General features: G+C 38.7%; 13 protein-coding genes and 1 pseudogene across 16 annotated transcripts; 10 read left to right on the top strand and 4 right to left on the bottom strand.

Moving 5' to 3' along the window:
- Positions 1-39,533: 39,533 nt before the first annotated feature.
- LOC135701558 (uncharacterized) lies at positions 39,534-84,820 on the top strand. The gene is made up of 2 exons (XM_065222404.1): positions 39,534-40,003; positions 83,708-84,820. The coding sequence occupies exons 1-2, from the start codon at positions 39,989-39,991 to the stop codon at positions 84,479-84,481; spliced, it is 789 nt and encodes a 262-aa protein (XP_065078476.1). The 5' UTR covers positions 39,534-39,988; the 3' UTR covers positions 84,482-84,820.
- A 7,013-nt stretch (positions 84,821-91,833) lies between these two features.
- LOC135701354 (trypsin-1-like) lies at positions 91,834-92,930 on the top strand. The gene is made up of 3 exons (XM_065222131.1): positions 91,834-91,897; positions 91,955-92,433; positions 92,497-92,930. Exons 1-3 carry the CDS (start codon positions 91,843-91,845, stop codon positions 92,791-92,793), a joined length of 831 nt encoding a protein of 276 aa, XP_065078203.1. The 5' UTR covers positions 91,834-91,842; the 3' UTR covers positions 92,794-92,930.
- Positions 92,931-105,814: 12,884 nt separating this feature from the next.
- On the bottom strand, positions 105,815-106,609 carry LOC135701097 (trypsin-6-like). The gene has a single exon (XM_065221807.1). The coding sequence runs from the start codon at positions 106,607-106,609 to the stop codon at positions 105,815-105,817; it is 795 nt and encodes a 264-aa protein (XP_065077879.1).
- Positions 106,610-106,870: 261 nt separating this feature from the next.
- LOC135701086 (trypsin 3A1-like) lies at positions 106,871-107,653 on the top strand. The gene has a single exon (XM_065221800.1). The coding sequence runs from the start codon at positions 106,871-106,873 to the stop codon at positions 107,651-107,653; it is 783 nt and encodes a 260-aa protein (XP_065077872.1).
- A 13,652-nt stretch (positions 107,654-121,305) lies between these two features.
- LOC135701077 (trypsin-7-like) lies at positions 121,306-121,989 on the top strand. Its single transcript, XM_065221792.1, has one exon. The coding sequence runs from the start codon at positions 121,306-121,308 to the stop codon at positions 121,987-121,989; it is 684 nt and encodes a 227-aa protein (XP_065077864.1).
- Positions 121,990-124,891: 2,902 nt separating this feature from the next.
- Positions 124,892-129,438, bottom strand: LeuRS (Leucyl-tRNA synthetase). The gene is made up of 4 exons (XM_065222122.1): positions 129,287-129,438; positions 127,201-129,188; positions 125,248-126,590; positions 124,892-125,184 (listed from the first exon to the last, which is right to left on the bottom strand). Exons 1-4 carry the CDS (start codon positions 129,287-129,289, stop codon positions 124,976-124,978), a joined length of 3,543 nt encoding a protein of 1,180 aa, XP_065078194.1. The 5' UTR covers positions 129,290-129,438; the 3' UTR covers positions 124,892-124,975.
- Positions 129,439-131,380: 1,942 nt separating this feature from the next.
- Positions 131,381-132,019, top strand: Dim1 (thioredoxin-like protein Dim1). Its single transcript, XM_065222437.1, has 2 exons — positions 131,381-131,557; positions 131,619-132,019. The coding sequence occupies exons 1-2, from the start codon at positions 131,480-131,482 to the stop codon at positions 131,967-131,969; spliced, it is 429 nt and encodes a 142-aa protein (XP_065078509.1). The 5' UTR covers positions 131,381-131,479; the 3' UTR covers positions 131,970-132,019.
- Positions 132,020-160,863: 28,844 nt separating this feature from the next.
- Positions 160,864-407,051, top strand: LOC135701411 (uncharacterized). Its single transcript, XM_065222204.1, has 6 exons — positions 160,864-161,827; positions 196,140-197,598; positions 383,121-383,481; positions 386,266-386,437; positions 404,786-405,238; positions 405,306-407,051. The coding sequence occupies exons 3-6, from the start codon at positions 383,138-383,140 to the stop codon at positions 406,716-406,718; spliced, it is 2,382 nt and encodes a 793-aa protein (XP_065078276.1). The 5' UTR covers positions 160,864-161,827; positions 196,140-197,598; positions 383,121-383,137; the 3' UTR covers positions 406,719-407,051.
- Positions 401,714-402,498, top strand: LOC135700897 (uncharacterized; annotated as a pseudogene).
- Positions 407,052-439,983: 32,932 nt separating the features above from the next.
- Positions 439,984-441,305, top strand: LOC135701519 (uncharacterized). The gene is made up of 3 exons (XM_065222338.1): positions 439,984-440,512; positions 440,575-440,759; positions 440,818-441,305. The coding sequence occupies exons 1-3, from the start codon at positions 440,054-440,056 to the stop codon at positions 441,287-441,289; spliced, it is 1,116 nt and encodes a 371-aa protein (XP_065078410.1). The 5' UTR covers positions 439,984-440,053; the 3' UTR covers positions 441,290-441,305.
- A 3,266-nt stretch (positions 441,306-444,571) lies between these two features.
- MFS18 (major facilitator superfamily transporter 18) lies at positions 444,572-451,338 on the top strand. The gene is made up of 4 exons (XM_065222109.1): positions 444,572-444,886; positions 444,949-445,729; positions 445,795-446,011; positions 450,850-451,338. The coding sequence occupies exons 1-4, from the start codon at positions 444,804-444,806 to the stop codon at positions 451,095-451,097; spliced, it is 1,329 nt and encodes a 442-aa protein (XP_065078181.1). The 5' UTR covers positions 444,572-444,803; the 3' UTR covers positions 451,098-451,338.
- A 42-nt stretch (positions 451,339-451,380) lies between these two features.
- Elp3 (elongator complex protein 3) lies at positions 451,381-453,312 on the bottom strand. The gene is made up of 3 exons (XM_065222097.1): positions 453,198-453,312; positions 452,894-453,135; positions 451,381-452,824 (listed from the first exon to the last, which is right to left on the bottom strand). The coding sequence occupies exons 1-3, from the start codon at positions 453,217-453,219 to the stop codon at positions 451,439-451,441; spliced, it is 1,650 nt and encodes a 549-aa protein (XP_065078169.1). The 5' UTR covers positions 453,220-453,312; the 3' UTR covers positions 451,381-451,438.
- A 7,270-nt stretch (positions 453,313-460,582) lies between these two features.
- morgue (modifier of rpr and grim, ubiquitously expressed) lies at positions 460,583-462,597 on the top strand. The gene is made up of 4 exons (XM_065221627.1): positions 460,583-460,733; positions 460,796-461,305; positions 461,358-461,795; positions 461,866-462,597. The coding sequence occupies exons 1-4, from the start codon at positions 460,635-460,637 to the stop codon at positions 461,992-461,994; spliced, it is 1,176 nt and encodes a 391-aa protein (XP_065077699.1). The 5' UTR covers positions 460,583-460,634; the 3' UTR covers positions 461,995-462,597.
- A 15,359-nt stretch (positions 462,598-477,956) lies between these two features.
- ine (inebriated) lies at positions 477,957-554,296 on the bottom strand. 4 transcript variants are annotated; one of them, XM_065222063.1, is made up of 11 exons: positions 552,954-554,296; positions 530,528-531,156; positions 530,220-530,445; positions 494,533-494,720; positions 494,207-494,341; positions 480,073-480,295; positions 479,736-480,003; positions 479,329-479,670; positions 478,925-479,266; positions 478,686-478,862; positions 477,957-478,625 (listed from the first exon to the last, which is right to left on the bottom strand). In XM_065222063.1, the coding sequence occupies exons 2-11, from the start codon at positions 530,994-530,996 to the stop codon at positions 478,398-478,400; spliced, it is 2,598 nt and encodes an 865-aa protein (XP_065078135.1). In that variant the 5' UTR covers positions 530,997-531,156; positions 552,954-554,296; the 3' UTR covers positions 477,957-478,397. The 4 variants fall into 4 exon arrangements, with proteins under 4 accessions (XP_065078135.1, XP_065078143.1, XP_065078149.1 ...); XM_065222071.1 differs by lacking the exon at positions 552,954-554,296 and having other exon boundaries at positions 530,524-530,612; XM_065222077.1 differs by lacking the exon at positions 552,954-554,296 and having other exon boundaries at positions 530,538-530,596.
- Between the last annotated feature and the right edge of the window lie 17,788 nt (positions 554,297-572,084).

Below are 572,084 nucleotides of genomic sequence, written 5' to 3'. Positions count from 1 at the left end.
CGAGTATTAGAACAAGATACTGAAAAAGTATATACATTGTAGACGAAATGTGCGCATCTGTTAACGATAAGCAAATAAGCTAGTGGAATTAAAAGGAATAATGTCAATTTGCAAATGATTATGCCATCACTTCTAGTCGAAATACGTATCTGTTATGGATGGAAGTGGTGGAATTGAATGGAAATTAATCTAAAAACAGTTTTCCAATAACTTGAAGGCTTTTCACAATCATAGTAGTTCAAATATATGTTTAAGGCTGATTTCTCAATTACTTCAGGAACTTCGCATCAAAAGTTATGTTGAAAGGTGAATAGCAAATATTTGATGTCACGCTCACTCACAAAGTTGAAAGATTTCACCCGATACTTGCAGACATACTTTGACAATGTTATTGGATTGACTGATAAATATCTTCGTCAATAACGCATGCGTTACTTCGTCAATGAAATACTTTCACTCCGATAATTTTCCACTTTGCAACATAAGGCTGATAAACAGCTAATATAAAGCTGTATTAGCTCTGATATTAGGCCTTGGCGAATTAACGGGCATGTTGTTTACTTGGGTACTTGGGTATAACGCGTTACCCACTAAGTTTTCAACCAATCGCTCATTGACACTAATCATATACAAAAAAAAAAAAAATCAGACCGGCTGGTTGAAAACCCGCCGAAAAAAAGTGGCGGGTAGAACAAGGTGAGTAACGTGGTCTTCGGGAGATAGGTGGATATGGAGTTGAAAATCTCGGGAGGAGTATTTTTCGATAAGCCATATTACACACCGACACAATAAGCACATGAACGCCACTGGCTGGACTGTCAGAATTTTCACTGAATACTAAATTACATGAAAGCTCTTGATGGTCTCGTGATAGGGATAAATGCTGTTTTCTCAATATCAATAAGAATTAATGAGATATATAAGCACTGCATGCGATGAACTCGAATGTTCAAACTCAGAATTGATCTTAAAAATATTGAAAAATACTTAATGGCCATCACACTGCCTTACTTCTAAGTAAGCGCGGAGCGACTATATCATTATAATGTTCAATGCCAGGCTTAAAAACTCACCATATTGGACTGACGGTAAATTGGGTCAGGTTTAAATGGCGTGATCACAAACCTCTGTTCTTCACTGAACATTAAATTTGCATTTAGAAGAATTAAGAACGATTTGCGGTCTTGGACAAAGTTGTTCTGCATAGTTAGCCCAATCGAAGATAGCTCATATTGCAAGGGGTAGGTAACTCAGTACAGTTTGTGGAAAGTTGATTCGGCACAGCTTGGGCACATCGATCGGTACACTTTTAGCACAATCTTGAAGGCGTTGGATTGTTCATTAAATAAAATGGGAGCACTGCTAGACAACTCTCATTGAAGTAGTTTACAACATTACGTGCAGGAACAGGAACAGGAACAGGAAAATCTTCTAATTGAATATACCAGTAGTTCACTTCTCGGTTCAATTATAGATTTAAATCTAAAATGTAGGTTCTAGCGAGGGCTTGAGAGTAAGAGACAGTTAATGAAACCCGAATAGTACCCGTAATTTAAATAATGCTGCAACTCACACAAAACGAACTACAGAAGTCGACTCATCACCCTCTATATTCGGTCTCCAATAATGTTTCCCACCAGATCCAACTATTTCCGGCTGCTGATAGACCGTTTCACACCACGAAAGGCTGGGTATCCGGTCTGCCTTTGAGGGCAATTCAAAGCCCTAATACACACGAATTTTATTATCCTATGAACACAAGACAAATTTCACACACCTAGCACTTCCCACGTCATCCTCAATGGGCCGGCGAACAAATATTACAACTGATCTAGAATCAGGTCCGATCAGTTCCCATGAGGTAGTAATCAAAACATTGAAGCTGTCAAAAGTACCTGTCGGCACAATCGGCGCACCCGCGGCACACTGAGAAAAAAGTTGACCCAGGATTGGTGTGCGGAGTGACATATTGTTAATTTTTTTTCATTTCCCACACTGACTTAAAAATGCTCCGGCAAATCCAAATCGTATCCAAATTAATTTTCAAATGGCTCAGGCACAAAAATCGTAAAAGCGGTGGGGAACAAAGTTTCGTAAAGTTTTCGCGTAATAAGTCCAAAATAAACTTTGAAGGGGGCCGGTGCAGTATGAGATCGTAACCAAATGTGACAATGATCCGGACCAGTTTTAGAATCCATTGAGCTAGGTGGAGCATAATCGATATTTTGAATCACCTTAATATACTATATGCGGCTGGAGAGGACTATTACTTAGGGGAAGATCTCTTCTGGTATTTTTTTTTTTCATTTTTGCTTGATTATTTTTTTTTCAAGTTTCAGTTTAAAATGTAATTGTATAACACACGGACGATTGTTGTGTATTAGATATCGCTTGTACAAAAATACTAGTGAGGGAAACGGATTCGAAACTCAAATGTCATCAGCCAAATAAATCATGGAAATTGTGGGTTCGAATCCCACCGCCTTTAGATTGTTTCGCAAATTTTCTCACACACACACACGTCTCTCGCCAATGATATGTGCTTACCTCTTAGTATCATTTAACTTTCTCATAAACAATTGATATTGTACTGTACTAACCGTAACACACTTCATTCAACCGATTCTACCCAAGTAACATTGCAAGTTTTATTGAGGCTTTAAAGAACTCTACATGTCTAAATCATGGTCTACAAAACCCTCATAAAACCAAAATTGTTACTTGGGTACTGTCATGTGCAAATGTGCCAGGCAGGACATTTAATCTTATTTTACAGTACATTTATTCAGTATATTAAAAAAAAAAACTTTCCCAGCAAACAATGTAATTGGAATGCGTCATGCTCAGCAAGCTGGATAAACGTTTGATCTTTGATCTTTTCAATTGGAATCTGACTAAATTGTGAGCAGATGGATTTATCTGTGACAGTCGTAGGCTCCCATGCGGTCTTTTTTTTAAGTATATGAAATTTCTGTTGGTAAAATATTATGCGGGTATTATGAGATACTTCGGCCTTTCGGGATAGTTTGTCTATTGAGATTTATTAATCTGCTTTAGTCATGCTTAAATTGCAGTAAGACGCACGACATGATCAAATCTGATTTACTCTTGAATGTAATACTATGATATGATTTCTGAATTCAACGTATTTTTCGTGGAGTAACAAACTTTTTAGTCTTGGAGCACTTAATTTTACATGACATATTTGTTTACGTCTGATCCTTTATGTCAAACATGGATTCCGTCACGTGTAAAATTAATATATTTCAAAACTCGTCCAGCTAGGGCAACATTTCATACCTTGTTGATTGTGACAAGCCGCGTTCCCATTCCGGGGAAAATAAAATAAATTAGCTTTCTATCAGATAACAAATCTTCAAAGTGTTGTTCCCTAGTTTGAAGTGGAATGTAATTCCTGACGTGAGAAAAGATAAGAATAGGACGAGGGATCTGATATAAAGTCATTTATTATTTGTCGCCAATTCGATTCACAAAGAGTTTTCAAAGCTTATAAATATTAAATCAAGACAAGAACAGTTCAGCGAATGTTTGCTCCCAGAATAAATGTCAATAACTTAAATTTCGGTTACGTTAGGAAAGCTTGTGGAATACTTTACTAATAAGAAACACTAAATGTATTTAAAAAAATGTACCCCACAGCAGTAGAAACAATATTTGTTCGCTAACAATAATCAAAAAGCAGTTTGCGTCAGTGTAATCATTATGTTAGAAGCATTCTACTACCGAACAACTTAACCAACCAAAAGTTTAGCAATTACAAAACATACACTAGCTACCCTGCTCCTCACAAATGCAAGGCTACCGAGTATGGATTTAGAAGCTCCTAGAAGCTTCTGCAACTGGCTCAGGAACCAGAGTTGTGGTACAGAAGTGCATTTCGGACACAAAAGGGTACAAAATCGATTTAGCGCTACACCGGCATAGCTTTAAAGTGCATGAGAAAATGAAATTTGCGGTTGGAAAGGATGAAAGAAATGCAGAACGAACAGGTATTTGCTTAAAAGTGGCTTGAGAGAAATGAAAATTGTTAGCGTATAAGGATATATATGTAGTTGAATTCTTACCACATTGCAAAGGTGGCAAAGCAGAGAATGTATTTTGAAATAAATGTATTTATTCATATTTGTGGTCCAGAATTGTAAGCGGTTGGGACATACGGCCTCCCACTGCGGCAACAAGGCACGCTGCTCCACATACGGGGAGAAGCATGAGGATGGCGCCTGCGCAGCTACTGCACCAAAATGCGTGTACTGCAATGGAACTCCTCCTCATGCTCTCTCGTCGTGCCCGGCGTACAAACAGCTCGGGGACAAAATGAAACGCTCTCTTAAGGAACGTTCCAGGCGGTCTTTTGCAGAAATGCTTAAGAAAGCCACGCCATCGACCACTGACAAAAATCCCTTTTCTCTTTTGTCAGATGACGAGACTGACTCTGACTTGGCTGAGGAGGGAACTTCTTTCAGTTTTCCGGAAGGTTCTGCACGGAAACGAAAGCGCATCCGTTCGCGGATTGTTGCAAATAAAGAACCCCAAATCAGCTTGCCCAAATCAAGGAGTGGTGGAAAAAAGGAGACTTCTACTCCTCCTGGATTCCGCAGAACTGACTATACCCAGGATTTTCCACCTCTTCCGGGGACATCCAAAACCCCTGATGCCCCAATTTTAAGAATAGAAACCCCTTCTTCATCTGGGTTGTTCTCATTTGACGACATTGTGGACGGTATTCTCAAATACCTCAACATTTCTGATCCTCTGAAAAGCATTGTCCTCACATTGCTTCCCACTGTGAAATCCTTCTTGAAGCAATTGACTTCAAAATGGCCCCTTCTTGCAGCTTCATCTCCTTCGATGGATAATTTTCCAAACGAGGTCGGGGATTTGATCACTGTTCTACAGTGGAATTGTCGAAGTCTTATTCCGAAATTAGATTTGTTCAAGTATTTAGTCCATAACAATAATTGCGATGCATTTGCCCTCTGTGAAACATGGCTCTCTTCAGAAATTGATCTCCCTTTTTATGATTTTAACATTATTCGATTGGATCGTGAGGATTCACGTGGAGGAGGGGTACTTTTGGGGATCAAAAAGTGCCATTCCTTCTATAGAGTGAATCTTCCCGAATTCCCCGGTATTGAAGTTGTCGCATGTCAGGCTACCATTAAAGGTAAGAGCCTTTGTATTGCTTCTGTATATATTGCTCCTAGAGTCTCTGTTAATCGCAAACAACTTTTCGACATATGTGCGGTACTTCCCGCTCCATGGTTGATCATGGGAGATTTTAACTCCCACGGTACAGGCTGGGGGGAGCTGTACGATGATAACCGTTCTACTTTGATTTATCTCTGCGACAACTGCGACAACTTCAACATGACAATACTTAACAATGGAGAAGTAACACGTTTGGCTGGTCCATCCTCGAATGGTAGCAGATTAGACCTCACCTTTTGCTCCAATTCACTATCGTTGGATTGCACTTGGCATGTAATCCAGGATCCGCACGGTAGTGATCATTTGCCGATCAAAATTTCGATTGCCAGTGGGTTCAACTCATCAGAATCCGTTAACGTCGCGTATGATCTAACCCGTAACATCGATTGGACTAAGTTCCAATCCGCGATAGACGATACAGTATCGTCAGTGGAAGAGCTTCCGCCGTTGGAGGAATATAATTTCCTCTCTAATCTCATCGTCGACAGCGCACTTCAAGCTCAAACACGACCGGTGCCGCGATCGTCTATTCGTAAGAAAACACCATCGCTCTGGTGGGATCAACAATGCACGGAGGGTTACCGTAAAAAGTCCGACGCGTTTAAACTTTTTCGGAAACGCGGAACACGCGAGCATTTCGACGCATACACATCTCTTGAACGCGAACTCAAGAGCCTCATCAAGGCCAAAAAACGGGGTTACTGGCGGCAGTTTGTAGACGGATTGTCGCGCGAAACGTCTATGAATACGCTTTGGAGTACGGCGCGAAGAATGCGTAACCGGTCTACTAACAACGAAAGCGAGGAATACTCGGATCGATGGATTCTCAAATTCGAGCGAAAAGTGTGTCCGGATTCCGTGCCATCGCAGTTGATTCCTCGCGAACCGCAAATTCGGTAGACGAAATCAGTCAGCCTTTTTCAATGGTGGAACGTTCACTCGCTCTCCTTTCGCGTGGCAATTCTGCCCCGGGATCTGATAGAATCAAGTTCAACTTGCTGAAAAACCTCCCAGACGTCGCTAAGAGGCGCATGTTGAACTTGTACAATCAGTTCTTGGAGCTCAATATTGTTCCCGACGATTGGAGACGAGTAAGGGTGATAGCCATTAAAAAGCCTGATAAACCCGCGTCGGATCACAATTCGTATCGGCCCATCGCGATGCTGTCGTGTATTCGGAAATTGATGGAGAAAATGATCCTTTTTCGCCTCGACAAATGGGTTGAGACGAACCACCTTCTTTCAGATACTCAATTTGGTTTCCGTAGGGGTAAGGGAACGAACGACTGTCTCGCGTTGCTTTCCTCGGAAATTCAGTTGGCTTTTGCTAAGAAAGAGCAAATGGCTTCTGTGTTCTTGGATATCAAGGGGGCTTTTGATTCAGTATCCGTTGAAGTTCTTTCAGAGAAACTCCACGCTTGTGGATTGTCTCCATTAATGAATAATTTTTTGTACAATTTGCTGTCAGAAAAACATATGAGCTTTTCTCATGGAAACTCTACAGCTTTTCGATTAAGCTACATGGGTCTCCCCCAAGGCTCATGTTTAAGCCCCCTTTTGTACAATTTCTACGTTAGAGAAATTGACAATTGTCTTAGTGACAATTGCACGTTGAGACAACTTGCAGATGATGGCGTAGTGTCTATCACAGGGCCAAAAGAGGTTGACCTGCAAGGACCCTTACAGGATACCTTGGACAATTTGTCTACTTGGGCTATTCAGCTAGGTATCGAATTCTCCACGGAGAAAACTGAGCTGGTCGTTTTTTCTAGGAAGCATAGCCCAGCACAACCGAAGCTTCAACTTTTGGGTAAACCGATCACTCATTCCATGTCTTTTAAATATCTCGGGGTCTGGTTCGATTCCAAATGCACCTGGAGATCCCACATTGAGTATCTGAGACGAAAATGCCAACTAAGGATCAATTTCCTTCGATCAATTACCGGAACGTGGTGGGGAGCCCATCCACAAGATCTTCTGACGTTGTACCGGACAACGATTTTATCGGTTTTAGAGTACGGTAGTTTTTGCTTCCAGTCGGCAGCTAAAACGCACATCATCAAGCTGGAGCGGATCCAGTATCGTTGTCTTCGTGTCGCGTTAGGATGCATGCACTCGACTCATACTATGAGTCTCGAAGTGCTGGCGGGCATGTTGCCACTATCCGTCCGTCTTTCAGAGTTATCTCTGAGGCTCCTCACCCGTTGCGAAGTAATGAATCCACTGGTGATCGAAAATTTTGAGAAGCTTCTGGAGCTAAATCCTCAAACATGTTTTATGACTTTGTACTACCAATATTTAACACAGGATGTCAGCCCTTCAAGAAATATTCCCAATCGTGTAGTCTTCTCCGATTTCGGCAATTCAGTGAATTTTGATTTATCTATGACGCAGGAAATCCGCGGAATTCCAGAGCATCATCGTCCTATGATTGCTCCGTCATTATACGCTGCAAAGTTTGGCCATGTTGATTCTGCAAGAACGTTTTTCACAGATGGATCTCTAATAGAGGAGTCCGCTGGTTTTGGTGTATTTAATGAATTTCATAGCGCCTCTCGAAAACTTGAAGCTCCTTGTTCTGTGTATGTGGCTGAACTGGCAGCAATTCACTACACTTTGGAAACTATTGCTTCACTTCTTCCACACCACTACTTTATTTTTACGGATAGTCTCAGTTCTGTCGAGGCTATCCGTTCCATTAGGCCGGTAAAGCACTTCTCGTATTTTCTCTTGAAAATACGAGAACTGCTTAGTGCTTTATCCGTGCGCTCTTTCATCATCACCTTCGCGTGGGTCCCTTCGCATTGCTCAATTTTGGGCAATGAGAAGGCGGATTCACTTGCGAAGGTGGGCGCTATGGAAGGCGACATTTATGATCGACAGATCGCCTATAGTGAATTTTTCTCTATTTATCGTCAGCAGTCGCTCGTTAGCTGGCAACATCAATGGAGTGAGGGTAGCTTGGGACGATGGCTACATTCAATTATCCCTAAGGTGTCGAAGTTTGCATGGTTCAAAGGGTTGGACTTGAGTCGAGACTTCATACGCGTGATGTCTCGTCTCATGTCCAATCACTATTGTCTAAACGCTCACTTGTTCCGTGTGGGATTGGGAGACAGCAATCTCTGTGAATGTGGACAAGGTTACCAGGACGCTGATCACATCCTTTGGTCTTGTGCGGAGTATCGTGGAGTCAGATCACATTTTTATGATTCCCTTCGGGCTCGAGGTAGACAACCTAATGTTCCAGTTCGGGATATTTTGGCTAGACGCGATCTGGAGTTTATGAAACTCATATATGTTTACTTTAAGGATATTAACCTTAGATTGTAAGTTTGATTAACCTTGTGTTTAGTTTGTGTTTTGTACGTCTGGGGTGTTTTTTTTCAATGTTTGTTTTCAAGATGAATAGAAATAATTTCATGCTTTAGGATTAATTAAATAGTTATATCGTAAACCACATTTAAAACCTCCTTCTTCCCTTTTCCCATCCAAAAAATTGTAAATCTCCACTAACCTCGAGACGACCGCGAGTACTCGGTCCAGTTCCTTTAACTTTAAATATAAGACAGTAATAATGTATAACGAAAAGGATAACTCGGCTCTGTAAAGTTTATTCGATTGAGCCTGTACAAATAAAGCAATTACAAAAAAAAAAAAAAAATATTTGTGGTCAACCATCTGGTTTGAGATGTAAATCAACTTTTGGACGGGCTTCCGTTTACCGAGATGAATATCACAGTCATTTTCATTGGTAGTGGTAAGTATGTAAATATGAAGGAACATAGTATTTTTTTTTTAGTATTTGCACAATTATGAATTGAGAGCATTCTATACCAACCACACTGCATGGATTTGCATATTGTGAGGCTAGCACAATCATACTCTATGCAAAGAGAATGACTTTCAATCCGAAAGATGAACTTGAACGCATCGCCTCCGGCTTGAAAATACTGTGCCTTAACTGACTAGGCTACCTAAGGGCCCCCGAAGGAGGTTATCACTATTGAAAGATTGGATTGAAATGTAAACTTCAGCAGTATGATTGATTTTAGCTTGTGGATGCCCTAGATGGAAAGAACATAACCTGATGCAGAAACTATCCCAGATGAATATTGGATATCAATTTCTCTTTGCGTACCTATTTTTATCGATTAGTATTGAAAACAAGAAAGGAACTTAAATCATGTCAAGCACTAAGAAAGCGTATTTCTGATGATTGATTAGCTTTGAAGAACGCAATTATATAACATACAAAAGAATGTCCTCAAAAATCATATCAAATAACTGTTATATTTGCGTTCACTTCGACAAGTGAGCAATTTTAAAAACATCCATTGAATGAGGTTGACCACCAAAATAAATTGGAAAATAACCACTCAGTTCGCACACCGCAACCACCCGGCGGCCACGCTCCCTAAAGGGCAAAAAACATAAATACCAATTATGTTCATGCCTTTAACGCCATGTGCTCTCAATCGCCAATTGAGTTGGATGGAATTTATTGCTTCGGGACATATTTGGCTGCTGCTGCGGCAATTGCGCGCTGGTAGGATTTTGCTGCTAATGTGGTAGACTCAGCAGCAGCAGTAAAGCAGCGGCAGCAACATGCGATCGTCAAAGGAAGATATGATTGAATCAGTGTTGGCTCAGCAACTATGCAGACACCGGCATCGGCACTGATGGAAGAGCTCCAAGGAAGGTGATTCGATGGGAAAATTTGTGTTGTAATGACTTACTTTGATTTTACGGCAAAATTAGATCAAATGTGGTGTAAAGCATTTAGTTAGAACACTGTCAGGTGACATTCATCACCCACCGATGGGATTGGCGGTGCGCTTTGCTGAAAGGTTCTGTCACTGTACGCTGCTCCTGTTATTTGACCTTTTGCGCCATTACGTCTGGGGCTGGATCGTCGGATAGGTGGGTCGTGCGCCGCCCGTTGTAGGAATGCTTTGACACAAACCGTGTCACATGGCAAAGGTCTTTGGCGCGCACCAGTTGCAGATATTGCAATTTGCAGTATGCCAGCGCACGTTCTTGTCGTTCATTCAAGTTGAATGTCTCGATTATCTTATCGCTTGATTTACCCATTTGAGGAAATTGTCTTTGAAGGTGATTGCAATTTGCTTTATTTATACGAATCCAGCTGCGAGTGCACCAGAAGCAGTGAGATTTCCAAGAATGAGCTGAGGTGGTTCTCTTGAAGGTAAGTGGTAGCTTTTGTTTCTGTCTGCACCGAGACCTTTGACTTCTGTCATTAGGCGTTGTTTGTTTCATTCATAGGAGGAGAAAACATGGTTCATAATTTGCTAGAAAATGTTGTGCGTTATCTACTGCATATTTTTGTTCGTTATGGTTACGGATTATCGAGCTGTGGATCGAGTTCGTTATATTTAATAACTGATTTATCGAGAAAAGGACTTATGATGCTGAAGTTTGGTTCGAGATAATCTTATATTACCTTTTGCGTTGAGTACCAAAATGAGGTGGCAGATTATGTGAAACAATGTTTCTCAATCGATGGATCGCGGGCTATCCTTAGACAGATAACTAACTGTTATACAAACAAATGTTTTTGGGCTTATGTATGTGTTTGACATACAAAACCTGTCCATTGCACATTCAGAGAGTCACATTGACCCGTTGTATGATTGGTGTATATTCACTCTTCATGAAGAGTGAATATTCACTGATCATTAAATTGTGACTCTGAAATCACATACTTTCCAACCTCATCTTGTAACTAACATGTGCAAAATATCATCATTAATCTAACGATTTCAGAAGTCCCTTTTGCTACCCAGCAGGATGACCTCAATGCGATGCATTCGTTTAAAAATTAAAAATGATACCGCGGTCATGATCGAACATGTAGGCTTGGCACTTTTTTTTCCCTTGATTTGATTTCCGTCGATCTTGTTTTCCGAACTGAGTACCAATGCTGCCGACGCCAGGGAGGCAGGTCCTATCACTCATGGACTTGGGGCCAACGGCCGTTATAAGAGATTTTATGACTCAGAAAATTTCTACGGCTCCAAGGCTTGGCACTTAAATTTTGTTTTGTTTGGAAAAGTTGACTAATCCTAATTGATTTTTTTGCATGTTTTACGCCATACGGCCATACTATGCTGTAAAGCAGTGCTGCCTAACGTGCAGCTTGCGGCCTGGACGTGGACTCTGGATATCAGCAATGATATCATTGTTGTCTAATTTTATTCATCATTATTAATTTTAGCCCAGAATCTATGACAAATAAACAAAATGAAGATTGAAACATGTTCATCGAAAACATAGATATGACCATTTAAAAAAACAAATTTAGAAAGGTTGGGCAGGCTTGGTTTAAGGGGTCAAGCCTACCTTCGAAGTAAAAAAAAAGAGTGAAATTTTGGGATATTTTTTCTCGGAAAGTAAGCGACATACTTCAAATCGGTTTTCACACATTTATTGTCCTTACATTCGTCTTCAAAAATCATCATATTAGGGGAAATGTTGGCTTCGGCAATACCTTAACCTATTATCGTCAGGGGGGTAAACAACGTCCTTGAGAGCTCAATTTTGATATGTGGATACATTGTGTTTGAAAGCATCTATTGGCCATATTTGAGTGCTCTAGGACTTAGTTTACCCCCCTGACGACAATAGGTTAAGGTATTGTCGAAGCCAACATTTCCCCTATATGTTTCCAGGTGGTGTTTGTTCCTCAGGAAGCCGCTCCTAGAAGGCGGCCTTTTTAAAAAGACGTTTCGCATTGGCCACGCTGTCACGAGCAAAAATTATTTGAAATCAAAAATGTCAAAGGGGTTGCAATATAAATCAGTCATTTCAGCCGGTGATCGCTGCATTAAAAATGTTTTTAGTGGGAAAATGGAATTTGAGTTATCACAAACATCGACTTTGAAAAGGATTTTTCGAGATAATCGCGTTTAGAGTTTAAAGTTATATTCCCGGCATCATGGACATGGTACTCTTCAAAGTCGCATATATCATCAATTTTTATCGGATCAATCCCAATGAAATTTTGGTAAAATAATCTTAAATGTACACACTTTCAATTCATACAATAAAAAGAAAAACGATTTTGTGAAACTTTGCAGGTAGGCATGGCCCCTTAAGTGTACAAAGGTTTAGATTGATACTTCCATGAGTATATAATGATGTGATGTGAATGGAACGCACCACCAGTGAATGGATTACCAATGTCTGCAGATACTTCACCGGTTATAAAGATCTGCCTTATGGTTTGTTGCAGCAGGGTGAATCATCTTCATTGAAGACCTTTGGAAGACGAAACGACCAGATGGCCATCTGTAATCATGTGACAAGAGACTGGCAAATCCACGAACCCTCGTCCAGTCAACAAATCCTTTGATTTCCTTAGACTGCCCCCAACCCAGTTTATAATATAATGTTTTAAAATATATGATTTACAGTAATTTTTCAATTTTTTCAACCTCTCTGCATCCGAATTGTTTTAGATAAAAAATTCCTATTATTTTAAACAGTGAATAAGATTAGTTTTTATTGTTTTGTTTGGGTGCTTTAAGATTTTGTTTTCTCATAAAATTCGTATTATATTAGAAACGATTATCAGGAGGAGTTGACAAAAAAGAATTATTTATGTATTATTCAGTGGCGTCCCGTAACCTTACTTTTTACCTGTGCACCAATTTCAAAACCAGATTTAATGTCATATTTATACTCGAATCGGTTGAAAAATACACTCAATATCTTATGTTTACTCGATATCTATCCATTTCTAGCAATATTTTGATGATTGTTTATATTTTGAGAGTTGGTGCACAGGCAGATTGAGGTTAAGGAAACACCACTGATATTAGTATATGTACTCAAAAACGACTTATTTCAATGAATTTACCTATATCAACGAACTTACCTTTTGATGTACTTCGTGTGCCTAATAATGACGAACTAATTTTCTTATGTTCCAGTTGTTGGTGCGTCAAATGAAACGGCTTTAACTTCGTTCATTGATACTCATTTCCAAGGTGTGGGCCGTAACACTTATGTCCTCATTCTCCAACAACAGCTTATTTGCGAAACTTGAATTTTGCAGATCGAACGATCATTCCCTTCTGAAGTCGTAGAACTTCTACCTTGTCACGCAGGTATCGAGCGCTTCTGCTCACAAACACAAGCAAAAGAAAGAGAAAATATACACGACCGCTCATAAAATCATACACCGCGTAAATGAATTAAAATTAAAAACTATCACTTGCGATGCCTCAAATTACTGGTCCAGGAGCAACAGCGAAGAAAAAAAAAAACAAACAACGCAGATAGCGACATCTCTTCTGATGCTTGCAAACATGATGCATCACGTTTTCTTTCTCGATTCTAAAACTTCCCAGAAATCGAGAAAACCACCAATCACACACGTATAACCATACGGGAGGCAGAGTGCCAGCGCTAATCAGGCAAAAGCAGCCGAAATCTATGAAAGCGAACGCACGCACAAAACAGAGAGCAAACTTAAAACACAACCGTATCCGAAGGGGTTCGAAACCGAACTGACTTCGATGAGTATATAATGTAAAGTACAAAATTGCTACTGAATGTGCGAGAACATGACCTAAAAGGTGTCAAAAACAAAGTGATATTCTCGGTAAAATGTGACGCACGCTCATTTCGAAATCAAAAACATACATGAGTCGTTCCGGGGTGTTATTTTATTTGAATAGCTTTAAGTCACCTATCTTGAACTATTGCCAGCCGTAAACATATTGTGTAACGTATGGAGCCTGGTGGCGTAGTGGCGACCGATTTTGCTTATTAAGCAGAACTTTTCGAGATCAACCATAGGTTCCTTTTAACGATAGAAGTCTGAACGGTACAAAAATATTGATATTTTGGGTAAACTGTGACCATTGTTCGTTCCTGGTTTGAACACATTATTGGCCGCTATTGGAGACAGGGTTGCCAAAACTACAGATTTATTTGTATTGCTACAGATTTTTTAGAGCTTTTAGAACCAAGATTCTGTAATCACAGGTCACAGATTTCTAGTTTAAACACAGATTATACAGATATTTTCTTAAAATTATGAGCTTCAGTTTTTAATCGTGATGAAACCTTCCAAAAATAACACTATAGTTGTTGAAAAAACACAACTTTTTATTGGCTTCAGGACAATTTTCGTATCACCCACTGTTATATACCAATTTTATTAGCCTTGGCATGAAAAGGGAGTATGAAAACTGCCAGAAAAACATTCTATTTAGGTGTATCCATAAGGCTTGGGCTTAAGTCGTGACTTCATTCGCGTGATGAGTAGATTTATGTCCAACCAGTACTCGCTAGATGCACATCTCAATAGAATAAACATCTGTCAGTGTGAAAACGGTTACGATGACATCGATCACGCAGTTTGGCAATGTATGGATAATGACGCCGCCAGAGAGCAACTTTTGAATACCCTCGAGCAGTGTCTGTTTTTATCATTTACCATCACACGCAAGGAGTAGCGCTTCAACGCAGTGTAGATGAATTTTGATTGTTTTAAAAATCTTCGCTGTTACGTATGAGCGAAATGAACAAATGAGTTCATTATACATCAACGAATACGTGTTTGTTGATATTCTCCAGTGCTTGATTATCCAATCCAAAATTGTCAAAATCAGAAGCGATCCTCAAAAGCAAAATAATCAAAATTCATTTTGGGCAAAATGATTATTTTGAATATTGTTGATTCCAGAGCTTAAAACCGGGATTTATCATTAATTAACTATGAGACAATAATTTGCCATCAGCTTGTGTGTAAAACTTGCACGACACGTCATTCAGCGCTATATTTGTGTAAAATGAAAATAATCATTTTGCTTTGGATCCTCAAAATCATCCCCATCAAGATGAAGACGAATATTAAAATTGACAACAACGGAGGCGATAATGAACATCCAGCCACAAATGAAGAAAATCAAATCTTCTTTCCTTTATTTAACGTCGGTCTCTGTTCCGCAATCTAGTGCCAATCACCGACGGACATCGATTGCCATCCATTGACGGCAATCGAATGTGCTGGAAGGCAGCTTCCACACCTGCGCACCCATTCAACACACATGGGCCGGGACCAACGGCTTTACTTCCCTTCCGAAGGAAGACGTGACCAGAGATTTTTATGCCTCAGAAAAATCCCACCGACCTCGGCTGGGATGAACCCAGACCCATCGGGGTGTTAGAAAGCAGTCACGCTTACCACTACACCACCGGCGCAGGCTAAAGAAAATCAAATGTTTATTACGATACTCAGAGGTTGCCTTGATCAAGAGAATGTTGGAATGTAAAAATTCAGATTCATGCTAGTAGTTGGTCTATCTGTTAAGGTTGTCTTTATTTTCAGCTAAGTTGAGTGTAGAAGAAATGATTTTTATCAGCATTGCCCTCGAGACCCAAGGAGAACAACCCTATATCTGCAAATGACTAGTATAAGAATTTAATTCGTTTGTCTTTTGTATCCCTTTATTAGTTTTTATTTGTCTTGTCTTGTTTGTTTGTCATCGAGACGGGGATGAGTCGATCATCGTCGCCCACTGTTCACCATAGCCGGTTGAACTCCAGACGAATATAGAATAACACTACTGTTCATACTGGCGACATCGCTCTGATGAGACAACGAAACCCTACCCCGAAGCTCCTCCCCTTTTTCCTATCCTTCGACAATGTACCCCTCTAACCTCGGGTAAGCCGCGAGTATCCGTCCCAACTCCTACTAGACATAGAATTAAGCGGACTGAGCCTTACAAATAAATGAACAAGATAAAAAAAGGTGTATACATATTTTTTTTAAGTTTTGTGTTTATAAGAAGCATAGTGCATGAAAATGGCTTTAGGAAGAAAATATTTATTGCATTTCATTTAAATTATTGATACAGATACCCTCACAGATTTTCTATAAAAAAACGAAGCTGATCAAAAACACAGATTTTAATTTGGTAACCCTAATCGGAGATGTCATTTCACATGAATAACTTTATGTTTTTGGACTTGAGCGATCGTCAGTCTCAGTGGGATGATGTTTATGTAATGGGTTCGATAGCCTAGTGGCGGCCATTTATGCTTACTGACGACTTTCCAAAAATATCTATCCCGTGACAAACATGGAGATGTAGAAGTATACTCGGTCTGTAGTAACAATGGATGTAGAACTATTTTTTTTTTCCTTGTCGGGTATTTTCATCACTGCGACCATTTTTCTGATCTATTGTGATATATTCCCCATTTTTTTCTTTAGCTTTATCAAGATGCCGTATCACTATTATTAGGAGTGATCGCCACCGTTTGACTAATAGCATTATCCCAGCACGGCATTATACTTCGAATAAAGTGCACTACCGTACTAAGAGTTGTTCTCCAAATGTCAAAGGGTTCTATCAGCCCCTTGTCGAAGAACTTACGCCTTTTATTGAAAATTGCCGGACAGTGGCATAGCAAATGTTCCGAGTCTTCCTTTTCTATGCCACAGAAGCGACATACATCATCTTGAAGTTTGACAATGACCTATTATAAGACCTGCATATATACTAAGATCTTTCTTAGAAAGTTCCAGGATTTTGTGGGTCACAGAAAAGTTTGGATTAATAAATCGCTTCGACTGCCTAGCAATGGAAGTGTTCTTCCAGTTTGTCTCCACTTTTGAAGATTCCCACACTTTTAGCTCCATTCTAAGAGATGCAGCCGATAAGCCACAAAAGGGCTCTGGCCCGATGAACTTATGATAAGATCCGAGTCTTGCTAGTGCATCAGCTCTTTCATTTCCCTCAATCCCGTAATGACCAGGAATCCAATATAAGTTGACTTGATTAAAGGGTGATACGGTCAAAATTTGGTCAATATCAACTTGACGTATTTCTTTCAATTTTGCATTTAAAAAACCTGAACACCCCTCATGTTGAAGGTGTGTGTGTGTAGAATGTTGCTCCTATTTTGATTTTGGAATTCACTCTTCAGTTGTCAAAATGCCGTCCACGCAAGAAGAGCAGCGTATCAAAATTTTGCTCGCGCATCGCGAAAATCCGAGCTACTCGCACGCAAAGTTGGCAAAATCGCTAAAAGTTGCCAAATCAACCGTTACAAATGTAATTAAAGTGTTTGGGGAACGTTTGTCGACAGCCAGGAAGTCTGGATCGGGGGGAAATCGAAAACCGGAAGCCGCTGAGACGACAAAGAGAGTTGCCGGTAGTTTCAAGCGAAACCCTAACCTCTCTCTCCGAGATGCCGCAAATAAGCTGGGTGTATCGTCTACAACCGTGCATCGAGCCAAAAAACGAGCCGGACTATCGACTTACAAGAAGGTAGTGACTCCAAATCGCGATGATAAACAAAATACGACGGCCAAAGCGCGATCCCGGAGGCTGTACACGACGATGCTGACGAAGTTTGACTGCGTGGTAATGGACGACGAAACCTACGTCAAAGCCGACTACAAGCAGCTTCCGAGACAGGAGTTTTATACGGCAAAAGGAAGGGGAAAGGTAGCAGATGTTTTCAAGCACATGAAACTGTCAAAGTTCGCAAAGAAATATCTGGTTTGGCAAGCCATCTGTACCTGTGGCTTGAAAAGCAGCATTTTCATAGCTTCCGGGACTGTCAACCAAAAAATTTACGTGAAAGAGTGTTTGAATAAACGTCTGCTGCCTTTCCTGAAGAAACACGGTTGTTCCGTACTGTTTTGGCCGGATTTGGCATCTTGCCATTACGGTAAAAAGGTCATGGAGTGGTACGCCGCCAACAACGTGCAGGTGGTTCCCAAGGACAAGAACCCTCCCAACACGCCAGAGCTCCGCCCAATTGAGAAATACTGGGCTATTGTCAAGTGGAACCTAAAGAAGACCAAAAAAACTGCTAAGGGCGAGCAGCAGTTCAAGGCAAACTGGCTTTCTGCGGCGAAGAAGGTGGACAAGGTGGCTGTACAAAATCTGATGGCAGGGGTCAAGCGTAAGGCCCGGCAATTCGGATTTGGAAAAGCGGAAGCCTAACTGAATATTTTTCCTGAATTTTATACTAATTGAACTTGAAAAAGAAATTTAATTTGATTTTTTAAATAAACGATTTCACCGATTTACACGCGTTTTCCCTTGACCAAATTTTGACCGTATCACCCTTTATGACAAGACAATTTTTGAAGTGATTGAACACACTCCCAGACAAGTTTTGATGTACATGTCGCCGACTTTAAAGCATTTAGAGCAGCTTGACTGTCGGACATGACGCATATACTTGAACTCTTATAGTTTCTACGCAAACATATAACGGAACACTCTAAAATTGCTTGGATTTCAGCTTGGAACACAGTTGGCCATCTGCCCATAGGAACCGATATTTCTATCCCTGGGCCAGTTACTCCTGCTCCCACTTGATTGTTCAATCTTGAACCATCTGTATAAAAAACAATGAATCCTGGATGAAGAACCGGGCCAACAAGTTGCCATAAATTACGCCCAGGGTCAACTACTCGCAAAAGTCGATTGAAATTGTATCTTTTCTCCATCCAGTCTTCGTTGTTCCTTACTAGAGAGTTGATACTAACAGTTTTTAGAATCGTAAGATGTCCTCTAAGGTCTCCTTCAAAGAGTTTCACTGACCTTGTAAACCTAGCACTTTTCGGCTTCTAATTGTATGAATTGATGCAATGGTAGCATATAAAGCAAAGCATCCAATGCCTTCGATGGTGTACTTCTCATTGCACCTGTTATTGAGAGAGTTGCTAACCTTTGGAGTTTTTCTAACTTTCTCTGAACAGCACTCTCTTTTGTTTTTGGCCACCAGACCAATCCACCATAAGTAATCCTGGGTTTCACAATTGCCGAGTAAATCCAATGGATCATTTTCGGTTTCAGTCCCCACTGTTTACCGAATGTTTTTTTGCATATCCATAGAGCATTAGTAGCTTTGTTTATTGCCTGCTCTAGGTGCATATTCCAATTAAGTTTACTATCGAGGATTACTCCAAGATATTTGACAGCATTAGAAAGTTCCATAAGTGTGCCTTTCAATCTTATGTTGTCTAATGAAAATTTCTTCCTTCGGGTAAATGGCACGATAGTAGTTTTAGAAGGATTTATGTTTAATCCTTCCCTATCACACCACGATGAGACAAAATTTAAAGCAATTTGCATTATGTTAGCGATAATACAATCATATTTGCCACGTACAATTATGACTATATCATCTGCGAAGCCAATTATTTCGAAGCCATGGGCTATTAAATTTTTGAGAAGATCATCAACTGTTAAAGACCACAATAGAGAATAACACGCCTCCTTGCGGGCATCCTTTGGTTGCTCTTACACTGATGAGTGAGCTTCAAAGGTTTGCTGATATTTCTCTTTTTGATAACATTTCATTGATCCAATTTACAATGCTTTGATCGAAACCACGTTTCATCATAGCTGTAGTCATTGAATCGTGAGATGAATTATCGAATGCACCTTCAATGTCAAGGAATGCAGCAAGTGAAATTTCTTTTGCTTCAAAAGATCTTTCTAGTTTTGTAACAACCGTATGGAGTGCTGTTACTGATGACTTACCTTCCTGGTATGCAAATTGATATTTGCTCAGAGGATTTGTGACTAAATATGATGACTTTATGTGTTCATCTATTATTTTTTCCATTATTTTTAGCAAAATAGACGATAAGCTTATTGGCCTGAAGGATTTTGGTGAAGTTTTATCCTTTTTATTAGTCTTGGGAATAAAAATAACCCGCACTTGTCGCCGGTATATAGCTTAATATTAAGCTTGCTCGAAATATCTTTGTTAGAATAGGCATTACAACCGCTTTTCCCTTCTGTTGTAGTACAGGACAAATTCCATCCCTACCTGGTGACTTGAAAGGTTCAAAGGAGTCAATCGCCCATTCAACTTTTCTTTCAGTGAAGATTTTGTTGGCCAAAGTGCAAGCATCAGCTCTTGTTCTGTCTAACTCAGTCGTTTCATTCAATATTTCATGAATATCCGTCCTGGTTTCATCGATACCAATAGCTGTTGTCGTCACGTTTTGGTCTTCGTTTGAATTAATAATAGAACATGGAAAATGCGTTCTCATCATCAACTCTAACGTTTCATTTGTAGACGTAGTAAAAGAGCCATCCTCTTTTTACAAAGTGCCCAGACCATTGGAATGATCTTTAGCGAGTATTTTCTGCAACCTAGCAGTTGCTGGAGTATTTTCAATGTTCTCACATGTATGCCTCCAGTGTATCCTCTTTGATCTCCGTATTTCCTTATTATAGGCGGTGAGGGATTCCTTATATTGTTCCCACTGTTGTATTCGTTTAGCCCTATTGAAAAGCTTCCGGGCTTTTTTACGAAGTTTCTGTAGCCTGTTGTTCCACCAAGGTACATCCCTGTTTGTAGAGCGTTCCTTTTCGATGCAACTCTCATAAAAGGCATGTTTTGATCAAATTTGAAAGTTGTTTAGAACTATTCCCAAGTTCTTCAGAAGTGTTTAAGTTAATTGCTATCGTGTCTCTTCCTGCCACTAGCTCTACATTATATAGCTCCCAGTCTGTTTTCCTAGGATCTCTAAAAGTTTGTGTGAGCTGTTGACCAGCCTCATATTCAAATAATATTTGCTTGTGATCAGACAAAGATATTTCGTCTGACACATGCCAATTTTTGATTTTGTCTGAGATTATTGGACTACACAAAGTCAAATCAAGAACTTCTTGTCTAATTGCATTTATAAATGTTGGAGCATCTCCTCTGTTACATATATCTATATCATTGTTAGAAAAATAATCTAAAAGGTACTCACCTCTGGTATTGATGTCCGTGCTAGCCCATATTGTGTGATGAGCATTTGCATCACAGCCAATTATAAATGCCTTATTTTGTTTCTTGCAGTATGAAACAAACGCCGCTACTTCTGCTGGAGGTACATCTCCCAAGTCTCCTGTAAAGTATGCTGAAGCAATATAGGGGAAATGCAGGTAATGTCGGCCTAAGTGTCCCTAATTTGGGCCCATACATAAATTCAGCAATCAACTAAATTTTCAATAGCCACCAAAAATATCCATTAGTAACGTCCCAATAACGCGTTCATCTAGATAAAATTGATAAATAGCAGACTTTTAGCGATGGGCCCAAATTAGGGACATGTAGGCCGACATTACCTACATTTCCCCTATATATTTCCTTTTTCCCGTGAGTTGTTGGAACCTCCATCAGGACCGCAACAATGTCTCTTTTTGTGGTGTATTCTTTTTTTTTTTTTTTGTCACCGACTGTATTTGTAGTGTAGCCAGGAGCATTACGGTTTGTTTTTTTTTTTTGGTCCTGGGATTTCGTCAATTTGATCTACAATCATCTTGTCATCGCCAGTGCCTACGTGGGTTTTTTGAGATTCACCATCATCCCTTTGCCCTGGTCTTTCACTACCATCATGTAAATTTCTCTTCTGGAACTTTTTTCTTATGTTGGCATTTCCAAACTTGAAATCAAGGATGCATTTACTGTTTTTGATGGAGTTCAAGGATCCTCCGTCGACAGTGAAAACTAGTTCTACATGTTGGTTTTTTACGTTGCGCTGCAGTATCCTCCATGCATCAACAGCCAACCCATCGTTTTGACTTTCTAGGAGAGTCAGAATTTCTTCATTTTTGTCCTCTGAACTCCAAGGGAAGAAACCAATGAGTATTTCAGGACGCGGGATTTCCTTTTCATCCACTGCTAACAGCTCTGCCCCTGACCAGGGAGTTACTGTAGAAATAATGCTTTTTAGCCAGTCTGCAGTTTCTTTATTTTTACAGACTATGACTAAATAGCCCGATTTGAAAACACAATCGCCAAATTTTGGTTTCAATGGTGCTTTTCGTTGACCTGCTACTTTAGCTAACTAAAAATTTAGAACTAATAATCTGTTCCCTCCTTGACGATCGAGAGGACATTGCCGGTGCCATTATAAATCTTGAAAGTAAGTAATGCACTGCAGTTTGCTCCGTAGAATGGATGACTAATTCTAAGCCCTATTGATTTGTTCTTTGTTGAAATTTCGCTGCGAATTCTATGTCGTGAGTGATCATGCTTATGCTCTGGAACATGGAAAATTGTTTGAAAATCAGGAATTTTGTGAAAGGAACTTATGAACTTTGATGGTCTACTATGTCGGCAACGATGGAGTCGCAGATTTATCAAGAACCAGAACCATGTGATATTGTTTGCAAAACATTAGGGGCACAGTATCACTTACAATCAAAACACTACTAACTTTAACTATTTACAGTTCGGAAAAGTAGTGTAATTGCTAGTTTACGTGGAAATGAAGTTTAAATGCATGGACGTTTGCATTCATGGATGTTAACATCACCAGTATAATTAGGAATTTTTGTCTGTGTTGCTTAACTTTGAGTTATGCAGAATTGTATCCTTCGCGCTCAAAGCCGTTGCAGTTGCATTTGTCCCTATTCCATATTACATTCGAACTGAACTACCCAAATGGGCCACCATTCCGGCATCGTGCAAGTTTCGCATTCTATACGCTCTTTTTGCCTTTTAAAGCTTAAAGTTCAGAGGCGTTGTCGTTCGAAATCGACGCCTATGCCTCACGTTTTTTTTTCTGCACATTGGCTCTCGGTGTGCCCAACAAGATGAGAATTGAGTGAACGCAACATTTTGCCAACATGCAACGTGATGTTTACTCGGGTTTTAATCTTGTCTGTCTTTACGCTGTATACCTATAGAGGGAGCAGCTCTTGCCAGTGGACGCCGCTTCAATCAACGAACGTCGGCGGCATACCTCTTTTGTGGAGAAGGTGTTGATGCTGCCAAGTGTGAATGGCGTTACTGCTGCCGTCGGTGATTGAGATGATTTTCAGTGTTCTGCCAGTGTCACGTCTTCTGAAATGCATGGGAACCAATTTAAAGTTTGCGAATTTGTGTTCTATTCATTGCTCTCTAGATTGAATTGTCACACTGCTCGCATAATTCGCACGGTTTGCTTGGCAATGATCGTGCCCTGAAATTGCAGGAATTTGACGATGTAATTAACAGACTTCCTTTCAACAGCATAATCCAATTTAATAAAACCCCATCCGACTGGATGCCAATGGTTGCGCTTTTAATTACATTGAACACCACCACCGGTTTCGATTCCATTCGATCGGGTACAATGTAACACAATGCTGATTTTTCGCCTCTGGAGGAGAAATGAAAGATATAAGACTTGCACAAAGTTTTTCGTATTACGCACCGAGCGATATGCTGGAGCTGAAACAAGCTCAGAGGTGACACATATATGTGCAACCCGTTCGTCGTCGTTGTAACAGTTGCAGATAACACAGATGTTAAAGTAGGTCTGCTGCAGTGTGAAATGCAAGATTTATTTCATTGCTTTTTGACTGGGCTCAGTAAATGGCTTATTCTAGTTTGCACATGTACCGGCAAACGACGACGGGTTGGATATGTATCGACTTTTCTAATACAGTCCGAAAGCTGAATCGGGTATGACCACACCTTTCCCTGGAGCCTGAGTCAATGAAGTATGCAACTCGATCCGACGACAGCATGTCTGGTTTCCAGTGACCATTGCATCAGTTGAAAGTATTTTCGATTATGACACTCCTTGATGGAAAACTGATGATATTTTATGAGAGTAATAAAGCTGGGCACGTGAAAGTGTGGGTTCTGATAAGCTAAATGTTTGACAACTGGTTGGTATTGAAGAAGCTCAAGCCTTTAAAAGCTTCATCAGTTGAAATGTCTTACCACCCTACTCATTAGGATTGCGATACACGCTATAGTGAAACATATCTGAAACAAAGGTGGATGTTTTACTACACCCAACCGGGAAATGTAAGATTCTATAACAGATTTGCATGAAAAGTATGCAGAATTTGTAATGTTTCGCGACATTTTAACATAATTTTTAAATTTTAAGGTTAGCGTATTTTTCGAACAAAGTTTGTTTCCCCAAATGCATTGCGTCTTGAAAATCATTTCGTGAAGGTTTCATACAAACATATGCAAGGACTGCCATTACATTTATTGTATACAACATATGCAGAGGATGTAATAAATCCAATCTTACATTGGATGTAAGTGATATTTTACGTGTAGACGTTGATAGTGAATCAATAATCGAAAATAGCTACAAATTAACTCCAAATTAAATTTTCGTATAAATTTACTGTTTTTAATAACATAACCATTGTAATCAATTTTTAAGCCACAAAGCAACCTTGAAAAACACACCTTCACTATTTACGATAAACGTTGACTTCGTTTTCAACTGACCAAATGTTTACCAAACTTGATTCGAAATTTCATGGCTCAACACCACATGTTTTCACCTACTAACCTCGGGGTTTTTATCTTCATTTGCTTTTTTCATAGGTATTTACTTCCGAAATAGCAGTATTTAACTTACTCATCATTGATACCACCGCTTATAAATAATTGATGACTTTAAACGACGGCGCATGCCGACCGTGGAACGCTGAAAAACGCTGAACTTGATCTTCAATTATTGTGACCAGTACCCTCTGCAATGGCACCTTTAATGGGAACAATTTCCTTCTTCAAAAATTGCACAATCCAGCGTCGCAGGCATCAAGTGTGTGTGTTCATGGTTCGCTAATGTCCGTGAGAAACTGATCCGCCAATTTAGTTTTTCTTCACTCTCCCTTCCTCCATGACCAATTATACCTACATATGTAGTAGGTACGCTGACGCATTAGGCTCCCGTGCTGCTCTGCCACAGCAGCAGCAAACAACGCATAGGTGGCAGCGCGGCCGGCATCACGATTGGAACGTGTCGATTCGGTCGTTAGTTCCACCAAATGACACATTTAATCTATTTTGTCAAATCATTAATTTCGGTCACGATCCGTAATTAGACCATTGGAGCCGAAAACAGCAGCGCCGAAAAAAGCGGCACCCGCATGGAAGCTTATCTCACCTGTTGGCATCGCATGTCTTTCGACGATTGAACTGCTGTTTTGCTGTTATGGTTTATGCACACTACATACCTCTGTCTACAACAAATCTCGTGTAACCACACAGCTTCAAGTCAACAGAAACACATTTTTGAACGTTTCTACGGCTGAAACCCCGCAAACGAAGGAGGAAAATATGGTGCATAGGGAGTATTCATTAAGTACGTCACGCGGAGCGAGGGGGGAACGTTCACAAATGTGCGACAAGCAATGGATTGGCAGGTGGAAAACGTTACGCAAGGGAAGAGGGGAGGTTGACTTTCCTTAAATTTAACGTGACGTACTTAATGCATGCTCCCAAAGGTACTTCCATCCCATTGCACTCGACTCAGTAAAGACGAGTTGAGGATGGTGGAGGCTGTTTTTTTTTGTGGACCATTGTCCAATGCATTTATGCTGCGATGCGAGCGAGACCTTAGGCACTTGTCGTTTCAGATATAATTTTTTTCTTTATGTTGGCTTGACTTCTTTGGCGTCAGTTTCTTGAAGTTGTTCAATTTTCTTCCCCATTAACCACTCAAAGGGTATTTAGGAACAAGGCTTGAAGATCAGTTTTTGCCATGCTTGCGCGTAAGTACTGTAGAGCATACTTGGAGATGCTAATTATGCGATTTTTACCAAATTAGCTGTCTAGGTAAGTAGAACAGTGATGAATTTGTAGCGATGATGTTCAATGCTTATGCTCATTTGGCACCTTTGATGATCCGATGGTGGCTGTGATTTCTCACAATCTGTTCTTCTCCTTGTAATTCTCAATGATTTATTACATTCATGTCTACTGGAACTCAAAAAAAAAATCTAAAATTTAGGGTTGGTATTTTGGGTTAGTTTTCCAACCCAAAAAGCCAGTGGTGGTCGCAGGGAATACCCCTCACCATCCCTCTCCAACGGGGGAGTTTGGTAAAGAGAGATGATCAAACCGATTTGTGCCTTCCAAAAAAGTTGTCGTTGCTCGCTTTCTACTCTCTATATACAATTTTCACTCTACCGTAATCTAACGGAACTATCAACTCTTTACTTTGATCTCCTCATCTATCTTACAAAAATTAGGGAGCGTATTTTTTTTTTCATAACATAAAAATAGGAAATAAAGTTGAAAATAAAAGGAATCTCTTCATCGCTTTTCCTTTTTGAGTGACGACGGTTAAGTGAATCAATTTTTAGAAGTTGTCCATTTCAATGTTATTAAGGTTATATTAAGCAACAGAATACGTACCGAGATATGTAAATCCTTCCGAATTATTACCAAAAGAGAAAATCGGTGAGGAAAATCGACCAATTATTATTCCTAGTGGAGATGAACTAGCTGAAGGCTAAATATTTCCCTGACCATACAATTGGATTCATTAATTTTGAAAAATATATTGGTTTTTATATATCATCTGAAAGAGCTTCGTTTTCTGAGCACAGCGATATTTTTTTTTCAAATCCACACACTTTCATCTCGATTTTTAAATCAAGATTTAAAGTAAAATAATAACTTCACTGTTTGACACTAAACTGACAAACTGACAGCTCGCTTCCATACAAAGTGACATCGAGGAGCGCTAGCAAGGTGATTTTTGCAAATGTAATCGTACTTATTTAAAATAGTTCCAATGCACCAAAATTGATGAAATTTTGGGTTTATGTTCCATTTTTAATGCAGATTACGAATATGCATTTCCTCAATACCCTTAAAGAACACAATTCGTAGTTGCTACAAGGGGTTGAAACGGTTGACGTTTTTTTCTATCTTCGCTTCGTTGTCGTACGCGACAGTCTGTTTGTATTCGTACTCTCATGCTCTACCGTCGTCTCTCTTACACAACACAAACGGTAGAGCACCATTCGAGCAAAAAGAAAATTATCAAATAACTATCAAATGACATGTGTGATTTCGTTCTCATTCCTTAATCTGGTGTAAATTAAACAATTTCTGACCAGAAAAGTTATTACTAAACATTGTTTTTTGCTATTTTCAGAATTCACACAAGCAGAACATCAGCAGCTCTTATTATGAGAAAAACTTAAATACATACATTCGTGACGGTCTTCGGCAACAGTGTCGTATGACAGAGCCTGTCATATGACATTTTAGTTTGGTACTGTAATTTGATAGCTTGTTTTGCAAGTGTCGGAAGCAAAGGCAGTTGATTATCACAGAAAATGTGTTGACTACAGTATCCGCTTACAAGACTGGTTGCCACTCCGAGATTGACCATGTTCAGTGAAATTTACACATGGAACCAGATGAACGGGTCTTGGGAATAGTCATCCACTTTCAGTGTGCATACTTAAGCTGTGTTCCAATTGATGAATTTTCACTTAAATTTGACAGATGAAAATTTTTCATATAAACCTGCTATTCCAGCAGACTTATTTCTGACAGACAAGGAATCAATTTTGACAGACGCTTTCTTGAAAATCGACCGATCAACATTTTCCGTCGTGTGCAAGTCAGTGGATCTTATCTACGAGTACGTGACGAGCAAAGTCGAACTCTCGGTTTTTGAGTGCCCACCCGAGCAAATTCGGTTAACAAAATGAAAGCAAATCGATATTAAAGTTTGCAGTTTCTATCATAATAAAAACTAATTTTGATTTCAATTGTCGTGACATAAGTCTGATATCATATTGTGATTTCATTATGTAGTCAAAACTTTTTAAATGAAAGCAGCTTAACTTGAAGTTCTGCTGTTAACGTCTTGTTTAAAATTTAATTTCAGTTCATCTGTTGTTGAACTAATGATTATTGTTTATTTGTTTTGTTTAACACATTTTAGGTCATTCCTGACTTGCCCGGGGTGAGATTTGACTTATTCAACTTTTCAGTCTTTTAGCGTGAGAAGCATGGATGCCAACCGTTTACACCAGGCTCGTATTCAGTTAAACATTATGAATGCAAAATGAGTAATCAAATTGATTTCATTAAAAGCAGGATTAGTTTTCCGTTTGCTTCAACAGTGTAAAATTTTGCACTCATTTTTGCTGTGTTAACCGTTAAGTTAACCAAAATGAGATCAACTGAGTATTCAAAATAAGTTACATCATAACAGCAAATTTTGATTTCAGTTTGATCTTCAGCTTTGCTCGGGCACTGTGTTTCGAGCAGTTCTCGCATCATTTTTCAATAGGTCATATCTAAATTGATCGATTCAGTTCATCGACTTTCTCTTTCGTTAATAGCTAAGCATTTATAGAATATGCTTTTCCAATTATCATTTAAAAATATGTGTTGTGTATTGCTTAGGTTAGCTCAAGAGCAAATCTGCTTGAGCGTTTGAGCTGAACACACGTTTACTCCATGTTTATAATACTCAGGTAATAATTTAATGTAGTGCTGGTGTAAAACATCAACAGCATATGAAGCTCATGCTCACGCTCATGCTCACTGTTGCCGAGCATGAGCGCTCATTGCTCACTTGATCACTGGTTGACATGTTTGCCTAGCAATAAAAATCATGGCCTACCCAAAAACGAATCATCAAGTAGGGTAAACGTACTAATTTTCACCTAGCATTAGTTTCCGACTCTTCCATACAAATCAAAACATCTCAGTTCGCGTTTCCGGATGAAAGGCGCTTGTTGAATGTTGTCGTCGTCAAGTTTGTGCGTTGAGGTTGTGTTTCAGAAATGCAATCGAAGTATGCCGTGGCCTCTGTTAGACGCTTGAGTTGTCGGTTCTAATCTCGAGTTGATTCGCCCGGTGAGGAGCTGGCGCTGCGTCTTACAAAATATGTATTTACTAGCGAACTGAAGTTGTTGCGTCGCGAGTGATTGGTGATGGAATGTGGACGCAGTATTTTTTTTCTCTGCTGAGATCCCTCTAGTTGGAGCAGCTAGAGCGTGTTTCGTAGTTGAAGGAGGTTTACGCTGCTGTGTGGGGAAGGAAAGGCGAGAGTTCTGTTTTTAACACCGGTTGAAGAAGTAGCCGCAGCATGGGGAGCTCTTCGAAACTATCGTGATGTCATGGATTCCTTTCCAACATATCGGGTGAGATCTTTCTTTTATTTTTCTCTTAACTTTCATTCCATTATTATATGTAAAATTAGTACGTGAGGGTCAACCAGGGCACCCGATTGAAGCGAAATGCATAGGGAGGGAAAATTTATACTCCCTGTCTTTAACATTTCGTGAATAGAGGTCGGGCTTTTCTCCCCACTCAAGCATCCTCCTATTGTATGGCTTGTTTTTTGACTTGTTATATAATTCTGTTGTTGGAATGAGATTCTCATTTATTCCGTGGATGCACGTGGGTGATGTTACCCACGGATTTACCCAAACCGTTTTTGGCCCTTCATACAATGGCAGGTTGAGTACAATTAGTGTTTATTACACTGGATCAACTCGAACACCGAGGACAGTTCTCAGTCTACCGACAGTTGTCTTGCTACAGTGAGTTGTATTTGCATATCATCATCATCATCCGTACAAATCAAAACTTCTGGTGTAATAAATAAAGTGAGTTTTTCAATGTCAAAATATCAGAAGAGTTAAGAAGAGGAGAACTGTGCACAGCAAAAAATTAATTTTGATATCACACAATCATGTCAAAAATATGATGTAATATTACTTGCCAAAAACCATGCCATGAACTGACACTACGCTGCTTTAACTGCACTGCCATAAAAATTACATGAGATTTTCGACAGGATTGAAGTGCATCCTCTTGGATGTAATATTGAAATTTATTTTTTGCTGTGTGTGTTAGTTGCATAAAAATGGTAAATTTTCTGCCCTTTTTTAAGCAAACAGGTCGAAATCTAGTACTAGGTCGTACATTATTGAGGCCTATTCTGCTCCGCGAGAGAGGTGAGGTGACTCGCTGTCACAAGTGAGGTGACAATAGACACCGCAAGTGAGGTGACTCTCCATTTTATTTGCACGGAAAGTCACCTCACCTCACTCGTGGTGCAGAATAAGCCTCAAAACTTTTAACATAACATGTAAATAACTGTGATCAATCAGTTCGTGAAGGTTCACCCACAATTGATATGTGGCGTTTACGTTTGCGTGGATGTTACAGTAAACCCATGGGTTATCTGTCAAATTTACGTCAACGGAACGCAAACGTACCACCCTATCGAATCATTCCATTTGTTGAAAATGACGTTTCCTTCCATTCGAACTTCGAAATAAAATAATATTTTGAGATTTGTGCTTCTAGAACCAAGACAACAGTTACCAAAAGTGGTACGTTTTATAATTAAATGGTAATTTGTTTTGTGAAATCACTGGTAGATAGTCACTTGACGAAGTGGTCCGTTTCGAACATTCCTTGTCTACTTCCTATCAGTGTCAGTAGAGTTGCTCATAGAGTAATTTTGACGGTATATCCACCATGCTCGTCTTTGGATATTCTTTCCTAAACGGCGTGGTCACGACACGCTACTTTACTGAACCAAAATCAATGTGAAAAGAGTAATACCAACAATCAATGCGAAACTAACGATTTTAAATTGGCTCACTACTTGACTAACCTATTGGTCCCAAGCAAACGATTAACGTATCTCATTCTAGTCAAAATTCTAGTAGTACACAATGTTTATTTTGATTCGCTATGAAAGTTTGACAGATAAAATGAGGGGTTAGTGGATTTTCCTATGTTTCGAGGGGTGAATCGATTAGCTTGGGACCGAAGATAGTACCAGAGCTGAGCCAAAAAGTTGGGCACGTTTCTTCGGGACCTACTAGTCTTAGAGTTACCTCTATGGTAATAGTCTGCAAGCCATTTATGCACATTTACGAACAATTTTCAAACATGGTATATTTGCAAACCTAATACTGCAATAGTGAGTGCCACATTGCCTTAGAATTCTGCTCAGGATAATCATGAAATTTTCCCCAGAATTTTCCTGTGACTCCCCTAGGACCTAGGCCTTAGAATTCCTTGAGTATTCTTCCGAAATTCGCCTCAGGCCCCTGGCAGCGTAAATGTGAGAGGCCAAGCTGATAAAAGATATTTTTTTATATTATTCAATATTATTATTTCTCATTGTCAGCTTGGCTTCTCGCATTTGCTGTGCCAGGGACTTTAGAATTCTTTTTAAATATTGTCAGATATACATTGAAATTCTCTTGAACATTTCGAGGAAAATCTTTCAAGAATTTATCATATAGTTTCTCAAAATTCCCTTGGAATTCTCTTCGGAATTCCCTTGAAGTGCTTCCAGAGATTCGTTGATGCTTGCCCTATGAAACTATCATCAGAAAGCTTCCATTAAACTAATTTTGGAGGTAATTCTTTTCCCCTTTCTCGATTGGATCTTTTTATGATGCCTACGAACTTCTTGTCATTTTCTTTGAATTTCAACCAGATTTCTTTTAGATTTTTCATAGAAATGTCTTTGAAATTATCCTCAGAATTCCTTATAAAACCTCCTCAGAATATATCATGGGATTTTTCATACAATCCCCATATTATTCTTCTCAGATCTCCTTTGAAATTATACTAGGAATTCACCTGTAATTCTCCTTCCCATGAAATTATTTTCAGACGAGAACTCCTTTATAATATGATTCACCATTTCCTAGGAGTTCTTTTCAAACTAGCCCTATCCCAATTTTTCCCAGAATCATCCCAATTTTCATCGAAACTCTCTAGAAAATTCTTGCTGTAAAATCCTGTTCATCCAAGTCCAAGAGCCTTGACAATTTTAAAAGGTCATAAGCCTAGATTTATTTCTATCACATATGGACTCGTGGAAATGTTTGAAATACCTAAATATTCACTATTCCTAAAAGTCACGAACATGCACCTTTCCCTAGAGCAAAATCCTTTAGAAAATTTGTTGCATTTGGCTTCGCCCTTTGACAGCGCTATTACTGAACACGCGCTTTTATCCATCATGGTAATCGAATCTATAAGCAACCTGTAAATTTCCCCATTAATTCAGAATAGGTCTCTGAACCAAAGCGTCAAATCTCATAGAAACAGAAGGACAAAATCGCAAGCTTGCAATTGCTTGTTATAGCTAAAATGCTGTTAGGAATTATGAAACTATGAAATGCTATAATAGTATTGTTCACTTGTAAAATGCAGCAAGAGGAGGTAAACTTTGTGTATGATACATGAAACCTGTCGATTTCGTTTTCAGAGGGTCACAATTAGCGATTTTATGATCACTCATCGCGATTGCTCATTACAGATAAAATCGCTAATTGTGACCCTCTGATAGCAAAATTGACTAATTTTATGAGTCACACATTTTTCCTCCTCTTCTGACATCCTACATATAAAAAATATTATAATACTATCTCACATTTTCATAATTCCACAAAATAGCATTGTAGCTATAATTAGAATTTGCAAGCTTGACGCAAGGGAATATATTTCATGGCAAAGTTTATTTGAATTCATCTCATTGCCTTGTTGTTCTTGACCGGGGTCGTTTTCAGTAACACAAGCATACATAACTGAGTCGAATGATACCTGCCTCCCCCTCCCCTGCTGATGCTATTTTGTAAGATATTTAAACACCCACCAACTCTCCCCACCCTTTCTTCACGTAATTAATTCACGACAAAATGTATTTTTTTTAAATTCCTACTATAAAATTGGATTGTCTACCTTGAACTAGTTGTATCATCAATAAAATGGTTCAATTTTTGTGTCACTTATTCATCTTTTTTCAATCCAATTTGACAAGCCCCACACTACATACATACACTTTCTAAACACTGGGAAGTGGTAATGAACTTGACAAGTAACGGCCAACGAGGTGATGAATTAATGCATCGCCGACCGACGTTAATGAAACAATAGAAAATGTCAGTTAATATTGACTGACGGACTATGGAAGACCTCTGCCCAAAGCAATCGAACCGGGTCGGTTGTAGGTACAATAAAGGCCCACAAATTTAGCATTTTATGACCACATCATCCGCTTAGCGATGGGCCATCAGAAATGCGTTGCGAAACACCATGGTCAAAGTGCAAAGTGTGCCATGATTCATCGAAGCGTTTTATTGTCTCCTCTGTCGATTAGAATGATCAGCAGATTTTCATCGAGCTGCCACGGTTGACCCGAGATGCCATTTAGACTAGATTACTAATTAGTAATTCTGCTCGGGGCAACATATTTCGGTTACATTCGACCGATTTATTTCTGATCGGCAAGTCCCTGCGGGTTCGGTCACCGACAGATGACAATTTAGACCACCGGTGGGGTTTTCGTGGCTTTTCAATTTTCAACGCATATTTGTGCGATTACCCTTGGCGACAAACATGTCACTATGCAGCAGCTACAAGGGACTGGTTCTCTAGAATCGAAAGGTAGATACCTACTGGCCGCAGCTATTCCACACGAGTCAGCTTGGCAACCTAGCGACGCGTGAGCCACGACGACGTCGTCGACGACCAATGCAATTAAGTTGAATAAATCAGCGAGATGAAGCGCTTTGGTTCAACTTTATGCCCAAACCCCACATGTAGGTTGGCCTGTGTACAGTGCTACAGAGTGACGGTGTAGTGACCTCCCCGAGAGAGTCCAAAACATACAGGAGCAAAAAAAAAGGCAGCATAAAAGTTCACCGCGACCAATATGGTGACTATGCACCAGCCGCGCTCGGACCAGTTAATCATAACCGATATTACTCAACCCAACCAAGTGCCAGTGCGAGAGAGTGCCAGGGGAGATAGTTTTGTTTTGTTTTTATTCTAATTTGCAAACACGAGACTTTGCGTGTGCTATGGCATCGGATCAGGTTTCTCCGTTTACATAGGTGCCATGCACCGCAACTATAAGACGGACCCTAGACCTCCAACCATCTGATCGACAATGTTCTAGTGAAGCTGACCGTTCGTTCTTAGATAAAATAATACTATGGGTTAATTTTAATAAACGAAAATATGAATGCCGTCGCATTAGTAGCAACACAAGATTCATATCGGTGCCGTCGGAGCCGTTGCTGGACAATGTCACCAGCTCGTTGGCACTGACTGGTATTGTGTGAACATTCAGAGCTAACGGTTAGAAAGGGCTCCACTACCTACTGCACGAAAGGCTAAGCATTTGCTATCGGACTACATGAACTGTGCATACTTAGTTGGGAGCCCATTAGGGCTATTAGAGTTGTGTATGATCGTGAAATATACCGCAAAGCTTATTTGGTTAATTAAAGTTCGCTGTTCATGTCCAGTTGGTCACCGTTTACTCATGTAAAATAGAATATATTGTATGAATTTTCCGAGAATTTTTAATGCAGCTGGGAAAGAGGTTTAAAGTTGAATTAATCGACTGTGATGACATCTGTATCTCGTATATGAAATACGCCTAACTTTCATGGAAACAATTATACTCATGTTTAATCGAAATTTCATTCTCTGTGTTGATCATTCAGAACTGAACAGAAGATATTAACAAACTTCGGAAGATAAGAACGAAAAATTGAGGCACAGAGATAAATGTTCAAAGAGACAAATATTGATATTTTAAAAATAATCAACTTTAATGATCTAGGGTGTAGGCATGTCTGAACACACAAAAAATTATAGAACTAAACATAGATGAAACCTAGATAACTTTTCTAGTTTACAGTATAAGAAATCTATCTTATGTCATTATTATGGATCGAGGAAAATTTTGAAAGATCACGTTAATATAACAACTTGACTTGAAATCTCGATCTTGAAAAAAAAATGAACAAAATTCAGGGAAATTTTAAATATTTGGAACGATTTTCTGAATGTTGGAGCCTAAAAACTCAAGATTTAAAGACAAACAAATTAAGAAAATTGAGCGACCAAGATTAATTTTCAAAATTATGAACAATGGTTCAAAGCCCTAGAAAAACTGAAATCATTTTGAAATCATGTACATGGACTCTGTTTTTCTAAAACCAGGGATTGGACATTTTTTGATTCGATGTTTGGACAAATACTAAAAGACTAAAACTACCGTTGATGCCAGATTTTTTTTTAATTTTTGCCTTTGAAAAAATAGAGAGAGCTTGTAATTTTTCCTAGCTCATTTTTCGGCACATTAGGCATGGAAAATTTTCACGATGTTGGGTCCAGAAATTTTGACGAATCCTCAGAAAATGTGTGATAGGTCGAGATCACAGGAAAAGGCAAAAATTTTTAAATTTGATAGTCTAATACAAATTGTTAAGATAACTGAGTTGATTGTCTGGATCACGGACGGATTTGGACAGTTAACGGTCCCGTCTGTTCGCTACTCTTTTTTCAGACTCGAAACGCTGATTTTTAATGAATAATTGTAGCACAAATTTTGTAAAGACGAATTCTTTATTCCCAACATTGGTCGGAATAAAATGGCCTTAGTGATTAAGTTTTATAAAAGAAACAGTGACTTTAGTGACTTTTTGGAGTGAATGTTCGACACGGATGAGATTTTTTTTCTAGAGCCACTAGTATTTGGCACGGATGACTCAGGAGGTCGAGCAAGCTGTCCTGAACTTGTTCTATTAAGCGAAGGCATAGCTACCACGCCTAGCGGTTGTAGATGACGCGCCGTTGGACTACCTGCTGGAGCGAATGCCATATTCTTAAACTTATAAAAAAAAAAAACTGTACAAGACGCTAAGAATCTACTAAATCGAGAGCCTCTTCCAATAGCGTGGTTCAGAATCTTAAAAAGGTGAAAAGGAATGCATTTAGCATCAGGTTAAGACTTGTGATTAAGACTGAGGACTGAATTTCTCTCTAAATCTGAGATCTACACAGATAAAAATTCCGAATTTTAATAGTGATGTAAACATTCACGCAACCGAGCAACTTGTAAACAATGTTGTTTACAATAATGAGATTTTGTATACAATATTTGCTACATTCCATGTAATGTCTCATAACTTTACATGATATATAATGTATACTTATATGATATGTGACGCTCCATTTATGTGCATCATGCTAAACAGAAATTTACACTACTTTTTCAAGCTGTGTAGTTACTTCGCTGAATCTAAGTTTCAACTTCATGAAGACACCGGCTTGGAAAGAGTGCTGATAGGCACAGATCAAAGACGATTGAATACTGACGAATACATTCTGGTTTATTTTTAGTAGAAATATTGCCTTATATCGAAGACAATATATCAAGAATACTGGCAACTCTTCCATTTTCTCAAACGACCGGTATGATACAGGCACAATCGCGTCATCTGCCGCTCAAAGGTAAATGCTCCGAACGAATTGGATAGCAAAGGTTGCATCCTCAGAAAAAAGGTTTCTATGCGTTGCTTCCACTTTCGCTCGAGCGCAGCGCTACTGTGTTTGTCGCTCAGATTTAGGCAAAGTTGCCAGTCTTCTTGATATATTGTCTTCGCTTATATTGTGGATTTTTGCCTAGAAGAATTGACTCCTGCTAAGATCGTCCTAACGTAAGTCTGATGAGTGGTGGTGGTGTAGTGGTAAGCGTGATTACCTCTCACCCAGTCTGCACCACCGGGATGTTTTGAGGCATGATATATCTGATCACGTTTTCCTTCGGAAGGGACGTAAAGCCGTTAGTTCCCGATTCATGAGTTGATGGCTCAATAGATAGGGTCCAGGTGTGAGAGCTGCCTCCCTGGCGTCGTTAGCATTGGTACTCAGCATGCAAAACAAGATTGACGGAAAACAAATCAAGTAAAAAAGTCTTATGAGAACGAAAGAGATACAAATTATTAATAATCTTAAGAAAACAGCAAAAAAGGTTACCTTCCATTTAATTCCAGTTAATTAATTTTGGTATCCATGACAGATAAGTATTTTGACTACAATGTAAAGTCTTTATCAGTGTCATTCCCACTAAAGACTTCACTGTCAAGACTTAATCATTCCCGAGGTAGAAATGTTAAATGGAAGATAACATGAAAATGGTCACCATAATGACAAAAAAAAAAATACGGGTCTAATATTTTGCGATAAGGAACAAAACTACAATTTCTACGAAATTCTGAGAGCCACTATATATTTTTGTTATGGAATGGCTGTATATTGAGTTTGGAAATTTCCTTTCGTTGCATTGGATTGGGTGATTCGAGCTTGATTCTTAATTATTGAGAATTTGTCGCATTCAAAACAGTGACCTTTTATGTCATGAAAAGTATGACCAAGCAACTAAAAAGCGATATGCTACCAGCCCTACAATTGATATATTTTGATGTATCTTCTTTCTTCTTATTCGCATATCAAGCTTATTGCTTAGCCCATATTAGCTTATTGCCAATACCTTAGTGTTCTAATGCACTTCCACAGTTATTAATTGAGAGCTTTCGATGCCAATACCAATTGCATGAATTTGTATATTGTGTGGCAAGCACAATGGTACTCTATCTATGCCCAGGGAAGTCGAGAAAATGTCCAACCCGAAAGATTTCCTCGAGCGGACCGGGAATCGAACCCGCCGCCTCCGGCTTGGTAATACCGTGCCTTTACTGACTAGGCTATGAGGCCCCTTTATATTTTGATGCATGGCTAACATTTATCACAGGCATAAAATCAGCACAATCGAATGGAAAATAGCCGAAAAACGAAAAACAGTGGGGTGTGTATGTCTCTTCGTGGGATTTTTGAATCTAAAAAATCTGGACAGGAATTCTGTTTTTTTATTAAATAGTTGGGCGATGTAAAGTGAATTTTATTCAACGTTGACAACGCTGAAATAATCGATCCATCACCATAGCAAGCGCTGACAAAAACTGTATTTTGCCTAAAGCTTGACGACTCTTCGATTGTTTGTTTACATTTGTAAATTATTTTGCAAAGTGAAGTAAATAGCATAATGAATAAATTTTTGATGAAACAGTTTAGAGAAATAGTTTTTATGGTTTAAAAAAAAACTGTGGCTTACATTTACACAATATCTCTTTATCATAAAATTGATCCTAGAGATCTGTGGATTCCTTGAAACCACTCATAGAGACGTTTTATCAGAATGAATTCGGAGTTGTGACCAGAATATAGAAGTTGAAAAGTCTTCATAAATGGAATGATATGAAGAGAACTTAAATAATTTTCATATTGATTGACTGCAATATTTTTATTGATTTCATAATACCAGAAGAGTAAAAAAGTGGTTCAATTTGACAGCTTGAAAGTGGTTCCATTTTGAGTTCCGTGTTTGGAAAATCGAAGTTGGTCCGCATGGGGAATAGAAGAACTATGAAAGTGATGATGATATTAAAATTTTGCAGGAGTAAAATCCTAAAATGCTTTTATTTTGCGAATGGAATATTCAAAATAAATTTGGTTACTGCTACTAGTAGAAAAGTTGAAATCTATTTATACTACTGAAAATAAAAATAAAATATATAATAAGTTTCTTTTTTATCTTGTTCAATCGCGTTAGCTTTACGAAGCCGATAATTCATTGGTCATTGCTTTAAACAAAATTCACTTATTTCTATGTCTAGTAGGAGTTGGGCCGAATACTCACGGCTTACTCAAGATTATAGGGATACATTGTCAAAGGATAGGATCAGGGGAGGACTTTGGGGGTGAGTTTTCGTTGTCTCAACAGAGTGTTGTCGCCAGTATGAACGGTAGTATAAAATGTCTATCGAGTCCATAACAAAAAAATATGCAAAGTCTCGTGCAATTTAGAGAAGCTCTAGTTTTTCCGATTCATCATTTGGCATGGAACTGCTCCATTTCTACAGATATTCTAAATAATTTTTTATTATATTGTTTCCTTGATTTATTTTCCGTCGATCTTGTTTTCCATACTGAGTACCAATGCTACCAACGCCAGGGAGGTAGCTCCCACAACTGGACCCTACCTATCGACCCATCTACTCATGGACCGGAGACCAACGGCTTTATTTCAGAGGATATATGCCTCAGAAAATCCCGAACATGCTGACTGGGATTGAACCCAGATCCATTGTAGTGAGAGGCAGCTACGCTTAATATTACACCACCGTCACCGCTATTATTTTTTCTCTTGTTTGTTAATACAAATTTTTAACAAACTTTGCTGTTTTGTATCATGTTTCTATAGTTTTTTATTTGTTTATATTTGCCGTGGACATCCTATCGCTTTAATTATTTAATTGTCCAGTGGGCTCAACAGCTTTTGAAATGAATAATTATTTCATTGTCATCAATAAATGTCCGAAGTGCCGATCGGTGTGAGAGAATGTGAAAAAAAATAAACCATTTTGCCTGAATGGTGACGACGAAAAACAAAACAAACAATCTGCACATTTGCCGGTCTCCGGCCTAGAAGGCCCAACGAGCGCAGAGAATTGAGAGACTAGAAGAGAGATCACGAGGCACTAGAAGTAACGAACCGCCGAACGATGGAGCTGTGGAGCCAAAAAGGTGCAGTACGCAGCGCAGAAGCAAAATATACTATTATAAAGTGAACTTGTTTGGATCTAGCATTTTCAGTACAAATTTGTACCTCCAACCTGTAATAGGTCTGTTCGGTGGAGCCGTTGTCACGTTCTATCGTTAAATTCGGTTGTTTGCAATGCGGTTCTAACTAGATCGATTCGTTCTATTGCTGTGGGACTGTGGCGAAGTCGTGAATTATGTGATTCCAAATTTGGACAAATTTCGAAGCAAAAAAATCATAACATTCATAATTGAATTCAACCGTGCAGTGCCATCCGGAGTACGAAAACCTTAAGCAATAACCATTTGTATTGTCGTCGATTGGAATCTTCGCGCTGGAAGCATCATGAAGTAGAAGAACCGGGCCTCCAAAGTGCAACGGAAAAAACGTGATCAACCGTGTGGGTGCAGACAGACAGTCAGTGCAGTTTAGTGTGTCAGAAAAAGGTTAAATCAACACACGGTTGCCTCCAGCGATCCCGCGCTTGAACATCATCAGCAGCAGTAGCAGCAACAGCCGAAAGCATCCATTCCGAATCATGAATCGAATAATGGTAAAGTGTAACCTGCGCGATCTGGAAAAGCGGATCATCGACGATTTGCTCCTTTTTGCATAGGATTTTATTCATTTATAATGACACCTGGTCGTGAAGGTTGTTTTATTGATGCATTGTTTCGACGGTGGTGGCAATCAAACGGTCTAGTCGACAGGTTTTTGCTATTCGATTTATTGAGTGTGTGTAACGAGCAGTTGGAGGAGATCTGCTGTCCCAATTAAAGCCATTCCGATGCGCCTTGTGGTTGTGAAATGGAAGAAGCCTTTCAGCAGGCACATGAATGATGAATGATATAATGGAAGGTTAAACATTATTTCATCAACATTTACGGTGGACAAATGGACAAGGAAGGAACTTTGCGACCAGCTTCAATACAACTCCTGCTGAGAAGTGAGGACAAGCGTATATTTTTAGAACTACCGGTATAAACTTAGAAGAAATAAAAAAAAAGGAAACGTGCGTTTGTAAAAGGCTGCGAGGTTTTATTTAGAAAGGGTGATGGAAATAGCTCAAGAGCAGTAAATTGTGTCTGACAGTATTTGCCACTAATGAACGCACGTGACAAGATGTTGGAACAAGCTTAGAAGTCAACCGTAAATAATGTTACGCAAAACGCAGAAACTTCTCCTGAACTTTTGCCAACTCTGAGAAATCTCGAAACACTGTTTTCCATCAGAACGTGCCGTAGTTAAAGTGTGCGTCTACAGTCGGAAGTCAGTGAAACTGCATAAAATAATTGAAAGCAAAGTTTCGTTGACGGGTTTCAGCTAGAATCCGTATCTTTACTTCTTCCGCTGAAAAGAGCTAGATGCACACGAGATCAGGTGTTTCGCCATCCGGGAATACACGCAATCACGTTATGGGATTTCATTCCTGGTTGATTTTTTTAAATCATGTCGCAAACTGCATATATGTATTGACCCAGAAGCGAATCAGCCTTTAAGGCTGAAAAATTCTTCAATAAAGCCATACAAATTCACCTTATTAAAATTTAAATTTTCAAGCTTGATTAATTAATGAAAAATTTCCGTTCTCTTTGGTAAGATATCATTATCATAAAAACAAATCAGTATCGTTGAAACACCCACTAAACGAAATCTTAGGTGTCCCTCTTTCGTTGTATGCTAGTTTTTTTTTCTTTCTGATACACCGTGATATAATTGCTAAACAGACAATTAAATAAATGGTTTAGCAATCTTTTAATTTTGTCGAACCTCCTAACGGAATCCCTTTATGAAGAGCTCTTTGAGTGTGTTGATTTATTTCATTTAATTCCATTACAATTGCTTATCTTTTGACAGTTCATCAGTGCCAAGTGGTGTTGAGTACTTGGCACTGATAAAGTCTGCAAGTAGTACACGTTATACACGTATCTGTCAAAAGATAAGCAATTATAACGAATTTAAAAGGGAATAAATAATCACACTCGAAAAGCTCTTTGTTTGGTTTATGTTAAGGAATTTAAAAATGTGATTTTTTCTGATGGTGAATTTGATGGTTCCATATTCATGGGATCATCAAGTTCATCATAAAAAAATAGCAATTCTTAAATTAGGGAGTTGACTGTATTGATATTTCTGAGGAATAAAAAACCGTTATTTCATGAATGAGTTTTCAGTTTACTTTATAAATACGCCCTTTTGAAATGGTTGAATTTATATGCTTTTTTATAAACTAATTTTTATTCAAATACGACATAATTTATTTAAAAAAAAACTACAAGCAAATTCTTTTAAAAAAGAAACAAACATACTTTCTTAAGTAAAACATGCTTTCTTCAGCGTGCGTGGCATGAAGATGGGTAATTATGGTGGTTTGTATCATTCTCCCAGTTCTAGTGACCAGCGTTTTGGTGAAGTTTTAGAGAACTGACTCGAGACATTTCTTGATTTTAGTAAACTAAATATATTAGCTGGTGATTTTAATATTAATTTGCGTGACAACCCTATTCGAATCATTTGAATTGTTTAGCTGAGTTTTTCAATTTAAAGCAAACGGTAAATGAGTATAAGCGTATTTCCAGGGACAGTAGAGCTTTAATTGACCACGTTTATTCCAATTTTGATTCTATTTGTTCAGTTACGGATACTGATTTGAAAATAACTGATCATGAGACCTTAGTGATTAATGTCTTGGACCATGTTAACGATAACGATAATTTAGTAAAATTGAAGGGCAGGAGGAAATATTCGAAACAAGCTGTTTCAAATCTTGTGGAAAGAAGCGTGGATTTTCCATTCGTGGCCGGTAACTTAGATGAATCTAATAATGCTTCGAAAACGTGTTCCAATCAACTAGTTAAGCAAAAGTTTGTTTCATTGAAAAACTCGAACAACTGGTACAATTTGGATCTTTTGCGTCTTAAACGGAAAAAGGGACAAATGGTAGAAAAAGTTTTGTAGATCACATAATGACAATCACAGGGCTGGTAGCATGTCACTTTTTAGTGACTTGGTCACTATTTTCAAGTCAGTCACTTAAAAGTCACTTTTTTCATCAAAAAGTCACTAAAGTCAGTATTCCTTAAAATTTAGTCACTAAAGTCACTTTTTTACGACCTATGTTGAGAGTAAAGAATTTGACATTAAAAACTCAGAGAGCTCTAATATTTTGATTTTTTTATTATCTTGAAATCGTAATAGACCTATCATAAATTTTCAGAGATTTCGAAAAAAGTCTAAGACCCAATATACCGGCTATTTTACATTGAGATCTTCAAAGTTATCTAAGCCTGCACTTCAACAAAAACTTTCGTAAAATTCACCTGAATAGGCGCGTAGATATATGCCATCATACTTTGCAGGTGAATATTACATGTTTTGGGGGATTTGTGTGATTCACATCAATTGATTTTTACGTAAACTTTATTGAACTTTCCGATGTTGAAGATCACTTAAAAGTTACGGGAATTAGCAAGTAAATGTTACTGAATTTTTCAGTAATAATTAAGTGAATAAGTGATAGACTATAGATGTATATTTCGATTTATTTGGTTATTAAATGAATTAATTCTAGGAAAATTCACTAATTTACATTATTTAATAATTGGCTCTGATGATCTCAAAATTGAAGTACATTAACTTTATAGTAGCACACTTATAGTTCGTCAATTGTTGATTGTTAGCAGTACCACCTCGAAAAATCCATTCCCGTATTCTGCAATTTCATTTTAATTTATAAATGAGTTTTAATTTATAAACATTATAAAACTTACACTTGAAAACATGAAGAAGCCTGGAAATTCCAACTCGTCCAAAAACTACGAATGGACACTTTCCTCTTTCGCCATTTTTGAATTACAAATACGACGAGAAAATTTCCATACCACGAAATCACGAAAAACTTACGTGAATTTCACTTGACCTTCACCAGCATGACATGTGGACTGGACCAGTGAATCGAGTGGAATTCATTACCATGCCATTGAATTGTATGTTTGGCACGTGAACCTACGTGGATTCCTATTTTGAAGAGGTTGCCTAAATTTTAAGATAAAAAATACCTTTCCCGTTGGTTTAGTGTATAATGTCAAAAAAGGGTCTAGGAAAATTTTCAACCTCTCGACATTTGTTCAAATGTCAGAAAATTGAATAATCTTTGACCCCCGGTAGCTTTGGTATTTGTCCAAGTATCGAAAAAAAAAATCATGTCATACAACCTTGAAATTCATTTTAAGTCCATTGAATTGTATAGTATTTCTTCCATACTAAAATTACGGCAATGCAAAAAAAAAAAGCTCCAAAATGTATTCCTAAATCTCTAATTTTTCACGATCGAGATTTTAAATCCTAGACCAACAAATTCGTGATCTGTATAGTGAGGAATTCAATTCATACTTATCAATGGATGATTGGAACCATATATTTCCGATCAATAAATGTTACTATTTGTCACTTTTTTATTGTTTAAAAGTCACTATTTGGCCACTATTTTTGTAATTTTAGTCACTAAAGTCACTAGTATCACATCACATACCCACTACCAGCCCTGCAATCATTGAAAAAGGAACACAATCGCGCGTAATAAGTAAAAATAAACCTAATAATATCTTTTAATTGCACATTAGAACAGTCAGATAAAGTAATTGCATATAAGTTTAATGATTATTTAGTTTTACAGTTTTTTATTGATTAATCAATCCATTGAATTGATCGATGAACCTGACGAAATAAAACAGCCAATTAATAGTAATTGTAGATTTGAAGGCTTTCACCCAATTACATTATATGAAGTTAGAGTTATGTATTTTGCATAAGGAGAATCGGCTGGAGTAGACAATGTTAATGCTAGAGTTATTCAAGATCGCTTTCATGTCATTGGCCACATCTTGCTGGACCTTGTTAATGAATCATTGCAAACTGGACATGTGCAACAAATTTGGAAGGAATCCTTAGTGGTTCTTATTCAAAAAGTTGCTGGAACAATTAAGGCCGAAGAGTTTTGTCCCATCAACATGTTGCACACATTAGAGAAAATTTTAGAACTTGTTGGTAAAGGCCAGCTGTTGGACGTATTTTCGTCAATCTAAGCAGCGTCCGAACTTCTATTAGCGATTTATCAGCATCACACACATACATGACAGGTTTGTTTGTTGACATTTATCTGCTACTTGCTGTTCTACCAATTCCAATCGACAGAATTGATCAAACCGGGTTGAACATGTTTTTACAACGCTCCAAACTTCTCAGGTGAGAGTGACTATTGTCGGCAGTCTCTTTTTCTTCGGCACCCTTTCCATTTGAACTGCGTGTTAACCAGCTGTTCTATTATCGGCAACTCGAAATCAGCCGTATTTTGTAGTATGTATGTTTCATTTAAAGAAAAATATGGTATAACAGGAATTCACAGTCGTAAAAATGTAATCAGATTGAAGCTGAAAAGGTAAGGAATCGGCTTAATACATTCAGCGAAGAGTTTTGATGGGAAAATACAGTGAAATAAACGTTTCAATTTTGGTTACCGAAAACAGTCAATGGGTGCCGAAGCCATAATTTACCCTATTTAAATAGTAATAGTTTGTTGATACCAGAACAATCGGGATATCGGGAAGGTCATTTTTGTGAAACCGCGTTGAATTTGGTTTTAGTGAAGTGGACAAATGACTTGGAGTGTAAAGATACAATTGTTGCGGTTTTTTGGATCTTAAACGCCCTTTTGAAACAATTTCTAGGCCCTTATATTTACGATCAATCAAGCGCTTTGGAATTACAAGTACTGCATATAAATGGTTTGCAAGCTATTTGTGTGACTGAACTCAAAAAACTATTTTAATGATTCAAATTCGAATCCCGTGGGGAATAACCTTAGAGTGCCCCAGGGAAGTGTATTAGGGCCCCTTTTATTTAATATGCATATTAATGATTTGCGACGTGTTTTGCGATATTGCGACATTAATCTTTTTGCAGATGATACTGTGTTATTCATTTCAGCTAAAAATTTAGATGATGCTGTTTCACACTTGAATGAAGAAATCTATTCTCTAAGTAGATCGTTGAAGTATAAGCATTTGAGATTTAATATAAGTAAAAAAGTAAAACTAAATTCATGGTAATTTCGCGGAATCGAGTAAATGAGAACGTCTCCGTTGTAATTGATGATGAGACTATTGATCGCACTCGGGAGATTAAATATCTTGGCGTGATTATTGATGACTCACTTAAGTTCAACTCTCACATTGACAATGTCATCAAGAAAATTGCCAAGAAGTATGGAATTCTATGTCGACTGAAAAACGATTTAACTGTTGCCAGTAAAATACAGCTATACAAATCAATCATCTCTTCTCGTCTAGACTTTTGCCCTTCCATTTTATTTTTGGCCAATGCAACACAAATATCGAGATTACAGCGCTTGTAGAATAAAATAATGCGTTCGATTTTGAGATGTAATAGATTCACTTCCTCAACTTTGATGCAAGACGCTTTAAAATGGTTGTCGGTCAAGCAAAGAATTATATATTTGACTATTGTGTTCATTTTTAAAGTAGTTAACGAAAGGAGAAGTGACTTTCATAGATATAATACTAGAAATGCGGTTTAAATAAGAACACCACATTTCTTGACTTGTGCTTCACAAAATTCATTGTATTATAAAGGAATAAATGTTTTCAATTCGATGCATAGACATATAAAACATTCAGCAACACTTGCAGAATTTAAAAGACACTGCATTACACACGTTAAAACTGTCTTTTGAACAGTTATTCAGTGATTTTTTTTATGAAATGACAAATTAGGTATCTTGACGAAGTTTTAACGGATTATTTTATATGGATAGCTGTCATAACGACTTTTTAAAAATTATTGTAGCACTGCAAAAACTATTTTAATATTTTATTTAATAGTAGGTTACCTAAAAAAAGTAGTCTACAAAGGTTTGAGCCTCGCGCGCGTATTACGGATATAGAGGACTGAATTAACCATTTGACAAAAATAAATGCAATCTTGAAGCTTATTTGGAAGATACCTTAAGTTAGTAGTAAGTTTTCTGGCAAATGTTGGGGGTTCGTGAGCATTCCTGACATTGTTGAAAATTATAATAGCATCAGATTGCTGGGTTGCTAGTGTAATAGGATGCTTTGTTGATTGTTCATTAACTCTTGATTACTTGTAACACTTATGAATATTTTAGGTGGACAAAAAGGGGTTAAGTAGGGTAGGTGTTCCAGTAATAGTGGTGTACCTATAGTTGCGGTATGGAGGTTGTGCCGAAATAGTGAGGAGGATCCGGATAAGATTATTTTTCATCGGTAGCTCTCCTGAAATAAAGCATATTTGCATATTTAAAACTTAAAATATGTCCAAAAGTGACGGGAAATAATTAATTTTCCTTAAGATTTTCACTCCTTGCGGTAGTGTTCCTATAATAGTGGAACCCATAAGAAACCAACGCATTCCACTATTATAGGAACCAAAGTTAGCAAATATCACAACTACTGGAACAGTGTTCCTATTAATGGAGGACGATTTTTCTAAAATTTTATGCAATTTTATTACAATTTAATATTTTTCTATCAAAACACAGGTTGGAAGCTATAGATTGACGTATACCAATTGTGTGTACATCGAATTTTTTTTAATTGATAAATTGGCTTAGTACCTCCACTACTGGCTCGCCCACCCTAATTTATATCGGTAGCTGTAACCAGTTCGATGTATATCATGAGAAATCGCAAATAAAAAATGTATTCATATTCATAAACTATCATTCACTGTTTTTGAACATAAATGGCAAAGGTAATTGAGTTAATTTCAAGCTACTTTCTTGAAGATGCATTTTAATTAGTTCATGACAGATTTAGGTTTCTTCCCCGGAGATTCGGCTATAGGAATTTCTGGTGCAAGTCTCGTGAACACTGGAACATGTTTCGGCCATGTCTCTATCTCCGGATTTAACGCCGGAATGGACGCTGATACCTTTCATTTGGCGCTGGTTGTGTTCAATTTGATGCAGTGGTTGCAGAGAAATCGATCTAAAAAAATGTAATCGTGTGTATGTGTGTGTGTTTGTTTGCACTGCAGTGTATTTCAATTCCACTGCTTCCAAGCCTGGTGTGGTTTTTGATCACCGTGACCATTAAAAAGCTGCAACGGTTTAAATCACGGTGGTTGCTTTTTTCGTCGAATCATTTATACACTTCGTCTAAAAAACTATACAGCAAACCTAAAAACATCCCTCGGTTGGTCGTTTCGCCCCTGACCGTGACCGACCAGTTGTTTGCACTAGCACTATAGTTTAACCCGTCAAACAACGATGTTGGAAAGTTATATCGCATTTCGGTGGACGTTAAAACTCACAGCAGGATATCCGTGCGGTCGTTGGTGCAGAATTTTCTATCTCAAATGACTGCTTGGTGTTTGATTTATCCTTCAGCACGGAAATTGAGCCTTCAACTGGAAACAGTGAACTTATGGAAGCGACAAATTAATTTGATAACATCCTACACACTGTGAGGTTGTAGAAAGTAAATGTCACATCCAATAGTATAATGCGTTCCATGAATTTGAAATGTTAAATATCATTTTTTTTTCACCTCATTGCTCTGCTTTGCTAACTATGTGGGCTATGCATGATCCACCTCTGAATTGAATCCTTGAAATGTTCTACGTTGATAAGTGCTTATAAATAGAATTTTGATGATTACATTGAAATACCATGCCGTTTATGCAATTTTAAGCTAATCAGAGGCTATTTGCAGATCAATTAACTTTCAGAAGAGAGAGAGAGAGTGATGGGAAAATGGTAATGATGATGATACCCTGTTAAAATTAGATCTAATAAGACAGCCCTAAGTATGCACCTTAAGAATTGATAAAACGATCCATAAAATATTGAAACACGTTCTTTAAAAACATTCAAATGATCCATAAAACACCGCAGGAAATCTCTTAAGAAGTGTGAATGATCCTTAAAAAATATCAATATGATCCATATTTTATGTAAAATTTAGCAACACAATTGTAAAAATGTACTGCTAAGTTTCTAAAGAATGAGCATTGAAATTGCACGAATTAGCCATAAACATATTGAAAATGATCCATAAAACATTCAGCAATGAACCTTAAACTAATGAAAATGATCCATAGAAAATCAAGCTTGCGTACTTAAAAATATAGACACGATCCATAAATTAGACATATACTGTTCATGTTTTGGACAATATTTTTTTTTTATTTGATCCATTAACCTTGGAAAATTGCCCCATTACTGCGTAGCTAGTCTGGTTTACTATTCTTCCCGTGTTTTTTTTTTGTCAGAAGAGCAGAAAGATGGGCGAGCATTTAGAATAAGCATCTAAAAGAAGCTTCTAAAAATATTCCTTAGGATGCTTCTTAACACTCCTAACACGATGCAACCGGTAAAATGTGAAACGGAAAATTGGTAATGCTTGAATACTCATTTCTCAATAGATTTTAAACCTATTCGTACCGAATAAGTCTTTGTCTTTAAAATCTTTAGTTTCATAGGGCTTTAGGGCACCATGGATTTGAAATGGTTTGCCGTTACACATTTGACCAGAGGCATCGTGTTCAGAGTGCTAAGAAGATTATTATAGAAGTTTTTTGGAAGCTAATTCTAGACGCTTACCCGTCGCTTCGCACTTCTAACTCAAAAAACACGGGCATGTCATTAAATATAAGAAGCTACGTAGTAATGAAACATCTTTTCAAGGTTTATGGAACAAAATTGCAACAAGTTAGTGTCCAAAACATGAACAGTATTTGTCTAATTTATGCATCATGCTTATATTTTTAAGATTGCGAACCTTATTTTCTATGGATCACTTTCATTAGTCTAATGTTCATTGCTGAATGTTTTATGGATCATTTGCAATGTGTGTATGGGTAATGCTTACAATTTCAATGCTCGTTCATTAGATATTTAGCGGTAAATTTTTACAATTGTGTCGCTAAATTTTACTAAAAATATGGATCATATTGATATTTTTTATGGATCATTCACACATTTTAAGGGATTTTCACTGGGGTTTTATGTATCATTTGGGTGTTTTTAATGAGCGTTTATAAATTTGTTACAAGATTGCAAAATCTCATTTCAGCTAAAACAATGTTTTTTTAATTATGAAATAATTAGATGCCATGAGCATATTTTGAATTGGTAAGATACAAGAAGAGGTTGCAAAGAATGTGTTTGACATATTAAATCTGTTTATTTCACTTCATGAGATTCACAATCAGCGATTCTTCACACTCTGACTAACTCACTCACTCACTCACTCAGCGATCAGCAAATCGCTGATTGTGACTCATAGAAAGTAAAATTTTCAGGTTTTATGTTTCAAAAACATACTTTGTAACCTCTTCTTATAAGTTACAAGTAAAACATGCCATCATACCATCTTTTGGTTTTATTATTCCGAAAGACATTATTTTAGCTGAAATGAGTATTTGCAACCTTGATTTGTTATGGATCATTTATTAGTTTTTATATTCAAAAGTATGTTTGCTACCTAATAAGGTTGCATAGGCTATCGGGAGGTGGTAGTGGATCAGATAAATTTTCAATTTTCCTTAGGAAACTCCCAAGTGGCACGTATAATTGATCCGCCTGCCGAGCAGAGTGTGGCAATCAACTGTTTAGCAGGAAACATCGCTCTGTCTGATCTAATAAAAACGCAACCAGTACGAGAAAGCATGATGGAAAATGATTAGATTAGATGATGCCTTATCATTTTTCTTGTCAATATTGATGTTTACAGAATACCAGAACAGCCAGGTCTACTGCGTTGTATTGGCCGCAAAGAGGATTCTGCGAAATGATTCGAGTTGAAATAATAATAGGGCTTAGATCTACCAAGCACAAACAGCCCTTTGCCTTTATGTTTCAAGTGGATTTTTTTTTCACAGAATGGAAAATTTTCAATGCATATGACTTCTAAATTTATTTACCTTCCGTACCCCAAACTCGGTCTACGGATTCTATATTAGGCCTAATGCCTAATTGTCTTGTTAACTCTGAAACAATGGATTTATTTGATGTTTTCTGTTCGATAGGATCAAAATGGGCGATTAGGCCGAAGTAGTGTTCTACCCTATTCAAACAACGATGCATGGGTGGAAGGATGCTTTAACATACCGTACCAAACGCTCTGAGTTATATCAATGAGATTATAGTAATATGGCATGTGATTGAATGTTAAACATAAGAATAATCAGAGTTGGTTGGAAATGCTAACATGAAGCTTTAGTGTGATGATTTATTAGCTAGAGAATGATCTTTAGAAGAGGGTAGGTGGATAGTTCCGTTAGAGTACGGCAGTATGAAAATTGAATAGAAGTTGAAAATGAGCGAAGGGCCATTAATGCGACAGTTTTTAACAGAGGAGCAACACAATAGTTGGGTAAAGAAGAACTGCATTATAACACACCATCGACTGGAAATGCTCTCACAACGTGGGGCTTTAGGTAGTGATGAAAACGTCGCTAGAACTATTCCACAGCCGCAGTCAGTTTATGAGCAAAAAGAGGGACGCACATTTTTGCCTGTGGACTTGGAGACATACTTCAAGTCCCCGCGTACATCGTACGGGTTAGGCAAAAATGTGCGTCGATCTTTAAAAACTGTCGCATTAATGGCCCTTCGCTCATTTTCAACTTCTATTCAATTTTCATACTGCCGTACTCTAACGGAACTATCCACCTACCCTCTTCTAAAGATCATTCTCTAGTTAATAAATCATCACACTAAAGCTTCATGTTAGCATTTCCAACCAATTCTGAAATCGTTAACTTCGCGTATGAAGTAACATAAAAAAAAACACTTTGAATATAAGAATAATGTAAAGGTCTCATTATATGTATCATATAATACCCAGGAAACATTGCACTGTTATCTGAAATGACAATATGTATAGAGGAAAAAATACTCGCTAGTTTCTGTTAATTTCAGGGTGCTGGTGTCTAAGTAGAAGATAAAATAAATGGTCCTTCTTTTTATGAAAATGTTTATTAGGGTGATCTTCATTAAAATTAAAACTTTAACGTTTCAAGTTGTTGGTGGAAAAGTTGTAAAAACAATTATTTAAAGCAACTTTGCTGAAGATACTATATATCTATCCCTATATTTGACCAAGCTTGGACTATTTTTCTGCTTTTAATTAGATGGCCACTAAAAAAATCAATTTTTAAATTCAATCTTTATTGTTTCAAATATTTTGATAAAGTGCTCTTGAGAAGACTTGTAGGGAAAATTATGGCGCACATTTTTGCTCAACGAAGTATTTTGGTATAACTAAACTGTGTATGTGTAGACTAGACTAGACGAAGTATTTTGGTATAACTAAACATTCTCAAGTTATGGTTAAATTTATCTCGGTGGTGTAGTGGTAAGCGTGTTTGCCCCTCACCCCAATGGGCCTCCCAGGTTCAATCCCAGTCGACACCGCCGAGATTTTCTGAGGCAGAAAATCCCTGATCACGTCTTCCTTCGAAAGGAAAGTAATGCCATTGGTCCTCGGTCCATGAGTTGATGGGTCGATATGGTCCAGGTGTGGGAGTTGCCTCCCTGGCCTGGCGTCGGTAGCATTGGAACTCAGTACGGAAAATAAATCAAGGAAAAATAATGTTTATATCTCAAGTAGTTGGATAGATGATTTTATTCTTGATACTGCATCTGAAATACCACACATAACGAACATCTAAGGTTAAAACTGTAGGAACAACTTTTTTTTTAATGGAGTAAATACACTTTAAATTTATCAATCCATTATATCTTAAAACGTGTAACTCATGAACGCCTGCAAAAATGTAGGCGGTAACAGTTCTGAAAGTCTGAAAAGTTAGAATAAAAACACTGATGTTTTAGAGGCTCCCTAATTAAAAGCAGAAAAATGTCTCTAGAATGGTCAAATAAAGAGATATACATACTTACAACTTTGCTGAAGACTGAAAGCATCTATAACTTTAAATAAAAAGAATAATAATCATAATTAAAATTTTAATTGAGGACCACCCTCATTAAACTTTATAACAAGAATACTAATACAATTTCAAGCAACTTTGTTCAAGTCACCGTCTTTCTGTCTTTCCATTCGACCATTCTTGAGCTATTATTCTGCTTTTAATCAGTTTGCCTCTAAAAATCGGGTTTTTTACTCTACCTTTTTTACTTCACTTTTTTTTTCGAAAAGTAGTGTAGCAAAGTTTATCAGAATTAGTTGTAGCCAACATTTTTGCACATGACAGCATCTTCAGGCGTTCATGAGTTACACGTAATTTTAGATTTATTTTTGAGTAAGTCTGATAGGTTTGTCATTTGGCATGGAATTGCTAATGAAAATGTTCATTAGGGTGGGTCAAGTTTGTATGGGGGATGACAATCCACTGTTCCCTACCGTCGGTGATTGGCACTAGATTGCGGAACAGAGACCGACGTTAAATAAAGGAAAGGACAATCCACTGTTCCCTTCTGCTCTTCCGGTGTGTATTAAAGTGTCCAACTACGGTGCCAAATTTGAACGAATTTAGTCATGATCTGGATGTGCAGGAGAATTTAAAATTTTGTATGGGAAAATGTATCGGGAACGAAACGAACCTATTCATTTGCTTGCCAAAAATTCAAATGTTACTCAAATTCTACCAAATCTGAATGGGAATACTATGGAGAAGAACTTTGTTGAAGACTGCAAATCGATTAGACTTCTGAAAAAAAAAAGTTATTATTATATAAATTTAGCCCTATTGCACAGCGCAGACCTACAGGCGTATGTGAGCTTGTAGGTACGTGTGGTACACTTGGTCTAAAGTGAAAGATTAATAACTTTTTGTACAAATATCAAATCGATTTTTAGTCTTCGATAAAGTGTTCTCAATCTTAGTCCGAGATTTGGTGAAGTTTGAGCAACATTTGGATTTTTGGTAAGCAAATGAAGAGGATCGTTCTGTTTCAACTAAGTTTTCCCATACAAAATTAAAAATTCTCCCGCAAATCTAGATTATAATTTAATTTGTTCAAATTTTGCGCAGTTGTTGGGGACCTCAAAACGCATTGAAATATCAGTAAGGAACAGGGATTTGTATAAAGTTGACCGGACCAAATGGCCATTCAGCAAAAATTTGAATGATTGCTCATAGAGAACAAAACTGCAATGTTTCATGGTCATCGGAGCGGGTGAAGTCTGAAATTGGTTCTTTTTAGTATTTGGTCTGGATTTGCTTCACTACTATACTGCCGTTATACGCATAACTGTCCCATGTTCTATGCAATTCTTATGTACCGTGGGACTCTTATGCGTATAATGGCAGTATATCGGTATGAACTTCACGCTAACTTGAAAATACCCATTAATGGTTAAAAAATACCCATTTTGAAGCAAAGTCGCTTAACTCATTCAATGATTAAATTTTTTACCCATTAATGAGAATCTGTTACCCATTAACAAAGGCTACAAACCAAGAAAACTGGCAACTGTTCCCTTCTCCCATACAAATGTCAAACGTCACTGATAACAGCGCCTCTGTCAATCAAAGGTGGAACTTTGAAGCACAAGTGTTAGTGAGACTGCTCATAGACAGTGACTGTGTGTGTGACCTAATGCCACAGAAACGAATAATCATAACACGGTACTCGTTGTTGTTTTTGTTTTGCTCTACAAAATTTCACGGAAATTTGTATCCTAATCACAGCAAGCCGGTGGTTTTCCAACTCCAAACCAAAAAACTTGTCATGGTGGATCAAGTAGAGGATTGAAACTCGGATCGATACCTACTGAAAGTAACTTTTATTTGTGTACGATGAACCGAAATATCGTTTACTCTGCCTTTTGGAAGCAATCAATTATAATGAATTGGAAGCTTCCATCTCCATTTAGTGAACTACCGTCATTCGGAAGCTGCTGAAAGTTCAAGGATTCAATAAGAAGAATGAGATCCGGTGACTACATCACGATATAACGGAAGGCGTAGCATGATCTAATGTGGGAGAAAATTAATATGAAAGGTTGAAATGCACACAAATGGCTTAGGAAAAGTGGAAGATAATTCTAAGATAGCAAATTAATGATCGATGAAAGTCCCACCATCATTGTGAATGGCATCATTGCCATAGTTTTAATTTGAAATGAAAGAAACGTTCCGCTTTTTACAAAAATCATAACAAAACCAATAATTGGATTTTTTTTTAGGGATATTGAGATAAACATATATTCGTTATTTGAATTAAAAATGGATCCGAAATCCTAAATTTCATCAATTTCGGTACACCGTCTTAGCGCCCCTTGGTGGGCTTTGTATGGGAGCGAGCTGTCAACGAATAGATTTAGTGTCAACGATCAAAACTTTAAATCTTGATTAAAAAATCGAGATGATTGTCTACGGGATCGATAAAAATATAGTTGTACCTTCAAGCTACCGTGTTCATAATCTTGGCGTTTTACGCTTCTTACATGGTAACTGGGACTAAATAGGACAAAAAAATTTTTACCCATTGATGAGTAACGTTCACTCACAAATGAGTAACTGTTAATCATTATAAGTCGTATAAATTGCACATTATTGAGTAACATTTTATTCCTTCGGAAATGCGTACTATATAGTCATAATTTCGTATTTTGCGGTTACCGTGTATGCGAGCATTTTGACGACTCTCAACTCTCTTATTAATTGAGAGCTTTCTATTTTAACCACTGCACAATTTTTTTTTATTATTCCCTGGAAAGTCCAGAGAAAATTTCCAAACCAATAGAATTTCTAGAAGGACCGGGAATAGAATCCACCGTGCCTTAACTGACTTTGCTATATGATACCTCAATCGGTAGATGCGGTAATCAATTAAGCTTATATTTTAAAACTTCTGTTGAAACATAAACTTCTCGAATGGGTTGGGTCTCTTCGTATAAAGGAGCAATAAAGAAATCAATATATCATATTCATTGTCCACATCAGTTCACAGTTGGATTTCATTTATTTAATTCATATAGACAAAGAACAAGTAAATATCGCGTGTTAACAGATCCATTGATATGTGCACTGTCTAACAGCTTCAATTACAACAGCAATCTACTTAACTTGAAACCGTCTGGCGTCTACGACGAAAAGTTCAAACAGAAAGGGTAAACAACTTTACAATCACCACCTTCAATGTCCATGCAGAAACTGGATAGCTACTCGCCACCACCCAGCATGCGTCCAACTATTCTGAAACGCATTTTCTGTCCACTTCACCACAGTAGATCTGGTCAATCATCGTTATTTGCACTTTCTCAAGTGATTAAACTTAGTCGCACTTTAGCTTCAAGCGCTCACTAGTTGTTAATCGCAAGAGTGAGCGATACGACCCAGCTATTAGATAAAGTAATACCGCGTCCCATTGCATCCTTTTGAGACAGTTTTCCCTACGCCCGGCCTAATCTATCATCTCGAGGCAGAACCAGATCATTCTCCTGGCAGTTAACCTACTTCAGGGTGACGGAGATAGCCAGTCGTCAATCGGCCCGGGTTAGCTTTCCGACGCGATAATTTTCCGGACAGGTTCGTGATCACGAAGTAAATAAATAAAGTGCTCCTTTAAGTTTGGCAGAACGCACGGCAGTTGGAGTTGACTTTCCAAACGTGGGGGCAACACGTTACCTTGATTGGAGCCAAACATCAACTTGCGTAGGGTTGCATAATTCTGAGTCGATTTATCTATCTATATGCGTATGTACAATCTCTGGGTGTGCAGCAGCAGCAGCAGTGGCAGCCCACACGAGATCAAACACGGCGAACGAACGCATGGGAACGATCCAATCTATAGGCAAGCGGCGAATGCACCACAGCTGCTGGTCGATATTCTGGCTCTTTTGTGGGGTTCTCTTTTTTATCAATTCGCTCGGCTAGACGTTGCGTTTGTCGGTGCAAGTACGTGGTTGCACAATGAAGTAGGAATGTGAATCATATCCGATTGGGAATACACACGTGAAACCTTCCTGAAAATGTGAACTGATGTTCAAGATTATTCCTGCTTAAAGGTTGTCCGATCCTATGGATCCTATTGGGCGGCCATATAGACTGTTTTTATTTTGTTTGCAAGAAATTCTAGGAATCCCTCGTGCTTCTCGTTCGTTTTTCGCATTTCAAGCTTATTGTTTATCGTATATTAGCTTATTGCGTGCGCTCAACTTAGTGTTCTAGATGCACTTCCACAGTCATTGAGAGCTTTAGATGCCTGTACCATTTTTGAATTAGTATAATTGTTGATACAATCATATTCTATCCGCAGGAAAGTTGATAAATTTTCCAATCTGCAAAATTCCTAGACCGGGCCGGGAATCGAACCCAGCTATCTCCAACATGGTCTTGCTTTTTAGCTATGCACCTAACTAAGGGAGGCTATGTCCCTTTGAATGGTCTCCAATATAACACCAAAGCACTAGTCGAGTTTTGTCCCTTTAAACCCCACTGACATCACGAAGAGAAATAGTCTATGTTACATTATCACCCAAATCTCAGAAGTTTATCGTTACAATTGTGTTACATTTTGTAGAACTATGAGCGCTAAAAGCGCTGAAGATTTCATAGAAAAGCCAACTCACGAATCTATTTTAATTATCCCTCTCCGAATTCCATGAAACTTCACATAGTTGCTCACTAGAAGGAACGAACCCAGCTTGCGCCGGAATACCACCATTTTGACCCACGTCTATTTTTTCAAAATGGCGTCTTGGATATTTTTCAATAAATCGTAGCACGAAAACGGCTCATCTAATCAAAATTACATATGAGACAAGGTTGTAGCAAACTAGATTTCCATGCCAGAAAGAATAACACACTGATTAAAAAAAAATCACAAATTTTCGTCAATAATGAAAAAAATAATAACAAAACAGGACATTTTAAGATTATTTTTAAACAGTGTTATTGCCTCTCACCATGCTTGGGGCTACCCATTAAATGAGTAAAAATATTACTCATTTATGAGCATTTGTTGCTCAAAAATGTAACTTACTACTTGTTTTTGTAGTTGTAATTACTCATAAATGGGTAAAATTTTACTCATTTAATGGGTAGTCCCAGTCTCCCTCGAAAATGCTTACTTTGTAGTTATTATTGGATATTTTGCGGTTGCCGTGTAGTGAACAATTCTTTCGTCACTTTTCATTAGGTCCTATCTTCATTTAACGATTCTCTCTTTTGTTAATAACTTGGCTGCATTCATATTTCGGGCTAATTTTTTTACATAGTTGGTTTAAAAAAGCATTATTAATCATATTGTACGATAACAGCAGCTGAACATGTTATTTGAGCCGAGTTATTAACGAAAGAGAGAGTCGATGAACAGAATCGATCAATGTAGTTTGGTCTATTTGAAAAGTGACGCGAGAATTTTTGAAGTTCCATGGAATTCTGAGAGGTAAAATCTAAAATTTAGTTATTGTTTCGCTATTTGACCAGGAACCAGCGTTGCCAGATATACCGATTTATCGGTATTTATACCGATTTCTGAACTAGATACCGATATACAGATAAGGTTCCTCAGAATACCGATTTATAAGATTTTATACCGATTTGTACTGATTTTTTAAATAATCAAAATTATTTTTGCCTGCTGGAGAAATTTTTTGTGAGAGATTCGTATCTTATCATATATTTCGTATCATATTTTTTGAGCCTTCAAAATTTAAAAAAAATCATCTCTAGAGATGCCTTATGCTTGATACTCTTTCGACTAATGTTTGCATTTCCTCTTTTTGATTGGATACCCATCAAACGAGGAATAGTCGATGGCTCTTTCCGGTAATTCCTTGGGAATGGAGACATATTTTTTAAACATTATTTAACTTCCGGAAGTTTTAATTCATTTTTTAACTTCCTGAAGTTTCATCCAACTTTCCCTGAAATTTTCTTCCACCTTACCTTGGAAGCTTCTTCAGCCTTCGCTCGAATAATTCTTTCATCTTCTCCCGCCAGTTTTTTCAACTTTTCCGGAATCAGATTGCTATCAGATTTTTATTGCGAATTCACACTAACTGCAGGAACATTTAAGAAGCTCTGAAGCTTCAGAAAAGTCCAGAATTTTGTGTTAGTTTCGATAAATTAAAGACACTTTCAAAAACTTTCTTTTACAATTCGAAAACCCGGAAATTTCAGAAAAGTCCAGTGAACTCCAGTGACTTAGGAAACATCATAAATATTTTGGAATCTTCACATGTCCAAAGAACTTAAGGGAAATTTAATGGTTTTCAGGAACTGTAGTGAAGCTCAGAGATCATCAGGACAGATCAATTAATTTCAATGAAATTGCTGAAATTATAAAGGAGTTCCGAGAAACTCAATTTTCAAAAACTTCAGCAATGTCCTGAGAGGCTCATGCAAATTTAGGAAACGTAAGGGAAGTTATATGAACAGTAGAACATTGTGAGAACATTTTATATGAAGAGCACTTAAGAGATTTCGTAATCTTCAAGAAAGTCCAGAGACCTTCAAAGATGATTAGAGATATTCCGGTAGTCACAGTCCCTTAGTTCAGGAAAATTACAAAAACTTTTAAGGAATTTCGAGGATTTATGGAATATTCCTAAGTGCATTTAAGGAATGTTCCGAAAACTTTATGGAAATTATGGAGTCTTCAGGGATGTTTTATGAATTATGTACTTGTTTCTATCGATTGTTCCGTAAGCGCTCTGGTTTCTGACTTCGTTCAGATGTTTCTTCCAATTTACCTTAGGAAGTTTTTTTCATCTACTCCAGGAAGTTCAATTAATTCTTTCGTCTTCTTCTGGAAGTTTGACCATAAGCCAAAAGTTTTTTTGTTCGACTTCTATTGGAAGGTTTTTCCGAGCTTCTTCTGGCTTTTCCTGGAAATGGCTTCTTTTGAAAATTTACTTCCGATTTCCGATACTTTTCTCGCTTCTTTAGGATGTGACATCCAATTTTTTTTCCGATAGTTTATTTAAATTTTCACCACAAGTTTCTCAATTCGTGTCTTGGAAGTTTCCCGGATGTTTTTCTAACTTTTCTTAGAACTTTACTCGAACTTCATCCAGGAGAGCTCCTTTCGATGTTTTGTCAGCTTCGTTCAGAAGCTAATTCAAACATTGGTTTCATTCAATGAAATTTAATTGAAAAAACTACTTGGTCACAATTTCGATCATCATTTGAGGACAACGATAATTTAAAAAATTAAATTTAAAAAGTAAAGAGTGTTTTATGACTGAGAAGGCCGTTAAACAAAGCAATTCCCTTCAAATCGCAGTCGTCACCATTGTTAAAATTTTTGCTTTCAAAAACGGCAAAAATATAAAATTAATTAAATAGTAAATACCGATAAAAACCGATTTTTAATACCTTCGATACCGATAAACTTTAAAACAATCTGGCAACGCTGCCAGGAACTGCTCAGAAACTAAATGGTAAACAAAAGAGTTATAAAGGTTTTAGTGATGGTATGATTTTAGCTGGTTCTATTGTTTTGACAACACTGTATTAGGAACACTTATAGCGAATTCGTTTATTATTCAGTTCCAACCTGGATCGGGTATCAAGATTGGGTCTGCTTGTTTTCTAGCAAACGTCAGTTTGATCGTTTGTTTTTAAAACCTGGCACGGGTCGAGGTTCGCACTGACAAAAAGTTCGGGTTCGCACGGGTTGGAACTGGTTCCAACCCCGATAATAAACGAATTCGCTATTAGGCTAACATAAGATACCTTTCGCCCAGGAAAGTCGAGAAATTCTCCAACCTCCGGGCCGGAAATCAAACCCTTAGTCTTTATAGTCTCGTTACTAACACGTTCACTTGTTAAAAGTAATTTTAAAACAGTTGCAGAATTGCTCACACTGTTGCATTAATTACATGTCACCTTTCCAACGACCACCGATTGAAAGTAGCTAAATGGGCAGTGCTAAATGAGTGCCGCACCTCCCGCACAAAAAGTTATTCATCTTGTAATGAAGCGCGTCAATGTAGATAATCCAATTCCAATGAAAATCACTTCCATTTCAAATGAAAGGCATCGGTAGCAATTGACAGGTTGTTTTGACCGGACTTTGTATCGTGCCAGCGCAATCCTTGTCAGCTATGACCATCAAGCGCTGGGACCCTTTGGCCCTTTCACAAATTTGTTGTTGTTTACTAAAACTCTAAATGGGCGATCGATCACGACCCAGTGAACACTTCTTTCGTAAAATGTGTCGATGCTTGTTACTACGTTGTAACCAGCTTCGAAGGTATAGAAAACAAATTTACAACCAAGGTCAAGTACAAATAAAGAAAACATCGATTTTTGATTCGTTCCATTATTGCCAGAGCCCACAGGGGTATTTGAATGTTTTGGGCATGACGAGTGTCCCCCAGTTGACAGGGCGAGTCTGCACCCTGCTGCACGTGGCAGGGTTCCTAATTATACTTAATTGTTTGAATTGAAAAAATAATGACCGAGCGACATGAAACCTGAGCATGGCCAGGTGAGCCAACAAAATTGAATGATCAACGCTAACGATCCGTGGCAGTTACCTTCCGATGCGCTCTGTGCATTGAAACCCCAAATGCTCTGCTCCAAAAGGGCTTGGTGTCATATGAAACTGAACGGTGCACAAAAGCTCAACCCCCATGGTGGGCAGGTTGTGCAGAGCAGCCAGTAGTGAGTAAGTCACCGACGACACGGTGCTTGGTTAAACTTGAATTTTCCTTTCAATGTTGTTGGTCACGAAATAATTCACCGTGGCACCACCAGTGCCAAGCATTCCGAAACATTATGGTTTGAGAGAAAAAACGAAGCATAAGTGAATCACACAGAAAGATCGTGAGGCATGGATGTTGATACTCAAGTCAATTACTGCACGGTAATGATGAGGTGTCTCCCAAAGTAGGTACCTGATCTGCAGACAGCAATTTTCTGCGATAGGCTCAGAGCGAGAGCACCCGTTATGCGAAATGTAATGCATTCATGCATGTAAATGAGACCAGAGGGAGTGGATGGTGTTTAATGGGAAATGGAGGCGCACAAATTATGCACATTTGGTGTGATTGATGAGAGAAATGGAACAAGGTATGAATGAGAAGCATACTTTGATGTCGTAATGGTATTGATTGGTTTATTGAGCGATTTGTGGTGGATAAATATAGATAGGGGATCTTTAGGTTGGAAACCTTCAATACAAGGCGCACTTAAAAAGCATTCAATATTCGTTAGTCAATGTATAGTAAAGAGAGCATCAGATTCAAATTGAAATTTTAGCTATCTTGTTAATCGAACAGGTCAACATTCAAGCAATTTTGTTGTGAGATATTGTGGTTGGACGGGTCAGTAATGCTGTTTATCTAAAAGATTTAGATTTTTTTTTCTTTGGGGTACTCATTAAATTCCAATTAATTGTTATGAAATGCATAGAAACAATCACCTACAAGAATGATAGTACTGTAATCTTCCCCAGTGCGTTCTGTTCTGTTTTCGAAGAATTTGTGCTGATTTTTTGTAGGTACATGTCCCTAACCTGGGTCTAGTAAGTTGCCATCAGATATGATTCTAATTACATCTCAACAAATAATTGACCTGCAGACAACGGAATTTCATGTCACCATATGTACTTATATAAGCTAATCATTTCTATAACAACCCGAGTATAGAGGGAAATAGAAAAAATCAGATCAAAATAATAGCTAATTTTACTATCAATATTATGTTATTACTCATTTGTGTCCTATAACATGTTAAAAACTTATTTTACTATCTTAGCTTAGCTTAGACTGACTGCACATATCAATGATTGCTACTCCGTGATTGATCAGAATCAGTTGAGTTGTACAATGAATCAACTGAATGGGGCTGTGAGTGACCGTCCATTCTCATTGTACAAGTTTCAGTGACCCCAACGGCACCGGCCACGTCTTTGCAATCAGGTGGGAGTAGGGAAGGAATATTAGAGTGACCTCTGTTGTTTGTGGGCCGTGTTTACCTCTGCACCCCAACAAAAGACACAGGAAAGGAGATTTTGTTAGTAACTTGAGTTCGTTGGATCAGAATTCACCTTGATAACCCGAGCAGGAACGAATATCTCGATACCTTAAATTGGTATGGATGAGCCTGACATAAGAGGTAAAATACCAAAAAATAATACCAAAAAAATGTCCCCACAATACCATTCAAATACCAAATTATGATAATGCAATACCAAAACAATACCACCCAGGTATTCTTGTGGTATCCAAATATCAATTTTTGGTATTTACAAAGTATTTTCCATGTAATTTTTTGGTATTATTCTTTGTTATTTTACCTCTTATGTCATGCTGGCCAATACCAAATTTTGATATCAGATCAGATTTAGGTATTCATTAGCTATTTTCTCCTGCTCGGGAAGTGATGCGACCATGGTTTAAAATGAATCAGTGTTATCATGCATTATACTTGGATTTGCCTGAAGCCTAAACAAAATGGTGGATCATTATAATATAAATCTGAAGACGTTCCATCATCGAAAAGCTGAAAATAAACTGAGCAAAATAGACCGCTCGCGACTGCCAACACCAAATAGCTGAAAACCAATTCAAACAAATCAAATCAACAGACAAAACCAGGGTGAAAGCTGTAAGAGTAAATCATTACAGTATAAAGCTAATGATGTTCCGTTATCGAAGAGCTGGAAGAAAACTTGAATAATTTAAATCAATAGATCCAGTCTGGATGAAGGCTGAAAAAAGAAAATAATTATACAGCAATGACCCCATTTCGTCAGCTAGCAAAGTATGTGTATCTTAAACATCCATCTTGAAGGAGAAAGATATGAAATCACAATTATATGGAGTTGCTGAAAAATAACAGTCTGATGCGCGGAGAGGCTGACAGGATCGGGTCTAGAACTGTGGTGTGAATATTAGGAAGATTTATCATCATCAAACTATTCTTGAATTAACCTAAACGAATGCTTGTGAATAATTGTTATACAGATAAATTTAAATGTTCAAACAACAACTCCAGCCTGTAGAAAAGCTGAAAATAGAGAATCTTTACAATGTGGATCCTACGCTATTCCACTATCGATGGGCTGAAAGTATACAGTCTAGATCAATAGATTTAGCTATTTGAACCAAAGCGGGAAAAGAAAGAAAAAATATACCAATCACTTCCATCGTAGTAAAGATCTACGCCAAAAAAAGGACCGCAACACCCGCCCTGAACACTGCAACACGCAAAAGTGTTAAAAGCTTGTTCTGCTATCAGAGCATAATTAGCTGCTATGATATTTTTTAAAACTAAAATCAATAGTTAACAATAACATTAAAATAACAAATGGTTTTATGATAACAAAATGAGTTATTACTATGTTATTGATTTAATTTATTGAACAACAACCCAATAGCGCACGGGGATATGATAGCAATTTTTTATATTATTTTGCTATATGTCTGCATCCAGAACTTCTTCCGGGATTATCTGATCCGATTACTAAATAGAATTTGCAAAGAATACGAACGAATTTGCGCAAACAATTAAAATCACATTCTAAATAATAATATTTCGTACGCAGATGACAATATCTTATCCATAACAAATTGAGAAATTTTGGAACATTTTGAGTTCACGCAACACACGGTTTGCTCTATTTTTGTCATTGAAATCATGACAACTGAAGAAACTTTTTGGTCTTTTTTCCTCCTACCTTCAACAAGAAAATTTAGCTGAGGGGCAACACTCGAGACCGACATCGGTACTGTAACTATTTATAATTTTACAGGAATATGTATTAGTTCTAAGAGATATTGGATTGTTATTGTGAAGTTATTCATGAAATATGCCAATAGGGTAAGCGTTAGAAGCGTTAGGTTCCTATAGTTGTGTATTGAGTCTCCATGCACAACTATAGGAACCTAACGCTTCCTACGTACCACTACTATAGGAGCGTTTTAGAGATGAACTAGCCTAAGGCTAAAAATCTCTTTAATAAAGCCTTAAACAAATATATATAGGAGCGTTTCCCCTAGCATATTTTGCTTTTACCCAGTCATTAGCCCATAGGTTTTCTGATATTATTTTTGATATTTTCCTTCTTTTGTCGATCAAACCAATAGCAAAAAGAGTTCTTTAGATATTCTATTTTTAAAAACAAAATTTTCTATGGGTTAGGTATTTTATTCTACTCGGAAATTCAGTACGAGAAACAGTTACCGAACTTACCATTTTCACTTGAAAATTTTTCAGATTCATTACCGGCGTACTATCCCCATCTTAGGCCCACCTGCCTAACAATGTATGTAACGTTAGCCACTTAAAAATAGCCCTTAATATGGGATTGCTGTATATTTTTTTTCAACTCACTCTGATTCAATGTTAATCACAACGCAATTCTCTTCATTTTAGTAGTAATTTCACTAGGGTAAATGATGGCTTCGACACCCATTGACTGTTGTCGGCAACCAACATTTAAACGTTGATTTCACTGTATTTTCTCACCCTAACACTTCGCTGAATATATTTAAACGATTTCTTAGTCTTTCAGCTTGATATGATTACATTTTTACGAATACGACACCCGACCCCCAAGCTCCTCCCCTTTTCCTATCCTTCGACAATGTACCTCTCTAACCTCGGGTAAGCCGCGAGTATTCGGCCCAACTCCTACTAGACATAGAATTAAGTGAATTTTGTTACAAACAAAGAACAATGGATTATCGGCTCCGTAAAGCTAATTCGATTGAGCTTTACAAATAAACGAACTAGATAAAAAAAAATACGACTGAGTTAACCTGTTATGCTAGGTTTTTCTTCAAATGAAACATACGCAGTACAGAATATGACTGATTTATAGTAGATTTTCCGATAATAGAACAGCTGGTTAACACGCACTTCAAATGGAAAGGTTGCCGAAGAAAAAGAGGCTGCCGACAATACACAGCAAAAAAAATAATTTTGATATCACATCAAAGTGGATGCACTACAATCATGTCGAAAATTTCATGTAATTTTTATGACCACATAAATAAACAAATGCAGTAAAAGTAGCGTAATGTCAGTTCATGCATTGTATTAATGATAATTTTGTCCTTTTTAGCAAGTAATATTACACCATATTTTCGACATGATTGTAGTGCATCCACTTTGACGTGATATCAAAATTATTTTTTTGCTGTGTAGTCACACTCACCTGAGAAGTTTGGAGTGTTGTAAAAACGTTTTCAAACCGCTTTGAACAAATCTGTCGATTGGAATAAATTTAATAGAATAGCAGATAAAAGCAAAACAAACAAACACGTCATATGTGTGAGTGACGCTTAGAAATCGCTAATAGAAGTGCGGATGCTGCTTAGATTGGCGAAAATACGTAAATTCCCCTAATTAAATTGAACAAAGGCGATCTACAAACCGAAAACATGCAGAACAGCGAGAGAATATTGCGGCGCAAAGTGCGGGCAAAAACTGAAGGATGCACAAATTACGCCCCAGGTTTTCTTTCAAATAGAGCAGGAAATGTACTCAATTTGTCTCATTACTGAGTAATTTGTTTGCGGATCATAATGTTAAATGAGAAGTGAACTTTTTGTGTCATTGAAATTGTGATTTATTGCTAAACTGATTTATTTGCTAGATAGACCCTATGTGACTACATAGCAAAAAATAATTTTAAGATCATATCAAATTGGATGCACTTCAATCGTGTCGAAAATAAGGTGTAATATTACTTACCAAAAACGACAAAATTTTTAGTGCATGAACTGACATTACGTTGCTTTTACTGCATTTGTTTATTTGTGTGGCCGTAAAAAATACATGAGATTTTCGACATGATTGAAGTGCATCCTCTTGGATGTAATATTTAAATTTATTTCTTGCTCTGTAGTTTCAACTCAAGACTGTTGAGATCGATTGATCAGTCCGCGTCCTTTTTGCTGAAGGAAGTGTTATTGCTACCTAAAGCTACAACAAATTTAACAACGCTTTTCAGCGCTCAAAATTACCTGCAAATGTTCCATCTTGTTCAATGCTTATTCCTATTGATCCTTGTTTGGACCCTACCCGAGGTAATCCTTATTGGACATCTACTTAGAAAACTCCTCTTCGTTCCTTCGGATTCCTATGCTAATCTGCTTGGAAAACAATTTGGAGAAACGTTTTACTGCCGCCATGTGTGTGTGTGTGTATTTCCTCTAGCTCCCACTGGCCGGCAGCGTTATTATGGAAGAGCTCTCTGCAATGTCGTATTTATGGCCTTTGTAGAGCTTTAGTCCGGGAGTTAGAAAGTGATAGCTCTATTGCAGATCCAGCAACCCATTTCAGAATGTCTGGAGAGTCACGCCCATTCCGAGGTTACTTTCACTTACAATAAGCCCCGCATGTATGTATCACCGTTATCAAATGGATATTGGTATTACATACACGCTACCAGGTTCAAACATATTCTTTGCAAACCTGGCACGTATTTAGTTTATGTTTTTTTAAATGTAAAATGTATTAGGACTGGTCTCACCATGTTAATTTGATCCTGCAATCCATGGGTTCCATAATTTTGATTTTCTCTAAGCTTTGCATCTCATTTCGCGATGCACCTTTGTCGTAATACTTCCTTTAAAGAACACAAATCACTTGCATTGCCATGGTCATCTGGAAGAAGGTTCGCGTCTAGTGCTTTCCTCAGGAGCAGTTCGCGGCCACCAACTGCCACCCGTCCAGTCTTGGGCGTATCCAGCGAGGCATCTTTCATATTGCTCGCAATCTCCGGCACCGGCGAGAGGCCAGCAGTCGAGCTCTTTTGCAAGCGGAAAACTTGCTGATTCACGGCAACGTCGACCCCCAAAAACTCGCGACGGACACATTTATCAACACGTTCCCGGGCTAGTTCACCAACCGGAGCGAACTCTCAATAGAACTACACGCTGAAAGTGTAGCATCCGAGCTCGGAGAACCGGGCTCCCGGGAGACACCGAACAATGGAACTGAAGCTGTGTCGTATATTTTGGAGGTTAGATTCAAGGTCAACCGAACCACTCAAGGCAAACACAGGCAAAACACGATATATCACTAAATGATAACTTTATGAACACTTGAAACTAAACTCCAGCACACAAATTAACAAATTTTCCGTTTTACTGCCGCCATGGGACCTAAACGCAAAAGAGAAGGGCAATCTCTTGATCACCCTTCTGATGAAATTAATTTGACCAATCAGTTTGACATGCTCAGGGACGATGAGTATGATCCATCATTCAGGCAAAAATCCACTTAACTTTCCCGACTTAATGTTAAGAAGGAAAAGGTTCCCCCTATTATGATAACCACTTCCGATTTCCATGCTCTTCGCAGGGAACTTTTGAACTTCGTTAAATTCAAGTTTTGACTTCAAATTGGTCATGCCGGTTTAATGCCGTGTATTGGTTGAAACCTTGGACGGATTCAAATGGTTGTCTTTGAAGGCCTGCCTAGGTGTGAATCCCTAGATGAGATTAAAGATAAATTGACAAAATTAATTGGAGTTGAACCAGTCCAAGTAATCAAAATGAAATTCAAATCCCGCCCGACGAATCGTGCAACGGGATTTCTAATGATTTTTATTTAGTTCACTTCTAGTCTAGTGAACTAAACAACCTTAAGGCCTTAGACAAGCTAACCTTATGCTCCATGTCCGAGTGAAGTGGGAATACTTCAGGAAGACTGAAGTAAATTTCGAAAGCTTCACCCAGTGCCGTTAGTGCCGGAGATGGGGTCATGGAACAAAAAAATTGCACATGCCAGCTAAATGCATGAATTGTGGTGATAGCTCTCACGCAAAGGACGACTGTCCTGTGAAGAAAGATCCCAAGAAATATAAATGTTCAAATTGTGGTGAAAACCACAAATCCAATTTTTGGCAAAGCGATCCTACAATCTCGTTCTAAGCGACAGGTACTAATTTCTCTGCTGTTAACCAAGGTCAGCGAGGATAAAAATGCTACATTCGTACCAACAGCTTACTTGCTCCTAATTCTTCATCTCTACTTGCTGCTTACAATGTTAAGCAAGTAAATGGAAACCGAAATCAGAATTATAACGGAAATGTTAATGATTTTGACTCAGATTAATCGACATGATTACTGATATGTTAAAAACTAACTCCGTGTTTGATGTTATTCAAACTGGAGTTAAATTTGCGAACAATATCGTCATGACTTTGAAATTCAGCAATAGATTTTGAATCATTAAATATTTTGAGAGTTCATAACGTGCATATCACCGTTATAGCAGAAACGTTCCTTAAACCTGACCATACGGTTAAAAGAGACGCACTTTATTTCATTTATCGAAATTATCGTCTTGATGCAGTTGGTGGTGGCGTTGCCGTCATTGTTCATAGACGTATCAAACATAAAATTCTTTATTTATTTGAAACCAAAGTTTTTCAAACTTTGGGAGTTTCTGTCGAAACAAAATTTAGACAACTTACATTTATAGCTGCCTATTTGCCATTTCAATGCGTAGGCCAGCGAAAAAAAATTGTCTCAATGGTGATCTTCAGATACTTACCCGTCATAGGTCTAAATTCTTTATTATTGATGATTTCAATGCAAAACACCGCTCATGGAATAACGCTCAAAGCCATTCCAATGGTAATATTCTGTTTGATGATTGATCTGCAGATTATTACACTATTCAATATCCAAACAGCTCAACATGGTTTTCTTCCGCAAGGAATCCTTCAAGCATTGATTTGTTCTTAGCCAATTCATGTCAGCTTTGTAGCCAATTGGTTACCCATGCTGACTTCGGTTCTGATAACCTTCCAGTAACTTTTGAAATATCCCAAGAATCAATTTCTAATCTCAACAGCTCCACTTTCAATTACCATAGAGCTGATGATGTTAATTATGCTCTTGGATCTTTGACTATTTCTATAGTTGAAGCAAGAGCTGCCTCAGTATCAAAGTGGGAGTTTAAATTCGATTCAATTATAATAGACGACGATCTTCAGCTCCGTAGGAGGTAATACCAAAAAGCAATTCTCTGCCTTGAGGAACAAAGCTTTTGAAAATAATGTTTCGCAATTAGACCTGAGTTCGGTCCAAAAACGATACAAGTGTGACCATGGATTTGCTCATAATTGAATATACAAATAATGCTCATGCTCATATTTTGTTATACAAGTGTATCCGAGGAATTAGTGACACTCTCACTCGGGTAAAAAGGTGATTATTTTCCATAAGTAGAATTAAATGTAAATAATAACATTTAATTCTCTAATATAATATTTTTAGCAGGCACAGCTAAGCTCCGTTATTTTTAAGGTAATTTTATTGGATGAAGTGTTAGTTCTTATCGTTATATTTATTCTTGTCATTGAAATCATCTATTCATATTCATTGAATTGCTTGGATGGAAAACTTGCACCGAAGCCTAGAACTAACTAGGCGCAATCATTTATATCAACTCAAATACGGCTTTGGAACCAGCTCTCCTACACATTTTCGGTACGTATGCTATCCACACACGTGCTCAAAGTGCTCTAAACCAGAATCAATATCGGTGTTATCCATCTCCTGTCTTATTCCTCATGCAAAAACTAAATCTCGATACTGAAACCACACCATCAATCGTGCGTGTACCTTTGCATATTATTGCGTTCACTTTATGCTCATATTGTATGACGTAAATGCGTGTTCCTACAGTATGCTGTAGGTATATGATGTGTCTGTAGGTGCACATTTTTGGTCCATATCAAACTGCCGTTCCACGGTACGGTGCATGACTATTTTGTGCCTCTAGGAGTATATTGCATTTAGGGTGACCCCGCTGAGCTAGCTGCATGGTTGAATGCAACCGGTTTGCTCAAACTGTACAGTTGATCAAAAGTGTGACTAGTGAACTGTTATTGGTTGCACCCATCAATGGGTGTTCATAATGCTGTACATCAACTTGTAACCCAATCTCGACATGTGAATTTCTCATTTCATTCTAGGCAGAATAATCCATCTGCAACAAATTTTCAAGAGGAAAATTTTCATAACACGCAGGTTTATTATTCCGAATCGTTTTGCAATGTGGTTAGAGACACAATGAACTCTCTACAACTCGATATTGAAGGGACCAGAGAATTATAGAATAATAATCCCATACAAAGTCGCTATCGCAGTAGCCATGAAATTCATTTTCACTATAACTCGATATCGTGTTAGTGGACATCGAGTTGTGGAGAGTTGATTGTATATTTGTTTTCTTAATTGCATATGGTTTGATGCAGTAATAATATCATTACCTGGAAATGCTGATATGCCTTGACGTATAAGTGCCAAATATACTTCAAAAGCTGGAATAGCTACACATTGTAAGCATTTTTTTTTTATTTATTTTTTTTTAACTCTTTATTTGTTTCAAATTCAAAATAAATTACATTTCATTTTAACCTAGGTGCTCCAGTTACTGCAGTAACGTACCAGCCTTAATTGTTATGATATATATCTAAGTGTTTTTACATTGTTCATGTCTTGGCAATTCAGTATTTTAAACAGGTTTTTTAACCTGCATGTCAGTATAACAATTGATATCTTAAAACTAAAAACTAAAACTAAATCTTATCTAAGTATAAAGGGAATTAATCGTTGCAATTGAGGATTGCAACGATTTTTGCCTGAAATTTTTAATTATTTTGTTGGACATTTGTGCTAAAGTCTCAACATTCGAAATTCTATGTACTTCGGTAGTACTGTACCAGGGAGGCAACTTCAAAATCATTTTCAGAATTTTGTTCTGAATCCTTTGAAGTGCTTTTTTCCTGGTAGTGCAGCAACTAGACCATATTGGCACAGCGTAAAGCATGGCCGGTCTAAAAACTTGTTTAAATATTAGAAGTTTATTCGTCAGGCAAAGTTTGGATTTCCTGTTTATAAGAGGATACAAACATTTAATATATTTGTTACATTTAGCTTGAATGCCCTCAATGTGATCTTTAAAAGTTAATTTTTGGTCAAGTATTAATCCAAGATATTTCACTTGGCTTGACCAGGAAATTGGAACTCCGTTCATAGTGACTATGTGACTACTACTAGGTTTCAAAAACGAAGCTCTAGGCTTATGTGGAAATATTATTAGTTGAGTTTTGGAAGCGTTGGGAGAAATCTTCCATTTTTGTAAATAAGAAGAGAAAATATCTAAACTTTTCTGCAGTCTGCTGCAAATAACACGAAGACTTCTTCCTTTAGCGGAAATGCCTGTGTCATCAGCGAACAAAGATTTGTGGCAACCCTGAGGCAAATCAGGGAGGTCCGAAGTTAAAATATTATACAATATAGGCCCAAGAATGCTACCCTGAGGAACTCCTGCCCTAACAGGTAGTCGATTAGATTTGGAATTTTGATAATTTACCTGCAGAGTTCTGTCAGTTAAATAATTTTGAACTAATTTCATAATATAAAGTGGAAAATTAAACTTTTTCAATTTAGCAATCAAACCTTCATGCCAAACACTGTCGAATGCTTTTTCTATGTCTAGAAGAGCAACTCCAGTTGAGTGGCCTTCAGATTTGTTTGAACGAATTAAATTGTTAACTCTTAAGAGTTGATGAGTAGTTGAATGCCCATGGCGAAATCCAAACTGCTCATCTGCAAAAATTGAGTTCGTATTGATGTGAAGCATCATTCTATTCAAAATTATCTTTTCAAAAAGTTTACTTATTGAAGAAAGCAAACTTATTGGACGGTAGCTAGAAGCTTCAGCTGGATTTTTATCCGGCTTCAAAATTGGAACAACTTTTGCATTTTTCCATTTATCAGGAAAGTATGCCAAATGGAAACATCTGTTAAATAATTTTACCAAGAAAGACAAGGTACTCTCTGGGAGTTTTTTGATGAGGATATAGAAAATTCCATCATCACCTGGAGCTTTCATATTTTGATTTTTTTTAGTTATAGACCTTACTTCGTCCAAATCAGTCCCCCAGGAATCATCAAAAATATTTTCCCGAGAGAAAATATTCAGAAAATCCCGAGCAACCTGATTCTCAATAGGACTAGTAAGACCCAAACTGAAATTATGGGAACTATCGAATTGCTTAGCAAGTTTCTGAGCCTTTTCCAAATTTGTGATCAAAATTTTACCACCTTCTTTAAACGCTGGAATAGGCTTTTGAGGTTTTTTCAAAATTTTTGTGAGTTTCCAAAAGGGTTTGGAACTTGGGTCTAATTTAGAAATATTATTTTCAAAAGTTTTGTTCCTCAGGGCAGAGAATCGCTTTTTAATTTGTTTTTGCAAATCCCGCCAGATAACCTTCATGGCAGGATCACGTGTTCTTTGATATTGTCTCCTACGGACATTTTTAAGACGGATCAAGAGCTGAAGACCATCGTCTATTATAATTGAATCGAATTTAACCTCGCATTTTGGTACTGAGGCAGCTCTTGCTTCAACTATAGAAGTAGTCAGAGATTCAAGAGCATAATTAATTTCATCTTTGGTTTGCAAAGGAATGTTTGGATCGAAGTTATATTCCATAAATGTTCGATACTGCTCCCAATCAGCTCTATGGTAATTGAAAGTAGAGCTGTTGGGATTACAAATTATTTCTTGGGATATTTCAAAAGTTACTGGAAGGTGATCAGAACCGAAGTCAGCATGGGTAACCAATTGGCTACAAAGTTGACATTAATCAGTTAAGACCAAATCAATAGTGGAGGGATTTCTTGCAGAAGAAAAGCATGTTGGGCTGTTTGGATATTGAATAGTGTAATAACCTGCAGAACAATCATCAAACAGAATATTACCATTGGAATTGCTTTGAGCATTATTCCATGAGCGGTGTTTTGCATTAAAATCACCAATAATGAAGAATTTAGACCTATGACGGGTAAGTTTCTGGAGGTCACCCTTGAGGAATTTCTTTTGCTGGCCTACGCATTGGAATGGCAAATAGGCAGCTATAAACGTAAGTTGTCCAAATTTTGTTTCAACAGAAACTCCCAAAGTTTCAAAAACTTTGGTTTCAAATGAAGAAAGAATTTTATGTTTGATTTGTCTATGAATAATGATGGCAACGCCACCACAGGGTCCATCAAGACGATCATTTCTATAAATCAAGTAATTTGCGTCCTTCTTAACCTTATGGGCAGGTTTAAGGAACGTTTCAGTTATAACGGCAATATGCACGTTATGAACTCTCAAAAAGTTAAATAGCTCGTCTTCATTATCTTTAAGAGATCGAGCATTCCAATTTACAATATTTAATGCTTTAAAATCCATTACTGAATTTTAAAGTCATGACAATATTATTTGCAAATTTTACTCCAGTTTGAATAGCATCAAACATGGAGTTAGATTTAAGCATATCAGAAATCATGTCAATTAATGAATTCTGTAAAAATTCCATTTTGGGGGCAGTAATGCTTCCTAAGTCAAAATTGTCAAAATTTCCGTTAGAACGTTGGTTAGTATTTTGATTTCTACCCGCTGCAATAGCAGCATAGGTAGCTCCATTAACTCGCTGAACATTGTTAGCAGCGAGGGGAGTAGGTACAGATGAAACATTTGAAGCAGGGGAGATATTTGTACCTACGGGTACGAATGTAGAATTTGTTCCTCGCTGACCGTTGTTAACAGCGAGGAATTTGTACCTGGTCGGAAACGTGGAGCTTTTCCTACCTGACGGTTAGAACGAGATTGTAGGATCGCTTTGCGAGTCTTACATTCCCAAAAATTGGATTTGTGGTTTTCACCACAATTTGAACATTTAAATTTCTTAGGATCTTCCTTCACAGGACAGTCGTCCTTTGCGTGAGAGGAATCACCACAATTCATGCATTTAGCTGGCATGTAGCAATTTTTAGTTCCGTGACCCCATCCCTGGCACTTACGGCACTGAGTGAGGTTTTGGAAATTTCCTCCAGTCTTCCTGAAGTGTTCCCACTTCACTCGGACATGGAGCATTAGGCTAGCTTTTTCTAAGGCCTTAAGGTTGTTTAGTTCACTAGACTTGAAGTGAACTAAATAAAAATCATTAGAAATCCCGTTGCGCGAATCGCCAGGACGGGATTTCATTTTCATTTTGATTACTTGGAGTGGCACAACTCTAAGTAATTTTGCCAGTTCATCTTTGATCTGATCCAGGGATTCACCACTGGGCAGTCCTTTCATGACAACCTTGAACACACGTTCAGTTTTGGTGTCGTAAGTAAAAAAATTGTGCTTCTTCTCAGTAAGATACTTGAGAAGACATTTAAATCCGTCCAAGGTTTCAGCCAATACACGGCATTCACCCCGACGTCCAATTTGTAGTGAAAACTTAACTTTCACGAAATTCAAAAGTTCCATGCGAAGAGCATGGAAATCGGTAGTGGTTATCACAATAGGGGAAATCTTTTCCTTCTTGGGAAAGTTTACTAGAATTTTTCTTGGATGATGGATCATTCTCATCATCCGTGAGCAAATCAAATTGATTACTCAAATTAATTTCATCAGAAGGGGGGTCAAGAGTTTGCCCCTTTCTTTTGCGTTTAGGCGCCATGGCGGCAGTAAATTTTTATCCAAATCGACTTCCAAGCAGATTACTATAAGAATCTGAAGGATCGAAGAGGAATTTTCCAAATCGATATCCAAGAAGGATTACCTCGGTTAGGGTCCAAACAAGGATCGAAGAGGAATAAGAGTTGAACAAGGTAGAAAATTTTTACAGGTTGAGCACTGAAAAGTGCTGTTTAAATTTGTTGTAGCTTTAGGTAGTAGTAACACTTCCTTCAGCAAAAAGCAAATAGATCCGCACGGCAAGAGAGCACGATGCGGACTGCACACATTGTAAGCATGTTTTTGATACTGACACCAGTATGAATACTGAAAATATTATTTTTGAACTTCAGGAGCTTTACGCCAATTCAGAGAATAAGTAAACTATAGCCTATAGTTCGATTTTCGACAATCGCTGACTGCAGCTTTTAATCTATGAATTTCAATAGCTAGGGTGGGTGAGCCAGTAGTGAAGGAACAAAGGCAATTTATTTATTAAAAAATAAATATGCGACATGCATACATACGTCAATTTATAGCTTTGAACCTCTATTTCAATAGAAAAATATAACATTAATAGGAACACTGTTCCAGTAGTTGTGGTAGTTGCTAACTTTGGTTCCTTTAATAGCGGAATGCATTGGTCTCTTATGGATTCCACTATTATAAGAACACTACCGCAACTAAAGGAGAAAAGGAGTAAAAATCTTAAGAAAATATAATTGTTTTCCATCACTTGTGGTGGGCTATTTTTCAGTTTGAAATATGCCAAGATGTTATTTTAGGAGAGCTACCGATGCAAAATAATGATAGCCGGGTTTTTCTCACTATTATGGTACAGCCCTCATACCGCAACTATAGGTACACCACTATTACTGGAACACCTACCCTATCCTACCTCTCAATTTACCACTGCGTTGTAACCAGTTTATTACAATCCGTGGATTTTCGTTTGTATGAGTTGTTGTTGTTTGGAAAATTCACGTATTTTAATTTAAAAGGCAGAAGTAATCAGGCGTCCGAGTAGACCGGTATCGTGAAGTGTAGTGCATATATAATAAACCCCCTCCCCTTGTGGGGGTTTGGGCTGGAAAGCCTACCTCCGTTCAGGACCTCTTGTGCTCTTGTGCTCTTGTGTTCTTGTGCTCTTGTGTTCTTGTGCTTTTGGTACATTTTGTACACCTCGTACCGTAAATAAAACGGTTTTACACGGCTCGGCTCGGAAGCCAAGATGGCTTCCGAGCCTAATAGTAAATGATCCTCGATCGTCCGTCAGGGCCGATTCCCTCAGGCCGGTGGCCTTAATTGCCAAGGAGGGTCCCGTCTCGGCTCGACCAAGGTGGCCATGCCACGGTCAGCCGATTTTGTCAACGACGGAAGATGCCTGCCAGCCAAACGAGCCAGCAACGCCTGCTGAGCCGTATGTGGCTGATGAACGCCACCAGATCCGCCATTCTCCCAAAGCTGCAACAACACTGTCTGCAGCCCGCGCCGCAAGTTTCCGGCCACACGGTAGTGCAGGAGCAGCCGTGTGGGCCAACGCCAGCGTCGCGACGCCGTAGGAGATCCCGCTGCAGCAGTGAGTACAGTGCAAATTTTAAAACCCTCGCATACACGCCACATATATGTGAAAACCCACACCCACACGCCACAGAATGAGGCAAATAAATGTGTTATAAAATGTGAATATTTCTGTGTTTCATACTTTGTCCGCGGAGCCCCTCCGAATACCCAGTAACATGCCGGCCCTGTGACACAGTTCAGGGGTCTCATGCTACTGAGCTAGTTACCCGGGAGAGTCTGGTCATGCCATAGTCACAGCGTATTCCGTGTAATCGAAAATTTAAACACGATGCTTGAGAATCCAATAAATGGATGAAACTTGGACATCTCGTACCGTACGTTCCGATTTTGGTAATTATTAGATTGCTTGGTCGTTGGAAGCATCAAAACTAGAAAGATTAAGTGATGCTCCATTTTCTTCTGACGGTTGGAGCATAAGCACTAATTCTTGTCCAAGCCTTTTATGACTTATGGCTATAGCGCCATTACTCACTTTCTGAAAAAAAAGAAGAGGGAAAGGAAAAGAAAAAAGGACTAAGGGAAAAGGATTATGTGAAATCTATGACCATAAACAATATTTTTGATGTGAAATATACAATATAGAAATGCATAACGGCGGTGGTCACTACCCGAGTCTTGTCACTATTATCAAGTCATAAAAAGTAACAAGGACTAAAATGTGATCCTTTGGTAACTGGAAAATCCCGAACCACAAAATTGAAGTTGTCACGACTAGGGTTTGGTGGTAGATCTTATACCAGTAACCAGGCATGGAAAATCATTTGCATTCATTTCATACATTCATTTACATTCATTTGCCTCTAACTTTTTTCATCAACAGCATTCCGCAAAATTAAGTATACAGCTTTTGTAGGTTTTATTATAAGCTACAAGTTTTGTTCATAACTCAAATCTGTATCTGTATGTAGCGGCCAGAACTTGTTACTGTTTTTCAGTGAATGTAAAATGCATTCACTGAAAAACAGTAGTGGGTTCTGTTCGCTCTGCTTCGTCATGCATAAGAGATACGGATTTGACTTGTTGTAGTTAAACCTACAAAAGCTCTATACATCACTTTGCGCAACGCTTTTGAAGAAAAAAAGTTAGAGGCAAATGAATGTAAATGAATGCACGAAATGAATGCAAATGATTTTCCATGCCTGGCAGTAACGCACCACAAAAAGGTGATCTCCCAACGTTACTGGTATGAGAAGATAAAAATTTATAAAATGGAACGAACTCATCAAGTTTAGCCAATTGAACCATAGGCTGCTTGACATGTGTTGATGTAGAAGTCCAAATTGTAGACGAAGCTTGACGAAGTTCAACATGAACTAGTCCGGTTTATGGTAGTCGCGCGGAATGTCTTCCGTCGATTTGGGATAAACAAATGTTTGGATGTATGTAGTCGATTTTTGATGTGCATTGGCAAGCCTTTTCGTGGCCAACAGTCAGCTTCAACGTTGCTACTCAACGAACGATGGAACTAATGATGGGACGAATAATGGGACGCCTCGTGGAGGTTCTACTTGGCTTCGGAACAGCTTCTCAGCGGCAAATAATATGGAACTAGAATGAAGAAATATAAATTGTCTCTTTGGCCTGGTTTTGGCCAGATCAGCAACCGATTATAGATTCGGAAAAGTCTCACCAAATTCTACCAGTTACTCAATATTATCCAATGCCGTCACGAAACTTCCTTCTCCCATTCTTTGCGAGTATGTGACATCTTCACTCTTCTTCTAAATTGTCTTAATGCACTTCATCACACATTCACGGGTACCTCCGTTTTGCCCGCGAATCGGTTCTAGAGGATTCCCTCCTCGACACTTCATTTTTCGGAATTTCATTTTTCGGAATGGGTTTCCCTCAACTAAGACATATTTCTAAAGATTTTTTTCCTGAATCACGAACACTAAAATATACTTTTGAAATCATCAATCGCGTTTGAAGCTTCGTAATATCACACAAATTCACTCGAAAAAAGTACAGTTGCAAAAATAAAACACGTCAACTTTTCATCGCGGCCTACCACGATCTCCAATCATGACCGGTTTAATATTGAAAGAAAAACTATTAAAGAATGTTATGTATTACACATTTATGTATTACTTTGAGGCATTTATGAAATTGATCTATACGTGATCAAATATTTCAGTTAAATCAGCCCACGAATCATGAAACAGTTAACCATCGTTTAAATTAGATCAAGATTTTTCATTCAGATCATTTTTTTTCTTTTGCATGAGCATACATTATATTTCAGTGTATCGTTTGGCGAACATTGAGCATCGAAGGACTTTGTTTGCTCCCCTGACGATATTTAATAGGGTAAAGGTATTGGTGGAGCCGGCGTGTACCCTACATTAATGTGCCAACATGATTCTATTTAAACTATGTTGGATTAAATATTAGGAGTTAACAATGCTCCACAAACATGTTCGTGATTGATTTCTGATCCACTTTGTTCAACACGCAGAGAAAATCTAATGGCTTAAGACAACAAATAATATTTTTGATCATCAGCAAACACATACAATTCATTTCAAGGCATTTTATTGTAGGAACAACTTGTAGAAAGTTTTGAAACAAAAATTGTGGATTTTTAATCTTAACATCAAAACTCTTAACAAAAATTATTGTTGATGATATGATATGATATGCTGATGATATCTTAAATTTTAACAACAGATCAACTTTTATTCTGCTTGTATTTTCTTTGAATGATAAGCTGTCAAATGCGGTCATTCTGTTCACTACCTCCCATCATAGTTTCAATAATTATAACAATTAGCGATGAAAATCATGAAATTATCTCCGTACGGTTAGTCTAAATACTTCCATGCGATTTTCTCGGTAAGTGTTCAAATTTGGTTCTTGGCATTAGCGTCCAAAGGGCAACCCAAATCCTTTGCGATATTGAACAGATGAAATCATGGTATTAAATATTACAGTTAACTCCATAATATGTAGCTCATCTAAATTCTAATGCGTCTCTCAAAACAGTGATCAATCGGTACCGATACTCAAGTAAAAGTTCGTAGTAAATAAACTTTTAAATAGTAAAAACAATGGCCGTTTTTGATATAAAAAAAATAATAAAATTGATTCCTAGCTGATTAAAAAGTATTCTATAAAAAAATAAAATATTCTTCATTCAATACATGAGATATTTTTGTTTCTAAAATATAGTTGCATGATTTTAAGAGAAAATATTTTTGAATCGGATACACGATTTTTGTTGATTTAAATATAAAGAATTATGAGCTGGTCATATACAAGAAGATATTGGGATAGCATGCATTTGACACATAAAACCTGTCAATTTCGCTTTCAGTGCGTCACAATCCGTGAATATATGACTCGTGAGCGTTCACTCAGAGTTAGCGCTCACGAATCGTAAATGCGAAATTAACAGGTTTTATGTGTCAAACACCTATTGTACAGAAAAGGTAACTTACAAGTACTAATTACACACTTAGAAAAATTCATGTAAATTTAGGTGCTCTGAGACTGACATATACGAGCGTCAATTTTGACATAAAATTGAGTCATAATGGATGCGAAATTCAGCTCAATAAAACATACTTTCGAAGCCATTAAATCCGACAAATGTCGCCCTGCCAGTGGTCCAGAAGGGTGCATTTAAGGGAAAAAAAAAATTAAAGTGCATGAAGATGAAGTGTATTCAATTTGGTAGAAGTTTTTAGTTGAAAGAATACACATATGATGAAGGGGTCGTTCATAAATTCTGCTCATGGGAACACCACTTGATATTTCGATATTTAAATATTCTACAAAATTGTGGAACTGATCATTTCCATAAACTTTGCTGAAGACGGAAATTTTCTAGCACGTCATTTTCTTTGAAATATAAGGCATTCTTTATGGAAGCCTCCTTGAAATCGATTTTTCGACTATAACTTTTTTGTTTGATATGCCCAAGGCAATCTCCAGAAAAGATTTTTTATTTTGTAAAAATACACAACTTTTTAGAAGAGAGCAACAGGTGTGGTTGTTGTTGCTCATCTGCACGCCCATGGGCTCTTGCCGAACAGCAAATTTCGTAGTGTCGTCACTTTCTGCTACGTATAGTTTCCAAGGCGAATATACACTCCACCCCTTTGAAACGATATGTTCTGCAACCTTGGATTTAAATTCATAATGAAGTCCTTTATTCATCTTTTTGCTAGCCTTTTTTACCTCTGCGATGTGTTCCTTAAACCTTGTTTTCAAAGTCCTTTTCGTCTTACCAATGTCGATATTATTACAATCTGGACAGTCCGCATCGTGCTCTCTTGCCGTGCGGATCTATTTGCTTTTTGCTGAAGGAAGTGTTACTACTACCTAAAGCTACAACAAATTTAAACAGCACTTTTCAGTGCTCAACCTGTAAAAATTTTCTACCTTGTTCAACTCTTATTCCTCTTCGATCCTTGTTTGGACCCTACCCGAGGTAATCCTTCTTGGATATCGATTTGGAAAATTCCTCTTCGATCCTTCAGATTCTTATAGTAATCTGCTTGGAAGTCGATTTGGATAAAAATTTACTGCCGCCATGGCGCCTAAACGCAAAAGAAAGGGGCAAACTCTTGACCCCCTTCTGAAGAAATTAATTTGAGTAATCAATTTGATTTGCTCACGGATGATGAGAATGATCCATCATCCAAGAAAAATTCTAGTAAACTTTCCCGGCTTAATGCCAAGAAGGAAAAGATTCCCCCTATTGTGATAACCACTTCCGATTTCCATGCTCTTCGCATGGAACTTTTGAACTTCGTGAAAGTTAAGTTTTCTCTACAAATTGGACGTCGGGGTGAATGCCGTGTATTGGCTGAAACCTTGGACGGATTTAAATGTCTTCTCAAGTATCTTACTGAGAAGAAGCACAAATTTTTACTTACGACACCAAAACTGAACGTGTGTTCAAGGTTGTCATGAAAGGACTGCCCAGTGGTGAATCCCTGGATCAGATCAAAGATGAACTGGCAAAATTACTTGGAGTTTTGCCTCTCCAAGTAATCAAAATGAAAATGAAATCCCGTCCTGGTGATTCGCGCAACGGGATTTCTAATGATTTTTATTTAGTTCACTTCAAGTCTAGTGAACTAAACAACCTTAAGGCCTTAGAAAAAGCTAGTCTTATGCTCCATGTCCGAGTGAAGTGGGAACACTTCAGGAAGATTGGAGGAAATTTCCAAAACCTCACTCAGTGCCGTAAGTGCCAGGGATGGGGTCACGGAACTAAAAATTGCTACATGCCAGCTAAATGCATGAATTGTGGTGATTCCTCTCACGCAAAGGACGACTGTCCTGTGAAGAAAGATCCTAAGAAATTTAAATTTTCAAATTGTGGTTAAAACAAAAAAAAAACAATTTTTGGGAATGTAAGACTCGCAAAGCGATCCTACAATCTCGTTCTAACCGACAGGTAAGAAACGCTCCACGTTTCCGACCAGGTACAAATTCCTCTGCTGTTAACAACGGTCAGCGAGGAACAAATTCTACATTCGTACCCGTAGGTACAAATATCACCCCTGCTTCAAATTTTTCATCTGTACCTACTCCCCTCGCTGCTAACAATGTTCAGCGAGTTAATTGAGCTACCTATGCTGCTATTGCAGCGGGTAGAAATCAAAATACTAACCAACGTTCTAACGGAAATTTTGACAATTTTGACTTAGGAAGCATTACTGCCCCTAAAATGGAATTTTTACAGAATTCATTAATTGACATGATTTCTGATATGCTTAAATCTAACTCCATGTTTGATGCTATTCAAACTGGAGTAAAATTTGCAAATAATATTGTCATGACTTTAAAATTCAGTAATGGATTTTAAAGCATTAAATATTGTTAAATGTCTTAGGGAAAGCCGGAGTCTACAAAATCTCTTGTCCAGATTGTAATAAAATCTACATTGGTCAGACGAGAAAAAAAAAAACAAAAGAATGAGCATTTATTCTGGTACTGTGTTTGGTATATTTACTAATTTGGGGCCGCTGAATCCGAATCTAATCTAATCAGACTTTGTTAAAATGATCTATTTCGTATCATAAAAATAATTTCATATGAAAATCTGATGTTCATTGCCTGCATTTAGGCGTATTTTTTTTAATTATTTTGTAACAAAATATGCAGTTTTTTGTGAGCCACATCTTTTGTTGATTTTTTTTTAAATATGTTTTAGAAAGTTGAGAGTTATTTGTTTGTGTGCCAAACATATGGAAGGAAAAATATTATGGTTTATCGATAAAAAGTGATCAAATTCTCTCCCATTTTTCGGTATTTATAAAGTTACATATGAAGCTTCCGTACAAGTAAATACAACAATCGTATCAAATTATGATTACTCCGCTGATATAAATCCAAAATTAAAACACGGGATCAAGAGTGTTCTCTCTCGTCAATACTAGGAGCATTTCCTAAGCATGTGCCATTCTTGCGTTCGTATATAGCATAACAATAATGTACGCAATAATAAAATTCCATAACCGGACCGTTAATCAAAACCACCACATTCAGCGCCAGGTTTTGCTGGTAGCCTCTTCTACTCTGACTACGCTAAATGCAGACGTCTTCGTTCACATGTAGCTGCCCGATGCTCCAGTCACGCAATTCACAAATATTAACCGTCATATCGACCCCTTGCTAACATTTCCCGCCAGTTGATCGTAGGATACTTACTCAAGTGAAACAAAGGAAAGCAAAGGACCACGCGGCACCAGACACCACGCGGTTCGTAATCTTGTCACGTGTAGCCATTCCGTCGGTGGTATTTTGGAGTGCATACCGATTCGAGTAAGTACATGTGATTCCTTGCGTCTGTGTTTTAACTGTTCAATATTATGCCACCTTTTATACCACGTGCAGATTATTCTTCATGGCCTTACCACTAAAATATATGTACCTAGGTTAGTTGTTACTGATATAAGTCTAACATAGTAAATCAGAATGAATGGTTGCCACCACGACTGTCAAGAAACATGTTCTACAAAAAGTTTATTCTCACCAATCGTGTGACGCAACTATGTTAGGAAAAAAAAAAAGAAAAGCAAATTATGTCGTTCTAAAATGTATACAAGCATGCGGCTGGTTTTTGCAATGCATTCAATGATCAAGTAGGGAAAATTTACGACCGATTGTGCCATTTCCCAATGCGTACAAATTTGTTTGTCGAAAAGCTTGTATCTTTTCACAAGTGGTTATGTAATGCAGTTTCACTTAATCGATTCAATACTTGTATCATTCACAGAATCGTTTGATTGCACTTGTCCTACTTGTGTGTATGCTGAGTGCGGCAGCATTTGCCAAAGGAGCCAAACGAAAACGCCTGCTGTACGACCTATCCGATCCCGTTGTGACGGTAACTGAATCCACCTCATTTTATCATCCTCCCTCCTTCCAATCGAACCTCTATTCTGCCCATGCCCCAGTCCTCGATCAGATAATCAAACCCTTTCCAAACCCTCTTCCATCCTACCACCCGAAGCCTTCCCTTTCCAACATATACAAGAACAATTACTTCGAATACTCAAACTATGGCTCACCGTTCCAATTCATCGGTGGAAACCACCTGGGATTTCAAGATGAAACGACTTACATCGCCGATGGTCGAATTTTGAAACAATACTCCGTCACAGAACACCACCCCGAAGAAATCGAACGAAATCGGGTGCTGCAATCCAACGAGTATCGCTCGACGCAGTCCTTCTTCGACGGTAGATTCCAACCCGTTCTCAATCAATTTGATTATTCGCCATATACAACCATTGGATTCAACCCACGATTCGGACTGCCACTTGATAGCCGTCATCACTCACCCTTGCTGACGCGAAACCACGGACCCGTGGCTCTCGGGTCCGGTTCGATTGGATATATTCACGGTCCCAATGGAGTTGCTATCGGATCCGGATCACTCGGCTACATCAGCCACAAGGAGCATCGAGAATCACTGCAGGAGCTGATTGAGCGAAAAAGCCGGAAGCACCGCCCTGGACCGCTGCACTTTGGCCATAACCACGATTGAAGATCGATTGTTTAAATTAAATTTTCAGTTATTGTTTACACTATCGAGGGCGTTCTTGAAAATAGAGGCTGTTCCTATGCGACAATTGCAACCGCAACCGCAACCGGAAAGAACGTAAGAGTTAATTAGCTTATTAGATTTCGAGATTGTTGTTTAGCATATAGATTGAATCACACGTGCCTAATATATAGTTACCAGTGGGAAGAAGCAGACATAGATCCAGCCGAGGGGATTTAGGAACGAACGAATTACGCTTTGTACAGTTGTATATATGTAGCTCCATGGTGACAGGAGACCGACGAGAGAGTTTTGTTTTTACGAAATCCTATATTCGACATGATAAGCTTTGATCACAAACATTGTTACGTCTAATAAAATTTTATTGAAAGTTAGCTTTACGAAACGAATAATGTTTTATTCGAATATCACAAGCCAGTCCATATTCACCTAATAATTAATCGTATCTTTGCATGATTTCCTATCTATCACCTTAGCGGATATCTTTTACTTCTAGCTGAATGTGAAATTTTGTTCAAGATCGCTAAATGGTTTGATATTGCACCTAGGGCGGTTCAAATGTCACTAGCATTAAAACCTAAATATCTCCGTTATAATAAAGAATTGAGGTAGGTATACCATAGAGGTAACTCTAAGACTAGAAGGTCCCGAAGAAACGTGCTCAACTTTTTGGCTCAGCTATGGTACTATCTTCGGTCTCAAACTAATCGATTCACCCCTCGAAACATAGGAAGATCCACTAGCCCCTCATTCTATCCAGGGGGTGCAACACATCTAAATCTCAATTTTAGATAGTCGGAATATCTCACGTTAGCAAATCTATCTACGAAAAATCTTTTTTCATCTCTTGCATTTATATCCATCTACTTGCATCGCTCTCCAACTTTTTGCAGGAAATCTTCAAAATCTTCATCAATCTTCTTTTTATCTACTAAGTGTGGACGCATCTCACAACAGCAAAGCGAAATTTTTCCTGCATCGAAGATAGAGTCGCCCCCCTCGATTCTATCTGTCAAACTTTCATAGTGAATCAAAACAAACATTGTGTAGTACTAGAATTTCGACTAGAATGGGGTACGTTAATCGTTTGCTTGGGACCAATAGGCTAGTCAAGTAATGAGCCAATTTAAAATCGTTAGTTTCGTATTGATTGTTGGGTATACTGTATAGAATTTTGTTGTTTTGTGTTCGTGGTTTGTAGTCCGTTACCTCCCTGATTTGGATTGACTATGAGCTACCAGTCTCCATGTATCCGGTTTCAAATATGAAAGTTCTACAGGATCAACAAAGTATTGTACGATGCCTGACTTTTTGAAATCGTAGAGCTTCGTGTAGCCTCATAATATCTCGTGGGATACATATTTGTAATGAAAAAGTATATACCATTTTCAAAATTATACTGAATTCTCTCAACCGATTGTCATTAAATTTTTAAAGAATCCAATACATTACATGTAATGTAATCCAAATACCCGAACTTTCTACTTAAATCCACCCATAAGGTTTTGTACAACGGATGAATCGACATTTTTTCAGCTTTCAACCATGATTTCAACATTTCTTGCTCCTCAGTGACAACTTTAGGATGCTTACGGAGTTCGTGTTTCATTATAATCCAGTATCTTTTGATCGGGCGCAACTCCGGTGTAATAAGGGATTGAGATCCTTTGTACGTCCTTGGTGTAGTGCCAAGAGGCTAGATCCAGCCAAAACATTGAAGGAACTTTGTGTGATTTGAGAAACGAAAGCAGTCGTTTCTTCAGGCACTCATTCATGTAGACTGGGCCATTTACGGTTGTAGTTATTACGAAAGACTTGCTCCAATTTTCGCACGAACAAATCGCCTGCCAAATCATGAATTTCATGGGGAACTTCGATACTAGCTGTTTCCTGAGGAACTCTGAAACATCGAACTTTCGCAGTCACATACTATTTTCCCGAAATTTGTTTGAAGTCTGCTTTTACGTATGTTTCATCATCCATGATACTGCAGTGTGGTTTTGTCATGGATACCAAAATTAATAAAGTGGAATTAAGGAAGATAACCTTGTTTTGCTGTTTTATTTTAGCATTCCGCTATCAACCCAATTTCAAAACATTAAGATTTGTGATCCTCAACGCAATACGGAACACTTTTGCACTTACTTGCTTCCGAGCGACAGTTGAACGTTCTCCAAAACGTTTTATGACACGAGAAACAGTAAATTGTTGGATTCCCAACATCTTTCCGATGGCTCGATGCGAAAGATGTTAGTTGTGTGAGTGTGCAAAATTTTCTTACGCACGCGCTGTTCCTTCGACTCTATGGACGAGTGCACCGATGGATTTAAGTTCACTCACTCGAGAAAAAGTGACATAAGCTGCGGGCAATGTTTACTAATCGTGAACACTAAATTTTCATGAATAATGAATAATGAACATTTAGTGTTCATGATTAGTAAACATTGCCCGCAGCTTGTGTCACTTTTTCTCGAGTTAGTGAACTTAAATTCATCGGTGCACTCGTCCATTTTCAAAACTACTATAATACACGTTGAGGCCATCTAGCACAAAATTTCATTGTAATTAACCCAAAGAGCAAGTGATGCAATTTAACTGTGAACACCTTTTAACAGGCTACAAGACCGTTTGAAGGGACCGAGATAACCATCGATATATAGTAAAGAGGGGTCACATTCCGAGATATTTATTTTGATTTTTTTGTGTGTGTTTTCAGACTAATTTGGCGGTTCTACAGGGTGTGCAATAAGTTCGAAAACAACTTGTCATCGTTGTGTAGGTGCGCACCATGTGCAGTCTGTGTATTGGTATTGGTGTCAGCTTTAAACGCTGTCCAGACTGGAGAATTATAACATGTTATAACGGTTGTCAAATAATTGCAACACAGAAACCACCATCAAGATAGCGCTATAACATGTTATAACTCTATAGTCTGAACGTACTATTAGCCTCATATATACACGCTTACTTCAGCTTACTCACCGGGTGAGTCGATCGTACTCAATTCAGTCTGATGCATTAGGTTGTCAAAATCTCAGTAAACGAGAAATGCCAAACTGAGTAAAAGCCACTCAGTCAGCCAAATCCGGGACATAGAAGAAAAAAATGTCATTCGTGTCGGAGCAAACGCTCTAGCAAACGGCGAAATTATTGCATAATACAGGCCGAAATGCATTAAGGTAAGCAGGAATTGCATGCTGAGACGGTTTTCAGTCGTCTTCAGCTCCAGTTGAATAAATCTGGAGCAGCTAATTTCAACTTTTCATCAGAACAAAAAAAAAACAATCTTCCCGGCTGAAAATATCTCAGAGTGGTTTTGGCTCACTCTGCGCGAGAACGTTGTTTACTCAAAATTGAGTAAAAGCGCACCCGAGCAAAGTCCAGCATCAAAATGACAGCAAATTGAAATCAAGTTTTGATATCAACATCAAACTGAAATCATAATTTGATTTCAGTTTACGCAACTGACAAATTTGATACTTAATTTTGTTTTCATTTTGCTGTAAATTTGCTCTTCAAAAATATGTTGTTGCGGGTTTGTTTGCATTGCCTAAGCAATACCTCAAATTTAATACTTGTTGTGTTATCAACAGGAAAAATGGATATCAAATTTGGTTTTCAGTTTGCTCTCACTGATAGCAGAAATAGTTTTCAATGTGATGTCACAGGAAGATTTTTTGCTCTAAATTTTGATATTTTAACCCTTAAAACGACAGCAACCTGAGTAATCATTATCAGCGAAATCAAATTCAGATTTTCAAATTTAGATTTCAATTTGATCTCAGACTTTGCTCGGGCACCTACTCACTTTTGAGTAGCCATACTTCCCACTGAAATGAGCATGTTTGACTCAATTTTGAGTTGTTGCGAGTTACCGTGTAGGCTAACCGAGGCGCACGGTGTCGACTTGCAATCATTTGTTGTTTGTTTACCGCGCACGATGAAGTAGTAATGTTGTTTGCGAGAAGTGAGCGACCCGGCGACATATTCCGGCGGTTGAAATCACACGGGGTGAAATGGAATTTCATCTATACCACCATCCGTCGGTACCAGGAGACGGGCTCGGCCAAGGACCGTGCGAGATCCGGGCGGCCGCGTTCGACGAGGACGCCAGCAGCCATCAAGTTGGTGAGGGAGTGGGTTCGTCGAAAAATGAACCGGTCGATCCGGAAGACCGCTGCTGACGTGGCTGTGTCGATCGGGACTACCCACACCATCATGACGAAGGACCTGAAATACAAGCCGTAAAAGAAACGCAAGGTTCACGGGGTAACGGAAGCTACAACGAAAAAAGGCTGGACCGAACCAAACTGATACTTTCGCGGCACGCAGGTCAAGAGTTCGTGTTTTCTAATGAGAAACACAGCAACAGCCACACAATGTACAAAATGATCGACTGTGGGCGCCGACGTTGGCCAGCATCTGCCCGGCGCAAATAAACATCCCGCGATTCCAGAGCGCCGCGGGGGGGGGGGGAGGGGGGCGGTGTTTTCCAGGCGTTTGAAGCTCCCACTAGTGTTTATCGAGAAAAACGTGAAAATCAACGCCGCGTACTATAAGACCGAGGTTCTGGAGAAGGTTGTTGTTCGGGACCTCTACGGGAAGGATCATTACGTCTTTCAACAGAACGGCGCACCTGCCCACACGGCGAATATAGTCCTAGCGTGGTTTCGGGAGAATTTGACTGATTTTCTCGATAAGACTTTGTGGCCTCCCAGCTCCCCGGACTTTAATCCCCTGGACTTTTATGTATGGTCGTACATGCTGGCCAAGCAGAGTGATTCTTTTGAGAAACGTCTCAAGCTCGTCATACAGCAAAAAGGGGGTGCTCCCACTTAATATGTCGTAAAGTTTCTTAATAAACATTGCTTCAATAAAAATTGACTCAGAGAAGAATATTTTGTATTTTCATTTTTAACACATTTTCAAAGTGTATTCGAACTTATTGAACACCAACCCTGTAGGTGACTTTGACGTTTAAAAGGCCATTTTGTTAATGTGTTTTTTTTTAATTTTCAATGTAAGGTGGCTATGGCTCAAACTGTTTTTGGTTATTTTAACATTTCATGGTTATTTTCGGCGATATTAAGGCAATTTATTATTTAATTTTAGTACTATTTTGACATTTTAAAGGCCAATTAAGTATTTAGTTTTGATGATTCAAGTTCATTTTGCCGTTTTAAAGCTAGCTCATTCTGACGTTTCTAGGAGATTCTAGATAATTTGACGTTTTAAGGTTATGTTGGTTCCTGATGAATGTGGGCGTGTGTTTTTTTAAATCTAGTTCGTTTATTTGGCGGACTTAATCGCGATAGCTTTACGGAGCCGATAATGCATTGATCATTGTTTTTAACAAAATTCGCTTATTTCTATGTCTAGTAGGAGTTGGGCCGAATACTCGCGGCTTACTTAGAGGTTAGAGGAGTATATTGTCGGATCAGGGGAGGAGCTTGGGCGTAAGGATTGTCTCCAGTATGACCGGTAGTGCGGTTCTAGCAACAATCAATACGAAACTAACGATTTTAAATTGGCTTACTACTTGACTAGCCTATTGGTCCCAAGCAAATCGATTTACGTTCCCCATTCTAGTCGAAATTCTAGTACTACACAATGTTTGTTTTGATTCGATATGAAAGTTTGACAGTGGACAGTGGATTTTCCTATGTTTCGAGGGGTGAATCGATTAGCTTGGGAACGAAGATAGTACCAGAGCTGAGCCACAAAGTTAAGTACGTTTCTTAGGGACCTTCTGGTCTTAGAGTTACCTCTTTGGTTTTAGATTCGTCTGGAGTTCGACCGACTATGGTGACCAGTGGACGACGATGAGACTCATCGAGACGGAGGAACACGAAAAAAACAAAAACTAATAAATAGAGAAAAAAAGACAAAGGAATTAAATTCTTATACTAGACATTTGCAGAAACTCATAAATTGACTACATATAGCAGATATCGCGGGTTACCAACACGTTTCTGATAGGGATATAGGGTTTTCTTTCTTGGACCTCGAGGGTGTTCAATAGTCGCCCTCGGGTGGCGTCATTATCCGATTATCGATTATCGTAATCGTTTCCACACCGACCACCGACAGATGTTGCTGTCTACGGGGTTATGCTGTGGAGATGTACATCTAGCGAGTATCGGTTGGACATAAGTCTACTCATCACGCGGGTACTCTGTGAATTTGCCTGTCATACAATTCGCCTTCCTGCGCGCCAACCTTTGCGAGAGCGTTCGCCTTGGGATTGAGCAGGGGGTCCGGTAAAGGAAATAAGATGTATGCCCACTTGGTTTCATCGACCGAATAGCCTCAATCGAACTGAGACTATCCGAGAAGATGAAGTAAAGGGCCGGAGGCATGTTGGAAACCATCCCCAATGCGAAGTAGATTGCTGCCAGCTCAGCAACAAAAACGGAACAAGGTTCCTGAATTTTGCGGGAGGCGCTAGAGTTTCCATTGAAGACACCGAATCGATTGAGACGGAACCCGTCTTTAAATATATTTTCACACAATTGACGTGTTGGTACTTTTCAGTAAAGGCTTTTTTTTTTGGGTTTCAGGTCATTATGAGCTTGAAAAATTGTTAGGTGTTTTAAAGAAATGTTGATGATTCAAGATCTTCTTCTTCTTCTTCTTCTTCTTCTTCTTCTTCTTCTTCTTCTTCGCATTTCAAGCTTATTGCATATCGCATATTAGCTTATTGCGTGCTCTCAACTTAGTCTTCTAGATGCACTTCCACAGTTGTTAATTGAGAGCTTTCGACCATTTTTGCATTGATATGATTGTGTGGCAAGTCCAATCATACTTCTATGCCCAGGGAAGTTGAGAAATTTTCCAACCCGAAAAATTGCTAAACTGAACCGGGAATCGAACCCAGCCACCTCCAGCATGGTCTTGCTTTGTAGCTGCGCCTTTAGCGACTGAGCTAAGGGAGGCCCCATGATTCAAGATCACATTTTGCTTATAATAGTTGTCTTCAATATACGTGGAAAGTTTGAGTTTGGCTAGAAGTCAGTAACACAATAATCTTCCTTTGTCAGCTTCGGAATTCCCATCGAATAACCACTCGAAAATTCAATTCTACTAGAAATTAGTCGCACTATCAGGAAGTCAGTTTGTTCAGTTTTACAACTTTCTCCGGTTGGAGACACACGTCGTTGCACTTGACGTTATCCGTTTCAAGTGTGTGTACCGAAGATTTATTTTATAGGCACACTCCTCGGTGATAATACTATCAGATTGTGTGATCCCAATTGATAGGAGGTTCGATTTTGCAATGGGGATGTATAAAAGCAAGTGCAGGTGCTCATTTTTTTGGACAGTTAAACCAAGAAGTTTCTACGATGTTGCGAGTTAGTGTAGTTCTGAGCGTATTGGCTGTGTCGGCTTTCGGAAGCGGTGAGTATGAAGTGTAGAACTAACCAAAGGACATCCCAAAAAAATAAAATGGAACAGTTCTTCCAGAAGGTGATCTTCTTTTGCCAACCTTGTCACGACCGCGCTACGGGCAGAACGGCGGGGTACCGTTGTCACTGAGAGGTAATCGTATTGTCGGAGGATTCGAAATCGACATCTCCGATGCTCCTCATCAAGTGTCGCTGCAATCGCGTGGAAGTCACATCTGTGGGGGATCGATCATCTCCGCCAAGTGGGTCATAACGGCAGCTCATTGCACGGATGGAGCGTCCGTGTCCAGTCTTGGAGTCAGGGTTGGATCTACAAAACATGCATCCGGTGGGAAAGTGATTTCCATCAGCCGAATCATTCAGCATCCGAAATTCAGCTACAACACCATCGATTATGACTATTCACTGCTGCAGTTGGCCACAGCAGTGTCATTGGGTAATAACTCTCAAGTGATTGACTTGCCGGAACAGGATGAACCCGTCCCGGATGGAACGCTGTGTGAAGTCTCCGGTTGGGGTAACACCCAGGTACAGTCCAAAGAAATCGTGGTGAATCGTTAAACATTCTAATTCTCATTTTCCCAACGACAGAGCATCACCCAGTCTCGCGATAAACTTCGAGCTGCCTACGTTCCATCCTACAACCAGGCGCAATGCAACAAAGCATATACAGCGTATGGTGGAGTTACGGATCGCATGATTTGTGCCGGTTTCCAGCAGGGTGGCAAGGATGCCTGCCAAGGGGACTCCGGTGGTCCACTGATCGCCAACGGAAAGCTCGTGGGAATTGTGTCGTGGGGTTTGGGCTGCGCCCAGCCCAACTATCCTGGCGTCTACGCTCGGGTGGCGGCTGCACGTGACTGGATCCGTAGTAACAGCGGTGTCTGATTCAAGTTCCACAAACATCAATTATGTCGATCAACGCGCGCGATTCAATGGACCTCGAGCACGGATTATGTTGCGAGCCTGTTAGTTTTAATTCTCGCTAATCGAATAAAGGCCTCGTAAATCATCGGTAAACATAATGTTTTCAATTTAGCAACACATTAGAAGTGATTCTTGAGCAATCACGCTTTGGGGTTCGTGTCACGCAAACGTTCCCTCCTCCTGGTTGGTGAGTACACGCGTGATGATGTAGCGACCGTAATTACCGGTTTCGTTCGAATGCCTATTCAATTTCGTGTTTCTGTCTCTGTTCTCTGGGGAGGAAGTGGAAACGTGGTGGAGTGTGCGATAAAATAGATGACTCGTTCGAGAACGGAATAGCTGTTTGCACTCACCCGTTTAATTTATTGCTGAAATTCGTGCAACAGGTAGCTGCCAGATTGAGCGTAGCAACGTATTTTACATTACGTGCTAGGGTGGTGTGTAAGCAACGGGAATGAATGGTTGTTTATTGTGTACTTTTCGTGTTACGACTAATTTTGTAGGTGTAACGGAGGGTGGAACAGTTTAGTCAATCTAGAGACGAACCAGCTGAAAGTGTCTATAAGTGTAGTCAATCAGAGCTTCATCCGATAAGATTGTTATTTCGAGAATCAATGTGTATGTAATCAATTACTTTAAACATCGATTGCTCACGAATGACAACACATCGATAGAGTAAACTTCCTCTACCAAATGCTGCTGTTGGATTGCCTGGATGAATCTCCATCCGCGAGAAAACGACGATTAAAGTGAAATAAGCTGAACAACAACCAACCTGATGACCTCTAGCCCTTCATCAATCTTCAATCAATCTTGGTGACCTCTAAACCTTCATCAATCTTCACAATTTTTTGAAATTATGAATCACACTGGAGGGTGGTCTATAGTAAATTTATCACTTTTTTTTTTAAATGTGGCACCCAATATTTAATTTTAACTAATTGAATACTCTAGGTGTAGCTCGGAGATGACTCACCCTAGAAGTCGTAAACTTATTCTGGACATCCTTTGGAGTTATCCACAAAGCCCTAAACATTTTGCTTGGTTAACCTGAAAAGTTCTGGGGATCTATCCTGGAAGCCCACTGGATTCACGCTTTGTCGCCTTTGCCACAGTTCGGACAGTTTGTCTAGCGACCGAATCGACATGAATGCACATTTGTATTCGGTTGTAGATCCTTGAAACATTCCCATTGTGTATGCCTACAAATTTGATTGTGCAATGTTGGGAGATGTAATAAGGGGTACGCTGAGTGACTTCGTCGCCGTTGATTCGGAGAACTTTGTTGATGGGTTCAGAGTGCTCTGTGAAGAGAGCTTTGAGGATCGATGGGTGAGGACTTTGAAAGTCTTCAGAGGACTGTAAGATTGATGTACGGGACCACAGGATCTAGGTTCAGCATGATCCAGGACATATCCTATTAGCAATTACGGAATTTTTGTGGGACTACATAGGAATTTTGTGGCAGGAGCGCAGAATTTCAAGAGTGCGCAACAACAACCACAGGGTCCTGCCTGCAGTAGAAATGCATATGCGAAACTTATCTGGATCACAAACTATTTCCGAAGTATGACTGAAGGCATCACATCTACATAAGATCGTGAACTTGGTAAGATTTAACGTGTGAAATTGGGTGATGGCAGGAGTCATTTGTCATTTGTTTATTTGTTTATTTGTTTATTTAATAATTCAACTGACAATTAATGTCTTAATGAATAAAACTTAATCTAAATAGTTATGGTCAACAAAACGAAAACCATCCCACTGCGTCCTAGCAAGAAGTACGGTCGACTTGTTTCGCGCTCCGTTGTTTTGGAAGTTTTTTCGGTATTCGCTTGATATAATTTATCAGTTTTTTTCTCACTAAGTGACTCCTGGCATAGTTCCCGGTAAATTGATCGAAAAGTGAGTTTTTTTTAGTAGAAAGTGTCATTTTCGGAAAGATTAATCCGTGCTATTGGAAATTTGCAAACAAATTTGGGCATCATCGTTGCGTGGTCACGCATACGCGCTTACGCATACCCGCTCACGTATCATCATCATCGAGTGTGAGCACCCGTTTCTACATCTATATCGTTCATCATTCATCGTGCGCCTGTGTGCGCTGAGTGCCGCGCCTCGATCAAGTGCACCACAGCGAAGGTCATCCACGCTGCGCGTCGCTTCCCAGCCATCGGTGTAAACGCCTACACATATAACGCTCGGTGGTAGTAGTATAGGATTATCAGATAAGTTTTTGTTTTTTTCTTGTTTCTTTTACTCCCCCATTAGTTAAATTTTCATTTTGTATTTCTGTGTTTGTAGTGTTTTCTGTGTATTGTGTCTGTGCGTTCAGTGGGAGAGCGTTTTGCGCTCCCACTAGTTGAACAAAATGGATGTTTTGTCAGAAGACGACATGGATGACCATTCATCTCAGAAGAATGATGATGTCATCCCTGGTTCGTCGTCTCAGTCTGTCGATGGGCAGGCTGAGAAAAGCACCAGATTGCGGGCCTACCCAAATGACTCGACTGGCCCATGGGTTGTCTATTTTCAGCCCAAAAACAAACCCTTGAATGTTGTTCAGATATCTGATGATCTGACAAAGCGATTCTCTGCCGTGACCGAAATAACGAAGGTTAGGCACAACAAACTTCGTGTGACCGTCGCTAACCTGAAACAGGCCAATGAAATTGCTGTTTCCCAATTTTTCACACTGGAATATAGGGTGTACATTCCAGCCTCTGATGTGGAGATCGAAGGCGTGGTCACTGAGGCGAGTCTGAACCCCGAGATAATGGAGAAGCAAGCGGTTGGCCGATTCAAGAACCCCTTGCTTCCTCCGGTAAAGATACTGGCCGTTCATAGAATGAAGTCAGTATCGCTCAGCGAGGGTAAAAAGAGTTTTACCCCCACAGACTCGTTTCGGGTGACCTTTTCTGGATCTGCCCTTCCTCAATACATCGAGCTGGGAAAACTTCGTCTTCCTGTGCGGTTGTTTGTACCTCGGGTCATGAACTGCCAGCATTGTAAGCGGTTGGGACATACGGCCTCCCACTGCGGCAACAAGGCACGCTGCTCCACATGCGGGGAGAAGCATGAGGATGGCGCCTGCGCAGCTACTGCACCAAAATGCGTGTACTGCAACGGAACTCCTCCTCATGCTCTCTCGTCGTGCCCGGCGTACAAACAGCTCGGGGACAAAATGAAACGCTCCCTTAAGGAACGTTCCAGGCGGTCTTTTGCAGAAATGCTTAAGACAGCCACGCCATCGACCAATGACAAAAATCCCTTTTCTCTTTTGTCAGATGACGAGACTGACTCTGACTTGGCTGAGGAGGGAACTTCTTTCAGTTTTCCGGAAGGTTCTGCACGGAAACGAAAGCGCATCCGTTCGCGGATTGTTGCAAATAAAGAACCCCAAATCAGCTTGCCTAAATCAAGGAGTGGTGGAAAAAAGGAGACTTCTACTCCTCCTGGATTCCGCAGAACTGACTATACCCAGGATTTTCCACCACTTCCGGGGACATCCAAAACCCCTGATGCCCCAATTTTAAGAACAGAAACCCCTTCTTCATCTGGGTTGTTCTCATTTGATGACATTGTGGACGGTATTCTCAAATACCTCAACATTTCTGATCCTCTGAAAAGCATTGTCCTCACATTGCTTCCCACTGTGAAATCCTTCTTGAAGCAATTGACTTCAAAATGGCCCCTTCTTGCAGCTATCATCTCCTTCGATGGATAATTTTCCAAACGAGGTCGGGGATTTGATCACTGTTCTACAGTGGAATTGTCGAAGTCTTATTCCGAAATTAGATTCGTTCAAGTATTTAGTCCATAACAATAATTGCGATGCATTTGCCCTCTGTGAAACATGGCTCTCTTCAGAAATTGATCTCCCTTTTTACGATTTTAACATTATTCGATTGGATCGTGAGGATTCACGTGGAGGAGGGGTACTTTTGGGGATCAAAAAGTGCCATTCCTTCTATAGAGTGAATCTTCCCGAATTCCCCGGTATTGAAGTTGTCGCATGTCAGGCTACCATTAAAGGTAAGAGCCTTTGTATTGCTTCTGTATATATTGCTCCTAGAGTTTCTGTTAATCGCAAACAACTTTTCGACATATGTGCGGTACTTCCCGCTCCATGGTTGATCATGGGAGATTTTAACTCCCACGGTACAGGCTGGGGGGAACTGTACGATGATAACCGTTCTACTTTGATTTATGATCTCTGCGACAACTTCAACATGACAATACTTAACAATGGAGAAGTAACACGTTTGGCTGGTCCATCCTCGAATGGTAACAGATTAGACCTCACCTTTTGCTCCAATTCACTATCGTTGGATTGCACTTGGCATGTAATCCAGGATCCGCACGGTAGTGATCATTTGCCGATCAAAATTTCGATTGCCAGTGGGTTCAACTCGTCAGAATCCGTTAACGTCGCGTATGATCTAACCCGAAACATCGATTGGACTAAGTTCCAATCCGTGATAGACGATACAGTATCGTCAGTGGAAGAGCTTCCGCCGTTGGAGGAATATAATTTCCTCTCTAATCTCATCGTCGACAGCGCACTTCAAGCTCAAACACGACCGGTGCCGCGATCGTCTATTCGTAAGAAAACACCATCGCTCTGGTGGGATCAACAATGCACGGAGGTTTACCGTAAAAAGTCCGACGCGTTTAAACTTTTTCGGAAACGCGGAACACGCGAGCATTTCGGCGCATACACATCTCTTGAACGCGAACTCAAGAGCCTCATCAAGGCCAAAAAACGGGGTTACTGGCGGCAGTTTGTAGACGGATTGTCGCGCGAAACGTCTATGAATACGCTTTGGAGTACGGCGCGAAGAATGCGTAACCGGTCTACTAACAACGAAAGCGAGGAATGCTCAGATCAATGGATTCTTAAATTCGCGCGAAAAGTGTGTCCAGATTCCGTGCCGTCGCAGTTGATTCCTCACGAAACCGCGAATTCGGTAGACGAAATCAGTCAGCCTTTTTCAATGGTCGAACTTTCACTCGCTCTCATTTCGTGTGGCAATTCTGCCCCGGGATCTGATAGAATCAAGTTCAACTTGCTGAAAAACCTCGCAGACGTCGCTAAGAGGCGCATGTTGAACTTGTACAATCAGTTCTTGGAGCTCAATATTGTTCCCGACGATTGGAGACGATTGAGGGTGATAGCCATTAAAAAGCCTGATAAACCCGCGTCGGATCACAATTCGTATCGGCCCATCGCAATGCTGTCGTGTATTCGGAAATTGATGGAGAAAATGATCCTTTTTCGCCTCGACAAATGGGTTGAGACGAACCACCTTCTTTCAGATACTCAATTTGGTTTCCGTAGGGGTAAGGGAACGAACGACTGTCTCGCGTTGCTTTCCTCGGGAATTCAGTTGGCTTTTGCTAAGAAAGAGCAAATGGCTTCTGTGTTCTTGGATATCAAGGGGGCTTTTGATTCAGTATCCGTTGAAGTTCTTTCAGAGAAACTCCACGCTTGTGGATTGTCTCCATTAATGAATAATTTTTTGTACAATTTGCTGTCAGAAAAACATATGAGCTTTTCTCATGGAAACTCTACAGCTTTTCGATTTAGCTACATGGGTCTCCCCCAAGGCTCATGTTTAAGCCCCCTTTTGTACAATTTCTACGTTAGAGAAATTGACAATTGTCTTAGTGACAATTGCACGTTGAGACAACTTGCAGATGATGGCGTAGTGTCTATCACAGGGCCAAAAGAGGTTGACCTGCAAGGACCCTTACAGGATACCTTGGACAATTTGTCTACTTGGGCTATTCAGCTAGGTATCGAATTCTCCACGGAGAAAACTGAGTTGGTCGTTTTTTCTAGGAAGCATAGCCCAGCACAACCGAAGCTTCAACTTTTGGGTAAGCCGATCACTCATTCCATGTCTTTTAAATATCTCGGGGTCTGGTTCGATTCCAAATGCACCTGGAGATCCCACATTGAGTATCTGAGAAGAAAATGCCAACTAAGGATCAATTTCCTTCGATCAATTACCGGAACGTGGTGGGGAGCCCATCCACAAGATCTTCTGACGTTGTACCGGACAACGATTTTATCGATTTTATCGGTTTTAGAGTACGGCAGTTTTTGTTTCCAGTCGGCAGCTAAAACGCACATCATCAAGCTGGAACGGATCCAGTATCGTTGTCTTCGTATCGCGTTAGGATGCATGCACTCGACTCATACTATGAGTCTCGAAGTGCTGGCGGGCATGTTGCCACTATCCGTCCGTTTTTCAGAGTTATCTCTGAGGCTCCTCACCCGTTGCGAAATAATGAACCCACTGGTGATTGCAAATTTTGAGAAGCTTCTGGAGCTAAATCCTCAAACATGTTTTATGACTTTGTACTACCTATATTTAACACAGGATGTCAGCCCTTCAAGAAATATTCCCAATCGTGTAGTCTTCTCCGATTTCGGCAATTCAGTGAATTTTGATTTATCTATGACGCAGGAAATCCGCGGAATTCCAGAGCATCATCGTCCTATGATTGCTCCGTCATTATACGCTGCAAAGTTTGGCCATGTTGATTCTGCAAGAACGTTTTTCACAGATGGATCTCTAATAGAGGAGTCCGCTGGTTTTGGTGTATTTAATGAATTTCATAGCGCCTCTCGAAAACTTGAAGCTCCTTGTTCTGTGTATGTGGCTGAACTGGCAGCAATTCACTACACTTTGGAAACTATTGCTTCACTTCTTCCACACCACTACTTTATTTTTACGGATAGTCTCAGTTCTGTCGAGGCTATCCGTTCCATTAGGCCGGTAAAGCACTTCTCGTATTTTCTCTTGAAAATACGAGAACTGCTTAGTGCTTTATCCGTGCGCTCTTTCATCATCACCTTCGCGTGGGTCCCTTCGCATTGCTCAATTTTGGGCAATGAGAAGGCGGATTCACTTGCGAAGGTGGGCGCTATGGAAGGCGACATTTATGATCGACAGATCGCCTATAGTGAATTTTTCTCTATTTATCGTCAGCAGTCGCTCGTTAGCTGGCAACATCAATGGAGTGAGGGTAGCTTGGGACGATGGCTACATTCAATTATCCCTAAGGTGTCGAAGTTTGCATGGTTCAAAGGGTTGGACTTGAGTCGAGACTTCATACGCGTGATGTCTCGTCTCATGTCCAATCACTATTGTCTAAACGCTCACTTGTTCCGTGTGGGGTTGGGAGACAGCAATCTCTGTGAATGTGGACAAGGTTACCAGGACGCTGATCACATCCTTTGGTCTTGTGTGGAGTATCGTGGAGTCAGATCACATTTTTATGATTCCCTTCGGGCTCGAGGTAGACAACCTAATGTTCCAGTTCGGGATATTTTGGCTAGACGCGATCTGGAGTTTATGAAACTCATATATGTTTACTTTAAGGATATTAACCTTAGATTGTAAGTTTGATTAACCTTGTGTTTAGTTTGTGTTTTGTACGTCTGGGGGTTTTTTTTTCAAGATGAATAGAAATAATTTCATGCTTTAGGATTAATTAAATAGTTATATCGTAAACCACATTTAAAACCTCCTTCTTCCCTTTTCCCATCCAAAAAATTGTAAATCTCCACTAACCTCGAGACGACCGCGAGTACTCGGTCCAGTTCCTTTAACTTTAAATGTAAGACAGTAACAATGTATAACGCAAAGGATAACTCGGCTCTGTAAAGTTTATTCGATTGAGCCTGTACAAATAAAGTAATTACAAAAAAAAAAAAACGAAAACGGTCAAGTAACCGGTGACGAAACACATTTGCTGATACGTTAAAGCCAAATTCGCAATAAAAGTAGTTAAATTGTCGGCTGATTGCACGAATTGGCTCATTCTGCGTATAATTTCTGCCTCGTGGCTCCAAAAACAGAAATTCGCGTTGACGAAGAGGTCTCTCAGGAGCAAACATAGTTAGCTGGGCCAGCAACGTTGGACAGTCGATGTCACCCGTGAGAAGCTTTCCAGCAAACATAGCTTGAGCGACCGTCCGTCGCACCACTAGCGGTTCGATGCCCAGAAGACGGCAACGCTCCTCGTACGGTGGCAGGTTCGATGAGTCACGCCAGTTCAAGAAACGAAGAGCATATCTCACAATCTTTCGTTGAACAGATTTGATTCTAGCGATCCAAGTGGCTTGGAAAGGGCACCATACAACTGCACTTGATTCTAATATAGACCGCACAAGTGAGCAGTAAAGTGATCTGAGGCATAACGGGTCCCGGAACTCATCGGCAATTTTGAAAATAAAACCCAGTTGGCGATTGGCTCGGGAAATGATGTCGTTATAATGGATTTTGAAGGTGAGCCCGCAGTCCAGAGTAACACCGAGATCCTTTATTTGTTCTACACGGGCAATGCAACGTCCAAAGAGCACATAGTCAAACATAATTGGTTCGTTTTTACGGTGATAGGAGATGACGTTGCATTTTTCGATGCTCAGGCCCATCAAATTTCTCGTGCACCAGTCAGCGAAAATACATAGCATACGCTGGAGACACCAACAGTCCGAGAGGCTTTTGATAATTTTGTAGATTTTGACGTCATCTGCGTAGAAAAGACGACACATCCAGATGGTAACAACAGAGCGATGTCGTTTAAAAAGATCGAAAACAGCAGAGGTCCCAGGTTGCTGCCTTGCGGGACTCCCGAGTTGTTTGAGAAAACATTTGAATCCGTCGCACCAATCTTGACTCGTACAGAGCGATTCACTAAGTACAATCTGAACCATTTCACAGCCGTAGACGAGACACCTAGTATCTCCAACTTAGCAAGCAGGATTTCATGATCCACCCTGTCAAAAGCGGCTTTTAAGTCCATGTATGCAGCATCAACTTGCCATCCAGCATCCAAGCTTCGCAGACAGTCAGAGGTTAACTGCACCAGGTTCGTGGAAACCGATCGCTTGGGGTAAAAACCATGTTGGTCCGTATCGATATAATTTTTACAGCACATAAACAGAGCATCATTTACAATAATCTCGAAAAGTTTAGAGCAGGCGCACATGGAGGAAATCCCACGATAATTAGCGACATTCCGTTTGTCTCCTTTTTTGTGAATTGGAAACAGATAGGAAAGCTTCCAGTGGGAGGGGAATTCACGTTGCTGTGCCGAGAAATTAAAAAGTCGCGCAAGTGGAAGGCAGAGGTTGACTGCACATCGTTTTAAAACTGACGAGGGAATTCCGACAGGACCAGCGGCGAATGAGTTCTTCATTTTGCGTTTTGCGGCTATCACCCAGTGATGTGAGGTGTGGCATCCCGGAGGTTGCGACCAACACCTGTGTCGGTGAAGCGGAAAAATCGTGGAAGACTTGTTTGAATTGACGAGCAAACAAGCTGCATTTTTCACTTTCGCTGCAGGCCGTATCAACTCCGAGGAACATGGAACAAGGCAGCTCGGATTCTTTCCGTTTTGAATTTACAAACGACCAAAAACCTTTCGGGTTCGACCGAAGGTTTGCTTCCGTGCGTCTCACGTGCCGATTATAGAGGAAGTGGTTGTAGTTGCGATAGCGACGACTTGCGAAATTAAACTGTTGCTTGTAGAACGGTGAGCGAGAGCTGCAGTACCTTCGGAGTGCGGCGGAGCGCTGACGTTTTAGTTTACGTAGGCGTGGGTTCGACCATGGAGGCTTCTGCGGGGGACGTCTTGCTGGGACAGTGCGGAAAATAACTTCTTCCAGCGCAGAGCTGAAACAATCCACAGCATCATTGACACTAGCGGCCGTTTCGATACAGTGCCAATCTATTTCCGCAAGCGCAATGTTCAATGCCGTGTAATCGGCCCGGCGAAAGTCCAGAAAGCAGCACACGGAAAACGTTATATATTCAATTGGAGTGGATAAACTTAGTGACACGACGAGAGCGGGATGGTTGGCATCTAGATCGATCAGTGGCTCGACCGGTAGATAAACAGAAGTGTCTGGTAATGCTGAGTCATTTGCCAGAACAAGATCTAACAAACGTCCATTACGGTTGGGAAAAATGTTCGCCTGAGTGAACCCATGAATGTTAAATCCGTCCAGAAGTTCACAGCAAGCAACCGGCATATGCGATAGCAGAGGATCAATGAATGGTGTGCCACTGTCAGAGAAACGCCACTGTAAACCAGCTTGGTTGTAGTCGCCAAATAGGAGAGCGGGAGAATTGGGGCACAATTGAGACGAAATCGAGCACAACGAATTAACGTGCTCATGGATGATCGTGCAGTCGTTTTTTCGGTCGGGGGTAGGTAGACTGCGCCTACACTGAGCTTGGTTCTTGGCAGATCCACAACAATCCAGATTTGCTCTAGCAGACTTGAAATGGGCGAGGTACTTACATAGCTGGTCAGTTTCGTTGTGACGGCGAGCAGAACCCCACCACCACGCAATTTTTGACTGTTTAGGGGAGAGCGGTCGGTTCTGAACACGGAATAATGCGATCCAAACAGCTGCGGTGAGTAAATCCGGTCATCCAGCCACGTTTCTGTCAGAACAATCAAATCGTACTCAGCCTCCGAGACAGCCAGGAAAAACGGGTCGATTTTAGTCCGCAGCCCACGCACATTTTGGTAGTAAATCCGGAGACCACTCAAGATGCCACTACGCGAACTGGAAGTTGAAGGGAAATCAGGTACCGAAAGTTCGAAATCGCAATTATACTCGCCTGGAGTTACAGGCCGGAAGCCCCCGATACCACCACCGACCACAGGACCTGGACGATGACGATGGCGGATGTCAGCAGCAAGCGCGACTGGGTCGGGGGGCTCGGGAGCTTCCTTAGTGCCTGTTTTAGGGTGCCCTGGATCAGATGAAGTTGTGGCGATGGTGTCAACAGCTGGAGAAACGTAGCATGCTAGTTTTTTGCCGAATCAATAAACTCGCGAAACTGTAATCCGGCAGGCCAGGAATCCGGCCAGGATCTTTCAAACAAGGATCCAAACCGATCTTGAATGACACAAATGTCATACTGGATACGACTTTTCCTCTGGGAACCAAACGCACCACATCGACAGGTTTAGTTAAGCTCAAGCAGCGTGACACAATACTCTGCACGTCGTTATCGATGATGAGCGGGTTCAGGCGAGAAAGATATAGCCAGAATTTCTCCGGAGGTGCACTAGGAGCAATAGAGGGAACGGAAAGACCACTCAAGTCAATTGTTTTCGTTCCATTTACGGTTGGCACGTCAATATCAGGCCGGTCTTCACGACGGCGTTTTGCACCCGGTTTGGGCCAAACTGGTGTAGCACTCACTGACGGATTGCGTTGTGGCTTAGCAGAGAAATTGTCGACTTTTTTACTTAGCTCAGCCACGGCATCATGCAGTTGCCGAACCTGATCTGGCAACGAAGCAAGTGAGGGGGGTTGCATTTGTTGTTGCTGCTGATCGTCGATGAAACAGCGGATAGAGCGGCCCTGCAAACGAAGAGTATCTTTCCAGCTGATAATGGTTCCTTCAGATTGCGGATATTAATACCGCAACACTGCTGGCTGATGTGGTAGAATGTTTCGCAAAAACCACAGCGCAGCGGCTCGAGCTCGTTGATAACGAGCTGACATTCTCCGCATTGTTTTTGGTCCATTCTGCTTTGAAGCAGCTGCACAGTGAAAAGATGGAGACGGGTCGGGATTCGATGATGCGAGGATGACGTGTTGATTACAGCAAACAACAGCACGAAATTTATCGATATTCCACACGTTTCGGAGAGATTGTCGAAAATAGTATTGTTTACGCACAATTTTGAACACTAAAAACCAGATTTACACACACAAATTCTATGGTAAAACACGAACGTAAACAAGGCGAACAAGGCGAACAATTTTCGTTGTGAATCATAATCAGCGACACGATAGGCTTGGCTGTTGTCTTCGGTCACGTACTTCTGAGTTGATCAGATGAACTTGTTCAAGGATGTTGTTTCTAGGGTGGGATTAAACTTTTGAAATTTTATCGGAGAGCATTTACCAGGTAGTTGGAGGAAATTTCGTCCACCAACAATCAGGTTGCACCTTCGTTTCTGCACACGTTTCTTTCCGACAAGTCGAATTGGCATGAAAACCGTATAGGCAAGATGGCTTACAATTCCTCTTCAACTGCCCGCTCCGCTTACGTTCAAATGAGAATGAAGCCTAATGTTTGCCATAAACTATCAAAGAAATTGAAATTGTAAGCACAATCAAAATTCATTATAACTTCGGGGTCGCCAAACTCATATGATATTGACACCTTGATTGGTACACTTCGGCCTACTTGGCACGTCTAGCACAGCGCATGGTACAGCTAAATCGCGCGGCACAGATAAGGGTGTGTAGAGTTGAATACCCCTTGGGTAGCAATACGTACGCGGGTGTTACAGTGCAGTGGTTTTTTCCCTTGATTTGTTTTCCGTCGATCTTGTTTTCCGTGCTGAACACCAATGCTACGGACGCCAGGGAGGCAGCTCCCATACCTGGACCCTACCTATCAACCCATCAACTCATGAACCGGGGACCAACGGCTTTACTTCCCTTCTGAACGAAGGCATGATCAGAGATGTTATGCCTCAGAAAATCCCGGCGGCGCCAACTGGGATTGAACCCAGGCCTGCTAGGGTGATTTCACGAAATTTCTTAAAAACCGTGTATATTTTTCCTACAAATTCTTTATTTGTCTTTACACTTTTGTCTCAGACGCCATTTCGATTAGAAGTTACGTTTTCGTGCTACGATTTGATGAAAAATGTCGAATACGTCATTTTGAAGAGAGAAAAAAGCATCATTCAAAATGGCTGAATTTGAGCTCAAATGTGAATGGGTTACCATGGTTGCCATAACAAACAATAATGCAATGTTTCATGCAAATCTGAGAAGTTCTGCTATTTGGCCTGGAACTGCTCATTTACAGATTTAAAAAAATAGGACGTTCACATAATGATATAAAAATAAACAGCCATTTTCCCCTAAAAAGAAGTAATTAATATACTTAGATAAAAAAATACTCTGGGTGATTTGAAGCCTTTACGAAAAATATGGACATTGCAATTCATGAGGAAACGAATATCTTATCACGATCGCATCTATCCAGCTTCGAAACGACCCTACATTAGTAAATACATCCGCAAAGATACAATCATTACCGAAAGATAGCAACCCATATTGCAATCCATCGATCACCAGTGGGCCTCCTGAATCTCCATAGCAAGTGCAAGTGCGATTCACAAAGTACCCGGCGCAAAAATGATTGTTCCTATCCAACCCAATCCAGGTATAGTTTTGCAGGCAACTATCCATCGACGTCACCGGTAGAAACGTATATTTCAACCGTTCAGATATCTGCCCAGGATCAGCTGTAGTCCCCCAGCCTGATGCCATACTAATTGCACCCTCAAGCGGTCGTTGACCTTGTTGCGCCAACAGAACACATTTCCACAGTCCATTGTTGTACAGCATTTCGTTCAGCAAGATCAACCCGATGTCGTTGTGACCTTCAGGATGATTGAAACCCGGATGGCTAACGGACCACTGCACGTCTCGTACTATTCCTCCATGCCTATATTGATCGGATCCGACTCGTACAATCATTACATTATCATTAACCACCATCAGACAGTGGGCAGCGGTGAGAATCCATTTTGGAGCAATAATGGAACCACCACATAGAAGCTCCCCTCGGATCGCTATCGACACCTGATATGGAACGATTTTAATGGGTAAGGTGGATCCTCCCACGATCCTGCGAATTTTTCCGGAGGCTTCAGATTGAACTACAATGACTAGTAAAATGCAACAACTGGTCCAAATATTACGACTCATGTTTCAAGAAATATAGTCACACTAACCGTGTCATAGAAGCTCTACGATATTGCAAATCATGGAACGTGAAAAATTCAATTTACTCCACCATTCCTTGCACGCTTTTGTTTTGATTCCACAATAAAGTGAAGCAACATCGATTATAGCTATGAGTCGCCGTAAACCTCTCAGTATCGAACTTGCGCTGCTGAAATCATGCAAATGTGTAAGATCGGATTTTTGCCATTCTTCAGCTTCCTAATTGTATCCTCATCGTACGCGATGAATACAACAGAAGATCAAGTGAATCACCGATCGAAAAGAATTATCAACGGTAACAGAATAAATATTTCCAAAGTGCCCTATCAAGTGGCGATCCTTTGGCGCAGCTATCTGGTATGCGGTGGATCGATCATAGCTCCCATATGGATCCTCACAGCTGGCCATTGTCTGCACGATCACCCAACAACAGAGATGAAAGTCCGGGCTGGTTCAGATCGCCGACATATCGGTGGCATAATGCGCCATGTTCGCTGGACTAGCATTCATCCGCAGTATACACCGAAGAATTTGCTAAATGATGTGGCAATGATCCTGTTGGATGCTTCGCTCATTATGACCCAGGATGTGATGTGTATCAAACTGCCGCCATCGGGGTCGTTTCCAGCCACAGGAAAGCGGGCACTCGTTTCCGGATGGGGTATGAAAGATGCAAACTCTGACAAGGGCAATCCCAGTTCTTTCTCGACTTTGCTGATGTTTACGTACCTTCCGATAATGGACTTCGGCACGTGCAGGCACAACTACAAAAAATTTAAAATGTCGCAGAATTCGCAGATCTGCGCCGGTTATCCTCAGGGTGGAACGGATGCCTGTACCGGTGACTCGGGAGGACCACTGGCGCTGGAACAGTATCAGGTCGGTGTGGTTTCATGGGGTGTCTCCTGTGCAAAGCCCAAACAGCCTGGCGTCTTCACCAACGTTGGAACGTTCAGAGAATGGATCGACCAGACCACCCATAAGTTTACGCGTCCTGGCGCATTGAAGTGTAGTCGGTATTATTGAGATGTCTACTGAAAAAATGATCATTGCATGTGTGTAATAAAAACTGTTTGTTTTGGACGATCGGATAAGCAATAGATGGAATTGAATAAAGTACACTTAGGTCTTTTTTTACACGGGGGATACGATCCGTGTAAAAAAAAACCGTGTAAAAAAAAACCTACGAGATTTTGATTTTTCGCATGCTTAAATGTTTTAAAAAAATCGGATTTTGATGCCATTTGTAATTAAAGCATGATATGGTCCATATAGACATATTTTAAAAATTTCTGTATTTACACCAAAAATTGTGATTTTTTATTAAGTATGCCATTCGATTACAAATAGCTTGAAACGGATAATGTGATTGGAATCAAGTCGATAGGTTGTATCGTTGTCGAGAAATCGTTAAAAACGTACCGTGTAAATCGTGGAAAACCGTGTAAAAAAAACCGTGTAAAAAAAGACTTCAGTGTATTTGTTTTGGCCGTCTTGGTATGATGCTGAGCTGAACCTTGCCCTTAAATGGAAAGGGAACTTTAAAAGCCCAAAACCAAAATTTTGATCTTGAAAATGTGTCCATGAACTGAATTTAGGTTTTGATGTTTTGGGTCTCCCTTCAATGTGTCAATATTTTATAAATTAAGCTACACGAATGAACTGGTTCATAATTTTACTGAATGGATTAAAATTTCTCTATAAGCTAAATCGTTTTTCCCTCGATCAGTTTATTCCTTTAATAGATCGTTTGCTCTGTTGAATGCTCGATAATTCTAGCTCAACCGTTGTTTAAAGTGGCGAAATATTTGGTCTACAGACAAAAACAAAACGTAGCTCTTTCTCCTCAATCGTTGTAGATACACGCATTTAACGTTCAATTTAAATATTATTAATTTCGCAAATCTCCCGCCACAGCGCTGGCATCGGATCAATTTGACGATTCTACACTCTAGATACTGTAGATTCCATAGATAAGCGGAGGCAAAGTATAATGTAGCCAAACGAACTGTCAGTTAATGTAGCCAAGCGAGCATGACGTCATCATTGTGTTGTTTGAAGGAGAAGTATTGTAATATTATGAGCACAAAACGCTTTCCACACTCCACATTCCGATTTATTTCGCGGACAACGGAAGAAGGATCATTCCTAGTTGAACACTCAGTCGGTTAACAACGTCCCGGTCTCAGTCGCGCGGCATCTAGTTTTTTTTCGGTGTTTTTTCCGCCCGAGCGGTTTTTTCACCCCCCCATTGGGTGCCCCAAGTGACCAGTGTGCAACAGAGGAAGTGGAATTCCATGGGCCGAGCCCCTTGGAGTTGCCATCCAGCTTTAATTCACCCCGGTAATCCATCCGGTCGTCAAGCCAGTTTTCCATCATCGTGCCGACCCACCAACACCAACCATCACCAACAGCAGCAGCAAACGGACCATCTAGCTGCAACGGCTGATAGGTTGTTTACAACCGGCATAAGTATTAGACAATACATTTTGCAAGTCCATTGCCTCCCTATTGTAGTTTAATTTTGCCTCGTGGCGCGTGACTCTGTCTCTCACCCCTGGTAGGGGAGTATGGGTTATAGTGAGACAACTTTTTGCAAGTAGATATAAGTTTTTTTTTTTTTCGATTTTTTTTTCTGTTTGATTTGTTTGTACGTCGGGCAAAAAAATTAATTACTAGTAATTAAAATTAATTAATTAGTGAAGGTTTTAATTTTTTTTTTCCTTCTTAAGTGGTTGCGCACCGCTTTTGCGCAACACTTATGGCATCTTCCGATGCCTACGTTACGCGAACCAGATACTATGAACCGTCTTCGAAAGGACCATGGGTTGTCTTTTTTCGGCCCAAAAATAAACCTTTGAAAACTCTCGACATAACGAGAGATTTGCTGCGTAAGTATCCGGGAATCTTGGTACACAAAGAAAGATTCAACAAACTGCGTGTAGAAGCACCGACTTATGATGTGGCAAATAAAATTGCTGAACACGAGCTTTTTAGTGTTGAGTATAACATCTACATCCCTTCTCGAGATGTGGAGATAGAAGGCGTGGTCTCCGACGCGAGTCTGACTGTCGAGGACTTGAAACATGCCTCGGGAACTTTTAAAAACTCGACATTCGCTACCGCGCTAATGAAGATACTGGATGTAAGGCAACTGCATTCAGCATCTTTGCTAGACGGTAAAAAAGTTTATAAACATTCAGACTCGTTCCGGGTGACTTTGTCAGGTTCAGTTCTCCCAAACTTTGTTAAAATTGATGGTGCTTTTTTTCCGGTGCGACTGTTTGTACAGAGGGTATATAATTGTACCAACTGCAAAAGGCTGGGACACTCGGTCAGCCATTGCGGCAACAAAACTCGTTGTGGCAAATGTGGTGAAAACCACAAAGAGGATTCTTGCCACAAAGAGGATTCTTGCCACAAAGAATCAGTAAAATGCACTTACTGTGGCGAAAATCCTCACCCCTTGCAGGAGTGCCCGATGTACAAACAGCACTCCGATAAAGTGCAGCGTTCAATCTCTGGACGCTCCAAGCAGACATATGCTCAAATGTTGAAGGCTGCATTAGCCGTCCAAGATGCAAACCAATTTTCGGTTTTGTCAGTTGAAGAATCGGACTCTGACTCATCCGATGAAGGTGATTCTACGGTGGTACACGCACCTTAAAAAATGGACGGTTCCTCAAAAAGAAAATGCCCCTCCCCGAAAGTGCGCCGTAAGAAAACTAAAGTCACCTCCAGACGATTGCCAAATTCCCAGGGTAATGGGGATGAAAAAACAAAACCGAAGGCTCCTGTTGATCCAATCCCTGGATGCAGCAAGAATTTTCCGCCATTGCCCAACAAAGATAAAAAAATAAAAAAGCTGCTCCTCAAACTTCTCAAAAGAAATCCAAGTCCGAACGAGGTTTGCTAGCTTTTTCGGACATTGTGGAATTCATATTAAACATGTTCAACATACAAGACCCTCTAAGAAGCTTAGTTTCTGCCTTGCTTCCAACGTTAGAATCATATCTTAAGCAATTGACTGTTTCATGGCCCCTCCTTGCATCAATCATATCTTTCGATGGATAATTCGTCGTACGAGGTTGAAGATATATTCACGGTGCTACAGTGGAACTGCCGTAGTCTAGTGCCTAAACTAGACTCGTTCAAATTTTTACTTCACAATTCTGATTATGATATATTTGCTCTCTGTGAAACATGGCTTTCTTCCGATAAAGAACTCAACTTCCACGATTTTAACATTATACGCCTGGATAGAGACGATTCTTATGGAGGAGTACTTTTAGGGATCAAAAAGTGCTACCCTTTCTACAAAATTTCCCTTCCTGTTCTATCCGGCGTCGAAATCGTTGCTTGCCAAATAAATGTGAAGAACAAAGATCTTTGCATAGCTTCAGTATACGTTCCACCAAGAACCTCCATTAGCCGTAGTCAACTCTGGAATCTAGTTTCGATTCTTCCATCCCCAGTATTAATTCTGGGTGATATGAACTCCCATGGTACTGGGTGGGGCGATCTATATGACGACAATAGAGCGGTTATTTTTTACGATTTATGTGACGATTTCAATTTGACTATTTTGAACACTGGTGAAGCGACACGTATAGCAAAACCTCCGGCTCGAGAAAGCCGACTCGACCTATCTTTGTGTTCAAGATCGCTATCATTGGATTGTCAGTGGAAGGTTATCAATGATCCCCATGGTAGCGATCATTTGCCAATCATCATTTCAATAAAGTGTGGCCCTCACTCTGCAGAACCATCTCGGGTTCCATTTGATCTTACAAGAAACATCGACTGGCAGAAATATGCAACGGCGGTGACAATCGGTGTCGAATCAATAGATGCGCTTCCACCATTGGAAGAATATCGATTCCTCGCCGATTTGATTTACAAAAGCTCACTGGAAGCACAAAAAAGAAAAGTTCCTTTAAAAGGAGACCAGCCACACCTGGTTGGGACGAAGAATGCACAAAATTGTATGTAGAAAAATCTGATGCTTTCAAAGCTTTTCGTAGACACAAAACCTCCACTTACTTCGAGGAATATTCAAAGCTTGAGACAAAGCTGAAACAATTAATCAAAGCAAAAAAACGCGGTTATTGGCGCAATTTCGTCGAGGGACTCTCACGAGAAACCTCAATGAACACCTTGTGGAGCTCATCTTTCAATGAGAGTGAAGAATACTCCAACCGATGGATATTCGATTTCGCTAAAAAGGTCTGTCCGGACTCAGTTCCAGCACAAAATATTCTTCGAGAAGCGTCTCCTAGCGGCGGCTCTCTGGATAGACCATTCTCAGTGCTGGATTTCTCTATGGCTCTTCTTTCATCGAACAACTCCTCACCGGGAAGCGATATGATTAAATTCAATCTTCTGAAAAATCTCCCAGATATCGCTAAAAGACGCTTGCTAGATTTATTCAATTCCTTGCTAGAAAACAACATTGTACCGCCTGAATGGAGACAGGTCAAAGTAATAGCCATTAAAAAACCTGGCAAATCAGCGTCTGACCATAACTCATACCGTCCGATTGCTATGCTTTCGTGCATTAGGAAATTGTTGGAGAAAATGATCCTTCGGAGACTCGATCACTGGGTCGAATAAAATAACTTGCTATCAAATACACAGTTTGGGTTTCGCAAGAGCAAAGGAACAAACGATTGTCTAGCGCTGCTTTCCACAGATATTCAACTGGCCTTTGCACACAAGGAGCAATTGGCTTCAGTATTCTTGGACATTAAGGGGGCTTTTGATTCAGTTTCCATTGAAATTCTGTCAGACAATCTGCACAGATGTGGACTTTCTGGAATTTTAAATAATTTCTTGTACAATTTGTTGTCAGAAAAGCAAATGAACTTTTCTCTTGGACAACTGACAACTTCCAGAATTAGTTACATGGGCCTGCCCCAAGGCTCATGTCCCAGCCCTCTTCTTTATAACTTTTATGTCAAAGATATCGACAACTGTTTGGCAGAACAATGCACGCTAAGACAACTTGCAGATGACGGTGTGGTTTCCGTAAGAGGTCCACATGCCGTGGACTTGCAAGGACCATTGCAAAATTCCTTAGATAACTTGTCTTCTTGGGCTATGAATCTAGGGATCGAATTCTCGCCGCAGAAAACTGAACTGGTAGTTTTTACTCGAAAGCGGTACCCAGCCCAAATGCAGCTTAATCTTTTGGGCAGAAACATTACCCAATCATTGTCTTTCAAGTACCTTGGGGTCTGGTTTGATTCAAAGTGCACTTGGAATGCCCATATTACGTATTTGAAGCAAAAATGTCAGCAGAGGATCAACTTTCTCCGTTCAATTTGCGGCACATGGTGGGGTGCTCATCCGGGAGACCTCATAACGCTTTATAAAACAACTATTCTCTCTGTTCTAGAGTACGGCTCTTTCTGCTTTCTCTCGGCAAGAAAAAGTCACCTAATAAAATTGGAACGAATTCAATATCGTTGTCTGCGTATTGCTCTAGGCTGTATGCACTCAACGCATAACATGAGTCTCGAGGTTCTGGCAGGAGTAACACCCCTCCAGAACCGTTTCTGGGAGCTCTCTCTCAGAATACTAATCAAATGCGGAGTGACGAACACACTTATAATTGCTAATTTTGAAGAAATTCTTGGGTTGAACACACAATCTCGATTTATGAGAATCTACCACCACTACATATCATCAGATATGTGTCTTCCTTGTTATACTCCAGACCGTGTTCACTTCACCAATCGCAGTTCCTCAATTGAATATGATCTGACCATGAAACAAGCAACTCATGGGATTCCCGATCAACTTCGACCTATTATTATTCCGCGTATTTTTACTGAAAAGTACCAACAAGTCAATTGCATGAAAAGATATTTTACAGACGGGTCCCGTCTCAATGGATCCACTGGCTTCGGTGTCTTCAATGAAAACTCTAGCGCCTTCCGCAAACTTCAGGAACCTTGTTCCGTTTTTGTTGCTGAGCTGGCAGCAATCAACTTCGCATTGGGGATGATTTCCAACATGCCCGCAGACCATTACTTCATCTTCACGGATAGTCTCAGTTCGATTGAGGCTATTCGGTCGATGAAACAAGGTAGGCACTCATCTTATTTCCTTTCAAAGGTAAGGGAGCAGATGTGTGTGCTGGTCGAAAGATCATATATGATTACCTTTGTATGAGTCCCCTCACATTGCTCAATCCCAGGCAATGAGAAGGCGGACTCTCTCGCAAAGGTGGGGCGCGCAGGAAGGCGAATTGTATGACAGGCAAATTTCCCACGATGAATTTTACCATTTAGTGCGTCAGAGTACCTTTTCGAGTTGGCAAACCAATTGGGACACTGGAAATCTTGGACGGTGGTTACATTCAATTATTCCTAATGTTTCTTCGAGAGCGTGGTTTAAAGGCTTGGGCTTAAGTCGTGACTTCATTCGCGTGATGATTAGACTTATGTCCAACCACTACTCGCTAGATGCTCATCTCAATAGAATAAACCTCGTGGACAGCAACATCTGTCGGTGTGGAAACGGTTACGATGACATCGAACACGCAGTTTGGCAATGTACGGATAATGACGCCGCCAGAGAGCGACTTTTGAATACCCTCGAGGCCCAAGGAAGACAACCCTATGTTCCTATCAGAGACGTGTTGGCAACCCGTGATCTCTGCTATATGCAGTCCGTTTATGTTTTTCTTCAAATGTCTAGTATAAGAATTTAATTCCTTTTGTCTTTTGTCTCTCTTTATTAGTTTTTGTTTGTCTTATCCCCCCGTCTCGATGAGTCTCATCGTCGCCCACTGGTCACCCACCATAGTCGGTCGAACTCCAGACGAAGCTAGAACAGCACTACCGTTCATACTGGCGACAACGCTCTGATGAGACAACGAAACCCTACCCCAAGCTCCTCCCCTGATCCTATCCTTCGAAAATGTACCCTTCTAACCTCGAGTAAGCCGCGAGTAATCGGCCCAACTCATACTAGACATAGAATTAACTGAATTTTGTTACACACAGTGAACAATGAATTATCGGCTCCGTAAAGCTAACGCGATTGAGCCTTCCAAATAAACGAACTAGATAAAAAAAAAAACGGAAGAAGGATAGATAAAGCAAACTATTCCTCGATTCATTGTTGCAAAGATTTGCTTTGCACTTCATTTTGAACTTTTGCGCACGAAACAAAACAAAACTGCACAACGAAGAGCTTTATGATGGCATTATTTTTCATGGTTGCCAAAACATCTTTTTGTGCCTCCGCTTATCTATGGAATCTATATTATCTATATTCTACACTGGAAATGAAACTAACTCAGAGAGTGAGCCACTTGTACTAAGTTTTGACTCACTTTTGCTCATTCATATGGAAAAATTTCTAAAAGCGTAGGTCACTCAGTGCACGATTTACCTACGCTGATAGAAATTTCATGAATAATGAATAATGAACATTTAGTGTTCATGATTAGTAAACATTGCCCGCAGGCCTCAGCTTGTGTCACTTTTTCTCGATTGAGTGAACTCAAATTCATCGGTGCACTCGTCCATATGGTCATATTTATGAGGCTGGGTTCGGGTGACGGTTCTGGTGAACTTTTGCAGAGAAAACAAATGAAGAAACATTCGCAAGACTTCTAGGATCTTAATCATAGGCCTTAGATTCTGTCACTAAAAATACGTGAGTAACTTTGTATAATGTTTTAGGTAGGGTAAATGTCGGCTTCAGCGCCCATTAACTGTTTTCGGCAACCAAAATTTAAACGTTATTTCACTGTATTTATCCATCAAAACACTTCGCATACTGTGCTCAAACGATTCCTTAGTCTTTCAGCTGCAATCTGATTACATTTTTACGACTGAGAAATCCTGTTATGCCAAATTTTTATTAAAATTAAACATACGCACTAAAAAAAAGACTGATTTCGAGTTGCCGATAAAAGAACAGCTGGTTAACACGCAGTTCAAATGGAAGGGTTGCCGATGAAAAAGGGGCTGCCGACAATAGTCACAATCACCTGAGAAGTTTAGAGCGATGTAAAAACGCTTTCAAACAGTTTTGAACAATTCTGTCGATTGATGCAGCCGATAAATGTAAACAAACAAACACGTCATGTGTGAGCGTGACGCTGAGAAAATACTAATAGAAGTGTGGACGCTGCCAGGCATGGAAAATCATTTGCATTCATTTCTTACATTCATTTGCCTTTAACTTTTTTCATCAACAGCATTCCGCAAAATAATGTATAGAGCTTTTGTAGGTTTTATTATTAGCTACAAGTTTTGCTCATAACTTAAATCTGTATCTCTTATGCATCACGAGCTAGAGCGGGCAGAACTTGTTACTGTTTTTCAGTGAATGTAAAATACATTCACTGAAAAACAATAGTGGCTTCTGTTCGCTCTGATTCGTCATGCATAAGAGATACAGATTTGACGTGTTAACAAAAGTTGTAGCTAATAACAAAACCTACAAAAGTTTTACACATTATTTTGCGGAATGCTGTTGAAGAAAAAAGTTAGAGGCAAATGAATGTAAATGAATGCACGAAATGAATGCAAATGATTTTCCATGCCCGGACGCTGCTTTGATTGACAAGAATACGTGAATTCCCGTATCTAAAAGTATAATCATGGTGAGTATATCTCATTCACGGAATTTATCTCAATGAAATGTGACTTCACTGATAGCGACCGACGATAATTGTGTCGATTTAACTTCGTTCGTCTTACTTTTCGTACTACACCAAGGGAGGAAAAACCTACCTATTTTCCAAAAAACCTCCTCTGAAAACAAAACTCTAAAAATTTTCGATGGTTATTGGAACTGACGATAAAAACAACCCGTTATTTTAAGTCGCAGAAGTACATGGCAACATCACGAATCACTTTATTGCTTTTCTCCAAAAACCGCTCACACATGAATTCCATTCATTGTCAACCACTGACGAATGCTATTCACATCTGCAAACACCCCGGTCAAATCGCCTTGACCGCACCCTTTGCCCCAGGAGATGATTCCGACGAGTCTGGCTGCACAAATTAACGGTCCTCCGGCATCGCCGGCACAAGCATCTTCGTCGTCTCCGGCAGCACAGATCATCGTATTGGTCACAGTCAAAGGAAACAACCTTTTGGCACAATTCCCCTGATCTAGGACATTCACTGTAGCACTTTTTAAGCTGCCGATCATCCCGGAACCAGTAAAATCCGTTCTACCAAAACCGGAAATTAGACATTTCGCCCCAACTAGCAAGTGGTCCGCGGGATTTTTTATCTTGACTTGAGCTACGGTTAGCGTCTCTTGTAAAGGATTCATTTTTTTGAGCAACGCGTAGTTGAAATCTTTGGTGGAAGCATTAAAATTGTTGTGAATAATTATTGCGTCGGGTTTGAACACGTGACCTTCTCGATCTGCGTAATTCGAGCCCACCCGAAGACTGATGTCCATTGGGCTTAGCTTGAATACACAGTATGCTGCGGTTAGTATGTAGTTGGGCGAAATTATCACTCCACCGCAGATGAGGCCAGTGTTGGGAACTGACAAAGATACCATCCACGGTGTAGATTTTATGTCATCCATGTAGCCTCCGAAGATCCCGGAACATGGAGGAACGATCTCCAGCAGGACGTAGAAGGTGACCAGTAGTAGGAACGGTGGTTTTGATAGCATCTTCGTCTGTATACTAAGCGTCAATTAGTGGGGGTTACTCGCTATATAGAGTTCGGAAATCGCTTCGGGCATGGTATGGGCGATTTAAATCATTTATTCATGCTCTGATGTTGCCGAACTGAAAGCTATGCTTTGGATTTCAATCAACATTGCTTTCATCCAACCAAAATCAATTTTCCATAACGTATGTCCAGAAATCACGTGTGAGGGGGGAGGTGGGTATTTGCATCAGTATCAGTATCATCAGTAGTATCATGAATTCTTTGCATATTAGGCGAACTAGGACATACCAAGGGACTAACCGTGGAAACTTTTAAGCAACGTTTGGTGAAAATATGGGACGAAATGCCTCAAGATATCGTACGGTGCCAGCTGTAACGATTTTCAAAAACGGATGCGGCTCGTAATTAAAGGAAAGGGAGAAAGATTTGAATTGGACTAAGTTAAGACAAATGTTAAAGGTACACGAAACAGGAAATACACTGAAAATTAAATTTCACATCATCTTCTCATTTTTATGACCATATACTTTACTGATAAAAATATCGTTGTACTCAGAAAATGAAACTCTATCAGATAATGTATAAAAATCGGTATATTTTTCGAAGTTAAACAACCCAATAGAGAGATTTTAGACAGTAGATATCAGTGAAGTTTTTAGCTATCCTAAAAATGGACCCTTAACTTCTTGACGCCTTATCGACAACATATGCAATGTGTTGCTTGAATGAAAGCTGCGAATCCAAGATCACACCCGAGTTTTTCACATGATTCACTCGTTCGATTGCCGAGCCAAGCAGCCAAATATTATCGGTTGTTGTTTTCGTGAGAACGTAATAGCGGAGCATTTGGCTGGGTTCACTACCATTCTGTTTAAACTGCACCAACTAGCGAATATATTGAGCTGACGTTGAAGAAAGTGACAGTCAGCAATGGAGCAGATTCGGAGGAAGATTTATGTCCTGCATATAATAACCAAGGAGCTTCGATGACCAGATGCACGTCGCACGTGCACGCAATCGCAATTGCATGGTTCAACTTGACGAATGCTGCGGAATGGTCTGAATAATCAATCGTCCGTTTGAACCCGATCCGACATGCATACACTGCAGATTGGTGGTTGTAGAGCGGCCGACTGTAAACCCATGTTGATCAGCACTTAAATACTGCTTGCAATGGGACAGCACCTTTTCCATAATCACTAGCTCGAATAGCTTCGAAACGGCACTTAACGCTGTAATTCCTCGATAGTTATCCACAGCTCGTTTCCTTCCTTTTTCGTGGACGGGAAACATGTGCTCAAATTTCCAGCAAGATGAAAATATGCCACTGGAGAGAGACATTCGGAACAGGCGATGAAGCGCAATTAACAGGCTAGCAATATGTCTCTTCAAAAATACAGATGGAACTCCATCAGGTCCAGGATTGAAGGATGACTTGAGCAGAGTCGCGGCCTAAGAAATCATCTCAGCATTAACATCAATTGCACCCAGCGTTTGATCATTTACTGGAACGTTCCTGGCAGCCAGGTTAATATGGTCGTTAGTTAGAATTTTATTAGTGAATACACTGGCAAACTTGTCGGAAAAAAGGCGACATACATCCTGAACGGTGGCAGCAACTTCTCCGTTCAATTCCATAGACGACGGGAGGCCAGATTCCCTGCGTTGCTCGTTCACGTAGATCCAAAAGGATTTCGGGTGTAGCTTGAGTTTGCGCTGGATGCCTCGTTGGAAACTTGAAAACTAGAGTCGGTGTATAATGAGTCACGCCAAGAGAAAAACAGTTGAACTCGCATCACGGTTTTCGGAAGATTCCCATTCTTTTCACTTGGCAACAGAGGACTTCTACAACAGCTTCAAATGACTTCTAGCGAAAGAAAAAAATATTGCGGCTGTAGTAAATCATTATATCAGTGATTTTGTCCAATTATCTTAACAAAAAATAGTAGAAATTCTCATTACTAATCATAACCGAGCGTATCCCATGACAATTTAACGCTCACTGCGTGTTTATGCTCAATTCTTCGATTATATTTTATATTTTATTGCAATACCTTTCGTGGACCTTTCATAGCATCGTAATGTTTATTTATTTTGCACGATAGGTAGCCGGTTTGACAGTTCAATAGGTAGACTTGGCTTCACTCTTGGCGTGACTCATTATACACCGACTCTATTGAAAACCATTCACGACTGACTCGCTGGTACATGTGATTCAGCCTCACATAATGTAGTTTCAGAGAAAGCGTGCGATACTTCGTAAATCTTCTCAATGCTGTTCTCTTGATTGCAGGGCTGTTACAAGATTTTATAAATTTGATCCGCGAAATCCGCGACAAAAAAAAACTGTTTTCATTGCCTAAAAATAGCATTTGTGTACATGGCATTTCAAGCTTATTGCTTCATATTGCCTGCTCTCAACTTAGTGTTCTTTGAAGTACTTTCACATTTTAATTAAGAGCTTTCTATGCCTGTACCATCCTATGCCCAAGAAAATAGAGAAATTTTCCAAAACGAAAAAATAAAAGTCCGGACGAGAATCTAACTCACTCACCTCCAGAATGAACTTGCTTTGTAGCTGCGCCTTTAACGACTGAGCTAAAGGAGTATCGAGTGTAACCTTTGAAAAAAAATAACAATCTTCAGTTATTTATGTATAGTATATATTCTGAGTAATTAGTGAAGATAATAAAACACCCTTGCATACACGGAAATAGGTTGGCATGATCCACAAAGACACTGCAAATTTGTTCGGACATATTTCGATACTATAGCTTTATATATTATAGATGATCTTTATAAAGATATTGAATTAGTCTTGGGTGATCTAGTAGAAAAATGTGGTGGTGATCTAGTAGAACCTATAACATCTTGTATAGACACTTTGAATCTGTTTGAACATATTTCGATACTACAGACATTATTGAAGTCTTGGTTGATATAGTAGAACAAAGCAACTGAACTCCAGGACAATTCGGAGAACCGGTATATATGGCAATTACTCACATATATACGATACGTTTATGATTTGACAACGAAAAATGCTAAGTTCATATTGGGAAAAAAAAAAAAGGAAAATGATTCACATTGGACACACCTCAAGGAATTTCCGTTTAAATCCGGTGTGACTTATGGAATTGAGATCATTTCTCGATTATTTGCAGGGTGTTTGGATTGAACCGGTAAAAAATTGAGAGCCAAATGAACAACAAAATTGATGACTGCAAAATAATCCGGAACGGAAAGGTTACAATGAATTCAACAATTTTTGTGAAAGCACATCAGTCCCTTCGCAATTTTCGCGACACCATTTAATGTTTCCGCGATTTTCGCGACTGAAAGTTCAAATCCGCGAAAATCGCGAAATCCGCGCCTGTTGTAACAGCCCTGATTGGCTTCAACCTACGTAGCTCTCTCGTCTGCCAGGGAGGGTGAGACACTTTGTGGTGAGTTCTTTTCGGGACATATGCCAAGACATGTGAAAAGGTTTGCGCTGCAACCTCAACGTCATCTGGATCAAGGATGTTCTCCCATACCATGTTAGACAATACATCTATGATGCTACGGTGTTCAGCTTTACGGAAATCACAATGAATAGCCCCTTAAAAGTGATAAAGAAAGGATCTGTGATCTTCAGACTTTGGTGGTTGTCAAATGAGGTTCTAGATAACGATACTACTTGAAATGTCTATTGAAGAAAGAAAATAAAATAAAAATTAAAAAAGCTGCTTACGTTATTATTGCTTGAACCCACCAAACAAGCTATGTCGTACGAATTCGGCATGGTCCAAAGCATGTTGAATCGATTGTAATGGACATGAAATCCGCGAAAAAATGTAGTTTCGTTTGATTCTAATCTAGCTGAGCCCAGCTTGGCTTTCAACATTCAGTTACCAATGTTCGATCGACTGAATCAGGGCTAATCTTCTTCCTGTTCAAATGAATTTTATAACGTTTGCAGTAACCTTCATTCTTTTTCTATACTCGTGCGATTCTATCAGGTTTGATCAGTTCATGATAGTCGGAGGATACATGGACAAAATTCAACACGTACCGTACGCAGTTTCCTTGAACAGACCACAGTTCGGTCACTTCTGCGGGGCTAGTTTAATATCCAACAAATGGATTATTACGGCGGCGCATTGTGTGAACACAGCCAATGCAGCCGATCTTACGGTTCGTGCTGGATCCACCTACAAGAACAAGGAAGGCCAGCTTCGAAATGTGAAGCAGATTATTTTCCACGAGCAGTACACTCCTAAGATATCGTACGACTACGATGTGGCCGTGCTGGAGATGACTGAACCGTTTCAGTTTTCAGACAAAATCTCTGCGATATTGTTGGGAGATGACAGTCAAATGTATAACATCAACCAGGACTGCCTCGTTTCAGGTTGGGGAACGACAAAGGATTCCAAGAACCCCAACCAGCAACTGAAAAGTGCCATGGTAGCACTGGTTGGGATCACTCCGTGCAGAAAAATGCTGTATCCGAGTGAAGTTTCGGACAGGATGGTGTGTGCCGGTGGTCATAATGACGACTCCTGCCAGGGAGATTCGGGAGGCCCGCTGATGTGCGGCGGAAGGCTTGCGGGGATCGTGTCCTGGGGACAAGGGTGCGGTGTCCAAGGGAAACCTGGAGTCTACACGTACGTTCCTGCCGTGAGGAAGTGGATCTGGCAGAAGACTGGAATTTGAAAAGTTACTGTTTTTACCAATAAAGTATTCAGGATGTAATAAGCAGGCATAATCTGTACTTCTACTTCTATTTTTAATTTCTTGTTGCCTTCTGGGTATTAGCTTATATTTCTTAAGCGCCCATTACACATATCAATATATTGACAATAAATTGACATACTGACAATATTATTGAAAAGGTGATATTGAAGACGATGATTGATGACAAGTATTGACGAAACGCTGATTTTAATTTCACTTTGTCAATCCTCAGAATGTATTGACAAAAAACCGGCAATTTCGCCATCAATATACGAAAATTGACAACATTAATGGCAATACGTTAAGTGGACCCTACACGATTGCTTTTATTGACAATAATCGTATTGTCAATACATTCTATATTGACGTCATTACATCGAGATTGACAATATTTCTGAATTCACATCATCAATATTATTGTCAATAATTCCCCTTCGCATCAATATATTGATGCGTGTGGGGTTTGCTTTAGAGGCCTTTTTACCTCAATTTATTAAAGTCAATATTACTTGTCTCAATTTCCCCACACAAGAAACATGGATCAGCGAAAGAAAGTGTGTTTAGAGTTAATGTTTGCATTCGGGTCCAAACAGAAACAACCTGGACCTGTATGTATTGAAAATACTAGCTACACACTGAATTCGGATCACCGAAGTCTGTAAATTTTGCCGTGTTTTTGAACAGCTGAAAAAATTGGAAAAATTTCATATGACCGTTACTCGAAGGAAATCAATAAAATTTGATTTGTATCATTAAATGGGGTTAACTAGGTTCGTACATTTTTGGAATGAATTTCCAAATTTTTTAAAATTTTCACTGATTTGTAAACTGGAACCGAACAGTTCCATAGTTCAAAAATTACCAAACAGCGGAGTTCTGGCATCCAATTTTATTTTTGATCCTGGTTTAGTGGATATGTATAGAAACCAATTTTCACCCAAAATTTACTTATACTCAGGGTTGCTTCCACTCACTTGCTATAAAAAAAATATATTTTGGAATTATGCAATCATTAGGTGTTATAATGCTATGTTGTACTTGTAAGTAACAAGAAGAGGGTGTTAAGTATGTGTTTAACACATAAAATCTGTCAATATTGCTTTCAGTGCGTCACAATCAGCGATTTTAAGACTCGTGAGCGTATATTATGATTTCATAATTCCGAAAAACATTTTTTTATAGCAAGTGAGTAGAAGTAACCCTGCTTATACTTGCACATTTTCAATTGATTTTCAGGATTTTTAGAATAAATAGTGTTAAATAATGATCTATTCCAGGCCTATTCTTAAGTTCTAGGTGATTAATTCTGGTATCCAATTTTATTTTTGATATCACTGAACTCTCCTTTTTCATTAGAACAATAATGTTTACCTAATGTTATCCATACATATAATGCTTAGTTTTATCATAATGATACACTAGTTTAATCATGATGAAAATCCTCTTATACTTTCTGGCATATGATGATTATTAATGTCAACTATTGATGATTATTAAAGTCAACTAATAACCAGAAGACGTGCAAGAAAGTGAATGTAGGTAATGTGTCATATAAACTGTATTAATGGCCACACATATAGTTTATTAATTAACATAGGATGTACCGTGAACGTGGGTTATTCTGCGTGAGCTCTGATACCAAATTGGTATACCAAATGTTGTAACTGTTTGACAGGACATAGAAAATACACAGGACAACAGATAACATGATATGTGCTTCAAAATTGATCGATTTTAATCAAATCGATTGTAGAGTGCGCGGAATTACTACACGTGTGGAATAACCCACGTTCAAGGTACGCAGTTTCCCAAATAGAAACTATCCTGCTGATGTTTTGGTAAACATTCATAAATGAAATTATGCTGATAGTATTTATTTTATTTTAAAGTAAAAAATATAACATGGTTATGTTTGTGATTTTGTAGAAAATGTACATCCATATAAACGAAGCCTGGGTGATTGGTGACTGTAAAAAGATACATTTTTATTTAGTTTGAAATCGATTTTATAGCACACACGAAGATTTAAACAAATGGCAACACTGCATGCGCGAAGGTGCTTTATGAGTCAGTCGATCTAAATGACGTACGTTCTTCCTCCTCTTGGGTAGGGGAAGAATATTGACAAAGTTAAATGAAAATCATTTTTTCAACAATACTCGTCATCAATGTTACCTTTTCAATAATATTGTCAGTATGTCAATTTACTGTCAATATATTGACCCGTGTAACGAGCGTTTTAGCGTGTTGTCATTAATGTTGTCAATATTTATGCATTGATAATATTGTAAGGAAAATTGACAATACGATGTTTGTCAATATATTGACATGTGTAATGGGCTCTTTAGATCAAACAATTTCATTCTCTAGGTCTAGGAATTATCGAAAGAATTGTGACGCCATGAAAGCTGTGCTACACTTCATCGTTAGCTTAGTGAGTATCATGTTTGCAAGGACTTCCCCCACTCAATTTTGCGAGTCGGTGACTCTCTGTCAATAGTGAAGTGACCAAAGTCACGTCGTGTGACAGAGACCAACACGACTCGCAGAGTAGGGGGCATTAGCGCCATATTCGAAGCGGTTCCTAAATCGACGTACTCAAGCATGTTCGACTATTTTCAATCATTATTTTTGAAATCGAACTTCTGTAAATATAAGTCCCAGTGCTCTAGGGACGAGTGCGTCATCATTAGGAACGCGTCAAATATGGTGCTGGTATGGTACCTTCGAGGAATCAATTATCCTTCGGACTCAATCTGGAAATATTTTACAGTGACCTTAAGATTGTGTGGTTTTATCGTAAAACATGTTAAGAGCGATGCAAGGAGTGTGATATACTAACGAAATGTCATAATCGGCAGATTTTGTGACGTTTTGACGAACGATAATTTTTTAGTCATTTGATAAGTTTTAATATTCATTAGTTCCAAATTCCTACTGCGCACTTCCAATAAGTTGTTTTACGTTAGTTGATAACGTACAGGAAGCTGGTTCCAACATTCAGATTCTTAATCGTACCGTTGGTAAGGAACAGCTGCTTTTTAGCCTCATCGATTCTGAACGTTCCTTCTTCGATGATCAACTTTCCAGCGCGGTAGTCTTGGAAGGTCGGTGGCCTTCTCGGTCCCATAACGGGATCTTCAAATCGCAAAATTTCCAATGCCGATAAGTCAGCTGTAACGAAACATAATTTAAATGTGTCAAGGAATTTCAACAAAATTGAATTAAGCGACCTACCTTTGAATTCAATCTGCTTGGCAAGTTTTTCCCGGAACTTCGTGCTGGTGTCACCATCACTTAGATTCAAAGTCACCGTAAACAGTCCGGATCGTTCGATCGGATTTTCCAGCGTCACGGAGACGAAAGGTTTTACCGTAAATATGACGTACGGAGCTCCCGGTCGGACTTCCTCCTTCATCTTCTCCGGTGCATCCGCTTCGTCGGTGAATCGAATGTGTAGGGATTCTAGTTCCAGAGTGTTCTTCAAATATTCAATGTTCTTTTCCAGCACTTCCCGTTCGTCAAAGTCCAGTGTAACGTCCATAGCGCTCTTTCCCGGTCCACCGGCCGATTCGACGCGTTCCCGCACCATCTGAGCAAACGGCATTACTCGTTTCATAAACTTCTTCAAGACTTCTTTTTTGCCCAGCTCTACGGAAATAACCTTATTATCCGGAAGAGTGTTGTTCTTCTCGTACAATTCTCGCATCGTGTCCAGCACGCAGCTCTGCCATGGTGGGAAAGATTTGGCTACCCAAATGGTTCCCTCGCTGGGTTTGATTGCTGCAGGTGCCGTTTTGCCACCCTTGGTTTTAGTCTGTGAAATAATCTTCAAATTGACACGGAACGAATGGGCGGCATCCATCAAATACGCAGAGCATTTGATTTTCTTTTCGTCAATAGTGCCAACCTGAGGCCAGGCCGCTTTTAGGATGCTAGTTTTGTTACCCAACAGCTGCCACACATGTTCGGCAACGTGTGGGCAAATCGGAGCCATCAGCAGAGCCTGACGGCGAATGAACTCCATCGCCAAGTCCACGTGCATTCCTTCCGATCCACAAAGTTCCCTGTACTTGTCACGAGCTGACTGGAATTCGAAGAATCCTGTCCTCAGAGCTTCCTTGTACAGCATCTTTTGGAAGAAATCGTCAGTCTCCTTCACCTTCAGATTCATTTCGCTCATGAAAACGGCATCGTTGAAATCGTTCTGCGGTCCCTTTCGCAGCATGGCCTTCGCAGCGAGAGTCTCCTTCACCCATTCGATGAACGTGTACAGTCGCAGGATTCCCGCATCGGCACTACTTTCCACAAAGTTGGCATCCTCAATGCTGTCACCAGCATCGGCCAGGCAGAGTCGCGTTCCGTCGGCACTGAACTTGGAAATCGCTTCGTACAGGGTCAGGAAGTTACCATCCGATTTGGACATTTTAGCCGAGTTCAGCAGCAGATGACCGTTGCAGCGGATACCGCGGGGCCACTTGGATGGGTCGTTCGGCCACATGGCGACGTGGTTGTACAGGAAGAAAGTCAAATGGTTCTGGATCAGATCCTTGCCGGAGACACGCAGATCTACGGGGTACCTGTCAAGGGCGGTAGAATTGATAAGTGTTATTCAATGGCATTTTGTTTTCCGCGAACCATTAGTGGTGAAGATGAATAGAGGAGTGTACGTTAGAAATTTAACCTCCAAATGGAAGTGAAGCTTCTAATAATTTACGATAGAGAAACGGGAATTACAGAACAAAGAGGCAACAAAAAACAAACCTACCAAACTTGCGACTAAAACTGGTTATATTGATTTATTAAAAGAAAAAGAACCACTAAATTGAACAAGATAAAGGAAACATAATAGATTCAAAACAACAGAATAGAAGATATGAAAAATTGTAGTAAAGCACTAAACAATACACAACATACCAAAAGTGAACAAAAGGTAAGTATATAAGAAATCAAAAACAATAACATAAAAATTATAACACCAACAACAATTCAGCGAAGCACAGCTTAAACAATAAAAAGGACAAAAAATATAACGTATAACAAAAAACAGAGCAGAACACAACACATATGCTAGGAAGAGAAGCAAAAAATAAACGAAAATGGGAAAAGAAAACCGGAAATTATACCACCGCATTGAAAATCATTACTGCTAAAAAAAAGGACCGACCAAGTCCTAAGCAACCCCCTTACCAATAATTAAACTCCTTCTTCAGCTTTTCCAGGTGCTCCTTCTTGATCTTGGTCATAGCGGGGAATTTGGCCTCCTTGAAGAAGATATAGTCCCAAACTTGCGCCGTCATATCGGCCGGTTTAATTCCCAGCGGACTCGGTTTCTCCCCACGGAACGAACCATCCTGTAGCAGGTGCACCACCGTATAGAACGCCATGTAGATCGTCGAATCCGACAGCGATTCAATCAACCACTGGTCATCCCAGGGTAGTTTCGTTCCCAGACCGTAAGTTCGCGAACAGGCATACTCGTGCAGCCAGTCCAGACAGTGTTCGAAGTTCCGGGCGACTTCGTCGTGATAGACCTGCATCGTGCGGAGGTGATCCGTCGTCGTCTTTTGCCAGCTCTCTTCACCGTAGTTCAAATACCACTGGTTGCATAGGGCCACTACGCAGACGTCTCCTGAACGTGACATGATGGTTTTCTCCGGTTCGTAGTACACGTCGGCTTCGTTCCGTTCGACCAGGTATGCCTTAAGATCCTTTTTCACGTCCTGAACCTTTTTTCCTGCATGTTCACCAACGAGGAGCACTCCGTCATAGAAGCCCTTCAGGTAGACCAGTTCTTTAGCCTCTGTCAGCTTGTCACGATCGTTCTGACTTTGGACCTTGAACTTTTCGTAGGCGTAAATAGCGCTCAACTTTCCTAGTCCAGGCACTTCAATGATTGGAATCGGTTCAAAGGGCAACACCATTTCGTCGGTAATGGAGTACTTTTCCCTGAAGGCAGCCTTTTTCTGCAGATCGAGCAGCGCGGCATAATCGTCGGGGGAATCCGACGGCACCGAAGTGACAATGCCCGTTCCTTTGTCCTCCTTGATCGACAACATTGGGAGTGTATAGATGACCTTATTCGGAGTCAGAGGAGCGGACAGTGCTAGTCCTATAATTTCCTGACCAGTAAGCTCAGCGATTTCTTTTACTTGACCTTCCACTGCGGTAAATCCCTGGTAGGCCATATTCCGAGCAGAGCGTCGAGTACAAATCCATACTTCTCCGTTACGATTGGTTTCAAAGGCGATGTACTTAATGTCCGGATGCACCCAGCAATTGGTTTGGCCATACATAGTTTCCGGTCTCAAGGTTCCGCAAACCAGATAGACAGGTGCCTTGACGGATGCCAGCTTGGCTGGCAGTTTTCCCGTAATCTTCATCTTAATCAAAGTGTACTCCTGAGGTCCGACACCTTCTCCGGACGATCGGTCGTGATCCATGCAAGGTTGTCCGTCCTTCGGGGAGAAAATGCTATGCCTCTTTCCGTACATAATCTTTCCCCGCGCCTTCAGATGATTAAACTGCCAGCGAACGAACGAATCAAAGAACGGATTAGCGTCCGTAGTGATGAACGTTCTCCTCCAATCGATATGACATCCAATCGCCTTCAGATCCTTAATGGCCAACGGCGGGAAGTAGTCGAGCCAGTGATCCGTATCGGCAAACTTCTTAATCTCCGTATCATTTAAGCCCAGACTTTGCATAATCTGCCATTGGTACTTTGCCGCTCCCGCCTTGGCCACAGCCTTACTCTTCTTGCCCTTGCTCTTATCCTTCGGAACGACGTCTCTCTCCTCAACGACCTCCACTTCCTGGTCGGCCGGGAACACCGGAGGACAACCGAACGTTTCCATCTCTCGTTTCAGCTTATCCGCACAAGCCTTGATGGGCATTCCCGTACAGTGAAATCCAAAGGGAAAAAGAACCTGCTTTCCCTTCAGTCGCTGGAATCGAATGGCAAATTCCGCTTTCGACAGTGAAAACGTATGCCCCAGATGGAGTCTTCCGTTCATGTATGGGAACGGGAAGGTGACCAAGAATTTATCATCCGGACTTTTCCTCGGAGTAGCGGCTGCATTGTTTTCGTGCAGTTTTTCACGATCCCATCGTTCCTGCATCTCCCGCTCGATCTTCTGCAGGTATTCCACCTTGAAGGTTCCCTTCCTTTCCGTAGCCTGTGGGAAGATAAATGGGATTCTCGTTAGGGAAAAATGTGTAAATACTTGACGAGATTGCATCACTTTGTTTGCCATGAACCAAAACCAGATCTTACCATTTTCAGCGTCCCTTGGGTGATTACACTATATTCCGCGAAAATGCACCTTTTTATCCGATTTTACAAGCGAAAATGCTGAATATCCGTGTCCACATGGAAGTTTTGGGCCGGTTTATCGGAAAAAGAACGATTCACCAAACACGTCCTCGGTGTTTTGGCGATTTCTGACAGTTTTGACACGCGCGAGTCAATGGAGTGGCTGGCAAGTAGACCGGTTAGATGGATTCGAGCAATTCAGGGTTCGTTGATATAAAACGTAATTAATGTTGTGACCACCGACATTCGAAAAACGCAATATTTTGAAAATTTTACTTCTGGAACCACGAGAAAAGTAGCCAAAATGTGTGCGTTTCATAAAAAAAATGAAATTGCTGGTCCAGTTTTTTGTAAAATCACTGGTTAAAAGTTGCGTCAAAACTGCGTGACAAACCTAAAAAAATTTGTATTGTTATTTTGCTTAACGACGTGTTCAGGGTATTATTCAATCCATTTGTGGAAAAGTTCTAACATTTGGGTTATCGTTCGGGTATCGATTTTTTTATTGGGGAAAGTGGTCTATTGTTTCTGTTTTTTTGTGCAAATTGCATTGTTAGGCGTTAAGAGTAGGGGTGAGGGTGGATTTGTTCTAGGAGACAACTGGGATGTAGATTTGAATCCAGTTTTGATGGTTAATTTTCAAGCTTATTGGTTTCTTTTTTATATCTTTACTAGCTGAGTGTGCCCGGCCTTGCTATACCCCCTATGACCTCCACATGCCAAATTTGGTTCCATTTGCTTGATTAGTTTTCGAGTTAGGCAGAAATTTCTGTTTCATTTGTATGGGAGCCCCCCTTTGTAGAGAGGTTAGGGATCTCGAACCATCATAAGAACCTTTTCCTGCCCCAAAAAGCCTTGCATACAAATTTTTACGCCGATCGGTTCAGTAGTTTCCGAGTCTATAAGGGACAGACAGGCAGACAGACAGACAGAAATTCATAAAATTTTTATATAGATATATAGATAGATTAAGGGGGTATTCCCGATCTTTTTTTTCAAAAAATCAAATTTTTTTTTCACGTTTTTTTGTACTTTAGACTATATACTTTCATCCCCCCAAGCCGTTTTCCGATCAGCGAATTCGGTGTCCAGGCATAGCTGACTAATGGTAAGAACCCCCAAATGGTTTTAACTAAAGTCAAAACTTTAAACGCGTTTTTCTCGAAACCACATTTTTTTATCGGGCGAAGATTTTTCTCAAAAACTATAAGAGATATTGACTTGAATCTTTGCGCATTTTGCGCAATTCTTTGGAGCTTCTCCCACTTTTAGCCAAAAATATTAACATTTAACATTGTTTGAAGCACCTTAAAGCTGCAAAAAAGCGGGCTAAAAATCACCTGTTTTTTCATATGGCCGCCATTTTGTTAATTTGCAAGATTTTTTGCTGCCAACGGGAGAAGCTCCAGAGAATCTTATGCAGATTATTAATTTCATCACGAAATCTGTTTCAGATGAAGCCGTTCCAGAGAAAAGTCTTCGCCCGTCCAGGCGTTTGCGGCGAACAAGGGTCTGTTTGCCGCCATTTTGTGACGTCAATAATGTCTTTTTTATGTCGAAAAAAATTTATTTGTAAACTTTAATGTTCAATAAACAAGAATCCCAAAGAGTTAGGCGCATTACTATTCATTTTCCTTGAAAAAAAATTAATTGAAAAACAGGCCGAAAAAAGGCAAAAGATTGGGAATACCCCCTTAAGGAGACTTTCAGCCCTGGGCTGGTTCGTCTCCGGAAGGTTATTGGTATTTTTGATTTTAATGTGTGCAAAATTTCTGTCACAACTATCAGTGATAATTAACATGGATAATAGTCAACAGGGACTGCAGGAACGAATCAAAACCCTGCAAAGAAGAATATAAAAACCATTTTTGATTCCAATGTTTGTATTACGTAATATTTAATTGGACCCTAACGGCAGTGCAAGTCAGCTAACTTGCACTCAACTTCGGTGTCGCGTGCAACAATACAACTGCTCGAAACAATAACCGAGGAAAATATTGAGCAACTGTCACCTTTTGTTTACGCCTTCCATTCGTCTATTTACATCTGCGAGTGCTGGACCGCCATCGGATTGCTTCCTGGATTTTCCGCGAAAGATTCCTCTTGATTTACCTTTTTTCGCATCTCAGTCGACCCACTAAACCAGCAGTCAAAATGTCTTATATGTTAGCACATTTACACAACGGATGGCAAGTGGACCAGGCCATCCTTTCGGAAGAGGATCGAGTAGTGGTAAGTAGCACTGATGGTAAATCTTGAATCTCCGGAGACATTCACTTTCCGTTAATTCTAGGTAATCCGCTTCGGGCACGATTGGGACCCAACTTGCATGAAGATGGACGAAGTGCTCTACAGCATAGCGGAAAAGGTGAAAAACTTTGCCGTCATCTATCTGGTGGACATTACGGCCGTTCCTGATTTCAACAAAATGTACGAACTGTACGACCCGTGTACGGTGATGTTCTTTTTCCGCAACAAGCATATCATGATCGATTTGGGCACGGGTAACAACAACAAGATCAACTGGCCACTGGAGGATAAGCAGGAGATGATAGACATCGTTGAAACGGTCTATCGGGGTGCGCGCAAGGGTCGCGGTTTGGTGGTGTCTCCCAAGGATTACTCGACGAAGTATAGGTACTAGGGCGTGTGAAATGAGTGTCGCAAAGAATGTGTGTGTAACATAAATTAGGACTATTTAACAATAAATTTCTTAAATTATAGATCAAATGTAAACCCGTCAAAGTTTGCCAGTAGATATCACATTTTTATTCTTCAGCTTGAGCTGCATTCATTCTTTTGCAAAAGATGTTTCAGGTACAATAGGGGGAGTGGTAGGGGGTTTGGTATTTAATAGGGTAGAGAACTAGTTCGGCCTAATCGTCCATTTTGGGCCTATCGAGCAGAACACTTCAAATAAATCCATGATTTCAGAGTTAACATGTCAATTATGCGTTTGGTACGATACTTTAGTTAATAAGCTACCGAACGAAGTCAATGAGAACGCGTGATATGAAGGTTTGCACCCATTATTTCCAAAATCAAAAGAAGCGCTCCGACCGAATCAATTTTTATCTTCATCCAATAGGCCGAAGTAAATTCATTTTCAATGGCGTTTCAATGCGCTAGGCCGGGTTTAGAATCCGTAGGCCGAGTTTGGCGTCAAGCATGCTTGGCATGCACAGTTGTACACACCAACTGCTCATTTGGTAATAACTTTTCACTAAGATGTTGAAATTTATTTTTCTTTAAAGTAATTGATAGATTAGGCTCATAGTTTACTACAGATATGCGAAGATTAGGTAAAGCTTAACATTTGAATCAACACTAATCAATTTTACACTTAAATTCCGAGATGTGTAGTGAGCATTTCTCACCTCATTTTTACAACGCAAAAACAAATACAGTTTACTACTAGCATTAAAATCTACTTTTTTTTACATATCTATAACAAGCTTACACTTTATTCTATCTACTGAGAACTATGTTCCGAAAACTGCGTGCAAAGTTATTAGCAAATGAGCAGTTCGTAACCAAAACTGTGTATGCCAAGCATGGCGTCAAGAAGCAGTGTTAGACTTTTGACAATATCTCAACGATTGGTTTCTCTTTATCAAATCTTACGGTACATACGGGAAGGTAAATAAATTTGGAAGCCATCCGTAATAATAACATTCCGTTTGGTGCTAAACTGCGCTAGATAAAGAAGGACTAAGTGCGGATTGTGCTTAATAGGCCGAAAATGGGGTAGTTAATCCTATCCATTAACTCAATCTGGTTCATTTTTACAAACTTGTTGACAATGCTTCTAATATGCATCTCCATGAAAACCATATCAAAATTCAATTATATATCAATAATAATGAAAAATTATTAGAAAATATTTAATAAAGATAATAATGCAAAATTAATTTAATGTAACATTAGTTCAAAATCTCTAAATATTATAAGATTTGTAGTCATAAAAAAAGCGTTACATTCACCATATACCACCACCGTTTTTACCGATACGCTGGTTTACACGCTGGCGAAAAATATTCGTACCTATCATACCTTAAATACCTTATGTTCTATTTCACATAATTCCTAATGTTATTTTCTAGTGAAAACCTGTAAAAAGGTTAACTTTTACTAAGGTGCTCATATTAATTTCCACGTATGGTTATTGATCGGAGCGAAAAGTGACATTTTTCATACATATGACTTTAATGAGTAGGGGAAACGTCGGCTTCGACAATACCGGCAATACGAGCAGAACGATGCTCTGGAACATGATGCACCTTCATGAAATAAATCAGCATCTTAAGACTTCGTTTAACCCCTGACGATAACAGGTATAAAGAAGTGCCGATGCCAGAGTCTCCTTATAGCATACTTTATCCATATTTTGAACACCGTATATTATCAAACATATTCCAAAGCATGAGTTAATCACAGCTATGATGATGATGATGATGATGATGGTCTCACCTCATACCCCTACAAAGGTTTGAGCTATCATACACTTAGCAATGTTTTTCATGTGTTATGATGTGTTATTTTTAGATGCCCCCATCTTCCCTATCAAAAAATTCAAGATCGGAAAAAATCAAAACAGCCGTCTACACCAAAATTATTTTCATCAAATTTAAATCTTGTGGATAATTGATTTCGTTGCGTAGTCCAAAAACAGTTGGGTAGTTTCAATAAGATATTTACACCGAAAAACCGACATGACACTTAATTCTGACTAATGCCCGAAAATCGAAAAACGGCCGATTTAAATCGTCGTGTACAGCCTCCGGGATCGCGCTTTGGCCGTCGTATTTTGTTTATCATCGCGATTTGGAGTCACTACCTTCTTGTAAGTCGATAGTCCGGCTCGTTTTTTGGCTCGATGCACGGTTGTAGACGATACACCCAGCTTATTTGCGGCATCTCGGAGAGAGAGGTTAGGGTTTCGCTTGAAACTACCGGCAACTCTCTTTGTCGTCTCAGCGGCTTCCGGTTTTCGATTTCCCCCCGATCCAGACTTCCTGGCTGTCGACAAACGTTCCCCAAACACTTTAATTACATTTGTAACGGTTGATTTGGCAACTTTTAGCGATTTTGCCAACTTTGCGTGCGAGTAGCTCGGATTTTCGCGATGCGCGAGCAAAATTTTGATACGCTGCTCTTCTTGCTTGGACGGCATTTTGACAACTGAAGAGTGAATTCCAAAATCAAAATAGGAGCAACATTCTACACACACACCTTCAAAATGAGGGGTGTTCAGGTTTTTTAAATGCAATATTGAAAGAAATACGTCAAGTTGATATTGACCAAATTTTGACCGTATAACCCTTTAAAACATTTTTTTTTAGCCGAAATGAATGGAAGGAACCCTGTTCCTAAGTAACCAAAAGTTCCGCATTCAACGATTAAAATCGTTTCATAATCACTTCCAAGTTCCATAAAGTTCAAATAAAGTTCCGACAGAACTTTCAAGTTCCATAAAGTTCGAATAAATTTCTGAAAGAACTTTCAAGTTCAAATAAAGTTCCGACAGAACTTTCAAGCCACATGAAGTAATCCGCACAAGTTTTTATTAGTAGCAAAATTTAATGTACGTAAATATGAAATGATCAGTGGCAGTGCATCAACATTCTATTCAAACATGAAAATAATTTAAGAGTAATTTCCTGGATGCGAACCCGTGTATTCGGCATGCGATCTACGATTGCTAACCACTGCACCACAAGTGTGTTGGAATACCATGCGGGCAAACACCAATTTAAAATTCATCAAGGTATTATGTGGTATTATGTTTCGTAATCAAGTCAGTCAGCTGGCACTGAAAACTTCAACAGTAGGCGGGACAACAGTTCACTTTAATGTATCTTAGATGACGTACACTAATAGAATTCCACACATTTTTATTGGCGAATTTCCATGTAAAATTCCACTTGATTTTCGTGTGACCACACATAAACAGAATCCACCTAGAACCACACATGAAATTTAAGAGTCAAATGTTACACATAGCTTTTATGTTTACACATATTAAGTATGTGTCCGACACATAGATACCATTTGTTGATCACATTGCAAAAATTCATGTGTGGGACACATAAAAACAATCTTTGAAATTTTATCAGTGTAGAGGTTCGTGCTGGGGCTCTCACGCAGAAGGACTGGGTTTAATTCTTCAAACAGCTTAAATACTACTACTAATACTGATAAATCAATACACATTAATACCTGCCTTATACCCCGTTCACATTACAGCCTATATCACGTAATATAGGCTGTCTTGCAATGAGCACTCATACATAGGATTTCCAGTGAAAAGTAGATGTATGACTGCTCATTGCAAGACAGCGTATATCACGTGATATACGCTGTAATGTGAACGGGGTATTAAGAAATAACTGTCATTTAAGTGCGAACTTAAATATAGAATTGGTGTAGAGGACAAAAACCTTTTTTAATTTATTTTCTAAAAGTTCCGTTCAAGTTCCGCCAGAAGCTGCTTAGAATGCTCTTCAATTATGGTACCGGAACTTTCAAGCTCTTATAACGACATAAAAATGAGGCTGCTTAGAATTCTATAGACCACCTTCAACCAAGCTGCTTAAGCCACAAATAGCCTTTTATCAGAACTTTTTGTTACTTGGGTTTTGACGTTTGAAATAGAGCGGCCAAAACTAGACCAACCGGTGCGTACGTAGACAGTTTGATCTATTTTGGCTTTATCTATTTCATTTTAGCTGTTTCAAATGTGACATAAATTTGGATCTAGATCAGATCACCGCTAAAGATGCCCGAAGATTCATTATAAGATTAGGGAAACTCTACTGTCTAGAGCAGCCCGCGGGCTGGACCTGGTCTCTGGATCTCAGCAAGAATATCATTCTAGCCCAATTTTATTCATCATTATGAATTTCAACCCAGAATGAATGAGAAATAAACAAAATGCATCTTGAAACATGTTAATCGATCAAAGATACAGCCATTTTAAAAATTACAAGGGACAGCCCTATGGGGTTGTACGCAATAGTGACGTAGGACTACGAGGTCCTATTTAATAAATCTTATTTGTTAACTGCAGCAGGAGATTGTGTTTTGTGTAGGAATAGGAATTTGAGCGGGGTTCTCTCTGTTTATACTCTTTAGTATGACGCGCTTGACAAAGACGGCCCACAGCGACTCACGAAGAGCTACACCCAACAAACAATTTGAGTTGATTAACAACTGAATAAGCCATTTTTTAGCTGAAGAAGCTTATTTTTGCCTGAATAAGCTCTTATTTAACATTCAATGTTTGTTGGGCTGATTCCGATGAATAGCGGTGCGGCTTCTTCCTCCTTCTATGGATGTGCCATGTGGGCTGCAGCTCACTGCTTGCAGGTAGTCTTCCGTTGTGTACTGGAGAACAATGTTCAACGCCACGCGCCGAAAGCACTGCTACTGCTGCTGCTGCTGATGCCGACGACCGGACACCACCACACACGGTGATTGGAACTGAATTCGATCAGCGATTGAGGCCAGCCTTGATAGTTAGCTGCTTGCGGGGAGCCTTTCATTGTATCCCGGAGAACACCACCACTCACACCGCAGTGATTGAATAAACACCGTTTGGTGAGACCGGATGGAATTCAACTTCAAAATCTGTGTTAGGGGAATCGCTTTTCGCACGCAATTGGTGATAATTTTAATTATCATTGCAACAGTTGCACATTCGTGCAAATTTAATTAGTGTCATTTTGAAAAATGATAAAGCATTAAACTAAGCAGATGCGTAGGAATATTTATGATCGATTGGTGATAAAATTATTGAAATTGGTCTAGGGGCAGCTGAGTTATTAACGTTCAAAATCTTTCATAATTTTGTTACAAGTTCCATTTTTGGTTTTCACAAAGTGTACCCCCATATAGAAATTACAGACGTAGTCCTACGTCAAAAATCTGGTTTAGAAAGGTTGGGCAGGCCTGGTCAAGAGCGTGGCTCGAGCAGTTCGAGATTGCTCTGGAAAGAAACGACATTCCATTATACATCCTTATACATGAGAGCCATTTTAATAATGTTCGATACTAAATCGGCTTTACCCGACGACAGTGATAGTGTCGGGAGACTATAAAACCTCTAGACACTTTCATAGCAGATACCTAAGTAATCCGTGTGTTTTATGTTCCAGAAGAGAAATTATGTGGAAGTTAGATCAATCGTTCTCGTGTCTTAATAGTGATCGTCCCAACTTGACCATTACATGGCACCGTCCCAGACAGACACCCTTACAAGCGATAACAATCGTACGCTATTTTTTTTTTTTGAGAATAACTGTCAAAAAACTGATTCTCTTGTATTATTGATATCATTTTTCGTTTGCTTAGAAAAATCAAAATGTAAATTTTTCGCCGGCAGCGGTATGCTTCACGTCAACGTCTTTAATCGGGATTTGCATTGAAAACGTTAACGCTAACGTCATTAACAACCCTGCTTATCACTTTACAAGATTCAAAATTTATGTATCCTCCACCACATCTAGGATAATCTACAGATTTAGTTACCATCAGCACCCAGCTTTCCGAATTTCCCGATGCCTTTGAAAAAGAAGCCAACATGACCCTAATTTGCATGTACATATTCAAAAGTTCCATTACTCTTTTCGGTGCCATATGTGAGTTGCACACGCAAGCCCTGGCCAAGCATCCTAAACATTGCACAACTTTCGAACCCAAATTCGGCTGTGTTGGCTTGGATGGGCTGTTGTTACGAAGGCTGCTACATGGAATCCGAGAAACTTTTTCAAATTCAAAACATTGTTTTGCTCTTTTTTTCACTTTTTTGCCTCAGTCTGCGCCTTCATACGTGTTTTGTATATAAAGAGGGTAATTTTGTACGCCCGTCATATGATTGTTCATTTTTTTGGGAGAAAAAACAGAGTTTTACATGTTACAGCGTCACTGTTCATTGTTGAACATCTTCCACGTTTAGAAAATACCGTATGATTTTTTCCCCGGGTGGAAGGAGGTGCAAAACTTTTCCTTCCCAAAAGGAGGTAAATTGCTCTAGCGAGGCCATACGTTTCTGTATAAATCTTTTACAGGAAAAGGAAGGCAACAGCACAGACAATTGTGCAACACGCTTCTAATGTGTGTTCCGACGGCAGTATGGCGAAGCTACTCTCTTCTTTGTGGCTTTTCCCGATGAATAATTTAGCAAAAAGCAATCATGTTGAGGTTGATGACAGCGAAGAAAGTGTTGCTCTCGAGATGTTGCACACTTATGGTGGATCATATTGATTTTAGATGAAGCATGGTTTACAGCATGGGTCTCCCTTAGCTCGATCGATAAAGGCGCAGCTACAAAGCAAGACTATGCTTGGAGGTGACTGGGTTCGATTCCCTGTTCGGTCTAGGAATTTTTCGGGTTGGAAAATTTCTCGACTTCCCTGGGCATAATAGAGTATGATTGTACTTGCCACACAATTATACTAATGCAAAAATGGTACAAGCATCGAAAGCTCTCAATTAATGACTGTGGAAGTGCATCTAGAACACAAAGTTTAGAGCGCGCAATAAGCTTATATCATGAACAACATGTGTGTCCTTTTCTCGCTACCCATATGACGCAACGCAAACCATTAACATCACTGGGCACCATTGCTCTTCCCGATGATGGTGTTGGTTTGCGTGCGCGACCCTCGGTTGGCGAGAAATGGGCCTACAAAGGTTTGTTTACTAAAAGCTTGTATGCCCTTTTCACATGTGGCTCTTGATATGCTATAAGCAAGAAGAAGAAGATGGTTTACAAACGTAGAACCAGTTTTCGAAAAATGTTCATTCGATATTTTATAATGCGATGTTGGTACATTTCGCAATATTATAACTTATGTTGAACATGAATTCTTGCAACGCTTTTAATATTAAGAGCAGCTCAGCGGTTCAAGATCGGCATGAGACGACTGTGAGGTTGCAAACAGTTTTTAAAAATAGTGGCCCGTTTAACCGTTTCATTTCCTATTTTTTCGAGAACTGAAAGAATTTTTTCGCTTTTTATAAGAATTCAGCTATAATAGTACAAACACAGAAAAATATCAGAATTAATTAAAGTTGGGGGACATCCAAATTATTCTGAAGTTTAAATATTTAAAGGATGAACAAAGACTCAAAGGAGATGGTATCCAAAGATATGTATTCAAAAATCCTCGTAGATCTCAAACACACCATATTGAATCAAAGACAGAATATAAAAGGCACAATAATTTCTTCAAATCATCCTGAAGAATTGATCGTAGAGCTTCAACATGCTCAATAGACTGATGCAAAATTTGAAATTTTCGCTCCACAGTGTTCATACGGTTTCAAGTCGGGTTCTGATTAGCATCCGAAAGTTTAAACTCATTTGATAAGAAACTGACTTGGCGCAAACCATTTGAAGTTTATATGGATATTACTATGGGAAAACAATTTTTTTTGTTCGTTGTCTTCTAGCCTTTTTATGTATTGTACTGTTAGCAAATTCTATTACTATTCTTATAGGAATTTTTATCAGCTACAACTTTGCAGAAAATCGTTTTTCAGCCAAACGTCAAATTAAATAGTTATTAATTGTTTATGAGATTGATAATCTTATGGCAAGATTAAGCAACTGTATTGTGAGCAACACTGTATTCTGCAGTGTGACATAGTAGCCATGATTTTTGTCCTCAATTCTACGCGCCATAAACACCAATGTTGCCTGCTGAACAGTTGATTGAGCATAATCATAAGACATCTGTGACTTGAATCATTAATAATTTTTGTTCCTTACATTTGATCGAAAAGTGGTCTTCAACTAAATTGAAGATGAGAAAATTTTCAATAAGCTCAGCTATCATTATCTAAAGTAGAGTGAACTGGTGAATTTTGAGATATAACATGCCCGAATTGCAGATTGCAACACATCGAATCACATGAGAATTCAAAAACAAGATCAATGATAGTCAAAAACAGTGCCCAGGACCATGTTGGCCCCTTCCGAATATGTTCCAGGTACCTCCAGAGAAATTACCAGTTTCTGATCCAAAACCCATGCGACACAGAAAGTCACACTTGATTTCAAAAACGAGATCAGTGAAAGTCAAATTTTTGACTTCCACTGATCTTGTTTTTGAAATCAAGTGTGATTTGCTGTGTCGCATGGGTTTTAGATCAAATCAGACACTGGTCATTTCCCTGGAGGTACCCGGAACATATTCGGAAGGGGCCAACATGGTCTTGGGCACTATTTTTGCGAGGGACTTCGCCAATGCACCGACGAGCGAGTTCATGAGTGATTGTTAAACGATGTTAACACTCCTCCCTAATTGAAGCAAACCATTTGTAAACATTACAGATTAGAACCAATTTTGACAGTTCGATAGGATGATACAGTGTCTCCGCTGGTCTCTTATTCCAGTGTTTCTAAAGAAAACTGGCAACTTTGCCAGAATCCAAGCAACAGATACAGTAGCGCTGCGCTTGAGTGAAGGTGGAAGCAACGCATAGAAAAATGATCAAATACACAAACCTTTGCCAGTCTTCTTGATGTTGCCTTCGGTTTTTGATGGGGTAAATATTCATACAATGCGTTCTAACAGGATTTATGTTGTAGCTAATAAACTAATGCATCGGAAAAAACCTATTATTGATTTGTGTACGGTGAAATCATTGACATTATTGATCTTTTCTGATCGATAGGACGGAAATACGCGATTAAATACGATGAAGTAGCGCTCTACCCTAATAGACAAAAACAATTAGTGTGGGACAGACTTTATAACGGCCATTGCTTCGGAAGTGTTACGCGAAGAATAATTCCTCCTTGTGATCCTGAAAAAAAATAATTGGATTAGTGATTAGCAGATGAATTCGGGTCGAAGAAAATAGTGAAGTTGAAATATAAATTGGAAACAAATTGGAATGAATACCTATTAACATAAATTGCATTTAGTTTGCAGATAATTGAGGGAGAGAAAAGCTTGAATAGTGATAGCTAGGAGTAAAAGTTATTCATGTAAGTATGTAATGCAAAACAAAAAGGTAATGATGAAATTAAAATAATCATTAAATATCAGTTTTGAGCTGCAACAACAAAAAGCTGCTTCAAAAAAAAAAATATCTTGGGATCCGAAACAGCATTGCCAAAGCCATCATTTACCCTTCATGAGCTCATATAACCTCTACAATTGATTGGATGAATGATAGCCAACGGTCATGCACCTACTCTAAATTTTTCTTGGTCCCTTTATTACACCAGTCATATCGCAAGTTACCCACGGACACCAAGCATTTGGATATGCCTGTCATCCCAACAAGTCCGCAATCAATTATTCAGGTTAACCTCGTGAAATGGAACAGTATTCGGTGCATGCTTGGAGCTTTTCTGATGATCCATTCGAGCTCGCTTTGATTGCCTCCGGGTATAGGGGAGCTCCTGCACCCCACCAATCATGGCCATCGTGACTGCTACAATAACGACCCATTTTACTATGCTACCCAGTCCAGAGTGGGTGAATACGATGGCGGAAGTCATCTCAACAGCCAGCATCCCTCTCTTTGAATTCGGTGCCGTACAAGGACAGGAGGAGGAGCAGGATGTGCAATACAAAATATATCACGTTGTAGTGTGTACCTACGCGGCTGATGGGAGTTGTAAAAAAGCATCCCTCGGTGCTGCTGCAACGCAAGTAGGTATATAGGGCGATCATTAGACAGATGCAAATTTTGAAATTTTCGCACCACAGTGCTGAAACCGCTATTAGATCCTGCTCTTTTTACAATTAATTTAAGTTAAGTTTATAAGGATACTAGCTGAGTGTGTCCGGCCTTGCTCTGGATTCATTATTAGCTTGAGTTTAGCACCAATTAAAAAAAGCATGCTATATTGTATGTACCCCCCCCCCCCCGCCCTCTTATCTAAGGGGCTACCCCCTATGACCTCAACATGCTGAATTTGGTTCTATTTGCTTGATTAGTTCTCGAGTTATGCAGAAATTTCTGTTTCATTTGTATGGGAGCCCTCTTTACCGAGGGGGAGGGGTCTCGAACCATCATCACGCCGATCGGTTCAGTAGTTTCCGAGACTAGAAGGATCAGACAGACCGACAGAAATTCAATAGATTGCAAGCAAAACATTTTTTTTTTGCTCACGTTATTCAAGTCATGAACCATATCTGATTGAGATAAACTTGAAAAATGGTCTGCAGCTAAGTTGAAGCTGATAACAAATCCAAAATTTATAGCTTTCATGAGCTATATACTGATAGGCTAGAAACACATGAACAAAAACTTTAGTATTTTCGCAGTCGCAGTAATGAATACATATTATAGCAAGATAACCATAGAAACCAATTGAGCCCTGTGGAGCGAAAACATAAAAATTTGCATCAGTCTAAAGAACATTGATATAAACCTTCTCTGCATATTCCATGAACCTCTTTTTTTGTACTTATATGTTAGGCTGTAGAAGAACCCGTGCATAGGCAAGGGTGATACATGATAACACAACTTTTAAAATTAAGCTATTGAACACAGTGTTGAAGTAGAGTGCTAGCAATTAACGCCCCACTAGTTCGTCCCTTTCACAAATTGCAACATTGCTGTAATTCTGTATGCAATACGCATGGCAATGCCGATAAATTGTTGATTCTTAGAGGAGGCAATAACTAGTAGTTTTACCGTACTGTGTAACACACATGAGAACACAGTAACAACTAGCATTGAGATTATCGATTGTTTTCGCTTTATCCCATATCGAAGCAGTACTTGATAGAATAAGCGTGCACACAATGCACGTTGTGTTACCATCAACACTATCCACAACAAGAGACCATTAGAGTATCAGAAGATTGTGACACGTGGATTCATCATCCAACCCGGATGTAACTATCCCATAACCGATCACCGATATCTAACGTTGGCTGTGATCCCGAGCAAAGTTATGAGCATCAACATTAAGGCAAAATAGAAACAAGTTTTGCTTTCAACATCAAATTAAAAACCTAATTTGATTTCAGCTTACGTTTTGTTTTTTTTTTTTTTTTTTGTAGTGATCCAGTGGCAGCACTTGCTTAAACTCTACACTGGACCCCTTTTATTGATAAGTTTTGCTTCTATGAGCCTCTATTTTAAATCAACACACAGACGTTCCTAGGCTATGGTGCCCGTTTGGTCACTGCTGTTTTTGTGCTGATCCAAATAGTTTTGATAATATAATTACGCATTTTTTTTTTAAGGTTGATTTTTGTCCCAGTCTTGTCTTCTGTCGTCACTTATTTTGTCATTTTGTCTTGTGTATTAACCCCGACTTGTCTTGTTTATTGTGTCAACTTGTGTCTATTGTCCTTTCCCATCTGTTACTCTGTCATGACTAATTTCATTGATATATAAAAATAGTAATATCAATTACAGGATAATATGGTTATTTCTCGATTACTTTTTCAAAGGGAAGCACCAGCTCCTGCAAACAATGCATCCGATCGTCGATCCGGCGCAACCGGCAGCTCGCACACGCTTATCAACACCACCAGCAGGTAGAGGAAAATTTCCCCTATCTGATGATAGTGCCAGCCCACGTGGGCGAGCCACCAGTTAAGCCAAATCAATGACCAAACGCACCGCCTACAAAAGCCAATACGCTCCCTTGAAAAAGTTATCGAGATTTCTACTAATTAATGAATTATTGACAATTACCTCTCATGATCCTTGGCTCTGATTTTAACTTACCACTTTTTGATTATTTATCAAATACCTCTCTAAGAATATATAACTCCCCGATGCCTTGTTGGTTTCTGGTCTCATTTGGATTGGTCCTGAATTTGTTTGACATCCTGTTCGAAGTAATTATTTGAGTTCCAGCTTGTACGTGTCACGTCATATGATTCGCCATTCATAAAGATAATGGATTAAAAGGGAGTAAAACATACATAAAGGTAGATTAGTATTAGTTGTACTTGATCCAAACAATAGAAAGAAGCATAGATGACTTAGTAGAAAAATAAAACTAATATATAACTAAAAGTGCAACGGATAAGTGTTAGTTTCGGGATCATTTTAGTGTTAGTAGTTATGTTAGTTTTGATCCGTATTCAGCCCTGCCGGCCCCTCCAGCACTATTTGCAGCAATTGTGATAAGATTATGCGACACTGCTACTACTACTATGTTAGATGTATGACTTGTCAATTTTCGCAACGCTATGTCTTTCAATAAATCACTCAATCAATTTGATGTTTGAAAATTTGCTCAAAAAGGCTTTGTTGACACATCATACCTTACCGAAAACTAAAGCACAACAATCCTAATTCTTATTTCAAACCTATCAACATATTTAACACATCTTTCCTAAAACTTCACTTGTTCGTAAGCGCCTGGTTGAATATATGACTTTCGCTATTGACATTGTCTGTAATTAACAAATACACTAAATAGGAAAATTTATTATACAACTTCATAGGCTAGTCGCCTCCCTAAGCGGACCCCCCGCGTCCTATCTCTTATGTTAATTAACTTTCTGAATTCTATAATTGAAGTTTATTTAATAAATAACTGAAATCTCTAATCTACCTATACAATCCTAACTCATGCTTTTAAACTACAATTTAACGTGTTTCAAGTACTTCTGGCTTTTACATATATTAATTATATCTTTGTTCGTCCCAGATGACACCTTCAAGTGACTCAAATGCTTCACTTTGAAGTTAGTTTCCAAGCTAATTTTAAATTGTATATTGTATAGGGTAAATGTTCCAACTACGCTCTCACGCTTCCACTATGTGGCACCACAAAAATACATATGGGTATGTCACAATAGAAGCACACCACAGTGGAAATCCCGAGCCATAGTTCAAACACTTATCCCAAATCAAAATGAAGCACATAGGGTATACGTCCCTAACCTCGGTCTAATATGCAGCCATAGATTACGTTTTTAATCATAACTCATCAATTAATTTACCTGCAAACGATATTCTACTGCTAAATGGTATGCTTAGATATGCTTATCATGTCGTTTGCTATCAGGAACCGCAAAAAGTTGAAAAACTTACTTTTTTTAAGACAAAAACTCACCAGGGAAATGTATGTAATATCGGTCTATTGTCCCCAAATTGGGTCTATTTATGGATGCAACTTCGTCCTATCCTGTTTGATTCTCAAAAAAAACGCTCTTGGTAACGTTTTCTTATGTATTTTTTTTTATCACTATCACTGTTAACTTAATACTCTTCATTCCTCAAAACATTTCTTAGAGAAAATTTTACGAAAACTACATTAAATCACTCAAGTTAAAAATTAAAAATTAAAAATTTCGCTTATCGTCTTTCGACCGCAGAATATCTAAATCAAAACATTGTGATGTTCATTATACAGATTTGGCAGAAAAAATCTCCCTTCCTGTTCGTTCCTTATCATCCAAATGCAAACCACATTGTTGACGTTACTCTTATTGCTATATGCTGTCAAATGAATTTCATGGGCCAAAGTTAGGAACATAGAAAAGAAATGTGTCCCTAAAGTTGGGTCCATGATTTACTTGTGAAAACGTTGTTAAACAATTAAAATAAACATAAAATATTCAAACAGTAACTGTGAGTTTTACGTCTAGTGTGTATTATCAGGTAATTCCATTCAATAAATGCCATAATCAGGCCATTTGATGATCGTCAGTGCAACCTTCCCATCTTAACCTTAGAAGTCATGGCGGCTAAAAACTCCGAACAGAGTGATATTCTCAACCAGTTTTATTACTTACGAGAGCTGAAAATGTATTGAAATGTTGTGATATAAATTGATTTGTGTGTGGTACACATTTATCAATCATCAGTGATCAATATTTTCCTTATTTTTTGTGTAATATTCCTTAATTAATTATTTATTTGCGTGATAGGCCGAATGAAAGGACTAGACCCACATTACATACCGTAACCCTATAAGATTAGTTACAATACCATGTACAAAAATGATGTTTAACATTGTTTCCTGAGTAATAATTCAATGAAAACAACAATGAAAGCTTGTCACGCAAATAGAAGGAGCACTGTTGGGCACTTTCTGAAATATTTCAATAGTATAATTCCCTTGCAAACCCAAATAAATCTATCGTAAAAAATAAATAAAATAAGAGTGATTTGCGGCAAAACCCGCCAGTATCACACCCAACGTCAGTGCCTATACGTAAGCGTACTACGACGCGGCTCTCAATAAAAGGAGTAACAAGTGTGATACTATCACTGCTAGACTAGATCTTTGGTTCTCTCATGCAGTGGTTTATCAGAGAGGGGAAGCTCAGTAATCTCCATTGCCTGCCCATGACGCCATTCTATCGCGGCATGAGCCAGCAACGCCGACCATAAACCCACCGTCTCCAACATTCCACTAGCATGAAATTAAGCCCGCCCACCAACAGCAAGGTGAAAAAACTAGCCAAGGAGAGGGTATTTGATTTCAGCTTACGCTTTGTTATAAAAAAATATTGTTTTAATTTTCCTATACTTTTCAAACCTTTAAAAAAATCGATTTTTAAATTTTCTCATGTATAAAAGAGTTTCGATTTCGTTTTCATTTAGAGCAGAACTAGTACTGCATTTGATATTTATTGAGGAATATTTTCTCTCAGTTTTTTTTTATTTAACCGTTAAAGCGACCAAAAAGAGAGCAAGCTGAGTATTAAAATACATGGATATTACAACATCAAATTTAGTTTTCAATTTGATCTCACACTCTGTTCGGGATGAGAGACGTGCATTGAAGTATACCGGGAGAAGAAGAGAAAGCATCCCTTGAATAATCCGACGTGGTCCTGATGGCACCCCAGAGCCCGTTTCTACTAGGCGATCGACTGAAGGACGATGAATACGTGTAGGAGGTATCACAAGGTATCAATCGATTTCCTCTGCTCTCTACTTCTCGTAGGTCTCCATAATACCAGCACACTTCAGCAAGGAACAGAATGGTTGAAAATCGTGCTCTATGTTTTTCCATCCTCTGAAAGGAAAACGAATAAGTTCGGAGGACATCAAATTTGCTGCTACCGAAGGATGCTGTTCTTCATCCATTATTCAGATATGAAATTGCTAAAGCACACTCAAAGCCTAATGATTATTTAAATACTGATATCACATCGCGCATTCAACGAGAGCTCGCTAAACAATGGCACCAGAAAAGAGCTGGAAACGGAAAATTGGGAACCAACAGTAGCAAACAGTCATCCCATGTTGTCGTAGGAATCAATGGATCAATGAAATTGAATAGTGATTGCGAGCTCGTTTCCAGCGTTGTCAACCTTCCAGTTTTTTGTAAACGAAATTTTTTTGACTCCCTTGTTTATTTCGATACCATAAGGTTCTGTACAGGCTTGCAATTGCTCATTACAGCTAAAATGCTATTTTTAGTAATTATGAAACAATGAGATACTATAATGATAATTTTTATTTGTAAGATGCAGGTATGGTGGTATAGTTTCTGTGAAGTTGTGAAATATAAAATTTGTCAGCTTTTGCTTTCTTGAAGCGGTTCCAAATATAGTTCTGATTAGCTTCTCAAAATTTGAACTGATTTGGTTAGAAACTGACTTGGCACAAACCATTTACAGGGAATTCAAACGCTTTACTCATATTGCTCTGTTAAAAAGGTCTATAATTATTCTTAACCCTCCGATACGCGCGCCAACTTTTGTAACACGAGTACTCGCGCGTTGTACTTTGTACAACAGTGTGAGTTTTCCATTGCCATTTTGCAGTCGAGCTACCAATCGATATGAAACCAACGGGTATTCCTTAAAAAACTTGTTTTTAACTAAACAAGCTAAACTTTTATTACAGTTAACCGCCAAAAAATGCGGATAATAGAGAAAATGTGAATGAAAACCGCGTAAACGGTGTTCGTACCACATGGGATTTGACTTAATTGGTTACAACATGGTAAATCTCGAGATCCTGACCAGATAGAAAGTTACTGTCTTCGGCAAACTTGTTCTAGAGATCATAACTTTTTTGCTGGAGAAGAGTAGTTCAGAATTTTCTCACTACGTAGCGGTAGAATACATGTGAAATTATCTCATGTGATATATCTCGAGATCATGACCAGATAGAAAGTTACTGTCGTCGACAAAGTTGTTGATGAAATCAAAGCCTATTTCTTGGTGCAAAATAGTTCAAAATTTTCTCAATACGCGGTGCTAGTATACACGTGAAATTCTCATATAAAATATCTCGAGATCCTGACAATATAGAAAGTTACTGTCTGCGGCAAAGTTGTTCAAAAGGTCAAGGTCTTTTCCTTGGTGGGCAAGTAGTTCAGAGTTTTCTCACTTCACGGCGCTAGCATACATATAAAATTCTCGCATATATAAAATATCTCTAGATACTTACCATATAAAAAGTTACTGTCTTCAGCAAAGTTTTTCAGGAAGTCAAGATCTTTTCGTTGGTGGAGTAGTTCAGAAAATTCTCACTACGTGGCGCTAGTATATACGTGCAATTTTCGCATATATAATAGCTCGAGATCCTGAGCAGATAGAAAGTTACTGTATTCGGCAAACTTGTTCAGGGGGTCAAGTATTTTTGGCTGGTGGAAAGTAGTTCAGAATTTTCACACTACGCGGCGCTAGTATACACGTGAAATTCTCATATAAAATATCTCGAGATCCTGACCAGATAGAAAGTTACTGTCTTAGGCAAAGCTGTTCAGGTGATCATAGCCTTTTTGTTGGTTAACAGTTGTTCAGAATCTTCTCAGTAGATAGTACTCGTATACATGTTAAGTTCTCGCATGTGATACATCACTAGATCCTGATCAGATAGAGAGTAAATGTCTTTGGCAAAGTTGTTCAGGAAGTCAAGATCTTTTCGTTGGTGGACAGTTGTTCATAATTTTCTCACTACTCGGTGCTAGTATAGTAGTGACGTAATGAACTATTGTGCACCAAGCAATAGGCATTGACCTCATGAATTTTTTTTTCGAAGACAGTAATTTTCTACCTGATCAGAATCTAGACCTTAGCATACGCGAGAATTGTACACGTTTATTAGCGCCATGTGGTGAGAAAGTTCTGGGCTACTGTCCACCAGCCAAAAAGTCTTGACCCCCTGAACAAGTTTGCCGAAAACAGTAACTTTCTATTTGCTCAGGATCTCAATATATAGCATATGCGAGAAGTGTACATGTATACTAACACCACGTGGTGAGAAAATTCTTAACTACTGTTTACCGGCCAAAAATTCTTGACCCCCTAAACAACTTTGCCTAAGACAGAAACTGTCTAGCTGATCAAGATCTCGAACTATTGAATATGCGAGAAAGGCACCTATATACTAGCACCGCATAGTGAGAAAATTCTGAACTATTGTAACACAACAAAAAGATCTTGACTTCCTGAAAAACTTTGCCGAATACATTTACTTTCAATCTGGTCAGGATCTAGAGATATTTTATATGCAAGAGTTTCACATGTATAGTAGCACCGCAAAGTGAGAAAACTCTGAACTACTGTCCACCTGCAAAAAAGCCTTGACCTCCTGAACAACTATGCCGAAGAAAGTACCTTTCTATCTGGTTGGGAACTCAAGATATTTTATATGAGAATTTCACGTGTATACTAGCGTCGCGTAGTGAGAAAATTCTGAACTATTGAGCACCAAGCAATAGGGTTTGACCTCCTGAAAAGACTCCCTGAAGACTTTGTGAAAGACAGTAACTTTCTATCTGGTCAGGATCTCGAGATATATTACATGCGAGAATTTCACATGAATACTAGAGCTACGTAGTGAGAAAATTCTGAACTACTGTCCGCCAGCGACAAGGTTATGATCTCCTGAACAATTCCTGTATTCTTCGGTGTGACATATGTAGTAGCCATGATTTGTGTACTCTATTCTACGCGCAACCCGAGCAGAGAATGGGAACAAAATGAAAACTAAATTTGATATTTTTATATAAGCGACCGTATGGTCGAGTTAACAGTAATCATAACAAAAATGAGATCTACTATATGAAGGATATTAAAAAGAGAACAAATCTTGTTTTATTGATAACAAATCCATGTATGCGTTTTGATATCAGTAATTTCGTTAATAATAAACAAAATAAGTAATCAATATGTTATTATAACTTATAACTATGGTAGGAGAACAAAACTAACTTATTTATTATTTCGATATATTTTAGAAATCTGATATTTTTTAAATCAATTGGTCGATAGCAAGATTCAATACCAAAAAATGTTATCAATAAGTTTTTATCTATTCAAAATAATAACAAACCTATATTTTAATCAGTTCTATCGATATCTATCAGTTATATCGATTTCCAGTAGTTATATCGATTTGTAAATTTAATTTGCAGGCAGATTAAAATCAATAAATGCCATAAAATATAACTGTAAAAATCAAAATTTTATTTGTGATGTTCATAAAGGAAACAGCAAGCATCCTGATTGACTCGTAAGAAAAAAAATAGATTTCAGTGATAAATGTGGATGCTTATTATATAAAATATAAAATTTTCTTTTAAATTAATTTTTTAGATATATAAAAATAATATCAAATTTCCGTACTCTCGGCATCTTTCTATATCCTTTGTCTATAAAGAACGCACACATATTCAGCATTGGTTTGTTTAAAATCTTTTGCTCCCAGCTGCTCTAACAATTTTACAAAGCTAACGCTTTTACAAAGCTCCAATCTTCTCTAGTGAGAGCGCCTATTGTGGGCAACATCTTTTTATTCGGCAACCTTTCTATTTGAGCTGCTTGTTAAACAGATGTGCTTTCATCGGCAACTTGAAATCAGCAGCATTTTGTAGTGCGTGTGTTTCATTGCAAGAAAACCTTGCTAGATTGCTTTTCTCAGTGGTAAAAATAAAATCAAATTGAAGCTGAAAGTCTAAATAATCGTTTGATTGCATTCAGCGAAGTGTTTTCGTAAGAAAATCCAGTGAAATTAGCGTTTCAATTTGGGTTGCCGAAAATAGTCTGTCATACCGAAGCCGTCATTTCCCCTATGAATTCAACCGAAATTAAAAAATAGCATATTAAAATATGTGATCAACATGATTTCAAAAGCATAATTTGTTATCTTTTTGATAGTATTTTGATATCCGACTTTGCTCGGAAAGAAACTCCAATGTTGCCTGCTGAACAGTTGATTTAGCAAAACCAAAAGACATTAGTGACTTGAATCATTAATAATTTTTGTTCCTTAAATTTTATTGAAAAGTGGTCATCTGCAAATTTGTAGCTGAAAAAATTTCCTATGATGATGATATGATGATATGGAACTGTAGACTATCCTCGCTGTCCGACTTGATCAAGTTTAATAAGCTCTAATTGTACTCAACCTGCCAACCTAACATCGCCCACGTGCATCCACAGGATAATTGAGAATCTCCTTCCAACAACAGGATCATTCAACCGGTCAAAAGACAGGCCATCCAACAGGCGGATGCCCCAATGAGTGGTGAGAAGAGCCTGCCCTATATTCAAAAAATGTTAAAGACAGGGAGTTGGCATTTCGACTCTCCCCATCCAAATCAATCGGGTGCCCTGAAGACTCTCCGTCTGAAATTTCTGTATTTTCTTCATTATAAATCTCTTCAGCTTGAGGCTTACTTATTTTTTTCTTTTTGTCGCGGCCAAAAGCTACTTTCTTCTCCGGTTGGGGAGAGTCTTTCGCTTACTAGGTCAGACACTGTTTTTGATTCTAGGAGCTACTTTTTCACAATTAAGAAGAGAAGTTTTCACTTCTAGGTCAAGAGTTCTTCTAGGAGCTACTTTTTTCTCCGGTTAAAGAGAGAAGTTTTCACTTCTAGGCCGAAGGTTCTTTCGGATTCAAAAAAAGAGATGAATCTGGAGTAACCTACGAAACTTAGCCCCGTAAAGTGGGTAGATTTCGTGGTACGTTACGGGATGTAAGATCTACCACCGATTCCTAGTCTTGACTACTTCAAACTAGTGGAACAGGATTTTTCAATAATCAAAGGAACACATCTTAGTCCTTGTTACTTTTTATGCCTTTTTGATAGTGATAAGTCCTCGGGTTGCCTGGACCGAGGATGATCTTGAAACAAGTAAAAAATGAGTTAGTTAGTCTTCACTTATGTAATTCCTAATCTTCTATTCGTTGTTTCCTAGTTTGAAGTGATTAAGACTAGGGGTCTGATGCATGGTCATTATCGTTGTCATTGCTTATTTTTGTTGCTAAAGAATCCAATTCTGACTGACAAAGGGACGCGCCTTTGGAGGGTGTTCAAACACTCCGAAGGGTATAAATAGCGGGACTTATCAATTAGAATCGATTCCTTGCGATGAAGGCAAGAATGACAACTGTATCAAAACCGAATACTTCATCATTTCTCAATAGTGATGGAGTAATACGACATGCACTAAACTAAGGACACGGGATATACTACAATAGATCAAATTATTGGTCACAGTGGTGGTATGCCCCGAACAGGGGAAAAAAACCTACGAAACTTAAATTTATTCCAAAATTTTGTACAAAGTGATCTTACGTCTACGTGTTGTATTGGCAGCCTACAATTATGTAAAACTTTTACTTGGTTCGTCCAGGATTTTACATATCCCTTTCAATACCGAACTGTTGGCTAATTTTGCATATTCTATTAGCTAGGATTCCAATCGCCCTTGAAAGGGTAAATTTGTGTTGTTTAGACCTTATATACTATGTCCTCTCAGATCTGGTATTTCTCGGTTATTTTCTGTCTTTTTGCAACTCAGATCTGATATGGTATAGAATGTGAACATTTGTAACGTTTCAACCATATAACTATATCCTTCGTTAAGGATAAACATAGAGAGAAAGCTCAACTTAACCTAGATGCGCAAACATGCCGTGCATGGGCGTGTTTATTCTACTTGAACGCATAAATATTCATAAGTAAATACTGCAGTAAGATTATGTAAAACGAGCCTTCGTTTCTTTTTCCCTGCTTTTCATTACATTTTCATGGCCTTGATATCTACGTCGGCTATGGCTAAGCAAACGAGATGCAACTACCTATGTGGTTATCTTATGGTTTTGATTTTAAATTAATTGCCTCGCGGTAACACTTTTTTTTGCCAAAAGCACCCATTCGTTGTGGTTTATACTTTGATATCTACTTAAGTCCTGATTTAGTGAATTTATCCAAGTTAAGCTGGGGCGTCGTTCTTTTTTCCTTTTAAAATTCATATCAAATGCTAATCTGATGGGATGATTATGCTCTCTCCTCAAAATATGACCGTAATAACTAATTCTACCTAGTTTGACTCTTCTGTTACTGGTTTTACCGTCAAGCAATTTCTTAGCGTTAAATTTACGTTCTTCTTTTTTCTTACATTGGCTTTATATATTTCGTAAAATAAGTTTTACTTAATTAGCTATAGAAATCCTGCTCTTTTTTGTAAGAACAGCCACTTTAGTACCATAGAGAAGTGCTGGCGCTAATACAGTTTTAATTCTACTACCCAACTAACAATTTTAGCTGCTGATTAGCTTATACAGCCAATTTTTGCCTGTTTAAGTTAGTCTGCCGCTAAAATTGATTGTTGGGTATCATCCTACTAGTTTTCAAAGTATTTATACATCTGTCTCGGTTGGTTCAAAACAACTCCTAAATATTTAATACGGTTACTTACCTTAAATGTTTTTTTTTTCATTTACTGTAGTGTAATCACACCCCCCGAAAACCATGCAAATATGTTTTGTTCAATGATCTCTCATTTTACGTTCAATTTTCGATCTCCAAAGGTTGTTTGAATGGTATGAATGGTATAGCATAAGTGTTCTACTGCTACTTTTATTTCAAAATTTGGCCAACCCAATTCTGAGAAAATCAGTCACGATTCTTCAGAGTAAATTTTGAAAAATATTGTAACTTTGGGTGAACTTTTAACACGCAAAATTTGAAAATTATAATGAACAATTTGCCTACGAGGAAAGTTTCAATTAATACCTTTCAAATGATCTAAAAAGAACGAAAATTGGACGTAACATGACAGAGATATGAACACAACAAATTTGTCATGTTTTTTTTTGGGGTGTCCTTAAACTTATGATCGGGAGTGTACTTTATGCAACTCTTGTGTAAGGATTTTTAACACTCCCTCCAACTCCCTAAAGTTTCTATCAATTATTAATAAATCTAATCTAATCTAATCTAATCTAATCTAATCTAATCTAATCTATTCTAACACCAACACAGCCAGTTCTTGAAAGCTTCCTGGAAAATGATGGATATACCTCCATCATTTTTCTTGTCTATTTGATATACGTTTCACATCGAAGATGCGTCACACATATCAAAACGGCCAGGCCTACTGTGCAGCATTTAAGGGGCAAGATGATTCAGAAAACATCGGGCCTGTTTAAATCGAAGATTTAAACTCGATGCTTCAGAATCCAATAAATGGAAGAAACGTGGACATCTCGTACCGTACGTTCCGATTTTGGTAGTTATATGATTGGTTGGTCGTTGGAAGCATCAAAGCTAGAAAGGTTAAGTGATGCTCCATTTTCTTCTGATGGTTGCGCCATTACTTGCTTTCTGAAAAGAGAAGAGGAAAAGGAAAAGGAGAAGGACAAAGGTAAAAGGATTATGTAAGCTCTATGAACATAAACAATATTTTTGAATTGAAATATAGGTACAACATAGAAATGCTAGTAGAAATGCATAACGGCGGTGGTCACTACCCGAGTCTTGTCACTATTATCAAGTTATAAAAAGTAACAAGAACTAAAATGTGATCCTTTGATTACTGGAAAATCCTGATTCCCCAGTTTGAAGTTGTCACGACTAGGGTTCGGTGGTGATCTCCCAACGTAACTGATTTGAAAAGATAAAAATTTACAAAATGGAACGAACTCACCAAGTTTAGCCACACACTTAAAAATTATTATTTTTACGCCAGACGTAATCCATAGTGGACGTAAATCATGAAACGTAAACAAACAATTCATGTAAAATTAAGTGTTCTCAAACCGAAACATAAGCAACTCGACTAATAGAACGTTTCGACAGTGAGCATACAGCTAAGCGAAACAATTTTCTAGAATTTGTTCAATGCAGAGTAGTAACAGGTTGTATTGGCTATCAAATGCAACAGCAAACGCACCGAGAAACGTTAAATCTAGCGAGTTATTAACAAAAGAGAAAATCGACGAAGAGAATCGATCATCGCGTATAGGCCCTTATGCATGCTCACTGTCGGTTTGATTGAATTGATTTTCTCGTTTCTTTCAACTGATTCTTATGTCAAAACTCAGGGAACTGAAATTTACATGACTTTTTCGTAGTGTGCAATTGAACCTGAAGGCAGCTTGATATGTGTTGATGTAGAATTCCAAATTGTAGACGAATCTTGACGAAGATCATCATGAACTAGTCCGGTTTATGGTAGTTGAGCGAAATGTCTTCCCTCGATTTGAGACAAAAATGTTCGGATGTATGTAGTCGATTTTTGGTGCACACTTAGAAATAACTAATTTTACACGTGACAGAAGAGCAGCGCCGGTGGTGTAGTGGTAAGCGCGATTACCTCTCATCCCAGCAGGCCTAGGTTCAATCCCAGTCGGCGCCGCCGGGATGTTCTGAGGCATAACATCTCTGATCACGCCTTCCTTCGGAAGGGAAGTAAAGCCAACTGGTCCGTACTTGTGTTTATTTCAGTTACCATGGGGATGTAATTTGTTATTAGCCCCGGTCCCTTTCAAATTGTATCATTATTTATGTACGGCCTTAAATTTTAAATGACGTTTCACATTCATCTAGTGATGGCCGATTTTCATTCGAATAAACGATTAATCGATTAACGAACCGAAAAGTAAAATATTTGTAATCGGTTATATCATGCTGATATAAGCATTAACTTCTCCAGAGGATCATCACCCATCGTTTCAAACATATGCTGCACTCTCATTGGTGGAAAAATGACAGCACAGTGAACAAAACATAATCGATTAGAAGTTAATCGAATAATTTAAAAAAATGGGACATCTCTGATTTTGGAGTGATTGTTTTGATAAAAAAGAGCGCAAAATTTCATCTCTACCGAAGGGGCAGCAAAACCACAAAATTATCTTGCATACGGGGGGTATTCATTGGATGAAAGGGATCGTGAAAGAGGACACTAAAATAGAAAGTTTTTCTTCCGACTGTTTCATCCTGGGGGCAAGACAGCTGTACTCAGAGTAAATATATTTGCAGCGAGTAAATTTAAGCTACTCATATTTACTCAAAAATGATCAAAGTAGTCTCGATTTTCTGATCAAAGAAAATATCGTCTGACAGAATATTTCGTTTGAAGCATCTGTTCGCCCATTTGACAGATCTAATCGCTCGTTTAACAAATCGAATTGTGGTCAAACGAAATGCTCCTGTGGTGGTTTAACAGCACGAAGGTTTTACGGGGATTGTCGTTCGTGTTTGGCTTGAATGCCTTTCAGTGAAGTTTGACTCATTAACATGGATGAGTGGATGTATTTAATGGTGAATAAATATCGAAGGATATTTCAAAAAGAAGTAAACAAATTATTTACCCTTTGCTGAACCTTAACATTAATAATCATGCCATGACCAACAACCAAAAACAGTATTTATTTCCTCAATGTTGTGCCCAGAACACAACATTTCATGAAATATCAAGCGTCTAATCCCTAAAGAATGATAATATCAAGCGTCTAATCCCTAAATAATTTCGAGTAAGCTTTCGATAAATTTATAGATAGCCTAAAACGCTGTACAGACTGGAGAGTTATAACATGTTATAACGGTTGTCAAATAATTGCAACACAGAAACCACCATCAAGATAGCGCTATAACATGTTATAACTCTGTAGTCTGAACGCTGTCTAACATTCAAAAATCATATGTTACCAATAATCGGAAGGCACTGTATTCTTATCTTTTTGAAAATCGTGCAGCCTGTATGTACTCTATTATTTTTATATAGTTGTATAAATAACGTTTTCATTGAGTTTTTGGAAGTTAAAAAAATACATAAACGTGAACTATATTGCTTTAAGAATTGAATTTATTGAATTGATTTAGCCTAATCCCTACCTATCGAACCACCCCAAAAGTCCCTTCAAAGAAATTCCAAGAAAGCACGTCAGCTTACTTTGCTTGACAGCATCGGTTTCAACATTATTTTCAATATAACAATCAGGATGCTATGTGTATATAAGATATTGAGCAACGTGAGTTACTCAAAATTAACTCCGGTTTTACTCATGATCGAAAGCTGTCTTGCCCCCAGGTTTCATCTTAGTATTCTTCTTTGGTAAAGCCGTTGGTCCCCGGTTCATGAGTTTGTACATTTTAAGGTAGGGTCCAGCTGTGGGAGCTGTCTCCCTGGCGTCGGTAGCATTGGTGCTCAGCACGGAAAACAAGATCGACGGAAAATAAATCAAGGAAAAAAATACACGTAACAGAATCGATCTTTGACATAAAATATGAGACGTAAACAAACATTTCATGTAATATTATGTACCCCGAGACTGAAAACTTCGACGAAAAGTACGTTTGATTGAGCCATGCTTGGCATGCACAGTTGTACACACCAAATGCTCATTTGTTAATAACTTTTCACTTAGTTGTTGACATTTGTTTTTCTTTAAAGTTATTGATATATTAGGATCATAGCTTACTATAAATATGCAAAAAGTAGGTAAACCTTAACATTTGAATCAACACCAATGAATTTTAACACGTAAAGTCCGAGATGTGCAGTAAGCATTTCTCACTTGATTTTTACATACAAAAACAAATTCAGTTTATTACTAGAATTAAAATCTACTTTTTCTTACGTACCTATAACCAAAGATGAACACTAAGATAAAACTGTCGGAAGAAAAACTTTCTATTTTAGTGTCCTCTTTCACGATCCCTTTCATCCAATGAATACCCCCCGTGTAACATGTGTATCGCACATTTTAGCAAACCCACTTCATTTCCAATAAGTCAGCAACCCATCGAGCCGATGGCCGTTGCATTTGCATAAGCACTTTCCCATGAAAGTGTCGTTTTACCGGGTCAATAATTTATGACTGTACCCGACTGTTTCCAAGCTACACGTCGCGCGGCAGTGCCGACTGTGTGGGCTCTCTTTTGCTCTCTCTCTCAATCAGTGCATCGATCACTGATTGGTCCGTCTTTACATAATGACTTCAGGTACCTTCAGTACATACAGCTTAGGTTAAGTCAAGATACGTAATAAAGAGACATTCTGGTTCTAACAACCGAACAAACCACACCCGTATTCAAGGTAATTTTGTGGTTTTGCTGCCCCCTCGGTAGAGATGAAATTTTTCGCTCTTTTTTATCAAAACAAACACACCAAAATCAGAGATGTCCCATTTTTTAATTACTCGATTAACAACTAATCGATTTTTTTGTTCACTGTGCTGCCATTTTTCCACCAATGAGAGTGTAGCACATGTTTGAAACGATGGCTGATGATCCTCTGGAGAAGTTAATGCTTATATCGGCATGATATAACAGATTACAAATATTTTATTTTTCGGTTCGTTAATCGATTAATCAATTATTCGAATGAAAATCGGCCATCACTAGATGAATGTGAAACGTCATTTCAAATTTAAGGACCGTACATAAATAATGATACAATTTGAAAGGGACCGGGGCTAATAACAAATTATGTCCCCACGGTAACAGAAATAAACACGAGTGTTCACCGGTTGCTATAACAAGCTGAAACATTATTCTATCTACTGCTTCAAACAGAACTAGGTTTTGTCAACTGTGTGGAAAGTTATTAGCAAATGAGCAGTTCATGACCAAAACTGAGTATGCCAAGCATGGATTGAGCTATATTTCGTGTCTGTTATGACTCAAATTTATGTCAAAATTGATGCTCGTATATGTCGCTCTCAGACCACCTAAATTTACATCAATTATCTAAGTGTATGCACATTGGCAAGCCTTTTCGTGGCCAATTTTCAGGTTCAGCGCTGCGACTCAACGCTGAGATGAATGATGGAACTAATGATGGGACGAATGATGGGACGAATGATGGGACGCGCCTCATGGAGGTTCTACTTGTCTTGGGAAAAACTTCTCAGCGGGAAATAACAGGGAGGTAGAACTAGATACAATGAGATGCAGCTCTCGCAGGACTTCTTCTGTCTTAATGAACTCACTGACAAACTAGAACTCGTCTCCCGGGCCAGGTTTTGACCAGATCAGCAACCGATTATACATAAAAAAAACTCCACGAAAAAAAAACAAACGTCACGTTCAATCACACACACAGTCTACTTTTTCTCAAACCGTGGGCACATGATCAACCTCAAACATGGATTCACAGAAACAATGTACAAACTGACAAAAAACGATAAAAAAGAACTATGCCACTTTTCAGCGTAGCAATCCCAATTGTAGATGATCCACTTCTTGACAGGAACCATTCCGGTTCATCTGTCTGAAATTCCCCGAGTAATGTTCTCCTTTGATAGGTTCAGCGATCCACCACACCTCCATAATAATATCGGGAAGTCACACAAAGGAAATGTGAAACCAGCCTGGACCAAAATCACAGCAGATCCATGCAATTTGACTATCACTCCTCAGACTTCATGGTTCAGATTCACACTTTACAAACTTCAGGTCTCTATTTGCTTGACTTCTAGTTGTAGAGCCAAAGTCTTGATATCCTAAAGAAAATCACTCGAGTAGCACCCAACTAGAGAAAAAAAAATTAGAACAGCAAAAATAAACGTGACGTTCGTACACAAGCACAGCCTGCTATCCATATCAATTATTAATAAATCATCATCAAACGCCAACATCAAGGGAAGAACTAAACAGTCCAAGTCAATAAGTTTTAATTCTGGTTGTTAAAGCCGTAGCTGAGAAAAATTCTTATAAGCACAAATGTCATTTTTTAAAGAAGAGTGATGGTAAATTGTTAGATAGATATGAACATTAAAATTGGTAATAAATCCTTGCTTACAGTTGATGTATACCCATATGTGTAGACAACCGTCCATACAGCCCCTAATATCATTTGAATTGATTGTACATTTTAAGTATTTGCCGTTGGCATACAATTTGCTGAATATTTGCTGGTATAATCATAGCATAGAGTATTCTGAGGACGTTGAGCTGAAGGTACGTCTGTAACCCTACCGCCAGACAAAACATGTAAGTAATTTTCCATGCCAGCCCCAGAGCCACGTGTGAAGGTCAACAAATCTCCTAACCTATATTTTTTGCACGGACAACTGACACTCTCTGGAATGCGCGCCACCAGCCAGCCAGTCAGCACGGAAAACTCACCACTAGCCAGCCGGATGCTGAGAGGAGAAGAGTAAATCCGAAACCGATCAGCGATCGCGTCGTCTGGAAAATCGTGAGCAGAGCGGCGGCGCTCGGGTGAAAAACAAACCTGTTGAGAAGGTTCGCTCTCGCGGTTCCCGTCACTGCGCCGACTCACCGCTGACCGTCTGTTGATTCTCGGCTGTCGGTCGGTCGGTGGCCAGGTCCATCCAGTTCGGCAGCGACCTCAGTTTCTTTAGAATTTTTGTATGAAGCGCATCATCACTTTACGTTTGTCCGCAATTCACACATATAGCAGCACATATAATGTACATTAAATATTCAAGAAGCAGTTCCAATTCAATGCAATGAAGCGAGCTCCATGGCCAAAATGTGTGCGTTTTTGCGGGGGAGGGTGGGCTCTGTTCAGTGATCCGTGATTCAGAGATTGTGTGTGTGTACGTATAGTGCTGTGGTTTTTCGCAAGAATTTATGGAGTTCAAGCAGACAACAACGGTGGAACGCGGCTCACGGTTAGCAGAAATGTGGTGGTGCTGATATTATTTTTTGAATTTTGTGCGAATATTCAATCTCACAATCCCAGATCCCTAGGGGAAGGGATTCCAGGGAGTCCGGCGCAGTTGTGCAGGAAGAAAAGCAAGTAGAAAATCCATTCCCTTGCTGTAAAAAGTGGATCTAATCGATTAACGCACATTGGTTCAAATTGAATTTGCTTGCTTCGTGGCAGAATAGTATGGCAGGGGGAATATTTGGATAAAATTTCCTTTTTTTCAGTTGCGCAAATAGCCAAGTGTAAGAAGAAATCCCAGATCCAGCAGAAATCGGCAGCAGCATGTGTTCTCTGTTAGTGTGTGCATGTGCTCGAGAAGCTAGTGTGCTGATTTTCCGGTAAATTTTGGTTCGGATTTCGTCGATTAATTAGCAGATTTGCCTAGTGATTGAAACCAATGACGTGCGAAAGCCAGTGAATCGTTTCCAAATGTTGTGGCATGTGGGTGAAATTTCGTTCGCTTTCTCGCTCTTTCATGTGGAAGACCAAAGAGGTGATCGATAATCGGTCATTTGATGCGATATTAGACAAATTTAGAAAAAAAAAGGAATACCTAATAAATATCACAAGTGAATTGAACAAAGTGAATTATCTGAAACAGAGAGGAGATAATTGCTTTCAATACGGATCATCATCAAAACGAGCATTAGCAGCCAATTCAATTGACAAGGAAATCCAGGTCATTATCAATTTACCAACTTTACAGCTCCTTTTCTTCTTTTTTTTACCTTTCCTAATCGTCTCAGTATCGCGGTAGGTGGTCTGTATGGGTTCAAATTTTCCAATAATGGAACGATACAATTTATCACTGCTCTTGTGCCCCTGCTATAAAAACTCTCAGTTTATACCTGGCACTGATTTCCTCTGAATTCTGTTTCAATTTACTTCGGCTTGCTCCCAGAGGAGATTACGCCAGAAGGTGAAAAATACCAGATAAAAACCAGACAAGAAAAGAATCTCCGTGTAGTAACTGTTGCATTCGTTGGAAATTTATTAGAAGACCGACAAAAAAAAAACGGTGAAGGTAAATCCGAGGTACAGGTACCTTTAGGTGAGCATGGAAAACGTAGGAAAAAAACGACCAACTTTGCCCGGAGCATATTTTCGCATCATGAGAAAAATGGGTGGTGGGTGGCATTTTTCCAGTTGCTCCTATTTAGTGGGGAAAAGAGAGAGGCGAGTTTCCCTATCAAAAGTGATCGCGTGTGGCGGTACAGAGAGCGAGGGAGAGATAACATGACTAGGTTGTTGAATCGCTGGCGCGCGTGTGGGAGACTGAATTTCTAGAGAGATTTCCGGATCGATGGAGGATGGGAGTCAGAGAAAGCGTGGTGAAAACTGCGAAGAGGAGCAACGCTGTCAGAAGTACCTACATTTTCATTTCATACCTGTAGCTTTCGGTTGTTGTGTGTAGCTCCGCGGTGTTGTTCGTTGGAACTCGTATCGCACCACATGTTTAACTACATGCTGAAAGCTGGTTACTGATAGCTTTTCTAATTAGAAAAGAAGTTTCTCGTCGGTGGAAAACTTTTGTTTTTGAGCTTGTCAGGTGGAAACAAGCAGGGTGTTTTGTTGTTGTGCACCGTGCTCGTCAAGTAATTTATTAATATAATTTGACGGCACCTCGAAGTTTGAGCACGCCATGGATGCACCATCTTAGTTTATAGGGCGGTGAACTGTATATTAGCCCTACTGGGTTGTTTGGTAGAACTACTTTTTCAAACTGAAACCATAATGACTTTTGATAAAAAGTTGTTGATGGTGAATGTGGTGATGCATTACGCTGATGAACAAGGGGAACAAATATTATCGGATTAAATGGGTAAAACACCCTCTACACCAGATGTATTGATAATCTTAAGTGACTGCTTGCTTTCGCCTGGGCCCAAGCCAAATTTCTATTAATCGACTTCTAAAAACGGTGACGATGGAGCTCAGCATTCTCTTCTGTTTTCTCTAGGATGTTAAATTTGACCGAAACACGACTGTATCTATAGCAAAATTTGTAAAAAAAATCAGCTGATTTGAACACGTAAAAAATGTCTAAATCCGTCGAAAATGTTTGTATAATTTCTAAATGGTCCAAGCTTTTGATGTTCGCTAGTCGCGTGACGTCTCAACTTAAATATAGTTATTGCGTCTGGAAATTGTGGGGAACGAACATTGACATTATTTCATTGTTATGTAGGTTGAATTATCCGTTTCATAACCACGTAGGATGAGTAATCCAGTGAGCTGTTTTGCATGAAAAAATATAGTTTGACAGCTGAAAAACCATTCAATCGAGGTTGCGTCCCAACTAGCGAATGATGACTGTACCAGATGCTTAGTCAGATATTTTTTTAAATCTCATGAATTGAAAATTTGTTCAAGTTCTAAAATCATTTAGCTCTGTTCATTGTCTAGCGTAAATATCTCAACCCAAAAGCTGGAGCTTTTCTCTAGTTGGAAGAGTGATTGCACCTCCTGGACGGAGTTCTGTCATCCTAGGGGGGGATTATGTATGAGCAAATATAACTTAATACTATGATGATGATGATGATGATGATGATGATGATGATGATGATGATGATGATGATGATGATGATGATGATGATGATGATTATGATGATAATGACGATGATGGTCTCACCTTTTACCTCTACAAAGGTTTGAGCTGGACAATTTATCTTTAAGATAATTAAATATGACATTTTAACCAGGTTAGCAAACAAAATCGAACTGATTTCAGTTACAGATATAAATTCCCTCTAGAGTTTACAGTTGCTTCACAGCGATATAAATATGGAAAATCTCAGGCGTCCACCTCTTAGTTCGCCTTTTTGTCCACCTAAAATATTCATAAGTATTACACGCAATCAAGAGTTAATGAACAATCAACAAAGCATCCTATTACACTTGCAACCCCGCAATCTGATGTTATCATAATTTTCAGCAATGTCAGGAATGCTCACGAACCCCCAACATTTGCCAGAAAACTTACTACTAACTCATGGTATCTTTCAAATAAGCTTTTTATCAAATGTTAAATTCAGTCCTCTATATCCGTAATACGCGCACGAGGCTCAAACCTTTGTAGACTACTTTTTTTTAAGTGCAGTGCTACAATAATTATTAAAAAAGTCGTTATGACAGCTATCCATATAAAATAATCCTTTAGAGATAACTTCGTCAAGATACATAATTTGTCAATTCACAAAAAAAATCACTGGATAACTGTTAAAAAGACAGTTTTAACATGTGAAATGCAGTGTATGTAAGTGTTGCTGAACATTTGATATGTCTAGGCATCGAATTGAAAACATTTATTCCTTTTTAAATAATGAATTTTGTGAAGCACAAGTCAAGAAATGTGGTGTTCTTATTTCAACCGCGTTTCTAGTATTATATCTATGAAAATCACTTCCCCTTACCATTTGATCACACAAATATCGAGGCAGCAAACCATTAACTACTTTAAAAATGAACACCATAGTGAAATATACAATTCTTTACTTCACCGACAACCATTTTAAAGCGACTTGCATCAAAGTTGAGGAAGTGAATCTCAAAATCAAACGCATTATTTTATTCCGCAAGTGCTGTAATCTCGATATTTGTGTTGCATTGGCCAGAAATAAAATGGAAGGGCAAAAGTCTAGATGAGGATAGATGACTGATTTGTATAGCTGTATTTTACTGGCAATAGTTAAATCGTTTTTCAATCGACATAGAATTCTATACTATGGCAATTTTCTTGATGATATTGTCAATGTGAGAGTTGAACTTAAGTTTGTCATCAATAATCACGCCAAGATATTTAATCTCCTGAACGCGAGCAATAGTCTCATCATCAATTACAACAGAGACGTTCTCATTTAATCGATTCCGTGAAATTACCATAAATTTAGTTTTACTTGTATTCAATTTTAACTGCTTACACTTCAACCATCTACTTAGATACTGCAAATCTTCATTCAAGTGTGAGACGGCATCATCTAAATCTTTAGCTGCAATGAATAACACAGTATCATCTGCAAAAAGATTAATGTCGCAAAACCGTAAAATACGTCGCAAGTCATTAATATACATAATAAATAACAGGGGCCCTAATACACTTCCCTGGGGCACTCCACGGGACTGGAAACAGAATCATTAAAAACAGTCCGTTCTGTCAGACAAATAGCTTTCAAACCATTTATATGCAGTACTCGTAATTCCAAAGCGCTTGTTTGATCTTAACAATAAGGACCTAGAAATTGATTCAAAAGCGCGTTTAAGATCCAAAAAAAAACAGCAAAAATCGTACCTTTACACTCCAAGTCATTTTTCCACTTCGCTAATACAAAATTCAACTCGTATCAACAAACTATTACTATTTAAATACTCCAACAGCTGGCCTTTAACAACAAGTTCTAAAATTTTCTCCAATGTGTGCAACATGTTGATGGGACGAAACTCTTCGGCTTTAATCGTTCCAGCAACTTTTTGAATAGGGACCACTAAGGATTCCTTCCAAATTTGTGGCACATGTCCAGTTTGTAATGATTCATTAATAAGGTCCAGCAAGATGTGGCCAATGACTATAGTTTTTCTGCTGGCGCCGGTGGTGTAGTGGTAAGTGTGACTGCTTTCTTACCTCAATGGGTCTGGGTTCAATCCCAGCCGAGTTCGAGGTATAAAAATCTCTGGTCACGTCTTCCTTCGGAAGGGAAGTAAAGCCTTTGGTCCCGGCCCATGTGTGTTGAACGGGTGCGATATCCTACGCAGGTGTGGAAGCTGCCTTCCTGCACATTCGACTGTCGTCAATGGATGGCAATCGATGTCCGTCGGTGATTGGTACTAGAATGCGGAGCAGAGACCGACGTTAAATAAAAGAATGAAGTATATTTTTTCAGTCGTTAATGTTCAGCAAAGTGTGGTCGCCAATTTTTTTTTGTAAGTGGCTCGTAATTCAACACGAAAGTATTCCATATAGCAATTAAATATGCTCAATTTTTGATTTATCAGCAACCAAATGTTACTTAGCTGATACATTTGAAAAGCTCAACAATCTACAAACATTTGTCACACAGTTTCTGAATTCACTAAATGTGATTCCAAATAAACTTCTGAATTGGAAATGCAAGATATAATTAGGATAAGTGAATCCGTTATGGCACTAGTGCTCCAGTTTTTGGCCTTAGGGCCTAACTGAAATTCGAAATAAGTTATCATGATATCATTCGCGTAGATAAAGACTAAATATATGTTCTAACCTGGCATGCAAACAAATTTGGTAAAGAATGAAAAACATTTAACATTGAGAGGGGGTCAATAAGGGAACCTCCTGGACCAAAAATTGGTTCACTAGCCCTAATTGATTTACTTTGCAATGTTTGGAAGCTTTCATCAGTAAACGATGAAAAAATCGATAGTAGAAGAGTCTCATGTTTTAAAATAGTTTATGTTTCATAGTATCGGATAGTACTTCAATTGAATTCAATTGAATTTCACAAATGTTTTCCTGAGATCATAGAAAATACCAGAACTTGGTACGTAAATCTTTCAACCGAGTAATAGAGAAAATTCCCGATCAATTGCTGGATGAACTCATTGACCTACAAAATGATTGTGCATCGAAATATCTGTAAGCAGTAAAACTGCAGGGTGAGCAGAAATAGCCTTGTGGGTGCTGCTGTCATTCGTGTAAACGGTTTTCAAGCGTTCAAAATCATAAGGGCTAAAGTGCCATGATCGATTCTCTCAATAGACTCATTGTCGATGCTAGTGATAAGTGAACCAATCTCCATCTACTGAAGCCACTCTCCACCCTACATTTTTTATTTTAAATTCTCGAATAAAGATCGTTAGATTTTTACGGTAAATGCTTTAAAATTACCTTGGATTCATTCTTAAAATTTTCTTGAAATATCCAGAAATGTTCAGTGCTGTATAAGGGAACAATTACACCTGATGCGGAAAGTTTAGATTTCACCCCTTCTACAATCCTTTGGGATTTTTATCATCAGCATTGAAAATTTCAAACACTAATTTTTCTTTATTGGTTTTGATACTTTCTTAATTGACCAAATAATATAATCATTCAACAAGATTGTCCTATTGTAGATCACAGTAAGTGTTTGATTAGTAGCTTCAAAAATCTCCTTTAATTTGAACAATTGAAACACGCCTCAGCAAAAACAACAAGTGTCAGCAATAAATCTTTACACGGCGAATGAGAACGACTCAAATTTGAGTTTAGTTCACTCATAATCGCTAAAAGTGCAGGAACTCAGCGATGAGTAAAATTTGTCTCATGGTTTCCTGTGGAAAACCTAAAAAATCTGCCGGAAAATGAGGAAATTGACGAAAATTTTATTCAGTCTCCAATACCAATAGACTGAGTGAATCCAATCTTTACTTTTCTCAAATTCAGGAATTTTTGCCTGGAAAATCCTGGAAAAACCTGGGAAAACATGAGGCAAATTAACTCATCGCTGAGTTCCTGCACTTTTGACGATTATGAGTGAACTAAACTCAAATTTGAGTCGTTCTCATTCGCCGTGTAAATATTAAAATTAAGAGCATTTCACGTATGTTCCTCTTGAGAATATTCATGTACACTCAGGTCTTTTTTTACACGGGGGATACGGTCCGTGTAAAATAAAAACCGTGTAAAAAAAAACCTACGAGATTTTGATTTTTCGCATGCTTAAATGTTTTAAAAAAATCGGATTTTGATGCCATTTGTAATTAAAGCATGATATGGTCCATATAGACATATTTTAAAAATTTCTGTATTTATGCCAAAAATTGTGATTTTTTTTAAGTATGCCATTCGATTACAAATAGCTTGAAACGGATAATGTGATTGGAATCAAGTCGATTGGTTGTATCGTTGTCGAGAAATCGTTAAAAACGTACCTTGTAAATCGTGGAAAACCGTGTAAAAAAACCGTGTAAAAAAAAACCGCGTAAAAAAAACCGTGTAAGAAAAGACTTCAGTGTACTTCAGTCCTACACGAAGCACATATCTCCAAAATCTTGGAAAAGAAAAACCGTGTTAGAACAGATTCGATTTTTTTTTTCGAAAATATTATCTGAAGCAACTTTTCAGATGATCTATATGAAGGCAGCCCCACATAAAATGGCAGCACGGAAAAAAACACTGTACAAAATTACCCATTGGGTATTTTCTCTTTAAAATTAGGGTAGAAGTAGGTAAGAGTGTATTGTCTACACTGTATTTTTTATCGCTGTCAGTTTTTCGAAAGTTGGATAAAATGGCGTCAATTGATTTTGCGCAAGTACCTGGAAAATCCTCAACTCTTACATTGGGACATCGGAAAACAACTCGAAATCGTGCAGTCAACGGTAAGTCGTGTGATTAAACGTTACTACGAAACTCTGAGCATCGAACTGAAGGAGAAATGCAGTCAAAATGGATGTTCTATTAGTGATCAGGATGACAAGCGTGTCATGAAAGCGTTTAAGCGGAATTCCAATGCTTCGGTCAGGGGTTTGGCCAAAAAGTTGAATCTGTCCAAGTCTTTCGTTCAGAGAGCCAAGGACCGGGAGAGAATGCATACGTACAAAGTGCAGAAGTCTTCAAATCGTGACGAACGGCAAAATACGGTGGGAAAGTCACGGGCCAGGAAACTGTACACCCGGATGCTGACGAAACTTCATTGTCTCATCATGGATGATGAGACTTACGTCAAGGCAGACTTCCAGCAGCTTCTGGGTCACCACCTAGCACAAGTTTGATGTTCCGAAGAAAGTTAGGAAGCAGAAACTTTCGAAGTTTGCCAAGAAATACATGATTTGGCAAGCAATCTGCTCATGTGGCGAACGAGGTGCACCGTTTGTGACTACCGGGACTGTAAACGGGGAGATCTACCTCAAGGAGTGTCTACAGAAGCGTCTGCTTCCTCTGTTGAAGCAACACGACGGCCCTACGGTCTTCTGTTCGGATCTTGCTTCGTGCCACTCTTCAAATGTTGTCCTGGAGTGGGACGAAGCCAACGGGGTCACTTTTGTACCCAAGGACGTGAACCCCCCAACGCACCGGAACTAAGGCCCATCGAAAAATACTGGGCTATTATGAAGCAGGCACTACGGAAGCATCTCAAGGAGGTCAAATCTGAGGAAAACATGAAGAAAAAGTGGGCTTCCGTACAGAAGAATCTGCAGCCAGATGTTGTACAGAACCTAATGAGTGGAGTTATGCGTAAGGTGCGAGCGTACGGTTATGGTATTGAAGTTTAATGAAATAAATAGCCCAAAGCTTACTAATGGGTTATATTTTATTGTCTGAAAGTTTGAAAAGGATCAGTCAAGTTTTTTCCGTGATGCAATTTGATGTGGGACACCCTTAATTTGAAAAGACATAGTCAGCATTCAACACAGGGGAGAGCAATTTTTTGGACCCTAAGAATTTACTTTCACTTCATACTATTGGTCGTACCATTTGCTTCAAACTCTCTATAATTTTTTAAGAAGTCGCTTATATTTCTGTTCATCATTCTGTATAGCATACACTATTGAAATCTACAAATTCTTTAGAGTTGATACGTCATTCACTTCAGAATCGTTCTGAAATCTTACTAAGAGTTAGAATTATCTGCTTAACATAATTTCCATGCTGCTCTTCCAAGTTCTCTTGGAACTCTTCTAGGAATTTCCTTGAATCTCTCCTAAGAATTACTTACGAATTTATTTAGACCTATCCTTAGAATTCCCATAGAATGCTTCTTTGAATTATCTCCAGAAATTCTTTAAAACTCTCCTAAAAACCTCTTTCCTCTCCAAAATTTCGTTAGAGCTATCTTCAGAGTTCGATTCATTTAGATTTCTGCATATTTTACATTTAGTTTATCTGCAGAATTGATTAGGGGCTTTTCATAAACTACGTAGAGAGTTTAGGGGGAGGGGTTGACAATTATCCACGGCACATACAAATTTTAAAAATGTTGTATGGACAATTGTCTACGCAGGGGGAGGGGGGGGGGTTCAAGAATCCCAGAAATCTGTTTACATAGTTTATGAACAACCCCTTATACATTTACTCAAGAATTCCTTATGAAATCTCATAAATCATAAACTTCTCCTTAAAATTTGCCTGGAGTTCTAATCACAATCAAAATTATTTCAAGAATATTAAGATGTCCCAGATTCAGTATCTATCCAAACCTCAAATCATCTACAATCATGAAATATTTGAGATTTAAGTATTCTTTATTCCAATTTTAAAATTCAATCTCTCACTTGCTAAATTTCAATCTGATGAACCATCCAATTCTTTTGCTTTCGGTTGATGGTATTCGAGAAATTATTATTCTGTAACTTTGGAAGTATCCATAACCATGTTGGTAGGTTAAGGTGAGAGAGAGAGGGTAGTATTCAAGGCGCATACACCCAACCTAGAAATTCAAGATTATTTCAATGATATGGTGGAATCTCCAGCTTGATGTTGGAGATGGGATAATAATAAAGGATGGACTTTAATCTATTACGGGGAAATCATTCTTCACGGAGTAGAATGGAGGATGGTTGCCTCCTAAGTGAAGTGCGATCGTTCGAAATGCATGTAACGATAATCAGGAAGACAATTCTCGAGTAACATTTGAAATAGGCCTAAGTCCAAAACGTAAACAAATAGGGTTTTGATACCATTCTTTAGCACCACTTGATAGCTACTAATCGTGTAGGAAAGTTCCGCATAATCGAGAAAAATCATTAACAATAACTCGATTTTTGAAACGGCCGATCAACGAAATTTTCAATTCATTAATAGGCCCGCACGCTAAAACGTCCAACCATTCATTTATTCCATTTCATTGATAGGCCTAGTGATGTAGAAGAGTCGGTGGTGTAGTGGTAAGCGTGACTGCTTTCTAACACCCCAATGGGTCTGGGCTCAATCCCAGCCGAGGTCGTGGGATTTTTCTGAGGCATAAAAATCTCTGGTCACGTCTTCCTTCGGAAGGGAAGTAAAGCCATTGGTCCCGGCCCATGTGTGTTGTGAATGGGTGCGATATCCTACGCAGGTATGGAAGCTGCCTTCCTGCACATTCGATTGTCGTCAATGGATGGCAATCGATGTCCGTCGGTGATTGGCACTAGATTGCGGAACAGAGACCGACGTTAAATAAAGGAAAGAAGAAGAAGAAGAGCCAATGATTGAACATTTTCAAACCAAAGCTAGGCTCTACTGCTTGAGGCAGGGCCGATGATTTGTTTTGAATTTATTTGACGTTGCGAGAAGGCTTAGCAAAGCGCGTACCATTTCTGATGACAAGCACAACGGCTTAACAAAAAGGGCCTATCCATTGAAAGATTCACAAAAAGACTTATGATTTATGAAATTAAAATGTTATCGATTTTCATATATTTTTGAAAGGTTTTCACATATTTTGGATGTTGTATACTGAGATACAGTTACTTTTGTTATTTTCTGGTTTGTTTACGTTTTGAACATAGGCCCATTTCAAATGTTACTCTATTGTTTTTACAAATTTTTCGTTTCCCTTTGCATTATTTTCGTTCAAAGCACTCATATTCTTTTTTGAGTATACGAATGTTTCGTTATTTTTGTCTATCGACACGAAAGTTTCGTATTTATTTTACGAATCATTCTGGTTTCATAAAAAGTACGAATCTATTTCGTTTCTTAATAGATTGCAGATAACAACGAACGATTCCGTTGTATAAACTAAATTTTATTTTCAGTGTTTGCCAAGATTCCAACAGCAAAGTTTTTTTTTTAATTCTTTAATTAGGAGATTTTTAGCCGTATTGTTGGAGGTTTTACCGAGTAGATTGAGTGCACAATGCATACTAGAAAAGCACCGTCATTGTTAGGTGATTTGAAAGTTTTTTTTTTAAATTTAGATTCCAATGCTTCTCGTCTTCCAAGCGTACTTGTCCATCCATAAAACAACGATGCCTGAATCCAGCATCCATGCTCTTGGCTCACAGTTGGATGGATTATATTTCAGATTGCAACGCTAAAACAAGTCTCGAAAAGGCACCTGTCAAGGTGAACCTGATGCTTCAGTAAAGCAAAAAACTTCGTCTTTCACTGCTACTGCTGCTGCTGCTGCTCTAAAAATGCTGGAAATTTGAGCATGCCGCTGTTCTGGATGCCTGCAAAAATACCAAAGTAGATTCATGTGTACGGACCAATTTTCCTTGTTGGTGCATACCTTTTCACACGTGCTGCAAACGGATCAAATTCATGTATCCAACTGCTGAAACTTGATGTTTTCAGTTAGCAACACAAACAAGGCCGCTTCGTGCAATGCAAGCTAATGAAAAATCATTACTTTTCAAACTATAAGGCTAACAAACAGCACTAGTAAAGGGAAGTAGACAAACATAAAGTTTATTTCAATAATCCGCCAATTAAAGCAAACATTTCCGTCCCACTTTACCACAATGGGGGGCGGTGCAGCAACACCACTGGATTGTGTACGAGTAAATACCTACGACCAACAGCTTGTTTCGAAACAAACCAAAAGCCCCACCGAAATGTTTCAGCAGTACAGCGAAGTTTATGCTTTTTGCATCCAGTTCCCGGGAAAGGGAAACGATGATATCGCCACCATTAACAATGATCTGCCAACCGGAGAGTTACTGCTACAAACAAAGTACATAACTTTTTGCATCAGGATTATCATCACCGCACTCAACACGAAATGCATCCAGTTTCGTTTCAGGGGAAAGGAAAATAAGAGTCTACTGTGTTGGTTATTTTTCATTCACGGTGTTTTTTTTTTTAATATCTGAACAGAAAGTTTAATTCTAGATAGAACTGGAATTAGGGCGTAACAGCTTTTGTAAACAATGACTTCTCTCGAGGATTTTTTGAAAGTCAAGGCTCACCCAGGCTTCCGCTACCCGATAGTTCTGTTAGTTTGCGAGAGCGTACCTTGAATTCCAAGAAATCATTGAGAGAAGCCATTGCCTACAAAAGCTGTTACGCCCTAATTCCAGCTCTATCTAGAATTGTACATTGCGTAATCTTTTGTCGGCAGTAGTAGTAAAATTGGTTTTAAAATGAGTATGAAATTGCTCTAACTTTTTAACCGTTGGGTAGAATTTAATGAAAATTTGGGTGGATTTAGTTCATAGTGCATTATTTACATCCTGCAAGTTTTAAAGTCCTGTGATCAAAACTCGCGGAAATGGAGTCGAAAGAACAGCTCGTGCGTGATAAAATCTTGCGCATTCATCACGAGAACAAGGATCTCTCGCATCGTTCCATCGCTAAAACGTTGGGAATCGCGAATTCCACGGTGTCGCGAGTGATTAAGCGGTTCGAGGAACGGTTGACCACCGATCGGAAGCCCAGAAGTGAAGGAAAAAGTATTCCGTACAACACCAAAAATCACAACCGCGTAGTTGGGGCCTTCAACCGAAATCCGAACGCCTCCGTTAGGGATGTGGCTAAGAAGCTGCACCTAAGCCGAAGTTTTGTCCAGAAGGCCAAAACTAAGGCTGGGCTTCGAACGTTCAAGGTACAAAAGGCCCCTAATCGCGACGAGAAGCAGAACAAGTCCGCCAAAACCCGTGCCAGGAAGTTGTACCTCAACATGCTGACGAAAGTTGAATGCTGCATCATGGACGACGAAACATATGTGAAGGCCAACTTCAAACAGATCCCCGGCAACCTGTTTTTCACGGCCAAGGATAAGTTCAGCGTTCCGGAGCATGTCCGCACTCAGAAGATGTCCAAATTTGCGAAGAAATTCCTGGTTTGGCAAGCCATCTGCACGTGCGGGAAGCGGAGTGCACCTTTCGTGACCCAGGACACGATGAACGGACAGGTGTACATAAAAGAGTGCCTCCAGAAGTGGCTGCTTCCTCTCCTGAAGGCCCACAACGTCCCAACAATCTTCTGGCCGGATTTGGCCTCATGCCACTACTCCAAGGACGTGCTGAAGTGGTATGCGGACAATAAGGTCAATTTCGTGCCGAAAATGTTCAACCCTCCCAACACTCCGGAGCTCCGCCCCATCGAGAAGTACTGGGCGATTATGAAGCAGCACCTTCTTAAACGACCTAAGGTAGTGAAGACAGTCGAGGAACTGAAGAAAGTATGGGTTTACATGCAAAAAACGGTTGATTCACAGGTTGTGCAGAATCTTATGGCCGGGGTTAAGGCCAAGGTGCGGGCAATTGCGTATGGACTGTAAATAAAATACGAGTAAAATGGTAAAATGAAGTTTAATAGTTATTTCTCAATCCCTGAAAATTTGATGGCAATCGGATGAAAACTCGAATTTTGCGAATCAATTTTGTGTGTGGCAATTTCATCGTGGACACCCTTTAGTACTATTCGGCCAGATATTCAGCGTTTACATGAAAATGTTAGCTAGTCCAGGCTTAAACATACTCATTACAGCTAAAATACTACATTTAAAAATTATGAAACTATGAGATATTATAATAATAATTTGTATATGTAAGATGCAAGTAGAGGGGGTAAAGTTTGTGTATGACACAAAAAATCTTTCAATTTCGCTGCCAGAGTGTCTGCGATTAGAGCGATTAGCTAAAATGTATGACGATAACTCAATACACCTAAAATAGCTAATTGTGACCCTCTGAAAGCAAAATTGACTGGTTTTATGTGTCATACACAAACTTTACCTCCTCTTCTTGCATCTTACATATAAAAATTATTATTATAATAGCTCATAGTTTCATAGCTTCGAAAAGTAGTATTTTAGCTATAATAAGTATGTTCAGGCCTTATTCGGTCATTTCCCACCTTAAAAAGTACCAACAAGGGACCATGCATTTATTATGTCATGAAAAATTGAGTAAATGCATGCTCTTGCATTCCCTTTTTCTACACAGTGTGACGTCGCGTATGATCTATTGTTATTTGGTTGTATGATGATCATTAGACCTGTTCATTTTAAATGTTCGGAATGTAACGGGTCAACCGTGATTACCCAACAAACAATTGAGAGCTCTTATAAAACACCTGAGTTGATCAAACGTTGAACAATAGCTTCCAGAGTTGAACAAGAATGTAGTTGTATTGCCATTTGATTAAAAGTTTTAAGAGCTGTTGGAGCACTCTTAAATGATTGTTTACGTTCGGTTTAACTATATGCTTTATAAGACCTACGATAACTTTTATAGCACCTTTGTTAAACTGATTGACAAGAGCTATATAGAACGTGAAATAAACGCATCAAAACAAACCATTGGGAGCTCTTATACAACACCTGAGTTGATCAAACGTTGAATAATAGCTTCCAGAGTTGAACAAGAACGTAGTTGTATTGCCATTTGGTTAAAAGCTTCAAAAACTGTTTGGAGCACTCTTAAACGATTGTTTACGTTCGGTTAAACTGTTTGACAGGAGCCATATAGGATGTGCAATAAACGCATCAAAACAAACCATTGGGAGCTCTTATACAACACCTGAGTTGATCAAACGTTGAATAATAGCTTCCAGAGTTGTACAAGAATGTAGTTGTATTGCCATTTGGTTAGAAGCTTCAAAAGCTGCTTGGAGCACTCTTAAATGATTGTTTACTTTCGGTTTAACTATATGCTTTATAAGACCTACGAAAACTTTTATAGCACCTTTGTTAAACTGATTGACAGGAGCCATATAGAACGTGACATAAACGCATCAAAACAAACCATTGGGAGCTCTTATACAACACCTGAGTTGATCAAACGTTGAATAATAGCTTCCAGAGTTGTACAAGAATGTAGTTGTATTGCCATTTGGTTAAAAGCTTCAAAAACTGCTTGGAGCACTCTTAAATGATTGTTTACGTTCGGTTAAACTGTTTGACAGGAGCCATATAGGATGTGGAATAAACGCATCAAAACAAACCATTGGGAGCTCTTATACAACACCTGAGTTGATCAAACGTTGAATAATAGCTTCCAGAGTTGTACAAGAATGTAGTTGTATTGCCATTTGGTTAAAAGCTTCAAAAACTGCTTGGAGCACTCTTAAATGATTGTTTACGTTCGGTTAAACTGATTGACAGGAGCCATATAGGATGTGGAATAAACGCATCAAAACAAAACATTGAGAGCTCTTATACAACACCTGAGTTGATCAAACGTTGAATAATAGCTTCCACAGTTGTACAAGAATGTAGTTGTATTGCCATTTGGTTAAAAGCTTCAAAAACTGCTTGGAGCACTCTTAAATGATTGTTTACGTTCGGTTAAACTGTTTGACAGGAGCCATATAGGATGTGGAATAAACGCATCAAAACAAACCATTGGGAGCTCTTATACAACACCTGAGTTGATCAAACGTTGAATAATAGCTTCCAGAGTTGTACAAGAATGTAGTTGTATTGCCATTTGGTTAAAAGCTTCAAAAACTGCTTGGAGCACTCTTAAATGATTGTTTACGTTCGGTTAAACTGATTGACAGGAGCCATATAGGATGTGCAATAAACGCATCAAAACAAACCATTGGGAGCTCTTATACAACACCTGAGTTGATCAAACGTTGAATAATAGCTTCCAGAGTTGTACAAGAATGTAGTTGTATTGCCATTTGGTTAAAAGCTTCAAAAACTGCTTGGAGCACTCTTAAATGATTGTTTACGTTCGGTTAAACTGATTGACAGGAGCCATATAGGATGTGCAATAAACGCATCAAAACAAACCATTGAGAGCTCTTATACAACACCTGAGTTGATCAAACGTTGAATAATAGCTTCCAGAGTTGAACAAGAATGTAGTTGTATTGCCTTTTTGGTTAGAAGCTTCAAAAGCTGCTTGGAGCACTCTTAAATGATTGTTTACATTCGACCAACCACAATTTTGTTGCTAAAAATAGCACAAGTGATAGGCATGTTTATATAACCATAAGGCAATGACTATTCGACTGCAAGAGAAGTCACTCAAGATGAGCTTGATATACTTCTCTCATATGATCAAAATATGTATTCAAGAACAGAGCAGATGGAAACAGAAGCGGCTGGCAATCCGGGATCATGAGTTCGAATCTTGCTTCGAGAAACCCTCGGTGGAGGAGAGGTAAATTATATATAGGTGTTATTAATAAATGCAAACATTAATTTAAGACATATATCATATAATCAACGATAACATTTCTAGATAAAATTATCTCAATTAATGATTAGAGAGATTAATTGAAAGAATATCAATCAAAGATTAAACAGATGCTTGTTACTACTTCCTCCATGATCACAGAATGTGAATTATGGCATAATTACATATTTTTTCAATGTGCACAAATAAGTTAAATTAATAAAAACTGTACAAGCAATTATTTTGGCGTACCGCCATACAATTGTTAAACTAATTTTAATCTGTGAATATTGTGAGTACTTACACAACGGTTATTAAGGAGTCATTAAAAAGTGCTATAAACGCTTTTCACCGCTTGCTGTTCAATTAATATTTAGGAGTCATAAAAGAGTGTAACAAACGCCTCTCAGGTTTCCTCTCTACTAAATTTCAAAGCAGCTGTTAGGAGGTGTCTACAAACGTTGTATTAGAGCTTTCACCAAAACAATAAAGCTTGAGTTTAAATATGTATCTATAAACGTTGTATAAAAGTTGCTTCTATCCGGTTGTTAAGGAGTCATTGAAAAGTGCTATAAACGCTTTTCACCGCTTGCTGTACAATGATTATTTAGGAGTCATAAAAGAGTGCAACAAACGCCTCTCAGGTTTACTATCTACTAAATTTCAAAGCAGCTGGCAAGAAGTGTCTACAAACGTTGTATAAGAGCTTTCACCAAAATAATAAAGCTTGAGTTTAAATATGTATCTATAAACGTTGTATAAAAGTTGCTTCTACTCCTATACCGCGTATACATATAATGCTGTAGTTGAACAGGTTCTCCAAACCAGTGTAAACAAGAGTTTTACAGAAGTTGTAATAAACAAATTGTACAGTTATTATTCAGCATGCAGTTGAATAAAATCACAATGGAAGCGTTTCTTCAACAAGAAATTGATTTTGGATAAACGTTTTACTGAATACGTTAGACAACACCTTTGTGTTGCAGTTGTATAGGTTCTCCAAACCAGTGTAAACAAGGGTTTTATAAAAGTTGTAGTGAACACATTGTGCAATTATTATTCAACATGCAGCTGAACAAAATCAAAACGAAAGCGTTTCTTCAACTGGAAATTGTTACTTGGGTACTGTTCGTCATGTTAATTTGAACTTTTGTGCAAATTTACAGCAAAATCGGTGTTGATTTAGAGGTGCTTCAAGTTAATTTTATGTTTTTAAGGTAATTTACGGCTTAAAATATTTGTATCTCGAGACTGAAATAACGAAAACTGCTGTAACAACTTTCATAGCAAAGTTTAATGTGTCATGTATCAACTTTGTGACCAAAGGTTGACTATTAGAAGTGATTTTATTGAAGTTTGACTTAGTTTCATGCTCGAAGATATCTTAAAAAGTGAAGAATTTTAAAGTATTTGTTCTACGAATTTTCCACCCGTATGATATAAAAATGTGTAGTGTACGGCATAATGTTCCTCATATTGTTCTAGAAGTTTCATTCCAACATAGTTTTCGTGTTTATTTCATAGATTGAGAGATAAAAATCAGAAAAGAGGCCGTTTTAGCTAAAATTCACAAGACAACAGAACCAATAAAAGTCAATTAGATTGACAGAACATAGTTGCATTGCTTTTCAATGACGACCGATGACTGTTTCATTGATATATGATTTTTCCATAACTATGAATCCTCAGTAGACGTGTTTTTTTTTTTATCAAAGGCAAGTGTCACTCGAACCATAACAGCAATTTATAAAATAACGAATATTTTGAATGAGCTCCTTTGTTCTATAGAGTTTTTGTGTCGTTATGCAAACAAACAATCACGTCACGCCATGGTGAATCCTGATACCTTTCCACTAACATTCATTCTCTTCCCATGCTAGATGTGAAGATGCAAAGGTAGATCTAGTAGCAACACCTGTCATACTAGCAATCCTTCTCTTTCCCGTAATGCAGTGGCGCAGCTGAAATGAGCACACTGAGAATGATTTGCCAATGCCAAGCCCCATTCACTTGGTTTTTTGTGCAAATCTTACTGGATCTGGTCAATTGCGGAGTAGCAACTACGAACTGTACGGTCATACGGCTCTTACTCGTGCTTATGAGTTAACTCCAGTGGCCTCATGGATTGTCTTTCAAGAGTTTACTTAATAACTGAAAAGCGCTGATACAGAGGCTTTATGGATCAAATCTAGGAAGCTTTAAGGATAACTTCAGGGGTCTAATGAGTCAACCTACTAAGGCCAGGATGGTCAAAGTGCTACCTGCGGGGGCCGCACGTGGTGCTGGGATCTCTATTATTTAAGTTTCAATTTCAAGTATCTCTGAATAAAAAAAAACTATGCAAATGCGTGATAGCGGTTTAATGGACCAACTCTGAAGGTTTTTTGGAGCTAATTCCAAAAATATGATCCATCTTCAAAGATCTTTAGGGTCAAGCCCAGAGATCTCATGAATCAACATTTGATGTCGTATTGGTCAATGACTAATAGCGAATTTGTTTATTGTTCAGTTCCAACCTGGATCGGGTATCAAAATTGGCTCTATTTGGTTTCTGACAAACGTCAGTTTGATCGTTTGTTTTTAAAATCTATTTCAGGTTGAGGTTCACATTGACAAAAAGTTCGGTTTCACACTGGGTTGGAACTGGTTCCATGGGTCAACTCTCAAGGTCTTAAGGCCTTTAAACCGTTCCGATTTATTAAAAATTCCTTATTGGTCACCTGCAGAAGGTGGCTTGAATGATCTTGAATAACGATTCCAGTTGACTAGTGTAATATGTCCTGTTATCTTACGATGCAACTCAAGTGGGAAGACAATGAGAAATCTAGAGATTTTTTGAAACAGCTCCAGATATACTTTGGGGCAAGAGGTCTTGAGGCATGAATCCGGAGAGCATATGAGAATTGTATTATTACCAATAGATGATTCTTTTTGCGGAATATTTATGACATTATTCTAGTGTGCAGAGTTCTGTGGTCTAATCCTGAACTTGACCCATACAATTACTACAATACAATAAAGCTAAATTGCTCATATACTTATATGGGAAGTTCATTATTTGATGGCATTTTCAAATATATTTCACTTTTTGAACGTGATTTGTTAAAAAAATGAACACAATTTAAATTTTACATGGAATCATCAATTGTGTTAAAAAAAGAATCCAGGGTACCGTCGTTTTTTTTTTTTTTCTTTGGTTTGTTTTCCGTCGATTTTGTTTTCCGAGCTGAGCACCAATGCTACCGACGCGCCAGGAAGGCAGCTCCCACACCTGGATCCTACCTATCAACCCATCAACTCATGAACCGGGGACCAACGGCTTTACTTCGCTTCCGAAGGAAGGTGTAATCAGAGATGTTATGCCTCAGAACATCTCGGTGGCGCCAACTGAGATGAAACCCAGGCCTGCTGGGGTGAGAGGTAATCACGCTTACCACTACACCACCGGCGCCGTTAGGGTACGGTCGTTGACTGAACAGAAAATTAGTTGTGGTGCTGCCGTCGTCAGGATCTGTCGTTGATATCATTCTTAACCAAAAGCATACAAAATTATGCTCCTAATTTCACCATTCATCGCAAAATTAACGATAACTATGGGGCCTTTCTAGCCCAGCATCCCGTGATGGATCAGCACACTCAACCGGTCCGCCTCGTTCACAAATTTTCCCCGAAGTTGTATTATCCCCGACAACAGTATTTCCAGACATCACGTTCACGACTCGTTCGTCGAGCCTAATTTGTTTTTATGAGCCCAAAATATGCCTCATTTGAATTTTTCCATTTTCCCGAGATGAATCCCTTTTGCTAACTCGCGTCTCACATTTTTTCCCTCCTAAAAGTTGCTTCCTCGTCTGATGGAAGGGATCGGACGGGAAAAGCTGATGTTAAGTCAAACCCTGTTGAGCCCATGAGTAAAGCTTTGGAAAAAAGATTATTTAAGGCACAACTGAAGAATCCTTTTCAGTATTCTGAACAAATTCAAAAGTAAGGGGAACGAAGAGAGCCGGAGAATAATGGTAAAAATAAGTACAGATGTATTCTTTGTTTTGCATGGAAATATGATATCGATGGGAATTACTCTTACAATTTTGCTAAGCCGCTTTGTTACCGATGTGGAAAGCCCGATAATTGGAAAATACAACCACAATGGGATGAAAAGTATCTCTTTCGGTTGGGGTCCCATCCCATAGAGTTCGGATTATGATTCCATAATTGAAGTCACTTTTTGAATGGAAAAACGAACCTGCCACAGTGTAAAAATGCATCCAACCGGAACAGGATAGTCTCAGTAGAATTCTTCAACAACAACGCTCGTGTCTTCAATGGAAGATATTCCACTTAGCATAAATCACAAATTCAATTGAGGGATAAAAGGAATGATGACAATTTGCATGATTGAGCAAACTTCTCTACATTTTCTTTCCATCCGAAACAACAGAGCCCCACGAGTCAGTTTATCGTTTTCCTTGGAACACAGCATCGCAAGCCAAAGAAAAATTTTCCAAGTCAACTCAGTGAGTAAGAGGAAATGAACAAAAACTTTCTGTTTTTCTTGTCTCCCAAAACGGAAAAAGACCTATCATTGCGGTCGATTTTTTTTTTTTTTTGTTTCTGAAGGCGAACGAATAAATATTTCACTGTCAATATCACTCGCATGCGTCGCAACAACAATAATCCACAACCCATGGCCCACAGAAATAAACGGAATGGAACATATTGTGTCCTGCTAGCTGCTACCCAGCAAATCCTATTCGGTATCAAACTTGGGCAACCTCGCAATGAAGACGTCTTCCGATGGATACACTTGATTAAAAATTGAAATTTACTTAATCTACCATGTCTGGTTTTTCCAATTTTCTTCCTATTTGCGCATAAGAGCGTAATTCAGCAAACATTTTCTTTCGTCGTTCCTTTTTTTCCTTGGTTGGGTTGAATGATCAACTAAGAGCGAAGAAAGGGCGGGTAACAAGCGCCAGATTACATTTTTCGCTATGTATTTTTCATGCTAGGATGAATTTTGCGATGTAGAACGACAACGGCGATGATGACGAAGCTACCCGGGGAAAATGTAACGAATGGATGGACCAGCCGGAGAAAAAGAAGAAAGGTTTTGTACATTCTGGAAAAGAGCATTGCAGAAACCGTTAACGTTTATGCGGTGCAATAAAATGGCAGTAGAGGGGGATGTTGTTTTCAGAGCGTAGCTTTGAGTTCTGAAGAATAATGTATAATATCTGACATAGATTGAAGGTAGATTCACGGTTTTTCAACTAAAAATGCATTTTGCCAAGTTGAACTCTGAAATTTTTGTATTTTTCGTTTCTAGCAGATAAAATATTATGATTAAGACTTACTATAAAGATTGATTAATCAGTTCGCAGTCACCAAATTAACATTATGATTTGTTTGAGTGTTGAAGCCGGGGTTGCTTCGACTCACTTTGCTATAAAAAATGGTTTTCGAAGTTATGAAATCATTGGATGTTCTAAAAAAATGTTGTACTTGTATGTTACAAAAAGAAGTATTGTAAAGTATTTTTTATTTGAAGTGTTTGTGTGTTTGACCCATAAAACCTGTCAATCTAGCTTTCAGAGAGCAATCAGCAATTTCATGATTCATGGGCTTTCACTCACACTGAAGCAAAGGAACGTTAGAATTCCATAAGAACCACTTATGAAATTTCGACAAAAGATTTTCTTATGGAAATCATAAGTTTGGCTAATGAAGCAAAATTCATAAGTTAGCTTATGAATCATAAAAAAAAAGTAATATAAAATGTAGCAGACCGGAATCTGAGCATTCAGATTATTGACTCCGTGATTTGTTCGCACGTCTATCAACGCTTGGTAAATAGAATAGGTCAAAGGAGTATAAGAACCACTCGTAGTATCTCATGTATTAAGCTAATCATTCATAAGTTTTGCTTCTGAAATGCACAACTCATGCCTATTGAATTCATAAGTATCTTATAAAATTGTCCAGGTTCATAAGTCATGTCTTATGGAATTCTTAAGATTTTTATGCCTCAGTGCAGAGCTACCGGTTTTTAAGATAATACCGTATCATTTTGCAATACCGAAAAATCGGGTTATAAATTTAAAAAAAGCTGGTAATTTCAGTAATTTAGAAATATATTTTTTGCGTTTTAAATTTCTCGAAAGTTCTACTAAGTTTTTGCAGTGCTCGTGAAGCTTGTTGTACTGCCCTGAATTTAATTTAGCTGTCCTTAAACATATTTATGCTTCCGTGAATTTCTGATCTTTTGTGAAGAAGACCTCAATAATTTTGTAAACATCTCTGAAGTTCTCTGAAAATCTGGGAATATCTTAAAATTTCCAGCTTATTTTCTAAAAACTACTGGAACTGAACCCCCTGAAATTCTCCCTATTTTTGGAGCTTACTAAACTTATTTGAAATGCTCCCGCATTTAGCTAATGTCTATTAAGGTTCCTGAAGTTTTTGGATCTGCCATTATACTTCAATGAAGTTCTCGAATTTTTTTTGAAGATATCTGCACTTCACTGAAATTTTCGAAGTTTTTATTTTCTGGAACTTCTTTAAGCAGTCGCAATTTTTTGGAATCAAAAGGAACTAATTAATATAATTCTTTCATATTCTCTGAAATTCTCAAAAAAATTCTGAAGTTCAGGAAACTGTCCTTAAATAATCGACACTAATTCTTAACTTCTTCAATAGTGTAGACTTTCCAGATGTTTTCAACACTGCACAAACAAATTCTGAATATCCTTTAAGTTCTCTAGAGTGCCTTAATTTTCTCGGTAGTTTTTTTCCACATTTCGTCAGATCAGCATGGATTTATTCCCGGTCTGTTGCTACTAACTTGCTGGATCTAACTACTACCTATTTTTCGGCTATGGAAGATAAAGCGCAGGTTGACGTAATCTATGCGGACCTAAAGGCGGCTTTTGACAAAATTGATCATAAAGTGTTGCTCTGCAAGCTATCGCGATTGGGAGCCTTAAATCGATTGGTGTCGTGGTTGTCATCGTACTTGACTGGAAGAACGCTGTACGTTAAAAACGGATCTTATGTTTCATCGCCATTTGCTAGCACGTCCGGTGTCCTGCAAGGAAGTAATTTGGGACCGTTATTGTTTGTGTTATTCTTCAATGACGCTGCATCTACCCTTGGCCACACGTACAAGCTCATATATGCTGATGATCTGAAAATCTATGTGGTGGTACGCTGCATCGAGGACTGTTTTCACCTGCAAATGTTGCTCAACATGTTCCTACAGTGGTGCCGCTCGAACAAGCTTGTCATCAGCGTCGCGAAATGTCATGTGATGACCTTCTATCGGTCCAAAGACCCGTTAATTGATACTGATGATACTGTTCTTAGTAGAGTGGAACAAGTGACGGATCTTGATGTCGTATTGGACTCGAAGCTTTCCTTTCATTCCCATTATGCATCGATTATTTCCAAGGCTAATCGTCAACTTGGCTTTATATCTAAGATTGCCAAGGATTTCACGGATAAACACTGTCTAAAAGCATTGTATTGTTCACTCGTAAGGCCGATCCTAGAAAATCGTTCAGTTGTATGGGCTCCAAACGACGTATCATGGAATCTAAGAATCGAGCGTGTGCCTAAAATATTCATACGACTTGCGCTCAGAAACCTACCGTGGCGTGATCCTTTGAACCTTCCAGCATATCTCGATAGATGGCACCTGCTTGACCTCGAAATGCTTGATCAGACGTAAGCTCCAACAGGCTACGTTTATAGCTAAATTACTCAACGGTGACGTCGATTGCTCTCATCTTCTGTCACTGCTTGATTTCCGTGCTTCAGGTAGGATGTTACGTCAGCAATCCCTGATGCAACCGAGCTTTCATCGAACTCTCTATGGCTACAACCAGCCCATTTGTGCAATGGTTCGTATGTTTGTATCCGTCGAGTCTGCGTTTGATTTTGGTATGTCCACACCTCAATTTGTGAATAGAGTAAGAAGACTGAACCTTACTTAAGACGAATAGTTTATTCATTAAGACAACTTTGTCAGATGACTTATTAAATAAATAAATAAATAAGAACCCACAATTTAACTGGAATTAATTTAATTGCCTTGAAGTTTCCACAATTTTCCTTAAGATCGTAGATGTTCTCTAATCAAATTAGCTAAATTTTCGCAATTTTTAAAATTTTTGAATTTTCACCATTAAAATATTCTAAAAGTTCGGTTGTTCACATTTAATTGAGTTTCAAAAATTCTCTCGAAACTTTGGTGTAATTTCCGGAAATTCCCTAAGTTTCTTCGTTAAGGTTTCTGCAGTTTCCTTGAAATTATTTGAACTCCCCTTTGATTTTCTGGTCTGTTTTGATGTTCTCGGAGCTTTCCTGAAGCTTTAAATTTTATTGAAGATCTTGTTTCTGTTCTGAAATAAATGGGATTATCTTCCTCTTATTCTTATTCTTCTTCACATTTCAACGTTACTGCTTATTCCCATATTAGCTTATTGCGTGCTCTTAACTTAGTGTTTTAGATGCACTCCCATCCCACAGTTATAAACTGAGAGCATTCGATGGCTGTTCAATTGTTGCATTAGTATAATTGTGAAGCAATCATACTCTCTATATGCCCAGGAAAGCCGAGAAATTTTTCAACCCGAAAAATTGTTTTACTGAACCGGGAATTGAACCCTGCCACCTCCAGCATGGTCTTGCTTTATAACTATACCTTTATCGACTGAGCTAAGGGAGGCCCCAATGGAATTCTCGTAAACACCATTGAACATCCCTGAAAACGTCTGAACTTTTGTGAAGTTCCTGAAGTATTTTCTGAAATTGTCATAAATTCTCTGAAGGTTCCTGTACTTCCCTGAAATTGTCAGAACATCTGAAGGGTTTTCGATTTTTTTCAGCACACCCTGCATTTTTCCCTAATATTACGCTTATAGATTTTTAAACTGCTCCAAAATTCTGAATTCAAACTCCGCAAGAATTTCTAGATCTAGCTTTTCTGAAGAAGGGGTAAGAGGGACATGGCTAACAGGTGGGACATAATAAGCATCCTACACGTCAGTCCCAAACCTCTAATGGCTTAAACAAATTAATTATTAGTAGATTAAATATCACCATTGTAATGATTAATGACCAATTAATTTGTTTCGGAACACAATAAACCCAAGGCTAAAGCACAGGAAGCTCACTCTGTCCTACTTGTTCACTTTCCCCACTTAGAGCTTCTTAAAAGTTTCCATAACTTTCCTCTAGTTCTCTATATTTCTGAAGGTCTCTTGATTTAAAAATCCTGCATTTTCCAGAAGCTGATAGAACCGTATTGTAGTTCTTAGAGTTTCCAGTACATTCCCCATATTTTCAAGTTGTAAATTTTCACTGAAATTTCTTCTTTTAAGTTCCTAAAATTGTTGTAATGTTAATTGGACTTCACTGGAGATCTCTAATCTTTAAAAGAGTTAATAACAAACTTGAAATAAATCATTTATTTTTTCCTTAATATTGGCACTTTGAAAATTATCAATATCTTGAACTTGTACATGGAATTTGAAACTTCAAGATAATGAATATTTTAAGACCTTTTCAAAGTAGGGGAAATGACGGCTTCGGCAAGACAGACTATTTTCGGTAACCCAAATTGAATCGCTAATTTCATTGGATTTTCTCAAGTAAACACTTCCCTGAATGCTTTCAAACGATTTTTTAGGCTATCAGCTCCAATTTGATTATATTTTTACTTTTCTTGAAATGAAACACACGCACTACAAAATGCTGCTGATTTCAAGTTGCCGATGAAAGCACAGCTGTTTAACACGCAGCTCAAATAGAAAGCTTGCCGAATAAAAAGGTGTTGCCCACAATAGTCACTCTCACTAGAGAAGTTTGGAGCTTTGTAAAAGCGTTTCAAAACAGTTTTTGACAATTATTTCGACTGAACTTGTTAGAGCAGCTGACAGCAAAAGATTGTAAACAAACCAATACTGCATATGTGTGCGTGCCTGAGAGAAAAAGGCTATAGAAAGATGGTCGCTGCTTAGGTTGCTGAGAATACGTACATTCCCCTATGCCAATTTTGGAAAAATCAGAGAAGTTCAAGCTAAATTTTTCGGGTTGTTAATTTTGGATCATAGGGGAAATGTATGCAATGTCGGCCTAAATGCTCCTAATTTGGGCCCATACATAAATTCAGCTATCGACTAAATTTTCAATAGCGACCAAAAATATCCATTAGTACCGTCGCAATGACGCGTTCATCTAGATAAAATTGAATAGCGATCATAGATTCATAGACCAACATTAGAGCCATTTCCCCTATCTCAAAACGGGTAAGAGGCACCATTCTTAAATTGTCACCAGTGAAAGATAGAAAGTAGGGGAATTTACGTATTTTCGTCAATCTTAGAAGCGTCCGCTTTTCTCTAAGAAATTTCATAGCGACGCGCACACATGTGTATGTTTGCTTACAATTATCTGCTGCTTGCTATTACGTCTATTCCAATCGAAAGAATTGTCCAAAACTGGTTGAAAACGTTTTTCCAACCCCAATCTTCTCAGGTGAGTGTGACTATTGTCGGCAGCCCATTTTTGTACGGCATTCTTTCCATTTGAACTGCCCATTAACCAGCTGTTCCATTATCGGCATCTCGAAATCAGCCGTATTTTGTAGTGCATATGTTTCATATGAAGAAAACCCAAACATAACAGGTTTGCTCAGTCGTAAAAATGTTATCAAATTGACACTGAAAGACTAAGGAATCGTTTAAATACATTTAGCGAAGTGTTGTACGAAGTGTGTAAAGAAAATGCAGCACAATTATCGTTTCAATTTTGGTTGGTGAAAATAGTCAATGGTTGCCGAAGCCATCATTTACCCTATTGAAGCATGACAAAAAAATCTTTGAAGACATTGGTATTACCAGTGATGGCATGATCATTAGCAAATTGATATTATTCCGCTCTCATATGTTCATATGCTACGTGCGATATAGCAGCAAACTATCAAGCGCGATTTTGATTTTACAAGCTGCGAGACTATTCACAACGTGTAAAGCTGGGTTTAGACTAGGCAAGTCAAATGATCACTCAGTTGAATTCAATTGGCTTGAAAAGTTGAACTTGAAAAGGTTCAACTTTTTTCAATTCAAGTGAGTTGATCAAGTCAGTTGAATGACATGGTTTACACGTTCAATTCGCGTTCAGGTCAGTTGAATTCAAGTGACTTGATCAATTGACTTGCTCTGTCTAAACCCAGCTTTAAGGTTAATCTGAGAGTTGAATCGACGCAAAAATGGTTCCGTTGCACCTCGTTTTCTTAGAAAGAGAAGGTACCCAACTAACAATTTTCACAACGTAAACGCTTTACTCATTTCATTTATACAGCCTCAAGCTGTATTCAAACGTTATACGATATGAAGAAACCTTTACTCAACCTCTATACAAGCAAATCTGGTGAACTTACTCAGCTACTTATGGCTGTTGGAACGGTTGGGAGAAGCTCTTATTGCATACCCATTAACACTTCTATACAGCTGTTATCATGCTGTTTAGTTGTGTGTGAACTTGATAGGCGCTTATTCAACCTTTTCCCGGTTATCCAATAATCACTACAAAGCATTCTCTTGAAGCCGGGTTAAATACTGCTTAAGCTTTTTTATGAAGGAATTTATTGAGTTTATTTAGCTGTGAATCAAATTAATCGAAATTAGTTACAAATCATCACCAAATTATTTACCCTGCACTGGAGGAACCTGGAATCGAACTCGAGACGACCTCATTGGCAAACCTTGACACTACCAACTGTGCTACGCCAACACTTTGAACTTAAGTAAACAAATCAATTTCCCTTCTACAACAAAATCACTGAGTAGAGGCTTTATAATAGTGCACATGAATCACTTTTCTCGACTAGTTATAAAAGAGCAGAGTAAAAGCTGTAAAACTGCACACGTCTAAAAATAAACCTAGTTGACTGTGAAAATGCTTCCGAAGTTGCTCTAACACAGTTTATAAGCTGAGTACAGGCTGTTTAGTTGTTGAAAAGGCACTTTTGATGTTTATGTTATTCAGCAAGAGTGGCCATCAAATGAGTAACATATTCACTTTGTTAGCTTTGTTTTGCAGCTACAAGTTGAAAGTTGATTAGTGTGTGTATAGAAGTGACATTAGCGTTTATTGGCTGATGTTATTCAGTGCGACTGACAAATTGAATAATTGTTGTGAGAAAGTTGAGTAAACGGTCTCCAAAACTATTTTGCTAGCTTTTGCTTGTAGCTGTATCTGCAGCTTCTTTTCAGCTACTTTACAGTACAATGCTGGAAAAGTTGGCTTACAAAGCTGAAAATGTTAGTTGGGTATAATAAGGCTACCTCTTTTTTCTCTTCGCCGATGGTAGACATGAAGTGACTGCTGCCAGCCGTTAAGCTGGGTTTAAAATTGGCAAGTTAAATGATCAACTCAGTTGAATTCAACTGACTTGAACGTGAATTGAACGTGTAAACCATGCCGTTCAACTGACTTGATCAACTCACTTGAATTGAAAAAAGTTGAACCAGACTCAACTTTTCAAGCCAATTGAATTCAACTGAGTTGATCATTTGACTTGCCTAATCTAAACCCAGCTTTATGGAAGTTTCGGATGCATTCTACTGTAAAGCAAAAATCATGAAACACAATCTCACCACAGTTTGAAGAGATTTGTAGCTGGTGAGTTTGTTAGCTTGATATTCCGAGCTGCGATATCACAGCTTACAATATCAACCGCAGTTGATTGCTTGTTGATTTTTGTTTAAGAAAATCAAGCATGATATTGTTGTTGGTGAGATTTGATTTTTTGATATTTTCTAAACACTGGGCATTACTCTGACAATGATTTTTTTCCTGATTTACCTTGCAACATCGTGACAAAAATTTACGAAAAAAATTTCAAACCATTAACTCTACCTGTGAGGAAAATTTCATAAAAGTCAGAGATCCTTCGGTCCAAATCTGTCCTTTAGTAAAAAAAAAATCCACTGTTGTCAATTTTAAAAATATCAATTATTACACCGGGTCGTAATAAGCATTTTTCTATCAATAATTTCCGGAGTCTCTTAAACTTTCTCAGCCGCTCTTACGGTACCAAGTTTAATAAAACTCATTCCGCCCGATTTTTTTTTTCGGATTTATGAAATCGATATGAAATATTTTATTTTGGTTACTCTAAACTAAAGCTTCGGGGAGCTTCCGATGGATTTTCCGGTGGTTTGATCATTTCTTACAAACCACACACTCTCTGTGAATTTGGGAAATGATAAGTCTTGTGACTATGTACGCCTCATTTGAAGACATATAACTTCATTTTTATCGTCTTCGTCCTCAAGATCCTCTTCAGATTCCATCGTTTCATCCTCGAACTCTTTCATTGATTCCAGCGGTTCATCCTCAAACATCTGCCGCTGGTCGGAATGATTATCGAGTAAGCTAGAAGCTTCTGTAGCTTCCCGCGCTGGTGATGATCTACGAATTCTTTCATTACACGGCGAATGAGAACGACTCAAATTTGAGTTTAGTTCACTCATAATCGCCAAAAGAGCAGGAACTCAGCGATGAGTAAAATTTGTCCAATGGTTTCCTGTGGAAAACCTAAAAAATCTGCCAGAAAATGAGGAAATTGACGAAAATTTTATTCAGTCTCGGAGTAGTATCAATAGACTGAGTGAATCCAATCTTTACTTTTCTCAAATTCGGGAATTTTTCCCTGGAAAATCCTGGAAAAACCTGGGAAAACATGAGGCAAATTAACTCATCGCTGAGTTCCTGCACTTTTGGCGATTATGAGTGAACTAAACTCAAATTTGAGTCGTTCTCATTCGCCGTGTAGGATTTTCGTTATGATGGCTGCAACTTTCCGATGCAATGTTGGGTATATGCTCATTTTCGTTTTTGTTTCCGGAGGAGTTCAATTTTTTTTTTTTGTATAATTTGCACTGACTTTTCTTTTAAAAGATCGACTTGATTTAATTTTTTCCATTTGTTTACATCCATTTCGATAGAAAATGTGCTGTTCTGTCGTGCTCTTGAATAAGATCCTTTAAACTTGCGTAATTCAATGTATTCTTCAAGGAGTTTTATTAAGCACTTATGAAATAGATTTATTGCCATCAAGCATGGGAAAATTCATTGACTCGCGCGAGAACCACAGAATCAAAATAGCTATCATCACCTACAAACAGATTGCCGAACGAGTGTAAATTATTTCATCCAAGTGACTCTGCAGGTCGACTCAGAACTGACAGCAATAGAAGGAAAGTAGAATAAACTGAAAGGCAGCCGAATAATTTTCTCTACTGAGGGAGAACCAGATTGAATGCGTAAAATCCGAATGCTAACGATTTAAATAGCCGAGTCAGATAGTTTTTGGCTCACTGATTTAAATCATTTGAATTAGCCACAGCAGTTTTACGGTATTTGCTTGACGCTTATATTTATCTGTTACAGTATAACCTTTTTCTCCGTATTAATAGCAATTTAAATGTGTCAATGTATGTTTAAAGCTAGAAAATAAAAAGTGATTCTTTCTGCAAAATTCTCATTCAGCTCACTCAGCAGAATGCAATCGTTAAAGGTTCAGCATAGAACAAATAATAAGAGAGGAATGATCGACACTACTACACTCAGAATCATTCATGTTACGCTCAGATGTCTGTTTTGCTCAATTCTGCGTTCATCGAAGAAAATAGAAGCAAAGCGAATACGAACGAAATCAGTGCGGCTCGCACAAGCTGCTGTTCGTTTCTGATGTTGTATGCATGGAGTAGTAAATGCAAAATGAAACGATTTTTCCCATGCTTGATTGCCATTATAAATCATATCGTCAGACAACATCCTCAAGTGCATCATAAGAGTTGTTATTAGCATGAATATTCTCAAGTAAAACGAAGTTTTATTTGTGTTCTCCAAGGGATTCTCTAGGATATTATAAAACCACAACTTACATAAAACCAATATTACTCAATTAAAACCGCCATAAGTGCATGTTATATTTTCAATTCTTATCAAAATCAACTATAAAACCTGAATAAATCAAATCAGCTTTGGGAATGTTACTTGGGATGTCTTCGTTTTGAAGACGTTTGAAATAATGTCAAGATATTTTCTCCTGCAGATATTTTGAAGACATTTTTTTTAAATAGGGGAAATGGCTCTAATGTTGGCCTATGTATCTGAGATTAGGCCCATCGCTAAAAATCAGCTATTTATCAATTTTATCTAGATGAACGCGGCATTGGGACGGTACTAATGGATAATTTATCGCTATTGAAAATTAAGTCGATTGCTGAATTTATGTATGGGTCCGAATTAGTGGCATTTAGGCCAACATTACATCCATTTCCCCTATTTGATGATATGCTGATTCTGAATTTTTTTTCCGAAGACTCTTTGAATTTTAAGCGTGGTCCCCCGGTAATCTTCGAACACTTCATATATATTAACGGGGTTCATTTCTAATTTGCACTTTTAGTAATCCTATCAGTATCAGAAATGCATGTTTCTGGTAGCCTTATTTGCTGTTTTGTTTTGATTCTGCGTTCCGTTTCGCAATGTTCCTTTTCACTTTCCTCCATGCCCTGTGCTGAATGATGTTTGAACATATTTTGGTTGGCTCGGCGTCCAGATTAGCGCTCAAATAAAAAAGTGTGCAGATTAAAACCGGTCGGATTACCGGGGGTGCCCCTGTCTTTTTTACTAGTGAAGATTTTCGCTATTAAAATTAAGATTTTGGCATCACATTTTAATTTTCTTCTTCAGAATGATCATAATGAATAATGTAACACAAAGCCGTTTTATTGCAGCATGCAGCAGCATTAGCATGAGCATGAGCATGATTGACCGCCCACGGTTGCTACTCTGTTATTGTCAGACCAGCTGTAATTACACAGAGAACCAATAGACGATGCTTGGGACTAGCAATCATCCTCAATGTGTAAAAACTGGTGATCTCGAATTAGGCAATACCAGCGCCAGCCGCTCCTGAACACAGGTCAAAAAAGGAATGGGTAGGAATGTGTTGACGTGACACTCGCTTTGATGGGAGCGGAGAACACCTCTGCACTTCCACGAGGAATCACAGGGATGTTGGGAAGAGGGTTGGGTTTGCTGCAGGGTTCGTTTTGGTAAACGATAAGCTGGATTGATATTCTAACGATCGTATAACGCGAAGGAGCTTGGGATTGAACCCACGGTCTTCTGCTCAGTAAGCAAAAACGGTTGCTACTAGGCAAACGAGCTCCTTTTTAATCATCGAATCTTGATGTGGATGGGCTTGAGATTAGACTCAGGATGTTCTGCTCAGTTAGCCAAAGCGGTTGCTCTAAGGCCACCGAGCCCCTCATATCACATCATACCGTTACTCAAGTTGTTATAACTATTCAAACCCGGCACCGACGACAACGAAATGTTTAGCTAAATACACGATAAACAAGCGATCTTACCATACATTTATAATATGAAAGGACCTGGGACCGCGTTTTTCTTCTCAGTAAGCAAGCCACTGCAACCGACGATCTTTCAAATCCAAAAACAAAAGGCTACGAAAAAGTATTTAGGCCTTGATTAAATTCCACTACCACGCGACGTTCAATGTTTCGATTTGCTCTTTACGCATTGTTCAGACAATCATAACAATCTATGACCGACGTGACGATTGTTTAAAGTAATATGAGTAATATGAGTATTATTGTACAAATTACAGTACATTGTAAAAGTTACCTCATTATTCTGCAGCGTCATCGGTTATTATTTCTGGATCTTGAGTTGTTTTGGTGATACACTTACTTGCGGTATACTATTTTGGGCGCCCATATAGGCGTGTACTATGTAGGGTAGCTCATCTCTCGTCGTGATGGTGGTAAAAAGCAGGCAAATTAGAGACGAAACATTAGGGAGGAAATAAAGAGGTATTAGTATTAGTTATATCTAAACAAACAAAACAAAAGAAGAGTAGAACAATAAAAAGATAATAAAGATAAAATAGAAAACAAAGAAAAAGAAACGTAGGCAGATTATTGAAAAAGTATAAAAACAATAGAAAGAAGCATAGATCAATTACTAGGAAAACAGAACTACTTTATAACTAAAAGTGCAATAAATGAGCGTTAGTTTCGGGATCATTTTAGTGTTAGAGGTATGATCGTTTTGATCCGTAGTCAACCCTGCCAGCCTCTCCAACACTAGCTGCAGGCAGTGGTTGTTCAATCATGCGACACTGTAACTACTACTATGTTAGAGGTATGATTCGTCAAGTTTATACAACTCAATGTTCAATTGACGTAAACTATTTATCGTGCAATTACAAAAGCAAACCTAAAATTACAATTATATGGCAATATTGTATTTCTTATATAAATAATTTTGATGAAAACAAAAACAAATGCAAAATGAAACTTGACAAACCATCGTCAAACCCCCCATTCTAGGGCAGGGCAATAGGGAGGATTATTGTCACAAGAGACAAACACAGCAACAACGAGAGATAAAAAAGGGGGAGATACAGGATAAACAATTGAGCCATATGTGTTAACTCAAGGCAACGGAGGCTTAACAAAGTAATCAAACAAGTTGACATAAATCTAACCAGGGTCCAGGCCAAGGAAAAAGCAAGCAGCCACCCAGGATAGAAGTGTTTCACGTTAGCCCCATGCGTTACTTAAAGTTCACAAGATACCTGACTGATTAAGTGAGGGAAGGTACATTTTTGGATAGCAACTACCATCTGAACCAGACCACAATAAGAAACCACTAACCGTATTGTGCTTCCTCTAAGCGTAGAACCAATCCCTAAACCTAAACCTGTTCTAATCCACCTGAAATAACTAACGAATAGAGGACTTTGACAACCCAGCCATGCAATAGTCTCATTCCGTGCCCTATGGCAACTTGATGAGTCTATTGCGCTCATCTTCTGGCACCACCCAGGGGAGACTTGGTCCTGTACCCAATGCTTAACTTATCTCCATTCCACTCAGCTACTCGCAATTTCTTGTGATATAGTGGGCGGAATATTATTATATAAGACAATTCAATGCAGACGTCTTTCCAAATTTGGCAGATCGACAGGTAATCGGTGAGTTACCACGATGGTTGCTGATCAACAACTCGACAACATCTCATCGGCAACGCATGTCATGAGAATTTACCATTGCAAATAATAGCGAAATGACGTCATCAAGCTATCGATCAACTACCCTGGGTACCACCTGGTACCTTATAGCACGATGCTAGGAGGCGGACCGGAAGAATCGATGAGCAACCTCCCCCTGTAACACAAAGCCGTTTTATTGCAGAATAACACATGATCGACCTGAATATCCACAGAACTTTACTAAAATTATCGATTCTCTTGAATGCTTCCTGATCAACGTGTCATTTTTAAGAATATTTTAGAGACGACTCTTGAACTTCTGAACAGTTGAAGATATTCAGAAAAATACTTCATCAACCTGGAGATTTAAAAACAATATGAAAAGAAGTTTGCTGAAATCTGCCATCAGCTGAGGACGTTTTTAATACTGCCGTTTGGAGAGAATATCTGAGGAATTTATTTGAATTTTTGAACAGTTGAGATCTTCAGAATAAACTTTTTCAATCTGAAGACTTAAACAATATCCGGAGAACTTTATCGATATCAATATTGGACATTCACGAAGTTCTCTAAAAGTCTACAAAGGTTGAACATCTAAGAAGGTCCTTATAGGGTGAAATAGTGTAAAACATGCCAGTGGGGTATTATGACCTATTTTTCATGGACTTTTCAAACATAATTGAATGGTTTCAATTAACAAGTATCGTTTAACTATAACTAAAGTGCGTTTTTAATTTTTAATGAGAATTTTTTTAATACGATTGTCTTATGGCATATGGGAATCAAATTCTGGTGATTAATATTGATCAAAAATATACTAACTGATAACTTACACATGATTTGGCAAGGTTTTCATCCAAAATTTCTCATTTTTTTACAGTGCTCAACAGTGAAACGAAACCAGTGACGAACGAGTCACTAAAGAAGATCAGGACACGGTCATCGGACGTCGGTATACTGATTCCCTAGCAACGTTTTTCAGTGAAAACGATGAAAAAAGTGGTAGATATTAAAAACACTGAAGTGTTCTGGTCCCATCCGAGAGCGTCGTTGGACGGTCATACACATACAAAAGGTGAGACACGGTATTAGGATCGGTGAAAAATTGCACCATTAAACTTGTTTTAGTGGTCATATCTGAGGGTAGAGTGGTGGGAAACGAAAAGAAGAGATTTGGGTGGCACGTTCGCTCTGTATGCTCGACCCGGTGCAGTGCCGAGCCCTAGCTTGTGTGATCCCATCAGGGGAAAAGTTCCGAACCAAAGGCAGTACGGTAGAAGCTACTTGAGCAACAACCAGGATTAGCTACGTGTGTAGAGTCGCTTGATGCCGGAGGACTTTGTATGTGTGCCCTCGGTAAGTGAATCTGGGCCGACTCCTGTCTCAGTCCCTGTGTCGAGCCAACTGCACAGCACTACAAATACCAACAAAACGAAAAACCAAGGTGATAAATCTTTGAGATTTCCATCATAAATAACACCTCCTTTTTGCTGGCTGTGGAGACCTCCTTCAAACGGCTCTTGTGCTCGAGTGACATGAGCATGAAACTGTATGTGGATGCTGATTTCGAAGAATGAGAAAAGGGTATCTGAAAAGATCGTTGAAGAACAAAAAAACCAGTTTGATTTGAGCAAAACACATTACGAAGGACGTTATGTACAACTCGGTTGGACGGTTGGTTTTCCACAGCTTTTAGTATTGGGACTATCCCTTGTGTTAAATAGAAACAAAGGTGGTTAACAGCTGATAGACGACAAGACTATCCTGATCCTGGAGAGTTGAAGAACATAAGTTAATGACACTAAAGGCACAGTTGTGACTGGTTTTTCTTTCGACATTTGCTGGCTACTTATTCATAAATAACGCGGTGTGAAAGGAAAACTGAAGGGATCCACATGGTGAAATTTTCTGGAAAAAGATGAAAAACTGAAAGAAAATAGTTTTGTGAAGACTGTAATACCAGAAAGAAAAGAAGAGAAAAAGTACATCGAGCGAGCAAACAAGGCAAGTGCAAAAAGTGAATTCACCGTATGAAAAGATTTGACGTGTTGGGGAGAGAAAAGTTTTTCTATGATTTAAAACAGGCAAAAGAACAACACGAGATACCGCTACAACGTGGTTTTCAAATTTATATAAAAACATTCGCGTCCCAAGATCATCATCATCATCATCAGCGACAGCATCTGTGTTGTGTGTATCTGTCTACTTGACAAGATGTGGAAATGAAGATAAAGGATACATCACAGCAGCAACAGCAGCAGCATCGTCACCGTTGTTGTCGTAATGAGTGAAGTTACGTTGGAGCAGCGCATCCATCATACATAGGATTTTTATAGCAGGTTTTTATAACTTTATTCAACTTCTTCCCTCTATCTATCTCGCTCTAACGCACTCGTGTGTACACACATTGTCTGCCTAGAGCTTATATTGTAACAGAAATGTGACCAAGAATGTGAATAATACATATATGCTTTCGGAGTCAGACCGCAGCAGTGCCGAGGCGACTGTCATTTGTCAAGGACGGTCGTTAACAAAATTTATGCTAGATGGTTTCAATTCACTTCAACTGGAATAATGCGCGTAACGAATTGCCATTTCGGAAATTACACGCCATTAAATTTTAAATGAGTTTGGGAGTGTCGCGATGGTTTTGTTTGCGGTTATCTAATGCTGGTTGAGAGGTTTGAATCTGATGTTTTGTAAAGTTGGCTAAGAGGAGCTGAAACATTTTCAGGAATTCATTCAGGAAATTTGCGAAGCTAAGCATTGCCGCTACCTCGTGGCAGTTGATTGTGTTGGCTAAAATTGCTTTAAAGTCATTTCGTTAAAGCAAACTGGTGATTTCAGTCGATATAGTACTACTTGAACAGAATATCCAGTAGAAGCACTGGATGTCACACGTTATGCTGCCCCTTTCGTCACAGTTAATTCGTAGGCTTGCTGATAGCAAGGGAAAAAGATGGCTACCTTAATAAAAAAAAGTTTAACGATGTGTTTGAGATGGGGATCTTTTGATGTAGGATTACGTTATTTGGCAACATATTGGAGGTGTTATTTCAAAAAACCAAAATCGACCGAATTACGATAAATGGTCAGGTTTTAACCACTTACAACTTGGATAATAGCGGATGGATTTGGATTCTAAACAAGCCAATCGATTGGAAATTTTTCTACGAATCTGCTAAATGAACACTTAATCAATTATCAATAGGTCACTATTTAAAATTACACAAATGTCCAACTGTTGCAATGGTGATCAAAATTATAACCGATGGCCTGCAAAAAGTGCTTTCCCTAACACAGATTTCAAAATCGATTTCCCTCTGGTTTCGCCGAACGGTGCTTATTCAATCACCGTGTGAGGTGGTGCCTGGTTGGTCGTCATCATCATCAGCAGCAGCAGTGCATTCGGCACGTGGCGTTGAACAATCAGTACACAAAGAAAGGCTGTGAGCTGCAGCCCATATGAGCGTCCATTCACCGAAGAAGGAGGAATAAGTCGCACCGCTACTGATCGGATTCAGTAGCTCTTCGTGAGTCGCTGTGGGTCATCTATGCCAAGCGCGTCACCCTCGTTCCAAACAACATACAGCTCGCCAGCCTCATCTGAGTTGAACACCCTAATAGCTCAGCATTACTCAACCGTCACGTCAAAACGGTTTTTTTTTCAGGATCTCCATACATTATTGTTCTTTAAGAGTTAATTTTCATTGAACATTCGCTCGCCTTGCTGCCAGCCACATCACCCCCAAAGCTCTTTGATAATGTACCCAGCAACCAAATGATGCTTCCTAGAAAAAACAACCAACTCAGTTTTCTCCGGAAATAATTCGATACCTAGCTTCATAGCCCAATTAGACAAATTGTCTAAGGTATCTTGCAATGGTCCTTGCAGGTCCGGTGCACTTGGTCCGGTAACGGAAACAACGCCATCATCTGCAAGCTGCCGTAGCGAGCAATTTTCATTAAGACAACCGTCAATGACAACCATAATTGTTCATAATTGGTGAAAGTCCACTATCGTGGAGTTTACCGAAAGGACATCGATACAAACAGAACCAAAAGCCCCCTGAATATCCAAGAAAACTTAACCCATTTGCTGTTTTTGCTCAAGGCCAGTTGAATTTAAGTTGAAAGCAACGCAAAACAGTCGCTCGTTCCTTTGCCTCTCCGAAATCCAAATTGCGTATATGAAAGGAAACCATTCGACTCGAATACAGAGGGATTTTCAAACATCTTAATTTATTTTCGAAGTGTCAAATTTAAGTGAAAATTTTCCAAATGGAACACAGCCTAAGAGTTTTAAAACCTAGAAATAGTCAAACATATACTGTAACGATGCGTTCAAAAAACACGAAAATGCACTGTCCTAAACCTTATAAGACGAATAAAATCTAACATGAGACCAGTCCCTTAAAGAACAAAGTTTGTTTTTTTTTTCTTCGTTAAGTTTCGAAGAAGGCCATCACACACATAATCGAAGATTAAAAAAAAATGTGTGAGATTAGAAGGAAAATTTTGTTTACAACGTATTTTTGATACAGTCCTTATAATTTTAAAATTGATATGGCACTTATTAAATTGAGCTCGGTTGTGGTAACACGTCTTCAGTGCTCGGACTTTTTTCTTCTCGAAGTACATTGATAGTTATTATCAAAACAAACAAAAGTGATTGATATTCAACGAAATACTGTATTTGACATCCGTTGCACAGGCAAACCTCTAAGACAATAGAGGTTAGAAGATTAAACATATTTACCCTCTATTCATGGCCCACGTGCGGACAAACCAAATCAAAACTCTTCCTATGCTCAGTGCGCTACTGTTCTAAGGGGCTGTACATAAGCTGCGTACACACTTTGGGGGTTGAAGATTTGTACGGTCGATACAAATTTATAAAAAAAATATGTATTGATCATTGTCGACGTGGGAGAGGGAGAGTTAGAAAACCTTTCAAAATCTGTCTACGTAGTTCATGAACGGCCCCCAAATGAAACTGTTCCAGGACATAAAATAGCCGAAGGGCTTTGATGCGACACTGGGCAAACACAGACATCAACTACCTATATAGAGATAACAATGCCACCGTGTTTCACCATCATCGTCCTCGACCAGTAGTCAGAGCTTTGATTCCATGTCGTCATGTCGGGTCGTGGATTCCTGGGAAAAAGTATATTTCCAAGCATTTGCACGTAAACAAAGGCGATGATTACATACTCATGGCGGTAAAACCCGGAGTCGGTTTTCTATATTATACGATGGATACACAACGTCAACGCCCAACGGGCAATGGGTATGTGTACATGTCCTGACTCTTGTATGATGGCCTAGATTTAAACGTAGCCCGCACATTAAATGGTATGACTGTTGCTCAATCGTGCGATGTATATGCGCCATGTCAGACAAGATCGTAACCGGGTGTTTATAGTCAGTGAGTTTGTTTCAATTGTAGTAGTGTGATGAAAGATAAATATGTCATCAGATATGGATAGTGATGGGAGTCAATGATTTCCACTGATTTGGATTCTTCATATAGGGAGTTTGAAATGGGTAGTATTTAGGTAAATTTAAAAAAAATATGTTACAAGAAAATGGAGGTAGATTCATCCATGATGTTGATGTATTTAACTTGAACCAATGGTTATCAATGCACCAGCGGTTGAATCATATTAAAACACATATTCAACTAATGTAATCATCTCCAGTTCAAACGTCATGCCATGGTGATTTAAGGGACTTTCAGTGTCATCATAAATCCGTTTGTGTATCGCATAGGCATCACTGTTGATTTTCATTACGGCTGCCATAATCCTCATTGTTGAAAGCTCTGAGCGTTTATCCGAAATGTCCTTCTCAAGAAGAGAGAAAAAAATGGGGTATGGTGGTCCAAAACGCACCCTAGGGGTAAAATTCAGTGCAGTACTTAAACTAGCATTTCAGCACATAAAATCACATAATTAGTAATTGGAAAGCAACGAAAAACTGTGCGATGTCAATTTACCCTGTACGTTCCTACCAAACGTAGTGCCCGTACAGTAAACAGCCCGTACAAGAAAATCCTTCTTACGGCTCATTCACGCAAACACACCTTCAGAGACCATACCGGAGCAGAGTACCGACCCACACAATATCCAGCACACTCCGCTGCAGCACACGAAAGCAGCCGGCCATGTGTGCGCCGAAAAACACCGAAATGCTTCCTACTTTGCAACATCATCGCCATCATTATTACCGTCGAGCTCTCGTTCCGGGGAACAAGCACCTCTCCACTCGATGAGATTTTGATGTAATGCTAATTAAAATTTAATCAAAATCCTCGCTGGAATAAATTTCCTTTTGTCTGCTGCTGGTGCTCCCCAACCAATTGCCAGGCATCAACCGTTGTCGCCGTCGTCATTGCTGGTATGGTGCTGTGCAGGTAAAGTCTCGTCCCAGACCCAGGAGAACCAGGAATTATCGATTTACTTGCTGTGGGAGTGTATGTTTAGAGCTGGAATGTGCTTTTTGTGGAAAAATATTATTCGCTTTTCACGCTGGATGGCACATATATTAGAATTGAAAGCATGGCGTTGCAACTAAAGGGTGTATTCCACAACAAATTGCTCCCGGACGAAGCTAGAACAGCACTACCGTTCATACTGGCGACAACGCTCTGATGAGACAACGAAACCCTACCCCAAGCTCCTCCCCTGATCCTATCCTTCAAAAATGTACCCTTCTAACCTCGAGTAAGCCGCGAGTAATCGGCCCAACTCCTACTAGACATAGAATTAAGTGAATCTTGTTACACACAGTGAACAATGAATTATCGGCTCCGTAAAGCTAACGCGATTGAGCCTTCCAAATAAACGAACTAGATAAAAAAAAAAACAAATTGCACCCACATAAACAGCTACTTTTTAATTATAATACCAATAAAAATTAAATTTTCAAAGAAGATTCTTTAGAGAGTACTGACAAACAAAAAATATGTCATTATACAAATATCAGCTTTGACTTGGGTTTTAATCAAGAAAACAAAACTTTTTTTATAATAAATTTTGTACAGTGGCCAAAATCTAAATTTAAATAATTCTGTACAAAAAACCTATGTCCCGGAGGTCAAACTAGCTTTCCGGGAATCGGTAAATGTGAGTTTTGGTAAATTTCCCGTGACGTCTCGGGTAGGAACCACTAATATCGACTGATAGCGATTGGCTCAGAACCGAGCCCAAAGGGAACCACCCTAATAAACGGGTAACATACACGAACAATGTCTTAGAGGGTGTGACCATACCGCATAGGTTGATATGATATCCTGAATAGGTGGTTAGGTACTTCTTATGTTTTTTAAAGTGATATGGTAGATGGTATTTCATCAATTAAGTAAATGTGTTCAGTAACCCCTCCACACGTTGGGCAGCGCTGCCCGAGTCTAGGGAAAAAGCTTACAGTAACCCCTCCCATCGGCTCCGTAAAGCTAACGTGTTTGTGCCTACCAAATAAACGAACTAAATAAAAACATCATGGAGGGGTTACATGTATGCAGTGGGTGGTACCGACTACCCACCGTTATTTCTCGGCTGTCCTTCAACCAATTGAGCCGATTTTCTGTAGATAAAGGGTGGAACGGTCTAAAATTGGTCAGTCATGATTAAGTGCACACTGATTATGTTATTGTATAAATAGTCATACTTTATTTCTTTTTGAAGATCAATGACTACAAAATACAGGAAAATTACTTGAATAGGCTACCGATTTTCCAAATGCAAACTGCCGGGCTTTCCGTTTCACCACCCTAGATTTTGAACCGCTGTTGTATCAACCTTATTTGATGCTGAACGTCAATTTGCTTTGAACTGTTTCTCATTTCCAACTGTTCTCTGAGTTTTCTTGAGGTTCCGCTTAACGATTGGCCAATATTTTTCAATTGGGTGCAGCTCCGGCGAGTTTGGAGGGTTTTTGTCGTTGGTTACGACTTGCACGTTGTTGGCGGTATACCGTTTCTGAGCCATTTTCCCGTAGTGACAGGAAGCGAGGTCTGGCCAAAACAGCACGGAACAACTGTGTTTCTTAAAAAAAGGCAACATTTCTTTTTTTATAAATATCTTGGTTGACTATTCCAATAAAAACGAAAAAAATTTCAGGAACTTTGACAACTTTTTCTGCTTAAACTTATCTTGAACCTTTCTTTTTCCGGTAGCCATGTAAATCTTAGCCTGGGAGCTGCTTAAAATCCGTTTTGACGTATATTTCATCGTTTATTATAACGCAATCAAATTTCTGACGCAATCAATCTGCGTGGGAATAATTTGCATTTCGCTTATGCGTGAGCAAAACTTTGATACACTGTTCCTCTTGCTTCGACGCTATTATGACAACTGAATGGAACATGGCAAAAACTATATAGAGGCAACAATCCGTACGCACAGACCTACAAAATGAGGGACTTTGAAGTTTTTTAAATGCACGATTAAAAAAATCGTCAAATTTTGGTCGATCAAGTTTTGACCAGTCCACCCTTGAACTAGTTAATGGTTGACACATACAAAAAATCAACGCAATTAGAAACTGTGGTGGGTGGACGGTACCACTCACTGTAATCTTTTTCTCTAGCCTCGGTCAGCGCTGCCCAACGAGTGGCCAGCGGACTGAACGTGGTTTCTGGATCTCTGCAATGATATTATTCTAGTCCAATTTTATTCATCATTATGAACTTTAGCCCAAAATGAATGAGAAATTAACAAAATGCAGCTTTAAACATGGTCATCGCACATAGATACATCCATTTAAAAAAAGCAAGTTTAGAAAGGTTAGGCAGGCCTGGACCAGGGTATTGTAACGTGTTATAAGTGGTTTTCTTGATACGAGACAAATTTTGACCAATTGTTATTGTCTGAACATGGCATTAGCACAATCTCAAGATGATACTAGTTTTGAATTATCTTGAATATTTATTACAATCCAAATAGGCAACAAATTATCTAAGTTCAAAAATGAAGATAGCTTGTTGAAGTCCAAAATAAAGAATGTTTTAGAAAGTCCCTGAATTTAAAACTTTCATGAGATGTAGAATTGAGATTTGTTCCAAAGGCACAAGGCTTAACGATACTGAGCTAAATGGACCATTAATCTAATCTAATCTAATCTAATCTAATCTAATCTAATCTAATCTAATCTAATCTAATCTAATCTAATCTAATCTAATCTAATCTAATCTAATCTAATCTAATCTAATCTAATCTAATCTAATCTAATCTAATCTAATCTAATCTAATCTAATCTAATCTAATCTAATCTAATCTAATCTAATCTAATCTAATCTAATCTAATCTAATCTAATCTAATCTAATCTAATCTAATCTAATCTAATCTAATCTAATCTAATCTAATCTAATCTAATCTAATCTAATCTAATCTAATCTAATCTAATCTAATCTAATCTAATCTAATCTAATCTAATCTAATCTAATCTAATCTAATCTAATCTAATCTAATCTAATCTAATCTAATCTAATCTAATCTAATCTAATCTAATCTAATCTAATCTAATCTAATCTAATCTAATCTAATCTAATCTAATCTAATCTAATCTAATCTAATCTAATCTAATCTAATCTAATCTAATCTAATCTAATCTAATCTAATCTAATCTAATCTAATCTAATCTAATCTAATCTAATCTAATCTAATCTAATCTAATCTAATCTTATCTAATCTAATCTAATCTAATCTAATCTAATCTAATCTAATCTAATCTAATCTAATCTAATCTAATACAAACGCAGCCAGTACGAGAAAGCATCCTGGAAAATGATTAGGTTAGATGAGGTCTAATCATTTTTCTTGTCTAATTGATGTTTACAGCATATCTGAGATATGATATAAACATCAATACGGCCAGGCCTACTGCGTTGTATTTGCCGCAAAGATGACTCTTGGAAATGAATGGAAACATTTTTCTTGAATCTACAGGGGTGGAAAGATGCATGGACATACCGTACCAAACGTTCCAGTTACTATGTGTAGTTGTGTGTTATGTGTAAATATTTGTACAATATTGAAGAATCATAAAATAATGTAATGGAAACATCTTACCGAATTTTCTCCTATGTTGGTAATGATTCTTTTGCACTTAAAAGTTTCGTTGGATGCATCCTATCGGGAGGTTGCAGAAAAATCCAAACAGCCGGTTTGCCATCGGCCTTGCATGTCCAAAAGCCAGATTGTGAGCAATCTCGTGACAGGCGAGCTCTAGCGAATGATTAATCACCCCTCCAAAGAAATATGCCACCAGGAAAATCATCTTCCACGATTGGTCCTTCATTATGAACAACATTGCAAACTGCGTTAGCACCATGGCACCAGCCACAAACGTGAACCGCGGATCATAACCGAAAAAAACTTCCTGATCTGCGGATACTTTTGCAGGATAATCTTCCTTCGACTGGCGTACGGTTTCTCGGTGTAACACCACTCGAAATCCGTCCTGGACACGTGCTGGCCCATTGCGGTCAGTTATTGATTGCTTGGGAAATACTCCCAAAATGAAAAAAAAAAATCCGAATTTCACAACACTGCTTCACGTAGAATCATACTGAGCTTAATGGACCATTAAACTTAAAACTACTTTGTAGAGCAGTAGATTGAATTTATAAATTAAAAAAAAAAGAGATCCAGGGAATAACATGTTTGAGGTTGAAATCAAAGAAATAATTCAATTTCAAGAATCAAGACACCATTTTTTTATTTAAATAATGAAAGAGACAAGCACTTTGGTAATAGAATAAATTTAATATCGTCATACATTAGGCTAATGTTTTTAAATTGTTTTACCTTTGCAGTGTTGCTATTTCAAAAATTATTCATTGATACTTGTTTTATAACTCTATAACTATGCTCAAATAACCTCGATTATTTAGCAAATTGATTCTTTACTTAAATTGTGGATTCAATAAATAGGTAAAGTTAAGTTCAATCATACCATGCAGTTAAAATATTCATATATAGCTTGAGTTTAAAGTAATTGAGTTGTTTGTATTTTGTAATATTGTATTAATTATATATCGATGAGATGGATCCGGAATTTTGGCGTCTGTGTTTTAAAGGATATACCTGCGATGGGTCGAAGAAAGTCTACGAGGAAGCTAGTTGCTGTTGGTGCAGCTCCACTTGGTTATTTGAGTGAGATTATTCCTTTTTATTTATTTATACGTTATACGTTATATTTATCGTTAGGACGTCAATTCAGCTTATCGTTTACCAAAACAAACCCTGCTGCAAACCTTACCCTTTTATCAAACATCCCTGTGATTCCTAGTGGTAGTGCAGAGGATTTTTTCGGCTTCCATCAAAGCGAATGTCACGTCAACACATTCCTAACCATTCCTTTCCTGATCTGCGTTCGGGTGCGGCCGGCGCTGGTATTCTCTAGTCTGAGATCACCAGTTTTTACACATTGAGGATGATTTCTAGTCCCAAGCATCGTCTATTGGTTCTCTGTGTAAGTACAGCTGATCTGGAAATAACAGAGTAGCAACCGTGGGCGGTCAATCATGCTCATGCTCATGATCATGAAAGAGAGAAGAATGTGTAATTTCATTTTAATTACATTAACTGAATTACTTATCCTTGACAGATACGCTTATTTCGTCTACAATATGCAAACTTCTTCAGTGTCTTGTGCTAATTCTCGACTTGTATAACACTCTATATATATTACATTACCCTGAAGCAGTCTGCACATTGTAGACGGAATTCGTGTACCTGTCAAGGATAAGAAATTAAGGTAGTGCAATTAAATCGACATTACAAATCCTTCTATCTATATTTATACAGGTACTCCACTATATAGTCGCCAACATTCTTCAAGATTTCTAATTACAAGCTTGTACAAAATCTCAAGATTCTGGGACTAAGATTAGATTTTTGAAAAAAATCCAAGACGGCATTAAGATTAGGCTGCAAATAATGTCGACGCTTTTGGACTTGGACATAAAATAGTTTCTGCCACTTAAAAGAATTTTCCAGAGAAAATCAATTAGAATTTGATATTAGTTTTGAAGAGAATTTAACAGGAATTATTATTTGAACAATTCTGATGATAATTTCAATGTTAATTTAAGAAGTTTTTCAAAAAACGTAAGGAGAACTCCATGTGAGTTCTAAGGATTTGCATGATAGTTCTGAGAAAAATATTACAGAGATTGTGAACAGGCGAATTTTAAGAAATTTCAAGGTGAATTCCAAAGTCAAAATTCAATTAATGGTTGGTTGGTTACTCATATGTATTTCCGAGACTTTCTGCAAAGGCTGGTTCGTCACGTGAAAAAATGATCGTAGCTAACCTTCCGACCATAACTGAGTAATAGCAAAGTCAGTTGTTGCCATATCTAAAGAATAGCAAAAAATCACATTTTGCTATTATATCTCATCAAGCTATTTGGTATGTTTTATTTAAATTAATCAATTGCATGACATATTAATGGCTTATTTTGCTATCAGACCATAATTAGCTCTTGAATTCATGACACCAAAATATCAAAACAAAAGCAAATTAAGCTTTGATAGCATAATAATCTATTTACTTGTTATATCGCACAACTTATCAATAACACAATAACATACTTAAATTTGATATTATTCTGCTCTGGTTTTGCTATTGCCCTCTATCCGGGTACACTACGTAACGATCAAATTATATACGTTTATAATACTCTGTGAAAACAACTCTTTAGTTTTGTAAGTGGCCACGCATAACTGGCGTAGCATGTTTTAGATCAATTATAAAAATCCACTCCCCTTCGTAGCGTATTTTGCTGGTCGGCCACCACTGCTGAAAAACAGAAAGAATTCTAAGGAGCTTCAAGAGAATACCGAAAGAAAACCGAATTCGGAGGTTAGCTCCTGAAAAATTAAGGAGGAAATCCAAGCCAAGAATAGCTTTCAATAGCATTCCGAGGAGAATTCCTAAGAAATCTAAAGAAAATTCCTGAAGTTTCTAAATTCTCATCAGAGTTCATGCAGAATGCTAAGGATCATTCTATTGAGCAGCATTTAGGAAAAACAATGGAGGATCTAGTTCTGAGGATACTTTAGCAGGAAATGCTTAGGATAGTTTCAAACTAGAATTTTAACGAAATTCTGAGAATAATCTAAGAGAATTTATTGATAATTCTAATGACATTCTGAGGAGAATTTCAAGGGAATTTCGGGGGAATACTTTTGGAATGCTGAGATTAATGACAAGAAAGCATCAGGAAATTTTTTGAAGAGAATTCCTGTCCAAGTCTTTACCATTCTGCTTATAATTCAAAGATAATTCTGAGGTGAATTTTAATGGAATTCAGAGGAGAATTTCAAGATTTCTAAATTCTCAAGAGCATACTTTTCATTCTCCTCTGTGAGAGACAAGAGTTAACATTCTAAACTTCTTGCTCTGTTCGTTCTAGAAAAAGCACAACATGCAATATATTATTCACTACACCCTTACTGTGTGTGTAGTTTTTGGAATGAACTGCGCGGTGAGATTAGATCACTCTACATTGGTGGGAACTAGTGAGCGACATAAGAGCTCAAGAACACTCTGCAGTGAACTCACAGAAGCTCACTCCAGAGAACACTGGAGTGGAAGAACTGGTTGGTCCTCTGGATATAGAGCAAGTGCAATTCTGGATCAACAATAGAAAAGGGCCCATCAGCATTTGTAAACAAACCGTTCCAAAGTCTATTCCTCACACATCAAAGGCCGCCCACACAAACCAACACCATCATCGTGTAGGTAGAAGTTTGTTTGCGTGGTTGGCCTTCACTGAATGGACATAGAATCACATTTAAATGGTTTACCAGCCTCATCACAAAACGAACACCAAGATAAGAAAACCTAATTTCCGTTACTATTTATCATTTTTTTTTTCTTATTGAAAATTTGCTGGATAACATCTTCCCTTTTTTCTTTATTCAGCCAGTTTTTCTTATTAGTCAATTACACGCTCAGACCAAATTCACAACAGACACGCACGACTAGGGTTACCATATCAAAAACTTGAAAAGGAGGACATTTCATTTGAGGTCTGGAGATTGAGGAGGACAATGATTACTTTTTTTAACATTTAAGTAGGACAATGAGTTTTTATCAATCGTTTTAAAAATATGTGCGCTATCACAAAATTCATGATTTACAAAGGTTCAATTGAGATTGTTCATTTGTAGTCGTTACCAATTCAATTCATCTTCTCGTTATATTTCTGAAAAAGGTATTCATAGTTCATTTTTGATACTTGGAAATGATCTAGTTTACCTGATTTGCATGAAAACTGCAGCTTTACAGCCTTAAAACCATCCCAACTTTTATCATGTACAAAAATCAGGATACATGTAATCGTTGATTGAAACCAGCATGGAACATCTAAGCAGCCTGTTAATTTTACCATAGATTCAGCATAGGATTCTAAGGTCGCTGCCATAGTGGGAGCGAAGAGGCGCGCTTAACGTTCTATACAAAAGAATTCCTATTATTGATATTATCCCTTACATTCGATTTCACGCTTTGCGTGCTTCTACACTCTCAGTATGGCAGCGGCCTAAACAAATCAAGCGTAACTATTCAAATCGACGCATCTGCTTCTGTAAACAATCTCTTCAATCGACGATTTGTCTTAACTGATAAAGACCGGCGCACAATGGATAAGTTTTCAGGTTTTTTGACAACTAGCCCATGCATTTCATCTGTCAAAAAAAAACCGGAAACTTATATATTGTCCGCCAGCCTTAAATCACCCACGCAAACAAACACCATCATCAGTTAGGGGAAACTTTCGCCTACTAGCTATTTAGTGAGCTTGCAGTTACCACAAATCGTCGATTGAAGTGATTGTTTACAAAATCAGATACGTCAAGTTTAATAGTTATGCTTGAAATACCTAAAATCCCATAGAACCAGAACGTCAAAATCAAACACATGTTGAATTCAATCTGTGTGGCTGTGTTCCATTTTCAAATAAAACTGCTATTGTACCAGACTTATTTCTGGCAGACCAGGAATCAATTTTGTAGCATATGGTTACCCTACGCACGTCGCGAAACGCTCATATGTAGTGACTTACTTGACTTAAAATGATCTTTATTTCTTGTATTTATGTGGTTTACATGTATGACTTATCAAGTGACACAGATGCGTCTTTTCAACTTTAGTTATTAGAAATTTCAATTATTATTAATTACAGCTCCTAGACCTATCAGGCCTGTTTAGAAAATGACCGCCTTAGAGGGATTGGCTTGCGTCTCATATGTAGTAGGCAGGGGCCTGGCTGGCAGCCATGTTTTTGATGCTATCATCTGCTGTTGTCTTCCTGCTTATAACACGATTTTTCGTCCCTTTCTGCCATGTATACGTCAGGCGGGCCGTATTTAAATAAGGCCCGTGATATTGTCTACTGTCAAACGTATAGGATTGATATAGGGTTGCCAACCTCCTGGTAGTAGATCCATTTTGTGCTTAATATGCTTGTACCAAAATAATGCTTCAACAGCGCTCAAACCTATGCTCTGGAGATCGGGCTCTGCAGTGAAGTCTCTCGAGAGGTAAACCCCTTAAGCTGGGTTTAGACTAGGCAAGTCAAATGATCAACTCAGTTGAATTCAATTCGCTTGAAAAGTTGAGCCTGGTTCAACTTTTTTCAATTCAAGTGAGTTGATCAAGTCAGTTGAATGGCATGGTTTACACGTTCAATTCGCGTTCAAGTCAGTTGAATTCAACTGACTTGATCAATTGACTTGTCCTGTGTAAACCCAGCATTAGAGATTTTAGGTGAGTTAACACGAGAGCACATTAAATTCATTTCTCTAGAGAGAGTGATTTTAGTTTTCATCACAGAAGCTCTCAATAAGCACTCTCTCACACTTGGATTGTCGTGCTCTCACCGTAAACGTAGTGATTTGCTCGCATGAGTTGCAATGCATACATCCTCAAAGGAGGCACAATAGACGTACGCTAGAGCCGCATTTGGGTGAAATGAGATCACTGCTTAAGAGTATACCAAAAGATTTTTGATAGGAATAAAGAGAAATTTAGGCAAATTCTAGTGAGAATTGTTAAGAATTTGAAATTTCAAACAGTTGCAAGAGTTTTCCGGAGAATATTCCTAATTCTGCTAAAAATTCCGGGATTGTTATGAAAAATAATGGAATATGAGACAGATGTTTAGGGACGATTTTTTGGAAATTCTAGAAACATTTTTTGAAATATCGCAGGCACAGATTTCAAAATGATTTAAAATACCTCTTGCTCCTACAAAAATGTCAAGATTTCGGTCTTAGTCTCTCGAAAAGGAAGGCTTATTATTTGTGACATTTCTGATGATGCTGCTATAGGAAGTTTCAAGATCACTTTGATTGGACAAACCTGGCGGCTATTGGTTTCCCTGGAAGAATACATTCGATAATTTAATTTGATTTTAAAACAATCACTGCAAAAAATTATCCAACATGATAAGTGATTCATCATTTCGAAGTGAAAGAGCTGCTAAATAGAAAATCGGCCTATTTTATGCACAATTGGGATACATTTAAAACTACAAACAATACGTTTCAAATTCATTCAATATAGGCCTTCTCTCCGGTATAATAAATAAAATTGAAACTAACCATCCGAAACCGAAAATTTGACGACGCAGTGGTTAAGTTTACATGCATAACTAAAACCAGCACAATGGCGACGAAATCGAATAAATTTATTTTCGATCACATCGTTTATCATCCGCGAGCAATAAATGTTTTCGCCACACACGCCACGCCACGGTGGGTGGTGGTGGTCCCATCTTGCAATAACGCTGTATTTGTACCTTCATGTTTGTGTATGTGTGGCCACATTTTCAATGGATGCTGCAGCCAAACAGCCGAACGCCATCTGCGATTCGATGGTGGACCACTCGGTGAACGCAGACAGGACCTCTAACAATACCACGTTTTCGGCACCAGCACACACTAGGGAACTCGATATAATGGCAAAACATCGATCGGACGACGGGCACGTAATGAAATTTGCCGTCGTTAGCCTGAAATTTGCACCGAAAAATGAAACCATTATTTGCTCGTCCCTCCACAATTAGATTAGTCTCGTCCCGGGCGGGATATTCGGCCTATATGAGATGGACCACTCGCTGTGAAGATAATGGTGTATCGAAAGCTTTTGGTCGTGATTCGACGCGAAATGATGTCCCGTGACATATGCTGGAAACATGGTGAATTTAAGTAAATGTGTGAATAATTCAAACTTAATAAAAAATAACATTATTGAATTATAAATACATTTCAGTTAATCGGCTAAAGTTTCCTCTTTTTTTATAATCATTGATCCGAACGATGATTCCGTTTACTGGATGAACAGTTTTCTACGTACCTTTTTTAATATCACCCAAAACGACCTTTGTTCGTCGGAGAATGCTCGGCTTGAATTGTTAATTTTCTGCTGGATTAAATGTAGTGGAAAACACTATTTCCCATTTTCGAAGCTCGACAAAGACCGTTATAATGCCGGAGAACATTTTTTTCCGGTGGCAGGTGGCTGTACTGCTGCTGATACTGGTGGTGGTGGTCGCAGGATATAGTTTTCAAAGTCCTCTTAAGAAAAGACCAAAGCGAAGAACAATCGAAATCATAAAGAAACCCCATACCTAGTAGAAGACACACACACACACACACAGAGGGAACAAAGCATAAGAAGCTGATTTGCTCCAGCTACCTACCCTACTCTGTAATGTAGGTAGGTACTCGAACATGGGGGGCCCGGGGGGGCTGAATTGCCCGTAACCACTCGGTAACGGCACCGTGGTAAGCTAAAACCACAGTCGAAATGCAGAAAGCCACTCTAGGTGCGAGTTTCTGGAAGCAATCCTTGGGGAAAAGGGAAATGTGAGAAAATTGGAGCAGCTGAGCAGCGAATAAAAAGCCAAGTTGCGAACAGTGAAAAGTTTGTAAGGAACGTTAGTTTGCTGGTTGATGTGGTGGATTGACTATGGATGGAGAGTGAAAAAATTGTAATGGATTTAGAGGATGGAAAGGGTATGCAATTCAATTGTTTCTTCGCTATCTTTCTTTTCGGGAGCTTAGATGGAAGTTGTTACTGACAGCTTTTATAGTTTGAAGAAATTTATGTTGTAGGATAATGGATCACTTACCTTTGACTCAACTGGGACAACTTTCAATCATGTTGTTTCTTGTAAGTTCTCAGTTATAGTAATTTAATATTGCAGACACTGCTCAAGCATAAAAATGAACGCAAAATGAAAACAAGTTATGCTTTCAACGTCAAATTGAAATCATAATTTGGTTTCAGTTCACTATTATTAAATAATTTTGATTTCACTTTGTTGTAATTTTCGAACAAAACGTCCAAATTGAGAGCAAACTGAGTAATACAGTACTTGATCTCAGTCTCTTCTCGGGTGTGTTTTGAGTGTATATTCAGAAAGCATTCAATCAGCAAGCCTTTAATTTCAGTGGAAGTGCTATGAGACAGGAAGATGAAGATATGTTAGTTTTTTATTATAGTCAGAGTGTTATTGGGTCATTCGTGACTTGTCCGGGGGTGAGATTTGAACTCGTGACTTTGGCGTGAGAGGTATGAATGTTAACCACTACGCCGGGGTCGCCTCCAGAGATATGTTAGTGTTTATCTCGCTGAATCAAAAAATTACCGCTTCAAATATACATTTTTTTTTCGTTCCCTAAAAAACAATTGAGCATTCATGTGTGCAATTGAATCAGGCTTTGTCAATGAGCATTATACTACCGTAAAATACATCCAGATACAGTCAGATTGAAAATTATTCATTACGTTCAGTTTCAACAAACGCAAGTGCATGCGGTGGGCGTAAAAGCACCCACAGTACCGTGTTGCACTTGTACCTATATACCAACATGTGCCAAGCACAGGATCACATATTGAATGATGGTGTTTGCTCGGTGGTTTCCTGATTGTCAAATAATCTGACCGAGAAAATTGAGTTTTTTTTATTCAGCATGTATGTGAAAATGATGATGTAGGTCACCATTATCACGCTATCAATTATCTTCTTCGTGGTAAGCAAGCGCACCAACCAACCGACCCGCCGGAAAAGCAATGTTTAACACCCACAGGATGGAAACACCGCGCTGCTGTTTGAACAAGTCTCACGTGAGCAAATGCAGCAAGTGCTAGTCTTGATGTTATTTTTTTCCCATACATAATGAACGGGATTAAAATGTGATGTCATGCTTTAAATTTTGATGTTTGATTACTTAAATTTATTGATTATGTACATAAAATACTTGAGGAACTATTTGTTTTGTCTTCACAGACAATTGTTTTCACACATTTTGACTGAGTTTTATATCCAAAGTTAGGTAATCTTCTTCTTCTTTGGATTATTACGTTCTCACGCGCTCCTTTTTTTATAGCTGCGCCTTTACTGACTAAGCTAAGGGAGGCCCCAACGATTATTTAAATCTATCTATCTATCTATATATATAAAAAATGAATTTCTGTCTGTCTGTCTGACCCTTATAGACTCGGAAACTACTGAACCGATTGGCGTGAAAATTTGTATACAGGGGTTTTTGGGGCCGTGGAAGGTTCTTATGATGGTTCGAGACCCCTCCCCCTTCTGTAAGGGGGGGCTCCCATACAAATGAAACAGAAATTTCTGCATAACTCGAGAACTAATCAAGCAAATAGAACCAAATTAGGCAAGTGGGGCGAGTGTGGGGGTATAAGGAGATACCCAGACAACCAGAATGCACGTATATTCAAAGTTGTTTATGTGATAAACAAACATATATACATACTATGAAATCGTATTGGATGCACAAAAAGGGCTTTTACCTACAAAAGTGGAGGCCATATACGTTCAAATTTTAATTTCTTATTAAACGAGTTGATTGGACATCATATACGATTTAATATGTCATAATAAATTCAATTTGAAAAGTCTTGCGATGTAATCTGATTTAATTTGTGGTTCAGTACGATGGAAAATTATTCATCGCATATAAATCGGAAATTTGCATTCTATACAATTTGATGCGATGTATGTCATACTTATATGCGATGTTGACTTAAACTGTAGTTATTTACGAAACTGTCTATACATTTTTATACGACTTCTGGTTGTCTGGGTTATCATAGGGGGTAGCCCCTTAGATAATAGGGGGGAGGGGGGCTACGTACAATATAGCATGCTTTTTTTTTAAATCGGCGCATAAACTCAAGCTAATATTGAATCCCGAGCAAGACCGGGCACACTCAGCTAGTGTATATATAAAAATGAATTTCTGTCTGTCTGTCTGACCCTTATAGACTCGGAAACTACTGAACCGATCGGCGTTAAAATTTGTATGCAGGGGTTTTTGGGGCCGGGAAAGGATCTTATGATAGTTCGAAACCCCTCCCCCCTCTGTAAAGGGGGACTCCCATACAACTTCTTCTTCTTATTCGCATTTCAAGCTTATTGCTTAGCGCATATTAGCTTATTGCGTGCTCTCAACTTAGTGTTCTAAATGCTTCCACAGTTATTAATTGAGAGCTTTCGATGCCAATACCAATGCATGAATTTGTATATTGTGTGGCAAGCACAATGATACTCTATGCCCAGGGAAGTCGAGAAAATTTCCAACCCGAAAGATTCCCTCGACCGGACCGGGAATCGAACCCGCCGCCTCCGGGTTGGTAGTACCGTGCCTTTACTGACTAGGCTATGAGGCCTTTATGTACTCCCATACAAATGCAACAGAAATTTCTGCATAACTATTCTATTAAATTTTCGTTCATTTCTTCAAATCAGGTCCTGATTAGCCTCGCAAAATATAAACTCATTTGGTAAGAAACTGACTTGGCACAAACTATTCGAAGTTTCAGGGGCGTCACGAACCTCATTCATACTTGAATCGGTTGAGAAATACACTTAATCTTCTAGTTAACTCGATATCTATCCATTGTAAGCAATATTTTGATAATTGTTTATGTTTTGAGAGTTGGTGCACAGGTAGATTGAGGTTAAGGCGACGCCACTGCGAAGTTTATATGGAAATTACTATGGGAACACCAAACTTTTTGTTCATTGTCTTCTACCCATTTTCCATATTGCTTTTTCGAAAATTTCTATAATTATTCTTACGGGAAATTTTCTAAGCTACAACTTTGCCCAATGCCATTTTTCAGCCAAATGTCAAATTAAATTATTATTAATTGTTTAAGAGATTGATAATCTTATGGCATGATCAAGCAGCTGTTTTGTGGGCAACACTGTTTTCTGCAGTGTGACATAGTAGCCATGATATTACTGCTCTATTATTCGCACCAGAAACACCAACGTTGCCTGCTGAACAGTTGAATGAGCATAATCATAAGACATCAGTGACTTGAATTATTAATATCTTTTGTTTCTAACATTTGATCGAAAAGTAGTTTTCAACAAAGTTGTAGCTGAGAAAATTTTCTACACTCACTGCTATCATTTATAAAAGCATAGTAATGTGGTGAATTGTTAGATTGATATGAACAAAAACATAAGTTTTCCCATAGTAATTCCCATATAAACTTGAAATGGTTTGTGCCAAGTCAGTTTCTTACTAAAGTAGTTCAAATTTTTGGGAGGCTAAGCAGGGCCCAATTTGAAACCGTTTAAGCACTGTGGAGCGAATTTTTCAAATGTTGCATCAGTCTAGTAGCCCCGCTCACACGGACTTCTTCTTCTTCTTATTCGCATTTCAAGCTTATTGCTTAGCGCATATTAGCTTATTGCGTGCTCTCAACTTAGTGTTCTAAATGCTTCCACAGTTATTAATTGAGAGCTTTCGATGCCAATACCAATGCATGAATTTGTATATTGTGTGGCAAGCACAATGATACTCTATGCCCAGGGAAGTCGAGAAAATTTCCAACCCGAAAGATTCCCTCGACCGGACCGGGAATCGAACCCGCCGCCTCTGGCATGGTAATACCGTGCCTTTACTGACTAGGCTATGAGGCCCACTAGACTTCAGCTAGTGTAATATAAAGGAAGAGGGATGGATTAGTAATTTCCATTTCATTTGCTTATCTTTGACAGATACACGTATTTCATCTACAATGTGCAGACTTCTGCAGGGTAATGTAATATAAAGTGTCTTACAAGTCTAGTATTAGCACAAGACACTGAAGAAGTCTGCATATTGTAGACGAAATACGCGTATATGTCAAGGATAAGCAATTAAGGTAGTGAAATTAAATGGAAATTACTTATCCTTCTCTCTTTCTTGAGGCAGATATTTCACTATAGACGCAATTCGGAGAGATGAGACTCATTTTGCTCCGGATCTGCTGGCTCTTCTGGCTCTTCATTTATCACCTGCTGATCATCCATCACAAGTATCAAAATATCTTCATTCTTATGAGCGTTACTAACATATCGTTTTAATACATTGTGGGCAATCACGGTGTCGTCATGATTATTACTCCAGCCCATTAGTTCCGCCAATGGAATGCCATCTTCATGAACAAATTTTCTTCCAATCAATAGTCCAATGATTCCTGAATCACATTCTGCCATTCTGTAATTCTGTTCAGGCTTCTTGTACCCAAGACAAGGACTTCTTATATTGAGATCAGCTGTGCTATGCATCTTCTCACGCAATAAATCATAAGCTAGAAAGTCCATTTCCATTTCAAGTTCGTTCAAGTACCTAACGCAGCTATCGATGCAATTTACGAGCAAACCCTTTTGACACACATTGCAATAAACAGAAAGCGTGTACGAGGTACACATGTTTTGCTGACTCAAATTACTTATCCGAGTGGCCTTGCGAAGCAGGGCCAAACAGAAGAACCCAAAACACCAAACAACTGCATCGATGAGGCAAAATACGAAATTCCAATATTTGTCAACACTCCGTCCCAGGTATCTCTATCTTTTTCTTTCTCTTTCTGATTCATTAGTTAATAGCAAAACCCAAATCAGTGCCAACAATTCAAAGGGCGAAATTGCTTTTATAAAAAATAACTTTAGCCTTCGATTTATCGCAAATAAAGGCTCCCCTCCTGTTGGCGTCATTAATTTTCATGAGTGAGCTTTTACTTGCGAGAAATCGACGGCTAAGGCCATTGTTTACAAATGCAATAACGCCCCTTTGAAATGTTGGCACTGAAATGTAAACCTTTGTAACAGCGATCTATAAAAACCCAAGGATTTCGAAAAACAGAACAGTCTGTTGTCCAACCAGAGACTCTGACTTTCGTCAAAGCGATTCTCGACGGTTACCAGTCGAGAACACCGCTAACTGAAGAAGCCTCTTGCAAAAGCGATTCCAAGTCCATGTGATGGAAGAACACCGCTCACTTGCCAAAGTATCTATGATCGCGCATACACGTGATTTAGTAGAATCGATCTTTTGAGACAAAGTCTCTAACGCGAGCATATACGCGACTGTATGAAGTAGTGACATCCGTGACATGTGTGCCTTGTACATGCTTCCCGAGCAAAGACTGAGATCAAATTGAAATCTAAATTTGATGTTGTGATATCGCTGATAATGATTGCTGTCGTTTTGGTCGTTCTAACGGTTAAAATATCAAAATTGAGAGCAAAAAAATCTTCCTGTGACATCACATTGAAAACTATTTCTGCTATCAGTGAGAGCAAACTGAAAACTCAATTTGATATCAATTTTTCCTGTTGATAACAAAACAAGTAATCAATTTGATGTTATACTAAGGCAATGAAAACAAACCCGCAACAACATATTTTTGAAGAGCAATGTACAGCAAAATGAAAACAAAGTTTATCAATTGCATAAATTGAAATCAAATTAGGATTTCAGTTTGATGTTGATATCAAAACTTGATTTCAATTTGCTGTCATTTTGATGCTGAACTTTGCTCGGGTTTACTGTCCGTTGCAATGTGTGTCAATTGGTTTGCTCGTAAATTGCATCGATAGCTACGTTTGGTATTTGAACGAACTTGAAATGGAAATTGAAACACTGCATCAAACATTCTTTGGTGGTGTTATCCTTGTCGTGGGTCATCACATGTAGCAAGAGCTTTTCTCGGTACCATAGTTTAATATTTTGGATCACATTTTGATCCATCGGCTGAATGACAGCGATTACGTTGGCAGGCAGAAAGTCAACAATTCATGGTCATTGTAAATCATCTAAGGTGTAAGCTCACGACGGAAAATTTCCTCGTGTTGTTGTTCCAGTAAACCCTCAATACTTTTTGTGTCACTGACAAATACTTATCCGCAAATTTTTAGTTTTCTTATTCCACTTTGAAGGTATGAGCCCAATGTTGAGAAAATTTGAACGGTTATGGAACATTGCAACCTTAAGTCATCGCTTCGGTTTTCATGATAATCATCGGCGTAGACACTGTTATGTTCCGGCGCTTTTGAATGAGAAACCAAAGAAACAAAGCATCTTCAAGATGCTGATGTGCACCTGTCAAAGCGTATTTTAATATTTAGCTGCGCTAACAGTTCTTACTCGATGCACAGCAACAAAGTAAAGGGTGGAACGTTCAAAAATTGGTTGACTAAAATTAGGTGTATTTTGTTTAATCGTGCACTTAAAAACTCAACAAAACTCAGGAAAAAGTAGAAATGAGAAACAGTTCAAAGCAAATTGGCGATCAGCATCAAGTAAGGTTGATGCAACAGCGGTAAGTAAAGTTTGGCAGTTCGCATTTGGAAAGTCGGAAGCCTAAACAATAATATTCCTGTATTTTGTAGCCGTTGAACTTAAAAAAAAACCAACAACATAATTCAGTGTGCACCTAATTATATTTGAATTTAAGACCGTTCCACCCTTTATGTAATCAGCGTATTGTATAAGTATCACGGAGAGAAAAGTATGGTAAAATCAATCATATTTTATGTTGCTTCAACCAAATTTCCATGTTGAAAATTGCACAAACTTATTTTTAGTTTACCCTAACAAACTTTGATGTTTGAAATAAACTAAAATGTGAGGTTGTTTATTGTTTCTGTTTCCAACCTAAATTCAACAAGCAATTGTTTTAAATAACCATAATGTTGGTTGTTTGATTTTGACAGCTGATAAAACATAAGTAAATTCAAATAAATCATACAGTTTATTCCAAACAAAGGTTAGTTCAATGCCAACTAACTCGTTGGTTGAAATAAACAACGAAATGCTAAAAGTAACCAACGATCTCGTTTGATACAACCAACAAATTTGTTTGAATTAAATATTTTTTTATTACCCATGCTGTATTTTAGTGTTTTCTTTCATGTATCTAGACTGCCGATGGAAGCAAAACAGTCGTATTCCATAGATCATGAGATATTCCTTGGCAAATACAATAATGTTTTTATCTTGTACATTTCTGTTTCTCTTCTAAGTTTTGTAATAGTTACATTTTCGTAAATATGTAGTGCCATTTACATTATGCAAATTAATAAGCTCAGAATCACGGGACGCTATGTTGTTCACCAACGTAGTTATAGTTTTTGTATGCATTTCATAGGATTGATAATGTTCGTTAAACTTAATAACCTGAAACTTCTCACATAGGATCAACAATTCAGAACAATTCAGTATCGTTGCTTAGAAAAATGTCTATTATTTTGAAAATGCTATAGTATAACTTGACTCATTCTTCTCCGTGATGTAATCATTGATGTATTGTATAGGTATGTAATCAGCGTATAATAATTGTAAAATAATCGTGGTAATTTCATAGGCACTGACTGGTAATCAATGTTGGTAGATACCCCTCGATATTTCTATTTCGTCAAGGGAAAATAGATTCAATAATTCTAATTATTTGATGTTTTAGAAAAGTTTTAACAAATAACAGCCATAAGTATAACAATTTCGTTATTCTGTAATAATGTTGATCGTTAAAATAATGGGGAATATTTTTCCTTATTTTGTCAGTTTTCCGTTTTCGACAGCCTAAAATTTGAGAAGTGGCTGACAAAATGGGAATAGCACTGTATTACAGTTCGATGTTTTTGGTCGGTGTTCAATTGGCAGTACAGGGATAGGTTGCGACCCTCGTGATACTACAGTAAATTGCACCATAGTCTAGAATGTAGAAATATTTTTAAAATTATCAACTTGTTATCTTTTTCAATAAACACGTTTCTGTTTGTTAAATTTATTGCAGCAAAAGTCTTAACATGTTTGATAGTACCAAATAATAAACGCTTTCTCTACATCATTACATAACACCATCCTCAAAGTTAACATTGTCTGCAATCTGGCCAATTCAATTTATCAAGAACCCTACTGTTACCTATAAACATCACCCCAATAAAACATACCGCCCTTTGGAATAAAACACGCCTAATAGCCCACAACAAAATCATAAAAGCTAATAAACCCCCCCCCCCCCTCCCCTCACTCCCCTCTCAAAAACCTGTCTAGAAAACAATCCCCAACACTCATTCTAAAGCTACTCGTACCCTTTTCCTTCACTCTCAATCTTCCTCTCTGCCTCTGTTGAGATGACCTATGCCCGGATAAAGTCACACTATAACAATTGATTCCCTGTTCCTTTCGGTTGAGTACCTATCCCGCCATCATTCGAAAAAGCATGAAAGGAAGCCCCTTTTTGGTAATTTTCCAACCTTTTGGAAACTGAATACACAAACACACACACACAATCAAACGGCGTACCCATTTAGGCATAAAGAAGGGAATGAGAGAGTGCAGGTCATAAAGTTGAATCAACAAGCATCACCAGAACCACAAAACCACCAGAAATATTCATAGACTTCACCCCCTAGTCCATCACGTATTGGGTGAGCTACAATGTCACTTCACTTGGACCCTCTCGGAGTACGAAGGATGGTTTATGTTACCAGTCTCTAGAGAACGAGTGGCTGAGCTGTTGATTCAAGTGATTAGGATCTTTTATCGACCTACACCCACCACCATATATGCGACTGTTCGCAACAATCCGCACCTCATCCCTGCAGGGGATATTATGGGCTAAACGGTACAGTTCCGTTGTTGGCAAGATGCCGAAAATGGCTCTACTTTAAATTCACAGCACTCTCAGGTCTCCTCCGCAGCACCTTCATTCAGCCATGCTGCATCCAACGGTTTCCCAGGTTTCTATGCCCCCACATTATGGAAGCAACAGGGCGAGAAATTGAATAAAAGGCTAAATTATTTCCCTCAACTTTGTAGAAAACCATTTAAGAGACTCAATTTGAAATTCATACACAGAGTTTCAGAGTGGAAGGAAGGTGGAAGGAACACGCTACGTGTGTTCCAATCTAAACCGGCGAGACCCATTGCGCTAGAGGGGGATCAAACTTTTCTACTTTGTACCCGGTGCGGTACCGATTCTTGTGGTTGCGTGTATGTTTGCTCCGGGGAATATCTTATCGACAGAACGAGTTCGTCTTGTCACTTTTCACTTGCACCCATAGGATTGAATGGCCCACGTGGGTAACGTACGACAATAAAAACACGACGTCTTCGAGACGGAGACGCCTCTTCGATGATTCGAAGGATCAGTCGTGGCGGATCGCAGACAACAATATGTGACACCGTATTGGAACGTATATTTTAATCGCATTCGTGATATCTGGTTACATGGAATAGAATATAGTAAGGTGAAGATTGACTGAAGCGAAAATTGGTATTCAGTGGAATTCATATTTATTCATTTCACGTTGTCGTCATACGGTGCTCTTTATGGCTCCTTTTGGACAGTCAGCATGCTATATAAGAGCTACATCATCTCGAAAGAATTCCAGATTGCCTTTCTCGAAAAGCGCGCGTGTTCGGAATACTTGCGGGTTTAATTACTTTATAATTTTCCGCAGCCTCCACTTTCCCGAACTTCACGTTCGCTTTCGCTCCTTTCCACCTAGCGGATTAAAATAAAGCTCATATCCATTCATTGCTTTCTTTGGCTAGGCAAGCAAATGTAGATCCATTCCAAGTCTACCCACGATGCAGATTTGATGCTGATGCAGCTACCAACCAAAATGCGTGAAATTCCTCAAACAGCTTACCTCTACAACATCTCATCTCGCGTAGTGCGGTGATGAGGTGAATCTGCTATTCCTAGACGTTTGCTGCAAGGGAAGAGATTGCCAACCTTTCAAGCTCAGTGGAAACCTGGTGTTTGTAGATTTTCCTTTGTTGCTTGGGGTGTCACGCTATATTGAAGTGATATCCTGCTGTAGCTAGAGCCTAGTAAGAAGATACGGTCGGAGTGGAAATATAATACCACACGCACATACAACTCAAATATAAACACATTAATCTTTAGCCATCAGAAGCAGAGCAAACGAAAATATTTTTCTGGGTGGTGGGTGTTTTGTTCAATGAATGGGGAAAAACTAACTTACAGCCAAAAACAAAAAATTTCTTGCACGAATTGATTTTTATAAAAGTAGGGTAGAGCGCTACTTCGTCGTAATCGCCCATTTCCGTTCTATCGATCAGAAAAGATCAATAATATCAATGATTTCACCGTGCACAAATCAATAATAGGTTTGTTCCGATGCGTTAGTTCATTAGCTACAACATAAATCCTGTTAGAGCGCATTGTATGAATATTTACGCTCATTGTTCGCAAAACAAAAGAAGCGTTCCTAGCGAATCCTCTTTTTTTACGTTTATCCGTAGGATGAAGAAAATCTAATGGCGTTTCAATGCGTTAGGACGGAATTGAAACTCGTAGAACGAATTTAGAATCAAGAAGCAGTATTAGATTTTAAACAATATCTCAACAATTTGTGACTCTTTATCAAATCCAACGGTACGTATGGAAAGGTAGATAAATTTTGGTCATCTTTGATAGAAATATTCCATTTTTGGTTTAAATTCGATCAGAAAAGGGAGGTAAAGCTTGGGTTGTCCTTAGTAAGACGGAAATTAGATCAAAAACCCTATGGGAAAAAGAAATTAAAAATCTAAAAAAAAAGTTTTTCTACAGCTCTAAGAAATTTATGTTAAGTTTTATTTATTAGGGAGACTTAACCTTACGTTCTTAGAGCTGTAGAAAAAAAACCCCATTTGTTTATTTTTTTATTGGTTTTTTAATATATTTTTCCAATACTTTTATAAAAATCTACCGAGCAATTTTTGTTTTTGGCTGTGAGCTTCCTGTTAATTAGAATGTCTCCATGGTATTTCTCATGAAAAAGAGAGCTTCTCTGCTCCAAAACAAGCTTTATCCCTGAATATCGAGAAGGTACTAACGCTTGTATATAAACATAATTATACTCTTGAAAACAGACATCACTAAAAAAATCTTTTTGAGTGAACAAGTATAATTTGAATATGGAATTGAAGATGGTCCATGCAAGCCGTTTCCTAATAAGCGGTGATCGTCAAAGCCTTAATTATCCAAAAACGTGATTGAAAAATTAAAGTTTATGGAGTGCAAAATTAATTTGAATAGGGTAAAAGTCGGCTTCGGCACCCACTCACTGTTTGCGTCAACCAAAATTTAAACGTGAATTTCACTGTATTTTCCCATCAAAAAACTTCGCATACTGTGCTCAAACGATTCCTTAGTCTTTCAGCTTCAATCTGATTACATTTTTACGACTGAGCAATCCTGCCAGATTTTTCGCACTCCAAAATGATGCTGATTTCGAGTTGCTGATAATAGAACAACTGATTAACTCGCAGTTCAAATGGAAAGAATGCCGAAGAAAAAGGGGTTGCCAACCATAGTTACACTCACCTGAGTAGTTTGGAGCGTTGTAAAAACGATTTCAAAGAGTTTTTAACAATTCTATCGATTGGAATGGATAGATAAACAAAGCAGCAGATACATATAAACAAACAAACAGGTCATATGTGTGCGTGACGCTGAAAAAAGGCTAATAGAAGTGGGGACGCTTGCTTAGATTGACGAGAATACGTAATTTCCCCTACATCTTTATCAATCTGTGATACATGTCGTTTGAATTTAAACAAATTGGAATCCCAGCAGCCATGATGTGCTGGAAATTTGGAACAAAATGTGCAACCGTCAGTCATGAACATCACGGAATCTACATTCATCTACGCGTTGCGGAAATACCTTCGACTACGTCAATAACAACATAGCATCATCTCAGCATAGTGAGGGTCTAGTATAAGAGAGGAACGAACTGGTTGGTTTTGAGCCAAATGAACCATCAAAGCCATCAAAGAGGAGACAATACGGGAGCGAAAACGAACCACTTTTCTGTCAAACGCGAACCAGCTCGTGATTGGTCGATGTGAAATGCGTAATAAATAGATATAGATATAATAAACAGATAAAGATATAAACAGAGATCGAGATAGAGATTAAAGAGTAAGAAGCCAGTTGTCTTCTCCTGATCTTAGCTATAAACCACCCAGGCATAGGTTGCCAAGGCAGTTTGTTTTGCATCCGATCCTATCTTATACTAGACCCTCTCTAGTAAAGAGCAACATTTTTCCAGGGCGCATAATATTGAGCTATTCTACAAGTGCGTAGGGGGTGATGCCTATATTATGTCACGCTCTAAGAGGGTAGGGGGATTAATGAGTTTGTGACAAGCAATGCATTATTTAGGTATAGGAAAAACGTAACAAAAAGGGGGAGGGGGGTTAATATTTGCTCAATTTAGCGTGACATAATAAATGGATCGCCCCTAGTTGGTATCAACGTATCGCCAATATCAACAAAAAAGTTCTGGAATATTAACTATCCCCGGAGAAAGTATATAGACATTTTCGACGGCATTAGGAAACACATCTTAGGTTTTCAAGTGAAATAAGATGACCTGGAGAAATGAAAGCTGCGGAATAGAACAAGATAATCAAAGAACTGAAGAAGAGATTTGTTGATTCGAGGGACGACCAATTAAGAAGTTTGACGATTTTGCCAAAATATTGGTTAACGCTAAGGACGAGTCTGATACAAATAAATACATTATATACTTAGCAAACGACCAAACATATGTTTAAAAAAAGGCAATGGTAATTCATTTATTTTGCCTTATAAGCAGTGCTGCATCAGCGGTGCCGGTGATGTAGTGGTAAGCGTGATTACCTCTCATCTCAGCAGGCCTGGGTGCAATCCCAGTCGGCACCACCGGGATGTTCTGCACTCAAAATAATTTTCACGTCAATGCTACGTGAAAACATACATAGATTTTTTCATCGCACTTTTCACGTAAGAGTTATGTGATTCATACATGGAAGCACTCATTTCAGTGAGCGAGATGGTTACTGGATTATCACGTAGAAGCTACGTGATTCTGTCGATGGAATTTATAATCGTCTCCAATGATTTTAATTTCGTTGTAAATAAAATGTATCATTGATTTCGCATTACAAATGATTCTATAGTATTTATTGATTATATCTTTATTGCGGTCAATATATACACCGGGGGAACATAAATTCGAACGGGACAAGTAACGGAAACTTGGTGACAACCATATGATGTAAGGGAGTTTAACTCGCATTCATGTTCATGATACTTCTCGCCGGTATACTGAAACTAAAAAACTAAATTCTATACATAATTTGTTTAATTATCATACTTACAACACGAAATTGTTCCAAGCAAATAAATAGGTAACAAAATTATCTAGATTTTCACTGGTATGTAAACATGCACATTGCTATACCACTATGTTGTGTATCATTATGAGTGAGTCACTCATTTATTTTTTCATATGTCAGAATCACTTATAGGGTTTACGTGATATGCACATAGAATTTGTGTATGTGCAAATCACGTACGTTTCATAAAAAAATCTACCGACTTCGGAGGAAATTTCCGTTGATGCATATGTGGTATCACGTAGACTCTACTTGTGTCACGTAAAATTGACAGAAGCGGACATAGAGCGACTCTATGTGATTTTTCACGTAACAATAACGTGTGAATTATTTTGAGTGTGAGGCATAACATCTCTGATCACGGGGAAGTAAAGCCGTTGGTCCACGGTTCATGAGTTGATGGGTCGATAAGAAGGGTCTAGGTATAGGAGCTGGCTAGCATCGGTGCTCAGCACGGAAAACAAGATCTACAGAAAACAAATCAAGAAAAAAAGGTTATTTTTTTGTTTTATATATTAGTAAAAACCAAAAAAACAGCGTACATTTTTTCAATAAAGCCTTACTTGTTACCAGCAACTCTTTATTAGTAAATTTTTATCTACAACCAACTGTTTTCGTACTACATTTTTTTTAAATAATGTGTGTTCGAAAATACATACATTCAACTCTCCACAACTCGATGTCTTCTAACTCTATATCGAATTATAGAACCACAGTAAAAATTATGGCTACTACGATAGTGATTTTCTATGGGATTTTTGTTCTATAACTCGATAATTCTATAACTCGGGATCATTTCAATATCGAGTTGTAGAGAGTTCACTGTAGGTTCTTTTCAAAAACTATTCTTGAGTCAAAATGGTCTTCTCACCTGTAGAGAATAGTTGGTCTATCATACTGAAAATATGTACCAAGTGTCATCCAGATCCAAGATAGCCAAGTTCAGTGACCGACCGGTGTGGTATGGAATTTTATTTATTATATTTATTTTATGAAATTGTGGATTTCGGTTCCATTTTAAATGCAGATTACGAATATGCATTTACCTTAACACTTTAAAGAACCCAATTCGTAATCTGCATTGAAAATAAAACCGAAATCTTAACTTTTATGAAATTTGGTGCAATGTAAGTATTTTAAATAATTGCGTTAGCAAAAATCACCATCTTAGCACCCCTTGGTGTGACTTCGTATGGGAGTAAAATTTCAATTTATTAGTGTGGGTGTGTCTTCAATCAAACCCCCACTGGTTGAAAGAAATCTGTTTGAAATTATCATATTATGGATAATTGGAAGCAGCTTTAGTCCGGGAGTTAGAAGGTGATAGTGCTTCTGTTGATCCAGAGACCCATTTCAGAATGTCTGGTAATTCACGCCCATTCAGAGGTCACTTTCACAGGCAATAAGCCCCGCTTTTCGACAGTTCCGATATCAAATGGATTATGGAACTGCAAGCATACTTCCCGATTCAAAGGAATGCTTTGAATCCAACGCGTATTTAATAAAGCATGATGTAAAACATGATTGGGAACATCCATTGTCAATAAAATAATATGGAAAGATCTAACCAAATCCTATGTTGATAGATCCCAAGGCATTATAGTAGTTATCGTCCTACTCTTCTGTATGTATGTATGTAAGTAGCCACCATCCTAGCTTGGGTTTTGCCCTGCATGCGGCTCCACTCAACAGCAAGATCAAATTCCGTCATCATTCTGAATTCAACATACTGCTGTATGAAGGGCCAAAAAGGGTTGGCCGGGCCCGTAAGCAGAGGCACTTACGCGAAACCCGCGGGAATAAGAGAATCTCCTTCCAACAATATGATCCAACACAATGAATAACGAATTTCGCAATACATGTTAAGCTTTCCACGGGATGGTTTGTTTAAGAAGAGCGCATCAAATTCATTGCAACTGTTGGAGTGAAATGTAACTATCTAAAATGACAGTACACATTCCCTCCTAGACTCCGGTTGGCACTCCACTCCATTGTCCAGTTACAACTTCAATGATGCCCTGATGCTCCCTCCCTTCCCAGTATTTATTGTAATTTACATTATGAATTTATATATAATCATGTAATATATAATGTATATAAAATATGTAGTAGAATGAAAAATATAATAAAAAATAAAGATGTTTTACAAAATACAAATAACCTAGATTATTGGGTCCTATACACACACTTTTTGTTTTATGTGCCATGAAATGACATAATGCATAATTGTATGTTTTGAAAATATAATACTGAAGTATTGAATCAATAGACCGAAAATCGAGGTTATTTGGACATGAGATATTATATTTAAAAGGATACTACCAAACCTGTAACCCGACAGCCTTACGAGTTTCCCGTTTTTAGTAAAAATGGCTTAAGCGCCACTCCCGAGGGAGACCATCTACCGAGACTAGGGTTGCCCGACCATATGAGACCTTTCAGGGAAGGTTCTGTTTTTCTCAAATGAATGAGCGGGAAGCAAGTTGGCTGTTGATCGATTACGGTAAGGACGGGAATGCCCACGACCTATGGTCGTGAAAGAATCAAATAAAAGAATGAAGCATTCACGAAAACGATTTCTGCCACCGATGAATTGCTCTCGCGGATTTTATCATCACGGGCAGGCTTGACACAACACTTCGAACGGATCCCGTTCGAATAGAGAGAAATCCTGGTTGGTTTCGGGGCCAACTTCCCCAGTAAAACTCTGCAAAAACTTCAAAAGAAAACGACCGGAAACGTGAAAAAGCCTTACATTCGCTTTTCTAGATCACTTTGGGAAATGATGAACAAAAACTTTTTATCTGTAGTGTGTTGGTTTATTGAAAACGCCTCCTATTCATCTTCAAACTACCTCTTGTTCATGATGGTTTATTTTCGTACTTCTACTTTATCGACAATTTATTATTCTAGGCCTATCTCAAATTCATTCCCTCTAGTTAGCTATCCTTTTCTTCTTTCTTCTTCTGGCGGTATTTATCTAGTGTGCTGTGCGACGAATGGTATTCATTTTGTGTGTGCTACAACAAAGCTGTTTGGCGTTACCGACGCTTGCGCGGATCGGAATGGGTAACGGCTGAATGAACAGCGGCCACGCTAGCGGTTATGCTATGCTAGGGGCTTTAACTCACCATGCGCATGGGAATTTTGTGAACATGCATGTTACTCACGGTTTGATTCGCTACTTGCGTGGAGGAATTGGCGGTTGCTCGATGATGCCGGTTGAACCCACGTGTACCACACGTGATACTCCTACGGACTCCGAAACTATGCTACTGCGGACTGCACATAGCCGATGTAGTTTTCCAACTACGCCTCACACGCTGAGTTGTGGTCTTCTACCTAGACCGGGTACGGCCGTCGCATCGATGGTCGTCACCGTCGACGGGAAACTGCGGAAAGTGGTTGCTGCTGGAGAGGGAGGTCACCGGTTCGAAACCAGTGGGTTGCTGCTCACTGTGCCTAGGGCGCGGAAACCTTTTTGCTGCCCTTTTCCGGCCTCTGGTACCACCGGGTGTTCTTCGAAGCTGGAAAATGGGGTCGAAAACGGTCGCTGACTGATGTGGGTGGTGTGACGAGCTTCGCAACTTGCCACAAATCTGCCAAAGAGAAATTCCGTCGCGTGGCATTCAACATCTGCACACTGAACAAAATTATGCACACAAAATTACCTCGGTTTCAATACACCTTCGCACACTCCTAACCGCCGAACTAACGCACTAAGCACTTTCTGCTCTAATTTCGAAAACTAACGAACTAATCGAGGGAATTTATAAAGAAAATCTAAATTAACAAACTTAAAGACTATTTCACGTTTACTAATTCACCTTTAAATTCACACCACGGCGCGATTACTGAAACTCGGACCGCTCTCGCCTCTTCCACAAACCAGAACGAAGTGAAAGAATCAAGTCTGAAGGTCCTCAGATTAGGCGCAAGAATTGCAATCTTCGTCGCCGGAAATTACGTGAAATCAACGAAGTTGATTTTCACGAAGTTCAAAAAATCGCCTTCTTGCATACTAATTTTTTGTAAAAAATTACGAAGGAAGGCATTCTCCTTCTATCAAGTTAACGCATATGCCAATTCGCTTCCCACCCGAAGTGCATGAAAGGATGGGACGGGTCAACAAATCCTGAAAGCAGAATTGTGCAGGTCGATGTCCGTGCGTTTACGCGTGGTTTGCTTAGACTCTTCGTTTGGCTATCGAATTACGCTTTGGCGCCCGAAATGGTACAGAGAACTCATTTACCATCTAATGAACATTTCGGTGAGTGAACTTTTTGCGAACGCTTCATGCGTCAAGGGGTAATTCGATGGTGTTTGAAAAATTTCAATTAATGTACAACTTTTTACATTTTGATTTTTATAATATGGCACCTGCCACATTATTCCTCACTAAAATTTCGAAAATTTGATTGGTCATTGCAAATAGGTGTTCAAAACCAATCAAATTTTCGAAGGTAATTTGGTTTTACTTCGGTAATTACTGATGATTTCCGGGGTCATATGTGTTCATCGTCAACGTTTGACTCATCCTCTATTTACAGATCGTAATTAGTTGATCACGTCTGCCACTGACCATCAACGTTTTGCAACTCCGGTCTCCAGCGGAAATCAAAAATTATCACAAAGGCAAAAACAAAATCCCTAAAATATTTACAAAGAAAAAGTATACTACTAATCAACTAATATTTACTTACTACAAAAACAATGTCGTCTCTCGAAATGCTGATCTTGATCAAACAAATTAACTTTAACATACAAAATTCTGACTGTTGGCAACACTATCACTCTTTAAGAAAATCAATGAAAATTTTAGCAAAAATATGTTTGAATTAAATTTGAAAAATAACACGATCACTACACAAAAACTTAAAAAGAATACAGCACCAACCTCAGTATAAAAACTAAGCAACAGGTGTGTTTTCTCCGAAACTATCACCGCAGTGAAAAATAACTGATGAATTATATTGACATCCAAACCTCAGGTCAAATCCTAATAACGACGGATTCAGTATAATTCACCTTAAATGGGGGTCTGTTTCAGCTTATGGAAAACTACCCAGAACTCTTTCCAGAAAAATGTTTTCCGTAAGCTTGAAACGCAAAAAACATTAAACTAGAAAATTTTCTAACCATCGGATTAACACCGACTACAAAAATCTTCTTTAAACTACCAAACACAAATTTACCATTAACACACCCCTCGCGTATGCGACACAATCACTCACACATTCATTCAAGTCGCTCATTCGTGCCAACGTCATGAACCCTGATAGTGAACAACAACAAAGTTTGACGGATCGATTAGTGAAACGCGCGTCGGGAAAGTGATTTTACCGTGAAATACGGTGAAAAACAGTGGAAAACATGGAAACTACGGGAAAACAACTGCTATCCAGGATCAACGGATAAGGAGAGTTATTTTTATGTCGTTCCATAGAGATGTAAGTTGAAACGAGATTTTTTTTGTTTGTTTCTATTTTCGTTCGCAGATGCAGCGGTGATACGGTCGTCCAGCCACTAATATTGACGATGTTGCTGGGGAAAGCAAAATGAACGAGGTCAAAATAGGACGGGATCGATAAAGAAGAACAGTCTGCAATAAGGAACCATTCTGATGGAATAATAAAATCGAAATCGGCTAAGCAGAGCTGTCTATGGAGGATGAAAAAATAGGATGGGAATCGGCATAGAAGGACTGCAAAACGAAGCATGGCAATAAACTGGAAAATGCAACGGATGTCTAAATCCAAAAACAGAGTGCAATTTCGAGAAACAACCAACATAAAAAGGTAACGATTTGTTCTAATAATCAAAATTAAATACTGAAAATGCAAAATACTAATTCAATTTTTCGACTTTTAGGTAATATTCGACAGAGATTAAAAGAAAATAAATAATTTACAAGGAAAATTTATGAATTTATTCGAAAAAAAATGGAAATATTAAAAACTCAAAGGAAAATCGTATGTTATTTGAATTATCTAATACTAACCTATTCTAAGTACTCACTATAGTTTTATGAATAGGACTAAACGTAGGACTTGAAAAACTAACTAACTAATCTAATCTACTTTATACAAGGGGATATTTACATTGAAATGCGTTGTTTCGAGTCTTCATCGGTTGAAGATGTCGTATTGTCTGCCCGTAGTTGGTGTTTTTAGGGAAATGTTTCTCGTTGTCACTCACTTGAGATTTTGCATAGCTTATAAAGTAAATTTTGAAAAATTCATGTCGTTACTAGTTGTCTCCTCCAAGTACTCTCGGTTAAATTGATTTGCTAGTTGGCTTGCTCATCAGCTTCATGAAAAACACTACTAAGTTGATAAGGAAGTCATCGTCGAGACTCGCTTTATGCATTCGTGGATAATCCACTACTGTAAACAGGTCATAGTCTCGGCTCCTTCGCTTCTTCGTGGAGTTCACTACTAAGAGGGAATCAGCACAAGCTGATACTAGAACTATCAAATCAACCCAATCGTTTTCCTCCAAGAATTCGACTTAGTAATCGAAAAATAATTACCCCGTAGGTGTTTTGTTTTCGATTTTGTACTCATCGTAATCGGTAGTTGCTCTTAAAAGAGGCACATAGCTGAATTTTCAAGCTTTTTAGTTTGGATGAGATGGTGCGTTCAACTTTTTCAGCTGATTAGCAAAGAAAACTCCAATTCGTTTACCGTTTTCATCTTCCAGTTCGTAAGTATGCGATCCCAGGACTTTCCTTACGACACAAGGCTCAAACTTAGGCGCAAGTTTTTTGCAAAAGCCTTTACCTTTGTCTGAGAGATCGAAGGTCTTTTTAAGGACTTTTTCCCCAGCAACGTATCGCGGACAGCTAACGTTCGATCGCAGATTGTAGGTTTTCTTGTGCTTTTCGTAAGCTGCCGAAAGGTTTTTCTTAACCTCCTCAAACAACTTCTTTCTCGCTTTGGATGCCTCCGTCTCATCCGACTCGTCCGGTTGGTATTTATCGCGTATTTGTGCATATTCTCCGCCATCCGATACTTGATTCCTTCCGAACACCACGAAGTATGGACTATATTTGGTGGAATCGTGCACCGCTGTCCTGATCGCGTTCGCGATCGCTTGGATCCCCTCAGCCCAATGCCTATGCTCCTTCTTCAGTGTTGCCCTGATGGCCGTTCCTATCACCCGATTTACCCTCTCGGTGTTGTTGACTTGCGGATGATATGCGGGAGTCAACCAGTGATTTACGCCGTATCGCTGCAGCAGATTTTTGAATATCTTCGAGACGAACTGTGATCCGTTGTCCGTGAGGATGATCTCCGGGACACCAAACAACCGGAAGATCATATTCTCCACAAATTCAACTAGTGGCTCCGCTTTAGCCTCCCGAAAAGGCTGAACAAGGACAAACTTGCTGAACACATCCGTTGCTACTAGCAGACAGGTGCAGACCATCAAACGCACTGCCCACAAAAGCAGACACGTCCCCTCGAAAATGCAATCGAGGAATGTACAAGAACAATCCTCAACTGGAACGTACTCACCAAATCAATACATCCGGGAGCGCATTCCCGATGTCGTCAAACGGCAAAAGAAGGGAACTCGGTGAGAAAATTTGTGATACGGAATTTTCACTGAAAACAACCGCGAATTTCACCATCTAACTGTGAAACACGTTCAAAAGCACTTTTGGTACACTTTCGATATCAATTTCTTTCGAAAAAACTTAATTATTTTTTTTGCAAAAATAGTTGCAAGTGAACCAACAACAACACCGATCGTGCCAAGCTCTTTCACGCACCTTGCAGCGCGTACATAAACTGTAGTTATCGTCCTACTCTTCTGCCCATAAAAGCATAACAGTTCCATATGGATTTTTATCAGAAATGAGTTATCCTTTAGAATCAATTTTATACTGTGCACTAAAGGTCACATGTTTTGTTCAGAAAATATGGTGAAAAATAGCAAAACTTGGTCATCCCATCCATAAGAGTCTACGGATAAATAAATTTGCAACAGCGTTTTTCGCGGCTTGCTGTTTTCCAGATGGGACTGATTTGCTTTTATGGGCAATCTTGGTCATAGATAATTCTTTCGTAGCAGCTACTGTCCACAATCTTCCATGCTCACATCAGTAATCGATTCTTGATTCTCATGAAATGTTCTATTCAAAACACAGGCACTAACTCCCTAAATATTGTTGTGCTCGGCAAACGAAGTTCTTTTAGATGATGTATAAAAACCGATATATTTTTCAAAATTAAAGAACCCAATTGTTGATGATACAAAAAATGCTGATGATACATTTCAGTGCACGGAGCATAGAGAAGTCAAACCTACATACTATCTTCAAACACTCACAAAATGACGTAGGCATGAAAATGTACTCAGCGAATAATCATGCACATAACCCATTCAATACAAAGATTACATGCATAACGAACGAATCTATCATGCAGCGTCGCTTCCTTCCTCTTCAGTCGCCTATTGCTATCAATCAACATAAACAACTCAGGAAAAATTCAAGCACTGCAGATTTTCTTCAATGTCCCAAAACTACTCAGCTACATAAATAATCCACCGCTGGCACTAGCGGGAATCCGTAGCTAGATTTACCGACCGACTAGACGTTGACTTTATTTATTTTCCTAACATTTCCTAAGGAGAGTTTTCCCATTCAGAAGTTCTCGAGCATGCCAAGTAACAGATATACAGTGTGCCACACTGCCAGCAAAGTGCCATCTCGGCGAGTTGGCTCGAGTTCAAGAAAAATAAATAAGCAAGCGCAATTTTCCCCAAAGTGAGCATACAATTTTCCTGCTCCGTCTGCCATTCATACATTTCCACCATGGCTCCCTCCGTTCCGCATTCCCAGTAAATTGACTTCCAACCGACCACCGTTGAACGGTTGCTCGGAATACCTGTTGAAACGTTTCCATAAATCAAGCACATTTATTCCATTTGGATACTATTTTTTTCCATTTTCTTTTAGCCCGTGTCTTCAGGTAAACCCATCGCACGTACCTTGGCTCTGAGCCACGTTCCGGTCGGACCTTGCATCTATTATTTATATTCGCTTTATTTCTACCGTAACGCGGGGGCAAGCACCAATGGATGCCACCCCCACACGTTATAGGCGATAATAGCGAAAACCTGTGGTCCCTGGTTCCGAAGCTATCCTTTTCAGTGAAGGTTAAATGTCGTTCCCGCACAATCCCGTCAGCCAGCTGATTGACGGCGAAAGATTTCCAAAATCTGAACAAAACAAAACGAATGATTTAGGGTTTTTTGTTTGGTCGTTCGCGCTCATGCCTGGGTGAGGAACGTTGTACTTGCGTGTGTTTTCTACGTTTTTTTTTAATGATTAGGAAATTACACTAAGGTTAAAACGCAAAGTGGTTCGCGTGAGTGGTTATCTAGGGATGGATCGCTGTAGGAAGTGGAAATGGAGTCATTTATTATTGGAATGATTTTAATTGGCACGCATTAAAGAATAGTGAGAGGATCGAGTAATGAGATTACCGCTAACAATACCAAGCTAGATTGTCAAGATTGCCAATTAAAACATTCAATATGGCAACTCTTATTTGGTTTTACATTGATTGAAAAATCATTGTAAACCAGTGGTGCAACCAAGATTTCTGTCTGGGGGTGTGTAAAAATGACGTGATTAATAAAAATGATTTTTTTTATTGAATTAACATATTCAGAAAATTTACTTATTCTACATACTTAGAAGTTATCGCCGACTTCGGTAAGTTTTACCGATGTTGTCCAGCTTCAAAATAGCTGCAAGAATTCGGTCTCATCACTCCCATATCATTGAACAGGTTGTCCATCATTCGGGTTCCACCTACACTCTTCAGCATTCCAAGAGCTCCATATAGTTCTACTATCATACTCTCCGACTCACAAACTAGCTTCAAATTCTGATAGACATGCCAGCGATACTACCCTCCTAATGAACTTCCACGTTGTTCGGGTTCCGGTTAGACTGGTCAGCATTCCAACTGCTCCACATAGCTGTGTATACATGGTCTCCGGCTCCAAACGAACTGCAAGAAATCGCAACACCCACGGATACACTGTCCAGCTACCGCTCCACATGGTTCTGGATGCATGGTCATTGGCATTGAAACTAGCTGCCAGAATTCGCAACACCCACGGCCTCATTGCAGTCACCATCATTGAGAAACTTGTCCAGCATTCGGGTTCCAAGAGCTCGACATGGTTCTGGATCCATGTTCTCCGACTCCTCGGTACTTTATTTGAAATTTTTTAGGCATCCCTTTGGATCCCTCTATAAATTGTTTATGTAACAGTAGGGTATAAGTTGCTGAACGAAATTACGTTGAGATTAGCTGCTAATACCTGCTAACTACACCACCTCAAAATTAGTGTTAAAAATATAAAAACGAACGTAAATCCTTCAAACGAAGAAATAGAGATTTGGTTTCTTTTTGCAAAAATGTGAATTTTCAAAGCACGTACAAGTTTGTTGAACATTGAAAAAATGGTAAAATTTAATCCAAAATACTTTCACCCTATAACTTTGTTCAATTGAGAGATAAAAATTTGTTGTCTTGGACAAAGCTTGTTCTGCACAATTTTAGATGTGCAACACGGCTCTGGAGGAAGAGGGCGATGAGGGAAGGAAGCGGAAGAGGAGAAATTATCAAATTTACAATCAAAATAATTTTTATTATAGTAAATCATTCATTTTAACGAAACCTGATTTCAAATTGGGATTGATTGACCTATAATTAAATAACATAAGAAGTTTCTCCTCTTGATAGAGCCGGTGATGATGTTGCCATCATTGTTCATAGACGTATCAAGCATTAAATTCTTTCTTCATTTGAAATCTGTCGAAACAAAACTACTTACAGCAACCTACCCGTCATAGGTCTTAATTCTTCATTATTGGTGATTTTAATGCAAAACACCGCTCATGGAATACAGTACTTTCCCGATTTTGTCTACCCCCGATTTTGTCAGCTTTTTCTCCCGATTTTCTCGGCCTGCAGATTTCACTAATTTTTTGAGTTTTCAAACATGAATTCTCAAACGCTACGCTATGAATAATTGTTATTCTTACACTTCGCTGTAATGTGAATGTTAGGGGAAGCGGGGGTATGGTTATCTGTACATACGAGGTAAAATTAACAATTGACGATTTTAAGTGATTTTGCTTCAAATATCAATCAATTCAACGCACAGGTCTTTCATCCAATGTACCTTTTACCTTTGGTTTGTTTTTTCCGTCGATCTTGTTTTCCTTGCTGAACACCAATGCTACACGGTAAGAAAAAAGTACCCAAAATTGAGTTCCTTTCACTCATCACGTGGCTTTCGTGGGGCTAGGTAAAATTAAGTTAAAGAAGAAAACTCAATTTTGAGTAATCCTGATCATGATGACCAAGTTGACAAAAAAATAATAAAACGGAGCAGACTGGAACCGAACCATGGACGTTGAGATTACGGGGCGCGTGTGTTGATCACTCGTCTATCAACGCTTGTGAAAATGAAATGGTTAAAGGCGCATAAGAGCAACCTCAATGAAAATAAACTTATATTTGAGTTCATTTATTATTACTCAATAGTTGAGTAAATTTTAACCAACGCCGCTTTTCTGATTCACTCAACGGCGGACCTCAAATGATATAACCCAACGTTGAGTTTTTTTAACTTAATTTTGAGTATTTTTTCTTACCGTGTACCGACGCCAGAGAGGCAGCTCCCACACCTGGACCCTACCTATCGACCCATCAACTCATGAACCGGGGACCAACGGCTTTACTTCCCATCCGAAGGAAGGCGTGATCAGAGGTGTTATGCCTCAGAACATCCCGGCGGCGCTGACTGGGATTGAACCCAGGCCTGCTGGGGTGAGAGGTAATCACACTTACCACTACACCACCGGCGCCGTTAAATGTACCTTTTACATTTTAATTAATTTACATAAATGTAATTTACACCTACTAGGAATTATTAGTTTTGAATTGCTGTTTGCTGGAAAAAATCATTTTTACCACGGAAAATCTGTTCTTTTGCAATTGTTACATTTATTTTTAGAAAATGAAAAAAAAAACATTACCTATTTCATTGAATTGCACACATAACTTTTGATTGACTTTCAATTTTCAAGAGATTTCGTCACGCAAATTCTCGAATTCAACGGAGATAAATAACATCGTCAATTGAAAGGGACAATGCTTCAACCTAATCAATCCTATCAGCTTTTGTTTTAGATTGTCGGAAAGGCAGTTTGGATTCCAGAAAGGGAGATCAACGGTGGATGCAATTCGGACAATGGTTGAGAGAGTCGAGAAGGCGTCCAAACAGAAGCGAAGAGGAGATCGATATTTCACCGTGCGTTTAACAGCGCAGCTGAAAAGCCATTGCCAAAGCGCTGCATAGAATGAGGCTGTGCAGGATTCTGATGAGTTAATTCCAGATCCTGGTTCTGGTCTACGAGATAGATATGGGAAAGAGATCGATTAGGATCACCACGGGAGTTCCACAAGGCTTCACCCTTGGTCCAACGCACGCCTTTGCCTCGAAGCGCGTGTTGAAATACCTGGAAGTAATCGTCGATGACCGGCTAAACTTCAACAGCCACGTCGAATATGTCTGTGAGAATGCTTGATCATGCTGAACAACTCTATTACTAGCAATATCAAGAGGAGTCTTCTGGCTAGATACTGAGGTATGGACACACGAGTGGAACTTCGGATCAGAAAGTGGCTCTACTTGTCATTTGCGAACACTAGCGCACCTAGCGGTAGAAGGCATCTTCTGCCTGCAGTCAAGATAGGCAGCATGCTATGATAGTGCGAGTGCACATAGAAAGCCCGTGTGGAACGCTACCACAACACATTGCTTGTTGAGCAGAAAAACGAACCACTTTTTGATTCATCGATTTGTTTGCACTTCCCCTTCTGTTCTGTGATATGGAGGTCCAGCCTGGTTTACAGTACTGGAAACGAAGCAGAACCAAAGGAAACTGAGAAGTACGTTCTGGCTCATGGCCATGCGAGACAGTGCGCAGGGAGATGCCTGTCCTTAACGTGGAGAATGTCGTCGATGAAATATGTCCAGAGGAAGGCACTTGGAATGGAGAGAGGAGCAGCGATCTAGCAACGTAGTCGATTCAGCGTGGTCCCGGAAGGATCCAGACAGAGGAGAGAGTAAGGAATGCTACACTAGGCAACTAGTGGATACAACCCCGTGCCAACTTCAATACAGGTCTGGCTTTTTTACCCCTCCCCCCATTTTCTATGCTTTGAGCGTTGATACATATTTCATTATCGTCAAAGGAAAATTAATTCAATAATTCTAACCATTTGATGGTTAAGAAGAGTTTTTACAAATAATAGGACAATGTGGGGTAAAACGCATAATGGCGTTATATGACCAACAGCGTTTTTTCTCGTACTATTAAAATACTACTTGATATAAACAATTTCCCAGATGACTGTTCTGCAGCTCTTCTAGTGATTATGGGTGAAATTGTTTTTAAAAAACACGTAAATAAGCGCTGATAGTCATAGCACCCCGTAAGGATTTCATTATTTTGTAATAGTTTTGATCAAAAAAATAATAGGAAATTTTTCCCGATTTTGACAGTTTCCCGTTTTTGTCAGCCTAAAATTTGAGAAGGGGCTGACAAAATCGGGAAAGCACTGTAATGCTCAAAGTAATTCCAATGGTAATATTCTGTTTGATGATTGTTCTGCAGATTATTACACTATTCAATATCCAAACAGCCCAACATGCTTTTCTTCAGCAAGAAATCTCTCTACTGTTGATTTGATTTTAACTGATTCATGTCAACTTTGCAGCCAATTGGTTACCCATGCTGACTTCGGTTCTGATCACCTTGCAGTTACTTTCGAAATCGCAAGAAATATTTTCTAATCTCAACAGCTCTACCTTCAATTACCATTGAGCTAATTGGGAGCAATTTAACATTGATGGAATATAACTTCGGTCCAAATAGGTATTCCTTTGAAAATCAAAGATGAAGTTAATTATGCTCTTGAATCAATGACTACTTCTATAGTTGAAGCAAGAGCTGCCTCAGTACCAAAATGTGAGGTTAAATTCGATTCAATTATAATAGACGACGATCTTCAGCTCTTGATCTGTCTTAAAATATCCATAGTAGGCAATATCAAAGAACACGCGATCCTGCCATGAAAGTTAGCTGGCGGGATTTGCAAAATCAAATTAAAAAGCGATTCTCTGCCCTGAGGAACAAAACTTTTGAAAATAATGTTTCTAAATTAGACTCGAGTTCCAAACCCTTTTGGAAACTCACAAAAATTTTGAAAAAAAACCTCAAGAGCCTATTTCAGCACTTAAAAAGGTCGTGAAATTTTGATCACAAATTCAGTAAAAGCTCAGAAACTTGCTACGCAATTCGAGAAATCCCATAATTTTAGTTTGGGTCTTGCTAGTCCTATTGATAATCAGGTTGCTCGGGATTAACTGAATATTTTCTCTCTGGAAAATATTTTTAATGATTCCTGGGGTACTGATTTGGAGAAAGTAAGATCTATAACTAAAACATTTTAAAATATGAAAGCTCCAGGTGATGATGGAATTTTCTATATCCTCTAAAAAAACCCTTTTTTGGTAACACTATTTATATTCTATTTAACAAATGTTTCCATTTGGCATACATTCCTGATAAATGGTAAAATGCAGAAGTTGTTCCAATTTTGAAGCCGGATAAAAATCCAGCTGAAGCTTCTAGCAACCGTCCAATAAGTTTGCTTTCTTCAATAAGTAAACTTTTTGAAAAGATAAGTTTGCTTCACATCAATACGAACTCAACTTTTGCAGATAAGCAGTTTGGATTTCGCTATGGGCATTCAACTACTAATCAGCTCTTAACAGTTACCAATTAAACTCGTTCAAACAAATCTGAAGGCTGCTCAACTGGAGTTGCTCTTCTAGACATAGAAAAAGCATTCGATAGTGTCTGGCATGAAGGTTTGTTTGCTAAATTGATAAAGTTTAATCTTACACTTTATATTATGAAATTAATCAAAATTGTTTAACTGACAGAACTCTGCAGGTAAATTATCAAAATTCCAAATCTGATAGGCGAGCTGGAGTTCCTCAGGGTAAGATTCTTGGGCCTATATTGCATAACATTTTTACTTCAGACCTCCCTGATTTGCCTCAGGGTTGCCACAAATCTTTGTTCGCTGATGACACAGACATTTCCGTTCAAGGAAGGAATCTTCGTATTATTTGCATCAGACTACAGAAAAGTTTAGATATTATCGCTTCTTATTTACAAAAATGGAAGATTTCTCCCAACATTTCCACATAATAGTACGTTCAGGCTGCAGAGTTATAACATGTTATAGCACTATTTTGATGGTGGTTTCTGTGTTGCAATTATTTGACAACCGTTATATTATGTTATAACTTCTCAGTCTGGCCAGTGTTTGAGCCTAGAGCTTCATTTTTGAAACCTAGTAGTAGTCACATAGTCACGTTGAACGGAGTTCAAATTTCCTGGTCAAACCAAGTGAAATATATTGGATTATTACTTGACCAAAAATTAACTTTTAAATATCACATTGAGGGCATTCAAGCCATATGTAACAAATATATAAAATGTTTGTATCCTCTTATAAACAGGAAATCCAAACTTTGCCTGACGAATAAACTTCTAATATTTAAACAAGTTTTTAGACCGGCCATGCTTTACGCTGTGCCAATATGGTCTAGTTGTTGCACGACAAGGAAAAAAGCACTTCAAAGGATTCAGAACAAAGTTCTGAAGATGATTTTGAAGTTGCCTCCTTGGTACAGTACTACCGAGGTACATAGATTTTCGAATGTTGAGATTTTAGAACAAATGTTTAACGAAATAATTAATAATTTCAGGCAAAAATCGTAACTATCCTCAATTGCAACAATTAATTCCCTTTGTACTTAGATAAGATTTAGTTTAAGTTTTTAGTTTTAAGATATCAATTGTTATACTGACATGCAGGTTTAGAAAACCTGTTTAAAATACTAAATTGCCAAGGTAGGAACAGTGTAAAAACACTTAGATATATTATGTATTCCCAAACTGCTGGAAGCAGTCGTATGTTTTCCCAGTTTTCATGAAAGGCTGCAAGCGGATTGTTTCGAACTATCGGGGCATAGCTGCGTTGAGCGCCACTTCTAAGCTGTTTGAGGTGATCGTTCTGCATAAGCTGGTTCAGAAATACGCACACTACATTTCGATTGATCAGCACGGATTTATGCCTAACCGTTCGACGACAACTAATTTGACTTGTTTCACTTCGTTCGTGATCCGTGATCAAAATAAACTACTGTCCAAAGAAAATCGGGAACTGATTTGTAGTGGCACTACTATGAAAAAATACTGCATCCAAAGTGGTCGAAACACGTTTATAAAAGACAAACAGTTATAATGGGAAACTTTTCATCTCACTTTTATGGCTCTTCATTTATAACAATGTTTCAATTAACAAAAATAGCTCAACATGCTGACTAAAATGTAGACTAGTGATATTTATAAATTCCTTTACAAACCACTAAAAACACTCTTCGTTACCAAAACAAACATAATACCATTACTTAATTAGTGCTAACAAGCGTATCCAACAACATTTAAACTCAGTCCTGATACAAATAGTATTGACCAGCCCATAATTTTTGGCAACATTACAATGCCACCGTCGTTGCAATCCTTGCAACCATACTAACAATGACCACCGAATCCGAGCAGCATAAATCATACTAAACTGGCAGTTGCTTCGAGTCGTAAATCATTCACTTTATTGTCCCACTGCTCCCTCTTAGCAGCCACAATAACAGCTACAATAGCAGCAGCCAACAGACAGTCAACAACAACGACAACCATCGGTGGTGATTTGCTATGGGTGCAGTAGCAATGAATTATCGTTGCCGAAATTTAAACGTCACCAACAGTCGCCCCCCAGTTTGACGTTGAATGCATTCGCATTGCACTATCAGTGAATACTAAATTGCTCCTTTCAGCGTCCTGGGTGCAGCTAGAGCACGGAAAATTGGGTTGCGCGTGCTGGCCCATAATCATGCAAGTCGGAACATTGCAGCTGGTTGCAGATTGCTCTGAAATGTACGCTAATTTCCCTTTCAAATTATAACGACCACTTAGGGGTAATTGGCTTACAAAACGGTGTAAAACAGTACAGGAAGAGACAGACATGGAAGACCTAGGTGGAAGTGCAGAAATCATTTTACACCATAGTATAGATAACCAAGCTGAGACCTTATGGGCACGTACCAAAACAGAAATTACATAAAACTCAGCAGTCGTAAAAATATATTGCACGTCGATAGAGACATTATTTTTATGGACACCTCGATGGTGACGTTTCCCTGTGACGTTGCTGGTAGAAAATTGTCCCAACGTATGATTTTGCCTGTTTTCCTAGCACACGTTATTGGCATTCTTCTATAATAGCAAATAGCAATGAAACGGCGTCGTACGGTAGTTATTGCTACTGGCATGCACCTTATCTAGATGGAAGCGTGAGAACTCCGGCCGGTTTTCGAGGCAGCCAGAGCTCCTCGACAGGAGCATGCCTGAATGTGTGAATGTGTGTGTGAATGTATGTGTGTATGTTTTTATGGCAGATTTGCAAACATGCTATGATTGTGCGATTGAGCCTTGGTTGACCGAGCAGTTTACTACATGATATGGAATCACTTTATAGGAAACGTTGCAAGTTGTGATATGAATAAACATCGACGGTAATGTAATACAGAAAGCAATTCAGAATATTGTTTGCAATGTAAACTGCCAGGTGCTTTAATTCTCACACAAGCGATTCTTAGTTGAGGGGTCAAGTTAAATCCGTCACGTTAAAATAATAATCCGATCATTAGTGATGGGTTGTTATACATTAGGGGCTCGGTTGCCTTAGAGTGACCGTTTTTGTTTAGTTAGCAGAAGATTATGGGTTCAATCACAGGCTCCTTTCGAGAGCGAAGTGGTTAACATCCATACCTCTCACACCAAAGTCACGAGTTCAAATCTCATCCACGGATCAAGTGGCCTTGAAATAAATTGATAAGTGGTGCGTAGGGACTTTATATTCGTGACACTTTTGGAAGATCTGCCGCATCGTAAAGATTCGGTCTGTTGTCGATTGCCTGCCTATAAAACCAGCTTGATAACATCCCACATGTCTACTCGCTAGCTGTGATAGGCGGCGAAAGATTATATGAAAAAGCACTTTGTATACACCTAATTTTGAGATTTTAAAAGCCGATCAGTCCTGTACATTATTTTGCCAAGGCTCAGTAAATTAATCGCCAAGACTCAGCTAACAAGCTAAAATTCTGCTGACATCTCAGCTAACAAACATATATTTGGCAGATATACCAGCAAAAGAAAATGCCGAGCTAATCGGCTGCTGGAGGTTTTACCGATTTACCAATAGATTGAGTGTGTAGGTTGTGGGTATAGTGATCGCTCGGTAGTTCTCACATTCTTACTTGTCACCCTTTTTGTATATTGAACAAATAGAGTGCAAAGAGGACTCCTCCAGTGTTTCCCAAATCCAGACTACCAGTTGGTGCAGCCAAGTAGCCAGCATGTCCAGCCCATTCTAATAAATTACGCTCAGATACTATCCTTTCCAGCAGGGATATATCGCTCTTTTTGGGATTTTTTCATTACTTTTACTAGTGGTACAAAGCTTATGGGGGATGCGATGAGATTCTTATGGAACATAGGCGCCTCTTGAGATTGCCAGATGGCGCACAGTGGTTTAAAAATCTGTTTCCACGCTCTTAATTAATAGCAGTATGAAATCGACAATTTAGAGTGGTCAAGTCTTCAACAAGACTCCTAATAAGTCAAAGTCTTTACACCCAAATAGTTCCATTTGTAATCTGACAGGGTACTGCCAACCACTAGTCGAATTGGTATGAAATCCGTCTTGGGTATATTGGACAAAATCAACTTGTTTCTATTCGACTGAGTCGAAAACAGGATGGATGACTCTAACAGTCTCCGTGTCTTAGGATTATTTTATTGTTATACAAAATGCAGTCATGATATATACATTTTATAACTATACTACGTGACTAACATTAAAAAAAAAGATCAAAAATAATGGTAATGAGAATTTTCATTTGGGCTCATGAAAAAACACATGTTTGAGAAAAGAGAAAGTGATCTATTTGAAATGAAGCTACGACACGTTTCTACAAAAAAAAAAATCAATCAACATTTGAATAAGGTCCGTTATCAGCAGTTTGATGTAGCTTTGTCATGATGTGTGAACATGAGCGTTGTACAGCATTTAAATCGATTTTACGAATGCAACTTCTGAATCGGTTTACCAGCTGATAACAATTCTTGGCCCTGCAATTAACCACTTCATTCGAGCAGTTAAAATGACGTTTACTACCACTCAAACTTTGAAATAAAACATTATTTTGAGATTTTTTCTTCTAGAACCACAATAAAACTAGCCACCATGTGTGTGTGTCATAAAAAATAGAAATTAGTTGGTCCAGTTGTGTTAAATCGCTGGTAGAAAGTCACGCCAAAACTGCTTGACAAAATGGTCAATTGCTTTTGTACACTAACGAACTCATATTTCCAAAAAATCATCAATTGAACGACACTGAGGCAAGCTTGTTGGATCACGGGTTTTCGGTACATACGGGATATTTTGATTTTTAATGAAAGTTATTTTCGGTCTGCGTGATACTTTTGAAGAAATGGAATCAATATTTTCTTCAAACATTGATTTTGTTACACTAATTGGTTGATAGCCAAACTACTAGACTTGAACCATGGTTTCGAAATTCTTCTCTCCGATATGGCGATATACAGCATCACTTTCTGTTCAAACTTGTGTTTGAACTTGAATCTTATATTTGGAAATGTTGCACAACTATTATCTGAATAATATCGATCATTTCCAGGAACGTGAGATTTTGAGAGAGGAAAGTAACTTTCATCATCCCAAACGAGACATTCTCCTGACTAACTTCTTGTCATCCAACGGAATTGGGTTTTCACGTTCGATATTTGTTGATAGGTGTATTATGGAGCTCTTGATTTATTTCGACTAACAATTCCTATCCTTTTCAACGTTTTACTTGAACTTTGTCGCGTCGTCCCGCTGACTTATCGAATCTTTGTTATTGAACGTATTGTGTGGCGATCGAAGTCCTTTTTTGTTCATTATTTTGGCTGGTTTTCCACTACCCCTCTTCCGAACTGTTTTCCTGTTGACAAGGATGACAAAATACGATAAAAATTAGAAATTGTTACATTCTTTGATTTGAAATGGTTCACCGTAAAATTTTTCCAAGATTGTACCATTTTTTATAAGTATAACTGTGGCAAGCAGCGTTGCCAGTATTCCAGAATTATCTGGACTTATCACTTTTTTAGTCGTCTTGCCAGATACACAGACAGACCACGAATATTTCCAGATTTTTCCAGTTTTTTTTCAAACATGTTGCTTTGAAAATATCACTGCAATTGATTTATCCTCTGATGAAAAAAAAAAGCCTAACTTGCTACTTTAATTATTAAAGGCCATCATCGTTGGACATTATTGGAATTTTAAGGTTATTCTGAAAATAGTTCACAGTTCAGTGTGAGGTGAATTCTTTGAGAAATCAAAGGATAATTTCAAGCTACTTCTGAGTAGAATTACATCCATCTTTGTGGGTTTCGGGATCGTACGACGCCATCATTTAGGCGTATTGTGAGTGCCACGAAGTGAGGGTTCGATTCAGGTGCAAATTATGGCAACCTGAACATTTCCCTACTGGTCTAATGGGTGAGGTGTGTTATTCGTTGTCTAGTGTTAAATATTTAGTCTGTGCAACCTCTGGTTGACGACCGTGTCAATTGTCTTGTCAACTCTGATGACAATTGCATGGAGATTTTGTCAATAAAGGAAATACAATCCGGAAGAGAAATCATAGAAAATTCTTATGATGAAACTTAAGAAGTATGCTTATACGAATCGTGAGAATAATTTCAATGGAATTCTGTCCAATTTTTCTATGGAGATTAATTTTAATAAAATTTTAAGCGCTATTTCTGGGAGACTTTCAAAACTATTTTGGCAAAGTTCTTGAGTATTTAGATTATACTGAAAAGTATTTCAAAACAATTCTGACCTTACCTACAAAGCAGTTTAAAGGGAATTATCGGATAGGTCTGAGAAGAGTGTGACGGTCATTCTGAAGAATGTACCAAGGAAATTGTTAAGAATATTTTAAGAATTTCATAGAGAAAAATTGACACAAAATTGAGAGAATTCTTGGGAATTATTATCAATTTGAGGGAGTTGTAGAATTAGAGAGTAATTTATAAGAGATTACAAGAGGTAATGCTATGAACTCTTAGAATATTGCTGGAAAAGTTTAGATATTTTCCAAGTTTAGAGTTCCAAGTAAATTCAGACTAACAAAAAAATTCATGATCTGGGACGCAGGAAAAATATTAATTCCGGAATTTAAAATCATTGCAAGTTCCTTGAATTAAGCTATCAGACTTTCATTTTAGTAATATAATAAAATTATTCTTTGGCATAAAATTATTCGTTATGGTCATGCGAATAGTGGAGTTACCCGTAGTTTAGGTAAACTGTGTGTGAGTTCCACGATATTAAGTTTTGATTCCCACTTCAGCCCGGTGAATTTAGCTTCAAAATAAAATTGTCTACTGGTCTGATGGGTGTTGCGTGTTGTGTGATGTCAAGAATTAAATTGTTAATCGAATCAACCTCAGAGTAATATTAGAATTATTTAGAACTAATAAAATCTTTAAATTCTTGTACTGCATCAAATAGTAAGGACTACATCGACTATTAGTTCAAAAACTCCATCCCATCAAATTTCCTTGATTTTTTGCTTTTCATTCTTTTTACAGTTTAAAAAATAATTCTAACCACATTTTCTGCTGTTTTTACCCACATTTAACTCAATGTTTGAAATGCTGAGTAATGGATATTTGAACTTTTTGGGCACACCGTGTCAATACTTTTCTGCTTTTGGATGATTTTAGCAATGCTAACAAGTTATTTGCTTTATATAATTTATTTAAACATGTAATTTATAACCATTCTAGTACTTTAAATAAATTCCAGATGATCATACTGACCTATTTATACGGGAGATTGGCACATCACTTTGATTTCAATAGTATTATGTTGAAAAGAGGATTTTTTGGAGCATTCCAGATTTTTCCAGATTTTATATTTTACCTATTACAGATTTTTCTGAAAATGACCTGGCAACACGCAAGTACAATCATACTCTATGCTCACAAAACCGAGACATTTTCCAACCCGAAAAATTCCTAGACCGGACAGGGAATCGAACCCAGCCACCTCCTGCATAGTCTTGGTTTGTAGCTGCGCCTTTACTGACTGAACTAAGGGGAGGTTCCATTTTAGGGTGTTATGTATAAATTCTGGAAAACTATGTAGAACTGGAAGCCTTTGGGAAACGTCGTTGAAGTTATGGGAACTTTGGTTAATTTTAAGAAACTTTATAAAGAATCCTTCAGGGCCCTTCTTAAGACTTGTTAACTTCTTAAGACTTAAAAAAGATCAGAAAATTCCGTAGAAATTCAGGAAACTTGGTTTAACTTCAGGGGGTGTGGGAACTTCGCAGAAATACAACAAAATTCTGAAAAGTTCATTGAATTTTGTAGGAGTGCAGCATGCTTCATTGGACTTTTGAAAACTTTGTAGAAGTTTACGTAGCAACTTGGAAGAACATCGTAAGAGTTCAACCAAAATTGTAGAACCCCAGTGTACTTTGTAGAAGTTCAGAAAGTTCCGCAGAAATTCAGAGAGCATTGTAGAATTTCAGTATACTTCTTTGAGCTTCAGGGTTTGATTAAGAAAAATAGGGAACTTAGCTTCGCCCAGATGGTTAGAAGAATTCGTAAAAAAGGTTTAAAGTCTTTCATAGGAATTCTGAAAAATTTGTAGAAGGCAAGAGAATTACGTAGCAACTTGATAGAACATTGTAAGAGTTCTGCCAAAATTGTAGAACCCCAGTGTACTTTGTAGAAGTTCAGAAAATTTCGCAGAAATTCAGAGAGTATTGTATAATTTCAGTATACTTCTTTGAACATCAGGGATTGGGAAAATTTGGGAACATAGCTTCGCTTAGATGTTAAGGAAAACTCGTAGAAAAGGTTTAAATTCTTTCCTGATGTTTGGAGAGGTCATGCATGCTCTGAAATCTTGGTCGAACTGACGGAACTTGGGGAAAAAATATTGGAAGAACTTGGAAGAAGTTGATGCAGCTTCGTAGATGTTCAGAAAATGTTCAAGAAGGGAAGTTTGTAAATGTTCATGGAACATTAGAGCATTTTTTTCCAAATCTGTTTCTAAATATTGTTTGTAAAATAGGATAAATTAAATATACATCTTTTGAAAAGAAAAATTTGATGGCTAGATTTTTGATTGTGATTATCTCGTCTCAGAGTCAAACACAGAGTTGTAAGGAATCATGAAAAGTTATATTAAGCTCAAATTAAAAATACAGGAGCATACAGTGGATTTTAGTGCAAAATTTTGCATAAAATTACTGCTTGAAATCTATTATTATTCTTCACAAGCATATTTCTTTCAGTGTAGTTTTTAATATTGTACTATCTATTAAAGACTAATTACTATACGCTGTTCTCAACAGTTCGTCCTTTGGCGGTAACATGATTTCCGAAGCACAAATTACCGGGGAAAAAAATCCAGGCCCCGATGAAATATTAACGTTAAAAAGTGTCTAAATGACGGAAAAAGTTTTGACTTACTTTTTTTTTTGCTTTAATGTTATTCTAACAAATACGCCGTGAAGGAGTATTTTTAACAAGCTGGGTAGATTAATATTTTTGACCAGCTAGGATAAGACAAATTCCCCAATGTGCGGCGTTTCTTATCCCGAAAAAGTTGAGTTTGCTGTCTTCACTTCTGTTTGTATCGACCATTTGTATCCCCTTTTTTTATTTATCCCTTGCTACAGCATCATCGCCTGCATTCTTCTCGTGTAATACACATTTAAAATATTTTATGGCAAATTAAATAAATACTGCTTTTCGCGATAATTTATACTGTCATCTAATCATCAATTTGACGAATAAACTCTACTCAACCGCTAGGGGCCATACAGTTATCACGTAACGCTCCAAGGTGAGGGAGATAGGTGAAATCTGTGGTAATCAATGAATAAGGTAATACACTAAACATTCGCTAACTGAAAGAGACACTGTTGGAATATTTTATAAATTCCAGCTTTTCTTGGTGAAATGTAAACAATTGGTCTGCCCGTGACTTATTTTTGACAGTTAAAAATGGGCTACAGACAGTTGCGATTTTTAAAATCTCCCCCGAACGTTTAGTATAGAAGTAACTAAAGATAAATGGGGTTTAATTTTTTCTCAATTTCTTGTGACGTATTTAATGGATGCACTCCTAGCGTAGTAGTCTAGCTGTGTTGGCTCGGTATGCAACGTTTGGAAACATGCAATTTGTTCTTAAGATCTCTCGTTCATTTGTGTGCGTTCAATGCACGAATGCGAATATATGGATCAGTGTGCTAAGAATAGCGCATTTGTTTTGACAGGTCGTATATCTTCTGATCTGCCGGATTGAGGTATATTTTGGCATCTGTTCTCTTGCAGCAAGCAGGTTGACTGGGAATGGATGGATAGATGGACGGATGGTTGGATGAATAGATGCCATGTCGTATAGTCAATATAGGCCAAGTCGGTCGGTACATACCGTTAACGAATGGTAACACGTTGGGTCGTCATCATCGGTTCGAATGATGTGTGTACGCGTATCGAAGGTATGTCGATGAGTAAAGTGTGTTGTGTACCAGTCCACAATCATAAAAGGGCACGCATTCCTGGGAGAGTTGATTACAAAACAACACCGGTGTCCTCGCTTCAAACACCTAGATCTATCCCAATTTTAAATGATAAAGTTGAGAGTTTTATGTCTAGGAAAACAAATTTGGTTTTACTGTTATTAAAAACGCATAAGCGTCGAATAATCTACTGGTTAATCCGCTAGATTGCCAACACTCGATCCCATTTACTATAGTCAAGTCTGTTACGCTAAACAGAAAATTGGTTTTCGATTTCTCATCTTTGTATTTTGAGATTATATTTCCACATCTCAATTTAACAGAACGTTCTGGTAAGATCCCTTTGAGAACGACGTTGTCTAAAGACATCGAGCTCTCGTCGACGGTGGCAAAGAAGATGAAGATGATGAAGATGATGATGGCACTGGCATATTGCAAGTCCTTGACAAATTTGCTCAAACGAGATTTAATCGTCAAAGCAGCAGTGACTGATGGATGGCATATCGGAGCCATTGACAGTACAAGTGGGAGGAATAAAGCGCAATCTCATTTTCCCGTTGAAAGATTCAAGCGCAGTCAGAAATGATGGAAAATAATCAAATTTCTATCATTTTCGTATATCAAACGAATTGCGATCGGAATTTCAAACTTGATTGGCAGATCGCAGATCATACTGCAGGATGAAAGATGTTATGATATTGATCGTTTCTCGACAACGATGCTGGAGAATACAAATAAATAGCACAGCCGGAGATAACAATTTCGAATCGATTACATTCGAACATGTTTATTATTACATTGAAAAGCAAACAGTGTCGGATATGAAACGATGGAATGACGCTGCTTGGCGAAGGGAAACCGTTATGTCTGGTACAGGCCATTTGTTATCGCCATAAAGTTCTTAATGTTTGATTGGAATGACGTTCAAAGCGCATGTTGTTTTCTCTGATGATATCATTGTTTTAAAGAGTTTCTTTCATCTCTTATTTCTGATTATTGAACTTAAAACGGATTTTTTTTTTAATATTTTTGTATCGTTAAAATTGATCATAAAATCCCACATTCATTGAATCTAGTTTAATTACAACTACTTCCTTCTTGACTTGGTCAAACGACGTGTACTGTGTCCGCTCCAACCTAGAATTTAGTATGCGTTCTATTTCTCGTTTGCTGTGCTGAAAATACGCGCAAGCTGTTTTCCCGATTCCTGGTCCTTGACACTCACCACGGGTCCTCATTATCAACACGTGAGGTGGCGCGCTCTAGCCCTCGAGAGCATGAATAGAAAGAATAGCACATTCCACTGCAAAGTGCTTCTCCTCAAATCATCCATACAAAGCTAGGTGGAGAGCTCTCCCGCTGCATGATCGAAAGCAACCGCTTGCGTGCATGTGGTGTGTAGTTCATTGAAATGTTCACACCATTCACATGCCTAGATCACAGACAAACAGGCATACCTCTCGCAATCACATTCATGGCACGTTTTTACAGTCAATTCAAATAAGGTTGGGAATGTGCTCGCAGATCTTTTTCAGGTCAATTTCATATTTGTCAACTCTTGAAAATTAGGAGGGGGCCAGGCATACCACTGGAGGCACATACCACATACTAATCTGACGAATAATGAAAAGATTTTTTTTTTGAATACTACATCTTAATAACTGCACATTGGTCCTATCGCTTGTTGTTGTACGATGTACACATAATTTATGAACAAACCATTTCGATAGGTGTAATATTTTATCCATGTTCACCAGTATGTTCAATACATCATTATGAATAAGATTGATTGCTACATATTATATTTTATTGCTGTGTCCACATTAAAGTGATAAAAAAAGACTGAACTACTGTGATTTCCTCCTACGGATCCGTATTTCAGCTAAATTCGAGGAAAATTTCACTGACCTGCATCTGTTTTGGTTTTATTCAACAAAGCTGACGTGTTAAAAGAACGAGGGAAAATCAACTAGTGAAAAAAATACATGAACAAGCGAGGGATGCTCCGTTGGCAAATCAATGCTTGGGAATGTGCATGGTAGAGGGGGGTGTGTTTGGAAAATACGCTTGACGAAATTAAAAAAAAAAAATCTAAGAGCTATGTCTGTTTGTCTGTGCCTAGATGTTCATCGCATAACGTACAAGTAAGAGAATGTCATATTTTGCTCAAGCCTACTCAGTGTCAATACATAGTTTTTTAGTACCATCTAGAGAGAAGTAATGTATAGCACGGACATTGTGGCGTACGGTACAGTGGAAATTTTCCCGAGCGATGACGATTGTAGCGGGATGTCAATAAAATGTGCTTGATGTTTTGTTTTGTTCAAAACAGCACTATTCACAAAATACCGCTAAATTGAAATTGTATGTATCATTGCACAGTGGTCCAGAATGCAGATTTAGGTGGAATGATATGTTTTGAGCCTGAAATTGAAACTTTAGACTAAAAGTCTCTTCTACAAAGTTTTTCCTTATAGTTAGGCCCTCATTTTTATGACAATAAATTCTAGGGTGGTTCCTATTATCATTAAAATCAAAAATCTAACTTTTTTGTTTGAATAAATTAAGGTATACATTCTTCGGCAAAGTTATAGCTGAGCTAATTTCAAGCAACTTTATTGAAAATAACTTTTTTGTATCTCTTAAATTGGCCGATTTAGAGCTATTTTCTTGAATTGAGTTAGGGTGACTCTTGAAAAAACAGTTTTTTTGCTCTAGTTTTCTTATTTCAAATTTCCCAGCAAATGTGTCTTGAGATAACTTTTAGATCTTAAGAAGGCGCAAGTTTGTCAATATCTTTCGCCGATCAAGAGTTATTGACGTTTTTATACTAAAAATATGCACTTTTTAAATGTTAATATCTCTGGTTGGGGCAAACAAAAAAAAAGTTTTTTTACGGCATTTGAAAGGGCGTATGTAATTCTCAATATTATGACAAAATTGGAGGTATGTTATTTTTTAAACTCGTATAAAATCAATTTGAATTTAGTCATATTTTTTACTATATTTGGGTATATCTTTTTTATAAGAAGAGATACAGGCAACAAATTCAGGTATAAAACATTCGTCTAAAAGCACTTTTCAATGACTCCTTAACAACCGGATAGAAGCAACTTTTAAACAACGTTTATAGATACATATTTAAAGTCAAGCTTTATTGTTTTGGTGAAAGCTCTTATACAACGTTTGTAGACACCTCCTAACAGCTGCTTCGAAATGTATTAGAGATTGAACCTGAGAGGCGTTTGTTACACTCTTTTATGACTCCTAAATAATCACTATACAAAAGTGGTGAAAAGCGTTTATAGCACTTTTTAATGACTCCTTAATAACCGTTGTGTAAGTACTCACAATATTCACAGATTAAAATTAGTTTAACAATTGTCGTGGTACGCAGTTTTTATTAATTTAATTTATTTGTGCACATTGAAAAAATATGTAATTATGCTATAATTCACATTCTGTGATCATGGAGGAAGTAGTAACAAGCATCTGTTTAATCTTTGATTGATATTCTTTCAATTAATCTCTCTAATCATTAATTGAGAGAATTTATCTAGAAATGTTATCGTTGATTATATGATATATGTCATGAATTAATGTTTGCATTTATTAATAACACCTATATATAATTTACCTCTACTCCACCGAGGGTGTCTCTGAACTCATGATCCCGGATTGCCAGTCGCTTCTGTTTCCATCTGCTCTTTCAAATAATTTCACGTTCTGTATAGCTCTTGTGAATCAGTTTAACAAAGGTGCTATAAAAGTTAACGTAGGTCTTATAAAGCATATAGGTAAACCGAACGTAAACAATCATTTAAGAGTGCTCCAAGCAGCTTTTCAAGCGTTCAACCAAAAAGGAAATACAACTACATTCTTGTACAACTCTGGAAGCTATTATTCAACGTTTGATCAACTCAGGTGTTTTATAAGAGCTCCAAATGGTTTGTTTTGATGTGTTTATTCCACGTTCTGTATAGCTCTTGTGAATCAGTTTAACAAAGGTGCTATAAAAGTTAACGTAGGTCTTATAAAGCATATAAGAGCTCCAAATGGTTTGTTTTGATGCGTTTATTCCACGTTCTATATAGCTCTTGTCAATCAGTTTAACAAAGGTGCTATAAAAGTTAACGTAGGTCTTATAAAGCATATAGGTAAACCGAACGTAAACAATCATTTAAGAGTGCTCCAAGCAGCTTTTGTAGCGTTTAACCAAAAAGGAAATACAACTACATTCTTGTACAACTCTGGAAGCTATTATTCAACGTTTGATCAACTCAGGTGTTTTATAAGAGCTCCAAATGGTTTGTTTTGATGCGTTTATTCCACGTTCTATATAGCTCTTGTCAATCAGTTTAACAAAGGTGCTATAAAAGTTAACGTAGGTCTTATAAAGCATATAGGTAAACCGAACGTAAACAATCATTTAAGAGTGCTCCAAGCAGCTTTTCAAGCGTTTAACCAAAAAGGAAATACAACTACATTCTTGTACAACTCTGGAAGCTATTATTCAACGTTTGATCAACTCAGGTGTTTTATAAGAGCTCCAAATGGTTTGTTTTGATGCGTTTATTCCACGTTCTATATAGCTCTTGTCAATCAGTTTAACAAAGGTGCTATAAAAGTTAACGTAGGTCTTATAAAGCATATAGGTAAACCGAACGTAAACAATCATTTAAGAGTGCTCCAAGCAGCTTTTGTAGCGTTTAACCAAAAAGGAAATACAACTACATTCTTGTACAACTCTGTCTTATAAAGCATATAGGTAAACCGAACGAAAACAATCATTAAAGAGTACTCCAAGCAGCTTTTGAAGCGTTTAACCAAAAAGGAAATACAACTACATTCTTGTACAACTCTGGAAGGTATTATTCAACGTTTGATCAACTCAGGTGTTTTAAAGAGCTCCAAATGGTTTGTTTTAATGCGTTTAATCCACGTTCTATATAGCTCTTGTCAATCAGTTTAACAAAGGTGCTATAAAAGTTAACGTAGGTCTTATAAAGCATATAGGTAAACCGAACGTAAACAATCATTTAAGAGTGCTCCAAGCAGCTTTTGTAGCGTTTAACCAAAAAGGAAATACAACTACATTCTTGTACAACTCTGGAAGCTATTATTCAACGTTTGATCAACTCAGGTGTTTTATAAGAGCTCCAAATGGTTTGTTTTGATGTGTTTATTCCACGTTCTGTATAGCTCTTGTCAATCAGTTTAACAAAGGTGCTATAAAAGTTAACGTAGGTCTTATAAAGCATATAGGTAAACCGAACGTAAACAATCATTTAAGAGTGCTCCAAGCAGCTTTTCAAGCGTTTAACCAAAAAGGAAATACAACTACATTCTTGTACAACTCTGGAAGCTATTATTCAACGTTTGATCAACTCAGGTGTTTTATAAGAGCTCCAAATGGTTTGTTTTGATGCGTTTATTCCACGTTCTATATAGCTCTTGTCAATCAGTTTAACAAAGGTGCTATAAAAGTTAACGTAGGTCTTATAAAGCATATAGGTAAACCGAACGTAAACAATCATTTAAGAGTGCTCCAAGCAGCTTTTGTAGCGTTTAACCAAAAAGGAAATACAACTACATTCTTGTACAACTCTGTCTTATAAAGCATATAGGTAAACCGAACGAAAACAATCATTAAAGAGTACTCCAAGCAGCTTTTGAAGCGTTTAACCAAAAAGGAAATACAACTACATTCTTGTACAACTCTGGAAGGTATTATTCAACGTTTGATCAACTCAGGTGTTTTAAAGAGCTCCAAATGGTTTGTTTTAATGCGTTTAATCCACGTTCTATATAGCTCTTGTCAATCAGTTTAACAAAGGTGCTATAAAAGTTAACGTAGGTCTTATAAAGCATATAGGTAAACCGAACGTAAACAATCATTTAAGAGTGCTCCAAGCAGCTTTTGTAGCGTTTAACCAAAAAGGAAATACAACTACATTCTTGTACAACTCTGGAAGCTATTATTCAACGTTTGATCAACTCAGGTGTTTTATAAGAGCTCCAAATGGTTTGTTTTGATGTGTTTATTCCACGTTCTGTATAGCTCTTGTCAATCAGTTTAACAAAGGTGCTATAAAAGTTAACGTAGGTCTTATAAAGCATATAGGTAAACCGAACGTAAACAATCATTTAAGAGTGCTCCAAGCAGCTTTTCAAGCGTTCAACCAAAAAGGAAATACAACTACATTCTTGTACAACTCTGGAAGCTATTATTCAACGTTTGATCAACTCAGGTGTTTTATAAGAGCTCCAAATGGTTTGTTTTGATGCGTTTATTCCACGTTCTATATAGCTCTTGTCAATCAGTTTAACAAAGGTGCTATAAAAGTTAACGTAGGTCTTATAAAGCATATAGGTAAACCGAACGTAAACAATCATTTAAGAGTGCTCCAAGCAGCTTTTGTAGCGTTTAACCAAAAAGGAAATGCAACTACATTCTTGTACAACTCTGTCTTATAAAGCATATAGGTAAACCGAACGAAAACAATCATTAAAGAGTACTCCAAGCAGCTTTTGAAGCGTTTAACCAAAAAGGAAATACAACTACATTCTTGTACAACTCTGGAAGGTATTATTCAACGTTTGATCAACTCAGGTGTTTTAAAGAGCTCCAAATGGTTTGTTTTAATGCGTTTAATCCACGTTCTGTATAGCTCTTGTGAATCAGTTTAACTAAGGTGCTATAAAAGGTATGGTAGGTCTTATAAAGCATATAGTTAAACCGAACGTAAACAATCATTTAAGAGTGCTCCAACAGCTTTTAAAACTTTTAATCAAATGGCAATACAACTACATTCTTGTACAACTCTGGAAGCTATTATTCAACGTTTGATCAACTCAGGTGTTTTATAAGAGCTCCAAATGGTTTGTTTTGATGTGTTTATTCCACGTTCTGTATAGCTCTTGTGAATCAGTTTAACAAAGGTGCTATAAAAGTTAACGTAGGTCTTATAAAGCATATAGGTAAACCGAACGTAAACAATCATTTAAGAGTGCTCCAAGCAGCTTTTCAAGCGTTCAACCAAAAAGGAAATACAACTACATTCTTGTACAACTCTGGAAGCTATTATTCAACGTTTGATCAACTCAGGTGTTTTATAAGAGCTCCAAATGGTTTGTTTTGATGCGTTTATTCCACGTTCTATATAGCTCTTGTCAATCAGTTTAACAAAGGTGCTATAAAAGTTAACGTAGGTCTTATAAAGCATATAGGTAAACCGAACGTAAACAATCATTTAAGAGTGCTCCAAGCAGCTTTTCAAGCGTTTAACCAAAAAGGAAATACAACTACATTCTTGTACAACTCTGGAAGCTATTATTCAACGTTTGATCAACTCAGGTGTTTTATAAGAGCTCCAAATGGTTTGTTTTGATGCGTTTATTCCACGTTCTATATAGCTCTTGTCAATCAGTTTAACAAAGGTGCTATAAAAGTTAACGTAGGTCTTATAAAGCATATAGGTAAACCGAACGTAAACAATCATTTAAGAGTGCTCCAAGCAGCTTTTGTAGCGTTTAACCAAAAAGGAAATACAACTACATTCTTGTACAACTCTGTCTTATAAAGCATATAGGTAAACCGAACGAAAACAATCATTAAAGAGTACTCCAAGCAGCTTTTGAAGCGTTTAACCAAAAAGGAAATACAACTACATTCTTGTACAACTCTGGAAGGTATTATTCAACGTTTGATCAACTCAGGTGTTTTAAAGAGCTCCAAATGGTTTGTTTTAATGCGTTTAATCCACGTTCTATATAGCTCTTGTCAATCAGTTTAACAAAGGTGCTATAAAAGTTAACGTAGGTCTTATAAAGCATATAGGTAAACCGAACGTAAACAATCATTTAAGAGTGCTCCAAGCAGCTTTTGTAGCGTTTAACCAAAAAGGAAATACAACTACATTCTTGTACAACTCTGGAAGCTATTATTCAACGTTTGATCAACTCAGGTGTTTTATAAGAGCTCCAAATGGTTTGTTTTGATGTGTTTATTCCACGTTCTGTATAGCTCTTGTCAATCAGTTTAACAAAGGTGCTATAAAAGTTAACGTAGGTCTTATAAAGCATATAGGTAAACCGAACGTAAACAATCATTTAAGAGTGCTCCAAGCAGCTTTTCAACCGTTCAACCAAAAAGGAAATACAACTACATTCTTGTACAACTCTGGAAGCTATTATTCAACGTTTGATCAACTCAGGTGTTTTATAAGAGCTCCAAATGGTTTGTTTTGATGCGTTTATTCCACGTTCTATATAGCTCTTGTCAATCAGTTTAACAAAGGTGCTATAAAAGTTAACGTAGGTCTTATAAAGCATATAGGTAAACCGAACGTAAACAATCATTTAAGAGTGCTCCAAGCAGCTTTTGTAGCGTTTAACCAAAAAGGAAATACAACTACATTCTTGTACAACTCTGTCTTATAAAGCATATAGGTAAACCGAACGAAAACAATCATTAAAGAGTACTCCAAGCAGCTTTTGAAGCGTTTAACCAAAAAGGAAATACAACTACATTCTTGTACAACTCTGGAAGGTATTATTCAACGTTTGATCAACTCAGGTGTTTTAAAGAGCTCCAAATGGTTTGTTTTAATGCGTTTAATCCACGTTCTGTATAGCTCTTGTGAATCAGTTTAACTAAGGTGCTATAAAAGGTATGGTAGGTCTTATAAAGCATATAGTTAAACCGAACGTAAACAATCATTTAAGAGTGCTCCAACAGCTTTTAAAACTTTTAATCAAATGGCAATACAACTACATTCTTGTACAACTCTGGAAGCTATTATTCAACGTTTGATCAACTCAGGTGTTTTATAAGAGCTCTCAATTGTTTGTTGGGTACTTATTAGTTTCCCTTAAATACGTTACATTCGTAATTGCATTAATAACTTTGAATGAATAATGGAATAGTTCTTATTGTGAATACCTTCCTTTACATTTTGCTACATTATGCTCATATCAAAATCCAAGGTCAAAACAGAATCGAACTTCCAATCCAGAAGCAGTGGTTCACATTTGCAACTATGGAAGGTTATGACGATGACGATAATACTGGAAGCCCACGCTGCAGAACGAAACCACATAAATCTCAAATGTTCAGGTCCCATCATAAATTTTTTTATAGGGGAAATGTCGGTTTCGTCAATACTTTAACCTATTATTGTCAAGGGGTAAACAGAATCCTAGAGCACTCAAATTTGGTCAATAAATGCTCTGAAACACAATGTATCCACATGCCAAAATTGAGCTTTCAAAGACGTTGTTTACCCCCCTAACGATAAAGGAATAAGATATTGCCGAAGCCGTCATTTACCCTAGTAGTTCAGAGTAGAATTCCAAACCTCTTACGATGGGCAAGTGAAATAGTCGAACACTGATTCAAGGTGAGGCGCAAGCTGCTTACTTCCAATAGCCAGTATTTTTGTCACGTACCTATAGATTCAGGAATTGGTTCGGTTGGGCAGGAAGAGAGAAATCGTAAACATCTGAGAATGGCCAGCAGAAATTTTGCCGCGTCATTATTCCAGATTGTTATCCTCCAATATTCGCGCTGATTTCATCGGACATCGTTGGTTTCAGTAGAGCTTCATTTGCTATGGCAAACAAGAGAAAGGAATGGCGGAATTTGTTTTTGGATAAGTAATAAACGGGAAATAGGTAGATCAGTCAATACAGATTCTTTTATGCATTTCAAAATATTTCACACGCTGAAAATATATTCATATGACCATACCCATGACATGATCATATGATATAAAGTTTTTTTTTAACTTTCTTAAAATGATGTTAAGCATGAGGCTAGTTCATCACTATGGTATAAAGTATATCGAGCTCAAAGATTTGAGAACGTTCCATAGAAAAGTATCAAAGAATGTTCTTAAGAATTAATATAAATTTCCAGTCAGAAAAATGAATTTTCTTGTTCTAAAAAGCTTCTTAGAAGTCATTACTTTTAAAATTGCTCAACATACACCATACAAACAAAAATCTAGGGGAGCACGCATTAAGAACGTCACGCGCTTTCAAGACGGTTTTCCTATACCTAATGCATTGCTTGTCACACATTTGTAAACCCCTCTCCTTCCTTACCTTTACACTGCGTATAATTAAAAATAACATCCTCTCCCTTACCCGCAAATATGCCGGATCAAACAGTTTTTAATTAACCTTCATCGCACACCGGTCAAGAATGGAATAATTTAAGGTTGCTGCCCTTGCCATCCGATGTACAGAATCTGGAATCCAAGGTGAATGTGAAGTGTGGAGTAAAGTGGTCGGAAAAGTTGAAAAGTTAATGAAAACATTTTCTTTGGCTGCCTGCATCCCGTGAGCATGGCGAGCGAGCACTGATCCCACACCATCACCACCACTACCACGGAAAGTTTATAAATATTGATTTTTTCTACCGTCAACTTTTCGCTTGAGGTTCCTTAGGTGTATATTAGGGTGGGTCAACTTTTCAACCCCGTGTTTCCCACAGCTCTTCCGTTGTGTATGAAAGTCCTCAGATTTGCGGGAGAATGTTAAATTTTGTATGGGAAATATATGCCTACCATAAAGTAACCAGATAACGGACTTTGAGTGAAAATACTATACAAAACAACTTTGTCGATTTGATCTTAGTACAAAAAGCTACTAATGTTTCACTTTGGACCATGTGATCCACACGTACCTTCAGCTCATAATATGCCTGTTAGTATGCACGGAGCTATAGGTCTAAATTAATATAATCATGGTTATTTTATCAGAAGTCTAATCGATGCCCAGCCTTCGACATTGTTGTTCTGCATAGTATTTTAAATTCTCCCGCAAATCCAGATCATAACCAAATTCGTTCAAATTTGACACCGTTGTTGGTGACTTCAATACACAACTTGACCCACCCTAGTGTATATGCACAGTAACTGTTTACTGCTTACTGTCTAGCTAGATCGAGTAAATGACCAAACCTCGATTAGATCCAAGCATTGGTGTAGTTGATATGAAGGGGCAAGCTCCTGAAGAAATTTTCTTGTTTTTTATGCCGTAGTCAGTCGTACGAATTACTTTATGTAGATTTTAAAAAAACGAAGTGCATCTTTAGACCAACTTAACTACACCAATGTGTTGGCGCTAAAGTACGATAATCAACATCACCAACCACCACACACCAGTTGAAGGCAAAATCGCACCAGAAGAGGAGTGTATTTCAAAGTTTTGGTTTTCTTCCATCTACCTTCTTTGATCTAATTTGCCTCTACCTAATCTGCTTCCAACAACAGCAAGCCGAGCTACACGCACCGCTGAACCAAACTCAATCCTCCCGACCTCGGTGTAAACATTCCTTTCTGATAGTATATAATTAAAAATTAATTCTAAATAAAAACAAGGCAGAACATCTAAATATTTGCCTGCTGCAGCGTTTTGCTTACAGCCCGGTGTCTCAATTTCCATTCGCAGCTCTCAACTGCCCCGAGTAGAGTAGTGGCAGTGAGTTCCGAGATTCGAATCGATCGATTGCGTTTTCCGAAATTATACCATCATTGCTTCCCGTATTCTACGTTTTGTATTCTCTGGAGATCTATTATTAGCTATCGATCAGGAAGCCCCTTCCCGTTTCAGATTAGTAAAATCCACCCCCAGTTGGGTTGAGTAGTGTCTGGCGTTAAACACAAAACGATGATGCTAATGATTACGACTATGATGAAACGAGAGTCAATACATATATAGTGAAACGATGTAAATTTCCAATAACGATCATCATCCGGTCGAACGGCGAAAACAGTAACTGCCCTTTAGAAAAACACGCGCCAAGGCGACCTTGACTCTTGAAGCTATTTTATTACCCTTCGATCGTTTGAATTGGTTGGAACTGTGGTATTTAAGATTTCCGATGAAATAAACTTCAGAGAACTGCCTTTGCGCTCCAATGGAGACGCACGGTTGTTTGCTACAACGGACCGGATTTTCGTTTCAGTTCAGGTAGCTGATCACTGTTTCATGTTCTGCACTAAACACATTACCACAAAAAAACACAAAGAATCTATCAACTAGAAAAAAATAGATCAACTAAATTCAACCACGTTTTGCCTGGAACATTGCCAAACCGTAAAACCTACACATTTCAATCTACCACATCAGAAACCAACTCGATTCATGTGCTGATGGCACCCTTTTGACCTAACCTCCGACCAGGCTCTCCCCGTCCTTTTATGCCCGCATGGATGTGCATAGCCGAAAATTTCCTCGGATCACTGCACGATCTGTATAATGTAACATTAAATTGAGCATATAATCTCTGCAACTCCCCCGTGTCCCAATGTGAATTTCGTTCGTTTTTTATTCTTCAAGTTAGCTCTTTCGCGTGCGGTAAGCCAGAATGTGCCAAACAGAGAAGGAGGATGGAAAATGATAGAAAATCTACCAGAGCATGTTGCTACGCTTTGCAGGTGGAATCGTTCATGGCTGTTCATTAGGGTGCCAATGATTGTATGCGAAAAAAAAGTGACCCTAGAATTTCCAAAACTGACGATTGACCTTTCTGACGTTTATTACACGCCCAAATTATTGGTTTGTTGCTGTGGTTATCCTCACTTTCGGACCATCAATACTCGCGCACATAAAACTTGAGTCATTTGATATCTGGACGCACTGTCATTTAATATCTGGAATGTTTTGGCAGCAGTTTGTTTTGAAATGTTTCCTCTTTGAGTGCTGAAAAGTTTGCCACGATTAATTTTGTTTCAAAGAAGTTATAGAGGAAATGGCTCTAATGTTGACCTATGGATCTAAGATTGGGCCCATCGCTAAAAATCTGCTATTTATCAATTGTATCTAGATGAACGCGTCAGTGGGACGGTACTAATGGATATTTTTTGTTGTTATTGAAAATTTAGTCCATTGCGGAATTTATGTATGGGCCCAAATTAGGGACACTTAGGCCGACATTACACACATTTCCCCTACTTGATGGAAGCCGCGAACCGAAAATTAATTTTGGACGCTCACTTGAAAAATTCGACGTGGTCAGGTTCAAAAATCGCGAAGACGTTGAAATTGGTTAAATCGACCGTGTGCTGTGTTCTCAAACGTTTCCGTGAGCGACATACTATCGATCGGCACAAGCATCGTAGTTGAACTAATGATCGGAAACTGCATTTAAAGGTGTTGAGAACGGTTAGGGCAAACTCAGGACTGTCGGATTATGATATCGACAAGAAATGCAATGCCAGCCAAAGCACCGTCAGAAGGATTCGTCAGCGAGAAGGATTTCGATCTTAAGGACACTGCGCCAGAATCTATTGGTCAAAAAACGAGCCCGGAAGTTGTACAATGAGGTTCTTATAAAGTACGAAAGATGCATCCTCATGGATGCCAAAACGTACGTGAAGATGGATTGTGGGCAGCTTCCCGGACAAAAGTTCTATAATGCCACTGGTCGAGGTGATGTCCCTAGCAAGTTTAAATTCGTTCGATAAATTTGCAAGTAAGCTTATGATCTGGTAAGGTATTTGCAGCTGCGGACAAAAACCCAGGTTTTCGTGCCAAACAAGACTTTGGATTCTAAAATGTACAAACAGGAGTGCCTAAAAACGTATTCTTTCGTACATTAAGGCTCACAATGGACCTGTAAACTTTTGACCTGATTTAGCAAGCTACCACTACAGCGGAGAAGTTCTACAGTGGTATCGAGACAATGGGGTAGATTTCTTAGAAAAAGACAGATAAAAATTCTGAATTTTAATTGTGATGTAAACATTCATTCACGTAAACTTGTATTTCATTTCACGCAACCGAGCAACTTGTAAACAATGTTGTTTACAAAGATGGGCTTTTGTATACAATATTTGCTACATTGCATGAAATGTGTCTGAGCTTTACGTGATATATAATGTAAACTTATATGATATGTGACGCTCCATTTATGTGCATCATGTTGAACAGAAATTTACACTACTTTTTCGAACTGTGTAGTTAATGAATGGCCCCTTAAGGGTGGCGCAAAATCATCAGTTTGAGATTTTTAAAAACTGAATCAATTCCGATTCCAAATGACTTAAAAATGCATGTGTTATCTCAACAACCAAATTAATTTGTCTAAAACCGATGATCTGGGACTTATATTATTTCGTGAACGGTTGGTTTTTACAACTATCTCCAAACCAGATGCTTATAATTTTAAACCATCACCACTAGCATTGAGTTTGCGATATTTCACTAAGGTAGTTAACGCATTTTTCATTAGGGTAGTCTTTTTAATATTTAAAACATCAAAATCCACGAAAAACTCAAAGTTTCCACTGAATGCATCTAAAAATACTGAAATATTTACTCTCCATAAGAGTAACACTGATAACGTATGTGCATCCATCATTAGAATTTGTTTTGAAATCCTTCCATAGGGTGGTTGATTTAATTTAAATTGGGAAATAACGTGCTATAAAAACTTTGAATATGCAAAAACCGTGAAAATGTGTTTGTTTTATTTATTAAATGCATGGCTGTAGAGTTGGAGTTGGAGTCGGAGTAGGAAGGAATTTATCGAATTTATCGAGGATTCGGAGTCAGTAAAATTTTGCTAACTCCAACTCCGACTGCTAGATAAGAAGGTTATCAACAAACCTGAATAAAAGCTAATTCAGCCAATAATAAGCATCTTCTACTGACGAAAACTTTTCAATTACCTACTAAAAATATTGAAACATAAATTGTCTGTGTTTCGAAACCCGGAACCGGAAATCCAATACCTCAACTCCATTCCCTAATCACACCATTTTGGTTTTCACAGCTTTCCATCAAAGTCAATAATCTTGGAAATTAGGCTTGTTCGCGACAAAATCTGGACACACCATTTTTGGAATAAAACAAATTTGCTGTCCGTTTAATCCAGGATATTTTATTTATTTATTTATTTATTTATTTATTTATTTATTCTTGCATCGTTAATCATTAAAAAACAACTTATCATTACTTAATTAGGCTACATCAAAATTTTGAGTATACTCCAGCCATGAGAGTCACTGCAGACCTTTCTGCAACCGGTTTTGCTGCTTTAGTCCAAGATTTTCGAAATTTGGTTGTCTCTTCACTATAGCTAAATATGACTCGATAGGACGTAACTCCGGGCAGTTAGGTGGATTCGCCTTCTTCAGTACAACATGGACTCCATCCGCTTCACTTCGTCAAATATTTGCAATACAAACTTACGAGCACGTGTTTTGGCCATCACATTCTGCTTATCATTGCGGTTCACCTTGAATGACTTCATTCCTTGTCAATGCTTCGAAGTATGCTCGAAAGTTGGCGAAATTTTTTATTTTACGAGCAACAGTAAGTACCGAAAGATCTGGCCTCCTCCATAATATTTTTTTTTTCACCTTTACGTCCTTCTTGTGGTTTCTCAAATCCGTTTTGTTCCACTTCCCGTCTTCCTAGCTGTTGTCAAACTAGTATCGTAAAATTTTAAAACACTGTGAACAGTGCTTACAGGAAAACCAAGCTTTTTGGCAAGTTTTCTGATCGAGAGATCTGAATTTTCTCTGCGACTGCACATAATTGCTTTTCGGACTTATGCTGGGTTTAGACTAGGCAAGTCAAATGATCAACTCAGTTGAATTCAATTGGCTTGCAAAGTTGCGCCTGGTTCAACTTTTTTCAATTTAAGTGAGTTGATCAAGTCAGTTGAATGGCATGGTTTACACGTTCAATTCGCGTTCAAGTCAGTTGAATTCAACTGACTTGATCAATTGACTTGCCCTGTTTAAACCCAGCTTTACTCTTCTTTCGACACCATTTTCGACTAAGCTCTTCTAATGTAAACAAAGGCTGTATTTTCAGAAAGAACAGACATACATTCACCACTCTGCGAAATATTTCACTCGTTGATGATATATTTTAGGAGATGTATGTGTTTAGGGGTGTCCAAATTTTGTCACGAACACCTAGAAATAACTAAATTTATACGTAACGGAATATACCTTTGACATAAAATATGCTACGTAAACAAACATGTCATGTAATATAAAGTGTTCTGAGACTGAAAAATTCGCAACTCTTGCTCTTAAAGATCGGATAGCTAGTCTCCGTCATCATCGCCGCGCCGGGAAACTCATCAGCTTCGACTTAGATCACGCTTTCGATCGGGTCCGGCACTCATTCCTTTTTTTTTTTTTTTTTTTTTTTTTTTTTTTTTTTTTTTAACGTCGGTCTCTGTTCCGCAATCTAGTGCCAATCACCGACGGACATCGATTGCCAGCAATCGAATGTGCAGGAAGGCAGCTTCCACACCCGCGTACGATATCGCACCCATTCAATTCAATACGCATGGGCCGGGACCAACGGCTTTACTTCCCTTCCGAAGGAAGACGTGACCAGAGATTTTTATGCCTCAGAAAAATCCCACCGACCTCGGCTGGGATTGAACCCAGACCCATTGGGGTGAGAAAGCAGCCACGTTTACCACTACACCACCGGCGCCAGCCACTCATTCCTTTTCGAAACCATGCGCTCGCTCGGCTTCAACCAGCATCTCGTCACTTTGCTCTCCGAGATCACTTCCCGCAATCCCGCTCCACCCTCGACTGCTCGTGAACGGGTATCTCTCACGGCCGATCGACATCCAGCGCTCGGTGCGGCAGGGGGACCCGTTGTCGATGCACCTCTTCGTGTTGTACCTTCATCCGCTTGTGTGCAGACTTGAGCAAACATGTGGGCTTGATCTGCTGGTGGCATATGCGGACGACATCAGTGTGATCGTCACATCAACTGCACAAATCGATTCGATTCATGGGCTATTCACGCGTTTCGAAATAGCCGCCGGCGCCAAGTTGAATGTACGCAAAACTGTTGCCATTGACGTTGGATTTTGCGAGGGAAATCAAATCGACGTCCAGTGGCTGCAAACAGCCAGCACGGTGAAAATCCTGGGAGTGATTTTTTCAAACTCGATTCGGTTGATGACGACGCTGAATTGGAATGCGGCGGTTGGCAAGTTTGCGCAACTGATGTGGCTCCAGTCGTCTCGAACCCTGACCCTACTTCAGAAGGTGACTGTGCTGAATACGTTTGGAACATCTAGGATTTGGTACCTTTCATCCATTCTACCACCACTAGGCGTACACATAGCGAAAATTACGTCAAGGATGGGCACCTTCCTGTGGAGTGGGATAGTCGCCCGGGTACCATTGATACAACTGGCGCGCAGCCGGGAGCATGGTGGACTGAAGCTACAATTACCGGTGTTTAAGTGTAAGTCGCTCACCATCCACCGACATTTGCGAGAGATCGATTCCCTACCTTACTATAGATCCCTTCTTTTCCACGATAATCCCCGCCCAGCAATTTCTATAGATCTTCCCGACATCAAATTAATCCTATCAAATTTATCCCACATTCCTCTCCAAATCCAATATAACCCCTCCGCCGATCAAATCCATCAGTATTTTGTCCAGCAAATCGAACTGCCAAAGGTGGAACGCAACAGTCCGGAAAACGACTGGCCACGCACGTGGCGAAACATTGCTGCGAAGCAGCTCTCTTCAACGCAGCGATCGAAACTCTACATGCTCGTGAATGGTAAAATCGAGCACCGAAAACTACTGCTCGTAATGCAGCGAGTACCGGACGAAAACTGCACACATTGTAGCAATCAAACAGCTGAAACTCTTCTCCATAAATTTTGTGCTTGTACTCGTGTCCCGGCTTGGACGGTTCTACAGCAGAGGATAGCAGGCATTATGAATGGATGGAGACGACTCTCTTTTGAAGACTTGGTGATACCTGTCCTAGCAGGAATAGACAGAAGAAGGCGTGTGGAAGTGCTTAGAGTTTTTATTAAATACATTTGCTTTGTTTGTGAGTGTAACGATAGAATTGATGTAGATGCACTGAAATTTCACCTAGATCTAGAATAACAAATTGTAAATACTATTATCAAATGAACTGACCAATAAAACTTACTTATTAAAAAAAAAATAGTACGTTTGATTAAGGTTTATTTCACGTTTGCTATGATTCAAATTTATGTCAAAATTGACGCTCGTATTTGGCACTCTAAAAGCACCTAAATTTACATGAATTTTTCTAAGTGTGTATGTTCAACTATATACTTTTTTTTATAACTTTAAAATCATGAAATTTCTTTATATGACATCAACTTAGAATGGGATCTTAAAAATTTGCCCAAAGTCTGAGCATCCTCCACCTCTTCCAAAGATCCTGAAGATTTTTAAATTCTAGCGTCGATATTGCAACTGTTTTCATGTCCAGGATCTTATTTTTCTTTTTTTCTGCGATTTTAACTATGATTTGAAGTCCTTGATCTAGACAATTGATCAAAGCTGGAGAACAGTATTTAAAAAAAATCAATACTAGTATTTTGTTTCTTAGTTACATTGCAGATATGACTTGATTTTGTCTGCTCCCTTTTTGAAAATCTGCTATTATGTTCTACGAAACGCTTTTTCAGTGGTCTTACTGCACCAAAGTGTACCTTAAACATCCATCTTGAAGATGCATGAGAAAGATTTGGAATTCTGGTTATGTGAAATTATTGAAATATAAAAGTCTGACTCGCGGTGGGGCTGACAATTATATGTCCCAAAAAGAAGTTTTTTTTTTATAAAAATAAATGTTTTCGAGATAATATCAGATCTCGACGTTTCATGAATTTTTAAGACATTTGGCATCGAACAATTTTTAGAGAAACGAAATTTCATGTTCTTTGCGTCATTTTTCGGTTTTCAAAAAAATCAAACTTTGACGATTTTGCGCCACGGTTGGGCCCAAATTTTGCACAGGGTATTTTTCCGATGTAATAAACATTTTATACGTGTTCTGTTTCGAAAATTCAAGATGACCATTTTCATTGGCACCCTACTGTTCATAGGAAGAAGCAGGAGGTATAGCATCTGAAATCTCTGGAACGCCTTATGTCACGTCGCCGGTTTGATTCACGCCACACAATCAACGTCATTATAAGAAGGAAAGGCTCAAGTTCAGATTATCCTCATCAGAAGCAAGCTGGCTGCAATTTGATTGGTTTTCGGTGAGGCCTTCCAGGAATAAATGTGCGATTTGTTTTATGGACACATTCGTGATGAAACTTATGGCTCACGAGAATAAATGCAATTTAACGATAGATAGCAGGTTGAAATAAATTGCCAGCTATCTAGCACCTTTCTATATTAAGTGAAAAATCAAACCCTTGATCATTGAAAGCCTAATCCATTCCACATTTTGTAGCATAAGCAAAGAGAAAAGGATTAGTAATTTCCATTTAATTCCACTGCCTTAGTTGCTTATTCTTGACCGATACGCGTATTTCATCTACAATGTGCAGACTTTTTCAGTGTCTTGATTCGACAGTCGAGTATTAGTACAAGACACTGAAGATGGCTGCACCATGTAGATGAAATACGCGTATTTTTCAAGGATAAACAACTAAAGTAATGGAATTAATTCGAAATGGCTAATCTTTCCCTCTTTCTTTATACTCTAGATGCCCACATTCATCAGGATTTGGTAGGGGGTAATCATTCAATTCAACGAATTTATTTTTTTTTTTCTAAATAACATTCTTTGCTTGCCCTCAACTTGATGTACTTTAACCACTTCCACAGTAGCTGGTTTATCTAGGAAGGTGGTATCTAAATATAAGATTGTGTCATTGTTACGTTAAAAATCAATCCCATAATGAATTAAACGGTTCACAAATGTATTTATGGCGCAAATTGACTAAACTGGACTCCACTCGTAGCAACATAAACCCGTGGGATTAATTGATTTTATTAACAGCCATCCAGTCTACCTGCAGATCCCCAGAGATCAATGTGGCAACCGTACTATAACATCACCTACAGCAAAAACTCTTCCCTAATTAATTAATTTTCTCCACATCTAAACAGGCCTGAAATATCAATTACCATTTCAATTCCCAGTTTCTCACGGCATATTGCACACACTAATACAACGCCAATTTATCAGACCACATCCAGAAGTGTGCTTGGTTCTACCCCATTTCACTGGTAATGTTATTCTATCCGAACTAATTAATTACATCAATCCGTAAGAGGATTACCTCCCACAAAGCTACCCATTCTACCTATGATGATTGCGCCTTACCAAACCACACTACACTGCCAGATCGATAAATAGTATGCTCCATCATTCCAACCGACGACCATCAGCCACCAACACACTAGGCACAAAGAAAACGAGAGAAGTTCGGATTCCAACCTTCAAATCACGAAACGAAGCCACCCATAACTGCTCATCAGGCAAGTCGATCAATTTGAGCTCTGTTGGCGGAGAAAAGTACTTTTTGCGTCGGCTCATCAATTATTATAGGCTAATTCATTCTGCCGGCCGAAATCAACACCGACAACGATGACGTCACGTACAATGGAAAGGGAAGTCTCAGCCCAGTCAGGAGAAAGATATCGGCTTTTTCATGCTTCATCATGCGATTCCTTTGGCTGGGAGGAAAACTTTTCCGGTCAAGTATTCTGATGAGTTCACTTCGCGGTACTGAGCTATCGGTTTGTTATTTTTGTTTCTTTATTGCATAATAATCATCAAGACGTTTAAAAATGATTCATCACTGACGCCTACTCTCAAAGTCAGTAGACAATTTACGTCCTAAAATTGTTTGCTTGCGTCATAATAATTGATCTATAGCCATTTAAGGCACGGTATTAACAAAAGGGACAAAAGGTTGAAATGGACAAAAGGTCGATTGTTCAAAAGGACGAATGGATTAAAGGTCGTATGAAATTTAATGGAACAAAAGGTTGAAATGAAAAAAAAATCGAAGGTCAAATAGACAAGGAAAAATGGTTGAATGGACAAAAGGTCGAAGTGGGAAAAAGGTCGAATGAAATTAAAAAGGGGAAATAATCTAAGTATCACAAATTTATAGGATTATGTTGAGTAAACTTCTGTACAGCCAAAACAATAGATGCAGGTTATACTAACTGTTTTAGAATATGTGCCTGAGAAGGTCGAAACAAATTACTTTTTGTGGATAAAAAAAAATAATAAAAAATCATTAAGGCAATATCCTATGTAAAGCAAGAAGATCAAGCTTAGGCTTGGAGTAACTTAACTTAAATACTCGAAACTTATTTATCTCTTTGAGTTAACTTCTTCTTTAAAACATGAGAAGTACTTTGACAGATAAAAGTTATTAAACAACCCAACTAAAAGTCATTGTCCATCCTTCATAGTGTCCCTTTATCCCTCACCTCAAAATACATTCGACCTTTTGTCCATTTAAAAATTTTGTAAATTTACACATTTTGTTTATTTCGACCTTTTGTCCATTCGACCTTTGCCCCATACGACTTTTTGTCCGTCAACTTTTTGTCCGTCAACTTTTTGTCCGTCAACTTTTTGTCCGTCAACTTTTTGTCAGTCAACTTTTTGCCTTTCGACCTTTTGTCTTTCGACCTTTCGCCATAGACTCTAATATTGCATATATCTTGACAGTAATTGGTAATCATGGTGGTTACTCGTGGTAAATTAATGAGTAACCAGCTCCGAAACCCATTTTGTTTTTTTTTTTTAATATTCAAAATTCCTTTGACTATATGTTTTAGTATTACTTCTGCGATTACGATTACGTATTACGATTTACAAAGTTGAAGATGCTAATTTCAAATAACAGACTGAAGTGGTAATTACGATAGATAAGGAGATGAATGGAATTGATAGTTCCGTTAGAGTACGGTTAGACAAAAAAAAACTATATATGCAATTTTCACAGTGCCGTACTCTAACGGAACTATCAATTCTATACTTTCATCTCCTCATCTATCGTATAAAAATTAGCACTTTAGTCTGTTATTTGAAATTAACATCTTCCACTATTCAAAACTAACTGGGCACAGAAATATCTATAAAGGGGAAATGGATGTAACGTCGGCCTATATGCCCCTAATTTGGGCCCATACATAAATTCAGCAATCGACTAAATTTTCAATAGCGACTAAAAATATCCATTAGTACCGTCCCAAGGACGCGTTCATCTAGATAAAATTGATAAATAGCAGAGTTTTAGCGATGGGTACAATTTTAGATCTATTGGCCAACATTAGAGCCATTTCTCCTACATGCATTTCCTTATAAAACGTGTGCACCAAAATACATAAGCCACTGTTTCGACGCACACTCATTATTGGGCGCTCATGTGAGCAAAATTGCACTCCAAACATATAGTTATATTCCATATTCCAAAAATACGTTTGGAAAATATTCAGCCTACAAATGTGCTATAAACATGTTCTGCATTAATCTGATTTAAAATGTGATATTCCGGGACATTCAATTGACTTCAGAAAACAAACTGCAGGAACTTTACAGATATTTCAAGAACAAAGTCGCCCTGAAGGGTTGACGATGAAATGAGAATGTTCTCTATGTCCTGATTTCCGCTTATATAAAATTGATAAATCATTCTTGATACAAAAACACTATTGAAAACAGAATACAAAACATTTTAAATAACCATTTACAGTCAAGCACATACATATATGAAACAATTATTTACACTGCAGACAATTTAGCCTTGATGCAAAAGGCCTTTTGATTCGCCTGTTTTCTTCTGTGGTTACAGAAGCAAGATGAAATTAGCCAACGGTACGAATCACAACATATTGAAAGCATTATATAAGTACCGTTACTGGTTTAACATCAGAGTGAATTAACATCACAAAAATTGCGAGAACCTTTAAAAAGTTCTGGATATTTTATGGAAATTCCAGGAACTTCAAAGAAGTTTTGAAAACATCTGGTTGGATACGAGAGCATTAAGAAGCTTTAGAACTATGGGGAATTTTTAAGATCTTTTAGAGTTAGTTGGGATAGTTTAATAGATTTCTGAAAAAAAAAATCGAGAACTTCAGTGAAAAACAAAGACATATTAACTTCAGGCAAACTGCAGGAACTTCACAGAACTTGCCAAAACATTGTTGACAGTTGAGTTCAAAGTTCTTAAGGGAAATAACGTGAATTCCGGGGTAGTTCTGAGAACTTAAGGGTAGTTCCATGAGTATAAGAATGATTCCGAGAGCTTCAGATAACTTTTGAGAACTACTGATTAATTTAGAAAGTTTAAGGCCAGTTACATTAAATTTAGGAAAATAGCGAGATCATTTAAGAAATGCTAAAAACTAAAGATGGTCCAGGCATAAATCGTCGTGAAGGTAAGAGCTTTAGTACAGTTTCATCAATGTCAGGGCGAAGAGATGGACCAGCCTAGGACTTTAATTCTCTATAATAGAGAAAAAAATAATAATTTCAGGGCAATTCCAGACCCATCATCAGAAGAGTAGCTAGAACTTCAGGGAGGTCCACACAAATTTTATAAACTTTAAAAAAGTTCCGAGGAGTGTAAAGATAAACAAAGGATTTCGTGGAAGTTTCATGATCAAATTGTGGGGACGAGGCTCGGTAGCTCAGTGGTTACCGTTTCTGCTTACTGAGCAGAAGGTCGGGAGTTCAATCCCAGGCCCGTCCCCTTCCTTGCAATTTTTCACTTTGCCTTATTCTATACCCACTAAATTTTAATGAAAACAAATTCTTCTTTAACACCGATCGCATCACTTACCACAGTGTGGGTCCTGATCTAAAAATAGAAATTGGATGAGTGCACGCGCGCGTGTGTGTGTGTGTGTGTGTGTGTGTGTGTGTGTGTGTGTGTGTGTGTGTGTGTGTGTGTGTGTGTGTGTGTGTGTGTGTGTGTGTGTGTGTGTGTGTGTGTGTGTGTGTGTGTGTGTGTGTGTGTGTGTGTGTGTGTGTGTGTGTGTGTGTGTGTGTGTGTGTGTGTGTGTGTGTGTGTGTGTGTGTGTGTGTGTGTGTGTGTGTGTGTGTTTGTGTATTATAATCGCTCTACCAAAAAACGATCCCTGCGTGTGCGTGCAACCTTTCCCCACATCCAACATCCCAGTGATTTCTCGTGGAAGCGCAGAGGATTTCTCGGTTTCCTTCACAGCGAGTACCACGTCAACACATTCCTTCCCATTCCCTAGTTGACCTGCATTCGGACACGGCCGGCGCTGGTATTGCTAAATATTAGATCTCCAGTTCTTACACATTGAGGATGAATGTTAGTCCCAAACATCATCTGTTGGTTCTCTGTGTAATTGCAGCTGATCTGGTAATAACAGAGCAGCAACCGTGGGCGGTCAATCTGATTTTGATTTTTTTTTTTTCATGGTCAAATTGTGGGATAATAAGGGAAATTCTGAGAAATTCAACAAAATTTAGGCAAATTCAAGGAAGCTTCGAATCGGTTCCATCAGCTACAGTGAAACTGCAGAAACTTTCACGAGATTGTAGGAAGTCGAGAAAACTTCAGTGAAATCCAGGCAGCTTGTGGAAAGTCGTAAAAACTTTAAATAAGTTCCAAGAACCTCAGAGAAGCTAGGTCTAGTAAATTTCACGAAAGCTCAGAGATCGTATAAGCAGTCTCAATTAATTCTGGGAAGTCCAGAATTTCTCGAAATTTTAAATATCTGTAAAGCTTAGTTTCTAAAAATTAAGGGCAGCTTCATAAACTTCAGAAAAATTTTGAGAAACTTTCGAAAGTAGAAAGAAAGTTCCGGGAAATTCAGAGAAGCTCAGAAAACTTCAGAAATATTTTGGAAACTTTATGAAGTCTATTGATATTCAGGAAAATGTACAGATTTTTTGGACAGTTACATTTATTTAAGGGCAGTACCATGAGTTTAAGGAGGATTGCGAAAACTTCAGGGTAGCTTCTAGCAAGGTTGCAAAGACTAGTTTCAGCTAAAACCATGTTTTTCTAAATTATGAAATAATTAGATGCCATGATCAAATTTTGAATTTGTAGGATACAAGAAGAGGTTGCAAAGAATGTGTTTGACATATTAAACCTGTTTATTTCACTTCATGAGAGTCACAATCAGCGATTTTTCACAAACTCACTAACTCACTCACTCACTTTGTAACCTCTTCTTGTAAGTTACAAGTAAAACATGCCATCATACCATCTTTTGGTTTTATTATTCCGAAAAACATTATTTTAGCTGAAATGAGTTTTTGCAACCTTGGCTTCTAGAACATCAAAGAAGTTACATAAGTTCTGAGAAACTCTGGAAATTTCCGGAAGCTTCGAGATCTTCCGGGAAACCGAAAGAACTGAATAGAAGTTTAAAGATTTATAGGCAGTTTTATTCAGTTCATTTTTCAGGAATGTTATGAGTACTAAGAGGAAGATGAAAGAACTTAAGAGCAGTTCCATTAAATAATGCAGGAACCCAACTAACAATTTTCACATTGTAAACGCTTTACTCATTTCATTTATACAGCCTCAAGCTGTATTCAAACGTTATACGATATGAGGGAACCTTTACTCAACCTCTATACAAGCAAATCTGGCGAACTTAGTCAGCTACTCATGGCTGTTGGAACGGTCGGGAGAAGCTCTTATTGCATATCCATTAACGCTTCTATACAGCTGTTATCCTGCTGTTTAGTTGTGTGTGAACTTGAAAGGCGCTTATTCAACCTTTTTCCGGTTATCCAATAATCACTACACAGCTTTCTCTTGAAGCCGGGTTAAATACTGTTTACGCTTTTTTATAAAGGAATTTATTGAGTTTATTTTGCTGTGAATCAAATTAATCGAAATTAGTTACAAATCATCACCAAATTATTTACCCTGCACCGGAGCCTGGAATTGAACTCGAGACGACCTCATTGGCAAACCTTAACACTACCAACTGTGCTACCGCAACACTTTGAACTTATGTAAACAAATCAACATTCCCTTCTACAACAAAATCGCTGAGTAGAGGCTTTATAATAGTGCACACGAATCACTTTTCTCGACTAGTTATAAAAGAGCAAAGTAAAAGCTGTAAAACTGCACACGTCTAAAAATAAACCTAGTTGACTATGAAAATGCTTCCAAAGTTGCTCTAACACAGTTTATAAGCTGAGTACAGGTTGTTTAGTTGTTGAAAAAGCACTTTTGATGTTTATGTTATTCAGCACGAGTGGTTGGTTGTTTAGACGCCATAAAATGAGTAATATATTCACTTTGTTAGCTTTGTTTTGCAGCTACAAGTTGAAAGTTGATTAGTGTGTCTATAGAAGTGACATATTAGCGTTTATTGGCTGATGTTATTCAGTGCGACTGACAAATTGAATAATGATTGTGAGAAAGTTGAGTAAACGCTCTCCAAAACTATTTTACTAGCTTTTGCTTGTAGCTGTATCTGCAGCTTCTTTTCAGCTACTTTACAGCACAACGCTGGAAAAGTTGGCTTACAAAGCTGAAAATGTTAGTTGGGAACTTTCAAGAAGCTCCAAGGAATTATAGAGCAGTGCCAGATCCTCAGAAAAGTTCTATGAATATTAAGAAAATTGCTGGAACGTTCGAAAACTTGAGATAACTCAATTCATATTTAGCAAACTTCATAAAGGAACGAAAACTTCAGCCACGTCCATAGAAGTTCAAAGAAGTTTGGATATTTCAAGCGGAGTTCGATGAGCTTCAAGGAATTTTCGAAACTTCAGGGAAATAACGGCAACTTCAGGGTTTATCAAAGTTGAAGTTTTTTTCAGATCAGCTAACTTTAGGAAACGTGAGAAATTTTTTGAATATTCTGAGAAGTTCAGGGAAGTCTAGAGAAGTTTAACACTCCGAATACGGTGGGTAAAAAACTTTACACCGACTACGAAGCCTCCGAAAACGTGTAACAACAAGTTTGCATTATGCCATTTCTTAATCAATTTCAAAAATTGTGGTACCTTTAGAATTCCTAGGGTCTGTAGCAGAGTTGCGACCTATCACAATCACGATTGTCAAACAGCTGATGGTAGTAACGCTTTGTACATTCCTATCAATGTGCTCGTCGAAGCTCTTTCCATGACCATCCATCAAGTTGACTAAAGAAGTAAAAAGCAACTGGTGAATGTCGTCTTCGGTTGTGATCCATCACCGATCTGGTCATTCCCGACAATCACGACACTCATCTGTGCTCGTTTTGAAGCAGTTGCTGCTTTGATTGCTTATGTGAGTGTGTTGGTGAGTGAGCCCAACAGCTTCCGTTTAATGTTGCCTGCTTTGTTTGTAACTCACACAGTCGCGCCTGCCGAGACAAACTTGAAATGCGAAGGCATTGTTTTCATTTTCTTCTGTCGTTTCGCTTTTTCTCATGATCGTACTGCACAAGTCTTCACTGTTTTCGTTGTGCTTTTCATCATCAGCAGCGAGTGTAACGTTTTGCTTGTGAGCAGCGACCAGTACTGGTGATTGTTGTTTGCCATGGCTCTAACTCTCACTGCGTGAAAAAACGTTCTGTCAGCGATAGTCGGTTGATGCGAAGACGAGTGTCACGTGAGTTTCATGATATTTTGCATCACTGGTCTGTAGATTATATTAAAAATGAAAATAGAGCCGTCTACTTTCTTAAAAAGGCAGAAGAGTCGTTACGTGGTTTTTTGAAAGGTGTGTTTATAGGGTGTAAGATCTTTAATTTAGATTAATGGGTACAAATGTTCGCAATTATCCAGAAGACAGTCATGGTTCCTATATATGGATGCTGGAGACAACAGAACGGTCCTTGAAAAATCTGGATCATCCGTAAAAGGGGTCAATCGATGAACCTGATCCTAGAGCTCCACGGTTTTTTTGAAAACATAAGTAACTGTGATATAAAAAAGTTTTAAGAGCCGTGACATATACATGGACCTGGATGGCCATGGGATCGTCCTCTGCAAGATCCGGAACATCCGTAAAAGTGAACAATCCACGAAACTGATTCTAGAGCTGCGCGTTTTTTTTTTAATATTAGGAACTCTGATGATAGAAATAATTTGGGGTTGTGTGTGTGTGTATGTGTGTATTCAATCTAACCCCCACTGGCCGGCAGTGGTATTATGGAAGAAATTTGCTTACAACAATCCTTGATGTAATAATTTAAAGCAAGTTTAGCCCGGGAGTTAGAAAGCGACAGCTCTACTGCAGATTCAGCAACCCATTTCAGAATGCCTGGTAATTCACGTCCATTCCGAGGTTACTCTCACATACAATAAGCCCCGCATGTAAACACTACCGTTATCATATGAATAATGGTACTGCAAACACACTTCCAGATTTCGAAATGTGATGTTTCGAAATCTGGCGCGTATTTAGTAACTTGCATTTATGATTGATTTATAATCAGATGGATCTCACCAAATTCTGCCTCCGAAAAAACACCGGTTTGTTCACTCGTGGTAATCGAAAAAATCTTCCGCGTTGTTTTTACAACCGAACACAACATTTTGAATCACATGCGAAGTTTTTCATTTGTACTGAATTTTTGCCTAACACCCCATTTGCGTGCATTCTCCGTAAGGCAGAACGCCAGCACAAAGAAAAGAAGAAAAAATACCCGGTAAAACACTTCTTGGAAGGGAGGCAAAGCACCAAAAAAAAGAAGCGAAAAACCGACCAACGCGATACCACAGCAACACAGCTACTCGAAACAAGTTCTTGTCCCAGAGTTTTCACGTTAATTACAATATCAATAAAAAGCTTCTTAAAACGTGATAGATCTTAATTTACACTTATCCACACGCGAAAACTAATATTTGTTTGACTTGGTACAATTATAAAATATGCGGAAAAGGAAAACATATGAAATCAGCGCCAGCGAAAACAAAACCAACCGTTCGCGGGCAGAGCCTACTATCCATGATAGAAATAATTTGGGGTTGTGACATAAACATGGTCCTGGATGTCCATGGGACCGTCCTCCAGAAAATCCGGAACATCCGCAAAAGTGGCCAATCTATGACAGAGCTGTTGGTAATGCGCTCGTATCCTGAATGAGAATTGTGGGTTGAAATCCTGCCCTTTGCCGTTAATTTTTTTTTCGCAAACTTTCTCATACACACGTGTATGTTTATCATGTAAGCTTTGCTTTTCAGTATCTTCTTATCTTTCGCAACGAAACTATAAAGCTGCAAAGTTATTGTAAAATACCATGTATAAATGACCTAGAGGATTTAGAAAGGAAGGGGTCTTCTGCAATAATAATGACTCGTCTGGCCATGTATTTGATATAGAAAGGTGTAGGGAGAGAGTTTCTAAACATTTGTTTATATATGCCCCCTAAGGATGGATAAGATAATATAAGATAAAATTTCCAAACCGTCTCAAGAATTCCAATGTTCAATCTAATGCAATATTCAATGTGTATCGGGACCGGGAAACATAATTTTATTTGATAGCTCGTTGCCAAGTTCTCATGCATATCTACTGATTTCACTCGGAAGAATTACAAACCTGCTATTTCTTCCAACCATATACCCAAACAATCCTTTCAGATCCGGTTCTACCATCCGGTCCGGTCTGTTGCTAACTGGAATTTACATTCACTCACTCGAACACAGTTGAGATAAGGCCTAGTCGGCAAAGTTAGCATTCGTAGCCAGTTGTATGAACAAAGCTAAAAGGACCAGCGACAAGAATGATGCCAGTTATTCAGTGGGGAGGCTGCGGAGCAAAAGTTTACGCTGAACATTGTCGAATATGTATACACAGTTACATATGTTATTAAACTCTGTGTCGAAGGCTGAACTATCTTGTAGCAGCACAGCAGTAGTCGGCATGACCCATTACGATATGAACACACAGATATATGTACTAAGATAGAACAAGACAGTTACTTCTGTAGAATACTTTTCTTGTTTGTCAAGAAGAAAGCAGAATTTATGTTCGTTCTATTAACGAACAAATTCTACTTGTCTTACACTGGGTAAGGGGACATAAGGGGTTTTTCCATTCCTTTTTTAAGGGAGCCCCATGCAAGCTACACATATGACACATTTGACGATGATTTATACACGGCTATCCTTGTAAGCTAGATATGTACGAACTAAATTTCTTACTCACACTGGGTCTGCGTTTATGGCACCGTGTACTACCAAGTGCGCTTATCTATAAATGCTACATCTGTTCATGATGGTGTATCACGATGAAGCTTTTTCCGGCTAATGCTCTCGAGATTGTAGGTTTGTTGGCGAAACTCGAGATGGCAGTTATTTAGAAATTGCTATTAGGGTTGGAGGGTATAAAACGCCCCACCGGGACAAAACGCTCCTTCCATTTCTACAAATCAAGGCATTATATAAAACGTAATGGGGCCACTATTCTAAGCCAATTTGCTGCTGTCAAGTGCCGCAAATTAATATTAAAAACAAAATCCCAAGAGCATCCTTTCGATGTATGTTTTGGTCATTTTGATACGCATCAAATATTGAAGTTCCGGGCATGGCGCACCTTTACTATCCTTTAAGTTTAGAACATATTGGTTCTTTGTTGTGAGGGATTGGGCATGGGACATTTTGACCCAAGTAGTTGAAAAGCCTAGGATTTAGGCGAAAATATTTCCTAGCTTTTTTTTTTCGTCTGCCACAGAAGAAATAAAAATATTACAACTTATTTCTAACTCCTTAAGCAACGGATATACGTGATTGTTCCGTTAATTAAACATAAAACGGAAAAAATATAGCCGTTGTTCCTTATGGGGGGCGTATTATACCTCTTTACCCTACTTTCTTCTCGAAACGCAATCTCCGTATGTGCCACGGAAGATGCACGCAGCAAAGTGCAAGTCAATTATCGTTCCCATCGAGCTGCTGCTAATGAAATTTCCTGTCATCTTTTATTGCTTCCGTGACGTTCCGTTGCCAACATGTGTATGATGTGTGCACATTTCGCACCAACAGCAATCTCTCGCTCGCATTGCATTCCGGCCCGTTGCATTCCACGATGGCAGCCAACGATGCATGACGAAATTATTGATGGCGTGAGAATTATCGAGTGCATGATCGAATGCGCCGGGCTATCCTGATAGGATTAGTCGATTTATTTGCTTCCAGCAGCAGCCAATCGATGTGACACACGTTATGAAGAGCGATGTGTTCAGAAAAATGATGCAAAAAATGGCTACAAATTTGCCAGAATTAGGTCAAAATATGACGTGAAGTTGTTTGTTATTTGTTGGGGGCAAAATGTATTCGTGTATGATTCGAATCGATTAGTGGACGGAACTGGGGAATTTGACAAAAAAAGGTGTTAATCTGTTGGCACTTTTGACAGATCGTAAACTCAGCAATGATTTGAGTGAAGCTCTGATTTGCACAGTAAAAGATGCATGAAATTATGTTTAGGTGGAAGATACGAGCATACGTACCAGTGCGTATTGGTGCATGGTTAAGAGTGCACATTTAACGTAACAGCGCTTACTCCACAAACATTAAGCATAGCTTTAGAAGTATAGACGTCTTGACATAACGTTGGCCATTCTTTAAAATCCATATTATATTAGAACACTCTTTTCAATCCTATGCATCTATAATATCAGTTTCAATTCACTAAGCGGATACAAAATCAATATTATCGAATCGTCCTTTCAACCATTCGTCCAGACAACGGATTCGTTCAGATTATCGACCTTTTCGTAGGATAATATATGTTCCCTTAAGAAAAGCAAACACATAATTCATTCACCCTACCCGCCTTTAATGTCCAGAAAATAAAATCCCCCCTCCGACGCAATCAAGAGATGATTCCTTCATCTAATATATAGATTTTGACATCTGCCAAAACAGCTTAAGCTAGCTAGTGCCAGTAGCAGTCTCATATTTTCCCAAACTCATTCCCAGAGCCAATAGATACAGGATCGAAACATAACCGATATCATCATCGTCATCTTGCACACCCGATCCGAATTCACGGAAATGGTGAAAGCGAGCGAAAAAATCTAAACCCACCGCTATCATCCGAAAGGGAAGTCCGTATTATTTTGCCTCAATTCAATCAATTTGTTCCGCATCAAACCATGATTCGAAGGAGATGATGGTGTTATGTTTGTGTGTCGGATAAAAGATACGGACACAACACGAAGAAAAAGAATGTCGAATCCTATAGGTTACACATGTTTGGTCACATCGGGCCTGGTCGTTCCGGTGGCCGATGAGTTTGCTTTTATATGTATCCACTGCCGTCGTGTGCTCTAGATACCGCCCCCGTTAGGTAGTGGAAATGATCAAATAGGCGTTTGGTTAATCAGATTCGGATGAAATCGACTTGATTAAATCAGCACCATAGAACATGACAGCGGTGAAAGTCTTAGGCAAAAAATGTGGAACTGTTATTCGTATTCTTCTTTTTGACTGGGACTTTGCTCAGACTATCAAGTTATTGTTCTTTGAGCACTTCCACAGTTGTTAATTAAGAGCTTTTTAGGCCTGTCAGTTTTGCGTTAGTATTACCCGGGCAGGAGAAAATAACTAATGAATACATGATTTTGACCTTATACCAAAATTTGATGTTGATCAGCATGACATAAGAGGTAAAATACCAGAGAATAATTCAAAAAAATGGTATGAAATTTTTTTTTAAATAACAACAATTGATATTTGGATACCAAAAGAATACCTGTGTGGTGGCCAACGACTGGTAGACAGATAGACAGGGAATTTTCACGGCTTTGCAGCTCCGTAGCTATTAAAACAGTTATCTTCTCAAATGTCAACCATTCAATTTTCTACTACATCTTTCTTAAGGGCTCTAAAATAAGGTGTAAGCAAATTTTTCTTCCAAAATCCATAAAACATACATTATAATGAAAAAGGACCTTGATTTATTTATGTCATGAACTTCTAAAGAAATTAACTTCACAAAAACAAATAAAGGATTATTATTTAAGGTAATTTTATGAGCTTGAATTTTGGACTCCTTATAAATTCCGGACAGTGTGACAATATGTTTTTGAATTTTTTTCATGATCTTAGTAGCTGATTATCTGTGGAAAAGGCTATTTAGAAAACACATAAATTTTCAGTTGTTTTGGATCCTAGAGTCAATTCGTTAGTTATATTTCTTACGGAAATTATTTACTTTGCACTATTTTGTTTGTCCTATGACCGAATACTACATTAATGTAAAAAAAAGTTTGTAAAACTCAAACAATTTAGGTAAATAAATATGCAACTTTGAATGAGTATATAATCATAAAAATTATAAGAATTAAGAAGACAGCATTGAATTTGTGATGGCTATATCGGAGATACATTTGATAAGTGATTGTTTGAGTGCCTATTCACATAGACGAAAAACAAGAAAATTTATTTTTTTCAGATATTTGAAGAATATGTATCGCTACTATATAAAAACTCTATACGATATCAAAGGTGATACCCTAAGCTACAAAATTGAACCAATTGTAAATAGTGCAGGAGGTAAATTTAATCATTATATTCTACTATCAAAGTTACCCGCAATATCAAAGATACCCCAGTTTTTGGTACCTCATTCTTGCTGAAAAATGGAAAGAAATTTTGGCTTTCACTGAGAGTGACCCAATTCAACTTGTTCGCAACTACAATCTATTGATTGCTGATACTGAATGACAGTTGTAAAGAGCATCTTGGAAAGGATATTAACAGTTCTAAATCTTTGAAATAGTCAAAAATATACTGTAACGATGCGTTCAAAAAAAAAATACCGTATGGGATATTATGTTTCTTCTATGTGTCAAAAAATCATTTCACCATTTGCCCATAACTCATTCTGCATACGATGAAAAATTACCAAATTTTGTTGAAATATGCTTTAACGTGTATTGTGTACATCCTATAAATTTGGTGATATTTTGTTGTGTGGATTTCAAAATGGATACGATACACCAAAGTAACTGTTTGTACTCCATTTTCACAATTTTTCGCAATTTTTTTTTTTGCATTACATTCAATTTTCCCGGTATGTCCCTGGTAGGAAACACTAGTTATTACCACTGGCGTGCACAGGGTGGGACAAGATGGGGCAATTGCCCCCCTTTTATAAATATTAATATTTCCACATTTATAAAATTATGATTCAAAATAACTTGATTTCTTGATAACTAAATTTCATAAAATAAGGGCACTGAAAACCTTTTATTGTGTCAATTCCTTTGAGATGCTGTTTGAAAATTGTACCACAAAGGTGCATGAATGGCAAAAAAATTGCACCACAGTGGTACACACAAACAAATTTCTGGTGTAATTTTTTTTCAAGATGGTTCACGGAGGGTTAAAAGAAGAGGGTAAATTTAAGGTTGAAAAAATTCACCTTCATGGTGGTGAATAGAAGAAAAAACTTTTTATTGAATATTTATGGTGTAAAAATAACATCAAGGTGGAGCATGGAGGGACTAATCAAAATAAAGGTTGGACAAAATGAATCACGCTAAAAATTTGGAGATGTACATTTAACTGAAAATTTCTGGTGGAAAGTTCGCTACACTGTGGTGAATGTAGAAGCAAGGTTTATTCATTTTTCTTGTGCATAATTTGCATCGCTCTGATGAATGCAAGCTTCATTGAAAATTCATGTTGGAAAATTTGCAACATTCTGGTGCATGAAGAGGCAAAGCCTGAAAATTGCACCACAAAGGTGCATGGTGAAACAAACTTGCCTGAATATTTTTGGTGCACCGTTCTGGTAAATGGAGGAGCATGCTTTATTGAAAGTTTCAGGTGCAAAATTTGCATTGTTCTGATAAATGAAATGAACAAAAAATTTCTGGTGGAAAACTTGCACTGGTCTGGTAAATGTAGGCACAAGCTTTATTTAAAATTAAACTATATTGTAAATTTCTGGTGGAAAATCTGCGCCGTTCTGGTGAATGGATGGGCAAGCTTTTTGGAAAAAGTAAGTCTTAAATTTGCATCCTTCTGCTGAATAGAGAAACAAACTTTAATAAAAATTTCTGGTGTAAAATTTGCACCATTCTGATGATTGGAGGGAAGCTGCTTTACTGAAAATTTATGATGACAAATCTAAAAATAGGGGCTAGCTTTATTAGGTGGAAAACCTGCAACATTCTGATAAAAGGAGAAGCAAGCTATAATGAAAATGTCTGGTGGAAAATGGAAAAAGGAAATCCGCCCCAATCAGAAGATTGGAGAAGCAATTTTTATTGAACATTAACGGTGGAAAATTTGCATCTTCTGATCAATTTAAATTTTCTGGTGTAAAATTTTATGGGGGCAAGTTTGTATTGAAAATTTCTGGTGTAAGATTTGCAACAATCTGCTGCATGGAGGAGAGGAAAGCTTAATTGAAAATTCCTGATGTAAAAATTGCACAGTTCTGGTGAATGGAGGGGCAAGCTTTATTGAACATTTCTGGAAGAAAAACAACAACGTTTTGGTGAATGGGCGGGCAACTTAAACTTGACATCCGAGGAGAACCTCAAGGGTATTGAATTCTGAGGACAGTTCTAAAAGCAAAGATTTCTGGAGATGAATACCGAGAGAATCAAATTTTGAATGAAATTCCAAGAGATGTTGAGAAAAATTTCAAGGAAATTCCGAGGATAATTTCAAGCTCATTCTGGAAGAATTTCTGGAGAATGCAGAGGAAATTCTTCTGAAACTTTAGGGGAATTTCAGTTCCAAGTTGTTGTGAGAAAAAAAAAGTTCTAAAATATTCCGAGAAGAACCTCAAGGATATTCAATTCTTATGACAGTTCCGAAATATTTCTATAGATAGTTTCAAGATAATTTCAAAATGAAGACCAAGAAAATTAAATTTTGAGTGAAATTCCAAAGTGATTTTAAGCAAAATTTCAAGCGAATTCCAAGGATAATTTCTAGATTATTTAGTTCTAAGGTGTTCTGAGAAAAAAATCATAAAGAGTTCTAAATATAATTCCAGATGACTTCTGAGAAGAATTTCAAAAGAGCTCTTAGGAGAGTTAGTTCTAAAAAAATCCGAGAAGATCCTCAAGAATATTGAATTCTGAGTAATTATGCTGAAAATTATGCGTATAATTTCTAGTGAATCCTGCAGATAGTTCCAAGATAATTTCGAGAAAATTGAATTTTGAGTGAAATTCCAAAGGGATTTCGAGGAAAATTTTAAGGGAGTACCGATAATTTCTGGCTCATTCAGGAAAGATTTTTTTGAGGAAATTCTCCTGAAACTCTAAGGGAATTTCAGTTCCAAGGTTTTCTGAGTAAAAGTCAAGAACCTTAAATTCTGAGGATGGAATTTTTCGCAACTGTACGAAGTTTAAAGAACAATTGGTCTATTGTCGTCTTAATAAAAAATCGTCCAAGAATCTTCTCTGAAAATTTCAAGTCATTTGTTCCCGTGGTTAAAAAGATACAGCTGTTTATGTGCATTGCAATAAATGCGGGTTTGATGAATGTTCGGCATCATTTTATGTCACCCGACTGGCGGTACTTTGGGCAAGGTTGCAAAGACTCATTTCAGCTAAAATAATGTTTTTCGGAATAATAAAACCAAAAGATGGTATGATGGCATGTTTTACTTGTAACTTACAAGAAGAGGTTACAAAGTATGCGTTGGAAACATAAAACCTGTAAATTTTGCTTTCTATGAGTCACAATCAAAGATTTGCTGATCGCTGAGTGAGTGAGTGAGTTTGTGAAAAATCGCTGATTGTGACTCTCATGAAGTGAAATAAACAGGTTTAATATGTCAAACACATTCTTTGCAACCTCTTCTTGTATCCTACCAATTCTAAATTTGATCATGGCATCTAATTATTTCATAATTTAGAAAAACATTGTTTTAGCTGAAATGAGTCTTTGCAACCTTGACTTTGGGACGGTTCATCATCGACATCGTCGATGGGATTAAATTTCCATTCAAATCATTTTTTTATAATGGTGAGCTGAGCTGTCAGTAAAAACGCTAAATCATGTCGTGATTTCTATTGTTACACTCTTGAATTTACCCTTGAAAATAGCTCGTCCAATCTTCTTTGTTTCAAAAGGTGAGTTGCAAGGAATTTGATGTATATTTAAAAAAAATCTATGATTGTTTATGGAAAACCAAATCGTGTCGAAAATATTTTCAAAATATCTCGAAAACAGCTGCATTTAAGAATTTAATCAGCGTAGTGGTGGTGTAGTGGTAAGCGTGATTTTCTCTCGCACCCCAGCAGGCCTGGGTTCAATCCAAGTCGGCGCCGCCGGGATGTTCTGAGGCATCTCTGATCATGCCTTACTTCGGAAGGGAAGTAATGTCGTTTTCGTTTTTGCGGTGTAGCACTGGTGTTGTGTAAGCAGGAATAAGCACGAGTCTTTGACAGCTCAACATCATTTGTTTGTAAACAAAGGTGCATCCTATGTCTACACCCTAAAATATTTCGGTGTACGGCAGTGTAGCACCGGTGTAGCTACACCGCAAAAACGAAAACAACATAAGGTTGTTGGTCCCCCGGTTCATGAGTTGATGGATCGATAGGTAGGGTCTATTCTATTATCGTTAGGGGATAAACAACATCCTTGAAAGCTCAATTTTGACATGTGGATACATTGTGTTTCAGAGCATTTATTGGCCAAATTTGAGTGCTCTAGGACTTTATTTACCCCTGACGATAAAAGGTTAAGATATTGCCAAAGCCATAATTTCCCTTTTTTTTTTTTTCAAAGCGAAATTGATCAGATACAGTTTGGTTAAAATCAACAGTTTTAAAATTATGTTTTTTTTTTAATAAATAAGTGAAAACATATATGCCCTTCTGAATGATCAGTCTTGAGTTGAAATGAATACAACATAATCTCCCATATCGAAGCCATGTGAAAAAACTCAGCCAAATCGAGAGGGTAGAGCTGGGTCTTTTTCTCTCTGGCAGATAATTTCTCGCTTTGAAAACCGACATACAGTAACCCCTCCGTATATACGGTAGGTCGTACTGTTTATACACCGCTCTTTCTCAGCTGTCCTTCAACCAATTGAGTTGCTTTTCAGTAGATAGCTAGTTTATGGTTGACACTAATCGTATACAAACAATCAGCGATATTGGTTGAAGGACAGCCGAGAAACAGCAGTGGGTGTACGGTACCACCCACCCTATATACGGAGGTGTTACTGTATACCATTCGACTCAGCTTGACAATTTTGGACAATATCTGTATCATATAGTTTTATCATGGTCTTATGCATTAAAACCTCGATAAAATGTGTGATGTTACTTGAAGGATGAAGTATCGAGGGCCACTTAATTTCAAACAACTTCTAGGAAGACACAATTCACCAAAACGTGTGAAAACGGCGTTAATATTATTTCCTGCTAAATTGCCGTTACGGACCAGCGACTAAACGTAATCAGTTTAAAGTTTGTCTATACTTTCTAGGACACTTTATAAGTTTGAAAACAGAATACTGCTCTTCTTATTTTTTACGCAATAACTGTTCTTCTTATTTTTATTATATTTTTGCATTATTATACATACAAATGGAATGATCTTCATCTGATTATCATGTACTAATGGAGTAATATATTTTTGATTATTAAGCACAATTCATTGTCAAAGAAATAAGGAAAATCTAAAACTTCCAAATAATTTTTTACTACATGTAGGGTGCGGTACCATTTGGGCATAACTCACTTTACTTCGCTTAAATCAATCTTCCAACAGCATTCGTAATTTAACTCGTGAGCTAAAAATGTGATGCATGAATGTTGGGTTGTAGCTGCTTGTCTTCATTGTTCTTAGCGCGTATAAAGGAAATGGGTTTCATTTGCCGAAATAGTGCTCCACCTTACAAGGAATTGTACTAAATACAATTTTTATATCGATATAAAGAACACCTTATTGGAAAATTAAATAATCCGATATAATTCTGTTCTCGAATCTGTTCCACTCAAATCGGGGTTAATTGGTCAAACGATCTTGTTACCTACCACATACCAAAAGATCAACACACCGTATGTCCTTGACAATAGGACCCATCTTCCTGTCTTGAATATCAACGGCTTCAACATCATTTTCATCAGACTCCAAAAGAACCAACAGGGAAACGGTATTCCAATTAGAGTATCGTTAAGCGACATTCCTGCCTTGTTATGCGAACGTTGTCGTCGTTATCGCTGGTGTTCCTGGCTCATGACACTGCATTGTCGCCGTAATACAAAAAGTTACACCCGTAGCTATGCTGCAGATGCTCGCATACAGAAAACGAACGGCAAGGTAACTAGCTTCTGTTGTAGTCTCTCGGTGCAAGTATGTTTCATTGTGTGTACGTTCATCGGATACTGCAAAACGTATAACTACATTCCGGATAACAAGACTATAGAGATGGGAAGGCTACCACTGTGGTGGAAACCTATTTTCCGTACGTTTTCATTGCTGCTGGCACGTGAATTTCCCGTGAGTAGCTCACACTACTGAGCGTGTTTGTCCTTCGGTTGGCGGCTGCAGAGCAATGCTGAGAAAATGCTGGCGATTCTTCCCTGCAGACAGATTCGTATAGCGATTGCAGTTCCGCCCTGACTGTATTCAGGTGTCATGTCATACGCAGCAATGAAACGGTGAGATGGTTCAAGATTTTGGGAAAAAATGCTTATGAAAATTCCTTGTTTTAAAAAATATATGGCAATCATATAAATAAAAGCAAAGCATGGCAGATTTTTTTTTATAATGGCGATCGTTTGGAAAAAAAAACTTCACCATTTTTCATACGCGAGCTTAATGTCAGCTCTCCGAGAATAAAGCAAAGCGGGAGAGCAGGAGCAAGCAAGCCCCAAGTTGCGGATGTGCATTGTGAACGTGAAACATCCTTTTAGGTCGGTGATGTAGGCAAATCCGGCCAACCTGAAATACGGATGAGAGTGATACAAAAGTCAAAACCACATCGAGTGTCGTCGACTGTCGTACATGAAGGTGGGGCCTGCACCTAAGTAGGTAGCTACGTAGTATTCTCTCATGGCAAAGGAAGAGAGATGGGGGATAAGGAGAATAACAGAATAGAAAATTGCTACAGAGCAAAAGGATACAAAACCGGGATCTGGAAAAGTATGCTTTCCCACATAATAATCTTTGCGTTGTCCTTTCATCATTGCATTCATGCTGGGATTGTTATGTGTGGCTACCATCAGTAGTGGTTTCCTACGGAATGTGTATTGCTCCTCAGTTGTAAGTGGTGATGTCCGGAATACACATAGTTTGCATGTGCAGGCTTCAACACAATGGCTCTGGTTTGCACGGTAAACTTTATCTCCATATTTTTTTTATTATATCGAAAGTTAAATTAGCGGCACTCTGGTGGTTGAGTGAAAAGCATGACTGCTTCACACTCCAGTGGGTACAATCCCAACCGAGGTCGTTGGGATATACATAAGCGATAAATCAGCCCCATTGAAGGTTTGACAATGTTATCTTCAAAATCAAAATAGTCCTGAAAATATGGAGATTTCAAAATAACGATTAAATGTTTAGGTGTTGTATGCAATCTATCAAACATATTAAAACAAAATCAAGCTCAAAATCATTATGTTCAATTTAAGCATTTCAGACAGCGTATGTGCGACCCTTTCTTAATTGAACGAACATGCCCAGAAAAAAAGAAAATCCAATCAAGCACAAGCTATTGATTTCTCAACTGCTATCTGCCTAGCAAATGATATCATTATTTCCATCAGAGAAAGAAACCACTAATTTCTGTTGATATACACTGAAGCCTTCGCGGCAATGAACCTCAAACGTTTCTCTCGCCCAGGCGGTATCCCTTGAGTTGGAAATAAACGAACTAGGAAGCTTCATCCATCACCGACTACGGTCGTTCATTTGCACCCACAACCCCAGACGATAAACATCCTACGCGACTTGAAGAAACGATCAACCGACTGAACCTCCGATGCACGGAGCCGTTCCCAAACCACAGGAGCATACACGTGAGTAATAGTCACCATTAAATCAAGTGGAAACGTAATTTTGGTCACCCAAAAATAGGAGGACGGGAGTCGGAGATGGATGGGTAAGGGATCGGATGATTTAACCTTCAAATCGATAAACTTCGACGACGATGGCGTTGTAAATATGTAGATGCCACTATGGCTGCCGTAGTGCTGTTTTGTGGTGCTGAAATGCCCGAAACCACACCGTCCGTCGTGACCTTCATGGTCATGAGTGCATAGTAGTAGAAGCGGCTGCGGTGGAGTGGTGTCTAATAAAGTACCTTTCACCAATTACGGTCAATTTAGAGACGAGAAAGGCGAGCCTATGAAAGGTTAGAGTTAGGAACCAATCGAAAAAAAATGTATTCAATATTGCTTCGGAGATAAGCGCGATAAAAATTTGGATAATCCAAACACCCGATTGATGTTATTTTATATATGGGGGTACACTTTGTGAAAACCGAAAATGGAACATGTAACGAAATTATGAAAGATTTTGAACGTTAATAACTCAGCTGCCCCTGGACCAATCTCAATAATTTTATCACGATCAGAAATATTCCTACGCACCTAATAAAGTTAATACTTTATCATTTTTTTTTCAAAATGTCATTATTGAAAATTGCACAGATGTGCAACTGTTGCTATGATCATTAAAATAATCATCGATTGCCTGCGAAAAGCAATTTCCCTAACACAGATTTCAAAGTTGAATTCCATCTGGTCTCACCAAGCGGTGTTTATTCAATCACCGCGTGATGAGTGGTGGTGTTCTCCAATACACAACGAAAGGCTGCCTGCAAGCAGCGAGCTGCAGCCCACATTACCATCCATAGAAGGAGGAAGAAGCCGCACAGCTATTGATCGGAATCAGTAGCTCTTCGTGAGTCACTGCGGGCCATCTATGTCAAGTGCGTCATACTAAAGAGTACAAACAGCTCAAATTCCTATTCCTACACAAAACACAAGCTCCTACTGCAGTTAATAAATAAGATTTATTATATAAGACCACGTAGTCCTACGTCACCATTGTGTACAACCCCATAGGGCTGTCCCTTAAAGTAATGAAGTAATGAATAAATGGATGTAATGTCGCCCTTAATGCCCCTAATTTGGGCTCATACATAAATCCAGCAATCGACTAAATTTTCAATAGCGACCAAAAATGGGTACACGACGTTAGGCATACGGTCGTTAGGCATACGGTCGTTAGGCATACAGACGTTAGGCATACGGACGTTAGGCATAATGGACGTTAGGCATAAATGACGTTAGGCATAATGGACGTTAGGCATAATGGACGTTAGGCATAATGGATGTTAGGCATAATCTACCCGATGAATTCCAGAAGGATGATTGCTGACTTCGGTGACAATAATAAAAGAGCCTTAATTTTTGGAACTCATGAAAACTTGCGACGTCTTGGACAGGCAAAGTTGATACGTTTGCCACAGTTCCTTGTTTGTTTCGGCAACTCGCCACTGTTCATGGAAGTATCGCTCCCTCACATCAGCAGACAGTTCCGCTAGTTTTCATTCTGATGATAACAAAAACAGAATCGTTGTATCGAAAAGTATGGCAGGGAATCCTGGAAGCAGCAGGTATGTTTTTTTTTGCTATTGAATGACCACAGAATTTACCATTCTTCACTTCATGAGCTGTTCTTTGGCATCATATTTTATTCAACCTTATTTAATTAAGAAAATGAAAACCTTAGCTGTTTTTTTTTGTTATTGAATAAAAAATCACAGAATTCACCATTCTTTATTTCATGAGCTGTTCTTTGAGGAAAACCTTTTCTTCTTTGACAATTGCAATATGTGTGTAAGAATATATTACAACAAACGTGTGATTTTTTTTATTTCTAGATGCGATTGATTTCAAGATATAGTTCAAAACTGTGCTGAGTTTTCATTGCCAGATTACTTAACCACTATCGCTACTAATCTTGGATCTAAGTAAATATGTAGCTACGTCACTTTTGATATGATAAATAATGGATTCCAAACTGTGCTTATTAAATAAACTATGTTTGTTTAACTTGTATCATTTTTTATTCAACGCTTAGCCTAATTTAAGCATTGTTTACCATGCTCGAAACAGGTTTCTAGAGTTGCACAGCAGTAAGGAATGTTATGCCTAACGTCCGTTATGCCTAACGTATTTATGCCTAACGTCCATTATGCCTAATGACTTTATGTCTAACGTCCATTATGCCTAACGTCCGTATGCCTAACGTATTTATGCCTAATGGGGTACACTTACCAAAAATACCCATTAGTACGGTCCCAATGACGCTTTCATCTAGATAAAATTGATAAATAGCAGATTTTTAGCGATGGGCCCAATCTTAGATCCATAGGCCAACATTAGAGCCAATTCCTCTATATGATTGACTTGCGCAACTTAAACATTTTGCAAACGGATTTCATTCTTCCAACGAATGGAAATTGTTTATTTTTTCATCATCAATTTAGAAAATTTATTCTTCTGGGGAATTTCCTCTTGCGAATAAATTGCATAAACTGACTTAAACTTTTGTGCGGTTGCAAATTTATGGTAAATATTTATATTCTAATTTTTAAAAACTCATTGGTCTGTCGCATCGGAAGCCTCAAACTAAACGCCGGAGTGGAACTGCCAACCGTAAGCTCCATGGAAAGGATATGTCCGATCGCGATTTGAGTAAAAAGTATTATGCCGCCCGTAGTACAGTGCAGCGAATTCGCTACCGCGAAAGCTTACAGCCGTACCGCACCAGTAGGCAACCAAATCGATCACTCAAGCAGAATACCATAGATAGAACCCGTGCACGAAAGCTGTATGACACCCTGGTGACCAAGTCCGGTGGGTGCATACTTATGGATGATGAAACCTATGTAAAGGCCGACTTTGGATAGCTTCCAGGACCAACATTTTACAAGGCGAAGGCTCGATGAGGTGTCCCTGGCCGATTCAAATTTGTTTGACGCAAATAGATAATCTGGCAGGGAATTTGCAGCTGCGACCAGAAGGCAAAGGTTTCAATCACTGAGAAAATGATAAACTCAGAGGTTTACAAAACCGAACGTCTCCATAAGCGAATTCTGCCCTTAATCCAGTCACATGTAACATCTAGTCACATGTAACAGTCTGGTTACATTTTGGCCGGATCTTGCGAGTTGTCACTACAGCCGGGAAGTACATCAATGATACAATGACAACGGAGTCCAGTTTGTTCCGAAAGCCCTCAATCCGCCCAATTGTCCCCAGTTCAGGCCCATTGAAAACTACTGGGCAATTATGAAAAGGAAACTAAAGGTAAAAGCGAGGGAGACGACACATCTAAATCTCAATTCTAGATGCTCAAAAAATCTCACACTAGCGAATAAATCTTCGAAAAATCTTCTTTCATTTCTCGCATCTACTTGCATCGCATTTCTATCTACTCAGCGTACGCGCAGCTAGACACAGCAAAACAATATTTCCTGCATCGTAGATAGAGTAGCCCCCTCGGGTAAAAGGTACAGTCATCAAAACGGCAGCTCAGATGAAAAATTGTTGGGATAAAATCGCCAGACTAGTGGACGAGACCATTGTGCGCCACTTGATGGGTCGTATTAAGAAAAAAGTTCGAGAATTCCTTCGAAACCGACATGAATAATTCGTTCGTATTTTTTTCTTAAAATATAAGGAACAGTTTGCCCTTGAGTGAAAACATTTTTCAAATCCCTTAATTCAAATCCGAAATAGATCCAAATGATGTTCTTCCGTTACTGAGTGGACCATGCTTTACTTTTCATTTCTAAAGGGTGTCCCACATCAAATTGCATCACGAAAAAATCACTGTAAAAAATTACCCAGTGGGTATTTTCTCTTGAAAATTTGGGTAGGAGGAAGTAAGGAAGCAGAAACTTTCAAAGTTTGCCAAGAAATACATGATTTGGCAAGCGATCTGCTAATCGTGACTACCGGGACTCTAAACGGGGAGATCTACCTCAAGGAGTGTCTACAGAAGCCAGAGATGGAAAAGTTCGCGAAAACTCACTATGACTCGCGAACTTTTCCCATGGTGAACTTCGTGAAATATCGCGAACTTTTCCAACACTGACAGAAGCGTCTGCTTCCTCTTGAAGCAACACGAGGGCCTTACGATCTTCTGGCCGGATCTAGCTTCGTGCCACTGTTCAAATGTTGTCCTGGAGTGGTACGAAGCCAACAGGATCACTTTCGTACCCAAGGACATAAAACAGGTAATTGACTCATGTATTACCGAATTATAGCTTCAAGATAACAAGTGCCTATCAGAAAGGTTGAATACTTCACAAACTATAATACAACGTGTTTAAAACAAGAAATTTTCAAAGCAATTAATATTTATTACTCTAAAGTGCCTATATCCTTGTGGGCTACAACCCTGAATATTGGAGATTTTTTTTTAATTTTAACTTTCAGGAGAGATTACTCCAAAACCAAATAAGCTATTCAACGTCAACTTGAAGGTTTTTTATGTAGATTCTTATATGTGTACAAAAATGTTCCTATAGTAACTACAGTAAACAGACTGATTACAAGCAGGTATCCAAATTGTCAAAAAATAGCCTGTTTTCACCATGGGCGGGAATTTTTATTTCTTAATATTTTGGGCTCAAATTTTCACCACACTTTGGAAAACCCTTGTAATTTATGTGTTTTAAAGGGCAAATGATTTGGATAAATAGTTTTTGAGATATGACCAGATTAGTGAGAGGTAGTTTTGAGCGTTTCTGATGAAAAATCAAAATAATATATTTTTATTTTTTTGAGCCCAAAACATTAAGAAACAACAAATCCCGCCCATTGTGAAAATAGGACATTTTTTGATAATTTAGATACCTGCCGGTAATCAGCCTGTTGTACAAAATGTTTGTACACATATAAGAATTAACATTAAAAAAAACCTTCAAGTTGACGTTCTAAGATCACGAATAGCTTATTTGGTTGTGGAGTAATCTCTTCTGAAAGTTGAAATTTTAAAAAATCTCGAAAATCCAGGGTTGTAGCCTAGAAGGATCTGGGCACTTTAGAGCAAAATCAAAAAAGGCGTTTGTTCAGAATGCCAAAATAACTTTGGCTCAAATCGGTGACATCGACCATTTAAATTCTGTACCCACTTGAGCTGGAATGACCCATATATTTCTATAAAAACAACATTTAAGGGTATGAATGGTAGCCAAAATCACACCAAATTCACTGTGAAATTATGAAGGCAATCAGTGACAATTCACACATTATTCAAAGCTTATTAAAAAAATAGACTGAAAATTTTCAAATTTGCAATACAGTAGTGAGGCATATTTCTATAATGCTACGGCTCCTAACTCTAACGAGGAACGGTAAACAATACCAGAGTGAAATTTTTGAGATATTCGCGGAAGGAAGGGAATAATTTATTGAAATACTTTCCACCGCGCAGATTAGCAGTAGAAGCAACTGGTGGATAATGGGTTTTCCCAAATCATAACCGACCGTTTTCGACGATAGTACCGAACTAGAACAAGGGGACAACACGGTGCCTTTCCACTGTGCGGGATTATGGTGGTTGTTCATTCAAGGGGAAAATAGACAATGGAGGAAAATAGCCAGTCCCTATGGCGGATCCCCGGCTTCAGGTGTTTATTATTAGCGAAGGTCGATCATCGCAAGCACGGCCGCACTAAATTGAATAATATAAATTTCAGCGCCAGCGGACAAAATTAAATTTGCTTTTCGATATTGATTTTGCGGGAATTTAATTAATTGCTCGCTGTGCTATCGGCGACGTATTGGGCTCTTCTTGCTACGTTCCATCGACCGTCAAGGACTCCCACTCCAAAACAGCGAATCATGAAAGCTTCGATTCGATAAAAGATTATTAATATTGCAGTAAATTATGTAGTTGAGGCAGTAGGGGGCACTCTTAACGACTCTAGAAAGCGGTAAATGTAAGGTGGGTTGGGTCTTATCCCAACGAAACTGGCATCATCGGAGTGGTTCGCTTTAACTGATAGAGTAAGAAATCGACCGTTCGAGGGGATCCGATGAAAGGCACGATGTTTATCTGCCTCATCCTTTACTTGCTTCGAGTGGGCAAAAATCGTTAAATAAACTGTCAGCTCTTCGTCCCCTTTCAGGTGAACCAGGGCAAACGGCGCTCCTTGGTGGAGCAAACCATTCAACGACCATTTGAGCATGGTCTCAGTGACGTATTGATTTTTCATTCATCGCCATTCGAACGATGAAAGCGTGTAGTCTTACCCTTACCATAAAACATGTCATTACTCTCGGAGACATTGCACCCCAAGGCATGGCCCACAACACTCCACTTGGGAAGTTCCGCCACCATCAACGAAACCACAAAGCTCTCGGTTGTATCGATATACGAGAACAAGCACTTTTTCTATCTAGGTAGGACAACCCATTCGAGAATCGAAGACGAAGTTGTCTCTGTTTTATCACTCGCCGCAGCAGTGCTGAGAGCTTATTGATTTTGCCTCGTTTAAGGGTTAGAAAGTTGATCTTGTTCATCTCGAGTGAAAAAATGTGCAATTGAGCTGCTCATTTAAGCGGATAAAGTTGTTTTTAATTTTAATGGAAAATTGTCTGAGAGTTAAATTAAATTTTGTTCATCCCGTCGTTTGCGGGAAAATTGATGAGCTCCTTTTGTTTGCAACGCTGCACTTTTTTCCAATTCAGAAAAAAAATTAGGATTAGAACTGACAACCGCAGCGTGCCATTAAACCAGTGGTTGTAAAATAATCAGACACTGGATGCTTTCTATGGTAGCACTGGTGATCCACAACTTTCCGGTGAGCATCATGACTGTCAATTTAGCATTAAACAGCCATCACTTATTCAAACATCTACGTGTGATCATTATTCTCTTTCAAATGTATTCGCGGGATTTTACAGTACAACTTCAACACCAATCTATTTATTTTGATAAAAAACTTTTTTAGTTAATTCAATACATTTGGACTGTATGGAACTTCTTATATTCGAGCCCTTTTTTCGAAAAATCGGGCCAAATTTGCGTGAAATAATTAATGGACCATCCCATATTAGAATATCCTAACACAGCTAGCGGTTTATTTTGACTCAGTAGGCTGTAGACTTCTCTGAATGCCTCAATATTATTGCAACCAAATTGGCAGTCTTCAAGTAAACGTGTAGCTAGTCGTGTGTAGAAGATATGTGAACTATGCTGATGTTTTTGGAACATCCTTGAAATTATTCAAACTTCACCGAAGTTTTCGGAACATCTCCAAAAATCTTGGAAAGTTCCGAGATTTTAGAGAAATTATAATAAAATCCGAGAATTTCATCGAAGGTCCAATAAATTCAGCGGATTTCAAAAATCGTCATCAAAGTTCCAAAAACATTAGTTACTACTAAAAAAATCAGAGGACTTCAAAAAGTTCAGAAAATTTTACATATCTTCACCATAGTTCAGATATTTTGATCAAAGGTCTAAGAAATTCGGCGAAGTTAAGGTTGAATTCAAACTGATCCAGACACACGAGATCATGGTAGGTGTAATTCAGAGACGATGTTAAATAAGCCATGCGTGAAGACTAAAACCAATGTTGATAAACATGAGCGCTTCACGAGGAATATTGTAGTGAGATTGAGGTTGAAATTTAATGTAGGAGATTTAAATAATTATAAATAATTTTGCGTATGAAAAACTATGCATCCCCAGACAACCAGAATGCACGTTTATTCAAAGTTGTTTCTGTGATATACAAACATATATACAAACAATCAAATCGTATAGAATGCAAGAAAAGGGCTTATACCTACACACTTAGAAAAATTGATGTAAATTTAGGTGCTCTGAGACTGACATATACGAGTGTCAATTTTGACATAAAATTCAGCTCAATCAAACGTACTTTCGAACTTTTCAGTCTCGGAGCACCTAATTGTACAAGACATGTTTGTTTCCGTCTCATCCTTTATGTCAAAGATGGATTCCGTCACGTGTAAGATTCACTATTTCTAAGTGTGTATAAAAGTGGAAGCCATATACGTGCAAATTTTAATTTCCTATTAAACGAGTTGATTTGACATCATAAACGATTTAATCTGTCATAACAAATTCAATTTGAAAAGTATTACGATGTAATCCGATTTAATTTATGGTACAGTACGATGAAAAAATGATTCATTGCATTTAAGTCGGAAATTTTCATTCTATACGATTTAACTTTAACACAATGCGATGTATGTCATACTTATATGCGATATTGACTTAAACTGTAGTTATTTACGATACTTTCTGTACATTGTTATACGACTTCTGGTTGTCTGGGTCATCAATCAAATGCCTATCTGTTACATCATCATAAATTTCACTCTCTTTACCTTCGTACAAATTCGCAACAATTTCAAAAACAGTACCCGGAGTTGCTAATAGTTTTCCGCTATCGTATGATTCTTTCCCGTAATTGAAATGTGGCTGAAATATAATAAATCAGTTTAAAATCGACTTTCATCTAAACGACAATTCTTGCGTCAATTTTCAAATAGACCAATGTAACATATCTGCCATATTGAGAAAATCAAAGTTGAAGTTCGACAGATTATTATTTTTACTGTTTAGAAACAATACATTTTGCAATACTATTTTTACTGTAGTCAGTGAATAAATAATAACGTTGAAAATTTCAATACAAACAGTGAAATCACAATTTTACTTTGAATTTCATGCTACATTGGACGATTTTTCTCAAAGACAAAATCGATGAGTGTTACATTGGACGTTTTGTTCCACATGATACTAGATTCCCTTTCACAGATTTCAGAATAGAGTACCCCGCCTTTAGAAAATGAGCACCAATCATGCTAGGCAGTCCAAATGTCCGAAGTAACAATCACGTACCCATCATTTCAAATTGTACATTGGACAATTTTTACACACTTAGATTTTTTTACAGGAGTCAGCACTTTTTTACTGGGTTTTTGAATTACTGAAAATCTCGGTTAAAATTCAAATGACCCTTATTCGTGAAGATTCGATAAAATCGACAATTTTTATCTTTCATTATTAAACGGGGTTAACCTGTAAGTCTGTAAATATTCGTAACACATTTTCTCAACTTTAAATTTTTCACAGATTTTTTAAATTTTATCGAACAGTTCCGGAATTTAAAAACTTGGTAAAAATTACTGACTGGATAAGTGTGTATGATTATCGTAAATAAATTAAAGTGAATTTGGATGGGTGTTTTTGTATCACATGCAATGATAGAAGAGCAATAGTTTGTATCGCTTAACTCGATTTGTTTACATTTGTTACTTAGGACCTTTTGAAAAGTTATGCGAGAATTCAACTATCAATATGGTGGATGACCGGAAGGAAGTCGACAGAATTGAACCCTCTTTTATCTGACGACCCTGTCTTTGGGAAACCAGATGATGGCAATATTGTTTGGGGATTGCTTGGCCTTCCTCGCATGGCGGAGACATATGAACTACTATAAATTTATTGATAGTGTATTAGGGATACAATACAACACACAGCTGGTAGGGTAGGAACATATGTAGTGGACATTTGCCCAAACATACTCCCCCAAAACCAACGGCATTATACTGTACACTAGAATTATTCTAAAACATTTGTCAGGAAATTTTCGGGGGCAATAAATTATCAATATTACCGCAGCATATGCAACCTGGCTGAAACGGCTTCTGCTGTGATCTTTCATTAGCTAGTTTGATGTAATGTTCGTCCGTACAATAAACTGATGACACTGCAGAGATCACACATAACTACTCAAGAATCTAGAAAACGCAATTGCCATTGAAATGAGCATGTTTTTTGGCCAAGAATCCTACGGTTCACGATGAGCCAAGAGAAGAACATGCTCTGCCAGGCTACCTTGGTGGCCACACCATCGCATCTGGGAGGGAAAAAGAATCCTCTGAGTTGATTCTGATGCACTAAGAAATGTTTCCCCGGAATTGCAACGGAAAGGACAATCATATTACACAGGCGGGACCCCTGCACTTAAAAAATAAATCACATTTCCAATGGAAAATATCCATTCGAATTTCACATCACATTCATGTGATCTCATAATTGGGAATCCCTCCACAGAATCATATGAATCTTATGTATTCCATAAATGTTATGTGATTTATCACATAACAGTCATGTGATCATATGAATGTTAAGTAAATTTCTGACAAAAATCAATAATTTTGTTATTTGAAAAATATCATGTGCATTCCCAACAATCTGAAAACTTGCTACCGACGCCAGGGAGGCAGCTCCAACACCTTGACCCTACCTATCGACCCATCAACTCATGAATCAGGGACCAACGGCTTTACTTCCCGTCATCAGAGATGTTATGCCTTAGAACATCCTGGCGGCGCCGACTGGGATTGAGCCCAGGCCTGCTGGGGTGAGAGATAATCACACTTGCCAAAACACCACCGGCACCGCTGCGTTTTGAATATAAATTGAAATAAAACAGTACTGTTTGGAAATTGCTTGGCTGTCTTGCCATGGCGGAGGTATATGAACTACAATAGATTTATACAATACGATACACAGCTGATAGGGTAGGAACACACGGAGTTCACATTTGCACAAACACTGGAAGAAACTGACATTTTGTAACGTTTTATTCGGTGTATTTTTACAGAAAGATGCCGTGCATTTCAATGGAATTTTTCGAATAATCACTACCGATACGGTAAAAATAGTATTCGTTTTACCGTGACGCTTAAGCAGACGATAGTCGCTAATGGCGGGTTGCCAAACCTTGCACACAAAATAATTTAGTTGGCCATGCAGCCAGATTTAATTTTATTCTCTACGTATGTGTATTCTCTACATCGTGTCTGGTGCAATTAACCGCATACTTTACTATACTATACTTTGACAGCCTATTGCTATAAAGCATCTCATCGACTTCGATTTGGCTGATGACGTTGCTTTATTGGCGCTCTGATATAAGTAAGCTTAACTACCTTGCCAAACGCTCCGCTGCAACGGGTCTCACCATCAATGTCAACAGGACCGAATCGATGGATATGGACATGGCAATCAATAGAGAATATCGAATGTTTTCAATATCTTGGCAGCCACATAGTGTCCGACGGCGGACAAAGGAGTATGAACCCAGATGGCTTGAGCTGCCTTAGCAAGCTTACGGCAAATCTAGAGAACAAATAAGATTAGTCAACGTACCGAAATCTGGATTTTTATTTCCAACGCAAAAACTGCTCTGCATTACATGGCGCGTATTAGCAGACAGTTTTAATAATTCGATAATGGCGGCCTCACAACTGGATCTCGAACGCCGAGCTTCATCAAGCAAATTGACAGAAATCCTACCTGTGTCCAGGTCACGGTACACACAAGCAACCACCCAGGATCAGGCATGGAAAATGATTTACATTCATTTACCTCTAACTTTTTTTATCAACTGAATTCCATAAAATGGTGGCTTTTGTAGGTTTTGATATTAACTACAACTTTGGTAAATTACTCAAATCTGTATCTCTAATGCCTGACGCAACAGAGCGAGTAGAACATTATTGTTTTTCAGTGAATGTAATTTACGTTCACTAAAAAAAAAAGGTCGGTTCTGTTCGCTCTGGCTCATCACGCATAAGTGATACAGATTTGTGTTATTGACAAAAAATGTAACTTATATTAAAATCAACAAAAGCATCATACAATATTTTACGGAATTCTGTTGCCCGCGCAGGTGGGGGAAAGGCCAGACAATTTCTTTTGAAAGCTTTTTTTTAACGTTTGCTTCACTGTAACCATTTAATTTAATTAGATACATCATTATCATAGATTACATTTTACTTACAAATTTGGTATCTCTTTGCAGCGTGGGGCCTCTCCCTACGCTTCAAGTTTTAGGTTAGCATGTAGGTCCTAGGTAAGTTTAGAATTAGTTTCGTTTTAAGTCTAGATGTAATAGTTTTAACTTTGTACCTCCTTTACTAGATTGTAATAGACTTAGATCCAGCACTCCCTAATATAAGTAAATAGTCAAACAATTTTAACTGTAGCGATAAGAAAAACACTACCGACCACGCCGCGAACTTTTATCAAAAGGAAATTTGTTTCCCCGTTTCCCTGTCGCTGCCGTTGACAGCTCGAGCCACCAGCGTTGACGTCCGTCAATCTCATTGCAGCGGCGCTTTAACAGCCGCCGCGCTCCCTTTGGAAACGTCGGTTGACAGAGTGGCCAGCTCATCGAGTCCTGCATCGACATCTGTTGATGAAGAAAGTTAGAGGCAAATGAATGTAAATGATTGTCCATGCCTGCCCAGGACAAAACTTGTGCACTTTGGCCATGTGCGCCACTGGAGATGCACAGGATACATAAGAGAGTGAATAGAAGCATTTTTGTGCAAAAATAATTATGCGATAATATTATTATAATACCAAATCGATGGGTTCGATTTCACCATTTAAAAGGTTGCCATTTTAAAACAATATTAAATAAAAACAGAATAAATGGAAGGACACATAATAACTCACATTTTATTCGTCACATACCACACTTGAAAAGGAAACATAAAGCCCTCCTTTATCATACATGCCCCCAACCATCCATGTATGAATTCCTCAGAAACGGCCTTTTCAGTTCAAAGAACAAGTCCTTCGCCTTCTTCATCTCGACAGTATTATTCATTGATGGTCACATTTGACAACAAAAACCGTTGTCCCAAAATCTATAAATCTCATACCTTTCTCTTTTTTTCTCGCTTCTTCCAGGTACAAACATTAGCAGTCACCTTTGAACACAAACCATCATACGGTTTACTGCAGAACATAACAGTGCCGACCGGGTATCCACTTCCGAAGCTGATCGATGCCCGTTTTTTATAAATATCTACACAAAGTTGGAACTATTCCCCCGAGAACGAAAGTAACGGTAATGTGTGAAAGCATCCGAATATGTTTGGTGCCAATGTTACACCAACCGTCACGATCCAAAAGTTTCTTGATTTTTTTCGATCTTTTCATTCGTCCCCAAAAGTTCAACCTTTTGGGCGCCTGCCACACCGTGCACGGCCAGCGGAAAGGTCAGGTTTCCTGGGTCAGAAATAATTGCCTTTGGCAGTGTTGAACCTTCCCGGTTGCATTTTTTTTTCTGTCATCCGTGAGCCGCCGGACCAAAGAGTGCAAACATTATTTTCACCACAGCAGAACGAACGGAACTCCAGCGATGGCCGCCACAGCAGCCGCCGCCGCCGCCGGCCTAGAAGGGTTGTGGAATGACCAAACAAAGCGCGTGGTTAAACTTTGACACACTAACTAGCGAGAGTGGAGTCGAGTCGAGGGCGATAGCGATGAAATGTAGATTGCCCATCGACGGAAGCTCTTGAGGCAAGCAATGATTTGGGGGTAGTTTCCGGTGCCGAACCAGAGGGGATGGGGCGGGTGGATTGTTTGATCTGGAAAAAGTTTAGTTTTTTGTGACCGCCTTCTGCAGCCTTTATGGTCCATACCTGCAACAGCTGTTGACAGAAGATAAGCTGGCATCTGATATGTGACTGTTTGAGGGGCTTGTAATGGCAGTTACGAATTTTTTGCCGTATGATACAGGCTACCACATTGTTTTACAAGTGGTACAATGTGCACGTGGATTTTTATGGATGTTTTCATATAGATTGATAAGCGGCAAAATAACGTTACAGATTTGCAATTTGTATGAATTTAGCACGAAATGAAAATGTGTACATACTTTGTCTTAAACTGTGTACAATATGAAAGTGCAATTTTCCAGATAAGAGGTCTATATGTATTTCAGTCATCCAGAGCTGATCCTCGCGTTTGGCTCCGTTGTTGTGAATTAGGAGATTGAGTACACATTCATTAAGATATTTACTATCAATTCACTGTATTTACCCTAGACCCCTAATGCTACTATCCATAAAAATCTGTCACGCTTCAAACGGAAGCTCATACAACTTAATCCGCTTCTATCGTATCTTATGTAATCTCAGCTCACCACATCGCTGCTCTCTGATGGCAAATTATGACGCACCGTCTCCCATTTGCCACCCAACAGAGCAGCAAGAAAAGCTAGACTAAGCATAAACAGCAGCAACAACAGCAGCAACAACAGCACCAGTAACGATCATTACTGCGTGCTAACCGGAGCTAATTACCCTCGTTTCTTCTTAATATTAATGAAGACACTAGGTCATAAAACAGTAATTAACACCGCATTGCCTGTACGAGAAAACTTGCCACGACGAAACCATCTTATCGTACTGCTACCATCACTGCGTGTAGCAAAAGCTTATTCTTTTGGTAAGAAAGCGTTTGCGTGTGACTGTCTTTGGGTAAAACAAGAAGAGAAGTGTGGAAGTTAAGGATTTTTTAAAATTCCGAATCCTTTCAGGGTTAACGGTCCTATAGTTTCGCTACATTAGAAGAGACTCCATAAGCAACTATACGAACCTAACTCTTCTAATGTACCGAAAATATAGGAGCATTTACTATATAGCTTGTTTTCTGAAGAAAAGAGACCGGGTTGACTTGGAGTTACTCATCAAATTACAGTGAATAGAAAATAAAGAATGCTGTTTTATTATGTTCTCGCTACCTTTAGTGAACCACCTAGCGATAATTGAATTTTTTAGTATAACTTTTAACCGTTAAAAGCAGTTTTTATGGAATTTTTCTATTCAAGCATCTCCTTAGTATGATGTTAAATCGAACATTAACATGTTCTGTATTCTTCATTCCGATTAGCAATTCTCCGGGATTCCCTTCACAAAGTTATTTTCAGAATTCTTCTAAAGTATATTTGAGATCAGTCTTGTAAGCGGTCACGGTAGTCGACACATTTTCTGTGATAATCGACTGCCTTTGCCTCCGACACTTGCAAAACAAGCTATCATAGTACAGAACCAAACTCAAATGTCATTTGACAGGCTCTGTCGTACGACACTGGCGCCGAAGACCATCACGAATGTATGTTTTTTAGTTTTTCTCATAATAAGAGCTGCTGATGTTGTGCTTGTGTGAATTCTGAAAATATCAAGCAATGATGTCCTAGGAATAACATTTCTGTTCAGAAATGGTTTAATTTACACCAAACTGATGAATTTGAACGAAATCACTCATGTAATATGATAGTTATTTGAAAATTTTCTTTTTGCTCGAATGTTATTCTACCGGTTGTGTTGTGTGAGAGAGACGACGGTAGAGCATGAAAGTACGGATAAAAACAAACTGTCGCGCATGACAACGAAGCGAGTGTCGTAAAAAACGTCAACAGTTTCAACCCCTGTTTGAGATTCTCTCTGGGAGTCCTTTGAAAACTTTTTTCAACAGTCCAGGCATCAACTGCAGAACACTCCTAAAAAAATTCGAAATTCGTACCTTTTTCCTCTATAGATTTTACCCATTTAAATTGTAACGATCATGTTTAAACTTACTAAATACGCTCAATCAAATATTGCACTACTGCTTGATTCAAAGTATTAGTACATTAGGGAAGGTCCATTAATTATGTCACGCAAATTTGGACCATTTTCAACCCCCCCCCCTCCCCTTTTGTCATACTTTTTGTATGGACCTTAATTTTTGTATGGCTCATCACAGTTTCCAAAACCCCACCATCCCCCTTAAAAGTGTGACATAATTAATGGACGATCCCTTATCAATTTGATATATAAGCATCGATATTACAAGGTTGCAAAAACTCATTTCAGCTAAAACAATGTTTTTCTAAATTGTGAAATAATTAGATGCCATGATCAAATTTTGAATTGGTAGGATACAAGAAGAGGTTGCAAAGAATGTGTTTGACATATTAAACCTGTCTATTTCACTTCATGAGAGTCACAATCAGCGATTTTTCACAAACTCACTCACTCACTCACTCACTCACTCAGCGATCAGCAAATCGCTGATTGTGACTCATAGAAAGCAAAATTTACAGGTTTTATGTTTCCAACGCATACTTTGTAACCTCTTCTTGTAAGTTACAAGCAAAACATGCCATCATACCATCTTTTGGTTTTATTATTCCGAAAAACATTATTTTAGCTGAAATGAGTCTTTGCAACCTTGTCGATATATATAGGAGCGGGGCTTATCGTGTGTGAAAATAGCGTGTGTGCGTTCTTTAAATGGGCTATTGGAGCTACGGTAGAGTTGTGGCTCTCTAACTCCCGGGTTCAAGCTTCTTGCATTCATAAGAAATTATTGCAAGCAAATTTTATCCATAATGTCACTGTCAGACAGTGATAGATTCACTGAATCTAGTATGCCACTGTGGCGTTTTAGGAAACATATTATATTTGGCATTTGAGGGATGAGAGGGGATGGATTTCAGAAGTTGTGACCTGCCATGGATTAAATAACATTCGTTATGAGAGGGAGGGTGGTCTTAGTCAGAAATATTCTACGTAGTTTATGGATGGTTCCTTATTCTACTTACCAGTTTCGGCTGAATTATGTTATGATAAATTTCAATGTGTAAAAGAAAACGGTGCGGAATTGAACCCACAATTTTCAGCTCAGAAAGCAAAAGTGGTCACGACTGGCCCACCAAGCCTCTCATTTCATTACACACCACTTATGATCGAGATGTTGATATTACTATTCAAATGATGCCAACGATGACGATGACAGAAACTGTCAGATAAAACGAAGCATGAACAGCAACATTGTCAGTAAAGACGCCATTCACATGGAAGGACATTCCCGGAGAAATTGAGCCATAACTTCCAACCGGGATCGAAAACTAGTCTCTTTTCATCATGAGTTGTAAAGAACACACGTAAAAGTAGTCTTCGAAAAAATCTTTTCAAAAAATAATACAACAGCTTCATACAAAACTACCCTTGCTTATCTCATGTTATGATTTATTTTTTATTTTTTATTTGATGCTTATTTAGAGAAGATTTTTATTTTACAAATCTGGTTGCTCTTGTTTTACAGATATTTTTTCAGAATTGATTTTTTCCTCTGTTCGGAACATAACACTACTACGACCAGTAATTTGATCTATTGTAGTATATCCCGAGTCCTTAGTTAATACGACATGTATTACTCTATCACTATTGAGAGATGATAAAGTATTCGGTTTTGATACAGTTGTCATTCTTGCCTTGATCGCAAAAAATCGATTCTAATTGAAAGGTCCCGCTATTTATACCCTTCGGAGTGTAGAAACACCCTCCAAAAGCGCGCTCCTTTATAAGTCAAAATTGAATTCCGATAATGACCATGCATCAGGACAATAGTCCAACCCACTTCAAACTAGGGAACAACGAATATAAGATTAGGAATCACATATATGAAGACTAACTTACTAATTTTTTCCTTGTTTCAAGATCATTCTCGGTCTAGGAAAACCTAGGACTTATCACTATTAACAAGGCATAAAAAGTATCAATTATTAAGATGTGTTCCTTTGATTACTGAAAAATCCTGTTCCCGTAGTTTGAAGTAGTCAAGATTAGGAATCGGTGGTATATCTTACATCCCGTAACGTACCACGAAAAGGTGATCTACCCAGATTACGGGGCGAGAATTCATTTTATTTTGTTTCCATTATAATCTTGATATACCTATTAGAATGTACTGAGCTTAAACTTCTTCTGAGAATTGTCTTAAACATCACTGTAGTCTTAAAAATATCTTCAGAATTCACCAGAAAATACTCTGCATTATATAGGTACTCTCCCAAAATGCCCTAGGAACTATTTTATCATTGTCGCGCAAAGTGTACAGGCAATTCAATATCGCGAAGGAGCTTGGGTACCCACGGTCTTCTGCTCAATAAGCAAAATCGGTCACCACTAAACCTCCGAGCTCCTTGTATCACAAAACAATCACGATAAACTTTTTGTTACTAGGTTTCGATCTCAGCGGCGACCTCACCAACCATGACAACAACTGCTCCTGAGAAGGATTTGATATGGATTTCCGATCAGCACGTCTTTTCTAAAACTGAAATATTAATTTTTTTACGTAGCCGTCCCTTTAACCGCAGTTCATTACGCTTTATATCATATTATTAAAGAAATCCAATTTAAAGTATAACTCTATAGTGTGAAGGAGTTTGGGATTGAAGCTATGATTTTCTGCTCAATCAGGCTACGTGGTCTCCTTATTTCATAAAACAAATTCAACAAAATTCCTGTTCAACTTACTGTTACTAGATTTCGATCTCAGCGGCGACCTCACCGACGACGATAACAACTACTCTCAACAGAATGATTTTTTATAGATTTCTGATGAATACATCTTTCCCAAAACTCTAATATTACTTCTTTTAAGTACTTGTTCCTTCAACCGAATTTCACTTTATATCATATTAAGAAACAAAATTCATTTAGTGTTAGTGTAAGCGTAAGCGTTATTACGGTATACATCATAGATTGAATATAAGTAACACTCACGTCAATTTTGAAAATTTCAATCAGACTGCTTTCAAGAATAATGCTGGGAAGTAAGAAAATGTTTCAAAAGAGCAGCAAAAAAGGCTATCTTCAATTTAATTCCCCATAATTAATTTTGGTATCCATGACAGATACGTATTTTGACTACAATGTGCAGTCTTCATCAGTGTCATTCCCACTAAAGACTTATTAAAACCTAACCCCCTTAAGTACCCATCCCCTAGGTAAAAATGTCAAGATCACAGGTTTAAAAATTAAACTACGTTAAGGGGGCTAGGTTTTTGATAAGTCTTTACTGGGAATGACACTGATGAAGACTGCACATTGTAGTCAAAATAGGTATCTCTCATGGATATCAAAATTAATTAAGTGGAATTAAACGAAAGATAACCTTTTTTGCTGTTTTATTTAAGCATTCCGCTAACTACCTAATTTTATTACTTCACAAGGTAATGTTGTCATCCTCATAAGTGCTACGCCCTTCATAAAACACGAGGCCCTTCATAATAAAACATGAAAAAAACGGGCAAGAAATTGACAGCTGAAATTTGTCTTCGAGCTCAGCACACCCGAGTACACACTACTAAAAATTCATTTAAATTTCGGTTCCCGGAGACCGACACATGTAAGTGGGCCTTTTGACATAAGAATCAGTTAAAAGAAACGTGAAAATCAATTTAATCAAACGTTCTCTTCATCGACTAGCTAATGTTTCGGTTTGAGAACACTTAATTTTACATGAAATGTTTGTTTACGTTCTATGATTTACGTCCAATATGGATTACGTCTCGTTTAAAAGTAGTTATTTCTTAGTGTGTAGACAAACTTTGCAGTTGTGACTGAAAGTGTTGTTTATAAACCGAACAGTCCTTAGATATGATTAAAATTGGTCATAGATGTTTGAAACGTTTACGTACTTTTTATTATTTATAGCATACACAAAGTTAACACTGGTTCAATGAAGACTTGCCATATAATTTATGTAAATTTAATCGCTATAAGTAAGTAATAACGTTTGCCTTTAAAAAAATGAACAAAAATTGTCGATTTTTCATGGGTTTATCTTCACCCGCACTGAACTACCCATGCAGCATCAATCATAGTAACCCATGAGTCAGCAGACAAAATTTGACAGCTCTATCAGAACGGGCACTTTGTGGACGCGGGCGTGTGGTATCTAAAACATCTTGGTGTTATTAGGCAGCAATCAGAGCATCGAAAGAAAGTCCGGTTCCGGACGGCCGACGACCCTGAGCGACAAGAAGCTCCAAAGGATGTTGAAGAGGAAGACCGAGAGAAAAGTGGCTACATCGCTGCGTGCGCTTTGCCGCGAGGTCGATGCAACCGGCCAAACAGTGAAAAAGTACCTGGCGAACATGAACATACGCGCCAGGAAGCGGAAGTCACGTCCACTGGTTTCGGAGCTGCAGGCAGTGACGCAGCGGAAGCGGCTGAATAAGATGGTCAACTTGTTTTTCCCGGCGAATCGCGACGTGGTGGTGGTGATGGACGACGAGACCTATCTCACCCTGGATGGCAATGACTGGCAGGGCACTTCGTATTTTACTGCCCTCACGAAGGAAGTGAGCTTCGAGGTGAAGTTCATTTCGCACACCAAGTTCCCCAAGAAGGTGCTGCTGTGGCTGACAGTCAGCGAGAAGGGGATGTCAAAGCCGCTCTTCTTTCGCTCCGGACTGGCCGTGAACGGGGAAATTTAACGTACGAAATGCCTGCCGGAAGTTGTGTCGTTCATCAAGAAATACCATAAGGGCGAAGACGCGGTGTTCTGGCCGGATCTGGCGTCGCCCCACTACTCGAAGCGATCGTTGGAGGAGATGGAGTGGCTGAATATCGATGTGATGCCCAAGACGGCGAACCCGCCCAACGTCCCGCAGCTGCATCCCATCGAGAATTTCTGGGCCAACCTGAAGCGCAAGATCTTCTCCAACAATTTTGTCCGAAAACTGAGGAGGAATTGCTAAATAAAACGAAGAAAGAACTCAAAAACATGCCTACACGCATGTTTTCGTCCGCCATGGCAAATGTTCCGGTTAACTGCCGGAAGGCCGCTCGCAAGGGCGTAGAATTTTTTTGCAAGTAAGCCTAAATAATTACCTTCCATGGGAAATTTATCAAAAGAAATTATCTGTCTTAGATATTTTTTATCACCATCCGAAAAAAGTCCATTTTTTTTTAATGCGAACGTTATTGTGAATTATTCCACTACAAACGCCCAATTTAGCTCAAAATTACACGAGGGAAATATAATGATTACGTAATGATTAAAATAAATATATGTGTTAATAATGCAGATTTACATGCATCATGACGGGTATATGAACTTTTTGATGTGCAGAACCATGATCATATTTGAATTTGAAATGGAGGACCATTTTCCGATTGCAAATTATTCAATATTGTCGGCTGAGAAACCGATCTGAGAACGTTTTGCAACGCTTAAATAAATTTTCCCGGTTCATCATGCAGAATCGAATTGAAAGTCGGTAAATGGCCATTGACCGGCAAGGCCATTTTTATACGTACGAAATGAGGAACCATCCCTCCACAGCACCCAAAAGCACATCGTTAAGATCAAGTGGATGCCCGCTTTAATTACATTCGGTTTAATGGTTCACCCAGTCCACAAATTCTTGATCCTTGCTGCCCGTCTTTTATGAACACACAGAACCTGAGTTCATTAAAACTTTCTGTCCGCATACCTACTATATATCTAACGACCAAGTTGAGCAGGGCCGTTTTATTTTGCAGCCGGTACTTTTTCTCTCATTTTCAGTTCGAGTTCTTTTCTTTATTCGAAGCCATTCCAGATTCCTTGTTTTTTTTCGCTTCCCGACGGGATCTTGTTCGGCTTGTAGCAGGAACCTATGTTTAACTAACGAACGAAGGTCAACGGCATCGTGACGGACCGAAATACGGACGGACAGAGGCAGCAATTAATTTCCGCCAGTCATCATCCGTCCTGGACCTTCCGATTTATGTTTATCTTTTCGCCCGGTGGCTGTCCACCATTGAAACCTTTCTTTATGGTCAACGTTGTTGTTTGCCTTAAGGGGGTGGGGTGCAGCGGTCGTGGAAAACTCTAAAGAAAATCCAAAAAATAATCCCAAGTCATCCTTTTGAAAATTAGTTGGAACATGGGGATCCTGTTCCTGTTGAATGTTTTCTGTTAAGATGATAAATAGGGTCATAAATTAAAAATGATAGCTTCAAGTATATACCACTTAGATTCAATTTAATTTGACTCATTTTACGTGACGCTACAACGGCTTTGACCAATATTTTGTCAGTTTTTGCACAAAATATGAGTAATTTTTCGCATAAAACCTTCATGAAATGAATCTTCAGCCGCAGTCCATAGAAGGAAACAAACTTTGTTCGAAAATCCTCACAAACAAAAAAAAACAAAATTATTCAAAAAACCACCCGACGACCACATTACAGAGTCATGTTGTCTATTATTATTATTATAATCGCCATGTTTAGGTCATTCCTGATATATCCGGGAATGAAATTAGAACTCGCGACCTTCAGAGCGAGAGGTATTGATGGAAACCAAAACGCCGTGATTACGGAATCAGTTTATGCGGTTTACCATTACAAATTATGTATTCCAATCTGTAATATAATCTAACATATCCCGGTTGGTTGTTATTATGTTGGTAATACGCAATTGAATTTGTTCTTCTTTCTGGGAAAAGAAGATACGGAATAAATCAGGATGTTCTCCATGTCATATCACAATCGACCCCGGAGGTTACATAGGCTGAATAGTTAACATAATAGACAATAACAATATCATCCAGTAGACCAATAGATAAATTTCTTCTCTAGAAATTATCGATAACATTTTATGCTTAGTAGGGTGTCCCAAAATTGCACTATGTCTGGAAATCTGGGGGCTCACCCTCCAAATGATAGCTAAGGGTGTTACAAACAAACTTTTGTATGGCGACAACTCTGGGAAATGTTGTTTAGAGGTGGCCCCGACGAGATTTTTGAAAAAAGTCCATTTTTCATACATATTATCCAACAAATATTTTCAGTTCTTAAAATTTCAGTGAAATCTCACCCTTTTATATTTTTCGCAGATTCTCAAGGGTCAAAACTATAAGAGAAAAAATTGCTACGGTATGTTCTGTGTCCAATTTGTTAGTTACAATTTTTCAAATTCTCTAAAATGATGTTTTTTGTTGTACATCACTGCATTCAATCATCAAAAGTGGGTATCAAACATAGCGCTATTGTCAATAATAGGCAACAGAAATATGGGAAATTTTATAAGCAAAAACTTTGCCCAAGACACTTTAACCTCATTTTTAACTGTTAAAAAGTTATTTGTGATTTACTGTGGAAAGAAAAGTTCAAAATTTCAATAATTGCAGTATGTCCACCAGGAAATCAAACTATCATTGAATCCGATAAATACAAATCACCTACTTTGTTGCAAATCACTTGATAACATTTGTTTCGAAGTTTTTAGAATTCAATAAGAGGATATATGAGCGGAGAGGGATCACACAATTTATTAGTTTCCATTTGATTGCCGTAGCAAGCAGAACCAAAAAAGAAAATCATGCCACCAAAAACCAACCTCAAGTCGGATCTCATCACCGGTATTGCGAGGAAGCATTTGCCCAGAAACCGTTTGTCGTCGGAGTTGTACATCATCAGGTACTTTCGATTCAAGCATGAAACCCAACAACTTTCAATCGGACAAAGCATTCAAATTGTGGCTACCGAAGCTGCTTGCATATCAAGCAGTGGAGAAGCTTTTCGGAAACTCAATAGGAACTTTGTTTGTCACCTGCCTGCTCCAGAATTCTGCACGGACAGTATCGTTTCGTAGCTCTTCATCGATGTGGTTCACGCTTATGTTGAAGAAGTAACTCAACCGCATCCTACACATCTTCAAAGCTGGCAATAACTCTGATTTTTCTTCTTGAAGACCTTACTTTGGCGTTGCTGTGTCACAACGAGCTTGGCAACCCTCCTAACAACGTTCCGCTTGAGCTGATGCGAAAGCCCGGCTGGATTCTCCACAGCTTCGGTAGGCACAACTTGAATGCTTTTTCCGATTGAAAGTTGTTGGGTTTCATGCTTGAATCGAAAGTACCTGATGACGGCCAACTCCGACGACAAACGGTTTCTGGGCAAATGCTTCCTCGCAATACCGGTGATGAGATCCGACTTGAGCTTGGTTTTTAGTGACATGATTTTCTTTTTTGGTTCTGCTTGCTACGACAATCAAATAGAAACTAATAAATTGTGTGATCCCTCTCCGCTCATATATCCTATTGAATTATAGAAACTTCGAAACAAAGGTTATCAAGTGATTTGCAACAAAGTAGGTGATTTGTATTTATCGATTTCAATGATAGTTTGATTTGCTGGTGGACATACTGCAAGTATTGAAATTCTGAACTTTTCTTTCCACAGTAAATCACGAATAACTTTTTAACAGTTAAAAATGAGGTTAAAGTGCCTGGAGCAAAGTTTTTGCTTATAAAATTTCCCATATTTCTGTTGCCTTTTATTGATAATAGCGATGATTGAATGCAGTGATGTAAAACAAAAAAATCTTTTTAGAGAATTTGAAAAATTGTAACTAACAAATTGGACACAGAAAATGCCGGAGCATTTTTTTTCTCTTATAGTGTTTACCCTTGGGAATCTGCGAAAAATATAAAAGGGTGAGATTTCACTGAAATTTAAAGAACAAAAAATATTTATTGGATAAAAGCTATGAAAAATGGACTTTTTTCAAAAATTTCGTCGGGGCGACCTCTAAACAACATTTCCCAGAGTTGCCGCCATACAAAAGTTTGTTTGTAACACCCTTAGCTATCATTTGGAAGTTGAGCCCCCAGATTTACAGACATAGTTCAATTTTGGGACACACTAATGTTTAGCTTATTTGTAACGTGTGTATAAACCCAAAGATAATTTAATAAAGTTGGAATGGGACCAGTTAGTCAGTAAGGAAGGTGACAAAATTTGAATTATTTTTCAATTTGAAATCCCTCCGGCATTCTGTGATGGTTGATCCTTGAGATTGGGGCTGTCTTTAGCCAAAAACTGCTCAGAAGCAAGTACTAAAAAAGTGAATTCTAAGGCATGATTCCGCCTAAATAGAGTCTGCCAAAACTCTGAGTACGCTCTACTAATGACAGCAAACGCTACCAGAAATGGTAAATGACCGTTTAGGAAGAAGCAGCGAATTATATTAAGAAAAGATTAAATTTATCCCAAAGTTTATCTCTCTATAGGAGCTTTTGAGAATTTTCTTGTGGCAAACCAATTTATCAAAATCTTACGAAAGAAATGGATAGGTGAATGTTAAAAAAATTTGCTTAAATGAAACAAACTCTACCAGCTCCCATTTACAATGAAAACCATTTCAGTCACCAGCAGAGATTTGTTCCCACGACCATTCCACAATCATCAATCATGGATTTCCCACGCGGAACAGACGTTATTATGACGATACGCCATCATCAATGCCACACAGCAAAATAAAAGCCCGATTCTGTCCCATGAGGGAGAGAGCAACCCCCTTCGACGACCGACAACCGTATTGCGCCAGTCAGCGACAGAGAGCCAACACCAGCAGCCCAAACCAAACTGTATTAAAGAGATTTGAAATACTTTTACCGACTACATAGAAAACCTTTTATGTGGCTTAACAATATTCTGCCACCGCGTAAATCCCTCGAGGGTCCACTACTACTGCCACCAGTTCCTCCGGTTTGGGAATCTCGCCTCTACGAACAGTTCTGTCGGATCAGATGCTTCAAGAGACACACTACAGGACACCCACGTGGGTTTGTTTCCAGCTTCGATGTTGGTATTGGAGTGGAATCGCAAATCCTTCTCATGCTCCACGCGTCCTTCATGGGGACCCAAACGGAATTTGTACACGGTCTGCGGTTTGAAGTAGTATGGCATGTAGTGATGGGGGAGAGGACTTGGGTGCTAGTAGAATACGACTGAAAGAGAACGAGACTTGTATCCGTTTGTTGCTATTTTGGCGCTCTTGAATGGGATTTGTCTGCGCCAAATCAGCCGGAGGGCGGCCGGCTCCATCCATTCGGGACAAATTTGGATGTTTATTCATGTCGTTCAATTGCCATTAAGGATAATAGGAAAATATCATAATCCAATAATTTACGTGGTACGTATAGGTTTGTCAGCGGCAGTACCTATGTGTATGTACGTGCAAAATCAACATGCAAAGGCTCCCCGCTGAAAACGGGGGATTGATGTCTAAATTGAATTATCGGCTCGTCGAGAGAGGCAAGGATGAGGATAATTGGGCTGAACTCGTGCCCCATTCGTTTGACTAGATCATGGCATTATGCTTTCGTCACCTGGTTTTTTTACGTCTCGGGTGATACTGAATCCATCACTCCGTAAGCTCTTCCAAAGTCTTAATATTAATTTTGCTTGTGAAGTAACACATAAACAAAAATTTAAAATTGATATTTATAGATGCTATTTTAAGTTTTCCAACAATATACTAACCAAATAAGACGCTTCATTAGGATTGTCAGGGCTTCTGATAGCCAGTAAAGGCACGGAATTACCAAGTCTTAGGTGGCCGGTTCGATTCCCGGACCGGTCGAGAAAATCTTTCGGGTTGGAAATTTTCTAGAATTCCCTAGGTATAGAGTATCATTCCACTTACTACACAATATACCAATTCATTCATAGAAATCTCTCAATTAGTAACTGTGGAAGTTCATCTAGGACACTAAGTTGAGAGCTTGAGAGCCAGCAAAATGCTCGCTACAGAAGCGTAAAAAAGCCTAGAAGAAAAAGATTAGCAGTAATCTGATTATCTTCGATGCTCCTTGTGTACACTTTTCAGCCTAAAACCAAAACAAATATCTCATCCTTGGCATCAATCACAATCCAATACCGGTGTCTCATTTCTCGTTTATTGAACTTCCAAAATGGATTTTCATTCATGCAGCCGCTACTCTACTCTCTTGAAAGCATTAAACGAATGGATCTCTTACACGTTTCATTGAATAGAGCACACAAGACCACAAGCAAAAAAATCACAACATCTTGATGACTTTTGCTTTTAAGCTGTTTTTTTTTTACGAAGTAATCCCCAAAGCAAAAATATATATATAAAACATAGAAAACCTCCTTGACTCACTTTACCGATCCGTATTACGGATTTACTGCTTTTCTACGTCTCACTCTCTGTCTATAAATTTGATCCAGATGCTTTCCTTCTGTATGAACTTCCATCATGTCAATAAAAAGAGAAAGACACCCCCATTGACCCTCCGGTCTCAGTGCAACCACCGTTTTCCTCGCAGAAGAAACACAAATCTACGCCATTACGATTGTACACTGAGGAACTCCCTCGTCGGGACCCACATCAAATCCAAAACGCATTGCTCCATCCGAATCCCCCTCGGGGGTGATCGGATGTCAACGAAAAAGTGGTAGCAATATGACAAACTTTGATGGCGAAGCTCGTGGTCGTGATGGTGGTGGGGCTGATGGTGCCAAACTGATTCTCGACCTGGGAGTCAATTGGTTTGTGATTCTCTAGTCACACCCCTCCATCTTCGAGCAGACGTTACGTTATATACCTAGGTAGGTACCTACCGACGATGTTCGAATGGAGCAAAAGCAATTTAGAGATCCGTTTGGCGTTTTACTTTCTATCAACATTGACTGGAACGAGTGATGTGTTTATCGGAAAACGTCTATCAGACGACGACGACGACAATGATATCACCTCTAGGACGGTGAAGGCGAAGATGGCGACGACGACGACAATCTATTAGGCTGTATTCAGACATGAGCGTGCAAGTGCGGGGCGGAGCGGAAATTGCAGCAATATGACAGAGTCAATTAGAGCGAGTTGACTCTCTCATACTGCTTCAAATTCCGCTCCGCTCCGCGCATGCACGCTCAGATCTGAATACATCTTTATGATGATATTCACTGGAATGATGTGGCACGTCAAGTAAACCTCAAACGGGGAAAAGGTGGAGGAGGTGCGAGAAGATGGAAAATCGTTTTCCAAAGTTATTGAGCTTTGAGCATTTTTCCACTTTTGATTTCTGTCAGCTCCCAGAAGTCGAGATCAGATTGTGCTTCTCTTCCAGCGTTCCGCACTTTTGTGGGTATTTTGTGCTAATGTGTGCGTCTATGTGGAAGAAAAAGAACGAGCTCTTGAGAAAATTATATGCCCTGATTGGTGATGATATAATTTAGATCGATTGGAAGGAGGATTCTATTTGTTCGGGAGATTTCACTTACTGCGTTAATTTTATGCAATGATTGCCCATGCATCATTGTATTAGCCTGATAAACGGCGACTAGCGTTATCTACCTCTGGACTAGTATTATGTGAATTGACAATTTGGAGAAAATGGAGCACATTCAAAGATTAAAAAAAGGGTGGAAATGTTCGTTGAATTACACAGCAAAGTAGCGAAATGATGGTGTTAATATATTATCGCTATTGAGCATAATTTGCACAATCGTGGAGCTCAAAAACGAGTGTGTCATCGCCGAATAGAGACAACGATCCACCATCAGGGAGAGCCGGCATATCGGAGGTGAACTGGTTGAATAGAATGGGGCCAAGGATGCTTCCTTGTGGAACCCCGGCACCGATGTTGAAAGCATCCGATGTGATGCCATTCAGAAAGTCTCGGAACGTTCTGCCCGATAGATAGTTGTTTATTATCTTCACTAGGAAGATTGGAAGACCGTACTGCTGCAATTTCAACACCAGGCCATCATCCCAGACATAGTCGAATGCTTTTTCAACGTCTAACAACGCCATGGCCGATGTTTTCGAAACAGGCTTGCTCCGTCTGAGAATGTTTGTTACTCAAGTAAGCTGGTCGAACGACCTTCCCACAAACCAAACTGTTCCTCGAGTAACAAGTTGTTTTGTTCGGCACATGTTACGAGCCGGTGATAGACTACTATTTCGAACAGTTTTTATAACCTTGAGAGAAGGCTGATTGGTCGATAACTTGAAGGATAGGACCATAGAGGTAACTCTAAGACCACTGGGTCCCGAAGAAAATCATTATTATTTTTGGCTCACTCAGTACCAGAACAACGGTCCCAAGCAGTCCCAAGCTATTTCACTCACCCCTGCATGTTCTGCATGAATCCACACACACCTGATGTTATCTGTCAAACTTTCATAGCGAATCAAAACAAACATAGTGTAGTAATAGAATTTCAACTAGAATAGGGTACGTTAATCGTTTGCTTGGGACCAATAGGCTACTAAAGTGGTGAGCCAATTTAAAATCGTTAGTTTCGTATTGATTGTTGATAGGACGGATCCTTCCCAGGTTACCGAATGGGTATGATTTATACGGACTTCCAACATGAGGGTAAGTAGCTAAGTCTGAGGCACAGATTAAAAATCAGGGCCAGAAGGTTGTATAATCTGGAACTCAGGTGTTTGAGTTCCAGATTCAGGATTTTGTCGAATCCTGGGGCCTTTTTGTTTTTAGATGATTTGATATAGGCCAACAGTTCGTCAGCCGTAATCTCGGAATCTGATGGAGGTTGGTTACGTTTTCAGCAACCTCAGCTTCGTGAGGACTGACGATGTGTTGTCCAGAATTATGGGAGCTGACGAAGTGTTTACCTATCGCGGCAGCCTTCTTATCTGGAGTTATCAGATGAACCACTGGGTCGCCGGGAATATCCAGTGGGGTCAGTGGTGGAATGGGTTTTGGCTTATTTTCAAGGATTTTGGTTAGTTTCCAAAAGGACTTTGCACAATCTGGGAGAGAGCGGATCCTGTTAGCAAAGTTCTGATTTCTGAGGTTCGTTTTTTTCAGTCCTTATCCGCATGCCAAAGTGAATCCAATTATGTTTCAATGCATTCAAAGTGTTTTTATGTTACTTCATACGCGAAGTTTGCGATTTTCAGAGTTAGTTGGAAATGCTTTCTAACATGATGCTTTAGTGAGCGGTGCCGGTGGTGTAGTGGTAAGCGTGATTACCTCTCACCCCAGCAGGCCTGGGTTCAATCCCAGTCGGCGCCGCCGGGATGTTCTGAGGCCGTTGGTCCCCGGTTCATGAGTTGATGGGTCGATAGGTAGGGTCCAGGTGTGGGAGCTGCCTTCCTGGCGTCGGTAGTATTGGTGCTCAGCACGGAAAACAAGATCGACGGGAAACAAATCAAGGAAAAAAAATGATGCTTTAGTGTGATCATTTATTAGCTAGAGAATGATCTTAGAAGAGGGTAGGTGGATAGTTTCGTTAGAGTACGGCAGTATGAAAATTGAATAGAAGTTGAAAATGAGCGAAGGGCCATTAATGCGACAGTACAAAGTCAAACGCACACCTTATGCCTAACCCGTCAGATGTACACGGAGATTTGAAGTATGTGTTCAAATCTACAGGCATAAGTGTGCGCCCGCCATCATGTTAGATAGCATTTCCAACCAGCTCCTCTATGTTTCAATGAGTTTGGACGCAATTGAAACTTGCATGAAGAAATTTGTGTGAAGATTTTTAACAATATCCCAACAATTTGTAACTATTTATAAAATTCAACGGTGTATGGAAAGGTAATTAAATTTAGAAGTAATTGATAGAAACATACCATTTTTTGTTCAAACCCGTTTGAAAAAGAGAAGTTAAGTGCGAGTTGTCCATTTTGTAGTTTATGCAGCTCTGGTCCGGGAAATTTAGCTGGGACGATACAATACTCAACTTCTTACGAAGTTAAAATAGATCAACATTCACTTTTCTGTCGACTATTAGTGTCATGAGATGCACACACGCGAAGTAGATAAAACAAAGAATGATACAGATTTTGATGATTTCCTTTTAAAGAATGGAGTCAAATGCAAGTAGATGGATTAAGATGCGAAAAATGAAAGGAAATTTTTTATCTAGGATTGATATTTATTCGGAGTAGGTGTCCCTTACAAAAATGGTCATAAAGTTTGAACGGTTGCATGAATTTCTGATATCAGTATATTACAGATATATTACATAAATAACAATCAATTTAGTATAGTTAAGTTCAAATCTCTCTCCCTTTTCCGTAATTACCACCCACTTTTGACACGAAAATGAATTACAACTGGCACGCACGTTTTAGTTCCAGTACTTCTGGAGTTCTGGCGATGCGTTAATGCCCTGATATTCAACGGATTTTCCATGCATGGTTCTTTTGCACCTTCATAAAAAAAATGTTTCATTCATTCGAAGAAATTTCAGAGACACAAATTTATACAGATTTATAACATGCTCCATGTTCACGTCCATGGCTGCTTGCATTCTAAAACGAATCACATTTTCTTATATGTAGTGCTATCAATACAAGCTTACATTTGTGCACACTATAAAATAAAAATACTTGAACTATATCGAATTTAGCCATTGAGAATTGCATACTTGTGAAATCGGTGACAGTTACTCCGAATGACCCTGTAGATGTGACACCGCCGTCGAATTATTCGGATTGTGACGTTTTTTTTATCGTTGTACACATCGTTTTTTCGCAAACTGAAAGTTGCCATCTTCCGGTATCAAACTTCATGATTTTGAAAGATCAAGCTACATGACACATTGGTTTAGATATAAGCTGATGTGGGACATGTGTATTTAGGTCCCCAGCAACTGTGTCAAATTTGAACGAATTTGGTTGCAATCTGAATGTGCGGGAGATCTTTAAAGTGTGTATAGGAAAACATCGGCTATCAGTAATGAAGCACAACTTCTCGAAATGATAGTAAAAAATTCTCTTTATAAAATTGCAGCTAATCCCGCTTAATTTCTGCATCATTTCATCTTTTAAGCCCACATTTCCGAACCTTTCCAAAGCATGATCTTTTGCACCGTAAATGAGTCGAATGGAAATACCACGACTGTCTGATGCACCATAAAACGCTCCAGCGCGGCTCATTCTATTCTCTTTGCTGAAATTTTAATTAACCTCTCCAAACCAGCTCTATATAGTTTTGCCGGACGGAGGCGTCTTGCATTCCTCACCAACTGCATCAGAATTCATCTTTCCGTACCTAGATACTTTATCTTCGGTGAGAACTATTTTTTATCTGCTTCATCGTATTCCTCCTATACCCAGCGCCCACCACTCGCAGTTGAATGGTTAGTTATGAATATGAAGCCGAAATTGTACGAATAAGGCATCCGCTTCAATTACATTTGCAACTCAACTTTTTCGCTCTCTCAAGAATACGTATATTAGGAACAAGCGAACGTAAGTAAGAAAATCCGGAGGAAACTTTTGCAATTAAAGTTAGAGCTTGCACTTGTGCAGTGAGTTGAAACTACCTGTCCAACTGTCCCACTTTCCGCGTTCGTTAACGATTTTTTTTCCGGTACTTGTCCTTGCTCATCATTGCAAATTATTAATTCCGGTACATTTGCAAAGACTTTTGCAAAACGGAAGCAATTTAACGGAGATGGGAAAAACTCATAAATCATTGAAATGTAAAAACTTTGCCCTGAATTACAAAACATGATGGAAGACGGGTGGGGGCACCCATGGAACGCAGCCCGTGGTGAAAGTTTGGAATGCCGTACTGCTGACCATGGTGGCCGCCTCCGGAGAGTAACCGAACGGAATAATTACTATTTACGGTTTGTTAATTAATCATGTCATTGGCCCAACATTGTATTCACTTTTCGTGTTACTCCATGAAACCGAGATAAGAGCCGATTGGATTTATCCAAGGATTAAACGAGTTGGTGTGAACCGAATGAATTTATTTTGCATTTATTTTTCATCGTAGGTGACTGAAAGTGATATTAAATTTAAAAAACGATAAATTTAATATCCCATTATGGAATTTCTTCAATTTGGTTTCATTATTATGCGATTTTAACCAGATATGTTCATGTTATGGCAATGAAATAGATCAGGTTCTTAACCGTTTTGAACTTTTCATTGAGCAATATTAATTTTCTGAAACCAACGGAAGTCGAAAAATATTCAATTCTAATTACCGAGCAAGCGAGTATTGTAATTTATCGATCGATAAAATTTAATAATTTATAAAACGATGAAAAATGACACGCTTTAAAACTGAATTTAACTGAATTTTCTAAACTATAGTCGCTATATTTATAGTCTGGCGGATATAATTTCGGGAACCAAATGAGCTGTTGAATAGCGGCATCAATCGAGCATATCACGACCAACATCAGAAAAGTGCATTTCAGCTGTTGCGAACAAAACTCCGGAAACCGTTTTCTCGTGACTCATGGCTCAGCTACACACACTTTGATTATTATACAGGAGCCAGTTTTTTGCTGGGTTTTTGAAACACTGAAAAGGTCGATACAAAATTATCCGTAACGCATCAATGGCATCGTAAAATTTTATCATCTATCATTAAATGAGGTCAGCGGTCTGTACAAATTCGGAATAAATTTTCTCATTATGTAATTTTCTACAGATTTTTAAACTTTTACTTAAAAGTTCCGCAATTCAAAAACCCAGTTAAACCTTACTGACTGTATTAGTGTGCACCAACCAACACCAACAGCAGGTTGAGGAAAGTTTCCTTTATCCGATGATGCTGTTAATTTGCGTTTGGTAGGCAATGAAAGAACGATTAAAGTATTGTTTATACAAATTGATTATACCTTTTCAATTAGTGGTCCCCAATATATTGAATTGGTTCCGCTTCTTGATATTTCGAAATCCTATCAGACTATAATCTAAACTGGTCTACAATCAGCTGTGAGCCATACGAGAACGTTTTACTGTCGCCTGTGCTATCCGAGAGTGGTCCGGGTAGATCTGAATGTAGGAAAACGAGGAAAACAAATAAACCGTAGCCCATAGCAACGATACGAATGGAGTGAACAACATTCACCAAATTCAGCAATCATCATCTACCCAAACAAATTTCCAAGTCTTGAAATATGAATATTGATGCAATTTGTTCTATCGTATACAAATGTATGCATGTGATTATGAAAGAAAACTTCCGGTTTGATATTATTCTTCCAGGGAGACGATTCAGTATGCGAATAAAAGTCGTGGTTATAAAGATACACATAACATCATTATTTTGAAGAAATTAACAATGAATTGGGCCCTCATGAAAGATCATTACCAGTTCGCTTTCAGTTGTGGACGGACATAGCTAATAGCGAATTCGTTTATTATTCAGTTCCAACCTGGATCGGGTATCAAGATTGGGTCTGCTTGTTTTCTGACAAACGTCAGTTTGCTCGTTTGTTTTTAAAACCTAGCTCAGGTTGAGGGTCACACTGACAAAAAGTTCGGTTTTGCACTGGGTTGGAACTGGTGTTAACCCCAATAATAAACGAATTCGCTATAAGAGAAAAAGGAGACACTAGGGGGACTTTTATGAACCAATTTTCGGTCAAACGCGTACCAGCGCCTAATTGGTCGAGCGAACGTAGAAACGCGAAAATTTTTACAACAGGGATTTTTTTTTCTGTATTTTGACACTCGACTGCGTCGCTCATAATGAAATAGTATTTCCATGGTCGTTTCCGCGAGAGAAGAAGAACACGTCACATACAAATAGAAGCCAGTTGTCTCCTCTTCCTCTTAGGAACATAGCAGTAGTTTATCTCTCGGCGTCAGTACACGACGAATGATAACGACCCAAATTTGAGTTTAGTTTACTCATAATCGCCAAAACTGCAGGAACTCAGCGATGAGTAAATTTGCCAATAAAAACTCGTTTATCAGTCGTGTGCGGTTACTGTTGAAGCAAACATTTATAATAAGTGGCGAAGTTAAAAGAGCAAAAATTGATGAGAGCAGCGCATATAGGAGTATGTGATCCAAAAGTTGGCCAAATATAAATACGTAAAACAGACGCCTATATTATCACGGAGACGAACAATGATAATAGAACCAAAAATAAGTAACTTTACGGGCTTTTCCCAGCATACATCAACTGACCAAAATGAAAGATTTAAGCCTTTGAAACATTGTGACAGGTGCAAATGTTCTTCCTGGGACCTATTTGGTACTATCTTCGGTCCCAAGCTAATCGATGCAACCCTCGAAACATAGGAAATTCACAAACCCCTCATTTTATCTGTCAAACCTCCATAGCGAATCAAAACAAACAAAGTTTAGTACTAGAATTTCGACTAGCATGAGGTACACTGAACGAAAACATCCGCAATACTTCGAATGATTATTGAATTGTTCGAGCCCTTTAAAAATATGCAGTTGAATTTCGGATGATTGTCTTACGGTTGAATTAGTCATCAGCTGATGAGCTTCCATATGAGTGTCATCCAAATAAAGGATGATATTTATTTGTAAATTGGCTGCAAAACATACAGCGGATAGGATGACTTGCAAATGCTTTAGATTAAAGTTATAATTCGATTATTTACATTTTCATATTGAATAGCCATGGATGCAAAAATCACTTGTTGGTAGAGTAAACTTCCTTCACCACGGAATAGAAATTTTTTGGGGTTCGGAAGAAATTTCCACTTGAGCTGGGCTTCGCTATTCACACTGGCGTGCGTGTTGTGTATATGGGTGCGAAGAAGGAAATGCCTACATCGCTGCATTTCCTCAATCGGAAGGGAATGTCTTCTAACAAGGGAACAAGAAAGTGTGTTTTTTTTGTAAGATGGAGGGGCACCGGATGAATTCTTGCCTCAAGAGGGAGCCTCGGAAGCAGCCTTAAAAGCAACAGTCGACGGAGCCTCGAAAGGAAGAAGAAAAGCATGACCAGGAACAGCGTTGGGAAAATATAAAAAAAAAATCAAATCTCATTAAATAACAAGATCACGCTTGATTTTGGTAGAAAAAATCATCAAGCAAAGAACTGTGGTTGATACTGCAAGCTGTGATATCGCAACTCGGAATATCAAGCTAACAAAACTTACCAACTGCAAATCTCACCAAACTGTGATGATATAGGAGATCAAAAGCAAAACAAAATGCATTGCAATGCATTCCACGGGTTTCTATAATGAAACGAGGTGAAAATGGTAAAAAACATATCAACTACTATATCCAACACATTTTATATGTATTTTGAAGAATAGCCTGATCAAAAATTGAGATCCAGTTTTCAAATTTGCAATTGATTGAGGTTAAAATCTATGCGTACTGAACGTAGCAATACGCAAGCGATACAAATCTAAACAGATTGAAAACATCTTTAAAGTGAATGTGTTCCAGCTGCTGAAGATCATGATGTCGATATAACCAAAGTTGATATCTTGGACTACGTCCGAGAAGGGTTCACCGTTCTTAATGTCAATGATGTAATTTTCCTGGGATACTGGAAATATGTTGCGAGTAGTATTCAAATAACCGGATACGTAGCCCAAAGCTCCACTCCAGGCCAAGTTTCACACAAACTTGAACTGATCTTGCGTGCCTCGATATCGATTTTTCTCTAACTCCAAAAGCCATTTTCCACTTCCGCAGCAATTTCTCACTGGACGGGAAGTTGTGCGGATTACCTTTTCGTTTTTTTTTTGTCTTGCATTCTAAGACACTACATACTTTCGGATCTTTAATATGGGGATATTAAAATACATACTGTTTTAATTTCAAACAGGTGTCTGTAATCACAGAGTTGAGTTAATATCGTGCTCTATGACAAAAAAGTAGGTTACAATTTTTCCTATTCGCTTTCCGGAAAACACTAGTTTCATGTTTGCGTTGACTATTCAATTATCGGAACTAAGGCCAGTTATTCGTTTTTTTCCCTTCTGAACGTGATAAACTTTACGGTTTAACAGTATTTTGCGGGAAATTTAGAAATTAAAATTTAATATTTACATTCAACCAAAGAATTTGACAGATGGAAGCAGAAGTATCATCACAAGGACGAAAGCACCGCCTACATGTCGGTGCCAGCTTTTGAACGCGAATTGAGTTTCATGATTTTTGCTTTACACCAGAACGCAACCGAAACTACCATAACGGCCGGCAGCAGTTGCTTCGTGTCTGCCATGGGTGAAGAGTAAAAAAAAAAGAGATAGCATTATTATACCTTCTCTTTCTAAGAAAACGAGGTGCATCGGAATCGTTTTTGCGTCGATTCAACTCTCAGCTTCAACTTAACACGTTGTGAATAGTCTCGCAATATCAAAGGAGCTTGTAAAATCAATATCAACCATGATATTTTGCTCCAATATAACGCGTGATATTGAGAGCGTATGAGAGTGTAAAAATATCAATTTGCTAAAGATTATTCCATCACTGACCAGGATGAAGATCAGAGTACAAGCAATTTGGATACAATTTTGTACGCAGGTGTGGTGCTCGATCTGACTACCCCGGAAAAGCAAGAGTACAGAGGATAAGAACAAGCTAGCGGAAGCCTGTTTCAGCAGTGGTTCCATTACCGTAGATACCCGACATACTTGGTGGCAAAGTAACTGTTTAACCAGCAGGAATGGGCAGTAGGCAGAAAAAATGAAAAAAAGTTACGCTCAAAAAAGGGAAGAAATAAACTCATTTATGATCCTCTTTTTTATTTATTAATTTGTAAAAAAAACTTTACTATTAGGCTCCGTAAAGTTAAAGCGTGTGAGCCTAATAATTAAATGAATTGATTTAAGAAATGGTCACTTTAAAACATTAATTAAATGAAAAGAGTGATAATTTACATTTTCCCTGCTCTGCTCACAGTCCCAGGATTCCGGATTTGCCAGAAGATTTTGATTAGCATTTCCCAAATTCTATAAAGTTTGCCGTCAAATTCTATAAAGTTTCCCGTCCAAATTCTATAAAATTTCCCGTCAAGGTGCATAAAAAGATAGCATCAATCGAATTTCGATTATAACGGTTGTATTCCGATTACCGTATCTTTTTTTCGGGATATACTGTATACCCAACCCGAAGATTTAAGATTTGCTTACAATTATGAGGGATTCATCATCGCAGGATGTTAGTAGATACCACATTCAGTTCAGTGCAAGAAAATGGAGAACTGCTCTCTCCATGCTCTGGAATATGGCCAAAAGCTTATAAGAAGCGCTCACAGTACGATAATTTGATTTCGTGTGCTTTTTCTGCTGAACGGGAATTGGAGAGAATGGAGGCGAGTGTGTGCGTTGTTCTACAATGTTATAACTAAAAAGGATGCTGTTATAGGCGAAAGCGTAGACAGAACACGAAATAAAAAAGATAAAAAATCATTGTATGGTCAACCTATATAATTCTCGGCGATATTCGCTGTGGAGGATGACAGGCAATGCCACTAACAAATACCATCTACCAAATGCCATTTGGTAATATGGACGGGTTTAAAGCTGTCAAACTGTAGCATTTCACCCAAATCAACTTGTGGCCATATACACATATCTACAATAACTAGAAAACTGCTTTTTGGTTTGGAGGTCACCGAAAAAAGCAACCAAACTAGTGAATGATAAATGAATCCAAAAATTAATCTTAAATTAATTTTAAGAAGCAAAATCCAGCATTCACTTCATCATCACTTCAATCATCAATCAACACATTTCCCCTATTAAAAAGATTCCCTCACTCAAATGACGTACATACATCGATCTGGGTAAGACACTCCTCGGAAATTGAAACTGATTGATATGTTCATTTCCTGAATGAGTGAAACCATCATCAACGACGATTGACGACTGAGAAGAGGCGCCACGGCATCTTTGCATCGCGTGAAAAACTATTTGATCTTCCCATCTGACATTTGCTAATTTTCCCTAATCGATCTTCCGCCTAACTGCAACTGTGCTCGTATGTAGCAAATAGTGGCATGAACATACGTCGTTGTAGACGATACAACGATCTTTCTGCTCATTTACTTCCTGAGCACACCGCTAATGATCACTCAATTAATAATAACGCCGGCGAACGTCGTCACCGGGCGCGAGGATACTTGGGTAGGTTCATCAACGCCATAAGCAACCATTAAACTGTGAAGAAAAGCATCCCATCAACTCGTCATCAGTTCCAAAAAAAAAACATGAACTTCCACTCCACCCACTCGCGACCCACATCTATCATCACCGGCTCCATTAGCGAATGTGAGTTAGGGAGTCTTCCTCGCGTGAAAAGCGCCTTGTACATAAATAAACTGGGCCGCCGGCCGCCACAGCTGTCTTCGTGCTGAATTATACAGGGCATGGATGAGAGGTATAAACTAATTAGTCAATCGATGTTGTTTAAGCTCATCAATGCTGACAACTTGAGCGATACAAATCTCGGATGTCGACAGCAGGGGTGATGTGGCATGTGCGATGTTAAGTGCAGATTAGGTTGTTAATTTTGCTTGGAGTACATGCGCGGATTGATTCATAGGAGGAGAACAGTTGTTCTGGTGTTAAGAAGATAAGGATCAGTTTCACTACACGAACTTGCACTTTGCAGTTTATGTAAACTGCAGTCGCCAGGGGGCTTTAATTACATATGCAGATGTTGTATTTGTAATATATACGTAGAATAGATAATGCACTCAGGCGAACCACAAGATCCATAAAGAGTATGATGTTTAAATACATATAAATGGCAATCGCCAACGAAGGTACAATATTTAAACCGAATAATTTACTTATATAGAATTAAATAATTCGAACATATAAATCTCTAAGAGCTACATTTTTGTGTGAATGAGTAAAATGCATTAAAAATAAGCATATGTGCAGACGCGTATTGACCCATAATTTTATGATCTATTTGAATTCTTCAGGGAGATATGTCGCATTCAGTATTATTAAATGGAAAATTAAAAAGGTTTAGCACCCTAAGCATCACCATCATCAAAGATACATGTCAATCTTTCTCTGCCCAAAACAAACAGCTATATGACATCGTTGAAGCGAAAAAAATCTGTCCTTTTTATCCCTCTTATGCTTTATTTCTCCTCTGTAGTTTGCAGACAGCTTCAGCAGAATTGAATATTTCTGAAAAACACACCGACCGCCAGAGATACAGCCAAAAGATTGGGATGCAAAATTGCTTGGACCAACAAAATCAACCCCAAGCAACCCTCATTTCGTTAATTCAATTGGTGCTCACGATTATCGAGCCCCAGCTACCCTCCGAACTGAACATTATTCTATTAAATTTTTTCGGAGCACGACGTACTTTGCCAAATCAGGTTATTTTCCTATGTTGAATGATTGCTTGTGATACACGTTTCTCGTAATATTTCTTCAATGTTGTTTATTAAAATAGTAGTTTTTGCGTGAATCTTATAATCGTCTTCAAATCACCTTGAGGGTAATCATGATTTTCCCCTAAACAAATAGCACGATTTAGATTAAAATTGATGACATGCAAACGCACCACACGCAGATGGGAATATGTTATCTCACGACACATGCACGCCATTCTTATCGTCTGTTTTGAGTTACCATCTATACACCGTTAAATGTCGCCATCGTCAACGCAGACTTACCGTTAACGGCTGTCGACATCATCGTCTTCGTCTGATGTTAGACTCCAACGGAAAATGGAAATTCGTTACCAGTTTCTTGCGTATCTTTCTTATGCCTTCTCCCCTATTGCTCGTGCGACTCGTTAATACGGTGAATAAACGAAGACTGTGGCTTATATCTGTAGGAACTGGGGATAAGATGGAGGGAAAAAATGATCGGCTGGAAACGAAAGCGACATTTAAGCTTTTCTGAATGGCACACGGTTCTAGTTGATGGGGAGTAAATTGAGTGCGTGATTTTAGGGGGCATTCTATGAATCCATTTAAACGAGGTTTAAAGAACTGTATGGATGGATGATGGTTTGATGATGAAAAAAAAATCTACAGTTTTCCCCCAAAGAACGCGTTACCCACTGAGTTGCACCCACCGCTTTGTCTGGGTGGGTTTTCAACCAAGCACTCTGATTTTCTGCGAGTGACCAGTTCTCCATTTACCCTACTCACATGCAAAAAATCAGACCGACTGGTTGAAACCCCGCCGAGAAAAAGCGGTGGGTGCAACTCAATGGGTAACGCGTTCTTCGGGGGATAGCTGTATAAACGATTTTAAAATACACATAATCTGGAAAGATAGGTACCTCATAAAATTAATATGTTGTTGTTTAAGTTTTATTGACTCCAAGTGGAATAATACCAGTTATGACCTCTAATTGATCATACGGCCTATCATCTCAACATTTGAATTAAACTCAAAATTTCTTTCACAGGCTGTTAGTCTCAATGCTGTTCAGCATGCTTAAGTTGGCACTTCAATTGTGTCGAACATCTTAATGTAATTTTTATGGCCACAAAAATAAACAAATGCAGTAAAAGCAGCGTAATGTCAGTTCATGCACTGTATTTATGATAATTTTGTCCTTTTGGCAAGTAATATAACACCATATTTTCGACACGATTGAAGTGCATCCACTTTGATGTGATATTAATTTTTTTTCTGTGTTGATTAAGACCGTATGACCAGTTAGGGGAGCACTAGCACACTTCCCCTATATTAAAGATCAATAACGGCACCAGCAACGTCCTCGTAGTCAAGTGGGTGTGGTGACCGAATATTAAAAATATATTAGTACATATTCAATCAATGCGTTTTGTTACTTCAGGCGTGAAATTTACGATTTGGTAATGCTTTCGGCAACGTGGGGCTTTAGGTAGTAATAAGCGTCGGTAGAACTATTCCTCAGCCACAGACAGTATATGAACTAGTCAAACGCGCACTCTTTTCCCTGTGGATTTGTCTCAAATCCCCTCATCTATCAAAGTTTGAGTTAGGTAAAGGATTGGGCATTTGATTAGTATTGTCGCATTAATGGCCCTTCGCTCAATTTTAACTTCTATTCAATTTTCACACTGCCGCACAGTGGGACATAGCTATTTGCAGAGAAACTATTGAGTGTAGCATTTTGATGTCTTAAGAATGTTTCTTAATCTTTTGAGTACTTTATGTGAGTGGTGAATTTTTTTGATTAAGGTGGATATACACTCGAATAAAAAAGTACGGAAGCTTGACGTAGGACCGCTAGTGGACGGAGCAAATGTGAACATTTAGTTCTTTTAATTGATCAATCATCAATTATGTTAACTCTTTCCGTTTTTTATTTGTAAGCATATCAAATTTGTAGTATTTATTTTAAAGAGAAAGTTGATGAAGAGAATCCAAGGGACTGTCAACTTGAGTATTTTCGATTCATCTACCCGACTTTAAAAGGTGTATTTTGATTTTTTTGATATTTATGAATTTTTAAGTTTTGTGCATTTTGGTATTTAAAGTGCATTCAATTCACCCCTCACAGGATTTCCTTCCGAATTATATGAATGTATCGGGGCGGAAAGTATCGTTTGTGTAGAATATGTAAAAAAGGAGGGACTTCGAGAGATTGAACTCGTGGGAGCTAATTTTCTCACAAATTTGATTTTAGGGGACTGAATATACACCCAAAGCGAATAATTCCCACTTCTCTCATATTCTATATCGATTTTTAACACTTCCTACCAGCGTGTTCTGGAAAATGGTCGGACGATGATTAATCTCACCAATACATTCGGGCCTACAATTCCACATCTTCTATAGAGACCAGGTTGAGCCTTGATAGCTAGCTGCTTGCGGGAACTGATGACCTTGATAAATGTCCAAATAATACTCATTACAAATTTAAGGTGGTCCTGAAAAGGACCGTTTTGTAGTGATGGTTGAGTAATCTGAGCTGAGCACGACGAGCTACTGATTCCGATCCTAGCCTTGCGGTGGGACTTCTTCCTCCTTTTCTATGGTTGCTCATATGAGCTCTGCAGCTCGCTGCTTGCAGGCAGCCTTTCATTGTTGTTGTTGTTGAAAGCACTCCTGCTGCTACTGCTGTTGCTACTACTACTGCTGCTGGACTGGACACCACCACTTACGGTGATTGAATGAGCACCGTTCAGTGGGACCGCATCGAATTCGATTTTTAAGTCTGTGTTAGGGAATGCGGTGTAAGTTTAATCACCATTGCAACAGTTGGACATTTGGTATTTTTCAATTGTCACCTATTGAAAATTAACTAAGTGTTAATTTTAGCAGATTTTCAATCGTTTAGCTTGTTTAGAATTAAAATCTGACCTCTTTTCGTAATGCTGTGCATTTTGGTTTTTTGAAATTGCATGGATTCTATAGATCCTATGGAGATCTATCTAGCTCTGATCTATGTGTTGGTAGAGGGAAAAATGTAAACTTTGCGGTAGACGATGCCTTAACACTCGAAAGCAAGTAAACTAATCCTAGCATGATGATTTTGTTTGATTTTATCTATTTGTCGGTAAATACCAGCTGGCGATTTGTTTTTTATGATAACTCCTTACTTGAAAACAGGCAAAAACTCACAAACAGGCTGCTTTTTCATGGTATACAGTGTGATAGTTCAATAATCAATAAATTATCTCAACATTTAGTGGCAAACCTTTCATAAATTTTGGTAACATACAAAAAATTCCATAAACCACATTAAATTTCATATGTAAACGCCGATTGAAACAATCTTTTCGACGTCCCTTCAAGGGTGATTGATTGAACGAAGGAAACGAATCGTGTGGAATAAAGGCCGAGGAAAAACTAATTGCACCAATATATTCAGGCCTACAATTCCACACCTTCAAAAGACAGGTTGAGCCTAGATAGCTAGCTGCTTGCGGGAATTGATGACCTTGATCAATGTCCAAATAATACTCTTTAACAATTTTTTGGTTGCCCTGAAAATGACCGTTTTGTAGTGATGGTTGAGTCATTCTGAGCTGGGTGTTCAACACGGATGAGGCTGTTGAGCTGTATGTCGTTTGGAGCGAGGGTGACACGCTTGGCATAGATGACCGATCCGCAGCGACTCACGAAGAGCTACTGATTCCGATCCATAGCATAGCGGTGCAGCTTCTTCCACCTTTGATGGTTGCTTATGTGGGCTCTGCAGCTCGCTGCTTGCAGGCAGCCTTTCGTTGTTACTGGAGAACAATTTTCAACGCCACACGCCGAAAGCACTGCTACTGCTGCTACTGCTGCTACTAATTTCGACAACCGAACACCACCACACAGTGGTGTGGTCGTTGGGAGCGTGTGGTTCTGAGTATGGCGATGAGTGTGCAAAATATTATGCAATTCCATCCTCTCTATTCGCACGCGCCCGAGGATCGGAGGCGAATGCCACTTCGACTTGTTTCGTCTACTTACTGCTCTCTTACGACTGTGCTGGGGAAGCAGCATATGCATGTAGGTAATTGGTGGATTTGAAAGTTAATTCAACGCTTTTGGACAATGCTTGACATGTACCAGTTTTTCAATAATGTCTTGTTGAAAATCAACATTCGGAAGCATTGTTATCGTTGCGTAGCCATATTTATTATCGATTGGTGATAAAATTATTGAAATTGGACCAGGGGCAGCTGAGTTATTAACGTTCAAAATCTTTCTTAATTTGTTACATGTTCTATTTTCAGTTTTCACAAAGTGTACCCCCATATAGAAATCAAAGACGTAGTCCTACGTCAAAAATATCTGGTTTAAATTGATGAACATCTATTGAAACATTGTAGATGAAGTCATTTTAGGAAACTTTGACGAAACGTTAAAAAGAAATGTTTGCCATTTCTTTTTTGTATGAAGGTTGCCTTTTTTACGATCTTCTACAAAATTGTAAGTGCTTTAAAAATGCGCATATTTGCGGAACGAAGCAAATCGCAATCATTTCAATTTAAGGGTTTGAGTTAACACTAAATTGAAGGGGGTTTATCTTCCAGGTAAACATGTTAGCGTCATTTCGTTCAGCAACTTAAACCCCACTGTTACATATACAATTCTTAGATTGATCCAAGGGGATGCCTAATGAATTTTAAAATAAAGTGCATCAATGTTTAGTTATGTTTTTCTGTTTTCATGACCATTTTTCAGAGTATGTGCATTAGAGTGGGTCAACTTCACAACCCTCTGGTCTCCACTACTCTTTCAAAGCGTCTTGAGGTCCCCAACAACTGTGCGAAATTTGAACGAATTTGGCTATAACCTCGATTTACGGGAGAATTATAAATATTATATGGGAAAAAGTATCAGCAACGGAACTATCCTATTCATTTGCGTACCAAAACTCTAAATACTGCTCAAATTTCACCGAAACTCGGATTAAGATTTAAAATACTATAAAATAAAAATTTGTTGAAGTCATTCATGTACAATGTACTTGAAAAAATGTTCATGAAAACAGAAAAAAAAATAACAAAACATTGAGGTACTTTATTTAAAAATGCATTAGGCATCCACTTGTAACAGTAAGGTATAAGGGGTTTCGGAATGATATGACGTTGAGACTATCTGCTAATACATGCTAACCTGCAAGATACACCCCCTTAGAGATAGTGTTAACAAATTATAAAAACAAACGTAAATCTTTAAAATGTAGAGATAGCGATTTGCATTTTCCTGCAAAAATATGCATTTTTGAAGAACTTACAACTTTGTGGAACATTGAAAAAAGTTAAATTGAAACAAAAAAGTTATGGAAAAAATGTTTTGTAAAGAGGTACCCAATTAACCCCCAAGCCCGCTAATAGCTCGATAATCGCCCTTTTTGCAATATAAGGTTAATATAGGGCTTCTATACTTTTTATCAGCGTTTATATTCGTCCACTTGAGAGATAGAAAATTTTCGTCTTGGGCTTCATGCACAATGTTCCATAGATGTTCATTAATTTTAACAAGAATAAAAAAAAAGTTTTTTTATCTGAGTGTATACCCCCAGCAAAAATATCCACTACTCAAATACACTACTCAAAAAATGAAGAAACGTTTTAGAAGACATCAAGATGCTACGCTCAATAGTTTCGTTGCAAATAGCCATGTTCCACAATTTTTGATTTCATGCCACTACTGTCCACCATACTCTAGCAGAACTATCAATAAACCCTCTTCAGCACTTTGTCTAGCTAATAAATCATCGCTCTAAAGCTTCATATTGATATTAGTATAGCATTTCCTCCCAGCTCTGCAAATATATTAGTAGTTTCGAGGACCAGTTTATCTGTGCCTAACAAGGCCACATGAGAGAGATTTTGTTAGTAGGTTGGGTTTGTTGGATTCACCTTGATAAGTGATGCGGTCATTGTTTTCAAATTAAGACAAATGTAATGACATCATCAATAAAGTATTAGAAAAAATAGCACAGAATAATATAAATCGATAAGCCTCACGCAAATCTTTAGTGGGACTTCATGGGACGAACGAAGATTGAACGACATGAAACTATACAAATAGAATTGATTTGACAAATCATGCGATCATGTTTAGAAATAGAAGAAACAAAAACACTAAAAGAAATCGATGCAACCCTCGCAACTCTTTAATGTGATGGAGCCTGGGATTGAACCATCTATTTTCTGCCCAAACAAAAACAGTCACCGTTAGACCATCCAACCCCTCATATCAATAAAGCCATTCCATATCATAGCAGGGTTTTCACTCAATACTCCTTTGTGGCTAGACCAACCGGTGGAAACTTACGATTTTAAATCGGCTCATTACTTGACTAGCCTATTGGTCCCAATAGACATTCTAGTACTACACTATGTTTCTTTTGATTTGCTATGAAAGTTTGACAGATAAAATGAGGGGCTCGTGGATTTTCCTATGTTTCGAGGGGTGCATCGATTAGCTTGGGACCGAAGAGAGTACCAGAGCTAGCCAAAAAGTTGAGCACGTTTCTTCGGGACCTTCTGGTCTTAGAGTTACCTCTATAGCTAGACTACCATGCGTCTCCATTGAGTCATAACGACTGTAACATGGTCAAATTATCAACGTTTATTTCAGTTTCTGATCCTGATAAGAGTATTGAACGAAAGCCCAAAACTTAATAACGTCAAAAAAATAAAACTCAAAAACCGAAGAAAAAAACAAATCGCTGATTTTGTTTTAATTGTTGTGTAAAAAAGTCCAAAATTTTAAAGAAAAATATAAAAACATTTTCAGAGTTGGTTGGAAATGTGGGAAGGGCCATTAAGCGACAGTACAAAGTCAAACGCACACTTTTTTGCCTCCGTTTCGTTGCCCTTTGCTCAATTCAATTTTCATACCACCGTACTATTACGGAACTATCTACCTACCCTCTTCTAAGACCATTCTCTAGCTAATAAATTATCACACTGAAGCTTCATATTAGCATTTCCAACCAACCCTAAAATCGTAAACTTTGCGTATGAAATAATATAAACACACTTTGAATGTATAAAAACATATTGCGCCTTCTGTCTACAAATCTTGAAAACCATAAAAAACAAATGCAATTAATACAATACTAAATCCCAATTTTTTTTTAGAATTAGTATTTTTAATTACCTTTCATTTGAGATTTTGATCTCTGAAATCGTCCATTTGGATCAAAAGTAATAAGTATTTGAAAACAATCATTTATAAAAATCAATTTTTTGACCACCCTAACATGGACATGGTCACACTAATGACGAAATAAAAAAACGGGTCTAATATTTTGCGTTACAAAAAAAAACTACCAATTTTTTTAAACTAACATAAAAAAAAACAATTTCACTGGTGATTTCAAAGTGGCGTCTCTTACCGTGACACATTTAAATCTCAATTCTAGATGCTCCCAAAATCTCACACTACTGAATCAATCTTCGTTTCTCGCATCTACTCATGCGCGATGCATCATCTTTTTGTAGGAAATCTTCAGAATCGTTATCAATCTTCTTTCTATCTACTCAGCGTGCGCGCAGCTAGCCACAGCAAAATACAATCTTTTCTGCATCGTAGATACAGTTGCCCCCTCGGATATGACCGAAAAACTAACGACCAGTGGGCCAGGAATTAAATCTAACTGGAAAAAATAACTTCGCTCTGGTATTGCATCCAATTGAGTTTTTTTTTTATTTCGCAAGATAGAGGTTTGCTTCTTCGAAAAAGTTGTAGAACGTAGAATTTTATGAAGAGTTGACCAAAACATCCTCAAACAACTGAGATATACATATTGATATAAAATTTGCCTGATATTCACGTTTTTTGTATTATATTTTCAACCATAAAATCTTTTCCAGATCCATGCTTTTTTGTTAGAGAACTGAAAACTATATATCACATGTAATTTAAAAAAAATACGTGATTTTGTGAAAGGTTTTCTAAAAATTGCGTTCACAGAATGCAATGAATTATTCGACATTTACATCAAATAGAATTTAATTCCTCAAAAAAGCTCACAGATATATTATTTGGATTTGAATTAAACAATTTATTTTATTTAAACAAATTTAGCTCATATTATTTTATTTTGTACAATAAGGTGGGTCAAGTTGGAATAGTTCTTTCGATCTGTGTTGAGGTCCCCACCAACTGCATTTGTGGGAGATATTTAAAATGGGTATAGACAAATATATCGAAAACGAATCTGAACTGTTCATTTGCTTGTCAATTTTTTTTTAATGTTACAATTTGGATTAAACATAAGATCAAGACCAACAATTGATTTGACCTTAACTCCATTTTGTAAACAAACCTTGTAAGGTCATTTTTTCGCGAACCGAAGTCCACAAAGGCAAACCAACATAATGAACAGGTAGGGAAAATTCTCCTCTACCCGATTGTGGTTTAGGTTTGCGAATGAAGGTTTCGGTTCACCGGAAAATAGCCTTACAAGGTTTGTTTACAAAATGGAGTTAGGGTCATTTCAATTGTTGGTCTTGAGATTTAGTTTGAAAAAAGTAGAACAACTTTGTCGAAGATCGCAAATCGATTAGACATTTGCGCTAAATGTTATTAGCTTTTAACTTCAGGTCAAGTACGCCACACATACCTACCGTATGCGTGATAATGTTTGCACCATTAAGCAATGTCAAAATTAAAAAAATTTCGAGTTTTTTTTTATTTATTCAAAAGGGGGATGTTTCTCAGAGTCTTAAACTATGTTAATCATCGATCGAGTTTCCACTTGCTGCAATTACTGCCTCCACACGCTTCTGGAATGCACGGCAGTTTCTTATAATGTAGTCTAGATCCATTTCTCTCCAGGTACGGGTCAATGTTTGTCTGAGGCTTGCTGGCGTTTAGAACAGGCCTTCCTTGGCCTTCATGACTTCATGAATCCAGCGGATTAAGATCGGGACTGGATGGTGGCCACATATCCTTCGCCCAGAACGGAAGATGTTCCTGCTACCACTTCTGAGTGCGGTTCGAGGTGTGGCACGGTGCACGTTGAAATACAAGATTTGGCTTCGGACCGTACTGTTCTTTGATCTACGGAAGAATACACTTACTTAAAATCCCGATGTAGACCACCGTGTCGACCTTGTCGCCTTCTGGAATGAACAACGGGTCCATTTTTTTGTCATCGGAAAGCACCAATACAAACACCATAACGCTAGCAGGATGCTTGGTCATATACACATTCGTGTGCTCGTCGGCCACGTCTTTTACCGGAAGAGAACTCATATACCGGTCGGTTCTGGAATTTGATACGGGATCGACGGTAAACATGCTCTCATCAGGGAACAGGAATACCGGATTGTTTCGCTTAAGGAAGTTCAAGATTTTCTTGGATGCGGTTGGTAACCATGTGAGTTTTTTTTTTCCGTGCCCTCGACTTCGCTCCGCAATCTTCCTTTACGATCTTCGGTGCCGTAAAGTCACTGATCCCGTGTTCCTTTGCCATTTTTCTTATTGAACGCACTGGATTCACCCGAATCTTCCTTTTGATAGCAGTGATAACCCTCGGAACCCGAGCTGACCTCGGACTACCTGTGGCCACCTTCGCGGATAGTTGTCCTTTCTTTTCTCGGTCTAAAACCCTTTTGACGGTCCACCTCGACACTCCTACGGCGATTGAAATGTCTTTTTGCGACATTTGCGCATGGGACAAATCACGAATACGCTGTCACTTCGTCCTGGTGCAACTGTCAAACTAAGTAAATCATTTTCTTTTAAACACAGCCTACTACGGTATGAGCTATAGGTTGCGTGCATGCAAAGAAAACCAAGGCATTGTATGCACAGGTGAAACGGGAACCTTATTTGTACGATGGTGCAAACATTATCACGCATACGGTATAAGTTCACACAAAGGCCTGTAGGTATGCGTGGTGTAGTATGTGAGAAGTAGATGGTTAATAACTTTTTGCACAGAAGTCCAATCAATGTGCGGTCTTGAACAACGTTGTTCTGCATAGTTTTTTTTTTTCAATCTAAATATCAATTTTGAACACAATTGAGCATTTATTTTTATTTTGAAAAGCAACAAAATAGTTTTGCTGTATTTCCTTAACTAAAAATTGGGTTTGAGTCAAATCTAAATGTCTCAAATATATCTCAATATACTTCAGAGATATTTTGAGGAATTACAGTGTATTTGAAATGTAATTGAGGACGTTTGGCGTTTTCTTCCGCATTTTTTAGAAAATTCATTAAGAAAATTATTTTTTTTTTAAATTACATGTGATTTTTATTTTACAGTACTTTAAACATAATAGCATTGAACTTGATAAAATGGGATTGATCAGTACCGTTCGAGGAAAAATTATAAGAATATTCTTTTGAACGATTGTACAATATATAATTCAAAAAACGTGAATTTCACGCAAATTGATAAAACTTTGCATATCACAGTTGTTTGAAGATGTACAGCGTTTGTCTTTAGAAATTATTTTTAAAATGCTACATTCATCAACTTTTCCGAAGACAGCAAATCTCTATCTTACGAAATAAAAGAGTTGGAATCGCTGCGCCATCTTTGCGGCCAAATCTTGAACTTTTTTCCAACCAATTGTAGTCCAAATTAATCCAAGGAACTTCACTCAACACGTCAAATCAATTGGATGCAAGTCCAGAGCGTTATTATTTTTTTCCTGCTAGACTGGTCCACTGTACAGTCATAGGAAAACTATTAAAATGATTGATTTCTTGTTTGCTTTATGATTTTCTTATAATGTTGCGTAACCGGCCATTAGTTTTTCCTCAAGTAGCACACATCTGTCACACAAAGTTGCAGTTGGAATTTTAGGCGATTTTCGCATAAAAACCCAACATTATGTATAACTCACAAAACTTTTAATCGAGATGATAAATATAACCCTTACTTGATTTTCAATAAAAAATTGTCATAAAAAATAAAAATTAAAGTATTGTTTTTAATGAGCGAATCTTTTCAAAAAAAACTAAATCTTAGATAAAATTCTCAGAAATTCATATGAACGGTTCCGTTTTAGTTATAACGAGAAAAACAGTTGAGTTATTATTTTCACAATAAAGTATTTTGAAGCAAAGCCGGCTTGCACCTCTGCAATATGAAATCAGTTCCATTCGATTCCGGACTTTGGTGCACTGACTAATCTGATTTCGTCTCCACATACTTCGTGAGCAAAAAAAAGCCAAACTCTTGAATGCTCTATATTTACAAAGTACACTAAGTTCAGGTTAAGCGTGCAGTTCCAGTTGGGCCATATTAGTCAAAATGAAGTAAAATACTTAGAATAGTGACTGTGAAAAATTTATAGATTAAGGTGGACGTATTTTCAGCTAGATGTTCATACAATCTCTACTGCAAAAATAATTCCAAAAATGACCCAAAACCGATTTGTTCGATATATTTTGACAGCTGTTCAAAATCCTCGTCAACACGTAGCAATATTCTAAAACATTCCCTTGAGGTGGTAAACCACCTTCCCTATAGAAACGCATGTTCAAATACACAAATACGCACAGTTTGGTGCTTCCGACACAAATCAATCTAAACGTGTCGAAGGAAACAGATTGATCGATTGATATCAACTACCACTGACACGATTCGTTACCACCATCAGTGGCGAAGCACGATGTATACCATTTACGCCAGACTCCGCGGTAGCTGTATTTGTAGATGTACTTTTATGTATTTAACAGATTGGAAGGCCCAATAAGTAAACTGTGAAGTGGTCGATTTGTTCTACGCCTCTCACCATCAGCCGATCAACTTTGACGGCCGTCTGACAAATGTGTGCTGCGAGAGGAAGAAGATGTAGGTTCCCGTTCCGAAATGCGAATGAATGAAATCGATTGCAAATCGGATTGCGATTTGATTGAATGTTTAAATTACACACCTATTTGCCTTTTTGAATTCAAAGCTAACCGTGCAAACCAGACGACATAAACTGTAAAATTTCATAAATGTACATTCTGAGAGGAATGCGCTATAAGCGCAATGGAGACGCATGGTTGTTCAAAAATTTTAAAAAGTTCTCTATCTCTTCATCCGATACAAATAAAACTCCCAACACTGCGCACTCTGTTAAACTGTTGACGACGATATCCACAAAAAATCCAGAACCGCTCTTTAAAACGAATCGCAAGTAAGCCCTCCTAGATTGACTTTATTCACTGCATTCCATTCATCTCAAAAAGCTCAATAGAAGCTCGATTACACCCTGGGCAGCAGCGTGATACAAAGCCCCCCAAGCGATTCAATACTTCAATCAATAAATTTGGCCAATTTACGTTGGCTTTGCTCGCGAGTTGCACATCCCACCAAACAGACACCACCACGTCGTCGTCGCTGTCGTTGTTTGACTTGCTTCCAATTCGGAAGGGTAGTCTTTTTTTTTATTCCTGTACCAAGAATCAACTACCAACTAACTGCCCCTCCTGATCTCGGAGCGAAACAGTGATTGAAAACCGTAATGAAAATGGGAAATAAATGGATCAAGCTCGATTGATTGGGTGCCGGGCGCACGCCGCCACTGCTGCCAATCGAGATTGGCGAGCGAAATCCGAGTGAATGAATGGAATGATTCTCCTTAAATAATGCCTATTTTCATTCCGCTTCACTCAACCGGTGCGGGTGAGTTTTCATCAGATGGGTGTTTTTTTTTTTCTTTGAATTGATTTCGCATTCGTTTCCCCCATCTTCTGGGCGTCTGTTTTGGCGGCATTGAATGGGTGCGAAAGGTAGTACGTAAGACACATGGCGGCGTAGTATCCGGATTATTTTTCAATCAGGAATGAACGTGAAAGGGGGATAAACTTTAATCAATAAGTAAATTGAGAAACAAACCAGACCGGAAAATGCTTTTTTTTTTTCGTAAATATGCGATAGATGTATTTATGTTATACCGTAACGGCTCGAAATCCAGACACTTGGTTCACAAATCCAGACAAATTTAAAAGTTGTCTATCTCTGCCTATTATGCTCAAAATACCATGTACATTTTATCATGGTCTATTAGTATCGTTCTGACCCATGACAGATATGTATTATGTGCAAAATGTCCAGATTGACAAACCGTCTAGAATTCGATGAAATAATTCTTATGGATTCAGTAGAATTCGATTGATTCCTTGTAGCGTCCTTTTTCGCAATATGTACACTCGTATTTTTGACCAGTTGTGCGATCATATTGCAGAAAGGAGATTCTTTACTGTCCTGTAGATGCGTATAGGCGACTTTACCTATCGATCCACCCAATCCGTTTTTGGCCCTTCATACAGCGACATGTTGAGGTTATTAAGCTTGATCAAGACACCAACAGAGAAGAGAGCCCACTGCGATCGGACTTAGTTTCCGTGCTACAATGGGTGGTAGACCACTAGCATGCATCATGCTGAAAACTATCCTGCTCCAGTGAAAAATTGGGATTGCAATGTGAAGCACCTGTAATTATATGTAATGTAAATAGTAATAGAAACTACAAACAAATGTGTGCAAATGTTACCAGTCGCTAAAAACACTTGCTTTTAAGCACGTTCCTGTATGATTAGGGTTTGCTTCCACTGACTATAAAAATGTGTTTCGGAATTATGAAATCATTAGATGTTTTAATAATATTTTTATTTATTTGTTACAAGAAGAGTTATAAAACCTGTCACTTTGAGGTAAATGCAATTTCGTAATCTGCCTTAAAAATGGAACCGAAATCCAAAACTTCATCAATGTTGGTATACTGGAACTATTTTAAATAAGAACGGTTACACTAGCAAACATTACATTCTTAACGGGACTTTGTGTGTGACCAAGCTGTCAATTTGTTGGTTTTGTGTCAAACAGTGAAGTTATTATTTTGCTTTAAATCTTGATTTAAGAATCGAGATGAAACTCTATGGGTTCAAAAAAGAAGTGCTTCCAGATGATGTATAAAATCCGAAGAATCTTTCAAAATTCAAGAACCCAATTTTGCTTACAGAGAGACCAAATCCGTGATTTTACGATTCATGGCCGTTCACTCAGAGTGAGCGCTCAAGAATAAAAAAAATGTTGAAAGTGAAACTGACAGGTGTCATATGTCAAACACATACTCTTACAACCTCTTTTTGTAACTATTAATGATTTCATAGTACCGAAAAATTTTATTATAGCGAAGTGAGTGGAAGCAACCCTGATTGAATATATCACAGAGCATTTCGGCAACATATAACCTTAATCAATATCGTATTTCAATGATCAACGCCCTGCTATAATAAACAGCCGATATTGAAAATTCAGCACATTCCATCCCACCTCCACGCAGCCCCGCTCCCAGCGGCAATTTACAACTCCAAGCAGCTTGTAAACACTTGAAATGCCCGTGTAAACAATTGTTTTATGTTTTCGTAAACAACCCCGAATATTTTACTGCGGCCCCAATCGGTGCAAAACACCACCCTCTGAACCACTCTACCAATGTACTGAACTGAACTGCTGTAGTAGGTACATACCAACACAGTGTATAACGTACTGGGTGCCGCTCCCGGTATGAATGACAACGGCCTGTATGGGGATTGGCTATTCAAACATTTACATTCCACTGACTGTTGTTGGCGTAGTGAAACTCGCTCTAGTTTGGCGTCAGCCCCTTGTCAACTAAACGGACCAGCCTCAAAGTATCACGCTTCACGCGTTGCGTGATCCCGGTTCCCATGAGAAAATTTGGGATATAAAATCTTTGACAAACATTCACATACACTATGGAGTGATTCGATTACCCACACCGAAACCAATATAAAGCAACAACATAATGTTATTTTAGGGCCCAGCCAGTAGCAGTTCTCGAAGTATATTTTACATTTTTCGATCCTTCGTTGGCTCATCCTCGACATTTTACTCACTTTGTTTGCGGCAAACAATCAGACTGTATTTTTTCGCTGGAATTGGGGATATTGATTCGTTCAATCTAACGATGATCATCGGTGCAGGGGAGGAAGCGAGAGCTTTCCAAGTCAATTTAGTCATATCGAAAAAGACAGTAACCATTGTGTTATGGGATTACTGGTGATTTTTTATGTGCATGTCCTTTTCTTCGGGTCGAGAAGCCAAGGTCGCCAAGCTCTGTTTCAAATTCTGAAAAAGCACTGCAGCTTGCAAGATTTATATGAAAATGTTATCGACCTATTATCTGAGTCTTCGTCGCTTCGCTCCGTGGCGAACGAGATGCAATAAAATTTTATTATACCTGCTAAAAGAAACGGTTTCTCTTTTCTTTTTGCAAACTGCTGCGACACAGTCAAAGTGAATTTCAGGAGCATCATCTTGTTAGAAAGAAGCAACCCCTGAACACAACTAAACCGAAAGTCACTCGGGAAAATGAGATTATTCGGATTTTACCGGTGAAATTTGCATGATTCGATAGTGCTTTTCTGGCGAGGTAAAGCGGGACGACGCAACTCATCCACCTCCAATTCGCGGTGAAAAATGTTTGCATTTTCCATGGCACATTCGTTGACATGATGACTAACTCGGTTGGGTGCATGGAAAAATGTAGAATCGATCGTTCGTCTCGCTACCACCGCCACCAGTGTAATGAGTTGAGCTGGTGGCTGGTGATGGTGATGGTGATGAATATTTCACCGTTCCAAGAACGTTGTATGGATTTAATCAATCTTGTGCTTACTTATGAAAATTGTGAATCACATAATTGAATCAGTTATTAAAGGAACGCAGGCAGCGAACGTTACGAACGATGATTGAATTAAAACGAAAATTGAAAATTTCTTGCATCAGTATTTCACGTGAAGCATAGTGCAATGAGCCGATATAAATAAGGCCTGTCATGGTGTTTACTAATGGTTACTCCAAGAGTAGCCAGCTCAGTAGAATTATTTTTCGGGCGCAGAGATTCCGATCTACATCCGCTCCACTAATCATGGCTGCACCAAAATGTATAAGGGAATTTTTGGACGCACATCTAGATTACTAGGCGCTCATATGACCCAAATATCGCTGCCAAATATGGGTCATTCTGCGCCAAGGAAGATGCATAGATGACGTAGCATTTTAGGGTGACCAGCCATGTAGAAATATACGCTATAAGATGGAGGGGGACCAAAGTTGGTGCTTCATGAAACGTAATCAAACGTTGAACGTTTGTTTACGTTAAATAAAGCACCGAGTTTGGACTCTCTCCCAACCAGTTACATGCCAAATGACGCATCAAAAAAACTCAACCTTCTCCGATTTGAATAAAACTTTGCATAATTGAGTGTTAATCATTCATATTTTCACAAAAATTTGTATTTATTCAAATCGTATTGTTGTATTTTTTTTTTTCAAAATGACGTCTGCAATTTATCAATAAATTCAATTGAGTCAAAATTGTAGAGAAATCTTTCTAGGAAAAATATACATGGTATTTATTTTATAGAAGAAATTCCGAAAAACGTTATAAACTCAAATATCTCAAAAAGCATATCATCAATTATTTTAATTTGTTTTTTAAGCTAAAAAAATGCATACTTTTGAGATAGGGGAAATGGATGTAATGTCAGCATAAATGCCCTTTATTTTGGCCCATTCATACATTCAGCAATCGACTAAATTTTCAATAGCGACCAAAAATATCCGTTAGTACCGTCCCAATGACGCATTCATCTAGATAAAATTGATAAATAGCAGATTTTAAGCGATGGGCCCAATCTTAGATCCATAGGCTAACATTAGAGCCATTTCCACTATTTAAAACTATGCACACTTGAAAATTTACATGGATGCCTTCCTTCAAATAACAACTGAGGTGCGGTAAAAAATCGGTAGAACTGTTTCAAACACACAGTTGGTATTTGAGCGGTCGGTTTTCATCTCTTTTTGCCAGTGGTGGCGGGGGGGACACCCCTCATCATCCCTCTCCAAAAAAGGGACTTTGGTAAAGAGAGATGAAAAAACCGATTTGTACCTTCCTTAAAAGTAGTCCTAGCTCGCTATTCTAATATGTATATGCAATTTTCACACTGCCGTACTCTAACGGAACTATCAACTCTATGCTTTCATCTACTCCATCTATCGTATAAAAATTACCACTACAGTCTGTTATTTGAAATTAGCATATTCAACTAATGTATATAACAACATTATGTTATTTAAATCGTCAAATATTTTAACTTTTTGCTAGTACGCTTTTCTATGTTATTTCTACACATAAAACTATGTTTGAAACATTCTTAATCGTTATCTGTGCAAAAGTTACATAAACAATCTAGTTAACAAAAAGTTTAAAAATAAGATCAAAAGTCGATGTTCTACGAAACCAAAAGTTGAATTTCTACTCAGAATAAAAACAAAATCCGTGTTTATTTTTCCCAGAATAACTTTACTTTTATAAACAACTTTATCTCAGACGTCATTTCGATAAGAACTGACGTTTAAATAATACAACTTATTGAAATTTTTCAAAGACGCTATTTAAAAAAAAATCTGGATCTTACAGAAATTGCAAGTTCTGTCAAAATAACAAAATTACAATGAAAATCAGCAAATATTTCAGTAATGTATCTAGACTGATTAAATCAGCTTTCCAAAATTCTGATATTTGGCAGCATTCTGCTGAATAAACTCTTACTTACTTAAATTTGTTTTCACTAGAAGCTAGAAGCTTTTATAAAAAATCGTTGATACAAATATACCAATAATTAAATATAAAAATGGAAGTTCCTATAAATTCAGGGAAGTCCTAAAAAAATCAAGATTGCTCAGATATTGTTATGGAAGATCCTATATCTTCAAGAAAGTTTAGATTTATGGGGCAGTTAAAACTATCTAAGAGTAAGTTCCGACAACTTGAGGGCAGTTCCGTGAACTTCAGAAAAATGATGGAAACATAAAGTACCAGACAACAATGTAAAACAACGTGATTTTGTTTTCTTTCCAAAAAAATAATTCGCTGTAACTATTCAGGATGTGCATCAAAACTTCTGTAGTTTTAGCTGCTGGGAATCAACTATTAAAGATTATTAGGTAAGATTTTGGGATTATCCTTTTGTTTTGTCCGGTACTGTAGAACCTATGGTAGTTCTATTAAATTTTCATAAATCTCGAGACTTTCAGTAAGTCGAGAAAACATCAGGTTTATTTGAAGATGTTTTAGAAATAGTAGATTAGAAGTTGTATGTTGCGTTTATGGTTTTTCAAACTATGCTAGGAATCATATACTTATCTACTTTATCTTGAAACATGATACCAGAAATCCTTCGATTATGGTTTGCGATTATGCGGGCTCCCACCACAAGTTCGGATTGACAGTGATTTAATCGAGGACGTAGACTAGTTCATGTTTATGGGCTTCACTGGTGACCACCGATAATGACACCAGCAGAGAGGCATTATGGCAGGGAATTGGGCTTACTTTGTGTCGTAGATCGTTGGAACACACCAGCCAAACCAATCACACACTCGCACACTACAACACACCATTCGCTTCAATATCCTTTACAAGACTGACTCATTCATACACAAAGCGAAGCACTCAGGCTATGTTTATTTAAATCACACTGCCCGTTGACTAGATTTCACTCAAGTTGAGTAACAGACGACTTAATTTTTCAGTTTATTATCATTATCATTATTACTGTTCGTACATCGCACGAAAAGGGCATCAGCGCGCCACCTGTGAGTGAGTTCGCATCAACCGATAGCATCAACCATTCAGTTCGTCGATGATGGCGCCCAGCGGAAAAGTGCACCGTCGATCTCGCTCTATCCGGCCTACCTTCGCAAAATGGAGGAACCCTCTATAAAAAGGGAACTGTCCTGCGGTTTCGGTCTCTTTTTGGATGGACATCTCGTCATCATCACCATCATCAATCATTAGCGAACCAGTGAATCAAAACAAAACGGCAGACTTGAAGAAGTGATTTAAAATTAGTTCAAATTATAACATATATAGTTTTCGAGTAATAAATTAGTGTCCATAAGAACTAGTTTTAGTAAATAAAGTGATAAAATGAATTATTACTGTGCTCGGTGCAGAAGCTTAGCACAGAAACACCGTTCTCCTATGAACTATACGAACAATTACATAACAACCATATCTACCACATTATTCCCCACCTCTCCTCTTAGAAATGATGATAGTAAAAAGCTTCCGGGGTAAGCGTGCAAAACTATTCGCGGAACCCGACGTATGGGCGGAGAGAGAGAGCTTCAAGCTTAAGGACGGAAAGCTATTCTGCTCCCGACGTATGGGCGGAGAGCAAATAGCATCCATCATCGGACGGATGGAAAGCTATTCTACTACTGACGTATGGGCGGAGAGTAAAGAGTAATAAGTTGCAGAGTAAGGTTTGAAAATTGTCTTAATGCATCAAATCTGAGAGTTGAGAAGTTGCGAGATTGTTTTTGCTTAGTTGAATGATTTCAATGTGGCTGACGACGTAATTTTTGAACTCGTGTAGGAAGTTTCTTAACTAAAGGATTTTTTGAGATTATATCAAATGAATTTAAAGCCCTGTGTTTACTCTTGAATCTTCATTCGGAATAGAGAGCCTTGTAAGCTCATATAATTAGTTGCAGCGTAAGTTTTTAGAATTGTCTAAATTAATCAAATTTATGAGGAATTATGAGCTATTGTGTACTTAGCAAAATACTTTTGATTTATCTGATGAAGTATTTCTGGAATTTAAAGAGGAGGTTGCTCAACTGAATGTTGTTTTGATGATTCTTTTAGATGAATTTGGTGATTTTGTTTAATCTTGAATCCTAGCTCTGAAATAACAGCCTGGAATGTTCAAATAGTAAGTGCAGTGTGAAGGTTGTCAATTTTTAATAAATCAGATATTTGATGAGTTATGAGGTTCCCCCCAGGGCATTCCAGTCAATGTGGTCATCCCAGAAAAGGTCAATGTGGTCAATGATCCACTTCAATTCTATAGAAAGCATATTCATGAAAATCCATGAAGAAAGAGCTGTCGCACGGCATGTTTTTGAGTAAAATCGCAATTGTCCCCTAGTACAGGTTCCCCCGGGGGTATCCAGTGGTTCCGAGAGCGGCCAATGTGGTCAATGATTCACTTTAAGTCTATAGAAAGAATATTCATTAAAATCTATGAAGAAAGAGCTGTAGCACGGCATATTTTTGAGTAAAATCGCAATTGTCCCCTGCTACAGGTTTCCCCGGGGGTATCCAGTGGTTCCAAAAGCGGCCAATGTGGTCAATGATTCACTTTAAGTCTATAGAAAGAGCTGTCGCACGGCATGTTTTTGAGTAAAATCGCAATTGTCCCCTGCTACAGGTTCCTTCGGGGGTATCCAGTGGTTCCGAGAGCAGCCAATGTGGTCAATGATCCACTTCAATTCTATAGAAAGCATATTCATGAAAATCCATGAGGAAAGAGCTGTCGCACGGTATGTTTTTGAGTAAAATCGCAATTTTCCCCTGCTACACACAGAGAAATGGTTTTTAAATTCAAATGGATATATTTTTGACTCAGGGCCTAATATATTTTTGATATTGTTTCAAATATATTATTAGGTTAATTCAAAGAAAAATATTTTTGAATCAACAAACCGGTTGTAGAGTCAATAATCTGTTTGTTGATTCTAAAAACCATTTTGTTGGTTCAAAAATATGTTTTGTTGAAATAGTGATACAATATGTTTGAATCAATAACAAAATACATTAGGCCCTGAAACAAAAATCCATTTTTCTGCGTGTACAGGTTCCCCCGGGGGTATCCAGTGGTTCCGAGAGCGGCCAATGTGGTCAATGATTCACTTTAAGTCTATAGAAAGAATATTTATGAAAATCTATGAAGAAAGAGCTGTCGCACGGCATGTTTTTGAGTAAAATCGCAATTGCCCCCTACTACAAGTTCCCCCGGGGGTATCCCGTGATTCCGAGAGCTGCCAATGTGGACACTGATCCATTTGAAGTTTAATGAATGCCTATTCATGAAAAACCATGAAGAATGAGCTGTCGCACGGAATGTTTTGGTGTAAAAATGCAATTGTCCTCTGCTCCAGGTTCACCCGGGGGCATACCGGAGGTCCCGAGAGCGGCCAATGTGGTAACAAATCCATTTAAAGTCTATCAAAAGCCTATTAATGAAAAAGCTTGCAGAAAGAGCTGTCGCACGGCATGTATTGGTGTAAAAACGCAATTGACCCCTGCTACAGGATCCCTCGGGGGTATCCCGTGATTCCAAGAGCGGCAAATGTGGTCAATGAATCATTTGAAGTTTATGGAAAGCTTATTCTTGAAAAACCATGAAGAATGAGCTGTTACACGGCATGTTTTGGTGTAAAAATGCAATTGTCCCCTGCTCCAGTTTCCCCCGGGGCATACTGGATGTTCCGAGAGTGGCCAATGTGGTCAATGATGCATTTAAAGTTTATCGAAAGTCTATTGACGAGAAACCATGAAGAAAGAGCTGTCGCACGGCATGTTTTGAGTGATTAAATGATCTGCCCGCATTCAGAACCCTCCACCAGAACCGATTCCAGGGAAATGGCCATATCTCGGTTGATTATAGGCCGATTTTAGTTCTTGTCATATGATTCGCTTTATAAATGGTTCTTCTTTCGTTGTATTTACTAAAAATATATATATTTAACCAGCATCATATATAAAATTTCTCTAAAAATTTACGAAGTTAGACAAGCCCTCCGGAAACCCGGAATATCTCCGGTGTCCGGTGAACAGGATTATTTTCGTGGCTACACCGTAGAACAATATTAGTTTTCCAGTCAAATGCTTTTGGAAGATTTAAAATCGGATCATATTTGACGAAGTTACAACACTCCAAAGTTGACCAAAAATATGCCTATCCTAGTTATTTTGAGTAACCCCTGTATAAAGATCTTTAAATCTTAGTTCCAAAAGCTTCGGGGTAGTACCATATATTTCAGAAAGTGTTAGAGAAATTTCGGGGCAGTTTATTTTAACTAAGGAGAATTGCAGGAACTTTACAGAAGATGCCATAAATCCAGGAAAGTTTAAAGATCTTTAGGGATGTTACGTAAAATAAGGAGCAGTTCTGAGAACTTCAGAGTAGAAAGTTCCATGAATATTAGAAAAATTTCAAACATGTTAAGGCATATCCACTAACTTTAGGAAAATAGCAGAGCTACTAAAAAGTTTTGAAAATTTCAGTGATTCCTACAGAAGTTTAGGGAAGTTGGGAACATAATTATTCAAGATCCTTTTTAATTCGCTTGCAAAAATACCACCCATTTTTCGATGATTTGATGCGACTGCTCTTGGGTTGTTTACAGCTAACTTTCCCTTGCTCGATATTGTTCCTAAATAGGGGAAAAGGATGTAATGTCAGCCTAAGTGCCCCTAATTTGGTCCCATGCATTTATTCAGCAATCGACTAAATTTTCAATAGTGACCAAAAATATCCATTAGTACCGTCCCAATGACGCGTTCATCTAGGTAAAATTTATAAATAGCAGATTTTCAGCGATGCACCTCTTAGATCTCAGATCCATAGGCCAACATTAGAGCCATTCCCCCTATATGAAAATTCTGAACACTTCGACCACTAACACCAATTCATCATACAAATTTCCAAGCTTTAGTATTGTAACTCGATAATCTCCGTATCTCGAATGCCACTTCAATATAAAGAAGAAGAAAAAAATCAATGAACGTTCGTTGGAAAATCTGCTGAAAATGCGTGTAATACTATTTGTGACTGTAAATTAAACCAGATGTTTGAATCTCCAAGGTGAAAAAAAACAACTCGTTGAAAATTCAATTCATTCAAAAATATAAGCCGCCGATGGTACAGCACGACAAACAAATGAAAAAGTTAATTGTTTTCTAAATATCTCCGAAATAACTGCCTTTAGAACAATGTTTGACAAGGGCATTTTTTGTTCAAAATTACATACAATATCGTTAAAGGTGGTTAAAATCCATACTTTACATTTGAAACCATAGATCTTCAAAAATTCATCTTATTGGTCTTACACGAAATATTTTAGTAAGATTTTTTTTATTTTTCATTAAGGGGGTATTCCCAATCTTTTGCCTTTTTTCGGCCTGTTTTTCAATTAATTTTTTTCAAGGAAAATGAACAGTAATGCGCCTAACTCTTTGGGATTCTTGTTTATTGAACATTAAAGTTTACAAATAAAAATTTTTCGACATAAAAAAAGACATTATTGACGTCACAAAATGGCGGCAAACAGACCCCTGTTCGCCGCAAACGCCTGGACGGGCGAAGACTTTTCTCGGAACGGCTTCATCTGAAACAGATTTCGTGATGAAATTAATAATCTGCATAAGATTCTCTGGAGCTTCTCCCGTTGGCAGCAAAAAATCTTGCAAATTAACAAAATGGCGGCCAGATGAAAAAACAGGCGATTTTTAGCCCGCTTTTTTTCAGCTTTAAGGTGCTTCAAACAATGTTAAATGTTAATATTTTTGGCTGAAAGTGGGAGAAGCTCCAAAGAATTTAATAAGGAACAAAATGCGCAAAGATTCAAGTCAATATCTCTTATAGTTTCTGAGAAAAATCTTCGCCCGATAAAAAAAATGTGGTTTCGAGAAAAACGCGTTTAAAGTTTTGACTTTAGTTAAAACCATTTGAGGGTTCTTACCATTAGTCAGCTATGCCTGGACACCGAATTCGCTGATCGGAAAACGGCTTGGGGGGATGAAAGTATATAGTCTAAAGTACAAAAAAAACGTGAAAAAAAAATTTGATTTTTTGAAAAAAAAGATCGGGAATACCCCCTTAACTTTTATTTTTCCGCTACAAAATGTGAAAACTGTTTTTTTTTTTTCAAATTTTTAATTAATCAAACAAGGTAATTTATTTTTTCACGTTTTAAAATCTATATTCTTCAACACGTTCTTAGGTACCATTTCAATACAATCAATAGTTGTTTAGGTGCTATCAAACATAGTGCCCTTTTAAAATATGAACCTTAAGTTAAATTTGTCTAAATAGCTATGGAAGATTCATATCCCCCCTATCGAAAACATAGACAAAGTTTCATTGACATCGGAAAGGTCTGGTTTATCACAAAGATTTCGTGTGGAACAGATCCATAGCGGAGCATGTTAAGATTTCTGTGAAATTTTACCGATGTCTCAACAAGCTGAGCATTTGGTGATTTTTCACAGCTTTCTTGTAATTTTCCACAGATATTCTGTGAAAAATCATTTAACTATTTACCTGTTGAGGTTTCAGGAAAATTTCACAGAAATTTGTGAAATAATCATAGTGTGAGCAATGTGGCTACTTTAACCTGCTCTTCACCGATATCACTTTACTATTCAAGCTATTTCAAGAAATTCTTTAAATAAATGACCAAGGATTTGGTTTTGAAATCATTGATAATTTTTTTTAAAAAATAGTGTTGTAGGCAATTTTGAGGTTATAAGTTAATGTGGCGTTTTAGTGCAATTCTGTCGATTATAACTATTTTAACTTGTTTGCAGATTAAAGCCATTTTAGTGTTTTGTAGGTCATTTTGGTTTTATAACATCTTTCATCAACATTGGTGGTCGCAAATGATACAAGTTTGAGAACCACTGCGGTGGAAGACGGAATTTTTCAGAATTTCACGTAACTTTTGGGATTTAGCATTCCGAAAACAAATTTACGAAACAGTTTTCTAAACTGTATATAATATTTGATGTTCGTGATTGTTATTCCTGTAAATAAAAAAAATCGTTTCATTTCGTTTGCAATCTCGACGTGCATAATCTGCTATAGCTGAGCTCTATGAGCAGAAGCGGTAGCCATTAAGTGATGCGATAATTGAAATATGTCGTCAATAATTTTATGATAACGATTATTTTAACTAATTAATTCACTACTTGTTGTGACGATAACTCAGCGATTCCTTTAGTAAGGTTCTAGCCCATAGATTTAATTCCAAAGGTCAAAACAATAGAACAACATGAAGGATTCATTTTGATTAATTGGGCCATATAAGAACGGGAAAGAACATTCCAGCCTTCCATCTGAGAAAATTCTAATCCGATAGGGGGTATACGGCATACTTAAATGACGTCGCATATTATTGGCTACTTTTAAACCCCTTCCTCTCCCTCCTTGTAGCGTATTGTTTAATACCTGATGTACTGTTCCTAGCTGAACATTAATAGGAGAACATGACATATTATTTTTTTAAACAGCTTAAATCTTTTTCAGATAGGATCATTCCATGCGGCAATTCAAAAAACGATTGAGCAATGGAAATACATCTGCTGTGAGATGCCAAAGGAAAATAGCTCTATTTGTTGGATTGACCAAAAAGTAGATATTTTTGCAGCCATTCCATGGAAAAATGATATAGTGGTTCTCAGAATTTCGTAAAAAAATGTTGTTTTGTTCCTTATCGAAAAATTATTATATTTGGCAACCCTTCCTCCACTTATCAATTATTTAAAATAAACTTTAGAGATGGAAGCTACAATATATTTTGACTAAGAAGGGTGGATGTCCCTTACGTCGGCCTAAGTATCCTCAAAATTTGGCACAAGCAGTAATCCCGGGATAAAGCATGATCGCGTACGGTAGGATTCAATTTTCTATACTGTGTTATAATTAATTAAAAGAGACCGATTTATTGGCCATCTGGCCATGGCGGAGGCATTAAACTATATACATTTATTCTTTGTTTTTACATACAAGAACAGCACAATAGTAGATAAATAATATAAATGACATTTATACATGGACAAGTGGTCTATGGACTGGTTCAATAATTATGTTATTCTTAGTGTAAAGGCGCCCAGTAACGCTTGGTAGATTACATTTTCGTGGTGCGTTACTGGTATTAAGATCTACCACCGAAGCCTGGTTCGAACTACTTCAAACTAGGGGAACATAATTGTTTTGTAACCAAAGGTACACATCTTAGTCTTTTTTATTTTGTGTGCCTTGTTGATAGTGAAAAAACTCGGCTTTGTCCACCGAGGATGATCTTGAAACAAGGAAAAAATGAGGTAGGTAGTTATTTTTCATCTACGTGATATTGTTTTCTATATTCTTCAGTAAGTTTCATTTGATCAAGGCTACTAGACTCATGTTTCAGTAGCACTAAAGTTCGACTAACGTTTAAAATCTAGTTGAACCAGCGACCACTTTTAGTGACTTTGGGATCTTTGAATCTTGATTATAAGCTTTACACTTACCATTAGTTAAATGATTTAAAAAAACGCGCTATTCGGCGAAGAAAAATCAACAGTGATGTTAAGCTGCAACTTTCCTCGTAACGTGGTAGATCACCTTTTCGTGGTACGTTACTGAATGTCATATCTACTACAGAATCTTTGTCCTGACAGGTTCAAACTAGGGGAACAGGAATTTTCACGTATCAAAGGAACGCATCTTAGACCTTGTTGATAGTGACAATACTCGGCTTTATCCACCGAGGATGAACTTAAAACAATGATGAAAATGAGTTAAAACAATGATGAAATGAGTTAGTCTTCATCTATGTGATTCCTAATCTTTTATTCGCTGTTCTCTATTTTGAAGTGGTTAAGACTAGGATTCTGATGCATGGTCATTATCGGTGTTATTGCTTGATTTTGTTGCTAAGGAATCCGTTTTTGACTGCAAAAGGGGGGCGCCTTTGGAGGGTGTTTCAACACTCCAAAGGGTATAAATAGCGGGACCTTACAATTAAAGTCGGATCCTTGCGATAAAGGCAAGAATGACAACTGTATTAAAACCGATTACTTCTTCATTTCTCAATAGCAAGGAATCAAAAATATCTCCAAATGACAAAATGACAAGCGATCAACGAACCGTAGCGCTATGTCAGAAGTGGAAAACAATAATGATATAATCTTCTTCCTTTTTTTCATGACACAGCTCACTCGGGGCGGTAGAAGGAAACGAACAAATTGTTGGCAAGCTGCTTCACGAAGTAAAGCCGAAGATGATGCACGTGTGTTAATGGGAATTTTTTGTTATGTCTTTTCTCGATTCAGATCAAGCTATTTCCTCATCCATGTATATTGCAACAAAGCAGGCAAGCAATATATCATTATCATTCTATCACTCCGATCGAGCTATGTTACAGAGCGAGTTTGTCATGGTCGTCGTAGCAACTGTTAATGGCTAGCCAGATGGGCTAGTTAAAAGGGATTCCCCTAACCTCTGGTCTAGCCATGGAGATCGTCTGGGGTGGGTTACACTCGCCTCTTTTGTTGGCTAGCTCGAGCTTGAAACCCTGGAGCTTCAAGGTCGGCTCCTGGCTTGTCGACACTGATCAAAAGTACAAAACACCTCTTTATCACTTTTCACTCGTTTATTACTTACGATTTCGGTGTCTGTAGTGTGTATGTGTGTGTAGGGCTGGCCAGCGATGACGGGATTCTGCAGCGGGTGGGGTTTTTCAGCGGCGGATGAACGGACTGCTCACGGTGGATGCCAGTACTCGACGGTTATCACCGTGTGGCACGACGGATGTTGTACTGGGACTCGATCGGGTGATCGACGGTGGTCTCCCAGTGGTCGTCGGTATATAACCGATGGACGCTTGCTACACGGGTGTTGGCGTATTAACGGACGCCCTCGTGGTTTTAGCCCGTAATTAATGGGTCCTGACTCTGTATTCGGTAGTTTCACCGGTATTTGTTGGCGACTCTATATTTTTCACTTCTCTCAAAACTTTTAAGAAACTTAACTTGGCAGATCGATCTATCTCGCGCAATGGCTAAAGTGAAAGAGAACCTTCTCTTCAGTTTGACCCAGTAGCTTCCCCCTTGACCTAGCCCATTTCCACCTCCCTCCCACTTTTCACCACCCCTTGTCCATATCCTTCTCTTGTTTCCAACGCCCACCTTCATCCTTACTCCTTCCCGTTATGTGTTCTGTGTTATGTGTTGTTGGTGTGACTGGGTTACAATATTTAATTGGACCGTTGGTTTAGGAGTGGTCTTTCATTTGCCTTACATATTTAATTATATTTACATTCAAAACAAGACAATATTGCATACAAGAAACTGACATACAGATTGAATTCACAATGAACACACATATACCCTATTCCTCGCTTTCGCTATCTCCTGATTTTTCTCGCTCGAAGTGAACCAATAGGGTACAGGAACCAAAACGGTAACACAACCGTTTTGTCTGTATGCTTTATGTGTTTGGATTCGCTGCTCAATAGTGATGGAATAATACGGCATGCACTAAACAAAGGATACGGGGTATACCACAATAGATCAAATAACTGGTCGCAGTGGATATATGTCCCGAACAGAGGGGAAAAAAATAGTGTAAAGGCGATAATCGACGCTTGCACGAACAAAGCATTTTTATCGGTTTTTCATAAGCAACTAATAATAGCCATTTATATGGTCGAGGTTGCGTATTGCTCTAAGAAATACTCAATAATAGCACATACTTAACGCTTCACTCTTAGAGCAACCGTACCAGTCGTTGCCATTTGCGGCACTATTTTACTTACGCATAGCGTTTCCATTTTGGCTTAATCACTCCTCTCCACACCGGTCGTTACTATCAGAGTCATACTTTAAGTTACCGTTTTTCACACCAGCAAAACAAACTTTTGACGTTCATTCAAAATAGCAACCGTCTGATGCGTTGCTACCGGGTTGCTAAATTTATGAACTCACTACTTCCCATGGTGCGGATTACTATTTCCCAACCTGAATAGCAACCCTCGGTACGCAGATAGCGTTATGGTAGAGGTTGGTAAATGTGCCTTATTTACTCATTGGTACGGTTGCTCTTAACACTTTAAAAAAGACAAGAGATGAACTAGCCTAAGGCTAAATATCTCTTTAATAAAGGATTTAAAAAAAAATACTTAAAAAAGACAATATACATCCACTAACAAGTCCAGTAAGCCAGTATAAAAATTGTTTTTACAGAAAAGATCAGCGCATGTAATAATACTTATCTAACTTTTCGCAACCTTTTAATTAAGCTTAAAATCGAGATGTTTATATGGGAATTTCAATACGGAAAGTTACCTTTTTGTACTCATCGTTATAATTATCTTGACGTTTCAATGAAAGAGTGGCGTTGCGCAAAGTTGTTGCTAGGAAAATTTCACATAAGCACAGATAACCGTGTATCATTATGGCAAAGGGCTACAATAAGTACGATGATGAGATGACGAAGTGTAACGCATATGGTGGCATCACTTGCGTAAAAATAGTGAAAATATAGAAGAAATATGATTTAAATGTCAAAAAAGTCCATTCCGTTTACAGTATTTTTGAAGCATGCACAGTGCTTTAAATAGCACTTCATTTGATAGCACATTACTTGACCACATCCCAGCACTTATGTTTCTTCAAATATTCATTTTTAATTACTTCTCACTCTATCCGCCACATGAATACGAACCAACTGCTTGCGTGCATATGTTCAGAATCATTTCTACCAGTTGATGCCGTCCCGGACACATTCTCAGTTGAACGGTTCTGACCATCCATAACAAACATTTGTGCTCGGTCCAATAAATAAAAAAAGCCACAAATTATATAAACAGCACTACAACAACCGTAGCACTAGCAACAAATGTAAACAGTCAACAGTCACCCTGCGCTACTCACGGCTGATTTCCCATCGTTACTGCTCGGTTTGTCCGTCCTGATCATTCTACACCGGTCAGCCAGCTTAGTTTGCCCACCCGTAGGGGAGAGTGGACACACTTGATCCTCTGTTTTAATTTTGGATATATCTTAACGGAAAAATCGAACCTGCAGTTTTCACAAAGGTACAAAGCGTCGAAAGTGATGTATAAATTTTCAAAAGTACGTTTTTTTAAAGATGTTAAAAATTTATATTTTGAAAATTGGGGAAGCCTTGATTCCCTTTTGACGACATGGATTTTTGTAGACTAGAGTATACTCAGGGACTCTTCATATGATTTTTATTTATTTCTCTCGAGTTTCGATACATGATACATTCCTAAAAGTACGATTTTATTTTAAATTTACCAGGAAACGCAGGGGAACACTTGATCTTCATTTTATGATATACATTTGAACATTGTATGAAAATTTGGGGGGATTACATCTCTCCAAACAGAAGGTTATTATTTTTACACTCATAGGGGAAATGGATGAAATGTCGGCTAATTTGGGCCCATACATAAATTCAGCAATCGACTAAACTTTCAATAGCGACCAAAAATATTCATTAGTATCGTCCCAATGACGCATTTATCTAGATAAAATTGATAAATAGAAGATTTTTAGCGATGGGCCCAATCTTAGATTCATAGGCCAACATTAGAGCCATTTCCCCTATATGAAGATTAAACGTGTCTAAACCTTGGGGGATCAAGTTTCCCCTAACTGAGCTTCCAATTTCAAATCAAACTGAACAAATGGTCTTAAGAAACAGCACCAATTCAATGAGTATTATTGATCCTACTTATTTTAAGATTTGAGCTGTCAAATATGATACGTTTTGGATGAGTATCCAAAAATTTATTAAGAATTTTCATGCTGGAAAAAAGGGTTTGCTTTCCAAAGTCAAAAACGACGCATCGACCGAAAGAACTGCTGCTAAGAAGGACCACACAATGGTTGCTGCCGAGTAAACAGACGATTGTGTGACACACATCGAGAGTGGTCTGCTTCTGTCAACCTAGAGCTTCCATCCCGGGATGTCCCGGGATGAAAATCCCGGGATTTTGACATTTTCCGGGATTATCGAATCCCGGGAAATAAATTTATAAATCCCGGGATTGCGTGAATCCCGGGAAATTTTTTTATTACTCTTTTACCCCATTAAATCTATCTTGGAATATCTGTAGCAGAATCCAACTTTCACATCTTATGAAATATACATATCTCTTCCCTTCGATTGTCATTCATTCTGATTTATCGAAAGTATGGCACACAGATATCACTTGTTGTATATGATCGTTGTACAAAAAGCACTTGTGAAAAATACGATCTAGCAGTGAAACAAACCGTGAGAATTTTTATTAATTTTTATAATTTTCTAGATGGTACATAGACGAAAATCAGGTTGAGCGTTGTGAGATGTCCATCATTCATAGTTGATCGAAAAACCATTGAAATGCATTGTTAAGATGGTTGGAAGTACGTAGTACTAGTCTCAACTGATGAAAAAACTCAGTATTTGCAATTTTTAGAGTCCTTCCTTAGATTAGCGAGCTGAATCTTGTAAAATGCTTACTCCTTCTGGAGGAACTTCTATGTGTCACCGTTTTCTATCCTGGCTTCCATAGTTCTCCATCGCTGTCATTTGTTACGCACAAAGGTATGCATTACCTTTACCCGTAAGTATATAATCTATATGTAATCCTAAAGCACGGCAAAATAGTTTTTACAAATACATTCATGAGAGAAAGCATCCACCATAATCCTCATGATCTGTACGGACTATTGTGAAATTTGGCTGACAAAAATAACATCACTACACATTAGGGAACTTCTTAGAGGTCAAGAGACATTCATTTGATTTCAGAGAACTTCATAGAAGTTCGTGAAACTTCAGGGACCATCATAGATCTTCAGGATACTTCGTAGAATGTTACACAACTTCGTGGACGATGATTACGGAACATCGCATGAATTATTTGAAAGTTCAGCAAGCTGGGCAGAAATTAAGTTGTAGCTATCGAAAAATTGAAAGATGTAAGCTATGGAAAAAAATCTTTGAAGTGCTGGGAACTTTGAAGAAGTTGATGGTATATCCCAGCATTTCATCGAATATTCTACATATTCAGAGAACTTTATGTAGACTTTGAGTTCATGGAACTGAGTTTAAGTTCAAGAAACTTATTGAAAGTACAGGAATCTTCATATAACTGATATTCACGGATTTGCGATGATATCTCTCGATATTATTCAAGACTTTTCACCTTAATCAAGTAATGTTCTGAAGATCTGCAGCTGTTCAAAAATTCAAACGACATCTTTTAGACATCCTTCCAAGATAGAAGTTTGATTAGAGAGTTTTTAAAGGATATGCAATTGGTCCGAGATTTAAAGACCTCTGGATATTTTTCAAGGCTTCAGGTTGATCAATTACTATTCTTCAGATATTCAACTGTTCATAAAATTCAAATAACGTCTCTAGATAGTCTCTCAAGATTGCTGGTTGGTCAGATATTAGTGAATTCAGGTTGATCAGGAAATCTGAAGATCTTAAACTTGTCAAACATTCAATTGGCTCTCTCAAGATGGCAGACCGGTTAGGAAGTACTTAAAGATCTCCAGCTGATCGAAGATCACAATAAAGTCCTCTGAAGGAATCTCCATTTTTAATCTTTCTTCGAAGGAGATGAAACATACGAATATTAAAACAATTTACTATCTTTGTTCACTTCGCGGGATCCCGGGATTTCCCGGGATATCAAATAAATATTTCCCGAGTCCCGGGATGGTGGAAACAACCGGAAAATGGAAGCTCTAACTGAACCTGACGCATATGTCACCATAAAATTTTATGAAAACTTACCCACAATGAAAAATTTCTGGATTTCGAGAAAACAGGGGGTGATCAAGGGTCGCCAGGGATCAAGTGTGTCCAGTTTCCCCTACTGACTGCATGTATGGGTGCATTAATAATCACCGAAGCATTGACCTCGTTTGTATTACATTGAATAATTTCCCAGGACTAAAGCAGATGTTCGTACCAGCATCAGCTCCACTCGGAAGCACATTCAATTTGTTGGCTGAAAATCGATGTGAAAATTTCCCATTGCTGGCTGATGACGCCGGAGTCTGTTTGTCTCCGCGTCGAGAACGAAGCAAGTCATTCAGTCCGGAACGAGAACGAGAAATATATGGGGAAAGAGCTTACTGTCGGAAAATTTAGGTCATGGTGATGGCTGATGTTGCTGCATGCTGATACCTTTGGCACCGGGGCTCACGCTGCACAATGTCGACGATTGCACTTCACTTGTTGCTCTTGTCGGTTAGGCTAGGTTGGTTGAATCCTGGCTGCAGAAGGAACGTTTCCTCCTTCATGCAATTCCTGGTTGTAATAAATCACCCATCTGACGAGGGTTGTTTCTCATTGCCCAACGATAGACACGTCTTGTTTGGAGCTAGCAGACAGAACTGGAAAAGTTCAAGCTACATGCCGAAAGCGAAGACGACCAGAAGGACTATCCTTTCGGCTCCTTTCTTACAGACATGCAGGTCGGTCCTGCTACCACACTACAGAACACGAACAGTGATATCAATTATAGTTTCCTTTCCAGTTTCGTCTTCGTTTCAGAGCTTTTGGCTGCGGTGAAGTAAACTTGCAGAAAAGCCTGTTGATTCAAGATACGGGTAGAATACAAATTGCCATTACAGCCTTTTATTCCTCTCCCAAATCGAGAGGACGATGACGATGATGTGATTGCTTTATCGATTGGTACCTATGAACTTTCGGACATTCTCTAGAGGGTCTTTACTCCTTATGTCCCCTGAATGATAAGAACAAATTGCCCGTTAGGAGAATGATTCATTTAAGATAGTTATTATGAAATGTGCTTAAAGCTCTCCTTCCCATGATGACCCGCAACTACTGTTCGATCCGCCTCATGTTTGTCAATCACCATTAAATATTCAGTGCTTATCTAAGCTTCTCTGTTTGCTCATTATTTTCGTCGATATGTGTTCTTAAGAATTCAACTAATAAACGATTGAAAAACAATTAAAATACTATTGATTTTACACAAAAAAATCAGTGAAATCGATAATTTTAAACACAGTTTAAACATTATTTGTTGTAGCACTTTTTCAAAACCACATTTTTGCATCACAACACAACGAAAAGGATATTATAAGGGTTAGATCAAAGTTTAGAATTTTCAGTAAGTAGTCCCTCTTTCGATTTCGGGAATGACATAACAATGTTTGTTTAAATGTCATTCTAACAAACACACCGTGGATCGGTCAAAATACATAATACTTTGTTTGGAACTGTGGGTTCAAATATCAAACCTGGCCGAAGAAGAACACTAATTTGGTTCCAACCAACTCTGAAAATCGTAAACTTCGCATATGAAGGAACATAAAAAAAAACTTTGAATGTAACAACTCAAGGCGGGAGTAGCCGTCAACAATACTGATGATGGTACAGCACGCAACAACCACCCTACTGCTTTCTCTGCATTGGAGAATTGCATTATAACACACCATCGACTGGAAATGCTCTCGGCAACGTGGGGCTTTAGGTAGTGATAAAAAGTCGCTAGAACTATTCCACAGCAGCAGACAGTAATGAGCAAAGGCGGGCGCACACTTTTTGCCTGTAGATTTGAAGACATACTTCAAATCTCCGCGTACATAGTACGGGTTAGGCAAAAGGTGTTCGTTTGACTTTGTACTGTCGGATTAATGGCCCTTCGCTCATTTTCAACTTCTATGCAATTTTCATACTGCCGTACTCTAATGGAACTATCCACCTACCCTCTTCTAAAGATCATTCTCTAGCTTATAATTTATCGCACGAAAGCTTCACGTTAGATAGCATTTTCAACCAACACTAATTTGGAATCAGACAAAAGAACCACTCGAACCAGAACATCATCAGCTAAGAAGGAAAAGTAGCAGATCAATCTGCGGCATGCATTGTTAACCACTTTAATCAGCAGAAAAATAACTTTAAAAATAAATACATTCAGTCATGAATTTCTCCCCTGCATCTGCATAATGAATCACACGGCAAGGTTCGTGGAAAGTGGCATGTCAGAGAGAGAGAGACCAGAAAAAAACATGAATGTGCAAAATTTCCACAGCATCAGCAAACATCCACTCCCTGACTGGTCCCGCTTTTCCCATTCATACCGAAACCATCAGAGGAAATTTTTAATTCAATTACATTTCACAGTGTAACCTTGTACAAACATTCACTCGTACCTTCATTCCGCCCGGGTAAGTCCAACGGCTGCTGCTGCGGTGGTGATTCATCTACGGGCAGGATGTCCAAATAAAAGCTTGGCCTGTATGTCGGTCCATTCAGGATTGTGTTTTCATGGCTCAACACGAAAGTTTGGCGCGGAACCAGCAGAGCTACCTGCCAGGGTCAGTTTGTATGCGGTACAGTATTGCTCCTTTCTCAAATGAGCTGGTAAAATGGGCTCCGAGAAATTGACTCTGGCAAGATAGAGCATAACAAAGAAGCAAAGTTTCGAGTTCAGAGCAGTATCATGATTTAATTGCTGTTCATAATGCTGGTTGGGCAGCTCGCTTCGCAGTATACGTACATACAATCATTTCGAGGCTCACAACAGACAGCATACGTACAAACTTCTGTGCAGAACAAGACACGGACCGGCGCAACATAATAATACCCCCTTCCGAATGAAACTCCTGGCATTAATCCTTTCTGACAGTTTGATGCCATTCACATGTGTCTCATCGACTTGGCCTCTCTTTATTGTGGTGTCGAGCATTCTTGACCTGCTTTAGCAGCTTGGCTCATTGTCGTCTCTTACTTTAGGCAGTACGGCAACAGAACCGTAGTAAGGGGGTAGTATGAGAAAATTACACTGAACTTAAATAGAATATTTTGATTAGACTAAGAATTATTTGTCTAATTTTGGATTTTTAGAATTCAATCTAATAATAAAAGGTTGATAACTTATACTGCTCATAATCGCAAAACAAGAAACTAACAAAATCAAGCGCTTCCGTTCTAATTTTGAACCTTTTGACGAGTGCGATAATGTTATCCAGATCTATGATATGCATCTGCAAAAAATGCAGTCATACACATTAAGAAAAAAACTTTATTATTATTACACACACATGAAATAAATCACATAACCAGTGGAAAATATCCATGTGAATTTCACATAACTTTCATGTGATCCCATAATTGGAAATTACACCATGAACGTTTTGTGTCCCATGAAAGCTATATGATTTCTCAAATGGAATTTCTTATGCTGTGTGATATTCAGATAACAATCATTATTTTTGTTATTGGAAAAATATTATGTGCGTTCCTAATAGAAACTAAGTTAAAACTTTTTTCAGTGTGGAGTTTTGGCTTAGCTCAGCAAAATTGCTGGAAAATTCCACCTAGTCCACACACTACGAAAAATTCATGTGAAATTCGGTGCCCTGAGACCAACCTGAAATAATCAACGTTTTGCGTTTTTTTTTTAATATTAATTTACTAAGTTTTTTCTTTAAGTGTATTTTTTCCTCAAAGATCATTTAATTACCTGCAACTTCTTCTCAGATGTCATTTTGATCAAATCATCAGTTTTCATAATATAATTTTTTTTTAATATAATCCATTTTTGTAATACCCAATTTTCAAAACTGGAACCTGCTGTAAGGAAAAAAAAACATATTAAAATGTAAAATTAAACCATTGGTAGTAGCGAATATGCGAGCAATGTGTCATTCAAATCGAAAGGGGTCAGTACAAAATTGACATTTTATTTAGCGACACGAACACGACACGAATCATTTGCGGGTGATTTGAAGCAAAAACAAGGAATTCCACCCTATTTTTTAATGCCTAAAATTGTGTTATAGTCGATTACTAAGTAAAATGTCATTCGATTTCAATAAAACCAGTTTTATTTCAAAGCTAATATTGTCCTTCATAGCTGTATGTATCAAATTGAAAATATAATTAAAAATTCTTAAGGTTCAGTGGTACCATTTTCAGTAAAAACAATTTTTAACTTTTGCAGCTCCTGCAAAGTTCTATGAACTTTTCATCTTCTTTCCTTTATTTTACGTCGGTCTCTGTTCCACAATCTAGTGCCAATCACCGAAGGACATCGATTGCCATCCATTGACGGCAATCGAATGTACAGGAAGGCAGCTTCCACACCTGCGTAGGATATCGCACCCATGGGCCGGGACCAACGGCTTTTCTTCCCTTCTGAATGAATACGTGACCAGAGATTTTTATGCCTCAGAAAAATCCCACCGACCTCGGCTGGGATTGAACCCAGACGCATTGGGGTGAGAAAGCAGTCACGCTTACCACTACACCACCGGCGCCAGCCTCTGAACTTTTCAGAATTTCATAGATTTTCTGGGAATTTTTTTAGGTAATTACAAAGTGTCCTGATTTTTGTCGGAATTTGCTGATATATTTTAAGTTCCTTAATGATTATCAAAGTTTTGCAAATTGAACAAAATGCTCTAGACTACAACGAGGTTTCTCAAACTTTTATGAGGATTCCAATTTATATACTTCATTGACCTTCTAGAAGCATCGTAGAACTTATGAAAATTTCGTAGATATTCAGTAATTCAGAAAATTCAGCTAAGTTTATAAAAATTCAGTAAGCTTTGTAGAAGTTCATTCAACTACATATAACTTCAGTGTAATTCAACTGAACATGAAACTTCAAATATTTTTTTTTTAGAACATACATGTTTTGAAAAAGTTCAGGAAATTCTGTAGAACTTCATCAAATATTGTAATAGTTACCTAACATTAAAGAAATATAGCGAATTTTGTAGAAAACCAAGGATCAATGCTGGATTTCAGTGATTTTTCTTCAATCTCATTAGAGATGTATGCGCTAATAAACGGTTACCGTACACTAACGATATCATAGATGATAGGACCATACCACATAAAGTTAGAATGACACCCCGAATTGGTGGTTAGGTGCTTCTTATGGTTATTGTTTATGAGGGCATCTTTGAAATTCAGGAAATGTATGCTAAATTCGGAGACTTTCGTAGAGAATAAATTCAGGGAAAACCGAAGAAATGGGGGGGGGGTGCTTTGTGGAAATTCGGGAAAACTATATACAACTGGTAACCTTATACAAGTTTGGGAAACTTCGTTGAAGATCACCAGGGCACTTTGAGGAAATGCAGCTAACTTCATAAGAACTATGAGAACTTCGTAGAATTTAAGCGAATTACGTAGAAATTCCAGGAACTTAAAAATTCTGGTTTGAGATGTTTGGTTTTTAATCATAAAAATGTAAAGGCAACAAACAAACTTTGTAGAAGTCCAAGGAACACCATAGAAGCTCAGCGAGTATTGTAGAAGTTTAGCATGCTCTTCAGAACAGCAAGCTTTGCTGAGGAACTTACCGAAATTTTTGGGAACTGAATTTCGCTCAGATCTTTAGAAAAAATCGTCGAAAAGGTTCAAGGAAATTCCTGAAGTTATCTAATATCTTGATAGAATTGAGAGGGGCCTCCCTTAGCTCAGTCGGTAAAGACGCAGCTACAAAACAAGACCATGCTGGAGGTGACTGGTTTCAATTCCCGGTCCGGTCTAGGAATTTTTCGGGTTGGAAAATTTCACGACTTCCCTGGGCATAGAAGTATGATTGGACTTGCCACATAATTATACCAATGCCAAAATGGTACAGGCATCGAAAGCTCTCAATTAATAACTTAGGAAGTGCATCTAGAACACTAAGTTGAGAGCACGCAATAAGCTAATATGCGATAATAAGCTTGAAATGCGAAGAAGAAGAAAAATAATTAAGAGAACTTGGTAGCTTGTACAAAATGAGAAATTTTTGGGAAGTAAAGCTAAAAAAAATTGTAGACTTTCAAGGATCATTAGAGCAGTGTTACGCCCCTTAGGTTTTTTTTTGGCAGATGAAACCTACGCCAAATTGAATTGTATAGTGAACAAGAAATCTTGGTGCAGTAATGTTCATTTGGTTGTGCCTAATAAAGTACAGTTATTTTTTTTTTTTTCCTTTGGTTTGTTTTTTCCGTCGATCTTGTTTTCCGTGCTGAGCACCAATGCTACCGACGTGCCAGGAAGGCAGCTCCCACACCTGGACCCTACCTATCGACCCATCAACGCATGAACCGGGGACCAACGGCTTTACTTCCCATCCGAAGGAAGGCGTGATCAGAGATGTTATGCCTCAGAACATCCCGGCGGCGCCGACTGGGATTGAACCCAGGCCTGCTGGGGTGAGAGGTAATCACGCTTACCACTACACCACCGGCGCCGTTAAAGTAGAGTTATTAAAAAAGCAATAATAAATCATAGTTGAAGATGGTCATTTTTATACGATAGATGAGGAGAAGAAAGTTGATAGTTCCATTAGAGTACGGCAGTGTGAAAAAAAATTGTATATAGAGAGTAGAATTATTCTCTAAAAAATTATATAGACATCGCCCATTGCTAGGCCCCTTTTTTATTGTTGGTCAAGATTTCTCCATTGATATACGTGTAACATCCACCGCCCAAAATTGAGTGTACAGCTGACCTTAAATTTAAGAAAAAACAGTTGTACGTGCACAATTCAAAAAGATAAGATTCTGAATTCGAATTCAAAGTTGAAACCGAGCATTTTACTAAACTTACTCAAACTTCACACAGGTTCTTCTATTAAAGTCAAAAACTTTACTTTAAATCAAAAAACAGTCGATCAACCAGGATTTCAAATTTCACAGGGTTTCAAAAATTAAATCCGATCAGGTGTACGCTCAATTTTGATATACACTGTACGTTGCAAACAAACTTGCAAACCATTTGATTTAGATGCTTCCATCGTTCCGATAAAGCTATAAATTGCAAATATAGTTTATAATGTCAATCGTCACAAGCGTTTTGTCTATATTGTTGGTTGCTCTCTGTGTTTTGATACCCTACACTTGGTTCCAACCTGGAGCCGCCAGTGAGCACTATGACTGTGAAGCAGCATGTTTCCTTTTTATTTTTGTTGTGCTTGTTGTGTGCCAATTGTGAATTATATTACCCCTCAGGCCCTCAATACTCTGAATCTAATATTAACCAATTTGAAACAGATTCCTGTAGTTAATGACAATAATATCATTCTCACTCAACAGATTTTGAAACTTATTAAAACAGCAAATTTTAAACAAAAACTATTTAATCAATTTCGTAAAATTAATATAATGCTGTATTACCATATAATATACTGATACCAGCATATTGATAAGTTGAGTCACGCCATAGTAGTGCATAATCAGCCACAAATACTTGTGCCACGACATGTGTCCCCAAAACAATACACTTTTCCACTCCATTGACAATAGGCACTCGAGAATTAATACCCTTCTTCTAGAGAAGATCAAGGGGGAGCCACCTTTCTGTAGCGTTCACAGGACAATGCCTATATATATACTCGCACTTCCCGTACGTATGTAGTCATGTCACGGGTTGGAGATTTCGGATCATGAATAAAACATAAAGCTTAATAATTACTACTTGTGTGCAATACAAGGTATGACAGAATGGGCACAAAGAGCCACTCTCTATGAGCCACTTGTGGATTGTCAAGAGGTGATTTCATTTAAGCTTTCAAGCTATGAGAGCTTCAATACCACGCTCTGGCAGTCAAATGAGCAAAATAGAAGCCGCCTACTCTACACGGCAAAAAGTGGTTTTGAAACTGAATTAAAAAGTACTTGGTCGAATTGCGTCCATAAAATTAGTGTTTTGTTTCACGGCACATATGAAAATCAAGCCCGAGGCGAGGGGAGAACATAAATATTAACAACAAGTCAAAAGCTGAAACCAATTAAAGATCGGAAAAAGTATAAATTGAGTCATTAAACATCACCGGAAAGTATGCAAAACGCCTCACAGCTCATCCAACACGATAGAAGAGAAACCAATCAACTTTCGCATCACGTTTGGTGAATTTCGAAGGAAAGGCAAACAAAATGATCGGTTCCGGAAGTGGAAAGGACCCAGCACAGTTTCAGCGCGAACACACACACGCTTTTAGATTTCCTGTTTCAAAAGAGAAGCTCCCTAATTCGCTGGCACGGGCTAGCAGGCACCTATATACGCTATCTTTCCAGCGTGACCTGAATGGAAATCGTCTATATGGAAGCAAGGTGTCAGAAAATCAATATTGAAAACAGCACGTTACCGATTTGCTACACTGACCTGGGGAGGACGCGTGTCCTGTTGCAGGGAAAGTATATAAAACCGGGATGAACATTACAGCCACCCCTGACGATTTCAGTGTGAGAAGTTTGTGCTACTATCGAAACCAATTTCGTACACCTACTATCTTGTCAATCTGCTATTGCTGGTGGTAGTGGAAGACGTCAACCCCTTTCAATAGATTTTCATCGGAAGGAAGTGATTGGTGACTTTTGCGAGTTTTTGTATGATAAATAGGACAAATGGTTTTCTGTTTTTGAAAGTACTACCAGAAACTACGACACAAATTCATGCTCGCTGACGGATGGCTCCTTGCAAACCTGCATTTCAAGCTTATTGCTTAGTGCATATTAGCTTATTGCGTGCTCTCAACTTAGTGTTCTATAAATGCACTTCCACAGTCATTAATTGAGATCGAAAGCTTAAGTACCAATGCATGAATTTGTATATTGTGTGGCAAGCACAATGATACTCTATGCCCAGGGAAGTCGAGAAAATGGAAGATTCCATCAACCGGACCGGAACCGAAACCGCCGCTTCCGGCTTGTTAATACCGTGCCTTTACTGACTAGGCTATGAGGCCCCTAAATGTGCTGCTCAACATCTGTTGTTTAAGCTTCCTCATGATGCTAACGAGAGGCGTAAAAATCTTATAATTTTACTCTCTAAAAATCAGATTTAACATAATATCAAATGCACGGTCAAATTCTAACCTCAATTGCCATATACCGTGATGGTTAATTGGTAACCGTGACGGCTTTCTCACTCCAGTGTGTCTTGGTTTATTCCGAGCCGTTTGGATTTTTCTGGGGCAAAACAATCTCTGGTCACGTGTAGCTTCGGAAGGGAAGTAAAGCCGTTGGTTCCGGCCCATGTGCTTATGAGTTCGATAGGTTCCAGGTGTAGAAATCACGTTCATGACACTCGATTGCCATCAGAGATTAATCACCAATTGGCAATGGACGCTTATCGGTGACAGAGATCGAAGGTAAATAAAATAGAAAATAAAATTGCCATCTACCGCTTTTCGTAAACAAACTTTCATTCTGTCAAATTATTAAGGAAAGTTTAAAATTAAATTTAGATCTCGAAATGATCATTGTGATGAATTTCGGGCGGTAACAAAACTCTGAATAAGGTGGGAACTTGATAACTTAAAATTCTGGCACATGGCTGCCTTTGCACAGCTCTAGTATCTCAGACCTAAAAAAAGTCCTAACTCTGAGATTTAGAAAAAGTTAGAACCAAAACGCAATAGCATAAACCTCAAGACTAAACATTTTTGTTTTGGTTCTTGCTTTTGAAATAAAAAATATAATTCACTTGGAAATGTTTTCTAGAATCCGGATCATTTAGACAATTAGAAACTTTTTGATTTTTTCAGATTTTAGATAAATTTTCCCAATATTTTTTTGAAAAATCAAAACGTATATTATCTCCGATAAGCTTGAGAAAAATTCAAGCATTTAAGTTTTAGAAAAATATTTGAAATCTCTAATCTAATTACAATTTAAATTGTTTTGAAATCTTTGAGAACATGGCTAGCAGAAAATTATAAAAACTGGACCCTTGGATAGAAAAACATACCTTTATAATCCAGGAGAACCAAATTTTAAGATTCAAAAGCTTGAAGAAAATAAAAATAATAATTCTGAACGTTTTTATTTTTCTAAAATTATTAGGTAAATTATCAAAAATCCAAGAAAATCAGTTCATCGGTTTATGGGAAAATTTGCATTTATATGTACATCTTTAAACAAAATTTAACCCTCAGTAAATCCGAAACATCGCCGCTTTGTAGTTTTCTGAGTCCAACTTTATGCCATAATGACTACCAAAAAAAATTTGCCATGTGATTTTTTGTGTTGGATATTTTTGTAAAAATCAAAATGTAGTAATTTTTTTCGAAGCCGTGAACTTCCCCTTAAAGAAAACTTTGAATGATTTTCAAGATTTTGAGTTTTTGAGTTTTTTCGTTGAATTTTTACACATTTTTCTTAAGTTTGAGAAATTTTAAAAGATTCTTAGCATTCGGTCATTTTTCTTGTCGAAATATTGGGCTTAGAAAATTTTCCCAGATTCAAAACAATGGCCAGACTTGATTATTTAAACAAGGCTAACAGTGTTTTGAAATTTAAATTTAGTGAAATAGTTTTTGAAATGAGGGTCAAAGTTTTACAGAACACTGTCGAAAGCTCGGTTAAAAATACCACAGTCGATAATAATTTCTAAGAGTGTATGAAAAAACAATATATTATATTAATATATATATTAATATATTTTTACTGTAAAAATCTCATTGTTATCCAATTTTGATGAAACTGGTTGCAAATAAAAGCTGTAATGAAATTTAAAACTGAGTTGCGAGCGGCCAACAACGAGAAGGCACCATATTTTTTTTCTAAATTCACCAAAATATTAAACATGGTAAGTTCCAGTTCGAGCAGTAACGGGGATGTTACTTTCTTAATCGCTTAAAGTTTTCAGCAAGTTCATGATCCATTTCTTACCTCAATTTACTCCAAGATACGATAAGCGGTCCTTGGCCGTAGAAGTTCTTTTCTGATTGTTTCCGAACTCAACGCTAGTGACTGAAATTCACCCAGTTCTCCAACATCTTGCATATGAAACACTTGTCTTTAATACCATTGCATATTTTTACCTCGAGCACATTTTGAGACCTAGCTTCACAAGAAAATTATTCCGGGTCAAACGCTAATTTGCAGCCGGATTCGTCCGGTAATAAATCGTAGTGCCTTCACCTCTAAAATTTTGTAAATTAATTTCATCTCAATTAAAAGCAGCAACATCACAATACTGAAACTTCACTGAGAAGCTAATTTTACGAGCGAACCAGGCTTATCTGAAGACCTAGAATACTCAATAGAGCCACTCTATGCTGTCAATAAAAATGCTTATCTACGTATCTTTGGATCATTAGTGCTTCTCGAAGCAAGCTTGCAAAGGCTCATTACAGCAAAAATACTATTTTTCTGATTCATGAAGCTATGAGATGTTTTAATGATAATTCTTGTTTACAAGATGCAAGAAGAGAAGGTAAAGTGTAGGTATGACACATAAAACATGTCAATTTACTTTTCAGAGGGTCACTATAGCGATTAGCTGTGACGATCAGCAACGCGATGAGCGAGTAATCAGCGATCATAAAATCGCTAATTTTACCACCTCTTCCTGCTTCTTACAAATAAAAATTATCATTATAGTATCCCATAGTTTCATAATTACGAAAACTAGCATTTTAGCTATAATGAGCAATTGCAAGCAAGATCACTAGCATTTTAGCTATAATGAGCAATTGCAAGCAAGATCATTTTCCTAAATTCTCATTTAGTTGATTAACTAAGCTGTTAAGGTAACAATAAGGAACAAAAACAACAAGTATTCTGAAAAAAAAAACTACAAGAGACAGCCCTATGAGGTGACGTAGGACTACGTGGTCTTATATATAATCACGATGGTGTTTCAATATGATGGCTGTGTTTGGGAAACAATCAAAAAGTTAAATTTTGATTGCCTTTCTTTTTGCACACGCCGGTAAGCTACAGACTCCTCCCATCATGCTATCAAGTAGCGACACTGGCTCCTCTCTTTTTGCGTAGTTTGCGAATGTCAACACCTTGAAAGTAAAGGACAATTAACGAGTTTTGAAACAGAAAGTCGATGGAGAGAATCGATCATAATCACTTGCACCCCTGCTTCCAAGTTTGGTTACAAAATTACAACTCTGTAGAGCATTTTGTGTGGTCGTTGGGGTTCTGAATATGGACAAACAGGATAAATTTTATTCCAACTCTTTACTGTAATAAACTTGGTGGCCTTGAAAAGGGCCGTTTTGTTGCCAAAGTTGGTGATGATTCAACCTCTGAAACCGTGCAGAGTGCGTCCCTGCCGCTAAAAGCGTAGACTACATCCATGGCCGCTTACGCTTAGCGTGTTCAGTGTAGGTGACAGCATCACGGATCACATTTTCCAGGAACACCTTCAGCACACCTCGGGTTTCCTCGTAGATCAGACCGGAGACACGTTTGACATCGCCACGCCGAGCCAGACGACGGATGGCGAGTTTGATGACGCTTGGCGCCTCCTTCACCAAGACCATTTCCTCCTTTGTCACGACTAGTCATCCTTGCTTGTTAGGTAGAAGAGTGGACTACCTAACCTGCCACCACCTTCCTACTGCTGCTATTTCTGCTTCTGCTGCCTGTTCACCACGCCGTCCGAAGCGAAAATGATTTGAGGCTAGACAGCAGCGCTCTTATCTTTTCAGGTTAAACCAGAATGATGTGCAACCAAGTGGTACTCGATTATGACGACTGGGTTTTGGAAGAACGTTTATTTCATAAAAACAGTGATACAATTATCAGTTTTTAATTGTACATTGGACAATGTTTGACATTTACCACTTTTTCAATAGTTTCTTGTTGAAAGTTAACAGTCGGAAGCTTTGTTATCGATGCGTAGAAATTTTTCTGATCGTTTGGTGATATTGAAATTGGTCCAGGGGCAGCTGAGTTATTAACGTTCAAAATCTTTCAAAATTTTGTTACATGTTCCATTTTCGGTTTTCACAAAGTGTACCCCCATATAGAAATCATAGACGTCCTACGTCAAAAATCATCATCTTCTCTTAACTCTTTACCATTCATGCATTAACTCAAAGGCGCTCCAATGCGCTAAAAGGATTGATTTTTGGTGGACACACCTGGATCGGGGTGCACGACGTTAGGCATACGGTCGTTAGGCATACGGACGTTAGGCATACGTACGTTAGGCATAATGGACGTTGGGCATAAAGGACGTTAGGCATAATGGACGTTAGGCATAATCTACCGGATGAATTCCAGAAGGATGATAATGGAGACCGTCTATTGATTGCTGACTTCGGTGACAATAATGAAAGAGCCTTAATTTTTGGAACTCATAAACGACGTCTTGGACAGGCAAAGTATTGGGTCACAGATGGTACGTTTGCCACAGTTCCTTGTTTGTTTCGGCAACTCGTCACTGTTCATGGAAGTATCGCTCCCTCACATCAGCAGACGGTTCCGCTAGTTTTCATTCTGATGACAACAAAATCAGAATCGTTGTATCGAAAAGTATGGCAGGAAATCCTGGAAGCGGCAGGTATGTTTTTTTGTTATTAAATAAAAAACCACAGAATTAACCATTCTTGATTTCATGAGCTGTTCTTTGGCATCATATTTTATTCAACCTTGGCTGTTTTTTTGTTATTAAATGAAAAATCACAGAATTCACCATTCTTTATTTCATGAGCTGTTCTTTGAGGAAAACCTTTTCTTCTTTGACTTTTGCAATATGTGTGTAAGAATATATTACAACAAATGTGTGATTTTTTTTATTTCTAGATGCGATTGATTTCAAGATATAGTTCAAAACTAAGCTGAGTTTTCATTGTAAGATTACTTAACCACTATCGCTACTAATCATGGATCTAAGTAAATATGTAGATACGTCACTTATGATATGATAAATAATGGATTCCAAACTGTGCTTATTAAATAAACTATGTTTGTTTAACTTATATCATTTTTTATTCAACGCTAAGCCTAATTTAAGCATTGTTTACAGGTTTACAGGTTAGCAGGTTTCTAGAGTTGCACAGCAGCAAGGTATTTTATGCCTAACGTCCATTATGCCTAACGTATATTATGCCTAACGTCCATTATGCCTAATGACTTTATGCCTAACGTCCATTATGCCTAACGTCCGTATGCCTAACGTCCGTATGCCTAACGTCCGTATGCCTAACGTATTTATGCCTAATGGGGTACACTCCCTGGATCGACCAGATGCACCAATCTACCAACCAGGAGCTGAATCTATATTAGGCTCAAAACCATTGAAGTGCCCTTTTATGTAGTTTTGGCTCAACTTGCAAAAATGCAACAGAAGCATTGAGCAATCACAAGTTCGCGACTATTTTTAAAATTTGAAATAAACAACCATCCTCAAACTACACCGACTAATTAAGTTGAAGTAATGAAAGTAATGAAATGGGGTTGTTAGCGGAATGCTTGAATAAAACAGCTAAATGGTTATCTTCCATTTAATTTCACTTAAATAATTTGGTTATCCACAGATACGTATTTCGACTACAATGTGCAGTCATCATCAGTGTCATTCCCACTAAAGGGTGATACGGTCAAAATTTGGTCAATATCAACTTGACGTATTTCTTTCAATTTTGCATTTAAAAAACCTGAACACCCCTCATTTTGAAGGTGTGTGTGTGTAGAATGTTGCTCCTATTTTGATTTTGGAATTCACTCTTCAGTTGTCAAAATGCCGTCCAAGCAAGAAGAGCAGCGTATCAAAATTTTGCTCGCGCATCGCGAAAATCCGAGAAAATCGCACGCAAAGTTGGCAAAATCGCTAAAATTTGCCAAATCAACCGTTACAAATGTAATTAAAGTGTTTGGGAACGTTTGTCGACAGCCAGGAAGTCTGGATCGGGGGGAAATCGAAAACCGGAAGCCGCTGAGACGACAAAGAGAGTTGCCGGTAGTTTCAAGCGAAACCCTAACCTCTCTCTCCGAGATGCCGCAAATAAGCTGGGTGTATCGTCTACAACCGTGCATCGAGCCAAAAAACGAGCCGGACTATCGACTTACAAGAAGGTAGTGACTCCAAATCGCGATGATAAACAAAATACGACGGCCAAAGCGCGATCCCGGAGGCTGTACACGACGATGCTGACGAAGTTTGACTGCGTGGTAATGGACGACGAAACCTACGTCAAAGCCGACTACAAGCAGCTTCCGGGACAGGAGTTTTATACGGCAAAAGGAAGGGGAAAGGTAGCAGATGTTTTCAAGCACATGAAACTGTCAAAGTTCGCAAAGAAATATCTGGTTTGGCAAGCCATCTGTACCTGTGGCTTGAAAAGCAACATTTTCATAGCTTCCGGGACTGTCAACCAAGAAATTTACGTGAAAGAGTGTTTGAATAAACGTCTGCTGCCTTTCCTGAAGAAACACGGTTGTTCCGTACTGTTTTGGCCGGATTTGGCATCTTGCCATTACGGTAAAAAGGCCATGGAGTGGTACGCCGCCAACAACGTGCAGGTGGTTCCCAAGGACAAGAACCCTCCCAACACGCCAGAGCTCCACCCAATTGAGAAATACTGGGCTATTGTCAAGCGGAACCTAAAGAAGACCAAAAAAACTGCTAAGGGCGAGCAGCAGTTCAAGGCAAACTGGCTTTCTGCGGCGAAGAAGGTGGACAAGGTGGCTGTACAAAATCTGATGGCAGGGGTCAAGCGTAAGGCCCGGCAATTCGGATTTGGAAAAGCGGAAGCCTAACTGAATATTTTTCCTGAATTTTATACTAATTGAACTTGAAAAAGAAATTTAATTTGATTTTTTAAATAAACGATTTCACCGATTTACACGCGTTTTCCCTTGACCAAATTTTGACCGTATCACCCTTTAAAGAACTTATCAAAACCTAACACCCTTAAGTACTGTTTTTATAATTAAGTTATTTGGAACTAGCGATTAATAATAAGTTTCTGTAATTAAGAAACATTTCTCTGAATTGTAATCAAACCTCCTGAGATTCCCTGATTTCCCACGTACAAAAATGAATTTCCTGACGTTCCCTGTTTCCCAAGGTTTTTTTTTTTTCTTCCAGGTAGTGGGCACCCTGAAATCGGAATGGATCTGAATGGCTACATTGAGATCGTTTCAAACAAAGACTGACAAGCGGCCAATATAGAACACCAATGCTTTATTAACCGTGTATCAGACTTATATTTAAAACGCGCAGCTTGTTGGCTTTTTGGTTACTTGGGTAGAAAGGACCTATTAAAAAACCAATCGACAATATTTAAAATTCTCAAATTATTGCATTGATGGTCAGATATCACGCTCTAAGTAAAACAGAAAATTACTCTTATTTAAACTGCTTAAAAGATGCGTTATAGTTGATTGAGGTAAAATTTACTGATTTTTATAATAAATTTTTCTTCCAGCGCATAAAATAAATATAAAAATCAGTATCATTGAAACACCCACCAATCAAAAGCTTGGGGTCACCTCTTTCATATGAGAATAGTAAATAATTGTGTTTTATAAGGGAAGAATTTCGATATTTTTTTTTGTATATTCCAATGTAAATCACGTCCAAAAATTAACTCTCTCGACCATTGAAATGTATGGAAAAATGACCCCCGATAGAACATTTTGAAACTAGCCTCAAACGAAAGAGGGGCTCCTAAGCTTTTGTTTGATGCTTGGTTCCGCGATACTGATTTTTTTATAATACGGTTATCCTTCCAGAGACACCGTGTGGGGAATCCATAAAATTGCATCCAATCTCAATTAAAATTGCAAATTCGCAAATCGGTATCTTCAGCAAAGTTTAAGGTTTTGATTATCGGTAAAACTTTGTATAACATTTCACAATCGTAAACTTTCACTCAAAAAACATATAATTGCTTATAATTGTATAACAAAATAAATTTAATGTATGGACTTTCAGATGTAACATTATCCAACTTAAACTAAGTCCTCCAAAAAAACGTTTCTATGGAGTTCATGAACAGTCCTAAGAAGGAAATACACTTTTAAATACCAGCTTATGCTATACCAAATTCATTATTAGCATTAGCATTAGCATCGAACAAGTTGCACAATATCGTAGGTGGTACGAATTCAAAACTATTAAGAGCAAGACGGATATCTATTACTGGACAGATAGTAAGTAGGAAGTAATTACTATCTCCCAGATAAAGACATATCCCGCTCCAACAGTTAAAGACTGTCCTGGCCACGTCCTTACAACTGGTAGGGATAGGAAAGGTATGTTAGTCCAACATTTACTTAAGAGAGATGCAGAGAACTCGACGACCCCTCATAAATGTCTCGGGAATTTAGGAATTATGTTAGTAGGGAAGGTAAGCCATAGGATACACCCAGTCAGTGTTGCTGGCATATATAGTTTTTTTTTATTAATGTTGAAATTGCTGTCCGGATCATCTGCTGGAAGATAAGGTTGCTGAAATAAAATGAAAATATAACATAGTGAACTCGCCATCGTTGTCACACCCGTAGCTAATTAAAAGGAAGGAAATATGTTGTATTTTATCTTTTTTTTTCTATTGATTGAGAGGAAAACTCGCGGGAGTGAAAATAATTTTACTACCTCTTCTCCCGTAGGTCCAAAACCTCTATGTCTTTTCAATTTTAATTATAATCAATTAAAGTAAACTTAAGTTCATGTGATGCACTCAAATTATACGGAATTTATTTCGTTTTCGTTTTTGCGGTGCTACACTGCTGTACACTGAAATAATTTAGGGTGTTGATATAGGATGCACCTTTGTTTAAAAACTAATGATGTTAAGCTGTCAAAGACTCGCGCTTATTCCTGTTTACACTACACCGGTGCTACACCGCAATAACGAAAGCGACATAACTGGAACAAGCCCACCAAATACAATAACCATGGCAGAATCAACACAACCTTAATCAGTTTTTTCATACACAACCACAAACGAACAAATTTAATCTTATCTCATTAATTTTTATTGTTTTTGGCAACATTAGAAGGAGAAAAGGAGACATACTATCAAAAGTAAGGAAAAGTGAACTGGTCGCTGGGAACCATTTTCTAGTCGTGTACTATCATTACATCTATACTTTTTTTTTAAATTGACACTAGATGGCATTACAACAAACGCTTCAATTGGTTCATTCTATACTCGCTTATGCTATACCAAATTCATTATGCTCCTTAAAGAAATATGAAAATTATGCCCTGCCAATTGAGTAGCATTATTGAAATTATAAATTGTCTAAAAAACAACCATCAACGTGTTACCCAAAACGCAATACACTATTGTACCATCACTGTAAACATTTGATGATGTACATACCTCACTCCTTCACACTCTTAACTACAATAACCAACTGCTCCAAGGCCATTCCCAGGATTATTATGAACACATTAACTCGAAGAACTACATCCAAATTAACTGACCCAAACAAAGAGAATATTTCCCTTCATTCCCACGATAAACAAAAGCCGACAACACGAGCGCATTCCACGCGGAACCAGTCCGCAAAACCACAGACATCTTCATTCGGGTAATTTGGTTTTTATCTCTGCTCGCCTCCCTCCAATGGACTGTACAACTGAAACTGTAAACAACAACTGAAAAATTGTTTACATCCAGAAACCAGATTTCTTGCGCTCAACACACTTGTTTTTTTTTTTTTGTTAAATAACCATGTGAAAATAGCTATTCACCGAAAACCGCACATAAGATAATGACTCAACGTGTTCCAAGCACACCCATACAGAATCACCGAGATTCGTGCAGTTTTCTCCCGCCAATTACCCATGGCATAATTGAATTACCTTCCAAACTAACATTCACACTATTTCTTCTTTCTCTCTCTCATTTTCAGAGAATGTTTCCATAGCAATGGGAAAAGCCGCGCGACGGTCAGTTGCGTCAGATCCGTCGTCGCCGACCTTGTCCTTTTTGCATTCTTCAACCACGTCATCAACTGGCGCAACATCATCCTCCGGACCAGCTCTAGCATCCACATCCACATTCACTAGCTCTTCCTTCTACAGCAGCCGAAGCAGCAGCAGCTCATCACCTCCATCGTCGTCCTATCATCCACCAAAAACCGCAACACTCCAATCAGCGCCGTCGCCCTCGTTGGCAGCAGCGAATTCCAACGCTCTTGATCCACTGTCGGACTCCACAGGACCTTTCTATACGTCAACCACAACCCCAAAGCACACGACACCGACGTTTAGGTATGAGCATTATTCGAATCCTGTATTTTTTTTTCGTCCGAAAACAACCCGCTAACATGGCCATTATCATCAACTCCATCACCCACCACCCACTAGGCGTTTCCACAAATGTGGTGCCATCATGTGCCGACACATCACTAATTTCAAAAGCCGCTTTGTTAATCCTACCCTATCCCATGTCACTCTTCTATCGCTTAGAATAGGTAGTGCATATACAATTGTTAGTGTTACACAGTGGTGCACAATGTATCGATAAACGTAACCACGATGGACAGATGGTGGAGGACCCTGCAAATAATTTAAGAATGATTTTTCAAAAGGGCGTAACTGCTTTTGTAAATAAACGGAAATTAGTATGACTATCTTGTTGGGGAAACATTACCCTTTTTTTATGGTGGTGTTAGTTTGCATAGGCGAGCTAAGAGTTTCGAAAAATTGACGTTTGAATCTTTGTTTACGTCCTTTGGAAAACCAATTGTTCCCCAACCGGGCAGTGTGAGCATGTACAAGCAGGAGCAAGATGGCATAAGTGTATCCACGTGGATGCACCGCAAGCTGGGAGATCTCATTATGGTAAATGGATGCAATACAACTCTGGCATTTCGAGTGGAAAATCAGAAACCCTCGGAGTGGTCACTGTGAATTGAGCTTCGTTAACTAAGAAGGAATGTGTTTTTAATCAATTTAGCTTCTGGGTTTTAACATTTGTACCAAGTAGGACTGAGCCGGTCAATACTCTGGTATGTGAATACCGATGAAAACTTTGCTGTGTCAGCTAATTGAAACTTTATTTGCAAGCTGTTTCGGATTTGTGGAGAATTAACCACTTCATTCGAGCAGTTAAAATGACATTTACTACCACTCGAACTTTGAAATAAAACATCATATTGAGATTTTTCCTACTAATTCCTGACTAGAAAACTAGTCAAAATTTGTGCGTTTCATAAAAAATAGAAATTAGTTAGTCCAGTTTTGTGAAGTCGCTGGTAGAAAGTCACGCCAAAACTGCTTGACAAAGTGGTCAATTATTCGTAATGAGCAACCACGCGTCTCCATCGAATTGATTACAGCAGCGTAGATGAATGGTTCTTGCATAAAGACCGGGGAAATAGCGAAGTGTAACATTTTTAATTGTAGTAGTGTTTTTAGTTGCATGTCAAATCATGCAGTGTTATGTAACGGTTATTGTATTTTTATTCAGAACTTTTAGTTTATTAGTTATACATATATTACTACTAAGTATTAAAATACTGGTACGTCTGATAGTTCAAGATAAGTTTATTTGCACAAACCAATTGCCGAGCAGCCATAAGCATCGTATCGCACTTTAATCGCTTTAATAAAGACACTTGTCCGGATCTCCCGGAACAAACCACCACTCACACGTGCACACGTCTGTGGGAAGAAGTTTCGGGGAGCCAGGCCAATTCAACAGGTCTGCCTGCAATAAATCTTATTAAGCTCCCCAAGTCAACCAACCGTCACATCCGCCGATGTAAATCAGCTCCCTTCCTCAACCACCATGTGCCATCTCATCCGATATGCCACGACATCACACTGCTCTACAATATAACCGCCAAGCCACGCGCCACGCCAACAAACATTACACGGGTTTCCGTCCGGACCGACCACCAGACGGACGGACGCCATGTTCGCGTTTCTCTCATCACCATTCCTGGCAACTTTCCTATCTCGGTACGTTCATCTGACAGCTTTAAAGGCTCGTTTTGATCTATTACTCCATCTAGAGGAGATCTCAGGCCAAGGGTGAAGCGATGATGGCTCTGAAAAGGCCATCACACGACCGTTTGTCAGATAGATGCCGGACCTTTTCCCTGATGGTTAGGTAGGTTTGCCTGCATATTTTACCGTCTCGACGAACCCGCACAATGGGTAGACGGCAGTTGAGGACGGTGTTACAAATTGCATCTTCAAAATTAATTTGCTTTTTAATAGGAAGCAACAACTGGGATCATTAAATTGGTCAGAGAAGCTGCGTACTATTGTCCTAAAAGTGCTTTCAACTAAACCACTGTGCCAACTTGATTTCTAATAAAACAGCTCCTCGGTAAAGCACTAGTTTATTAGCAAAAGATATTTCCCACCATTAAAGCATCGTGGTTACGTTAATCGCCTTGATAAACCGCTAATTTAGTAGAGTTTTACTACAAACCGTCTATGTTACATTCATACTTATCTTAATCTTTCGTTTTTCTTACTACTTTCATCTGTCTGGATCTATTCTCACTTTCCGTTGACGTGTACTGCGACTCTCATGCTCTGCTGTTGTTCGGTGTGTGTGTGTGTGTAACTAACGAACTATCAACCAACACACATCATTCGTGACGCTACTTCCGCGTGAGCTTCTCTAATTACACACATCATCATACTACAAAATACTCGTTCTATCCTTCGTGCCTGATTGTGCCTATATATCTCTCGTGCCTATCGGTGTGTCATCTCTACTATGTCTATATCAATCATCAGTACTACCAACAACAACTACAGGACCACCAGCAGTAATAGTAGCAGCAACAGTACTACGGCTGCAATCACTGCTGCTACTACTGTCAGTACCACTAGCGTTACTAGTACTAGTACTACTACTGCCGTTCCTCGGACAACGGCCACCGCCGCCACCAGCCCCGGTAGCGGTGGCGTTGGCAATAGTACTCGTAGCGGTGCAGTTAGTGCGCCTGGTAGACTAACAGAAAGTGTCACCAGTTCCATTCACAAAGAAGGTACCTCTTCATCACTCTCATTGCCCTCGTCTCGTCTCTGCAGCAACCAAACGCAGGCGGACCGGGATCGGCAGCGACAGAGGATGGAATTCTTCGCAACGTACGACGTGATGACCGGCGTCCGGATAGCGGCCACCCTCGGTGGCTTCTTTGGCCTTATGGTGTTCCTGGTGATCTACAAAAGCCGGACCCGATCGACGGCGAATGCTTTGAAGGTGAGTGGATCTTTTTTTTTTATTTCGAGCGAGACACATACAATTACAAATATGTAAATGTCTTGTTAATTAACCACTTCATTCGAGCAGTTAAAAAGACGTTTACTACCACATGAACTTTGAAATAAAACATTATTTTTGAGATTTTTTCTTCTAGAACCACGAGAAAAGTAGCCAACATTTGTGCGTTTCATAACAAAATAGAAATTAGTTGGTGCAGTTTTGTGAAATAGCTGGTAAAAAGTCACGCCAAAACTGCTTGACAAAGTGGTCAATTGGTATATATTTATGATCATCGGAATTTCAGGGGAAATTCGACGGCCCTTCAGAAGACTTACAGATTAAAAAGTTAGCTTTTCTTAAAATTCATCTTTCAGAATGGGAAAAAAAGTTCATGGAATTATTTCATAAAAAAAATCATAGAATTTCTTACCATGAAACTTATATCAATCTCTAGCTTTTTTCACAGCCTCATAGTTAAGGGCTATGAGTCGCCTTAGAGGGAGAAATTAATCGTTTATGATGCACAAAATGTACAAAAGTGTACTCGAAAATTATTCGTGCAAATTAAAATTTACTTTATAATCGATTGCATACACAACTTAACCATAAAATAACATATTCAGTATGGAAAGCCTTACGATTTTATCCGATATAATTAATACTATTGATACAACAGTTACAAATCATAAACAAGTCAGAAGTTGGCATTACATACGATTAAACTTAACCTCTCAGGCTAAAGGTTCACAAGTTTAAATTATTCTGAACGAGTCATGAATAACCTAAACACTTAGAAAAATTCATGTAAATTTAGGTGCTCTGATACTGACATATACGAGCGTCAATTATGACATAAAATTGAGTCTTAGGGGGATTAGGGACATAATGAACACGTGGGGCGAAATGGACACCCTCAAAATAACAAAATCTTTTAAATTTAAACGGAAATGTAAGTTGTTAATCATTTTTACCACTATCAAACATATAATTTTTCAATAGAACAGTTGATATCCTCTTTTAACCACCGAAATATATGAAAAATTAGAAATCATAACTCAAGGGTTTGAAATATTATAATTTCTAACCAGAGAAAAATAAGGTTTTACGAACGGTTCAGAATATTTATTATCAATTACCTATTTGTCCCAAACACGTTCTTTGTATCGCTGCTGAAAGTTGACATTAATCACAATATTGTTTTTTGCAATAATTTATTTTATTTTTTTTTTTCCTCGGATTTGTTTTCCGTCGATCTTGTTTTCCGTGCTGAGCACCAATGCTACCGACGCCAGGAAGGCAGTTCCCACACCTGGACCCTACCTATCGACCCATCAACTCATGAACCGGGGACCAACGGCTTTACTTCCCTTCCGAAGGAAGGCGTGATTACAAATGTTATGCCTCAGAACATCCCGGCGGCGCCGACTGGGATTGAACCCAGGCCTGCTGGGGTGAGAGGTAATCACGCTTACCACTACACCACCGGCGCCGCTATAATTTATTTAAAAAAAAATGCATTCAAATTAATATAGTCGATTAGGGGCGAAACGAACACCTCTAGTACGGGCAAAATGAACACCACTTGTTTCTGGAATCTAACCTCAACGCCCACTTTGTTAACTTGTTTACATTGTTTACCTACGCAGTGTTTTGGTGGCTGTGATGGTGCAAACGTACAAAAGACAATCGGGAAGGCAGCAGTGGTCCAAAACGGCCATGGAAGCGGCCATAGATTCTGTCCGCCGGAGTGGAACGTCCATCAAACGAGCAGCCAAGGACCATGGAATTCCAAGACCTACGCTGATCCGCTATCTGAAAACTGCAGAAGTACTGGGCCAGGAGGTGAAGCAAATCGGCTCATTCAAAACAGTTTTCATACCTGCCGAGGAAGCTGTTTTAATGGCCCACATTTTGGACTTTGAGGTTCGATGCTACGGAATTACTACCCGCGACATCCGGAGCCTTACCTTCCAGCTGGCCGAACGCAACGTGAAAGCACATGTTTTCAATACGAAGACACAGCTGGCTGGTTGGGATTGGCTTCACGGTTTTCGGAAGCGTCATCCCAAACACTCGCTCCGTACTCCTGAGGCTACCTTAGCTGCAAGGTTGCAAGCATTCAACAAGATAGCGGTCGACAACTTCTTCGATGTGCTGCATCGTGAAATGGACGGAGGCAAATTCAGTGCCAGCAGGATTTTCAACGTTGATGAAACCTCTGTGCACAATCAAATAAAATGCATGTTTTGACTCATTTTGTATTCTTAGGTGCAAACGAAACGTTCCAAAGTGTTTGCCTTGAAAGGCCGACGGCAGGTAGGAGCTGTGACATCGGCGGAAAGAGGGCTACTTTCCACTGCAAGCATTTGCATGTCAGCAACGGGATAAATACTGCCACCTATGATGATATTCCCTAGGGCCGTTTGACTTCCAGTCTTATGGAAGGTGCTCCACCAGACACGGTATTTGTCTGCAACTCTTCCGGTTGGATGACTGTGAAAGAATTCAACACCTGGTTCGAGCATTTTCTAAAGCACACGCGTCCAACAGATGATAACCCGGTTCTTTTGATTTTGGACGGTCATTCTTCGCATACGAAGAACCTTGGCTTTATTGAAAGAGCGCGTGAGTGCCATGTGACAGTCGTGTGCTTGCCCCCCCATTGCAGCCACAAACTACAGCTTCTCGACATAAGCTACATGGGGCCGCTCAATACGGCTTTCACGAAGGAAGTGGAGAGTTTCCTCAAATTCAATCCTGCTAGGGTTGTCACCCTGAACGAAATCAGCCGGATTTTCGGTTCGGTTTTCATGAAGACTTCTAACGCGGCTCTTGGTGTCAACGGATTCCGTTAGGCAGGAATTTTTCCGCTGAACCGGTTTATCTTCAACGATAATGATTTTGCGCCGGCTGACGTAACGGACGTTCTTCCAGCAGACCCAGAAACCGATCGTTCAAACAATGAACTTGGTGACGAAGCTCTTGAATCCAACGCAGCCGATACTGAAGCAGGACCTTCGCGAATGCACAATGAGGTAGGAGATATCAACCTTTCACTGTCAAACGAAAAGGAAAATATCGCTCCAAAAGGGATTGTTAAAGTGGATGCTAACAACATGCTGACTCCGAAAGCTACTTTGGCGCCGTTGGATTCGAATGTTCCAGCCGGTTTGTCTGTCCGAAGCATCTTCAAAGTGTCTCCTGCGGAAATCCCGCCGCTACCGAAAACAGTTACCAGAAAAGTTGGCGGTGGACGAAAGAGGGAGAAAGCTCGAAACATAACCTCAAGCTCCAGCCGAAATGGGTTGAAGTCATCGCAGGCTTTGAAGGATATTGGTCAGCTAAAGAATGCGATCAAAGCTGACACAAGACACATTTCTAACAGTGATGCCGAAACACCCAAACGCAAACGAGGACGTCTGAAAGGAAAGAGCAATCAAACTAAAACGGTGCTTGCTCAAGATACGCTCTGCGAAGTATGTGGCTGTTGTTTCAGTTCTTCTGACAAAGGACAGGATTGGATCAAATGTTCCAAGTGCTGCTTGTGGTTCCATGAATGCCAGGACTCTCGCTGCCCTTCGTGTGCCTTTCAATAAGGCATCAATTTATAGCTAATCTTCATTATGTGATTGCTCATGAATTGGTTTTATTTTTTTTATTTCGGTTACATCACCAGCTCGGTTCGCCAATGAAATTGAATTGAATTAAATAAAAATCTGTTAATGTTTTGGTTGAAATCTGATTAGTTTTACTTAAAAACCTACTAAACTGACCCCACTGTCAATCATAGTTTCAATAATAGTTTTAGAATCGGGCTCTCATCATGTCAATCAATTGCCGTGATTCAATAACTACTTACTTTCCAGGGCACTTTTCGGTATGTAAGCACCTCCCGTTAAGGTAGTTAATCATGAGCAGTGTTGGAAAAGTTCGCGATATTTCACGAAGTTCACCAAGGCAAAAGTTCGCGATTCATAGTGAGTTTTCGCGAACTTTTCCATCACTGATTCATGAGCATTTTCCATTAGACCCCCTATACCAATTGAACTTATTCTACATAATCTTTTGGAGTTGCTTATTGACCTATACGAAGTAAAGCTTAAGAAATGTCTCCCCTATGTTCTCGTTTTTGTATGCATGTATGTGTGTGTATGTGTGTGTGTGAGGGTTGTATGTATGTGGGAGGGATGGGAACATGTTCGTGTAGGTATGTACATATGTTATAGAGTCAATTTCTGAGTCTAAAGGGTGATACGGTCAAAATTTGGTCAATATCAACTTGACGTATTTCTTTCAATTTTGCATTTAAAAAACCTGAACACCCCTCATTTTGAAGGTGTGTGTGTGTAGAATGTTGCTCCTATTTTGATTTTGGAATTCACTCTTCAGTTGTCAAAATGCCGTCCAAGAAAGAAGAGCAGCGTATCAAAATTTTGCTCGCGCACCGCGAAAATCCGAGCTACTCGCACGCAAAGTTGGCAAAATCGCTAAAAAGTTGCCAAATCAACCGTTACAAATGTAATTAAAGTGTTTGGGGAACGTTTGTCGACAGCCAGGAAGTCTGGATCGGGGGAAAATCGAAAACCGGATGCCGCTGAGACGACAAAGAGAGTTGCCGGTAGTTTCAAGCGAAACCCTAACCTCTCTCTCCGAGATGCCGCAAATAAGCTGGGTGTATCGTCTACAACCATGCATCGAGCCAAAAAACGAGCCGGACTATCGACTTACAAGAAGGTAGTGACTCCAAATCGCGATGATAAACAAAATACGACGGCCAAAGCGCGATCCCGGAGGCTGTACACGACTGTATACGACGAAGTTTGACTGCGTGGTAATGGACGACGAAACCTACGTCAAAGCCGACTACAAGCAGCTTCCGGGACAGGAGTTTTATACGGCAAAAGGAAGGGGAAAGGTAGCAGATGTTTTCAAGCACATGAAACTGTCAAAGTTCGCAAAGAAATATCTGGTTTGGCAAGCCATCTGTACCTGTGGCTTGAAAAGCAGCATTTTCATAGCTTCCGGGACTGTCAACCAAGAAATTTACGTGAAAGAGTGTTTGAATAAACGTCTGCTGCCTTTCCTGAAGAAACACGGTTGTTCCGTACTGTTTTGGCCGGATTTGGCATCTTGCCATTACGGTAAAAAGGCCATGGAGTGGTACGCCGCCAACAACGTGCAGGTGGTTCCCAAGGACAAGAACCCTCCCAACACGCCAGAGCTCCGCCCAATTGAGAAATACTGGGCTATTGTCAAGCGGAACCTAAAGAAGACCAAAAAACTGCTAAGGGCGAGCAGCAGTTCAAGGCAAACTGGCTTCTGCGGCGAAGAAGGTGGACAAGGTGGCTGTACAAAATCTGATGGCAGGGGTCAAGCGTAAGGCCCGGCAATTCGGATTTGGAAAAGCGGAAGCCTAACTGAATATTTTTCCTGAATTTTATACTAATTGAACTTAAAAAAGAAATTTAATATGATTTTTTAAATAAACGATTTCACCGATTTACACGCGTTTTCCCTTGACCAAATTTTGACCGTATCACCCTTTAATCCAGTTTTTAGCAAGGTGTCCATTATGCCCCATAAGGGTGTTCATTTCACCCCGTACCCCATCCACCATCCCAATTCAAATATTTTTTACAGACTTAAATTCACTATTTTATTGCTGAAAACGATTGGAGTGTATAGTATATGGATATTATTTGAGGTTTGACTATTTATCTCCGACAATTACGGGTATTTTACACTCATAAAATGTACGCGAAATTCAGTTCAATCAAACGTACTTTTCGTCGAGAACGAGTTCGTTACTCGACGAAAAGTACGTTTGATTGAACTCAGTCTCGTAGCACTTAATTTTACATGACATGTTTGTTTACGTCTCATCCTTCATGTCAAAGATGGATTCCGTCACGTGTAAAATTAGGTATTTCTAAGTGTGCATCATGTTTTGATCGACTACCTATGACACACAAAAAAAAATCATTCTAATATACCATTTACAATAAATAGATAATAATTCACGATTATGTTTTAAATGAGTTCCTTAAATGAGGGGTTGTTTTTCGTTTTTCAAGATGATTAACTTGCGAAATTTTCTAAATTTATGGAACTCAATTAAATGTCAGCCCAATGTTTAATATACAAGAATTACCTGTGTCGGTTAAATAATCATATAGGGGAAATGGCTCTAATGTTGGCCTATGGATCTAAGAGTGGGCCCATCGCTAAAAATCTGCTATTTATCAATTGTATCTATAGATGAACGCGTCATTGGGACGGTACTGATGGATATTTTTGGTTGCTATTGAAAATTTAGACGATTGCTGAATTTATGTATGGGCCCAAATTAGGGACACTTAGGCCGACATTACATACATTTCCCCTACGTAGAAGTTTCTTCAATATGTATCATTTATCATAAACTAACTTCGTAAAAAAAATATCATCTTATTACGAAAATGTTGTAATACAGTTATTCCAAAGCGTGATAGTGATTCGCAGAATTTCGTTAAAATGGTACTTTTGATGCTTATCGCAAAATATTAGACTTGTATTTTTTGTCATAACGGTGACAATTTTTCCATGATAGGGTGGTTCAAAAACCCATTTGTTCAAAAATGCCTTTTTTAAATTCATATCTTTTGACCTACTGAGGCGATTTCAAAGATCAAATGAAAGGTAATTAAAATACTTTTTAAGAAAAATACAATGACATTAAAAATGATTTTGCTTTGAAAAATATTGATGGTATTTATGTTTATGGTTTCCATGGTTTGTAGACAGGGGCACCAAATGTTTTTATATTTTCCCATGAAAATTTAAGCTTTTTTACGCAACTTATTAAAAATCAGCGATGTGTTTTTATTTTCGTTTTTGTGTTATATTTGTTTGCAGTTATCAAGTTTTGGGTTTTCACTCAATTCTCCATTGTGACTAGCCTACCATGCGTCCTTATTGATACATAGCAAACATAGTAACATAATCAATACCTATTTGATTTTATATATAGTTATTTGAGCAAACACCCAATACTTGAAAACTTCAAAAAATATAATTTTTAAACTAAAAGAAAAAAAAACACAACGCTGATATGTTGTGTTAAAAATCATATATTTTCAAGGAAAAATAAGACAACAACTCTTTCTACAAACCATGAAAACTATAAAAAAAAATCAGTGCTTTTCAATTCAAAATCCTATTTTTTTATATTTTTCCCAAAAAAATACTTCAATTACCATTAATTTTGTATTTGGATCTTTGGAGGCGAACCAGCCCAAGGCTGAAAGCCTCCCTAATAAAGATAAATAATAATAATAATAATATTTGGATCTTTCAAATCGACTCAATGGTTCAAAAGCTATTAATTGTAATGTTTGAAAAAAAAAATCAATTTTTTAACCACTCCAACATGGAAATGGTCACTCTAATGACAAAATAAAAAAATGTTGGTCTCATATTTTGCGATGAGGAAAAAAACTACCAATTTTTACAAAATTCTGAGATCCACTATATCAAACCAAAGATTTCATATATGTGTTTTTTATGTCATAAGAACCAATATGCCCACAATTAACTGTGAATTGCAGCGGCGCCGATGGTGTAGGGGTAAGCGTGATTACCTCTCACCTCAGCAGGCTTGGGTTCAATCTCAGTCGTAACCGACGGGATGTTCTGAGGCATAACATCTCTGATCACGCCTTCCTTCGGAAGGGAAGTAAAGCCATTGGTCGCCAGTTCATGAGTTGATGGGTCGATAGGTAGGGTAGGTGTGGGAAGTGTCTCCCTGGCGGTAGCATTGGTGCTCAGCACGAAAAACAAGATCGGCGGAAAAAAATCAAGGAAAAAATCTGTGAATTGTGCACAGAACTTCCTGTTGTATGCCTAAGAATCATTTCAATGAGCTTATTTTCCACAACCACATTCCCAACGTTTCGGACGTGGGGTTGCGGCGTTTGTCACGTCAAAAAGCAATTTTAACTCTAAAACGGTATTAGCCTCATCAAAACTTTTTCTTTTTCATCTTCAATATTCCTCTCGAATGTTCCATAATATTATGATATAATTCCATTCAAATTTTTCCAAAATTCCTTTATGAATATTGTTTAAATTTTGTAACTCAAAACTCCAACGAAATATGTTGCTACTTGCTTGTGACTGGAATAAGTTGCACACAAGTAACCACAATTGTCACGACGAGACCCCTCATCGCGGCGACGCTGCAAACGCTACGGCCCTGCATTTACGGTGAATCAAATGACAGTGGGAAACGTCACCGGTGGAACTTAGAATAACGTCAAACGAAAAGAGGAAGAACAAACACGAAGAACAAAAGCTGACATAGTTGTTGATCTATTATTATCCTTATTCTAGTATTCTACTTATCTAATATTCACATTATTTGCCGTGTAGTGCTTAAATCTAATCATAAATTATAAACACTTACGGTCTAAATTGAAGAAGTAGAGTGGGAATTCGAGCCATACCACTTCCAGAAAAAGTACACCAAATTTCTTTAAGCTATCACAAACACAACTCACGAAGTGTAGCTATAAAGAGTTGGTAAACGCATCCCAACATTCTTAAAGAAATTTGTTTTGGGTATCGGAAGTATGGCAGATGAAAATTCCCCTCGGAACTGCCAGGCATGCGAGCGAACGGATTCAGCAGAAAGTGAGATGGTCCAGTGCGGCGTGTGCAAACACTGGGAGCACTTTGGCTGCGCAGGTGTAGATGAGGAAATCCGGCAGCCGAACGCCACTTATGTATGCAGACGATGTTCGAAGCAGGGCAAATCCAACGATGATCATCTGAAAGTTCCCGTTGTTCAACCACGTTCTTCTAAAGGATCTAAGACGAGTTCAAAAGCGAGCTCTAGAAGGGGAAAGAAGAATCCCAACCCGCCGGGAAGTACGACTTCCAGCGTTCGGGCTGCTTTGCTGGCGGAACAGTTTAAGCTCGTCGAAGAAGAACAGAAGATGGAAGAGCAAGCACTACTGGAAGAGGAAGACATCAGGAAACGTATGTTGGAGGAAGCAGAGCGTCAGATGGAGGAGGCGAAACAAATTCGTGAGCTCAAACTGCAGGAGGAATTGGAGCTGAAGCGCAAGCAGCAGGAAATCAGGAAGGAATCTTTCGAGAAGCGACAAGCTATTCTTCGTCAGATGGCAGAAACTAGCAGTAGAGGTGGCTCTGTAATAAATTCAGACCAAAGGGTGAAAGATTGGCTAGACGAACAGGACGCTGAAAGATCAAATGGAAATCGGTTTGGGAAAACGAAACACCCCAATTTGAATCCGACTCCCGCCGACTCAGCGGATCTCCCCATTCCTCGGCTGCCATCAAGATCGCTGAATTCAATCCATCCAATGCCAAGTTTGGATGCGCCAGCTCCACAGGATTTTCCACCTCAATTGCCACAGCCTCCAGCCCCAACCCCCACTCCACAGCATCTTCCCGTTCCTATATCGGAGCCTCCAATTCCAGCACCTGCTTACCCCATTCCAACGCCACTGCCTGCGCCGACAGTTCCCGTTTCCTCTGTTCGCACACTATCGCAGGTGCAAATTGCAGCACGACAGGTTTTAGGAAAAGACCTACCATTATTTAGTGGAAACCCGGAGGATTGGCCCATTTTCTTCAGCAACTATGAACAGTCTACTGCTACCTGCGGTTACTCGGATGCGGAAAACTTGGTTCGCCTTCAGCGATGCTTGAAGGGAAACGCCCTGGAGTCGGTGAAAAGTCGATTACTTTTGCCAGCAAGTGTACCGCACGTCATCCAGACCCTGCGTACTCTTTTTGGAAGACCTGAGCTCCTCATTAAATCGTTGCTGTTCAAAATACACCAAATCCCTCCACCGAGACACGATCGCCTAGAGACCATCATGCACTTTGGCCTAGCAGTGCAAAATCTGGTGGATCACCTCAAAGCAGCGCAGCAGGCAAACCACCTTGCAAATCCGGTTCTTATGCAGGAATTGGTGGAGAAACTGCCTGGCTCGTTGCGACTCGATTGGGCAATGTACAAGAACCAACACCCACCTGCGACTCTCGACACTTTCGGTGAGTTCATGTCGGGTTTGGTAACAGCAGCAAGCGAAGTTTCCTTCAACCTCCCAGGACTTGGTTTTCAAAAGCTCAGCATGCAGACAGAAACCCGCAGCAACAGGCCGAAGGGGGGAAACACGGGTATTCTACAAGCTCACTCCACGGATCAAACATCAAATCTCACCTCCAGTAGTATTACCAGTAACACGAAACCTACCAAGCAATGTCTATCGTGTGGTCGAGTCGGTCACCGAGTGTTCGAATGCCAGCAATTCAACGGTGCCAGCGTGGATGAACGTTGGAAGCTAGTTCAGTTAAAAGGGCTCTGCAGGACGTGCCTGAACAGTCACGGCAAATGGCCTTGTAGGTCTTGGAATGGCTGCGGTATCAACGGGTGTCGTCAACGGCACCATACTTTACTGCACTCCATCACATCTCCCGAGAGAATAAATACAACATCTAGCCACGTCACGTCAGGTAATTTCCAGTGGCCACTTTTCCGAATTGTTCCCGTTATTCTATACGGCAACGGTTCCTCCCAAACTATTTACGCCTTTATAGACGAAGGCTCGTCGTACACATTGTTGGACGAAACTGTAGCAACGGATCTGGGCGTCAGTGGGAAAACAGAGGCACTTACCTTGAAATGGACCGGAAACGTGACACGGGTCGAACCCAAATCACAATGTGTGCAGTTCGATATCTCCGGTAAGAGCACTCATTCTCGATACACACTTTCCCATGCTCGCACGGTAAGCCGCCTGGTGCTGCCAACTCAAAGTTTGAAATATCAAGATCTTGCTAATCGTTTTCCACACTTGCGTGGCCTCCCGCTCGAAGATTACGAGTTAGTTCAGCCCAAGCTACTAATTGGTCTAGACAATCTCCGACTATGCGTTCCACTAAAGCTGCGGGAAGGAGAGTCAACCGATCCTATCGGTGCGAAATGTCGATTGGGTTGGAGTGTATATGGATACGTCCCACATCGATCGACCCAGTCAGCGATTATTGGGTTTCACGTCGCAACAGTTCCTGATCGTGATCGTGAACTAAATGATCAACTACGTGACTATTTCACTCTAGAAGATGCCGGAGTTACCGAAACACGAGAAGTTCTGGAATCGACTGACGAGAAACGTGCGAAGATGCTGCTGGAACAGACAACACGACGTACGCCTGACGGACCGAACTTCGAGACCGGCCTCCTATGGAACACTGATAATCCAAACTTTCCCGATAGCTACCCCATGGCTATCCGGCGTCTAGAGTCCCTAGAGCGTCGGCTGCAACGAGAACCAATGCTGCGAGAGCGTGTGCGTGAACAAATCTCCGAGTACGAAAAGAAAGGTTATGCACACAAAGCTAGTCTGGCCGAATTGACTTCCGTCGATGCCAATCGTGTGTGGTACCTTCCTTTAGGCGTTGTCATCAATCCCAGAAAGCCTGAAAAAGTGCGGTTGATCTGGGACGCGGCAGCAAAGGTAGGCGACGTATCCTTTAACTCCAGACTGCTCAAGGGTCCTGACCTACTGACACCGCTTCCGATGGTGTTATACCAGTTTCGCCAATACCCCGTAGCAGTGAGTGGTGATGTCATGGAAATGTTCCATCAGTTGAAAATTCGCTTCCCTGATTGTCAATCGCAACGCTTCGTATTCCGTGAAGACTCGACCGACCTCCCATCAATCTACGTTATGGATGTAGCAACTTTCGGATCGTCCTGTTCTCCGGCATCGGCGCAGTACGTGAAAAACATCAACGCAGACGAGTTTGCTAACGACTATCCAAGAGCAGCAGCAGCAATCAAGGAGAGGCATTATGTCGACGACTACTTGGACAGTTTCCCGACGATCAAAGAGGCAATTACATTGGTTAACGAGGTTAAACTGATACATTCCCGTGGGGGCTTCACCCTCCGCCGCTTCTTGTCAAATGAACCCGAAGTCTTGCGAGGAATTGGCGAGCTGGCTGAACTGGACTCTAAGAGCCTACATCTGGAACGCGATGGAAAGTGTGAATCGGTGTTGGGGATGAAGTGGATGCCTAACGAAGATGTATTCGTTTACACATTCAGCACAAGAGATGATCTGCAGCGTATTCTACATAGCGGCCACATTCCTACCAAGCGAGAGGTAGCAAGGGTGGTTATGAGTCTGTTCGATCCACTCGGCCTCGTTGCATTTTTTCTGGTTCACGGTAAAATGTTGATCCAAGAGCTTTGGGCAAAAGGGACAGAATGGGACCAAGAAATTCCGCAGGACATCAATGAACGCTGGCGACAGTGGGCTGATCTTTTCCAGGCGTTAGACCTGCTGCGCGTACCGCGGTGTTATTTCAACTTATCCAAGGACTTCGCCCGTTTACAAATCCATCTCTTCGTCGACGCGAGTGAGGCCGCATATGCCTGTGTGGTGTACTTTCGCTTGGAGACTGATCGTGGTACAGAGGTGGCTCTTGTTGGTGCTAAGACCAAGGTTGCACCGCTGAAGACGCTCTCAATTCCTCGACTTGAACTTAAAGCGGCTGTCCTTGGTGTCCGATTAATGGAGACGATTCAAAAATACCACTCGTACACGATCAACCAGCGCTACTGTTGGAGTGATGCCAGCACTGTGCTCGCGTGGGTGCGCTCAACCGATCATCGACGTTATCACAAATTTGTCGCCGTTCGAGTCGGTGAGATTTTATCATCAACGCAGCAGTCGGAATGGCGGTGGGTTCCGTCCAAACTAAATGTGGCAGATCTGGCCACTAAGTGGAACACTGGACCACAAGTGACGACCGAGAACCCTTGGTTCCAAGGACCGGCCTTCCTATACCAGCCTGAGGAGCGCTGGCCTGTTCAACGTAAGGTTACTTCAACTGAAGAAGAACTTCGACCTGCTCACTGTCATGTCGTCCACTTCGTTCCAAACATGAATTTCGAAAGATTCGATCGATGGATCAAAATGCAGCGGGTAGCTGCGTACGTGTTTCGCTGTATTGATAATCTACGTAGAAGTAGAACCAAAGACAATTTGGAACTCGGCAATCTAACCAGCAACGAACTCAGAAGAGCCGAAGAAGCACTTTTTAAAACAGCTCAAAGTGAGTTCTACGCCGATGAAATCGTCATCCTCGTCAAGACCCAAGGGCCTCCTGATAATCGGCACGCCCTCGTAGACAAATCCAGCACAATCTACAATAAATGTCCGTTTCTGGATGAGAAGGGTATCCTACGCAGTCGTGGTCGAATCGGTGCGGCACCGTATGCACCGGCCGAAGCTAAGTTCCCCATCATCCTACCCAAACAACACCTAATTACTTTCCTTATTGTAGACTGGTATCATCGCCGCTTCCGTCACGCCAACCGAGAAACCATATTCAACGAGATTCGTCAACGCTTTGAGATCTCATCACTAAGAAGGCTCTTGGATAAAGTCGCAAATGCTTGTGCATTCTGCCGCCTAACGAAGGCGATTCCAAGACCACCAGCAATGGCTCCGCTTCCCGAGATGCGCCTGACAGCTTTCGTTCAACCGTTCACGTTCACCGGGGTGGACTACTTCGGGCCAGTACTGACCAAGGTGGGTAGGAGCAGTGTGAAACGTTGGGTGGCCCTCTTCACATGTCTCACAATTAGAGCAGTACACATGGAAATCGTGCATTCACTAAGTACGGAGTCGTGCATTATGGCTGTTCAACGCTTCGTGGCACGCAGAGGCAATCCAAGAGAGTTCTGGACCGACAATGCCACCTGTTTTCAGGGCACTAGCAACGAGCTGAAGGCGCAAACGGATGCCAAAATCAAGGCCCTCTCGGAAAGGTTTACAACCGCCGAAACTGCTTGGAAATTCATCCCACCAGCGGCACCACACATGGGCGGTGCATGGGAGAGGCTTGTCCGGTCCGTAAAAGTAGCAATTGGCGGCTTGCTTAACGGTCCACGAAAACCAGACGACGAGACATTGGAGACAATCCTTCTGGAAGCGGAGGGGATGATCAACTCCAGACCGCTTACCTACATCCCTCTGGAGTCGGCAGACCAGGAGGCCTTAACACCCAACCATTTTTTGCTGGGCAGTTCTTCTGGGTCCAAGTTCCTACCCACCGAGCAGTTAGACTATAGGTCAACCCTTCGAAGCAGCTGGAAGCTAGCTAGGTATATCGCTGATGATTTTTGGTGCAGGTGGCTTAAGGAGTACCTTCCTGTGATCACACGGCGATGCAAGTGGTTCAACGATGTAAAAGATCTGGCAGTAGGCGATTTGGTTCTGGTCGTTGGCGGAACGGCGAGGGACCAGTGGAAACGTGGACGTATCGAGCAGGTGTTTCCCGGCAGGGACGGTAGAGTGCGCCAAGCTCTTGTGCGTACATCTTCGGGGATTCTACGAAGACCAGCAGTGAAGTTAGCTGTATTGGACGTCGAGTTTAACAGTAAACCCGGGTTCGGTACCCCAGAAGTTTCGAACCCTCACCAAGGTTTACGGGCGGGGGTATGTCACGACGAGACCCCTCATCGCGGCGACGCTGCAAACGCTACGGCCCTGCATTTACGGTGAATCAAATGACAGTGGGAAACGTCACCGGTGGAACTTAGAATAACGTCAAACGAAAAGAGGAAGAACAAACACGAAGAACAAAAGCTGACATAGTTGTTGATCTATTATTATCCTTATTCTAGTATTCTACTTATCTAATATTCACATTATTTGCCGTGTAGTGCTTAAATCTAATCATAAATTATAAACACTTACGGTCTAAATTGAAGAAGTAGAGTGGGAATTCGAGCCATACCACTTCCAGAAAAAGTACACCAAATTTCTTTAAGCTATCACAAACACAACTCACGAAGTGTAGCTATAAAGAGTTGGTAAACGCATCCCAACAACAATTGTTCACTGAAAAGTGTGTTACTAGGGAGGTTTAATAGTTACGTGGAAGTGATTTGCAGCTCCTGATTCAATTGCTCCATAAAAAAAGTTCCCATTATTAATAAATTACTGTAAGTAGATAAACACATCCACAACCTATTATTTTATCTATTCAATGGTGGATGCGTTGGTTCTTCATTAGAATTAGTTATTTCATCACAAAAAAAGTAAACGGTGGTCAAATTTTTATCGACGATCCTATTACAAGGTTATGTTTGTTTATTTTTTCTATGTTCAAAAATGGGACGGAACTACCGAAAGGTAAAAAAAATTCTCTCAAATATATCGTAGTTTCCGGATCAGATTTTCAGGAATGCCTACAAAAGTCAGAACTATGTACAACAAGCTGAGAGGATCGCACCAGAAGCTTCCCGGCCATCAAAACGTATTTACAGAAGCGGGAGAAGTATCAATTTCGAACCATTTGTGTACCTTATCCGAATTGAAATGCTACACCTTTCGTAAACAACAAACCTTTGCCGGACTGGGTGGCAGGCTTCCATCGCGATCTCCAGGAACTGAATTAACGTTGTGCTCAAAACATAAAATTAAGCCGAGCAGGGAAAACACGGGAGACAATTGGCAAATACATGGCCAACCTAAAAAAATCCCTCGACGTGGAAGCAGGAACATCTTCAATTACGATGAGACAAATCTGTTGGATGATCCGGGTAAGAAGCTTTCCATCTATGAGCGTGGCTTAAAATATTTTGAAACGTGAGGATCTTCATTAAACCTGCCACTTCCGTTATGTCTTGTGGCAGTGCAACTGGATAACTGTTGCCACCATACGTGGTGTTCAAGGCAGAGCACCTATGGGACACGTGGACACTTAACGGCCCTAAAAGAACGCGCTACAATCGAAGGGCTTCTCGCTGGTTCAATGAAAAGGTTTTCGAAAATTGCTTCAACTCACTTTTCCTACCAGCAACAAAGCATTTGAAAAGGCCAATTGTGCTAATCGGAGACAATCTTTCTTCTCATTTGAATCCGTCGGTTGTCGAAATTTGCTACCAAAAAGGCATAAGATGCCACCCACCGAATTCAACACATTTGACACAGCTGTTGGACGTTGCGGACGGCCCGAAGTGCCAATGAAGCGAGAATAGCGAAATATTCTGGGACGTTGGCATGCTTCTCGTGAGGGTTCTTCTCGGAGATTCTTTGAAATTCCTCTGGACATTTTCTCACAATACTTTTCTAAATTCCCTTTGAGTTCTCTTTGGAATACCAGTTGAATTATCCCAATTCACATATAAATTTCTTTGGTTTTTGTTTTCCTGTAAGTTCATCCAAGCTCAAGACAGAAACCAGACTTTTTTTCCAAGCTCAAGGTTTCTAAAATAATTTCTTACAACAATCTTTCACTATCCAAAATTCAACCTTGTTACCCATTCAGCTCAATGGTGTTTAGCATGTAGAAGCAACCCTGAGTGAGAGATACGACATTTTTCGGTTTGTAGTCAAAATAACAATGCCTATTGGAAGATTGCAGTGAAACTTTTGCGAGCTTTCGCCACCTGCATTTCAAAGTGAGAGAGTGATGGTTGAACAATGTTCCATGGAAAAATCGCTCCATAATCCTCCATTGCTGATGAAAGATTAGCTTCCCCGGGAACATTTTGCTTGAATCGCGTAGGAATATGTTTTTGGTAACTAACTGTTATTTGTCCAGCGTTATTCTGTGATGTTTTCATGACAAATTATTCATAAAACATTTGCACTCATTTGGATGCTCGAAAATTACGATGGAAAATACAACTGAACTTCATTTAATCAACTCTACTCTAGAATGATTCTAGATGGTTTTCACAGTGATACCAAAGCAGCAAATCATCTTTATTTTGAACAATTTAAGAAACTTACTGTTGTTCACATCTTTTATGCGCTGTTTCATTGACGGTGTCGTGAAATTAAATGAATATTTCGTATGAAAATCCAACTAGAAAAGTCAAAGAGGCACATCATTTTGATCCGAATGACGTTTTCATACTAAATTCGAAGGTTTTATTGGAAGGATGCTATACTGGTTTGATGGAAATTACGTTTTAATGCTCACTTTCATGCATTTCCTATGCATCCTGTCAACTTTATCATCATCATCATGCAAGAGCACCATCTGCGTAGAGCTTTCACTTCAATCTTCCAATCCCAAAAAATCACAAAATTCTCTATGTTCAATTTGAAAGCTTATGTTTCAAGCTTTCTTTAGGTTGTATTCAGGTCACTAGGGAGGTTCAAAATATTGGTTTTGCTCCAATAGCTTCTATATCAGGACCATGCTTTAAAAATTTGAGCTCATTTGCTTGCGATCTCATTGCACTGGCAGTTTGACATTTATATGGAAATTACTATGGGAAACGTGATCTTTGTATTCTCTCTTGATTGTTTCCATAATAATTTACGGGTAAGCTTGCTATCTGTTCTTATGTGGAATGTTATCAGCTACAACTTTGTTGATCAACACTTTTTCTTTGAACATCAAGATAATTAGTTATTAATTGATTTCGAAGCCGATAGTTTTCTGATATGATTATATGATTAATCGACTGTTTTCAGGGTAACACTGTATCTTGCAGCATGGCATAGTAGCCAGGATTTTTTTTTTGCTCTATTATTCGCGCCAAGAGCACCAATGTTGCCTGCTGAGCAATTGATGGAGTACCTATGCCAGAAGAATATCATCTTTCTAATTTATTAATAACTGATTAACCTGACGTTCAATTAAAATGTGATCTACAGCAAAGTTGTAGCTGAGAAAATTTTCTATAAGACGATGAGAACAAAAGCAAAACACATTTTCCATAGTAATTCTCATATAAACTTCAAAGGGATAGTGCGTTATGATATCGCAACTAAATGAGCTCAAATTTCGGGATTACGATCAGGGCCTGATTTAGAATTGATTGAGCTGGGATTAATCCACCATCAATATATTGAACCATCCAAGATGGGCTCAATTAGTTGGAAAACAATCCAACAATAGCGGTGGGTATAACTTATTACCTATCTCACCCTTCGGGGTGATTTAAATTTCTCATCGAATCGCAGTGAACCCCTACCAAAGACAACCGCGAACCGGACACCATACTGGAAGTGGGTAAATGAATGATTTCCGTCAGTGTCTATGATGCTAGTTCTTTGCTGTATCATCGATATCGATTGCCCCCGTATAAGATGCTTTTTCCTTTTCCGTGATCTCTCACTTTCCTCCCTTAAAAAGGAAGGAATATGCATGACACCTTGAAGACTGACAAAAAGTATGAAAATCGATACAACCTAAACGATGGGTTGGATTGAAACCTGCCATGCCACGTTTATTGGGGCGTTAGTAATAATGTTTCTACCAAAAGCCTAATAAATATTTTCCCTTTTATTTCGACAGGATCCAACGATAGCAGCCGTTGCGGCGGCCGTCATCGAAGAGGAGGAAGAACGTGAACTACAGGAAGCAATTGAAGCAACGGCCTTTTCCCTGCTACAGGAAGAACTGTACATAAACTATCCGGGCTTGAAGCGAGACCGCTTGCTCTCGTTGGGGAACGTCAGCGCTCCACCGATGCTCAATCGAAATTCGAGATTTTCTTCCGTTGCCGGTGGGTACAGTAGTTTGCTGAATCCACCGCGACGGTATTCCTATGCGAGCAGCCGAGGTCATCGGAATAGCGTATCGGTGTCGTCTCGAATTCTCAGTGCCTACAATATGGGCGAAAGTTTCGGCCAGGATGATTATTTCCCGGAAAGCGACGGCGAAGAAGCCGACGATGAATTCGATCAGTTCACGACAACGGCTGACGTGGGTTATCCACCGGGGAATTTCCTATCCGTGCCCGGGAGGGTGAGTATTGGGCTGAGATGGTTGTTGGATGATTGGTTTGATATGGATTTTGTTTTGGGTTTTCCAGGGAAACGAGTCACGTCGAAGCAGTGCAATGACTTGTTGCAGTACGGAGAGTTCATTCCTGGAGCGACGGTGCTCTGCCATTACGCTAGGATTATCCTCGTTACCACCGATATCGCGGTCACCATCGCGACAACATAGTCGCGAGGATCGTAGTCAAACGATGAACGGATCCACACTAGGGGCAACCTGTGCGGACTGGGATGCGTTCTATCCCGGGATCAATATTATCGAAGCAACGCCGAAATCATCGCCATGTCCCAGCGAACGGGTGGCGCACAGATCAACGAGCCTATCAGCTCGTGACAGTTTTACCAGTAGGAAGCATCGACTTTACGACGATAGCTCGATCGATTGTATATCCGAGTATCCCGATACGAATGGTGCTGAATTTAACCATAGCCAAAAACCACTACGACAGAGTTATAACAGTAGCAGTAGAATAGATGATATTAGTATAGCAAACCATAATCCTAGCAGTAATGTTGTTGTGCGTAGAGCTCCTCTGGCATCTCTCAGTTCCTTCAAGATGTCGTCGGCGGACTGCCAGGATAGTGATTTGCACAGCTGTGGGTCGGACTCGGTGTTTGACGACAGCTGTGCAGATACCGACGAAGATCTGCAACAGTTCAGCACCGATAGCGATGAGCTCAGTATTCCAGACGAGGGCGAATGTTCCGTAGCACCGGTGGTGATTAAGGTGGCCGGTCCTAGTACGTCTGTAACCTATTCCGTTGAAACGACAGCGACCGGTGGTACCGGTGGTGCACATAGCAGTAGCAGTAGTAGTGCTAATCGGATACCGCAGATACGGCAACAACAGCAGCAGCAGTGTGATGTTAGTAGTGGTGCCGCCAGTGATACCGTTTATGTCGATATCGAAAACCCTAATGATACTAGTTGTTTAAGTAGTCTTTCAAATAGTAATCGTCATGGTAAGGCCAAGCTGAAAACCGATAAAGTGAATTTAGTGACTAAAATCGAAACAAAAGCAATCATCGAAAGACAGCAACAAAATGACAACCGGGATCGATCTTCGGCGCTGGCGGTGTCACAGCCACCCGGGACTTCAGGTCCGTCTGCGGCAGCCGGCGGAAGAAGCACTTTGCCTAGTAATCAATCATCTAGCGGTCATTCAAGTAGCCATAAAAGTAAGAAAAACAATAATACTAGCTCTAGCAAAACTAATAATAATAACGACGATAATAGCAATCAAGTTGAGGAGGAGAGTAATACTAAATGCGTTGAAGTTAATGTTATAATCAAAAACCATAGCAGTAATATCAAAAGCCCTTCTGTGATTCTCGAGCTACCAATACTAACGATAGACGAGGATAGCTCCCAGTCGCCACTGTCACCGGTGGATCCTTGCGGACAAGGTCCCTCGCGAAAGTGGTCCAAGGAGACGCTATTCTAGTTGCAACGGTTTCGGCTGCCACTACTGTCCCTCATCAGCCTGTACTCTCTACACACAAGCACACATCACATGAAGCGAAAACCTTGGGAAATCCGAAAAGTGTCAGAGCCATTTCGCTATCACTCATCATACTCACTCTAAACAAGAAACAACAACTGATTCTAGTATCTAGCAATCTATCGATCCGTCCAAATACTTCTCAATCCGTGTGAACTCGTTGAACGTGACGTGACGCGAAGGTGTCACAGTGTTTAAAAAATATTCCAGCTTCAATTTAGAAATCGGTGACGTCGGGGCGAACACACGCCCGTAGAAGATTGTTGCTGGGAAAATTTGCTAAATTCGTTGTGGTATTTTTAAAGGAAGCATTAATAAAGAATGAGAAATATGGCACAAGGATTGCTTCCACTCACTTCGTTTATTTATTATTATGTATTTTTTTTTTTCAGAATAATGAAATCATTAGATGATATGATCATATTTTGTACGATTCGTCAGCGCTCAAGAATCACAAATCGGTTATTGTGATTCTCTGATAGCAAAATGGATAGGTTTTATGGGTCAAACACAAAATATAATTATAAAAACTAGGGGAAATGCCCCTAATTTGGGCCCATACATAAATTCAGCAATCGACTAAATTTTCAATAGCGACCAAAAATATCCATTAGTACCGTCCCAATGACGCGTTCATGTAGATAAAATTGATAAATAGCAGATTTTAGCGATGGGCCCAATCTTAGATCCATAGGCCAACATTATAGCCATTTCCCCTATATTGAAAGATGTTACATGACTAAATAAAGCGTCGAACTAATCCTTAAACCAGAGAAAACAACTTTAATGCGGTTAAATCGCCTTGCGAATTGACTTACGTATTGGCAAAGCTTAATTATCCCCGTAACACTGCATTGAATTTCTTTATTTTCGGGTGCATTTCAACCAACAACTTTATCCTTGAACGAATAATATTCCATTAATTGGCAATTCTACGCTAAGTTGTAATAGTCAACTTTCCATAACTCGATATTTCATTAGCCGAAATCAACCATCCATTATAAAGTTTACTTTGCTCCTTTATATCATCAAGCTGATCGTAGTTGCGTTGTTCTCCATCAACCAAAGTGGTAGCTCCTTTTTTGTTTAACTCATACCCACCCTGTAGCCTAAAAATAGAACAGTATGTACATCAATATGTCTGTAGTGTCTTATAATCCAAACATGATGGAAGGATCGCGTATTGGTCATAGTTCATGGCAGATATTTTAATTTGAAGTTGTCTCACTAGATCATGGAAGAAATGTTCCATTTTGGCAGAATCTGATCCTTCCTGACTAAACAGAAAATGTCCCGTCTTCGGAAAAGTTGATTAGTTCAGCGACATATTAGATTTGTCTCTCATGGTGACGCTAGTCATGATGTTAGGATCCTAACAAGTTGCCCAGTTTAAATAAACCTTTACCCCAGAGGCGAACCAGCCTTTAGGCTGAAAACCTCTTAAATAAAGAAAAAAAAAACCTTTCATATGGCTTCACTTCAAAATTGGCTCACTATGTGACGTTAGTTATCAAAAATATGATTTTATACGATATATCTTGATGATAGTATTTTCATTAAAACCGTGACTACTTAGTTAGTCACAGCGGCCATGTGAAATGAATCCTTTGAGATGACGGTTTGTTTAGTTCAAAATTTCACACAAAAGAAGGCACTAGTGATTGCTCGATCCTGTTCCTGAATTTATAAAAGGTTCTCATTTTCGACAAAGTTGTTAAGGGGGTATTCCCAATCTTTTGCCTTTTTTGGCCTGTTTTTCAATTATTTTTTTTTCAAGGAAAATGAATAGTAATGCGCCTAACTCTTTGGGATTCTTGTTTATTGAACATTAAAGTTTACAAATAAATTTTTTTCGACATAAAAAAAGACATTATTGACGTCACAAAATGGCGGCAAACAGACCCCTGTTCGCCGCAAACGCCTGGACGGGCGAAGACTTTTCTCTGGAACGGCTTCATCTGAAACAGATTTCGTGATGAAATTAATAATCTGCATAAGATTCTCTGGAGCTTCTCCCGTTGGCAGCAAAAAATCTTGCAAATTAACAAAATGGCGGCCATATGAAAAAACAGGCGATTTTTAGCCCGCTTTTTTGCAGCTTTAAGGTGCTTCAAACAATGTTAAATGTTAATATTTTTGGCTGAAAGTGGGAGAAGCTCCAAAGAATTTAATAAGGAACAAAATGCGCAAAGATTCAAGTCAATATCTCTTATAGTTTCTGAGAAAAATCTTCGCCCGATAAAAAAAATGTGGTTTCGAGAAAAACGCGTTTAAAGTTTTGACTTTAGTTAAAACCATTTGGGGGTTCTTACCATTAGTCAGCTATGCCTGGACACCGAATTCGCTGTATATAGTCTAAAGTACAAAAAAACGTGAAAAAAAAATTTGATTTTTTGAAAAAAAAGATCGGGAATACCCCCTTAAGTTGACTGAAATATTTCAGATGATTCTAAGCTTATTTAGACCCTAGGACTGGCAGAAACGTAATGATTTTCGAGCCAACTGACAAAATCGGAACATTTTTTTTTTGCTGTTTTTTTGCAAGAAGAGAATAAATTAAAAGTATTTTTTCACAAACCACTCTAAAATAGATCCCATGAATCATGTTCATGTTCCGCATTATTGGTGCACTTGCAGTGCATGTACTAAGGGTATGCCTTTGATATAAGGTTTATGTGGAACTTAACAAACCCCGAAATTCTAAACATCGCTGTAAATTTTTTGAATCTCTGCTGGTATTATTTTCGGCGGTCACCAGTGATCCCAAATACATGAACTCATCGACCACCTCGATTTCGTCACCGTCAATCTGAACTCGGGGTGGGAGGCTAACATTGTCTTCCCTAGAACCTCTTCCTTTCATGTATTTTGTCTTCGATGCGTTGATGGCAAGTTCAATCCGCTTAGCTTCAGCCTTCAGTCTGATGAACATTTCCGCCATCGTCCCAAAGTTCTGTGCCATGATGTCAATGTCATCGGCGAAGCCAAGAAGCTCCTGTCTATCCCAGCTCTTCTGATAACACCTTCTAACGCGATGTTGAATAGCAGACACGAAAGTCCATCACCTTGCCGTAACCCCCTTTGAGATTCAAAGGGAATCGAGAGTGTCCCCGATACTCGAACAACGCACATCACTCGACCCATCGTCGCCTTGACTAATCGCGTCAGTTTATCCGGAAATTCGTACTCGTCCATAATCTGCCATAGCTGATCTCGATCGATTGTGTCGTATGCGGATTTGAAATCGATGAACAAATGATGTGTGGGCACGTTGTATTCGCGGCATTCCTGCAGAACCCGCGTAATCACGAAAATTTGGTCCGTGGTAGCGCGGGCACCCATGAATCCCGCCTGGTATTACCCCACGAACTCTCTTGCAAATGGTGACAGGGGCGGCATAGAATTTGGGAGAGTACCTTGTAGGCGGCACTTAATAGCTCACTTGGTAGTTGATCTACACCAGTTGCTTTGTTGTTCTTCAGCCGACCGATCTCCTCCTCAACTTCTTGAAGATCAGGGGCCGGTAGCCTGTCGTCTTCTGCGCGTGCTCCAAGGTCTGTTGCCGTGCCACCTTCGTTTTCTGCTGCTTCATCGTTGAGGTGCCCGTCATAGTACTGCTTCCACCTCTCAATCACCTCACACTCGTTCGTGAGAAGGTTACCGTCCAAGTCAGTGCTTGGTGAAGTGCATCAAGTAATCTTCAAAATCAGCGCGGTGAAAGTCGAGTCCAGGTTCGTCCGGGACACTCTCAAATTCAGTAGGCTGTGAGATACTAATAGTTACTTCAAAAGCGAGATGATTGGCATCAAGAATAGAAAGCGGTTCTACAGCTTCTTCAATCTGGCATCGAGAGAGCGTTGCTTCAATCACCAAAGCGAAATCCAAGATTCGCATGTTCTGATTAGTAATATAGTTAACTTGAGACAGACCATGCATATCGAAGCCATCGAGTAACGAGGCGTAGGCAACAGAGATGTGAGACTGCAATGCATCTACGGAAGGGCGATAGTTGCTAGGTGTGTTCCAGACAAGTCCCGATTGATTATATTCGCCAAGCAGAATAGCATGATGAAAAGTTATGCTCAAGGTGTTAATGAACCGCTTCTATAGACTCGATATGGTTATTCACGCTAAGTAAATCATTCTTGCGATCTACCAATACTAACAGAACAGTGATGCAGTTTCAACTTAACCCAGAGCTGTTCTAGAGATACAATTAGAACTTTTAGGAAAATCTCAGACACCATGCCACAAAAAAAGAATTAAAATTCTGGCACTTTGGGAAATTTATAAAATCTTAAAACTCTTGGACATAGTCATTCAGAACCTATTGGGGTAGGTTTTCCAGCTATGGCTATACGTTCCTATTATGATGTGTTCCAATTATGGCCTATGGAACTCCCATGAGCCATAATTGAAACACGACATAATAGGAACGTATATCCATGACTGGTACATCTACCCTATATTTATCACGCTCTGTACATCGATTTGGAGTCTTCAATAATCTAATATTTCGACAACTATGTCGAAGAAATGGTCTTTTATTTCGTTCAAATTAAAACAAAATGATTCACCACTTCGTAGATGGTGAACTTTATAAGGTTTGCGATTTTGACAGCGTGATGCAATTTTCAACATAGACTGAACATGATTTGAACTCCTGATCGACAGTCGAGTGTTAGTACAAGACACTGAAGAAGTCTGTACATTGTAGACGAAATACGCGTATCTGTCAAGGATAAGCAAATAAAGTAGTGGAATTAAATGGAAAATACTAATCCTTCTCTCTCTCATTATATGATTTGAACTCTTTTTTTCGTATCAAACCAAAATATTTACTGTATTTATGTGAAAACATTATTGAATACTATGCGCGACAAGGCAGTCACGTATCGAACGAAGTTCAAAATGAATGTTTGCTGAAGCGAAGCAAGCACCGAGCTTAATTTTCTGGGCAACTTTTAGATATTGAAATTAGTGCTTCTGAAAACGCGAAGTGGAAGATGTTCACCAATCTTGTGCTTAGGAAAACGGAATAAAGAAATAAGAAATGAAACATAATGAAAAAAATCACCTATTTAGCAAATCGACCAGGGCAACAATGCTTCTACAAACAAACGACGCTCTCGCTTTGCACACCACATATCCAAGACAATACCCTACCAACATTAGGGATTCCAGTAAATAACACGAGAAAGAAACATCACAATACAGGAGTGCGAAAAATCAACAATAACAGCATTTCAGCAAATTGCTTGTGTTCCTTTTGAACTATTTGAAGAAGAAAAAAAAGGTACAACCTGGCTCTGTGCTTGGCGAAAACCAAGAACATACTCTGCACACTCATGGTGTCGACTCCAATTGCGTGTAAAGCCAAATTAAACCGGTTAGCTGGCAGTAATAGTGCTACAAATAGTCATTATATATTTCTAGAAGCCACGAAACTAAATCAAATCGAAAGGAAACAGTCGTTAAAACAAAGAATAGCACCTTAAATAGTAGCTAATAAAAGCGAGGATCAAAACATGATTAACCAATGTATTTCGTTTGTTTAGATTGATTCTTAATTTTCAGGACATTTGAGGATACGGTTAGTCGTTGGGCGAAAACGAGGAAAGGAGATATGTAATTGAAAAAACGTGCCTACAAATCATTATATATTTAGGAAGAATGAACAAAAACCAATTATCGATTATGAAATCTTACTAGAACAGACACATGTCTTTATTTATTGTTGTAACGAGAGTCAGAGATAGCAATTTTCAAATAATCACTTCATATAAAAAATAAAAGAAAAATACGAACAATCATTCCTGGGTAGAAATGATAGCAGTTATAGATGGAAGAACAAAACTAGTTTCCGTATTCGTAACAACCACATCTGCATTTCTACCCCATTAACCTTCTATGCGCTCATTTTCCCACCCATTTGTGTAGCATGACCGAGAATAAGTGCAACCCACCAACACCCGCCGACCAAAACCACGACAACGTCTGTGCCAATAATCTCCCGTCTCACTTTTCCGCTCGGTAACAGCAACGGAAATCCTTCCCCGTCCTACGCCACACTCGCACTCACTCTGGGGATGCTCGCTAATGTCCTTCGAAGAGTCTTCATCCAACATAGCTGGAAGGTAGCGGGAGAAAATATCGCAACAATCGAATGGTAATGTGCCAGGGCCCACCTTCTCATTACCTCCCATTTTATTTCTACTTTTTCATTTGCTCCTTTCACGACGCGGCTGTTTCTTTCAGCCCTTGCCGTGGTGTATGGGTGTCTGTTTGTCTGTCTACCTATCATTTCACCAGAGAATAATTGTGCTTTTTGTACGCGGCGGTGTTTCTTGTATTCCCATGGGGCTATCTCGAATTGTACTCACGTCGTCCTCAGTTGACAGAAAAAAAAAGAAATCACTGGTTACATGTCCACCACGTTTATAGGTCTACACAGGACAAAATGGGGCTACGGGGTAAAGTGAGCCAAATTGCAATTTATAAATTTCAAACAAGCTGATTTTCAAACGTCTTTTTTGAACTTCAGTTCTAGATTTTTGTTTTTTGTAATAGATTGTCAATATTTTTAAAAAGCATCATTCCCATTTTAAACCTTAATGTTAAAATCCTGAATGTTCCACAACTTTTAGAACTTCACGAAAAACGAGTTTGAGAGCTTCTTCCGTCTTTTTTAAACTTTAGTTCTAGATTTTTTTTTTTTGCTATAGATTGTCAATATTTTGAAAAAGCATCATTCCCATTTTAAACCTTAATTTTTGAAATCCTGAATGTTCCACAACTTTTGGAACTTCAAGAAAAATGAATTTGAGAGTTTCTTCCGGAACTGGAAAAAAAATCAAAGATTATCGGAAGTCCCTGTACTGAAGGACTACCCAAATAATAAAAACCATTCGGAAACATCATCAACTTAAGTCAAGAAACACCAAATACTCTAAAAACACCCAGAACTTTTTTTTTAATTCCTATACTTCAGATGTTTTTGAAACTCTTGATGTTTAACCTTCCTAGTGCATCAGGGTATTTTTTGACCCGGCATCACTTTAAAAAAGCTGTAACTTTGTAACTAAATATGTTAGAGACCTAATTTTTGGGACCGAACATTTTGCTGTCAAAAGAAGCATTCAGCGAGAACTTTTTCTATTCTTTCTATCCTTTATTTAACGTCGGTCTCTGTTCCGCAATCTAGTGCCAATCACCGACGGACATCGATTGCCATCCATTGACGGCAATCGAATGTGCAAGAAGGCAGCTTCCCACACCTGCGTAGGATAGCGCACCAATTCAAACACACATGGGCCGGGACTAACGGCTTTATTCCCTTTCCGAAGGATTTATTGCACTTTAAAAGCAAAATAGCGGAAAAAATATCCCGATTTGGTTTTGATAAAACTCGCAGTTTTCTTCTAATACCACTCATCATATTTTGGACACTCTGTTGGCTAACCTCAACGGCCGTTATGTTCCACCATCTCTTTGTCTATGTCGCATCCCGAGTCACCTTTCCACTCTTCTTCACCTTCTGTTTGACAATTGCCCAATATTTCTCAATTAGGAAGAATTGAGGGCAGTTGGGTGGATTGATGTCCTTTTCGAAGAAATCTACCCCGATCTACCTCAATACCACTGTAAAACTTCTCCGTTGTAGTGGCAGCTTGCCAAATCAGGCCAAATCTTTATAGGTTCATTGTGAGCCTTAATGTACGCAAGAATACGTTTTTTCAGGCACTCCTGCTTGTACATTTTGGAATTTAATTAGTCACGAAAACCTGGGTTTTTTTGTCCGCAGCTACAAATACCTTGCCAGATCATAGCTTACTTGCAAATTTACCGGAAAAAAACCAATTCGAACTTGCTTGGGACATCACCTCAACAAGTGGCTTTATAGAACTTTTGTCCGGGAAGCTGCTCATAATCCATTTTCACGTACGTTTCGTCGTCGATGAGGATACATCCTTCGTACTTTATAAGAACCTCAACTTCCGAGCTCGTCTTTTGGTCACTAGATTTTGCTTCAGTGTCCTGATTGGTTGCTTCCTGGCCCGAAAAGATCGAAACCCATCTGACGGTGCTTTTGCTGGAATTGAATTTCTTGGCGATATCATAATTCGACAGCCCTGGGTTTACCCTAACCATTATCAGAACCTTCAAATGCAGCGTCCGATCCTTAGTTCCACTTCGACGCTTGCTCTGATTCTGCCAATCGATAGTATGCCGCTCACGGAAACGTTTGATAACACTGCACACGGTCGATTTAGCCAATTTCAACGTTTTCGCGATTTTTGAACCTGACCACGTCGGATTTTCCAAGTGGGTGTCCAAAATTAATTTGTGGTACGCGGCTTCCACCAAGTATAACTTCTTTTAAACAAAATTAATCGTGACGAACATTTCAAAACAAACTGCTGTCAAAACATTCCAAATTCGACCGCAATAAAATGAACACATATTAAATGACTCAAGCTTTAGCACCCTGCCCAGGATTTTCCCAATTTGGCCATTTAGGAAACCTGGCACCAATTCCGATGGGGCACAAATGGACAATTCCAAAACGTCATATAGAGGAGAACGGTACATAACGCACCCCCGGGGTAGGACGCACTTTTTCATTTTATTTTGAGATTTTCTTGGAATTCTGAATCCAATTCTAGGATTTATCATGCAAGATTTTGATTTCAGATGCTGTGCTATAAGTGCTGCTTGATAAGACAACAAAACAGTTATGTAAAAGCCATGAAAAACTCAAATGAAAGTCAGCTGGTGCGTTCTACCCAGGGGGTGCGTTGTATACCATTGTCCCTGATGATTAATGATTTTTCATCCAGAAGTAGAAATACATCATGCCATGGACCGCAAGGTGAATTTGGTCACATTCGGATACCCGGATGGGGTCATAAAGGACAGTTCCTAAGCCTCATGTACTGGTATCGTCCAACGGATCATGATTTTTCAACCAAAAGTAAATAGACATCATGCCACGAACAAGTAGGTTGACCCTTCCATATCCAGTAGACTGATACAAAATTTGAAATTTTCGCTCCACAGGGCTCAAAAGGCTTCAAATCATGTCCTGATTAGCCTGCCAAAATTTAAAATCATTTGGTAAGAAACTGACTTGGCACAAACCATTCGAAGTTTATATGGAAATTACTATGGAAAAACCAAACTTTTTGTTCATTGTCTTCTACTCATTTTCCATATTGATGTTTCTAAAAGTTCTAAAACTTTTCTTACGGGAATTTTTCTAAGCTACAATTTTGCAGAATATCGTTTTTCAGCCAAATGCCAAATTAAATAGTTATTAATTGTTTAAGAGATTGATAATCTTATGGCATGATCAAGCAGCTGTTCTGTTAGCAACACTGTATTCTGCAGTGTGACATAGTAGCCATGATATTTGTGCTCTATTCTTCTCACCAGAAACACCAATGTTGCGTTTTGTGGTTTTCAACAAAGTTGTAGCTGGGAAGTTGTAGCTGAGAAAATTTGCTACAATCACTGCTATCATTTTTAAAAGCACAGTGATGTGGTGAACTGTTAGATAGATATGAACAAAAACATAAGTTTTCCCATGGTAATTCCCATATAAACTTGAAATGGTTTGTGCCAAGTCAGTTTCTTACTAAAGTAGTTCAAATTTAGGGAGGCTAATCAGGACCCAATTTGGAACCGTTTGAGCACTGTGGAGCGAAAATTTCAAATTTTGCATCAGTCCTCAGACCCGATTTCGGCAGGGCTCCAATTAGGACACATTCTAAACCTCATGTACTGGTATCGTCCGACGGTTCAACAGTAGATAGACATCATGTCATGGACCAAAAGTTGGATCTGATCACATCCGGATACCCGGAAGTGGTTCCGGTAGGACAGTGAGCATGCATACGGGCATGCAATTGGACAGTGAGCATGCATACGGGCGTAAATGCGATGATCGTTACTCTACGTCGATTTTCTCTTTAGCTAATAACTCGTTTGGATTAACGTTTCTCGGTGCGTTTGCTGGTGCTTTTGAAAGCCAATACAACCTGTAACAGCATTGCATTGAACAAATTCTAGAAAATTGTTTCGCTTAGAACCGATGAAGAGAATCGTTCATCGCCCCCTTATGCATGCTCACTGTCGAATTCCTAAGCCTCGTGTATTGGTATCGTCTGACGGCTCAAAATTTCATCTAGCAGTAAATAGTAAATAGTAAATAGGGCCCACAAAGGACACTTCTTAAACAGCATGTACTGGTATCGTCCTGGAACCGGGTGCCAGAAAGCCTAAAAGGCCAAATTGGAAAAATTCTGGACAGAGCGTCATTCTAGAAACCTTCATCTTTCATTTAAGACCAATAGATCAATAATCGGTTCAAAAATTGAGTTTTGGAAGCTAGTTGCAGTTTGGGTCTTTTTTGAACCGCTAATGCACAATGTGTAACATTTTTCTAATGCATTAGGAAAGTTAAAAAAAAAACTTTCGATATTAAGGTCAAAGCTGATCAGCTATTAGGCCATTCTGAGCTCTTAGCACTGAAATACATTTCAGGAACTCCAAAAAATATCGCCTCTTCAGGAACATTTATCATGTGAAACTTCCAGATTCTGCGATTCCTCAAAGTTTCGATAGCCACATTGAGGGTCCTTTTCTGGAATACTTGCTCCTGGAGATTCGAGAGTCTTCCAAGTTCTCAAAATGTTTAGATTTTACGGAGCTTGCGATGGGTTTTTCAATGTAGATGTTATCAGCACTTTTCGAAGCATCGCCCTCCGACCCCCTAATTTCTCAAAGAATTCTTTGGCCTACTCCACAAGAAATAAATGCCTAAATGCAAAGTTTATACCGAAAACACTAAATGAGCGTAATGATTCCAGGTTCCCAAATCGGATAGTTCAGAAGTAATCCTCAATAAGCCCCTAAGCACACACCATGCAACGATCGACCCACTTTAACCCAAGCTTGCCACGCTAAAAAGCTCCGTGGCGCACTGCCAATGAGATCAACCCAAAATTGAGTTCAGTTTACTCATAATCGCAAAAAGTGCAGGAACACAGCGATGAGTAAATTTTCCTCGTGTTTTCCTGTGGAAAACCTCAAAAATCTACCAGAAAATGAGGAAAATTGACGAAAATTTTACTCATTCTAGGAGTAGCTTTAATTTTCTCATGTTCGGGATTTTTATCCTGAAAAAAAACATAATGCAAATTTACTCATCGGTGAATTCCTACACTTGTTTTTTTTTCCTTGATTTTTTTTCGTCGATCTTGTTTTCCGTGCTGAGCACCAATGCTACCGACGCCAGGGAGGCAGTTCCCGCAGCTGGACTCTACCTATCGACCCATCAACTCATGAACCGGGGACCAACGGCTTTACTTCCCTTCCCTTCCGAAGGAAGGCGTGATCAGAGATCTTATGTCTCAGAACATCCCGGCGGCGCCAACTACGATTGAACCCAGGCCTGCTGGGGTGAGAGGTAATCCCGTTTACCACTACATCACCGGCGCCGGTCCTGCACTTTATGTGATTTGTGAGTAAACCGAACTCAAACTTGGGTTGATCTCATTGGCCGTGCAATAAAGCGCGGAAAATATATTCCCAACATGCAACAGGAAGGATACCAAAGAGACAGTTGACACGAGTACTCGATGAGCGCATACGTCCGTCTCAGTATCCCATCTAGAAACTCCACTTTGCCTCTCGTCCTTGGCAGAGTCCTCAGGTATACTGAAACTGAAGAACGGGGCCGCAAAGTAAAAACAGGAAAGAAAAGCATCTGAAAGCTTGACGCTATTTGCATATTCATGAGGATTGCCAGTGCGCGCAGTCCTACTACCTACCTGCTGGGAAGAAAAAAGAACTCAACTTCATGTGAAACACCCCCTCATCCTAACGAGCTTCCTATACCCTCTTGTACTAGACTGGTCCATTTAAAACAATTGGAAATTGTTCTAAGGCAATGTTCGACCATTTTTCCGTTCTTGCGAACCAATCTAATCTCATACAGTATTTACTATGGAACTGAGCTTGCCTGATTTCCTGACTGTTGCCATCGTTCGGTGTTGCTTGCATGCATCCTCTCACCACCTCCACGTCCATCCCATGCCGTGGTGAATGAACATTTCCGGGGTTGGTAATTGAAAATTAAATTGTTCTCGCTTGAAAAAACAATTGTTATCCGACGCTTTTGTCCCGACAGCCACATTGCCGCCAGTCGCGGCCTCGCTCTATGAAGTGTCTCTATTTTGTTTCCTTACCGGTCCTGGTTGTCGTTGTTGTTTTGCCTGTCTTCTAGCCACAGTTCACCCACTCCGATTGTTGTTGGTCGATGTTGAATATGCGGGATCTTCTCTTAATTTAGGTCATGTTATTCCATGCAAGATAAATGAAGGAATTCCGAAAAGGAAACGCACAAAAATTCTGTAGACTAAGATAAATGCCGTCGAATTTGTTCGCCGAGTGTGGGATGCCAGCAAGGGAGATGGGGTGAGGAAAGGATGAACACTTTTTAGGATTTCCTCGTTCGTTCCCCCCGAAGGTACAAGCAAGGCGACAATCACTCGGTTAGACAACGTTGTTAGTGTTTGGGTAATATAAGTAACAGTAGAACACAGGAGTCGTCGTTGGTGGATGGCAGCGGAAATAGTCACCACCATAATGCAGAGATGAATGCAGGCAGTAGCAGCTGTTGGTAGGAAGAAAGTGTTGCTTTTGTACCTAGCGAAAGTTATATGCTCCGTTTGGGGATTTAAAGAATAGGAATATAGATGAACGGTTGCTTGTTGAATAAGTTTAAATTGAGTCTCATTAGTTTTAAAGCTATAGGTGAATGGTGGAATAAATTTGCGGGATGAAATGCCGATGGACTGTCTATCGGAATGCGGCTTATTAAGTATGCTATAAATTGATCTTTGAAAACTAGATTTGGCATATTGCCAAAAAATGCAGTGTTGCCAAACTTTTTAAAATCTCAGACTTGAACTTAGCAAGAAGCTCTGAGTTATAGGGTATAATAATATAAGATACATTCAGAACTCTGAGGATTTGTAAATCTTTAACCTGAAGGATTTATATAGAAAAAAAATCAAGGTTAAAGTTGAGCTTCTGGAATTCCCAGTTTTGTTAAGGTGATACTCTAAGGAAGCCTTAGCGTGAAACTTTAAATGCACAAATGTCAGCTTCCATAAAACATACAAATTTGAAATTGCTACTCCTTGTTTGCTGTGCTACTACAAACATAGAGTAGCAATTTCAAATTTGTATGTTTTGTGGAGACTGACATTTGTGCCTTTGAAGTTTCACGCTAAGGCTTCCTTAGAGTATTACCTTAAGTTCATGTCAACCTCAATTTAAAATACGATTGTACAAATTTTTAGAATCAACACCAAACAAAATGTTACATGTTTGAGTGTACTCAATTTTTAATTTGTAAAAGTCAATTCATGGGTCTCAAAAAGGCTGCTCAGGGTGCTCTCAAAGTTTTGCTACATAAACAGAAACTTATAAATAAGACCAAGAACAAAAAAAAATCATCAGTATGGCGAAAGATTTAGCAACGGTTTTTACCTTCATCGGAGGCGGCGGTGCACAGGCCTAGTGAATATAAAACAAACTATTTACACCATATATATATATTGGTTTTTTTTTGTGGATGGTGTTTTATTAGAAATTGTTTAAATGGTTTGAGATTTCAGAATATGAAAATATAACTGCAATTTAATACTATGATAAATTATATAATTGTGAAGAAAATGTCTGCCAAATTCTAAGAGGATTTCAAGATAGTTCTAACAGGAATTCAAAGATTAATCTCAAGAGACCGCTCATTACAGATGGTGGGTAAAACTCCAAAATAGTTCTACTGAGGAGAGCAACAACTCAATTTTCCTGATATTCCCTGACTTTCCAGTAAATTCCACAATAATTCCAGGTGCAGTGCCTACCCCCTTTTGGAAATCCCATCGCCTATTACTTTCCTCAGTACTATACTAGTGCCTTCTGGACATTTTTTCATGAAATACCACATGGATCTCTAACCCATGAAGATTGATCCTATACAATTTCAAATTGAATAAAGCGTTCGATACATTTTATAGAATGCAAATAAGACATAGATCGCGTGTTGCCGAAAACAGAAAGGCAGCGCATTTTTCTAAATACACACATTTTAAATGTGGTAAACGCCAGCTAATCAGTTCAAGCAGTAACCGGAATGTTACGGATGTGTGAAGGATACTGCTACCATCTCGATATAAATCTACTTTCCTGGATCTTGAATTTGGCTCTGGGACACGTTCGAAATATTCACAATTTGTCTATGAAAATTCACTCAAAACTTAACAGTATTTTATTTGATTGTTCTTAAGCATTTCCTTTAGAATCATTTCCATTCACAGAGCTCTTTTCAGAATTCTTCTCAATTTTAAATTCTCTCTGAGAATCCCTTGAATATTTCTGTAGAATACTCCAAAAAATTCTTGAAATTCGTCCGTAGATTCTTTTCGCATTTTAAACTCTTTCAATTAAGCTCAATTTTTAAATTGGCTTTAATTCTCGGAATTCTCCGCAGAATTCCCATGAATTTCACCTCATTATTCTGGACTACCAATTGAAAAGCGCCTATTAGCTTTTGAGAGCAAAACTTGTAATCCCCTTTCCTTGCCAACACCATCGGGAAGGGGAAATTCTCCCGTCGAAAATTGTCTTCAAATTTTGTTCAGTATTATCTTGGGGTTCTCCTCTAAATACATCTGGAAATTGCTTGGAACTCTCCTTAAATTTTCTTTGGAATTGTACCCTCCAAATTCAATTCCTTTGGCATTTTTTTACGAATCCAGGAGTCTTCTACACAATCGTCATGGAATTTTCTAGAGAAGTGCTTAAATTTTTTCTCTGAACTCACTCAATTGATATGGGAGTTCAAGTCGAAACTCTCGTAGAGATTTTTCTAACTCTCTCTAAAAATGTTCTCTGAAATACCTTGGTGTTATTTCTATAATTCATTCTAAAATCTGTTCAAATTTGTTTTGAAAAAAAAAATCTAAAATTCTCTTAATAGTTCTTCAAAGCGAGGGGGACGACTCTATCTACGATGCAGAAAAGATTGTGTTTTGCTGTGGCTAGCTGCGCGCACGCTTAGTAGACAGAAAGAAGATTGATGACGATTCTGAAGATATCCTGCAAAAAGATGATGCACGATGCAAGTAGATGCGCCAAATGAAAGAAGATTTTTCGAAGATTGATTCGCTAGTGTGAGATTTGTTGAGCATCTAAACTTGAGATTTAGATGTGTCACCCCCCTCGCTTCAAAGTGACTGTATCCTGAAAATCTAGTAGAGTCCAGGGGTCTTAAAATCTTCTTTTTTTTTCGAAGATAGGACGAAGTATATTTTTCCGAATTTGTCATCGAAATTCACGGGGTTTTCCCAGATCACTGGGCATTTTAGATATAAAACACTTGTCTTTAATCCCATTGTTTGATTTGCCTTGAACTCATTTTGAGACCCAGCTCCGCTATAAAATTATACGGATAATACGCTTAACCAAAAACTAATTCGCGGGCACATTCGGGAAATAGTAAACGCAGCGATTCCATCAAAAAAAATCTGTAAGTTACTTCAAGCTAATTTTACGGCTGTAGCCCAGTTAAAAAGCAGTTATACATCAAAAATAGACGTCACAGTTTAACATTTCGTTGTCATAATTGGTTAGGGGTATTCGAATGGAATTTTAAGTGTTAATATAAACAAATTTGTAATTATTTTCATTTCACACTGAAAGCAAGACTTGAAAGCGTATTTAGTGAAAGCGTTAAGCCTATTTAAATTGCAAGTGCAGTGCAGTGAAAATATCATTAAGAAATTTTACACTGTTTCAACTCAATACCGAGTGGAATTCGATAGCTAGGCTGCACCATAGAGGTAACTCTAAGACTAGAAGGTCCCGAAGAAACGTGCTCAACTTTTTGGCTCAGCTCGGGTACTATCTTCGGTCCCAAGCTAATCGATGCAACCCTCGACACATAGGAAAATGAGGAAAATCAACTAACCCCTCATTTTATCAGTCAAAATTTCATAGCGAATCAAAACAAACATAGTGTAGTACTCGAATTTTGACTAGAATGGGGTACGTTAATCGATTTGCTTGGGACCAATAGGCTAGTCTAGTAGTGATCCAATTTAAAATCGTTAGTTTCCGCCGGTTGGCTGCACTCTTAGCCAAGCTAGCAAATAAGTACTGTATTAGGGCGTTCTCTTCTTTTAATTCATTACCATTCGTGCATTTACTGACAGATGCTACAATGCACTCAAAGGATTGATTTTTGTTGAACACAGCTGGATCGAACAGACACTCCAATCTACTCAAAGGTTAAATTTTGTCAGACGCAACTAAGCGCAACTTACATTAAAAGACGCACATACTCATTTCGAGATTAAATTTTTGAAACAACTAATACCGCCTAGTGGCTACAAAAATGGGTTTTTTATCAACCCTCAGGATCTCAGGAATGTTCCAACACCCAGTGGGAGCTGAATTTATTTTAGACCCAAAATCATCGAAATATCCTTTTATTTAAGCAATTTTTGCTCAATTCACAAAATGCAACATCAAGCATTGGGCAACCACAAGTTCGCAACTCTATTCAAAATTTCAAATAAATAAACAACCATCTTCATACTGCACCGAGTTATTGTTTGAAACTAGCGAAATCAATCATACTTTTTAATAAGTTTCTGAAGAAAGGTTTCCCTGAATTCGAATGAAATTTCCTGAGATTCCCTGATTTTCCAGACTAAAAATGAATTTCCTGATATTCCCTGATTTTCTAGGTTTTTCCAGGTTTTTCCAGGTTTTCCGGGTAGTCGACACCCTGAACAAGGAAGTTTCAAATGGAATTCTAAATAATCGAAAAATCATCAGAAATCCTGAGGAGAGTATCAAGATTTTTCCGATATAAGATTGTTTGTTGAAATGAGGGTTAAAGTTTTACCGAACGTTCTGCTGAAAAAAAATTTAGAATTAATATATGGAACAAATTGCACCTTTATCAATATATTTAATTAAAAGTGAATTTCTAAAGTCGATTTTTCACCAACCCATACGATCGAAGACGGCTCGCTCTCTGGTGATGTGTGCTGTCAGAATCAGTACGAAACATCTACTCCAAAAGAAAGGATGAGCATAGTTCCAAAGCGATTCCAAGATGAATTCCAATTATGAAGGAAGATTCCAACGAAATTCTGAGGAGAATATCAAAGAAGTTCTGCGAGCATTTCAAGGAAATTTTGAGGATTTTTGCTGTAAATTTTTGCTGAAAAAAAACCTAGGAAATTTTGTGGTGAATTCTAAGCGATTTTTGGAAGAGCACTTAGGGAATGCAGAGAAGAGTCCATAAGGAATTTACGATATTCCTAAGAAATTTGAGATAATATGAGAATAATTCCAAGACAATTCTCGATCAACAATAGAAAACGGCCTAGGAGTTTTTGTAAACAAAACTTGTAATGTCATTTTCGCAAGATGGTTATTTTGGAGGCTATACTAAGGGAATTCTTATGAATGTTGAAGAGGTGAATTTTCCCGAGAACAAATAAGAATTGGAAGCGTATTGTAGAGTTAAATTCAAGAGTCTTGTGACTAGAATTCCTAAAGCATTAAGGAGAATGTTGCAGAGGATTAAAGACTGGAACGCGCACAAATTGATTGACAAAAAAATGGTTGACCAAGGCTCTATACCGGCGGAGTTCTGGGCTGTTGGGAGGGTTGTGGTCTTTGGGTACCACAACCACGTTGTTCGCATCGTACCACTCGATTGCCTTTGTCACATAGTGGCAGCTCGCCAAGTCCGGCCAGAACAGCACAGGTCTATTATTTTGCTTTATCAATGGTAGCAGCCGCTTTTCCAGGTACTCCTGGACGTAGATCTCTTGATTAGACTTTTTAGACCATATTTTTCGGGAACTTCGATAGTTTGATGGTTTGAAAATTTCAGCCACCTTCCCTTTTCCTGATGCGGTATAAAACTCCTATCCTGGAAGCTGCTTGAAATCCGCCTTCACATAAGTTTCGTCGTCCATGACGACACAGTCGAACTTTGTGAGCAGATTCGTATACAGCTCTCGGGAACGCTGCTTTACCGACGTGTTTTGTTTGTAATCTCGGTTCGCCACCTTCTTAAACGTCGACAACCCGCCTCATTTCTTGGCCCGCTGCACAGTAGTATGGGAGACATTGAGCTTGCCAGCGACGTCCCGGATGGAGAGGTTAGGATTCCGCTTATATTTTACCGCCACCTTCTTCGTCGTCGCTGCCACGTCCGGATTACGATTGCCGCCGCTTCCAGGCTTCCTGGCGGTCGACAGACGGATCCCCGAACACTTTTAAAACGTTTTTCACGGTCGATTAGGCCACATCCAGCAATTTTGCCACCTTGGCGGTTGAGAATGTCGGATTCTCTTGCTGCGCGAGCAAAATTTGGACACACTGCTGCTCTTGCTTGGACGTCATTTTGAAAACTGTAGAGCAAACGGTGAAAACTCATCATAGCAACCATTCAACTTCCAAATGCAGCATTTCTGGTTTTTTATGCATTTTTAACAGAAATACACCAATTTGAAGTTGACCAAGTTTTGCTCGTTCCAGACTTTAGTCGACACCCTGAACAAAGAAGTTTCAAATGGAATTCTAAATAATCGAAAAATCATCCATGAATCCTGAGGAGAGTATCAAGATTTTTCCGATATAAGATTGTTTGTTGAAATGAGGGTTAAAGTTTTACCGAACGTTCTGCTGAAAAAAAAAATGAAGAATTAATATATGGAACAAAGTGCACCTTTATCATTATATTTAATAAATATATATTTCTAAAGTCGATTTTTCATCAACCCATACGATCGAAGACAACTCGCCCTCTGGTGATGAGTGCTGTCTGAATTAGTACGGAACACCTACTTAAAAAAAAGGATGAGGATAGTTCCAAAGGAATTCCAAGATGAATTCCAATTCTGATGACATTTTCAAAAGAATTAAGAAGGAAGATTCCAACGGAATTCTGAGGAGAATATCGAAGAAATTCTGTGCGCATTTGGAAATTTTTAGGAGAAGTCCAAGGCATTTTTGCTAAAAAAATGCTCGGAAATTTTGTGGCAAATTCTAAGCAAATTTTGGAAGAACAATGCTGAGAAGAGTCCCTAAGGAATTAACGATATTCCTAAGAAATTTTAGATAATATGAGAAGAATTCTAAGACAATTCTCGACCAAAAATAGAAAACGGCCTATGAGTTTTTGTAAACAAAACTTGTAATGTCATTTTCACAAGATGGTTAGTTTGGAGGCTGTACTAAGGAAATTCTGATGAATGTTAAATAGGGGAAATGTATGTAATGTCGGCCTAAATGTCCCTAATTTGGGCCCATACATAAATTCAGCAATCGACTTAATTTTCAATAGCAACAAAAATATCCAGAAGTACCGTCCCAAGGACGCGTTCATCTAGATAAAATTGATAAATAGCTGATTTTTAGCGATGGGCCCAATCTTAGATCCATAGGACAACATTAAAGCCATTTCCCCTAGGTGAATTTTCCAGAGAACGAATAAGAATTAATCATATCGTCCGGCCATTTTCCACAGAGATGGCGCTGTTCCGCTGGTAGGAAGTGATAAAAATCTCCATATAGAATTTGAGAGAAATGGGAATAATTTGCTTTCGGTGCTTATTCAGGTCAAACAAAGTGAACGACAACCTAAATAAATTTGTCAGGGATTTCGTCGGACAGTTTTTTCCCGGAAATTATTGTTAAACAAGCTACAATTAGATCAAAGTGATTTTTCCCCATACAGTTTTACCTGTTTTACTACCAGTCCCCAGAGAGCCAAAAAAAAAATAAAATTTGGGAGAGAAAATTCTCTCTCACGAGCTCAATCTTTCAACATGCCATGTATTTTGATGACACTCGATTTGTGATTTCCCTTTCACAGATTACAAAATAGAGTACCTGTCACTACAAAACATGTCTGATACCTCTATATATGCATTTAGTTTAACATTTGAAGTCCCTCCTATTTTTCATATTCTGCACAAAAGATACTTTCTGCCCCGCCCCATACATAAAAATCTGCAGGAAATTCTGTGTCGGGTGAGCTATTTTGTGTGCAGAATGTGTAAAAAGGGAGGGACTTCGGATGTTAATCTAAATGCATATCTAGAGGTACCAGACATATTTTGCACTGCACTGTCCTCTGTGAACAATTAACGGAAAACAAATTATGTGTAGTTTTCGATTGATGTTGCAAATAACAGCGCAAATCTGATGGAAAATGAATGCAGAAGCTTGAGAAAATGATTAATTGGAAGCGTATTGTAGAGAAATTCAGGAGTCTTGTGACAAGAATTCCTAAAGAGAGAATGTTTTAGAAGATTACCTGACAAAATTTCAAGATTATGTTTGAGATAATTTGACAAGAACTGTGGAAAGTTCCAACGTAATTATTAAGGCAATTCAAGCATAGGAGCAATAAAATCTAATCTTCAACCAGTTCAGTTTTTGGGACTTTTAGGAGTGAGATTCACAGTAAAAACTTTGTAAATTTACATGTGGCACATTGATGCACTTTCTGGCCTTATTGGAAACATCCAGCGATAAAATATTAATTTTTCATTAAAGTATTAACACAGACAAACAGACATAACACATTGAATATTTCTCATTGTAAAACATCGTCGATAAAACATTACCGCCATCTGTTGCGTACACTATGGTGGGTAGTACGCAGAACAGATGGCGGTAGTGTGTAAACGTCAAACGTAAGGGATTTGACTATGTGCGCAACAGGTGGCGGTACTACCAACTACGATACTTTTAAATTTATCGTTAAATGCTTGTTCGATGAACAATTTGCGAGTGTTATGTCTGTTTGTCTGTGGTATTAATAATACATTCATTTGCATTCAATTTTACATGCATGTGTGTTTTTACATGGAATTCAAAAGTTCAATTGTAATTGATTTAATTTTTAATAAACATATAAGTGTACAAGAACGTATAAATTTCAGCTTTAATGAATTGATTTTCAGATCATTAAACTTGTAATTTTTTATTTAAAAACCTGCTCCAGTTGGTAGTTGAAAATTACAAAATATGTTTATCTTTGTTTGTAAGATGTCAATATTTAAAATATATATATATGGAACATGGAAAAAATATCTATAACTAGAGTTATAATAATGAGAAGGATATATTTTCAAGATTCTAAGACAAGCAAAACCATTATTTTTTCTTTATTTTAGAGGATTCAGACTTAGCTACAAAATTGATATTCCGCACTTAACTAACATTTAAAATCAAAACGTGAAGATATTTTATGTAAATTTAAGCGCAATGTCACATAAATCAGCTATGTTGTATACAAGTTTGTAGGCATTTTCGTAGTTTATGCCAACTATAGCTTAAAATTAAATGACAGGAGATATTACGCGATAGTTAAGAGTCAGCTTTTGTAAACAATGACTTCTCTCGATGGTTTCTCGAAACTCAAGGCACGCCCACGCAAACCAATATAACCAACGGGAATGGGAAGTCTTCCCCTACCAGATGGTGATGTTGATTTCAGTGAGCGAGCCTTGGCTTTCTAGAGATCATCGAGAGACGTCATTGTTTACAAAAGCTGTTACGCCCTAATTCCAGCTCTTATGGTTTCTGTGCCAATTTATAATTTTTGCCGACAGCAGTTAATTGGCCTAATGACTCCTATCCACCGTAATGTGGCTGCCATCTTCCCAAATAGCACACTTCCGTCACGAAAAGTTGCACCAACTTAATTGTGATCAAAATTAGTAGCAAAACAGTTGCTACAACCGCCTTGCGACAAGTCATTGGTGGAGCCTCCAGCGATAAGCTTCTTTATTATTTAGTCGATGTTTGAGCCTCATCTCCATGGCGGAGGATGGGTTAAGGTACTTATAGCGGTACAAACTCGGTTGACGGAGATCGGTATCGGATACTGTGAACAAATAAATATGTCCGGTAGCAACTAAGTTCTTAGTACATCGTTCCTGCTTTGAAATAACACATATCTCATTGCATCATTTCACCATTCACCTGATAGCCTTGGCTTTCGACGTCTTACTTTGATATGTATTATATTACCATCTCAAAAACGAACCATCATTTCTGTGATTTAACGTCGTGCTCGAAATCCATCAAATCAACACACTTACTAGGAATGAATGAGAAAATGGAAGAAGTTGGAATCATTTTTACATCTCAAACTTTAACTATCTCTCACTTTCATAGGCTATCATAGGGAAATCTAACTGTAATAGACTGTACTTTCTATATACTAGTAACGAACGCAAGCACAACAGAAATGAATTAAAATTCATATTGAATTACTATTTTTCCTATTTGAACCAAAAAGAAGAAAACAAAAATAAACAGAACCAGTAGATTAAACGTACTATTAGCCTAGTAGTGCATTCGACGTAGACTTTATTCAATTTTCAAAACCTGAAAGCATTACAAAATTGGAAAACAAAATATAAATCATACGAAAACAAATACAGCAAAAACCAACTTAATTGCCTTCAAAGCGAACGGTACGACCAAAAACCAAAAGAAAAATCTATGTGCTCTATGAAATGTCATTCACACACACATAAAGAAAGCAACATGAACGCATTTGCACCACACCTTTGGGAACTAAGGATAATCAGAAAAAAGTCAATTTTATCGACACTAAGCTAGCGATACTGATGGCAGAGAATACCATATAGGGAAAATCTTACACCATTCAATCGATTTTACAACCTTCCAATAAACTAACAATTGTACCAACAAAACAAACCAAAAAGAGAGAACGCAAACAAGTGATGTGGAATAACAATCAAAGTGGGGGAGAATCTATTTAACAGGAAAATTAAACAAATGAAATAACTGTGTCTCTATATCTTCTTGGAACAACGCGAGGAACAATTTTCGCACTCTACTTTTTAACTAATGTGGCTCATCATCTCGTTTAGCGACTATCTAACGTAGGAAAAGGCCAACAAACGTGTTTTAAATGTGCTTAGGAATGATTTCAAACCGCGTAAGGGAGCAAACGATTTTAGGGTAGCTGCGTAACTGTACTGTTTTGAGTAAAGCCTCGTCGTAATAAATATTAAAGGTGAAGTCAACTAAGAGTTGCGATTAGGTATGGAAAATAAACAAACAAAAATAGAGAAACAGATTGACGGTACGATCGCTCGCTTGGCGGACACGGACGGAACAGATAGGAAGGGTAGCTTTACATAGTTTTTTAGGATCGGATCGGAGCTAACAAAAAAACTACGATGACGCGAAAACAGCAGTACTAGATTTGAAAATGTTCGCAGAAAAGAAACGTAGTCGTAGATAACAATGTGGAACAATTTTTTTTCTAGAAGTTATCAGAAGTAGATATTACTGATCAAGAATCAAAATCAATCATTTTACGACGAAAAACAAACCGAAAGCAAATCAATATTGGAAACCGAACATAAGAAGTAGCGAATGTAACGGATAACGGATATCATCAAGCTGGACTTGACAGTGCGAGTTCAAGGAAAGAAAAAAAGTTATTATGTATTCAAAGCTATGGCTTTTTATAGAAAATGCCTTACTATGGAAACGCTTAAATCAGTTGATCAGACATATATTTTACATATGCTACTTTAAATAGAGTTCATTTTAGTGATGTACTGATCAAACAACAATCTTTAACTATCATTCATCAGTATTACAGTTCAACTTTTATGTGATTTGATATTTAATGATTGCAATGATGTTAAAATTTGCATTATGTTACATTAAGAATTAGTCCCGCTCCTCCCTCTCTTTTATTTTAAGATATGATTACCGTAGAACCCCGTTAATTTGAATAGCTAAAATTGCAATTGGGCGACGCTCATATAGAATTTGATTAACTGGTGCTAGGTAGTATACGCCACCTGTGTAGGGGTATTTTTCCCCTATCTTGGGGACATAGTTTCACCGCGACCATAACTTTGGTCTATAGGGGTATTAGTTAAGCACATTCTAAATGATCGCCGATTAATTTCATTTTAACTATTCAAATTAACGGGGTTTTACGGTAGTTCCTTCAACGATGGTGGTGATGCGGTATTTTAGAAAATTTAAAAGTTTCAGGGTAAAATAAAAAATGGGATTGAACGAAGGCTAATTTTGTTTTCAATATTCACGCAAAAGTAATGAAACACCGAAAAAATATCGCAAACAAAAATTGTTAACCCGCATGATTTTTTTTTATAAAAACTAAAATTATAAAATTTCAAGTGCCCAAAAATCACGGCCGACGATATTTTTAAATTTACAATTTGGGGCAATGATCTTTCAGATTCCCTGGAATAGTAAGTGCTAATTAAATAAACCATTTCGGATGTGAAACTCTCATTTGATCTCTCTCTAAATTTGCAAAGTTTTTCAATTTCTACAGATATTAGGCAAATAAGAGCACTTCATGAAACGTATCCAAACAGTACATCACTAAAACGCACTTCATTTTTTTTTCACTTACCAATAACATGCAAATTATTTGATTCATTAGCAGGGTTGCTTCCACTCACTTCGCTCTGCAAAATGTTTTTTTAACTACGGAAATCATTGGATGGTATAATTATGTTTTATACTTATCAGTTACAAGAAAAGGGTTGAAAATTATATGTTTGACACGTTAAACCTGTCATTTTCGCTTTCCGAGAGTCACAATCAGCGATTTTATGTAACTCTAAGAAAGCGAAATTGACATCCGTTCTTGTAACTTACTGGGATTGAACCCAGGCCTGCTGGGGTGCGAGGTAATCACGCTTACCACTACACCACCGGCACCATAACAAACTATTATTGTAACATATAATAATTTCATAATTAGGAAAAACATTTTTATAGCGAAGTGAGTGGAACCACCCCTGTTCATTAGTTTCAATTGCTTCTTTGAAGACAAGTTAAAAATACGTCATATGTTGAAACTACAATAACCATGCGCAGAGCGAAACAATATTAAATAGAAGGCAATTGTTATAGTTGAATTATAATAATGCAAAGCAGTAAGTCATTAAATGACAATTTATGTATCGCAATAGAAACTCTTTCTCAGCAGAACTTGCTCTACCGATTAAAATATATTAGTTCCCACACATTTCAATAACTGTCCTTCAAGCCTTATGCTAGTTCTAACTAGATCGCCTTTCATTCTATACTTAATTGAAACCAATAAAAACAGCACCCATCACTAGACTCGAACAAATACCGTGGAAAATGAAACAATACAATTGAGCTTAAAATCCGTCAACCATCAGAGGAAGTAAATTAACTGCTTCAACGACACCTAGAATAAATAGAAACGGCCCATCCTGAATACACTGATAAAATTGTTCCAACAGAAGCCACTGCAGAAATGACATTGAACAAGCCATTATTGAGCTAAAATGTTAGCGAAAAGTTCAAAATCCTTTCCCAACCAAAACCAGCGGATGACCATCATAACTACCAACTTATTCTGTTACCATCGACCCCCATAGCAAAACACTCAAAATAATCAATCGAAATGTTGAATCGTATTTAGACTTAGAGACGAAACAAAACGTTAAAACCCAACTTTAAACAAGAGAAACAAACATCAACAAAGCATGTTATCAACATAAATGTGACTAATCGAAGCAAACCAAACTACCAATGTGTTATAAAAAAAAGTAGTTTATTACAAACAACCTAACGAACGGAACAGGAACCAGGTAATAAGGAAAGGAAATCCTTTAGAAGAAACGAGACAAACCATTCGATGGAAGATTAAGAATGCTGCAGATTGAAAAGTAATTTATTATAGAGAAACAAAAAAAAAACAAAAACTAGTAACTTCGTTCAAGCTGCGGAAGTATAGCGCGAAAATGAATTTAACAAAATAAGAAGAAAAAGTTGTTTAATTAATTGATAGAGTTGTACAAATTGTATAAAAATTGAATGAAAAAAAGAAAACATAAACAAGTAAGTAGTATATAACAAAATTAAACAATTATAGAGAAGTTTAAATGATTAAGAAAATGTGTTAAATTGATATGTGAAGAATAAAGAAAAGAATCAGATGAAAACCGGTAACTATATTGAAAGGAAGCTTGTTGTTGTAGTGTTATTGAAAGAAAGCCATACAAGGCCGTATAAAAGAGTTCGTCTTTACTAAATTACGGGAGAGGTTGTTTTACTCTCTTTATTCATACGGTCCAATATGTCAAAATAAGACAATTAAATGATTTATACATTTTACGTTTGGAATGTAAACAACAATGTAGGTGTTCATTTATTTTGAAAAATATATCGGTTACGATATTGCTGTCAGAGAGTTTTTGATGGAAACGATTAGGGGAACATTTTTCTAGAACGATCTAAAAACGATATATCGCCGTCTTACCCTTCGCTTGGGCGATTTTTAAAGTTGGGCACTTCCCCATCAAAAATATAAAATCCATATAAATTCACAGCACCACCATTACACATACTATTATTCCTCGTTTTGGTGATTTTTCTTATAAAGTACTCACTCAAAGATCTAAAGCTATGGGAATGTTTCTTAACTTAAAAATTTTAACTTAACAAGGAAAACTTTTACCTTGCACTATAGTAGATAAACACTGATTTGGGTTTCTTCAATTTGGGCCAATTTGGGTTTTTTTAATTTTGAAAAATATATCGGTTTCTATACACCATCTGAAAAGGCTTCATTTTCTGAGCACATCGATATTTTTTTCGATCCCATTTACTTCTATCTTGATTTTTAAATCAAGATTTAAAGCAAACTAATCACTTCACTGTTTGACACAAAACTATCATATTTACAGCTCACTCCCATACAAAGTACCACCGAGGGGCGCTAAGATGGTGATTTTTTCTCATGTAATCACACTTATTTAAAACAGTTCCAGTGCTCCAAAATTGATAAAATTTTGGATTTCGGTTCCATTTGTGATGTAGATTACGAATATCCAATTACCTTAAAACCACCGACAAACCGACATGAATGATCATACAAAGTATCTTCAAATTTCTGATCAAAGCACAAGACTGACATCTGCTGCCGTGTTCGCGGAACATGTGTATCCTAGCCACGAACACATACTAAATGTATGAGTTGGTTCGTGTCTAATCTATTCCGGGCAAAATATTTTTATCTAGATAACAAATTTCTATGGTTCTTACGATGGGATCGCTGCACATTTGAAGCCGCCGTTGGATTTTCGATCAAGAGTTAAGTTTTAGTTTCATGTCGGTTTGTCGGTGTTAAGACATCACATCTGACGATCTATGCTTTTGCATTGATTTGCAGTCAGCTCTTGGAAATTAATGATTTTGGTCGAGTTTCTAACGCTTTTGGATACGGTTGTGTGTTAAGTTCGTTCTCTGTTTTGTGCGTGCATTCGCTTTCATAGTTTTCGGCTGCATTTGCCGGATTAGCGCTGGCACTCTGCCTCCCGGACGGTTATACGTGTGTGAGTGTTGGTTTCTCGCTTTCCGAGAAGTTTTAGAATCGAGAAAGAAAACATGATTCATCATGTTTGCAAAATTGGCGTGGTTTGATTGTTTCTCCCGGACCAGAAATTTGAAGCATCGCGAGTGAAAATTTTAATTTCTGTTTATTTACGCGGTGATGAGAAGTGCGCTGATCTATTGTCAGGGTTTCAGTCCGCATCGTGCTCTCTTGCCGTGCGGATCTATTTGCTTTTTGCTTAAGGAAGTGTTACTACTACCTAAAGCTACAACAAATTTAAACAGCACTTTTCAGTGCTCAACCTGTAAAAATTTTCTACCTTGTTCAACTCCTCTTATTCCTCTTCGATCCTTGTTTGGACCCTACCCGAGGTAATCCTTCTTGGATATCGATTTGGATCCTTCAGATTATTATAGTAATCTGCTTGGAAGTAGATTTGGATAAAAATTTACTGCCGCCATGGCGCCTAAACGCAAAAGAAAGGGGCAAGCTCTTGACCCCCCTTCTGATGAAATTAATTTGAGTAATCAATTTGATATGCTCACGGATGATGAGAATGATCCATCATCCAAGAAAAATTCTAGTAAACTTTCCCGGCTTCATGCCAAGAAGGAAAAGATTCCTCCTATTGTGATAACCACTACCGATTTCCATGCTCTTCGCATGGAACTTTTGAATTTCGTGAAAGTTAAGTTTTCACTACAAATTGGACGTCGGGGTGAATGCCGTGTATTGGCTGAAACCTTGGACGGATTTAAATGTCGTCTCAAGTATCTTACTGAGAAGAAGCACAATTTTTTTACTTACGACACCAAAACTGAACGTGTGTTCAAGGTTGTCATGAAAGGACTGCCCAGTGGTGAATCCCTGGATCAGATCAAAGATGAACTGGCAAAATTACTTGGTGTTGTGCCACTCCAAGTAATCAAAATGAAAATGAAATCCCGTCCTGGCGATTCGCGCAACGGGATTTCTAATGATTTTTATTTAGTTCACTTCAAGTCTAGTGAACTAAACAACCTTAAGCCTTAGAAAAAGCTAGCCTTATGCTCCATGTCCGAGGAAATTTCCAAAACCTCACTCAGTGCCGTAAGTGCCAGGGATGGGGTCACGGAACTAAAAATTGCTACATGCCAGCTAAATGCATGAATTGTGGTGATTCCTCTCACGCAAAGGACGACTGTCCTGTGAAGGAAGATCCTAAGAAATTTAAATGTTCAAATTGTGGTGAAAACCACAAATCCAATTTTTGGGAATGTAAGACTCGCAAAGCGATCCTACAATCTTGTTCTAACCGACAGGTAGGAAACGCTCCACGTTTCCGACCAGGTACAAATTCCTCTGCTTTAACAACGGTCAGCGAGGAACAAACAAATTCTACATTCGTACCCGTAGGTACAAATATCACCCCTGCTTCAAATGTTTCATCTGTACCTACTCCCCTCGCTGCTAACAATGTTCAGCGAGTTAATGGAGCTACCTATGCTGCTATTGCAGCGGGTAGAAATCAAAATACTAACCAAAGTAATTCTAACGGAAATTTTGACAATTTTGACTTAGGAAGCATTACTGCCCCTAAAATGGAATTTTTACAGAAATCATTAATTGACATGATTTCTGATATGCTTAAATCTAACTCCATGTTTGATGCTATTCAAACTGGAGTAAAATTTGCAAATAATATTGTCATGACTTTAAAATTCAGTAATGGATTTTAAAGCATTAAATATTATAAATTGGAATGCTCGATCTCTTAAAGATAATGAAGCCGAGCTATTTAACTTTTTGAGAGTTCATAACGTGCATATTGCCGTTATAACTGAAACGTTCCTTAAACCTGACCATAAGGTTAAGAAGGACGCAAATTACTTGATTTATAGAAATGATCGTCTTGATGGACCCTGTGGTGGCGTTGCCATCATTATTCATAGACGAATCAAACATAAAATTCTTTCTTCATTTGAAACCAAAGTTTTTGAAACTTTGGGAGTTTCTGTTGAAACAAAATTTGGACAACTTACGTTTATAGCTGCCTATTTGCCATTCCAATGTGTAGGCCAGAAAAAGAATTTTCTCAAGGGTGACCTCCAGAAACTTACCCGTCATAGGTCTAAATTCTTCATTATTGGTGATTTTAATGCAAAACACCGCTCATGGAATAATGCTCAAAGCAATTCCAATGGTAATATTCTATTTGATGATTGTTCTGCAGGTTAATACACTATTCAATATCCAAACAGTCCAACATGCTTTTCTTCTGCAAGAAATCCCTCAACTATTGATTTGGTCTTAACTGATTCATGTCAACTTTGTAGCCAACTGGTTACCCATGCTGACTTCGGTTCTGATCACCTTCCAGTAACTTTTGAAATATCCCAAGAAATAATTTGTAATCCCAACAGCTCTACTTTCAATTACCATAGAGCTGATTGGGAGCAGTATCGAACATTTATGGAATATAACTTCGATCCAAACATTCCTTTGCAAACCAAAGACGAAATTAATTATGCTCTTGAATCTCTGACTACTTCTATAGTTGCAGCAAGAGCAGCCTCAGTACCAAAATGCGAGGATAAATTCGATTCAATTATAATAGACGACGATCTTCAGCTCTTGATCCGTCTTAAAAATGTCCGTAGGAGACAATATCAAAGAACACGCGATCCTGCCATGAAGGTTATCTGGCGGGATTTGCAAAAACAAATTAAAAAGCGATTCTCTGCCCTGAGGAACAAAACTTTTGAAAATAATATTTCTAAATTAGACCTGAGTTCCAAACCCTTTTGGAAACTCACAAAAATTTTGAAAAAAACCTCAAAAGCCTATTCCAGCGCTTAAAGAAGGTGGTAAAATTTTGATCACAAATTTGGAAAAAGCTCAGAAACTTGCTAAGCAATTCGAGAGTTCCCATAATTTCAGTTTTGGTCTTACTAGTCCTATTGAGAATCAGGTTGCTCGGGATTTTCTGAATATTTTCTCTCGGGAAAATATTTTTGATGATTCCTGGGGGACTGATTTGGACGAAGTAAGGTCTATAACTAAAAAGTTTCAAAATATGAAAGCTCCAGGTGATGATGGAATTTTCTATATCCTCATCAAAAAACTCCCAGAGAGTTCCTTGTCTTTCTTGGTAAAATTATTTAACAGATGTTTCCATTTGGCATACTTTCCTGATAAATGGAAAAATGCAAAAGTTGTTCCAATTTTGAAGCCGGATAAAAATCCAGCTGAAGCTTCTAGCTACCGCCCAAGAAGTTTGCTTTCTTCAATAAGTAAACTTTTTGAAAAGATAATTTTGAATAGAATGATGCTTCACATCAATACGAACTCAATTTTTGCAGATGAGCAGTTTGGATTTCGCCATGGGCATTCAACTACTCATCAACTCTTAAGAGTTACCAATTTAATTCGTTCAAACAAATCGGAAGGCCACTCAACTGGAGTTGCTCTTCTAGACATAGAAAAAGCATTCGACAGTGTTTGGCATGAAGGTTTGATTGCTAAATTGAAAAAGTTTAATTTTCCACTTTATATTATGAAATTAGTTCAAAATTATTTAACTGACAGAACTCTGCAGGTAAATTATCAAAATTCCAAATCTAATCGACTACCTGTTAGAGCAGGAGTTCCTCAGGGTAGCATTCTTGGGCCTATATTGTATAACATTTTCACTTCGGACCTCCCTGATTTGCCTCAGGGTTGCCACAAATCTTTGTTCGCTGATGACACAGGCATTTCCGCTAAAGGAAGAAGTCTTCGTGTTATTTGCAGCAGACTGCAGAAAAGTTTAGATATTTTCTCTTCTTATTTACAAAAATGGAAGATTTCTCCCAACGCTTCCAAAACTCAACTTATAATATTTCCACATAAGCCTAGAGCTTCCTTTTTGAAACCTAGTAGTAGTCACATAGTCACTATGAAAGGAGTTCCAATTTCCTGGTCAAACCAAGTGAAATATCTTGGATTAATACTTGACCAAAAATTAACTTTTAAGGATCACATTGAGGGCATTCAAGCTAAATGTAACAAATATATTAAATGTTTGTATCCTCTTATAAACAGGAAATCCAAACTTTGCCTGACGAATAAACTTCTAATATTTAAACAAGTTTTTAGACCGGCCATGCTTTACGCTGTGCCAATATGGTCTTGTTGTTGCACTACCAGGAAAAAAGCACTTCAAAGGATTCAGAACAAAGTTCTGAAAATGATTTTGAAGTTGCCTTCCTGGTACAGTACTACCGAAGTACATAGAATTTCGAATGTTGAGACTTTAGAACAAATGTCCAACAAAATAATTAATAATTTCAGGCAAAAATCGTTGCAATCCTCAATTGCAACGATTAATTCCCTTTATACTTAGATAAGATTTAGTTTTAGTTTTTAGTTTTAAGATATCAATTGTTATACTGACATGCAGGTTAAAAAACCTGTTTAAAATACTGAATTGCCAAGACATGAACAATGTAAAAACACTTAGATATATATCATAACAATTAAGGCTGGTACGTTACTGCAGTAACTGGAGTACCTAGGTTAAAATGAAATGTAATTTATTTTGAATTTGGAACAAATAAAAAGTTAAAAAAAAAAAAAAATTGTCAGGGTTTTGAGATGTGCATTGCTTTTGTGCACGGAGTGACTTGAAAAAGAAAAGTGAAGAAAAGTGATATTTGGTGTTGTGTGGTTGGAGTGGAGGGAAAAGAAAAGAAGAAAAAAGAGAAAAAAAAGAAAAGAAAAAATAAGAAAAAAAAATGCGTGGAAGCATTGGGAATGCGCTTCCGGGTGAAGTGATTTGGTGAGAACGTTCCAGTTGAAGATTGTTGACAAGTGTATTTGTGGTGATGCAAATTATGGTTTAGATGACGCATGGCTTCAAACATTTTGTGTATCCAAATAAAACATATTACATACTAAATACGCACAGGGCATCGTCTGCTGACCATTGCCGCGGGTATATCGTGGGAGTCCCAGGTACCCGGTTCAAGCTTTAGTTGGCGGCGGTGGCTCTTCTTGACCTTCTACCCCCTGAGTAGTTAGTGTGAATAAGGGCGTCTATGTGATGTTTTGCTGTACCTGTTGTGGACATCTAGTGCATCCTGTTCCCTTAACTTGTTGAGGACACCCTGTCTTGCCTCAAAAGTTACCCTTTTTGAAGTACTAGTCTTCACAACATAAAGGGCACCATTACGGAGCATGAGATTTGATCAAATTATTCGCAGTTCTACTTGTCCAACGCCCCCGGCTGGGTGAGGGATAGAGGATGACACACACACACACATGTCGGTTTGTCGGTGTTAAAACCCCTAAAGAACCCAATTGACGAGTGCACGGATGGATTTGAGTTCACTCACTCGACAAAAAGTGACACAACAGCGGGGCCCTGTTTACTAAAAATGAACATATATGTGTTCATTTTTAGTAAACAGGGCCCCGCTGTTGTGTCACTTTTTGTCGAGTGAGTGAACTCAAATCCATCCGTGCACTCGTCAATTTACCCAGTGAAGCATTTCCAAAAGTATGATATCGTTGGCATATGAGCCATTCCTGTATTTATGGGTAATTTAGTTAATATTAGCGTAGCGTGTAGGATAGCGGTTGCATACAAGTTGTGCTCAAATTTCATGTAACCATGTGTTTATGCGAGCAAACTGTTTATAAATACAGTTTGTAACAACAAACAGATTAAATTGTATTCAATAAAAATTGTGCATGATATAATTTACCCAACTACAAGCCTTCAGGTAATACAATCGGTCCCTTCATAATGGCCGCTAATCCGGAACCGAGACACCGTGAACTGCTACGAACGGAGACCCGCTGGGATAGACAGCGACAGCGAAAGGCCGAACTGGACGTGAACCGTGCCGGTCTCGGAGAACTGCTGCAGGAGGTTCAACAAATCGAAAACGTCACCGCTCAGGAGATCAAGGGCCTTGCGTCCAGGATCAAACGTCGCAAGCATGCCGATACAAAGGATTTGGTCAAACTCAGCTACGGATTCCAGCAAAGTGCGGAGAACATTTCCGAATTCGTTAGAATAACCGGTGCCATCAATGTACTGGTTAAGGAGTTTACCGGTCACGATTCGGACTTGCAGCTACTGGCCGGGGAGTGCCTGTGTAATTTGACCCTCGGTGATGATGTTTGCTGTGAGAAGGTGGCCAACTTTGCTGGAACGTATCTGATCACATTTATGGAGAATGTGAACAACAGGCGATTGAATGTCAGTATGGCGGGATAAATTGATATCTAACTTGAAGCTCAAAACGTTATTCTATTTTGCAGCATCTTTGTGTATGGACGATACAGAACATCATCTCATCCGGGAAGAAATCTATGCAAATTCTGCATTCACAGGGAGTTACGGCTTCTTTGGGTCATCTATTTGATGTAACTGAAGACAGCGAACTACTCACAGAAATCCTATTAGCTATTAGCTTGATATTAGATTACGACGATCAATTTATAAGGTAAGTCAGACATTAACAAGATTTGCAACAATTTGTGTACCGATTCCACATATTGCAGCAAGGAACATATACTGGCCAACCTACTACCTCTAACAACCACGAAACCCCCTCAAACTGGAACTTTGAAATTGTTTTACCAAGGCCTTACACTTACAAACTTCGAAACACTGGATCCATCAACAGCCCCTCAGATAATTGAGCGCTGTTTAAATTTTTTGGCATCAACTTCCCATGAGAACACGGAGAATCATCTCGGAATTCTGCTAAGCATTCGAATCTTAGCCAACCTGCTGGCCAAGAATGATAGCAATGCAGAATTGCTACTGCAGGAATGCCAGATGCTGCATCTTAAGTTTAGTCATATTTTCAATCTGTACGACGAAAACGGTTATGATGAATTGTGTAGAGAAATGCTATGGCTATTGGGGAACGCGTACAAAACGGTCTCCAGCCAACTGCGGGAGCAATACTTGCAGTACGATAACTTCGTCGATGGGTTGAATGTTCCCAAAGCACTTCTAATGGGTTAAGTTATCGTTGATTGGAGTTAACGGAAATACATGAATTAAAAAAATGCTGTCATCTTTTGTCGTGTTATGGTAGTTGCACTGTAGTTGGTGGAATGTTCGTGACTTATAAACCATCCGAATTCCGAAGAATTATCGGTTCTTGTCACATTTTTGGTTGTCGAAAACAGTCACTGCCTGCCGACGCCGTCATTTAACCAATAAAGGGTGATACGGTCAAAATTTGGTCAAGGGAAAACGCGTGTAAATCGGTGAAATCGTTTATTTAAAAAATCAAATTAAATTTCTTTTTCAAGTTCAATTAGTATAAAATTCAGGAAAAATATTCAGTTAGGCTTCCGCTTTTTCCAAATCCGAATTGCCGGGCCTTACGCTTGACCCCTGCCATCAGATTTTGTACAGCCACCTTGTCCACCTTCTTCGCCGCAGAAAGCCAGTTTGCCTTGAACTGCTGCTCGCCCTTAGCAGTTTGTTTGGTCTTCTTTAGGTTCCGCTTGACAATAGCCCAGTATTTCTCAATTGGGCGGAGCTCTGGCGTGTTGGGAGGGTTCTTGTCCTTGGGAACCACCTGCACGTTGTTGGCGGCGTACCACTCCATGGCCTTTTTACCGTAATGGCAAGATGCCAAATCCGGCCAAAACAGTACGGAACAACCGTGTTTCTTCAGGAAAGGCAGCAGACGTTTATTCAAACACTCTTTCACGTAAATTTCTTGGTTGACAGTCCCGGAAGCTATGAAAATGCTGCTTTTCAAGCCACAGGTACAGATGGCTTGCCAAACCAGATATTTCTTTGCGAACTTTGACAGTTTCATGTGCTTGAAAACATCTGCTACCTTTCCCCTTCCTTTTGCCGTACAAAACTCCTGTCCCGGAAGCTGCTTGTAGTCGGCTTTGACGTAGGTTTCGTCGTCTATTACCACGCAGTCAAACTTCGTCAGCATCGTCGTGTACAGCCTCCGGGATCGCGCTTTGGCCGTCGTATTTTGTTTATCATCGCGATTTGGAGTCACTACCTTCTTGTAAGTCGATAGTCCGGCTCGATGCACGGTTGTAGACGATACACCCAGCTTATTTGCGGCATCTCGGAGAGATAGGTTAGGGTTTCGCTTGAAACTACCGGCAACTCTCTTTGTCGTCTCAGCGGCTTCCGGTTTTCGATTTCCCCGATCCAGACTTCCTGGCTGTCGACAAACGTTCCCCAAACACTTTAATTACATTTGTAACGGTTGATTTGGCAACTTTTAGCGATTTTGCCAACTTTGCGTGCGAGTAGCTCGGATTTTCGCGATGCGCGAGCAAAATTTTGATACGCTGCTCTTCTTGCTTGGACGGCATTTTGACAACTGAAGAGTGAATTCCAAAATCAAAATAGAAGCAACATTCTACACACACACCTTCAAAATGAGGGGTGTTCAGGTTTTTTAAATGCAAAATTGAAAGAAATACGTCAAGTTGATATTGACCAAATTTTGACCGTATCACCCTTTAATAACATTTTTGTGACTTTATTGTCTGATTTTTATTTATTGCTTCACTGACTAAATTAATTGTAACTTCATTCGAATGATAGTCGTTCCCTTAGGACACAAAAGAATTGGTTAGGCCTATTCTGCGCGGCGTGTGAGGTGAGGTGACAGTGAAGTGACAATTGTCACCTCGGGTGAGGTGAGTCTCTATGCAAATCAAATGGAGAGTCACCTCACCCGAGGTGACAATTGTCACTTCACTGTCACCTCACCTCACACGCCGCGCAGAATACGCCTAGGTGTGATTTTGAATGTTGAATATATGGAATTTGGATCTTAAATTCTGAAATGTTGTTCAGTACAAGGTATTGCTTTTTTAATTTCTGAATATTACAAATTACAGTGAAGTTTTCATGATCTGGATAAAAAAAAATCTATTCTGTATTTCGTTTCGAACGAAATTCTCATACAAAAAAAAATATTTTTTTGTATGAGAATTTCGTTCGAAACGAAATACAGAATAGGGGTGATAATCAAAAAATTCCAAAACTGGGACTTTCAAAAATCTGGAGACAAGACATGTTGACTTTTACAAGACAAGAACTAGAGCAAAATATAAAGAGCAGGAAATTTTTTTAGTTCTCGGGATAAGACCAAGTTCCTGAAACATGACATTTACAATTTTTCAAGTTCTTCTTAAAATACTTTTATGCTCTTTGACTGCATCGGCTAACATTTTTGCAACCAAAGCGTGTTTGTTGTCCTACATGTTTAAAACGGATAATTTTTACTAGAACTAAAATCTCGTAGCTTTTAAACATGAGAAATAAATATCAAGATAAAAGTAAAATACATGAATAGAATTCCAAAGTAATTATAAATAGAATTCCAAAGGATTTCTGAGGAACACTACAGGTGAATTGTAAGGAGAATCCAAAAGCGCTGATTCCTTGTGGTTAAAATTCTTTGGTGTTTCTTATGGAATTCATACGTTCTTTTGCTTGTGTGTATACATTTGGATATCTCCATGATCACACCTTCACAACAATCATAAGCTTAAAGGCTTTAAATAGCGTTCGCGTTGAGAACCCCTGGAGGGACGTATTTTAATCCTGAATTCGTTCTCGCACCGTTGAGAGTGTACTCCTGACGGGGTAGAGATTCAATGTCCTTTATATAAAGTCCAGACCAACAGGCAGTTTGCTGGTGTTAGAAACAAAAATATTCACCCCTATTCTGTATTTCGTTTCGAACGAAATTCTCATACAAAAAAATATTTTTTTGTATGAGAATTTCGTTCGAAACGAAATACAGAATAGGGGTGATTGTAAACATTACTGAGCACTCAAGTGACATTCCCTACTGCGAACAGTGAGATTTACGCCACTGCCAACAGCTGTTTCATGTAAAAAGATAAACATTGCAATGAAATACGAACACCCCTAAACATTTGCACATTTTTTTCACTAATGTCGTTTTCGTTTTTGCGGTGTAAGCAGGAATAAGCGCGAGTCTTTGACAGCTCAACATCATTTGTTTGTAAACAAAGGTGATTTCTATATCTACACCCTAAAATATTTCGGTGTACGGCAGTGTAGCACCGGTGTAGCTACACCGCAAAAACGAAAACGACATAACATTAATAAGCCTGTTGGCCCGGACCTTATATAAACGTCATTGGTAGAGATTGTCATCCCGACAGCTGATTTGACAGTCCTTGATGGTGTATATCGAAAAAACACCGAATGCTTTCTCTGTGATGCTCCAACTACACGGGTGCTGTTGCGAATTACCTACTAGACGACGCAGCAGTGCTCTCTCGAAAGGAAAACATTCACCGTAGCTGCATGAGAAAAAAAAATAACAGCAGTTGTCTGGTTGGCGTTTAAATTTATAACAATATCCTATACTATAGAGAATACAGTTCATTACAATTATATCGTAGAGGTGGCGTCGCGAATAAGTTTACGCTTCAACGATGAAGAATTTAGGAACGGCTTAAAAACTGATTGGATGTGTTAAAAAAAAAGCGAGAAAAAAGGAAAAAAGATGGTCAAGCCAACCCCGATGGAGGAAAAGCTCAAGTACTCGCTACTGCGAGACATGACCGACAGCCAGAGTATATGGACCAGGTAAGTGGCAGTGAATTGTTTGAATGAGTCGATGTGTAATTTGTGTATTTCTTTCGTTTAAGAAATGAAAAACGCACTTGGTTCCTGACGCTTCTGGCCGGAACATGCATGTTGTACTCGACGCGAACGACCATGCCCCTACTGGTTCCGGCTGTGGCATCAGAACGAAAGTGGAGCAAAACGGATTCTGGGACCGTACTGAGTTCCTTCTTCTGGGGTTACACTTTGACCCAAGTGCTCGGAGGTTACCTGAGTGACAAATTTGGAGGACAGAAGGTAATATTACTGTCCGCCATCGGCTGGTCCCTGATTACATTCTGGATGCCCAACATCATCACATCGGCATCGTACCTGTCCACCTATTCAATTCCGTTTATCGTCGCCGTACGGATCGCCAACGGAGCCTGCCAGGGAGTACACTTTCCCAGCATGATAAGCATCACTAGTCAAAATCTAAGTGCAACCGAGCGGACAAGCTTCTTCAGCATTCTGACGTCCGGATCGGCACTGGGTACGTTGCTGACCGGCATCCTGGGGTCATTCATTTTGGACTACTTCGGTTGGCCAACTGTGTTCCGGGTGATCGGATTCCTGGGGCTCTCGTGGACGCTGTTTCTGCGCTACTACACGATGGCCACCGATCGCAGCAGGATCATCAACCTTTCCCAACCGAGCAGAATATGCTCTAAACTGGGTCATTCGGAAACCGTCCCTTGGTTGAAGCTATTCGGTAGGACTTCCTTCTGGGCGTGCGTCCTGGCGCATGCATGCGAGATGAACTGTTTCTTCGTGCTGCTATCCTGGCTGCCGACGTATTTCCACGAAAATTTCCCCCATGCTAAGGTAAGAGCCACAGAGTTCTGAAACGGTTAAAAATGAGTTCTTTGGTACCTAATCGTTTATTTTAGGGCTGGGTGGTAAATATGATTCCCTGGCTGGCACTGCCACCCGTTACCATTCTGGGGAAAGCATTCACCGAAGCATTGATCTCCCGACAATGGCCTCTGACGAGAATCAGGAAGCTGGTGCAGAGTTTTTGCTTCCTCGGCCAGAACGTGGCCCTGTTCACCATGTGTCACACGGAGCAGTTCAACATTGCCCTGGCGTGTATGTCAATTATTATCGGTAAGTGCGATGACGACAGGTTGCAACAAATGGGCACTTTTTGCTTATTGAAATGATTGTTACGTCACTAAATAATCGAATCCAAAAAGAATGTGCAGCTCATCGTTACAGAAACTTTGGTAAAATCATCGATAACAGTGACAAGTAATTTTCGAAAATTACTAATGGCGGTAAGCTCCAACTTGGAGTCGGGTTGATTAACTCTAATGTCGACATCAACGTAGTGGGACATTCTTGGTCGGGATTTAATCCGAGGATAATACCGGTTTGAGCTTAGCGCCATAAGTTTCTGAGGAACAACATAAAGCAAATGGGAAATGGCAATTTGCTTATAGCATCTACGTCTCACACTGGGGCAGAATCGTACTTGGGTTGGACCAAAATCGTAGCGCTCCACCCATGCGTCCTAGAGGTGTGGAGTCTTCGACAAAGTTGTTCGGGTGGATAAGGACTATCTTTTGACATAATAAGTTTAGTTCCAGATCACGCCGTTCAGGTGGCGTTAGGACTTTCTTATGAAAGAAGCATTATATTTAGCAAGAATAAATCTGTGTCAATAATTTGAAAGGAATCTATTTCTCATAACAGTTGCAAAGGAATTACAAGTAGAGTTCTAAGGAAATTTCCTGATATGTTTAAAAATAAATTCGGGATAATTCTTAACATGTAATATTGATATTTTTTTACATGTCATGTGAAAGGATAGTTACTCTTCGCGATGTCGAATGACAGGACACTGATAAACCACCTAATTTAATATAAAAACTGGTTTAAATTGATCCCATGTTTTGTCTTAAAAGCTGTAAAGTTGCTTTTCCTATCTCTAGAAGAGCAACTCCAGTTGAGCAGCCTTCAGATTTGTTTGAACAAATTAAATTAGTAAATTTTAAGAGTTAATGCGTAAATGAATCCTAAAGAGCGAAAGCCAAACTGCTCATCTGCACAAAATGAGTTCGTATTGATGTGAAGCATCATTCTATTCAAAATTATCTTCTCAAAAAGTATAAAAAAGCTTCAGCAGAATTTTTCCCCGGCTTCAAAATTGGAACAAATTTGGCATTTTTCCATTTATCAGGAAAGAATACCAAATGCCAACATCAGTTAAATCTAGCGTTCAGAATCATAAGGGCCTAGCTGCGATGATCGATTTGCATCATCGACGTTCTCTTTTACTAATTACTCAGCTGGTGGATTATTTTAACTTTTGGTTAAAATTTGACAGATGGAAAATTATCGATTAACCCTGCTATCCGAGCATGGTTATTTCTGACATACAAGAAGTTAAATTTTGACAACCGTGGCTGAGTTCTGCTCGAAAACCGATCGATCGGTAACACAGGGATTTTCGAACATAAGAAATAACTTTCGAAATGTCACTTTAACCACGAGATAAATTTAACTCGGCAAATGGTTCACAGTCTTAAACCACCAACCGGTGGAAACTAAGGGCATCTTTAGCGGTGATCCAATTGGCCTATTTGATCTAAATTTTTCGAACAGATCCAGACCAAGCCCTTGCACCTGAATTTTGTTTTATACCTACTAGTTCCAAATGTATTTTTTTTTAAACCCGCATAATTAACCATTTCATTCTAGCAGTTAAAATGACGTTTACTACCACTCGAACTTTGAAGTAAAACATTATTTTGAGATTTTTTCTTCTAGAATTACGAGAAAAGTAGCCAACATTTGTGCGTTTCATAAAAAAATAGAAATGAGTTGGTAGGGTAGAGAACTACTTCGGCCTAATCGCCCATTTTGGGCCTATCGAGTAGAAAACTTCAAATAAATCCATGATTTCAGAGTAAACAAATGAGTCAATTATGCGTTTGGTACGATAATTTAGTTAATAAGCTACCAAACGAAGTCAATGAGAACGCGTGATATGAAGGTTTACACCCATTATTCCTAAAAACAAAAGAAGCGCTCCGACCGAATCAATTTTTATCTTCATCCGATAGGCCGAAGTGAATTCATTGGCGTTTTAATGGGGTTTCAATGCATTAGGCCGAATTCAGAATCCGTAGGCCGAGTTTGAAGTCAAGAAGTAGTGTTAGACTTTTGACAATATCTGAACGATTGGTTTCTCTTTACGGAAAGGTAAATAAATTTGAAAGCCATCAGTAATAATAACATTCCGTTTGGTGCTAAACTGCGCTAGATTAAGAAAGACTAAGTGCGGGTTGTGCTTAATAGGCCGGAAATGGGGTAGTTAACCCTATTTCGTTGGAAATCGCTGGTAGAAATTCACACCAAAACTGCTTGACAAAGTGGTCAATTCTCGGTCTGATTTCGACTGATTTTGGAACATGCAAACCATTGTTTCAAACCACTTTGACAGCTGCAAGGAGTGACACGAGTGATGCATCAGTTTTGTAGGTTTTGTTTTGCTCTGTTTTTCTTAGGCTCTGAACCATTATTTGGCGAATTTTTTTAACTTTTGGTTAAAATTTGACAGATGGAAAGTTATTGATTAACCCTGCTATCCGAGCATGGTTATTTCTGACAGACAAGAAGTTAAACTTTGACAACCGTAGCTCGAAAACCGGTCGATCGACAGCACGGGGACTTTCGAACATAGAAAATAACTTTCGAAATGTCACTTTTAACCACGAATTAAATTTAACTCATGGTTAAAAATGACATTTCGAAAGTTATTTTCTATGTTCGAAATCCCTGTGCTGTCGATCGATCGGTTTTCGAGAAAAACTCAGCCACAGTTGTCAAAATTTAACTTCTTGTCTGTCAGAAGTAACCACGCTCTGATAGCAGGGTTAATCGATAACTTTCCATCTGTCAAATTTTAACCAATCCTGCAAAAGTGGAAAGCTTTTGGGAGACCACGGTCGAGAAAGATAACAATCGCAGATTCCGGCTTTAAAAATGGTTCCACTGAAAGCGATTGAGAATCGATTACTGTTGCATTGGATGTATTTCTGCACGGTATCGAGTGAGAATTGAAAATTAGTAGTAGCAACAGCAGCGTTATTACGGTCGAGAGATTATATTATTATTTTGGTGCGACGGCTACAAACAACTCGATTTTGAAGGTGTCGTACGGAACCATTCAAAATCGCTCAAACGACGTTGGATCAAGAGTCGAGCTATGCCACAATCCTGGAGTTTCAGGCAACAGCCACCAACCAGTGGAAGATGATTCTCCCTCGGATGATAGTTGAGCAGTTTCTCCGACTGGCACACAGTCGAACAGTGAACCATTAGCAATAGAATTCGTGGTATCTCCAATTAAGACAGTTTCCAAACAATACACGAGGTTGATCAATACCTGGCTAACGATAGCAAATCGAAGCTGAAAAGGATGGTGGTCAAACAAGCCCAGGAATATATGTTTTGTATGACATTTGAAATAGAACGGCCTGGCTTGATTTGGCTTAATCTATTTCTATTTCATTTTAGCTGGCTCAAATGTGACATAAATTTGGATCTAGATCAGACCACCGCTAAAGATGCTAGACAGACAAAATGAGTGGGTCGTAGATTTTCCTATGTTTCGAGGAGTGCATCGATTAGCTTGGGACCGAAGAGAGTACCAGAGCTAAGCCAAAAAGTTGAGCACGTTTCTTCGGGACCTTCTGGTCTTAGAGTTACCTCTATGATACTGGAAAATTGGTCCACTAAACTGTAGTAATGCAAATGCAAAATCGATGAAGAAAATCAATCATCGCAGTTAAGCCCTTATGATTCTGAACGCTAAAAATAATTTTGCCCAAAATTCAATTTTGCTAAAAATAAGCTGTTGAAAGTCTTCGAACAGGTATGTTTTGTCGTCCAGTATGATACAAGAATATTTTGCAAAAACTGGGTGAAAAGCTATTCCTATTCGTCTAATGAATAATGGAAAGCAATGTCATGTCATATTTCATTTTATGGTATAACTGTCGAAATTTTCACCAATGACAGGACACAAATGTATACAAAAGTGTGTCGATGATCGTGACAATTAGCAAGCCTGGCTATTCCTCTAAAGAAATTGGTCATATGTGTTATAATATTATGCTTTAAATGCATATGCTATGCGAAAGTATATACATATACATATGTACGGTGACTTACCCTTGATGATGAAGTAACTTACCTAACTGATAATCATCTTCCGTCTTGTCTATTGTTGGCCTTCTTGAAGGTGGTTGGCCTAAGGTCTCCTATCCTCTGATGAGACTGCCATCTTAGGTGAAGATGGAGCCGATGGATGCAAGTCAGAAGCTTTTTGAGCCGCACCTCCGTGGTGGACAGACGCTCGGAGGCGAAGCATTTCCTCTACCACCGTGCTATGGTTACCGCGCCAGTGTTCGCTTCGCATCTCCTCACTTTGCTATTGTCGGATTTACAACATTGCCCAGGCTACGCCACCCAGCTGTGTCCATATTTCAGCTGGTAATCGTTTGTAATCATATGACTCGTGGAGGCGTGAGGTGGGGACTGATTCTCAATAGAACTAGTAAAACCCAAACTGAAATTATGAGCACTCTCAAAGTCCTTAGCAAGTTTATGCACTTTTTCCTCATTTGTGGTTAAAATTGTTAAAACTTCTTTAAGGAAGAGGCTGGAATAAAAAAAATGTGAGTTTCAAAAGTCTATTTTCGACGCATTATTTCCCAAATTAAAAGAATCGTTTTAATTCGTTTTATTTTTTTTAATTGCCTCCTACGGACACTCGAAACCAAAAAACATCGAACACCATTTTGAAAAATTTGAGAAATTTCAGCGCAAACAATAATCAATTATTGATTGTTCATGCTACGTTTCATGCTAATCGGAGGGGGTCGAGTCTAAAAAAGAACTCATTGCAATGCTCATTTTAAACTTTCACCCAACAGGTCTGTCCGGATTCCACAACAACGCCGTGACCGTCAACCCACAGGACCTGGCACCAAGCCATTCGGGCAGCGTATTCGGCCTGATGAATACCGTCGGGGCTATTCCCGGATTCCTAGGAGTCTACCTGGCCGGGCACATCCTCGAGCTTACGCAAAGCTGGTCGGCCGTTTTTAGCACGGCGGCGGCCATCAACACCGTCGGTTGGTTCGTTTTTACGATCTTCGGAAGCGCCGAAGCGATCGTTTAAAACTTGTGCATCACACAGCCGGAAGACGGACGAGCAGCCGGACAGCAAAACTTAGCGAATTTTTTTTAATAATTGTATTTATAGATTATCATGGCTACAATCTGTGACTCATTCCTAGCTGAAAACGTACCAAAATACTCTCGCCGCAGCGGCGTGGGGTTCGAAACCGAATGGCTCGAACGAAATTTGTGGGTATAAAATTTCCAAAATAAATCATTTAAATATAAAGTGACCGTAAAAGAAGTGGCTTTCTTTTTGCTGCTATTTCCGAAAACCGACGGAATTGGGTACTCTTCACTAATATTTCACATGTAACAATTCAGAGACTTCTTCAACTTACCTTAAACCAACATCTTGGACATGTACGGCCCATCCAGCTCGTATCCCATCTTGCGATAGTAGTTTCTCGTTCCGACCCCGGAAATAACCGCCAGCTTGCTGCTTCCGTGCTCCTCCCGAGAAATCCTTTCCGCTTCCTCCATCAGCAACATTCCGAAACCCTGATGCTGGAACTTGGTCGGATCCCTCGCGTTCACCGGCACAACCGACCCGTAGACGTGCAGTTCTCTCACTATCGAACAATTGTCCACCAGCTCCGGTCTGAATGTATCCGGCGAGCACTTGCGCAATCTCAACAAACCCACCAATATGTCCTGCTTCGGATCTTCGTACGACAGGAAAGTCTCCCAACCGCCATTCGCCACGTAATCCCTCCGGATAAGCTCGATCTCGTAAGGACGAACCTTGTTGTGAATCTCCTGGATTCCCACCTCCCTGGTTCGCACATCCCGACAATCCGTGCCCAAATCCTTCATCCGGGCAAGTGCCAACTCTCGGAGATTACCATGTTCCACGCCGGAACTGACTAAGGGCATCGGAATATCACGCTGTACACGATAGACCCGAGTCCACGGAGGTACCAACGCCAGGATCTTCGCCACCAAATCGACCAACATCGAAGGCGGATAACTCTTGTACCGTCCCGTTTTCCACAATTCATACAATCCCGTACCACGAATCACCAGCGTTGGATAGATCTTCAAGCCATCGGCGCGAAAATCTGGATTTTCAAAGAACTCAATAAACTGCTCCACGTCCCTCTCGATGTCAACGTTCGGTAAATCCGGCATCATATGAGACACCACCTTGAATCCCGCGTCCTTCGACATCTGAAAACTTTCGCAGGTTGCTTTCACCGTATGGCCTCGATTGGTATCCCTAGCCACATCCTCGTACACCGACTGAACTCCGATCTCCAACCGAGTACATCCGTACGCCAGTAAATCCGACAGATGCCGCTTCAAACAATAATCCGGCCGGGTTTCGATTGTAATTCCAATACATTTCGTGTGAGACTTCTCCGAGTAACGCACAGCTTCCTCAACACTGGAGCTTGTATGCCCGGACAGAGCATCATGCAAATTTCGGATAAAGTAGTCCCTATAATCCTCCGGCAAACACATAAACGTTCCACCCATCACGATGAATTCCACCTTGTCCACCGAGTGCCCGAGCTGCTTCAGCTGTTCCACTCGATGGCGCGTCTGCAAAAAGGGATTATATCGGGCACGAATTGCTCTCATGGAAGTCGGCTCGTATCCGGTGTAGCTCTGTGTAGAATATTCAAAATCACTATCCGGTCCACCCGGGCAGTAGACGCAAATGTTTCCGGTCATGTTGATGTGAGGACATCGGTGAGGCTTGCACATTACCGCCACGACCGCAATCTACAATCCATACAAAAAAAATCCCATTACACAAAACCCCGTATTTACGCGAATTTCTCCTCTACTCACCCCACTGGCGGTTCGGATGGGTTTCGCCTTCAGTTTCGGCAGGAGGATCGGTTTGGCCTCGTGCGGTACGGCGGCAATGATGTCCACCAGCCGGGGAGCACTGTCCAGACCATAGTTGGATGCCAGGCGCGTCTTGAGCCGATTCAGATTTACATCCTTTCCCTCATGGTGCGCTTTCAGCAGTTCCTGGATGATTTCACCAACCACGATCAGCATTCGCTCGTCGCGGCTCAAGCCAGCTCCTGCGCGATGGAAGAACGGGCATGTTATGGTGATTTAACGAAATAATTTACGGTCAACTCACCCATGGGCTTTTTCTTCGTCATTATGGAGATATTGTATGAATCTAGTAGGTACAATTTTTTTTTTTTGAAGAAATTTGCGGAAAATTATTAGTCGAAAAAATCAGAGGGAGCCGCGACGTCGCAAAACACGTACTTTTTGTGTTTTTTTTGCCAAGCTTGACAGATAAAAAATTGCAACACGGCAGGGTTCGCCGAACAGGTCAACATAGTGTAGTACCAACGTAGTACCACATACCATTTAAACAACAATCAATTGACAAATCCAAGTTTATGCCGGCCACCGCAGCGCTGCTGTCGCAGTGGTGATAGCTTTCAGATTTTCTGTCAAACGGCCCCATAAAAAATCCTCCCGATTTTCCCTTCGACTAAATCGGTTCACGTCGGTAAGATCGACCGACTATGAAACCGACGTATTTATAAATTGTTGCATCGACTCTTATGGGACTGCTTAAGGGGAGGCTGCCGACACGTCAGCACACTAAATCGGTAGTCGAAAACATAGGAAATCAGTCAACCAGAAGCGACCAAATTGAACGGTTAATAGGATGACAGAGTTGTAGCAGGGATTCTATGAAACCAGACGAAATATACTTATTGATCAGTTTATTAAATTGTTTCTACGATGGAAACAGATTAAGGCGATAAATAAATCAGCATACGAAATTGATGAAACCAAATGAAATAGAATGGTTAATCGGTTCATTCAGTTGTTTGAATGATGGAAAAGATTAAGTCAACTGTTAAATCGGCTTATGAAATTGATGAAACCAGATGAAATACACTAATTAATCGGGTAATTAAATTGGATTCTTTAGGGGTATTGGGGTAATTGCATGTTCGTAATCTGCATTACAAATGGAATCGAAATTCAAAATTTCATCAATTTTGAAGCACTGGAACTACTTTAAATAAGTGTGATTACATTAGCAAAAATCACCATCTTAGCGTTCCTCGATGGTACTTAATATGGGAACGAGCTGTCAGTTTGTTAGTTTTGTGTCAAACAGTGAACTGATCATTTTGCTTCAATCAAGATTAAAAATTGAGATGGAAGTAAATGGGATCGAAAAAAAATATCGTTGTGCTCAGAGAACATAATTATTACGCCAAGTACTCCAGTACATTCTTGCCATTGTAAGATTTCAAAAAAAAAAAAAAACAAAACTATTAATACCAACTTACCAGGTTGTAATGATATTTAATAATAAAGTTGCACCAACAATCAATACGAAACTAACGATTTTTAAATTGGCTCACCACTTTAGTAGCCTATTGGTCCCAAGCAAACGATTAACGTACCCTATTCTAGTTGAAATTCTATTACTACACTATGTTTGTTTTGATTCTCTATGAAAGTTTGACAGATAACATCAGGGGTGTGTGGATTCATGCAGAACATGCAGGGGTGAGTGAAATAGCTTGGGACTGCTTGGGACCGTTGTTCTGGTCGAGGGGTGCGACACATCTAAAATGGCAAGTCGATTGCAAACAAGATGTACCTATTTTTAGATCAGTGTTTTTTTTTCGTTTTCACTCTTTTGCTTTTCGCTGTATCCAATTTTTTATGCTGCAGTAGATGCAAAAGGTAGAAGTGTAGATAGATCAGATAGATAAAAATAGTAAACTGACAGCGCCGTTCCAAACCGTGCGATCGTATTTTTGTTTTGATTTTTTTAACACACTTGCAAACGAAAACTAACAATCTTCTCTCTCGTTAATTTAACTTGCTCCGAGCTTTTGATTATCAAATAGCAATAAAAAGAATTGCTATTAATGTCCACCTTCTTCGTATTGCTGCATTTCTCAAGCCAGGTAAACCAAACGAGTTGAAATTGAAGAATGATGCACTGTGTGCCCCACTGATAGGTAACCAATTTATCCGACTGCCAGCATCTGCTCATGTTATGATAATTCCCTTGTAAAGATATGGATAAAATCCACTAGATGCCGAATCAATACGTGTTTTGTCAGTATACTACGCACTGTCTCATCCAATGTTACAGTCGGTATATCTATCCTGTTCTTAGGACTGGAATGAAAACTCCTATTAGGGCGTGGCGTGTAAAATATATGGGACGATTTTTTTTTATTTTGATTTGTACGCTATTTTACGTTAGTACCCCAAGAAATTCCGGACTATCTCTAGAAACGTGTGTCCTTCAACGATTCTTTATGCGTGAATATAAACTAGGATATTGTATCTGTAAATATATACTCATTGGTAGGAAAATAAAACAGGAACTCATTTTTTATCGAATTTTTGGCCGGTACGTTGGCTGAATGAAGGTTAATCAGACTTTGGTGCAAATCAAAAAGCCTTATAGTTTCGTTCTTTTTTAGAGACAACATCTGAAGCTACCTTTAGACTGGAATTGCATTCCCTTTATAATGGTTTGAGATCTCACGGTCTACTACCTTGCCATGTAGCTATTTACTATTCGTCACAAGAAAACAAAAACAAGGAGCATTTAATGCAATATACATAATATTGAACAATCTTCTCGATGTTGGTTCCAGATCAACCATCATGTGTGATAAACGGCTACTGTTTCGACTCCATACACTGATAGGGACAGATTAGCTCCACTGATGTTCCCCAGCATACCACGATGTCAAGATGTTGTGTCTTCTCCGCTAATTTACTTTAGTATTGCTCCAGCTTGTGGATCTCCGGAAAAAAAAACAACAGAACTAAAATCAAATCAATTCAATTTAACGATTTTCGACAGCATAATATCTATAAACATAAAGTAAAAGCAGTAAAAGTACCTAGGACTGGACATTGTTTTTTACAATTGATTAATGTTCCTCAAGGCACGGCCTTTCAAAATGAGCAAGAATGCGATTCCAATAAGCTCTTGACCGCCAGCTTTCGTCATTACCTCTGCCGTCTGTGGGTTGAATTCTACAATAAAAATGTAAAGTATTTTCAGCATTTTAAATCCTGCGTTACAATGCAGAGCAAAATATGAATCATGATTCCGGCACAAACGAAGCACATTTGTGATTCCGGTTTCGTAGACGTCTGAATCGGATCCCGGTAATATTTCACTTTACAACTGGAATCTAAGTAGTAGTTCTGCTGATGTTTTTTGTGGATCATCTTCGCTGAAATATTCGTAAATTAAATTCTCAATTCACTTCCATCGCCAATATCGACTCCAGTTCGAATACTTATGAATACTGCATTTCCCAGATCTTTCCGCAACTCCCAGCCATCATTCCCGAGGTCATGTTTCAACTGATTTCACTCGAGGTCTTAATCATCCTCTGATAGTAAGAACATTTTGCACTGACGGAACTACTTTTCCATCATTTCTACTAGCAGGCATCCTGGATTGAAACTGTAATGTGATGGCTTAGAGATTTTCCACTTCCACGAGACATATAATTGCTTACATTTTTATCCATACGATTTACCTACAGCGCACTTTACGAATAAGCAAACGAAAAACTTGAGAAAAGGTTTGATTAACTTTCTGTATTAGAAAACTAGCACATCAGACTTAATTCTCGAGCAAATCAAGCACTCCTTTTCAAAAACAATAAAACGTAAACAAACCGCTAGTTTCCTGCTGCTCGCTTTGCTGTTTTGTTCGTGCGATGCGAAAAGATGGGAATGGGAGAAAGTAGATGCAGTGATGTTGAAGTCGGTGGATGTAGATGGCATAGATGGAAACAGATGAAAATATTGATTTAAGATTTATACGTTTTCAAGAGAAAAGTTGATGATCTAGATGTGTCGTCCCCCTCGGTTCTGGTACTGAGTGAGCCAAAAATAATAATGATTTTCTTCGGGACCCAGTGGTCTTAGAGTTACCTCTATGCTTAAACATTGTATCTTACATATCATTCTGACCAGCGCTACTTTTCTTATCATATTTGCTACCGGGTGCTAATGGGTCTAAGGCGAAAGTCTCCAACATAACGCGAATAAAATATATTGTATCGCCTCAAATTGCAAAAAGTATTACGTTTGACAGTTGATACGAAGTTCATCACCGTCAGCAGTGCTTATTCCAGTCACCAGGAGCGCATGAGTTAAAGTTGGATTTCTCTATACGAAACTAATGATTTAAAATTGGCTCACTACTTGACTAGCCTATTGGTCCCAAGCAAATCGATTAACGTACCCCATTCTAGTTGAAATTCTAGTACTACCACAAACGAAGTTACAGACGACTAACTGGCGAAGAAATCCATTAAAATAATGTGGTTCACTGTAATAGAATTTTCTTGGAAGCTTGTGCCATCATCCACCAGATGGGTTAGTTTTTTTGTTTTGATTTGAACAAAGTTGATTTTGTGTACAATGATTCTTTGACAGTGTGCAAATAGCGTATCATTTTGTCATTTTTTTATGCATTTCAGTTTTGAGTAGAGTGAAAGACATAGAACCAAAACATTCTAGTACATTTGGTGAAAATGCTAGTTTAATCCAGTAGTAGCATAGAGGTAACGCTAAGACCACTGGGTCCCGAAGAAAATCATTATTATTTTTGGCTCACTCAGTACCAGAACAACGGTCCCAAGCAGTCCCAAGCTATTTCACTCACCCCTGCATGTTCTGCATGAATCCACACACCCCTGATGGTATCTGTCAAACTTTCATAGCGAATCAAAACAAACATAGTGTAGTAATAGAATTTCAACTAGAATAGGGTACGTTAATCGTTTGCTTGGGACCAATAGGCTACTAAAGTGGTGAGCCAATTTAAAATCGTTAGTTTCGTATTGATTGTTGGTAGTAGTGTTGCCATGTGGTTCAATCCAGTAGTAGTGGTGTTGCCATGTGGTACACTGAAAAATTGCAATAGCAGGTTAGTCACCAAAGTTTTCGAGCCGCTCCGTCTGTCACTTCGTTTGTGGTACTACCAACAATCAATACGAAACTAACGATTTTAAATTGGCTCACCACTTTAGTAGCCTATTGGTCCCAAGCAAATGATTAACGTACCCTATTCTAGTTGAGATTCTATTACTACACTATGTTTGTTTTGATTCGCTATGAAAGTTTGACAGATAACATCAGGGGTGTGTGGATTCATGCAGAACATGCAGGGGTGAGTGAAATAGCTTGGGACTGCTTGGGACCGTTGTTCTGGTACTGAGTGAGCCAAAAATAATAATGATTTTCTTCGGAACCCAGTGGTCTTAGAGTTACCTCTATGGTACTACGCTATGTTTGTTTTAATTCGTACACTGATAAAATTTCAAAGATTGTTTTTATGTGTCCCACACATGAATTTTTGCAATGTGATCAACAAATGATATCTATGTGTCGGACACATACTTAATATGTGTACACATAAAAGCCATGTGTAACCACACATACTATTCATTTGACTCATAAATTTCATGTGTGCTTCTGGGTGGATTCTGTTAAGGCCCAAGCGCAATGACAGCGGAAGCGGAACGGCAGCGGCAGCGGAATAGCCCGATCTGAGTAAGCCTATTTGTCGGATTGAAAACAAGTTAGAACCAAATCGACTTCGGTTAGGCAGCTTGATGTCATTTGTGACAACTGTCAAACTTTCCGTTTCCGTTCCGCTTCCGCCCACATTGCGTTTGGGCCTTTAATGTGTGGTCACATGAAAATCATGTGGAATTTCACATGGAAATTCGTCAATAAAAATGTGTGGAATTTTATTAGTGTAGTAGTTCGTCATCAAAGTTTTCAAGCATGTCATTTCGTTTGTGGTAATAGCAAGTACTGAATTTTCCATAAGTGAATGACTTAAACTCAGTGAAATAGAATACGGAGGTTTCAGTATATATTTTGCAAGATATTTTGTTTTATTGGACAGTAATCAAATGAAATTAAAAAATTGCTGATCTCACCAGTAAGTCAACTTGCTTGCGTTATCCTCCTCCGTTACACATCGCGCACTTGACCTCGGAAATCTCTGGAAGCCAACGCATGAGTGCAGAAACTGCAACGAAATTGGACAGTTTATGCACTCCTGCATCGACTTCCAGATGTTTCACTGATTTTAAATCTAAAACATTCACAAACATTGGCTGTTGTGGACCTCCAGACATGGACACGCAATCCACCACAACAAGAGAGTCACCATCTGTCCAAGCCACCAGGAAGCGCTAAACATGTTAACCGCAGTCTCCAAACAGAAATCGTAAAAAATAGAATCATTTTAATCCTACCCATCGTATGGAACCAAAGAAAAAAATCATTAACTTCCAGTTAATCAAGTTTTTTGATTAATTTATTGACTGGTTCATCAAAATCCTGAAATAAAAATACTGAAAATATCAGTAAAAAATGTAAACAAATAAATTACTGATATTGACAGCAATTTCTTTAATGATTCAAACAGTAATTTTTGACAGTTTAGAGATTCTATGATTTGCGGAGTTTTCAGTTAAATTAAAAACTAATGGATACACGGATAAAAATCTCTTTATACCTTTAGGCAAATTTCTATTCATAAAATGTATAAGTCAACTAAAAAGCATTTTTATTTTTTCTTTCTAATAAGCAGACACCTTGCAAAAAGTTAATAAAGATCATGCGTCAAATGAAATGTATAATTGGTCACACATACCTTTTATGCATTCTTGTAGGACCCATATGGTTTGTCTTATGGAATGTATGAGGCTGATATGTTGGCAAAAATTTAAAAGTGAAACAAATGAATAAAATAATTGATTTTCGTTTCGTGTAGAAAATGCAGCTGTTTGAAAACCCAGTAAAACTTTACCGAATTCGGTAATCTAAACTCTGTGTGTAGTTTTTGCAATAAGAGCCCTAATAAAAATGGTATGGTTAATTTGCTTAACGACGTGTTCGAGATATATCATCCAAACCATTTGTGGAATAGTTCAATCATTTGGGTTATCGTTCATTGATGGTAATTTTTTATTTAGGAATCTGGCTCCCCGTGAGAACGCTCAAGCCTTTGTACGACGTTTTTTTTTTTTATTTTATGCAAAATGAATATCAAGTATCAATAACAATGTTTACAGTTTTCTATGGCCTATGGGAAGGTGGTTCCACGTTTTCGGAAGAGGTGAGATTAAAACTACGAGCTAACCTAATAAAAAATATCATAAACGAACAATAACCCAAATAGTCTAACTTTTCCACAAATGGTTTGGATGATACCCCAAACACGCTGTTAAGGAAAATAACCATAACAAATTTATTGGGGAAACATTAATCCATTGTTTAATGTTGATTTAGATTATTCGAAGTATGTTTTCGGTTCCGTGTACCCCGTGGTTACTCCAACAGCACCATCAGCGAACCCCTGGATCACCTCGTTGTGACTCTCGTGGTGGGTTCTACAAGCACGGACCGTCAAAGTGATAAAAATTGCATCTGCTTTGTTTACATACATTTTTCACTCCACCAAAAAAAAAAAAACGCACAACAGTTTTCGAAAAATTCTTTTTATTTTCCAGTCATTTTTAATACAATGGCAGCAGGATGTAGCAAATCTTTTACATCCAAATACGAGGAAGAGCTGTACTACGACGTTGAGTACGAGGATTTTTGTAAAAGTTTCGAGTTTTCGGTAAGTGTCTGCATTATGGATTCTGGGGAAGGTCTGTTTATCGTGATATATTTTCCCGACAGAACTCCTCTTCCTGCTGGATCTGTAACGGATACTATGGTCCGAGCTATGGAGAACCATTGTGCGGTACGTGCCATTCGTTTATTTTCCCAAACCACCCGAACGAAGAAGCCGAAGGATTGGTAACGAAGCTTTCCGACGATGAAGATTCTGGCAACGATGAACCACCGGAGAACGGAGCCAAGGATCGTGCCGACGACGATGATGATTCAGACTACGATCTGGAAAGGCCGCGGCCCTCTGCTCCGCGCAATCTTAACCAGTACTTGGATATGCTGTCACAACCACGGGATTCGGATGAATCCCAGCAGAAGATATGCTCACTGCCAGTGGAAGTGCTGTTGTCGATATTCTCCCATCTGGATGACTTGTCCCTGTGGAACGTAAGCGAAGTTTGCAAACAATGGAAGAGGATTTTGGAAGTTCACACCCCACAGCAAATGTGGAAAAAGTATACGAAGGAAAGGTGGCCCCTGTTCCAGCAGATTTCGACCATTCCCAACTGGTTGCACGTAAGTTTACTTTGCCTCGGCTGTTGGAAAATATTATATTGATCATTTGTAGATGTACGGCGCACTGATGAATTCCTGCTTCTGCCGGACATGTCTCGTCCAAATGGCTCTAAAGACTCCGATGCGCGGTCGGGTCAATCACATTCGGGCGAATCGATTGCGAAGCGACATCCGATCGCTGGATTTGGATGCAACCGAGGGCATCGATGCCGTTGCTCTCGATAACCAGCTCTTTCACTGGCAAGCGTCGATTCTGGGACCCGCCGGCAGTCCCTACGAGGGTGGGAAATTTTTTCTTTACATTGTAGTTCCATGTTCGTACCCAATGCTCCCGCCGCAAGTTCGATTCCTAACGAAGATTGTCCATCCGAACGTTTCCCGTCACGGAGACGTTGGAATCGACATCATCCAGCACAACTGGTCGCTGGCATTGACCATTTCGAAGCTACTGCTTTCGGTGCAGAGTTTGCTGACGGATCCTTTCACGCAGGTTGGTATTGGAATGGGTTTTGTTCCCGGAATGTTGAGTTTTGAAAGGAGTGAATGTTTTCTCAAAACAGATTTGTATGGAGCCCGAGCTTGGCAGAATGTACGAAAATGACCGACTCAAATTTGAAGCCCTCGCGAGGCGGTGGACCTGGAAGTATGCAATGTATGAAGTTCTGCCTCCGCTGGAAGGATTGCTGTAGAGGACAATTCAATTCAAACAACTAAAACAGCTTCAACTCCAGGTGAGTTTAGATTTCTATAATTTCTACTCTAGTGCAGGATCATCACATAGCAAACATACAACCACTTCCCGAAATAAAACGGTCCTGTTGATAATAAGTAGTTCGACTGGTCCGGCTGCTTCTTATGCTTATCAAGTCCTGGCAAAGAAAATTTGTTTCCTAATGCATAGTTACTAACAACAGTATAAGTGTCCGGTAGAAGTGCTAATCTTAGGTGTCCTGCAAAAAGGGAAGAAAGCAAGCAATAATTTATTCAGCAACCGAGAAGGAAATTATTTATTATGCTACACATTTGGTTTTAAATGCAAAAAAAAAACACTACAACGATACAACAGCATCCAGTAGGATTGCTTTAATAGATTAAGCTTGAACAAAACTGGCTTCAAACGTCTTCGAGCAGTTTTGGGTTGATTTGTAATGAAATCGTATAGCATTGCATCTTGAAGAATCTTGAAAGCCATTTCAAATTGCTCGAAAGAAGTGGATAAAATGCCATGTTTGGCAAAAAACTACATTACCTATTGAACAACCAAAACCAACAACTTATCGATCTGACTGAATAAATTTATGGCAAATGTGAGATAATGTTGTAGATATTTCTTCGGTTGATGATGACCAGTCCCGTACACTTGAGAGCTGAATAAGCTATTTTTGCCGAACACACTACAACATCAACTCGCATCTCAACGCAACATGCATCTACTCCGGGACGCAACGGTGTTGGCCATACAGTCTGAAAAATCTTTACGTCCGATTTACGTGAAAACATAGGTGGTTTTCAACCTCCCTATTTTTCACGTAAATTTTACCAGTTTGACACGTGGCCGAGCAAAATTCAGCTTCAATTATCTATGTGATTAGTCAGGTAAATAAGACCTGATCTGCCGCTATTCGCATAACAGTCCTATGTAGATAGGAAATCCATAGGACATGGGACTGTTATGCGAATAGTGGCAGTGATGTTCACGTTCTATTTACATGAAATTGGGGTGAAAACTACTGAAAAACTGCTGACTACTACGTTACATTCCGTTTTGCTTAAAATGCTTTTCACGTTATTTGTACGTGCATTTTGAATGAAAACAATGGAACGTATATATAGAAGCAGTCAATATTATGCAATTTGATCGAGCAGATATAAATTACACGTGTTTTAATTGATATTGAAATCAAGTGTTCAGAAAATCATTAACCAAATCTCATTCATTGAGCCTCCCTGCAAGACTGCTCATAACATTGCAAATTATTAACTGCTTGATTATTTGAGCGAGATTATCACGTAGAATTGTTTATGAGTCCTTTATGGCTGGCAAAATATTAAGAACTGTTAGCTACATATCTAGATAGAGCTGGAATTAGGGCGTCACAGCTGTTGTAAACAATGATTTCTTTCGATGATTTCTAGAAAGTCAAGGCTCGCCAACGCAAATCAACATCACCGTCGGGTGTCGGGATGTCTTCTATGTTGCTTCACGTGGGCGTGCCTTGAGTTCCTAGAAATCATCGAAAGAAGTCATTGTTTACAAAAGCTGTTACGACCTAATTCCAGCTCTATTCAGATATAATCATAAATAAAAATTAATGTAAAAAAATCAAATTACCGTCCAATACTTGCAGCAAGCTGCTGGGAAACTGAGTAGTCAAAACTGTTGACCTTCCTGGTCGCTTCCATCGAGAGCTGCACTCAATACCAACTTAATTTTTCGCACAAAGTGAACTTTCTGGAATCTCCTAAACTTTTGTGACATGACGAACAGAGAAGTCATAAAGGGCTGTCCATAAACTATGTAGATGGGTTTTTAGCGATTTTGATACTCACACTTTTTGGAGAAAAAAAAAGGTTTTGCTGTGGCAAACCATTTGCTTGAAGAATTCTTCGTATTTCACAACGGGCACAATCAATGGTGAAAATTATAGAAAAGAATGCATCACATAAACGGCTTCTACCCATCTACCGAAAGCATACAGATCCTCGATTGTTTTGACCGGATCTGACATCTGCTCACTATGCTCAAAATTCCAAAATCCCCCAAACTGCCCTGAGCTGCGTCCTATCGAAAGATACTGGGCAATAATTAAATGGCATCTTGAGAAAGATGGAAGTCCGAGCGTCCTTCAAAAATGAGAAGTCAACATTCAAACTCACGTGAAATCGGTCATATGTATGTTGATTTTCATTTTTATAAAGTAAACCTATGAATTCGTTCGAAAATAAATATTTTCCTTTGAGAAACATGTGTCTACTTTCATTAATGAACAGTCCTTACTACACACAAAATTTTGACTTGGCCGCCCAGCAATTTTAATTCTTGAATAATTTCCAGCAAAATGTGTTAAATTTTTACTGGCTTGGTTTGAAGGGCTGGAAATCAGTAAACGTATGTGACCAGTAAAATATACAAAAGCTATATGTCAGTTGGACTTATACTTTTTTACGTGATTTACAAGATGGTAAACAGTTGTTAAAATCAGGTAACAATGTTACTGATACAATATATTCATACAATTATTGTACATCTAGATAAATAAATATATTCTTTATACCTTCGAAGACGTAAGCACTTTCCTGCTTAACGAGTACCATGCAAAGGTAGTCCAAAGAGAAGATTATTTTAGTAATAGTTTAAACACAGTTGTATATCATATATAAATAGTATCCAAAGCTAAAAACACCAGTCTTGATCGAGTCTAAAAAAAAAACGTTTCCTTCAGAACGAAAGAACTTTACCGGCCATGGTTGGCTTTCACCTGTGCAAGCTAGGCAGTGTGCTACACCCGGCAATTTGATGGGAGAACCGGGAATAATCAATAATCCTTAATATAAGGTCACTTAAATTATGAGTTGTTTATGCAAGGCGTTTATTGGCAACACGAATCAATTGAAAGGTTCAAACCCTATTCTACCTAGGATCAAAGGTTTACCAAAGATTCACAAACCAGGAAACGAAATGAGGGTGATTATCTCTGCTGAAGGATCCCCCACTCATGAGCTTGCCAAATGGCTAGTAACGAAATTTCAAAATATGCCTAAACCACTCGCTCAGTTAACAGCACACAGGAATTCGCCAATCAACTTCAGGCATCAGGAGAGATTCGGTACATGGTTTCATTTGATGCCACAGCACTTTTTCCGAGTGTACCTGGAAAGGAAGCCATCATCCTTATAGAGGACTGGCTTCTGAAGCAACGTGAGGATTCCACTTGGAAAAACAATGTTCGGTCATATCTCAAGCTTACTCGTCTTTGTATGGAGGAAAATTATTTCATTTTCAGAGGAAATTGTTATAAACAAACTATGGGCAATCCGCTTTCTCCATTTTTATGTGAATTGTTCATGGCTAGCCTAGAAAATACTTTGGAGGATAGGAATTTGTTGCCCAAGTGTCGGTATAGGTACGTGGATGACAATGCTAAATCAAAAGGGAAGATTCATCAAAAACTTTGGAGGCCATAAGCAACGTTCACAAGGACATCAAATCTACTCACGAAGAAGAGAGAGACGGCAAACTCCCCTTCTTAGATATTCTCATCATCAGGAAAACGTCTTCGGTCAATTTCGAAATCTATAGGAAACCAACAAATACAAAGAGAGTAATACCAACCAGTGGAAACTAACGATTTTAAATTGGCTCACTACTTGACTAGCCTATCGGTCCCAAGCAAACGATTAACGTACCCCATTCTAGTCGAAATTCTAGTACTACACTATGTTTTTTTTTATCTAGTTCGTTTATTTGGGAGGCTCAATCGCGTTAGCTTTACGGAGCCGATAATTCATTGTTCACTGTGTGTAACAAAATTCACTTAATTCTATGTCTAGTAGGAGTTGGGCCGATTACTCGCGGCTTACTCGAGGTTAGAAGGGTACATTTTCGAAGGATAGGATCAGGGGAGGAGCTTGGGGTAGGGTTTCGTTGTCTCATCAGAGCGTTGTCGCCAGTATGAACGGTAGTGCTGTTCTAGCTTCGTCCGGAGTTCGACCGGCTATGGTGGGTGACCAGTGGGCGACGATGAGACTCATCGAGACGGGGGGACAAGACAAACAAAAACTAATAAAGAGAGACAAAAGACAAAAGGAATTAAATTCTTATACTAGACATTTGAAGAAAAACATAAACGGACTGCATATAGCAGAGATCACGGGTTGCCAACACGTCTCTGATAGGAACATAGGGTTGTCTTCCTTGGGCCTCGAGGGTATTCAAAAGTCGCTCTCTGGCGGCGTCATTATCCGTACATTGCCAAACTGCGTGTTCGATGTCATCGTAACCGTTTCCACACCGACAGATGTTGCTGTCCACGAGGTTTATTCTATTGAGATGAGCATCTAGCGAGTAGTGGTTGGACATAAGTCTACTCATCACGCGAATGAAGTCACGACTTAAGCCCAAGCCTTTAAACCACGCTCTCGAAGAAACATTAGGAATAATTGAATGTAACCACCGTCCAAGATTTCCAGTGTCCCAATCGGTTTGCCAACTCGAAAAGGTACTCTGACGCACTAAATGGTAAAATTCATCGTGTGAAATTTGCCTGTCATACAATTCGCCTTCCTGCGCGCCCACCTTTGCGAGAGAGTCCGCCTTCTCATTGCCTGGGATTGAGCAATGTGAGGGGACCCATACAAAGGTAATCATATATGATCTTTCGACCAGCACACACATCTGCTCCCTTACCTTTGAAAGGAAATAAGATGAGTGCCTACCTTGTTTCATCGACCGAATAGCCTCAATCGAACTGAGACTATCCGAGAAGATGAAGTAATGGTCTGTGGGCATATTGGAAATCATCCCCAATGCGAAGTTGATTGCTGCCAGCTCAGCAACAAAAACGGAACAAGGTTCCTGAAGTTTGCGGAAGGCGCTAGAGTTTTCATTGAAGACACCGAAGCCAGTGGATCCATTGAGACGGGACCCGTCTGTAAAATATCTTTTCATGCAATTGACTTGTTGGTACTTTTCAGTAAAAATACGCGGAATAATAATAGGTCGAAGTTGATCGGGAATCCCATGAGTTGCTTGTTTCATGGTCAGATCATATTCAATTGAGGAACTGCGATTGGTGAAGTGAACACGGTCTGGAGTATAACAAGGAAGACACATATCTGATGATATGTAGTGGTGGTAGATTCTCATAAATCGAGATTGTGTGTTCAGCCCAAGAATTTCTTCAAAATTAGCAATTATAAGTGTGTTCGTCACTCCGCATTTGATTAGTATTCTGAGAGAGAGCTCCCAGAAACGGTTCTGGAGGGGTGTTACTCCTGCCAGAACCTCGAGAATCATGTTATGCGTTGAGTGCATACAGCCTAGAGCAATACGCAGACAACGATATTGAATTCGTTCCAATTTTATTAGGTGACTTTTTCTTGCCGAGAGAAAGCAGAAAGAGCCGTACTCTAGAACAGAGAGAATAGTTGTTTTATAAAGCGTTATGAGGTCTCCCGGATGAGCACCCCACCATGTGCCGCAAATTGAACGGAGAAAGTTGATCCTCTGCTGACATTTTTGCTTCAAATACGTAATATGGGCATTCCAAGTGCACTTTGAATCAAACCAGACCCCAAGGTACTTGAAAGACAATGATTGAGTAATGTTTCTGCCCAAAAGATTAAGATGCATTTGGGCTGGGTACCGCTTTCGAGTAAACACTACCAGTTCAGTTTTCTGCGGCGAGAATTCGATCCCTAGATTCATAGCCCAAGAAGACAAGTTATCTAAGGAATTTTGCAATGGTCCTTGCAAGTCCACGGCATGTGGACCTCTTACGGAAACCACACCGTCATCTGCAAGTTGTCTAAGCGTGCATTGTTCTGCCAAACAGTTGTCGATATCTTTGACGTAAAAGTTATAAAGAAGAGGGCTGAGACATGAGCCTTGGGGCAGGCCCATGTAACTAATTCTGGAAGTTGTCAGTTTTCCAAGAGAAAAGTTCATTTGCTTTTCTGACAACAAATTGTACAAGAAATTATTTAAAATTCCAGAAAGTCCACATCTGTGCAGATTGTCTGACAGAATTTCAATGGAAACTGAATCAAAAGCCCCCTTAATGTCCAAGAATACTGAAGCCAATTGCTCCTTGTGCGCAAAGGCCAGTTGAATATCTGTGGAAAGCAGCGCTAGACAATCGTTTGTTCCTTTGCTCTTGCGGAACCCAAACTGTGTATTTGATAGCAAGTTATTTGATTCGACCCAGTGATCGAGTCTCCGAAGGATCATTTTCTCCAACAATTTCCTAATGCACGAAAGCATAGCAATCGGACGGTATGAGTTATGGTCAGACGCTGATTTGCCAGGTTTTTTAATGGCTATTACTTTGACCTGTCTCCATTCAGGCGGTACAATGTTGTTTTCTAGCAAGGAATTGAATAAATCTAGCAAGCGTCTTTTAGCGATATCTGGGAGATTTTTCAGAAGATTGAATTTAATCATATCGCTTCCCGGTGAGGAGTTGTTCGATGAAAGAAGAGCCATAGAGAAATCCAGCATTGAGAATGGTCTATCCAGAGAGCCGCCGCTAGGAGACGCTTCTCGAAGAATATTTTGTGCTGGAACTGAGTCCGGACAGACCTTTTTAGCGAAATCGAATATCCATCGGTTGGAGTATTCTTCACTCTCATTGAAAGATGAGCGGTTACGCATGTTGCGAGCCACCCTCCACAAGGTGTTCATTGAGGTTTCTCGTGAGAGTCCCTCGACGAAATTGCGCCAATAACCGCGTTTTTTTGCTTTGATTAATTGTTTCAGCTTTGTCTCAAGCTTTGAATATTCCTCGAAGTAAGTGGAGGTTTTGTGTCTACGAAAAGCTTTGAAAGCATCAGATTTTTCTACATACAATTTTGTGCATTCTTCGTCCCAACCAGGTGTGGCTGGTCTCCTTTTAAAGGGTGCACTTGGAACTTTTCTTTTTTGTGCTTCCAGTGAGCTTTTGTAAATCAAATCGGCTAGGAATCGATATTCTTCCAATGGTGGAAGCGCATCTATTGATTCGACACCGATTGTCACCGCCGTTGCATATTTCTGCCAGTCGATGTTCCTTGTAAGATCAAATGGAACCCGAGATGGTTCTGCAGAGTGAGGGCCACACTTTATTGAAATGATGATTGGCAAATGATCGCTACCATGGGGATCATTGATAACCTTCCACTGACAATCCAATGATAGCGATCTTGAACACAAAGATAGGTCGAGTCGGCTTTCTCGAGCCGGAGGTTTTGCTATACGTGTCGCTTCACCAGTGTTCAAAATAGTCAAATTGAAATCGTCACATAAATCGTAAAAAATAGCCGCTCTATTGTCGTCATATAGATCGCCCCACCCAGTACCATGGGAGTTCATATCACCCAGAATTAATACTGGGGATGGAAGAATCGAAACTAGATTCCAGAGTTGACTACGGCTAATGGAGGTTCTTGGTGGAACGTATACTGAAGCTATGCAAAGATCTTTGTTCTTCACATTTATTTGGCAAGCGACGATTTCGACGCCTGATAGAGCAGGAAGGGAAATTTTGTAGAAAGGGTAGCACTTTTTGATCCCTAAAAGTACTCCTCCATAAGAATCGTCTCTATCCAGGCGAATAATGTTAAAATCGTGGAAGTTGAGTTCTTTATCGGAAGAAAGCCATGTTTCACAGAGAGCAAATATATCACAATCAGAATTGTGAAGTAAAAATTTGAACGAGTCTAGTTTAGGCACTAGACTACGGCAGTTCCACTGTAGCACAGTGATCATATCTTCAACCTCGTTAGACGAATTATCCATCGAAAGATATGATTGATGCAAGGAGGGGCCATGAAACAGTCAATTGCTTAAGATATGATTCTAACGTTGGAAGCAAGGCAGAAACTAAGCTTCTTAGAGGGTCTTGTATGTTGAACATGTTTAATATGAATTCCACAATGTCCGAAAAAGCTAGCAAACCTCGTTCGGACTTGGATTTCTTTTGAGAAGTTTGAGGAGCAGCTTTTTTATTTTTTTTATCTTTGTTGGGCAATGGCGGAAAATTCTTGCTGCATCCAGGGATTGGATCAACAGGAGCCTTCGGTTTTGTTTTTTCATCCCCATTACCCTGGGAATTTGGCAATCGTCTGGAGGTGACTTTAGTTTTCTTACGGCGCACTTTCGGGGAGGGGCATTTTCTTTTTGAGGAACCGTCTATTTTTGAAGGTGCGTGTACCACCGTAGAATCACCTTCATCGGATGAGTCAGAGTCCGATTCTTCAACTGACAAAACCGAAAATTGGTTTGCATCTTGGACGGCTGATGCAGCCTTCAACATTTGAGCATATGTCTGCTTGGAGCGTCCAGAGATTGAACGCTGCACTTTATCGGAGTGCTGTTTGTACATCGGGCACTCCTGCAAGGGGTGAGGATTCTCGCCACAGTAAGCGCATTTTACTGATTCTTTGTGGCAAGAATCCTCTTTGTGGTTTTCACCATATTTGCCACAACGAGTTTTGTTGCCGCAATGGCTGGCCGAGTGTCCCAGCCTTTTGCAGTTGGTACAATTATATACCCTCTGTACAAACAACCGCACCGGAAAAAAAGCACCATCAATTTTAACAAAGTTTGGGAGAACTGAACCTGCGAAAGTCACCCGGAACGAGTCTGAATGTTTATAAACTTTTTTACCGTCTAGCAAAGATGCTGAATCCTACACTATGTTTGTTTTGATTCGCTATGAAAGTTTGACAGACAAAATGAGGGGTTCGTGGATTTTTTTATGTTTCGAGGGGTGCATCGATTAGCTTGGGACCGAAGATAATACCAGAGCTGATCCAAAAAGTTGAGCACGTTTCTTCGGGACCTCTATGGTAATATCAAGCACTTCAAACCATTCACAGGATGCAAACTCTTCCTCTTAGCGATACAGGCAAATCAAAGGAAATAGCTCACATTTTTGAAATCGCTAGACTTAATGGGTATCAAGAAGAAGAAAAAAACAATTCAAGCAGTAATCGATAAAAGACCAAGGGATCATTTTAGGCGTATTTCGACAACTGAGGGTTTAAAACGGGTAGTGGTAAGATTCGACAAAAACATTACCAAACCATTGATTTCGAAGTTTAGAAGTTTTGGCCTAAATTTAGTATTCAGCAGCAGGACAAATCAGCTGAAGTCACTGTTAGGATCAAAAAAAGGTTCAATAAATGTCTTAGCCGGAGTCTACAAAATCTCATTGGTCAGGTGAAAAGAACTTTGGAAACTAGGTTTAAGGAACACATCGCAGAGGTAAAAAAGGCTAACAAAGAGATGGATAAAGGACTTCATTTTGAATTTAAATCCAAGGTTGCAGAACATATCGTTACAAAGGGGCACAATCTGACAAATGATAATATTAATATCCTACGAAGTGTTGGAAACTAGACGTAGCTGAATGTTTAGAAATATTTAAACATAATCCATTAACATTGCTTAATAGAGATCAAGGAAACGGATACTCGAGACTCTTTAGCATGCTACCTAAAACCACACATCGTAGCATGCATTTACCTGGTGGAGGCTGAATTTAGGTACCTGGTTAGGTAAATTGTGACATGGCAGTGGATACCTGCTGATTTTTTTAGTTCTTTTGATTAGTATATAACTCGTAGATAAAAGGTGGATTCTTCAGTGGTGTTGAGTACTTGGCAATGATAAAGTCTGCAAGTAGTAGACGAAATACGCGTATCTGTCAAAAGATAAGCAATTATAACGGAATTTAATGGAAATAAACCAACACACTTAAAGCAACAATCAATACGAAACTAACGATTTTAAATTGGCTCACCACTTTAGTAGCCTATTGGTCCCAAGCAAACGATTAACGTACCCTATTCTAGTTGAAATTCTATTACTACACTATGTTTGTTTTGATTCGCTATGAAAGTTTGACAGATAACATCAGGGGTGTGTGGATTCATGCAGAACATGCAGGGGTAAGTGAAATAGCTTGGGACTGCTTGGGACCGTTGTTCTGGTACTGAGTGAGCCAAAAATAATAATGATTTTCTTCGGGACCCAGTGGTCTTAGAGTTACCTCTATGCTTAAAGCTCTTCATAAAGGGATTCCGTTAAGAGGTTCGACAAATTTAATGGTTTTATGTGTTACTTTTCGAAATGGTTATTAACCTATTTAAATTCTATATTCTGCACAAAACTATTATCTGATTCTACTTAAACTCACAATAAACATATTCTTGTCTTTTTCTCGTAGTCTCGTCAAAATTTTCTTGATATTATTCTTAAAATTCACTTGCTATCCTTCTCACAATCCCCAAAAAATTCTCCTTCGAATTAACCACTTCATTCAAGCAGTTAAAATGACGTTTACTACTTGAACTTTGAAATAAAACATTATTTTGAGATTTTTTCTTCTAGAACCTCGAAAAAAGTAGCCAATATTTGTGCGTTTCATAAAAAAATAGAAATTAGTTGGTCCAGTTTTGTGAAATCCTGGCAGAAAGTCACGCCAAAACTGCTTGACAAAGTGGTCAATTGTCCTCTTCGTAACTCCTATGGAACTATTATAAGAATTAAATAGGAATTCAATTCAGAACATCATTTCTTCTCCCCAGAAATTCCTTAGAATTGATCTCAGAATTCCGATGGACATTATATCTGATTTAGCTTGGAATCGTGGTCAGAACTCCCTGTGGATTTTTACCAGAACTTGGTATTAATTCTTCTCGGCTTTTGTTTGAATTAAAGCCCGATTCAAAGTAAATTTGGACGCATTCAAGTGATCATAACTCAAGAATTAAACAACATACACGGTTGATCAAAACGTCAAACAAAAGGGTATTTATTCAGCTTTCAAACGATATATAACAAGTTATTACATTTCACCGTTTCGAACGAACTGTCGTACTTTACTTGTGATCGATGCCATCGTGATCTGCACAATCGCTGTTGACACTGTACCTGCGAACTTATTCCACTTTAAACGCATTTGTTGTGCATTTGTCACTTCTTTACCGCATTCTCCATTCCTTGCCAAATCATTAGTTTCCGAGCAAACTTATCAGAAAAAACAAATTTCTACCTGAAAGGGACATTCCCACGACCAGTTTCCAGGTAAAATTTTCGTCCGGGGATTTGTTTATAATCCATTTTGACATATGTTTCGTCATCCATTAAAATACAGCCATCAAATTTCGTCAAAACTCGTTCGTATAGTAATCGTGCTCGCTTTTTGGCAACTAAATTTTGTTTCAGGGAGCGATTCGGATGTTTACTGGCACAAAAAGACTTATATCCTTCTCTTGAAAGGATGTTACGCACGGTGGAAAGTTGGAATCGTATTTCTTTGCCAAATAACGTATGGAGACACCTGGGTTGCTTTTCACGTACCTCAATACCTTTCTCCTCAGCTCTTTGTCTCTAGTGCCACTTTTATGATAGATGCGCTGTGCTCTATCCACACTCAGAGTATCCTTATAACGTTTAATTACAAGACTCACCGTTGACTTTGGGAATTTTAACACTTTTGCTATTTTTAAGGCAGACCACGAATTTTCATAATCCGTAATTTCGGGATGCGTCGATCAATCGAGAAAAACTTTTCATCAATTTCTTCGTCAATGAAACATCAACAAATGCCTGTCAAACGTTTTTTGTTCCAACCACCAGGGGCGCGGTGGTGTATTAAACCGTGCGTCCAGATTTACTTTGAATCGAGCTTTAACATTTTAATTCCTTTTAACTTCTAAATATTTCATAGATATTCTACTCTGAATTTTTCTGATTTTTTTTTTCAATTGTTGGAGCCAAGAACATTTTTTAAGGTTGCTAAACATTGAAATCTTTCCACGACCAAAAATATGTTTTTTTTAATTCTAGGATCCAGTGTTGGGAAAATATCAAAACATCAAATCTCACCAAAGAAAAAGATCACGCTTGATTTTCGTAGTCAAAAATCAACAAGCAAACAACTGCGGTTGATATTGCAAGCTGTGATATCGCAGCTCGGAATATCAAGCTAACAAAACTCACCAGCTGCAAATCTCACCCAACTGTGCTGAGATTGAGTTTCATAATGTCCGCTTTACACCCGAACGCAACCGAAACTTCTATAACGGCTGGTAGCAGTCGCTTCGTGTCTGCCATCCGTGAAGAGCACAAGGAGATAGCGTTATTATACTTTTTCTTTCTAAGGCTCTGAACCATTTGGTGGATTATTTTAACTTTTGGTTAAAATTTGACAGATGAAAAGTTATCGATTAACCCTGCTATCCGAGCGTGGTTACTTCTGACAGACAAGAAGTTAAATTTTGACGACCGTGGCTCGAAAACCGGTCGATCGACAGCACGGGGATTTTCGAACATAAGAAATAACTTTCGAAATGTCACTTTTAACCACGAGTTAAATTTAACTCGGCAAATGGTTCACAGCCTAAGAAAACGAGGTGCAACGGAATCATTTATGTGTCGATCCAACTCTCAGCTTCAAATTTACACGTTGTGAATAGTATCGCAATATCAAAGGAGTTTGCAAAATAAATATCAAGCATGCTATTTTGCTCCAATATCAAGCGTAATTTGATAGTGTAAGGCATGCACTCGAAAAAAAAATGCACCAGCCAAAAGTGTTCGCCAAAAATTTATTTTAAGTCTTATTTTCTTGAAACTTTCAGGGGATGAACTAATACACATGGATTATGTTTCGGCATAATTACTTTATTCAATTTCCTTTCCATCGCTGAAAGCCCGCACCTTTCCCTTAAGACCCCTTATTACATTTTGTGCAATGGTGGAGCCGACCTTTTTGGTCACTTTCATCCATTCTTTCTTCAACTCCAGCTCGTTCTTAAACACCTTGGACGATTTTCGAACTTTGGCCTTCATTATGGTCCAAAATCTTTCCACCGGACGAATCTCTGGTGAATTTGGGGGGTTGCACAGTGGTTGAAAAGTCCATTTTGACGCTCTTAATTAATAGCACCATCGAGAGCGGATTTAGAGTAAGGACGTCTTCAGCAAAGTTGATGAGTATGACATGCTTCATATTTTGAAGGCATGGGTTTAATCCCCCTAAAAGTGAAATGAGAAAATTATTGTTTCACAATGTCGACGTCTTGACGTTTTCAGCAAAGTAGCAAAAATGATTACAAACAACTTTGCTCAAAACATAAAAGTCCTAAATTTCACTCAAATCGAGATAGAGTGCGTTGTTTGAGGACGGACCCCCCAAAAACACGTTTTTCATCAAAACACATATTTTTTTTAAATTTTAGGTCTTCATTATGTTCAACAAAGTTAATTGGTATACTAAAATACACATCGTTCAAGAACATACTATACCTGCATCATTTTAATAGGATGAGTTATTGATACATTTTCTTCTATTTTCCTCATATTTTGGCCTTACGTAGGTGCAAGGAGGTGCAGATGAAATCAGATGCATCTAAAATTACATCAAAAGAGCTTTCAAATGGTGGTAAATTTGTCCGTCCACGACCGTCTGCTGGAGAGTTATGATCAAAACAAACACCCGTCGATAGGCTTTATAGAAGTTATGTCAACAACAAGGGGATACTGTGTTTTATACCGCATAATAAATTCGTTTCCATAGTAACCGGCTCAATAAACAAATTTCCCACTTCTCAGAGCTTATCAAATTCAAGAACGGCACATTTTTTTTCAAAAGTTGTCTAGAAGGCAAAACTGAAGCATCAAGAACGAAAAAAAAAACTGTCAGTTAAACTTGTGAGTCGAAAAGTGTTTTTCCATAGTGCTCATCACTGTTTTTCATCAAGCGTGAAGCAATTCTAGATAAATATTTCAAAAGGTCCTATCTGCATTGATCGATTATCTTCATTGACTTTCTCTTCCATTAATAACTCAGCTGCAAAACCTGCAACAACGCTCTCTATCTCGATTTGAGTGAAATTTAGGACTTTTATGTTCTGAGCAAAGTTGTTTGTAATCATTTTTGCTACAACTTTGCTGAAGACGTCAACCATTTATCTCGACATTGTGAAAAAATAAATTTTTCATTTCACTTTTAGGGGGATTAATCAAAAAACCCATGCTTTCAAAATATGAAGCATGTCATACTCATCAACTTTGCTCAAAACGTCCTTACTCTAAATCCGCTCTCGATGGTGCTATTAATTAAGAGCGTCAAAATGGACTTTTCAACCACTGTGCGTTGGCGGTTTTTGGTACAAATACAACGTTATTGTCTCTGTTCCAATCCAACGTCGATCGCGCGTAATGGCATGATGCCAGGTCCGGCCAAAATAATGTCTCGCCTCCGTGGGACCGCAGGAAGGGCAACAGACGCTTCTGGAGGCACTCGGTGCGGTAAATTTCGCTGTTGATGGTACCCATTGTGATGTACGGTTTACTCAGTTTACCGCATTGGCATATGGCCTGCCAGAGCAAGTATTTTTTGGCGAATGTGTCCACTTTCTTCTTTCTTTATGTCTTCCGGAACATCAAACCGTGATTTGGCAACGTAGAACTCCAGCCCCGGTATCTGCTTTGCGTCTGCCTTGATGTAGGTTTTGTTAACCACTCTCGATACAGCTTCCTTGCGCGGGATTTGGCCGCCGTGCTTTGTTGATCACGCCGGTTCGGTGCCTTCCGGACCTTGATTACACGAACCTGCTGAACGAACCAGGCGGAACACTTTGCCTTCAGAGCCGCGTCGCGAATCGTAAGATTCGGATTACGCTTGAAATAATCCAACATTTTCCGGGCTTTCACAGGGTCAGCTGTATTCGACTTTCTTCCACTTCCAGCCCGCCGCTCGGTCGTCTGGGACTTCTTAAACGATTTTACCACCCGAGACACAGTTGAATGGGTGATTCCCAGTTGTCTTCCGATCCATCTCATGGTTGCAGTCGGCTTTTCCATGACGGCGCGCAAAATTCTCCGGCGATTTTCTTCTTGTTTCGATGACATCTCAATAACCACTAAACCGATTGTTATGAAATTTTGCACATGTAAACAATTCACTCCAAACTAGTTATATTCTGATTTGCACTTATTTTGTTATCTCAAAATTGTCGAAACTCCATATGGAACTGATATGCGATTATAGGCATTACAGAACATGGAACTTCATTTGCGCACTGACATTATATGAAGTGATATTGTGAAAATCAGCATGTTGTTGATATTGGTATAAACTTTTTTTTAGTTCAGACTACGTAGTGTTCCAACATTCTCTTACGCTGAGATTTCGAACAACTTTGTCTAGATCTCATTTGTATCAAGTTCTAAAACAATTTCTCAATTCAATCGCTCACTTTTTGCAATTCGGTTTAATGACCCATCCAATAGCGTTCGGCCTTGTGACCATACATATATTTCAGAACTTAGTTGCTCAGTAAGTTCTAGGGCTTTGCATTAATAAGAGGTCTTGAGATTGGATATATTTATTTTGCCCGCTATTAATTTCAAAAAAATTGCACGTTTAAAAAAAATCTAATCATTGTAAACTTCCGTTTTTGCTGAATATGTTAAACCGAGAAATTTTTGATAATTGAACTGGGAAAACCGGGAATTTCAAAATAAAAATTCACTGTCCAGAATATAGTTCATTGAATCGAATTTATGGAAACTATTTCAGGAAAAAAGATTACAATTCTTCGGGAAGGAAGTTCACAGAGCATACAGAGACAAAATTTGCCTTCCTCTCATGGATGAAGTAAACAAATGTTTTGGTAGTTTATAGAAATATTTTAACCTAAAAAAATCTATATTCACCGAACTTTAGAAAGAAAGTGCACAGTACAACCAAAAAGATGCTTTAAATTCAAATGGAAACTACCTAGAAATTCAATCCTAAATTTACACGACATGGAACAACTGGAAGAATATAAAAAAAAATCAATCATAAAGACACTGCTTCGATATGCCCGCGCTTAGGCAGTTGGGGTCCACGGCAAACTTTCGATTGCTGTTCGGAATAATCGAAACACTACTTCCTTTTCAATGTAAACTAATGACAGATTTATTCGGGCAAAAAAATGTACAACTGTTGCTTCCTTTTTCAAAAGTTTAACTGTCGTTTTTGTATTGGCTATCGTCGAAATCTACGTACGTGTTCTCCAGACGTGATACCGATGTTATCTAGTTAATTTCCTAAACGTCATAAACATTCCATGGATCAAAACAGCATCACATTGAATCGGGTTTTTAAAATAATTATAATAGCATTTACATTCTAGAAATTTAATTCTCGCGACTTGCTTCCACTTTTGTTTGAAATTGTAATTTATCTACCTAGTTGTCTTTTCTGCGTTGAATCGGAACTCCTTCGATTATGGTTTATATTTCGATTTTTACTCCTGTGGCTTTCTGTTCGACTGGTGATGAGAATTTTTGTAGTTTAAAATAAGCGTTTCTGTACGTTTCGCAAAACAGGAATCATCGCCTTTCTGTTTCCTCGTGCGGGGCGTTGTTCATACCGTCACCGTTCAACCGTGCCGGTGGATTTCCCGGCGGTGGAGCTTGAAGCATCAACGGTGCTCCGGAAGTCGAATCAACGAGGGCCATCTCGTTGCCGTAGTCTTCTTCCGGGAAGTCATGATCACAGTGATGCTCGCCGCAGACCTTACACTCGTACAGGTTTGGTTTCAGAGTGCTGAGGATTTTCTGCAGAATTGGATTTCAGTTAGATCAATAGGGTACTTTGAGAAGTGATATTTGTGTTACCTGTCCTAACGTAGCTCCTTCGGCTCGAGCAATTTGGTAGATGGCAAACGCTGGAATACAGATCAACGAGGCGGCTGTGATGGCCCAGCCTAGGCCATGAGCCCAGCCCGGGTAGATGTACTTGCCGTTATGATACGTCGGAGCTTCGTAGTTGATCAAGCTGAAGATCCACAGTGACTGGGATGGGGGGATAAGGTTAGTTACAAACGGTGGGTTTAGTCGCTTTTTGGTCAACTTACGATTAGCATTGCCGGTACGGCGACTAGCAGGCAAAACCGGAGATAGAAAGACGGGTACTTTCCGGTCATCTGCTTGACGTTCTTCGATAACCGATTGATTCCGTAGAACCAAGCAATGGCGACGGTTTCAAAGAATGCCAAGAACATGATCGAAATCGATGCCGCATAGTGGTCAATCAGTTGGAAGAAATAGATACCACCTTGTATCAAATTGGGCAGCCCGGCGAAGAAGGAAACCCCACAGACGATTAACACGAGCAGTTCGTGGTAGACTAGTTTTCGCTTGATCCACCGAGGAAAACCGTCCTGGATCGAAGTGACCACCACCTCAACGATGGCGAACTGAAAATCAATTTAATTAGCGGATCTGGCTCGAATTGTGCTAAATAGTGTTTGAGTCTCACCTGACTGTTCAAACCCAGACACAGCAGCATGAAGAAGAACAGAACGGCCCACATCTGTGCTGCCGGCATCTTGGCCAGTGCTTGAGGATATACCACAAAGATCAAGCCTGGACCTCCACTGATCACGTCCTCCACGGTTGTATTTTGTTCCAGTGCAATGTTTCCGATGGTTGCGAATGCAAAGATACCTACCAGTAGACTAGTGATGGCATTCACAAACGACACGGCCAGCGTGTCGTGCAGAATGTTGTTGTTGTATTTATTGTAGCTGGCAAAGGATATCATCGAACCGAATGCGATACCTATCGAATTGAAGTTCTGCGCTGCTGCATTGATCCAGACCTATTGTTCAAACAAACTATTATGACGTACGAATGTGGTTTTGAATTCACATTTACGGTACTTACATTCGCCCGACCGAGCTCCTCCCAGTTGGGGCGGAAAAAGTAGTTCAGACCTTTGTCGGCCCCTTCCAGCGTGAGCGATCGACCCAGGAAGACGATGATCAGCACAAACGGCAACGTCGCCGTCAGGTATCGCACCTTGGCCGACGACTTGATCGACTTCCAGATGGCAAAGTAGATTAGGATCCAGGCGCAAACCAGGCATGCCACCAGTTCCCATCGAAGTCCACCGGGGTACTCGATACCGTGACTGATCTGAAGGACTTTGTTCCTGTGGGAAGCGAAATTCGGTTAGTAAGTAATGGTGGCGAATGCAATGGGATCGAAATCGTTGACTAACTCGAAGAATTCTTCGGTGGGTGTTCGAGACATTTCCGGTCGAGTGATGTTCTGCTTCATGCGCTCCGGGATCCAGCAGTCCGGGGTGTTCCACCGGTGGGAGCAATCAACCCACGGTAGATCCGGCCGAAATGATGTGAAGAAGTAGTAGATGGCATAGGCGATGATTACGCTGTAGTACGTCGACATGAGAAAGGAAACGACCACGCTCGCCAGACCGGTGCCTGTGGAATAAGGAAAGAAATGTATTGAATAAGATTGCTGACTGGACAAAATTCCAACCCATACCGTCTGCACGTAACCTCTTACATAAACCCAGAACAAATATTTGCTCCCAACCCATGTATTTAAATTTGTCATGATTTATAGTGACAGTTTTCCTCCATGCAGGTAACAATTGTCAATATGGCAAGATCAGTTTCCAGCAGGACTATAATACGTCTGCGGTATCCGCGGTGTCGCGCGACCACGGCCATGAATTATTAATGCTTTGTTGTTTTCATCCAACTACTTAGCAACTCATTGTCACATCATCGTTGCTCCACGCCGCCACGGGTAATTCGGTCTCCGTGTGAGTGCACAAACGACAGAACTATACAAACCTAGTCGAAGCCGGTAAATATAGGTTCCAATCCAATACCGACGACACTCTGTCTGAGTGGGAACATATCACACGCCTGGAGGGCTATTAAGTATGCAAAATTTATTCCTACCGCCAGAAATGAGGATTAATTAGTTAAGCATCATACGACGAATAATAATCGCAATAAAGTCGGTGGTTACGGGTGCGAACTATCAACAGCTAATACTCATTACCATCGATAATGAAAATCAGTGTGTTTATTGGTTTGTATGCACTGTGTTCCATAGTTGCGGTTTGAATTTAAAATTGAAACAGCAACTCCTGGAAAGAATTTCCAAGAGAGTGACTCGTAAATTGATATTTAATGGAATATTAATTACCGTCCCTACCAAATGGGATCATTTTGCTATTGGGAATCAATCGTTGTTTTTCACATTAGCATTATCACGATCAACGTGAATTTGCTTTTGTGTCCGGATCATGGGTGGTTGGGCGTGATTTACGGTCGCGTTGACCTTCAGACGAACGGACGGATAGGAGCGTGTTGGTTTTCATTCATAACCAACCATGCAACCGCCCCGCCCGCTGACGCCTCCATCAACACGTGCCTGCAGTTTTGAGTTTCATTCATGAAATAAACTTCTTTTTTTCTCATTTCACCTAACAACGGTGAGCGGTGAGCTGTACCTATGACATCGGAAATCATTTTCTACGCTGGCCTATTGTATAATTTACAGACGCGCCTTTTTACGAGCTTACTACTGTCGTACAGAAGTTTTAAATTTGTGTGTTCATTTGCGATTATGTTAATTGCTTAATTAAGCTGTGTAACTGAACGGCTGGGAGGCCAGTGGCATCAGCACTACCTAAATCATCACCAGTCGTTAAATTATCGACAAATGATTTCAGCTTCCCGGGGTATCGTCAGGCGACGAACCTTTGCTATAGGTGAATGTCAACACAAAATCGTGGCTGTTATATAAAAACGGGGTGTAGGAAAGTGAAAAATTGGTTTAGAATTTATTTAGATCCAGGGAAAACTTCTTGGACTAGAATATGTTTTTAAAAATACATGACATGGACCAATTCTAGGTTCTGCGACGTATTTCAGTGTCAAGGCGTCATACTAAGGAAAATTTGGAATATTGCGGACTTGGCTCTTTATTAAAATCCAAATTTTCTGCATCATTTGAGTTTCGACGAATTCCGGACTTATAAATATGTTTAATATTATAATCTAGAAAGATTTGCAAGGTTTTGTACTCCTGAGACTGTTAAAAATTTTGTTTAAAACCCCAGTCGTAAAATAAAAAATCAAGGTTGCGGGTCATATGAAATTTAATTGATTTTGGACTTCGAAACAGCTTAATTAAAATCTTGGAATATGGCAAAAACAAATCAAGGTCAGAGGCAAACATACTCAAGATCCTGAACAGTGTTGGAAATATCGCTAGAAGTTCGTTATCGTAAGCGAGATGTTTTCACTAGGGAAATTTTCTATGGGAATTTCGCAAAGCGTTATTTCCCGAGCGAACTTTCTTGTTTGAGATTGAAAGGAACTTATCTCACTCCCACTTTGACTAACTTTCAAGAGAGAGAGCGTAATTCAATTCTCTTCAATGAAGTTTAGGCCCGGAATTCAGCTGCTGGACTTCGAAAATATATCATGATCCCAGTGGTTGTAGATTTGGGGTTTTATAAAATTTCTTAAAATATAACCACCCCTATTCTCTATTCCGTTCGAAACGGATTTCTCATACAAAAAATAAATCGTATGCGAAATCCGTTTCGAGAATAGCGGTAAATAAATAAAAGTCAAAAGGTACAACACAATAAACATTTTATCTTCCGCTATCCAATAAGCCTCTTCCACCAGAACGGGAGCCGCTACCAGTGGTTTTATTGTATGGCAGATTTGCCAACGAGGGTCAGAGCGCTTCCATTGCAGCAATGGACGCAAAACGTGGTCATCACTCACACACTCATCACGAAACGGTTGCTTTCCAAAGTCGACGACGCATCGACTGAAAGAACTGCTGATCAAGAGCAATGAGAAGGAACCGGACGAAATAAAACAGCCGATTAATAGTAATTGTAGATTTAATGGTTTTCACCCAATTACATTAGATGAACATAAAAATATTTGCTTTTCATTAGGAAAAACGGCTGGAGTAGATAATGTTAATGCTAGAGTTATTCAAGATTGCTTTCATGTCATTCGACACACTCTGCGGGACCTTATTAATCAATCATTGCAATCTGGGCACGTGCCGCATATTTGGAAAGAATCTTAAGTTGTTCCTATACAAAAAGTTGCTGGGACGATTAAAGCCGAAGGGTTTCGTCCCATCAACATGTTGCACACATTAGAGAAAATTTTAGAACTTGTTGTAAAAAGTCAGCTGTTAGAATATTTAAATAGTAACTGTTTGTTGATACCGGAACAATCGGGATACCGGGAAGGCCATTCTTGTGAAACCGCGTTAAACTTAGTGTTAGCTAAATGGAAAGAAAATTTGCAGCATAAAGATACGATTGTTGCTGTGTTTTTGGATCTAAAACGCGCTTTTGAGACAATTTCTAGGCCCTTATTGTTGAGAGCAATCAAGCGCTTTGGAATTTCGGGTTCTGCACACAAATGGTTTGAAAGCTATTTATCTGACAGAACACAAAGGGCTGTTTTCAATGATTTTGTATCTTGTCCCGTTGACAATGACTTTGGAGTGCCTCAGGGAAGTGTATTAGGGCCCCTTATATTTATTATGTATATTAATGACATGCGACGAGTTTTACGGTTTTCTGATATTAATCTTTTTGCTGACGATACTGTGTTATTCATTGCAGCTAAATATTTAGAAGAAGCCGTTTCACGCTTGAATGAAGATTTGCGTTCTCTAAGTAGATGGTTGAAGTATAAACAATTGAAATTGAATATAAGTAAAACTAAATTCATGGTAATTTCGCGGAATCGTGTAGATGATGATGTCTCTGTTGTTATTGATGATGAGACAATTGATCGCGTTCAGGAAACTAAATATCTTGGCGTGATTATTGATGATAAACTCAAGTTCAATTCTCATATTGACAATGTCATCAAGAAAATTGCCAAGAAGTATGGAATTCTATGTCGCTTGAAAAACGATTTAACTATTGGTAGTAAAATACAGTTATACAAATCAATCATCTCCCCTCATCTAGACTTTTGCCCTTCCATTTTATTTTTGGCCAATAAAACACAAATATCGAGATTACAGCGTTTGCAGAATAAAGTAATGCGTTTGATTTTAGGATGTAATAGATTCACTTCCTCAACTTTTATGCTGGATGCTTTGCAATGGCTGTCAGTGAAGCAAAGAATTGTGTTTTTGACTATGGTGTTCATTTTTAAAGTAGTTAACGGTTTGCTGCCTCGATATTTGTGTGATCGGATTGAAAGAGGAAGTGATTTTCATAGATATAACACTAGAAACGCGGATGAAGTAAGAACACCACATCTTTTGAATAATACTTCACAAAATTCATTATTTTTCAAAGGTATAAATGTTTTCAATTCGATGCCTAGACACATCAAGCGTGCAACTACACTTACAGAATTTAAGAGACGCTGCATTTCACATGTAAAAGCTGTTTATTGAGCAGTTAAATTTTTATGAATGGATAAATAATGTATCTTGACAAAGTTATCACTAACGGATTATTTTGTATGGAGACTGTCATCAAGACATTTTAGTAATTTGTGTAGCATATACAAAAAACTACATTGTTTGCCTCGATGGTGATGATGGATTTTTAGTTTTTTTTGATTTTGTAGTAGTAATAGTAAAAATAGCTTTGAGTAGTCTACAATGGTTTGAGCCTCGCGCGCGGAATACAGGTATAAATGACTAATACGTGGAAACTGTGGCAAAAGCCTTGAATTAGTAAAGGGTTGGCTGGAAGTCGTTTCCTTGGATATAGTCCTGGAACTGCGGAAGCTTAAACGTGTAAATCCCAGGTCACGTGTAAATGGAAGTATTGTCGAGGACTATACTTGGTCTTTTGATAACTAGTTACACCTTTGAATGTTTTTGGTTGTGGCCTATAGCATATTTAACAGGACATTTATATCTGTAATTGTAACCAGCTCGACTTTGTTTGCAAACTTGGTTAAAATGTTTATATTTAATTATCTTAAAGATAACTCGTCCAGCTCAAACCTTTGTAGGGGTAAAAGGTGGGACCATCATCATCAACATCACCACACAATGGTTGGTGCCGAGTAAACAGACGATCGCGTGACACACATTGAGAGTGGTCTGCTTCTGTCGACAGCCGAGTGAACATTCCAATGTATTTGATTATCAAATATATTTATTAAATTCACCGAATAGAATCTGGTATTGGTTGTAATATTTATTTCCCATAAATAGCGGTAACTTAATAATTTACTTGGTGATCAAGCCAATAATTGTCCAGTAAAGTGTAGTACCAAATCTGTAGAATCACGTCTTAAACATTATTTATTGTCTAACTTACTTTATTTCTATCACTCCAACCCTGTCGGAAACTTTTCTGAAAAACTCCTGAAAGGTTAGGGAATAACAGGAAATTTATTTTTCATGATTGATTTGGTGTTGACATAAAATTGAATCAATCTATGAAAATGATAGGATGGTTACAACTTGCGAAAATTTCACGCGTTTATAGGTAATTGTACCCCAAGCAGCAAACTTCCATCGTAGTTGCTGCAATTTAATTGTGACTGCAATATGTTAGACACAAGTAACCACAATTGTTCAGTGACAACTACCGACAGGCTTTTATATGTTTGCCTTTCTTACAAAGAAGGGTATACATATTGCTTGGAAAACCTACTTTCGATCTGATGCCTGGAGGGCCTGTCATATACCATTCGACTCAGCTTAACGATATCTGTTGAATGCCTGTATGTGTAAGTTATACAGTTTTTGGAAACGCATTTCTCGAAAATTTAGACAATAAGCGCCAAATGAAAGATACCTTGGTTCCTTTAATATTGATATATAATACCTTGGTTCCTTGAATATTGATATATAATAATATTGAATATAATACCTCGGTGGTATTAATGAATCAGGAAACCGAGAAAACCGTTAAAAAAATCGGGAAAAGCCTGTGAATTTCGACGACAAATCGGAAAAAATATGCTTCGTCCTCTTAAAAAAAAAAGATTATGGACCTTGAAAAATGTTCAAGACCATTCTGTGTTGTGTATTTATTTATTTATTTATATATTTAAATCTTCAACATAATGTTGTACAGATATTTTATAGGCTAGGTGTCGAATTCTATGTCTGTAAGTAGACTTACTAATGTTAAAATCATATACATCAAACGTTTCATTAAACACACGACAGCACAAAGTCTCCACGGTTCGTTGAATCCATAGTTGGTCCGATGAGTAGGTTGCCACAGAAGCATGTAACTACGTAGAACTCTTTGAGGAGCATTGATGTAGATTTGGCTCACAAGAGAGTTGCAATCCACGTCACCGTTAAGCAATCCAAACACGAAGAGTCGCTGAAGTAGTTTCCTCCTTGCTGCCAACGAGTCCAGGTCAATCAGCCTGCACCGTTCTTCGTAAGGCGGCAAATTTACCGAATCGTTCCAGGGCAGAACACGTAAAGCGTATCTTACGAAGTTTCGCTGAATGGCTTCGATTCTGTTAGCTTGAATAGCGTGAAAGGGTGCCCACACAACAACAGCATACTCTAGAAGACTGCGGACGAGAGCACAGTATAGTGATTTCAGCGCGTAGATGTCCTGGAATGCGTTTGTGTTTCGTTTCAAGAAACCTAATGTGGCGAATGCTTTAGCAGTTATCATGGAGATGTGCTCATTGAATCTGACTTTAGAGTCGATGATAACACCCAAATCCTTAACTGAAGAAACGAAGAGCAAACTACTGAGTACTATCCTATAGTAATGTCGTAAGGGCTCGCGTGAACGACTAAAAGATGTTGCGTAGCATTTTGTGACATTAACCTGCATACCGTTCAATGTACACCAGCGCAAAAGGGAATCAATATCCTTCTGGAGTGCGCAGCAGTCAATTCTTGACTTAATTGTACGAAAGATCTTTAAGTCATCGGTGAACATAAGTTTCGAAAAACATAGTCGACTACACAGATCGTTCACGAACAGGACGAAAATTAAAGGCCCCAAATGGCTACCTTGGGAACACCAGAGGGTATCTCGAAACTAGGCGAATTAACACCGTTAATGCTCACATAGGCTGAGCGGTCAGTTAAGTAAGACTGTAGCCACTTCGTGGCCCAATTAAGTAATCCCATGCACCTCATTTTGTCCACTGCAAGCACATGTGGAACCCTATCGAACGCCTTACTGAAGTCCACGTAGATCGCATCAACTTGTCGTCGTTTTTCAATGGAGTTGATCAGCGAGTTGACAAACACCATTAAGTTGGTTGTTGTAGAGCGTTTCCTCACGAAGCCGTGCTGATGTTCGGTAATTATTGGCCTAACCGCTTGATATACGACCTCATATACGATCTTCTCCAGAGCTTTTGGGAGGCAGCTTAGAATCGAAATTCCGCGATAATTTTCAACGTTGTGGATGTTTCCAGCTTTGTGAATAGGTGTGATGTATATTCATCACGATCAATTGTGATCAGTATAAAAAAAAAAAAAAACAAATCTCACCAATTCCCAAGATCATGCTTGATTTTCATAGACAAGCAAGCAACTACAGATGATATTACAAGCTGTGATATCGTAGCTGTGAATATCAAGCAACAAAACTCACCAGCTACAATTTTAACCAAACCGTGGTGAGTTTGAGTTTCATGATGTTTGCTTTACACCCAAACGCAACCGTAGCTTCCATAACGGCTGGCAGCAGCTGCTTTGTGTCGGCCATCGGTGAAGAGTAAAGAGAGACAGCAAACTAGACTTTCTCTTTCTAAGAAAACGATGTACATCGGAATCATTTTTGTGTCGAGTAAACTGTCAGCTTAATTTTTGCATGTTGTAAATAGCCTCGCAATATCAAAAAGCTTATAAAATCAATATCAAGCATGCTATATTGTTCCAATATCACGCGTGATATTGAGAGCGTATGAAAGTGGAAAAAAATCATTTGATTGATGATTTTGCCAACACTGATTGTGGCACCCCTAGATTAGATTAGATTTTCAGGATAAGGAAATCAAAATTAATTGCCAGGATATTTCAGTATGAATTCTAGGCATGACACTAGTATTTCAGAGAAAATCCTCAGAGGAGTTTTGACTAGAGCTCCTAGTCAATTGCGGGAAGAGTTCCAAGGTAATTGTGAGAAGAGCACCAGCAAAATTTTAAGGAATCAGAGTAAAGGGTGATACGGTCAAAATTTGGTCAATATCAACTTGACGTATTTCTTTAAATTTTGCATTTAAAAAACCTGAACACCCCTCATTTTGAAGGTGTGTGTGTGTAGAATGTTGCTCCTATTTTGATTTTGGAATTCACTCTTCAGTTGTCAAAATGCCGTCCAAGCAAGAAGAGCAGCGTATCAAAATTTTGCTCGCGCATCGCGAAAATCCGAGCTACTCGCACGCAAAGTTGGCAAAATCGCTAAAAGTTGCCAAATCAACCGTTACAAATGTAATTAAAGTGTTTGGGGAACGTTTGTCGACAGCCAGGAAGTCTGGATCGGGGGGAAATCGAAAACCGGAAGCCGCTGAGACGACAAAGAGAGTTGCCGGTAGTTTCAAGCGAAACCCTAACCTCTCTCTATGAGATGCCGCAAATAAGCTGGGTGTATCGTCTACAACCGTGCATCGAGCCAAAAAACGAGCCGGACTATCGACTTACAAGAAGGTAGTGACTCCAAATCGCGATGATAAACAAAATACGACGGCCAAAGCGCGATCCCGGAGGCTGTACACGACGATGCTGACGAAGTTTGACTGCGTGGTAATGGACGACGAAACCTACGTCAAAGCCGACTACAAGCAGCTTCCGGGACAGGAGTTTTATACGGCAAAAGGAAGGGGAAAGGTAGCAGATGTTTTCAAGCACATGAAACTGTCAAAGTTCGCAAAGAAATATCTGGTTTGGCAAGCCATCTGTACCTGTGGCTTGAAAAGCAGCATTTTCATAGCTTCCGGGACTGTCAACCAAGAAATTTACGTGAAAGAGTGTTTGAATAAACGTCTGCTGCCTTTCCTGAAGAAACACGGTTGTTCCGTACTGTTTTGGCCGGATTTGGCATCTTGCCATTACGGTAAAAAGGCCATGGAGTGGTACGCCGCCAACAACGTGCAGGTGGTTCCCAAGGACAAGAACCCTCCCAACACGCCAGAGCTCCGCCCAATTGAGAAATACTGGGCTATTGTCAAGCGGAACCTAAAGAAGACCAAAAAAACTGCTAAGGGCGAGCAGCAGTTCAAGGCAAACTGGCTTTCTGCGGCGAAGAAGGTGGACAAGGTGGCTGTACAAAATCTGATGGCAGGGGTCAAGCGTAAGGCCCGGCAATTCGGATTTGGAAAAGCGGAAGCCTAACTGAATATTTTTTCCTGAATTTTATACTAATTGAACTTGAAAAAGAAATTTAATTTGATTTTTTAAATAAACGATTTCACCGATTTACACGCGTTTTCCCTTGACCAAATTTTGACCGTATCACCCTTTATAATGTTTAGGTAGTTCTGAGGAAAATTCTATGACGATTGTTAAACGAATTGCAGGTAATTTTTTCGTGATTATTCTAATTTTGTTCAGACAAGAATTACAAGAAAGTTCTTATGGAAATTTCGTGGGTATTGAATTCTGAGGAAATTCGAATGAAAGCTTCAAGTGGATTCTAAGGAGAATTCCAAGTGACTTTTCAAAAGATTTCCGAGTAGAAGTTCAAGATAATTCTGAGCAGGATTTCAATAAATTTTAATAATCCCGGAGACGAACCAGCCCAGGGCTAAACGTCTCCTTAATAAAGATAAAAAAAATAATTTGACAAATGTATCGATTTTTGCAAATCATTTGAAGTTACTTCATTTTCCTAGTACAATGATATTTTCAAGTTCCACAGTTCATCGAAAATTAAAATAAAATAAGTAGGTACTTTACTATTTTACACATACATAAAAAATTGAACGCTAGCCCCATACTAAAGTACAGCCTAGGGACGCTTATATGATGATTTTAGCCAATTATCTTTTTTTTTTAAATAGTCGCACTGCTCCAAAATTGTTGATTATTTTTATTTCAATCACATTTTTAATGCATGCTACGAATACGCAATTACCTCATTACCCATGAAGAACCAAATTAATAAAAATTCGAAGAGAGTATTAGGATGAACTCCTTGATTTTTTTTGAGTGTTTTGTAGAGGTTGTCTGGACTTTAATTTAAAACAAATGTATTTTAGTGGAATTCTGAAATAAACTCTGTGAAAAGAAGTGATTTTAAAGGAAATGCTTGAGAAGTTTCCAGGGAGTTAAGGAAAATAAACTATAATTCTAGGAAAAAATGAGGAAAATACTTCTTCTTCTTTTTCTTCTTCTTCTTCTTCTTCTATTTCTTATTCTTCGCATTTCAATCATCCAACAGATTTGCAGTCTTGGACAAAGTTGTTTAGTTTACAAAGAACCAGCTTATGGTGGTTTCTGATTAGTTCGTATTTCTGCTGCATAAGTGGCGCTCCCATTTAACTTTTGAACGGAGCATCCTACAAGGATGGTTTCTTCGACAAAGTTGTGCATTTTATTGTTCTGAGAAATAATTTCGAAGCATCAATGACCTCGGACTCCCTAAAATTGAGGTACTGGCTTTCAAAAAATGTTCTCAAATAAATAATTATCTTAATTTTTAACGTTTTTAGCTCGGGTAAGCTTAATATTTACGTAGTACTATATGAAAATGCTAAGACTTTTCCAATTATTACAAGTTTTGAAGCATCTCATACATCATGATACATTTTAAAACATTTGAGATTTGGATAGGTTCTATAATCTCGACAGCCCATTGCACATGAGGATTGTAATTTTGGGTTATTTACTGTAAAAATGACGAAAACACCTTTTTTACGGTAAGTTTTTTTTAATAGGCTCTCACTTTAAATTAGTCTCAGGTCTTTGATGTCTTCAACAACATTTCTTAGAACTATAAAATGCACAAGAATCCATCCTTTTAGGACCCTCCGTTTAAAAGATATATTCAAGCGCCACATATGAGGTCCGAATACTTACTAATCAGAAAACACTGAATGTAGGCCCTTAATTTTTTTTTAATAATTGCAGTCACTTTAACACTTTTGGATCATTTGTGACTTATCCTGGGTGAGATTTGAACTCGTGACTTTGGCGTGAGACGATGCCAACCACTACGCCGGGGTAAACTTCGGGCGCTTAATGAACTGAGCAACTTTTTCGAAGACTGTAAATCTGTAGAATGTATACTCACGGTGCTAGAGATGTTGCCCACGCTACCGGGTTCACTGCCCCACTGTTCCCCGTTTCACATTTTTCCGACCATTTGTGTACTCCCAACTAGACAGAGATGGCAAATGTACATTTTTACTGCAGAGATGTCATTGTATGGGAGAAACTAATGTCACTATATGTTTCCCCATAGAGCAATTCCACACCAAATTCCGAATCGATTTGATGCGGCCTTCTTCAAATTGCATAAAAATTTGAATAATTGTTTGTTATGGTCAATCATTCACGTTTGATATAATATTGAAGAGAATATTTTTTTGTTATTATAGCTTTAATTTTTTTTTCTATTTTTTACCCAAAATAATATGATTTTTTTTACAGTGCATATTTTTTTTCTGAAAGACATTTTTTTCCTATAACTTTGTCTTACACACCTTCCGATTTAGTGTAAAAAATTCGAGTTATGATCTGTTGAAAATATAGAACACGCTTTTTTGAAGTTTTTTGCGAGATTCAAAATGGCTACATACCTATAAGCTCAAATGTGAATGATTGACCATAACAAACATTTATGCAAAGTTTCATAAAAATCGGAGCATCTGAAATTCATAATTTTTTTGGCCTGGAAATGCTCCATAACATTTTTGCCCAACAAACAATTTTAGTTGCAAAACAGGCAAAAAATTGGCTGCATGAGTCATTTTTTGTCGGTACATATTAGCTATTCTGCAGCTGTCAAATATGAGATGAGAACCAAAATGGTCAAATTTTTGCACTCATTTGAATGATTGCCCATAGAATTAGTTCCACACGAAATACGTAAATGATCAGATATGAAGCTTTCTGATCAGTCAGTTTCAGATTATCAATTAATATGAAAGCCACCCTAATTTTGACCCTTACCATAAATCGGGGTATCTTTGAGAATGCGGGTAGCTTTGATAATATAACATAATGATTAAATTTATTTTCTGCACGCAAGGAAAACACCTTTTTCTTGAAAACCCTTATTTTCTTGAAATAAAATGATCATAACTTCTTGAAATTTTGCTCATTTTTAGTTGTATTAAAGATTATTCATATGCCACTAATTTTACTAAAATTCGTCCACTAGATAAAAGTTGAAAAACGAGCGTTTTACTTAAATAAATCAGATTCTTCCAATAAAGACCAAAACTTTAAATCAATTCACATCTGTTCAACCACCAGCCATGATTTTAAAAATACATCTATTCACCATGTTACAAAAAATTGTCCTCTAGGGTGTACGATCAATTTTGCGAAGAGGTACAGCTCTTAATTTTTGATAGCATATAGCAAAAATTACACCATTTCAAATGGTGTGATAAGATACTGTTTGTATTAGCCCTAACAAGAGATATTAACATTAAAAAGGCGTATTTTTAAAAGAAAAACGTCAATAACTCATGATTGGAAAATATATATTGACTAGTTCTGTGTGGCAAAAGTTGCGTCTTCAAAAGTTCTAAAAGTTGTCTCAAGACAACTTTGCAACGAAATTCGAAAAAAAAAAATTGAGGAAAAACACTGTTTTTTAGAGACACCCTAAGTTAACTAAGGAAAATTGCTTTAAATCGGTCAATTCCAGAGATAAAAAAAAGTTTTGTTCAGGTTAGCAACAACTTTGCCAAAGAATATATACCTTTATTTCAACAAATTAATAATTTATATTTTATTCCAATGATAATATGGACCACCCTAATATTAATTGACTCCAACATGAGGGCCTAACTACAAGAAACAATATTGTAAGACACCTTTTCTCTTAAGTTTAAATTTGTGGCTCTAAATTCCCATTCTGGACTACTGTGCAATGGTATCTAAGGATGAGTGGAAGAGAATCAATTCGAACCCATTCAAAAAATACACTGAATAGAAAATTAACCATAATTAAACAACCAGAATCAATCCATCTATGGTGAGATTACCCTTCTTACTAATAGGAATTCCAACATACTCATATTATGTGATGAAATGAATTCTCATGCGATTAAAGATATCGCATGATGGATGTTGACTCTAGTCAGAAACTGGCCACTTTCTCGGGGATACCCGGAAAATAGCTGGATGTGGCCAATGTGGTCCTGGGTACTTCAAATGACTACTGGGTACTCCAAATGAACTGGCTTATGAATTCGTGTGTGATTTAATGCGTCACTTGATGGGTTTTATTCGTTTCAGGTCGGATTTAGTCTCATGGCCCATACAAACCGCCTGAGATGAACTAGCCAACGGCTACAAATCTCATAAAGGCTTAAAATAAAAACCATACCATACAGAAATGCTTATATTTAAGATACTAGAAGCGGTTTCAAAAAGTGGCTTGTATATTTGTTTATAAGCATGTCATGTTTGATACCTGAAAGTGGATTTAGTATTTTTCATTCAATGAGAAAAAAGTCTTCTTCTTTTTTCTAGCTCCTACATTTCAATCAAACTAGAACTTTGTGTGGTGTTTTTCGAGTACTCACTTTAATCTCCTCTCCTGAGAGCTATTTGAACCTCTGCCATTTCTTAGCATTTGTATATTATGTGACATGAAATGTTTGGAAAACCGGAGAATTCCTTTTTTGGATCGCGAATTATACACTGAGGCAAATAGACTTAAGAATTTCATAAGGCTCGACTTATGAACGACACATATGAATTTCATAAGCGCGAGTTATGAAAGATTTTCGTCTAACGCGTTATACGCGTTTTGCCATTCCATTTACCCAAGCGTCGACAGACGAGTAGTCCAGACAAAAGACCCGTTCTCAACGTCCATGGTTCGGTTCCAGTCTGCTCCATTTTATTATTTTTTGTCGACATTATTTCCGATTTCCGATCACCGATTTCTTGTGGCTAAAATTCATAAGTGCCTCGGTGTACCCTTTGTCGCTCTTACTCGAGCTTTCGCCTACTCTCAACTTAGTGTTCTTGAAGCACTTCCACAGGTATTAATGGGAAAGGAAAGCTTTGTATGCGCCAACCAATGCATTAATTTGCCCAGGGATGCCCAGGAAAGTTGGGAAAATTTACACAACCTGAAACAAGATTTCATATACCGCCGCCTCCGGCTTGGAAATACCGTGCCTTAATCAACTACACTACCTGAGGCCTACAGCCACTCAAAAATGAAATGTACTTACCTTTCAACAATGGGCAAAGCTGCCCCAATGCTCCGATCGGCCCCCGTCCCGTGTACTGGCCAACGGCAAGCTCCATGAACAGCATCGGAATACCGCAGGTTAGGAGAATTATGAAATATGGCACTAGGAAGACGCCTGTAATTGACAATAACAATGGAATACAATTCACATATGCTGATGATGTTCTAGCCGACGCCTGACGACGGCGGATGTAGTCATTTACTTTCATTAGCCGTATTCGGCCTATTCGGCTAATTCGTGTAACGACTACGTGTCAGCAAGACTTCGCGAACGTCATTAGCAACTATGCACCACTTGATACGTACCTCCTCCGCTTTTGTAGCACAGGTAAGGAAACCGCCAAACGTTGCCCAATCCTACCGAGTAGCCGATGCAGGCCAGCACGAATTGCATCTTGTTGGCCCAGTGCTGCTTTCGGGGCTTCAGGTTATCGATGTCTGAGTCGTCCGAGACACCCGTGTAGCTGTCATTGTCGTACGGTTCTTCCGGAGGGCTGTCGGGGGAGATAACGTAAACATGTGAATTTTGCTAATTGATATAAAATTATTGTAATTTTAACTGTATATAGTTGTTTTTTAAATGTAAACGATAAACAATAAACACCGACTAAAATGAGCAAGATGAGTACCATCGAAATGGTGTGTGTTTTTTAATTTTGTTTGTGGAAATTTCAGGGAGACGACACTTTATAAGTATTAATCAACTGTGCAAAGCTAAAGGTTTTGTTTTCGCTATGCTTTGAAGGTTTTTTTTTACTGGACATGATATTATCCAGATCGCATAGATTTCCAATATTTGCGACATCAATTGAAAGCACGCTCTACTTCGTCATTTTTTTTTCTAACCATTCTAATGAATACGATAAACGATCACTCACGAGGGTACACCGAGAGAGGTGAGATTATTCAAATTCGCTGTTGCTAAACCGATCTCTTGTCGCTGCGCTGTGGACTGTGGTTTTACTTCGCTACACCGCATCGGTAGGTATCGCGTTCCATCACCGTATGATGATATGGTCGCGGTAATCTCAAATATCACCACGGATCGAATGTTTGTGCAAAAAATTGTAGCAAAAAAAAAAGTGGTGCTAATAAAGCCAATTGTAAATGCCATTGTACAAGGCTGGATCATACGATATCCCATCCAAAATTACAGGAATGTATCCTATCCGTGTGAATTTCGTCTGTTGATTTATCAATTAAGCATGGATTGGCAGTTTAACATTTTCCGTAAATACTGGACGATGACGGTGTTTGGTTGCTGATAGAGACTATGTTAAATATGGAATTTACCTGAAAATAGATGTAAATATTTTCGAGCGAGTTCTATTTGTGGCTACAAGACCCTTTTTTGGTGTCAACAAAGGAAAAATAAACCTTGCCGTTTATGTATGTATGATCACAGACTGCATGAAAGACTGAAGGTATGATCACAGAATATGTGGTATGATAATCATTCCAGCAGTAAAGATTCTGCGACGGATGAACACATGCATAGCTACTTGAAGCTGAAAATCATTCTAAGTCAGTGATCCAAGCCAAAATAGGTCCTAATAAGATGCAAAAGTTGAAAATTGATCCTAATAAACGTTGCAGCAAACTTTAATGCGAAGTAGAAGCCGAAATTTGATCCTTATAGCTTATAAGGATCGATTTCCGGCTTCTACATCTCATTAGGATTGTCAAAGCTAAATTCTCAGGTTGTTTTATGTATCAAACACAAACTTTACAAAATTTTCTTGCTACTTGTATTTACAAAATATCGTCATAATATCTTATTATTCCATAATTTCACAAAACTTTTTTTTCCAAAATGAATGGAAGGCACCCTGCTTATAATTAGCAGATGATTAAAATCGTTCCTAGTAAGTTGTAAATGTCGATCCTAATTTGTTGAAGATTTAGGTCTCAAACCTGGCAAGTGCTTTTCTAGTGCATATATTTAGTTTTTAGATTGCACGTCAATGTTCCAATCATTCTCAAATCTCACTCATCCTCAGAGAATAAACTCGCGTGCTAATTTATAAAATTTCATTTGAAGGTAATACTCATATCATACCGCTCAAACGTCAATTGATAGCAGAAATATTCAATAGGGTCTTATGGGACCATGGTAAGAGAAAACAGTCCATAATGTACCCCTGGGGTAAAATGGCCCCGTGCGGGATTTCGTTGCTTTTCCAATACTAATTCTGGAATATTATGGGCCAGAATGCTTGTTCAACTACTGAACTAGCAATGTTGCTCGTCGAATTCACAAATTGGCAATCGGAAAGCTATTAAAAACAGCGTGGGGTCATTTTACCCTAGGGGTGTGTTTTAGACCCTCCTACCCTACCATTCATTTGGTGATTGTTGCGTCGGTTTTTCAAGTAATAAGTAAACATCAGGGTGTCGACAAATCAAGGAATACTAGGGAATTAATTTTTGGACCTGGAATATCAGGAAAATATGTCTTTATAACAGAAACCTATAAATACGAATGACTGATTTTGCTAGTTTCAAACAACTTGTACTCAGTGTACTTAGTTTGAGGATGGTTTTTCATTTCAAATTTTAAATAGAGTTGCGAACTTGTAGTTGTTCAATGCTTGATGTTTCATTTTTGCAATTTAAGCAAAATTTCTCAACTAAAAGGGTATTTCCATGATTTTGCGCCTATTATAAATTCAACTTTCACTGGGCGTTGTCACATTCCTGAGTTGAACTTAGATAAAAATCCATTTCCGAAGACGCTAGACGCTGTTAGTAGTTGCAAAATTTAAGCTGCTAATGCGTCTCTTAATAGATATTACACCTAATTGCGTCTGACAAAATTTAACCTTCGTGTAGATTGGTACGTCTGTTCGATCCAGCTGTGTCCAACAAAAATCAAAACCTTGAGCGCATTGGAGCGCCTTTGAGTAAATGCAAGAATGGTAAAGAATTAAGCTGGGTTTAGACAAGGCAAGTCATTGATCAACTCAGTTAAATTAAATTGGCTTGAACAGTTGGTGGTTCAACATTTTTCAATTCAAGAGAGTTGATCAAGTCAGTCAAATGGCATGGTTTCAACTGAGTTGATCAATTGACTTGCCGGCTTTAAGAGAAGATGGTGGTTTTTTTTCTAAATACGTTTAGCTATTGTTCCTTATAGTGTTCTTAACAGCTTGATTGGCTCAGAGAACTAACTAAATGAAAATTTAGGATAATGGTCTTGCTTGGCTGGATTTTCTTCTTCTTTGATTGCTTGGAGTAGCCCTTTTATGATTGAATAATGATTCAAATATGCGTAGACAAGCATTCCCAAGTAACCAAAAGTTCTGATAAAAGGCTATTTGTGGCTTAAGCAGCTTGGTTGAAGGTGGTCTATAGAATTCTAAGCAACCTCATTTTTAAGTCGTTGTAAGACTTTGAAAGTTCCGGTACCATAATTGAAGAGCATCAGAGATATTTTAAAGTGAGCTGTTGTCCCGCCTACTGTTGGAGTTTTCAGTGCCAGCTGACTGACTTGAATACGAAACACAACACCTTGATGAATTTTAAATTGGTGTTTGTCCGCTTGGTATTCCAACACACTTGTGGCGCAGTGCTTAGCAATCGTAGATCGCATGCCGAATACACGGGTTCGAATCCAGGAAATTACTCTTATTTTTTTTTATGTTTGGTAGAATGTTGTTTCACTGTTCTGTCGGAACTTTATTTGAACTTTATGGAACTTGAAAGTTCTGTCGGGACTTTATTCGAACTTTATGGAACTTGAAAGTTCTGTCGGAACTTTATTTGAACTTTATGGAACTTGAAGGTTCAGTCGGAATTTTATTTGAATTTTATGGAACATGGAAGTGATTTTAATAGTTGAATGCGGAACTTTTGGTTACTTGAGTTGCCTTATAGCGTGGCTTTATCGAGAATTCTAGGTCTTCATTGGAAACCTGGTTAGCTTGTTAAATTAGTTTCTCAGTGATGTTTTAGTATTGTTATGTTGCTGCTATTGCAATTTAGCTGGATTAACTTACAGAATTTTGGAGGTGAAAGCGCTGTTTGCTGGAGGAATCCACCCGCGAATTAACTTTTGTTTAAGCGTGTTATCCGGAATAATTTTCTTGTGGAGCTGGGTCTGATAATGTGCTCAAGACAAAACAAATATAATGGGATTAAAAACAAGTGTTTCATATGTAAAATGCAGAGTGACTAGTGATTCGGGTAAACCGAAAAAAAAACTGAGAATTTGAAGTCACCGGGAAAAAAACCTGAAGATGACAAATCTGGAAAAATATACCTCGTCCTCTCTTCGAAAACAATAAGATCTCAAGGCAATTGGACTGGACTAGATTTTCAGGATACAGTCACTTTGAAGAACTATTAAGAGAACTTTAGCATTTTTTTTTCCAAATCAAATTTGAGCAGATTTTAAAATGAATTCTAGAGATAACACCAAGGCATTTCAGAAAATATTTAGTCAGTTTTTACTAGAACTATCAAGAGTGAAGAGGATTCAAGGATTCATGAAAAATACCAAGGGAAGCTACTTTTGATGCTACAATCGCAAAATAATACTGCGAAGATCTATAAGTCGAGGATAAGTCTAAGCGCATTTCGAATGGAATTTCTAGAGAATTTTAATGAGAATTCCATGCATTTTCCAGAAGAATTTAGAAGTGAAATCCAATATAATTCTGAGCAAAATTTGAAGACATTTCTCGGTGGGAGAATTTCCCCTGCCCGATGGCAGGGAATGGGAATTACAAGTTTTGCTCATAGAAGCTAATAGGTCCTTTTCAATTGTTGGTCGAGAATCTGAGAATTGCATGGAAACTCTACGGAGAATTTCAAGCAAGTTTAACAAAATAGAAGAGTTTAAAATTCTAAGAAAATCTGAGGACGAATTTAAAGAATTTCTGGACTGTTATGAAGACATTTTCGAGGGACTTCCAGAGAAAATTTCAAACTTATTTCAAAAGAATTCTGAAAATAACTCTCAATCATATAAAAGCCTGTAAAGTTTTGAGCGAATACATCGAACGTGTCGCTGCTGTCTTAGAAATGACCCATTTAACCTTCGGCTCAATCACATTCAGTCTAATGCTTAGTTAAAATTTCCAAAATTCCGGGAGAAAAACGGCAATAACCGGAAAATTGCTAATCGAGATTTGCTGGTCACCATGAAGATGGAGGAGATCTGGATGAATTTAGCCCCTAGGTATGAGTTCGGAAGCAGTCAGAAAATAATTTCTAAGTGTGAGACAATTGCTATGCGAAGGACCTCTTCTCGTATCAGTGAGTAAATGGTGATTAGAAACGGATCATGAACTTGCTGAATTAAGGCCAACGCAAGCAAATTTAAAAAAGTTGAAGGAAGCTTCTGTGAATTCTAAGAAAAAAAATCGAAGAGAATAAGGTCAAATTTCATGAATTTTTGTTAAGATAATTTCTGGACTTTTATAAAAAAAAATCAAAAGAATCTCAAATTTATTTTAGAAGAATTCTGGAAAACAAACTCTGTGAAGGGAAATTATTGTGAATTAAATACTTGAGAACAATCAAATAAAAACCTGTAAAGTTGTGAGCAAATTTTCATAAACAATTTTTGAAGACTTCGAAAGTAGAACCAAATTCAAGACACAGAAAAAATGCTGCCATTTAACCGAGTGATCTTTTTGGCTCAATCGCATTTTGTTTCATGCTTTAGTTAAATGTATATAGCACAAGTGGGAATAGTTCCAAAATTCCGGGATAAAAGTCAGGACATTGCTAATCGGGATTTGCTGGTCACTATGGCGACATTCGGTCATAATTCAAAATTTGAATACAAACTCCATAATCTAAAAATTGTTTCATTTGAGCCTATAGGGTTAAATACCCCATTTGCGGCCTACTAAGCACAACCCGCATTTAGTCTTTCTTAATCTAGCACAGCATAGCACCAAACGGAATGTTATTATTACTGATGGCTTCCAAATTTATTTACCTTAAGGTTTGATAAAGAGAAACCAATCGTTGAGATATTGTTTAAAGTCTAACACTGCTTCTTGACGCCAAACTCGGCCTACGGATTCTAAACTCGGCCTAACGCATTGAAACGCCATTGAAACGCCAATGAATTCACTTCGGCCTATCGGATTAAGATAAAAATTGATTCGGTCGAAGCGCTTCTTTTGTTTTTGAGAATAATGGGTGCAAACCTTCATATCACGCGTTCTCATTGACTTTGTTCGGTAGTTTATTAACTAAAGTATCGGACCAAACGCATATTTGATTTGTTAACTCTGAAATCATGGATTTATTTGAAGTTTTCTGCTCCATATGCCCAAAATGGGCGATTAGGCCGAAGTAGTTCTCTACCATACCTAAACCTCTCGCTCGTTAAAAGATGATTAGGAATATGAATTAGGAATAATGATGATATTGGCTTCCTATTCCATGATTTTAGACATCAAATTCTGCGAGTTTTTAAGTTTGGACACAATTTGTGTCACACAAACTCTCAGTGTCCTTTTCCTAACAAACCGAATTTGTCGAAACCTGCTGAAATGAAAACCGCACAAAATGCAATAATGGTGGGTGGAATATCACTCTAACTTACAGTCTCGTCGTGTACTTCCTTGCCAGAATGGGACTGTTGGGATAGCTGCCAATGGTGTTGGCCAGTGGAAAGAGATCGTCCAAATCCTCCATGTGCCCATAGTGAATCAGTTTTGGATCTCCATTTTCCTGGGGAGCATTTTCCCGAATTCTCACTTGCCGATTCTGTTCCATCTTTTCCGTTTTTATCTCTGATCCAAACTGGAATTCAATGCTGTACCATTGTGCCCGGGGAGCACTTCAATATTCACGCTCACTCCAAATCGATCACTTTTCAGCACGGCAGATTTTACACGTGAGTACCCGCCAGATTTAGATAAATTCACACGCCCACGAGAGGAACCGGAATTCGATGTTTAGCGGTTCATGATTGCCAGTCGACTGATGAATCCGGCCATCCACGTTGTAGCATTTGCGAAGATTTAGAGACGATTAGTGGATTCGCAATCAAATAACGCGATACCGGCTCTAAAAGTATATATGTAACAACAGAGCACAATGGACCGCTCGAGACGTCACTACCTACCAGGTGATAATCTTGAAAGAAAATAAATTATTGTAAACGCGGATAGTTGAGCGCGCTGCGGGGCCGGACAAGTCAGTTGGATGTAAATATGCCGTTTCTTATCTTTTATACGCGTACCATTGTCGTGGAGTCGTAGACAGAAGTGGGTTGTTTATCACTAGGGTATCTTAAGGGAATGTGATATGTTGCTTCCGTGGATTCTGACGACATATCTCGGGTAACCGACCACCACCAGCGAAAACTGGAGCGAAATTGCTGAATGAATTGGTCCCCGAAAATTTGAGTACAGGTGAGACTTTATCTATTGCGGCGCATCCCTAAACCAGGGGTCGGAGGAATCAGAAGAGAGGTAGACGTTTAAAGTATATATAAATTGGCAGGTCTGTGCTGTTTCGTTTTCTAATATTATTCACCTTGGATGATGTGTGTGTGTGTATGTCAATTGGATTTGTCAATATATTTTAAAATTTTCCGGCCAGATTTAATGGCTGCAAATATTTTCTATGTTTCGAGCCGAAAAAAAAAACATCCATGTGCTAAGAGCTTTTCTAAATGTGTATTTATAAATCATATGATCTACTGAGTACAAAGGTTTGAGCTAAATTCGATGACATAAACTTGTAATCAAAAATTTAGACTGTGATGCTTTGTGAAGATGCCACCGATCTTTATGATTATATCATTATATGATTAAGTTTTAATTGTAGGGTAAACATTATAATGGTCTTTATATTACGACAATATTGTTTAAACAATATTCCGCGAACCTACTTCACACAAAAAAATCTGACTTTTATGTTTCCTCATTACGACAATCGTCCAAGGTAGTAAGTTTTATTGACCATTGTTTTCATAAGAGCAATTAATCCAGATTTCGTTCCCTTATCACATGATGTTATTTTCAAGCTAATAAACTCATGAGGGCAGACATAAAGTGAAAGACGATTGTTTCATTACCCCCTCTATCAAACAACGGCTTCTTGCGGATCGGCCTCGGGGGATAATTAGAAGTCGACAAACATCAATCTGATAAACACACTGTTAGGTTTTTCTAATTATGCAAATTAATCTTCGCACTGAAACAACAATTAATTTCCTGCAACCCATCTGATGTCAGCCCGCAAACCATATATTGATTTAAACTTAACCCATAGAACTTTTGAAATCCGGAAAGTCTGTGTATTTCGTAAAATCTGCGGAGTTGACCCATAAACCATCCGAAATTGATTCAAAAGGCTTCTGAAACTGACTCATAAGACTGGAGTTAATTCATATGACATGCGGAGCTGACCCATGATACCTAAAGACTAGTATAATGCTTTTCACGGTGACCTATAAGATATTAAATTCATAGACCTCTAGCGCTCTCTAGACTGAACCCATAAGGCCTCTGGAATTACAGTTTAAAGCATTCGGATTTGACCTTTAGCAGATTCTTGAATTAAATTTACTATACCTCTGCCCTTAGCTCAGTCAGTAAAGACCATGCTGAAGGCGACTAGGTTCGATTCCCGGTCCGATCTGGGAATGTTTCGGGTAGATAAATTTCTCGACTTCCCTGGGCATAGAGTATGATTGTACTTGCCACACAATTATACTAATGCAAAAATGGTACCGTCAGACGAAGATGATCACTTTTTACCGATAAACCTGAATATTTTTCCAACCATTTGTATGGCACACAAACTAATACCTCACAAACCTGTACTAGCAAATGCTTTTCTAATGTATGAATTTAGATTTTGAATTGCATGTTTAATTTATTTTTTAGAATAAAAAGGAGAATCAAAATGCAAATTTTCAATTCTGGGTGAAGAGCAGGTTTTTATGGAATGCAATATTCATAAGTTGGTTATTATACTTGATTTATGTTCGCTGAAGAACAATCTGGTGTTAATATTTTACAAAAGTTATATTTTGGTATAAAATAGTTAAAATAGTAAAATAGTAAAAAAAATAGCCTAAATGTAGGCAATTTATATAATTTTTCTCATAAAATCATTTTTATGGCATTCATTTTAATGAAAAATGATTCCAGATTCAGATTCAGCGACCAAAAACCAAGTAAAATAAACAATTTTGCCGAGCACAGCAACATAATAAATGCTGATTATAATCTGGTTTTGAGGAACAGGCAAAAGTTGTCTATTTCATCACTTACGCAAAATTTTACATTGTGACTGGTAGAATTAGTCGTTTGTTAGGGAAAAAATGCAAAAGTTCTGTTTAATACTACCTAATATTAAACAAATTATCTCATAACAATATGACAAACAAGGATTGTTGAGAATCGAATATTGAGCGGTGTAGTGATTAAGTTTATCCAGGGTGGCCAGCGAACCGGGAAAACCGGGAATACCGGGAAATATCCGGGAATTTGAAGAGTTACTGGAAAAAACCGTGAAAAATCCGAGAATTTTACGAGAGAACCGGGAAAAATAAATTAACCATACCATAGTAACAAATTTTTACAGCAGATTTTCAGAATATACCATTAAGACAGAGTGATTCTTGGTCTTGTCCTGCTCTATTTGCTGCATAATTTTCTTCAGTTTCCCGTCTTTTTATTTTTAGAATTTAATCACTAAGCAATATCGTCAATTTCAGATGTAAAGTGCATGGGCCTTAAATGAAAATATCGACGATGCAGGACTTTGGAAACAAATATTCAATAAATTTGGTAAAAACCGATACTGAATTATTCTTTTCCGGGGTTTTAAGTTTTCGTTATTCAAAATTATCATGATATGAATTCCAGAATTAACTTGGAATGATGCTCTGAATTATCATGGAATTCTTCTGAAGTTAACCAGAAAACACTCCGCGTAATAATTATCGTTCAAACTTTAAGAATTTGATTGGAATCCTTCTTAGAATTCCATTAAACCTATTCGGAGACTTTGATTCATTTGAAATTCTTTTCTAAATTTTCTTTTAACTCTATTCAAAGCAGTAGAAATAATTAAAAAATTTATTTAGAAACTCCTTGGAGTATTTAAAAAATTCTTTCTAAGTATCAGCTTTTTTGCAATTGATTTTGTTTGAGCTTTGTGGTGAATCTTTCGCACTAGGGTTGAAATTATCCCCAGAACACTCTCGGAACCTTGTTTTTCGTTGAATTCTCATCATAATTCTCTTAAAATTCATCTCCTCAGAATCACCTAGGAATTATTCTTAAAGTTTTTTTTTCACAACTCCCTTTGAAATATTAAAAAATTACATAAGAAATTAATTTAAAACTTGCATTCTTCTGCAAAGAAATTTCTTAAAAAACATCTAACAATTTCTAACGACTTCATGTCAGAATAATTCTGGAAGGCTGCTCAGAACTTCTCTTTCAATTTTTTTTTCACAGTCACTTTAACACTCTTGGGTCATTCGTAACTTGTTCGGGGGTGAGATTTGAACTCGTGACTTTGGCGTGAGAGGTATGGATGTCACTACGCCACGATGTCACTAAAATTTCTATAGACACCCATAATACCCATAATAATATCCCGTATTGTATCCGGAGCTTCTATATCTAAATCATAAGGTCTTTGAAGTTAACCTACCCCTACTTGCATAATTGTTCAGTGAGGCCTATAAACTAAACCTATCAGCCCGCAAGAGTTGCCCTGCCCCAAACCTCTGACGTTAGTCCATTAGACCTCTGTAATTAATCTAAAAGCAAATATATCATATTAAGGTGATTACTTGATGACCGTTAAGATCAGGGTTCCCAACAGTTTTTCAAAAATAATTGACAAAATACACACAAAAAACTGGACAAAACTGGATCCACATTAATATTTGATTTTCCCGCAAACATGCAAATTTTGTGAACTTTTCAAGATTTTGTTACCTATGTTTTTGTTTCAATTTGTTTATTTGGTAAGACTCTACTAGTCTTTTTCCCTTGATTTTTTTTCGTCGATCTTGTTTTCCGTACTGAGTACCAATGCTACTAACACCAAGTAGGCAGCTTCCACACCTGGACCCTACATATCGACCTATTATCAACCCAGTTCATGGACTTCCCGTGTTTACTTCCCGTGATCAGAGATTTTATGTCTTGGAAAATCTCGATGACGCCGACTTTTCAGTTTCTGGAACATGGATATTTTTCACAAATTTTATACTTGAACAAATTTTGAATTCATGATCTTAAAAGTAATTATACTTGGATACATTTTCAAGAATCTGGAACGAAGATAAATATTCATGATATTGAGCACTGAACATTTACCAAGATCACAGATTTGTAAACAACAATCAACATACCATGAACATTTTTGGAGGCTCATATAATTTCCTACAAACAATTTTAGTGGCAGACTAGGTTATACAGGAAAAAATAGCTATGTTAGCCAGTTTTTGGCTGTAAAGGGCGAACACGAAATTATTGCGACACATTCAACAAGGCATAACTTTTTTACCATTGGGTAAAAATCAACCAAATTTTGCACACTTTCTCATTGATGTGTATTGTGTACATGCTGTCAAACTCGAAGTCGTGTTTTTCGATTCAACGAAAATGGAGGTGAACCAACGCGAGTTGAGAGAACAAATTCTTTCCAAACACCTGGAATTTCCTGACCTGTCACACCGGCAGTTGGGAAAAATGTTGAACATTCACCATTCAACCGTCTCCAGAGTGTTGAAGCGGTTCCAGGAGCGGTTGACGTTGGACCACGGCAAAGGAGCTGGAAGAAAACCGGGACCGGAGAACAAAAAGACGGAGGGAAAGGTGAAGCGGATGATTAAAGCAAATCCCAACGTCTCAAGCCGTGATTTGGCTCAAAAGATCGGCATGTCGCAGAGCTACGTCCAGAATGCAAAGAAGAGAGCTGGACTACATACATACAAGGTACAGAACTTCCCAAACCGCGATGAGCGGCAACAATCGACGGCTAAAACTCGGGCACGGAAGCTCTACGAGAAGATGCTGACAAAATATGGCTGCTGTGTGATGGACGACGGAACGTATATATTTAAAAGCCGATTTTAAGCAAATTCCGGGGTTGGAGTTTTTCACCGGCAAGAGCAAGTTCGATGTGGACGACAAATTTAAGAAGAAGAAAATGTCGAAGGCAGGCCATCTGCTCTTGCGGACTGAGGAGTGAGCCTTTCGTGACAAAGGGCACAGTAAATGGCGAGATCTACAAATCTGAGTGCCTCGAGAAGCGCCTTTTGCCGTTCTTGCAGCAGCACGACGAAGCTCCGCTATTTTGGCCAGATTTGGCATCATGCCACTATTCTAAAAGTGTCCTGGAGTGGTATGAGGCCAATTCTGTCCATTTTGTTCCAAAGGACATGAATCCGCCAAACTGTCCGGAGCTGCGCCCGGTGGAGCAGTACTGGGCAATAATGAAGCGGGAACTTCGGAAGAGCAAGAAGACAGTCAAAGACGAGAAGGACATGTTAAGAAAATGGAAAAAAAACTGAGAAACTGGTACCGGATGACACTGTAAAGACTTTGATGGAGGGCATCAAGCGAAAATGCGTTCAATTTTACACTCAAGGCTCCATCGATTAACTTTTCTTTTGATTTTTGAAGTAAATATATGTATAAAACTACCCTAAAATTTTGGTTTGATTCTAAACATTATAAGAAAATTGGCATGACATTTTCGGTGTCGCAATAATTTCGTGTTCGCCCTTTATAAGCTTATATACAGCTAAAATTGTTAGTTGTGTTTGATTCGAATTTCTTACGAACTAGTTCCAATTGAAATCTTCTTTCAAGGTAGTTCTGAGGACCTCAAACCTAAGAAGAATAGCAAGGTAGTTCTGAGAATTTAATGGAAGTTAAGAATGGGTTTCAAAGAAACCTTTATCGAAAATTCATAGGAATTACCGAGGTTATATTTCAAAAGAAGGGTATTTGAAAACAATTGTAAGGATTTTTTTTAAATATTATTCCAAGGGAAATTAATTCCGAATTCCGAAAATAGATCCAACAAAATTTTGAAGAATATTTCAATGGAATTCCGAGGAGTATTCCAAGAATATTGCGGTAATTTTTTTTTTAAATCAAAAGAGAGTTCCAAGGAAATTATGGAAACCATTTTAAAGAATTAGGGTAATTTGCCAATTGTTGCACGGCTAAGTACGTGCTTTTTGTTGTTTCGTATTTTTTCGAGGTTGACAACGTTTTTTAAGTAGAAATTCCTCAAGAATCCTTTCAATGCGATTAACTAAGCATTTCCAGAGCTAATAAGCAGTTTATATTCATAAAAGCTTTCCTAAGGTTTTTTGAATGCGCCTCAGAGCCCAATTGTTGCACGCATAATTTGCATTGAAATTCTATTATTGCACACATCGTATATAATTATTGCACACCCATAAAATATCGTTAAATGCATCTTAAAATGAATGTATTCAGCAAGAAGAATAATTCAGTGATTCTTTTAGATGATTAAACGTAACTATTCGGTATAGTGTACTTACTATATAAGTTATTTTATTAATATCATTAAACTAGTCAACAATAGAAGTAAAATATACACAGCAGCTGTTTTACATGAATCGTTGCATACCTTTAGGCGTTATCCCATAGACAATAAGGTGATCCAAGACTAAGAGACGTTGCTCAGTGGAACTGACAGCTAGAAATCTAGGGTGTGTGAGTGATCTGGTGTTAATGGTGTTGAATGTAAACATAAACAAAGCAGAAATTCATATGCTGCCAGTTCTAGTGTGATCTGTCAAATGTTCTTGGTAGCGGCGCCTGGTGTAGTGGTAAGCGTGATTACCTCTCACCCCTGCAGGCCTTGGTTTCAATCCCAGTCGGCGCCGCCGGAATGTTCTGAGGCATAATATCTCTGATCACGCCTTTAGCCGTTGGTCCCCGGTTCATGATTTGATGAGTCGATAGGTAGGGTCCAGGTGTGGGAGCTGCCTTCCTGGCGTCGGTAGCATTGGTGCTCACCACGGAAAACAAGATCGACGGAAAACAAACCAAAGGAAAAAAAAATGTTCTTGGTAAACAAAAAAGTCAGCTGATGGCAACTGTCTCGTGGACAGCCTTATAATGCATGACCAAAAGTCCAAATGTGATCCAATTACTGAACATTATTACTTATTTTTGTAAATTTTGCATGGCTGATAAATGTATTGCAATTCATCGACAGATAAAATAATAACGAACATTTTGTTGCAAAAATAAAGAAATCGCCTGAAATCATGTAGGGTAGAGCGCTTCTTCGTCGTAATCGCCCATTTACGTTCTATCGATCAGAAAAGATCAATAATATCAATGATTTCACCGTGCACATAGGCAATCATAGGTTTGTTTCGATGCGTTAGTTCATTAGCTACAACATAAATTCTATCAGAGCGCATTTTATGAATATTTACGCTCATTGTTCTCAAAACAAGAGAAGCGCTCCTAGCGAATTCCCTTTTTCTACGTTTATCCGTGGGACGAAGAAAATATAATGGCGTTTCAATGAACTCAGGACGGAATTGAAACTCTTAGGACGAATTTTGAATCAAGAAGCAGTATTAGATTTTGAACGAAATCTCAACAATTTGTGACTCTAAAGAATAAATTTAGAAGTCATTTTTGACAGAAATATTCAATTGTTTGCTCAAACCCGTTCCAAAAAGAGAGGTAAAGCGCGGGTTTTGCTTTTTATCACAATATTTCTTAAACTCAATATCAAAACACTTGTTTAGTCATTCAACAATTGAGCACTGATTAGCATGTCACCATGATTCGTAAACTTTATGGTCATAGATAAATGCTGCACAGTAAACAATGCATTAATTGAGTGGTGTGCAACAATTGGCAAATTACCCTAATGGGAATTCTGAGCAGATGTAAAAAGGAATACCTATGGTGATTGCTTGAGGATTTCAAAAGAATTCTAAATGAATGCTGGTGTGAACTCCAATAGAAAATTTTCCGAGTATTTAAATTATTAATAACAAGCTGACCCGGCAAACTATGCCTAGTTGTTTGAATTAAACCCGTCGGGGCCCAAGACGAATAAAACATATAATCTTACAAATCCGTCAATCCGTTGTCGGGTTATTGCGTGATATACGAACACCATTTTTTTTTTATTTATAGTACACACCTAGAAATAACGAATTTTGCACGTGACGGAATCCATCTTTGACATAAAAGATGCAGACGTAAACAAACATGTCATGTAATATTAAGTGCTCCGAGACTGAAAAGTTCGTTGCGCGACAAAAAGTACGTTTGATTGAGCTGTATTTTGCGTCTGTTATGACTCAAATTTTTGTCAAAATTGACGCTCGTATATGTCACTTTCAGAACACCTAAATTTACATGATTTTTTCTAAATGTGTAGAAGATATGCATAGTGAATTCAGAGAGTGTTCGACTGAAGATTTATTATGGAGCAAATTATAAGGGAATCCAATTTTTCCATAAAAATAAATTCAAGATCCTGCAGCTGAACTCCGTTCATAAATTCCATCGAAGAGAATTACCTAATAAGTAGAAATTTCATTCTCTTCGATGAAATGTATACCCGGAATTCAGCTGCTGGACACAGAAAAAAAATCACGATTCAAGATTCGGGAACAAAAATGTAAATTCTTTGAGGCTTTGATTTTATTTTAGATTTCATACTAGTAAATTGTTTGATCCTGGATTTAATTTTCTTTGTCAATATTCAGTCAGTTTTATTTAAAATTATATTTCCCTGTGTGAAATCCAAGATGAACATGAGAAATTCCAAATCTAGCAAATAAATTTGATATGCCGAACCTTGTAATGTGTTTAGCATTGCGAACTTTTTTTCATTGGTTTGTTTTCCGTCGATCTTGTTTTTTGTACTGAGTACCAGTGTTGGAAAAGTTCGCGATATTTCACGAAGTTCTCCAAGGGAAAAGTTCGCGAGTCATAGTGATTTTTTGCGAACTTTTCCATCACTGCTGAGTACCAATGTTACCAACGCCAGGAAGGCAGCTCCCACACATGGATCCTACCTATCGACCCATCAACTCATGAACCGGGGAGCCTTCCCATAGAAAATCCTAGCGGTGCAGACTGGGATTGAACTCAGGCCCTTTGGAGTGAGATACAATCACGGTTACCACTACACCACCGGCGCCGCTATTTTATGAGATCTTAAACTTAAGTAAATAATAAACTTCAACATTCAATGATTTTGATTGTAAAACGGTTCTGTTAAAACTGATTCTCATGCATTAAAATTGTTTGTGGAATTAAAGTTGTTATCAAAAATAACATATTGTTTAACGCCATTAGAAAACAGATTTCTTATAAACATGGAAATTTTCTATAAAAATGTGGTAAAATCCTGGAAATTAAGGGAATTTAATTTAGAAAAAAAAATTAGTAGATGCTCTGCAAAAAACCAGCTAAAATCATACATCAATTTTATTAAATAAATCCACAAGAGAAGTTGACGAAGTCATAAGAAGCCCTAAAAATTACATTTTTGCTAAAAAATCAATAGAGATATATCAATAATATTAACGGCAAGAATTGAGATGGTGTAAAGTTAACTTTTACATAAAATTATGTAAACTGTCATAATACCAAACCTGCAAAATGCATGTCGATGCTGTGAAACAGCATGCTTGTCCCGATGCCATGAAGCTAGTTTGTTCGCAGTATCGCCACGCATTTTGCAGGCATGGTACTATGACTGTTAATAGATATTGTCTTTCTAGATTTAAAATTCAATATTGAGGTATTTCCCCAAAATCTCATGTTCTATCCAAATGACGTACCGTGCTTTTCGTTCCCAGTTTTAAGTTTACCGGCATGTTATTAGGCGCGATCGTTCATTTCGAAAGCAAATGCTGCGTGAAACTTTTTGCAGAGACCCTTTTCGGAAAAATCGAACGGCGTGGTATCAAATCCACTGAATTCGCTCAAGCATTAAAGGTAACATTCAATTTCTAATTCGCACAGTTTTCCACAATCGAACTAATTCATTTGAACCTCATCTACCATTTGTCCCAAATAGGCGACAAAAAGATCAACGAATAATCCGAGCAGGCAAATTGCTTACGACCCACATTACGAGGCAACGACGTGTCAAATCATCCTGACCATGGACCACAAATTTATCAAAACCCACTCGGCCATTCAGTGAAATTGCCCTCATAGAAAGAAACACTTACACTCGAATATTATGTCCCCAGTGGATCACTTGGCCAGGGAGAGATAATCGCGTGTGCTAGTCACGGTTGTACACCGTCGTCGTCGTCGTCGTCCATAGAGGTTGGGATCACCGTGAAACTCGCAGCAAGTCCGCACAAGTTGTGCGTTGCGGATTTCAGTACTTAGCATTCAAATGTGATGCCCGCGCCTCGCGCTCGCTGCGGTTGTGCTCTCAATTGAGGAAATTGTCATCAGCCAGGCCGACCAACTGACTAGCCGAGTGACGACCGTCCACAAAGTGGCATAGGTATGACACGGCGTATACTTTATGATTATGGAATAATCATCATCAAACTAAAAGCGAGTCTACACGAAGCATCCAGCTATCAAATTGTGCATTTTTCGCTAGAAACGGAACACAATTGCATTTGCACTGCATGCGAATGTTCAATTTCTATTTCGAATGCAAATCATGATCGTTGTTGTTACGTAAAGGGAGAGAAGATTTGAATGACATAGGAAACAAAATATGGACCATTCTGGCAAACATGATTAATCATCGGTTTGCTAGTGTGTTTCACGTAGTTCCGCGACCGGAGGGGAAGTGGTGAGCTGGCACGCCCTAAGCCAGGTTGCCGGACTTAATTAAAACTGACATCTCTTTCTCACAGCACATAGCCATGTATGCAAAATTGACTTTAATACCTACCGCGATGCAAAGAATGAAAAATATGGTTCTCAAATAGAGTGGTAGAAGGTTGCAAGACGGGATGCAAATTGAATTAGACAGCAATATTTCAGAATTATGACAGTCGCCTGTCAATGCATTGTCTACTTTGCATCAATGAAGTGAACTTGTACGCCCCCACCGAAATACGTACAGGTAATGCTTTGCTATCACTTAATAGCGCACGTTGACTTTGTATTACGTAGTGTTTTGAGACTGAAGCAAGAATTTAGCAAATACCATATACTGTCTTGTCTGATGGGATTAATTTGTTCACATACCATTATTCAGTTGTTGAAACTGCCGTGTACTCGGCTTAAGGCGAATCTTGACTAGGTCATAAAAAATTTGGGAAGTGCATTTTTATTAAATTTTATATATCCAATTGGGGCCTCCCTTACGTCAGTTGGTAAAAGCGAATCTTTAAAACAAGACCATGCTGGAAGCGGCTGCGTTTAATTCCCGGTTCGGTCTGGGCATTTTTCCGGTTGAACGATCTGGGCATAGAGTATGATTGTACTTGCCACATAATTATACTAATGTAAATATGATTCTGGCTTAAAATGCTCTCCATTAAGAACTGTAGAAGTGCTCAAAGAACATTAAGCCGGCGTAAAGTCCTAGTTTTTTTTGGGTATCAAGCTGGAGCTGCGTGACAGCTTAGCTTTCAAGACTTGGCCCATTTGAATAAATTTTGCTTCTATCTTTGACAATACAGCAGAAGGACTAGCCTATGTTGGCAGCTTGAATACTGGACTCCGTGTGTATTGTTTCAAGATAGTTATAGAAAAAATGCTGTGACGTGTGCGCGTAAATACATACGCGTAGTAATCAGATGGAATAAGTAAATCCGTTTCGAACGAAATATCTAAATTATGAAAGTTACGTACTGCTATGTTCGCGCAAATTGCGAACGCCATGCGAGACAACCGTAGAGAGAAAAAAACAGCTAATTATCACTTAAAGAGTGCCACCAAAATAAATGTGATAGCCTATGTTAACAAGTTGATTAATTTTGGTTTCCTCCACAGATATTCTACTTATTTTATTATAACTTTGTTTCAAATTAGTTATTTCACGGTACGTATCAATCATTTCAAAATTTCGCGACCGTACCGAACAAATTCTAAACTACATAAGATCAAAAATGTTTTGGCAACCTCTAACGAATTGTGAATCACTGCCTAAGGCTAAAAATCTCTAAAATAAAGATAAAAAAAAAATTGTGAATCACTTCTGCGTAAGCTCCGTAGACGTAGGCGCGTTGAATCCGACAGCCACGAAAAATTAAATCTGCATCAATACCACATAAGGAAAGATCAATTATACAATCACGTAGGGTTTACTTCATAGATTAACATTGACTGCTGTTTACAAATGTAAGTATTTATACAAAAAGAAATAAGTTAACTCAAATGCTTTAACCGCACATATCAGAGATGTCGCGTATTGAGAGAATAATATAGTAATATAGTTATTATGTACAATAAACTCAGGAGAAAACAATACCTACAAAAGGTTAAAAGTTATTAATTGTCACATATCTCTAATTTTCCTTATTTCTCAAACTATTCCTCTCCCTGTTAATCTGCTAAATGCTATTTTTTTTTTTTTTAATAATCCATTTATTTGTCAAGGCTCAAATGCGTTAGCTTTGCGGAGCCGAATATTTTTTACATTATTGTGTGTGAATATAATTTTCTTACAACTAATGTTAGTAGAACGGGGGCCGATTACTCGCGGTTTACTCGAGATTAGGGATTACATTTATTGATCATTTGGAGGGAGGATAAGGGAAAGCATTTTGAACTAATTTAAAACTTAAACGTAAAGGATGACTAAAACACAAAACACTAAACACATACATCAACAGCTTTAAGAAAGTCGTAAATAAGCTTCATAATGTCGATATCACGGCAAGCCAAGACGTCTCTAATTGGTTTAAAGGGTTGTTTTCCTCGGACTCTAAAGGAATCACACAGAACGGATCTCGCCTCACAATGCAAGGAGCAGGACCAAACAACATGCTCGATGTCGTGATAACCGTTTCCACAGGTACATAAGTTGCTGTCGGCGAGCGTAATACGGAAGAGGTGGGCGTTTAACGAACAGTGATTGGACATGAGCCTGGACATTACACGAATAAAATCACGACTCATATCCAACCCTTTGAACCAGGGTTTGATCGACACCTGTGGGACAATAGAATGTAGCCATCTTCCCAGATCACCATCATTCCACTTTTGTTGCCAGTTGGCGAGGACTTGCTGACGAGAGATCGTGAAAAATTCGTGGTAGGCGATTTGTCGCTCGTAAATATCGCCTTCCATAGCGCCCACCTTGGCCAGCGAGTCCGCTTTCTCATTGCCCGGGATAGAGCAATGAGAAGGGACCCATACCAAGGTGATGACATGTGAGCTGTTTGATAAAGCACTCAATGACGATCGTATTTCCTGGAGGAAATACGCCGAGTGCTTTATCGGCCTCATTGAACGCATAGCCTCCAGGGAGCTTAGGCTATCCGTAAAAATGAAATAATGGTCAGGTGGAAGTGAGGCAATACGCTCTAACGTGTACGATATAGCTGCTAGTTCAGCAACGTATACCGAACACGGCTTTTGAAGCTTGTATGAGGCGCTATGAAGATCGTGGAATACTCCAAAACCAGTGGACGCATTTATCACCGACCCATCTGTGAAAAATCTCTTCTCGGTGGGGACGTGGCGGTATTTGTTCGCAAAAATAGTTGGGACAATCAGGGCACGGTGAGGCTCTGGAATTCCTTGAATCTCCTGCCTCATTGTGAGATCGAATCTCACGGAAGAACCACTGAAATGATGGGAGACAGCGCGATTGGGGTTGAACGAGGAGGGGCCGATGTCCAGAGTCATGTACTCGTAGTACAAGCTCATGAATCGTGTTTGAGGATTCCGCTCTAGCAGCTTCTCAAAGTTTTCGATCACCAGCGGGTTCATGACTTCACAGCGGATGAGGAACCGGAACGATAAATCCGCAAAACGATTTGTTAAGGGGAGGACGCCCGCAAGAACTTCAAGACTCATGGTATGCGTCGATTGCATACAACCTAGCGCGATTCGAATGCAACGATATTGAATCCTTTGGAGCTTCAATATGTGCGTCCCCGCTGCCGATTGAAAGCAAAAGCTACCGTACTCCAAAATCGAGAGAATGGTGGTCTTGTAGAGTCTTATCAGATCTTCCGGATGGGCTCCCCATGAAGTGCCGGTAATGGAACGAAGGAAATTGATTCGCTGTTGGCATCTCTGCCTCAGATACGCTATGTGTTTTCCCCAAGTGCACTTGGAATCGAACCAGGCACCTAAATACTTAAACGACATGCTGTGAGTGATTGTTCTACCCATAAGTTGAAGCTGAAACTGTGCTGGATAAAGCTTCCTAGAAAAAACAACCATCTCTGTTTTCTCCGGAGAGAATTCGATTCCCAGATTCATTGCCCAAGTAGACAAATTATCCAAGGTATCTTGCAATGGTCCTTGCAGGTCCGGTGCTGTTGGTCCAACCATGGAAACCACGCCGTCATCTGCAAGCTGCCTTAGCGTGCAATTTTCAGCCAGACATTCATCAATGTCTTTGACATAGAAGTTGTACAGGAGGGGACTTAAACATGAGCCTTGTGGAAGACCCATGTAGCTGATTCGTGCGATTTCCGTGTTGCCATGAGAGAAGCTCATTCGTTTCTCGGACAACAAATTAAACAGGAAATTGTTGATAATCGGAGAAAGCCCACTCGCATGGAGTTTTTCCGAAAGGATGTCGATGCAAATAGAATCAAACGCCCCTTTAATGTCCAAGAAAACTGAACCCATCTGCTGTTTTTCAGCATAGGCTAATTGGATTTCAGTTGAAAGCAACGCAAGGCAGTCGTTCGTCCCTTTGCCCCTACGGAATCCAAATTGCGTATCTGAGAGTAAGCCATTCACCTCGACCCACTTGTCCAGACGAAGAAGAATCATTTTTTCTAACAGCTTCCGAATACACGACAGCATCGCGATGGGACGGTACGAATTATGATCCGAAGCGGGTTTACCGGGCTTCTGGATGGCGATAACTCTCACTTGTCTCCAATCATCCGGAACAACGTTGAGCTCAAGGAATCGATTGAACAAGTTCAACAATCGCCTCTTTGTGACTTCTGGGAGGTTCTTGAGCAGGTTGAACTTGATTCGATCAATTCCCGGAGCTGAGTTATTGCATGAAAGAAGAGCAATTGAGAATTCTACCATCGAAAACGGGGAGTCCATGTCATCGTTTTCCAGCGGCGGATCGCGAGTACTCCTTGCCCTCGTTGACCGACGATGCCGCGTTACGCATTCTCCTGCCGACATTCCAGAGCGTTTGCATGGAAGTCTCTCGCGATAGCCCTTCGACGAACCGACGCCAGTAACCGCGTTTTTTGGCCCTGACCAAGCTCTTAAACTTTTCCTCTAGCTCCGTATACCGCTCAAAGTATTCGCGGGAACCGTATTTACGAAACTGTTTAAACGCGGTAGACTTCTCTTTATTCACGTCGGTGCATTCCTGGTCCCACCACACAGTGGGAGGACGTTTGCGAATGGTAGTGCCAGGAACAGGCTTCGTTTGTGCTTGAAGCGCGCAATCCACTATGAGCCGCGATAGGAAGGAGTACTCATCCAACGGAGAGAGAACGTCGACCGATTCTGAACCGTCACGGACCGCGTTCGCGTATTCTTCCCAATTGATGTTTCTCGTGAGATCGTACGCGATGTTGATTGGACACTGTGAAGATGAACCGTTGGAAATCGAAATTTTGATGGGCAAATGATCACTACCATAGGGGTCTTCGATTACCTCCCACATGCAATCCAATGATAGTGAGTTCGAACAGAGTGACAAGTCTAGTCTGCTCTCTCTTGCTGGAGGTTTGGCTATTCGAGTTACTTCACCGGTGTTTAGAATGGTCATATTGAAATCGTCGCATAGGTCATAGATGATGGTTGAGCGGTTGTCATCGTACAGCTCTCCCCAGCCTGTACCGTGGGAATTAAAATCCCCTAAGATCAACCGCGGCTCAGGTAGCACTGAGCAGATGTCGGATAGCGCTCGCCGAGAAACAGCCGTTCTCGGAGGGATGTATAACGAGGCAATACTGAAGGTTTTACCTCTAATATTCACCTGACATGCGACAATTTCAATACCTGACACTGGAGGAAGGTCGATTCTGTAGAATGAGTGTTGTTTGTTGACCCCTAGGAGCACCCCACCGTACGAATCTGCACGATCGAGACGGATAATGTTGTAGTCGTGAAGAGAAACGTTAACATCTGGAGAGAGCCATGTTTCGCAGAGAGCAAACGCATCACAGTGTATGTTATGCAGTAAAAATTTGAATATGTCTAGTTTTGGTAAAATGCTTCTACAATTCCATTGAAGGAGAGATACCGTATCATTTTTTGGAAAATTATCCATCGAAGGATACGAATGAAGCAAGGAGGGGCCACTTGGAAGCAAATTGCTTCAGAAAAGGTTTCACGATTGGAAGCATCATGTTAATGATGCTCCGAAGAGGGTCAGTGATGTTGAACAGATCGAGAATGCTGTCCACAATTCCAGAAAGCGTGAACATGGCGTTCTGCTGTTCTGGTTGCAAAACTGGGACATCTGGGGTTTTAGATGTTCCCGGAAGCCCCGGAAATTCTTTGTCATAATCGACAGGCTTAAAACCCGGTGGATTGGGTTTCGGTTTATTTCCGTGACCTCTTGATTTATCCAAGTGGGCTTGGGAGTCAGTTTTTTTAGTTTTCTGCGAGTCATTCTTGGATCGCTTCCTTGAAGGACCTTTGAAAACAAAAGGACTTCCGTCATTGCCCTCTGGGTCAGTGTCGTCCTCGTCAACTGGGAGAAGATTGAACGGATTATTGTTTTCTTTTTCCGGAGTGATTTTGGGAGGAGGATTGAAAGTCTTCAAGATCTCCGCAAAGGAACGCTGAGAGCGCGCCTTCAGAGACCGTTCAAGTTTTTTTCCTTGCTGTTTATACTTCGGGCAATCTGCGAGAGAATGCGGAGGTGCCAAACAATAAACACATTTAGGAGGAGCACCACAAGCACCCTCCGCATGCTTCTCGCCGCACTGATCGCATCGTGGCTTGTTGCCGCAGAAGGCGGCGGTGTGGCCTAATTGTTTGCACTTGGTGCAGTTCATCACCCTTGGTATAAACAACCGCACAGGAAGTCGAACCCTCCCAATTTGGACGTAATCTGGCAGAGTCGATCCGGAGAAAGTCACTCGAAACGAGTCAGTCAGCGAATAGATTTTTTTTGTCCCGTCGAGGGATGCTGACTGCATTTGGGTGCAGTCAAGAATCTTGACTTCTGGAAGAACGGGGTTCTTGAAGACACCAACCCCCCTCTTCAAGAAGTCATCGCAGGTCAAACTCGATTCGGTGACCACTCCTTCGATTTCCACGTCACGACTGGGAATGTAAACGCGGTACTCTAACGTAAAAAGCTCGCAGGCAACAATCTCATTCGCCTGCTTGCGGTTACCAACAGTGACGCGCAGTTTGTCTGGCCTCACCTTCAAAATGTCGGTCACTGACGAGAAACGTTTGAATAGATCTTTTTCGATCTGGTTAACGTTAAGCGGTTTTTGTTTGGGTCGGAAAAAAACCCATGGGCCTGTCGAGGAGTCTGGGTATGACTTATGGCGGGGGGCAGTTTTTGTTTTCTTGGCGGGGTTAGGCGGAGTAGGGGGAGACGGTTTTGGCGGTGTGGGGGGAGAGGGATTAGGTGGGGTAGGGGGAAACGGGTTTGGTGGTGCGGGGGGTGACGGTGCTGGTGGTGTTGGTGGCGATGGATTAGGCGGGGTAGGAGGAGATGGGGTAGGCGGTACGGGCTCCGGTGCTCGTTTTCGCCTGGGCCGCTTCGGGATGGTTCCGGTGTACTTCTTCACCGTGGCTGACGTTTCCACGTCGGACAGTTCGTCTTCAGTGGGAAGGGCAGGAAGGGTATTCCCCCCGCCATCACTATTACCATCCATTGCGGGGCAACTGCCACCGCAATAGATACAAAACAACTAAACACAGGGAACACACAGGGACAAGAGAAAAAGAAGAAGAAGAAGAAAATATTTGCGTGGGATGGGAGAAAGGGGAAACTAAAACAAAGGGGCAATAAATAAAACTTATTCGCTACTTAACTACACCGGCACAAAGCGTGTGTGTGGAAACGCTGTTATCACGTGGTGCGTTGGTATTGGTCCACGCTGCTATCCGGTGGTGATGGTTGGTGTTGGTGGGTCGGCAAGCTGGTGATACGACACGCTTCACTATCACTTGCACACCCTCGCGACGGCGTGAAAAAATGATGGACTTGACGACGCCGTTAACTCCGGTGATGGATTACCGGGATGAATTAAAGCTGGATGGTAACTCCAAGGGGCTCGGCCGATGGAATTCCACTTCCTCTGTTGGACACTGGTCACTTGGGGCACCCAATGGGGGGTGAAAAAAACCGCTCGGGCGGAAAAAACACCGAAAAAAACTAGATGCCGCGCAACTGAAACCGGGACGTTGTTAACCGACTAAATGCTCAACTAGGAATGGTAAATGCTATTGGTTTGCTTGCGTTTTCTTATTGAAGTTCAAGACTAAATAGGAAGATTTATTCTACAACTTTAAAGGTTGGTTGTCTCCCTAAGCGGACCACCGCATCCTAAATCTTTCGTTCATCTACATAATGTTATAAGACTTTCTGAAGTTTCTTATTTAAGTTCATTTGGTGAGATATCATACTCATTAGTCTAATTTAATAAATAATTGAAATCTCTAATTCACCTAATCAATCATAACCCATGCTTTATTAAGTACTTGCACTTGTGCTTGTAATCTAAATTAAACGTGTTTCAAGTAGTAATCTAAATTAAACGTGACACCTTCAAGTGACTAAAATGAAATGACATTTTGAAGTTAGTTTCCTAGCTGATTTTTAAATCATGTAGGGTACATTCTCCAACTATGCTCACACGTTTCCACTATGTCGCACCACAAAAATACGTATGGGTGTGTCACAATAGAAGCACGCCACAGTGGAAATCCCGAGCCACAATTCAAACATTTATCCCAAATCAACATGAAGCACATAGGTATAAGATTAGATACAATACCATGTACAAATATGATGTTCAAAATTGTTCCCTGAGTAATACTTCAATCAAAAAAACAATGAAATCTTGTCATGCAAATAGAAGGAGCACTGTTGGGCACTTTCTGAAATATTGCAATAGTATAATTCCCTTGCAAACCCAAATAAATCTATCTGCGTAAAAATAAATAAGAGTGATTTGCGGAAAAACTCGCCGGCATTGCACCCAACGTCAGTGCCTATACGTAAGCATACTACAACGCGGCTCTCAAACAAAGGAGAAACAAGTGTGATACTATCACTGCCAGACTAGATCTTTGATTCTCTCATGCAGTGGTTTATCAGAGAGGGGAAGCTTAGTAATCCCCATCGCCTGCCCATGGCGCCTTTCTATCGCGACATGAGCCAGCAACGCCGGCCATAAACCTACCGTCTCCAACACTCCACTATAAAGCATGAAATTAAGCCCGCCCACCAGCAACAAGGTGCAAAAACTAGCCAAGGGGAGGGGAACCGGCGTAAAGTCCCAGTATTGACTTATTAAAGCCAAAGAAAAATATATCCAATTGGTTGGTAGGATAAGATGGGGGTAAGATGTACCCCCGGGGCAAGTTGACTTTTATTTTTTTTTTTTTTTTTCCTTTGGTTTGTTTTTTCCGTCGATCTTGTTTTCCGTGCTGAGCACCAATGCTACCGACGTGCCAGGAAGGCAGCTCCCACACCTGGACCCTACCTATCGACCCATCAACTCATGAACCGGGGACCAACGGCTTTACTTCCCATCCGAAGGAAGGCGTGATCAGAGATGTTATGCCTCAGAACATCCCGGCGGCGCCGACTGGGATTGAACCCAGGCCTGCTGGGGTGAGAGGTAATCACGCTTACCACTACACCACCGGCGCCGTTTTAGTTGACTTTTATCATGCAGCATTGTTTGTTCAGACATTGAAGTAGCAAAGTTCTTTAGCATATCCTCGGAAAAGGGGTAAAAAAGGGATTTTAAATGCCTTATTTTAAAGTCATTTTGCCCCGGGGATGCATCTTACCCCATTTAACATTTAAATTTTATCAGTCACAATGAAAACAAACGAATTTTGAAACAAACATTTTCACAATTCTGAAAAGTATGCACCAGTTGCATGAATGACTGTCGGAAATTTTCGATAAAATCTTTAAACAAATTGAGCTTAATTTCAAACATTACTTTAATCGTAATATTTATTTGTGAAGCAGATACATTGGACCGTGAAATAAATTTTATCATATCTTATTATGCTTTGCATGATCGTCTAGACTTCTGTGATAATAGTGTAGATCGTCGATAATTGATCATTTTGCTGCGACATTTGCACGACAATTATCACAATCGATCACAGTGACAATTTGTCACATAAAAAGGAATCTGTTTTTTTGTAGGGTACCACACTTAACTATCAAAATCTGAACCCACCATGTGTGAAATGCACCATGCTTGTATACATTTGACATAGCGAAATTTCACTGTGATTTCAGGAGAGTCTAAACAGGCGTTAAGGCCACCCACATTAGATCCGGGTCTGACGCGTTGCGGTAAAGTAACAGCTAAATCTATTGTCTAACTGTCAAATTTACGTCAACGCAACGTAAACGGATGGATCAAAATGAATACCTTCCTTAAAAAGTTGTCCTAGCTCGCTATCTACTATCTATAAACAATTTTCACACTGCCATCCTCTAACGGAACTATCAACTCTAGACTTTCATCTCCTCCATCTATCGTATAAAAAATTTCCACTTTAGTCTGTTATTTGAAATTAGCATCTTCAACTACCGTCCTAGTGCGTGCGTGGGACTTTAAGGGGAAGTTTATTGCCCCGAAAAAAATATATATATTTTCGGCACGTTTTTATTTCTCTCAAAATATTGAAAAAAAAATCAAAAATCCAACAAAATCAGTTTCTTCCTTAGATTCTTGAGACAATTTTCATGTAAAACCGAAAAGTCGATGTTTTGTGGTTTATTGAGTCCAACTTTACGCCATAATGACTTATAAAAATGTTTTTGCACGTGAATTTTCTTTGGAAAATTAGAAAAGATGTTATTTTTTTAGATTTTTGCCACCTTTTTTTCAATATTTCATGCAAAATGTCAAGAATTAATCAAGAAAATTTCTCCATTTCTGGGATATTGAATGCACGGCCGAAGCACGTCCTTATCTTACTGTTACACGTTTTTGAAATTGTTACACACAATCTTGAACAGTTTTCTAAAACTAGGTTCCTAATATTTGTTTCTCTCGAAGTCTCAGAATCTTGAGCATTTTCATTAATCCTGGATCTTTAATTTCTATATGCGGAATCTTGAAATTTGCTCAATGTTTGAATTTACTGAATTCTTTCTTTGGAACCTATATCAGAATATGTTTGAAAATTTCTCAAGGATTTCTTAAGAATCAATTCAAAATGCCTTCAGAATTATTTTCAGGAATCCATTCTTAAGAACATTTACGGTTTTCCCTAGAAATTTCGAGTGAAATCGATTTATGTCATTTGAGGAAAATTTTACTCACTAAGTAAGTAACCGCACTTTCATCGATTTTAAGCGAAATGTTCAGTGATGTCATCGTGGTTAGAACTGGTGACCCTCCAGGGTAACCAGTTAATGAAAATAGAATTATTTATCTTTATTTCTCACAACGCCGCAAAAGGTTACTCTAAATGAGTAACCAGTCCCAAATTTACCAATGCATCACTGGGTTGCGGTCTTCATCAAAGGAAGGTGCAAAGTTGCGTTCAGAATTCGTCTTACAGGTGGAACTAATAAATTATCTGCTTAACTTGAGTTCTTGAGTAGATAGAAGGTTTTTGTCTTTTGAAAAGTTTTTTCAAGTGAAAGAGACTTATTGGATGGTGTACATCACACAAGTATACTTTTTAACTTTTGTTTACTAATACACCATTTAACATTGCTTTAACTTGCGACCTCGACTAGATAGAAGGTAGCGGTCTTTGACAAAGTTGTTCTGATGAATAATACCTATTGAATGACTCTTCAATGACGCTAGTCTGTAATTTGACATCTTATTACTTGCTTTAACTTGACAGTACGACTGGATAGAAGTTTGCTGTCTTCAGTAAAGCTGTTCTGAATCGTATTTACCTATCGTATATCATTCGAAAAAAAATACGTATCATTAGTGCCACAGTGGACAGCTCAGTTCTGAATTCTCACACCAGGCTGCATGAGTATACGATTTGACTTATAATTACTTGCTTTAACTTGAAAGCTCTACTCGATAGGTGGTTGCTGTTTTTGGTAAAATTGATCAGATTTATAAGACCTATTATGGCCAGTTAAGTTGAAAATTTCTTCAACAGGCGGCACAAGTTGACCAGTGAACCGGGAAAACCGGGATAAAGCCAGGAATTTTAAGGCACTGAGAAAATACCGGGAATGAACCGTGAATTCCGATGACAAATCGAAAGATTTTTGACATTGAAAAAAATTCAAAACCCTTGGACTGGACTAGATTTTCAGGACACAGTAATTTTGAAGAACTATTAACTACATTTTTGATTTTTGTGCCAAGGCAATTTAGAGCAGATTTTAGAATTAATTCAGAAACAATGTATTAGGTAGTTTTGGGTTGAACTCTAAAAGAGTTTTGTCTAGAGCTCCTAGGCAATTGTGTGAGTTCAGAGTAACTATTTTAAGTAGCTCTTTGAACAATTCCATCGCAATTTTGGAAAGGATTCCCCGATCCGTGAAAAATACCAAGGGAATCGAATTTTGAGGGTACAATTCCCATGGAAATGTGTAATTTTTAAAGATATTCCGTGGATAATTCCAAGGGCATCTCGAAATAAATTTATGTATAATTTTAAGGAGAATACCAAGTGAATTTTCGGAAGAATTAAAAGGAGAATTTTAAGATAATTCTGATCAAAATTTCAAGACCATTCAGAGGTAAATTGCATGGAAATTCTAAGGAGATATAAGCGAATTAAAAAAAAATATCTAAAAAGAGCTTCAGTGAATTCTTAGAAAACGTTTAAAGTTCGTTTAGAATGTAAAGGCGGATTTCCCGTGTGGATTTTTTTAAGTGTTCTACAGTAAATTTCTGGGCTGTTATAAGAAATGTTGAAGGTACTCCCAGAGAGAATCTCAAATTTAATTTAGAAGAATTCTGAAAGGAAATGATTTTATGAGAACAATAAATCATCGAAAGCTTTGAGCGAATTTTCATTGACAAATTTTGAAAAGATCCAGGAACAATTTGGCTGTCTTAGTAATTACTCATTTAACCGACCCTAGCAGCACACTTGTTGTAAAACAGTTGAGGCAACTTCAATGTGACTTATTTCAGTCATAATCAAGTTGCTGTAACTTTTTGCCATAGCGTTGTGCTACTTGGGGAGTGATCTCTTCGGCTCAATCGCAATTTGGTTTTGTGCTTAATTTATGCTTTCCTTGCAGCTCTCTTCAGAATGTCTCTTTGATTGATTGATTTATCAACGTTTAAGAGATTTTCTGCCGTTGGTGAGCATTAGGTGTAGTTTCAGGATTGTAATATTAAAATTCCAGAGAACTCATAAGCATCACAAGAAATTTAAAGGAGCATTCTAAGGGAATTCGAAGGATGATTCAAAATGAATTAACTGTACTATTCCTTTTGATACTTTTGAGTTCCCAGGAATTCTACTCTTAATAGTGCTGTGTGAGGAACTGGATTTTTTTCTAGTGAACAAAAATCTAATCATATTTGACTCTATTGTTGTCCCTTGTCTTATGTTTTGGGATATAATTCACGATTTGGTTATTTACTGCCAATTTAGGCATGTAGGATTATTGTTGTGGTAGAATACTCCAGGTACATTTGTCTAGAACATTTGAAAACGCTATCTCGACGTTTAAGCCCTCATTTTGGTGATATTTCTAATATTTAGGTCGTATCTTTTAGAACGCCGAGCACCTCCGTGGTGCAAACTTGTTGATCACATACACGCTTGTAGGATGGCCAAGAATCATGAAGAGAGGGGTAAAATATATTTAATACTTTAACTCAGGAGACCATAATAATATTCAAATTACATACAGGCATATGTATTCCTGAAGAATTTTTCAGAAGAACTCCTTTAGAATGCCTTCTTTGTCTTTGAATGTGATGTCTTTGAAAAATTCAATATTTCCTGAAATTTGGAAAGCCTCTTTTTTGGTGCCTATTTTCAAATCTGGCATGAAATCTGACAATTACCGTAGAATTGACATTATTTCTTGCATTCCAGAACTTTTTGAATCTATCATAAACGACAACATTTATTAACAAGTAAAAAACCAAATAACAAGTCAACAGCATGACATCTTCAAGGGCCGCTCCACTGCTTCTAATCTTCTGGAGTTTGTCTCTTTTACATGTCATGGATAATGGTAACCACGTAGAAACTCTTTATTTTGACTTCAGTAAAGCATTTGACAGAATCGACATACCATTATTACTCTTCAAGCTGCAGAAATTAGGAATGGAAGCCGGTCTTTTGAACTGGCTCCAGTCCTACCTAACAAATAGTAAGCAAATTGTGCGCTTTCAAAATAAAATTTCAGAACCAATTCTAGTCACCTCTGGGGTCCAGGGATCTCATTTGGGTCCACTTCTTTTTTATTTTGTACGTAAACGACATTTTCTTCATTCTTAAGAACATTAAAGTACTTGTGTATGCAGAAGACATGAAGCTCTTCATAGAAATAAGAAACACCTCCAACGCAGAAATATTCCAGAATGAAAAAAAAAAATTCTACACCTGGTGTAGCAAAAGTCTACTCCAACTCAACGTAGAAAAAATGTAACGCAATAACATTTAGTAGAAAAATTGAAATCCCTTGCATAAACATACATTTAGGAAACGAAATAGTAGACAAATGCAAAATTGTAAGGGGCTTACAATACTGGACACCAAACTTACATTTGTAGAACATTATAACACTAGCATAAGCAAATCAAATAGCATGCTGGGCTTCATTAAGAGGTTCAGTTACAATTTTCAGGACCCATACACTATAAAATTACTGTACACTACATATGTAAGACATATTATGGAATACTGCCACATGGCTCAATTCCAGCCCATATACCGCCATACACGAAGAACGCATTGAATCTGTCTAAAAGTAATTTCTTTTGTGTGTTATTCGACGACTATATTGGACTGCATTTCCTCTACCATCCTATGAAGCACGCTGCATGCTCATCAATCTACAAACACTAAAGGAATGGCGTGAATTACCAATGCCCAAGTAACATTTTAAGTTTTATGAAATACTACAAAGCAACTATAAAACAACATTCATAAAACCTTGGTCAAGGCTATTTTGCCTTCATTACATCCACCAAAACCTCATTAAGACTAGAATATGTCTAGTTGGCCCACCCTGGAGAAGGTTCTGAAGGGTGTATTATCGAAGCTCTTCAAGATTGATTTACTGCAAAAGGTGCATTTCCCCTAGCCGCTTGCTAAATCCACTAGTGTAAAGCATCAATCAAGATAGAAAAGGATTTATGAATCCGATCTGATCAATATAATTAAAATAGAAACTGATTATATAAAAATCTTGTTGAATATCAAAATTTATTACAATAGTTCTCTTTAAGTGGCCTAGTTTTATGTGCCTTATTAAATGTTATGTGAAATGTACATGAAAACATCGAAAAAAATAAGTCCGCACTCGTAAAACTTCGATTTGACTTTGCATTGATAAAAAAAATATTCTTCAGATCGAGCTTGGCCGAGATTTTTTTAGGATTTTCGCATTTAAATGTTTGCTCATTGCTAGATTTACTTAAATTGAGTTATATCCAAGGAAATATAGATTGAAAATCGAAGAATGTAAAAAAAAAACAAGCAAACTTATTGTAACATGGCGGTGGCATAACAGTTGATTTTCATGGGTCATTTGTGAAAAAGTTGTTTTGCTTTCCAGAAATCCTTAACAAATTCATAAGGTTTTAAAATGGCTTTTATGAAGAAAACTTTCAGGCTGAATTGTATTTATCTAAAGCCATTTTGCTTAAACCTAACCCGTTCAGATTTAATGCAGCATTTATGGAGGTCAAGTTGCCTGCAAATAGTTAAATGTCAAAGTTCGTTTATCTTTCGATAGTTGCGCTGTGGGATCCATCTTCCAGGCGGTTTTCTCCCTATGGATTGTGAGCAGTTACTCAGATAGTTTGCGATACTGTTTTACAACATTTTGCATTTCGATCAGCTGGAAACGCAATCGTTCCCGAAGAAGATCCCCTTCTTTCGGATAGTTACAGAAGTGCAGCATACAACGAGGAAGGGATGTACGCTTACATGAAATTTTCGAAGAATTGATTCTTTCGCCGAATAAAATCGCTGCTATTGATCGGAAACCAGCTAATCTCCGCTAACTAACAGTTTCAGTGGTTTGCTGTCGGTTGTCATCTATTCGCAATATCTGGGAAGGCTGGTATGTTTTTAAACTCTCACTTTACTCTTCTCCACCAGATGGTCAGTCGTTGATGGTGTGCTTGTTCTTCTAAAGAAGTAAATTTGGCTGAAATCGACTTAAGTTTTTCATCCTACTTCGTCTATCCTTCGAGATTTTCTTGTCATAAATTTGGCTTTTATCGAAGACTACAAATCAAGAAGACTGGCAACTGTTCCCTTCTCCCATACAAATGTCAAACGTCACTGATAACAGCGCCTCTGTCAATCAAAGGTGGAACTTTGAAGCACAAGTGTTAGTGAGACTGCTCATAGACAGTGGCTGTGTGTGTGACCTTATGTCACCGAAACGAATAATCATAAAACGGTACTCGTTGTTGTTTTTGTTTTGCTCTACAAAATTTCACGGCAATTTGAATCCTAATCCCAGCAAGCCGGTGGTTTTGCAACTCCAAACCGAAAAACTTGTCATGGTGGATCAAGTAGAGGATTGAAACTTAGATCGATATCTAGTGAAAGTAGCTTTTACTTCTGAACGAGGAACTGAAATATTGTTTATTTTGCCTGTTGGAAGCAAATAATTATAAGGAATTGGCAGCTTCCACCACCATTGTGTGAACTACCGTCATTGCATTGGAAGCTGCTGAAAATTCAAGGATTTAAAAAGAAGAAATCCGATACCTGCATCACGATTTAATGGAAGGCGTAGCAGGATCTAATGGTGGAAAAAATGAAAATGAAAGGTTGAAGCACTACAATTCCATTTTAGATGATGTGGGAACATGAAACCACCGGATAGTGATCCTCTGTATGCTTTAACTATGCTTGGAATCGACCGACTCCTTCCAGAGAATGATAACAACAGTGTCGGATTGGTCAGTGACATTCAAATGGTCAGCTAGTACTGTGCCAAATTGCCGAGCGTCACAACTTAACTCCGCTGTGGCCAGGTGCCAAGGCCGTGCGGAACGGGCATGAATTTTACTAATGCACCATACAAATGCCCATAAATGCATCACTAAATAGCTTAGGAAAAGTGGAAGATAATTCTGAGATAGCAAATTAATGATCAAGGAAGGTCCCACCATTATTGTCAATGGCATCATTGCCATAGTTTTAATTCTCATCACAAATTTACTTATCCATCTGTTCAATGTCAGCTAAAATTTTACTCGTTGTCAGCATAAAGTAAAGAAAGAAACGTTTCACTTTTTACGACAATCATAATAAAACCAATAATTGACAGCTATTTATGTTAATGCACTCATGAATTAACACACACCATCATACAAAGGTTCCACTTTTGCTCATTAGAGGCGTTGCCGTTACTGTCTCCTGATTTTTGGCAGAGTTGCCAGTCTTCTTGGTTTGTAGTCTTCGCTTTTATTAACTATGAGGAACCATCGTTTAAGCTAAATTTGTAAACAGAGTAATTGGGGAGTTTATGATGCACTTTAAAAAGCCTTAAAAACGCAACTATAAATACTTTTTGCTCTAATGCAAAACTTAATGGTTTTATGATTGATTTCATAATGATAGAACACGATAAAGTATTACGAAAAAAATGGCACCATCAATCGAATGATGCGCGAAGAAATTGACATCACTATGTCCAAAAACCAAATAAAAACTCGACTAAGAAGAAATAGAAATAATGCATAGAATGTAAATAACACATTGTTTGCAATCTACTTTGCTTGACAATCTAAAACAATAAATAAGTAGATGAGGTTCCCGTAGATGCCTGACGGCTAAGGCTTTAACAACCTCAAACTGACATATTTGATTCCCAATCCAAACGATGATAATTTTGAAAAGATAATTTTCTCAGAAAGCATATCATCTCATAAAATAAATGACCAATTCACGCCTTGGTCATTTTAAAACATCATTAATTGCTATTAAATACTCATATGATCAACAAAATGCGAGCTAACTGATGTCCCCGGAGGAATAAATAATTTCAATTTAATTTACTGCCTATTCGTCGATCTCAATCGCTCGTTAACCGTTCAACTTCCCATGTGTTATCAACTCATCTAATTACTTAATCTAATAATGCCGTAGATTCCTCGGAATCTCTGATAGACTATTAAAACGGCTATTAAATGCAGCCCCGTAGCCAGACGCCGACGACGATGCGATGGTTGCGTGCCATCGGTAATCGTCGCTACATTTTTCGATAATTCCTGTGACACGAGGACCCCGCAAGTAGCAGCATAGCATAGCGCTAACAGATCGCGATATCGCAATGGTATAATTGAAAAATTCGCACCGCATCGAGTGTCGCATCGATTTTATCAAGATGTAGTACTATCTCGAGTACAGGAATCCCCCGAGTAGTGTAGTGGGTGGTGCAGTCGGCTGATATCCAAGCAATTGAGCTGATTTTTTGTTCGTTCAATCGGTTGGATGGCAGCCGAGAAATAGAGGAGGGTGGGCTGCACCACCCACCGCGCTATTCGGGGGATTCCTGTATTTGTTTTTCACACTTACGTTGGCGGGTTGATGATGGTTAGCAGCTCGGTGGGTGAATTGGGCACTCGACGAATCACCATCCGTCGGCCATCGGTCGACCCCACGCCGATTGAGGCCAACGATCGGATCGAGGTGGCATCGGAGAACAACCTAGGTGTACCGCCGGCATCACTGAAGATGTACGAACCGGTGCGAATGATTGTTGGCTGGAGATGAGCATCGGCGATCCCCATACGGTCCGTGGCTATAAGAGGTGATAGTGAAATAATTCGGATGTCATTCTGTTCTGCAAGAGGGGAGATAATCGTCTTCCAATATTTACCTACCAGAACGTACCGATCTCAAACTGTGGAATTGCTTCGGCTTGGAACTGGGTCCCAGGGGGAACGCTGGATTGAGCATTGAACTGGGCCCACTGGAAGAGCTTTCCCCGATTTCAAACTTGGCGACATGGGGGCTATTATGGCTACTGACGTTGGTGTTATTATAATTACTGCTACTAGTTGGTTGCGACGTTGACGCTGGTAATTGCGCTAGAGGTGAGGTACCCGCACTACCGCCAATGGCACTACCCGGCTGAGATGGAACGATGATGAATTTACGATGATTTGATGGCAGTAGCAGTACCTTTGACTCATCGCTTTGTACCACTACGTTGTTGTTATTCAATTTATTTTGGTTCTTATAATTGGTGTTGATTGCATTGAAATGCAGATCGTTGATCGCTCGCCGGTTCGGTACCGGATTGAGCGATTGCGTTTCCAGCTGGTTCTGCTGGTCCTGTTGGTGGTCCATGATTGTTCACGGTCGTAATTGTGTGGGCGATTTCCTCCCCGGTTAAAAGAGTGTATCACAGTAATCACACGGGAGGCCGTTGCTATCCCGTTACTAATCGACAGGGCGTATGCATTCTCGTCCAGGTTTCTCATCAGTAGCATAAATCTAGTTTGATCATCTGAAATTGGGATAAGAACAATTTGCTGTTTTTAATTGAATTCAAGCTAAAGTCAAGTAATATTTGCATATTTGTTGAACCTGGTGCCAGAGAAAGTAATCCCAAAACAATTTTGTCTGCTAAGATACTATGTATATCGTACTCATATCACTGCTCGGGCTAAGAGATTTATCAGTCGTTGACGACAAATTGTCGTAGTCACTCAACCGCTGCTCTTCAGTCGAGTGTTTAAATATAATGAAATATTAAATACAACAATAGAGCGAACCTCTCCCGAACGTGTAGAGCAGCAGACAGAAACGCAAGACAGATGGACGAATCAATAAAAATAAACATATTTTCTTATTCTCGTGAATGTGTTCAGTCCTAAAAAACACGCCACACCGTCGAGTAGACGAAACAGTTTAAAAGTGAGTGAGTAAAATAGCCTGAAGCAAAAAAAAAACTCATAATACCCCATCATAGTAGATTGGCAGAGCACGCATCGCACCCGGGTTGATAATAATTAGGTACACCCCCCGTTTTTGCCGATTCTTCCTGCTCCGGTTTTTCGTCACATCACATCATCAACCACCATGCTTCTCCACTCTGTTGTCCGCCGGAGGTCTACCTTTGCCATTGTGAAACGGATACGGTTGGTATTTAATAATCTAGCAAAGCACAAGAAAGCGGAATTCGACGCGACTAAAGACAACGCAGCGGCGGTATCGGTCAGAGTCTGAGATACATTATCTGCTGATGCTGCTATGCCTTGTAGAGTTAGTGGACAATCGGTCTAAGAGACCGGCTAATTTTAGACAAACAAAAACATAGCGAAAGAGACAACAACAAAATAGCGGCGTGGTGTGACCTGGTGGTTGCTTAAATGCTTGATGTGGAGGACAGTGTGAGAGTTGTGAGGTGTTATCAATATATGTTACGATGCTATAAACCGACTACCAATGAAATAATGAACTTGGAATCAGTAGGTGCCGCGTTTGAGTATTGGAATGGGTATTTATCATCTACCAAATGCTAAGCTATCTGACTGAACACCAGAAAAATGATATGTCCGATTTCAGTTCATTTAAATATTTGTAATGGGACCATTCGTGTTCCAGTTCCGTATAGGGTTAAGATCTAATTTCCGTCATACTATGCACAACCCGCACTTCACCTCTCTTTTTCGAACGATCAAAAATTAAATGTTTCTATAGAAGTTGTTACTTTCAATTCCGTCCAAATACATTGAATCTTCATTGGATTCACTTCGGCATTCGGATGAAGGCAGAAAAAAGGATTCACTAATAGCGCTTATTTTTAACGTACATATTCATATTAATCGTGCTTATAAAATGTATTTGTACACAGAAAAAATGAATTTTACTGCTGATGCAACATGTAATGATTGTTGCTTTCAAATATGTATGGTTGCATACAACATTTGTAATATTCCTAGAAATGTCGCATAACTTTACACAATCTAAAATGTTAACTTGTATGATATATGACGCTCCATTTATGTGCATCATTACAACAAAAATTTACACGAGTTTTTCAAACTGTGTAACTATCGTTCCAAAAGTACGATTGATTCGCTCACGTCGAATAAATTGACATTTTTTATGGCTCTGCTCGATATGACGAAAATGGGCGCTTATGCCGACGTAGTTCGCTACCCTAGGACATTCTAAATTTAATTTTTTTTTATTGGGCCTAGATCATCATCTTGCTTGCCACATCGTTAAATGCTGTGTTTCGCCATAGTGCCAATACTCATTAATCTAATTACTTATACGCTACTTAATGTAACGCTGAAACACTTAATTTTTATTACGTTTATGTTCTATAAATTATTTTTACCGAGACTCAGTCAAATATTTGCCGATACTCAGGTTTAGAATGTTGATGACATTTCAGCTTACAAACAAATATTTTGCGAAATACCAGTAAAAAGAAAAGCCAAGCTAATCGGCTGTTGGACATTTTACCGAGCTAGATTGAGTGTGTAGGGTGGATTAGTTTTTTTTGTGTGGCGAAAATAAGTGTATTAAGTATAGTGCTTTCATTCCCTGGATGATTGTATGACATTCCCCAGAATGCTGTTTGCCAGAATGCACCATTCCCCAGAATGTACCTACACGGAACTGAAAAATTACCCAAAATTAAGATCTTTTCACTCATCTCCCATGTTCCGTTCAATAAGCTAATTTTATAATAGTAGTTTACATATGACTACGGCAAAAATAATAACTTACTCGTGAGTATTTTCTACCCAAAATTAATTTCAATTGACTCAAATTGGAAAATATATCATATACTCACTAGTACACACTTAGAAAATAATACCGAACTCGGTTTAATTTTCTATCGAACCTCTTCGGTTGCCAACGACAAACCGAATAAATCAAGAGCCACATGTGAAAAGGGCATTTTAGCTTTTTGTAAAAAAAAACCTTTGTATGCCCTTTTCTCGCCAACCGAGAGTCGCGCACGCAAACCAACAACATTATCGGGAAGAGGAAAGTTTCCCCTACCCGATAATGTTGATGGTTTGCGTTGGCGTCATATAGGTGGCGAGAAAAGGGTATAAGAAGGTTTGTTTACAAAAAGCTTATATGTTGGTCTTGAAATGGTTTAAAAACATTTTTTCAGGCGTATTTATCGAAGCAGACCCGAATTTCGGTGAAAATGGTATAAATTTGACAGATAGAAATGGAAACTGAACCGAAAAGTACGGTAAAGTATCGACATTTACGAATTCGCTACGAGAAAACCTAGAAACTCGGTTAGCTGAACCGAATATTCGCTAAAACGTGTTAAACGTCAAACGCTTAAACGTCAAACGTTCAACTTGCGCTCAACTTTACGACGGAAATTTTAACCGAAAACTCGGTTCTCTACGCTGAGTCTAAAATTAGTCAGCCATTTTTTCTCGCGTGTGCTCATCCGACGTGTGCAAAACTTTGGTAAAATGGAAAAAGTTCTGGAACTGCAACAGGAGGATGCACGTTTGAATGAAATCTTTTGTAAGTATTTGAAACTAACGGTATGATTTTTTTTCAGGGATCTTGTGCTTATAGCTCGTTTCTACTACCGTGAAAATATACAAGGTTATGTATCTGGCTTGCAAAGGCATTTTAAAAACCATTTGAATAAGAATGACTTCAAAGTCAGTGATATTTTTGGACAGTACTTTTCACGCTATAACTCGCGTTACGGAAGTTTTTATTCGCCAAATTAAATTAAATAAATATATTTTATACATTTCTTTGACAAAACTGGTTTTATTTTTATTAATATTTGAAGCAACGCATCCTTAATCAAAATTTAAAGCAGGGTTTGAAGTGAAACCCAAGCGCTGCCCAAGAGAACCGTATTCTGTAATTACAACAGGTGAGTCGGTTTGTTTGACAGCGTTCGGTAATTCTTGAGTAAACCGATGTTCGGTTATTTCTGCTTAAATTTATTTTTCGTCAACCGAGATTTTCGGTAACTTTGACAGATTGTGGGTACCAAAAAGAACTAACGACAGCTCGGTTATTCCTCTTTGAACCGACCAGACTACCGAGCGTTCAGCAGATAAAAACTCGGTTGAAATCAAACCTAGTTCGGTAATATTTTCTAAGTGTGTAGTGATATATAGTCGTGAGAAAGTCGAATCTCTAGTTCCGTTTTTGACAACAACAAAAAGTGAGAGTGGGATGCAAAACTCAAAATTACCCAAAATTAACTAAAAAAAAACTTAAATTTAGGGCAATTTCTTTTCTCTGTGTACCATTCTTTGCTCTCCGTTTATAATGCTTTTTGCATTTTGCTTTGTAGTTCCAGAAAACTTTCGTCCTACAATAGGCCTTTTGAATGTACATCCAACGTAGAGGGCACCACGCGAGTTCAAGAGGAAACGTCAACCAAACCGTTGTTTACATCAGAAGAAGGATTTTTCACAACGCAAATTAAAGCATTTTTCATTGAACAGCTTGCCAGTTTCCATCGGTAATTGTCTTATTTTACGTTTTTCCACACATCTGAACTGATTTACACCTAAACTAAAAAAAACCGTCCCCGGGAACGGACCGTGAACTAAAAATCACGGTCAACCAACCAGAACAAAATTTTCTCAAATATACACCGTGAACATGAAAACTCTTTTTTTCCCGTGTACACACAAGAAATCCGGAAGATCATAACCACTTAGGCACTATTGGAATTTTGCATTTTTCTCAACAAAATATTACTGAACACTAGCAGAATCCTTGCAAAAATGTTACAGAATTAAATTATTCAACTATAGATCAAGTTTTCGAGCATCTCAGGTGAAAAAGTGTTCCGCTTCCAATGTCTCACGGCAAAAATTTCTGATCGCAACACTCTTTTTGACGTTCTCATATTCACCACTAGAGGTTGAATCGATCGATTAGTTTCTATTAAAAAGGCGTAGGGTAGATAGGGGCAATATGGTCCCCCTAAGAAAAACACATGATAACACATGAAAAACATTCATAAATGTATGATAGCTGTGATCATGCTCATGCTTTGGAATATGTTTGATAATATACAATGTTTTAAATATGGATAAAAAATGATAGACTCAATCAATTATTATGTTTGAAAAATTTCAGTTTTTTCAGGGGCAATATGAGCACCTTAACGTTTCGACAGGTTTTCACTAGAAAATAACATTCAGGAATCATGTGAAATAGAAACATAAGTTCTTTTATCAAAAGTTACGTGTATTGCTCGCTATAGAACCAGCGGATCAGTAAAATGTAATATAGTGAATGCAATGCTTGTTTTCTTGACTGCATATCTTATAATATTCTAGAGATTTTGAGCTAATGTTACATTTCCATTATTATCTTAGACATGTTTGTAAAAAAATTAGATTGAGTTAATAGGTATTAGCCCAAACAAACGGTGGCCCATCTCGCCCCGTATGGTCTTCTTGCCCCATCCCCCCTATTGTCCACAATTTTAGCGGCGCTGGTGGTGGTAACCTCTCACCCCAACAAAAGGCCTGGATTCAATCCCATTCGGCGCCGCCGAGATTTTCTGAGGCGTCAAATCTCTTATCCTTCGGAAGGGACGTAATGCCTTTGGTCAATACCCGAGTAGCACACTTCCACAACAATAAGTTGCAGCAACTTTTTTATGACTGAAATAAGTCGTATAGAAGTTTCCACAACCGATTAAAAACAAGTGTGCTACTAGGGTAGGTAGGGTCCAGGTATGGGAGCTGTCAATTTATGCAATATCTCATGACCTATCTCATAAATTTACGCGATCTATAATGTAAACTTGTATGACATATGGCGCTACATTTATGTGCGTATCATAGTAACATAAAATTACACTATTTTTTCGAACTGTGTATGTTACAATGAGAAACAGTAGTGAACATATCGTCTCGTTATTCTTAAGTCAATACCTAGGGGCAAGCCAGCTGTACTTAAAGTTAATACTTTTGCTCAGAGTAAATTTGAGTAACTCATTATTACTCAAAAATGATCAAATTAGTCTGGCCTTATATTCATCAACAAATACAAACTGCAGTGTAAATCAACATTATGTGTCAGAAGAGGTGGAAGAATTATTTTATTATATTCTTGTTATAAATCGGTATTTAATCTATTGAATTCATTAACAGCATGCATCACACTGATAAGCGGAATCTAAGAACTTTGCTAAAAAATGGCTAAAGGTAAAAAATGCCATATCCGAAGATGGCCTAACATGACAAATGTATCCGTATCACGTATCCGTATCAGGTATCCGTTTGATCGAAACATACAATTTTGAATATGACTATACGATGACAATGTATTGCTTTTCTATTAATCTCGACTCGAACTTAGTGGCAAATAGAATTGCTTATAGTTTTTTTTTTTCCTGAAAATCATGACAACCAGCAACTAAATTAATGCAAGGATTATGTTTCTAGAATAGACTTCTCTGAATGCCCAAGTATTAGTGCAGAACTATTAGGTCTAATTCTTGGGTATTCAGACAAAAGTCAGAGAATACTACTATAAAGCAGTAGTCGTAACTTTGATACCTCTCGAAGATTCAAACTGCGGTCAATTTAACCTTAGAGAAATAATTATAATTATTTCTCTAAGATTTAACCAAAAATGTACTTCAGCAAATTACTCATATTTTGAATCTGCAAATGCTATGGACAACGTCGACCGATAACAGGCTGCACTTCGGATGAAAACGGCTTACAAAGGATTGGCACGAAGAAGTAGGAAAGTCATGGGATCTATGGATAGTTATCCAGTGTAAACCACCTTTTGATCTTTTTATTCCATTGAGACGCCCACATTTATCAGGATTCACCATTCGATAATGCGAAGCAGCAGAATTTAGAAATATTTTTCACCGTTGAACGTCTTTGTTTGACAGTTGGGGAACAAACACAAAAAGGTTGCTGTGTTATCAAACATCGCATGTTGAGCAACTCGAGTTACTCAGAGTTGCTCAAAATTATCTCAAATATTACGCACGATCAAAAGCTGTGTTGCCCCAGGTCAATACATTGATAGTGTTACCAAAACAAGGATTCGTGTAGATGCGTTAAAAAAGTTTCTACGTATTTGTTAAAAAATCTTATGGCGTTGTATTAATCAAAACATTACCTCGAAACCTCAGGTTTGTGGTCTTCTTCAATTTATTAAAAAGAAGAAATATTTTTGTCTCAGTAATTGTTAGCTATGATTTAGCAGATTTGCCTCAAAGATGTTTCAATAAGCAGTTCTTTTGAGTCATATTAGGGTAAGTTGCCAATTGTTGCACACCACCCAATTGTTGCACACTTCACAATGTATACGGTGTAGCATTTATACATGATAATGACATTTACCGATCAAGGTGACATGTTAATGAATTAATGAATGATAAAAAAATTATGATAAATTATGACGGACGCGAAAAATTTCCGAGTGTCAAATTTAGGGTTTTATTTTTTCTTGACGTTTTCTAATTTTAGTACAAGAAAGTGTAAGTGATCGGTTGGAAATGCATTCCAAAGTGTTTTCGTTTATCATAATCGATGATTCTGATTGGAAACAGGTGCAAGAACTCCGAAGAAATCCGAGATCCGAAGGAATGTTATGAAATGTTTAGCTAGAATTAAGAGATGCAACAGTCTTTCAAGTATTGGCTTCACGTGCAAACCATCGTTCATTTGGTGAGTTCGTTCCAGTTTATTTGTTTACTTGTTTCGATACCATGTATCAGTTTTCTACAATTTTGTCTTGGACATCTTTTCAAAGAGCCACGTTCATGCTGTAATTTGTCGAGCTAACGCATGTCCACAGGTCCAATAGAAAGATAGGCAGATTTTCGGAGTTTTGAATTCGTTAGATGTTGTAATGGAGATTTGTGTTGTTGAATGCGAAAGGAGATTGGAGGGCGGGTGTTTGACCCATAGAGCCTGTCAATTTTGATTTCAGATTGCCGCAGTCGGCGGTTTTATGATTCGTGAGCGCTCTCGATTCGTAGAATCGTTGATTGTGACTGCAAGTGGATTTTGCGGGTTTTGTATGTCGGACGCTTGCTTTTTGGCCTCTTCTTGTGTCTAACATGTGCAGAGTATCATTATAGCGTCTAATGGTTTTGAGATTCCTGGTTACGTGAAATATATTTGTAAGAATATCTTTTTGAGATTTTAGTAGTCACGTTTTGTTTGTAGTTTATATTTTATTTCTTTCATGTAATCATCGTAAATAATAGTTATTCAACAATAGATAGTTCATCCATATATTCTTACTTTGACGCGAAGCGCTGTGGATTATGAGATGCTCGATGACCCTGGAGGGATCGATTTTGCTTACTGAGCAGAAAATCATGGATGTAACCCCAAGCTCTTCCACAGCACAATAAATCGCCGCCATCATTTGTATATTTGATATTGAACATTAACCTCGGAAACTATTTGCATACCAAGCGAAAACGTAGTCCTGTATTGTCGCGAAGCGTTATGGTTCTAAGATGCTCGATGACCCTGGAGGGATCGTTTTTGCTTACTTAGCAGAAAATCATGGGTTTAATCCCAAGCTCTCCGTCATGACTCTTAAAATTCATGATCACTAAACAAAATGAATATGTTCTTTCGATAGCCGGCTATCGAGAGATTAAATAAACAACAAATAAACAATACATAATTTTGGTTGCATCGCCAACTTGAGGTGAATCCTAGCCGAATACACTACCCAACCCTCCAACTCCGTAGCACTTATGAGGGTGTCACTAAGTCGGTGGCCTCTTGTTAAGTAAGTACTACATCAACATTTCCTTCCCTATCGCTAGTTATGGTAAAGATGGGCGTGGCCGGGAATAGCGACAGTCATGCTTCTGTTACTTTTGTTTCGATTGGAACCAATGTTTACTCCCCAGCATTATTCCTGAAAGTAGTCTAACTGAGAATTTCAGAAGAGACGTGAGTGTCGCTAGTATCCAATCTACGAAGTATATCATAACAACGCTGACGCTAACGATAAAAAAATATGATAAATTATATTCAGCATTGGAAATATTGTGATTAAACTTGATTTCATGATTTCAGACGATTTCTTAATTTTTCAGCTAATAATCTTCAGTTGCAAAATAAACTATTACTAGCTTAAAATGCAATTAATTTAAATATACTTTAGAGGAAAAAGTTCATTATTCTTTTGTCCAATTTTCTATTGCAATACATCAATCAAACATGTCAAATTTAAAGGAAAATCATGAATATTCAATGCTATACGATTATTCGGAGGCTTAAAAAAAACACTTCGGAAAAATCGAATCACCCGGATAATCGTGCCTTTGTTTTTCGTTGCCGCTTATCAAGGATAGTTTGATAGATGATGAAAATTAATTGCACTGGGGGTGCCTAAATTAAACGTTTTAAATCATTTGATTCGTTTTTCGTGATGATTCATCTCAATACCTTCAACAATGTCTGAAGCCACCCACAATTTTGAGTGGATACATGATCACTCCATGCACTCATCTGATGCATCGTTGAGTGGATCCATGAGCGCTAGGGTGAGTCAACTTAACAACCCCTTGCTCCCCATAGCTGTGCAAATTTTGCTCGAATTTGCTTAAGATCTGGATTTGCGGGAGAGCTCTAAGTGCCCAAACAACCGAAAATTCCGCAACGATAAAACCCACATTCAAGTTCCATAAAGTTCAAATAAAGTTCTATCGGAATTTTTACCGTCCCTCTGGATCGCACTTCAACACAGGGACGGCCCAAAATCATCAAAATTTAGTTCGCCAAGCAAAATCTCACGAACACTAGCGTGTAAATTCATAGGATTTTGAGAGTTCTTATAGTAATGCATCTGTAATTTGTATTTTTTACATATTCTGCAGAAAAAATACATCCGAAATCCCTCCTTTTTTACATATTCTGCACAAAAACTACTTATTAAGCCTGATAGGATTTCCCGCCGTTTTTTCATGAATGGGGCGTGACAGAAAGTATCTTCTGTGCGGAATATGTAAAAAAGTATGGAGTTCAGATGTTAATCTAATTGCATATAAAAAGGTACCAGACATGTTTTACGCTATTTTGTAGCTGTGAGAGGTACAGCATACAAAATGCAAATGCTTTTGGCAGGTGAAAAAAATAACGTCAATTCTTTTTAGGTTGTCGTAATAGGAGAATGGGGGGGGGGGGGTTTGTTATATTATTATATGTCATATTATTTGAACGGGACCGAAAACAATCTCAATAACTTTTTCTGTAAAATATGTGTGGTCCTGAAAAGGACCAATTGTTCGATCTCCACAAATTCCACGTACTCTCCATCATATCGTTGGTTATCATCAAGGTGATCACGCTGACTGCTGCTATTTTACCACACCGTCCGTCCGATGCGAAACTGAGTGGATTCACAACAGCGGCGCTCTAGCCTGACTGCGGTAATGTTCAGCAGAGTCAGAGGGTAAAATTCCATCTTTTCCTGATTTGCTCCTGCTTCTGCTTGCCACGCCGTCCGAAGCTTTAATGAGCGAAGGAACGACGGCAGAGCTCTTATTTAGTTTTACAGGTTCAAGCAAAACGATGCGCAACCAAATGGTACTCAATTATGATGACTTGGTTTGCGGAGAACGTTTATTCAATTGAAACAGTGATAAAATTATCACATTTAATTTGTACATTTTTCAACAATTTTTTAAGGAAATTGGAAAAGCATGTATTGTAGCAAATTGTGAGAGTTATTTCCTATCGATTGGTGTATGTGGATTTTAATTTCATCTATACATGACAAAGCTATAAGCGTTCAAACTCTTAAACCTTTTCGTGACGATTGCAATTTTAGATTTTTGATTTACCCCCAGTACCTTCCTGTAAGACGTAGTCTACGTCGAAAAAGTTTTAAAAAGCATTCCTAAGCACTTCAAGTTCCCAGCGAAACTTCTTAGTAACTATAAAGTTTCTTAAAATTTCCTTGCGGAAGTTCTTAGCAGCTTGACTTGACTTGACTAAAAGGGTCCGTCAAATCCCACATACAACAATCCGCACAAGTCTTTATTAGTAACAAAACTTCATGTACGTAATTATGAAATGATCACTTGATTAAATAAATCATAATTTTTATAACAATGCATAAAATAACATTTTAAAAATGACATTTTTATAACAGTATTCCATCCAAACATAAAAAAATTAAAGAGCAATTTTCTGTATTCGAACCCGTGTATTCGATATGCAATCTACGAACGCTAACCACAGCGCCACAAGTGTGTTGGAATATCAAGTAGGCAAACACCAATTTAAATAACATCAAGGCGTTGTGTTTCGTATTCAAGTCAAGTCAGTCAGTTTGCACTGAAAACTCCAACAGTAGGCGGGACAACAGCTCATTTCAATATATCGCAGATGGCGCAGCGGTTCGTGCTCACGAAGAAGGACTTGGTTTCATTCTTCAAACAGTGCTTATACTACTACTAATTCTGATAAATCAATACACGTTCATACCTGACTTTAGAAATAACTTGCATAAAAGTGCGAACTAAATAAACAACCTTTTTTTTAACTTTTTTTTTCCTTTGATTTGTTTACCGTCGATCCTGTTTTCCGTGCTGAGCACCAATGCTACCGACGCCAGGAAGGCAGCTCCCACACCTAGATCTTACCTATCGACCCATCAACTCATGAACCGGGGACCAACGGCTTTACTTCCCTTATCAGCCGTGATCAGAAATGTTATGCCTCAGAACATCCCGGCGGCGCCGACTGGGATTGAACCCAGGCCTGCTGGGGTGAGAGGTAATCACGCTTACCACAACACCACCGACGCCGCTATTTTTTTAAAACTTATTCTCTAAAAGTGCCGTTCAAGTTCCACTGGAAGCTACTTAGAATGCTCTTCAATTATGGTACCGTAACTTTCAAGGTCTTATAACGACTTAAAAATGAGGCTGCTAAGAATTCTATAGACCACGTTCAACCAAGCTGCTTAAGGCTCAAATCGCCTTTTATCGGAACTTTTGTTTACTTGGGTGTGTATGGTAAATAGAACAAAGCTGTTAAGATATTGAAAAATATTTTCCTTTGACCAAACCTCGGATTGAGTATACTAAGTTTAACAACTTTGTCGAAAACTGTAAATAGATTCGACTTCTAGTCAAAAATTTATTTCTATTCAACTTTAGACCAAGTGCTTCGCACATACCTACAAGCTCATATATACAGTGTATCTCAAATTAATCGTACAGCTGTACTTCAATTTTAGAACAACGCACAAGTTAAAAAGATACGTCTCTGAATTTTTGGCAGCTGACTCAGCATACATTTATCAATTATTGTCTCAGTATTAGGCATATTTGGTCGATTTTACAAAAAGTTAGAGCAATTTAAGAAAAACGCCTTTTTCTTGAAAAACCTTATTTACTTGAAATGAAATAAAAAAAAACTTCTTGAAATTTTGCTCATTTTTAGTCGTAATAAAGATCGTTAATATGCCAATAATTTTACTAAAATTCGTCGACTAATCTAATCTAATCTAATCTAATCTAATACAAACGCAGCCAGTACGAGAAAGCATCCTGGAAAATGATTAGGTTAGATGAGGTCCAATCATGTTGCTTGTCTAATTGATGTGTTCAGCATATCTGAGATATCAATACGGCCTACTGCGTTGTATTTGCCGCAAAGATGATTCTTGGAAATTAATGGGAACATTTCTTGAATCTAAGGGGTGGAAGGATGCGTTGACATACCGTATCAAACGCTCCAAGTTACTATGTGTAGTTGTGTGTAATGTGTAAATAATTGTACAATGTTGAAGCATCCTAAAATAATGCAGTGGAAGGATCTTCCAATTTTTTTTCCTATGTTGAATTTTACTAAAATCGAGCCCTTTACTAAAACAAATCTAACTTCATACAAGCTCCAAGAGACCAAAACTATAGCAATAAATCAGCAATCATTTGTTCAACCACCAGCCACCATTTAAAAAAATATATCTATTTATCATGTTTAAAAAAAAAATCCTCTAGGGTGTACGATCAATTATGAGATACACTGTACCTAAAGTAAAATAATAATATTTTTTGCCCAGGAGTCACATCGATTTGCGATCTTTGACAAAATTCTTCTTCAGAGTATTGCCAATTTAAGTTCAAGGTATGGTCAAATTTAAGCCATTTTTTTAATTTTTGACAAGCGCATTAATAGGTAGCAGTACCATATTCCAAGTTTTTAGTCCTATTGCGAATTCGTTTATTATTCAGTCCCAACCTGGACCGGGTATCAAGATTGGGCCTGGTTGTATTCTGACAAACGTCAGTTTGTTTTTTAAACCCAGCTCAGGTTGAGGTTCGCACTGACAAAAAGTTAGTTTTCGCACTGGGTTATAACTGGTTCAAACCCCGATAATAAACGAATTAGCTACTAGTCTCTTGTTCGTCGCGTGGGCTTTTCCGCTTCGTTCATAATGTGTTACAGGTGAGAGCTTGCTATGACTTTGTCTTTCAAACAATATCTTTGTTTCTTTAGACCACACACATCTGGCAGATGGCAGTTATGACTTAACGACGTGTTCGGGGTACCATCCAAACCATTTGTAGAATAGTTTGATAATTTGGGTTATCGTTCGTTTTGGTAAATTTTTTTTATTATGGTAGCCATATGCTTATATTAAACTCAAAACAGTTCCCTACTAATGAATGATCTTCTTTTTGATAGTCTTAGGAAGGAATAATTTACAATATCAGGACTAACAAAATTTCTTAAGCTCATCTCGACAAAGTCAATACTGTTACATTCTTTCACAGTTTCATGCAAAAATCATGTTTTTCAAATAAATAATTCGTCCAACATGAAGATCGTCCGTCGGTCTACTCTGGCCACAGACAGTTGACACTTTTGTGATTGTTTCTGTTAACCAGCGTATTTCCCGGACCTGACATCGTTACACACTAACTATACATACATAAACGATAGCCGTTCAATGTGTACCGCTTAGGGAGAATGCTATTCACACAGAGCGTGGGTGGTAAATTTTTTTTAACTATCACCGTCCGGGATGAGTAACAAGAGATGGCAAATAAAACATACATTCTGTAACAGCAGAATTCGTACAACACATATGCGAGTGTGCGAAAACAAGTTCAGCGAGGGTCGGATAACGTCACATATGGCACTTCCGAGCACTGTCCACTTGAGGTTTACAACTGACAACAACACGTCGCGCCGGCCGCCAGATGGAAGCCGGAGGAAAGTGAACTGAACTGACTTTGACCGATGAAAACATTTTGTCAAACAAGTGGCTTACTGCGGCTGAGTACACGAACACGGGACGAATGCTTGCGCGCGTGACACGAATGCTTACGGGTACAAGTGTTTCACGATCATTCCGGGTCAAATCCGGTGGATCGTTTACATTTCTGTCGGATTTAGAAGTGTTATGCTGCATTAATCATTGAAGTTTTGATGTGTTTGTAAAGCAAATTTTGTTGATACTTTTTTATCGCGTGTTTCTGACAACACACTACAATCGATGAGTTCCCAATGGCTTATCATTCACGTTTCTTGTATGATGTCTGAATAATAAACCCGTGTGTGTCAAGTGATGCCGCTTGTAAAGCGATTTTTGCGGTTCTGGGAATTATCAATTAGACACGCTGATAAGGTTGCCTGCAACATCGGCAAGCTTGTTTAAACTATTTACCCACGATTGAAATATGTATCCTCACTCACCAAACCAGGAAATGTAAGATTCAATTACAGATTTGTATAAAAAATATACAGAACTTGTAATGTTTCACCGCAAGAACCGGTTTTGTAGTGTGGTCGTCAGAATTTTTTTTATAATTTTGTTATGTATACGAAAATATTGAATTACAGTCCACTGTAAGAACGGCCAAACATGCCAATTGTATTGATTGGTGCATAGCTACTATCAAAGCTGGTTGTGAATACGGTTGTCCTCTAATAAATATGCATTATTTTAAAACGGTCATATCAAGATTCTCCTCTCAAGATTGAAATATGTTTCCTTCAAAGCTGAAGCTTCAAGTCTTATTGCTAATTAGTTAAAATAATTTCACACTTCAATGACCTATCGAAGGGCGGCAGCATATTTAACGTCACGTTTGAGCTAATCTGCTTAGTCTTGTAGTAATAAATCTATCAGGCATGCTATTCAAGTATCACTATCACTTTATTTACTCGTGATTAATTTGTAGCCTTTGAGTTACCGACCCATAAAGATAATGTTTGTATAGAAATGACAAGGTAGTGTTGGAGCAAAAATGTTTTATTCTGGCATTTAAACTCTTTAAACTACTCGTTAGTATAACACAATAAGTTGGTCGTTGCAGAGCGGAGGTATTACAAATTTATCTGGTATTACGAAATTATCGGTTTTGCTGCAGAGAAAATACCTCGTTGTTCTAGGATTCAAGAAGCTTTCCTATGCAACAGAGAATCGAAATCCCGACGTGATGCAAGTTACCCGATTTGTCGATAGGAATATTTTTTACAGTTTTCCATTAACTCAGCTGCCTGTATTTTGTTGTAATATACGAACAAAATGCACATATAAATTCAAGAATGAATATCTCCATAATACTAACTTAAATAGTGATGTTTCTGATAGATTAAGCTACATGTGCTGAAATTCTGACCTTAGAAGAGTTTGCTGAGCCAGTGTTATGCACGAAAGAGTGAAGGGATGTTATTTCTCCATATATTTCAACCAATATCCCCATATAAACTTTATGCCAAAAACGCCAGCTCGTGTTACATCCGAATGAGCTGAAATTTTCAGAGAGTGATTTTCTCACCTAATGGCACAGATCTGGAGGTTGGCCCGTTGAAAAAAAAAATGATAAATTTTTTCTCCCATATAAATGTGGGCCAGTCTAATGCAGACAGTTTGAAATGTTTAAACCAGAAATTATAACCAGAAGTGAAAAATGTGTTCTTCATAAAATTTTTTCATTACTTAGGACTCATAGATTTGTTTTTACAAATTTATTACCAAAAGGCTTATAGACGCATTTCGCGCCAAATCGTATTCGGAGCTGGCAGCAGTCTTGTAAGCGGTCATGGTAGTCGACACATTTTCTGTGATAATCGACTGCCTTTGCCTCCGACACTTGCAAAACAAGCTATCATAGTACAGTACCAAACTAAAATGTCATATGACAGGCTCTGTCATACGACACTGTCGCCGAAGACCGTCACGAATGTATGTATTTTGGTTTTTCTTATAATAAGAGCTGCTGTTGTTGTGCTTGCAATGATGTATTAGTAAAAACAATGCAAGCAATGATGTATTAGTAAAAACATTTCTGATCAGAAATAGTTTAATTTACACCAAATTGAGGAATTGCATCGAAATCACACATGTCATATGATAGTATTTGATAATTTTCTTTTAGCTCGAATGTTATTCTACCGTTCGTGTTGTGTGAGAAAAACGACAGTAGAGCATGAGTGTACGAATACAAACGGACTGTCACGCACGACAACGAAGCGAGTGTCGTAAAAAACGTCAACCGTTTCAACCCCTGGCCGGCAGCACCCTCTCAGATTTCAATGAATTTTTCTGGATGTGTGGACCTTGACTAAATAAGCCACTTTGCATATGCTTAGTTTTACCAAAATTTATCGAGACTAACCTTTGAGAAGGACCAAACTTTTTTCGCCGATTTTTTTTTCAAAAAAATATTTTGGAAAAATGACAACTCCTACAAAAAGGTGTTGTATGGATGACTTTTAGAAAATTGTACAAGTTTTCGAAAATAATACTGAAAAAATCCATTTGAGATCTACACTGAAAAAAAAACGATTTTTAAAATTTGAAGTCGATTTAAAAAAATGGCCATGTTTGATTTGGATTAAGCTTTGTCTCAAGATAGGTAATTATGTTTACTACCAACCATCCATACATTGTGAGATGGGCACTTTTAAGGAAAAAAAATATCTAACAAAAAAAATTTTCATGTCTGAACTGATTTTTTTTTAATTTGCCATTTTCACACAAAACTAAACCAGTGAAGCTCAATTTGCGATTCAATTTTGTCTAATCAGCACTTAAGCTCACTTTGATTAATCGAGAATTTCATATGAAAAGTGCTCATGATGCGTTTCTCGACAAATCGTATTCGGAATTGGCAGCACCCTTTCACAGTTCAATAAAACTTTCTGGACATGTAGACCTTGTCAAAAATATCATTCCCTTATTCTGTTGTCTACTACTGAGGCAAAATGATGCAAAAGTTGATAGAATCATCAGGATGACTGTTCTTACCAAGCTCATCTACGGATTGATGGCCACTCAATGATGGACCTGGATCATCACTCTGCTGCTGCCCACTAGTTGAGGGTTGGATATTTACTTCATTCCCAACCGATCGGCGTTTTTTCATAACTGGACTTCTATTATGAGATATCACGCTACGGCATTACTCACAAATGCTCATCGTTTCATCAAAGCCAGTAACTTATTTCGGTTGCATCTCGGATTATTTATATAAGCACAACATTTCAATCCTTTGAGTCTTAATTTACTACTTTGGTCCATGATTTATTAATTTTACTAAAACTTGTCTTCACAACTTTTGTTATCAGATTGACTGCTGCTTGTATGAAATCAACCTTAGTTTCAAATCAATGAAGTGGTAGGTATATAATGTTAATGGTTTAGGTATAAATAACAGAAGAGCATATAGAATTATGATGCGATAGGTTGACTTCCCAAATCGTTGTTGATACGAAAGAAGATCTCAATTTAAATTTTATTCATACCTAATTCTTTATGGATTATTTTAGCTAAGAATGCTAAGCTGCTATAAAAGTATCGGATATTGCCTCAGTGGTTAACAATACAATCAATTATATTATTTTCTAATGATATAAGCCCTTTTCATATGGAATTATCTATTAATCCAAGTGATTAGTTGCTTATTAGACAAAATAGAATCACAAATTGAGCTTCATTGGGTTCTGAGATGATTTTGAGCTTCACTGGTTTAGTTTTGTGTGAAAATGGAACGTTAAAAAAATTAGTTCAGACACGAAAAAGTTTTTGCAAGAAAAACTTTTTTTTCCTTAAAAGTGCCTATCTCGCGATGTATGGACCGATGGTAGTAAACATAATTACCTATCTTGAGGCAAATTTCATCCAAATCAAACATTGCCATTTTTTAAACGACTTTAAATTTTAAAAATAGATTTTTTTCAGTGTAGATCTTAAATGGATTTTTTTCAGTATTTTTTTTTCGAAAACTTGTACAATTTTCTAAAAGTCATCCATACAACACATATTTGTAGGAGTTGTAATTTTTTCATAATATTTTTTTGAAAAAAAATGGCAGAAAAAGTTTGGTCCATCTTAAATGTTAGTCTAGATAAATTTTGGAAAAAAATGAGTATGCAAAAGTGCTTATTTAGTCAAAGTCTACACATCCAGAAAATTTTATTGAAATCTTAGAGGGTGTTGCCAGCTTCGATTCGATTTGGCGCGAAATGCGTCTTTCTAAATGCAGCCATTTCGAAATACAATTTTGACGAAAAACCCTATATATCTTAAACGAAACAGTTCTGAGGCTTGGTACACTGGATAAAGTTTCGCGCTTTAACGAAATCTATCTATTGACGTAAACAGACAGTATAAGGATTCTCCGGATTTTGTACAGTGAGAATGGATTGCTAGCCACGCCCCATTAATATGGTTCTTTGTGCAAATTTCGCTGAATTTGGCCAATCACGGAGTAGCAACTACTGAAATGTAGGGTCATCAATGCTCATGCTCATGCTCATGCTCATTAGTGATTATTGCACTGGATTAATCGTACTTTTTCATTGGGTAGGAATAAATTTGGTAAGCCTTTAAGGATACACTTGTTTTATTACTTTACAATTTAATTTAAGAATCAAATTTTGAGTGTTGATCCTTATAAAAGGTGATTCAGAATAACTGTCACCGATTTCACAAATAATGCAATTCTAGATGGGTAAAATCGGCATACGTTCAACTATTTTTGTTTTAAAGTGTTTACAAATATTAGCTTGTATTGATAGTAGGATTTCGATTCGTTTTTGATTTCAAGCGGCCATGGAAGTGAAAATGGAGCATGTCATAAATCTGTATAAATTCGAGTGTTATCTTTAAGAAACTCAAATCTCTTCGAAAGAATGAAACATTTTTTTTTTCGCATTATTATAAAGGTACAAAGGAACCATGCGTCGAAAATCCGCATCGTCAGGACTCTAAAAGTGCTGGAACTAAAGAGTGCCTGCCGTGCCAGCTGTGGTTAAGTTGAAGGTTTTATCATAGAGGTAACTCTAAGACCAGAAGATCCCGAAGAAACGAGCTCAACTTTTAGGCTCAGCTCTGGTACTATCATCGGACCCAAGCTGATCGATGCACCCCTCGAAACATAGGAAAATCCACGAACCCCTCATTTTATCTGTCAAACTTTCATAGCGAATCAAAACAAACATAGTGTAGTACTGGAATTTATACTAGAATGGGGTACGTTAATCATTTTGCTTGGGACCAATAGGCTAGTCAAGTAGTGAGCCAATTTCAAATCGTTAGTTTCGAATTGATTGTTGGTTTTATTGTAGTATATCTGGAATATACTTATATAAAAAAAATCAACATTTATGCCGAATCACCCTGTACTTTATCTTTCGAACGAGTTTGATGAAGGGACGTTAGCCTTGGTGTTGGTCCTGACCGTTGGATTTTTTTTATTGACAACCATTTCAAATGACTCCACACTACACAGCTACTTAGTCTATAGAACTTTTTAGTGTTGTAAGAGGATTTCGTCATACAAGAAAAAAGTATCACAATTGTTCTTAAATCTTGTAAACAGCTTATAACATGATAAAACTCCCTAGTTTGAACATAGCATTAGAGTCACCGGAAATTAATCTAAGTTTCGATTATACAATTTTAAACTTGGTTAATACTAAACCAATTGGAAAGTAACACATTAGTCTATAAAGTTGAAAACTGCATGGCTCAGAAATCATGAATTCTCAAATTTAATTTTCATAAAGTTCATAATAATTTTAAGTAGAAAAAATAAACATTATTCATATAAACCTCCACAAAAAAAAAAAAACAAAACAAAATACAATCAATAATTTAAGTTCAACGTTGAGAAATTTCACGAAGTTACCAAGGGAAAAATTTGCAAGCGTAGTGAGTTTTGGTGAACTTTTATTTTTTATAGGCTTATTGATTTTTCCCGGTTCTCCCATTAAATTCCCGGGATTTTGTTTTCAGTTTTCCCTGTCACTTTTCAAATTCCCGGTTATTTCCCGGTTTGCTCACCACTCTGATAAAAATCAGAACTTTTGCTAAGGAATAAAATGGTTGAAGCAAAAATTTTGGATGTTGAAAATATTCAAAATATGTGCTTGATTAAAACTATTCTGCTTATTTCATCCGCAGATTTGCAGCCATTCCATAGGAAAACGATATAGTGGTTCTCAGAATTTCGTAAAAATTTATAGTTTTGTTCCTCATCGCAAAATATAAGACATGTATTTTTTTTTATTTTGTCATTAGGGTGACCATTTCTATGTTTGGGTGGTCCAAAATATTTTTTTTTCAATAATGACTTTTTTCCAAAAATGTATAATTTTTAAACTATTGGGCCGATTTCAAAGATCAAAATATCATATGAAAGGGAATTAACAATACTTTATAGAAAAAAATATAATGATATTAAAAAACGTATTTTGTATTGAAATACATTTTTTTTTTTTGCTTTTCATGGTTTATACACAGATGACGCAATATGTTTTAATATTTTTCTTTGAAAAATTTAGGCTTTTTTACGCAACATATAAAAAAATCAGCTATTTGTTTTTTTTTCGTTTTGGAGTTATATTTTTATGAAGTTATTAAGTTTTGGGTTTTCCTATAACATCAGAAGCAGAAAATTGGTTAAGATTATGTGACTATGCTAGCTACGTATCAATGGAGACGCATGGTAGTCTAGTCGCATAGGAGTATTGAGCGGAACCCAAAACTTGATAACTTCAAAAAAATATAACTCAAAAACAAAATAAAACACATCGCTGATTTTTTGATATATTGTGTGAAAAATTGAAGCTTACAAGGAAACATATAAAATACCCTCTGTCTACAAACCATGAAAACAATAAAAAAAAACAAATGCAATCAATGTTTTTCTATACAAAACCCATTTCTAATATTATTGTATTGAAAAAAATAATTTTAATTATCTTTCATTTGACATTTTGATCTTTGCAATCGGTTCAGTGGTTCAAGTGTTATGAATTTTTAAAAAAAGCCATTTTAGAAAAGCCATTTTTGACATGGAAATGGTCACCTTAATGACAAAATTAAAAAAAAATACGGGTCTAATATTTTGCGATAAGGAACAAAACTACCAATCGTTTTGCTATGGAATGGCTGTATGTATGTAAGTAGCCACCATCCTAGCTTGGGGCTTGCCCTGCATGCGGCTCCAGTCAACAGCAAGATCAAATTTCGTCATCATTCTGAATTCAACATACTGCTGTATGAAGGGCCAAAAATGGTTCGACGGGTCCGTAAGCAGAGGCACTTACGTGGAACCCGCGGGAATTAGAGAATCTCCTTCCAACAATCCAACAAAACGAATAACGAAATTTGCAATAGATGTTAAGTTTTCCACGGGATGGTTTGTTTGAGAAGAGCGCGTCAAATTCAATGCAACTGTTGGAGTAAGATGTAACTACCTAAAATGACAGTACACATTCCCTGTTAGACTCCGGTTGGCACTCCACTCCATTGTCCAGTTGCAACTTCATTCGCAGATATCTGCAGAAACTATTGGCACCAATTTGAATGTTGAATTCCACCTGGATTGTTGTCATTTTTAAGTGGAACATGTAAAATAATACCGTTGTTTGCGGATGGACTTTTAGCCAGTATTGATTTTTCCCAATTCCTAGCTGCCTGATTGGCTTGGAAAAACTTTTTTGATTTTGCCTTGAAATTTTAATATCTGGCCCATAGTCCAATATATCAATATTGTTCTTGTATCACGAAAATCGCTTATAACACGTTACAACTCTCTAGTCTGAACATGGCATTACAGTTTCTTGTTAACCGCTCACGAAATAAAATGTAACGTCTTATGGAAAAAAATCGGTTTATCTTTCCCAAATAATGTAATGAATCAAGCATTCCGCTTCGTAAATTTTCCATTTATACGTTTCGCAATAACAATGCAAGCTGACTGGCACAGTCCGAAGAGCCACAAAGAGAGAGAGAGAGAGAGAGAGAGAGGGAGAGAAATCAATCCTTGCGACGAACGAACGACTGCCTCACCTTCTAATGATAAGAAACCGATCTTATCGTCTGACCGTGCCGCTCTGTCTTACGGTTATCGATTGAGAGGATTGGTTGGTCCTAGCACACAAGGGCACCTCTAGCCAACCAACCACCTGTGCCGGCTTGTGACTAATTAGCTGGTTGTTGTCGTCTGTGTCTTCGTCACTGTCGCCACCACCGCCGCCGCCGTTGCTACCGGTTACTACTAAAACTGCAGAAGATTACTGGCCGCACCGTACTGACGTAATACTGCGGCTTCCGATGAGTGAACACACAAATATACCCTTTGGTCGGTGACGAATTTTGGGGTTAATTAATCCGGGAATCGCTGTCGGCTTGTTTAGTGTTATTCACCATTTGATGCCAGTGGTTATTGAAACAATAAAGAAAAGAACTATTCGGATTCACCAGCGCGACCTGGAGCTGTAATTTACGATCACCTATAGAGCAATTAATTAGTGCTAATATCGCTATCATACGATTTGTATCACAACTCGTCTCTTTGTCGTCAGCCTCTTCTCAGTGGCCAACCCCAACAATGAGGCGATCTATTTATTTATTTTTCATGCTATAATTGGTCGGTAATTTATTTATCTGCAGCAACGGCCGGCGGTCACTTTTTGTCACTCTTGTATTCTCTCTAGAGCCACTTTCGTTGGGCGTTTATTTTCCGCGTGTGTGATGTTATTTTTTTCCGTTTTCCTCACTATAAATTTGACACTTGTTGACTATTTTTACCACCATGTGTGTTTGGACTCACTCACTTTATGGCCGTTAGCTTCTCTTTTTGCCAGAACATCACCCGGTTGAGCTAAGCGTGGTGATAGCAAACTCCAACACTTTTCCACGAAGATCACCACAAACACTCGGCCGTCTTCTTCACGTGTATCATAAGTTCAGTTTGTACACAACTTGTCGATACACCGCACTGACGATACTGCCTCTAATCTAATCGAACTTTTCGCTTATCACTTGTTTTCAGTAGATGGACAACTCTTCGTAAATTGACATACCTTTGCGGACAAAACCTGTGGGAACTCCTTGGGAAAAAATTTCAACGTCTGACGAAGCCCACGATCCAGGGCAGGACGACGCGCGCGCGTTGATCTTCGGAACCGTTCTGATAATAGCATTCGCGATCAGTATCTGCCCTAGGATTCGCTAAAACACTTAACCCGCTTGGGGCTGCCTGTCTATATATTACTCTTTCTCTCTCGCACTCTTTCTCTTTTGTACACGCTTACACTCACTGCTGAAACTCATAAATACACTCGGTCAGCTGAGGTTACTATGGGGTTCTACTCGCGCGGTCTCTTATACAGTACGGAGTGGGTAGTATGCTCATCACGAACGCGACTAACCGAACTGCTTAGTAAGAGTGACTACCTGCGCTGGTTGCTTGATTGGTCGCAAGCTAGTACCGCCAACGCTCCTAAGGGGGAGGCAGTGATGTCGATTTCAATGTTTTGCACCATTGGTGAACAATGGTTCTCTTATTGGCGAATTTGTTCCAACCTGGTCGGATTGGGTCTGCTTGCTTTCCGACAAACGTCGTTTGATCGTTTGTTTTTAAAACCTACCTCAGGTTGAGGTTCACACTGACAAAAAGTTCGGTTTCGCATCCCGATGAAAAACGAATTCGCTATTAGCTGGCAATTAGTGCAAAATCGAGAAGTGTTTCTTAAACATATTGATATAACAAATACATGCAATTGTAGTTTATTAACTCGATTTTCAATATCGACCACGTAATGTATGACTGCGTTTACATCAGAATTCGATAACAAGATCCTGGTTTAAATGGGACATATCTGATGTCCCAGACTACATTGGTTACATTATTTTCAAACTAGAGCCAAAAGCCATCGTGTGACGCATAAAGTTACATGAAAGCTCTAAAGGAAGCTCATTGCTGGTTACATTAAGATCCCAGGACCACTTTAGCCAACACCTGGAGATGTTTTGGGAAAGTTGCTCAAAATTTGATCTAGTCAGAAGGTGGATAAATTCAGCATTTTAAGATGGATTTACAAAAAAGTCAATTGGACTTAACGTTAGTTTTCGATGTTAAAAAAGTGAACGATGCTCCAAAGAGTGTTTTTTTAAACTATTTCTTTTATTTGGAAAGCTCAATCGCGTTAGCTTTACGGAGTCGATAGTTCATTGTTTGTAACAAAATTCACTTAATTCTATGTCCAGTAGGAGTTGGGTCGAATACTCGCGTCTTACCTGAGGTTAGAGAGGTACATTGAGCTTGGGGGTAATGTTTCGTTGTCTCATCAGAGTTTCGTCTGGAGTTCGACCGGCTATGGCGACCAGTGGGTCACGATGAGACTCATCGAGACGGGGGGACAAGACAAACAGAAACTATTAAAGAGAGACAAAAGACAAAGGAATTAAATTCATATACTAGACATTTGAAGAAACACATAAACCGAGTACTTATAGTAGGTATCGTGAGTTCCCAACACGTCTCTGATAGGAACATAGGGTTGTCTTCCTTGGGCCTCGAGGGTTCTCAAAAGTCGCTCTCTGGCGGCGTCATTATCCGTACATGGCCAAACTGCGTGATCGATGTCATCGTAACCGTTTCCACGCCGACAGATGTTGCTGTCCACGAGGTTTATTCTATTGAGATGAGCATCTAGCGAGTAGTGGTTGGACATAAGTCTACTAATCACTCGAATGAAGTTCCAAAGAGTGTTGCCATCCCTGGCTACACTCTTGGCAAACCTTGAAAGATTGATGCAATTGAAACAAAATACTTTAAATTTCAAATACTCAAACACTTAACCCTTTTTAAGTTCGCGGTATTCAACATATTGTGAAAATGTTGCACATTGTTAAGGGCTTAGAAACTTTTTAATGTTATATGTCCCAGAGCGGCGACCCTCATTAATACTTGTTTAAAATCTCACAAGTCTCATACCAAGAAAGTTTTTTCATTGGAACTACATACAAAGTTTCTTTAAAGTTTTCTCAAAATTCTAAATTTTTCAATTTTGGCATAACACTTTATGAAACTCTTCATCTTGTTATTTCTCGTAATTCAAGCTTATTGCTTATTAACTTGTTGCGTGCTCTCAACTTCGTGTTCTAGATGCACTTCCACAGTTATTAATTGGGTTGTTTAGGGGTATTGAGGTAAATACATATTTGTTATCTGCATTACAAATCGAACCGAAATCCAAAATTTCATCAATTTTGGTACACTGGAACTATTTTAAATAAGTACGATTTCATTAGCAAAAATCACCATCTTAGCGCCCCTTGGTGGGAGTTTGTACTGGAGCGAGCTGTCAACGAATAGATTTAGTGTCAACGATCAAAATTTTTAATCTTGATTTAAAAATCGAGATGAACGTCTACGGGATCGATAAAAATATCGTTGTGATCAGAAAACAAAACTCTATCAGATGATATATAAAAATTTGTATATTTTTCGAGGTTAAACAACCCAATTGAGAGCTTTCGATGCCTGTCACGGAACTCTTGAATCTCTTCAATTCTCAACCAATTGTTATTGTCTTACAAAGAAGGGTATAGATATCACTTGAAAACCCGACTATCGATCCGAAGCCCAGAGGGCCGAGTGTCATATACTATTCGACTCAGCTCGACGAGATCGGAACATGTCTGTGTGTGTGTGTGTACGTGTGTATGTGTGTATGTGTGTGTTTATGTAACGAAATGAATGCGCTCACGTTTCTCAGCAAACGCTCAACCGATTTGGACAAACTCGGCGCCAAATGATAGGTCTTGGGGTCCCATTGAACGCTATTGAACGGTTTTGGAATCGGTGAACCGGTTCCGGAGATATGGCCGGAATAAGATCCGGTGAATATGGGCCTTCACGCTGGATTTAACGGAAAACGTATCAAAATCATCATGCGACACATCAAATTACTACAGAATTCAAAAATAAGATCAATGCAAGTCGTGTTAAGTATTCCAGACCACATTGGACACACTTGGACATGTTCCGGGTACCCCGGGGAAGTTGCTTGAATATGAATTGAATTAAAACCCATTAAATCACATTAAAATACGATGATAAGGTGATTGGTAGCCTCACCAAATAGACTACACCCGGATATATTCCGGGTACCCCCAGGCAGTGGCGTAGCGTCACTGGATGACACGGGGGTGGGGGGCTTGGTCACTGATAATGACAATAAAATAAATAAACTTAAATAAGTAAGAAGGGTCTGATCACACCATAGGTGGATAAATTCGGGTTTTTTTATTTAATTATGGTAATTTGCCAATTGTTGCACAGCTAAGCACGCGCTTTATGTTGTTTAGCGAATTAACTTACGAAGTTGAAAACGTTTTCTAAGTTGAAATTTATCAAGAAATACTCTATTGCGATTTATAAAACATTTCCTTAGCTTATTTGCAATTTATTTTCGTTAGAACTTTTCTTATAATAAATCTTTTGAATATGTCTTAGAGCCCAATTGTTGCACGCATCATTTGCTTTGAAATTCTATTATTGCACACTTTGTATCTAATTATTGCACACCCTAAAAAATATGGCTTAATGCATGTAGGTTGCAATTTTTCAACATAAATAATTCTTCAGTCGTTCTGAATGATTGAACTTAACTTTCAGGTATATTGTCCTCACGGTATCAGTTATTTTATTAATTGTATTGAACCGGTCAACCATGGGAGGAAAATATACGCAGCAGCTGTTTATATGAACCGTTGCATACCTTTAAGCGTTTTTCCATAGACAAGACAATAATCCAGAACCATGCGTCTAATTAGGGCATCTTTAGCGGTGGTCTGATCTAGATCCAAATTTATGTCACATTTGAACCAGCTACAATTAAAAAGATCTAGCCAAAATAGATCAAATTGTGTGCGTACGCACCGGTTGGTATATTTTTGACCGTTCTATTTCAAACGTCAAAACCCGAATCAAAACCAACTCACACCCTGATTTCGTGGTCAGCCATTTTTTAATCTCGTGCGCATTCGTACACGGTTTTTATCCGGCAATTACCGTGAAATAGATCTCCGATGGCTGTCTCCGGGATTGATGTGCGGCTTTAACAAAAAGCCTTGAACTGCTCGTCCTCCTGCTCCTCGTGCTTCCCGGTGAAATAATAATAAAAACCTGTATTTATTGAAATTTGTCTGGTATGTTGTTGCGTGTTGGGTTTTGGCCCAAGTCAGAAACTGGACAATTACCTGGGGGGTACCCGGAACATACCAGAATGTGACCAATGTGGATCTAAGCACTATATTTGACTTAAACTGATCTTGTTTTTCAATTTCGGTGACACATAAAATTGTCAAATCACAGGGTTTGGACCATATCAGAAACTAGTCACTTCCCTAGGGGTTCCTGAAAGATGCCTGGAAGTAAGAAAGGTGGTCCTAGCCACATTATTTGACTTCCATTGATCTTGGTTTTGAAATCTAATGTGATTTGCTATGTGGCGCATGGATGGATTAAATCAGAAACTGGCCATTTCCTTGGAGGTGCCCGGAACATATCCGATAGGGTACAACATGATTCTGTGCACTATATTTGACTACCATTGATATTGCTTTTGAAATCTAATGTGATTTGATGTGTCACATGATGAGTTTTGGACCAAGTCAGAAATTGGCCACTTCCCTGGGAGTTTCCAGAACATGCCCGGAAGGGGCCAAGGTGGTCCTGAGTACTTTATTTGATTACCAATGATTTTGTTTTTGAATTCGCATGTGATTTGATGTGTCGCATGATAGGTTTGCAATCTCCAGAACCGGTTGATGGAATCCAAAAGTATTCAATAGCGTTCAATGGGACCACAGTACCTTTCATTTGGCGCTAGTTGTGTCCAATTCGGTGAAGCGGTTGCTGAGAAGCATGAGCGTATTATTTTCGTTACACACATGAACAATTGATCAATGTTCAACATGTCAACATGATCGGTAAACGTCATGACCATGGATAAATGCTGCATAGTAAACACTGTGAAGTGTTCAACAATTGGGTGGTGTGCAACAATTGGCAATTTACCCTAAGGATTTCTTTCATGGAAACGCACGATACCTTGGCAGCTTTACTCTATTTGTTCGTCGTCAGCATCATGAAACATTATGGCAACCCTGCACCCACCCCCTGAAACATAACGCCATACTAACTCGAACAAACGGAGCAAACTAGCGGCCAAGTAGCGAATGCGCGAATCGCACACATCGCGTGCCGGTAGTGAATATTCAAAACGGCCGCGGTGGTCAAGTGCTTGAAGAGGGAGCAAGAGAGCTAGGCCGCGTACGCATATCCATCGTGGAGGAGCATAGAGCACATCGCACGTTTATGCTGCTGCTACAAGGAGCCGTAAGAAACTCAACACGCACGTGAAATACAACGATTACTCCATAATTGGCCGTTGCCGTTGCTCTTTTGTTCGTTTTGATGGATTATAAAGAGAGCACTTTTCTTACAGGAACGCCTGTTGACGTAAGTCGAGTGTGTGCGTTGTGCGAGGTTGGAACTATATATTAAATTTTGGTTCGTACAATTTTTTGTCCACGAAATCCACACAAAACCGAATGTTGGCTGGAATTGAAGATTTCTGTGGTAATTTATTTCCCTTTTGATTAATAGGGTAAATTACGGCTTCGGCAATACCTTTACCTATTACCGTCAGGGAATAAATTTAGTTCATGAGCGCTCAATTTTGGCTAATCGATGCTCCACAACAAGATAACCTCATGCAAAATTGAGCCATAAAACTTCATTCACCCTATAACGATAATAGGAAAAGATATTTCCGAAGCCGACAATTACCCTATCATTTGTTAAATGATAAGATTTTGATTGAAATACGGCCAATGCACAAAATTTTAGTATAGTTTACTTATCAATCACATAAAGTGCAGGAACTCAACGATGAGTAAATCTACATCATGTTTTTCCAGGTTCTTCCAGGTTTGTCCAGGAAAAAAACTCCCGAGTACGAGAAAGTAAAGATTGGATTCAGTCAGTTCATTGGTACTACTCCTAGACTGAGTAAAATTTTCGTCAATTTTACTCATTTTCCGGCAGATTTTTGAGGTTTCCAACAGAGAAACATATTTAACAGATCTAATGTGGGTGACCCTTTAATGTCGCAATATTGACTTCAATATTGTTTATTCAAAATGAATGTAACTCACTAACCGAAGACAAAATTTTCATATTATGATCAGAAATCTGGGTTTTCAAAAACCGCAAATGAGCTGAAATATGCTAAAACATTTCTGAACGTTACATAGCAAACACATTATTTTGATATCACATAAAAGTGGATGCACTTCAATCGTGTCGAAAATATAGGATAATGGATATTTTTATTTTTATTTATTTATTTATTTTATTCTTATTTCATCTGACTTTTTTCAGTCCTAATGAAATCTAAGATGGGGAAAAGCCTCTTTGAGTAAACCATTCAGTTGGCTCAAAGAGGCGTAAAAACCCCATGTATTTTCATACATATAACAATAAATAAAATTACAAATAGTTAATACACAGAATACGTTGAATACAAATGAATACAAATGACAAGCATATTAAAAGCTAAGTCAATAATCTAAAATAATTAAACACAACAATCTGCAAATGCGTCGCAGCTCACGCGTCGGAGGGTTGGAAACTGGGCGTAGTGTTGTAGAAGGACCATGTAATAAACAGCAGGTAATACACACTTTCGAAGCAGCAGTGATTGGACAGATACTCACCGCTGTGCGTTGAGGCGGCGTTGAAAAGTGGCAGCAGAAACATTGAAGTCAAATTGTCCCAACCCGGGGGCAACTTGACAACTCCAGTATATTACCAGTGTACCCCGACAATTTGGTGCTGGTGGTTCTGTCAAACTCACAAGTTTCAGAATAGTTATCTGAATAGGGCGAATGCGGAAATTATGTACAATAAATAAAATCCAAGCTTAAAATTCAATTGTCACGCGCCCACCAAACCGGAACGCGCGTCCGACGTCAAAATTAACATTAATGACATAGGAAGTCCAGTGATGCCAGCGGAAAATGTCGTTTTGATTTTCAGTCAGTTTTTTTAAACTTGTTTTTTTTTTTGTAGTCTCGGAGGTCTTTGAGCAGAACAGAACCAAAAGTTTAAACATGTGATTTGTAAAACAAAAATATGTGATTGCCATCGAATTAATTGAAACAAATGAGAATTGAGCGAGGATACCATCGGTGATTTTGACGCTATTGTTATTATCGTTGATGATAAACAAAAATAGAATGGTTTTGCAGCGAGTATGAGTGTAATTATTACAGTACCCCATCGCTAATCGGACACATTTGATAATCTGACTGTCAAGTCCATACAAATAAATGTTACCAATATAAAAACAGCTCCATAAGAGACCGTGATGTCGAATTAAGGAGAGCCGGAGTTTGGAGATACTGTATACGCAGCTACTACTGCAATATGTGCAATTTGATGAACTAGAGTACAGTGGAGAACTTTGGACGTCTTTCGAAGGCCTTAAATGCATTAAAGCTAGATGTGTAATATATCATGCAATTTGACTAATTTGCAATTTCAGCAGTTTACTTTACTTACCCCGTAAGAAAAACACAGGAAAGTAAAAAAATTACGGGCCCAGGACAAGCCATCATTGCAGGATAAGGATAATCAAACTCAAGAGCAAAAAATAACTGAAGAAACCAAAGTATTATTATTGCCATTCGATGATATAAGAAGATGGTTCAATTTGTATTGATTTGTTTCATAAATTAGCTCTTTTCATATGGCATTCTTGTCTGTTGTTTGACATCCACACATAGTGAAACAAAAAGTTGGTTTTCCATAGAGAAATACCGTTGCGGCGATGACGGACAATCCCTTTGCTTACGTCGTGTGGCGACATCTACTATTTGCAAGTGGGTACGTGAAACTAAGGTTATCTGTCACCTTGCCGGGGACTTGAATTGTCCACTAACATCGTTAAACCGAGAAGACATTATCCTGATAGGATCGTGTTGACCATAACGGCTGTTCCGGGTAGCAAGGTGCAGGAAATTACGTTGTCTCAAAGGTCTTTGCGGCGCATATACGTGCAATTCAGCAAGAATATCTGAGGCATCGATTTCATTGGTCATTACCTTAGCGACGAAGATGGCTTGCAAATTGGATCTTCACTTATCAAGAGTATCGATGTCTAACAGCATACAACGATGTTCATATGGAGGAAGATCGAATCACGCCAGGGTAAGTGGCGAAGAGCTAGGCGCACAAACTTTTTCTGCACCGCCTCGATAGGTCAATCCAGTTTCTGTTGTACGGGCACCATACCAGCACGGAAGATTCCAAAATAGATCGAACCAGTGCACAGAAAAGGGACTTCAGGCAGAGAGGATCACGAAATCCATCAGCAAGCTTAAACATGAAGCCGAGCTGTTTATTGGCTTAATAACGCTGAGTCACTCACGAGCAGGGTGCCTTCCATTCATTTTGACTAAAAAAATGTTTTAAGAAATTATGGAATAATAAGACCTTATGAAAATATTTTGATTATGTAAACAACAAGAAAAGATTGTTAAGTTTGTGTTTGACACATAATACCTGCCAATTTTGCTACATGAGAGTCGCAATAAACGATTTTGTAATTTATCTCACCAACTCTTCGCTCTTCACTCTTCGCGAAGAGGCGATCAGAAAAACGCTCATTGTGACTCTGTCAAAGCTAAATTTGCAGGTTGGATGTGTGAAACACAAACTTTAAAATCTTTTCTTATTACTTACTCATACAAAATATCATCATAATATCCTATTATTCTATAATTTCATAAAACATTTTTTTAGTCAAAATGAATGGAAGGCACCCTGTTCACGAGTACTAAATCGAGAATCCGTGAACTGTAGTGGAGTTCTTCACAGTATTGATTTGTGTCAGACCCTGGAAGCAGAAAGCATCGTACAATGCACAACTAGCATTCGTTAATCTCGATGTATGGGAATCTATTGTGAGGCCACCATCCTCTGATGGTATCCAGTGCATTTCAGGATGATTATAGTCTCCAAACTGGAAAGCAAGGTCATGAGGCCTCAAGCCGGAAAGGATTGATACAATGTAGTCAGTATGCTGCTGTATGAGCGACAGGTCGTCTCTGCAATCAGGTGGTAGATAAAGCACTCCAATGCTGACATCATAGTTCTGCAGTTTGATTTTGATCCAAAGCTGCTCGAGAGCATTACTTATCGGAGCTGGATCAATACAGCAACACAATTTAGAAGAGACGACTATCAATACACCTCCACCACGAGTTTTTCGACTGTTCAAAGAGCTACGATCTGTCCTGAACACAGTGTAAGGGTCGTTGAATAATTGAGTAGACAAGATGCAATCGTTCAGCCAAGTCTCAGTTAGCACGATAACATCATATTCCGAGTCAGTTGTAGCTAAGAAGAAAGAATCTATCTTTGTCCGAAGTCCTCGTGCATTCTGATAGTAAATGCGTAATATGGTGTAATATTGCCACAAAGGAAAAAAATATCATTAATACAAAGCATGAACTAACATTACGCTGCTTCTACTGCATTTGGTTATTGTTGTTACCTTAAAAATTACATGAGATTTTCGACATGATTGAAGAGCATCATCTTGGTTGTAATATTGAAATTTATTTTTTGCTGTGCGGAAGACCATCCGAGTTGATCCTGAAAAGTTATTAGCATGTTATTGAAGCAATGTCTGACTGATTTTTAGATATTGCTTCAATAAAATGCTAATAACTGTTCAGTATCAACTCGGATCGTCTTCCGGTCTTTGACAAAGTTGTTGAGAATATAATTTCCTGTTAGGTCATTGGGCTTAGTGATGCTTGCGCTTGGGCCGTTTGCAACGCCACTTAGTGACAAAACTTTAGATTTTTTTTCCTTGATTTTGTTTTCCGTGCTGAGCACCAATGCTACCGACGCCAGGGAGGCAGCTCCCACACCTGAACCCTACCTATCGACCCATCAACTCATGAATCGGGGACCAACGGCTTTACTTCCGGCGTGATCAAAGATGATATGCCTCAGAACATTCCGGTGGAGCCGACTGGGATTGAACTCAGGCCTGCTACGCTTACACATATTTTACTTTTCGTTTCGTTAATCGTATAAAAATCGGACACCACTAGATGAATGTGAAACGTCATTTCAAATATAAAGGCCGTTCAAAAATAAGTAACTGAAATAAATACGAGTGCAGATGAACTGGTTAGCAGGTACGTAGTGGGTGGCGAAAATGGCATTTTTAAGACATTCAACGGGCTTTGCGAGGATAACTTCAGGGGATTTTTTTGGAAAATTCCAAGGGTAAAAAAAGTACCTATTGGTATTTAGGAGGTGAATTCCATAGGAGAAGCCCAGGAGTATTCCAGCCTGTGTTGATTGTGTTTCTTGTGTTTTTTTATATCTTTATTAAGGAGACTTTTAGCCCTGGGCTGGTTCGTCTCCATGTTTCTTGTGTGTTTTTGGGTGTCGGAAAGTGTTTATGAATGCCGACCTAGCTGTCAAAACGTTAGGCGAAAATTAATGATTACTGGCAACCATTACATCCCCATTTATTTGCAAGCAAAATTCTGTTTTTTTGCTGCCGCCAAAAATAAACTAATATTAAGAAAGGAATCCCAGTAAAAAGCCCACGTCAACGTAAACAACTTACCTATCTAAAAGAGTGTGCTGTATATGTCCGAGAGTGTGCTGTATCTCAAAAAGTACTCCCTCAGCCGTCACATTCTCATGCTTGAGATCCTGGCTCAAACCAGTAAAGCCTTCTCGAATCCATACCAAACGAATTCCAGTCGCAAATCAAGCCCTGATAACCCAGTCGAGCATGCCTCTAAATTTCACATAGAAAACGAACTGTTTTGTACGTCACAGCTAGTAGGATGGATCTCTCTGATTTGGTATTGTGTATATGGAATGACTACTAAATTAGAAAGAAATATTTCTCTTCAGTTATCAGTCAATAATTGACGTGATAATTACTATCCGCTTCTTCATTCATGCACAGATGCAGATATTCTAGCTTGTTCTAGAGGCTTAATTGTCTGTTTTTTTTTTCAATGTCCCAATTGCGGGAGTGAGTGTTACTCCCGTGTCCCGATCAGTTTTCTGTGGCATCTTCGGTGGAATCCGGTGGAATCCGGTGGATACCGATTACTGGAGGGAGATGTTTCCTTCAGAAAAAAAAATCAACAAAAATAGAAAAGGGCATCAAACGAATGTACACACTAACTTTAGACTACTGGAGTCAGTAAAATTTTACTGGGTTTTTGAATTGCGGATCGCCCAGTAATCATCACTGCAATAATTTGCATTACCGAACTGTCCGTAAAGTGATTTGTCAAAAATAACTGTTCATTCAGTGATTGGTTCAAGTTGCGTTCAGCAATGTTAACTGGAAAGCCCAGTAAATTTGTTTGTTTATTTTGCTGCAGTTTAACTAACAAGACAGTTATTTTGTTGATCCTTGTACCGTGTTACCATAGAGGTAACTCTAAGACCAGAAGGTCCCGAAGAAACGAGCTCCACTTGTTGGCTCAGCTCTGATACTATCTTCGGTCCCAAGCTAATCGATGCACCCCTCGAAACATAGGAAAATCCACGAAACCCTCATTTTATCTGTCAAACTTTCATAGCGAATCAAAACAAACATAAAGTAGTACTGGAATTTATACTAGAATGGGGTACGTTAAACGATTTGCTTGAGACAAATAGGCTATTCAAGCAGTGAGCCAATTAAAAATCGTTAGTTTCGTATTGATTGTTGGTGTTACCCAGTTATATTGGAAGTTTTATCAGGAGCAAAATTTTATTTTATTATTTTATTTCATTTTAATAATAATTAGATGCACAAGAGGAAAACCATTCATTTCCATGTTTATTTGCACTACATTTTGCTCATATTTTCAGTATTGATAGAAAATATCAAAAAACTTTTCTGCCGTATAGTTGTTATGTTTCCCCCAGTATAGTTGTTATGGAATACAAAGAATGGCTTGTCGCTCGGTCGACAACCAACATTGAAGATAGTCAACGACATGCACCACATTTGGAAACTTTCCAAGAGATTTCTTTGCAAAGGGATAGCTACGTTCTTCCTTAATCCCCTGACTTTAACTTAATCTCTTGACGTACCCCGGAACAGCGCGTCGACAGTGAATACAAGCAATACAAACATCCATTTTGCTCGTAAAGATTTGTTGGAGATCTTGGAATTGTAAAAAGAGTAATTAATATTTGTTTGTACTTACGAAATAGTAATGCCGGCTGTAATAAAATTGACAGGTTAAATTTTTACAATTCATGGTCAGTAAAATAAGCTGATCATTTTGCTGACCAGTCGGTATAAAAATAAATACTACTTTGTGTACAGTAATTATTTTTACTGACTTTTCGTGAAATTCCGAAAATTCTGAAATTAACGACTTTCTCGGTAAATTTACAGAATGTCTGTTATTCACCAGATTTGAACTGAATTTTCAGTAAATGTGTGCATGCCCAGTATTAAAAAAAAAACTAAATGCTGGATTAGTGTATAAACATTCTTGGCTCTAAGCAGTGCTGCCAGAAAATATTGAAAAATTTGTTCTCATGGTGGTTGAAGGGTGTTTCAGTGTGTCGAAGAGTGTTTTTGATGTGTTTAACCCAAGGTGGCAGAGTGACCTATCCCCTGATTCCAGAGGAAATTCTGAGCCAGATTTAACAGGAACCTTGTTGACACACATTCAAACGTTTGTTGTGCAGTTTGGTGCAGTGAGTTTTGGTCAGTTTTTGGCGGATGCACTTGAGGACACGGAAACAAGTGAACTGGATGAGCCCACATAATTTCTTCTCATTGCACAAACAAAGAACACTGATGATTTGCAGTCCGAAAAATGTGGAGTGTATTAGTGAGTGAAATTAATTATGTCGAAAAAAAATAGAAAGAAGGTTGCCGACTGGACTCGAACCACGGACGTTGCGACTATCAGACCTGTGCTTTCTCCACTGCTCTCTCCATGCTTCTGAATAGGGCTAGTCTAAAAGCAAATATGAAGCGCTCATTTTCTCGCATGCTCGACTTCGTATGCTTTTTCTGCTGGAGAGATTCGAGACAAGTGTGTGCGTCGTTCTACAATGTTCTACAATGTGCGTCGTTCTACAAGCTTACTGGTATAGTCGAAAGCGTACACTCAAAAAATTCCACACGTCATCATCATGTGTCTCACACTTAATTTTGCGCTTATTGTGAAAACACATCCATTTCATGTGTGAATCTCATGCTATGAACCATGCCTGAACACTATGGATTTGAATTGTGACACACTTGGATTCTATGTGTCTCATATGGTGATATCAATAGCTTTGCACACCATAGTTCAATATTCTACAATATTCTACTTTATCGACTTCTACTTTACCGACTCTAAAAATTGAAACGACAAATATATAATCAAAACTGCCAGAGGCCAGAGCTTTCCCATATCTTTTTAATGGGTCTGATTTGGGATTCGATCATGGACTGTTGGGGTGTGCTACTGCCGGAGTCTTCGTTCTATCTCACTGTGCCAGGGTTCTTCTCATATATGAGGCTGGTTAATAGGATAAAGTCACAACTCTTGTTTTCGATGTTTACCTTTCTGAGCAAGCAATTCACATCGTATTGAAATGCAAAACACTTTAAATCCATCTGTTTTGAACAGTAGCGTGATTCAATGTGCAACAGCACGGATAACTTAAGACTAATGGCTAATAGTTTGATTGGGGAATGCTGAGGAGAATTCCTAAGGAATAATAGTAGTAATTGTTGTAGTTAAGGGGGGAAATACAAGTAATTTTTTTCTTTATCGTTTGTTTATATTTTATTCTAACAGCACAAGGAAGGAGTGATCTATGGCCCCGGTATCGCCGATTAACCGTAAGTTCCAGAAATCATGTTTTTACACAACTCAAAACTTTAAACGCGTTTTTCTCGAAACGGTGTTTTCCAAATTGGCGGGAAAGATAACTCAAAAAGTTCTCATCCAAATGACTTGAAACCTGGCGCATCTTAAAGGAAATAGATTTTTACTCTATCTGAACCTGATATACCTCTATCTATAACCTGAACCTCTAACTGATATCATAAAAAAAATTAACAACAAATAATTTTCAGGTCTGCCTAAAGTGAAAAAAAAACAGTGAAAAATCAACTTTTTTTTTCAGATATTTTTTTATAAATTTTTAAATCATTTTTTTTTGTTCTGAATAAGGTGCAATTGATAAAAGTAAGTTTTATCAATTTTTCAGGTCTCTAGAACGCCCGCCAATTACAATCCCCACCGAAGGCGACCTCCTTCCGATGTGACCCCAAGAAGCCACAGAGGTCACACACCAATGAAAAAATCTCAAATGTAGAGGAAGATTTAAGCAATTCAATGCAAAAAACCCCACACGTTTGCGTTGTTTCATTTGCTCACAAAAAAATTCCGAAAATCGTCGAGTTTTTGACTTGTTACTTGTATTTCCCCCCTTAAGGCACCGACAAACCGACATGAATGACCATAGCAAAAACAATAAAATTTCTGACCAAAGCACGCTACTGACATCTGGCTCCGTGTTCGCGGGAAATATTTAGCTAAACCATGAACCCGCATGCAAAAGTTATGAATTGGTTCGTGTCTGATCTATTCTGGACAAATTATTTTTATCGAGATCAAAAAATCCTATGGATTTGACAGTTCGGATCACTGCACATTTAATCAGCCGTTTACGATTTAATAAGTCAGAATTAAGTGTCATGTCGGTTTGTCGTTGGGTTAAATTCCAAGGTAGTTCTGATTCAGAGAATTCTACGTGGGATACAAAGAGAATTACAGGAAAACTTTGAAAACTGACCTGTGAACGATTGCATCTGACAATTCCCAACAAACTATCACCTATCGGAAGAAACGACTTTTTAACGATTTTATTCAATTGCATGCTTAATCATACTTGTACTATTTTTAACAATCACGTATGTTCAAGGCTTTGTTCACACAAATCTGGATATTTTATTCAACCACAACATTGAACTACTTGATGTTGTATAAGGTATGTCGAGAAGCTTTTATTTGACTTAAACCGAAGACTACAAATCAAGAAGACTGGCAACTGTTCCCTTCTCCCATACAAATGTCAAACGACACTGATAACAACGCCTCTGACAATCAAAGGTGGAACTTTGAAGTACAAGTGTTAGTGAGACTACGCATTAACAATGACTGTGTGAGTGACCTAATGTCACCAAAACGAATAATCATAGCACGGTACTCGTTGTTTTTGTTTTGCTCTACAAAATTTCTTGGCAATTTGTATCCTAATCACAGCAAGCCGGTGGTTTTCCAACTCCAAACCGAAAAACTTGTCATAGTGGATCAAGTAGAGGATTGAAACTCAGATCGATACCTAGTGAAAGTAACTTTTACTTGTGTACCATGTACCGAAATATTGTTTACTTTGCCTGTTGGAAGCAATCAAATATAAGGAATTGGCGGCTTCCACCACCGTTGAGTGAACTACCGTCATTCGAAAACTGATGAAATATCATGGATTCAAAAAAAAAAGAAACACCGGGTACCTACATCATGATCCAACGGAATGCGTAACAGGATCTAATGTTGTAGAAAATGAAAATGAAAGGTTGAAGGACTACAATCCCAAACGGTACATATTTCCATTTTAGATGTTGTCAGAACATGAAACCACCGGATAGTGATCCTCTGTATGCTTTAACAATTCTTGGAATCGACCAACCCCTTCCAGGGAATGATAACAACAGTGTCGGATTGGCCAGTGACATTCAAATGGTCAGAGAGTACTGTGCCAAGTTGCCGAGCGTCACCAAGCCAAAGCCATGCAGAACGAGCATGCATTTTACTAATGCACCAGACGAATGCCCATAAATGCATTAAAGGGCTTAGGAAAAGTGGAAGATAATCATGAGATAGCAAATCAATGATCGAGGAAGGCCCCACCATCATTGTGAATGGCATCATTGCCATAGTTTTAATTTTAAAATCAAATTTACTTACGTTCAATTTCAGCTGGATTTTTAATTCGTTGTCAGCATAAAGCAAAGAAAGAAACGTTTCACTTTTTACGATAATCATAACAAAACCAATAATTGACAGCTAATTATTTCTACCTATGTGTGTGAATGCACTCGTGAATGCACTCGTGAAATGCACTCGTGGTTCCACTTTTGCTCAGAAGAGGCGTTGCCGTTACTGTCTCCTGATTTTTGGAAGAGTTGCCAGTCTTCTTGATTTGTAGTCATCGCTTAAACGCTGTCCAGACTGGTGGTTATAACATGTTATAACGGTTGTCAAATAATTGCAACACAGAAACCACCATCAAGATTGCGCTATTACATGTTATAACTCTGTAGTCTAATAGTACGTTCAGACTACAGAGTTATAACATGTTATAGCGCTATCTTGATGGTGGTCTCTGTGTTGCAATTATTTGACAACCGTTATAAGCCTTTAAGGGGAGGTTTACTTGGATTTTTAAAAAAAAAATGATTTTTTTGCATAAAATGAAAGCTACAAGTGTGTAGAATATGTGGCCAAAAGGATTTTACGATCCGAAACATATTTAGCGAGTTATGGCGCTTTGAGTGAACCTTTGTCATGCGCGCTGAGGGACGCAACAAAAACTTTAAACGCGTTTTTCTCGAAACCATATTTTTTATAACAACTTAGAGCATAGGGTTTGAACAAATGATCCGATTTACAATCGGAAAATTGCGCTTTGAAGGATACTATTTTTTGTATGGCTTATACCTAAAATGAAAAAAAAAAATTGTTAGTAAAAAAAGCACTAAATTTTCAAATGTCCATAATTTGGTCAATTTTTGTCGGATTTCGTTCTAGTTAGGTATAAGCCATAGGGAATATTATCAACTTTAACCACAATAAAAAAAATTTCATTTCAGTTCACCACCAGAGGGTGTGCACTCGAAATTCTGCAGCAAAACCTGACTGACACTCCTCCACGCGAGCCGCCATTTTGAGCCGCCATTTTGTTTTTTTACCTTCAAAAAATTTCCAAGTATTCAGGAATAGTGGACAAATATAATTATCGAAACCGGAAGTTCGTATATCTTTTCATTCTCCTGAAAAAAAATTCCAAAGTTCAACTGTTTTTCAGCCAAATCCAAGTAAACCTCCCCTTAAACGTACTATTACATGAGTTGTAACAGAGCTTATTGGATGATTTTTTTGATTATTCAGCGTTTATTAGACATCATTGCTTCCATATACAGCGATGCTAATGCTGTGTATGCGCTTGGATTATCATGTGAAGCAACGTTTAATTAGACGCTATTATACATTTATTAAACGATTATTAAACTGCGGAAAAATTAAGCCGACAATAAGAACGGGAGACACAGTTGTTTTCTTTAGTCATTATTTTCAATTTTCTGACGAGGCACGCTCCACACAGATATTAGAAAATGTATTATGGGATTCGAAACATGTACCCTCCGATCACCAGCCGCTTGCCTTGCCATCTGAGCAATCCTAAAATACGTCATTTTTGCAGCTCAATAATCAATAAAAGCTTGCTTGAAACTAAACACCTATCAGCACTTCCGATCGCATGCTGGGTTATTTTATTAAAAAAATGATAACATTTATAAGACGTCTAAAAGCATGTTATTAAATCAATTTTAAACAGTCGAATTAAAGCGTCAATGTATGCGCAAATTATACTTATTCAGTTTATTATTAGATCAAACATCTGGCGTTGAACTGGGAAGATAGTCAGCGTTTAAAGATTTTTACCTTTTAATGACTTGGTCACTATTTTCAAGTCAGTCACTAAAAAGTCGCTTTTCTCTAAAAATTTAGTCTCTAAAGTCACTTTTTTACAACCAATGTTGAGAGAAAAGAATTTAATTTCAAAAACTCTCATCAAATCACAGCTTGCTTGGGTGGCAAATTTGTGTTGGAAAGATTAATTAAAAATCCGTGTAAGGTCAGACAAGAAGATATGTGAACAGACGGAAACTTTAACCAAAGATGAATACTAAGATGAAACTGTCGAAAGAAAAACTTTCTATTTTAGTGTCTTCTTTCAAGGTCCCTTTCATCCAATGAGAACCCCCCGTATTCAAGGTA

Source organism: Ochlerotatus camptorhynchus, unplaced genomic scaffold (genome assembly GCF_037179485.1).
Source record: "Ochlerotatus camptorhynchus isolate MF236.1 unplaced genomic scaffold, CSIRO-AGI_Acam_v1.1 ptg000014l, whole genome shotgun sequence".
Classification (NCBI taxonomy): domain Eukaryota; kingdom Metazoa; phylum Arthropoda; class Insecta; order Diptera; family Culicidae; genus Ochlerotatus; species Ochlerotatus camptorhynchus.
Note: the sequence above shows the minus strand (reverse complement) of the source record. Positions and strands in the feature narration are given on the sequence as shown.

Coding starts and splice junctions, on each gene's coding strand:
- LOC135701354 (XM_065222131.1), top strand. CDS start 91,843: ATGTTGCGAGTTAGTGTAGTTCTGAGCGTATTGGCTGTGTCGGCTTTC. Junction 91,898..91,954: donor TGTGTCGGCTTTCGGAAGCG/GTGAGTATGAAG, acceptor AAAATGGAACAG/TTCTTCCAGAAGGTGATCTT. Junction 92,434..92,496: donor CCGGTTGGGGTAACACCCAG/GTACAGTCCAAA, acceptor TCCCAACGACAG/AGCATCACCCAGTCTCGCGA.
- LOC135701097 (XM_065221807.1), bottom strand. CDS start 106,609: ATGAGTCGTAATATTTGGACCAGTTGTTGCATTTTACTAGTCATTGTA.
- LOC135701086 (XM_065221800.1), top strand. CDS start 106,871: ATGAATACAACAGAAGATCAAGTGAATCACCGATCGAAAAGAATTATC.
- LOC135701077 (XM_065221792.1), top strand. CDS start 121,306: ATGATAGTCGGAGGATACATGGACAAAATTCAACACGTACCGTACGCA.
- LeuRS (XM_065222122.1), bottom strand. Junction 126,591..127,200: donor AAGAAGGAGTTTAATTATTG/GTAAGGGGGTTG, acceptor CGCCCTTGACAG/GTACCCCGTAGATCTGCGTG. Junction 125,185..125,247: donor CAAGCAGATTGAATTCAAAG/GTAGGTCGCTTA, acceptor GTTTCGTTACAG/CTGACTTATCGGCATTGGAA.
- Dim1 (XM_065222437.1), top strand. CDS start 131,480: ATGTCTTATATGTTAGCACATTTACACAACGGATGGCAAGTGGACCAG. Junction 131,558..131,618: donor CGGAAGAGGATCGAGTAGTG/GTAAGTAGCACT, acceptor CGTTAATTCTAG/GTAATCCGCTTCGGGCACGA.
- LOC135701411 (XM_065222204.1), top strand. CDS start 383,138: ATGGGAAAAGCCGCGCGACGGTCAGTTGCGTCAGATCCGTCGTCGCCG. Junction 383,482..386,265: donor CACACGACACCGACGTTTAG/GTATGAGCATTA, acceptor TCGTCTCTGCAG/CAACCAAACGCAGGCGGACC. Junction 405,239..405,305: donor TCCTATCCGTGCCCGGGAGG/GTGAGTATTGGG, acceptor TGGGTTTTCCAG/GGAAACGAGTCACGTCGAAG.
- LOC135701519 (XM_065222338.1), top strand. CDS start 440,054: ATGGCCGCTAATCCGGAACCGAGACACCGTGAACTGCTACGAACGGAG. Junction 440,513..440,574: donor TGAACAACAGGCGATTGAAT/GTCAGTATGGCG, acceptor TCTATTTTGCAG/CATCTTTGTGTATGGACGAT. Junction 440,760..440,817: donor TACGACGATCAATTTATAAG/GTAAGTCAGACA, acceptor CACATATTGCAG/CAAGGAACATATACTGGCCA.
- MFS18 (XM_065222109.1), top strand. CDS start 444,804: ATGGTCAAGCCAACCCCGATGGAGGAAAAGCTCAAGTACTCGCTACTG. Junction 444,887..444,948: donor AGCCAGAGTATATGGACCAG/GTAAGTGGCAGT, acceptor CTTTCGTTTAAG/AAATGAAAAACGCACTTGGT. Junction 446,012..450,849: donor GTGTATGTCAATTATTATCG/GTAAGTGCGATG, acceptor TTCACCCAACAG/GTCTGTCCGGATTCCACAAC.
- Elp3 (XM_065222097.1), bottom strand. CDS start 453,219: ATGACGAAGAAAAAGCCCATGG. Junction 453,136..453,197: donor GACGAAGAAAAAGCCCATGG/GTGAGTTGACCG, acceptor TCCATCGCGCAG/GAGCTGGCTTGAGCCGCGAC. Junction 452,825..452,893: donor CCATCCGAACCGCCAGTGGG/GTGAGTAGAGGA, acceptor TATGGATTGTAG/ATTGCGGTCGTGGCGGTAAT.
- morgue (XM_065221627.1), top strand. CDS start 460,635: ATGGCAGCAGGATGTAGCAAATCTTTTACATCCAAATACGAGGAAGAG. Junction 460,734..460,795: donor GTAAAAGTTTCGAGTTTTCG/GTAAGTGTCTGC, acceptor TTTTCCCGACAG/AACTCCTCTTCCTGCTGGAT. Junction 461,796..461,865: donor TGACGGATCCTTTCACGCAG/GTTGGTATTGGA, acceptor TTCTCAAAACAG/ATTTGTATGGAGCCCGAGCT.
- ine (XM_065222063.1), bottom strand. CDS start 530,996: ATGGACCACCAACAGGACCAGCAGAACCAGCTGGAAACGCAATCGCTC. Junction 494,342..494,532: donor GTGCTACAAAAGCGGAGGAG/GTACGTATCAAG, acceptor TGTCAATTACAG/GCGTCTTCCTAGTGCCATAT. Junction 480,004..480,072: donor CCCACCGAAGAATTCTTCGA/GTTAGTCAACGA, acceptor CGCTTCCCACAG/GAACAAAGTCCTTCAGATCA.